Here is a 576,716-nt window from a genome sequence, read left to right on the forward strand (position 1 = left end):
AAAGATACAAAATCAACATTTTGGGCTTGAGACCTTCATCAAGGAATAAACTCTACACATATTAAAAACACTTTTTTTTCTTTGCAACATGGCAAATGTGTACATTATATTTTGTATTTATTGTATCTTTTTAATGTATGTTATTATAGTATTTTTTAATAAAATACCGGTTCATCTGCAAAAAGTAAGAATTTTGTTACATATGTAAAATGTATATGACAATAAACTCATTATTAACTTGGATAACATGGCTAAGTTATTTCTATGCCGCATAACTCTATAACTCGAGGAAATAGATGAACATTTCGTAAACTGACACAGTTTCCATGACAAACGCTGTTTGCAGGAACAAATTTATTAAATTTTTGAGAATACAATCATTCTTTTACATCAGTTATGTAGCCTATGGATGTAAACGCCCAGTGTTGCTCAACAAGGCAAACACAATATGCTTTTGCTACATTATTTGGCTATTAGCTGGAAAGAACAGTAAATATTTTGAACTGGTTATAATTTATTAATTTTGTTTGCCCCACTGTAAACAATTTAAGATGGGCTTTGTATGTAATAGATTCCCTTGCAGTGGTCGTTTGCCACTTTATACGCTCTTGGGGGCTGCTGGCTGTATCCAAGTGCGGTTGGTTAACATGTGCTTCAGGCAGTGGGTTTTTTGGCAAGTTCTCTTCATGGTAATTTCTTGGCATTTCCTGATTCATGACTGGTTGGAAATAAGATATTTCTCCCTTTGTTCTGGAGAGGACAGTTCACTAGTTCCATCCCAGAACTACATGAACGACTAGGAGGTAGCACATCCCGACAGTTGTGGAAACAAGCATCATCGGAAAACCCAACCTGGAAGTAAAGTAAGGAAGCGAGGTTTAAAATCGGGAGGATATATGGGAATTCAGCGCAATTTGTACCTTAAATTACTGCAAACTCATTAATGAGGTTTAAACTGCATGAGAGCGAGAAGTATTTTGAGCAGCTGGGCTATTAGATCCCTCCAATATTAGATAATGTAGGAATGAACCACTCACAGAATAGACTATCAAAGGAAAAATAAATCAGAATTTTTCCACAAAGGATGGTTTAGTCACAAACCCAGTCATAGGTCCAAGGTGTCTAGTCGTACAGATTAAAATGATTTATAAAATATTGAACTTGTATTTGGCATCTGGTAGTCAGAATTATTCCCTCTTTAACACTTGTATTTCCCTAACATAAATAGGAAAATCATAAAGCAATAAACTGCAGAGACAGAATTACAAATCATAAATTCTCAGTGGGACAGGCACCATCTGTGGAGAGACTAACAGATCAGGTCAATGATATTAAAAATTTAAGGGTTATGGGGATAAGGCTGGAAAGGGGTACTGATGGTAGTGATCAGCCATGATCTGTAAAGTGGCGGTGTTGGCTCGACGGGCCGAAGGGCCTACTCCAGCTCCTATTGTCTATTGAAAATAGTGGCAAAAATGCTGGTGGGATGGAGAAACAATGGGAATGTATACGAAAGGGTGAAGACTGAGAAAAATTATTGATGCAAATTGGTAAACACATAAAATGGTTGGAGAAACTTAGCAGTGCCCATAGGAGGCAAAGATATATAACCAACTTCATGGGCCTGAGTCCTTGGATGAGAATGGGTGAGGAAGGCTTGTTAGTAACAGATAATCTAGCTGAAGCAGGCATACACAGAGAAAGGGTAGAACAAAGAAAGGATCAGTGGTAAATAATTGCTGGATCCATGAGATACAGATGCTGGAAAGGTGAAAGATCAAGATATTGCGGCTAATGGAGATATGACATAGAAGAGCAAATGAGGCCTGGGGCAGATTAGCAAATATTATATTGAATGGCAGGGGCAAGTGGTCTACGTCTGTTTCCATTTTCTTGTATTCTTGATTCCTATGATACTTCTTGGTATGTCCAGTTCAAGGGGCATTCAGTAACATAGCCCAGTGGTACAATGGATTTAATTCATGGCTTTTTACAAGGTACATAGTTTAAAATGAATTCAATAGATGATACACCTCTCCATGGGTGGCATGTTAAGCGTAGCGGTTAGTGCAATGCTGCTACAACACCAGAGATTGTGACTGGGGTCTCACACTCTCTGTAAGAAGTTTGTACATTCTCCCCATGTGGGGTTTTCCTGAGGGTTCCGGTTTCCTCTATTATGAGCTCCTGTTTCATTTAGTATGACTGTCACTTTGAGGGTTAATACAGGCTGCAACCCTTCACATTTGCAGTGAGTCCGGGAGGCACCATCAAGTACAAACTATAAGTAAAGTGGATGCAGGAAAACAGGTGTTGAAAGAAACAGGATTTCATTATTGACCACCAGCTATCTGATGAACACGGAGGTGGAGTGACTCTGTGTGAAATGGACAATTTGGCTGAATCTCCCTGCCAGGGGAATTATTGATCCACTGAGACCAAAAGGAAAGATCACTTTCCTTGTCCTGTATCTGGGTTTTGAAAGCAGAAGAAGTGCTGCATTGGATCATGTAATGGTCATTTCGACTGACCTGTGCCTCAGTTTTGGAAGGATCATGGAAAGTCACTCTTTTTGTTTCACCTATGCAAGGAGAAGGGGAGTTATGACAACTGTTCATACAAAAGGAAATTTCTCAGCAAGAAACTTAACAAGGATTCATGAGTTTTCTGCAGCTCAGTCTCTCTCACCTCCTTTGTGATTACTTCTGGACATCAGTTTAAAAGTCTGCGTTTCAACTATGGACTTCTAAGATTGAAATTTGGAATGACTTTCCAAAATTGTGCCTAAGCTGTAATGGCTTGGGTATCTCATACACACACACACACACACACACACACACACACACACACACACACACACACACACACACACACACACACACACATATGCTGTCCCTCTCATTCTCACTCTCTCGGACACACAAATATATTCTGTCTCTCTCTTCCACTCTCACATATACACACTCTCTATCTCACACACACACACACACACACACACACACACACACACACACACACACAAACACACACACACACACACACACACACACATATGCTGTCCCTCTCATTCTCACTCTCTCGGACACACAAATATATTCTGTCTCTCTCTTCCACTCTCACATATACACACTCTCTATCTCACACACACACACACACACACACACACACACACACACACACACACACACACACACAAACACACACACACACACACACACACACACACATATGCTGTCCCTCTCATTCTCACTCTCTCGGACACACAAATATATTCTGTCTCTCTCTTCCACTCTCACATATACACACTCTCTATCTCACACACACACACACACACACACACACACATATGCTGTCCCTCTCTTCCACTCTCACATATACACACTCTCTATCACACACACACACACACACAAACACACACACACACACACACACACACACACACACACACACACACACACACATATGCTGTCCCTCTCATTCTCACTCTCTCGGACACACAAATATATTCTGTCTCTCTCTTCCACTCTCACATATACACACTCTCTATCTCACACACACACACACACACACACACACACACACACACACACATATGCTGTCCCTCTCTTCCACTCTCACATATACACACTCTCTATCACACACACACACACACACACACACACACACACATATGCTGTCCCTCTCTTCCACTCTCACATATACACACTCTCTATCACACACACACACACACACACACACACACACACACACACACACACACACATATGCTGTCCCTCTCTTCCACTCTCACATATACACACTCTCTATCACACACACACACACACACACACACACACACACATATGCTGTCCCTCTCTTCCACTCTCACATATACACACTCTCTATCACACACACACACACACACACACACACACACACACACACACACACACACACACACACACACACACACACACACACACATGCTGTCCCTCTTATTCTCACTCTCTCGGACACACAAATATATCCTGTCTCTCTCTCTCGGACACACAAATATATCCTGTCTCTCTCTCTCTTGGACACACAAATATATGCTGTCCCTCTCTTCCACTCTCGCATATACACACTCTTTATCACACACACTCTCTATCACACACACACACACACACACACACACACACACACATACACACACATTTGTCCATAGGTCGGGTTAAGTTTAGCTAAGATGTTATATTTATTAGCAGTTATTAATAAATATATTGTTTTAAAAGAAAAACAATGACAGTCTCTTGGTGAATTTCTACTGCTGCTGGCCTGAAAGTTACACCTCCCACTGTTCAAAATGTCCCAGAGGTGTAGGTCATTTGGGTGTAATTAGGCAGCTTGGGTTCATAGGTTGAAACCCTACTGTATGTCTAATTTTAAATAATAGTGAGCCAAATTATTCACAATTTTTTTGTGCTCAGGTGGCAATGATTTAAAAAAATACAGACATTGTTCTTCCCACTTCTAAATATTCCTAATTCCACTGTGGTTATACAGAAAATCACCCTGTACCAACATCACCCTAACAGGAAAAGCCACTACTTCAGCTTTATTATTTGTTGAAGCACTCACTGAAAGCTTGTTTCCTTTGGCCTCGAAATAATTGTCAATTCTAGTTTTTCACTCAATAAAAAGAAATAAAAATGAAAGATGGATGTGAATTGTTCAAGGTCTGGTGCCAGAAGGCAACACAGCTAACTTTCCTCATCTGGACAATTTGAGTTCATCACTGTTGAAAGCCTTATTGCAGGCTTCGAATGTCTGTATTTATTGCAGAAGAAATAAGTCCAGAGCAACATGAAACAGTCAGGCTGAAGTCAGAGAAAGTTAAAAGGAAAATGTCCTCAGCCACCTGCTTAATTAAGCACCTTAGACTCAAGCACACATCATCAATTGTCCAGCAATCCTTCTCTTATATATTACAACATGAAATATGTTGACAGCATTAGTGCATTATGTAATGAAAGGAAAGATTACAGAAGTGTAAATGATTAAGATGTAACTATTATTTCACAGGGAGATGCTAAGAGCTCTATTCCTGTTCCTGACTTCCAATATATCCTGATTACAGCATGGAAACAGGTCCTTCAGCCTAACTTGCCCAAACCGTTCCACCCACACAAGTCCTAGCATCCCATCCAGGTACCTGTCCAATATTTTAATTAAACATTGCAATAGTATCTGACTCAACCACCTCCTTCTGCAACCCATTCCATTCAGTCACCATCCTCTGTGTAAAACAGTTACCCCTCAGGTTCCTGCTGAATAATAAGCTTATGTCCTCTGGTTACCATTACAATGGGGTTCAGGGACTTGCATTGAAAATTGAAATGTTCCTCTGTCTCTCCCTCGAGGAGGGTGGGGGGGTGAAGGTGACAGTAGGAAGCTATCTCCATGCACTGTTTGGATGGAAGATTTCCTTCAGAGAAGGAAAAGCAGCCACATTTATACAGGTAGACCCCAACTTACCTTTAGTCAAAACAGATTCTGACACTTGGAACTTTGAAACATCATGTCGAGCCTGAAGATCTACCAGGACCAATGTCTGAAGAGGGCACACAAAATCAGTGAACCGGTGTGGACTCGAAAGGCCAACATGGCCTGTTTCCGCTCCGTAAATGGTTATATGGTTAAAAGACTCTGCATTCATCCGATCTGTACCACTCACGATTTTGTACACCTCAATTTTCTATCCGATCAGTTATCTCACCTTAGATCCCATGCGATCTTCTAGAGCAGCTTACCATGTGGAACCTTTACTGAATGTCTCACCAAAATCTAAATATACCTCATTTACAGCTCTTTCCTCATCAGCATTCTTGGTCACATCTTCAGAAAACTCTATCTGATTTGTGAGGCATGACCTCCCCCTTATAGAACCATGGAGAATGTCTCAAATCACCCCCTGTCCATACAAGTCCATGTATATCTTCTCCTTCAGCAAAATCTAGTAACTTGCCAACCACAGGCTCACTAGCCTGTCTTTTCCAGGCTTTTCCTTGCAGCCCTTCTTGAATAGAGTCACAACATTTGCCACCTTTCAGTTTTCTGGTACCTCACCTGTACTTAATGAGGACTCAAAAATCTCTGCCACACCACCTGCAATTTCTTCTCCAGCATCAGGACCTTCAACACCTCCTCAACCATAATACTGACTGTTCTCATGAGACCACTATTGACTTCCCGAAGTTCCCCAGACTTTGAGTCTTTCTCCTCAGTAAAAACAGGCAGAATGTATTGTAACAGATTTGTGTTAATATTAATCCTTAAAGTTAAAATCTTTAGATATAAAATATATATGTCTTAGTAAAATTAAGTTATAGAATTAAATATATTTCTAGTGAGGGAATTGTGGGCTCGACAGGGTCACACACAGGTCACATCACATTTACAGAGACTCAGATAGTTCATTTTAGAGTCAACGAGTCTGGGAGAACCAGATCATAATGGAACTGAAGTGGTCTTAATTGATTCCAGGACAAAGGGTGCAATTAAGCAAGTTCTTTCTTGAGTGACATGTGCTTAGACTTTACAGAGACATAACCACTTAAACCTCTTGAACAGAGATGAGGTCAAATGTTTTTATGGATGTGAAGTGATAATTTGAAAGAAGGCAAAAGGTCATTTACTCTGAGTTGTGTTTTGGAGAAATGAAACTGAAACAGTGGTGGATGTCTGTCACATGATTTCAGAGAAACATGTAACTGAAGGCAGAAAGATACATTTTGAAACCAGCCTGAAGAAATTGACCATCCTGTAAAAAACACAGGGGTAAAACAGTAGCCTTTGAGGAGAGAAGGAGATGTTTTGCCTTCTATTAACCTCATCATAGGAGATACTCAAAATAAATGGCTTAAAGTAAATAAGACCACTTCAGTCTTGATTAAGAAAGAAATAATCATGAAGATCAGAATTTCGTATCCTTAACAAGATAGGGGGGAACTTGTGAAAACACTCGTATGAAGAATATCTCTCTGAAATACAACTCATCAAAAGACTTGTGAGTTTAAAGAGATCTGAAGACATGATGTTTAAAAGTGCTTCATAAATACTTATGATTTGCGATTTAAAAATCTCACACAACACAAGATGTTCGATGCTGAAGTTTAAAATTGACTTTTCAGACTCATGCTCAAACTGTAATGGTTTGGATGTTATAACACACACACACACACACACACACACACATCTACATTTGTGCATCGTGGGAATTAAGTTAGAAATAATTAAGAAATGCTATGTTAATAATAATAATTTAATAAAAATGATTATTTTGAATTTACCATTGCCTGGTGAATTTTCCATTGCTGTCCCTTTGTTAGTTCGTTACAAAATTTGTTAGTTTGTAACAGTACTCATTGATGACCTTGCCCTTCTCCACACAGGGATGATTTACATTAATTCCTGAGGTGGCCCAATTTTTCTCTGATGACCTTTTTAACCTTTATGTCCTTCATGTTATTTGCCAGGGCTATCTCCGATCCCTTTTTTTGCCTTTCTGATTTCCTTTTTTAGCTCCCTCCTCCATTCCCAAAACTCTTCCAGGTATACACTTTATCCTACATGCTCACGCCTTCTTCTTGCTCCTAACCAGAGCCAGAATTTCCCTCATCATCCAAGCTTTCCTACGTTGACATGTCTGACCTTTCACTCTAACAGGAGCACGCATGTTCTGGACTCTTGTTAACACATTTTTGAAAACATACCATTTTCCTCACATTCTTCTTTCTTCAAGCAACCTGTTCCAATCAACTTGAGCTAGTTCGTGTCTTACACCTTCAAAGTTGACCTTGCTCAAGTTCAAAATTAGATTTCCTGGTCCTGTCCTGTCTCTCTCCATAACTCTCTGAAACACAATAGAACATTGGTCTCTGGTCCCCAAAAGCTCATCCACAACCATTTCATCCATTTGTCCTTCCCAATTTCCCAAGACATGATCAAGCACTGCCCCCTCCCATGTGGGACACTCTACAAATTGCTTGAGGAAACTTTCCTAATACATAGTTTTCTAAACTATTTGCACAATGACTTTCCTGGTCAATATCTAAAACAATAAAATCTTTAACAACCTTCTTTGGCCTACAGCTGGCAGCAATCTCTTGGCATATTTGCTTCCCTAATTCTCATTGAGTATTTGGGGATCTATAGTGCAGTCACAGCAAGGTGATCATGCCTTTCTCCTTCATCAGCTTCACCCATATAGCTTCATGAGCCAACCCATCTGTAATGTCACCTCTGACTTACAATGACTATGTGAGTCTCCGCTGTGTGCTTTGGTTTTCTCCCATGTCCCAGTGATGTCCTGGCAGGTTAATTAATGCAGATATGAGTCAAGAGGGAATTGATGGGCATATGGCAGAGAATAAATTACAGAAGAATGAAAATGATGGGTTTGGCCTCACAGGACTTAATGGGCAGAAAGGCCTCTTTCAGTAGTGCATCACTATCTCTCTCTGATATTTTCAGGACTGAAACATTAAAAACACGTCTTACAATCGACTGTGTCTGCTAAAAGAGCACTTAAAGAGAGAGAGAGATAAAGAATCGCCCAAATGTAATTACCAAGAATTCAAAATCACCATTCAATATTCTGCTTATAATTGGCTGGTTGAAATTTCCCGTCAAAAAGAAAGATGAAAACTATTGGAATCGACTTTAAATTAATAAAGAGAAGTCCCTTATAAGTGAATGATAACATGCCTCATGAAATTGATCAACTAAAATGGAAACTACACCATTTCAGATGCTATTAAATCTCAGAAATTGCTCACTGTGATTCACATGTAATTTCAACATCTTAGCTCTGGCTGACTGTACATGTTAATTAAGTTTGAAAAATGTTTCAGTAGGATTCAGAAGCAGGGAGCAGATATCAGGGCATCTCCTGGCTTCCCCTCTGCATCTGATAGATGAAAAAGTTCGCCAACTCACTTTAGCTGTCTTTGGAGAGCAAAAGGCCCTGCAAAAGGAAATGGACTCCTCCCCACCATTGAGGACATTACAGGGAATGCTGCTGTCAGAGAGCAGCAGCAATCATCATGGATCCACATGCTCTGTTCGCCCTGCTACCAAGAGCTCATGGTAATCCATATCTGGAGACGGACAACAAGCAGCACCAAGACATTCTCCACCCAAAGCAAATCAGCTAGTCTCACATGGACTGCTTGAAGATCAGGCTGACAACTGGAGCCATCTATCAGCTTGTGTAATATCTGAGGTTCCACAGTAGAACTGGTCTCAGGAATGGCTGGATTTGATCAGTGATGATCAACAGAACCCAGAAAGAGTCTGCATAGAATGTTCAAATATTATCAAAAAATATATATAAAAACATAGAAATGCTGGAGCAACTCAGCAGGTCTTGCAGCGCCCACAGGAGGTAAAGATGCATAACCGATATTTCGGGCCTGAGCCCTTTGAGGTATGAGTAAAGGGCAGGCAAGCACCTGAATTAAAAGCCTGGGGAGAAGGAAAGAAAAGGAAGAGGATGAGCACAGACCAACAGACAGAAGAGAGGAAAGGTGGGAATTGATGGGGGTGGGGGTGGGGGAGTTGTTGGCTCCCTCTATGCAGAGCTGGGATTAAGGAGGGAAAAGGGAAGAGAGAAAATAAAAACCCCTGGCTCTGCAAGGGTTCTACTCTGGTTCTTATGGCTCACCTTATCACCAGTGAGGAAGGGAATTTAGCCAAAGCTCCCTACATGTAGAGAGAGTATCTGAGAGACGACATAGGTTTCAGGTGAGACGGTGTCTGGAACTCACTGCCAGAGGAGGTGGTGGAGTCAGATACAATCACTGCATGTAAGAGACATTTAGACAAGGAATGGAAGGCTATAGCCATAATGCAAGCTAATGGGATTAGTGTAGCTGAGCAGCTCTGCAATTCTATAGCCCTTCCTTCAGTGGCATCCCATTTAATTGGCCATTCAGTGTCCCGGTTAAATAAGCCATTTTTGCTGTTCCCACTGGGCCACTTTTAACTGGGACACTACCTGGTTTCAATGGCCACAAGTCATCCCTGGGGATAGGAGAGTTGACCTTCAACTGGAAAAGTCCGATGTGACTTATCCTTTTAGACTGCTCAAACTACAGGGGAATCACGTTGCTCTCCATTGCAGGCAAAATCTTCGCTAGGATTCTACTAAATAGAATAATACCTAGTGTCGCCGAGAATATTCTCCCAGAATCACAGTGCGGCTTTCGCGCAAACAGAGGAACCACTGACATGGTCTTTGCCCTCAGACAGCTCCAAGAAAAGTGCAGAGAACAAAACAAAGGACTCTACATGACCTTTGTTGACCTCACCAAAGCCTTCGACACCGTGAGCAGGAAAGAGCTTTGGCAAATACTAGAGCGCATCGGATGTCCCCCAAAGTTCCTCAACATGATTATCCAACTGCACGAAAACCAACAAGGTCGGGTCAGATACAGCAATGAGCTCTCTGAACCCTTCTCCATTAACAATGGCGTGAAGCAAGGCTGTGTTCTCGCACCAACCCTCTTTTCAATCTTCTTCAGCATGATGCTGAACCAAGCCATGAAAGACCCCAACAATGAAGACGCTGTTTACATCCGGTACCGCACGGATGGCAGTCTCTTCAATCTGAGGCGCCTGCAAGCTCACACCAAGACACAAGAGAAACTTGTCCGTGAACTACTCTTTGCAGATGATGCCGCTTTAGTTGCCCATTCAGAGCCAGCTTTTCAGCGCTTGACGTCCTGCTTTGCGGAAACTGCCAAAATGTTTGGCCTGGAAGTCAGCCTGAAGAAAACTGAGGTCCTCCATCAGCCAGCTCCCCACCATGACTACCAGCCCCCCCCCCCCCACATCTCCATCGGGCACACAAAACTCAAAACGGTCAACCAGTTTACCTATCTCGGCTGCACCATTTCATCGGATGCAAGGATCGACAACGAGATAGACAACAGACTCGCCAAGGCAAATAGCGCCTTTAGAAGACGACACAAAAGAGTCTGGAAAAACAACCAACTGAAAAACCTCACAAAGATAAGCGTATACAGAGCCGTTGTCATACCCACACTCCTGTTCGGCTCCGAATCATGGGTCCTCTACCGGCATCACCTACGGCTCCTAAAACGCTTCCACCAGTGTTGTCTCCGTTCCATCCTCAACATTCATTGCAGCGACTTCATTCCTAACATCAAAGTACTCGAGATGGCAGAGGCCGACAGCATCGAATCCACGCTGCTGAAGATCCAACTGCGCTGGGTAGGTCACGTCTCCAGAATGGAGGACCATCGCCTTCCCAAGATCATGTTATATGGCGAGCTCTCCACTGGCGACCGTGACAGAGGTGCACCAAAGAAGAGGTACAAGGACTGCCTAAAGAAATCTCTTGGTGCCTGCCACATTGACCACCGCCAGTGGGCTGATATCGCCTCAAACCGTGCATCTTGGCGCCTCACAGTTCGGCGGGCAGCAACCTCCTTTGAAGAACACCGCAGAGCCCACCTCACTGACAAAAGACAAAGGAGGAAAAACCCAACACCCAACCCCAACCAACCAATTTTCCCTTGCAACTGCTGCAACTGTCTCTGCCTGTCCCGCATCGGACTTGTCAGCCACAAACGAGCCTGCAGCTGACGTGGACATTACCCCTTCATAAATCTTCGACTGCGAAGCCAAGCCAAAGAAGAAGAAAGAAGAAGATGAGTACATGGATGTGAGGGGGTTGGAGGGTTATGGGAAGAGAGGTAGAACTAGAGGAGTTTCACGTGAATCGATCCGGACTAGAAGGGCTGATATGGCCTGTTTCCGCACTGTAATTGTTATATGGTTATATCAATATTTTGTTTCTCGATAAAGGTCCATTCTCGAAATGTTGACTGGCCATTTCTACTCACAGATGCTGAATGACCTGCTGAGTAATTCCTGCAGTTCTTTGTTTGCTCAAGACTCCATCATCTGCAGGCTGTGTTTCTCTTTCCACAGATGCTGCTAAATCTGCTGAGGACTGCACGGCTGGCGTTACGGTAGCACAACGAGACCAAGGTTTGAATCCTGTGCTACCTGTAAGGAGTTTGCACGTTCTTCATGGGTTGTCTGCATGGATTTTCCCCGGGGGCTCCAATTTGCTCCCACCTTTCAAAACGTACCAGGAGTGTAGATCAATTAGGTGTAAATTGGGTGGCACGGACTCATGGGCTGAAATGGCCTATTACCGTGCTGTAATTGTCTAATTTTTTTTAAAATGACCAGCACTTTCTGATTTTATTTTGGATTTACGGCTTTTTTAGATCTTCATACACAGTTTTAGATATCTGGGACTAATGACAGAGGACTGGGAGATTGTTATGTTTTGTTCACCATCTTTGCTCCATCTGCTGCAATAGCAGGGGATCTCCCAGTGGCCAACGATTTCAATTACGCACTCCACTCCCAAGCTGATATATCTGTCCGTGGCCTCATCCACTACCAAACTGAGGCCACCTGCAAATTGGAGGAACAATATTTAATCTAGCCACTCTCCAACCAGATGACATTAACATCGATCTCTCCATTTCATTAGGGCCCCATCTCTGCCTCTCTTTCTTTCCCTATACTTCTACCTCCTCTTCCAGCTCCCCATCCCCTCCCCTCTCCATTCGGAGAGCTATCTCCTCCCCCTATCTCTTCCAAGCTTTTTTTCCCTCTTCTGCGATCTCACCCATATTTTCCTGCGACCTCTTGTCTGTTGGTGCTTGCTCCATCCTCAGACCCTCCCTCCACCATTTTATTTATGTGCCTGACTGCTTTTTGCTCATGCTTTGATGAAGGGCTCAGGCCCCTTATGTAGCTTTTGCTACATAAGGAATACTGAGTGACCCACTACATTTTTCCAGCACATTTGTGTTTTAATCTATAAACGCAGCATTTGCAGACTTTTTTGCTTAACACTGATAACAGGAGTCCTTTTTGTAGCATCGTCAACATTAAAAAAACATCCCAAGTTCTTTCACAGTTTAGGGTGGAGATGTTGAGAAATTCTTCACTCAGAGTGTTGACTTTTGGAATTCCCTACTCCATGTACTGTAGAGGCTCAGATCAATCATTTAAAGAATTAAGGATATGGGGATTGCACTAGCATTGGTGTTTAGGTCGAAAATATTAGATACAACATTATAGATAAAAAGATTCAATTCAATTTGGAAAGACGTGGGGCCCATTCATAGAATACTAGTATGATTGGCAGATTTAAGTCATTTGGATGCTCCGGCGATTCTCTGTCTGGTTTCTGAAGGTTGCTATTTGATCCAGATCTTTACTTTCCTTTCTCTACAGGGTAACCTTAATTAGAGGGAGGTGGTAAATTAAATATAGTTTTAGTCTTTTTTGTTTCCTTTTTTCTTTTTATTCCTTTTTTTTAGATTAATTGATTATATGCAGGTTTAATTATGGTTGTCCCAGATCAGTGGTTCTTATCCTTTCTCTTTCCACTCACATACTACGTTAAGTAATCCCTATGTCATCGGTGTTCTGTGATTAGTAAGGGATTGCTTAACATGGTATGTGGATGGAAAGAAAAAGTTTGAAAACCACTGTTTTAATTGTACCTAATTGACTCATTATGTACACAGTTTCATAACTCCAAAATGGGTCAATGACAATTTTTCTCAAGCAAAATATTTCAGTAACAATTGGTTCTCGAGCAGTGATTATCAACCTTTTTTTTTCCCCCTCACTCACCTACCATCTTAAGCAATACCTTACCAATCACAGAGCACCTCTGGATTACTTAAAGTGGTAGGTGAATGGAAAGAAAAAGGTTGAGTCAAATTAGACAGATAGTGCTTGGGTTTGACCAAGGGGTAACTCAATTGGTTTCTATCCAGAATTATTTTTAAAAAATAATGTTAAATCAACAAATATGGATGGATTTTTTGAATTACATTTTTATTATGTAATATGTGATATGCAATATGATATGACTTGCTTTTTGTTATTTTAGTAAATTTTGTATGTAGGACTATGTTAAACTCAATAAAAATATTTTAAAGAGAAAATCAGCCACCATCTTAAATGAATGGCAGAGCTCTCTTAAAGGATCAAATGCTTTTTTTAAAAATTTTTTTATTTTTCACACCATAAATCACATTAGCCATGTTGTACACTATTTCTTTTTCACACATATACAGTGACTTTTTCTCCCCCCCCCCTTTCCTCCCAAACCACCCCCCCACCCCCCCCTCTCATCCATTTTAGGTATACAATCTAGGTTGCATTAAGCCAGTCAGACAATGTTGTCATTCAACAAAATTACACCAGAAATTCTACTGAGTCCATTCTTTTCTTTCCTTCTCCTTCCATCAACTTAGGTAATGTTTGTCCCCGGTAGGTTTTCGCTATTGTATTTAATGTAAGGCTCCTATACAATCAAATGCTTTATGGCTATTGCTATTTCTTATAGGAGTAGTGTTAAGTGGTACACACCAGGGCACAGTGTTAGGCCCACATTTGTTTTACCTGGGAAGAGTTAGGTCTGCTTTGTTCATGAATGAGTGAGTCAGACACCAGACTGAGCCAAAATCAAGGTTCTTTGTTCTTTATTACCGGATTGTAACACTTGCAACTAACAGTGTTAGTTGGAGAAGGCGCATTCTCCCGATATCAGCAAGTGGTGTTTTTTTTATACCCCAGGACACGCACTTAGTAAATTATCATACCATTACATCGTCCAATGAATTCGCTGTTGCTATCCTTCTCTGTTAGTCTACTGCACATCATTCTTGTTAGTGCAAAGCTTATCTTGAGTGTACAAGGTCACATCTGCATTCTGTTACTCCTTAGTAGTGGGTGACTCCTTCTCCGGTCCCATCTCATGATGTTTTTACCTTACAGAAGATACGGATCCTTCATCTTTCCCTGATCTACCACCCAGCCGGTATATAGACTTGCTTCCTATCACAATTGAGGTTGAAGGTGTTACTGTATAACATCAATATGGCAAACATGATTGGGCCAGACCAGATTCAGTATCAAGCCCTCAAGATTGCAGCTGAAGAACTAGCTCCTGTTCTGCAGTTTATCTTCCAGCAGTTGCACAACTCAGGTGACTTTCCGTTGGATTGGAGAAAGGCAAACATCACTCCACTCTTCAAGAAGGGCTCAACCATCAACCCAGCAGATTATCTTCCTGTTTCAGTAACAAGCACCTGCTGCAAAGTCCTGGAGCACATACTAGACAGCAACCTGATGAGGTCTCTGAGCAGTCACAATATTCTTGCTGATAATCAGCATGCCTTTAGGAAGCATAGATCATGCAACAAATGACCTGGCATGTCACCATTGATTTAACTGGGCTCAACATCTCCAAAGCGTTCAATGTATTCCCCACCAAAGATTACTTAAGAAGCTCATCTACTACGGTATTTGCTCCAACACTAAAAGGTGGATTTCCAGTTTCTTGATGAAACGCCTCCAGTGGGTGTGCGTGAATGGAAAAAGCTCTGAAAGGCGTCCAGTGTTAAGTGGTACACCCCAGGGCATACTGTTAAGCCCACATTAATTTTTACTCTACATCAACGACATTCATGGAAAAGTCACAAACTCCACTAGACTATTCGCAGACGAATGTTTGGTTCACCATCCAATTCAGTCAGCTGATGGCGAAATGCTCTCCAAAAAGATTTTGATAGCATGGTAGAATCCTCTCAAAAATGGGGCATACAGTTCAATCCTTCCACATGTGAAACCATGCATGTCACCAGGAAGAGAAAACCAGGCAAAGCATCATACAAAATCCTGGGTATCACCTTTTATGAAACCAAACAGACCAAAACCCTTGGCATCAAATTCCAGAACAACCTGTGTTGGAATGATCAGACATATCATACAATGGTGAAGGCAACAGGAGCCCTAAATTTTCTGAGATGCTACTTACATCATTGTTCAACCTCTGTCAAGGAGAAGTTGTACCTCACCCTTGTCAGACCACATTTGGAATACACAGTAACTGCATGAGACCCAGACATAAACATAAACTCTACTACCATTGAATGAGTCCAGACAGGCAGCCCGATTTGTCACAAATACATTTGGAAGCGAGTGTTACTAAGCTCTTGGATTCATTGAAGTGGAGGTCTCTCCAATTCAGATGTGAAGCACACCACCTGACCTGTTTTTACAAAATGCTAAACTGCCCACTCGATATAGACTACCAATTCTACACTGAAACCACAGGCACACCTTTTGGCCGATTGTACCTGAGGCCCCTCCCCACAGGCTCCTGTATAAAGTGGACTGTTCCACAGCCCTCTTCCTTAATGCAGGTCAGTTTAACAGTATGGATGTGCCTTTGTTCTTAAGTGAATAAAAGCCTATTGATTTCTCAACAACTGTCTTTCAAGTAATTGATGGAGTAACAATTTTATTCCCTTCAAGTTTTTTTTTTAAATGGAGCAGATCGTCAAGCCTGAAAAGCTGGAAATTGATCTTCAATCACCTGAAGCATCTATCAACTTTGAGCTCTGGCTGTGCTGTTTTGAAGCATTCTTGCAGGCCTCCTCTACCATTGTGCGATCAGAGACTGACAAACTACAAATGCTGCACTCTGGGTCGGCACCCTGGTGTACTCCAGGATCAGGGAAGCCACAACATACCAGGAGGCCATGGACATTCCCAAAGGACAGTACCTGCATAAAATCAATGTTGCCTCTGCCAGACACCTCCTAGTGACCCAAAAACATTGACCCAGTGAGTCCAACACCAAATACCTTCAGGTTCTGCAAGCATTTGGCAGGGCCTGTGAATGAAAGGCTGGGTCTGCCACTGATTATACAGAGGACCTGATCCGGGATGCCTACATGTCAAACTACATAGGAAAGAGACTCTTGGAGCAAGGGGAGCTCAGTCTGCGGAGAACAGTGGATCTGGCAGGCAGGCTGGAGGTGGCCCTCCAGAATATGGAGACCTACTCGACCGACAACATGGCCGTCTTGTGGTTACCCCAGCTGCCGCCATCCTGCGACGCCCTGCCACCGCCCCGCTCCACTAACGACCTGACATCCGCTGCAGTGTTCCACGAAAGCCTCTCGATGCTCTCAGCTGGCTCTGGTAATAACCCAAACACAGCCGTGGTGCTCCTGGAACATCCAAAATGCTATTTCTGCGGCCTGAGTAAGCATCAGAGGAAATGCCCCCCAGTGAAGGATTAACTTGCTCCAGCTGCGGGAAGAAGGACCACCTCACCAAAGTGTGCAAGTCCAAACCCCTTTCTAGCAGTGTAGCGTGCAGATCATGGGGGCCGCCTTCCTCAACATCATGATCACCCGGGCCCAGGTACACCATGTGCAATCCGTGGGGGCCGCCATCTTGTTCCCCATTTTCGGGACCCAGCCACACCGCGTGCGGGCTCTGGGGGTGGGGGTGCCATCTTGTACGCCACCATCTTCTACTACAGCAATGTGCAGCGACCTGACTCTGGCTTCCTTCACACTCAACCAGGAAAGTCCACACCAACTCGCTAGGTCGATGATAGATATCAAGGTAAACAGCCATGTGACAAGTTGCTTGTTTGATAGCAGGAGCATGGAGAGCTTTATACATCCAGACACAATGCGATGCCTCTCCCTCACAGTTCTGCTGGTGAACCAGAAGGTCTCCTTGGCATCCAAGTCATGTACAGCGGACGTCTGGGGGCTCTGTGCAGTGACTTTAATGGTGCGGGGTCCTCGATATAAAGACTTTAAACTGACGGTATTGTTACAGCTCTGTGCTGCTGCACGGTTTGGACTTGATTTTCAGTGTCACCTTAAAAACGTGACAATAAAGTTTGATGGGCCCCATCCACCCCTCACCATATGCAACCAGAAATTCTCTAATCAAGCCCCCCTCCCCGCCAAACAGCCCCACCAACCAAACTGCTCACCACTCAAGACCTGTGGGCTCTCCACACTCAAAATCCACCCCCCCCCCACCACCGTTGCTATTCGCCATCCTCACCCCCCCCCGACTGCAAGCGCGTTGCCACAAAAAGTCGACAGAACAGTGTCGGGGCCAGGGCCTTCATCCAGGCAGAGGTACAGCGCTTACTTAAGGAAAGGGTTATTGAAGCCAGCAAAAGCACTTGAAGAGTGCAAGATGTGGTAGCGCAGAACAGGGAAAAGAATAGAATGGTTATCGACTTCAGTCAGACCATCAATAGATTTGGACGCATACTCCCTTCCACGAATTGCCAACATGGTCAATCAAATTGTGCAGTATCAGGTCTTTTTGACCAATGACCTTAAGTCGTCATACCATCAGCTACCTATCTGCTCAGAGTACTGCCAGTATACGGCATTCGAGGTGGATGGCCAACTCCACCACTTCCTGCGGGTCCTTTTTGACATCATGAATAGTGTCTCAGTCTTCCAGCAAGTGATGGATCATGTGGTGGATTAGTACAAGTTGTGAGCCACTTTCCCATACCTCGATAACGTCACCATTTGCAGCCACGACCTGCAGGACTATGATGCCAATATCTAGAAATTTCTCAAGAAACCCAGGCTCCTTAACTTGACATACAACAAGGCCAATTACGTGTTGCACACAACCTGCCTGGCCACCCTTGGCTGTGTCATGGAGAATGACATCATTGGCCTGGACCCAGACCGTATGCGACCGCTCCTGGAGCTTCCACTTCCTCACAGCCTCAAGGCCCTGAAGAGGTACCTTGGGTTCTTTTCCTTTTATGCTCAGTGGGTCCCCAATTATGCAGACAAGGCCCACCCCCTTATCAAATCCACATCCTTCCCCCTGGTGGCGGAGGCCCGTGCAGACTTCAACTGTATTAAGTCAGACATTGCCAAGGCCACAATGCATGCTGTGGATGAATCCACCCCATTTCAGGTGGAAAGCAAAGTGTCTGACTTTGCCCTGGCAGTCACCCTTAACTAGGCTGGCAGCTTTTTTTCCACGCACCCTGCAGGGCCCCAAGATCCGACACTCCTCAGTTATATCCAGAGTGACCGAGGGCCTTCCTTTATGAGTGATGAGCTGTACCAATACCTGTTGGCCAGAGACATTGCCACGAGCAGGACCACTAGTAGCAACCCCGGGGTAACGGGCAAATGGAGAGGGAGAACACTATGGTCTGGAAGGCCGACCTCTTGGCCTTGCGGTCAAAGGGCCTCCCAGTCTCCCACTGGCAGGAGGTCCTCCCTGCTGTGTACCACCACTACTGCTACTCTATGTGAACATATGTTTTCCTTCGCCAGGAAATCTGTGACAGAGACCACACTACCAGCATGGCTGATGCCCTCAGGTCCCATCCTACTCCGGAAGCATGCAAGGAACAATAAGTCTAACCCACTGGTCAAAAGGGTCTATCTCCTCCAATCCAACCCCCAATATGCCTACCGAGGACACCATATCTGACAGGGACTTCGCTCCCTCAGGGCCCTGGAGAAGCTGCTGACCATCCCACACACCCCCTCACCGTTGAACTCACACAATGCACCTGACTCCTGGTACCTTGCCTCTGCCCCGAGGGAGGATATACGGGGCATGGCGCCTACCCACCAGCACAACACTGATGAGTTCATACAGGCGCTCGAGACCGCCCAGGACCCCACTGGTGCACTACATCCGCAACCGGTACTACAACGGTCCATGTGAATGACCAGACCGCCTGATAGACTGAATTTGTGACTTTGTAAGTTCCACTTCACCCTGCGGGACTCTTTTTTTAAAAACATGGGGTGAATGTAGTAAACCACTGTTGTATATAATTGTCTGGTCAGGCAGACCTATTGGCCGATTGTACCTATGGCCCCTCCTCACTGGTTCTTGTATAAAGAGGACTGTTCCACAGCCCCCTTCCTCAGGGCAGGTCAGTCAAACAGTAGGGATGAGCCTTTGTTCTTAAATGAATAAAAGCCTAATGGTTTCTCTACAATAGTCTTTTGAATAATCAGAACCCAAGCCTGCTAGAAGCAGATGAGGGCACGCAGCCCAATTTGTACTGCCATCTTCCAAGATGTATGTGTACCACAATTCATTCTTCACCCCTTACAATTAAAGCATAGAATAATCTTCACCCGACCATACTCCCACAACCAGACCCAATTAAGGCCGCCCTTCTTCAAAAATCCCCTCCTTTAGCACACCCTCCCCCACCTCCAGCCTAAATACCATATGGAATATTTTGGAGGATCAAGCACCAAGAATTCCATGACACTCAGTGAACAAACCCAGCATAAATCCCCAGAGTTTCACCACAAACAACGATCAACAATCGCTAAAGGGCTGCTCAAAATAGTTTTTGCAATGATAACTTCCTGGTGCATTTAATGTAGAGAAGGTACAGGGTACTTCTATTTCTTCAGAGTTGATAAAGGAGACGTACTGTACACCACCTGGACTATTTATATTCTTGAGAACCTCCATACCAAACAGCCAAGAGCTCCATGCAGGCAGTCTTGCATAGGTACACATTAATGTTAATGGACAATGGTCAAGCAACTTTTTAAGAGCACACAGTACACAGTGAAGGGGTGGCACAGTTAGTGTAGTGGTTAGAGCAACGCTGTTACAGCCCCAGCTACCTGGGTTTGAATCCAGTGTTGTTTATCAGGAGTTTGTACATTCTCCCCAAGTCTGCAGGTGGTCTAGTTCCCTCCCACTGTTTCAAATGTACTGGGGCTGTAGGTCAATTGGGTGTAATTGGGCAGCACGAACCCTGTTTACTGCGCTTCGTGCCTAAACTGAAGTTATTGCTCTACAAATCTACACACGCAAGTGAGTTTTTGCCAAACTTTCAGCAAAGTTACGGCAGAAGAAATTCATGTTCTGGAGGTCAATAAACATTTTTTTGAAGCTTCCAGATTAATTCTGAAACAGACGCTGGTCAAGCACAACTGATGCCTTCTTAGTGCCTCACGCACGAGTAACATGCTCTGCATAACGTTGAGATAAGAACAGTCAATTCATTAAAACAAGATTCGGAACAGCACACATTCAGAACTGCAGTTGCTTCATCACTTTGGTATCTTCACTGCAAAACAGTCTCTTTAGCTAATTTTGTTAGGGCTATGATTCAGCAGCTTGTTAACCATTTTGCATTTGGATGTTGCCGTCTCATGGGTCATGTAGCAGACTAGCAATACAGACAGCATCCCATCAGGTCATTTTGAAATAAAATGCAGTAAGTAGCTCTTGCAACCATCAGAATATCGTTGTATCCCAGTTACCGCCCTTGTGTGCTCTGACCTTGGTGTTGCGTCACTCCCACTTAATAACAACAGAGATGAACTAGCAGCGCATATAATTGCCAGCGGTAGGTCAAATGAAACTCCGTATCCATACACTGGTTGATTTTGTTTCACTTTCATTCTCATGTTTTAGACACAACTGACCGCCATTCGACACCCATTCCTATTGCCACAAAAAAAGGTGGCAGTGGAGTTTTACCCGAAAATATTTGCTCGAATAAATCAAAGTGAATTTCTGGGCCATTTCAGAGGGGATCAATGTGTCAACCACATTACTTTGGGTTTTGCAAGGCATTCAAGTCAATCAAATAGACAATAGACAATAGGAGCTGGAGTAGGCCCTTCGGCCCGTCGAGCCAGCACCGCCATTTTACAGATCATGGCTGATCATTACCATCAGTACCCCTTTCCAGCCTTATCCCCATAACCCTTAACTCCTTTGCCCACTAGAGTCTTATCTAACTCTCTTTTGAACATAATCAGCGAATCTGCCTCTACCACCCTCTGTCGCAGAGCATTCCACATATTCACACTTCTCTGGGTAAAAAAATGTTTTCTCATCTCTGTCTTAAAGGGCCTACCCTGTATTCTTAAACTATGCCCTCTAGTCCTCGTCTCCCCCATCATTGGGAACAAGTAATCCGACTTCACCCTGTCTATCCCCCTAATCATTTTGTATACCTCAATCATGTCCCCCCTCATCCTTCTAAACTCCATCGGATACAAGTCCAGTTTTTCTAGCCTTTCAGCATATGTCAACCCCGCCATCCCTGGAACTAACCTTGTAAATCTGCGCTGCACACCCTCTATAGCTAGTATGTCCTTCCTCAAAATTGGAGACCAGAACTGGACGCAATACTCCAGCTGGGGTCTCACCAGGGCCCTGTACAACTGCAGAAGGGCGTCTCTGTTCCTATACTCCAATCCCCTCTTTATGAAAGCCAACATGCTATTAGCCTTCTTCACAGCTTTCTGAACCTGCATGCTAGTCTTCAGTGACCAGTGAACAAGTACTCCCAGATCCATTTGCTCCTCCCCACTCCCTAGCTTGTCTCCATTTAAATAATACTCAGCTTTCCTATTATTGCCCCCAAAATGGATAACCTCACATTTGCTTACATTGAACGTCATCTTCCATTCAGCAGCCCACTCCCCCAACCTGTCCACGTCCCTCTGCATTTTCCTGACATCCTCCTCACACCCCACACCGCCACCCAGTTTCGTGTCATCTGCAAATTTGCTCAAATTATTAATAATCCCCTCATCCAAATCATTTACATAAATTACAAACAACTGAGGACCCAATACCGATCCCTGCGGCACTCCACTCGTCACATCCTGCCATCCTGAAAAAGACCCGCTTACCCCAACCCTTTGTTTCCTATTTCTTAACCAATTTCCTATCCATGTCAGCACCTTACCTCCAATACCATGCTCCCTGATCTTGCTCACTAGTCTCCCGTGCGGTACCTTATCAAAGGCCTTCTGGAAGTCCAAATACACCACATCCACTGGCTCGCCCAAGTCCACCCTCTTTGTCACATCCTCAAAAAATTCCAGAAGGTTAGTCAAGCATGACTTACCCTTAAGGAATCCATGCTGACTAGCCCTTATACTATTATTTCTGCCTAAGTGTTCTGCTATTACTCCTTTTATGATAGACTCCAATATCTTCCCCACCACTGACGTCAGGCTGACCAGTCTATAATTTCCTATTTTCTCCCTCCCTCCCTTCTTAAAAATCGGCACCACATCAGCCACTCTCCAATCCTCAGGGACCTCCCCCGAATCTATGGAACTTTGGAAAATGTCGACCAGTGCTCCCACAATTTCCATAGCAACTTCTTTAAGCACCCTGGGATGCAGCCCATCAGGCCCTGGGGTTTTATCAGCCCTCAGTCCCAACAATTTACTCACAACCTCCTGTTTCTGGATCTGGATATCCATTGGATCCCCTACTTCCCCAGGAAAGTTCCCCAAGTCTCTTGACACCGCATGACCATTACCCCCTAACTGACCATAACCTATATCCTCCTTGGTGAAGACAGTTGCAAAGTATTCGTTAAATTCCTCAGCCATCTCCTTGTTTCCGGTAATAATTTCACCCTTTTCCATTCTTAATGGACCAATTTTGGACCGAACCAATTTCTTCCTCTTCACATATTTAAAAAAGCTTTTGCTATCCTCCATTATATTATTTGCTAATTTCCTCTCGTACTTCATTTTCCCCTCTCAAATGACTTTCTTAGTTACCCTCTGATGCTCTTTGAAGGTTTCCCAATCCTCTAACTTCCCACTCCGCTTCGCTTTCCTATACTTACTCCCTTTGGATTTGATATTACACTTGATTTCATTAGTTAGCCACGGCTGCCATTTGCATCTCCTAGAGCCTTTCCTCCACTTTGGAATAAATTTGTCCTGAAACCTGTGAAAAATGTCCAAAAATACCTGCCATTTTTCCCCAGTTGTCCTCCCAGCTAGTGTATCTTACCATTTTATTTTGGCTAGCTCCTCCCTCATAGCTGCATAATCCCCTTTATTTAACTGCAGTACAGATGCTTCCGACTTCCTTTCTTTTTCCCTTTCTAATTGCAGCTCAAAAGCAACCATACCATGGTCACTATTCCCTAATGGCTCCCCTACATTGAGGTCACTTATTAACTCTGCGTCACTGCACAGCACCAAGTCCAGAATCGACTTCACCCTGGTAGGTTCCTCCGCTAGCTGCTCCAAGAAAGTATCTCATAGACATTCAATAAACTCAGTCTCTTGTGCTCCTGCCCCCGTCTGATTATCCCGGTCCACCTTCATGTTAAAGTCCCCCATAACTAGTGTATTGCTACCACTTTGACATGCCACTCTTAATTCCTGATTTATACTTCTACTGATATCTAAGCTACTTTTCGGAGGCCTGTAAATGACCCCCATTATGGTCCTCATGCCTTTACAATTTCTTAATTCTATCCAAACAGACTCTACCCCACCTGTTTCAATGTCTTTCCTTTCAAACGCCTGAATTTCATTTCTTACCAACAGAGCTACCCCACCTCCTCTTCCTAACTTTCTGTCTTTTCTATAGGACGTGTACCCTGGAACATTTATTTCCCAATCCTGCCCTTCCCGCAGCCATGTCTCCGTTACTCCGACAATATCATAACCTCCCATTGCCATTTGTGCCTCAAGCTCATCCATTTTATTCCTTACACTCCGTGCATTCATAAATAATACCTTGATACCATATCTCCTTTCTCCCTCCACCTTTGTTCTCGATGCACTTGCCCCTACTCTCCTATTCTTTTTAGTTCCCTTTTTCCTTATTGTTTCACCGTCTAATGGAAACACCCCTATATTCACTCTCCTATCTGTTTCCCTATCAGTCCTGTTCCCTTCCCCCTGCCAAATTAGTTTAAATCAAATCTGACAGCATTTTTAAACCTAACTGCCAGTATATTGGCCCCCATTGCATTCAGGTGTAAACCATCCCTCCTGTAGAGGTCTTGTCTTCCCCAGAAGAGATCCCAATGGTCAATGAACCTGAATCCCTGCACTCTGCCAAAACCACTAGCTTTGCGGCCACCAGTTCAGATATCAGTTCTTCAGTTCCAGCTAGTTTGATTAACTAAATTTGAGTTTTCTAGTTGTCCCAGTGGGATTTAAATTCATGTTTGAAAACCATTAGAACCTCTAGTGTGGTTATACCCTATGACAACTACTGTGCTCAATGATTGGTGAAATTTTGTGAAACATGGGGTCATAGAGTCTCACAGCACAGAAGCAGGGCTACAGGGACAGCTCGACCATGCAGAACAACGTGCCCACCTGCTTTAGTCCCATTTGCTAGCATTAGGCCCACATATCTCCAAGCCCACTCCCATCCACGTAAATGTCTGTGTTCCTTAAAAGGAAGCAAACGCACCAGCCTCTACCACTTTATCTGGCAGCTTGTTCCACATGCCCACCACCCTCTGAGTGAAGACTGTTCCCTCCAAATCCTACTCCTTCACCTTATAGTCATGCCTTCTCATTTTAAGATTCCCCTACTTGAGGAAATAGATTACTGCTCATTGTTGAGAGTGGACGCAGAATGGAAGATCGCCGCGCTGGGCACCTTTGCTCTGTCCGCATCAAGGACAAGGATCTCCCAGTGGCCAATCATTTCAATTCTGCACCCCACACTTGCACTGATATATCTGTCCAATGGCTTCATGTTCTGTTTCACACAGGCCATTTGTAAATTGGAGGAGCAACAATTGACTTGCCATCTGGCCACTCTCCCACCGGATGGCATTAACATTGATTTCTCCAGTCTCTGCTCGCCCACTCCCTGTTCTTCCCTTTTGATTCTTTCCTCCAGCTTTCCATCCCCCTTTCCTCTCCATTCACAGAGTCATTTCTCCTCCCACTACCTGCTGCTGTGCCCTCCCTCCCTTATCCATCTATTACCTCCTGCCTGTGGGTCTGTGCTCCTCCCCTACCAATTTGTTTGGGTACCTGCCTACATTTTTTTTCACACCTTGATGAAGGGCTCAAGCCCGAAACAGAGGTTATGTATCTTTATCTTTGCTTACATAAAGTTTAATCTGCTGAGTTTCTCCAGCTTTGTGTCTTTGTTTTTTTTTTACAACAGACTATTTCTATTCACCTTCTACAGCAGAACGGGGGGGAGGGGGGGAGGGGGTTTGAGTAACAACAAGGAGCTACAATAATGGCAATGATGTAAATAGAAATTGATACAACAATGTAGTGATGGAAATGTATGGATACAAAACGAAGGATGGGACAAAACTTTGAGCCATTTTCCTTTTACAAATATAATATGAATAAAGTCCAAACCCTTTTCGGCCCACAAGTCCATGCTGCCCAATTTACACCCCATTAACCTATACCCCCAGTACATTTTTTGAATGGTGGGACGATACCGGAGCCCCTGGGGAAAACCCACGCGGACACAGGGAGAACACATAAATATCTTACACACAGCGCGGGATTCTATAAAAGTGGAAAATCTGAGGCATCCATGATCCAAGTCCCTGCACATTGCCACAAAATTTGTAGATTTTTTAATTCGCTAAGGATATTGAGGTTAGATCAAACATCCTACCACTCGATCAATTGATGTTCCTTAGAGCCAGGGTTTGGGTGACATGGCACACACTCATTAGGTTACTCTTCACCAATTCTGTGCAACAAAATGGATGGCAAAGAAAGTCACCAAGTTCCTACAGTGCAGCATGGCTAAAGCCAGTGGGAAGGGATTTACAAATTATGAGATCCTCTATTAAGAATTTTTGCATGTTATTTCTTGTTCTAATCAGCTGCCATGGAAGTAATAAACTGAGGTGTGCTCCTATGGGCCTGAATGGGCTATGGCACCCAAATTCCTCCCATTCCTGAATTCCCAAGGCAAGCCAAAATTATTGAATTTTATTGCAAATATAAAACACATTGATACAGGAACTCAGTGAGTTATCCACCATCCATGGAGAGACAGTGGACAGCCAATGTTTTGGGTCAAAATTCTGCCCGTGCCCGTGCCCAGAAACATCCCTGTCCATTTCCTGCCTGAGCTAGAAACATTTCCTGTCCATTGTGATTGTGCCTGGAAACATCACCTGTCCATTTCCCTCCATGGATACTGTCTGAGCCACTGAGTTCCTCCTTAAGTTTGTTTCTTTTATTCTGAATGCCAGCTGCAGTCCCTGGTGCCCCTGTAATTCGATTGCTCTGTTATGTTTTACCCTTTTAGAACATTTGCATTGCTGTAATGAGGAGTCAGGTGGGTGTAAAAGCTTGACGTGCTGGCTCTATTCAAATGCCTCAGCTTTTAATGCATTACCATATAAAACTAATGACCTAACTTCTTGTTACATAGTAAAAGCTAAATGATTTTAATTTAAAACCAGCTCCATCCTGATTGAACAGTGCTAAATAATTGCAAAGTGGACGGGACCCAATATGGCAGGGTTCCAATGCAAAGAAAAAAAAGACAACTTGAAACCAATCTACAAATAGACCTATCAGATGGCAATTAAGGACAAGTAACAGATTGCACGCTGTTGCCAGATGCTCCGCTCTGATGAAATGTCTCCGGATCTCCATGAGTAACCGTTGCAATAGATAGCAATAGGAAGCAGGTGAAAAGGAGCAGACACAAAATTAGAGGGTCAATTAGTTTCTTCTGCTTCTTTCTCTGAAGCAGGATTTTCTTTCAGTCGCATGTGGAAGAGTTGGCGCTGCTTGTTTCTGTGCAATGTCATATCCTTCCCCAAAAGCAAAACACTATTGCCAGTCAATAATTCCATCAGAGATAGTGATAGCTGCAGAACAGATAAATGGCGTTTACTCATTCAAACAGCAGCTGTAGGAAAATGATCAACTACTTCTAATAAGAAGTCATGAAGCAGTGCCTAATAATCATTGGCATCACAGGGAAAACAAACTCTTAAGCACAGAATTTATCTTATTTAACAGAATGATGCAATCTGCCTGCTGAGGGACTTGATGCACAAGTGCATATTAGTAAAATGAATGCAAGGAGATAACGCTACATACTCTCTTTTTTCACAAGACCCCACTTTGCAAAACTAACAAGGCTCCCTCTCTAGTGTAACTTAGCTTGATTTTTATCTCAGGTTAATGAAAAGTCCACATATTGATTTTTTTTGTTGCTCCAGGACAAATGTCCTATTGAAATGCATGTTTTTTTTTGGGGCGGGGGGTGTTGTGAGTTTTTCCTGTGACTTGACCCCTGGAGAATTGGAGGATGGAGACAAATGCCATATATAAAAAAAAACCTGTAAAAAATAACATTGATAGAGGAAGTCAGTGGGTCAGCCAGCATCCATGAAGAGTCAGTGGACAGCCAATGTTTTTGGTCAAAATTCTGCTTGAGCACAGAAACGTCATCTGACCATTTCCTGTCCATCCTGCCTGTGCCTGTGTCGATGACTATGGTTTCACGCTGGTAGACTTTCAAGCGATCTTGAGCTCAATATTTCAACTACATATTACTAAAGCAAAACAGGACCTAATATCTATCTGGGCACTGTCCAACCAGATAGCATTAGCATCGACCTCCAGTTCCTGCTAGCGCCCTCCCCTGTCTCTCTCTCTCTCTCTCTCTCTCTCTCTCTCTCCACCCCCCCCACCCCAATCCGGCTATCTCCTTTCATCCAGCTCCTCCTCTCTCCATTCAGTGAGCTACCCCTTCCTCCTATCGCTTCCCAGCTTTTTTTCTCTTCTTCCCACCCTATCCATAACCTTTTGGCTGTTGGGCTGTTCTCCTCCTCATGCCCCTTCTTCCCTCTCCTCTCCTCCCCCTATCATTCTATTTTGGCGCCTGCTTGCCTTATGCTTTTGCCTTGATGAAAGGCTCAGGCCCAGAACATTGATTATATCTCTTTTCGACATGACTTGCTGAGTTTCTTCAGTCCTTTTGTGCTTTGCACAACGCATGTAATTGACTATTATGACCAATTAAGAAAACTGAATAACTATTTGAAAATTAAAAGATGCTGCAATGCTACGTGGAAGGGAGGGGAAATGGAACCAACTGGATTGCTTGTCAATTGAAGGAGAGTTAGTTTATTCTACACAATTACCAAAACATTTACATCTTTCTTTAACTGAATCCCTGCAGTATTCAAAACAAGATCAGTAAACTTGTGGCACAAATCAGAACAAAGGGGTATGATTTAATGGTCATTACGGAAACATGGGTACAGGATGGAGAAGATTGGGAATTAAATATCCAAGGATATTAGGTAATATGGAAGGGCAGGCAGGAAGGAAAATAAGGTGGGGTAGCGCTCTTAGTTAAGAATGAGATGATGTACGATCTAAGGAGCGAAATAATGAATCCTTCTGCGTGGAGATAAGGAATAGTAAAGGAAAAATAAATCACTAGTGGGAGTTGTCTATAGGCCACTCAATAATAATATTAAAGTGGCACAGGTGATTAACCAAGAAATATTGGAGGCATTCAAGGCTGGAACAGCAGTTATTTTGGAGGAATTTAGCATGTTGATAGACTGGGTGAATTAGGTCAGTCGAGGCAACCTTGAGGAGGGTTTCATAGAAAATATCTGTGATATCTTTCTTGAACAGTATGTTATTGAACCTACAAGAGAACATGTGCAGTGAACTGAGATTCACTGGTAGGGGGTTGTGCTGATGGCTGACTCCACCTCCTGGCTCCGCCCCCATCTGCTCACATATAACCCTGGTTTCCCGCCTAAACCCAGAACTCTTCCAAAGACCACTGTGAAACCTTGTCCATTATTATAACCTAATAAAAGTGTATGTTCTCCCTCCAGTTGTGAAAGCTTTTATTCATGCTACAATTTTATTTGCTTATACCCTAAATGATGGAAGCGCTACTCAAGCCAGTTATGCTACTGATAGACCTTCTGTCCCCCAACGCAGCTGAGAAGTTCACATACTGGCTAGACTGCTTCCAGGCCTACCTGAACGTGACCAGAGATGTCTTCCAGACCGATGAACTCAGGAGGTCCATACTCATATCGAGGGAAGGAACGAAAGGGTATGCAGGGACTGCTCTACATATGATGCTGCCATCAAGGTGTTGAAGGCTCGGTACCTGAAGTCGCAAAATGAGGTCCAAGTGAGGCACCAACTTGCCCTGCATCACCAACATCCAGGAGAGACCATCGATGACTACCTGCTAGATCTGTGGAAGCTTGCCAAGAAGTTCAGGTACAAAGCGGCTATGGGCCACGTTCATGAGGAAGACAGATCCAGGACACTCTAGTCGCTGGGGTCCGCTCAAGGTACATGAGGCAGTGACTGCTCATGTCGGGTAAGAAGGATCTGGCTAGCCACGTTAAATTGGCCAAATCATTGGAACCAGCCAAGCTCGCGAACGATGACCTTGCAGCCAGCAAGCTCACCCACCAAGGTGACCTCTTCCAAGTACAGGATACTCCCATTATGCCAGCCCTAATGGCTGCCACACCCGTCATAAGGAGGGCTTGTTCTGCAGCAAGAGCCAGCATCCCCGATCTCGTTGCCCAGCTAAAGACTCTGTGTTCCAGCTGTGGCAAGAAAGGGCATTGGGTGAGGGTTTTCCGCACGAGTGGTGGCCCGGGGAAGTCTGCAGCCTGCACCGCTCCTGGATCTGATTCCAGCCCAAGCTGTCTGGCCTGAATTTACCCGAGCCCACTTGCTGCACTACACGCTGATGGAGGGTGGCATTGGCAGTGAGAAAATGGCATGAAAAGGCTCAGCAGCCATCTTGCCACGACCTGAATTCAAACTCGGCGCCATAATCATCAGAGGTGGAAGGAGGGCGGCCATCTTGGTCGACACCATATTACCCACACAAGGCAACCCAGGACATTGGGGGCCACTCAAGCGGGGTCCTAGCTTCGATGGTCCTAGACCATCCCAGACCTCACCAGCTCAGAAACTCCATCGTAATGTCAAAGTAAACAGACGTTCCACTAAATGCCTAATCGACATGGGCTCGACTGAAAGCTTCATAGACTCATGGAGTGTGAAAAAATACAACCTGAAGATGTATCCTTCCAATAATCACATATTCCTTGCATCTCATTCATATTCTACACATCTTCAACAACATTGTTTAGTACATCTGTCATTAGAAAGGGGGAGTTCTGTAAATTTCATCTATATATATTTGATGAACTGTGTGCTCCAGAGTTGTTTGGTCTGGACTTCCTGTGTAACCTCAAAAGCGTGACCTTGGAGTATTCTGGTCTCCTCCCCCAATAACGATAAGGACTGCCCCTCAAATCATAACCCACATGCAGCCTCTCCACACTGAATATCAACCCCCCCAACATCTCTCTTCCCAAATCCATCCTCTGACTGCTACCAAGAGCAGGAGGTATAGCACAGCATACCAAGATTTTATAAAGTCTGAAACACAACATCTGCTCGATGACGGTATCGTCGAGCCTAGCACCAGCCCATGGACAGTGCAAGTGGTAGTGGTAAAGAGGGAAAAAATAATCCAGACTAGAAATTGACTATAGCCAAACTATTAATCAGTACACACTCCTGGACAAATATCCCCTCCCTTGAATTTCGGAAATGTGAATGATATTGTGCAGTATCCGGTCTATTCAACCATTGACCTGAAAGCTTCCAATACCTTCTGAGGACCATCCATATATGGCATTTGAGCCAAACAGTCATCTCTATCAATTCCGGAGGGTCCTTTTCAGTATCACTAATGGGGTTTCTAGCTTCCAGAGGCAGATGGACAGAATGGTGGATGAATATGATTTGAAGGCTACCTTCCCCTACCTCGATAATGTCACCATGTGTGGCCATACCTTGGAAGACAATGAGCCCCAACCTCTAGAGTTTTCTCCACATGGCAAAAGCCCTGAACCTCACTTATAACTCTAATAAGTGTGTGTTCAGGACTAAACATTTGGCAATCCTTAGCTACGTGGTGGAGAATGACATCATTGGCCTTGATCCCGATAGGATGCGCCCCCTGTTGGAGCTTCCCGTTCCCAGGACCACAAAGGCTTTGAGGAGATGCCTGGGGTTTTTCTCATATTACGCCCAGTGGATCCCTCAATCCGCTGATAAGTTTTGTCCTCTCTTAAAAGCCACTAACCTCCCCCTCTTGGCTGAAGGCCAAATGGCTTTTAACTACCTCCGAAATTGCATTGCAAAGCTGCCATGTACGCGGTGGACAAGAATGTGCCTTTCCAAGTGGAAAGCGGCACTTTGGACATAGTCCTGACTGCTACCCTCAACCAGCCGGACAGGCTGGTTGCATTTTTTTCTTGGCCATTACAAGGCTATGAGCTCTGGAACCCATATGTGGAAAAGGAGGCTCAAGCCATTGTAGAAGATTTATGCTTCTCACTGACCAGCACTGTGTCACATTGATGTTTAATTATGTCAAGAGGGGAAAAATCAAAAATGACAAGTTAGCTAGGTGGAGGATCGAGCTCTCCACCTACAATTATGACATTACCTATCAGCCAGGAGCCCTTAATGACCCTCCAGATGCCAGATCCAGGGGAAGCTGTGCCTCCTCACACACCGGTCAACTGCGGCCTATGCATAATGAGCTCTGCCATCCAGGGGTTACCCACATGGCTCATTTTGTCAAGGCGTGCAATCTGTCCTATTCCATGGAAGATATCAGGGAAATGGCCAGGTCTTGCCAGGTCTGTGCGGAGTGCAAACCGCACTTCTACCACCCCACAAAGGCGCAGCTGACCAAGTCATCCAGGTCCTTCAAACGGCTCAGTGTCAATTTTAAGGGACCTCTCCCCTCCACAAATGGGAACGCTTTCTTCCTCTTTATCATTGATGAGCACTCCCGCTTCCTGTTCTCCATCCCATGTCCAGACACGTCCACGTCATTAGTCATAAAGGCCCTAGATTCCATTTTTGCTCTGTTCGGGTATCCCAGCTATATGAATAGTGACTGGGGCTCATCCTTTATGAGTGACGAGTTACGTCAGTACCTGCTGGTGAGGGGCATCACATCCAGCAGGATTATTAGCTACAACCCCCGGGGGAATGGGCAGGTTGAAAAGGAGAACATCACGGTCTGGAAGGCTGTCATACTGGCCCTGTAGTCAAAAGGCCATAGGAAGTTCTTCCTATGGTGCTCCATTTCATCAGTCACTACTATGTACCGCGACCAACGCTACTCCTCACGAGCTTCTATTCACTTTCGAAAAAAGGTCGGCATCGAAAACTACATTCCCAACCTGGCTCAGGAAGCACGTGAGGAGAACCAAGACTGACCCCCTGGTGGAAAGGGTGAAACTGCTCCATGCCAATCCCACATATGCCTATGGGAGTACCTGGATGGCAGGGGGGACACTGTCTCCATCAGGGATCTGGCACATGCTGGAACAGAGGGTTTATTTCAAGTGCCCTGCTAGCCATTGAGCTAATTCTCGCCACCCCCAGTCATGGACTCGGGGGATCCAGTTCAGGAGGAAAGTGCACCCCCCTCCACCATTGAGCTGGAGACCCAGCCCACCTCTCCTCCCTCACAAGGGGACCAGGAGACCCCAGGAGTCCAAGGCCCCCCGGTGCTAAGGTGCTCCACCAGGATCTCAAGACATCCCCCCCCATCGGTTAAATCTGTAAATTTCTAAAAACTGTCTATTTTTTTTTCTGAACCCACATTCTCTGTCGTCATTCACAAACCCTAAATTCTACAGGAAGTGGTGAATGCAGTGAACTGGGGTTCACTGATAGTGTGTTGCACTGATGGCTGGCTCCGCCCCCATCTGCTCACATATAACCCTGGCTTCCCGTCTAAACCCAGAACTCTTTTGAAGATGACTGTGAAACCCTACCCACAGTTATAAGCTAATAAAAGCATTTGTTCTCCGTCCAGTTGTGAGAGCTTTTATTCGCACTACAACACGTTATCTTGGATCTGGTCCTGTGCAATGAGACAGGTAAAATTACTGATCTTGTAGTTAAGGATCCTCTGGGAATGAGTGTTCACAGTATGAATGAGTCTCACATACAAATGGCAGGTACAATAGTTGGGTTTAAAACCAGTGTGTTTTGCCGAAACAAGGGAAACTGCAAAGGGAGGAGCGAGGTGTTGGTTGAGGTTGGCAGGGAATACAAGTTACATGGAGGGGTGGTTGAGGAACATTGGAAGATTTTCAACCAGATTTTCCACAGTGCTCAATAAAAAAGTATATTCCAGTTAATGGCAAGGACAGTAAGGGTGGGGACACCATCCTTGGATAATTAAGGAAGGCATCAAACTAAAAAATCATGCGTACAAATTCACCAAAAGCAGTGGGAAATGAGAAGATTGGGAAAACTTTAAAAAACATTAAAGAATCACGAAGCCAGCAATAAAGGGAGGGAAGGTAGATTTTGAAACAAAGATTACCACAAAATATAAAAGCAGACAGTAAAAGTTTTATAATTATATAAAGCAGAACAGGGTGGCTAAAGTGAAGTTTGGACCCTTGGAGGATGAGAAAGGAGAATTGACATTGGGTAATGAGGAAATGGCTGAGGCTCTGAATGATTATTTTGTGTCATTCTTCATGGTGGAGGACACATCTACCATGCCAAAGACAGATGTTATGGATTTGATGCAAAGTGAGGACCTAAATGCAATAGATATCACTACAGAGCAAACTTGTGGGTCTAATGATAGACACGTCCCCTGGTCCTGAAGGAATGCATCCCAGAGTACTGAAAGAAAAGGAGAGGTTATAGTAGAGGCTTTGGTCATAATTTACCAAATTTCTCTGGAGTCTAGATAGGTCCCAGCAGATTGGATGATGGTGAATGTCATGCCATTATTTAAAAAAGGAGTAAACAAAAGGCAGGGAACTATAGGCCAGTTAGTTTAACATCTGTGGTTGAGAAAATGCTTGGAACTATCATTAAGAAATAGCGAGGTATCTGGAGCAAAATGGATTCATCAGCAAAATGCAGCATGGATTCAGCAAAGACGGATCCTGTTTCACGAACCTACTGGAGTTCTTTGAGGATATAATGTGCGCATTAGATAGGGGGGGACAGATAGACGTTGATTACTTGGGTTTCCAGAAGGCATTCGATAGGGTGCTGGTGAAAGATAAAGATGCATAGAGTTGGGGGTGATGTATTAGCATGGATAGAGGATTGGTTAACTAATACAAAGCAAAGAGTTGGAATACAGGGGTGTTTTCTTGGTTGCCAATTAATGGTGTCGCAGGGGTTGGTGCTGAACCCGCAACTGTTCCTGATTTATGTTCATGATCTGGAAGAGCAGACATAGTGTAGTGAATCTAAATTGGTGATGACACTAACTTGAGTGAAAAAGCAAATTGTGCAAAAGAAATGGAGAGTCTGCATCGAGATATAGATAGGTTAAGTGAATGGACAATCGTCTAGCAGATGGAGTACTATATTTGTAAATATGACATTATCAAATTTGAAAGGAAAAATGGAAAATCAGATGACTATTTTAATGGCAAGCGATTGGAGCATGCTGCCATGCAGAAGGACTTGGGAGGGCTTGTGCATGAATTGCAAAAGGTTGATTTGCAGGTGCAGCAGGCTATCAAGAAGGCAGATGGGATGTTGGCTTCATTGCCAGAGGGAATGAATTTAGGAGCAAGGAGGTTATGCTGTAACAGTACAAGGCACTGGTGAAGATTCATCTGGAGTTCTGCGAGGAAGGATGGCTTTGTAGGTGGTCCAGAGGAGGTTCACCAGGTTGATCACAGAGATGCGTATTAACCTGAGAAGAGATGGTTGTCTGGAGCTGTACTCACTTAAATTTAGAAGAATGGGAGGGACTCTTATAGAAACATATAAAATTATGAAAGGCCTAGATGAGATAGAGGCAGGTAAGTTGTTCCCATTGTTGGGGGGGGGGGGGGCTAGAACTCGGGAACTTAGCCTCAAGATCCTCAAGTGGATGTAAGATGGAAATAAAGAGGGATCGATTTTCCCAGAGGGTGGTGAATCTATGGAATTCACTGCCCATTGAAGCATTGGCGACAACCTTAGTAAATATATTTAAGTCAAGGTTAGAAAGATTTTTACAAAGTAGAGGAATTAAGGGATTTGGGGAAAAGGCAGGTAGGTAGAGATGAGTCTATCATCAGATCAGCCATATATGGTGGAACAGTCTCGATGGGCTGGTTGGCCTACTTCTCTTCCTATTTTCTATATTCTTATGTTTTTTTCCAAAGTGTGAATTGATTTAGCCACCCAATAAATTGATTTATTGGGTGCAATACTCCAATGTGGTTCATTATGGACTTCTGCATTCTTATGCCTCTGTTTATCTAGCCCTGGATCCTCCATATTATATAAACTCCCACGACCCTCGCGCACTCCCACGACCTTCGCGCACTCCCACGACCTTCACGCGCTCCCACGACCTTCGCGCGCTCCCACGACCCTCGCACACTCCCACGACCTTCGCACACTCCCATGACTTTCCCAAATTTAGGATTGCACCTTCTTGTTCCAATTTCTTCTTCTCATTGTGCATCACCAATTGTACTACTCAACATTAAATTTCATCTGCCTCCTAGTTACCATCCTACTAACCAGACAACATCATTTTTATTAATGTTCTCCACTCAGTTCACAACCAGTGCAACTTCTTTGTCATCTTCAAACTTGGAATTTTGTCCTATACTCACAAAAAAAGTGATTGATGTACTTTTTTTAAATTGTCCTTGCATCGATCCTAGCTGAACTCTCAATGTATTCTCCCCTCCAATTCAAAAGAAAACAATCTTTCTTAACTAGGGCGGCGTGGTTAGCTACATAGCTCTTACAGTGCCAGCGACCTGGGTTCAAATCTGGCACTGCCTGCAAGGAGTTTATACATTTTCCCCGTGTCTCTGAGCTTCCTCCAGATGCTACGGTTTTCTCCAAACCTTCAAAAATGTATGGGGGGGAGGGGGATAATATTTTAATTGGTCTATTTGGGCAGCACTGCCTCATGGGCCTAAAAGGTTTGAAACTCTATGGGAACTCTAAAATAAAACAAATAAATTAGATTCTTCTGTTTCTTGACTTGAGGCCAATTTTCTATCCATTCTGCTGCAGCCCCCTCCAATTCCATTTGCTTCAAACATGATGATAAGACCATTATGTGGAATATCATCAAATGTGTTTTGAAAATCCAAATGTATTTCAAACCACACAATAAAGAAACAGGCCATTCAGCCAAACTTATCTGCACTGACCATATTTTAATCCCATATCCCACCACTTGCTCTATAGTCTTCTCTGCCAAAGAAATTGAAGTGCTCACGTCCGGTAGATACTTTTTTAAATGCTGTCAGTGACCCACCTTTAACCATTCTCTCCTGCAGCACATTCCATGTACTTTCCGCATTCTAGTGAAGATTGTCCCCTTGAATCCCTTCTAAGTCTCTTCCTTTCCCTATACCTATGTTTATTGGTTTTATCTGCCTCCAATAAAGGGGAACGATTCCCAAATTCTACCCAACTATATAATCTCAAGATTTTATATGCTAGAATCTGGAGCAGGCAAAGAATTGCTGGAGAAACTGTTAGGTCTGCTTTGTTCATGAATGAGTGAGTCAAACACCAGACTGAGTCGAAATCAAGGTTCTTTGTTCTTTATTGCCGGATTGTAACACTTGCAACTAACAGTGTTAGTTGGAGAAGGCGCATTCTGCCGTTATGAGCAAGTGGTGTTTTTTATATACCTTAGGATACGTACTTAGTAAATTATCATACCATGACATTGTCCAATGAATAAACTGTTGCTGTCCCTCTCTGCTAGCCTCCTGCACATCAATTTGTCATCCCCACTCTTATCTTGAGAGTACAAGGTCACAACTGCATCTTGTTACGGCCCAGCACTGGGTGACTCCCTCTACATTCCCAGCTCATGATGTTTTTACCTAACAAAACTCAAAATGGTCAGTCAATGTTTTGGATCTGGAGCCTTCACCAAGATAAAATAGGTAAAATTACATGAACAGAGGAGAGAGGCTGTGGACATGGAGTCTAACACCATGGAAGGTTTAAAGTTCGAGGAGAAATACTTAAAGGAGCTTTGAGGGGCAAGATTTCAACATAGTGGGTAAATGGAACATGCCGACAGAGGGCCCGGTAAAGGTCATAGTGGTTTAAAATCATTTGGACTGGTACATATATAGAAAACGAATATGGAGATAGGAGCAAATTCAACAAAATGTGATGAGGGTGCAAGTTGTTGAGGACATCAGGCTGAGGGCCTGGTTTTGTAATGTACAAATCTAACCCTTCCTCAACAGCACCTAGTAAACCTCCCAGAGAGGATGTTGGTCCACTCTGGATAAGGTCCAAATTGGTTCCAATTAAGCAGGTCCCACCTTATTCCAATGACCCAGGAATCCAAAGTCCATCCCACCCGCCATGCAGTCAACTGACCTATCCGATTCCTGTACTCCCTAGCTCATGGCTCCAGAAATAATCCAAAGATAATAACTCTGAGAGCCTTCTCTTTAAATGGCTACCTAGCTCCCAAGACTCAAGTAGCAGCATTGTGTTCTTTCTTCTGCCTGTCATTAGATAGATAACTTTTTTAATTGTCATGTAACAATACGAAAAATGTAATATACATGAAATGTTATATACACAAAATTCCCTCTTGCCCTAACACAAGACAAACAAACAGCCACAATTAGATTTCAAATTTATTGTCAGAGTACATACATGACATCACATACAACCCTGAGATTCTTTTTCCTGCGGGCGAGGCTGAATTATGACTTATTGGAAGCGCAAGAAAATCACAATAAAATAAAGTAATGTAAATAAACTGATTATGCAATGCAGAGAGAAAAAATATCAATAAAATGGAATAGTAAGGTTTCTTAAATAAGTCCCTAATTGACTTTGTTGAGAACTCTGATGTTGGAGGGGTAGCAGCTGTTCCTGAACCTGGTGGTGCGAGTCTTGGGGCACCTAGACCTCTTTCCTGATGGTAGCAATGAGAACAGAGCATGTGCTGAGTGGTGGGGATGCTTGCTGTTGCTTTCCAATGGCAGCGTTCCATGTAGATGCTCTCGATGGTGGGGAGGGTTTTACCAGTGATGTCCTGGGTTGTGACAACTACTTTTTGCAGGCCTTTTCATTCAGGAGTATTGGTGTTCCCATACCGGTCAGTGATGCAGCCAGTCAGCACACTTTCCACCTCACATTTATAGAAACTTGCCTGGGTTTAAGATGTCATATCAAACCTCTGCAAATTCTTGAGGAAGTAGAGGTACTGACGTGCTTTCTTCATGATCCCAGGAAAGATCCTCCAAGATCGTGACTCCCAAGAACTTAAATTTGTTCATCCTCTCCACCTCTTATCCCCCAATGACCACTGGATTGTACACCTCTGGTTTTCCCTTCCTGAAATCCATTCAGCTCCTTGGTTTTGGTGATATCGAGTCTGAGGTTGTTGTTAGCACACCATTCAGTCAAATTTTCAATCTCCCTCCTGTACACTGACTCATTGGCCCTTTTTTCTACAACCTATTACCAAGGTATTGTCAGTGAATTTGTAGACAGAGTTGTCGTACTGAGCCACACAGTGAGTAGAGCAGGGGGCTAAGAATGCAACCCTGTGGTGCTCCATTACTGATGGAGATTGTGGAGGGGATGTTCTTACCAATCTTCGCTAATTGTGGTCTGCAGTTGAGGAAATCCAGTATCCAATTACACAGTGGGATGTTGAGTTGTAGCTCTTGGAGTTTGCTGATCAGTTTTGAGGGGATGATGTGTTAAATGCTGAACTGCAGTCAATAAAGAACATCCTGATGAATGCTTATTTACTGTCCAAGTGATCCAAGGCTTTGTGTAGAGCCAGTGAGATAGCTTCTGCTGTAGACTTGTTGCTACAATAGGCAAATTGGAACAAATCCATGTCATCACTGATATGCTTCAATATCAGTCTTTCAAAACGCTTCATTATTGTTGATGTGAGTGCCACTGGTCAATAGTCATTTAGGCAGGTTACCGCATTCTTGTTGGGCACTGGTACAATTGATCCCTGTTTGAACCCAGTGTTCTCTTAATTAGCATCGAATTAAGAGAAAGAGAAGCAAAAGAGAGTCTCTTCAGAAATTGAGTGTCCATATATTTGCCTCCAGAAGCTCTACAGTTTCTGCAGTTGCACAGACTCCTGTTCAATCCATTGGCAACCTGTGCTCCAGAACCAAACATCCGATATAATCAGGAATATTTCAGTGGGCGGGGACCTTCTTGTCCTCTGCCCTCTCTCAAAGCTTAGTTCCAATATCTGATTCCCACGAGCCAGTCTCCAGCAGCCCACAGACTGGTGTGAGTCCTTCGACCACAATTCGTTAACACCCCACAGCCTGTATGGGCCCTTCAGCCACTAAGCCCCGTGCTGTTCCGTTGCCATGGTCACCTTCTGCAGGGTCATCTCCCTGGCTTCTCATTCTCAACAAGGGGTGTTCTTCCCGTTTACATTGAGCCATGATTTCTGCTTATCCACCCCCTTCATGATGTTCTGCAGCCCCACCTGGGGTTCCCCAGCTTCTCAACCACTCAAGTAAAGGTTCATGGAATCTTCTCGAGGTTTATCTTGCTTTTCTACCAAAGATTAGATTGAATTAAACATTAAATATTTTCAGTCCAAGCATCCCAGGATAGAATTGATTCTTTGGTCCAGCGATCACTTATTGAAATTTCATTCTACCGATGTTAATAGAATTGAATTTTGCAAAGTGTATCGTGTACTGCCTCAACCAGATTATTCAGTACATTTGTTCCAGTGACTGAGTGTCTCACATCTTACCTCTGCACTATCTAGACATACTTATCTCACCTTTTATGACCTGCTGAGTTTCTGCAGCATATTTGCGTCTTGTTCTACCTGTGTTGCTTCCCTTCACACTGAATTGATTCCATTCTTCTCAAAACTGAAAGCAACCAGATAAATAAAACCAAATTTTACATCTTACATTGGTACTTAATAGGATAATTAAATTAAACTCTGCTTCTAAATAACTTCTCATTATACTAGTTTGAGGAAGAAGGAATCCCTTGAAAATGTCCCGGAGGCAAACGAGCTTGATTTAGCAAGAAACAATACCCAATCCTCCATAAGAGCACTCAACGTGGATATGCAAAAAATGTGAAAATGGAAAGACGATTGAATGAAATATGTGCAGCAAATCACCGTTTCCTTGTTTTCTCTGCAAGACGCTCAATGTGCATTTTGCACCCAGCGGCACAAGACAGCTTCTCCCCCTCTGCTGTCAGATTTCTGAATGAGCAATAAACCTCAAACGCTGTCTCACTTTCTCCTACTTCCTTGCACTATTTATTTATTTCTGAAATGTAATTTATGGCAATATTTTGCACTGTGCGATTCCTGCTGTAAAACCACAAATTTTGCAATACATTCGTGACCAAAAATTCAGGTCCTGCTTTCACCAAAGACTTTGAATGTAAATTTAAGATTTTCAAAGGAAATTTGAGTATTCCCTCCACCAGGAAGATTTAAACCAGCGGTTTTGGTGTCACCAAAAGCAAAGCATTTTTTTTTTGCAGTTAAAAATAAAGGTATGTTTACAGTAGTTCACATAGCTTGAATGGAGGAAACTATGAGCATACAATGACAATAATTAAGCAATCTTCATCTCATTTGAAAATCACAATAAAATTCAATTTGTAAGTGGATTTTCATGCACTCACTGTGCTCGTAGGCCGGAAGGGCCTGTTACTATACTGTATCTCTCAATTTTAAAAGTTCAATATTCTATGACAAATGTTGAATTATTTAACTGTTTTATGATGGTTCGCTCTGCAAGTACTTCAGAACTTTAGCAAAGAATGTTTCCACAAGGCTATTGCTGCACCATTGACAAGCTTTGAATCCGACATGGTCTGTAATGAGTTTTAATGTTCTCCCGTGTTCTGCGTAGGTTTACTAAGTGATCACACCTTCAGACACATCTTTCTTGCTCCTCCCCTTTCCACCTTCCCCAGGGACCACTCCCTCCATGACTTCCTCGTTCACTCATCCCCTTCCACCCATGGCCCCCTCGGTACTTACCCTGTGTCCACAGGAGGTGCTCTACTTCTGCCCACACCTCCTCCTTCATCATCATTCGGGGCCCAAACCCATTGGGAGTAGTAAGAGAAGAGTCTAGACACCTGCAGAAGGCCTTGAGCATGTGGGGGAGCGATAGTTCCATTAGGGAATGCATGCGTTCTGGGTTGGGACCAATCACACCATGCTCCACAATGTACCCAAGGATGGCGAGGCGGGTAGTGTTGAACACGCACTTACCACATTGTAAGTGAGGTTCTGCTCCTCGGCCATCTGGAGAAACCTCTCCAGGTTGGCATCGTGGTCCTGCTGATCATGGCCGCAGATGTTGACATTTATGACCCCAAGTAGAACTGGTAGAGGTGACCATCTATCTCAAAGGCAGTAAAAGGTTTATCCAGGGCGTGGATAGGGATCTGATGCTAGGCTGACTTCAGGTCAGTCATGGAGAAGACCTTATAGTGGGCTATCTCATTGACCATGTTGGCTATTCGGGGAAGAGGGTGTGTCCAGCTGGGTATATCAGTTTATGATCTGACTATAGTCGATGACCATCCTCGGTTTGCTGCCCCCTTTTACAACCAGGACCTGGGCTCTCCAGTGGCTGGTGCTGGGCTCTATGATACCTTCCGCCAGAAGCTGCCTCACCTCTGCCTTGATAAAAGGCCACACAATAGCACCTGCTCTTGGCAGCTATGGGCTTGCAGTCTGGCATTAGGTAGTTGAAGAGGGATGAAAGGGGTCCCACAATGTAGAGAGTCTGGAGGTGGACTGGGGCAGTCGCTGGGCGTTGTGCTGTAGACGGTGAGTGGGCCACTAAAGGCAGGGTGAGGCTTTGGAGGTGGCACTGGAAGTCCTGCCCTAAGATGACAGGGGCACAGAGTTTTGGCATGACCAGGAGCCTGAACCCTTGATATGTTTCCCCAACCACTGCAGATCTGCTGAGCAGCACCCGTGCCATGATAGAGTGGTCCTGGGCAGCGAGGGCAATAGAGAAGTTCATGGGGTATACCCTTAATTTCAGCATCTGGGCCACATTTGGGTGCACAAAGTTCTTAATACTATTGCTATCAAACAGGCATTTTGTTACCTTCCGGTTGACAACGATGTCGATCATTCAACACCCAAGTCCATGGGGAATGCCCTTCTTTAGCACGGTGGACGCTAGGACCATCTCCCCAATGGTTGTGGTGAATACCGGCCAGCAGTTTCCTTCTGGGGCGTGGGTGAGTTGGGTGTGCGATTTTGTTGACCACGTTATCCCGTCAGCGAGGTGAGCGAGTTGGGGCAGTCGGGGGTTGGTTGGCCCATGATGGCGATGCCTGGTGGACGCACGTGGCATCAGTGCAGTCGGGTGACCTGACCGGAAGTGAGGCTGGAGGTGGCGTCATCGGTGCCAGCGGAAGTTGGGTGGAGGAAGATGACAGTACGGGTGGGTGGCTAGATCGTAAGTGACATTGGCGTTGCAGGCAGAAGTGGCAGCCAAGTAATGGCACTGCCTGGTTTTCTCATGTGGCGACAGCCGGGGGGCTCCCGGCTGATTGTGGAGGGCCGCAGTGCTAGAGAGGCACACCTTAGTGAAATGGCCTTTCTTACCACATTGGGAGCAATGCGAATTCCTCGCCAGGCAACTCTTTTGGAAGCGCCTGTCCTACCCACACCGGGACCCACAGTACTTACATCGGCAGGATGCGTCGACAGCAGCAATTGTCTCTTCCCCATAGGGCACCTCAGCAATAGCAGTCGTCATCATCGGCCAGACTGGAGTTTGGGGGAGTCGGACATCAAAAACTTCTACATGGTGGGTTGCAGCTTCCAGAGAGTGGACTACCTCCATGATTCTGATAAGGGAGGCAGTATTTTCTTACAGCAATCTCTGCTAGGTTGCCCTCAATCGAAACCCTCCCATTCTCGGTCAGGCATGGGCAAGCTAGCTCAAGCAGAGACCCCAGATGGGCGTCTACTGTCTCACCTGGCTGCTGCAACCTGATGCTGAGCGGTTACCAGGCATAGAGCACATTTATTTGGGGCCTGTACATGCATTCCAGGACAGCCATTGCAGGTTTGTAGTCCAAGCAGTCTCTGATGGCCTGGAAAGCATGGGGGCCCAGTTTGATGCAAAGTACCATGAGTCTCTTTTGGTTCACGTTAATCACCTCAGCCTGTGTCTGGATGATCGCCTCAATCGCATTCTTCCAGATCTCAAATTGTGCCAGGGCATCTGGATATTGGGGGTCGATTTCAGATTCCTGATGGTGAGGAACTTGTCCATGGTCTTTACATTTTAAGTGGATTAAATTGTGGTGCACTGTGGTGCAGCAAGCAGACACAAAACACAGAAAAGACTGTTCTACAGTCTTAAACTCTGTCAAACACCAGTAGTAGTCTTGATGGCTCCATGTATGACTGGCCCAGGAGGGGCCAGCTCAAGTTTATATATAGGTTAGTGATTGACAGCTGGCCAGGTGGAGTCAGCCTCCCAGGTGGTCTTCTTGCAGGTACAGAGGTCGCCACCTGCAGTAGGCTGGTGGTTTCGTGCCCAGTGCTGCAGTTGTTTCACCACAAACCAAAAGGTGATTGTTGGTTAACTGGGTGGGATGGGGTCACGGGTCAGAAGGCCCTGTTACCATGTTGCAAGTCTAAATTTTAAATTTAGACACACTGTACGGTAACAGGCCATTTTGGACCACAAGACCATGCCATCCAACTTACACGCAATTAATCTGCACCCCCAATACATTTTGAACGGTGAGAGGAAACCGTTTTCCCTGGGGAAACCCCATGCAGACACGATGGGGAGAACATACAAACTCCTTACAGACAGCGTGGGATTTGAATCCCGGTCCCGATCACTGGCGCTGTAAAGGCGTCCCACTAACTGCCATGCCAACCGTTCCGCCGTGTTTGAAGGTAAAGTGATCAGATAAGCGATTCGATCATTCCTGACTGAAGGAAAAGAAGTTGAAAATCGAGGGATGTAAAATTCACCGAGAAATAACCATTGTACAAACGTCTCTCGTGTGACTTGTGTCAAGAAACTGAATTGCATTGAAGGAACTGTAAAATTCACCTGACGTCCAATAGCTCAACCTACTTGCAACCTATAAGCTGTCACTGTGACTGATGGGTGTCATTAGAATCGCAAGGATGCTTTTTTCACAGAAGTGAAAAGCCAGAGGATTTCTTCTGTGACAGTCACTAAGACAGAAAGAGGCAATCAGTTAGATTACGAGATGGAAGGAACAAAAAGATGATATCAAAATTGTGTGCGTTGGTTAGTTTTGCCAGCATGGTTACCACAACACCATTACAGCGCCAGTGACCCGGGTTTAAATCCACCGCTGCCTGGAAGGAGTTCTATGTTCCCTGCTTATTTATGTGGGTTTCTACCAAGTCCTCCCACCTTCTAAAGAGATGTTCGGGGGTTTTTTGGTGTATTGGAGGCAGCTCGGGGTCATGGGATGGAATTAAAGAGAAAACTGGAGAGATTGGATCTTGATGGCAACTAAAATTCTTGTTAAGTATCAGTGTGTTTGTGGCAGGCTGCACCAAAGGAAAGCTCAGGCACAATACTGTTTGGGGCAACACGGCTTTATTCCACTCACATAAAGATCTAGTTGGCTGCTAGCTGTACTTGCAGTGATCCCAGAGAGAGAGAGAGAGAGAGAGAGAGAGAGAGAGAGCATATGGTCAGGACCTCAGCTTTATAGCATGGGCCCTCTGGGGTCACCTGGTGGTCGGGTGTCATTAGGCCTCGCGCCGTGTCTCTAGGCCACATGTTGGCCGGGTGATGTACCGCAGCATGTCATCACAGTGCTACCCTCAGAATTAAATTAACAAATAACCACAGGATTTGATTATCGTATTTTTTCCAAAAATGGGCTCAAAAATATCCCCCGGCTCTTTAGGTGCTGTGAGGGGTGTTGGATAAAGTGGTGACTCTCTGTCTGCCTCCCGGTGGACAAAACTTAAAGAATTTCATGTATGCTACATTCTAAATGTAGTATTACGTGACAAGAATGGAACCTTTATCTTTATACGCAAAGTTGAAATTTCCTTACCGTGGCGGGCACTGGGCACTGAACATTGCTGGAGAGGGTGGACTTGGGAGAGCCAGTGGATGTGGTGTATTTGGACTTCCAGAAGGCCTTTGATAAGGTACCGCACGGGAGACTAGTGAGCAAGATCAGGGAGCATGGTATTGGAGGTAAGGTGCTGACATGGATAGGAAATTGGTTAAGAAATAGGAAACAAAGGGTTGGAGTAGGCGGGTCTTTTTCAGGATGGCAGGATGTGACGAGTGGAGTGCCGCAGGGATCGGTATTGGGTCCTCAGTTGTTTGTAATTTATGTAAATGATTTAGATGAGGGGATTATTAATAACATGAGCAAATTTGCAGATGACACTAAACTGGGTGGCGGTGTGGGGTGTGAGGAGGATGTCAGGAAAATGCAGAGGGACTTGGACAGGTTGGGGGAGTGGACTGCTGAATGGAAGGTGACGTTCAATGTGAACAAATGTGAGGTTATCCATTTTGGGGGAAATAATAGGAAAGCTGAGTATTATTTAAATGGAGACAAGCTAGGGAGTGGGGAGGAGCAAATGGATCTGGGAGTACTTGTTCACCGGTCACTGAAGACTAGCATGCAGGTTCAGAAAGCTATGAAGAAGGCAAATGGCATGTTGGCTTTCATAAAGAGGAGACTGGAGTATAGGAACAGAGACGCCCTTCTGCAGTTGTACAGGGCCCTGGTGAGACCCCACCTGGAGTATTGCGTCCAGTTCTGGTCTCCAATTTTGAGGAAGGACATACTAGCTATAGAGGGTGTGCAGCGCAGATTTACAAGGTTAGTTCCAGGGATGGCGGGATTGATATATGCTGAAAGGCTAGAAAAACTGGACTTGTATCCGATGGAGTTTAGAAGGATGAGGGGGGACATGATTGAGGTATACAAAATCATCAGGGGGATAGACAAGGTGAAGTCGGATTACTTGTTCCCAATGATGGGGGAGACGAGGACTAGAGGTCATAGTTTAAGAATGCAGGGTAGGCCCTTTAGGATGGAGATGAGAAAACAATTTTTACCCAGAGAAGTGTGAATCTGTGGAATGCTCTGCCACAGAGGGTGGTAGAGGCAGATTTGCTGATTATGTTCAAAAGAGAGTTAGATAAGACTCTAGTGGGCAAAGGAGTTAAGGGTTATGGGGATAAGGCTGGAAAGGGATACTGATGGTAGTGATCAGCCATGATCTGTAAAATGGCGGTGCTGGCTCGACGGGCCGAAGGGCCTACTCCAGCTCCTATTGTCTATTGTCTATTGTCTATAGAAGCAGTGGCCTGACCTGGGCCTGGTGGCAGACGAGCCAGCCGCTCCATCGGGCAGCATGTGCCATGTCCAGCGGCATAGGAAGCGCTGTGGCCACGCTGCTTCTTCGGCAGAGAGCCGGGGGTGACCCAAGTGGCGAAGCCACTGCGAGGGTGTTGAGGGAACACAGAGTTTGCGGCTGGGAGAGGCTCAATGTGGTGTTAAAGTAGTATTATAAGTGAAAACTACAATTCTGATCCATTTTGTGAAATTAAACTGCTTTAACTTTGAAATGTTTTACAGTGACTTATGCAGGTGGGTCAAGGAATTGAGAAACATTTACCTGTAAATACACTAAAAAAATTCTTAATATTCCCTGCTGAAATGTGGGTGGGGGGGGGGGCGCTTATCTGCTGTGGGTCTTCTACGCCATCAAATACAGGAGATCGGAGTACAGGGACAACCACTGTTCCACATGGCCATACCGACCGGTCCTAATGTCAATGGTCCCGTCAAGGCTTTAAACAGCTTGTAAAAGAAAACAATGGTGTTCTTTTTTAAAAATCCTGCAACCATGGGGTTATTTCCCTAGATGGCAGCACCTGCTCTGTGCAGCATATGACGAGGGTTGAAGAACCTGGGAGAGCAATGGACCATTGCAGGTCACCAGAAACAGGGAGAACACTCCTCCTCCACACCACACCCCCCCACCCCACCAAGCATAGGAGACAGCCCTACAGGGAAGATGACCATTGCATTTTATCAGTGAGCTGCTCTGTCGCTGAAGGCTGCAGGTTGTTGGTGACTTGAGGTCGGAGGAACCACGCAGCCAGTGGGCTGCTGGAGAGACAGGCTCAAGGGAACCAGGGATCAGAACCAGGATTTGACAGGGTGCTGAAGGCAAGAAGAGCTCCTGAAGAGCCTCGGGCGCTGAAAGCTTCCCGATCGCATCGGAGGTTTGGATCTGGAGCTCAGGTTGCAGATGGTCTGAACTGGAGTCTGTGCAGCAGTGGAGCGTGCAGAAGTGCTGGAAGCGAATCCACGGACACAATCTCTGAAGGAACTCTGCCTTCCTTCTATTGTTAGGGGTGCTGAGCAATGTTCCTGCTGACTCTTTGACTTACAGCAGACAAAACTTGAGTATATCATGTATATTACATTTTTAATGTATTACTATGTAGCAATCAAAGGAAATTTGAACCATGAACATTTATTGCATTAAAATAACCACCCGTATTACCATATTAGAGAAGAAACTGGATCACTACACAAGAGAAAACACATATAAGTATACAATAGTAGGGTTAGATGAGGGGACCTGGAGAATTTCATGCAAAGCATGAATATCAATAACGTCAGTAATTTCTGGGCCCTTATGCCACACCTGAGTGCACTCTTATCATGTCAAATATTACAACATCACCTTCATTGTCACATTGCTCATTCAAACAGTAAAACCATACAAATTACCTGGAGGATGAGATAGAACCCATTATAAATCAGTTTCAGGATCAAAAATCAAGATTCGATTCATTGTCATGTATACAAAATTCACACAAGCTCTTCATTGTTTGTGTTGTAAAGGCACACAAAGAGGCATTATTAATACAGCGCCTCTATAAAGGCAAGAAAGAATAGAGTGCCCCTTCAGAGACCTTGAGTATCCGTGGATTCCGCCTCTGAGCCTGCCACCTTTTGAACCCCGTAACATCTGTAGTCTCATGCATTGTGTCCTGTCCAGCGATGAACCAGAGCTTGAAGTATCCCAGTCACGCCTCCTCCACCCCTGGTTCTGAACCGCTGAAGCTTCAGGAAGCCATCAATGCCCATGACCCTTCAGGTTCCCTGCTCACTGTGATAAACCACTGCATGTATATGTTTGTCTGTTTGGGCACACCCATTGACTGACTGTGTCTGTGGCTCCTCCCACAGGCTCCAGAATGTTCCACAACCCCCTGCCCAGTGCAGAATAGTCGAGAAGCATGGATGTGCTTTTGTTCTAAAGCTAATAAAAGCCCGTCAGTTCGTTCAAATTCAGTCTTTTGGAGTCATTGATGGTGCATCAATTTTATTAACTTTAGTTTTATAATGAAGAAAACATTTTACCATTTGATCTGATAACCAGCTCCTCCCTGATAGTTCAGCACACTCCCTAGTGCAGGAACACCAACCTAGATATTTTGGTTCTCAAGTCTCTTGATCCCAGAACTTTCAGATCCAGAAGTAACTGCACTACCAACAAACCACTTCTGACAGAAAAGGGATTTCTTTTTGGTTTCAATCTCTTACATTTTATTCCTGAGATTTCACGCCGACAAGAAGAGAAGTCTTCAAAACACATCACTTGATAAATTTCCCATTTTGCACTGCCTATACTCTTTCCCGCACCACCTCAGTGAGTGCATTTAACTTTCTGATTGAAGATGGAGCTGAGTCCGCAGTGAGCACAAAAAGTTAATTAAGGATATAATTAAACACGAGGCAACTTCTTAATTGATGAAAATGATCCAATTAAATTTCTTCGGGTGTATTTATTGAGATTTCTGAAGCATTAGCTCCATCAGTGGGCAGAGACCAGCAATAGGATTGTCATGTAACTTAGCTGCCAAGTTAGCAATTAAAAACTGATCATGAATGTGAAAAAAAAAAACACAGGAGAGGACGAAAAGGTAGCTCATACAAAGCAACATGGAGATCATGCAAATAATATCCCACAGGTCTGGAGTGGCTCAGTTGATGAGATTCGACAGATATTCTTGGAGAAATGAATAGACCAGGCAGTTTAGAAAAGGTAATATGGATATTTAGTTGTAATGTTCACTGAATATTCACATGGCCTATTTTTCTAACTGATGTACTGATTATACAAAATCTACGAGACACTATGATTAATTAACAATATTTACCTATTTATATATATGTACATATTGCATACAAATCATTTGTATGATTTTGCGCTGAGAACTGAAGAACACTGTTTTGTCCAGTTGTATTGATACAATTGGATAGTAATAAACTTCAACTTAATCCCTTTCCTTACACAGAAGAAATAAGCCTGAATTTAATTTCTACTGATTCCCCACAGCCCCAATTTTTCTGTTGCCAAACAAATGATTCATTTTACAATACTGCTTTTATCTTAATCAAAGGTCCTAACTCAAAACCAAAATACTATGAAAGCGGCGTTTGGAAAAAAGAAACGAAAAAAAATTGGAAGTATTCGGCAGGTCCAGGCAGGATTTCCAAGGAGAGAATCAAAATTGACAAGCTCTCATCTCCTTTTCATTTTGTGGGAGCTTGCTGTCCATAAACTGGTCACTAATGATTGCTGATACAGGTCCCTCAACACTTGCACCAGCAGGTTCAGAAACAGCTGCTTCCTCTCAGCCATCAGACTCCTCAACAACAAACTCAATAAAGGACTCATTCAAGGACTTTTACTTTTGAACTACTGTACAACTTTGATTATCCAAAATCGGATTCTTTGAAATCCTCATTTATCCGAAAAAAAACCCAGATTTCGGATAAATGAGGATATCCAAGACAAATCAGAAATCCTCATTTATCCGAAATTTTTACAGAGCCAAACTAACCTAACAGGTTGGAAAAAAAAATCACTCGACATGAAATTAGAACGACGATTGGCCTTGTTTCAGGTAACTCCCTCCCCTCCCTCTTTCCATTTCTTCTTTACCTTCGCCTAATGACTTTTCTCTCCGACTCTCCCTCTCAAACTGCATGCCGCAAGGGGTCAGAAGAATCCCTTGTCCAGGCGTCATCCAGGAGAGTGATCGCCTGGCAGGAGTGGGTACGTCAGACTCTGGGCAGGAGCAGGGATATGGGGCTCCCGGGCAAGAGCGTGGCCTTGGTGAGGAGGTATCAGTCAGCTTTCTTTTGGTGAGAATAAAACATTAATGCTTAAAGCTTTCCCGTGTTGTTTGTTGTTTAAACATTAATACAAGTGATTTGCTGTTGTTGCTAAGCTGCTTTTGAAAAATGACCAGCTATCTGAAAAAAACACATTTATCTGGCATAGACCCAGTCACAACCATTTCAGATAATCGGAGTTGTACTGTATATTGATTTTTGTTTGTCTGTACTGCACAGTTTATTTACATTTCTTTATTTGTTTACGTGTTTGAACCATTAAAAACTGCAGCCCTGAAAAGAGGCCATACAACTCTTCTAGCCTGTGCCAAAACATCATTCATTTAGTCCTACTGACCTCCACCCATTCCATAACCCTCTGGACCTCTCCCATCCATGTAGCTATCCAATTTATTCTTAAAACTTAAGAGTGAGCCCACATTTACCATGTCAGATTGCAGCTCATTCCACACTCCCACCACTCTCTGAGAGAAGAAGTTCCCCTAAACCTTTTATCTTTCACCCTAAAGCCATGTCCTCTCGCATTTATCTCTTTCAATCTAAGTGGAAAGAACCTACTCACATTTACTCTGTCTATTGCCCTCATAATTTTGTTAACCTCTATCAAATTTCCCTTCATTCTTCTACGCTCTAAGGAATAAAGACCAAACTTGTTTAATCTTTCCCTGTAGCTCAACTCCTGAAGACCTGGCAACATCCAAGTAAATCTTTCAATCCTACTGATATTCTTCCTATAGTTTGGCGACCAGAACTGCACACAATATTCCAAATTTGGCTTCAACAATGTCTTACACAACCTCGCCATAACATCCCAACTCCTGTACACAATACTTTGATTTAAGAAGGCCAAGATGCCAAAAGGTTTCTTTACAACTCTGTCTACATGTGATGTCACTTTCAAGGAATCATGTATCTGTATTCCCAGACCCCTCTGCACTTCTCAATGCCCTCCATTTACTATGCATGTCCTACCTTGGTTAGTCCTTCCAAAAAGCAACACCTCAAACTTGTCTGCATTAATTTCCATCTTCTGATCTAATTTCCAATATTATCATCCAGATCATTGATATAGACAACAAACAACATTAGTCACAGGCCTCCTGTCTGAGAAGCAATCATCCACTACCACTATCGGTTTTCTCCCATTCAGCAAATTTCAAATCCATTTTACAATCTCTCTATGGATACCTTGTGTCTGAACAAACCTCCCATGTGGGACCTTGTCAAAGGCCTTACTAAATTCCATGTAGACAACATCCCTTTCCTTCATCTACTTTCTCAGTAACTTTTTGCACTACCAATAAGTGGTAATTTTGCCTCGCCCACATGAAAAAGAATCTCATAGTTATATGTGATATCTTGTGTGTTCTCTGCCAATAAATCGGAATTTCGAACTATAGGTATTAGAAGGTCATTAGGTCAGCAAAACACTGTGGGTCAAATAGACTGGAATGTGCTGCAGATTTCTATGTCATGTACATTTAAAAAGTAAATTTTGATAAGATCTGTTGAAAGGTCATTGAACTGAACCACAAAAATTTCTCTCTCTATTAAGGCTCAACATTGTGGCATTTTTGATTTATTTCAGATTTTCAGTACCTGCAGCGTGTTGTCTTTGGTTGTGAATTGCATTGGGACACCTCAAAGGCATTAAAAGGTGCAAACTGCACATGTGGCTTCTTGCATCTCTTGTCTTTCCTCCTTTTGCAGCTTTGCTGCCATCTTACTGGCAGAAATTTGGAAGGTAATTAGCAGAAGTACCGCTGAATCCGTGCACTAATTAAAATCACATTGCTTTTTCAAAACATTTTCATAACGGATCTGATGTGGCTTGGGGGCTCAGTTTATAACACACAATAAGAATTAAGCAGCTATGACCTGAGTGAAAATCTACCATTCTACTTATAATAGGAATAGTCCTGTGTGATTGTTTCATAGTCCATTGGAGCATTTTAATGACTTTCTTTCAGGAAGTGTTTAATTTGCCTCATTATACACTGATCGAATCCACACTGCTGAAGATCCAACTGCACTGGGTAGGTCACATCTCCAGAATGGAGGACTATCGCCTTCCCAAGATCGTGTTATATGGCGAACTCTCCACTGGCCACCATGACAGAGGTGCACCAAAGAAAAGGTACAAGGACTGTCTAAAGAAATCTCTTGGTGCCTGCCACATTGACCACTGCCAGTGGGCTGATATCACCTCAAACCGTGCATCTTGGCACCTCACAGTTTGGCAGGCAGTAACCTCCTTTGAAAAACACCGCAGAGCCCACCTCACTGACAAAAGACAAAGGAGGAAAAATGCAACACCCAACTCCAACCTACCAATTTTCCCTTACAACCGCTGCAACCATGTCTGCCTGTCCCGCATTGGACTTGTCAGCCACAAACGAGCCTGCAGCTGACATGGACATTACCCCTCCATAAATCTTCGTCCGCGAAGCCAAGCCAAAGAAGACAAAAAAGAAGATACACTGATAGGGAAACCTCTGTAAATCCAATATACTAACTGAAAGATTAAAAGTTACAAAATATACATATTTGGACATTCAGGTTTAGTGCAAGGAATTTATGGGAATTAAACTCTGAGAATGGAATCAGGTTGAGTATATTGCTGCATTACCAACCCAGTGAATCATATAGTTGCCTTTTGTGCCAACAGTTCTATCATCTGTGGTCCAGTGTTTTAACAAGGTACAAGGTACAAGAGACAGGGTCCTGCAACTGATTCAAGAACAAGGAACCTGTGTTGCTAGTGTGACAGATTATAGATATGTTTTTGGGAGTTAAATTGGGGCAAGTTTTTTTAGTGTAGGTCACATACAAACTCTTCAAGACAGATCTCATTTAAAATACTGGAGCTCTGCTCATGCTAGACAGTCTGGCTACAAGAGTCTTTGCAAAAGCTTTTGAGAGTGCCCAAGAGACTTCACTAATGGATTGTTGTTTTGAAAAGCAACAGATGAAAGAACTCGGAGGAGTAGGTTCGGAGCTGCAGACTGTCTGGGAGTGCTGCTTGCTGTTCTAAGAGGGTCATGTGGTTTTTGCAAGCAGAGAGGGGGTCAAACAGACTTTTCTCTAAGAAAGAGAGAGAGAGATCAGTTCTGCAGTTTTACAGTCAGCAACAGCAACTGGGACTGGAACAGGACAAGCTGACAAGCTTGTGGAAAATCCCCATTTTGAAAATGGTTATGAGTGCTTAGTTCAGCCTAGTCAAAGCCCTTATGGTTCATACAAGAGGAGAGGACTGGCTGCCTAATGTTTCACTTGAAATAAGAAACAAAAAGGAACTCTGCAAGAAAGAGGTTATCATCTGGAAAACCCTGATGGAGCAAATTTCTTCGGCAAGACACTGAAGTGGCAGATTAAATTGAATCAGTGTGGGTGTCCAGCAAACAACAAATTTCTCTCTGAAAACTGACAAGAACCTTCCTGAGCGGTAACCATTTACCTTTCAAGTACCAAAGACTGATGAATTTTATAAATGTTAAAATCTGTGCACAGTATAAGAATTGCCTGCAACCAGTAAACTTGGAGGAATGAGAAGTGAGATTGGCCTGTGAATCAAAGAACTTTTCTAAACTTATATACACATTAAATATATGTGCGCTTAGGAATAGAAGGGGGTTGTTAGGTTAAATAAGTTAATAGTGATAGTTAAAGTTTGATTCTGTTTTCCTGTTTAAAGCAACTTTTTTTAAAGTAACCATTTGTCTTGATGAATATCTATTGCTGCTGGGTTTTGGGGTCCTCCGGGTTCTTAACACTAGACTTCCAGTAATAATCCAGGTCATCTCAAGGTTTGGCAGGCCACTCCAATTAAAGTTGAGAGCACCTCTTACCATACTCACAGTAGGTATAGTGCCCTCCATAATGTTTGGGTCAATTACACATTTTTACTTTATTTGCTCCTGTGCCCCACAGTTTTAAATTTGTAATCAAACAATTAAAATGTGATTAAAGTGCACATTTCAGATTTTATTCAAGGGTAAATGGTTTGACCATGTAGAAATTACAGCACTTTTAATACATAGTCCCCTCATTTCAGGACACTATAATATTCGAGACAGAGCAATGATATCCATGACTGCTTGAAGTCTGTGATTCAGGTGCTGAGTATCTTCACTGGTGAAGCTCTGCCAGGCCGCTACTGCAGCCTTCTTCAGCTCCTGCTTGTTTTGGGGGCTTGTCCTCTTAAGTTTTCTTTTCAGCGGATAGCACCTATGGAATCTGATGACAAAATTGCTTTGTGGTTAGTAAGGGGTGGCTTAACATGGTATGTGAGTGGGTAAAAAAAATGATTGAAAACCACTGTTGTAGGATTAAGCTCCATCCGATGAGTTTGGAGGCATTTGTTCGAACTTGAGAAGTTAAGACGTTTCTATACACCTCAGAATTCATTTTCTACTGTCATCATCAATTAAAGTAAGTGCACCAGGACCTTTGGCAGCCATACTTTTCCAGGCCATAACACCCCCACCACCATGTTTCACAGATGAGGTGGTATGCTTTGGATTTTGGGTCGTTCCTTTGCGTCTTGACACTTTCTTCTTGCCATCACGCTGATACAGGTTCATCTTGGTCTCATTTGTCCACAAGGCTTATTTTTCCAGAATTCTGCAGCCTCTTAAGTATTTCTTGGCAAACTGTAATCTGGCCATCCTCTTTCTGTGGCTAAATCATCTGCATCTTGCAGTGTAGCCCTTGGAATACCAGTCCCTTGGCAATTACTGAGCTCACCAGTACATTCTTTCTTTTAATGATGCAGTTGATCCTAAAGTTTGGGAGACATATCTTACTGTCTTATGACTTCCCCCTTTTGTTCAGATATCTCTCATGTTCCCCCACACCTTGATGAAGGATTCAAGCCCAAAACGTTGGTGATGTATCTTCACCTTTGCTACATAAAGGCACTGTTTGACCTGCTGAGTTTCTCCAGCATTTGTGTGTGTTTTTTTCACTGTTGTATGCTTGTTTGACAACTCTGGTCCTCGTGTTGAAAAATGTCAACTGCAGACTCTAAAATTGGTCAAAAGTTTAGAAGGAAGCCCAGCTCTCTTCGACCTGTACCAAGGAAGAAATTAAACATACCTGTGTATTCACAAACACCTGTGAAGCCAAATGTCCCAAACATCATGGTGCCCTGAAATGGAGGAACTATGTATAAAAAGTGCTGTAATTTCTAAATGGTCGAATCAAAATGAATACAATAGCCTTGAATATAATCTGGAATGTGAATTTTAATCACATGTGAATTGTTTGATTACAGATTTAAAACTGTGAAGCACAGGGGCAAATAAAGGAAAAGCAAAGAGTCTTTGCACCGAACATTATGGAGGCCACTGTAGTTGACAGATATTTGTGCTTAGTGAGGCACCCTGCTACATTGGCTGGGCCAGTCTCTGGTCAGATGGGGTGGAGGGAAGTTTTTTCCAATGGCCCCAATGATACAAATTGAAAAGACACAAAGAGAAGCGAGAAAGGGCAGAAAGTGTTTGTTATCAGACACTTGGCATTGTACAAGTGTAGCTTTAAGAGGACCAGTGAAAAATTGAGAAGGCACAGGAAGGTTAAGGAGAAGTAGATTGTTTTATTAAGAGCCAATGCAGGTTCAATGGGCCAATTCCAATGGACCTGCTTCTATGCTTTAAGAATGATTTAATAATAATGATTCTATTTCCCCATTGCCTAATTAGATGAGAATGCACTTGTCTGGAGGCTTTATCTTCCATCCAATAATAAGTAGCAAATCAGGGTGAGAATGAAAAGATCAATTAGCTCATTGACCAGGTCGCGAGCACGGTGGTGACATGCGGCAATTTCTCCTTCGTGCTCTGATACCAATTCATCTGGCATCTCCCCAAGATTTCTCTTTGTCCCCAACCTCTTTCCTCATTGGCATGCTGTCTGCTAATGGCTTTATCCAAAATAGTCAGTTTCCTCACACACATCGGTGACACCCGGCCAACCTCATCAGTTTCTAATTGCCCAAACTTCTCAGAGTCCACCCCAAACACATTCTATTCAACCTCTTCCCATCGGGGAGAAAGTTAAGGCGTGGAAATCGTGCACCAGCAAACTTCTACTCCCCACCTCCCCACAGCCACAAGGCTCCTGAAAGGACCTCACAACTGTGGTCTCATGCTGCCCTTGCTTCTTCTTCTTTCTTCTTCTTTGGCTTGGCTTCGCGGACGAAGATTTATGGAGGGGTATGTCCACGTCTGCTGCAGGCTCGTTGGTGACGGACAAGTCCGATGCGGGACAGGCAGGCACGGTTGCAGTGGTTGCAATGGAAAATTGGTGGGTTGGGGTTGGGCGTTGGGTTTTTCCTTCCTTTGTCTTTTGTCAGTGAGGTGGGCTCTGTGGTCTTCTTCAAAGGAGGTTGCTGCCTGCCGAACTGTGAGGCGCCAAGATGCACGGTTGGTGGCGAGATCAGCCCACTGGCGGTGGTCAATGGGGCAGGCACCAAGAGATTTCTTTAAGCAGTCCTTGTACCTCTTCTTTGGTGCACCTCTGTCTTGGTGGCCAGTGGAGAGCTCGCCATAGAACACGATCTTGGGAAGGCGATGGTCCTCCATTCTGGAGACGTGACCCACCCAGCGCAGTTGGGTCTTCAGCAGCATGGATTCGATGCTTGCAGACTCTGCCAGCTCGAGTACTTCGATGTTGGTGATGAAGTCATTCCAATGAATGTTGAGGATGGAGCAGAGACAGCGCTGATGGAAGCGTTCTAAGAGCCGTAGGTGATGCCGGTAGAGGACCCATGATTCGGAGCCGAACAGGAGCATGGGTATGACAACAGCTCTGTACATGCTGATCTTTGTGTGTTTCTTCAGGTGGTTGATTTTCCAGACTCTTTTGTGTAGTCTTCCAAAGGCGCTATTTGCCTTGGCGAGTCTGTTGTCTATCTCTTTGTCGATCCTTGCATCAGATGAAATGGTGCAGCCGAGGTAGGTAAACTGGTTGACCGTTTTGAGTTCTGTGTGCCCGATGGAGATGTGGGGGGGGGGGGGCTGGTGGTCATGGTGGGGAGCTGGCTGATGGAGGTCCTCAGTTTTCTTCAGGCTGATTTCCAAACTGCCAAAATGTTTGGCCTGAAAGTCAGCCTGAAGAAAACTGCCCTTGCTATGGACTAATTAATCTCACAATAGCACTATATCACATAATTATGCTCTTGTGCTTCTGCTTTGCACAGCTGTAAACAGGTCAGTCTATTTGCTACACTGCTCACAGAACAACCCTTTGAACGGTTCTAGGTGTAAAATGACAGCAACCTTGAATGGATTGAGCTTTCAGTTTTATCTCACTATAACACAGTGTTTCTCAACCTTTATTTTCAATGGTGCTCAGAGGTTAGTAAGAGATTACTTAAAGTGGTATGTGAGTGGAAAGAAAAAGATTGAGAACTACTACTATAACAGCTTTACTTTGTCTTTATTAACATGCCACCACACCAGCTGATTTGTAAAATGTACACCTAAACTCCTTCCACCTTATTTGTGTACGTTACACACATCCTTAGCTGCAGCCAGCGAGACTTTCATTGCATCCGTATATTGTTTTTGTATATGACAATAAGCTCTCTTTCCCATTATTCTTCACGCGTCAATACATCATTTCATACTTTCTTAATTTGGAATTAATTACATGTCCCTTTTGTGTGTTAATGAGCATTTAGACAAAGCCCCCTTGAATCAGATTTTACCTGAAAAATGCCATGAAGGAGAATCCATAGCCATGTTGCTCTGCAATCCCTGCGCACACTATATTGGCTGAAGCTCCAATCAATGTACCATTGCCTGGATGGGAGAAGGAAAATGATTAAAAGTTCAAAGTAAATAATAAATTTTTTTTTAAACCCTGGTATCTGGTATTCAAGCAACTGGCAGCCTCAATCAATTGGCAAAAATAATAAGGAAAATAAATGTAAATTATTAACTAAGAACAAAATAATAGGTAAAAAATACGCAAGTTTAAAATTGTAAAAGTGAATATTCTCTGAACTTTCTCATAAACATTTGGTGAAGATGGGAACAAATATTCAGCCAGCAAGTACCTTGGCTGATATTTACTCAAAGCAGCTATTTGAATAAAGTTGTGTGAATCACCAATGGCGTCTCCCAGGATGAGGGGCTGGTTGATGCCGCTCGCCATTGGGGGTGACCCTCTTAAAATATCTCCTTATGCCTGCTTAGTAAGAGTTGCCCCGGTCAGAGGATTTATCTGTGAACTTGGAGGAGGTAGGATTAATTATCTATAATGTTAGGCCACTCCATGGAGGGGGAGGAACCTGCAGATGCAGTGACGGTTAAATGTTTTCAAAGAATGTGACTGAAAAGAAAGTAAAATGCTCTAAGGTTTATATATTCATGAAAGTGAAGTTTGTTCAATGTAAGTACAATATAGTATTTTTTTTTTTCTCTTTTAAACTCTTTATTCTTAATGCAGATGTATTAGTCAGGCATTGTTTATCTCAAGCAACCAGATAATACACTTATCCAGCATCTACCAAACCCCATAGTTGCCAGAGTTTTACTGTACCAATAATCATTTTGCATGTTTAGCATCTTCACTCAGAAGCAAACCTCGAATCCTAAAACTGGCACAAGGGAGACTCTGGGAAGTATTGACTGGGTGGATAATGTATATAGGGGCTTGCCTCAAGATAAGGGCTTGGCTATTGAAAACTGGGATGAGAGCATGTTTTTTATTTATGCAAATTCTTTATAATATCTGAGCACAGTCAGTGTTGTGGCTGCTCACTGTTTGAATACATTTAAGACTGCAATCCACAAATATTTAATTGAGAGTCAGATTATTAACAAATTAAATTTAAAATTATTTACAACATGGTAAAGCCAATTTCGGCCACTGAGACAAATGCCACCTAATAAATCTTCAGCGCCATACCGTTTGGAAAATGGAGGTAAACTTGAATGTTCTTAAAATCTCACGCAGACACAGGGAGAACGTACAAACTCCTTACAGACAACACCGGATTTGAACCCAGGTTACTGGCACTGTTATAGCGTTTGCACTGACCAATACACTAACCATGCTACCGTTGGAGAGTAAGGGCATTCAGATGTCAGATTTATTGTCGGAGTACATACATGACATCACATATAACCCTGAGATCCTTTTATCTGTGGGTGAGGCAGAATTACCATTCATTGATCGTGCAAAAAAAATAAAGAACTGTAAACAGATATTGAATGTAAATATAACCATATAACCACTTACAGCACAGAACAGGCCAGTTCGGCCCTACTAGTCCATGCCGTAACAAATCCCCACCCTCCTAGTCCCACTGACCAGCACACGGTCCATACCCCTCCAGTCCCCTCCTATCCATGTAACGATCCAGTCTTTCCTTAAATGTAACCAATGATCCCGCCTCGACCACGTCTGCCGGAAGCTCATTCCACATCCCCACCACCCTCTGCGTAAAGAAATTTCCCCTCATGTTCCCTTTATAATTTTCCCCCTTCAATCTTAAACCATGTCCTCTAGTTTGAATCTCCCCCTTTCTTAATTGAAAAAGCCTATCCACATTTACTCTGTCTGTCCCTTTTAAAATCTTAAACACCTCTATCAAGTCCCCTCTCAATCTTCTACACTCCAGAGAAAAAAGCCCCAGTCTGCACAACCTTTCCCTGTAACTCAGACCCTGAAATCCTGTCAACATTCTCGTGAAGCTTATCTTTTTCTTCTTTGGCTTGGCTTCGCGGACGAAGATTTATGGAGGGGGTAAAAAGTCCACGTCAGCTGCAGGCTCGTTTGTGGCTGACCAGTCCGATGCGGGACAGGCAGACACGATTGCAGCGGTTGCAAGGGAAAATTGGTTGGTTGGGGTTGGGTGTTGGGTTTTTCCTCCTTTGCCTTTTGTCAGTGAGGTGGGCTCTGCGGTCTTCTTCAAAGGAGGCTGCTGCCCGCCAAACTGTGAGGCGCCAAGATGCACGGTTTGAGGCGTTATCAGCCCACTGGCGGTGGTCAATGTGGCAGGCACCAAGAGATTTCTTTAGGCAGTCCTTGTACCTTTTCTTTGGTGCACCTCTGTCACGGTGGCCAGTGGAGAGCTCGCCATATAATACGATCTTGGGAAGGCGATGGTCCTCCATTCTGGAGACGTGACCCATCCAGCGCAGCTGGATCTTCAGCAGCGTGGACTCGATGCTGTCGACCTCTGCCATCTCGAGTACCTCGACGTTAGGGGTGTGAGCGCTCCAATGGATGTTGAGGATGGAGCGGAGACAACGCTGGTGGAAGCGTTCTAGGAGCCGTAGGTGGTGCCGGTAGAGGACCCATGATTCGGAGCCGAACAGGAGTGTGGGTATGACAACGGCTCTGTATACGCTTATCTTTGTGAGGTTTTTCAGTTGGTTGTTTTTCCAGACTCTTTTGTGTAGTCTTCCAAAGGCGCTATTTGCCTTGGCGAGTCTGTTGTCTATCTCATTGTCGATCCTTGCATCTGATGAAATGGTGCAGCCGAGATAGGTAAACTGGTTGACCGTTTTGAGTTTTGTGTGCCCGATGGAGATGTGGGGGGGCTGGTAGTCATGGTGGGGAGCTGGCTGATGGAGGACCTCAGTTTTCTTCAGGCTGACTTCCAGGCCAAACATTTTGGAAGTCTCTTCAATCTGAGGCGCCTGCAAGCTCACACCAAGACACAAGAGAAACTTGTCCGTGAACTACTCTTTGCAGATGATGCCGCTTTAGTTGCCCATTCAGAGCCAGCTCTTCAGCGCTTGAAGCTTATACGAGAGACCAAAAAAAATAAGTGCACAAGTATGACCCCTTAAATGAGTCCCTGACTGAATTTGTTCTTGACGAGTCTGATGATAAAGGGGTAGCAGTTGTTCTTGTACCTGGTGGAGCGAGTCTTGTGGGACCTATAGTTCCTTTCTGATGGAAGCAGTGAGAACGGAGTGTGTGCTAGGTGGTGGGGATCGTTGATGATTGCTGCTGCTCTCTGCCGGCAGTGTTTCCTGTAGATGTTCTTGATAGTGGGGAGGGTTTTACCTGAGATGTCCTAGGCTGTGTATTCTACCTTTTAGAGGGTCTTACACTCAGGAGTATTGGTGTCCCCATACCAGACCGTGATGCAGCCGGTCACCACACTTTCCATCACGCATCAGTAGAAATTTCCCAGAGTTTCTGGTTTCATACCAAACCTCCACAAACTCCCAAGGAAGTGCTTTCTTCATGCTGCCATTGGTGTGTTGGGTCCAGAAAAGATCCTCCAGGATAGGAACTCCTAAGAACGTAAATTTGCTCACTTCTTCCACCTCTGATCCCCCAGTGATCAATGGACTGTATACCTCTGCCTTTCCCTTTTTTTTTTGAAAATTTTATTTAAGAATTTTATAAAAGATTACAAGAAAAAAACAAAATACAAAATTACAAATACAAATACGAAAAAAAGGTGTGATATCCCCCACCCCCCACCCTCCCTCTAACAACCTACACTATCTCAACTATCCTCTGCCACTCCTCAGAGCCTTACAAATTTTTTTTTAGCATTTACAATTAATAAATCAATGTGCCAACTCTTTACATTTCATTTACGTAAAATCAATAGCCATATATTCCAAATATAAACCACATTTTAACAAAAGAAGAATAAATATTTTGTAAATCATGTTATTTTTTTTCCCAAATATAAACACAGATCTATGCCATCTTTATATATTCAATTCTACATCATCTTTCCAAGTTATCGCTATACATTTTCTAGCAACCGCTAAGTTGGTCTCGTTTATACCAAATGTCAAATGTATGTCTTAATACTGGTAATTTATACTTTTGTAACAATAAAGGATTCCATTTATAAATAAATTGACTCATCTCTTTTTCGAAGATTTGGTCCAATTCTATTCTAGCCCACACAGGTGGTTGTCGAGCACCAAATGACCTATGAATAAATTTCAACTGTGCCGCTTCATAATAATTTAGAAAATGTAGTAATTGGAGTCCTCCCCATTCATTCCACCATGTTAATTTCTGCATAGAAACCCAAGACAATTTACAAAAATAACCAAATTACTTTATTTAATTCTTTAAAAAATTTCTTTGGTATCATACATGGAATAGATTGACAAAGAAATTGTATACAAGGATAAATATTAATTTTTATACAATTTACTCTCCCAATTAAAGTTAATGGCAAATCTTTCCATTTCTGTAATTCAATCTTAATCTTATTGAATGATGGTAAACAATTCAAAGTATATAAATCCTGATATTCCCTATTAACAATAACTCCTAAATATTTAATTTTATTAGACCATTTAAATGTAGTAATCTGTTTACAATCTGTATAATCTTCATCTGATATAGGTAATATTTCACTATTCTCCCAATTCACTTTATATCCTTAACCGGGTGTGGTCGATACCATTAGTGGCAGATGACTTCGAATTCATCTACCTCTCCCCGGCCGGGCTTAAAAATACCCCCAAATTTATTGTCCAGGTTGCTTTATATATCTTCTGCCATTTCGATAAGCTGCAACATCTCCATCTTCTTCAATTCACTTCCATTTCCATTCTTGGCTTTAGGAATGTTGATTGCTTGGCTTGTCAGAAAGATCAAATCTCAGCTTATTATCTGGTAAAGAATTAGCATCTTGAGCCTTCTCAAAAAATCGATATTCAGATGGCCCATAAAACATTTTTAACACTGCTGGATATCTAAATGTCGACCTATAACCCTTCTTCCACAACACTGTCTTAGTTTGATTAAATTCCTTACACCGCTGTATAACCTCTTGACTTAAATCCGCGTAAAAGAAAACTCTACTGCCTTGAACCATTATTGGGTTCTGATCAACCCGAGCTTTCCGCACAGCAAGATGCAAAATCGTCACATGATCCTGATACCTTAAACATCTAATTAAAACTGCTCTAGGAGATTGTCCTGGAAAAGGTTTTCATCTTAACGCTCGATGAGCCCTATCCAATTCCAATCCATCAGGAAACGCTTCCACCCCTAATATTTTTGGAATCCATTTACAAAATAATTTTGTAGGATCTTGATTTTCAAAGTCCTCTGGATGTCCAACTATCTTTACAGTATTCCTTCGACTTTGATTTTCCAAAGAGTCAATTTTTTGCATAAACATATTCTTTTGCATATCCCACCCAGATACTTCCATTTGATCCATTCTATCTTCCACATTCTTACATCTTTCCTGTATTTCATCCACCGCAATCAAACATTTATTAAGATCTTTCATAGCAGCAATTTCTCCATGCACATCTGATATTTTACTTTTCACATCCACAAATTGTTCATCAACTTTATGAAAACCAGTAGTTACATAAGTCTTAATGTTTTCATTCTGTTTTGTTAACTCCTCAAACATTGTAACCACATCAGGTCCAGGTGAAGGATTTGAAGTAGGTGAAATAACAGATTTAAAAGGAGAAGCCATTTTTGTAGTTCTGGGCCTACCTTCCATTGCTTCAGCTGCCATCAATAACAGCTCTTGATCTTCTTCGTCCAGATATTCGATTTGTTCTTCCTCATCATCTTCATGTACCAGAATATCCTCCTTATTCGCCATGGTGCGTGTTTGAACCCTATTCCACGTTGGGCTGACTTCGTCAGGTCCTCCCGCAGTGCGGTATCGGTCCAGGACCTCATGAAAACACGACATCAAGCACATGCTCATTGGGCCTGTTGTGTAATAGCGGGGCCTCGCAGGCACGTCAGCACGCACTGAAGTGCTACAGCGCTTTCCCGCCCGCTCCCCTGCGTGGCCCCACTCGGCTCACCCCTGCCCGGCCACACTGACGGCGCTGCGTTCACGAGCGTCCTGGTCGAGATTGGCGCCATCTTTATCCGACTGAATCCCCGTAGACATCGACCTTCTTTCAAGTTGATCCGAAGACATCCTCTGTGACTTAGGCTCCATACTTAATTGATCGTGGCACTTCTTCTGTTCGGTAGGCTCAGATTTTTCACTTTTTCCCACAACTTTAGTAACTAACTTCTTCTGCTTCTGATATTTTCCTTTCTTCATTTCTTGCAGCCCCAACACTTAATAATGCATCTAGTAAACTTTTTAACTTTTAAACAATCTGTCTAACTTGGCCATTAATTAGTTCTTCCAGGGAGAGACGGAACCCACGTCTTGGTTCTACGCCATCTTGCCACACCCCCCTGCCTTTCCCTTCTTGAAGTCAACAATCAGCTCCTTAGTTTTGGTGACATTGAGTGCAAGATAGTTCTTGGTGCACCATTCAGCCAAGTTTTCTCCTGAATGCTGACTCATCCCCTTCCTTTATATAAACCACTTCCACAGCATCGACAGCAAAATTATAGATGGAGTTATTGACACAATAATAGTTGTAAAGTGAGTAGAACAGGAGCCTAAGAACACAGCCCTGTGGTGCTCTGGTACGGATGGAGATTATGGAGAAGATGTTCTTACCAATCCTCACTGATTGCGGTCTGTAAGCGAGGAAATCCAGGATCCAATCACACAGTGGGGTGTTGAGTCCCAGGTCTTGGAGTTTGCTGATCAGTTTTGAGGGGATGATGGTGTTGAATGCCGAACTGTAGTCAATAAAGAACATCCTGATGAATGCAGCTTTTCTGTTCAGGAGTTACAGGGCTTTGTGTAGAGCCATTGATATGGCATCTGCTATAGATCCGTTGCTACATTAGGCAAACTGGAACTAATCCATGCCGCCACTCAGAAAGGGACTGTTATGCTTCAACACCAGCCTTTCAAAACACTTCACTGTTGATGTAAGTGCTACTAGTTGATATCATTAAGGCAGGTTACAAAACTCTTCTTGGGCTCTGTTATGATTGATGCCTGTTTGAAACAAATGGTTACCACACCCTGCTGGAATGAGATACTGTAGATGTCCATAAATACATTGGTAAGTTGGTCAGCACAGATTTTTAATACTCAGTTTGTTACTCCATCAGGGGTCAGATTCATTCTCCTGAAGGCAGCATGCATGTCATCCTCGTATTCGGACAGGAGGCGATCATCGAGCGACGTGGGATTGCGGAGGAGTGGCTCTTCGCTGTTACAGTCATCAAATAGGACGTAAAAGGCATTGAGTTCCTTTGAGAGCGAAGCTTTGCCATCTGTTTTTGGTTTTGCAGCACCTTATGCCATTTTTGGCCTTGAGATTGGATCATGATGTTGATTAGCCATGCAGGTTAGAGAAGTGGTTCTCAAACTTTTTCCTCCCACTCACATACCACTTTAAGTAATCCCTAGGCCATCGGTGCTCTGTGATTAGTAAAGGATTGCTTGAGGTGATATGTGAGTGGAAATAAAAAGATTGAGAACCACTGGGTTAGAAGATCAGCATGGCTAATCCTGATAATTTTAATAGACTATTCAAGCAATTAAAGATAACTAAAACAGATTTATATTTATAGCTCTAATGAAAGATGAAAAATGTAAACGATGCAAATATATGGCAGATACCATTTATGCAAATATAAAACCAAGAGGTAACAAGAAATCATCTTTCCACTTTAAAATCTTCCACAATGTGACTACAATCAATCTCAGTTCCATTGATCGAGCTCAGGCTCCACCCATGATTTGATCAGACAATCTAAAATGGCAATCCTAGGCTCCACTTGACCTCATAAATCAGTGGTTCTCAACCTTTTTCTTTCCACTCACATACCACTTTAAGTATTTCCTCTACCATAGGAGCTGTGTGATTAGTAAGGGATTGCTTAAGGTGGTATGTGGGTGGAAAGAAAAAGTTTGAAAACCTCTGTTTTAATCAGACCTAACTGACTCGTTATGTGCCTGGTTTCAGAACTCCAAAGGAAATGGGCCAATGACAATTTTTCTCAAGACAAATATTTCAACCTTCCCTTCCCACTCACATCCCACCTTAAGCAATCCCTTACTAATCACAGAGGGTACGTGAGTGGAAATAAAAAGGTTGAGAACCACTGCTATAAATGTACACAAATCTATTATAGCCTTTCTCTCACTGCTTCCCCTCCCGATCATTTTCAGTAAATGCTGGTCATGCCAGAATTGGCATGAACCTTTTATAAATGTGATATCACAGCAAATTCAGCAATGTAATGGTTGGATTTTAATTTTAACGTGGATGCTTAATCATCCATTCAACAGATGTTAATTTCATTTAAATTTTGGACATTTGTACGTCTGCAGGTGCACTTCCTGCCCATCTGACAATAAATTTTCCAATTGCTGAATGGGAGTCTAACTGGGACATTTGACTTCCAGCTGCGATTAACCTTTGCAATGATACTTATCTGCTCTCCTGTTCAATCTCCACTGCTCAGAGTCCCTGTAACACTTTGCATTTGCTTCAAGAAGTAGACTCAGTCAATGCTCACCTGTTGAAATAGGTGTTAGTGTGGAACACCAGATCCCCATGCAACTGGGGAAAAAAAGCAATCAGTCGTGATTGCAATCAATAGCAGTTGACAGGAGTTGAGGTCGCAGTCTTTTCAACTAGTTTGTTTTCTCTCCTATCTGACACATAGTGTACCAATTTTCAGCTGACACACATGACACCACCATACTACAGAGAAACATAGAAATGTCTAAAAATTAGTGGCAATGCACCAGATATATAGAAATTTGTGAAATGTTGCTTTTGAAGGTACAGTAGCATTGTAGTCAAGAAACCAGGTCTGCATATAAAGGCATAATCTGTTGGTCTAAATCCACAAATCACTACAGGAAAACCAGAAAATAAAAATAACCATATATCTCCTCACTTGTCAGGAAGGCGCAACAGCGACTGCACTTCCTGAGAAGACTGAAGTGGGCAAGGCTACCAGCCACCATCATGTAAACCTTCTACAGGAGCTCTATCGCGATCGTCCTGACCGGCTGCATCACAGTGTGGTACGGTTGCTGCAGAGAAATGGATCGCAGGTGAATCCGCAGAACCATAAGAGTAGGAGAGAGGATCACTGGAGTCTCCCTCTCTCTCCGTCAATGAGATTTACCAGAATTGTTGTCTGATGAGGGCCCTTTCCACCTCACATACAGCATCTTTTAGCTGCTCCCGCCAGGAAAGAGATAAAGGAGTATCAGAGCCAGTACCACCAGACTGAGAAACAGCTTCTTCCTCGGGCAGTAAGAATGCTGAACAGCCAAAGGAACTCCTCACATTAACTATCTGAGACTCTCATATTTACAAAATAATATTTATTTATTTATTTGTAAATATGAATACTTGTACTGCCTACGTATTGTTTGTCTTTCTGTGTGTTATGTCTGGTTGTGTGTCTGCATGTTTTGCACCGAGGACTGGAGAACACTGTTTTGTCAGGTTGTACTTTTGCAATCAGGTGATAAAAAAATCTGACTTAACAGAACATACAATGTAGAACATAAACCAGAACAGCAGAGGAACAGACCCAAGAGTCCATAGTTTTGGTTCCAACCTATGTGATGATATGACCACCAACCTACTGCAGGGGGCGATCTCTGTACCTGTGGGAAGACCAGCTAAGGGCTGACTCCATCTGGCTGCTGTCAATCAGACGACCCAAATATAAACCTGAGCCGGCCCCTCCTGAGCCAGTCACATGGGAGCCACCAAGGCATGAACTGGTGTTCATTTACTGTAATAAATCCTGTTGTACAGTCTTTTGACTTTTGTGCTTGCTCGCTGCTATCTCAGCGCACCACAACCTAATGCTGAATTCAACTAATTCTTTGATGATTGCACATGATACATGACCCCATCAATTTCCTGCATATTCACATCTACCTAGAAGTCTCCAACACTGCAGAGAAAACTTCTGACATTTGACCAACCTCTTGTAACTCGTACCCTCTAAACCAGGCAATATCCACACAAACTTCATGTCTGCTTTCACTGCTAATTCTGGCAACCTGTTCCAGGTACCATTGTCTGTGGGGGACAAACCTTGCCCAACACATCTATTTAAATACACCACCGCTCCACCACCTTAAACATATGGATTTGACATTTTCTCCCTGGAACAAAAAAGAATCTGACTGACTACACTCTCTGTGCCCCTCATAATCTTATAAACTTCTACCAAGTCACTGCTCAGCCTCCAACACTGCAGAGAAAACTTCTGACATTTGACCAACCTCTTGTAACTCGTACCCTCTAAACCAGGCAATATCCACACAAACTTCATAATTAAAATGAAAATAAAATGTCTTCTTTACCATTTCCAATGCCTCAAATTCCTTTCTGTAATGAGGGAGACCAGAATTGCACACAATAATAATTAAGCATAATTACATAATTCTGAAATATTGGGCTAGTTTCAGTGATGTCTGCCAGATTGTTGTAAAAGTCCATTTCAATGATTCAGAGGAAAGCCTTCTATCATAATATAGATTAACTTGTATATGGCTCTAACTTAGCTTAGAGTTCATTCTAGATCCATTAATATCATTGTTTCTTAATTACCCTCTGAAATTAAGGTCGACAGCGCCAGGGATTTTCTCTTTAGAGTGACAAATAAACTGAGAGCTGATTTAATAGAGGTGTATAATATTATAAGAGGCCCAGATAGGGTGGACAGCCAGCTCCTTTTTTATCCAAGCATCAATAACAAATATCAGAGGACATTTGTTTAGAACAAGTGAATGAATGTTTAGGGGAAATAACAGAGGTACATAATTTTTAAAACAGAGAAACAGAGTGGTGGGTGCCTGGAATGCATTGCCTGGATGGTGGTAGAGGCTGGTATAACAGGGTCACTTTATACTCTCACATGGATATAAGAAAAATAGATGGTTATGGGGGGCGAGGTCAGTAAGGATTTATTATTGTGGAGAAGGTTTGCATAGGTCGGCACAACATCGTGGGCTGAAGGACCTGGACTGTGCTGTAATGTTTCATGTTCAAAGTCAGCCATTTTCAACTCTAATGGTTCCCTAGGACTCTGCTCAAAGTTTATGGGCCCCCTTCCCTGTGAAACAGTCAAGTTTTGGTTTCTTCCATATTTCTCTCCTACTGACTACTTTAAATTTTTTTTTAAAGTATTTGTGTTATGTGAGGAGAAAAGAAAACAAGGCTTTTTCTAAAATGTGGCCTCCAGAGTTGCTGTAGAATGACTGAGAATGACTGTTCTAAATGACCTGCCAAGTTTTTCAGGTCAGGGGACATTACGGGGATGGAAATAAATTATGGTTGAAGGCAAAAAAAAAATGCAGGAAACGTTCAGGAGATGATGCAATATAGGCAGAAAGAGAAACAGAGTCAACAATCGAGGTCTTCGATCTGAAAACCTTGTGGACTTGAAAGATCAAACACACAAATGCTGCCTGACCTCTCGAGTGTTTCTTGACCTTTCCTGCTTGTACTTCAGATTTCCGGTATCTGCATGTTTTTTTAAAATATTTTCTATTAATGCTGGTCTGCCAGTCCCTGCATTCATTGAATCAATAATAAAAGAAAATATAAAAGAGATTGCTAAACATACATTTATTTCTTCAGCCATTTTCTTCCCTCCTCTTCTCAGAGAATTTAATTCTTGCCAAGATAAATAACTATTCCATGGAACACTGGCATCTGCTCACATTGAGTAGAACCATAGAACAATTACAGCACAAAACAGACCCCTCAAGTCTGTGCCGAACCATTTTTTTGCCTAGTCCCACTGATCTGCACCCAACACATATTCCTCCATACCTCTCCCATCCATGCACCTGTCCAAATTCTTCTTAAATATTAAAATTGAGACCACATTTACCACTTCAGCTGGAAGCTCATTCCACACTCCCACCACTCTCTGTGTGAAAAAACTCCCCCTCATGTTCTCCCTAAACTTTTTCTCTTTCACCCTTAACCCATGTCCTCTGGTTTATTGTTATAGATTTTACCATAAAATAAATTATGACCAAATAATATCCAATCTTAATCTTACACATATATTTTCTATTCCTTTATTGAGCCAAGCTGTGCTCCTCTACAACTCAGAGACTAAAGGTTCTGGGTTCAAGTCCCTCTCTCGAGATTTAAGCACAAAATTGAATTTGAGTGTCCAGTGTATTATTGAGGGAGTGTTGCATTGCCAGAATAGGCATATCTAGGGTATGACAGCCAGGGTACATGGCCTGGATGCCACTTGAAGAGTGGGTGGGGGGGGGGGGTTCCACTGTCCTCGCCTTCTACCAAACTCCCAAACTCAACGTTAATCCTCGCCTTTCGCCTCGTGGTCATCATTCACTGACCCGACACTGAGTCTGCCCCCGGTGCGGCACTGCTTCAGTAAGCCTGACATCTAACTCCCGAGCCTGACGCGACACCCAACTGCTGTGCTAATCCTAGACTCAGCCATCCATTGCACACCCCAAATCTAACTCCCGACTGCCTTGGCCTTGTTGATCCTATCGCCCCTCCGTCCCCCACCCCGCACAGGAGTCATAGAACTTATTCCCTTCAGCAGGGAAGGACCCCCCTGCCTCCGTGCTATGTTAGAAGCTGATGCGAAGAAACAATCCCTTGGTTAGAGGACACTGAGGGGAGATCTCTGGCACTCAGCGTCACATTGAGCGATGGCAGATCTGCCTTCCCAGAATTCCATGTGGCAGAAAAACCCCTCATGAGTGCTCCATGCATACAGCCCTTTCATTATGCCAAGGCATACTGGGACATGGGGACTTTAAAGAAAAAGGTGGCTAATTCCTTGCCTGCCCACAGTCAATCAGTCTCTCTCTCTCTCCCTCCCCCTCTCCTACCCTCCCTTCCTCCACCACATCTCCCCCCCCCCCCCCCCGCCCCCCATAGCTGAGTACATAATTTCTTAAACAAGTGCCAATTCAATTGGGTTAATCAGTAGGAGTGATCTTTTTGAATTGAATAACTTTGAGGACTTTTTTCCCAACCTTGAAGTACTCCCTCCACAACTACCATCTATCTCTAGCTGCTTTCAGGTGGCCAGAATACCCAACTGTAAAGCCTCCTATTCTACCCCAATGCAGCTGTTGGGTGGTCACCTGAAAGTGGAGAACCCAGCCAGGAGGAGCACTTAGCTATCCTTCCTCCTGTAGGTATATTCTCCGGCTCAGAGAATCCCCCGTTGCACCTGAAAGCAGCAGTGGGACCTTGGCCACAGTCCTCAGGAGTCGTGTTCGCTCGGCTCTCCTTCAGCAGGCACGTTCAGGTGACAGAAAGGCGTTTTCTCCGCGGCCACCTGAACCCCCAAGTTGCACTCTCCCAGCCGCGACTGCCAGTATATTATCCGTGTCCGAGCACCTGAAAGCAGGTTTTTTCTTTCTCTCTCTCTTCTCTCTCTCTCTCTCTCTCTCTCTCTCTCTCTCTCTCTCTCTCTCTCTCTCTCTCTCTCCACCACACCCCCCCCCCACCCCCCAAAACTTGGTTTGCCAGACCACTGGTTACCAGGCTGCCTGAAAATTAATTAAAAGAGCTGTTTTGAGACTTAATTCGTTTAAACTGGGGTACAAATTATAACAGTTAATGAGCTTGAAGGAAACATAGTACAGTCTTTTAAATAGCTTTTTCTGTATTGTTGATCAGACTGAAAGCAGTAAGGCAGAGGCTCAGACAAAGAAATCCCCATGAATGCCCTACAGGTGGTCCAGCTCACATACTCCCTCAATTTAAGATGATCTCTTTACCAAGACAATTGCATTACAAAGCCATCTCTTTTATTCTCCTAAATGAAGCGATGGACGAGTATTATAAGCTGCAAAAAAAATTCCATGCAATTGCTTGCATTATAGCGGCAAGCAATAAACAGAATGGCAGCATTGTTCGGGGAAGTGTACGCTCCTCATAAAGGACATTTTATTCCATTTCTCAGTTTTGGCCGCCATAAAAAGAAACTATGCTAAATGCACACGCAGCCGAACTTTAAAACTAGCCAAATTGTGCATGGAAATCACCCAAATGGCAACTTTATTTGCAATTTTTTTGAAAGCAGGGTAGGCGCAATTTCAGTGCTTGCCAGAAGCGCTATTTTACTTCGATACGCTACTGATTGGCAGGAGAGCGTTGATGGATTGGCAGTGGAGAAGGTCAAGGACTTCAAATTTCTGGGTGTCAGCATCTCTGAGGATCTGTGCTGGAGCCTCCATGTCGATGCAATCACGAAGAAGGCTCAATTGGACGTGCTGAGAAGTAATGGATTATTTTTTTGCAAAGCAACAGATGAATTAACTCAGAAGATTAGGTCCGGAGACGCTGTACGTTTGTCACCAGTGTCTAAGGAGTTTGAGGAGATTCTGTATGTAACCAAAGACTCTTGAAAACTTCTACAGCTGAACCGAGGAGAGCATTCTGGCTGGTTGCATCACTGTTTGATATGGAGGTACCAATTCTCAGGACAAGAAAAAAACTCCAGAGAGTTATTAACTCGGCCTGCGACATCACAATCTTTACTCCATCAAGAGGTGCTGTCTTAAGAAAGCAGCCTCTCTCCTCAAAGACCTCCACCACTCAGCCCATGCCCTCTTCACACCGCTACCATCAGGAACAAGGTACAGGAGCCTGAAGATGAGCACTCAACAGCACAAGGACAGCTTCTTCCCCATTGCCATCAGATTCCTGAATAATCAATGAACCAAAGGGACTGCCTTGCTTTAACTTTTTCTTTTTATTGCACTATTTTCTATTTATTTTGTAAAGCGTGTTATGAGCCCAGAGGACCCCAAAACCCAGCAGCAATATAAATTTAACAAGAGAAATGGTTACTTAAAAGTTACTTTCAATTATTTTTAAACATGAAAACAGGATCAAACTTTAACTTATTACTATTAACTTAACTTAACCCCCCTTCTAATTCTAGGCACACGTGTGTGTTATGTGTGTGTAAGTTCAGAAAAGTTCTTTGATTCACAGTCCAATCTCACTTCTCATTCCTCCAAGTTCACTGGTATCAGGCAATTCTTATACTGTGCACAGAATTTAACATTTATGAATTTCACCAGGCTTTGATGCTTGAAAGGTAAAGGGTTACCGCTGAGGAAGATTCTTGTTGGTTTTCAGAGAGATATTTGTTGCTTATTGGACACCTACAACTGATTCCTTTCGATCAGCCACTTCAGTGTCTTGCCGAAGAAATTTGCCCCATCAGGGTTCTCCAGATGATAACCTCTTTCTTTCAGGTCACCACAGAGTTCTGTTTCTGTTTCCCTTATTTCAAGTGAAACATTATATAGCCAGCCCTCTCCTCTTGTATGGACCACAAGGGTTTTTAAACAAGTTTTCCAGCTTGTCCTGTTCCAGTCCCAGCTGCTGTTGCTAAACTGTAGAACTGAATTTTCTCTCTCACATAGAGAAAGCCGCATGACCCTCTTAGAAGAGCCAACTGCATTCAGACTGTGGCACCAGACTTACTCTTGTGAGTTTGTTCATCTGTTGCTTTCGAAAACAATAATCCATTACTCCACAGCAGGTCCAATTAACACCTACTTGTGAAGTCCTGATAGGCACTCTTCAAAGTTTTTGCAAAGGCACCAGAGCCTGGACTGTCTGGCTTGAGCAGAGCTCTGGCATTTTAAATGAGAGCTATTTTGAAGTGTTCGTTTGTGACCTACACTAAAAAACCTGCCACAATTTATCTCCCATTAAAACATATCTATGTACAATATAAAATATAACATAATCTGTCACAGGTGGTTTATATAGATGTTTGCATGGTGATGCTACTGCAAAACAACGAATTTTGTGGCATGTTCACGACAATAAGTTCCGATTCTGTTTTCTCAGGTTCAAGTAAATGGCCCCAAAGCACTATTTTAAAGATTAATATGGGTGATATCTGCAGTGCCCATGCAAAGATTTATCCTCAATTAACTGCATGATAAACAGATTCACTGGTTCTTATCGCAATGCCATTTTTTGGAGCTTTTTCTGCACAAAATGACAAGGACATTTCCCACAGTGGTAAACAAAAATAGTGGAGAAACTCAGCAAGGTTGCACAGCATCCATAGAAAGTCAAAGACAGTCTACATTTTGGGCCTGAGCCCTTTTCTTCGACTGCCTTTCATGATCTATAAAATGGAGTGAACTTCTCTGGCAATTTTGTTTTCTGCACTAAACCCCAACATCTGCAGGTGTTCTTGTTCACCTTCACCCTCATGTCACTATTTACATCAAAGGAGTTGTGGTGGAACATGTATCAAGCTTTAAATTCTTTGGTGTCCACTTTTCTGATGATCTCACCTGGTCCCTGAACTCCTCTATTCTGATCAAAAAGACACAGCAGCGCCTTTATTTTCTGTGGAGCATGAAGAAAGTTCACCTCTATTCCAGGATATTGATGGATTTTTACCGCTGTACTATTGACAGCATATATGGCATCTCAGTGTACCATGGCAAATGTCTCATACCAGATGGTAAAGCACTTCAGTGAGTGGTGAAAAACAGTGGATTATCGACAACCAATTCCCCACCACTGAGAACATCTATCAGGATTGCTGTCTGGGCAAGGCGAAGGGCATCATCAAGGCTGCATCACGCCCGAACTATGAACTTTTTACTCCTCTCCCATTTGATAGGCGCTACCGGAGCCTATGCTCTCGAACCAGCAGGCTCAAGAAGAGTTTATTTTACCCCGAGGGTGTGACCCTGCTGAACCTTAAATCCCAGCGCTGAGTGGCCCTGCACTCACATTGTACTGTCAGTACTTTTAGAATTGTTTGTTTGCTGAATATGCTTGTTTTTATTTGCTCATAGTTATTTGCATACAGCACTATTTTTTCACTTCTGGTTGGATGCTAATTTTATTTTATTGGCATAATGAGAATAAAGTTGAATATAATCTAATCTAAGGATATTTCCCACATTATACTTTGAAGATATTGTGCTGCACTGTTAGCCAGAATCAGACTCACACAAGGTAAGCCTGTACAACGGGCTTTAATCCACGAAGACTTCCACAGAGCCAGGCAGTAACTCTGAGTGAGACTTCGGGAGGCCGGCACAGGCTTATATCCCGGAGGGTGATTGACACCCGACCGGGTGGGGCTTGATAAATTCAGGTTGACTGATTGACAGCCGGCCAGGTGTTGTCTTGTCCCCTTACACTCCTGCAGGTACAGAGGTTGCCCTCTGCAGTAGGCCGGTGGTGTACCACCACAGATATTTAATTGGTTGGAACACTCTGATAGGGATAAGGAAGGTGCTAAATAGATACAGTTTCTTAGTTCTACTAACAACTGCATTGAGATTAGCTAATTCAGCACAAATTGAGAAACCATTTTCTAATCTGATCTGAATACTTCTGCAATTCACAGAAAAAACTGTTTAAATCAAAACCAGAAGGAATGATACAATCAGCGCTTGTGCAGACTGGTCCTTCGATGGATCATAGTAGCAGCTTTGATCTGCACATAGTGTTTTATGCAAATATTTGCAGACAATTTGAATGATAATTGCCAAGAGACTCTAACATACCTGAAGCTTGATTGAAATTACTGTTGTTTTGGCTGAGAACATGCGCTTTCAATAACAAATCCATTTTCAAAGTTCAACATCCTGTGAAATTGTGTTTTAACATCTCCCATTCATTCCCGAGGGGTCTTGAGAGGGTGAATATGGAGGAAATGTTTCCTTTGGTCAGAGAATCAAGTACTAAATACTTGAAGAAGGCTTCAGGCCCAAAACATGAGCAATATACAGTATCTTTAACTCCGAAAGGCAGGTTGAGTTCCTCCAGCATTTTTTGTGTGCCTTTACCTCATCACAGTGTCTGTGTTTCACTAAGGATCACTGTTAAATAATAAGCAGAGATAATGCTTTGACACCTCTATCATCCCCTGAGCAGTACATTTCCACTTCCTCAAATCCTCATCAAACCCTTATCCCTTAGCTGAGGTATTGCAGTCAATTCTCATTAACTAATTGTTTGATGTCCTCCACCTTTTCTTTCCAGCAGCTTTTTCTTTGTGCAAGGACTTCCTAAGGGAGTCACTACAGTAAACTGTAAATCAGGATCAGATACAGATTGACCAGAAACAACACTTTCTGTTCTATGAAGCAAAATCTCTGTTGCACTAACACTGCAATTTTCTGAAGAATGCAAGCTTAGTGTAATCGATCTCTGAATTTGTCAGCTATTATACTGACCAAGGCTTTGTCTTTAATGAGGCTGTCTGTGGTGTAAGGTAAAACATCATGAGATGGGAATGTGTAAGGAATTACCCTGTGCAGGGCTGTAACAAGAAGGGGAGGTGTCCTTGTACTCCTGTTAGGTAAAACATCATGAGATGGGAATGTGCAGGGCTGTAACAAGATGTGAATGCATCCTTGTACTTACAAGATAAGAGAGACATTGATGGATTGAGAGGCAGGAAGCTAGCAGGGAAAGGATAGCAACAGTTTTAGTCATTGGACAAGTAATGATATGATGATGTTCTAAGCATGTATCCAAGGGTATAAAAAATCACCATTTTGCTGATAACGGCAGAATGCATTCTCCGACTAACATGGTTAGTCGCAAGTGTTACAATCCGGTAATAAAGAACAAAGAACCCTGATTTCGACTCAGCCTGGTGTTTGTCTCACTCATTCATGAACAAAGCAGACCTAACAGTGGTGATATGTAGTTACACCACTAGGTCACCAGGATGACCCCTGAATAGAAAGCAGTCCAGAGCTACAGTCTAGCCTTCCAGGTTCATCTTGCAGAGAGACAAGACCTCTTAGTGTACATATTAGTTTATTAAAGCTATCTTATACTTGCACTGCTGTTGTGGTTATTGTCAGTACAATTTAATAAACTAATATGTACACTAAGAGGTCTTGTCTCTCGCTCTCCTCAGTCCACAGTAGATACAATAATACTAGCTCTCCATCAGCTCCAGAACATCTTGAAAACAGCAACTCATACAAATGGCTGCTCTTCATCGACTACAGCTCAGCCTTCAACATCATTATTACCTCCTTGTTGGTCAAGAAGCTACAAACTCTGGGCCTCTGTACCCCACTCTGCAAGTGGATCCTTGGCTTTCTCATTAGAAGACCACAGTCAGTATGATTTGGAAGCAACGTCTCCACCTCAATGATTGTCAACACAGGCACACCCCAAGGGTGCGTGCTTAGCCCACTGCTCTACTCATTACGCACCCATGATTGTGTGACCAGGCGCAATTCCAAAACTATTTACAAGTTTGCCAATGACAGTTGTTGGCAGAATCATAAACGGCAAAGAGGAAGCGTACAGAAGGGAGATAGAGCAACTTTTTTGAGTGGTGTCACCACAACAACCTCGCACTCAACGTTATAAAAACCAAGGAGATTATTTTGGGAGTCAGGAGAACACAACCCAGTCTTCATCGAGGGCTCAGTAGTGGAGAGGGTCAATAGCTTCATGTGCCTGGGTGTCAACATCTCTGAGGTCTCCATGTTGTTGCAATCATGAAGAAAGTTCACCAGCAGTTATACTTCATGAGGTTCATGAGGAGATTTGGCATGTCAACAAAGACTCTCGAAAACTTCTGCAGGTGGACTATGGAGAGCATTCTGGCTGGTTGCATCGCTGTCTGGTATGGAGGCACCAAATCTCAGGACAAGGAAAAACTCCAGAAGGTTGTTAACTTGGCCTGTCACATCACAGGCACCAGAATTCACTCCATCAAGAACATCTGCATTAGGCAGTGTCTGAAAAAAGCAGCCTCTATCCTCAAAGACCCCCACCACGCAGGCCATGCCCTTTTCACTCTGTAACTAGTTTGCCAATGGAAAAAGGTACAGTAGCCTAAAGATGAGCACTCAGTGGCACAAGTACAGCTTCTTCCCCACTGCCATCAGATTCCTGAATTATCAATGAATAGAAGACACTGCCTTACTTTTTGTGCACAATTTTTTTTTTTATTATTGTTGTAAGATGGTTATAATATGAATATTTGGGCTGTGATGCGGCTGCAAATCACCAAATATTGTGACTTGTTCATGACAATAAATATTGATTCATCTTTTCCAGTACAATGCATAACTGTATTATGTCTGACTGCACACTAGTTGGATAGCAATCACATCATTCTTTATAGCTTTAACATATGATTACATAGCTTGAGTGGGATGCACATAAAAATGGAATGATACCGTCTCAGCACATGTCTCCAACTGAAGGATTTGGGAAAAATAATCAATAGAGGTCATTTCTGGGAGGATTTTGAATGCAGTAAAAGAAGCACCAATGAACAATGAATTCCCAAGTGGCAAATAGGGACATTTAAAATACTCTTGGACAGGTATATGGATGCAAGAAATATAGGGGGTTATGGCTCTGAGTTAGGGAAGGTTGAGATCATTGAGGGGTTTATATAGGTCAGCACAACTGGGCTGTAATGTTCTATGTTCTAGATCGGGGTGGGGGGGTAAAACTTGCTTCATGTAAGAGCCATATACAATAAACTACTGATCCCCAGACATGAAAAATATTACTTGTGCATTTTTACTCTTACGTGCATACTTTGTTACAAAAATGTTATACAAATATTTTAAAAATACATGTACGTAATGATATTTATTCATGTATGTAATTTTTGACCTGCTACTTTGTATTAGTTTCAATCATCAAAAGGTACACATTGCGACGGAATTGTGTTATTATTAATCTTTCGTTATGGATTATCTTATTTTAGTAAAGTTATTTTGTGGTTTGGATTCAGGGACAGATAATCCCTTACACACAGAACACCATTTTTGGGAGTTGAAATGTCTCCTCTGACCAGCTGTAAACAAGCTTGGATCATTGTTCCATGGAATCTGTGTAAACAGCCATAGAGCTGGAGTGATTGTCCATTGAAATGTTGAAGACAATGAGAAGTTTGCTCAGAAAAAACGTGTGTACACAAAGAGGACTTTTGCTTCAATGGCCAGTAGACAGAAAGGAGTCATTTGCTTTTGAATTATTACCTCTGAAGTGGTTTGAAGAAACTTGAAAGACAGCAGTGATGTCATGTCTTAAAGTCATTTCAGAAAGACATCTTTAATATTGCACCATCTGAAGTCAGAAATGCAGTAGCCTCCAGTGAGAGAGAATCTCTTCTTGTTGTATTCTCTTTACCATGGGAGATGCACAAATCAGTGGAAAGGAACAGCCACTTCAGCTGTCTCTTTGAAAAGAGGACAGTTTCACCGTGTCCATTTTTTTCATGTCACCCTTGCCGAGGTTTGTGAAATTATGGCCGAAGAAAACACAAGTTCTGAAACCTCTATGCAAGAGAGGGAAATCATTTGGATGAAGAAACAATTCTTTGGAAACAACTCTACAAGAATGCTGTGAGTTATGAGAAGTCTGATGCCTCTTACTTACTCCATCATCGCTTTTGAGCAACAATTTAAAGAATCTGAGTTTCAACACAAAACTGACTGAACTTTAAAGATCGACTTTTCTTAATCTTTCCGAAACTGTAATGGTTTTTGGACCTGACCACCCGCACCACCTCCTCCCTCCCACTTCCTCCCACACACACACACACACACACACACACACACAGACACACACACACACACACACACACACACACACACACACACACACACACACACACACACACTTGTGCATAGTGAGGTTAAGTTAGAGTTAAGTAAGAGGTGTTACGTTATGTTACTAATAGTTATAAATAAAAAAATATTGTTTGGAAGATAATCATTGACTTGGTGGATTTCTATTGTTGCTGGTCTAGGTCACAACAACACATATATACCAAATATTTTGTTTATATAGGTAAGCCTGCATTCAGGGTGTTGGGAGGGCATGTGGGTAGGCGACCGGGGCCAAGGTGACCGGGGTGTCAGGATCTCCAGAGTATGGTGCAGCCAGAGCCTAGGTGAGAGTCCATGGTCAGGAGCTTCAGAGGGTGAGTGGCCTGGATCACATTAACATTTCTAATTTCACTGCCCGAACAGGGCACAATCATGAGATCGTAAGCCACAGCCACTAACGCGACCATTGTGAGCACCTACGCGTACGATTCCTGTCTCACATTATATATCAAACAGCCCCAAGTGGCTTGCGAACCGCGGTTTGGCCACCCCTGATAATGAGGGTGGAAGTTGTGCGCGTGTGTCTAGGGTAGAGCTTCTGGCAAAATGGCTAACCAGAGTCATAGATTGATTCACGGTGGAACAAGCCCTTTAGCTCAACTTGCTTATCCCACTTCCCTGCATTTCATCCATATCCTTCTCATCCTTTCTATCCATCCAGGTACATAATGCAAATATATTTTAAATGTCATAATTGAATCTATTTCTATATTTTTCACTGATTCTGAGATACAGTTTCTGCTCAGATTCCTCTTAAATCTCTCCTCTCTTTCCTTAAACTTATGCTCTCTAATTCTCGAATCATCTACCCTGGGAAAAAGACTGTAAGCTTTCACTTCATCTACAGCCTTCATGATCTTAAATACATTTATAAATCAAGCCATGGCCTCTTGTGCTCCAGGGAATAAAGAGACAACCTTGCCCAACATCTCCCTATAGTGCAAGTCCTCCAGTCTCCTCTATATCTCAGTGATTCTCGTCTGCATCTCTTTCACCTTATTGATGTCCAAGTGGGATTCTACCAATACCTTGCAAGATGAAGCCCCAACTTTTGTACTCAATACCTTGCCCAGTGAAGGCAAACAGTTCAAATGACTTCTTCGCCACCCTGAATACCCAAGTTGACACTTTCAGGAAATATGACAAGGCTTCACACTTACATCAAGTTGAATAAACATTCAAAATCACAAAAAAAAATTAAGGTTGCATGAAAAGCACCAGAAATTGGAACTAAATTTGAAAGCTCTTTCTGGAGGATGGGGGGTGAAGCTCGTCACCTTCTATTCTGTGTCAATCCATAGATGAAACTCAAAATAACCTGCCACCAGAAAACTAAAACAAAAACGGAAAATTCTGAAACCACTCTGCAGGTCTGGCAAATGGAAAGGGCTACAATGTTTATCTTTTGGGTAGAGTCTTCTGACGAAGGGTTTTTCACCTAAACATTAGGTCTGATGCTGTCTGACCTGCTGAGTGCTTCCAGCATTTTCTATATTTTAAAAAATATATATTAATTCAGGCACCCAGCACAGTAACAGGCCCTTCCAGCCCACGAGCCCATGCTGTCCAAATACACCCAGACGACCAATAAACCTACTGACCCTGTGCATCTTTGGAAGGTCAGAGGAAGCCAGAACACCCAGAGGAAATCCATGCGATCATTGTGAGGCAGAGGCGGATTCGAATCCATTTCGCTGATGCCGCAATAATGTTGTACTAACCACTACTCTACACGCTTCGTTGTGCTTCCATAGAATTTGTTACATTTTTCTGTCATGGATTTCCCCCAGTGGCTCATGCTTGGTCTGACAGTGAGATGGTTATAGATATAAATTCTCATTTTCCATCCCCTTTCTTTATTGTGACAAATGGTCCAAATTCTAAATGTTACGGGAACCGCAACTTCTAGTAGTTAAAAAACAATGCCAACTTCATTGATTCTCTTGAGTGAAAAGCACTGCTGCGTGAAAATTCCATGCGGACTCAGAGTCTAGTGGTCAGGTTACTGAACTGTCCACGTGGAGATCACAAGTTTGAATCCCACAATGGCTAGCGTCAGAAATGGTGACCGCGACATTTCCAGATTGTTGTAAAATCCATCTAATGTCATCAGGGAAGAAAATATGGCACCTGCCCCCAATCTGATTTGCAAAATTTAAAATAGTTAGCCTTTTTCCCAGAGTAGGAGAGTCTAAAACCCAAGGGCAATGGTACAAGGTGAGAGGGGATGGATAGATATGTAGAACAGGCTGGCACTGGTTGAATCACAACATTTAAAAAAAACAAGTATGCTTATAGGAATGATTTAGAGAGATCTGGGGAAAATACAAGGAAATGAGACTAGCTCAGGTGGATATCTTGGTCACCATAGACATGGAAGGGCCAGTCTTTTCTGACGCAAGAACTATAAAATTCCATGCCAAACCATTCAGTTCAATCGTCTGCAGATAACCAAATGTTGGTTTGCAAATAAACAAATATTATATTTTTTTTGAATAAGCCGATCTACTTAGAAATGAAGAGCAAGTAGAAATTCATCTTTTCAGAAGATGCGGGAAGAGGTCTGAACAAGCACATGACAAGGTGGAGGATAAGGGAGTAGACTTGCGATGGGATCAAAACATTTATTACAAATTATGCAATCAGTTCTCTCTTCATAGTTTATTTCCTGATTCATGAAGAAACTAATGAACACCCAACACTCAAACTCTCATTTTTACATCTCCAAATATTTTTGGTCAATAATTCGGTTCCTGTGCGGAAAGAATCCTCTCTCACCGACAGCAACACAAAGTATTGCATGGGTGAGGAATGATGCCATGCATTTGGATTGTAATTGCAAGAACTCATCCACCATTAACCGTGAGGGAACAACACAATTGTGTCTTGTTACTCTTTCTTTGGCTTGGCTTCACGGACGAAGATTTATGGAGGGGGTAAACGTCCACGTCAGCTGCAGGCTCGTTTGTGGCTGACAAGTCCGATGCGGGACAGGCAGACACGGTTGCAATAATTACTAACAGGTAACAGAATGCCCCACTGTTACTCACCTCCCAGACAGGCCCCCATTGCCAGAGCAAAAATCAAAGGCTTTACTGGCAGGTTTACCTCAGCAGCCTGGCTCAGATTTAGCAGCACAGGAATCTATTAAGAAAAAAGAGAATAAGACAGTTGGGATCAATTTTTAATTCAGTGTAACTCAAAATAATATTAAGGTGATGAGTGAAAACCAATTGCAGTTATATTTCAAAGGATTACAGTGTGCAATCTTATTCCTTTGTACTAAGCCTTTACATAAAATTATTTTACTGAGCAACACCAGTAAACAAAGCAGCAATTATCACAATAACTTGTTTTACTCAGATTTCTAAGTGATCTATTAAGAGAATCTTTCAAGTCACTTGCCTGATAACAGCTGCACCCAATTAACTCCCCTTAGCCCAAGTTTATCCTCATTCATACAAATCTTGAAAGTTAAGGAACGGTGAACATTTATTTCTGAAATGTTCCCCCAATGAAATTCCGATCACCTGGATGGGGTCATTTGCCAACACAATGTCTAGTAATGGCCCCTTCTTCCCCCTCTTACTTTTCCCCCTCCATTCTCCCCCCCTCTGCCTTCTTCCCCCCCTTCCCCCACCACTTCTCCCCTTCCCCCACCACTTCTCCCCTTCCTGGTTGAGCTAGCTACATGCTGCTTCAAGAAAAACTCCTCGATTCACTCAACAAATTCTGTCCCATCTAAGCCTCTGGCATTAAGGATATCCCAGTCAATAGAAGTCTCCCACAACAACCTTATTGCTTTTGCATCTTTCCATAATCTGTCGACATATCTGTTCCTTCATCTCCTGATGGCTATTAGGGGACTTATACTATAGCTCTATCAGAGAGATTGCACCTTTCTTATTTCTTCCCATGCTTCCTCAGTCGCACAGCCCTCTCATTACCCACAGTGCCTCAGTCATTGAGCCCTCTCATTACCCACACTGCCTCAGTAGTTGGGTTCTCTCCTTGAATAGCAATGCTATGCCTCCACCTCTTTGTCTAGTTCATCTAAAACAACAAAACCAAGGAGTATTTCATCATGTAAGAGAAATATTTTGCAACCAGTAAATGAATTGCAACTGAAGAAACTGCAATCTTCAAATTCCTTTCAATGTATTTCCTTGTTTTTAGGTATTCTCAGAAACTATCCTGTTTAAAATGGCACTAAAAATCAATGCTGAGTTGAATGGGTTTGTTCAAAATTGGCATGGCAACCGAAAGGAAAGAAAATACTGAGATACATTGCTGGAAGGTTAAAATCAAAACATATATTGGTAGCAGTGTTTTTTCTGACTTACCATTGTTGCTGTGAAAGGAATATTATCTATCAAGGAGCTTGCCAGGGCACTGACCCAAATTACTAAGACGAGAGCGACTGCAAGTCGTTGGTCTTCTGGAACAGACTGGAATAAAAAGAGAGTAATGGGGGAATTACCACAAAAAAATTAACAGATAAAAATCAGCCAATTCCAATGGACATAAATTTTTCTGGAAATCCTCAGTAGGTGATTTGCCATCACACATCCAATGCCTTCAGGTCTTTGATTGAAAAATTATTACTTTTTTCCCCCAAATAAAACACAAAAATCTGTGGGCACCGTGGTTGAAGTAAAAACACAACGCTGGAGAAACTCAGCAGGTCAAACAGTATTCTTTATATAGCAAAGATAAAAATACATAACTGAAGTTTCAGGTATGGGAAAATGTCAGCAGGCGTCTGAACAAAAACGTGGGGGTGAGTGTGGTTGTAAAGGCAAGAGGCAATAGGTGGAGAAGGGAGGGAAGGGACAGCAGCAATCAAGGGGAGGAGGGATGCATAGGCGAATAGAGAGGGAAGGGGAGGAGGATTGGAAAGGGGAAAGGAAGGGGGAAGGGGGAAGATGAGTCCAGGTTAGCAGAAAATGGAAAAATCAATGTTAATGCCATCTGGTTGGAGAGTGCCCAGGAGAAAATCATGTGTTGTTCCTCTAATTTTCGCGTGATCTTGGTGGGATAGTACACAGGGTCATGGGCAGATATGTGAGTATGGAGTGTGACAGACCTGAAATGGTTGGCTACTGGGAGGTCACTGTCACTGGTGCAGATGGAGCAAAACGATCTCCCAATCTGTGCCCAAAATATCCGAAGTAGAGAAGACCAGAAAGAGAGCACTGGATGCAGTAAATCAGTCCTACAGATACACAAGTGGAAAGCCTATTTGGGGCCTGGACCGTGGTGAGGGAGGAGGTGTGGACGCAAATGTGGCACCTCTTGTGGACATAGGGGAAGGTACCAGGAGATGGTGATTAGTGGGGAGGGATGTGTGCACAACGAAGTCATGGAGGGTGTGGACCCTATGGAAGGCAGAGAGGGGAAGATGTGTCTGGTAGGGAGATCCTGTTGTAAGTGCATGAAATTCCAGAGGATATGATGTGGAGGCTGGTTGGGTGGTAAGTGAGGATAAGGGGGATTGCTGTGTCCGGGAGCAGAGGGTGCCAGAGCAGATGAGCGGGAAGTGGAGGAGATGTGGGTGAGAGCTGAGTCGATGGTGGTGGATGGAAAGCCACGTTTGTGGAAGAAGGCAAACATCTCAGAAAATCTGGACTGGAAGACCTCCTCTTGGGAACAGATGCAGTGGAGATGAAGAAATTGAGAGAAGGGGGATAGAATCCTTGCAGGGGACGGGATAAGTGTAGTCAAGGTACTTATGGGAGTTATGTCGGTGTTTCTCCTGACAGATGTGGCCTAAATTGCTGAAGGCATCCAGCATTTTCTGCTTGTATTTCAGATTTCCGGCATGCCAGATTTCACTTCAGCATGGAATCATAAAAGGTTACATTTCAGCGATATGCTCCTAAACCTCTTCTGTACCCTTTCTGAAGACTGTACATCCTTCCAGCAATGGGGTGACCAGAATTGCACACAGTGTTTCAAGTGAGGCCTAACCAAACGTTTGAATAGCCGCAAACGTTTTGTATTCAATGCACTGTCCAATGATAGCAACCTTCACATATATATTTACCACCTTGCCTGTTTGTGTAGCCTCTTTCAAGGACATATACATGTGGACCCTCCCCCCACCCCTCAACCGCAGTTTTTTCTGCTCATTCAATGCTTTAAGAGTCGTGCCATTCACTGTCTACTTTCCCATTGCCCAAGCTGCAACAACACTGCTCGTTTGTCTGGATTAAACTCCATCTGCCCTTTCTCTGTAAATATAACCATATAACCATTTACGGAGCGGAAACAGGCCATGTTGGCCTTTCGACTCCGCACCGGTTCACTGATTTTGTGATCTAGAATTAAGTTCTGTTATATTCTTTGCTGGCTCTCCACACTGAATCCAAAGTTAGATCCAGGCAAGAGAAATAAAAAAAAATGCACATTGTGAAGCCCAGATTAAAATAATGAAGTACTTTGCAGTTATAGTGAATGAAACAATAGTGAATGAAACTGACAATATGGCTGATGAGATATTATACATTCTAGTTCTCTTCTCCATATCGAAGTGAGAATTTAAAATAAAACTAGAGCATACTGCAGCATTATGGAGGCGTTGCGCTCAAAGAAAACCATACATTTCATGATTTTCCATAACCCAAACTGTTTTTTTTTCCTCATTGCATCTCATGTCATAATGTTTTTCTTTTAACATAATAACACCACACTTTCACTGTCTATAGGCAAAAGAATTCTGATCGCATTTTTGGCAGAAAAGGTTGCTGTTATAATTAACTAGAATTGCATGTTACATTGTTTGATAAAGTATAATTGTACAGTATCAATAAAAGAAATTGCTTTGTCACTTTCCAAAACCAGTCACTTCAGTGGCCTCCCGCTGTAATCTGGCAGCTGGTCACCACTGAACAGGGATCAATAATAGACATTGCTTTGTCTGTTTCCAAACTTAAATCCTTAAGCAGCCTTTCATTGTGAGAAAGGAGCCTGTGATAATTGTTCTTGGTGCACCAACTCACTGTGTATCTTTTGTGCTTATTTATACTTTCATATAAATTCAATAAGAGTGAATCTGATCTCAGACTGAATTTGTGGATTTGTAATGTTCCATTTCCTGAATGCAAATTCATTGAAGAATTTTAGCATTATCTAAACATTAAAGTACAAAATGAGAAAAGGATGTGCTGCCCATTGATGTTTTTTCTTTGTGTCCTCAGGATCTCAGTATTTAGCTCAATACAGACCCTTCAGCCCACAGTGTTCTGCTGACCTATGTAAACTTACACAACAATCTAATTTCCTCTACTTCACACCTAGAACCCCCCCTCCCCCCATGAAATGATGTATAAGGGGGTAATACTGATTACACTTGTCATTTCCATATCAGCAGATTGCATGGAGTGTTTGGGAAGGCCATAGTTAATTCCTCCAGCTGAGACTTTAAGGGGCAATGTCTAGAAGAATTAGAACATTGAACATTACAGCACAAAACAGGCCCTTTGGCCCTTGATGTTGTGCTGACCTACATAAACCTACTCCACATCAATCTAACTTTTCCCTGCCACACACACATAAGCCTCTATTTTACTTACATCCATGTACTTATCTCAGAAACTTTAGATTATGCCTCTTGGACCAGCCTCCACCGTCACCCTTGGTAATGCATTCCAGGCACCCACCCCTCTCTGTGTGAAAAACAACCTATTTCTGACATCTCCCCTAAACATTTCTCCACTCACCTTAAACAGATGTACTCTGCTATTACTATAATCACCCCAGGGAAAAGTTGCTGGCTCTCCACCCTATCTAAGCCCCTTTTAATCTTATATTAGGTCACCTCTTACCTTTCTTCGAACCAAAGAGAAAAGCCCCAGCTCAGTCAACTTCGTTTCAGTCAAACAGGCAATATTTTGGTAAATATCTTCTGCGTCCTCTCTAATGCATCTACATCATTCCTGTGATAAGGGGACTGGAACTGAATGAAATGCTGCGTCTGGTCTAACCAGAGTTTTATAGGGCTGAAACTACCAAAGAGCTCTTGAATCGATTACCCCAAGGCCAGCACACCATAAGCTTTTTTAAACACCCTATCAACTTGAGCTGCATCCATGATGGACCTGGACCCCAAGATCCCTTTGTTCCTCCACACTGTTAAGAATCCTACCATTAACCAGCTCACACTTATCCAGATTGAACTTCAACTGCCATTTCTCCACCTAATTCTACATCTGTCTACATCCTCCTGAAACCTCTACTCAACCTTCTACACTACCCACGACACCTCCAACCTTTGTGTCATCTGCCTTCGTGAACATTAAACCTTGGTTATATTTGTCATCTCTACTGGACACAATAGATTGCACACAACCATTTTCAAGAGGGGCTGAACTCTGAAAGCAAAGCTCATTCTGTCTGTTCCTGAAGCGTCTCTTGGTTTATCCACAAACGTTAATACATCGGTGCTTAGATAGTGCAGCTTGCCAGAAGGCACAACGTAATGCATATCCAAAATATATTAGCACAATCTCCCTTTTGAATTTCCTTGTTAATTTCAGGTCAATTTCACAGGATCAGTGATGTCCAGCTTGTGGAAAGTCATGAACACCAGTAAACACGTTTAGGGCAATAATGGACCCTTCAATGCAGCAGTGAAGGTGGTTAAGTCACGAATGATGTGCCTTATTGTGGGGAGTTGGCAAAAAAATATTTTTAAGTATCCTGCCAATTTTATTTTAAGAATGATTATGTGTTTTCAGATTTAAATGCAGGAGAACTTGTTTTCAACAGTACACCTGGCTGGTGAGAGTTAATTGTGTTCAGTCAGGGTCAGGCTAATTAAATTATTTTAAGAGAGCCCTTGGCATCATCAATGCATTCGATGCAGAGCATCTGTTTGTTAATGGGAAGTGATGAGCCGCAGGAGAAATTAATTGCTTGGCTTTATCCCTACCTGTAAGACAGCTTAAAACAGGTCAACAACTTAATAGCTTGCTGTCATATTGCTCAATCTGCTGCCTTCCTGAGGGTTGAAATTGTGCTGAGCTTAGCACCTGCACTAGGCTCCTGTTAAAACTGTTAAAAAATGAAAATCAGATTTGAGTGAATGATAAAATGTTACGAGCCCAGAGGACCCATAAACCCAGTAGCAATAGATACTCACCAAGACAAATCATTACTTAAACAAAAGTTGCTTTTAATTATCTTTAAACATGAAAACAGAATCACACTTTAACTTATCACTATTGACTTAACTAACCTAACTTAACCCCCTTCTAATACTAAGTACATGTGTGTGTAATATGTATGTAAGTTCAGAAAAGTTCTTTGGTTCACAGTCCAATCTCACTTCTCATTCCTTCATGTCCACTGGTTGCAGGCAATTCTTATACTGTGCACAGAATTTAACATTTATAAAGTTCACCAGGCTTTGGTGCTTGAAAGGTAAATGGTTACCACTCAGGAAGGTTCTCGTCGGTTTTCAGAGAGAGATTTGTTGTATGCTGGACCCCCCACAACTGATTCCTTTTTAATCAGCCTCTTCAGTGTCTTGCCGAAGAAACTTGCCCCCTCAAGGTTCTCCAGATGATAACCTCTTTCTTCCAGGCACCACAGAGTTTGTTTTTGTTTCTCTTATTTCAAGTGAAACATTAGACAGCCAGTCCTCTCCTCTTGCATGAACCACAAGGGCTTTAAACAGGCTGAACTAAGCACTCACAACTCATCTTCCAAATGGGGTTTTTCACAAGCTGGCCAGCTTGTCCTCTTCCAGTCCCAGCTGTTGCTGCTGCTAACTATAGTACTGTAGAACTGATCTGTCTGTCTGTCTGTCTGTCTGTCTGTCTGTCTGTCTGTCTCTCTCTCTCTCTCTCAGACAATCTGCATCTCCGACAAGCTCTTTCATCTGTTGCGTTTTTGTGAACAACAATCCATTAGTGAAGCCTCTTGGGAACTCTCCAAAACTTTTGCAAATGCTGTTGGCCTCAACATGTCTAGAATGAGCAGAGCTCCAGTATTTTAAATAAGATCTGTTTTAAAGTGTTCGTATGTTACCTACACTAAAAATCTGCCCTAATTTATCTCCCCAAAAAGTATCTATATTCTGCACTCATCTGTCTAAGACAGTAGTTCTCAACCTTTTTTTGTTTCCTCTCACGTACCACCTTAAATAATCTCTTAATAATCACATAGCACCTATGGCATCCTACGCCATAAGTGTTCTGTGGTTAGTAAGGGATTACTTTAGATCAGTGCTTTTCAAACTTTTTCTTTCCACTCATATACCACCTTAAGTATTCCCTATGCCATAGGTGCTCTTTGGTTAGTAAGGGATTGCTTAAGGTGGTATGTGAATGGAAAGAAAAAGGCTGAAAAGTACTGCTTTAATCACACCTAATTTACTCATTATGTGCAGGGTTTCATAACTCCAAAGGAAATGGGCCAATGACAATTTTTCTCAAGCAAAATAATTCAGTAAAAATTGGGTCTAGAGCAGTGGTTCTCAACCTTCCTTTCCCACTAACATACCACCTTAAGCAATCCCTTACTAATCACAGACCATCTATGGCATAGGGATTATTTAAAGTGGCATATGAGTGGAAATAAAAAGTTTGAAAACTACTGATCTCATCAAGTTTATTGATATCTGATTGCACAAGTACAACCCAACAAAACAGCATTCTCCAATCCTCAATGCAAAACATGCAGACATACAACCAGATATGAAACATATACAGATAAACAATATGTATATAGGACAACTATTTCATCTATACAAATAAATAAATATATAGATGTGAAAGTTTTGGACGGTCAGTGTGAGCAGTTCCTTTGGTTGTTCAGCATTCCCACTGCCATGAGAAGAAGCCATTCTACAGCCTGATGGTGCTGGCTCTGATCCTCCTGTATCTCTTCCCCAATGGGAGCAGCTAAAAGATGCTGCGTTCTGGGTGGAAGGGTTCCTCAATGATTTTGTGCATCCTTTTCAGACCACAATCCCAAGAAAGCACATCAATGGTGGTGGGGGTGGGTGGGGGGTGGGAAGTGGTGAAAGGGACAACCCAATGATCCTTTCTGCCTCTCTTATAGTACTGTGGATTGACCTTTGATCCATTTCTCTGCAGCAACTGTACCACACTGAGATCCAGCCAGCAAGGCTACTCTCGATTGAGCTCCCATAGAAGTTAATATAATGGTGGCCTTAGACACCCAGAGCTTCTCACTATTGTAAACAGATTCCCGAGGTTCCATTTCATGAATTTTAATTTCAACTTCCTGCCCTTTCTCTACTCCATCCTTCCCCAGTAAAGGCAGAGATAGAGTTTCTTTGGTCCTCTTTTTTTTACCCCACAAGCCTAACATCCAGCATATTATCCTTTGCCACTTCTACTTGCTCCCACAGGATCCCACTTCCTGCCACATCTCTCCATCTTCCCCCTTGTGGTGTGCATCCCTGAACTATTGAATATCAACCACTATCTTCCAATAATCCTCCTCCCCTGGTCTTTCTCCTTCCCATATCCCTCTGTCTCCTTTCCTCAGATCCCCACCACTTTCCTTCTCCTATCAGGGAGCTGTGATTTTTCTTTTATTGTAATAAAGAAACATGTTTTTTAAAAAAAAAATCAATTATGTTTTATTAGCTATAGACTCAAGACTGTGTGGAGAGATCCATCTTGAATCCAATCAAAGCTGCCAACCAACTACTCTCTGACTCCCTCTAGTGGTCAGGAGGATCACTAGTATTCTATCATTACATCCCCTTTCCTTGAGATGTTTTATCTAACAACATGACACACTAATACAGTATTCATTTCAATTTAAAGTTCAACACAAGTGTAAGCATAACATCAGCAGTACAAACGTTTTAAGTGTGCAATTTTCTTTGCTTTGGAGATTCAGCCTGTCAGGTGCTTTGATAGCTTGTGGGTCTCTATAACAGAGGCGCTTATGTGACTCTGCTGGTCCACTACTGTCTCGCACTGGTGATGTTTCCTCTTTGCTATGCAGGCTGGATCTTCTGCATTTGTCTGTTCCTGCAGTAGCTCTTGCCTTTTCAGCAGATTCTTTTGATTCTTTCTCAGTATTTGACCATCCTTTGTTCTGACAGTGTCGGATCTTGGATTTATTTTCTCCAGTAAAGTAGTCTTTTTGTCCCAAGTGTTGGAATATCTAAGTCTCACTGTGTCATTTTGTGCCAGTGGCTCTCAGCTTCTTAATAGCTTGCCGTAATTTGCTTTTTGTCTCCATTGCAGACGCTCTCATTTCTGCTTGTCATATTTGCAATCTTTGACATCTCATTTCTTGTTTGGGTCTGCAGAGTAGGGAAGTGTGGTGCATAGTCTATGTCCCATTAGAAGCTCTGTGGGTGAATGCCATGTTCAAGTGGGGAAGCTAGAAACGGATCTGAGTCAGTCTTGTCCTTTCCTGAGCAACTGTTTAACTGTGTGAACTCCTTTCGCTGCTTTATCATTTCACTGTGGATGCAAAGTTGCATGTCGGAAATCATTCTCTTCTGAAAAGTTCTGGAATTCTCTTCAACTGTAGCAAGGTCTATGGTCACTGTAGACAATTTGAGGAATTCCATGTCTTGCAAAGATCGATTTCATATATTTGATCACACAATGAGCAGACATAATCTCCAGATAGTTTGACAGATAGTCAATAACCAGCAAGTAATTCTTTTCATCCATGCTGGTCAGTCAGTTATTACCATGTTTGTCTGTTTTGAGTGATGTTTCAAACAGGTCCCACAGCTGGAAACCGTTCTGTCAATCTCAGCATTTATCCTTGGTCAATAAATAGCAGTTCTGGCCCTCCTCTTGTATTTTTCAATTCCAAGGTCCCCTCATGCACCCTTTTCAGCATCTCTTGTCACAGTGATTGATGAATGAGAATTCTGCTCTGTCTCAGTAGAAGCCCATTGACAACACTCAGCTCAGTCCTGATGCTGTAGTATGGCTGACATTTCACCTCGAGGCTATTCTTCGTTCAGATTCTTGATGACCTTCTGCAGAACTGTGTCCTTTTCTGTTTCACCTGCAATCTGCTTGGATTTCATGTCAGATACAGGAAGAGATTCAGTGATCAGATTCACATGGAGATTCACATCTGACTCTGACAGTTTATGTTCCAGAAAGGTGATTTTCTTCACACCAAACTAACATTTTTCTCTGTTTAACTTTAATCCATACTTCTGCATGTGTTTTAGCATTTTGTTGAGCCTCTGGTTAAGTTGTTCTCATGTGGATGTTGTTAGGTCTGCTTTGTTCATGAATGAGTGAGACAAACACCAGGCTGAGTCGAAATCAGGGTTCTTTGTTCTTTATTACCGGATTGTAACACTTGCGACTAACCATGTTAGTCGGAGAATGCATTCTGCCGTTATCAGCAAAATGGTGATTTTTTATACCCTTGGATATGTGCTTAGAACATCATCATATCATTACTTGTCCAATGACTAAAACTGTTGCTATCCTTTCCCTGCTAGCTTCCTGCCTCTCAATCCATCAATGTCTCTCTTATCTTGTAAGTACAAGGATGCATTCACATCTTGTTACAGCCCTGTACATTCCCATCTCATGATGTTTTACCTAACAGGAGTACAAGGACACCTCCCCTTCTTGTTACTGCCCTGTACAGGGTAACTCCCTACACATTCCCATCTCATGATGTTTTACCTTACAATGTACACACGCACCCCATTTATGCTTTCTATCATGTGCTCCATTGTCCTGTGGAAAACTTCTAGAGCTGAGGAAATTCTAAAAAGAATCCTCAGACAGAAGTATCAGCCACTGCAGTTTTATTTCCCGAAGGCCCTGGGATGCATCCAATTTAGTGAAAAACTTTTCACCAGCCACATCACTTGTAATTCCCTCCCTGGTCAGAATCTGATAATGTTCCCTCTTTATATTGGCCTTCAAGTATTTTGGGTCCTTGCACACGCATAGGTCACTGTGCTTCTCTCTGGCACACACCATTGAATTCATCCATTCTGTGGGCTCCTCCACTTTCTTTATGACCCTAGAAGCTTGAGCTTCTCTTTTAGTGATGCTGGAACCTGGCTCGGGACATGCACTACTGGCTATGCATCCTCTTTTAAATGTATCTTATAGGTGAATGGTTGAACTCCAAACCCCTTGAGGCTGTCTGGATGTTGATCCAATATTTCCTCTATGCAGTTCAGTGTATTGGCGCTGTTAATGTGGTTAAAGTAAGTTTTCACATGCTTTGTCATCAAGCGGTGATTCATGTACATGACTACTGCAAATATGAGGTGGTGCTCTTTATCTTTAACTGTCACCTTAAGTTAACATGTACCTTTCACGTTGATGCTCTGCCCATTGTAGGCTTTGAGCTAAAGAGGATTTGCATGGTGTATGGCTTTATCTTCATTGCCCTGATGTTGCACTCATGATCAAATTGACCTTTGCCCCAGTGTCCAGCTTGAAAGAAATATTTGCTCCATTTGACAATGGCATAGTCCACTTATCCTGCTCAACTCTTTTCACTCTTCAGTGTCTGTTGGCTTATAATCTTCCTGCACTACCAGGCCAATGAAAAATGTATCACTGAGGGACGTTTCTTCTATAGTGTGTACAGTGTGCACGCTTTCACTTCTGTTTTGCTTCCTTTTGGAAAAACATTGCTTTGCATAGTTATTCTGCCCTTTGCAATTTCCAGAGGTGGGGCACCATTGTGGTGTATGTTAAGTGCCACATCATTTACAATTGAATGTCTCTCCGTATTTCTGTGGTTTCCTACTCTAGTTTATGTGTGTGGACAGACACTGTGGCTACAACTATGCCTTCATTTTCATTAACTTTTGCACAATCACCTAACTTTTCACATGCTGCAGAGCTAATTCACTGGCGTGGCATATCTTCACAGTTCCAGCTACTGTATGCTCTGTCGCTTCAGCAATCTCTCTCTCACTTTCTTATCAATAATCCCAAACACAATTTGGTCACATATCATTAAATCTTGCAGCAATCCAAAATTGCATGTTTTTGATTTTAATTTCATGTCTGTTAAAATAGTATGAAAGAAAGCTCTCTCCCTGCAGCTATGTGTGTGAACAAAGACATTCCTCGCAAACTTTTCATTTTTCTTTGAACAGTTTTCATCAAATTTTTCCTGGTCTTCTGCCTTGGCAAAAGCAAATGTATTGAAATCCTTTAGTGCTTGAGGTCCCGCCATGGTAAGTAGCTATGCAATCTTTCATGCATCGGGTTTGCTATCAAGTTCAATGGCTTGCAGATAAAGTGTGAATCTTTGTTTGAACAACCTCCACTTGTGGTCAACATTTCCAGTCCAATTTACAACATCAGGTACCTTCACACCTTCCATTTCTCTGCTGATAACAACTGATACAAACTCTGCACATTCCTGGTTTTTCCTCCACTCCTGGTACTATGCACACTCCTGGTACTAAGTGATGATTCTTTTATTGTAATAAAGAAACTTGGGTTCTGTTAAAGCAACTATATGTTATTACCTATAGAATCAAGACTGTGTGGAGACATCCATCTTAAATCCAACTGAATCTGCTGAGCAACCAATCTCTGACTCCCTCTAGTGGTCAGGAGAATCACTAACGCACTATCATTACAAGAGCTAACTTCTACGCACTCCCCATCACTTCTCAGCTTCTTTCTCTACTACCCACCCACCTGTATCTACTACCTCTTACCTGTTGACCTCTGTTCTTACCCCTTCTCCACCTTCCCTTCCCCTCCAACACCCAATTTTAATACAAGCACCTACCTGATGCTTGGCACTCCTGATGTTTTGGCTCATGCCCAAAATATCAACTGCTTTCTATTCTCTTTAGATGCTGTGTTACCCCGACTGAGTTTCACAGTATCAGAGATTCAGAGCCAGCACCCACCAGGGTGAGGAACAGTTTCTTCCCACAAGCAGTGAGGATTCCGACAACTCAATGAACTGCTCACACTAACCATCTGAGGCTCGCATATTAACAAAACAAAGTTTATTTATTTATTTATTTATATAATACTTGTCCTGCATATGTATTGTTTGTCTGCATGGGTGTATTGTCTTGTTGATTATCTGCGGGTTACATTGAGGAGTGGAGAATGCTTTCTCATTGTCTTGAACCTGTGCATTTGCATTTGACTTTTGTGTACTGCATTAGTGCCACGCATCTACAGACTTTCTTCTTTACCTGAGACAACATCACCTCATATTTTACTTAGGTGCAGGGAGACTTCACCATATCGTCTACCTAAGCTTGTCCCATTTAATTATTTTTTTTTCTAACTTTAGAGATACAGCATGGCCACAGGCCACAACCCCCTGTACGTTTTGAATGGTGGGAGGAAACCAGAGCACCCAGAGGAAACCCACGCAGACATGGGTCAAACTCCTTACAGATGGCATGGGATTTGAAACCTGGTCCTGATCCCTGGCATTTTAACAGCATACGTTAACTGTACCACCCCAATTTGCCTGCTTCTGTCCCATATGCCCTCTAACACTTTCTAAATGTCTTTAAAACATTGCAATAGCACAGTAAAGCCCCTGGTATTCAGCACCTGTGGGGATTGGTAGATGCCGGATAAATGAATTTGGCGGTTGCTTGAGATTGACAAAATGAACACTAGGATGTGCCAATCTTAAACCTTCGTATTTTTTTGACCTATTTCCTTCCCAATATTTTTTTTGCCAGTTGCTGGAGGCTGCCAGTCATTTGAATTCCAGATAATGGGGATTTTACTGTACTTGCCTCTACCACTTCCTGCGGCAGCTTGTTCCACGTCCCTATTACCCTCTATGTAAGAAAGATGCCCCACTTTAAGCTCTCCCCTCTCACCCCAAATCTATTCACTCTGGTTTTAGACATGGTCTACTTGTGTTTCCACTTATTACCTATCAGCTCCCCTCTCTACACTTGCCCCACATCAGCCCATCATTCTCTCCCCACACCTCCCACGTCCCCAAAGTGTCTAATTTTGCTTATACCTGACAAAGGGCTCAGGCCCAAAACATTGGTCACTTTTTACATCCTATTGGATGTGTGTGACCTGCTGAGTACCTCCAGCACGTTTGTATAATTTTCAGAAGGCATTTGGGCAGGGACATGGACAGAAAAGGTTTAAAGGGAACACAAGCAAAGGGAATAACTTGGTCAGCATGGACAAATTGGGCCAAAGGGCCTTTATCTGCACTGTAGAACTTTATGACTGTCACTCCAGACAGGAGTACTATTTGCCATTTTCCAGATGTATAATATCACTCACATCATTGGGAGGGCAAATTTTCCTTCCCTTCTCCATCCAGCAACAGCGAACGCTCCCCACTTGGACTGGATTGTTTTATACTTCAACCATTTTTTTTTAAAAACCTCCTCTTAAAATAGTGTGGAACGGTTAGTGCAAAGCTATAATAGCGCCAGCGACCCGGGTTTAAATCTGGCGCTGTCTGTAAGGAGTTAATTACGTTCTCAACACATCAGCATGGGTTACCTTCGAGTGCCGCCAACCTTCAAAAATGGGTCAATAGGGAGTAATTAGACAACACAGGCTTGTGGGGAAATAGGACCAGGCCAGGGAGGGTAATAATTTTGTGTAGAAGAGCAAGGATGGATGGAAAAAAGGAACGAAGAGAGGGACTGTTACCATGCTGTATGTCTAAATTTAATTTTTTAATTTAAAATTGCCATTAACCTACTCGATATTTCCACTCTCTTGCCTGTATTACAATGCCAGTACATTCATTTAGTGCAGCTATTCTCAACCTTTATTTTGGCTATAGTTCCCCCTTAGGACTCAAAGTTTATGGGCCCCCTTCCCTGTGAAGCAGTTAAAATTTAATTGTTTTCTTCCGTACTTCTCTCCTACTGACTACATTAAAAAATATATAAATGAAATTTTATAATTTCAGTCTGTGTCCCCTCCTTAAATGTGCTGTGGGCCCAGGGGATCGGTGGGTAGGTGGGGGGGGGGGGGGGGGGGAGAAAGGAGGCATGTGGTGTATGGCCTGCAATGAGAATGGCTGCTTTAGTGTCTCAGCCATGCACTTTACTTCCACGGGAAGAACCTACTGGTTTCTAATTCTTTTATAACTAATCTCTATCACAGTGGTTGTTACTGGATTGGCAGCCTGCGTTCTGGTCAAGAGATCCAGAGCCTCCCACCATCACAACTTGCGAAGTTAATTTCAAATAATTAATCCCATTGAGATCTTAAACAAAAAAGTGAGTTTCTGTAATTTTAACAATGAAAGAACTGGACTGTTAAAAAACGGTCATCTGCTTCATTAACATCCTTCAAGTATGAGAACTTACCTCTTTTGGCCTTGGTGTGACTCCAGACCTAGCATAATTCAACTTTGAACACATCCTCAGGTTTGAAGTAATTTAGAAGACCAAGTCAGTAATCGCCAGATCATGGCAACGAATAACCAAAAAAAATTAGCATCCACTCTTTCTTCTTTAACTAAGATTTATGGAGGGGGTAAATGTCCACGTCAGCTGCAGGCTTGTTTGTGGCTGACAAGTCCGATGCGGGACAGGCAGACACGGTTGCAGCGGTTGCAGGGGAAAATTGGTGGGTTGGGGTTGGGTGTTGGATTTTTCCTCCTTTGCCTTTTGTCAGTGAGGTGGGCTCTGCGGTCTTCTTCAAAGGAGGTTGCTGCCCGCCGAACTGTGAGGCGCCAAGATGCACGGTTTGAGGCGATATCAGCCCACTGGCGGTGGTCAATGTGGCAGGCACCAAGAGATTTCTTTAGGCAGTCCTTGTACCTTTTCTTTGGTGCACCTCTGTCACGGTGGCCAGTGGAGAGCTCGCCATATAACACGATCTTGGGAAGAGGATGGTCCTCCATTCTGGAGACGTGACCCACCCAGCGCAGCTGGATCTTTAGAAGATGGTGAATGTTTGGGAGTTCTCTTACTTCAGAAGTTGGTAGATTTACCACATTTGTAATGTTTATTGACTCTTCAAACAGACAATATAATCATAGAGGGAGGTATATAGAGAAAGGGATATAGAGGGCGAGACAGAGAGAGGGAGACACAGAGACAAGGAGAGAGAGAGAGAGAGAGAGAGAGAGAGAGAGAGAAAGAGAGAGAGAGAGAGAGAGAGAAAGAGTACAGTCACATCTCTGGGTAGTTCAGGGCAGAAGCAGCAAATCGATTTCCACTCAAGAATTAAGGAGTTACCTTTATTAAGATGGCAGTCTGTTCTCCAATATAGTCAATCAATTGCAAGTTGGCCAGCGCCTAAAATAGAAATGGTTAAATCAGTGGAAAAAGAAAACAATATATATCAATCCAGTGCAAGGGCTTGATTGCAATTGCAAAGACAGGGGAAGGCAGCATGTGTGCATTTGAGAAATTCATTCTGTTTGAGATAATGTGGTGTGGCATTACTATTCGCACAGTTGTCTCCTGCAGTAGATCCCAGCATGGGCTTATCACTTTTGGTTGACGAGCTTTGCTGAAGATTATAGCTCTCAATTTAGTTTTAGAAGCATCTGCCAAGTTGTAAGCATTTACAGGCTTCTGAGACCAATCATCTCCACTTTCAGCTCACACGCTAAGTTGTTGTTATATACTCTGATAAATACAGTGACAGACCAGCTCCGATTTCAGGAATAGCTACCTGGATTGATGGTTTGGCACCAGCAAAATGAATCATTAAACTCTGGGACTCTATTGCTCCACTGGCTACCAGCCGCCATGATATTAACTTTCCGCAGTGTGGTATGGTTTGCTGAAGCAAATTGGATCACAGGACTATGAATAGCAGAGAGGATCACTGGGATCTTCCTTGCCCCTGCTCCCCCCATTGACATGATCTACCAGGATTGTGGACTGGAGGGCATGCAAAATCATTGAGGACCCCTTCCACCTGGGCACAGCATCTTTCAGCTGCTCCTGTTGGGAAAGAGATACAGGAGTATCAGTGCCAGCTCTACCAGGCGGAGAAACAGTTTCTTTCCACAGGCTGAATGACCACATGAACTGCTCACATTAACCACCCCAGACTCTCATATTCATTAAACAATATTTATTTATTTGTCTATTTGAATACTTATCCTGCATCTGTATTGTTTGGCTGTATGTGTGTTATGTCTGGTTGTGTGTCTGTGTGTTTTGCACCAAGCACCAGAGAAAGCTGTTTCATCCGGTTGTACTTGTGTGATCAGATGACAATAAACTTGATGGGACTTTGCAACTAAATCCTCAACTTCCACATCAGAAGTCCCAAATCAGTGCAGATCAGCAACCTCACCTCCTTCACACTGACCATCAACACAGCAGCGCCCAGAGCTCCCCTGCTTTTTCCCAAGCTATCACCAAGATCAGCTCCAACACAATCTATTCACTGATGACACCACCAACATCGCTGGCAGAATAACAGGGAATGATGAGTCAAAACAGAGATTTGATAGAGGTAAGAGGATCAGGTTGCATGGTGACCGAATTGCAATCTTGCTCACAATGACAGTAAGACGAAGGAGATTCTTGTGGACTTTAGGAAGGCTTTGCCGAGGAACATACACTTGTCTTCATTACTGGTGGAGAGGATTCCTAGTTTTATGTCAACATATTGGAGGACCTCTCCTGGCACCATCACATTGAGACAGTGGTGAAGAAGACATACCAACAACTCTACTTTCTGAGGAGATACGGCATGTTGTCCAATATCAAATATTGACAGGTGCCCTGTGGAAGGTCTGCATCATAGTCTCATTTGGAAACATGAGTGAAGAGGAACACAGAGCTCTGCAGAAAGTGACAAACATTTGTGAAAGCCAACCCCCTCTGTAATAAAACCAACAGTAGAACCAAAAAGCGCACAATCACTTCTTTATTGTCTTATGCTAGCAGGAGTGAGGGGTACAAAGAAAAAGTTCAGTAATTCATTCTCTACACTGATCCCCACTCAAATTTATCCCATTTTTATATGCCTTCAAACAGGGGTCTGTGTGAGACCCTATAAGTTTCATATGAGTTTCAAACAGCTGGCAATCCTTGTTTTTACAACATGTTCCATTGTGGTGCCTGCAGACAAGCTGGCAAAAACAAGATGTCCTTGGTGTTAGTTGCTATCTCACTATAGCAAAGGGAAGGGCATGTTACAATGCAATGCAATGCAACTATATTCTCATCCAATTTGTTAAGCATATTCATTAAACTTATTCTTTCACACATCATGTTCACCAACCATTGAAGACATCTGCATGAGGTGTGCATTAAGAAAGCAGCCAACATCATAAAGGATCACCATCGCCTGGTCAAACTCTCTTTTCACTGCTACTTTCAATCAGCAGGTACAGAAGCCTGAAATTTGGCACTTCTGGGCTCAATAATTTTTTTTCCCCACCTATAATCAGACTCTTTAACCGCTCCCTACTACCCTAACCAGATCAATACTTTGACCAAAGACCTCACTGCACTGTTTTAATGTCATTTTATTTAGCATTAATGTGAATATTTACCTGCTCTTTTACATAAATTATCATTTATTTTTTGCATGTGATAATTTAATATTTGTTGTTTACCTGCCTGTGTAGCTGCAGCGAGCAACAATGTGCATTGGTACATTGTACTTAGGTCTCTGAGAATAAACCCTTATCTTTTGATGTGTTATGTACTTAGCTGTCCATCAAACTTAAAACAGGTTTATTTAAATATTTTTACCAGTAATTTTACCACTTTTTCTCAGCCATATTTTCTAAACATCACTTTTATTTTTATTTCTAACATGCCATTATAGTTTTAAAATTTTTCCCATACTTTTCATCCAAAAATATGAACATGTTTGGGATCTATTACCCTTCACATTCATGATTCGAACTTCAGATCATGAAATTAACATCTTCAATAAACAAAATGGCTTGCAATGGCCTGGAATGGTGACACAGGTAGACAGGGTGGTAACAAAGGCATTTGGCATTCTTGTCTTCTTTGCTAAGGGCATTGAGTAGAGAAGTTGGGATGTCAGGACAGCACAGGACATTGGCAAATTCATCTTGCTTGGGAAAAGATGTCATTAAACTGGAAGGGTCCAAAAATGTTCACAAGAATGTTATAGGGACTGGAGGGTTTGAATTGTAGACTGAGGCAAGATTGGCTTGGACTCTTTTCCCCAGAGCACATGATGCCAAGGAGTGAATTTATCAAAAAATACGTCACAAGGGCCATTGATAAAATTCATCATCATAAAATGAATGGGGGCAGGATGGTTGGTGAGGTGGTTAGCACACCTTTACACCATCAGCAATCAGGACCGGGGTTCAAATATGTGCTGTCTGTAAGGAATTAGTATGTTCTTCCTGTGTCTGCATGGGTTTCCCTGGGGACTCCAGTTTCCTCCCACCATTCGAAAATTGGATTGCACGGACTCGTGGGCTGAAATGGCCTGTTTCTGTGCTGAATGTCTAAATATAATTTAAATTTAAAATTGTGTTTTCTCCAGTGTAGGAGAGTCTAAAACTGGAGGACGTAAATTTAAGGTGGGGGCAGAATTAAAAAGAACCTACGGTGGCAATATTTTTTTTCCACATTGAGGGAGGTGCACGGGTGGAAGAAGCTGCCAGAGGACATGGTAAAGGCTGATATAATTATGACATTTAAAAGACATTTGGACAAATACATGAATAGGAGAGGGCTGAAAGGATATGGGCCAAGTAGAGGCAAATGGGACTTGCTCAAATGGACAATTAGGTCAACATAGATGGGGTGAGTCAAAGATCTGTTTCTGTGCTTATGACACCAAGCTATTGCAAGGAACTTCAATTAATTATTATTTCATTTGCCTTAAAAACTCTACAATTACACAGTATCGCTTTTGTAAGTCCTTTCATCCTTCAGTGAATTTTATTGTGCTCCCAAAATGAACAAAGATTCCCATTCCCACTTCATTGCCTGTAATTAACCCAATGCAATGATAAAATAACCTGGAATTCAACTGTAGTTTCACATGTGAATGCATGATATGGAAGCCTCGTATTATTGTAGTCAGCGTCCAACATTTAGTTCTACTGAAATTCACAGAACCATTTTTCAGAAGACGAAACACACCCAAGGGCAAGGATGAAGTTATTGCTTCACCTCCAGTGACCCTGGTTCAATTCTGACCTTCAGCACTGTTCTCCAATTGACTGCATATGTTCCTTCCAGGTGCATCAGTTTTTGTATCGATAATGATGAATGAATTGTCATCAACATTGCACAATGTGCATACACACCAAAATTCTTGCGAGCTAGAGCTGAACAGGTACTTCACAAAATCACAGTGAAAATAGTTCCTAGTTTTTTTTTCCCTCTCACCTTTTACAAATATGCCGGATGGTATGTTTATTGGCCACTGAAAATTGCCCCTGATGTATAGATGGAGTTTGGGGAAAGGAATCAATGGAAACGTAGGGAGAATAAAATGAGTTAAAGTAGGATGCATGTAATAAGGCCATAAGACATAGGAGCAGAAATGGGCTATTCAGCCCATCAAGTTTGGCCCACCATTTAATCATGAGCTGATCAATTTCTCCACTCAGCCCCTCTGCCCATAACCTTTGATGCCCTGGCTAATCAAGAACCTAATATTTTCTGCCTTAAATAGACCCAATGACCTGACCTCCATAACTTCCTGTGGCAACAAATTCTACCTACTTACCACCCTCTGGCTGAAGAAATTCCTACACATCTCTGTTCCAAGCAGACGCCCTGCAATCCTGAGGTTGTGCCCCCTTGTTCTAGATTCTCCCACCACTGGGGGAAAAAAAAACTTTCTATACCCACTCTGTCCACACCTTTCAACATTACAAATGTTTCGATGATGGCTGCCGCAATTTCAGTGGGTCAAAGGGTTTTATGTCTATGTGACTCTTTGTCTATATCAGCTCCCTTTGTACGTTATATAATTGATGCATTTCCCAAACCATTGGCGTCTGAGTAATGTTTCAGACTTGCACTCTCTTGAGAGTCAATGCCCAGTGGAACACCTGACTGGTGCATTTACTTACTGATTACAATTAAGCAGATCATATTAACTTTAACAAAAAAAGAACTGATGACAAGTGTATATGTACCTCCATCAGGACAAAGAGCGCAGCAAAAAAAAGAAGTGTGGCCCATTCTATTCTGTGTAGTATTATTTCAAAGTCTTGGATGTCAGCCAGCACCAACAAGCATATAGCGCCCAACATTGCAATCCAACCTGTTGAAAATGCACAAGAAGGGTTAATACATGGACAATATATTGAACATTGAGAATAAGTACGTTTGATCAAAAGTAGTTCCCAGAGCTTTATTGGAAGCGACCCGTTACAGTTTTGGCTATCAAATATCCATGAAACAACAGCTCACTTTTGTTCATCTGACTGCACTGCCAAGAGCTAATGACTGATACAAAATAAAACAATTAGCAATTTGGAATTTCCAGGTGGTGGCTTAGTGTAGAGTGAGAACCAGTTTTTTTTTCATATTTCTGTATTTATTTCATATTACAATTACAACTGAAAATAAGTGGAGTGGAATGGTTGGAAAACACACAAAAGAAGGGAAGGAATTATAGGAAACATTTTTCACAGTCCCATTAGCAATGGATTACTTTTGCTGTTACATTGCCAAGTAATGCAGCCAACAACATCACAGGAAAAGCTGAAAAATTAAGTGTTCCTGTGTTAACAGGATATCTTTTATTTGTGGTGTTGGAGAAGAAAGGAAAATCAACTAAAAGCCTTAGAGCATAGAACATTACAGCTTCAATTCATGATATTGTGCTGACCTACAATACAACAATCTAGTCACACCCATCAACCTCTATTTTCCTAACATCTATGCTAAGAGTCTATTAATGTCCCCATTGTCCCAGGCTCCACCACCACTCTCAGCAATGCCTTTTAATTATTTCTATTATACCATACTCTGTCACCCCAGGCTATGCATTTGAGGAACCTACCAGTCTCAGTGTGTAAAAAAACATTTGACATCTCCCCTAAATTTTCCTCCACTCAACTGAAGCTGATATCCTCTGGCACTTGATTTTGTTGCCCCGGGGAAAAAAGATGCGGGTTGTCCACCTTATCTATGCCTCTCATCATCTTATAATACATCTGCTAAATCTTCATTTTTGTTCTTCCAAACAGCTTGGTACCACTCAGCAAACTCTCTCTCAGTTTGACCTAAAATGTCACCAAGTATTTACAATGTAGTCCTTAACTCTCTGGAACTTGCTGGGAAGGCAGATTGCTAGCCCTTTCCCTCTAAACTCCCATTGTTCCTCACCAACGTCCAGCCAAATATGCTATTGTGTCATGGTTTGTACAAGGAGCCTGGACTAGGATAACCTCCCATTCTTTTTCAAACAATGATCTTGGGAGCTTTCAAGTTAGACCATGTCACTGTCAGAGGAAGGCAGGACTCTTATTTAAAATATCAAATTTTCACCTCTCTAATCAAGTACAAGCTGCAGAGAAGTAGTTTGATATCATGTTCAGCAGACACACGTTGGCAGAAGGGGCTGTTCCTGTACTCTGCTTTTCTAAGTTCTAATTTTTTTAAAGCTCTCCTGCTGGAACTGCAGTGGAAGAAGAAAAGGCAGACTTGAATTCACAACTTGAAATGTAAATAGGAGAAAATTGCTTCAATTTGTTGGAAATCTTCTTCTGGTTATCCATCCCATAGGATAATGATGGTTCCTTTCAATCAGTTTGTGGGATTTGGTATGAGGATACCCCACTCCTCAGCAAGGAACAGCATGTGTGTGAATGGATTTAGGTGAGATGGGGTTGCACAGGCCCAGACCCACTCTCTCGACATCCCATCCTGGATCCAGTGGCATGGTGAGGTCGATGAAGGCTGGGGGAAGTTCTGTTGCAGTGAATGGCCAGCTTTTCTGAGTTTCATAGCATGTGTTTGCTAGTTGGCCGTTGAGCCTACGAGAAGGTTCGTCCGCCCTTTGACAGGTCTTGTTTTTCATCCTGCAGGGTGTCTAGCCACCCTCTGCATCAGGCAAACCTGGTGGGGGAGTTGGTTTACTTACTGACCACTCGATCATGTGACAGGTAGTACTGAGTACATGGTACCAGTAGCACTCAGATGAGTGACCAGACTGTTATGCTGGAAATTACTCTCTCTTTGAAGAGAATCAAATCAAATTCAAAATCCAAAGAATCACCAAAAAACAAAATGGAGGAAGTCAGTAGGTCAGGCATATGTGTGGACGCAGAGGAACAGTTAATGTTTCTCAGTCAAGACCCTGCATGTGTAGATGTCTCTACATCATTGAATTCCATTATATCATTTGTTTTCTGCATAGGCTTATGCATATCCCTGCAGTAACCAATGTGGTGAATGATGTAATAACGTCACACAACACAAAACATGTCCAACTCGTCATCCATGGCGACCAAGCCTGCATCCTGGGTCAGTCCCATTTGCCTGCATTACGTCCATTTCCTTCTAATCCCTTTCTATCCATTTATTGCTGGTGTCGGTGCAGTGCAATTGCTCAGCAAAAGGAGGTCTAAGGTGCTCCTTCCATCCGATAGCCTACAGGTCACCCTTGGGCAAGGTGTAGTACCTGTTTAGCCTCCCCATTAGGGTCACGTGAAGCCACGGACTGCAGATGGTGGATGGCTTTTACAAGCAGATTCTACATATTGGAATTTATTGTTATAAAACTAATAATGCTGGGCAGATGAATCTGCTGTTCAATGACCAGGGTTACCCATCCAGTGTGGATACTGCAACTGAAGAAGCAACGGGAAACCACTTCAGATCTCATTCCAGATCTGAACAACGCTCTTAGTAATGGATAACCTTTACCCCTATCATTAGTATAATTACTTTAGCTTGATCTAGTTGAATTATGGCCTGTAAACTAATTTCAAATTGTAACAAGTCTTGGAATTTCAGAGATTAATTTGGTTCCACTCTTGCAACAGTGATTACTTCTTACCATTGGAGTTCTGAACAAAGAAAATGCCACAAGCAACTGTGGAATCAGTGATGGAGTCACTGTCTTAAGGCTGTAATACATTTGAAATACTAACTTAGAATGCAGTGCTTAAACTTTTGATTCATAACTTCATGTCTCCATCACGATTCCACTGCTAAAATTGAAAAATCGTTTGTTGAAAACTATCCAACTCAGAAGCTGAATTTAGGACAGTTTTAAAAATGTGAATTGATTGTATTTTTCTTCAAGCATTTTTGCGATTAAAACTCTAAAACCAATGCTGACAACAAAATATATATATTTTTAAAAATATCAAAGCTTACATACTTTTTAAGACAGCATACTGTGGCCATTTCATGACCTGCCAAGGTAAAGATGATTAGGTATCCTTATCAAACAATATTGGTGGGTGTGCTTCTGAACAGATAACGTGACTCCAATTTTTCATACTGTATATACTCGTGTAATACTCGATCCTGTGTAAAAGTCGTCCCCTGTTTTTGGACCCAACTGCCCACCCATCCAAGCTCCCGACACCCCAACCACGGGCACACCACTGGTCAGAAGCCTCCAATCAGAAAAGGAATCTTTCATGACTACTCTCTGACCCCTTCCACGAAACCAGTTTCTGGAACAGCCACTTGCCCTGTGCAAAAACTCCCTGTGTCATTCAGAAATGACCACCTGATCAGATTGGTCTTGACCTTCAAGCCCTTCTCATGATACTTTTCGTACATAAAACCAACAAAGAAATGTACAAAAAATGCTCATTTTAAAATTTAGACATACAGCACGGTACAGGCCCTTCCAGCCCACGAGCCTGTATTGCCCAATTACACCCAATTGACTGACACCCCCCACCCTGTGCATTTCGAAGAGTGGGAGGAAACCAGTGTCATTGAAGATGTTGATTTTCAGACATAACCTTAAACCAAGTCCACGCAGACTTGGGGAGAATGTACAAACTCCTTACAGACAACAGGGGATTCTGACCCGGGTCACTGCTTAGCGCTGCTCTAACCACGCTGCTCAAAATATTTTTTTTAATAAAACACAAGTTTCCAGTGTTGATAACTTTCCTTAAGCAGAATCCCATTTTTTTTTTAAATTCTGGGGCTTTCCTCAATAATTGGCAATTTGTAAATGATCGGAATTTCTTCAGCCAGAGGGTGGTAAATCTGCGGAATTTATTGTCACAGGTAATTGAGAAGTGGGTGTATTTAAGATTTCTGATTAGCCTGACCATCAAAGGTTATGGGGATAAGGCCAGGTAGTGGGGCTGAGTGGGAAAATAGATCAGCTCATGATTAAACGGCGGGGTAGATTTGTTGGGCTGAATTGCCTATTTCAGCTCCTTTGTCCATATAACCATATAACCATTTACGGAGCGGAAACAGGCCATGTTGGCCTTTCGAGTCCACACCGGTCACTGATTTTGTGCGCCCTCTTCAGGCATTGGGTCCCAGTAGATCTTCATTCAATAACGATGTTTTATGATCTCATTCTATTTTCGGACCAAAAGGATAACTAGGCTGATACTGACACTAATGGAATTGCCTTAAAATCTGAATTGGTTTTTCTTTTTGCACAATCAGGAGGAAAGTGGAAAAGAGTGCGTAAGATAAGATTATATAGTTTTATTATAAAATTTTCACTCTGCATAAGCAACACTTGTCATACAACTGAATGAATCAGTAATCTTTGTCACCCATTATTGATGATAAATTTCTGTCCTAGCATTTCTCTCATTCCACTGTTGTGGTAACCATGGCAGTGATTATTTGCATTTTGATTGGTTGATCAGTTCAAACCACTGATGTAATCACACCCACTCATTCCCTGCTACCTTGATAGACGAGGAAAAGCAGCAGACATTTCTGGTAGGAGTTTAAGAAAAAAAATTGATTTGATTTCAATAAAACAAAAGCCATGGATTGCAGATGCTGGATCTTTGAAACAAATTTCAAAATGCAGGAAAATACTCAACAGGTGAGGTGGGATATATAAAGAGAAAAAAGGATATTAACTTTACGGTTCAAAGATTTTTTTCTCCTATAACTTTAATTGTTGAACAAGGAAGGGAATTTTAAAAGAAGACTTTTCCTTGTTTTTTGGCTGATTATAGAACACGAGAAATGTTTACCAGAAAACAGCAAAAGCTGTAGAATGCTTGTTTTGCAATATTTGCATCTGAGCCAGAGCATTATTTGTTCAGATCTTGCCTGAGTGTAATAGGGGAGACCAATGCAGTTCCATTGAAGATGTTGACTTTCAGACATAACCTCAAACCAAGTCCCTAGTTGCTCTGTTAGATTGATTGAGACACATGTCTCTATTTAAAAAAGTTTGCATTTCCCACAGTGCACTAATTGAAATGTATCCCTCATCAACACTTCTCAAACAAATTATCTTGTCATTATCAACTTGACGATTGCTGTGTATATGTTGGCCACCATTACATTACAAGCAAACTTCATTGACTGTAAAGTGTATGGGTGAATGGTGGATAATGCACTTGCATTGGGCTAGAGAGGGGTATCAACCATAGATATATGAATAAAGTAAAATCCTCATTATCCAGAATTCAAGCAACTGCCAACCTCAAGCAACTGGCAAAAAATTTCACAGAAAATAAGTAAAAAATACTAAAGTTTAACATTGGCGCCCCCTAGCAGTTAATTCTCCAATCACGCAACAAGCAACTGGAAAATTCACTGATCTGACATCTACTAAGGCCCATAGGTGCCAGATATATATATATATATATATATATATATATATATATATATACACACACACACACACACACACACACACACACATATAAATAAATATACATATACACACATACATATAAATATACACACACACACACACACACACACACACACATACACACTGTGTATATGTGTTCAGTATGCTATGTGTGCATTTTTTTTTACCTAACATCTTTTCCGATATATATTTTTGCATATGCTCTGCATCGCTTGATATCAAGCACAACCACATGTGCACAAAAGTTCAACAAAAAAACAAGTTTTTTGACAAGGCTGAAAATACTTCCCAACCCTAACTTCCCAATCTCGAATTGTTCTGTGACAGTGAAATTGAGAAGGGTTCCAGGATTTGGACCAAACAGCGATAAAACAATTGGGATGTATTTTTGAGTCGTACTGGTGTGTGACTTGAAGGGGAACATGAATATGGTGGAGGTCACATGCTTCGGAGATGGTTTCAGGGTGACCTCAGCAGTTGCTGCCTTCATTAATCAATGTGACACTGAGCTCAAGAAATCTGTTCCAAATGAGTTCAGATGTGTAGCTAATCATTTAATGCTACACAAAGCCAAATATGGTTTATTTAATGATGTAGTACAAAATCTAGAACAAAGAAAATTACAGCACAGTATGGGTCCTTCAACCCACGATGATGTGCCGATCTAGATAAACCTACTCCTCATCAATTTAATCCTGCCCTACCCCTCTGCGTTTCTCTTAAATCCATATGCCTAAGAGTCTTTTGAATGTTCCATCACCAACCCATAATGCATTCCAGGCACTCACCACTCTCTGTGTATAAATCTCCCCTGAACTTTCCACCACTCACTTTAAATAGATGTCCTTTGGTACTTGCTATTTATTGTCAAACCTTATATTCTTATGCACCTCTTCTAAGTTATTTCTCATTCATTATCGCTCCAAAGTGAAAAGCATTAGCTCTCCAATTCAGGCAATATCCCAGTAAATCTCCTTTGTACTCTCTTGAAAGATTCTACATCCTTCCTACAATGAGGTTACCAGAATTCAATATTCCAAGTGTGGTCTAACCAGAGTTTTATAGAGATACACTATAACCTTATGGATCTTGAACTCACATGATAAATTTCTGTCCTAAACCATCAGAAATTGCAAATATCAACAGATTTTGGACTGGAAACTGTTAGTGAACATATCGCATCAGTGAAATACTTCTTACTACCTAGTCTATTTATGCAGATCACTCATTCACAAGTTTCAAGTTTAATCAATGTGTGAATTCAAACAAAAATATTAAATGCACAATATCACAAGTAAGCTTGTGTTCAAAATTCCTGTGGAATTTTGTTCAATTCCAGGCACAAGTAAGACTGTTGTCTATCATCGAAAAAGGTGGAATTCCAAATTAGAATCTGAAGATATGGATTCAAACAGGATGAATCACTGATATAGGTGTATTGGAAGCCATCCGTCCATTGTTAATTGTGATAATGTAAATATTTACATTTATTTAGACATAACAGCACGGACACAGGCCCTTCTGGCACACAAGCCCATGCAGCCTCAAAAACACCAAATAACCTCCAATCCCTGTAAGTTTTGAAGGGCGGGAGGAAACTGGAGGAAACCCATGCAGACATGGGGAGAAGGTATAAACTCCTTGCAGACAGTGCCAAATTGAACCTGGGTCGGTGGTGCTCTAATAGCGTTGCACTAAACGCTACTCCAAACATTCTAACATTTAAAAGAGCAAAATGTTCTAGTTACCTAAATGAGGGGCAGATATCTGCATCCATATACAAATCATAGCTGAAGATATTTGCCTGTACCTCTCCTTCACTCAGAAGACCAAAGCTTCAGGCTGCCTCACGTATAGTGACTACATCATAGAACAGCCTTTTTCCACAGGAAGACACTGCAGAGAGAGATTCTACATAGTATTAAAACTTATGAGAACTTGAGAAATGAAACGAGCATTTACGCCAGTGGCAATGGAATAACAAAAGTATGGTTTAAGGGCTTCAAAATCACACAGATACAGTTTATGCAGAAATGTTCAAGGATATTTTTGAACAATTATTGCAGACAGATACATAAACAGATATTGTAAGCCAGATACAATAAACAACATATGCATCTAAGAAGTTAAGCTTTGCAAGAATTTATGCATTTTTGAAAAATTCCAACCAGTGTAGACAAGCAAGTGTGATAGGAAATCACTAACTGTGTGCATAAATGAATTAACTGTCTGGGTACGCAATGAATACAAGATAACATTGCCCAACATAGCAGTGCCTATGGATCGCCAACAGCCACGAGGGGTTGCAGACTCTAAGGGAGTGGAGGACTGGCACAGGGCACCAGAAAACGAGGAAATCACCCTCCATCTGAGAAGGAGAAGCAGAGGAGATGACCCATGGGGTGGTGACCACAGCAGCAGACCAATGAGGGGGGGGGTCTGCGGCGACTTGAGGCGAGGAACCCACAGAGGCACTGGACTGCAGGAGACTGGCTCAAAAACTGCCTGAAAGGGTATCAGATATTGGAACCGGGATGCGGGGAGGCGGGGCGGGGCGGGGGGGTGGGTTGTGGGGGGTGGTGCTGAAGGGTTCCTGACTGTGTCAGAGGTTTAGGTCTGGAGCTCAGGTTGCCAATGGTTTGGACTGGACTCTGTATGGCTGCGGAGGCTGCGGAAGTGGTGGCGGCAAATCTGTGGACACTCTGTGACCAGGGTGGGGAGGGGGGGGCGGAATTCTCATTTGCTCCTCTCCCTCTCTGACTAGAAGAGGCGATTCAGGCAAATTCTGCCGATGGCTAATCTGTCTGCCTTTGAGCAGGCAAAAACATGTCACTGTTTTATTACATGACAATAAATTGAATTTTGAATCATTGAACCAAGCAGTTGAACGGGACCTTTTGTTTACTTCACCAGATTGACGTGCAAAGCCATCAGAAGCCAAACTTGGTAAGTTGCAAGCATGAGCTCAGCTGAGTCTGGATAAGGGACAATATTTTACCTTGGTGTTAAAACACAAGACTGGAGAAAGTCAACAGTTCAAAGAGTGTAATTTAAATAGCAAAGATAAAGGTACATAATCAACATTTCGGGCTTGAGCCCTTCATCAAAGATTAGAAAAATGTCACCAGGGACCAGACAATATGGTAAGGCGAAGAGGTAGGGAGAGGAGCGCAGTCCAAAAGGCAGGAATTAATAGGTGGAGGGAGGGAGGACACAACAGCAAGCAGAGGGAGGAGGGATGGCTCAGCGAATAGAGAAGGAAGGGGTGGAGAGCTGGAGAAAGAAGACAAAGGGAAAGTGAAGAGAGGGAGGGAGTATGGAGAGTAGATTAGCAGAAACTGGAGAAGTCCATGTTAATGCCATCCGGTGGGAGAGTGCCCAGACACAAAACGAAGTGCTGTTCCTTCAATTTACGGGTGGTCTTGGTGGGATAGTACAGGAGGCCATGGACAGACATGTGAGCATGGGAATGGGGTGCAGAATTGAAATGGTTGGCTACTGAGAGATCCCTGTCACTCATGCAGACAGAGTGAAAGTGGTCAGCGATCCAATCTCCCAGTCTGCGCCCAGTCTCTCCGACATAGAGAAGGCCACAACGGGAGCACCAGATGTGGTAGATCACCCCCAGACTTAACAAACACAGGATTCCCCTTGTCCTCAACTACTACCCCACCAGCCTCTGCATCCAATATAATTTCTGCCAATATAATTTATATCCAATATAATCTCACTACTAGGCCCACCTTTCCTTCTCCTCCCCTCCCTGTCTTCTACTGGGACTCACTCCCTCGCTCAACCACTCATTCCTCACTGCCAATCACCCCCCCCCCACCCACCTCCCTCTGTGTCCGCAGGAAGTGCCACACTTGCGCCCACACTTCCTCCCTCACCACCATTTAGGGGCCCAAACAGCCTTTTCAAGAGAAGCAACACTTCACTTGTGTATCCACTGAAGTGATCTAATGCATCAAGTGCTCCCTTTATGGCCTTCTCTGTTGACGTTTCAGGCCTGAGCCTCAAAATGCAGTAATATATCTTTACCTCCTATGGATGCTGCAAGACTAACTTCATCCAGCATTTCCGTGTTTTGACTATGGGTATTCTGTCCCTTTGAATAGGTTCCACTTTCAGGCAAAAATTTCTCCTTGTCAATCAAATATTGCAGTTTACTATTACACAAATGTCACAATTGTAATGCAAGCAATTTTCTCACAATTGTATAGTGAAGTATTATCAAACAAACACAATTTATTATAATATCAAAAGAATATTTCATTATTTTTGAAAATCAATAGCAATCAGCACAGCTGATCTAGGATTGTGGTTATTGCACAATAAAATTATTTTATCAAATGTCAATGTTGCAATACATAGTGATATCTTTTAGACTGCAATATGTTGGAATCTGATCACTGGTGCAAAATATCATTACTTTATCGTAAACCTTGTGAACCTAAAAAGATTGTTTCAGGCACCATTATTCTGCCCAGCACAGACTAAAAAGGAAATAGGCTCTGCTGGAAAGCAAGATCTGTTGGAAAATTAGAAACGAACAAGGGATTTCTGAAATCACACCGCCAACTTGTGAAATATAGCAGCATCATGTTACAACATTGTGGGAAATTTTTCTCAGCACATCTATGGGGAATGCACATGGTCCTGGAAATTGTACTCTTTCAGTGTTAATTATGGCTGAGCTGATAGCACACTTAATTCTGAATCAGAATTCAGTCCAAAGATTGGCACACAAGCATGATGGAATGTCGTACTGATTAAAATATCTTTAAGAGTCTTAAATTGACTCCTTATTTCTCCTCCCAAGCAGATATTAAAGACCCATAATGGAATAATGGAGAGATAGCGGATTACAAATGCAAACTAGAAGCCAAGAGAATTAAAGATTCTACTCAGTGGTTCTTCTAAGGACTTTCTTCCAATTGCCTTAAGTCCCATCAATATCAGTCATTACCAGTGATTATCAGTGTACCAAATACTTTACTTTTTCAGGAGCTGGACGAAATCTTATATATCCCTGAGGTCTTGTCCTAATCTTTATAGATGCAGCATAAAAAGTCCAGATCCATCATAGCTTGGTACGGGGACTGTTCTGTCCAGGACTGCAAGAAACATTGTTTTTAGCTGAACTTTTCTCTATACCCTGCTCTATGTTATAGTACTTTTCTCTATATCCTGCACTATTTGACTTGTTCAAGCGCTGCTTCCCACTCTGGAGATTTATTTATCTCCATATTTATTACTTTTGCATTCGTGAGGTACAAACTGACTTACCTGCCTAGCATATGTAGCAAAGCTTTGTAAACAATTCAATTCAGAGTAGATGCCAAATAAATACAATAACTTTGAGAGCATGTCAAAGGCAGAGTATTCTGGTTTACCTCCAGACACCTCAAAATCTTTCCACCACTTACAAGACATAAATCAGATGTTGGCTCAACACTCCTCTCTGTAATTGGATTCTGGACTTCCAAACGGAAAGACCACTGTCTGTCTGTGTCAGTAGCAGAACGTCGAGGACTGTCACACCAAGCACTGGTGCACCATAGGGCTATGTGCTCAGCCCACTCCTGTTCACGCGACTGACCTGCAACTGCATCATTAGATCCAGCTCCATCAGTGTTATCAAGTTTGCAGATGACACAACAGTAGTTGGCCTCTTCAGCAACAATGATGAGTTGCACTACAGAGAAGAGGTGGAAAAACTTGTGAAATGGTGCGAGAGGAATAACCTGAGTCTCAACGTGGAGAAGATGAAGGTGATGATCATGAAATTCAGGAAGACTAGCAATAACCACCCTCCACTACACATCAACAACTCTGTAGTAGAGAGAGGGGAGAGCACCACGTTCCTTGGAATTCACTTAACTAGTGACCTATCATGGATACTCAACATCTCCTCATTGTGCAACATTGACTGCACTTCCTAAGAAGTCTGAAGAGGGTAAGGCTACCGGCCAGTATAATGTCATCTTTCTATAAGAGCTCAATCAAGAATGTCCTGACTGGCTGCAACACAGTGTGATCTGTTTGCTGCAGAGAAATGGATCGGAGGTCAATCCACAGGACCATAAAAGAGGCAGAGAGGATCAGTGGAGTCTCCCTCCTCCCCCATTGACATGATCTTCTGGGATCATTGTGTAAAGACAGAGCACAAAATCAATGAAGACACCTTCTATTCTGCAAATTTCAGCTGCTGCCACTGGGAAGAGATACAGGAGGATCAGAGCCAGCACCACCAGGATGAGGAACAGCTTCTTCCTACAGGCAGTGAGAATCCTGAACGACCAAAAGATCTGCTCATAATAACCATCTGAGACTCTCATGTGTGCATAACAATATTTATTTATTTGTGTAGATAAAATACTTGTCCTACATGTGTGTTGTTTATCTGCATGTGTGTTATGTCTGGTTGTGTGTCTGCATGATTTGCATTAGGGAACTGGAGAATGCTGTTTTGTTCTACAATCAGATGACAATAAATTTGACTCCACTTGAATTGATGGGATACCACAAGTTAAACCACAATCAAGTGATATTCCTCCTGTCGCCGGAACTGGCAAATGTTGGATCTGCAGCAGGAAAGCATTCAAACTTGATGACCCTTAGCAACGTTAGAACAATTGTCTACTGACAGTGCAGAGTACCAGTTTTTGCAAATACTGATGCTACACCAACTTGCATGTTCAGCTCCTTTGGCAAACAGCAAAAAAAATCTGAAATGGGCTTGGATCCAATAAACTGCTGGTTAAAAGTTAGCTATAAATTCACTGAATATCACTCCTTTCAACTGAGTAACACTCCAGCACTGGTGTTTGAACACAAACAATACAGCCATAAAATCAAATATTTCAGGAAAATTACCTTTGGATAAATGTGCCCTGCTTCTTTTGGCATCATTAGGAATGTGAGAAAACAATGGAAAACAAGAGATATGAAAGCCCATTTGACTGATTGAAAATTCATTTGGTCTCTCCCATGTTAATTTAATTCTCCCTTTCTTGCATTATTACAACTAGATTCACAGAAAGCAGTTTTGTTAGAAAGCATTAGTGCATCAGTGCCACTCGAATGCCCTTTCCTTCCATTTTCTTTTCCCACATATTCATTCGATTTTCCCTGAGAATATTTTATTTATTTCAGATCATTTCAGGCAGTCATTCCAAATGCACAATGTAAAAAAAAGCATTTTTCCACCTATTCTTTCATTCTACTTCCAATAAATCTGTGTGGCTTCTGGTTCCCAACCTTGATTCCAACAGAAATAGTTTCTCCCTGTTTAGTTCAACCAAACATCCAGTCTATTTTTTTTCCTAAAACACTTTCATATTAAATACTTTTCCTTAAATGCATCCACTTCCTTGCCAGTTAATTCCCATACTTATATTCCATCTAACATAAAATTTCAAGAAAATATAAAATTATTGCTGCCGAGAATGATGCTTTTTAGCCCTTTATGATCTGTGTGATGTGCGTTTTGCAGTAATAAAAAATTTGGGTTCATTTAAGGCAACTATATTTTATTAGTATAGTGTGGAAGCATCCATCTTGAATCCAACAAATGCTGCCAACCAACTAGTCTCTAACTCCCTCTAGTAGTCAGGAGGATCACTAGCACTCCATCACTACATCCCCTTTCCTTGAGGCATTTATTCTAACAACATGACAAACTAATACAGAATTCATTTCAATTTAAAGTTCAATACAAATGTAAACACATCAGCAGCAGAAACATTTTAAACATGCAGTTGTTATTCTTTTAGAGATTCACTCTGTCGGGTGCTTTGATAACATATTTGGATCTTCACAACAGAGGTCCTTATGTGACTCTGTAGGTCCACTACTGTCTAGCACTGGTGATGTTAACTCTGTTGCTGTGCAGGCTGGATCTTCTGCATTTGTCTGTTCCTGCAGTGTCTCTTGCATTTTCAGCAGGCTCTTTCTATTCCATCCTCTGTTCTAACAGTGTAGGATCTTGGATTTACTTCCACCAGAATACAATCCTTTATCCGAAATCCTTGGGGGACAGTGTGTTCCAAATTTCAGATTTTTCTGGATTTCAGATCAAAAGCCAGCTGCCCCAGATTTAAGCCCACCCGAATGGTGCTGCCATATCCACCCACTTCAAGTGGCACTGGGGTCTATCTCCCCACTGCCCACCGGAGTAGCACTGCCATCTCTCTCTCCTCCCTCACCCCACCCACCAGAGTCGCGCTGCCATCTCTCCCCCATCTGCCCGTTGGACTGCCGTCTCTCCTCCTGTTCGCCTGACCGTCATGCTGCCATCTCTCTCTCTCTCCTCTCCTCACCGCTCACCTGAGTCATGCTGCCATCTCTCTCCCCCCCACCCACCCGAGTCGCGCTGCCATTTCTCCCCCTGCCCACCCGAGTCGCACTGCCATTTCTCCCCCCCACCCACCTGAGTCACGCTGCTGTCTCTCTCTCTCTCTCTCTCTCTCTCTCTCTCTCTCTCTCTCTCTCTCCGTTGTACCAACACCAGGAAAAAAATGCCAATTTTTGGAGCTTTCCAGATTTTAGATGTCCGGATAAAGGACTGTGTGCCTGTAGCAGCCTTTTGTCCTAAGTGTTGGAATCTCTGAGTCTCACTGTGTCATGTTATGCCAGTTACCATAAACTTCTTGTTGCCTTGTCATAGTTTGCTTTTAGTCTCCATTGCAGAAGCTTTTGTTTCCGTTCGGCATCTTGTTTAGGTCTGCAGAATAGGGAAGTGTGGTGCATAGTCTACGTCACATCAGAAGTTCAGCCGTTACATGCCATGTTCAAGTGACGAAGTGCTATAACTCAATAGACCTAGATACGGATCTGAGCCACTGTTTAGTGCTTTCTTGAACAACTGTTTAACTAGATTAACTCCTCTCTGTTTTACTGTGGATGCAGAGAATTTGAAGTCACATGTCAAAAATCATACACTTCTGCAAAATTCTGGTATTCTCCACAACTGTAGCATAGTCCATTGTCATTGAAGACAATTTGAGGAATTCTATGCCTCAAAAAGACCAGTTTCATATATTTGATCGTAAGCAGCCGACATATTAGGAAGCAACGTAATCTTTGGATAGTTCGATAGATAATCAATAACCAGCAATTATTTATTTTCATTCATATGGAACAAATCAGTCCCAACGTTCTGTCATGGTTCTGCTGGTAAGTCAGTTATTATCATGGGTTCTATTGCCTACTTTGTGTGATGTGTCAAACAGGTCTCAGGCTTGAAGCCATCCTGTAAATGTCAGCATTTATCCCTGGCCAATAAACAGCAGTTCTGGCCCCCCTCTTGCATATTTCCATTCCAAGGTGCCCCTCATGCACCCTTTTCAGCATCTCTTGTTGGAGTGATTGAGGAATGAGAATTCTGCTCTGTCTGAGTGAAAGCCCATTGACAACACTCAGCTCCACGCTCATGTTGTAGTATGGCTGATATTCACTTCTCAGCAATTCTTCATTCAGATTTTTGATGGCCTTCTGTAGGACTGTGTCCTTTTCTGTTTCAGCTGTGATCTGCTTGAAATCCATGTCAGATATGGGAAGAGATTCACGTGGCGATTCACACCTGTCTCTGTCGAACTCTCATTGTGTGCTTCACTCTTCGTCGTTACATGGATAGCGCAGCAGCTAACACAATAGGTTTCCCTGGTGTGTACACCCTCTTGACTAGGCTTACATTTTCACATGCTTTGTCACCCAGCAGTGATTCATGACTACTGTGAACTTGAGGTGCTGCTCTTTAACCTTCACCTTAAGTTTACATTTACCTCCAACCATGATAATATTCTATGAATGGATCCCATATCTTTTCAAATTGGAACTTTTTGTCTTTACACTTCATAAAAATCCTTCATCTGGCTATCAACATACTAAAAGGTAAAGTCTTCTCTTGAGATGCAAATATATAGTCAGATCAAGAATAAACCCAAACAAGTCAATTAAAGGGCATTTTAGTCTTAAATATCATTGATAAAGATTGAAATGTTTCCCCCAAATCTTCCTAATTTGGGACATAGAGTATTATCATGGTTGGTGGTTTTAGGCTGTTGGGCTACTCCTCCAATGCTGCTTCTGGGTTCTGGACCCTCTCTATCCTTTCTATGGCTCCAATAATGTAGCCGGCCATAGAAATGGCCAGTTCTAATTCAGACAAAAATAAATGGCAGAGGCAGGATTAGCGGAGCAGTGCAATGGTGTTACAGTGCCAGTGACCGGGGTTTGAATCCGATGCTGTCGTTGAGGAGTTTGTGCATTTTCCCCGTGTCTGCCTGGGTTTCCTCCAACTGCTTTAGATTCATCCCACCCGTCAAAACATATCGAGTTGTAAGTTAATTAGGTCGCAAATGCGCGTGGGCCAAAAGTGCCTGTTACCATGCTGTATGTCTAAATTTAAATATAGATAAGTTGGAGAATTTGATAGGTTTAAAAAGGCATGTTTCTTATTTTTTACCAACAAAAAAGGAAGAGAAAATATGGTCCATTTAAACAGTAGTTTGTCTGTTGTCAAATTAGTTTTTAAATGTTGCACAGGGGGAAATATTAACTTAGGTTAATTCTATAATTACCCCTTTAAATCAAGTGCAGCTCATAATGAAATTCAATTGTAATTTTAAATAGATCAACCATTAATTAAAGTAATCAGGTACTGCATCATTGTGGGGTATAATGAAGCCCTGTAGAATCACATGATTCACATCAAGTTTGCTTTTAGGCACAACCCATTGTGATAAAAGTGAATGATTTATGGTTGTGTGTTGGGTGAAATGGGTGGATAAATGGGACATGGAGTTCAACCCAAATTATTTGGGGACATTTTGGGATGACTAATGAGGGGAGGACATATACCGTGAATATGAGGGTGAGGGTGGGTTGGTGAGTTCAGCGGAAGGATGTGATAACAAGGAGATGGATCCAAAGGAGATTCACCAGGATAGGGAGGGAGCAGTTCAATTATGAGGGGAGATTGGAGAAGCAGGATCTGTTCTTCCTGGAGCAGACCAAGAAGAGGGTTCTTGATTCAGATATATAAAATTATGAGGGGTAAATTAGGGTAGACTGCAGGAATTTCTTCCGCAAAACAAGAGAATATAAATTTAGTTCATAAAACCATAAGATGTAAGAGGAGAATCAACATCTGCTTTAAATATACCCAATGACTTGGCCTCCGCAGCAGTATGTCGCAACGAATTCTGTAGATACACTGTCCTCTGAAGAAATTTCTCCTTGTCTTTGTTGTAAAGGGTGACTTTTATTCTGCAACTGTGCATTCTGATCCTAGACGCTCTCTCACACATCCACTCTATCCAGCCCTTTCAATGAGATCCCCCTTTATCATTCTAAACTTCAGTGATTACAGGCACATCACAAGCTCCTTATATGTTAATACCCTATCCAAGGGATCATTCTTGTAATTTGGGACATAGAGTATTATCATGGTTGGTGGTTTTAGGCTGTTGGGCTACTCCTCCAATGCTGCATCTGGGTTCTGGACCCTCTCCAATGCCAGCACATCCTTCCTTTGATATGGGACCCAAAACTGCTCCAAATACTCCAAATGTCACCTGGCCAACACCTCACAAAGCCTCAGCATTACATCCTTGCTTTGAAATTGGAGTCCTCTTGGGCTAACATTGCATTCGCCTAGCAACTCAATCTGCAAATTAACCTTTAGGGAATCCTACATTAGCTCTCCTTTTTCCCTTTGGACCTTCAACTTCTGATTTTTCTCTCCATTTTGAAAATAATCGATGCCTTTATCCCACAGCCTGACAATGCACTTCCCTCCACTATATTCCATCTGCCACTGCTTTGCCCATTCTATCTAAGTCCCTCTGCAGACTCCATGCTTCCTCAGTATAACCCCTCCTCCTATCTTGGTATCATCCACAAACTTAGCCAACAATTCTGTCATGTAAATCATCAATATATAATGTGAAAAGTAATTGACCACTGTGGAGCAACACAAGTCACCAGAAGCCAGCCAGAAGAGAACCCCTTTTTTCTCACTCCTTGCTTTTTACTGGTTAGCCAATCCTCTATCCCTGCTTGGGCCTTTCCTATCATCCATGGGCGTACCTTACAAAGGACCTCTGAAAATCCAAGAAAATACGTCAATTTACTCTCCTTTATCCAGCTTGTAACTTCCTCAAAGAACTCCGGCAGATTTATCAGGCAAGATCTTCCCTGAGGAAAAAATGTTGCCTTCTACTTATTTGATCTTAGACCCATAGAAAATTACAGCACAGAAACAGGCCCCTTCAGCCCTTCTAGTCTGAACCAAATCATTTTTTTTGCCTTGTCTCACTGACTCGCATCCAGTCCATAGCCCTCCATACCTCTCCCATCCATGCTCCTGCCCATATTCTTCTTAAAATTAGCCCACATTCACCCGTTCAGCAGGCAGATCTTCCCACAGTCCTACCACTCTCTGTGTGAAGAAGTTCCCCCTCATGTTTGCCATAATTTTTCCCCTTTCTCCCTTAACCCATGTCCTACGGTTTCCACCCTCAGTGGAAAAAGCCGGTCTACATTTACTCTGTCTCTCCCCCTCATAATTTTAAATACCTCTATCTAATCTCCCCTATGCTCCAGAGTATAAAGTCCTAACCTGTTTAACCATTCCCTGTAACTCAATTCCCGAAGTCCAGGCAACATCCTAATAAATCTTCTCTGCACTCTTTCTATCTTATTGAAATCTTTCCTATAGTTAGGTGACCAAAACTGCACACAATATTCCAAATTTGACCTCAACAATGTCTTATACAACTTTACCATAACATCCCAGCTCCTATACTCAATACTTTGATTTATGAAAGCCAATATGCCTAAAGCTCTCTTTTCAACCCTATCCATCTGTGATACCACTTTCAGGGAATTACGTGTCTGTATCCCCAGATCTCTGTTCTACTGCACTCCTCAATGTCTATCATTTACGGTGTAGGTCCTTTCTTGGTTTGTCCTTCCAAAATGCAACACCACACACTTGTCTGCATTAAATTCCATCTGCCATTTTTCAGCTAATTTTTCCAGCTGGTCCAGATAACTCTGCAAGCTTTGAAAGCCTTCTTCGCTGACCACAACACCTCAAATCTTGATGTCATTTACAAACTTGCTGATCCAATTTACCACATTAACATCCAGATCACTGACATCAATGTCAAACAATGGTCCCAGGACCAATCGTCACAGGCCTCCAGTCTGAGAAGCAATCATCCACCACCAATCTCTGGCTTCTCCTGTCCAGCCATTGTCGAATTATTTCACTCCTTCACCATGAATACCTAGCGTATGAACCTTCCTGACTAACCTCCCATGTGCGACATTGTCAAAAGCCTTAATAAAGTCCATGTAGACAAAATCCACAGCATTTTCTTCATCAGCTTTCCTGGTAACCTCCTCAAAAAACTTAATAAGATTGGTTAAAAAGGACATACCACACATAAAGCCACATTGACTATACCTAATCAATCCATGCCTATCAAAATAATTGTATATCTGATATGTTAGAACACCTTTCAGTAATCTACTTACTACTAGCATCAGGCCCACCGGCCTTTAATTTCCAAGGCTACTTTTGGACCCTTTTTTAAACAACGGAACAACCTGAGCTACCCTCTAATCCTCAGGTATCACACTTGTGAATAAGGGCATTTTAAATATTTCTGCCAGAGCCCCTGCGATATCTACAATAGCCTCCTTCAAAATCCGAGAGAATATCTTGACAGGCCCTTGGGATTTATCCACCTGCATTGCAAGAACCTTGAAATTTCATCCTTAATCATGGACTTTGGAATCTGGCCATACACTCAGGTCAGGCACATCAGCCGATAGTTTTCTGTCTTTTGCCTCTATCCCTTTTTTAAAGAATGGAATAACACTTGCAATGTTCCAGTCCTCTGGAACCATTCCTGATTAGTAATGATTGAAAGGTCACTACTTATTCCTTCAGAATTTTCTCTTCTATCTCTTACAGACCCTGGGTTCAAATCTATCTGGTTCATACACCTTCAGCTTCCCAAGTACCTTGCTCTTAGTAGCAACAACTGTACTTACTTCTGCCTCCTGACTCTCACAAGTTTCTGTCATGTCTTCCACATTAAAGACTGATCCAAAATACATACTGTATTCAGTTCATTCACTATTTCTTTGTACCCTATTCCCACTTCTGCACTTCCTGAGAATACTGTTCACAGGCCACTGTTATGTCAGCCTTCTACAGGAAATCTATCAAGAGCATCCAGACTGGCTGCATCACACTGTAATATGGTTTCTTCAGAAAATTGGATTGGAGGTCAATCCACAGTGTAGCAGAGAGGATCACTGGTGTCTTCCTACCACCCCCCCCCCCCAAATCCACATGATCTACCAGAATCATTTGTCTGAGGTAGGTGCACAACAACATTGAGGGCCCCTTCCACCCCACACATACCATCTTTCAGCTGCTCCTCTCGGGAAATAGATACAGGAGGATCAGAGCCAGCACCACCAGGCTGAGGAACAGCTTCTTCCCACGGGCAGTGAGAATGTTGAACGACCAAAGGAAATGCTCACAGTAACCATCCAGGACTCTCATGTTCATGAAACAGGATTTATTTATTTACTTTTATATATGAACACTTGTCCTGAATAAGCGTTGTTAGTCTGGTTGTGTCTCCATGTTGTGCACTGAGGTCCGGAGAACTCTGTTTCATCAGGTTGTACTTATGCAATGAGATGACAATGAACTTAATTTGTCTTGACTTGATTACAGCATCCTTTTTCACAGTCCAATATCCACTCTGTAGTGATCCTCCTGAACACTACAAGGAGAGATAGACTAGTTTGTTGCAGCTTCGGTTAGATTCAAAATGGATGCTTTCACACGGTCATGAATTCTTTGGCTAATAAAGTACAGTTGTTTAACTCAAGCTTCCTTATTACAATAAAATTACTTGGTACCAGGAGTGAGAATCAGTCAAGAGCAACAGAGAAATGGAAAGTGTGAAGATTTCTGATGCTGTAAATTGGACAGAAATGTTGACCACAAACATTCGTGCTGTACCTGCAATACAATGGACTCAGTAGCAGACCTGATGCACTTAAGATTGCACAGCTCCTTACCATGGTGGGACCTCAAGCACTAGAGGTTTTCAATACATTTGTTTTTACTGACACAGAACCAGCACAAGTTCAACAAGGTTATTGAGATGTTTGATGAAAACTGTTCACCAAAGAAAAAAGAAACATTCACAAAGTATGCGTTTCACAACTTCAGGGAGAGAGTTTTGATACTTTTTTTAACGGACTTGAAACTAAATGCAAGAACATGCAATTGCAAGATTCAATGATCAGTGATCAAATTGTATTCAGGGTTATTAATAAGAAAATGAGAGAAACAGAACTTACCTTAGCTGGAGCCATAAAGATATGTCACACCAGTGAAATAGCTCTGCAGCATGTGAAAATGTTTTGCAATAGTGCAAATGCCAGTGAAAATGAAGGCGTAGTCATAGCCACAGTGTCTGGGCACACACATAAACAAAGAAAAAAGAGATATAGGATACAACAAACAGATGGAGTGACATTCAAGTGCAAATGATGTGGCACTCAACATGCACTGAAATGATGGCCAGACTATGGAAAAGTCTGTAATAAGTGCAACTGGCAAAATCATTATGTGAGGCAATGTTTTTACAAATGGAAACAAAACAGAAGGGAAACTGTACACACTATGGAAGAAATTGCTCTCAGTGATACACTTTTCATGGACATTGTAGTTCAGGAATATTATAAACCAACAGACACTGAACAGCCAAGCGTGAACAGAGTCGAACAGGATAAGTGGACTGTGTCATTACATACAAATGGAGCAAATATTCCTTTCATGCTGGGCACAGGGGCAAAGGTCAATGTGATTGGTGAGCCCAACATCAGGGCAATGAAGATAAAGCCATACATCCATGCAGATCCTATACACCTCAAAGCCTACAATGGAGAGAGCATTGAAACAAAAATTACACATAAACTCACCAAGATAAAAAGCATGACTTCAGGTTGACAGTAATTCCAGGTGGACATGGATCATGGCTGGGTGACAAAGCATGTGAAAATTTAAACTTAGTAAAGAGGGTTTACACACCAGGGAAACCTATTGTGTTAGCTGATGCATTATCCAGAGCAACAACGCGGAGTGAAACACACAATGAGAGTTCCACAGAAACAGATGTGACTCTCCACATGAATCTGATCACTGAATCTCTTCCTATATCTGACATGAAGTCCAGGCAGATCACAGCTGAGACAGAGAAGGACACAGTTCTACAGAAGGCCATCAAGAATCTGAATGAAGGATGGCCTAGAGTGGAATGTCAGTCATACTGCAACATCAGAGCTGAACTGAATGTTGTCAAAGTGCTTCTACTCAGACAGAGCAAAATTGTTCTTCATCAACCACTGTGACGAGAGATACCGAAAAAGGTGCATGAGGGCACCTTGGAATGAAAAAATACAAGAGGAGGGCAAACTGCTGTTCATTGCCAGGATAATTTCCAGCTGTGAGACCTGTATGAAACATCGTGTAAATCAGGAAAAGGAGCCCATGATAATAACTGACTTACCAGTAGAACCATGACAGAACGTTGGGATTGATCTGTTCCACATGAATGGAAATAATTACTTGCTGGTTATTGACCATCTATTTAATTATCTGGAGATTGCGCTGCTTCCTAATATGTCTGCTCATTGTGTGATCAAATATATGAAATCGATCTTTGCAAGACATGGAATTCCTCAAATTGTCCACAGTTACTATGGACCATGCCACAGCTGTAGAGAATTCCAGAATTTTGCAGAAGAGTATGATTTTTGACATGTGACTTCGGGTCCACTGCTTCCACAGTTGAATGGTAAAGCAGAGAAAGGAGTTCACATATTTAAACAGTTGCTCAAGAAATAGACAGTGGCTCAGATCCGTTTCTAGCGCTACTGAGTTACATGGTATGTCACTGCTCAGCTTCTGATAGGACATAGACTATGCACCACACGTTCATATTCTGCAGACCCAAATGAGAACAGAGATGTCGAAGAAGCCAAATGGAAACAAAAGCATCTGCAATGAAGACAAAAGGTAAACTATGATAAGTCAATGAGAAGCTTAGGACCACTGGCACAACACAACCCAGTGAGACTCCAAGATTCCGACACTTGGGATAAAACGGTTATTGTTCAGAAGGAAGTAAATCCAAGATCCTTCACAGTCAGAACAGAAGATGGTCAAGTACTGAGAAGGAATTGAAAGAGCCTGCTGAAAAACACAAGAGACGCTGCAGGAACAAACAAATGCAGAAGATCCAGCCTGCACAGCAACAGAGGAAACACCACCAGTGCTGGACAATAGTGGACCAGCAGAGCCACATAAGCACCTCTGATTCGCACATCCACGCGCATTGTCAAAGCACCTGACAGACCGAATCTCCAAAATAAAAAGAACTGTACACTTAAAGATTGTGCTGCTGATGTTGTGTTTAAGTGTGTGTTGATCTTAAAATTGAAATGAATACTGTACACTATTAGTGTATCATGTTGTTAGATTAAACATCTCAGGAAAAGGGGATGTAGTGATAGAGTGCTAGTGATCCTCCTGACCATAGTTTGTTGCAGCTTTGGTTGGATTCAAGATGGATGCTTCCACACCATCATGAATGCTATAGCTAGCAAAATATAGTTGTTTTAAAATAACTCCAGTTTGTTTATTACAATAAAAGAAACATCACACTTGCTAGGAAAAAAAAATGTTTGATATCCTCTTGCATTATTTGTCTTTAGTCTTTTATCCTATTATCACTTTTTTTTTTAGTTGCCTCCAATTAGTTTTCAAAAACATCCCAATCCTCTAGTTTTCCACTAGTTTTTGTTATAGTGTATTCCCTCTCTTTTACCATTTGATCTTCCAGTCAAACTTGATTGTCTCACCCTCCCTTTAGATGTTTTGTTTTCCTTTGGGATGAAATTGCTCCTAGAAACTCCTTCCATTGCTGTTCAATTATCATGCCTGCTAGGATCCCCTTCTAATCATCTTTGGCCATCTCCTCTCGCATGCCATTGTAGTGTGAGGGGGAAGAATTCAGTGGACTTATAAGGGGGACACTTTTCACACAGAGTGTGTAGAATACCCAGAATGCACTGCCAGAAAGAGTGGTTGAAGTGAGATCTCTGACAGCACCAAAAAATTTCTAGATGAACATTTGAATTACTGAGGCATCAAAGGGCCAATTCTAGGAGATGGGATTGGCCTTAATGATATCCATTGGCCTAAATGGGTGTAATGTGCCAAATGGCCTATATCTCCATGCATCTGACTAAGGCATTCCAATCCAAAGAAGCTAACATAGCTCCAGAGACAGAAAACAGTATTTAAAAAACTCAGAAAGTCAAGGCCCTATAAATCAAATTCATTTGTATGTTAAATTATTCTATCATAGCTCTTTAGAAGACTGAATTACCAGTGTAGTGGTAGTTTGAGAGGAACTGTTAGAGCAGCTTGCACACACAATTTTAAAACACAGAATATTTGCAGGACTTTTGCAGAATGATTTTTGCAGGAGGCAACAAAGTATCGACAGCAGCTTGCCTGGGAGAGCATGTGATCTTTGCAGGCAGGGGAGAAGAGTTTCAGAGAGGGAGGGTGTGAAACAGAGAGGAGAGACACAGAAATTAGTTCCTGAAGGACAAGCCGGCAAACTTTGGAAGGCTGACTGGTCAAAGGAGAAGACTGGCAGTCTGAAAGGTGACCTAAAAGAAAGAGGATCACCTAGAGAACCCTGAAGGGGGCAAGTTTCGTCAGCAAGACTGATTAAGAAGGAATCAGTTGTGGATGTCCTGGTAAAGGAATCTCTCTCTGAAAACCAGCAAGAACCCTCCTGGGTGGTAACCATTTGCCTATTAAGCACCAAAGCCTGGTGAACTTTGTTAATACTAACTTCTGTGCACAGTACAAGAATTGCTTGCAACCAGTGAGATTGGACTGTGATCCAAAGAACTTTTCTAATCTTTGTTATGAGCCCAAAGGACCCCAGAACCCAGCAGCAATAGACTCACCAAGACAAGTAGTTTTTAAAACAAAAGTTATTTTTAATCAATTTTTAACATGAAAACAGAATCAAACTTTAACTTATCTCTATACTTAACTAACCCAAATTAACCCCCTTCTAATTCTAAGTGCACGTGTATGTAATGTGTGTGTAAATTTAAGAAAAGTTCTTTGGTTCACATTTCAATCTCACTTCTCCTTCTTCCATGTTTTCTGGATTCAGGCAATTCTTATACTGTGCACACAATTTAACATGTATAAGTTCACTAGGCTTTGGTGCTCGAAAGGTAAATGTTTACTGCTCAGGAAGGTTCTTGTAGGGTTTGCAGAGAGAGATTTGTTGCTCCAGGATTTCCACAACTGAGGTACCACCATTAGTCACCTCAAAGTCTCACTGATGAAACTTGCCCCATCAGGGTTCTCCAGATGATAACCTCTTTCTTCAGGCTACCACCACAGAGTTCCTTTCTGTTCCTCTGATTCCAAGAGAAACATCAGACCGATAGCACTTCCAGCCATCCGCTGCTCTGGAACTTTCTGTTTCCAACCAGCTCTTTCTGGCTTGGTTCAGCCATGACTGTTCAGTCTCTTTCAGTGTCGCGCACACTAGCTGAGAGGGCTTGTTTTCTCTCCCTCTCTCTTTTCAACTGAACTGCCAGAAAGCCCATGTGACTCTCTCACTTGCAAAACCCCCACCTTCTTCAGCAAACAACAGGAGTTGCCTTAGATAAACAAAACCCAGGAGTGACCTTTCTGAGCACTCTGTCAAAACCCTTGAAAAGAGCTTCCAGCAGCCAGAGTGCCTCCAGTCCATTCATTTTATGACATCAGTTCAATTGGGCCCTGCTTGTGAAATGTGCATCACCTTCTCCAGAGATCCTGCAATGTTATTGAATATGAATTCTTCAGTCTTTCAAATAAGATCTGTTTTATAATGTGTGTATGTACGTAACCCTCCAATCTTACCAAAATCCCAAATATTTATAATCCATTACATCTTAAATATACATTACACACACCTGTGCTTAGTATTTGAGGCGGGATGAAGTAGTTAGGTAGGATAAGTAATAAGTCAAAGTTTAATTCTGTTTTCTTGTTCAATCATAATTAATAACTATTTTTGTTTAAGTAACCCTGTGTTGCGGTGCATATTTATTGTTGCTGGTTTTTGGGGTCCTCGGCAATTACACAAAATGCAGAATCAATAACCCACAAAGTTATTTGAGCGAGTTGTGGCATCTAGTGAAGAGGTATCTTGAGATTGAAGATATTGAAGGAATCTTGATGATTTATTGAAATTAGGGAATGCAGCATCTTCTCTGGGGCTGTGAGAGTTCCCTGAAACTTCTCACTCACAGCACCCACAAATCATTTTCTTTCAAGTGCTTGTTTGAACTTTTTGCTGGGATGCTGTTGCTTCAGCCCCAACCTAACTTGTATCTGGAGGGCTGGATGTAGTGAAAAGTAAATCTATATCACAAATGACAAAACTTAGCAAGGCTGTAGAGCAATGTGTGCACAACTGCCGTAAATGCAATAGATGGATTTGGACAATGCCCACCTGTGAAATGGCAGTTGAGATGCCTCTCACGAAAACAACTGAGCACTTGTAAACTTATGCAAGTAACATGAAAAGAGAACAATGCATTCCTTCAGTGTTTCACAGCACAGTTACAACTTGTTGGGGGAGAATTTCACAGAAATCCTGGAGGAACTCAGTTGGTCTCCCAGCATCCATAGGAGGCAAAGATATATTACCAACATTTCGACCTGAGTCCTTTGTCAAGGTCATCTCCTTGGTACCTACCCCTGTGACTACAGGAGATGTTCCACCTGCACCCCAAAAAGTCCTTCCAAGTGAAGTAGCATTTCACTTGTGAATCTGCAGAGGTCGTCTACTGCATCTAGTGTTCCCGGCGTGGTCTCCTCTACATTGGAGGGAATGGGCGCAGACTGTGAGCACCACTGCTCCGTATGCCGTGATCTGGTGTAGATCTCCCAGTGGCCATCCATTACATTTCCCCATCCCATTCCCTTGCTGACATGTCTGTTCATAGTCTCATGTACTACCAGTCTGAGACCACCTGCAAATTGGAGGAACAACACCTCAACTTTTGCCTGGGCACCCTCCAACCAGATAGCATTGACAACAACATCTCGGATTTCCATTCAACTCTCCCACTCCCCTCTTCTTTTCATTGTTGCCTTTCCCCCAGCACTCTCTCTCACTCTTCCCTTTTCCCCTGTCTCTTTTCACAGAGCCAAAATCAATTCTCAACTTTCCTCTTCTCGTATCCAAGTAATATCTTTTGGCTTTTGGTTGTGGATTCTTCCGCCTTTCTCTCTCCAGTCTTTATTCAGACACTTTCCTGCTTTTTGCTTACACCTTGAAGAAGGGCTCGGGGTCGAAACGTCGGTTGTATATCTTTGCCTCCTATGGACGCTGCCCTATGTGCCACTTGATGTATGACACATGAGAGGAACAGGAAACTTGTGATCCCTGAAAATGGAGTATCAGATCAGATACTATTTATTGTCATGTAATATTACACAAAATTGTCTTTAGTCTGCAGACAAAGATTCACCATGATCATTAATGTTACCTGGCTCTCCTTACAGTCCGAGAAAGAGAAACAAAAGAGGGTCTTCCCAGTCACCAAGTATCTGTGGATTCACTGCCAGTGCTCCATGACCGGTAAATAGGAATGGGCTGAAATAGATACTGTCACCTCGGCAACACCTTCATTTTGATAGAGTTCACCCTGCCCTTCACCCTGATGGGCAGGCTTCTCCACCTATTTAAATTGTCTTCAATTTTTGCGAAGTTGGGGGAGTAATTTAGTTTATATGTTTCCCAGATCTCTGTCCATCGTTACCACTAGGTATTTTATGCTACCCACCTGCCATTTCAATTGACTCCCTTGTTTATATCTCCGAAAATCTGAATTAGCTAAAGGCATAATCTCACTTTTTACCAATTTACTTTATATCCAGAGATTATACTGTACTCTTCCACAGTGGCCTGTAGTTTAAGCAAAGATGGAGCTGGTTCCATTACATATAACGGCACATCATCTGCAAATAGGTTTATTTTTGTACTTGACTTGGTCCACCTTAAACACCCTTTCCTAATGTATCCTGCTAATGATTCAATAGCCAATACAAACAATCCTGGAGACCCTTTCTGCTCTACATACTTAAGCCAAATATTGACGAGATTAGCCCATTTGTAATAATCCTTGTTTGTGGTTTATAATGTTTTCACTCAATTGATATATATTTGTCCCAGTCCAAATTTTGCGATTACTTTGAATAAGTTTAGCCATTCTAGTCTATCAAAGGCCTTCTCTGCGTGCAGAGATATTACCACACTGGGATCCTTTCTGGACTGTGCCAAATCTATTATATTCAGAAATCTTCCCAAGTTGTCAGCATCATGCCCTTTCTTTATAAAACCTGCTTAGTCCAGAATTATTACTTTTGGTAAATATTGGCCAAATCTCTAAACCAATGCTTTGGCTATTATCTTGTAATCTGTATTTAATAATGAGATCCGTCTATAAGAAGAAGGTTCTAATGGATATTTATTTTCTTAGGTAACATCACAGCTATCGCTGTTGAAACGATGTCCAGGCGAGTCTTTGTCTCCAACACTTTGTGTTGGAGTGGCATCAACAAGTCTTTAATTTTTTTATAAAACTCGGGTGGAAAACCATCCTCCCCCAGAGACTTATTGGTTTGCAAGAGACCCAAAGCTCCTTTAGCTTCTTCCCTATTAAAGGTGACATTTAACTCTATCTGGAGCTCTAGGCTCAATCTCAGCAGTTCAATTTTATTCAAAAAGTCATCTATTTTTTGTTTGGTCCTGTGGTAATTTTGATTTATATAGTTCTGTGTAGAATTGTTTGAAACTATCATTAATTACTTATGGATCATGATATATTGTGTCTAGTTCCAGCCAAACTGCATTAATTTTTCTCAAGGTTTTCTCTACCTTTAATTGTTAAGACAATACTTTGTACTTTCTCTCCTAATTCATAGTAGTTTTGCTTCAATCTCATTATATCTTTTTCCATTTTATGTTTTTATTTACATTGTATTTAAGGTTTTTATTTATTAAAGTTTGATATTTGTCCTTTGATCCAGATTTTTGATATTCTTTCTCTAATACCATAATTTCTTTTTCCAAATTATTAATTTCCATCTTGACATTCTTAGTGTATGATATTATTTTCCCCCTCAAGTAGGCCTTCAAAGTATTCCATAATCAGAAAACTATTACTATTTTTATATGGGCAATTAGTTTAACAAAATGTTAGTTTGTTCCCTTATAAATGTGTAAGAGTCTGTTCTTTTTTGCCGCATAGAGTTTAGGCACCACCTATACATCGACGCCTGTTTTCCAGGTATCATTATCGTCAATACAAAGGTGCGCGATCCAATAGTAATGCAGCCAGATATTCCAAATTGACTATTCTACTTTCCAATTGTGCCAACATTAGGAGATAATCAATTTTGGTGAAAGAATCATGGAGTTTTGAGTAAAAGGAGTAGTCTCTAACTTGAGGATGCAACCACCTCCAGGGATCCATTAGATTTAAATCTTTCATAAATGCTAATATAGCTTTTAATGCTTTAGTTTTTTCACTGTCTATGTAGATTTAGTTAATATGGGGTCTAGACAAAAATTGAAGTCTCCTTCAATTAAAATCTTGTTTTGTCTTCCAGCTATTTTGAAAAAGACCTTTTGTATAAATAACTCATCATCTATATTTGATGCATAAAGGTTCACCAGTGTCCAAGCCTCAGAATAAATCTGACAATGTGTTACTGTACATCGCTCATTCTGATCCATCTCTACATCCTTCACCACCACTGGAGTATTTTTATGTATTAAAATAGCTATCCCCCTCACCTTGTCCCACTCAATCTCTCTTCAATTTGATATGTTCTCATTTTGTGAGATGTATTTCCTGTACAAATGCTAATATCTCTCCATAATTTCTTGAGGTGTGCCAAGGCCCATTTTCTTTTAAAAAGTCTATTCAATCCATTTATATTAATACTGATGAACTTTAATGTCTTATTCATTGAAATCTAAATTTATGTTTATCTGTCTCTGGTAGCCCATATGTATTTTTCTACAGCAGGGCACATGCCTCCTGTCAGATCTTTTTTCTTTCACATTGGGAATTCCACGGAAACAAAAACACAAACAGGAAAGGAACAAAAAAACAAATCCCCACTTTATAAGTACAAAATTCCCTCCCTTTTATTTTGACACCAATGGCTATCTCCTTGATGCCCTTATTCCCCTTCAAACTTGATACACTTGCCACTCTCATTGTTGCTTTTGACAGTCCTCATTCCCACTCCTTATTAAATATTTTTATTATCTACATCATTATCCTTGTTTTCACTAGCTACATTACATCATTTAAATTTTATATCCTACTCCATTTACTGCTCTTTGCATTGGACAAAAATACCAAGTAAAAGGATATCTCATAATTGTCCGTATCCCTTATACCCTTTGTCCCTTAGTCTAATTTTCTTGTTCTTCCATTATTCTTTCGCGTCCTCCTTTTATTTTCTGCACCAACTCCATTGGGATCTTTGAAATATTCACTCCCCCATCCCCACCCCAGCATTTCCACTCGTAATGTCGCCGGATATAATAAGACATATACATATTTTTTGCATGTAAAATTCTTTTTGTTGCATCAAATTATTTTCGCTTCTTAACCAATGCCGTGCTTAGGTCAGGGAAATAACTGATCCTATATCCTTCATCTCTCAAAGGTCCACTGTGTTCCCTGGCCACGTGTATTATCATTGCTCTGTTCTGATATTTAAGTAGTCTTATTAGGACTGGGCGCGGGTGTTGATTTGGCCCTGGTCGAGGTTTGGTGGGTCTACTCAATTATAATGGGCTCATCCTGCAGCCTTAGGATATTTGGGATCCACTTCCCAAAAAAAACACTGAATTTTGACACCACCCCTTCCCTTAACCCTTTAATTCTTATGTTCTGCCGGCTCCTATGATTTTCTAGTGAGTCCAGCTTTTCCAAGAATTTCTCCCTTTCAACCTTCCAGGCATCCATGCCATTCTCAATCCTTTCCAGTCTATTTTCCATGACCTCCATATTATCTTCAGCGGCTGCCATGCAGTTGGTCGGGGTGGGGGAGGTGAGCGCAGTTTTTAGCTCACTCGTTTATTCCACAATTTTTTGGACCCTCTCGCATAGTGTCTCGATCCTAGTCATCAGCATCCGAATGAAGGTCATGACAATGTCAATGGTCAACGTCGATCTGCCACTTGCAGGGCCTGGGCCCTCCACCATCGTGCTGGACCCTTCCCCCATCTCATTGCTCCCGTGTGGCAGCTCCGACATTTGTACTTGCCTGTAGGCCTCACCCGTTCCCCGGAGGATTATTTTGTTCTTGTTCCCCATATTGTTATATTTTGTACCAGTTATTTTCCAGTTTTCAGGCTACTTTTCGCTGATTTTAAGGATTCTGTTGAGGAGCTCTTGCTGGTCCATCTGCTCAGCTCCTCTGCACCACGTGACCTCCTGTGCGGCATCCTTGAGGGATGTATGGATTTGGACCCCAAGGTGCCTCTGCTCATCCACACTCTTAAGTAACCAACCAATAGCCTTCTGGTTAGTCCTTGCATGCCTAATTATGCCACAGAATTTAGATAAAGGCTCTTCAACCTGCAAACTTAATTCTAACCTGCTATGTTTTCAACATTTTCTGACTTTATTACAGAATTATTGGAACTGTTCACTTTTAAAACCAAGAATCCTATTTTTTTACAGTAGAAGTCCAAAAATCCGAAAGCTAGGAATCCGGACCATCCAAGAATCTGGACTTCTTGAAAACTCTCAAACATTTAAAATTTAGCAGGCTGTAGTGTGCGCACGAACATGCGTAAGGGCCGCAGAGGCCCAGTGGTGACCAGCAAGCACACTTGTTGACTTTATTTTTCATTGAAATAGCTTGTTTTGATTAAGGAAACTTGCTGTATTTGTTAATGAATAAACTATCAAAATTTACCGATTCATCTCTTTTTAAATTCCTCCTTAAATTTGAATTTTAAAAGTACGGCTGAAAATCCTGAAAATCCGGACTGACCCAATCCCCGAGCAGTCCAGGTTTTTCAGACTTCTTCCATAATATTCAGAGGAATAAAGCAGATCGAAACAAATTCCAAAAAATGCTTTTGTTTTATTCTTGGGAATAGCTCAACAATTCTGCTATTTCTTCCATCCCTGTCTGAAGAATCAGATTTCTTTTCAATTAACTTAAAAATCTAAATGCAGAAATAAGACGTGCAGAGTATAAAATTAGAAAGGATGAAATAAGGCAGAAAGAGGGAGCTGAAGCAAGAAGTGGTGATTAAATGGTGCCAATTATTAAATCTGCATGAAAGTAGAGAAAGCCGGCAGATTTGGCTTCTGAAGATGAAGAGATTCCATTGAATCATAACATTCTGAGGGGGCTTTAATATGTAGTGAGTTGTTTAGTCTGACTAAAGTGTCTAGAAATCAGGCTAATGGCTTGGACAATTATGGTTGATATGAATAGAAATTCCTTCGCTCGGGGTTGTGAATCATAGAAGCATCTATCCCATTTAGCTGTTGCTGCCCATTGCTTGAGTACCTTGCCTGTGACTGACATATCTTTGGATTCCAATGGGGACCATGCAGAGGCTCAGAATCGGTTGAGATTGAAGTACCATCAAAGAGGAGCAATAATATTTCAGCATGAAGACCTCTCTCTAATTGCCAGGAAGGTGGAGCACAGCTGAATAGGATGAAGTGAATATCTCTGATAGGTTGATATCAGGGTGGCGGCGAGGATGAGTTGTCAATGGGACAGTTAGAGGGTAACAGAGAAGTGTGATGCAGATCAGGGGGGTTTCAATGGAGAGTGATTTACTTATACCTCTGGTGTACTGCCTTCAGTGTTCACAGTGAGGTGAGAAGAAACCAAATGCAGCTGGGGGTTGACTGCTTTGTGGAGCTTCTTCACTCATTCACATTTTCAGGAATCATCCTGAAACGTCTATCCCTTTAATTCTCCAACCCATTCCCACTCTGAACTCTTGGTCTGTTCAGTCCTGCAGTGGTATAACGAGGTCCAAATAAAGCTTGAGGAACAGCGCTTCATTTTCTGACTGAGCCTTCCAGACTCAGTTCTGAAAACTCCAATTTCCTAAAAATCCCTTTCTTGGTCAATGTCAGAGCTAGCTATTCCTGCTGCAACTCACCCATCTGTGATATGTATGTATTTTTACATAGCCGCTGCATTCCAGGAAATTATTGCCAAATTCCCAGAATGCAGACTGTGTAAAAAGATCGGATTCCCATTCCGAAATTTTACCTGCGGCACCCCTAGACATTTATTGCGGGCTGCCTGCAGTCTAAGTTGAATTGCAGGTGGTCCGCAATGGTCTAATGAATACAACGTACATGATGACACGCGATGATGCATTCAGCTCGCATCATTGCAACACGGGAGATTTAAATGTGAACCAAAATGACGTTTACTCACCAGCAGTAGTCAACCACTATGCTGAATCATTGGAATGATACTGGCAGTAATAGTTTCCGTGAATATAGAGCAATTTTGCTCTTCTGTCTGAAGGCTTTTAGGGACACAGATGAATGACATCACTGATGAATTCGACACAATGTGGCCGTGCATTGCACGTAAGTTAAATGTTATGGGTGACGTCAACCCACATTCAGCCTACATGAGTGCTGCACCTATGGTACTTTGTCCAAACACACGGTGATATCCATACGCAGGTCGTTCTGGGTGAACAGCCTTTCCAGAAGGAAGGTAAGAGCGAAAATTGACGACACGAAAATTACGTTCTTTATGTGTAAAAAAACATAATTGTCAAGCTTTTCCTCCCCATTCTGTTACCACACTCTCACCTGCGAACTGAAACACATCACCTTTGACTGTCACCCTCTACGTGCCTATGAACAACTCATCCATGCAGCAATCATGGCTTCAATCCACCACAAATATTCTATGTTTATCCAGTTATTGCCCGATCTTCCTTGCAACTGAAGTAACAATAACTCTGGAGTTAAACAAGAAAGTCTGCAGACACTGGGATTGTAGTTCAGTGCACAGAAACTTAGCAGGTTGTGCAGTGTTCTTTAAGTTACAAAGATATAAAACCAACATTTCTGGCCTGAGTCCTTTGTCAAGGAAAGAGCAAAAGGCAGGCAGGGGGCTAAATAAAATAGTTAACTCTGCTTATCCTTTCACAAATGCTGCTTGACCTGATAAAATTTTCCAGCATCCTCTGTTTTGCTTTCTGATGACCTTATTGCTGCCCTTTGCTAATGTTCCAAAAGCCCTGCATCATTCCTGAGATGATGAAGTCTGCTCTGCACATGCAGAAGGCATAGGTCAACAATGCATCATTCCCACTCTCCAATGGTACTTTCCACATGATTGTCCTGAGCAGGGTTAAATTAGAGGTTGTGTTTGAAAACAATTGTTCCTCTTGTGTTTGTCACCCTTACCTCTCAAGATTTCTTAATTTCATTCCTTGCAGATTCTTAACTCAGCTAATTATTTTTACAATGTTTTGACTCAGGTTGATTGGACAATTTTACGTGCCATTATGTGTACCAGATGGGTTCAGGTCTAAGCCATCAGGAAAGGCTCCACCATGGCCACGTCAACCAGATTTTAAAACAGACCTCATCTTCATATGAAGCCTTCCACTCTGAGGCACCTTTGTCCCATTTCACTGGTAACTAGTCACCGAATGAAAAAGCAATTAGCTCAATGCTCTGTTCCTGATTACTGCCATTTGGAAAACAAAACTGACTTCAGTGATGCAAGCAACTGAGATTCAGCAAGCATGAGTTCAAATGAGCATTGTTGGGTCAATCAACTAAAAGCCAGCTAGATACATGTTTCATACATTTGGTGGGGGAATATATTGGGGAACATACTTCAAAGATATCATCTATGTCAATGGCCACTTCTAAATTGATTTCTTTCTCCCTATTATGGCCTTCATTGCTTCAAATAGTTTCTTGAACTCCCTTAAGCCTTTTGAAAAATGTAATGTCCTCTCATGCCATTGGCAATGTCATGGGATCTTGTTTTAAATATTGGTTCATAGAATGCAAAAGTCACAGACAAACCCAGGTTTTGTTGCTCAGGCCTAGGAGGCAGTTCGGAGTCAATCCATTGGTTTTTCTGGAATTTCTACGGGCCAGATGAGGTAATCAGATCAGATCAGATACTGTTCATGGTCATGAAACAAAACAGAAATGTAATATTATGCAAAATTGCCTATATTCTACCATAAAGAAGACAAGATTCACCATTAGCATTGCCCGGTACCCCTTACGGACAGTGAAAGAGAAACAAAAGAGAATCTACTCACAGTCTCTGTGGATTCGCCTCCAGCATTCTCGTAGTCTCTGCAGCCACCAAGACCTCAGTTCAGTACAAGCCATTGGCAACCAGAGCCCAGATTCACATCTGAGCCCAGGCACAATGAGGAAGCCCTCCTTGCCCTCAGCATCCGTTTGAATCCTGGCCCCAACAACAGGAGCCTCCAGCAGCCCATCATCTGACATGAGTCCCTCAACCTCCAGTTAACAGCCCCCTGGAGTTTGTATGAGTTCCTCGCACGCAAGTCGCCAATACCTTCAGCCCCAAAGCCCCTTGCTGGTTCACCACCCATAGTCACCCTCCTTAGGTTCATCTCCTCTGCTTCTCCTTCTTAATGGGGGTTGTTCTCCTAGTTACTAGTGCCCTGCACCAGTCCACTATTCCCCTGGAGTCTGCAGCCCCTCAAGGCCACTGCCAAACACAAAAGCCACCAGCTTGGATCAAGATCTTGTGGTCACTGGATTTTCAATAAAACACCATTGGCTCCTTTAAAAGGGCATTTAAAGGCTGTACAAAGCCATCAGCCGTAGGACTGGGAGGTGGGACTCCACTAGGTCTCCACTCCCAACTTTTCTTGGGACCAGATCAGTGGCAGAATTGTTGAATTGAACTGTTTTGAATTGAATCACATTGAACTAAATTGTTGACTGTCACGTGTGTGATAAAATTAGCTTTAAGTGCTATGCAGGCAAGTCAACTCATACAGCAGGTAGTGAAAGTAAACAAACAAAAAATGCTACAAAATGAAGAACTGAGAAAAGTACTGTTAAATGCAATGCAAGAGCATTATCTTCTGCTCATGTCATTCATTTAAGAGCCTGAAAACCGTAGATAAGAATCAGAATCAGAATCAGAATCTATTGTCATGAACAAGTCACAAAATTTTGTGTTTTGTGGCAGCATCACGGTGCAAACATTAATTTTATGAACCATTTGTAACAATAATATAAAATATAAAAATAATAGTGCACGAAAAATAAGGCAGTGTCTTTGGCTCATTGATCATTCAGGAATCTGGTGGCAGTGGGGAAGAAGCTGTCCTTTTGCCGCTGAGGGTTCATCTTTAGACTCCTGTGCCTTTTTCCCCGATGGGAGCAGAGTGAAGAGGGCATGGCCTGGGGGTGGGGATCTTTGAGGATAGAGGCTGACTTTTAAGACACTGCCTCATGTAGATGTCCTCGATGGAGTGAAGTCTGGCGCCTATGATGTCGCAGGCCAGGTTAACAACCCTCTGGAGTTTATTCTTGTCCTGAGAGTTGGTGCCTCCACTCCAGATGGTGATGCAACTAGCCAGAATGCTCTCCATGGTATATCTGTAGAAGTTTTCAAGAATCTTTGGTGACGTACTGAATCTCCTCAAGCACCTCACAAAGTATAACTTCTGGTGGACCTTCTTCATTATTGCATCAACATGGAGGCTCCAGGACAGATCCTCAGAGATGTTGACACCCAGGAAGTTGAAGTTCTTGACCCTCTCCACTACTGAGCCCTCGATGGGGACTTAGTCATGTTTCCCTAACTCCCTCCTGAAGTCCACAATCATCTCCTTGGTTTTGTTAACGTTGAGTGCAAGGTTGTTGACATTACATCATTCAACGAGCTGATCTATCCCCCTCCTGTACACTTCTTCATTGCCGTTTGTGATTCTGCCGACAACTGTGGTGTCATTGTGAAACTTGTAAATAGAATTGAAATTGTGAATTGCCACACATTCATGTATGTATAACGAGTAGAGCAGTGGATTAAGCACGCATCCTTGGGTTGCGCCTGTGTTAATAATGAGTGAGGAGGAGACGTTGCTTCCAATTTGTACTGACTGTGGTCTTCCAATGAGAAAGTCAAGGATCCAGTTGCAGAGGGGGATACAGAAGCCAAGAGTTTGTAGCTTCTTGACCAGCACTGAGATCATGTCTGGAAGATCATTTTTCAAGTTCATATATCTTCCACTAAATTTCCTTCATTGTGGTGATCACCACGATACTGCAGGGGGCGACCTGTGTAACTGCAGAAGAGCACTGGAGGACAAAGAAACACCTGGATGGCTGTCAATCAGCCGACCTGAATGGACCAAGCCCCACCCGGTCAGCTGCCAATCACCCTCCGGGATATAAGCTAGATCCGGCCCCTCGAGGTCAGTCTCAGAGCCAGCACAGCCACTCTCACAGCCAGCTCTGTGGAAGTTTATGTGGAATAAAGCCTGTTGAACAGACTTTATATTTTGTGTCTGCTTTTATGCTCAATTCACTTCTGGATATTAATGAGAAGGATGGGGTTTTTCAACAATCCACTTATTCCTGTTACATTTTTTTTTAATTCAGATTGATTTAATTACTCAAATTTGAATTTTGTAAGTTCGGGTTGTCAAACAGCAATTGGACTTCAACTTTGTTGCCCTCCAGTCCCCCAAACCACCCCCCCCCCCCACACCAAACACACTTCCTCTACATCTCTGTAACTCTCAGCCCCACAGAGCACGAAGGGTTCCACATTCTTCTACCTTCTGCCTCATCTGAGACCTTCCGCTTTGGGCCTACACAATTTTCTTCAATTTACGACCTAAATATCTTCTTATCACTCTCATCCGCCCTCGTATTTCCAGCTAATATTTCCAGCTTTACATCAATTCAAGGAGATAAGAAATGGGAGCAAGAGTATGAAGTCCCTCCTGGGCAAGAATCTGCTTGACTCCATCAAAGGCTTCTTTATGAATGTCTTTTGCGGTTCTACTCTACAAGAAGCAGTGCCACAGCTGTTGATGCATCTGTCACGGAAAATATTTGGGAAATTTTAGGAATGTTAAATGAAGCTCAAACATTATATTACTTTACATGATATCAAAGTGCTGTTATCATTAAGAAGTTTGAATGAAGACTGTCAAAAAAGATGCGACTTCTGTGAAACGCACTCTCCAAAAAAATATCTGGTGTGTTATCATTTTTCAGTTGTATCTCTAAGTTCAAGAACAGACTTTTCAGGCTCTAGATTCTCCCCTTTTACTAAATGCTCTGAAACCACAAAAGGACCATCTGCATTATTGTAACACCACTTTTTTTTCCCACTATGATAACTGTGAATATTTATTATCTCTTTTTGATTTGAATTATACTATTGTTTTTTTTGTGAACTACCTGTTCAGCTGCAGCAAGTAAGAATTTTGGTGCATATGTACATTGTACAATGTGAATGACAATAAGCAGATGATTTACTTGGGCATGAGCACACATTTCTCCATTTTCTATCTTGCGGACTTTACCTGGAACTCACTGATACCTCAAATAGAATGAAAATCTGTTGGAAAAAGGACCCCTGGAGCAAATCTCAATTAAATGCCGACCCTTCTATCTACCCCGTGAGCTCTCAGCAGTGATTCTGACTGGAGTTTATATCCCTCCCGATGCCGATTACAAGCAGGCACTTGTGGAGTTGCCTTGGTGTGGTCAGAAAACAAGGGTTGACTCAGCCCCTCGCACTATGTGGTAGTACAGATTCTATCACCAATGTGCATATGTACATATGTACTGTAGGATGACTGTGATTGGCTGAGATTGCAGCCATGAGCACATGCTCTTTTCTCGCTGCTGCCATCAGGAAAGAGGTAGAGGGGCCACAAGACTCGCACCATCAGGTTCAGGAAAGCTGCTCCCCCTCCACCATCAGGACTCCTCAACAACAAACTCAATCAGGGACTCATTTAAGGACTCTTACTGGTGCATTGTTGATTTTTTAAAATTCTCTCTGCGTTGCACAGTTTGTTTATATTTCATTATCTGTTTCCAGTTTTTTATTTGCTTACATGTGTATGTTATGTACAGTTTTATTTTGCACAGCCAGCAAGTGGTAATTCTTCCTCGCCCGCAGGAAAAAGAATCTCAGGGTTGTACGCGACGTCATGGATGTACTCCGACCATAAATGTGAAATCGGAGTCTGAAATCTGAATATTCCTCAGTGTCTAAAGTTGGCAGAAGCCTTATTTTTACGACTTATATCTTTCATTTTTGCAAGAAGTTTGCTCCCAAGCCAATGAGCTTCTAGAGTTTGAATTCAGTTACAAATGCTATCAGCTCACAAACCAGTTCACTTCAGCAGAAGTGATGTCAATGAGCATGTTGAACGGAGTCTGAATGTGCAAGATAGCAAGAGGCAGAGAAGGACTAAGGAAAAAACAGAGGAAAGGAAATGGTTCTCATGACCATACAGCAATGATTTGATTGGATATTCCGTCTTTCTTTCACTTTGTCCATCCATTTCTTTTTGGTAGAGAAATAATTGTAGAGATGTGCCATGTGAAATCTGACAGTGATATAAATATTCTCAGTTTATCTATATTAATTGAAAGTCAGAGACATTCAAGGTGTTTAGAAAACCTGAGAGGGAAACATTTACACAACAGGAGGACGCTTAAATAGATCTAGATGCTTACAGTAAACTGGAAAGGTTCAAGATATTTGATGCCAATGAAAAGTGACCTTTCCAACATTGTAACCAACATCCAATTCTCAATCCAATTCTCAATCCAATCCTCAATCCAATCCTCAATCCAATCCTCAATCCAATCCTCAATCCAATCCTCAATCCAATCCTCAATCCAATCCTCAATCCAATCCTCAATCCAATCCTCAATCCAATCCTCAGTCCAATCCTCAGACCAATCCTCAGTCCAATCCTCAATCCAATCCTCAATCCAATCCTCAATCCAATCCTCAATCCAATCCTCAATCCAATTCTCAATCCAATTCTCAATCCAATTCTCAATCCAATTCTCAATCCAATTCTCAATCCAATTCAGTTATGTTAGCCACTCTGCTCAGGTAAGGTTAGTGACAGTGGCTGAATCCTAACCCAGACAGGATATTAAAAGTTAAACCTGACCTCATTCCATGAGGAATCTTGGTCAGATATTGGGTATTGGTCAGACAGACTAACACGCAAATAAAAAAGCCATGTAAGTAAGGAACAGAAAGGGAAATAACATTACAATTATTTCTGTAATCTGTTTACCTTGCAGCATCCCAACATTATAAGGTATGTTGGGATGGATCCTTGCTACTGCATTGCCACAAAACTGGCATTATACTCATAAAACACAAGACATTTGTTAGTTCCATTGATTGTTTTCCATTTTGGTGGTGACACGACAGGGTGAGTTTTATGGCCAGACATCAGAGCAGTTCCTCAGGTTTTGGCATTCTGCCAGTGAAGCAGAATGAAGTCAGTGGACTGGAAAGCAACACATTGTCCAAGAAAAATGAACCACATCTTAGAGACTGGGAGTGAGGAGATTTGTGAAATATTAGTTTTCATTGTGACGTTCTGCACACAGCAGAGCGTAACATCAGGATGGCAAATGTAGTTCTCAATGGAGTTCAGGTAGGAGACGTATTGGCCTGACCTAAGCAATCAATTATTAATGAAATGTCAACAAAAATAAAAAAAAGTACCATGCAAAAATAATCCAATAAATTACATTAACCCTATGCCTCCAATAATGGGTCTGGTGGTTGGTGACTGGCCTGCAAACCAATCCTTTTACATTATTGCTTTCTCAATCCAATTCAGTTATGTTAGCCACTCTGCTCAGGTACGGTTAGTGACAGTGGCTGAATCCTATTAAAAGTTAAACCTGACCTCATTCCATGAGGGATATTTCCACTTCAGATATTCACGAAGGGGATAGGAGGATGGGATATAAGTTGTACAATCAAATGTAAAAATAATATTGGGCTTTTAAATAATCGGCTTTTCAGGTTTAACCCTAACCCTAACCCAAGCTTGAGGAAATCCAGCAACTGATGGATGATAGGAACAGCTTCAAGGCAAGTATTTGTACCATTACAAATGTGGTCCGGATGAAATCCTGTTTCCCCTGGATCCCTCAAATCTCTACATTTATCAGATACTTTCTCTCCAGTCTCACTTGTGGGGACTGACTCTCCTGGGATCAAATTCCACCTCACCACATCTCAGGTTAGGGATTAAAACTCCTCAACCCACGCTGACCCGTGACAGCCATAGGCTCCCTGTTTAGCATAACAGCCTGTTCTAGGAGTCTCCAGTCGATCTGAAGGCACATCTACCAATCATACTGACTTTCCAAGACATATCGACCAACCTTACTGATTTACCAAAGGCACATCTCCCAACCATACTGATTGACCAAAGACATACTGTATCTATCAGCCATACTGAACTACCAAAGACACATCAACCAAGCATATTGACTTCTCCGTAGAAAACGGGACCAGTTCGCCAATGAGGTTTCTTTCCTTCCTGCTGATGGAATCTATGCTTGTGATTGCGCTAGGAATATGATAAACGGATGAACGTAAATCACATAAGTTGTACGTCGGGGAATACCTGCACAACATAAACATTGTTCTCAAATTTCTCTTCATTCCTCCTATCCAGGCCTGTTTCACAGGGCATGAGTTTTCCTCCAGGCCTCAATGTAAATGAAATGGCTTTGTGACCAACTTTGCTGTTGATACAAAGGTAAGTGGCAGAGCAGGTAATGTTGAATTAATGGGGAGGCTGCAGAAGGACTTAGACAGATGAGGAGAATAGGCAAAGAAGCAGCAAGGACTTAGACAGATGAGGAGAATAGGCAAAGAAGCAGCAATGTCGGAAAGTGTACGGTCATGCCCTTTAGGAAGAGAAATAAATGGGGATACTATTTTTTAAATGGGTAGAAAATCGAAAATTCCCTGATGCAAAGGGACCTGGATAGCCTGAAGGTAAACTTGCAGGTTGTGTCATTGGTGAAGAAGGCAAATGCAACGCTGGCATTCATTTCAAGAGGAATAGAATAGAAGGGCAGGGATGTGATGTTGAGCACTACTTGGAGATACAGCATTTGGAGTATAGTGAGCAGTTTTGGACTCCTCATTTAAGAAAGGATATGCTGACATTAGAGAGGGTTCAGAGGAAGTTCACAAGGATGATTCTGGAATGAAAGGGTTATCATGTGAGGAGTGTTTGACAGCTCTTGGAATTGAGGAGAATGAAGGGTAATTGCTTTGAAACATTTGGAATGCTGAAAGGAGATGTAGAAAGGTTGTTTCCCATGGTGGGAAAGTCCAGGACAAGAGGACACAACTTCAGGATTGAAGAGTGTCCACTTAGAAGAGCGATGCAGAGGAATTTCTTTAGCCAGAAGATGGTAAATCTATGGAATTTGTTGCCACAGCTGGTTGTGGAGGCCAGGTCATTAGGTGTATGCAAGACAGAGATTGATAGGTTCTGTATTAGCCAGGGCATCTAAGGTTATAGGGAGAAGGTCAGGCAGTGAGGCTAAGTGGAAAAATGGATCAACTCATGACTGAATGGCAGGGCAGACTCAAAGGGCAGAATAGCCTGCTGCTGTTCCTTGTCTTATGGCCAATGTATCTGCTTTCTAATTCTAAGACACCATTTCCTGTAGGCATGGAAATGTTATGCAACAGGTTGTTTCACAGTTATTTTGAACCCACCAGTGTGCTGTAGTCAGCAAATGACAGAAGCCTTCTTTGTGAAGGAGTTTTACAGGTACAGCCACAAAGTGATGAAGCATTGTATACAGAAGCCTGGACCACTGATCTTTCCACATTTCAAATCCCATATTGTCAAATGTAAATTCAAGAAAGTAAATAAATCTCAAAGCATTATGATTAAAAACTGCTGGAAATAATTATTATCCTTAACTAGTCCATTCAATATATGACGACAGACTGTGAAAATTGGGTTGGAAATAATGTTTGAATAATGGGATCACAGGTTGAATACCCCTTATCTGAAATGCTTGGATATTTGGACAACAGAACTAAGCAGCACAGCAGGATACCTGTATCAGTGGTTAAACAGCAACAACAAACAACGACCGGCTTTTTGAGCACCAACATGTGGAAAATTCACGTGTTTACTAAAAGAAAAACTTTTGATCTCTGCTTACAAAAGAAGAGCACCTCCTCGACCTCTGCTGGTCCCCAACACCTTCCCACCTTTGTAGCACAAAACTGGCACCATCAGAGCGTCAGAGCCCCACGTGGGGAAGTCAGGTGTTGAATTATTTCCTCTCCTTGTCGGCGCAAAGAAAATAAATCAGACTTTGGATCATTTTGTTCTTCAGATAAGGGGTATTCAACCTGTACTAACAATGCCCACATCCAATGAATAAAGAAAATAATCATATAATTACAAACTTCTCAAACTACCATGTTCATGCCGACGTTCTGAATAAACTAGTTACCTGTATCTTTGTTCTGTTGGCTGCCATCTTTCTTTCCTTTTAACCATATATTCCTTTTCATTTGAAAGTCATCTTCCACTAATCTTTCTGGCACTGCCAGCGTTCAATTTGCCACCAATGGAAGCAGTTTCTCCTCCTATCATCTTGAAAATGGCAAGCCTCGTCTTAACCCTCTCCACTCTTGGACTAATTCCAGCTAGACTCACATCTCTGCACCTGAGTGAAGCTCTTCATCCACAGCAAGTATTTTTTTTTTGGAAAATGCTATTTCTTAATCATAATAAATCATGCAATAAAAGCACAAACCAATACATAATATTTTATCCCACCTCCCCCCCCATCCCTAATCGACCCACCGCTCCCAACCCCCCTCTAAACTACCCCAAAAGAAAGAAAGAAAGAAGAGAAAGAGGAGATCAAATAACATAACACCCTTCAAATATTTGCCATGGTTTGGGACAACACCAGCAATGTGTGGGAAAAATATATTAATAATTGGACCACATACATTCCATGTACGGGCTCCAAGTTTTAACCAAAAACGAACAAGTATTACGTAAATTGTATGTTATCTTTTCCAACGGAATACAAGATCTCATTTCCAATTGCCATCTTTTAATACTCGAATTCGTTTCATTTTTCCAAGTAATTGCCAGACATTTTCTTGTCACAGCAAAAGTCAACCTCAAAAAGCAATTTGAAATTTATCTAATTTTTCTTCCAAACTCAATTTCTTAATGTAACCCAATAAAAATACTGTAGAATCAAGTGAAATTTTAAATTTACACATAGTTTCCTAGAATTTCCTAATTTTATTCCAAAAAGGTTTTTACCATCTCACATAACCAAACAGAATGTAAAAAAGAACTCACTTCCTTATGGCATCTAAAACATAAATCTGAAGAAATAAATTTATATTTCCTTAATTTCTCCGGAATGAAAATAAGAGGAGACAAACTGACGTACAAGTTCAATCAATGCTTTCTGACACTCTGCTCTGTTGAAGATACTGTAAAATTCCCAGAATTAGCCGACACTCTAGTTTCATACAGTATGGACAACCTTGTAACACTCACTATCACATGGGAGAAGGAACTGGAAAAACAAATCCTTTAGGCAGGCAAGTCACACGGTCCCGATAGCCTGTGCTCAAGGCTTCCACAGAGGTAATGAAGCCTTTTTTTTCTAGATTTCAGAAGATGATGAAACTTGGGAATTCTCCCAGAGCATTGTGGAGGCTTGGTAACTGGGGGATGGTGGGGGGGGGGGGGGGGGTACTTAAAGGGGAAGCCGATAATTTTATCCAAAGATCAGGGAATTAAGGGCTGGGGGAAAGGACACAGAGGAGAAACCAGGGGCTGATTGGATATTGAAAATCACAGCAGGCTCCAGCGGACAAGTAGCGTACTCCAGCAGCCACTCGCATGTGCGTTCTTGAATGAGGCTGCTCATACCATTCAGGTGGACAATTAATGCTGACCTAGCCAACAATGCCACCTTACTTTCTATTTTAACTCATTCATAATTTTTTGCATGGTGCATTCAAGCTATGAAATGCGAAATGAAAGTGTCCAGGGCAGTAGGCTAAATGGTTAAAAAAAAGTAGCAAATCTGTAACTGGAGTCGTTTCAGCTCCTTAACGTGCATGTTAGCTTGGGGCTAAGAAGTTTAAGCTAAATTAATGTTACAATGAATACAGATTTTTTTAAATATACATATAACTTTCTTTGTGAATGGAGTGTTACTAGTCTGGAGCCCCTCTTGGGCATGCTTGCTGATGGTTCATTCGTTAACGGCATTGGCTTATGGTGGCCTAATCTAAAGCAATGAGGCAACGCATTGCCAATAAATCCATCTTTAAGCCAGGGTAAGGTCACTATTTTACACAAGGACATGTGTGTCTGACTGAGAAAACTACTTTAAGGCCATGTAGAAGTCTATTAGTTTGCATATCATTATTTTGCTTTCATTCATAAAATATACAGTGCGAATCAATGCAGATTCTTGCCGAATGCAACATTTCAATTTATTCATGACTGTTTATTCTGGGAACCAATGGAGACAAGAGACTATGGATGCTGGAATTTATAGAAAAAATAAACTGCTGGAAGAACTCAGTGGGTCAATTAGCATCCATAGAAGCAAAGCAATGGTCAATATTTCAACATCCTTATAGAAGACAGAGTGGAAGGAGGTAAATCAAGGTAGCTGTCCATGTGCACAGGATATATGAGCATTATTTTGTTTCCTGAGATGAAGACAGAAAGATCCGAAAAAGAAAAAGAAGAGCTTTCCATTCTGGAGCTTCTGAAATGTCTTCCAGCTTCAGATGTGGCTTCCCCTCATAGTTGATGGGGCCCTCGTTTCCCTGTCCCTCATGCTGCCCCAGCCTTCCCATGCAGAACCAAAATCGAGTTTCTCTGGTCCTCATCTTTCCTTCACATCCAGCATATCATCTCTCGCCAGTTCCACTGGGATCCCATCATGAGTTATTTCTTCCCCTCTCACTCCCTTTCTACAGGGAGCCCTCTCTCTCTGGCACCTGATGGTGCTACTCAACCCTTCACTCTCACCCACCCCTCCCCATCTCCCGGCACTGTCCCCGGCAGCTGTAGGAGCTGCCACCTCTGTCCCCATATCCCTTCCCTCACCACCATCCAGGGACCTAAAGAGTCCTTCCAGTTAGAGATCCATGTGCACCTGCTACACCTTGATGTATTGGATTCCATGCACATGATGTGACCCCCCCCTTCCTTACTTATGTACCCACCAACAACTTGGTGTCCATTTCATAGAGCATCCCCACTCTATACTTGATAGTATATCAACTCCCCTTCCCATTCCTGCGCTTGGCCTTCTCCACTGCCAGAGCACGTCCAAATGCAAACTAAAAGAAGGCTTAGCATAGAGGTTAGTACGTTGTCAATGCAGCACTCTTAACCCAGGTTTGAATCCGACGCTACCTAAATAGAGTTTGTAATTTCTCCCCTTGACCACATGGGTTTCCTCTGGATGCTCCGGTTTCCAAAGACTTACAGGGTTAATAGGTTGGTTGGTCACATGGGTGTATTTGGGCAGTGTGGGCTCATGGGCCAGAAGTGCAGCACCGTAAGCACAGTGGGTTACACTGCTAGTGATCGGGACCGGGGTTTGAATCCCATGCCGTCCATAAGATGTATGTACATTCTCCCCATGTCTGCATGGGTTTTCCCCAACCGTTCAAAAAGTACTGGAGGTTGAGGTGTAATTGGGCTGCATGGCCTGAAATGGGCTGTTACTGTGCTGTATGTATGTTTAAAGTGCTTGTAACGGTCCTTAAACATCCAAGTTTAATTAAATTAAAAACACCTCATATTCTGCTTAGGTAATCTAGCCCAGTGTTGGAACATTATTGGATTTTCCACACTTCTTTTGTTCCTTTCCTACTTCCACCAGGTTCTCAAATTTTGTTCACCTTTTCCAATCTTCCCTCATCCCCCCACCCCTTGTTACCCATATTCGTCACCCTTCCCAATCAGACTCTATCTGCCCATCACTCATGTGCCTATCAACCTGAATCTCTTCTCCCTCGGTTTACCTTTCCTACCCCCTTCCCACCAGGTTCCATGTGCCCATCATCCCTGCCTCATCTGATTTCATCTGATCTCTTCCCTCCGCCCCCCCCCTCCTAATTGGCCGAACTTTTTTATTCTTTTCTAGTGTTGCACTACTTGCAAGGTGGCACCTGAGTTGGTTGGTGCAGCCCACTGAACTCATATGCCGAGGCCATGACCTTCAAAAGTAGAACGAGTTCTAATGGCAATGGCCAGCCTCTTCTTAAAGACCAGGAATGCCCTTGGAATGCAGATGCTGGAGTAACCCAGTAGATTAACAGCATTTTGTGGAGGTAAAGGGTAAATGTACATTTCAGCTCGAGACCCTCTATCCGGATGGCGGGGTGGGTTAAGCCCAGAAGTCCTACTTCAGGGTCTCAACTCACTTAACCTGATGAGTTCCTCCAGCAGTTTATTTCATGCCCTTGGCATTTCTTTATGAAGAGCACAGGCCAACTACTTCCTTCAATGGTCTGTGAGATGTCCTGAGTGCACCAGGAATATTCCCTCGAGGCCAATATCATTAACTACTAACAGACAAAATTGCAAGAATACAGGCAAACACCAACACCAAATGATTTTCAGCCCTGCTATCTTGTTTGAAAAAGATGAACAAGAAGAAAATTATTTAAAGTGGCTTCATCAATTAAAAATCTTTTTAAACATTGTTAATGTAAAAGGAAAATGCCTTATCCACGAGATATGTGGGTGCTTTTGAAGGAAGCCCTATGATTTCTAACAAGTTGAGGCCCCATCTTTGATGAATGCTTCCAATGCTTTTACAATGGGTTTCACTGTGAATTTATCGAATGAAATATACAGGTATAAAGTAATTAAATAAACAGAAGGAGCTGGAAATGTACACAATTGAGTCTTAGACGTGGAGAGACAATGCAATCATTGGACTAACAGCAAAGCTGGAAGTAAGGAAAGCATAAGGGTCAAAAAGCAAGACTGCAGAATTCCTGCTCCACAAGTTAGGCAGGAAAACACATTGGCTAAGAAGCCATAAAGAAGCTAATGAGGCTCAATTTAGTGAGGGAATGAAAGGAGGAAGGTGGAGATTTCATGCGTACCCGTGACTCACTATTACTAACAAGCATCACTCCAGACCACAATCAGTGAGGATTGGTAAGAACGTGTCCTCCACAATCTCCATCAGTACTGGAACACCACAGGCTGTGTTCTTAGCCCCCCGCTATATACCTATGACTGTATGGTTCAGTATGACAATACTGTCTACAAATTCGCTGATGATACCACGGTAGTAGGTTGTCTAAAAACTGATGATGAGCCAGCATACAGGATACTTGGCTGAATGGTGTACCAACAGCAACCTCTCACTCAATGTCACCAACGCCAAGGAGATGATTGTTGACTTCAGGAAGGGAAAACCAGAGGTGTACGATCCAGTGATCATTGGTGGATCAGGGGTGGAGAGGGTGCCCAAATTTAAGTTCTTGGGAGTCATTATCTCAGAGGATCTTTCCTGGACCCAACACACTAATGGTATCATGAAGAAAGCACGTCAGCTCTTCTACTTCCTCAGGAGTTTGCGGGGGTTTGGTATGACATTGGAAACCCAGGCAAATTTCTACGGAAGTGTGGTGGAAAGTGTACAGACCGGCTGCATCATGTTCTGGTATGGTGACACCAATACCTATCAGCAGAAAGTTCTGCAAAAGGTAGTGGACGCAGCCCAGGATATCACAGGGAACCCCTCCCCAACTTCTAGAACATCCATGTGTTGTTGGAGAGCAGCAACAATCATCAAGGATCCACACCACCCAGCACATGCTCTGTTCTCGCTGCTGCCATCAGGAAAGAGGTCTAGGTGCCACAAGACTCGCACCATCATGTTCAGGAACAGCTGCCACCCCTCCACCATCAGACTCCTCAACAACAAACTCAGTCAGGGACTCATTTAAGGACTCTTACTTTTGCACTTTTGCACTTTATTGATTTTTTTCTCTCTCTGCAATGCATGCTCAGTTTGTTTACATTTCTTTATTTGTTTACATGAGTACAGTTTTTTTTTTGCACTACCAATAAGTGGTAATTCTGCTTTGCCCACAGGAAAAAGAATCCCAGGGTTGTGTGTGAAATCATGTATGTACTGTATTCTGAAAATCAATCTGAAATCTGAAATCACTTACCGAGATTGAGATGGATGTTGGAGACAAAAGATGTGAGAAAGAACATGAGGATAACAAATCCCAAAACGCTCGAGCATTTCACCAGCAGGGCCTTGTCCATTATCCTATGCTGCAAAGAAAAAAAATCAATATTTAAAAAAAACTTTGTATAAAAATTGCAGTTAACATCATAAATTCAAAGGGATAGAAAGCAAAAAAAAAAATCAAAATGCATTATAAGATCTCAGTTTCTGTGCACAGTTGGCAAGACAGCATTATAATCCATTTGGCTGTCGATCAATACTTGTCAGAACGGCTGAAAATTAATCTTTGATGTTTCTTAACACTAATTTTTTTAAATGGTAATCCAAATCTCAGAGCAGACGTTGGCCCCCATCTGATGGAGAATTCTGTGATGTTTCTTGCATTACTAATTATGAAATGGAATTTTTGTCGAAGATGTCTTCAAGCAACATATACCTTTTAGTGCCTGACCAATCTCATTACTTACAAATTTCCTGATCTCCAGTGTATACACAACAACACTTGTTAATACGCATGGATTAAAGTAGAATTATTGTGGCGGTGCTCCAGAAATACTTCTGCTATCATGTTAACTCGAGTTTGATGCACCCTGAAGCATATTTGGTGTTTGGTAGAATGAGTGACGCCTGTGAAAAATAAATGATGACAACCTTTCTTAAATGTTTCTTACATAAGGGTAACTTGATCTCCAAATATCAGGTGTGTTCTGAGGGTTGGGTGGGATGTGAAAATGTTTAAAAAAAACCTTTCATCCAATTGTATTTTGAGTTTAATATCCCTTGCCTTCCGATTTGGTCCCAAATGTGCCATTTAAACATTATGATGAGACTAAGCAACTTCTACTTGACCTTCCTTCAAGGTTTAGAAATGGCCAGATGGATTTGTCACTGGGCCACAGAAAAAATGGCTCCTGGTAAACATCAAATGCATTTTAATGTTCTTAAAGTAAAATTGATCTATCCACCTTGAAGCCATGTTAATCTTGAACGGTGTCTTTTCCGACAGTTCATTCTTTTTTAAAATATTTTTTATTGATGTTTACATTATGCACAATTAAACAGGACAGTTATATATTGTACTGTAAACTTCAAGAAAAAAACCCCAAAAATCCTTATAATTCAGAGCCCCAACCACTTAGCAAGATTAAAAGCTGGCACGTGGGAACCAAGTGACAACAACCTGGAAATGGACAGCACAGGGCCAAAGCTTCAGAATTCTTTAGGTTATGATAATAATCCATAAATAGGCCCGACATCTTTTGGAAGTTAATATTTGGCTCTCTAATGACATATCTAATTTATCTCTAAACTTAAACAAGATGTAATATCATTTAACCATTGTGTATGTGTAGGTGGAGTACTGACTTTCCATTTAATCAAAATTGCACATCTGGCTATCAATGAATTAAAAGATAAAATTTGGTTTGGAGTTGGGGTCAGTAAAACATCATCATCCTGACATGATCTGAATATAGCAATTAAAGGGCAAAGTTCAATTCTTATAGTACATTCTTACAGTTTTCCAAGGGGGAATATTTACAAGGCTCAGGGAAAAGAGAAAGAATAAACTGGTTTGCTCTTTCAAATACCATGATAGACCCGATAGTTTCCTTTTATGTTTGTAAGAGTCCATGAAACTTAAATGGAAGAACAAGTTTTTTAAGTACTCATTTTTACTGGCTGCTATATAAATGTTCATGTGAAGGAAAGAACATGAAATAAGAGACTGTATTAAACCGTTGCTGTCCAGAGGTATAAAAGAGAAAACTAGGGAAAATCCTGGAGTTGAATTTCATTGATATTGCATTTGGAGTTCAAAGGCTTGAGCTGGGCAGGTTGAAGACAGAGGGAGATTGAGCAACACACAAATTATAGACCTCAAAGTAAAATCCTTATACAGTAAAATCCCCGTCATCCAGAATTCAAGCAATCCGCAGCCTCAACCAATCAGCAAAAGAATCACAGAATATAAATAGGTGAAAAATACCAAAGTTTAAATTGGTCCCCACTAGCGGTCAATTCACCATTCACGCAACACATAATCTTAAGCAACTGGCAAATTCACTTATCCAGCATCTTCCAATCCTCATAGGTGCTGGATACGGGGTGGGGAGGGGGGAGTTACTGTATTATTATTATGTTGTACTGATTCTGGTACAATATATTTTGCTTCTTAAGAAACTTTAGGACAGATGTCCACTAGGCAGAGAATCACCAAGGATCAAAATTAAAAGAAAAAAAAATTGGGTGCTTGACAAATTGGGTGGAAGAGAAAGGGAGAAAGGGTGATCGCAGTTTAGATGTATTCACAGTATCAAAATTAAAAAGGGGGCAAGCAGTTCTTTCCAGAGCACAAAAAAGATAGCTGTTTATGACATTTAGGGTGGCACGGTTAACATAACAGATAGCATAACACTGTTATAGCACCAGACCAGGGCTCAAATATGGCAGTGTCTGTAAGCAGTGAAAACGCAGTGCTGGAGAAACTCAGCAGGTCAAACAAGGTACTTTATATAGCAAAGATAAAGACACATAAGCAACGTTTTGGGCTTGGGCCCTTCATCAAGGTATGGAAAAATGTCGGCAGGTAACCAAGCAAAAATGGTGGGGGGAGTGGGAGGGGGAGATGCACAATCCAGAAAGCAGGAGGTAATAGGTGGATAAGGGAGGGAGGGGGCACCAGCAAGCAGGGGGAGGAGGGATGGCTTTGTGAAAAGAGAGGAAAGGGGATGGAGAGCTGGAGGAAAGAAAACAAAGGGAGGGAAAACATGGGGTAGGCTAGCAGAAACCAGAGAAGTTGTTTTTAATGCCATCTGATTCCCACCCCCCTCTGCAGATGGCTTTCAGCTGGGTGCTCTGGTTTCCTCCCAATCTCCAAAATGTACTGGGCTCATGGGCAGGAAGGGCTTATTACCTTGCGGCACATCTAAATTTTAAAATTTAAAATGATGCATGCTCACAAGCAAGAAAATGTAATTACCATGTGGCATATGAAGTAAACAGTAAAATATCAATTATGTTACTGGACTCATCATCTGAAGACCTGGAATATTAATTTAAACATATAACTTTCAACATGTGGTATTATAAGCTCACGTTTCATTTAGTGTGACTGCCACTTTAAGGGGTTAATACAGGCTGCAACCATTCACAGTTGTGGTGAGACTGGATGGCACCATCAAATACAGACTATAAACAAAGATGATGCTCTGGAGGAAGTGAAAGAACAATGGTTGTTTATCCAGGAAAACAAGTGGTGAGAGAGTCATGTGAGTGGGACATTTACAGAAACAGGATTTCATTATTTGCCACCAGCCATCTGATGAACACGGGGGTGGAGTGGCTCTGTGTAAAATGGACAATTTGGCTGATTCTCCCTGCCAGAGGAATTATTGAGCCACCGTGACCAAAGGTAAGGTCACTTTGCTTGACTCATATCTGGGTTTTGAAAGCAGAAGAATTGCTGAATCGGATTGTGACCAAAGTAATGTTCATTTCAACTGAACCATGCCCTTGGAAGAAACGTGGAAGTTACTCATTTTGTTTGCCCTACACAAGGAAAAGGGGAGTTGTTGTCCAAAAGTTTTTAGCAGTCTGGTCACTCACTCTCTCCAACCTCCTTTGTGATTACTTCTGGGCATCAGTTTAAAAGTCTGTGGTTCAACTATGGACTTCTAAGAATGAAATTTGAAAGAACTTTCCAGAATTGTGCCTAAGCTGTAATGGTTGGGGGTATCACACACACACACACACACACACACACACACACACACACACACACACACACACACACACATATTTTTAGCACATAGTTGGGGTTAAGTTTAGGTAAGCTGTTTTATTATTAATAGTTATTAATAAATATTTTGTTTTAAAAGAAAAACAATAAGTCTCTTGCTGAATTTCTATTGTTGCCAGTCTATGACATAACATGCAAAATTGAAGTAATTAAATAAATTTGGAATAAAATTATGGTGATTTTTTTTTTGTAGTAAATGCAATCATTCCACTAACTCCCTTTTAGGAAAGGAAAATTTCCATTCTTGAGTATCTGACTCCAATGAAATAATGCAGCAAGTCATCCATTTTAAGGGACAGATATGGATGGACGATAAATGCTGAACACTCCATGGAGTGTTCAGCCTTTCACAGGAGTCACCTTAACAAAGAGTGAAAAAAATAATCAAATTCAGAGTTAGTTGTTCAAGCATTGCAAAAAAAAGCCACTACTCTCAGGTGCCATTTTGGATTTAAAGAGATACAGGAGGGGTAGATTAGATTTAGTTTTAGTTTTCTTTTGTTTCTTTTTTTTTTAGATTAATTAATTAAATAGTGGTTTAATTCTGGTTGTCCTAGCTCATATCATCATATTAGACAGATATTACTCTGTGTTTTGACCAAGGGTTGATATAATATAACTCAATTGGTTTCTATCCAGAATTATTTTTAAGAAATAATGTTAAATCACGAATATGGATGGATTTTCTTTGGAATTACATTTATATTAATTTGTGATATATAATATGATATGACATACTTTTTGTTAAATTAGTAGACTTTGTATGTTAAACTCAACAAATATATTTTAAAAAGAAAACATATAGCGTGATTAAGCAGAACAGTGTCAAACTGGGTTTTTGGCATTTTAAATCAGCTCGAATCATAGCATCTTCCTGTCATTCTGTGAGCCACTTGGAATCAAGCTCAAACAGTCATTCTGTGCTGTAGTAGAGGTACGAGTGGACTCCATGGCCACTGAAACTGTCTCAGTTCCGATACCCATCTGAGTAGCTGTCCCTGACTGCACCGGCCTCCAACCAGGCTGATGAGTGCTATGGTCTACAGAAGTTGAAAGAGGTAAGGCTAAAATCTTTTCTTACCGTTTTCTGCAGTTCTTGAATGTTTGTTTCCCAGTTTTTATCTTCTTGTGAAATTTCTCTGAAAGAAAATTGATGTGTCTGGATGTTAAAGTGAATCGTTCAAATTGAAGTAGGTCGAAGACAATCACATCCAAAACCCCCATACCTACTCTTCCTAAAAATGTCAAACAAGAATATTTTATCCAATATTCCTGAATATATCCAACCCTAATCCAAAGAATTCCAATTTATGTTCATTAAAATATCCAAGCTTATCCAAGGATACCCATCTGATCTTCCTGAAAATATGTAACTCTACCTATGGATTTCTTCATCCAATATTTCTAAAAATGTCAAATTCTATCCAATGATTCCCCATGTGATATTCCAAACAATGTCAAACTCTATCCATAGATTCCAATCTAGTATCTGTAAATAAATTAAACTACCCATAAATTTTGAACCAAATCTTCTAATTACAGTGGCATAGTGGTTACTTCACAATTTTAAATTTAATTTAATGATACAGCACGGTAACAGGTCCTTTGGACCCATGATCCCACAGTGCCCGAATACACCAATGTGACCAATTAGTCTACTGACTCTGTATGAATTTAGAATGTTCAAGGAAACCCATGCAGACATGGGGAGAACGTAAAAGCTCCTTACAGACTGGTGCAAATTTGAATCTGGATCTTCTTCTTCTTCTTCAGCTTGGCTTCGCGGACGAAGATTTATGGAGGGGTAATGTCCACGTCAGCTGCAGGCTCGTTTGTGGCTGAGAAATCTGGATCACTCACACTGTAATAGCATTAGGCTAACCATTACACCAGCCAAGTCACCCCGCCAATCGAGCAATCTAGAGGATCAAACTCATAGCCTTTATTAATTATATTTAGTTCATGGAATTAAACAGATTTTAAAAAAAATGATACTGTAAAACTCCAGGTGTCCAACACCTCTGGGGATTGGTTGATGCTGGATAAGTAAATTTCCATGTATTGTGTGACTGGTAAGCTAACCACGAAGGGGAGCTCATTTTAAACTTCCATATTTTAAAAAAAAAATATGCAATTTTTTTTGCCTGTTGTTTGAGACTGAATTCCAGAGAGCAGGGATTTTACAGAACCAGGAGTGGTTATAAGAAGTTGTCGACAGAGCTATTGAGGTTCTTGAAGTAACCTCTCTGGTTCTGGAGATGATGACAATGGAGGAAACAGGAGTCTCAGATTTAAAGAATTAGGCAAGAGATATCGGGCAAGGAAGAATTTTTAAAACAACGAAAATTAATGAGTTAACACCTCAAGATTTATGGAAGCAGAGACAATTTGTGATAGCAAAAGGAAGCTCGACAGGCACTTGAGGGAAAGAAACTTGCAGGGCAAAGGGACTGACTTGACTGCTCCAGAAAGTGATATTTTTCTGATTGGCCAAGTACCCTCCTTCTCTGCTGTTTTGATCCCTAGATGGGCTGAACATCTTCCTTCTGTTCCATATATTCCATCGTGTTCGTAAACATACAAGATATCAAGATTCCTTTATTGTCATGTAATAGTGCAGAACATGTAATATTACATGATCAATTATGATAACTTTTGTTTCCCGTAAAGGCACACAAAGAGGGTTCCACTAGCCCGTGTCCCCACCAATAAGCGAAAGAGTGTCCTTTCAGAGACACCATGGAATTGCCTCCTGCTCTCCCACAACGGCTGCAGCTACTCCAGTCCACTCCAGTGGCAAACCCGAGTTCCGAGTTCCAAGTCTCTAATACAATCAGGAAACTGCTGATGACTAAGGCTCTTTAGGAGCCCATCAGCACCTGACCCCAATACCTAGTTCCCACAAGCCAGCAACCTGCTGTGAGCCTATCAGCTGCTGAGCCCTTGCTGGTCCGCTGCTGAGGTCTCCTTACCTGTTGGGACCTCTCCCAGGCTTCTTTCTGTGTATTGTTGTAAACACTCAATTAATTCACTCGTGCCCTATGTTAACTGGTAATGATAACATCTTGAGACACGATTGTGTTAAGACATGGAAATCCAGAGGGCAAACATGTCAGTATTGCAATGGATGTGAGTATTTAGGGCTATTAAACCAAATGTTGACATTATTTCCAGAAAGATTCAATAAACAGATAATTCAAGTTACCCAGTGGCAGAAGTAGTGCTATCTGGCAGGTCCAAACACAACTTACTCCCTGCTACACATTCCTGAAATGTTGAGAATTAAATCAGTGTGAATCATAGCTCAGTCAACAGACGTTGGCGGGTGGGGAGAGGGGAGGGGGGGTGGTTTGCAATGAAAACCGAAGGGTTGAGATTGGATATGGAGCATAAATCAGTTGTATTTAAATGCAAATCAATAAAACATCAGAGCCAATAAACGCTGAGAAACAGCTTTCCATAGGCAGTTATTACACTGAACGGCCAAAGGAACTGCTCACAATAACTATCCAAGACTCATATTTACAAAACAATTTTTAAAATTTATATATATGAATACTTCTCTTGTATGTGTATTGTACGTTTGCATGTATTGTCATATCTGGTTTTGTGTCTGCATGTTTTCCACCGAGGACTGGAAATCAGTGTTTCGTCCATTTGTACTTGTGCAATCGGATGATAACAAACATGACTTGACTTGATGTCCAAAGAGTCACTTAAAGAGAATGGTCTTCCTAAAATTGAAATAATTCCAATGGAGGTCCTCTCTTTGAGTAAGAAGTCAAAAATTGTACGAGCCACAATTTCAATGGGGCGGCACGGTCAGAGTCTTTTTTTTTTCTTTGGCTTGGCTTTGCAGACGAAGATTTATGGAGGGGTAATGTCCACGTACGGTCAGAGTAGCGGTCAGCTGTTACAGTGCCAGCGACCAGGGTTCGAATCTGGCTCCGTCTGCGCAGTTTTCCCCAGGTGCTCCAGTTTCCTCCTACCATTCAAAAGTGAACTGGGTTGTAGGTTAATTGGGTGTAATTGTGCAGCATGGGCTCATGGGCCAGAAAGGCCTGTTACCGTGCTGAATGTCTAAATTTAAATTTGATGAAATTTAGAGAATTTGACATCATTTTAAAAAAGTCAAGTGTTTCTTTCTTTCAGTAATTGTAGAATTATGAACATGATTTCATTTGAAGTCTATCAACAAAACAAAAGAGAAAATATGGTCCATTTAAACGAGAGGTGGCCAAACCGTGGCTCATGAGTCGCATTTAATTTTAAAACATTCACTCCCATTCTCCATCCCAACCAGAAAAACTGAAAGGCAAACAAACCTTTGAAATGTCCTGAGTTTTTTCCCAAGCACATTTTCCAGGGTGAGAACCTTCTGCATTAACAAACATTTTACTGCGGTCTCTTCTCGGCTGGCAGGATTTATGCGCTGAGCAGTAAGTCTCCAAACATGAATCTCATGCTTCAACTCTGGGAGAAAAGTACAATAAATGTCAGAGCAATAATCAAAATTCAACAGGATGGTTGAGCATCCGATGGTTACAGGAAGGATATTTCATCAGTAAGGTGTGACGTCCTCCTACAATAGAAAATCAAAGTCAAAGATAGGAAGGATATCCCAGAAACTCTTACCTGCAGAACTCGTTCAGAAAAAATGTGTGTGTGAGATACACACACACACATTTATTTGTCTGGGTTTTTTTAAGACATACAGCATGGTAATAGGCCATTTCAGCCCACGAGTCCGTCCTTCTCAATCTCTACCCAATTATGTTACACTACCAGCATATTTAGAACAGTGGGAGGAAACCAGAGTCCTTAGGGAAAATCCACGGAGACATGGAGAGAACATACAAACTCCTTACAGACACCGCAGAATTTAAACTCTGGTCCCGATAGCTGGCATTGTAAAGGCATTGTGCTAACCACTACACCCACCATAGCACCCAAATGTGTGTGTGTGTGTCTGTGTGTGTCTGTGTGTGTCTGTGTGTGTGTGTGTGTGTGTGTGTGTGTGTGTGTGTGTGTGTGTGTGTGTGTATTTATATATGTATATGTGTATTATGTATGTATATGTGAGTGTATAGATAGAGGTGGATGGATGGATGGATAGATAGATATAGATATATAAAAGATATAACACTGAACAAGCCATTAGATATAGCAACATTGCTACTGCCAACCAGGAGATAATTGGGTAATCCTCTTGTCAATCAAGCCTGGAGGCCATAGAAGTTCATTGTACGAATTGCATACAATTTAAATATACTTTACACACTGAAATTTTCTGGGGAACAGATAATTTTATTGGGAAAAGTTACCATTGTTTCTGTCAAAAAGTTTTATTTCTTTTTTTTCTTTAAATAGATTCTGTTTAGTGTGCCCGTTGTTTGGATTTGCTATGTGACCCTATCTTTAACCCAACCTCAACATAAAATGGTAAAAGTACTCAACTGGTCAAATAGAATCTCCAAGGTCTCAATGGTTTTCTCCAATGCCCTGTTCTTTTGTGGGCCTAAATTTTGACCAAAGAATTGTAGACTACAATGTTGGATCCATCTATATTGAAGTATTTGGTCAAAATATTAAGTAATATGTACACATTCTTCTTTTGAATGTCTTGTATGTAGATGAATCAATTCTCTAAAAACAATGTTTTGTTTTGCAAAAAAAATCATAAAACTCACAGTGTTGACCCCTGCCACACTGATCTAACAATCAATTGACAGACTTTCGTGCTTCACCCTTAATCAGTCAAAGCAATGAAATCTATTTGATTGACAGTAAAATTATTTTCACTCCATGATAATAAAGCACTGGTCATTAGAGTCAATATTCCCATTCTGTTTTCCTCAATCCACTTGCAAATGCTGTTCAATTTCCAATGCAATAAATCTCACCTTTAAATTTTACTAAATATTTGAGCAAGTTGTACTGTCCAAGAGGACTTTTGTGTGCAACCTCATTAAAATTATGAAATGCAGGTGGAGATAAAAATGGAAGCAAAGTACTTGCCAAGAATAAATGATTGATAAAATAATTGGTAGAGATAGTAAAAATATATTTGGGACATGATTGGCTGTTGAAAGTTGAAAGGTCTGGACAGAGTAGATGTGGCAAAATTGTTTCCCACAGTAGGCGAGCCAAGAACAAGAGGGGATAACTTCAGAATTGAAGGGTTCCCATTTGAAACAGAGAAACAGAGGAATTTCTTAAGCCAGAGAGTGATGAACCTATGAAATTTGCTACCAAGGGTGGCTGTGGAAGTGGTGTCTTTGGGTGTATTTAAGGCAGAAATTGATAGATATCTGAATAGTCATGGTATCAAAGGTTATATATAGGGAAAAGGCAGGGGAGTGGGGTTGTGGAAGAATAGATCAGATCATGATGGAATGGCAGAAGTGATGACAGGCTGAAGGCCTGCTTCTGTTCCTATATCTTCTTTCTTTTTCAATATTTTTAAACTCATTTTATAGGTAAACATTACATGAGGAGAATAGGAGAACATCATCAGGAAGGGGAAAATACCACTATATGACATCATATGATATAACATATTGCATTACACCATAATTAACAAATATGTTCTCATTACCACAAACTGAAATCTTCAGAAAAAGAAAAAAAATTATTATAAATCCCACATAATCTAAGAAAAAAAACAAAAAAAAAGACTGAGCAGCCTATCCTGAGAATTTATTAATAAAAATTAATTGTCTAGTCTTCACCAACAAAGAGAAAAGAAATAAAATTAAATATAACCCGAAAGGGAAAATAATTAAACTAAGTCATGTGAAAATAATTTATAAAAGGTCACCAAGTCTCTTCAAATTTAACAGAAGTATAAAATGTACAACTTCTAACTTTCTCTAAACTTAAAGATGACATAATTTGAGAGAGCCACTGAGTCAAAGTAGGTGGTTTGGAATCTTTCCATTTAAATACAACAGCTCTTTGAGCCAACAATGTAGAAAACGCTACAACCCAATGTGTGGAAGTGGGAACTTGTCCCACTTCTGGAACTACAATTCCAAAAAGAGCAGTCAATGGATTAGATTGCAAACTAATATCCAGTATAGCTCACAAAGTCTTAAAAATATCGATCCAATACCTCTCCAAAATAAGGCATGACCAAAACATATGAGTTAGAGAAGCCACTTCTGATTCACACTTATCACAAATAGGACTAACATTAGAAAAAATACAGGCCAATTTGTCTTTCAACATATGTGCCCGATGTGCCACTTTAAACTGAATCAAAGAATGATGAGCATATATTGAAGAGGAATTAACCAATCCAAAGATCTTCACCCATGTAATTGAAGTTCCTCTTCCCAGACCCTTTTAATTTTGTCATTAGAATTTGATTGAAATCTTAATAATTTATTATAAATGTTGCCTATTAAACCCTTGAGAAAGGTTTAACTGAATAAAAAGTATCAACCAAATCTGACTGGTACAATTTTGGAAAGTTAGGCAGTAAATTATACAGAAAATTTCTAAATTGGAAGTATCTAAAACAATGTGACTTAGATATTTCATATTTATTAACCAATAAATAGTTCAAAAGACATTAAGCTACCATCTATAAACAAGTCTGAAAAAGAAATGATTCCTTTAACTTTCTAAAAAGAGAAGACTTGAGCAATTATCGACAGTTTGAAAAAATAATTAAGAGAAATGGTACTAGATAACATAAAATTTTTGTAAAGTATAAGAACTTCCGAAATTGAAACCAAATTTGTAATGAATGTTTAAGTCTTGGGTGGAAGGAATCCTTACTAATCTTGGAAAATGTAAAAAGAAGAGCTGTTCCCAATGAAGAGACTCCTGAATACCTTTGCAAGGAATTCTGTTCTTATATCTTATGGTCTTATGGCTGTGCTCCCAGAATAATGGTAAGGTAGTGTGATCAATCACAAAAAAAGATTTTAAAACCTGATTGCTTTTACCATATTGCAGTCCCTGAGTAGATCATCAACCACAGGGTCATAGTCATGGTGAGATACAGTAAGGAAACAGGCCACTTAGCCCACTGAGTTCATTTCAAACATCACACACCTATTTACATTTAATATCATTTTTTATTATATTTGGTCCCAGCTTCCACCACTCACCTCTACATTAGAGGTAATTTACTGTGGCCAATCAACCAACCAAGCCACATGAGTGTTTGATGTGGGAAGAAACCTATTTAGCCACAAGGAAAATGTGTGAACTCTCTCTTCTCTTTCTCTTTGGCTTGGCTTCGCGGACGAAGATTTATGGAGGGGTATGTCCACGTCTGCTGCAGGCTCGTTGGTGACTGACAAGTCCGATGCGGGACAGGCAGGCACGGGTGCAGCGGTTGCAGGGGAAAATTGGTTGGTTGGGGTTGGGTGTTGGGGTTTTCCTCCTTTCTCTTTTGTCAGTGAGGTGGGCTCTGCGGTCTTCTTCAAAGGAGGTTGCTGCCCGCCGAACTGTGAGGTGCCAAGATGCACAGTTGGAGGCGAGATCAGCCCACTGGCGGTGGTCAATGTGGCAGGCACCAAGAGATTTCTTTAGGCAGTCCTTGTACCTCTTCTTTGGTGCACCTCTGTCTCGGTGGCCAGTGGAGAGCTCGCCATAGAACACGATCTTGGGAAGGCGATGGTCCTCCATTCTGGAGACGTGACCCACCCAGCGCAGTTGGGTCTTCAGTACTCTATAGTTCTGAGGATTCATCCAATTATCCCAACAATGCTGTGCCAGGGAGTCAACCTTCCAATGTTTTCATGAAGTTTTGATTCTTTATCCATCACTTGACAAGATTAATCCTGTTCTTTAATACATGACAAAGGGGGAATCCAGATGACAAAGTGGGAGATCAATTCTCACTGAACTCAATCTCATGACATGTCATGGTGAAATTGTATATTACTATGAGTATAACTAAAACAGGGCAACTAATTTTATCAGTTATATGCAAGAATACTGGAATACTGTGTGCACCTCAGAAAGGATAAACTGGCTTTTGTGGTGGTGAGGGTAAGGTTTTACAAGTTGATTCTGGAGATGAGATTAGCCTATGAGGAAAGTTTGAGTCACTTAAGACTTTCTTCACTGGAATTCAGATGAACAAGAGGTAATTTTATTGAAACATATAAAATTATGAATGGGATAAACAAGATAGAGGTACAAAATTATTTTTACTGGAAAGTGAGACAAGAACTAGGGACATAGCCTCAAGATTCGGGGAATAGATTTAGGACTGAGGCGAGGATGAACACTTTTCCCAGAGAGTAGCGAATCTGTGGAATTCTCTGCCCAAGGAGCCAATGAAGACTGACTCATTACATATATTCAAGATACAGTTGGATAGAGTTTTGAATAGTAGGGGAGTTAAAGGTTATGGAGCTGAGTCTGTGGACAGATCAACCATGATCTTATTGAATGGCGGAGCGGGTTTGACAGCCCAGATGGCCAACTCCTGGTTCTATATTTTATGTTTTTCTGTAAAATATTTAAGTATTAGAAAATGGTGTCTGGTAACTGAGTTTCTAGGATACCTACTAGCAATCTCCTTTGGTTCTTGTTAACCTTTAGATACTAAATCATGCGGCTGGCTGCAGTATATGAATCATTTCAGACCTCATATTTCACTGCTTTTAAAAAATCTCATCTCCTACTTGCAATTATAAATGAGTCCACTGCTTACAAGGTCTTCTCTCACTGGAAATGGATTTACATTATCACTCAAATTCTCCCATAAATTAGACTGCTTCTGTTAGATTTCCTCTTCACCTTCCAAAGGAAATAACCAGCCTTTATTTGCTGTTCCTTATAAGCTCCTCATTCTTTCTAACTGTTGTAACTGTTAAGTAAATCTTTTCAATATATTGTCCCAAGGACTTGAAAACCCTGAGAGGACAATGGAATGGAGGGCATTGGTGTGGTTTTTTTTTCTGAATGCACTTCAAGATTAATCAAAAACCTCTCTAATCTTATAAGTGAGAAAAAAATTAAAATCCTTTCATTTAATTCTGTGAACATACTGTGCATAAATTACGATTTCATCACTCTTGGTGTAAAATTGTTATAAAGTATTGCATTCAGTGTTTTCAAACAGCACAATACTCTGTTCAACCGGTAAGCACTCTATGTTCTGCAGTCAAGACACAGAAATGGCGGAGGAACTCACCCAGTCTCACAGCGTCCATAGGAGGTAAAGATATGCTACTGACATTTCAGGCCTGAGCCCTTCTTCTGAAGAAAAGCTCAGGCCTGAAATGCTGATATAATGAGAAATAACCATACACATCTTATGAGAGGTGAGACCAGTAGAGATCTCGCTCCTCCAGTTGGAGATTCAAAGCTTGAAGATTTGGGAATGTAAACTATTTCAGAACCTTAAACTATTTACTTTAGTTAATGTTTAATGGGCTGGATCAGCTGTAGTTCTATAGAGAACTACAGACTTCAATATTCAGGCAAGCGTGTGTCTGACTCTATGCCTGCATATTACATGCACAGGTAGAAAATACTTGATGTTCTGATGTATTAGATCATTTACTCTGCCACTGGTCTGAACACAAGTTCAAGTAAAAACACAACGCTGGAGAAACTCAGCAAGTCAAATAGTGTATTTTATGTAGCAAAGATAAAGATACATAACCAATGTTTTGGGCTTGAGCCCTTCATCAAGGTATGACAAAATGTAGGTGGGCGCCCAAACAAAATGATGGAGGAAGGGCAGGGTCTTGAACCAGTTCATATTCAAAATTATTATTACATGTGCAGTGAAAATATCATTTTACACGCTATCTAACAAGTCAGCTCATACAACAAATGAAGCACACTACAAAGTGCAGAGCTACAGAGAGAGGTCAGTTAGTATGGAGCATGGGGATATTATTTTACAAACATGAGGTTCATTCAGGAGTCTGATAACATTAAAACCGGTGTGAATCTCAACTAAGAAAGAGGTCGGGCATTTTAGCATTTGTAGAGCAATTGAGATGAATGCCAAAGTGGATGAAAAAGGAAGAGCAGATAAGTGTGTGTGGATTAATGGAATACAACAGTCTGAGTCAAGAAAACCCAAGCCAATATGTTTTAATAAAAATTATGATTTTCAACATTAAAATACATTATTTTTGTCAATTTATTAATGAACTGTTTCTAAGTTTGATGGAAAGTTTTAAAAAAAAACTGCTGCACAACTTAACAGGAGTCAAAGCATCAATATTAATTTCTGTAAAAGCCTGATGGGTTGTTCTCGGGGAAGACCCTTAACAAGGTCTCTCACCATCAGGACTGCTTCCACCACCAGCAAGATCAGTCTTCTACATCTGACAAGGGTAAGTTTGAAGGGGCAGGGAGTAGGGGCAACAATTCCAAGGCAGCAAGTCATGTCCAAGTATATCATTGCTTGCTTGAAATATTTAATTCTATTTCCTATCTCCATCACATGACTGGAGTCAGTGGTTAATGCATCATTTCTATTTTTTTTAAATTTAGACACACAGCATGATGACAGGCCCTTTTGACCCACAACCCTGTGCCACCCAATTGACCTACAACCCCCAGTACATTTTGAAGGGTGGGAGGAAACCCAGTAGACATGTGGAAAACATACAAACTCCTCACTCCTGGGATTCGAACCCCAGACACAGTCACTGGCGCTGTAATGGCACTGCGCTAACTGCTTCGCTAACCTTGCCACCCTTTTCTATTTTTCCGTTCAGGATATTACTAAATTAGTAATGCAGTCTAGCATTTCTTTAGACAAGTTTCGATAACTTTAACATTCACTGTCCAACTGGTGCTGTACAAAATGAACAGAAAAATTAAAGGTATCAGCAAGTTCTGCTGGAATGATGGACCTGTTCAGTTCATCATGGATTAGATCGACAAAGTGGGAACAATACTGTAGAAACGTAATGAAAATCAATGTTCTAATTAAACAAATAGCTCCGTTTTCATTATAGATAAGCAATGCTTTCCATAAAAATCTCTCCTTATATATATTTTTTAGTGCTGTTACAGCCTCATAGGCAACCTTTAACCTTTTAAATAGTCTGGATGAATCCGCTGTCTGTTGTTGACCGTGAGCCTGGTACATTTTCTCTCATTTGTGGCTGTCATTAGAATGTGGCACCATGTCCCCAATTAAATCCCTTGACAGCCAAGATTTATGCTATTACAATCCGTGATGGAAGGGTGAAGTGAGAATAGACTTCAGCTGGTCTCATTAATCTAAAGTTCAGGAGTCATCAGTCGAATAAAATGCAATTTGCAGGAGTCAAAATTTGCTATCCTTCATTGCAGCAAAAAGATATACACAGGGCAGTAATTCTAACTTTTCGTTTCACATTCACTTCTGGTGTGTGTGAAGATGTGATCTTTTCCCTTTAATCTTTTTAACTGTACTTTCAAATCACAAAGTAGAACGGAAAATCTCCTTATTTATTTCCTACTTTCTATTTCTTCTATATATCAACCAGTGCCATGAGCCAATGGAGTAAAGATGACGATTCCTCCTCATTTATCCCAAGACTTATTTCCCTTCATATTCTCAGCCATGTATTTTAAGATTTTTCTTCACATATAAATTAGTTCCCATTGTTTGCTTCTTCCTTGAAAGTCCCCTTCTGACATATGGACCAAATGCTTCTCACCAGCAGTAGTTAGCTTGCCGTCAGTGCCATAATTCCATATCAGAGTGTCAAAGCTTCAACTGAGAGAAGATAGGGTTTTCTTTCATGTTCCTTTTCATGTTTCAAAACTTCACAATGAGGGAAAGAAAATGTCCCATAATAACTTATGCTTTGGAAGCCCTATTATTTAGAAGTGTAAATATCAAAATCCACCACATCCTCAGGGTAACTGGCCCGAGCAGGAGATGCATTCGAGGGATCAATCAACCAATTCAATTGGTATTAATGAGAGAGAACGAAGAGCAATTGCAAAGTAACTTCAAGCTGTCCCACATTATGGCTCAGGTAACAGCAGTCCTAATACTTCTCAGGGTGAGGTCATAGGAGCCCATTAGTGGTTCTTCTGTAACATTGCCTGTCATTTTAACATCCCCTCCCTGGTGAATGAGCAGGCCACGGTTAAACGCAGGAGTGCAATGACCTTCCTCTCACTTTATTGCCTTCTTATCATCTCCTGATATTATCAAGCCATCAAGAAACGAAAGGCTCCCACAGGCTTTACCATTTCAACCCAGTCCAGAGGCCTGAGCAGATGATAACTGTTTTATTATTAGATGTCTTGGTTCCCCCTTACCCTGAATATTCCCACCCCACTGAATGCCCCAAGAAACCCCAGCCTCTGCTTGTTATGGGTCCTGGTCACGGCAGAGGGCCACAGAAATGTTCTGTCCTGCTCCCAGCCAGACTGTGGATCTAGCCCAGGTTAAGAAAAGAATTGAAGGAAATTTAATGAACTGAAACCCAATTGACCCTCTAATGCAGACCCTCTAATGCTCTAACTCTGTTAAAGTCGCAAATCAATACAATCAAGCAGTGTGAGGGGTGAGAGCTTCCAGATGCCCTGGCAGGTTGGTGCATTAAAGTCAAGATAAGTCAATCATTGTTTGAATTCATGGGTGACAAAACTCTGGGTAGAAGCTATCAGCTCACGTACTTCCCCCTTTTCCTCAATGCAAGTCGGTGCCCCATAAAGGAAATCTAGAAGAAGAATGTCATGAAGTGACTCACCCATAATCTCACTTGGTTCCTTGTTGTAGAGCTTTTTGTTCCAATAAAGTAGTCTCAAGACGGGAAAGGACACCAAAAGGACCAAGATAATTCCCACAAACATGTGTCCTGTGAAAGCTGCAAAGTGCAGGCCCTGTGGTGAGAGAGGGGCAGAATAAAGATAAAATGTAGAAAAGTCAAGAGATGCCAGAAATCTGGCATTTTGCACAGTACAGTAATTTTATGCAGTGTTGAACAATGACCAAAGAACCCCACCAAGATGAAATCAAAAAATTAATTCCACTCAACTAAAGGAGAAGATATTGGTAGCAGCCAAAAATAAACTTAAGAAATGGATAATAAAAGAACAGGGTCATGCTTCACATCAAGTCCACTCCACCATTCTGTGAGATCGAGGCTAGTCTAACTCAGCTGCATTTTACTAACTTATCTCAATATCCTTTCACTCTGGCTGCTAAAGACAACCCCTAAAAAGGCACAGCCCATGGCTTGCACATGGGAGATTTTACTAAATTTACTCTTCACATACTTGCAGTGACAGATTTTAGTTCAAGTTCAAGTTTATTTATCATCCAATTGCACATGTCCAACCTGACAAAACAGCATCTTCCAATCCTCGGTGCAAAACATACGAACAGACAACCAGTCATAACTCACACACAGACAAGGAACACATATGTAGGACAAATATACATATAAAAAAAAATAAAAATTGTTTAAAAAATAGTAGAGTCTCGGATGGTTAGTGTGAGCAGTTCATTTAGTCATTCAGTCGTCTCATTATCTGTGGGAAGAAGCTGGTTCTCAGCCTGGTGTACCTCTTTCCCGAAGGGAGTTTGACTAGCCAACAAGATTCAGGAAGCCTTGTCAACTAAAAGGTTTATCACCTTGATCCAGTCATTTATCTTCGAGTTCAAGTTTATTAAAACATAGAAATCTACAGCACAGTACAGGCTCTTTGGCCCAGAGTATTGTGCCAACCTAGTAACAACTGTCTAGAATTTCCCTACTGAACTACACTCCATTTTTCTCAGTTGTTATTACTACATTATACAAAGTACAGTGAGAAAATTTCTTCTGCAACCAGTCTAGCCGGTCAACTCATACAGCCATACAAAGTGGAAGTGCAAGAGCATGGTTACAGGGTATAATAATTTATATTTTAAATTTAGACATACAGCACGGTAACAGGTCATTTCGGCCCACAAGTTTGTTCCACCAAATTAACCTACACCCCCAGTACATTTCAAATGGTGGGAGGAAACCGGAGCCCTTGGGTGTTGCATTTACCATGCTTCATAATAAGAAAGACACGGCAAGCTGTTGATTCATTGATACTTTACTACATTCTTAAATGGTGTTCTAACAAGCATACATATATATCAAAGTGTCTCCACATCATCACGTACATGTGATGGCATCATACTCAATACTCTTCCCCTCCCCACCAGAAAAAACAAAAGAATAATAAGGAAACATGCATAATGTAGTGGGATGCTGAGTATTGGTTATATTACGTTATGAGCATCCCTTCGAAAAGAGAAATAAAAACATGCGGAACAGTGCCAAATCCCCCTTTTTTTAATCTACTGGTTATGGCCCATAGTCTTTCCGTCATTCCAGTGGACGTACTTCCCCTTAGGATCTGCGGAGTGGGATGGGATCAGCTGGACTTCCCTGTTGTTTTAAGGGTGTTTCTAGCTTGAACTGGTCTGGTTCCAATTCATTGGGTAGGATATGGCTGTACAGTGGTGAAGATGATCTTGAGAGTCTTTCTGGTGTTGAAGTGTGAAAATCCAAAGGACTGCTTGCCTGGTCTCTGTATTTGTGTGCCCCTCTTGAAGGTATCTTTTCAGATGGTGATCCGGGCATTTCTCTCTGAATATCGGTGAATGGTGGAGACACTTCGTCCTGTTGCAGGTTTGGCCTTTCTGTGTGTAGGTCTACTGCCTCAGCCTCCGGTATCATAGCTCTTTCCACTGCTCTTAACTGGTTGATGTGCCTTTTCCATATCATATCTCCCACCAGAATGTGATAAGGATATGTCCTGAGCTTTTTCAGGACTACTTCCCATACCCACGGGGCTCTGTTGAAACGGTAGTCTCTTACCAAAGCTGGTTCGCCCACCTCTACTGACCTAGGGTCTTTGTTAGCGGAAGTTGTTTGTTGCAATTACAGGCTGATGTTTGGGCGTATTGCCGAAAGTCTGGTCCTCAAATTTCTCCCGAACATCAGTTCTGCTGGTGTCCTTTTGGTGGTTGAGTGTGGTGTATTTCGGCATCCCAACAAGAAATCGGCAATTCTGTGGGTCCATGGCAAGTCTGCATTTTGTTTCATCATCGTGCCTTTCCTGAAAGTTTGTATGAAACATTCTGCATCGCCGTTTGTGCTTGGATGATATGGCACAGACAATATGTGGCATATGTTATTATTGCACATGAACTCTTTAATTTTTGCTGATACAAATTGTGGCCCTTTGTCAGAAATAGTTTTGTAGGAACTAATTAATTTACGTAGTGAGTGCAGCCAAAAATTCTGGAACTGACTCCCTTGATCTTAGCTTATGGCAATAAAATTTATGTTTTTCTGTCATTTCTGGTTGAGGGCAAAGGTGTTGCCCGATATGTTGACAAATCTCTGCATATGTCCTGATAGCAGGCACACGTGGACTTGCTAGTGATCTCAACAGGTCATATGTCTTCCCTCACATCTGGGATGGAAAACTGGGGAAAACTCATGTAGGCACAGGGAGAACAGACAAACTCCTTCCAGACAGCGCAGGATTCAAACCCGGGTCCTGATCGCTGGTGCTGTCAAGGGGTTGTGCTAATCGTGACTCCAACCCTGCCACCCTTGATCCAGTAATTTAAACGCTACAGGGAAAGATTAAACAGGTTAGGACTTCATTCCTTGGAGTGAAGAAGAATGGGTAGAGATTTGATAGAGGTTTCCAAGATTATGAGAAGTATAAACAGAGCGGATGTGAGTAGGCCTTTTCCACTGAGATTGGGGGAGATAAATATGAGAGGCCATAGTTTTAAGCTGAAAGGGGAAAAGTTGAGGGAGAAAGTTCTTCCCTCAGGAAATGGTGGGAGTGTTGAATGAGCTGCCTTCTGTTGTGGTGAATGTGGACTCGATCTTGAGTTTCAAGAATAGATCGAATAGATACATGGATGGGAGAGGTCTGCAAGGTTATGAAATGGGAGCAGGTCAATGGGACTAGCGGAGTTGTGGTTGGCACAGACTGAATGGCCTATTTTCTGTGCTGTTTGGTTCAATTTAGACATGTATCATGATGGCTTTCCCCTCCGCCCCATGAGGTCGTGCTGCCCAAATGTACCAATTTACTTACAGACCTTGTATGCTTTTTGAAGGGTGGGAGGAAACCGGAGCCCCCAGAGAAAATCCCACGCAGTCATGGGGAGAACGTACTGACAGACAGTGCTGGATTCAAACCTGGGTCACTGGTGCCATAACAGCGCTGGGGTAATGGCTCTGCTAAGCATGTTACAGTGAAAAGATCAATTATTATATTGCAAGGGCAGCATGGCAGCATTATTGTGAGATTAATTATTAGTAACTTGGAGCATTGTTTTATATTGAAGACGCTATGTAAATTAAACTTGTTGGTGACCCCCCCCCCCACCAGATATTGAGATATGTCAGTAACCCAGCAGAGGATTAAACAGGAGCAATGGTTAACGTCTGCTCACCCAGCATACCACAGAGATGGAAATCCATCTGGTCTGGTTCTTGAAAAAAAAATCAAAAAATTTGCTTGCGATTTTCAATAAATCCAAACTCCATTAGATGCTTTTTGATTTATGAAAAAAGTAAGTCATTAATTTTTATTGCAATCATATATCACAGTCCAGAATTATTCAGAACTAATCACCAATGCTTCACAAACTTTTCCAAAGCAAGATTATTGATTCAAAATATACTTGCTGAAACCTACCCTTTAGATTGGTTTTACTGTAAGCTATCTTACTCAATCTATTTTGGAGATAATATAGTACAGTAATAGGATTACATGTTTTAAAATTTTATTTACAACCATAAGCCAATATCGGCCATTTAAACCCGTGCTGCCCAGTTACAACCAATTAACCTGTGCTTTGGAGGGTGGGAGTAAACCAGAGAACCTGGGATAAACCCACACAGGTCACAGTTCAAATGTACAAACTCCTTGCAGACAACATCTGATTCAGACCCATGTCATACTAACCATGCCGCCCAATCAGTATCCATTTTGGTATCCCCATGGCATGTTCTAGCTACTAGATTAATGACTGACATTAGCAGTTCAGTTGGAGGCGGTGGTTATGACCGGACTTGCCGAGCAAACTGTACAGCTGTTTTACGGCAAACAGAATCTGTTAAAAAGGAATCTCCGTGAACAATAGTACATAGAAGTAAAACTGAGTAAAATGATGAAGGGCTCAAGCCTGAAACGTTAGTTATGTATCTTTATCTTTGCAATATAAAGTGAACTGTTTGACCTGCTGAGTTTATCCACCATTGTATTTATTTTTTAACTGTAAACAGATATTAGCATCAAACTATAGCAACCTCATTTCGTCTTCTTCTCCTTCTGTCATTTTAGGGGGTGGAGGTCCGCGGTAGGACTTCTCTGTTGTGTTCCATGTACGGTTCCCAAATTTGTTCGAATACTGTGATGTTATTTCTTAAATTATATGTTATTTTTTCCAATGGAATACATTTATTCATTTCTATGTACCATTGCTGTATTCTCAGGCTATCTTCTAATTTCCAGGTTGACATAATACATTTTTTTGCTACAGCTAAGGCGATCATAATAAATCTTTTTTGTGCTCCATCCAAAGTAGAAGACACAAATTTCTTGTTTATTTTCATTGTGTGATGACATTGTTTAATGTATCATATAGGTTGAATGTTGAGTGGGTGGGGAGGGGGGGTGAAGGAGGGAGGGAAGGGAGGGGGAAAAGGGGAGAAAATGACACTGTGTATATTCAAGAGGGAAATGTTTGTGTGTATTTTGGTCAGTATGGTTCATAGTATGAAAATTTTTTTAAAAATTTAAAATTATAGCAACCTCTAAATCTAAGCAGGATTATTTAACCATTGAAATTCAGCGAGAGGATTGTTACAGAATTCAAGGTGTTTGTAAAATATTTGTAAAGCATTTTGGTAGGATCAAAACTTGATTATCATGGACAGTTTGGTCTCCTGGTCTCCTAACCTGAGAAAGGATATACTTGCTATTTGAGGGGGTGCAGCGAAGGTTCACCAGACAGAGATCTGGGATGGCAGGATTGACATATCAATAAAGACTGCATAGACTAGAGTTATACGGTTTGGAATTCTGAAGAATGAGAGGGGATTTCAGTGAGACATACAAAACTCTGACAGGTTAGATGTATGAAGAATGTTCCAGTCTTTAGAGGTGACAGTTTGAGGATAAGGAGTAACCTATTAAGGACTGAGAAGAGGAGACACTTCTTCACTAAGAGAGTTGTAAACTTGTGGAACTTCCTACCACGGAAGGCCTGTTGAGGCCAGTTCATTGGAAAAGGAAACTGAATGTGGCCTTTATGGCTAAAGGGATGAAGGGATAGGGAAAGAAAGCAGGAATAGCATACTGGAGTCACATGATCATAATCACATGATGGTGCAGGTTCAAAGGGCTAAATAACCTTCTCCTGTTCCCATTTTCTATGATTCTGTAAAATCAGTCTTTGTTGCAACAGTCCCTTAAACATTGTGTGATTCCTCTTTCAACCTCCTCTATTCTGACCCGGTCCGGTAATTTGCAATAAACACTTTCTACTCTTTAATTTGGACACAAGCAACATTACATTAATTGTAATCTGTTTTATTGATGTATTTGCCTTGTTGAGAACCCATTGTGTTGATTAAGATGTTCATGGCCCAATAATTCTAAATCAATATTAATTATGAAAAATATTTCTTTAAAAATATCATGATGGGTTTCATCTGAAGTAATAATTTCAGATGAAACCATTACCAGTTTGAGAGATTTTATTGAACTATAATAACTAAAAGAACATAAGAAATATTATCAAGAAGTAAAACATGAAAATCTGCAGACATAGTGGTTGAAGTAAAAACATAATGCTAGAGAAGGTCAAACAGTGTACTTTATATAGCAAAGATAAATATACATAACTGTTTTATCTCTATATTACTTGGGAGGCTTCTTAAATAATTTAAAAATGCAAGATTCAAATAACAGAAGAGAGTTTACTTACTGATGTCCTCCACCATCTCAGGAAGCTGTTCACACACTCATATAGATATACATACGCCCTACAGTGGTGCACTACAGTTACTACAGTGAGAAGGGTGTATTCTTTCGCAGTTATAAAATAACATATAACATATAACATAACATAACAATTACAGCACGGAAACAGGCCATTAGGCCCTTCTAGTCCGCACCGAACCAAACACCCCTTTCTAGTCCCACCTCCCTGCACAATGCCCATAACCCTCCATCTTCTTCTCATCCATATACCTGTCCAACCTTTTCTTAAATAATACAATTGACTCCGCCGCCACTATTTCTCCCGGAAGATCATTCCACACGGCTACCACTCTCTGAGTAAAGAAGTTCCCCCTCATGTTACCTCTAAACCTCTGCCCCTTAATTCTTAACTCATGTCCTCTTGTTTTAATCTTTCCTCCTCTTAACGGAAATAGTCTATCCACATCCACTCTGTCTATCCCTTTCATAATCTTAAATACTTCTATCAAATCCCCTCTCAACCTTCTACGCTCCAAAGAATAAAGACCTAATCTGTCCAATCTCTCCCTATACTCTAGATGCTTAAACCCAGGTAACATTCTGGGTAAACCTTCTCTGCACTCTCTCCACTCTGTTTATATCCTTCCTATAATTAGGCGACCAGAACTGCACACAGAACTCCAAATTAGGCCGCACCAACGTCTTATACAATCTCAACATCACCTCCCAACTCCTATATTCCATGCAATGATTGATAAAGGCCAGCATACTAAAAGCCTTCTTCACCACCCTATTCACGTGAGTTTCACATTATCCTGACTACATAACAATAACCAACATTTCGAGCTTGAGCTCTTCATTAAGGTATGAAAAAATGTCAGTAAGTGCCCAAACATAATGGTGCGTGGGGGAGAGGTGGGGGGAGGAGCCTGGTCCCAAAGGCAAGAGGTAATCGCTGGATAAGGGAAGGAGGGCACACCAGCAAACAAGGGGAGGAGGGTTGGCTCTGTGAATGGAGAGGGAAGGGGGTGGAGAGCTGGAGAAAGGAAGACAAAGGGAAGGGGAAGAGAGGGAGAATGGAGAACAGGTTATCTGAAACCAGAAACGTTGATGTTAATGCCATCTGGTTGGAGAGGACCCATACGGAAAATCAAGTGTTATTCCTCCAATTTGTGGGTAGCCTTGGCTGGATTGTAGATGAGGCCATGAACAGATTTAAATATTATCAAGAATAGGCCATTTAGCTCCTCGTAAAATATTCATAATAACTCTAATTGTGTGAAACAAATGATCAGAGTAGTTAATTTTAACAGATGTTACTAACTGTGGAAATTCATCCCTTTGCACATCATGCAATATCACCTTCAGTTGTGAAAACTGATACTAGACATGGTGTAAAATAAAGCGTGTCCCTTCCTGAAACATGGCAAAATGCAGAACTAGTGGGGTCAGCCTGGATGGAAGAATGCAGAAAATCTGAAACTCCATCTCTAATCTGTCTTCACCTTTCACAATTTTGATTTTCAACAATAAGCAGTACAGTGTGGAGTTGACAGAGACGCTGCAAATACGTTCACACTGATCAACCAGATATTTAAATATGAGAATGAGATCATTTACCTCAATTCAGCAATATTTTTAAATTTATCTTGCCTGTGGTGACAAGCCATCTCCAGCCAGTGTGGAAATAATATCCTGTCAATCAAGCATGATGACTATAAACTGTAAGTGTCTGGGATTGATTTTAGCTCCAAATCATCTCACTTCATTTTTTGTGAAGAAAATCACTCCAATGTTATTGGCAAAATCAGTCTTTTTTGAAAATTCTGTTTACTTCAATCTTTAAATCCACTATTTTTTTCAGTCAGCTGTTTTCTCTATAATCGATGCACGCTATGACCCTATTTCACTCCTCCGCCAGCTCATTGACATCAGAAATCTAGCGTTGATGGGATTCAAAGTGAAAGCATGTTTGATGTTCATCCCGATACCATCTGTATTATTTCAAATGAACTCATGACCTCATCCACTCCCAAACCAAGGCCACCCGTAAATTGAAGGAGAAACAACTAATATTCTGTCTGGGTTCTCACCAACTGACACCATTAACATTGACTTCTCCGATTTCTACCAGACCACTCCCCTTTCTCCCTCTCTTCCCTGTTTCCATTCCTCTGGCTCTCCACCCCCTTTCCTCTCCATTCACAGACCTATGCCCGTCCCTGACTAATTAGATACCTATCAATGTCCTCCTTAAACCACCCCCCCCCCCCAATGATCGGGCTTCCACAGCTGTATAAAGCAATGAATTCCCCAAATTCACAACCCTCTGGCTAAAGAAATTTCTCCTCATCTCAGCTTTAAATGGGTACCTTCTAATTCTAAGTGTGCCATTTTATCCTGGACTCATCCCCAAGGGAAACATTTTATTCACATCTACTCTGTCCAATCCTTTCAGCATTTGAAATGTTTCTATGAGATCCCCTCTCATTCTCCTGTACTCCAATGAATACAGTCCAAGAGCCACTAAACGTTCCTCATATGTGACCCCTTGCATTCCAGGAACATTCTGGTAAATCTTCTCTGTATTCTTTCCAACATTATTACATCCCTTCTAAAATAGGGGGCCCAACACTGCACACAGTACTCCAAATGAGGTCTCACTAGTGCCCCATAGGGCCTCATCAACACCTTTTTACTCTTATATGCTATTCCTCTTGAAATAAATGCCAATATACTGCCGATCCAACCTGGTGGTTAACTGTTAGATTATCCTGTATGAGGATGCCCAAGTCCCTTTGCATTTCAAAATGTTGAGTTTTCTCCCCATCCAAATAATAATCTTCCCTGTTTATTTCCTCTTCCAAAATGTACAACTGTACATTTCTCAACATTATATCTCATCTGCCATTTCTTTGTCCACTCTTCCAAGCTGTCCAAGTCTCTTTGCAACCTTTCAATTTCTTCAACACTTCCAACTCCACCACCTATCTTGGTGTCATCTGAAAACTTTGCCACAAAACCATTCAATCCATAATCTAAATCGTCAATATACATTGTTAAAAGAAGTGGCCCCCAACACCGACCCCAGAGGAACATGACTAGTAACCAGCAACCAACCAGAACAAGATTCCTTTATTCCCACCCTTTGCTTTCTGCCTATCAGCCAATGCTCCACCCAATCTAATATCTTTCCTGTAAATCCATGGGCTCTCATCTTATTAATCAGCCTCTTATGTGGCTCCTTATCAAAGGCTTTTTGAAAATCCAAATACACAATATCCACAGCCTCTCCCTTGTCCATCCTACTTGAGATTTCCTCAAAATATTCCAATAGGTTGGTCAGACAGGATCTTCCCTTACACCTAACATGTCATGAACCTCAAGGGATTTTATAACTTTGTCTTTGAGGATCAACTCCAATAACTTTCCAACTACTGACGTCAGACTAATAGGCCTATCATTTTCTTTTTCTGCCTCCCTCCTTTCTTAAACGGTGGAACTACATTTGCGACCTTCCAACCCTATCGAACCATGCCAGGTTCTATTGATTTCTGGAAAATAATTTCCAATGCCTCCACAATCTCCAAAGCCACCTCCTTCAGAACCCGTGGGTGCACCTCATCCGGTCCCGGAGACTTATCTATCTTCAGTCCATTCATTTTACTAAGCCTCATCTCTCTAGTAATCCGGACTGTACTTAATTCTATTCCCTGAGACCTCTGACTATCAGGAATATTTCCATTGTCTTCCTCAGTGAAGAATGATGCAAAATATTCATTTAGTTCCTCTGCCATCTCTTTGTTACCCATTATAATTTCTCTAGTATAATTTTCAATTAGTCCTATATCTATCAGTGTCTCTCTTTTACTCTTCGTATATTCAAAAAAGAATACTTTCTTTTGCATGTTATTTGCCAACTTCCTTTCATAATTCATCTTTTCTTTCCTCATAACTTCCTTTGTCTCTTAATGTAAGTTTTTAAAAGTTTCCCAGTCCTCTGTTTATCTGTTGATTTTTGCTTCCCTGTCTGCCCTCCCTTTTTGCTTTTATTTTAGCCGTAACCTCCCTCATTAGCCACATTTGTGCCATTTTTCCATTCATAATTTTCTTTTTTTCCTTGGAATATATCTATCCTGCACTTTCTTTATTTCTTGCAGAAATATCATCCAATTCTGCTCTGCTGTCCCTCCACCTAGCTTACTTTTCCAGTCAACTTGGGCCAGTTCCTCTCTCACTGCAATTTCCTTTGTTCTACTGAGGTATTGACATACCTGATATCAGCTTTCCCTTTTCAACATTGAAACTGAACTCAATCATGTTATGAGCACTACTTTCTTAGGGTTCCATTACCTTTAATTCTCCAATCACCTCAGGTTCATTACAGATCACCCATCCAAAACTGTTGATCCTCTGTTGGGCTTATTGACAAGCTATTCCAAAAAGCCATCCCATAGGCATTCTACAAACTCTCTCTCCTGAGATCCATTACCTTCCTGACTTTCCCAATCCCTTTTCATGTTAAAATCCCCCATAATTATTTTGACATTTTCCTTCTGACATGATTTTTCTATTTCCAGTGTAACTCATAGTCCATCTCCCGGCTCCTGTTTGGGGGGCTGTATATAACTTCCTTTTACACTTGCCATTTCTTAACTTAACCACTTCTGACCCTACGTCTCTTCTTTCTAGTGATTTAATATCTTTGCTTACCATCAGAACCACGTCACCCCCTCTACCCACCTGCCTATTTTGCCTTTGCACTGAGTACCCTTGGACATTCAGCTCCCAAACACATCCATTGTTAAGCAATGTCTCAGTGATGGCCACAATGTCATATCTTTTAATCTGTAGCTGTACAACAGGTCATCTTTTTTCCTAATGCTCTGTGCATTTAAGTACAGTTGCCTCAGACCAGTATCTGTAACAAAATGTTGCTGTATTTCTATTGTACTGCAAATTATCCTGCCTTTTCACTTGCCTGTCATTTTTGTCATCTTAGCTGCACAATAGTTTTGTCTTTTTTCTATTTCCCTCTTTCTCAACCCTAACACCATGGATCCCTTCTACTCTAATATCTGCACTCCTCATTCTTATTTTTTACCCCTCCCCCCCCACACCAAACTAGGTTAAACCCTCCCCAACAGCTCTAGCAAACCTGCCTGCTAGGATATTTGTCCCCCTCTAGTTCTGGTGTAGTCTGTCCTTTTTGTAAAGGTGTGACCTTCCCCAGAAGAGATCCCAATGATCCACAAATCTGAGCCCCTGCCCCTTGCATCAACTCTTCAGTCATGCATTCATCTGCCATAAATTCCTGTTTCTACCTTCTCTGGCGCATGACACAGGTAGCAATCCTGAGATTACCACCCTTGAGGTCCTGCTTTTTAACTTCTGTCTTAATTCCCTATATTCCCTCTTCAGGACATCATCCCTTCTCATATTCCTGTCATTGGACTTCACATGGTCGTGACATCTGGCTGCTCACCCTCCTCCTCCAAAATACTATGAACTCGATCAGACATCCCTGAGCCTGGCACCGGGAGGTGACATACCATCCAGGAGCCTCGATCTCATTCCTGAACCTCCTATCCACTTGTCCAACTCACGAGTCGCCATTCACCATCACTCTCTTCTCCTCCTTCCTTCTGAGCTGGGGGGGCCAGCCTCTGTGCCGGAGATGTGACCATCTTGTCTTGTGCTGATAGGTCATCCCGACCAACAGTATCCAAAATGGTATACCTGTTGTGGATGGGAACGGTCACAGGGATACTCTCTACTGTCTGCATTTTCCTATTCCCTTTCCTGGCTCTTTCTCACCCAGATATTTGCCTCCTGAATTTTAGGAGTGACTGCCTCCCTGAAACTCCTGTCCACAACTTCATCCAAATCCAGCTCCAGTTCCCTAACTTGGTTCATAAGGAGCTGCAACTGCGTGCACATTTTTGGAACATCAAGTCGTCAGACCTCTTTAAAACTTACAAATATCTTTTGTAGAATTGTTTTCAGAGCAATGTTTCTTCATACGAATGATTTTTTTTCTCTCTCTCATATGGATATTTTGGAATCTGTGTACCCCAAGATAAAACTGTTCTCTTTTCCAAAGAGACAGCGAAGTGACTATTTTGTTCTATGATGATTTCAGAAACCCAGACAAGGGCAATATGAAGTGGCCATACAAAAATTAGCACCGCGGATTTGGACGTCTTTTCAAAGAAATGGTGAAGTGGCTAAATTCTTCAAAACAACTTTTCCAATGTTCCAATTTTTCATAAGGAGAACATAAGTAGCCTTTTGTTACTAAATTTCAATCCTATTTCTCTCTTACAGGATGTCAACCCACTGCTTCACTTCTGTATTACCCACTGGATTGCCAGGAGTCTCAAAAAAATGCCTCTCATTTAGTAATATGTTTCTCCTAAATGTTTCATCACATGACATCATTTCCATCTTTGAAGTTCATAAGGCCTTTTTCAAAAGTGTGAATTATGAGCCAGCTGACTCCGGCCTATCTGTGAGCATACCCAGCAGATGGCTTCGTTGCGAACACAACTGTTTCTCCAGCAAACACCTATTGTTTTGAGTTCTCAATGGAGAACAATGGCAAAACGTTTATGGCTGTTTGCAGTTCTGAATTAGCAGTCTTTTCAAGCAAACAAACTCCCAGCAGAATAATACATTGAACAAAATTTTCATCTTCACAAATGACTTGCCATCAGCCATCTCAAAGAATTATATGTGACCCTGGTCTAAACTGACAAAAACTAACTTTACTATGTAATGTATATTTTACAACTAAAGATTAATCATAATTCCATCACAGTATCTTTATCTTTGCTATATAAAATATGCTGTTTGATCTGCTGAGTTTTTCCAGCATTCTGTTTTTACTTCAAACATGGTGTCTGTAGGTTTTTGTGTTTTACTCCAGGAGCAGTTTCAGAGATTTTTGTTAACCTAAAAGAATATGCTAAAAGAATATCAGAAATAGGCCAGAGTTAGTCCCAATTTACCTTTCAATGAGATCATGACTGAACTTTGCCCTTTCTGTTTCATCACCATTTTGCTTCGTTCCTTTAATAATCAGAAAACTATTGAAATATTGTTGGGAACTTCCATAACCCCTAGGAGAGTGAATTCCGGAGATTCATCGTTCAAAATGTAAAGACATTTCTATTGATTTCACTTAGAACCATTGAACCATAGAATGTTTATAGCCCGAAAAGAGGCCACTCAGCTCTCTATTCTGTGCCATCAATCATCTCCATAGACCCACTGACCTGGTCCCATACCATACCCCTCCAGTCCTCTCACATCTATGTACCTGTCCAATTTACATGATCGAGCCCACATTCACACATCAGATGGCAGCTCATTCCACATTCCAACCACCCTCTGAGTGAAAAACTTCCCCCTAACCTCTCCCCCTTAAACTTAAAACAGGTATTTATCTTCCCAAATCTAGGTGGAAAAAGCCTTGACTCTGTATCCACTCTGTCTATACCTCTCATAATCTTGGAAACCTCGATCAAATCTTCCCTCATTCTTCTTCACTCCAAGAAATAAAGTCCTAACCTGTCCAATCTTTTCCTGTAACTCAATCACTGAAGACTCAGCAAATCTTCTCTGCCCTCATTCAACTACTCCTTCCTGTAGTTAGATGCCCAGAACTACACACAATATTCAAAATTTGGCCTTACCAATGTCTTCAACAACAACATAATATCCCAACTCCTATACTCAAGATTTATAAAGGCTAAGATACCAAAAGCTTTCTTTATAATCCTGTCCACATGCAACACCACCTTCAGGGAACAATGTGCCTGCACTCCTTTCCAGATCATTGATGTACACAACAAAAAAACAATGGTCCCAACAAGGATCCATGAGGCACACCACTTGTCACAGGCCTCCAATCCAAGAAGCAACCATCCACTACCACCCTCTGCCTTCTCCCACACAGCCAATTTCAAATCCAGTTTACCACTTCTCCTTCAATATCTATTGTCATAACCTTCTGAACTTATCTCCCATGTAGGACTTTGTCAAAGGCTTTACTATACCATGTAGACGTTCACAACCTTTCCTTCATCTACCTTCCTGGTAACAACCTCAAAAAACTCCACAATATTTGCTAAACACGACATAGCCATACTGACTATGCTTAATCAGCCCATGATGTATATATCCTGTCTCACAGAACCTTTTTCTAAACAACGGGACAACATGAGCTACCCTCCAATCCTCTGGTATTGGCATGCCCTTTATTTTCAGGCCAAGGCTCCAAGTTCTAGATTCCTAAGGGAGGGAGGGGGGAAAACATTTTCCACACACCTACCTTGTTTAACTCTCTGATAACTTTGGTCACCTCTTATTCTTCTAAATTCTAGAAAATTGAGGCCGACATCCAAGTGTCTGTTCTCATAGTATGATGGCATTATCCCATCAACTAGTCGAGCCAATCTCTCTCTTACACTGTCTCCTTTGCAAGTGTGCTCATTTGTGTAGACTAGAATTTTACACAATACTCAAATATCATCTCACCAAGGGTCACTATTAATGAAGTAAGTTTTTCACATCTTTTGCAATGCATCTTAAATTTCTGCTGCAATTGTATATTAATTTTCAATTATATATTATACTTAAGTATAGGTTGACTTGCCTGGATAGCTTACAAATGAAGATTTCCACTGTATCTTGGTACATCGTTTAGTTTATTTGTCACAAAATACCTAGTACAGTGAGAAGGATTCTTCAGTGGGCACACTAACAGGTTATCTCTGACATTCATACAGTCATGTAAGGAACATAATTTACAAGAGTATAGGTTGCAATGAAAAGAAAGATCAATTAGCACCAAGCACAGACACATTGATAACACTCTTGTGGGGATCATTCAGGAATCTGATGGCTACATGAAAATAAATGAAAATAAATGCCTTTTAGCCTATGTTCACACCCTTACATCCTCTCCCTGATAGAAGGAAGGAAAAGAGAGTGTGCCCAGGGTCCCTAAGTATGTTTCTGCCTTTTCAAGGCATAGATAGATAGATAACCTCATATCCAAAGACACCCAGGTCCATTTACATAGCAAACCATGTATTTCACATGCTTAACCTCAGTCTCTGAAAAGAAGCACACAATTTCAAGTTCTCTTATTGGAAAAGATTGCCAGGTGGACGGAGATACAAATTGACAAGATGAATTAGATGCATTCTTAAAAAATGCATCATTGCCTTTCTTTGACAGCTGGGCCGAGCCACTCAAAGTGGAGTAGAAATATTTGGGGTGGTGTTGAGTATCTCCAGTCCACACAACAGAGAAACCATAACCATGTGATGGATGGAGTGCACCACCCCACCTTTCTTGCTGTAGCTGCACAGGTACCTAAGGTACATAGGCTAAAATCAGTTAAATTACCACAATATTCCATGGGACAAGAAAATACATAATGAATGCAAAGGATAGATATATAAATATTAACTGTTGTAGTTAATACAAAAAACAGTGATGTTTCTTTTTAAAACTTTTAAAATGTAGACACACAGCATGGAAACAGGCCATTTTGGCCCATAAGTCCATGCTGCCCAATTTACACCCAATTAACTTACACCCCTGGTACGTTTCAAGTGGTGGGAGGAAACCAGAGCCCCTCCTGGGGAAAACCTACACAGACAAGAGATAACGTACAAACTCCTTAGAGACAGCTCAAGATTCGAACCCCGGTCGAATCTTGCTGGAGCTGTAAACGTGTTGCCAACTGAGCCAAATGTGCCACCTGTTTCAATAGCAAAAACAGATTTTTTGATGCTTCCAGAGCAGTTTGTTATCAGGGTTGTACAGGAGGTTCATAGCTGTTGGGGAAAAAAACAACTTTCTTGAATCCAAAGGTGCTGGTCTTCACATTTCTGAACTTTTTGTCTGAAGGTAGGAGCAAGAAGATACAAGGAATAACACCCCTCCCCCTCTCCCCTCTTCATCAAATTTGGAATGGGATCTTGTATCCCCACCTGAGAAGATAACAAAAGTCTGCCTCTCTTCTTATCCAGAAGATGGCACCTCTATCAGTGCACCTCTTCCTCAGTCAGTCTAGCTACAATTCACTCACATACAGTGAAGCATCACTGAGCAAGAGATTCTCCCCCTGTGGTGGTACACCACCGGCCTACTGCAGGGGGCAACCTCTGTACCTGCAGGAATGCAAGGGGACAGGACAACACCTGGCCAGCTGCCCATCAGTCAGCCTGAATGGATCAAGACCCACCCAGTCGGGTGTCAATCATCCTCCGGGATATAAGCCTGTGCCGGCCTCCTGAGGGCTCACACAGAGTTGCTGCAGCCACAGCCAGCCTGGCTCTGTGGAAGTCTTTGTAGTTTAAAGCCTGTTGTACAATCTTTACCTTGTGTGTGTCTGATTCTGTCTAACAGCGCACCACACCCCCAAGGACTTGTGATTCTTGGTGTTCCTCACTGCACAGAAGTGTTATTGTCAATCCAAGATCTTCCTTATCAGGAAAAAGAGAAACTTGACAATGTAAAATAAATTATTCTGCTGCCCCTGTGGCTCTCAGTGCTCATCTAAAGAACAGAAGATGCCTTAAACTTCTACTGTTCTGCCAGGTAAAACAGGGCTTATTAAGATGGTATTTGAAACAACAATATTAATTTTAATAGTACTACCCTAATAGTTATAAAGCAGGTGACACACAATGTAAAGGTGCAGTAGTGTGTCCCTGCTGTTACTAGGCGTGGAGATCTTGAGTTATAAGGGGAGGTTGCATTGGCTTGGATATCTTTCTCAGGAATCTAGGAGATTGAGTGGTCACATAGAGTTATATACAAAATAATGTTCATTCTCTTTTTGTTCCCCCAAGTGTAGGAGAGTCTAGGATGACATTAGGGGTCCGAATTCATCGATCTTTAAAGGTCTCCACACAGGTTGATAGGACAGTTAAGAAGGCCTATGGGATGTTAGGCTTCATTCGTTGGCGGATTGAATTCAGGGGTCATGAGGTGACGCTGCATCTCTAGAAATCCATGGTGAGACCATACTTAGAATATTGTGTTCAATTCTGGTCACCTCTTTACAGTAAATATGAGGTAGCTATGGAGAAGGTGCAGAGGAGATTTACCAGGATGTTGCCTGGGATGGGGAGATATGTCTTATGAGGCAAGGTAAGAAGAGTTATGGCTTTTCTCTTCAGAACAAAAAAGGATGAGAGTTGACTTGATGGACTTGATTATCAGAGGCATTTATGTAGGCATTCAGCACCTTTTCCCTCAGAGGCGGGAGAAACAAACACCAGAGGACTTCTGTAGAAAGTGAAAGGAGGTAAGTTTAGGGGAGACATCAGGGGTAGGTTTTTTTTACACAGAGAGTTGTGGATGGCTGGAATGCTTTGCCAAGGGTGGTGGTGGAGGCTGGAACACTAAGCATTTGACTGGCACATCATGAAAGAAAAATAGAGGGTTATGAGGTAGGGAGGGTTGAGTTTTTGTTTTGGTAAAGCAAATATGTGTCAGCTCAACATCGAGGGCCAAAGGGCGTGTACTGTGCTGTAATGTTCTATGTTCTAACTGAAGAGAATGAAAAGGAACCTAAGGCGCAACTTTCTCATGTAGAAGGTGGTGGGTTTATGTAATGTCCTGCCAGAGGAAGTGGAGGAGGTGGGTACAATTAGAGCATTTAAAAGACAGGTACATGGACAGGAAGAGTTGAGAGGGATAAGCGTCAAATACAGGCAAGAGGGACTAGCTTCCACCACTACCCCTGGTCTGCATAGACAAGGCAGGCCGAAGGGCCTGTTTCTGAACCGTGTGGCTCTATGACTCATTCATCTACACACGAAAAGCAATTTACAGCTTTCAGTTAAGCTACCCACCCACGCATCTTTGAGATGTGGTAAGATACCAGAGTGCCTGGAAACCTATATGGTCATAGGGAGAAAATGTGGACTCTACCCAGACAGCACCAGAAGTCAGGATTCAATCTGGATCCCGAGAACGTTGAGGCAGTGGCTCAGCTAGCTGTGCCCCTGAGCTGCTCCTGGTCACGTTTGATGTGCTCTAGCCATACGGATATCAGAGTTTCAGCTACTGTAAAAGAGAGTAACATTTGGTTAGCAAAAAGATCTTGCTTCTTGGCGCTAACCAGTAAACTCTGCCAACAAGCCTACATGTAAAAAAAGGTCAGAAGAGGGGTGAAGAGAAATGGCAAAGAATTACTGCAAGAACTGGCAATAAAGTGTTTTTTTCAATGGGAATTTTTAAGGTGCTTGATACAGGGGAAGAAGGTGTGGAGGCAACAAGTACAATGATGCAACCTATACACCAGTATTCTTTAAATAGAATTCAGCTCAGTAAAACTCAATATTTATATTTAACAAATTTTTACTTGACTTGATGGAATTAACTTGAATGTAGCTTTTTTTTTCCAAGATTAACTTTGTTGTTATATAAAATGGGCAAATGAAATGGCGGCCTCACTTGCTGCAGCTTCCCAGGAAAATAAACCACACAAGAACAGAAAGATAATAATGTAAAGATAGAGATAATTAAGTAATAAATGAGAAACACAAAAACTGCAGAAGCAGGAATCTTGAATGAAATTAAATTGAAATTTAGACCTTCAGCACGGTAACAGGCCATTTTGGCTCTCGAGCCCATGCCGCCCAATTATACCCGATTGACCTACACCACCAGATACATTTTTGAAGGGTGGAAGGAAACTGGAGCATCCAGGGAAAACCCACACAGACACAGGGAGAAGATACAAACTCCTTACAGAAAGTGCGGGATTCAAACCCCAGACCCGATCGCTGCCGCTGTAAATGTGTTGCGTTAACCACAATGCCAACTCGTGCCACTCAACAACAAGAAGCTAGAGGAGCTCAGCGGGTTAGGCAGGATCCATGGGTAGAAATAGAGAGGTGGTGGGAAGAAAGGGGAAATCAAAGGAGGAGATGGGTGTTGAGTAGTGAGAGGTCTGAGGGGATAGGGGTAAGGAATGGTGGTGGGGATGAGCCTGTGGGATCCAGCAGTGGAGGAATCCAAGGTGTCAGCCTTGCTGAGGCTGAGGTTAGTGTGGGAAGTGGTGAGGGAGCTCGGTAGCTGTGCTATAAGGCATGTACATAAGAACTACATTTCCCAGCATTCAATGCAGCATTGTCAGATGATCAGTTATTGTCGGTTGAAGACAGCTGGAAGTTGTTGAAGGTGGTGAAAACAGCTCAAGGAAAATAAAGTTGGTTAAGTATTAAACCCACGTAACATCATTTTTCTTGAAAGAAGCATAACATGGTGTCAGAGGTGTCTGAGTGAGTAAGAGAAGACAATAGTTCATAAGCATGGCTAAGTTAAGTCCTCCCACACCAATGAACTTTACCAGCCATCTACCTGATAATTGAAAATGCTTCAAACAGCGATTCAGCATACATTTAGAGGCTGGTGGAGCATGAGAGACTGATGGAAAACGGAAAGCATTTATATTTTTGCACATGATGGGTGAAGGTGCCTGGACATCTATAATAATTTTCAAATTGATGAGACACCTTTCACATTGGACACTCCATTGACATGATTTGAGGAGTATTTTGTTCCAAATAAAAATATCACGTTTGAGAGATTCAAGTTTTCTCCTGTGACCAGAAACAAGGTATGAACTTCAACCAATACTTGGCCGAGCTCCACACACTGAGCAGGCCTTGTGAATTTGAAAAAAAATCACTCATTAAAGACAGAATAGTTTGCAGAATCCCAGATAATGGACTTAGAGCAAGACAGTTTCATGAAAAAGATTTGACACTGGAAAAGGCTGTGAATATGTATAGGGCAGCAGAGTCCACATGAGCACAAGCTAAATAGCTGCACAGGATAGACACAGCAATGCATGCAATGAAGGCACATAGGCAGAGCATCAGGAGTTTCCCAGAGCAACAATGAAGCAAAGTGGTAAGCTCAAACAGCAAATGCAGCAGACGTGGAGGTAGGCATATTCCAAAGATGTGTTCTACCTATGGAAAGTCCTGCTACAAATGAGGGAAGAAGATTCACTTTAGAAGGTGCTAAAAAGCAGGGGATATCAAGAAAAGGTAGACATAATGGACCAGGAAATGGAGGAATTCTTCACGGATTCACTACAGACTGCCGCAGGCCAGAAGACTGAGTTGGAATCTTTATTTCGAGCTTCTTTGAAAGAATCACTTGTACAAACTACTTCAAGAGAGTCACTTAATTGAATTGACGCAGGTGTTCAAACCTCTGGTTCAAACGTAGATCCATCTTCAGGTATAGAAAGTGAGACAGAAGATTCTGCAGGGACTGTGAAGAGCCTTAGCCGGAATCCATCTTCCGATCAGTTTTATAGGATTGAAGGATTATGTGAAGAGCTGGCCGATATAACTGATTCTGCTTTTTATAACTATGATGTTCTTCGATGGCAAAACAAGAAAATAGGTAAGTCCAGACACAGACCTGTGAAACCGATGCACGGAAGAGAATAAATGAATGAATCCTTTGAGCGCCAGATGCTAGATATGGAAGACTGGTGTAATATGGAGGTCACTAATGCCCAGGACACCATTTCCCATGTTGAGGATGAAATCAGTTATTTGAAGGAAAAGATGGCTTATCATTTACAAGAACATCAGGAGAAGGCCTTGGAAATCCTGATGAAAATATCAAAGAAATGGGTAGAGAGACTTTTATCAATGTTACCAGGCCATCGTCACGCACAAAGGTCCACCACAAATTGGCAGCTGCCTTGGCAAAGGCTGTGGTCGATGCTGTTCTAACAGTAAAAAAAAACAAAGGAGTAAATGGATCTCTTCATGGTTGAAATTATGGAGATGAAACACAAATTAAAAACAGAATGAGACATCTTGTGAAGGGAATAGTATTGGATTATGGTACTCGGCACCTGGACATGAAGAAAAGGGAGGAAGATGCTTACATTCTCATCTGCTGCTTTCACTGGAGTATCAAAAGACTGAAGTAAAATCTGGATTCTTCCATAAAAGTGCTTAAGAAAAAATATAGCACCGAAAAGAAACATATGTGGAGATTTTTTAAAAAAGGATTTCTAGTAATTAACCAAAAGAGTTTCGGGCCATTGTTATTAGATGCATTTGCAAAAGAAGGTATTGTGACCTTGAGAGGAGAAAAATGTGTTTGCTATGAATTCTGTGGAGGATTTCACCCCAGAATGCTTGGGCCATGCTGGACTTGTATATGAGCATACTCTGGGAGAAGAAAAGTTCTCTTTTATTGAGCAATGCGACAATCCTCGGTCAGTGACGCTGCTTCTCAAGGGTCCAAATAAACACACTTTAACACCAAAGATGCAGAGCATGATGGTCTGCGTGCTGTGAAGAATGCAATTGAGGGTGGATATGTGGCAGATGTTTTGATCAAACACAAGGGCAATGTAAAGTGAAGAGCACGGTTGGGAGTTCAAGTATTTGCAGATGCACAAAACTTAAGATATGACCCTTAAGACACACTTGTAAAATTTCAATCAGAATATTCTAAAATCAGACTGGAGTAAACTTGAACTATCCAGTGAACAGAACAGAAAACAACTTCAGCATCTTCTAAGCAAGAACATTAACCTCAGGCACAGGAACCAGATTTGAAAAAAGGACAAGTTCTGCTGCAACATTTATATTGTTCAGTGTTTGTGTAATTGGCTGACATTTTGCTGGTGTGAAATTCGTCCCGGTCGAACCTCAAAACAAAAACCGGTACCACTTTAAGAAAGGATTTAACTGTTAAATGAAAATGTATTTTGTGATTGTTGCAAAACTGTTGCAGATGGGCAATAGCTGTCTAGACTACTGTATCTTGTATATACTCTGTAAATATGCTTGTTATGTAGACATATTTTTTTTTAAGGGGAAAGATGTGTATTGTATAAATAAGAACTACATTTTCCAGCATTCAATGTGTATAGATGGGCTGAAACCAGAAGTAATGTATATGAGAGGAGGAATGAGCATTGTCAGATTGTCAGTTATTGTCAGTTGAAAACAGTTAGAAGTCGTTGGAGGTGTGGAAGCAGCTCAAGGAAAAATTAAATCAATTTAGTGTTAAACCCACATAAAGTCGTTCTTCTTGAAAGAACGAGCATAACAGTACCATGGTAAGTAGCTGCTTCAACAGAGGAGTTGGAAGCTCCCGACTGTGGAGAGCCCGCCCAGGGGTAAAATCTGAGTCAGAGCTCAGGGAGACTAGGGTCGATTTTCACAAGATATATAGAAAATGCCAAAATTTAAGATGGCACCTTACAGAGGCAAAGGCTCTTTGCGGGCAGCTCTGATGGGAATAATCCAATATTTCCATTCAGAATTATTAAGACTCAAATCTATAAACGGAGAAGAAGCTAGTTGTCAATGCTAATGTCCTTATATCACAAGCAGACCGTGCAATTGGCAGAAAGAGCAGACTCCATCAGAACAGGGCAGCTTCAGACTACCGTGGAAAAGGCAAGTTAAATACCGTGGGAGTTTCAAACAACCAGTGATCGGGCCATTTAAACTCTGTGGGAGGCACAAGCGGCCAATGCCTAACCCTTTTAAACACCTTGGGAGATTTAAAGAGCCAACTCAAGGGCCATGTAAACACCTTTGGAGTTACCAGCAGCCGACCCATGGGCCATTTAAAGAAGACCCAAACACATGGACGCAGAGTAGGGGGAGTACTGGTTAAGCTAAGACATTAGGTCCTGTGGCATTTGGTCCCTACCCTTCTCCTGGCCAATGTACAATCCTTGGAAGACTAAATGAACTCCAAGCCAGATTACGACATCATACAGACAGGAGAGAGTCCTGCATGATGTGCTTCACAGAAACATAGCTAAACAAGGACATTCTGGACACGGTGCTAAAGCCCAAAGCTCTCACCACACTGACCAGATACTGGTGTCAGGAAAAACCAGGGGAAGGCAGTGTTTGTGTCATTATCATTTCATTGTGTGGTGCTCAAACATTACAATTATGTCCCAGTCCTGGTCTCCCAACCTGGAATCTCTGGCAATCAAGTGCTGCCCATTCTATCTGCTGAGGGAGTTCACCACCATCATCCTGGTCACAGGCTAACATCAGGCTAGCACTGGAGGGACTGAGCACTGTGATTAGAAGCCACAGGACAGCACATCCTGATGCCTTCCCAATCATTGTCGGGGGCTTCAATCAGGCCAACCTGAAGAATTCTCTAACGAACTACCACCAACGCATCATCTGCGTGACCAGAGGAGCAAACACACTCGACCACTGCTACACCACCATGAAGAACACCCACCAAGCCAAACCACGACCGCACCTACTTCTATTCCTAGAATACCAGTGGTGAAGACAGCAAAAGTATGGTTGAGGGAAGCAGAGGAGTGCCTACTGGACCATATTCAAGGACTCATCCTCAGACCTGAATGAATATGCCACAGGCATCACCGACTTCATCAAATCCTGCATGGACAAATGTTGGCCCACGAGAACATACTGGGAGTTCCCCAACTAGAAGCCTTGGATGAATCAGATGATTGACAACCTGGTGAAAGTGAGGTCAAGGTCAGGGATCCAGATCTCTATAAGAAGCCCAGGTACAACCTGTGGAAGGTTATCTCTGCAACAAAGATGCAATTCTGGAGGAAGCTAGATGCAGACACAGCAGCTATGCAGGGACTGCAGGCCATTACATTCTGCAAAGCGAGGATGAGAACGATAAATGGCTGTGATGCTTCAATACCCGAATGAGCTGGACACCTTCTCTGCCTGCTTTGAGAGGAAAACCCAACAGTGCCTATGAGAATACCTGCAAAGGCTGAGGACCCTGTGATATCTGTCTCTGATGCCAACATCAGAACATCATTCAAAAGGGTGAACCCTCGCAAGGCGTCAAGTCCTGACAGTGTACCTGGAAAGGTACTGAAAATTTGTGCCAACCAACCAGCCAGAGGGTTCACGGACATTTTAAATTTCTTGTTGCTGCAGTCGGAGGTTCCCACCTGCTTCAAAAGGGCATCAATCATCCCGGTGCCCAGAAGAGCAGAAGGAGCTGCCTAAACAACTATCGCCCAGTAGCACTCATGTCCACTGGAAGGTTGATCATGGCCAGAATTAACTCATGTCTAAGCAAAGGACTGTTTTCGCCTGTCATCACAATTTCACCGCAGTAGACACAATATTACTGGCTCTCTACTTAACTCTGAATCACCTAGAAAACAGCAACTCAACCAGTCCTCATCGAGAGCTTAGCAGTGGAGAGGATCATGCACTTCAAATTCTTGCATGTTGACATCTCTGAGGATCTGTCCTGTAGCCTTCATATTGATGCAAAAGAAGGCTCGCCAGCAACTTTACTTTGTGAGGTGTTTCAGGAGATTTGGTATATCACTGAAGGCTCTCTTAAACTTCTACAGGTGTACAATAGAGAGTATTCTGGCCAGTTGCATCACTGTCTGGTAAGCAAGTCCCAACGCCGAGGACAGGAAAAGGAAACTCCAGAGGGTTGTTAACTCAGCCTGAGACATCACCTGCACCAGTCTTCACTCCATTGAGGACATCTACAAGAGGCGATGCCACAAGAAAGCATCTTCAATCTGTGGTGAACTGCTGTATTCCTGATTACCTGGCTCCACCCTGTTCTATGACAGTATTTGTGGCCCCTCCCTCTTTGACACTGTGTGAAGCCTCTAACACCCTGACCTTTCCCCAGACAGCCCGGGTCACGGGACAGAAACTAGGCGCCTGCCCATGGTGAATAAAAGTCTGGAAATCAGTGACTCAGTCTCAGCCTCCAGAGTTATTTACTGCACGTCATTATCTTCAAGGACCACCACCATCCTACCATCAGGAAAAAGGTACAGGAGCCTGAAGTCAGCAGCTCCAGGACAACTCCTTCCCCGCTGCCGTCAGATTTCTAAATGAAAAATGAACCACAGGTACTGCCTTTCTTTGACTTTTTCTTGCACTATATATATTTTTATTCATTTTGTAAGGTGGTTTATCTCAATGTTTGCACTGTGAGGCTCCCGCAAAACAATGAATTTCATGAAGCGTTCGTGGCAATAAATTCTGATTCAGTAATAAGGGGTTAAAAAAAATTTAGGAAGATCAACTTTTACATTAGTATATATATAATAGTCAATGCCTTGGGTTGGGACTCTGTATCAGAATCCATCCTAAAGCATTGGTGAGTATTTCCTTATCAACTGGTCTTTTTTTTAAAAGATTTTTCATACTGTGAACCATATCAATCAAAATACATACAAATATTTCCCTCTAAAATATACACAGTGGCATTTTCTCCCCTTCCCTCCCCCCTTCCCACCCCCCTCCCTCCAAACCCATTAAACGTTCAACATATACAATACAATAAAACCATTAAACAATGTCATCACACAATGAAAATAAACAAGAAAATTGTGTCATCTACTTTTACACACTGGATCAGGTCATTTTGTCTTCTTATTTTAGGGGGTGGAGGTCCGAGGCAAGCCCTCTCTGTTATGTTCCATGTACGGTTCCCAAATTTGTTCAAATAATGTGACTTTATTTTTTGAATTATATGTTATTTTTTCCAATGGAATACATTTATTCATTTCCATGTACCATTGCTGTACTCTCAGGCTCTCTTCTGATTTCCAAGTTGACATTGTACATTTTTTTACTACAGCTAAGGCTATCATAATAAATCTTTTTTACGCTTCATCCAGTTTGAGGCCTAATTCTTTACTTCTTATATTACTTCGAAGAAAGATCTCTGGATATTTTGGTATGTTGCTTTTTGTGATTTTATTTACTATCTGATTTAGATCTTCTCAAAACTTTTTCACTTTCTCACATGCCCAAATTGCATGTACTGTTATTCCGTTTCCTTCCTACAGCGAAAACATCTATCTGATAATGTTGGATCCCATTTATTTAACTTTTGGGGCGTGATATATAACCTGTGTAACCAATTATATTGTATCATACGTAACCTTGTGTTTATTATATTCTTCATAGTTCCAGAGCATAACTTTTCCCATGTTTCATTTTTTTTCTTTATGTCTAAATCTTTTTCCCACTTTTGTTTGGGTTTATAGCTCATTTCATCATTTTCTTTCTTTTGCAGCTTGATGTACATGTTCGTTATAAATCTTTCTTTTATCATTGTTTCTGAAATCATTGATTATCAAAGCTGCTTCCTTCTGGTAATCTCAGTCTGTTTCCCAATTTATCCTTGAAGTAGGTTTTCAGTTGGTGGTATGCAAACATTGTACCATGAGTTATTCCATATTTGTACTTCATTTGTTCAAATATTAATAAATTATTTCCCAAAAAAACAATTTTCTATTCTTTTAATTCCTTTTCTCTCCCATTCTCTAAAGGAAAGGTTATCTATTGTAAAAGGGATTAGAATAATTTTTAAAGTTTGGTAACTGCAAACCACCTTGTTTGTACCACTCTGTTAATTTATCTAACACTATCCTCGGTTTCCCCCTTTTCATAAAAATGTCCTTATTATACTCTTTAGTTCTTTGAAGAATTTCTCTGTTAAGAGAATGATTGAAATAAGTATTGTATCCTTGGGAAGACATTCATTTTAATGCAATTTACCCTCCCTATCAATGTTAGTGGTAATTCATTCCAATGTTCTAAGTCTTCCTGTAATTTCTTTATTAATGGCTGATAATTTAATTTGTACAGGTGGCTTAAATTATTATCTAATCTAATACCTAGGTATCGGATTGCTTGTGTTTGCCATTTAAATGGTGATTCTTTTTTAAATTCTGTATAATCTACATTACTCATTGGCATCATTTCACTTTTATTTGCGTTGAACTTGTACCCCAATATTTCTCCATATTTCTTCAATTTCTATCTTATGCAGTTCTTTTATTGATATTTCTGGTTCTGTTAAGTATACTATGATGTCATCTGCAAATAAACTGATTTTATACTCCTTCTCCTTTATTTTTATCCCTTTTATTTTATTTTCTGTTCTTATCAGTTCTGTCAATGGTTCTATTGCTAAAGCGAACAGTGAGGGAGATAATGGACATCCCTGCCTAGTTGACCTACTTATTTAAATTGGTTTGATACATATCCATTTACTGTCACCTTCGCCAATGGTCCATTATATAATGCTTTAATCCAATTAATATATTTTTCTGGTAGATTGAAACTCTGTAATACTTTAAATAAATAATTCCATTCTACCCTGTTGAAGGCTTTTTCTGCATCTAAAGCAACAGCCATTGTTGCCATCTTATTTACTTGAACTGCATGAGTTAAATTAATAAATTTACAGACATTATCTGCTGTTCGTCTTTTCTTAATAAATCCAGTTTGATCTTGTTTTACTATTTTTGGTATACAGTCGGCCAATCTGTTTGCTAATAATTTTGCTATTATCTTATAATCTGAATTAAGTCGAGATATTGGTCTATATGATGCTAGTGTTAGTGGATCATTCCCCGTCTTTGGTATTACTGTAATTATTGCTGTCTTACATGAATCTGGCAAGTTTTGTGTTTCTTCTATCTGGCTTATTACTTCCAGGAGTGGAGGAATTAATAACTCTTTAAATGTTTTATAGAATTCTATTGTGAATCCATCCTCTCCAGGTGTTTCATTGTTTGGCATCTTTTTTAATATATCCTGTATTTCCTCTATTTCAAATGGTTTTATCAGTTTGTTTTGTTCCTCTTCTTGCAATTTCAGCAGTTCAATTTTAGCTAAAAACTCTTCTATTTTGTCTTCTTTCCCCTTGTTCTCAGTTTGGTGTTCATAAAATTCCTTAAAGTTCTCATTAATCTCCATTGTATTATATGTAATTTGTATGCCCTTTTTCCTTGATGCCAATACAATTCTTTTAGCTTGTTCTGTTTTAAGTTGCCAGGCTAATATTTTGTGTGATTTTTCTCCTAGCTCATAATACTTTTGCTTTATTTTCATTATGTTCTTCTCCACCTTATACGTTTGTAATGTTTGGTATTTTATTTTTTTGTCCGCCAATTCTCTCCTTTTCATTATATCATCCCTTTTTACTTGTTCCTTTTCTGTACTTACTATCTCCCTTTCCAACTGCTCTATTTCCCGATTGTAATCCTTTTTCATCTTCATTACATAACTTATTATCTGCCCTCTAATGAAGGCTTTCATTGGATCCCATAATATAAATTGGTCTTTCACTGATTCCGTATTTATTTCAAAGTACATTTATTTCAAAGGACATGTGCGAGGAGTTGCGCACTTCTGTTTGGCTCAGAGAGCTATTTTTGCAGTCCAGCGGTCGGGAGGTCGTGACTCTGCTGGGTCATCACCAACCTTGGGGAGCGGACTCTTTTCTCCACGATGGCTCCCTGTTTCTTCATGCAGGTAAGGCCTTCTCCTTTTCCTTCCGGCATCTGTTCTTTTTTTCCCGTTGTTTTTACTTTTTTCTTCTTGGGTGACATTTTCTTTCTTTTCTCCACAACTTTATCTTTTATTTGGTATGTTTTGTGTTTCTTGAACTTTGTATTTTCTTCACTTTATTTCTTCTTTTCTGGAGAGGGCTGGTATTCTCCTATCGGCCACTACTCCATCACGTGACTCCTCCTTCTCAACTGGTCATAGTTCAAAAACAATGGGCAGGGCAGATTAATCTTTGGCAGTCTTGAACTGGTGAGGAGGCTCAAGACCTTGATAGATTGTGGGGGGAAATAACTCTTTTTTAAAACTTGGAGGTGCTGGACTTCACCCCTAGTGTACCGACTGTCTGAGAAATTGCACTTGGCTGAAGAGAGAATGGCCAGGGTGATGGGGGATCTTTATTATTTTTTTATGGGAAAACTCCAAGGGAGAAATTAAAATATAGCTTAAAATGAAGAAAAGTGTTATCCTAAAATCGAAAAGGGGCAGAAATTATGCACTCTCACTGCTTACTCTCCCAAGTTTTATGGAATGAAATTTACGATAATGTCAACGAAAGTCACCTTGACCTCCTAACTTGGATCTGCAGTCATAAAATCATCAGTTAAAGCAGTTGACATAAAAGGATAGAAATGCACCTGGCATGTTCCTCACAAACATATGCTTTAAGCTCATCTAAAAGATTCACAATGGCAAGAATATTTCTGATGTGGTACCGCAAGCCACTTCCCTCCAACTCAATTTATCCTTTCATTTAAACTCCATACCTTACTCAGCTAATGCACATAGTAATGGAATCCTCTTGCTTACATGATTTATGAACACTTTTCCCTTCAAAATACTCGTATGTTTCGAAGGGGGGGGGGGCGCGGAGGGCAGGGCAATGTGAGGAAGGGGGAGTATTGAAGGCTGAGAATGAGAAATGTGTGTTTAACTAGATATCTCAAACTCAATTTAATAGAAAAGGGCTTCAAAAAACAATATATAAAAGTGAAATTCTTTGAGGGAAATAAAGAATTACATTACAGCATATTATTCAATTATACTCCCTTGTTACTTGTTGAAGGATACCCATGGAGAAACATGTGTATTAATTCTGAGCTGTGAGATGCTGTGAAACTGCCAAGAATCTTCCTGTTAAATCCAATATGAAATGCAGTCCCCAGCTGTAAAGTAGATTTTGTCTCAAGTAGATGGGTACATGTAAAAGTCCACAAAGGAGTTGCAGAAGTAATTAAATTTCAAAAGATATATTACCTCTGTTAGGATCCGTGCAATGAACCAGACAGTGTTTAATTGTGAGACGCTAATTTTATTTCTAGATCTTAAACTATAGTCTTAACGCCTTAACGCTAAATCTATCCCCAACTATGCACAGGTGTCCAGTGTGTGCATGTGCTATACCCAAACCATTTTAGTCCAGGCCAAAATCTAGAAAGTTACTTCAAAGTTCAGTCTTTCAAATTCAGTCTTGAAGCACAGGCCTTTCAAATTTGATGCACAGAATTATTATTGAACTGATGGGACAACTGGAGTTGTGGCTGCTATAGACTCACTAATTCTTCTTGCGTTGCCTTTGAAGAAATGTCCGTCCACACGAGCTGTAGTCACAACATTCCTGGACCTTTTGTAAGCAAGGCACGAAGCTTCCAAGACCCTGGCACTGGTCTCTCCAAGTTAAAATGATACAATCTCTCCAAGTGACCTCCACTGTTGGTCACAATCAAAATGAAGCACTTTGCTTCCCAAAAAGACCCTCCTGGCACAGGTCAATCCACCGAAAAGGCCCAGTTATTCACAGAGCTTGCTTTGTTCTGAATTTCTCAATATGGCTGGCCACAAGAGCTGCTTCAGAAAGCTGTTTTCTCTTCAGCCATCAGCATGGTTCTTCCTTCCAAAATCACAGTGTCTTTGCAAATGTTTTTAATTCTGGAACAGACTGTGACAAGCCTTCCCTCAGTTCTTCCAATATATCACATTATTGCTGGGCTGTGACTTATGTTGCGCTTGTGTAAAATGTTAAATGGTAACTGTGACCATTCAGTTCCTCCTGTCTATGTTATTCCTCATAGTGATCAGGCTTTAAAAGTAAATACCCTGACATGGCTCTTAAACGCCACCACTTTTCTTTTCTGCTTCAAGTTACTGTGCTTCCCAACTTCATCATTAAGTGGTGGAGTCACTGTAACGGCAGTGCTGTTGCTCGTGGGATGGTGGGGAGCGGAGATGCAGTGATGCTCCGTTGGGTCCTGCTGCCCATTCTTCATGCCAATACAGGATTGTATGTACCAGATTTAAATGGCCTATTAAAGGAGCCTACGGTGATTTTTTTTTTAAATCCTGCAACCATGGAGATCTGTGCCCAAGATGGCAGCACATGGTGGGGGGGGGGGGGGGGGTCGCAGACCCTGGTGGAGCAATGGATCAGTGGAAGGCACCAGGAATGTGTGAATACTTCTACCCCTTCCCCTTTGTTGAGAAGTAGAAGCATGGGAGACAGACCTACATGGAAGAAGACCACAGCAGTGGACTAGCAAGGGGCTCAACAGCTGAAGGGCCCACAAAGGCTGCAGGCAGCTGTGGCTTATGGTCGAAGAGCCCACACAGGTTGTGAGCTACTGGAGACTAGCTCATAGGAACCAGAATTCAAAAGGGTGCCGAGTGCAAGAAGGAACACCAAAAGGCCTTGAGCACTGAAGGTTTCCTGATTGTATCTGGAGCTCGGGTTGACAATGGTTAGAAAAGGGGTCTATGGAGCTCCAGTGGCTCCAGGAGTGTTGATCGCAAATCCAGGGACATTCGGAGACTCTTATTTTTCTCCTATTGTTAGGGGCACCAGGCAATGCTCCTGGCAACTCTTTGTATTCCTTACGGCAGAGAAAAGTTGAAGTATATCGTGTATATTACATCATTATGTGACCATGAAATTAACCTTGAACTTCAATCCTCCAACCATATTTCTCTCTCTAATAAACTGTATTCTAAACATGCTCAGTACTGACAATGAAACCCACTGGAGTGAAATGTTTCACTTCTCTTCATGAATATTTAAAATAGTATGTTCTACTACAAGATGTTGAGTATGATGAGTATGTTGACAAAGGTGTTTTGTCATGTTTAAATACATACTCAGGGATTTAAGATGCAATTTGAGAAACAATAAATTGGAACGATTTCAATTTTTATACAATTTTCTTCTATTACATATGAGACTGAAAATATGCATTGAAAACATAACTGGTCCATATCTCAGTATATTTGGTTTACTTATTTTAGATAGGATTCTGCATCCTGAAGGCTCCATGTTTCCAAACATATCCCCACCAGCTTCCAATCAGTCTTGCTCTTCAGAATTTTCTCTTCACCCTCCCCCTGTTTTGCTACATTTCCTCCCTGACCCAGGTTAATTCCAGAAATGAAGGGGTTAGCCTATGAAGAGAGAATGAGTCGTCTGGGACTGTACTCGCTGGAATATAGAAGAATGAGACGTTTTCTTACAGAAATGTACACAATTATGAAAGCCATAGATAAGGTAGATAAGTTGTTGTCATTGGTGGGGGGGAACTAGAACTAGGGGACATAGCCTCAGGGTAGTAGATTTAGGATGGAGATGATGAGGAACTGCTTTACTCAGAGGGTGGTGAATCTATGAAATTCGCTGCTCAGTGAAGCAGTGGAGGCAACCTCAGTAAAAATATTTAAGACAAGGTTGGATATATTTTACAAGGTAGGGGAATTAAGAGATATAGGGAAGAGGCAGGTGGGTGGAGGTGTCTATCATCAGATCAGCTGTGATCTCATTGAATGTCGAAGCAGGCTCGACAGTCCAGACGACTTACTCCTGCTCCTCTTTCCTTTGTTCTGAAGTTCTATTGACCCAGAAGCCCTATTGCTCCTTTTGAAGGAGTACAGTCAGAGGACATAGTAAATGTTGGTAGGAACAATATTGGTAAACAGGGGGATGAGGTTCTACAATGTGCATTTAGGGAGTTAGGCAGAAGGATAAAAAGCGGGACCTCTGCAAACACGATCTCAGCTGTACCATTTCCTCTTGTCATTAGAAATAGAAGGAGAGAACAGGAGTTGGGATTTTATTGTAAAGTAGAACAAGTCCGGTGAGGTCAAATTTGGAGAGTGCAGTTTGGTCACCAAAATATGGGTAATATGTCAAATAAGATTGAAAGAGTGCAGAGAAATTTTCCAAGGACATTGGCAGGACTTGAGTTATAGGGAAGGGTTAAATAGGTTAGGGACTTTATTCCCTGAATGAGGGGATGCTTAATAGAAGTATCCAACATTATGAGGGGTATAGATGGATAAATGCAAGCAGGCTTTTTCCACTGAAGTCAACTGAGACAAGAACTAGAGCGCATGGGTTCAGGGGAAAAGCAAAGATGGTCCTTTGGATGACACAGGATATTCAGAATCAGAGTTTATTGTCATGACCAAGGCACGAAATTCATTGTTTTGCGGCAGCGTCACAGAGCAAACATTCATATAAACCAGCTTGAAAAATCAAAATAAGGCAGTGCCTTTGATTCATTGATTAATCAGGAATCTGATGGCAACGGGGTAGAAGCTGTCCTGGTACAACTGAGTGCTTGTCTTCAGGCTCCTGAACCTTTCCCCAATGGTAGCAGAGTGAAGAGGGCATGGCCTGGGTGGTGGGGGTCCTTGAGGATAGAGGTTGCTTTCTTGAGACACTGCCTCTTGTAGATGTCCTCGATGGAGTGTAGACTGGTGCCTGTGATATCTCAGGCCGAGTTAACAACCCTCGGGAGTTTGTTCCTGTCCTGAGCATTGGCTCCTCCATACCAGACAGTGAAGCAACCAGCCAGAATGCTTTTCATGGTACACCTGCAGAAGTTTTCAAGAGTCTTGGTGACATACTGAATCTTCTCAAATACCTCACAAAGCATAGCTGCGAGTGAGCCTTCTTCATGCAGCCTTGGAATGTTTGTAATACCCAAATTAAAACTTCTCACGGAATGTCTTAGAATGCAGGAGTAAAGCACAAAAGTTTGCAGACATCATTAAGTAAAAACACATTGCTGGAGAAACTCAGCAGGTCAAACAGAGCATTTTATATAGAAAATATAAAGATATATAACCAATATTTTGGGTTTGAGCCCTTCATCAAGGTATGAGCAAAATATAGACAGGCACCCAAACAAAATGGTGGTGGGGGAGGGCAGGATGAGGAGCACAGTCGCACAGGCAGGAGGTCATAGGTGGATAAGGGAGGGGGTTGGAGAACTGGAGGAGAGAAAGAATAATGCATAAGAAAAGAATGCAAGAGTTGATATGTGCTCAGGACAGGCTGAGATCTATCTTTGCTAATATGAACCAAGGGAGAAAATAGATAAGTCGCTAAAGTAAATTTTTGCATCTTATTTTAGGCACAGATGAAGTACCTAAAGACTGAAGAGTAACAGAGCAAGTAACCAGAGGTCAGTGAGTAAAGAAATTATTGGAGAAACTTCAAGGAGATAGGACGACTTAATATTTGAAAGGACCAGTGCTATTGATATAGGCCAGACAATAGATTTCGTCTATATGGAGCCATACACAAAAGTGTTGTAAGAACTCACACAGCATCCAGGAAAGTAATAGGTGTCGATGTTTCGGGCCTGAGACCTTCAGATTCCTCCAGTATTTTTATTTATGACTCTTGTTCTCCAGCACCTGGCAACTCCTTGTTTACCTCTATTTTGATGACTATGTGCATTTTAGTAAGACATGTGATAAGGTCCTGTATGGACCAGAAGGTTAAGGCTAATATGTTGGTGATAGGAAGTAGAGGATGTTTCTCTGATTGGAAGTCTGTGTCTGGTAGTGTGCCGCAGGGGTCGCTACCTGAACCTTTTATGATTTTTTATACAGAAATAATGACAAAATCCTATAATAAATTTGCATACTCACCTCCGGAGAAGTCAGTAACACAGGAAGCATATTTACACTGACTTCCTCTGTTGTCGGAGGGTGGACATGGGTGGGCGTCAATGCATACGTGCTATGTACGTCCAACGCACAGTGTCACTAAAACAATGGCATAATTGACGTCACTATCCTGCATCCAAAATTTCCTCAGGAAAGAAGTGGAAATGTCTCTCAACTCTCAGACCTTACCCCTTTTCCTTCATTTTTGACACCATCTGTACAAATATGGAAGCATCCTTAGAAGTTCCACTCAGGTGCAGGTCAATTTCTTCCTCGAGGAGCTCACAGATTTCAGGAACAATCCAATGTTTCGACACTGACGTCGTGGTTATTTGCTTAATGTAACTCGAATGTCTCTTTGCTCTACTGCAGATTTAAAACACATGCCATCGCGAGCTGAACGCATCATCGCGCATCACTAGAAATGTCGTATTCATTAATCCATCTTCTTAAGGACAGCCTGCGGTCAATTTAGACTGCAGGCAGTCTGTAAAAAATGTTTAGGGCTCCTGGAGGAAAAACGTCAGAATGGAATTTAGCAACAAATTTCCATCATGACCTTTTAACACAGCCAGCGGAGTGGGAAATTTGCGCAAATTTTCCGCTCCTCAGCGGCTATGTAAAAGTCATATATGTTGCATTTATTTTCTATGTCTCCCTTCAGAAATCCTCTCATATCAGTGAAGTCATTCGGCAGTAGAACCACCCCATGCCCGTTGGAGTACTCGTTGAACAATACGCATTTTATATTAACTGACCCAAATAGGTTACCATTGACCACCCTTACATACATAAATACGTACTGTGGATGGTACCAGTGTTTTTGAAGCCTGGTTTCAAGTAATACCCCCAGTGAGTCAAGGATAAAGAGGGGACCCGAGTCTCTCCTGACTCTTAGATGTGACGTTATGCCAAACTTCATCTAAGCCATCAGGTGGATGCAAAAGATCCTAAGGCACAAGGAATAGTGAAAATGCTACTCCTAGTGTCCAGGCCCAATTAGCATCCATAAGTAATAATATGGTCCTGTCATTAAAACTTTGCTGCTACTGGGAGCTTGTATTACTGCAAATTTAGATGTTGTTTCCAACATTAACTTTCAACGACAATTTGAAAAGTAGTTAATTGGTTTTAAAAACTGTGGTATGAAATGATGTTGTGAAAAATATTACATGGAAACAAGCTTTCTTTACATTACATCAAAGTGGTGAACTTATAAAGAAAGCCACTGTCTGAATTGGCTGGTATTGTTCTGTTCTCTTTTGGCTTCAGTTACAAATCTCAGGCCCATTCTCAACAGTTCCAAAGTCAATGATCCCAATCACAGCCGATAGCTGCATTCTCATCTGACTTCACACCAACCATCACACCTTTCAGTTTGTGCTTTTCATAGAGGATATTTTCCTCCTGTTCTCACACTCCTTTCCATATCTTTACTTTCTGAAACAGCGCCTTAGGCTATAACCATCACATGTGCTCCCGATTTTCAAATCCTACCTCCAATCAGATCTTTGGACTCCATCTCTGATTTTACTCCAAACTCTACTACATAACCCGACGTCTCTCTGAAACCCAGTTTCTACACAGCCTTGAAACACTAACATGAACATACAGTACAAATTGGTTCCAATCTAAATGAATGGCAGATAGAGCTTCTGGAGGAGAATGGCACCCCACTGTTCCATTGTTCCCTTGTATTTGCAGCACATTTCTGGAAATCAGTTGACTGTACTACCTTCATGAAATATTAATTGACACAAATAGATGGCCATTTACCAGCCTTGTCTCTATATATAAATACTTAATGTAGATGGTACCAGTGCTCTGAAAGCCTGCCCCCCCACCCATTAATTATTCAGTACCACAATCCAAAAATTTACTTGCTACAGCATCACTAAGCATTGAGACATAAAATAGTTTGCAGGTTTCCAAACGGAACAAGAATAGCAGCTCCAAGGAAATCTTGATGCCTATTTACCAGCATGTTGCCTGGATTGGAAAATACATCTTATAAGGCAAGGTTAGCGGAGCTGGGGCCTTTTCCCTTTGGAGCGAAGAAGGATTGAGTGACTTAATTGATTCTGAGAACTAGTAATAAGGTAGACAGCCGGCACCTTTTGCCCACAACTGGAGTAGCAAACACTGGAGGACCTCTGTACTAAGTGAAGGGAGGAAAGTTTGAGCAAGGCATCAGGGGTAAGTTTGTTTTTAAAACAGAGGGTTGTGGGTGCCTGGAATGCTTTACCAGGAGTGGTGCGGAGGCAACTTGAGGAACATTGGGGAACTTAAGAGACTCGTAGACGGCACATGGATGAAAGAAAAATATAGGGATACAAGGTAAGAAGGGTTTCATTTTTGTTTTAATTTTGGTAGGAATATATAGGTTGGCACAACACTGAGGGCTGAAGGGCCTGTATTGTGTGGTAGTGTTCTATGTTCTCTGTTCTAATATAAAAATTTATTAAACTTCTGGTCACTGCAAAGTCTTAATTACAGTACCAAATTGGATGAGTACAAATGAGCATTTAAGGTTTATTTTGTATGCATTACCTGAGAGCATTAATAAATGGTTTAATTATTTAGTAACACCAAAGTCATAATTGCATGATAGAGGTTAACAAATGAGGTCATCTTCTTTAGGTTGAAATTGGAACATGCTGCCACTGGGAATAGTTAAGGTGAATACCATAGGTAAGGAGATAATGCCCGAGTACATCAAGTGAGAGAGAGGACATCGAGGACATCTACATGAGGCAGTCTTAAAAAAGAAGCCTCTATTCCTCAAAGACCCCCACCACCCAGGCCATGCCCTCTTCACTCCGCTACTATCGGGAAAAAGATAGAGGAGCATAAAGATGAGCACAAGGACAGCTTCTTCCCCACTGCCATCAGATTCCTGAATAATCAAAGGCACTGCCTTACTATTCATGTACTATTATTTTAATTCTTTTTCGTAGTAATGTTGTAAGATGGTTATAATATGAATGTTTGCTCCATGACGCTGCTGCAAAGCATCGAATTTCATGACTTGTTCATGACAATAAAATTCTAATTGTGAGGAATAATGTGATCGAACTAGATTACCATGGTGGGAGGGTAGTTTGAAGGAGGGCATTAAAAGTGACTCAGACCAGCAGGGGTCTGAACTATGTTGCAGACGATGTCATTTGATCTTATCCAATGCTGTGTAGTGAGATCAAAACAGGTAAGGTTTAAAAGAGAGGTGGGGGGGGTCTCACCAGCAGCCCATTGAGTCTAATCCTTGTATTCAAAACTTCTCTGGGAAATTGATTTACTCTAATAAGAGTGACCTGCTCAAGTTTCTTACTGTGGCCATAGGACAGAAATTAAATCCAATCTAGGACCCATTTCACGGAACCCAGATCCCTAGAGCATAAATGTTTGCAATGTGCCCAGCCTCATATTAAGCTGGGTAGCCTTTCTGGAATCTTTGGTGGTCATTAAAACCATTAAAGAGTGGCATGGTTACCATAGCACATAGCGCAACAGTATCTATCACAGCACCAGCGACGGGGGTTCGAATCCAGCACAGACTGTAAGGAGTTTGTAACATTCTCCTCATGTCTGAGTGTGTTTTCTCCAGTTTGCTCTCACCCTCCAAAAGAGTATGGGGGCTGTAGGTTAATTGGTATATTTGGAAGGGGGCACAGGGTCAGAGCTGAAAGAGCCCGTTATTGTGCTGTGTGTCCGAATTTAAAATTAAACAAGTCCCCTCACAGTCTAAATCCTCATGCCATTTACCTGAGTGCCACAAGAGCCAGGGTTGATTCACTCCTGTTTCCCTCCCATGATTGCCGACCAACAATAAATTCTAAAAGGAAGCAGCATGAATAAAAAAAGCCACAGACTACCATAGAGTAGAAAATAGACTACTGTAAAAGAGAGAATAGAAAGCAAACCACAGACAGGTAGACAAATTTCTGAATGAATCTACTTAGTTAATCATTTTGCTCAGTTCCATGTAATTTCTGCACTGCTTTGTCTCTGTGGAATATCGCAGCAAGAATGATAATTATCCCAGTACACACCATAGTATATTATATTCCAGTATTATCACCAGGTCCCACCAAAATCCAACAAACTCCTCTTTATCTCCATTTTCCAATATTTTCCAGATTTTCCTTTAGGTTATAAATAAGCAAAGAGAGAAAACAATAATACAGTAAAGCCCCTGTTATCCGGAATTCTAGCAACCAGCAGCCTCAAGCAAATAGCAAAAAGAAATGAGGAAAATAAATAGATTTTAAAAATACAGAAGTCTAAAATTGGTGTGTCTTGCTGTTAGTTCGCCAATCACACAACAAGCAATTGGAAAATTCACTTATCTGGCATCTACCGATCCCCATAGGTGCCAGATACCAGGGGTTTTACAGTACATCGATAAAGGAAATAATGCCATACACAATTAATGTGCATAAAAAGCCCTGATAATAATACCTCGAGCTTTACATGAAGGATTTAAACCTCTGGCCCACTGAAAACAATTGAAATTGCTGGTATATTGAAATGTTTCTATGGGTATCTACATCTTGGAGAGCTCTTTGCAAGTCATTACCTCGGGGTTAAGCAGATGTAAATTGGCTTTTGGACAGTTCTAAGCAGAATGCTCCTTTATGATGAACTCCATGTAGTATGTAGACACCAGCTGAAGACCACAGTTAACCCAATGTGGGAAATATTCATCCAGGTATGAACGTAGAACAATATAGCACAGTACAGGCTCTTCAGCCCTCGAAGTTGTGCCGACCCATATATTCCTTCCTAAAAAAAGGACTAAACCCTCCCTATCACATAACCCTCTATTTTCCTTTCATCCATGTGCCTGTCTAAGAAATTTTTAAATGCCCCTAATATTCCAGCCTCCACCACCATCCCTGGCAAGGCATTCCAGGCATCCACAACTCTCTGTGTATAAAACTTACCCCTGATGCCGCCCTTAACTTTGTACATATGTCAAGTCAAGCCACCTTTATTTATCATTCATTCCATGCTCACACGTGTTAAAGGACCAGGTGAAATTCTCCGCCAAGTGCACCCCAAAGGAACTTGATACTCTTGATTACCTCAATGGTTGAGTCGTCAATGGACAACGAAGCATGGTCCCCCTGTGCCCTCCTGAAATCGACAACCATTATTAATGTATTATTAATCCTGCCCTGGGAAACAGGTGCTGGCTGTAATCTTGTAGATCTCCATCAAGACTCCTTCATCTCTCTACGCTCCAAAGAGAAAAGTCCGATCTCCACTAACATTGCCTCATAAGACTTGTTTCCCAATCAGGGCAACATCCTGGTAAATATCCTCTGCACCCTCTCCATAGCTTCCACATCTTTCCTATAATGAGGTGACCAGAAATGAACAGAAAACACTGTGATATTTGTAGAGTTGCAACCTGACCTCTCTACTCCTGAATGTAATCCCCTATTAATGAATTCCAGCATCCCAAAGGCCTTCTTAATATCCTATTAACCTGTGTGGCAACCTTGAGGGATGTATGGATTTGAACCCCATGGTCCCTCAGTTCATCCACACTCTTAAGTAACTGACCATTAACCCTGTACTCAGCCTTCTGGTTTGTCCTTCCAAAATGCTTGACCTCCCACTTATCTGGATTGAAATTCATCTGTCACTTTTCTGCCAACTCTGCATCCTGTCCAAATGCTCTTGTAACCTTCGACAACCTTCAGCTCCATTCACAACTCTTTCAACCCTTGTGTCATCCAATATTTTCAATATCTTCTTTACATAGACATAATATGAAAAAAATATTTCCCCTTTCCTTTCCTACCATTTTCCATAATGGATCTTGATAATGAGACATTTAATGACAAAACACCATAGATACAATTTTCATCCTCATTAATATCTTGTAATCTACACTAATTCTAGAACCCTTCAAAGCACCTTGCCTTTTGAACAGTATTTCATTGTCCGAATTTAATGCCTTCACCACTGAACCCTCAGCTACCAAGGTTAAAAATTTGTAAATTCTGGCCCTAAATCCCTTCATCTCCCCTGTTCCCTTCTTCTTTTCAGTTTCCCCCCCTAACCTGATTCCTTGATCAAATTTTTAGTCATCTTCCAGAATATCTATATAAGCAGTTGACCATTAATATTTTGTTTAATCACACTAGGATGCTTCTGGAACTTCGGGAACTGACTTATAGGGAAATATTATCAGGTTATGACTTTATTCTCTTTAACATAAAAGAATGAGGGGAGAATTGATGGAGGTATACAAAATTATGAACGGTATAGAGAGAGTAAATGCAAGTAGGCGTTTTCCACTGACCTTAGATGAGATGCAAACCAGAGGACATGGGTTAAGGGTGAAAGAGGAAAAGTTTAGGGGAACGTAAGGGGGAACACCTTCACACAGAGATTGGTGGGAGTGTGGGATGAGCTGCCAGCTGAAGAGGTGAATGCTGGCTCAATTTTAACATTTAAGACGTTGGACAGGTACATGGATGGGAGGGGTATGAAGGGCTATGGACGGAGTGCAGGTTAGTGGGACTGGGCAGAATAATAGTTCAGAAGAGCCAAATGGCCTGTTTTCTATGCTGTAATGTTCTATGGTTCTTGTGAAGAATTAATGGGCATTTTTGCTACATTAATTTAAATTGTTACCCTAGCCACAACTCATATTGAACCTTCAGGAAATTATATCTCTTCTTCCTCAACTTTGATCTAATAAATAATTAGAAATCTTGAAGTTCTATTCTATTCCTTCTAAAATACAGGTATTCAAATTCAATTTGTCACTTTTCCCCAATCATAATATTTGTAGAAATTAAGATTCTTTCCCTAAGATTTCACATTTAAAATTATTTTCAACGTATACTATCTCCCTTGTAATTCAGAACCATTCTATGACCTCCAGTTCCACCAGAAGCAATCTGTTTAATGGCAAATGAGAAATAAATGGCTTCGTGTGGCTGTTTAATCCACAGATTTTTTTGAATTCTGGATGGCGCATAGAGAATTCAAAATCTATCTTGTCCCTTCCAAAGCAATCAGTTCGATTAAAACCTGCATAGTCTTGCATTCATTAACATGAGCATAGATTTTTTTTGAAGTTTTTTTTCAGCACCTCAAAAAAAATTTTGGGGTGACCCCATTCAAGAACTGTAAATATTACAAAACCCTAAAAAGATGCAGGCCGTAAATCAGTTATACTGCCAAGTAGAAAATAAATCAAAGAAAAATTTACATAGTCAATCATTTTTTCAATCCCTCTTTTTATCTCAGTGATGGAGAAATGGGTCGCAACCTCAATCTTTGGAAGCACATGCTTTTACATGATTCTGCTCAGCAGTTGCCAAAGAAATCTTCATCTCTCGTTTTTCAAGATTCACAAAACTCAAAATATCAATACAGTTGAACTGCAGATTGTGCTAACTTACTTCTCAAATCCTGAAATTAGCAATTACAAAAAGGAAATACTGTAGAAACGAAAGTCGGCAATTTGGCCTCGTTTTATCTTTTATCTCAGCACTATTTTCCCAAACAAATCCTATATCCATTGATTCTATACGACAACAACACCATCTACAATTTTCACTGACGATACCACGGTTCTGTGTTGTATGAAAAAGGATGATGAGTCTGCATACAGGAGGGAGATTGGAAATTTGGCCGAATGGTGCACCAATGACTTTGCACTCAATGTCACCAAAACCAAGGAGCTGATTGTTGACTTCAGGAAGGGAAAACCAGAGGGGCATGACCCAGTGATCATTAGGGGAAATCAGGGTGAGGAAATTTAAGTTCTTGGGAGTCATTATCTCGGAGGATCTTTCCTGGACCCAACACACTAATGGAAATGTGAAGAAACCACTATTTCCTCAGTAGTTCACAGAGGTTTGGTATGATACATGAAACCCTGGCAAATTTCCACAGATGTGTGGTGGAAAATGTGCTGACTGGCTGGGGGGACACTAATAGCTCCGAGCATAAAGCTATGCAAAAATGTAGTGAACACAGCCCAGAATATCACAAGCAAAACCTGCCCCACCATTGAGAACATCTACAGAGAACACTACCATCAGGGAGCAGCAGCAATCATCAAGGATCCACACCACCCAGCACACGCACTGTTCTCGCTGCTGCCATCAGGAAAGAGGTCTCGGTGCCACAAGTCTCACCCCACCAGGTTCAGGAACAGCTGCTAGCCCTCCACCATCAGACTCCTCAACAACAAATAACAATCAGGAACTCATTTAAGGAATCTTACTTTTGCTCTTTATTGATTTTGCTTTCCACTCTGTATTGCACTGTCAGTTGTTGGCATTTCCTTATTTGTTTACGTGTACGTTGTGCGCTCAGTTTTTCTTTGCACGACCAATAAGTGGTAAATCTATCTCATCCTCAGAAAAAAGAATCTCAGGGTATGGGTGCGGCACAGTTGGTGTAGCGGTTAGCACAACGCCTTTCTTCTTCTTTGGCTTGGCTTCGCGGACGAAGATTTATGGAGGGGGTAAAAAGTCCACGTCAGCTGCAGGCTCGTTTGTGGCTGACAAGTCCGATGCGGGACAGGCAGACACGGTTGCAGCGGTTGCAGGGGAAAATTGGTGGGTTGGGGTTGGGTTTTTCCTCCTTTGCCTTTTGTCAGTGAGGTGGGCTCTGCGGTCTTCTTCAAAGGAGGTTGCTGCCCGCCTAACTGTGAGGCGCCAAGATGCACGGTTTGAGGCGATATCAGCCCACTGGCGGTGGTCAATGTGGCAGGCACCAAGAGATTTCTTTAGGCAGTCCTTGTACCTTTTCTTTGGTGCACCTCTGTCACGGTGGCCAGTGGAGAGCTCGCCATATAACACGATCTTGGGAAGGCGATGGTCCTCCATTCTGGAGACGTGACCCATCCAGCGCAGCTGGATCTTCAGCAGCGTGGACTCGATGCTGTCGACCTCTGCCATCTCGAGTACTTCGACGTTAGGGATGAAAGCGCTCCAATGGATGTTGAGGATGCCTTTACAGTGCCAGCAATTGGGACCAGACCAGAGTTTGAAACCCACTCTGCTGGAAGGAGTTTGCATGTTTTCCTCATGTCTGCGTGGGTTTTCTCCAAGGGCTCCAGTTTCAACCCACCAATCAAAACGTACCGGGGCTGTAAGTTAAGGTGGTATCAATTGTCCAGCATGGTCTCCTGAACTGAAATAGCCTGTTATCGTGCTATATGTCCAAATTTAAAAATTAAAATGAATAAGTCTGAAATCTGAAAAAATGTTTCTTGAATATTCTCACTGACTAAGCCCCAATCAGCTGCTGTTCTTTGATTGAAAATACTAAAGATTCATTATATTCAGCCTTGAACACCCAGCCCATTAGTTTAGAACTGCTATCCCTGATTCCAGACACCCCAGTGAAGGAAACTTACCCCTCTCACCTGAAGCTGTGCCCTCTAATCAGGGTAAAAGACTGTGAGCATCCTCCTTATCTATGCCCCCTCATGATTTTAAAGAACCCTTTACGGTCACGCAATTGTTCCTGAGAGTGCATCCTTCCTTCCCTTGGTGGGAGACCAGACCTAAAGGTAACATTTGCAATGGGGTCTCAATAAAATGATAGGAAGGCATACATATCAAACCAAGCCCGACGCATATTGTTGCTGATGGTGACAGACTCAGTTTTGTGGGCAAGTGGTTTGGCAGGCCTTGGAGGTACATAGTGCAATGACTGGTCTGAGCCCACAAGTGGGAGATTATGGCCTGGGCCTGTAGCTAAGGGAGTACTACTCAGTAAAATTTCAGGAGATCTTTCTTAGAGTTGAAGAGTGAGAGAAAGCATTGGAATGATTTAGGGAGTGAGGTGACCTTGGACAGAGAATATTTCGGGGAGATTTCATAAGATCAAGTGTTTTGAAATGGAGAAACTATTTCCAGTGGGAGTTTCGTTAATCAAAGGGCTGAGACCTAAGGTAATGTGAAAAGTAGCCAGAGACAAGAGAGAGACAATTGTAATGGATCTGAGTTAATATTAATATTTAGGTTTATATTAAGCTATATTTCATATAAAAATGTCTTAGTAAAGTAAGTTATAGAGTTAAATTTATTTCTAGTGAGGGAATTATGGCTGGTAAAGGGTTACACACACCCATGTAATATATTCAGAAGTGAGGTCATCTTTCAGAGTCATGACGTCTACAAACCAGAGTTATGAAGGTCACATGATTTCCAAGAAACTGGAGCTGACAACTGTTAAAGATTCCAGTACATGGTCACATGATTTCAAAGAATTGAGATGATCTCATTGATGATATAATGTCACATAATTTTTGAGAAATATATATTGCCCAATTCAGACATTCTGAATCAGTGTTGGATCCTTATGAAAGACAGGGTTGAATTACAGTAAACAGAACAGATGCTGTTATGTTTTACTCCTAATAAAAGGGGAATACAGAAAATAACTGGATTTCAAAAGGGAGACCACTTTCTGACTGCTCTTTTAAGAAAATAAAGAGGGCAGCCTCATCATGGAATGAAACTCCATGATTCTTAAAAAGAAAACTTGATCTCCTGGAAAGGCAGGACTTGTCCTATCCTTATCACAGGAGATACAACATAAGTGACTTTTAAATGTAAGATCACTTCTCATGTGTGCCCAACAGATGGTCATTCCTGTTTGAAGAATATTTCTGAAAGACAATCATCAAGAGACTTGTGAGTTTAAATTGATCTGAAAATATCATGTTTAAAAGTGCTTCATAATTACTTCTATACTGCATTTTAAAAGGATCCTGAAGTCAACAAGATATTTGAAACTGAACTTTAAAATTCGCATTTTCAGAATCAAGTTTGAAATGTAATGGTTTTGGACTTCAGTACACACATTTGCGAATAGTGGGTTTAAGTTTAGTGATAAGTAAGAAATGTTATGTAATTAACAGTTTACTAAAAACTATTATTTTGAATATACCATTGTCTGGTGAATTTCCATTGCTGTTCCTTTGTTAGAACTCATAAGGTTTGTTAGTTTGTAGCACCGTTTTGAATCCAATAGTTGTTATAATCTGAAATGCATTACCCTAGGGTTGTGGAATAAATGGGAAAAAAAACGTCACAAATTAGAGGATATGCATTTAAGTTAAGGGGGTGGAGGAGAGAATTTAAGGGAGATGTGTGGGGCAAGCTTTTATCAGTATGTATCTGGAATGAGTGCCTGGAATAGTGGTGGAAGCAGATGCAAAGATAGCATTTAAGACAGACACATGAATATCCAGGGTGACTCAGTATCAATTGCAAAGGGTAGAGCTTTAGTTTAATTTGGGCATCATGTTCAGCAATTGAACATGTTATCATTCTATGTTCTGAATTTATGTTGAAATTTAGAGGAATGAGAGGGAATTTTACAGAAACATATAAAATGATGAAAGGCATAGATAAGATGGAGGCATGTATGTTGTTTCCATTGGTGCGGGGAGACTAGAAATAGTGGACATAGCTTCAAGATTCAGGGTGGTAGATTTGGGATGAAGATGAGGAGGAACTGCTTTTTGAAGCAGTGGAGGCGACCTCAGTAAATATATTTAAGACAAGGTTGGATAGATTCTTACATAATAGGGGAATTAAGGGATATGGGGGGGAAAAGGTAGGTTTGTGGAGATGAGCCTACCATCAGCTTAGAAATGGTCTCATTGATTAGCGGAACAGGCTAGATGGGCTGATGGCTGACTCCTGCTCCTATTTCTTATGTTCTATAGATGAAAAAGGAAACATTTTCACATTTTTTGGGCATTGAAAGAGTAGACGATCAAAACATTTTTCCAAACGCAAGATAGCATCAGTTTAAGGTGAGAGGAAGGAGATTGAAAAGAGAATCTGAGAGGTAAATGTTTTACTCAGTAGTTGCTATCTGGGAGACACTCTCAAAGGAAGCAGTGGAAACAGACAGAATTATTATATTTACAAAAGGTTTAGAAAAACACGATTAGACACTGAAAGAGGCAAGATAAATGATGACATGATCTTAATGCAGACAATTAATGGGCAAAAAAGGTCAACATGGATGGGATGGGTTGAAGGGCCTGTTTCTGTGGTGCACAACTCTATGATGCTGTGACTATGTGGAAAGAATAGGAAAGAAGATGCAATTGGTTCTATTTGAAAGCAGGTAGCCACAAGGAGTCCACTGCAGCCCATTAATCTGTTCTAAGAATGGGGAAGTCAAAGAGGCTGCATGGAATTATGAACAGTAGATTAAGCCTGACTATTTCAGAAAAGTATTTTGCAGAGGTCACCAGTGCAGTGGATGAGGAAATGCCTGAGACAGCTGTCTGCGTGAACCTTCCGTAGCATCTGTTAAAGCTCTTCACATGATTATTCACCAACATGAAACTGCATAGAATTAGAGTTAACTGTGAAATGAGTTGATAATTGGTTGCCAGGCAAGAGAGAGGAATAAAGATAAAAAGAATATTTTCTTCAATGGCAGGACGTGACGAGTATTCCCTGGGGATCCTTGCTGGGGTCTCAGAACTTTTCACTATCCATATTAATGACTTCAATCAAGGAATAGTGAATTGCATGTCCAGGCATTCAGATGTTATTTGAAATTAGAGGAACAGTGAATTGAATAGATGAGAGAAGGAAGGTAGAATGGAACAAATTAGACCATGAGTCTGCAAAACTAATTCATTTTGGACCTGAGATGGGTGAATTACAATCATTCTTGACTCAGCAATCTAATAGACTGTACCTCCAAAAGACACATTCAAATGTAGAAGCAGGAGTTCCCATTTAGCCCTTTGAGTTGTATTTATCGTCTGTCTCAATACTATATTCCTGCTCGCACCCTGTACTATTGATGCCTTTTAAGACTATAAACTGGTCATAAAGTATGGTAACAGGCCCTTCGGCCCAACTTACTCAGGCTGACTGATACCCACACACATCCCAGTTACCTGCGTTAGGACCATATCCTTCTAAACCTATCCTATCTGTTTATCTGTTAAAGTGGTCCTGAAGTTGCTTGATGAACAAAGATGAATGCAGCTGCAAACTTTTTAAACTCACTTTGCAAAGTGTGAGACATCAAATCTGCTCCGCCATTCTAATCATGAGCTGATCCATCCACCCATTCAGCCCCAATCCCCGGCATTCTCCCCATAACCCTTGATGCCCTGACTAATCAAATACTTATTGATCTCTGCCTTAAATTGATCCAATGTCCTCACTTCCATAGCTGCCTGTGGCAACAAGATTTATAGACTCACAACCTTCTGACTAAAGAAATGTTTCCACATCTCTGTTTTAAATCAATACCCTTTTATCCTGAAATTATGCCCTCTTTTCCTAGAATCCCCTACCACGGGAAACATCCTTGCCACATCTACTCTGTCCAGGCCTTTCAACATTCAAAATGCCTCTATGAGGTTCCCCCTCATCCTACTGAACTCCAATGAGCACAATCCAAGAACTGACAATCATTCCTCATTATACTATTCATTTCCTTTCTCATATCATGGTAGTAAATCTTCTCTGAGCCCTCTCCAATGCTAGCACGGTTTTTATCAAATACAACATCCAAAACTGTACGCAGCCCTGCAAGTGAGGTCTCATCCATGCTTTATCAAGTCCTATTACATCCCTGCTCTTACCTGCTCTCCCTCTAGGAATGAATGCCAAAATTGGATTCACTTTCTTCACCACCGACTCAACCTGGAGGTTAACGTTTAGGGTATCCTGCATGAGGACTCCCAAGTCCCTTTGCACCTCAGAATTTTGATTTTTCTCCCCATTCAAATAATAGTTGGCCCGTTTTTTTCTTCTACCTTACACTTTCCAACATTGCATTTCATCTGGACTACCTCTTTGCCGTTCTCCTCATCTCTCCTAAGTCTCTCTGCACCTTTCTGTATCCTCATCATTATCCTCCCAACTACCTATTAAAACTTAGACCGGTCAAATTTCAGTGAGTCTAAAATGAAAAGCAGTTCCAGATAATGACAACATTGAAATGCATCTGAAATTTCACCATTACAGAAAGCCTACCAGGAATGGCAGCATCAGTATAAAACTTACACAACTTCCAGAAAGTTTGCAAAGGGCTAACCACTAATGAGTTACTTAATACAATAGAAAAATAAGTTGAACACACATTTTACTCAACGATAGCTCAGACACATACATTCCATGTGCAGACTCTATTCAGATGCAAATTATGTTTGATTGCTTGTGTCATTAATTCTTCTTTATAGCAGGGACCAGTAAAAAAAATTGCAAAGAAAGAGTGTGATTAAAATTGACCATTTGTTCAAAATATATTTTATCCATTGTCAACAAAAGTTTTTTAAAAATCCAAAAATTCATGAAGCTTTTCAATGAATTCCACTTGAGGTTTTGGAGCATATCAAGTCAAGTTTATTGTCAGCGTTCTCCGTTTCTTGGTGCAAAACACCCAGACACACAGCCAGGCATAACAAATACAGACAAACAATACAAGGACAAGTATTTGTATACACAAATAAATAAATATTGTTTTGTAAGCATGAGAATCTCAGATCGTTGGTGTGAGCAGTTCCTTTCGTCGTTCAGCATTCTCACTGCCCGTGGGAAGAAGCTTATTTCTCAGCCTGGTGGCACTGGCTCTGATCCTCTTGTAACTCTTTCCCAGCAGGGAGCAGCTGAAAGATGCTGTGCGCAGGGTGGAAGGGGTCCTCATCAATCTATGAATATTTGTAACTCCTTTTCACATAACTACTTACTTTTCTTGAAGTTCAGTTGCCAGGTGTCTACACTATCTTAATTACTTAAGGTGATAAGTGAGTGGAAGAAAAAGTTGAGAACCACTGATCGAAATCTTCCTTTCTCATCAGATTCCATCACCTGCAGCTTTTTATTGACTCCACATATCACTTCCCACTCTCTGCCATTCTCTCTACCCTTTCCTCTCCCACGTGATTCTATTTCCCAATCAACTCCACCTTAACTAAATTCATCTGTTGCTTGGAGTGAAACAAAAAAATGTCTGCACACACTGTGATTGTAGTTAATACACAAAAGTTTTGGAGAAACTTAGCAGGTTCGGCAGCGACCAGAACATTTTGAGCCTGAGCCCTTCTCTGTGAAACGTCTTCGAGGGATGACGACCTGAAAGTTCTCCTCCTTTCTTCAAAGGCAGTTCTGTGAGAGTCTCTGTCACTGCTCCCCACCTGCACTCGCTGCTGCTCTCAAACTGTTGGACCATGTACTCACCCAGACTCTCTTCCACGACCAAATTTCCTACCCGGTTTCCAGCACCATCTTGTGCCATGTGGATTTCAGCTCATTTCCAAGCATCCCAGTTTGGTTCCTACAAGGCTCTCAGGTACCTACACTGTTGATCTCTTTGCATCTCATTCCTTGATGCAGGACTCATGCCTGAAACATGGTGATATATCTTTGCCTCGGATGGACGCTGTAGGACCTGCTGACTTTCTCCAAAACTTCTGTCTATCAGTTAGTTGCCAGTTACTGCCCCAATCCTTCCCCTCATCTCTTTATACTGATTATTTCTCCTTTACTCTTTGTATCCAGATGATAGGCCTTGACCCAAAGTGTTGACTATCTACTTCCCTCTACAGATCTGGCTAACCTACTGAATTATTTTTAAGCTCTTGGGAGTCATTATCTCAGAGCTTCTTTTACTGGACTCAACACACTAATGGCATCATGAAGGAAGCGCGTCTATGCTTCTACTTCTGCAGGAGTTTGCAGAGATTTGGTATAATGTCAGAAATCCTGGCAAATTTCAACAGACGTGTGGTGGTAAGTATGCTGACCAGCCGCATCATGGTCAGTTATGGGGACAACAATACCCCTGAGTGTAAAGCCCCGCAAAAGGTAGTGGACGCAGTCCAGAACATCACGTTAAAGCACTCCCCACCACTGAGAACACGCAGAGGGGACGCTGCCATCAGAGAGAGCAGCAGCATATTCATCAAGGATCCACATCACCCAGCACATGCTCTGTTCTTGCTGCTACCATCAGGAAAGAGGTAGAGGTGCCATAAGACTCGTACCACCAGGTTCAGGAAAAGTGGCTACCCCTCCATCATCAGATTCCTCAACAACAAACCCAATTAGGGACTCATTTCAGGATTCTTTCTTGTCCACTTTGCTGTATTTTTTTTCTCTCTGCATTGCACAGTCAGTTTGTTTCCTGTGTTTTTGCACTATCAATAAATAGTAATTCTGCCTCGCTCACAGGGTGGTATGTTATATATGTACTCTGACAATAACCCTGAAATCCAAAATTCCGAAACTGAATTCATCCAGCAGACTTTTTTCTCTCCAGATTTCAGCACCTCCCGTCTCCAGTGTCTCCATTAATTCTCTCCTCCATGGATAACCGATCATCCCATATGAACAGTGGGCTAGAAGGTCAAGGTTTTCATCAAAGCTTACTGAGGAAATCAGAGCCTTGGTAACGATGATCTGAGGATATAGCTCATCACACTTAGAACTACGTCACCAGCAGTTCCCTAGCTTGCAGACTGAATTGCAGTCAATACATCACATTGAGCTGCATTTTGCAGGATAGTTGGGTTTAATTTTGTTCATTTTATTTTAGTTTATTATCACGAGTACTGAGATACTGTGAAAATATCAGTGTGGTGTGCGATCCAGGCATCACCAAAAAATTGCCACTCTCTGGTGCCAATTTGGATTGGAAAGTTCAGAGTTGGAAAAACATGGGTGAAGAAAATTAACAAGATCAATCCTGTCAATGGTCATAAAGTTATTGAGTCATACAGAATAGAAACAGACCTTTCTTCCAATTTGTCCATGCTGACCAAAATATCCCACCCTCACTTGTCCCACCTGCCTGCATTTGCCCCGTATCCCTCTAAACCCATCCTATACAATGATCCGTCCAATATTTTCTTGAACCTAGCAATAGTATCTGCCTCAACCACCTCCTCCAACGGCCTGTTCTACTCACTCACTCGGGTTCCTGTTAAATTTCTACCCACCCCCACCCCCCAAACCAATGTCCTCTGGTTACCGATTCCCCACGTCTGGGCAAAGGACTCTCTGTGTTCACCCGATCAATTCCAAGATTGCTCTGTCTGCACCAGTGACCGGGATCTCCCACTTTAATTCTGTGCCCCATTCCCATACTCACATATCTATCCACGGCCTCATGCAATATCCCACCAAGACCACCCATAAATTGGAGGAAGAACACTTGATTTTCCACCTGGACACTCTCTATCTTGGTGGCATTAACATCAACTTATCCAGTTTCTGCTGGCCTACTCTCCTTTCTCTCTCCCTTCCCTTTCCCTTTGTCTTCTTTCCTCCAGTTGGCTTGCTGGTGTGAGCTCCTTCCCTTATCCACCTATTACCTCCTGCCTTTGGGACCGTGCTCCTCTCCCTGCACCTTCCTCCTTCTATTTTGTTTGGGCACCTGCCTGCATTTTGTTCATACCTTGATGGCGGGCTGAAGCCCGAAACGTTGGTTATGTATCTTTACCTTTTCTACATAAAGGACACTGTTTGACCACCTGGGTTTCACCAGCATTACAGTTTTACTTCAACCAGAGTGTCTGCAGACTTCCATGTTTTACTTCGATCTATTCTTCTCGCAGTTTTGTATTAGGATTTGAAAGTTTAAATTTAAATTTAGAGATACAGCACAGTAAAAGATCCTTCCAACCCACGAGCCCATCCCTCAAAAAGATTCAAAATTGGAAGGTAGGAGGGAACTGAAGTCCCCAGAGGAAACCACGCAGACACAGAGAGAATGTACAAATTCCTTACAGACAGTGCCAGATCCGGTCCCAGTTCGTTGGCACTGTTAATAGTATTGCACTAACTGCTATGTTAACCAGGTCACCCACAGGCAAATGAGAGGCAAATCAGACTCATAGGTTCCAGGAGTCACTCAGTCATCCGGGGATGGATCCCATCTATCACGCGACCTTCGCACTCATATACGTCAGCCCACACTAACCTGCTCCCAGTTCAGAGAACTGAACAAACCAGTGCTCTGCACAAGTGAGGCATCTGAAGAGATGGAACAGACTCTGAGCAGTGGTGTACCAATAAGCCTTCAAATCCAGACCACCTGGAGGACTCCACGCTTGTTAAAATCTCAGGGTTCCCAGAGTAGAGCAGTCTAAATCTCGAGGACATAGATTTAAGGTGAGAGGGGAGAAGATTTAAAGGGGACCTGAGGGGCTGGTGCATATATTGGAGTAAGCTGAGAGCAGAAGTGGTAGAATCATCTTCACTTGTAATGTTTGAAAGACAGCTGGACAGAGATGCGGATAAGAAAGGTCAGAGGGATTTGGACCAAATACAGGCAAATGGGACCAGCTTACTCAGACAACTAGGTTAGCATGAAGAAGTTGGGCTGAAGAGCCTGTTTCCCTCATGTAAAACTCTCCGATTCTATGACTCCTAATTCTCCTTGATGCTGACATCTTAAAATGGCACAAATACACTTGCATTACACTCGGAAAAGTTTTAAAATAAAAATTGCTAAAAAAAATCAGCGAGAGTGGATCTGATCCAATGTTGATCAATCACATAATTTGAAAATAACAGACGGGAGTAGGACAGATATTTATTGATCATTTTTCAGTCTTATATAAATGAATTAGGGAGATATAAATTATGGTAAAATTGTTAATTTAGAGCAGGGGTGTCAAACTCAAATTCACAGAGGGCCAAAATTAAAAACTTGGACTAAGTCGTGGGCCAAACTAAATATTTATTGAAAATTTTCAACAACATCTGCATGTTTTCTCTTCTTTCAACATATGTAATGTTAAACTTTTTCTTATTAAAATAAATGTTTAATAATAGTTTTGGTTAAACTCTTTCCAGAAGAAGCATTAACAAATGAGAAATAAAATATTCAATAAATAATATTTCTCTATAGCCTTTAAGCTCCTTTTAAATGTTTTTTTTTCACAAGCCAACAAGTCAAAAAAATAACAACTTGCTTCAATGAAAATCCAATCTTTCAACGATGAAGAGTCCAAAGTTAACCAAAGAAAATATTAATCCAAGCTTAGCTTACTACACTGTGATTTACTCTGGTGCACCTGGGTCTAAACCAGATACTTGGCATCTCTTCTTAGATGCAAGTTCATCAAACTCTGGGGTCAGAGTTTGCCTCCCACCTGTCTTGAAAGGTCCTGTTTTCTGTCTTTCGTTTGGCCATTTTTCGTAAGGGGTTTATTACATGTGAGTTAGGCGACAGGTCGCAGACGCTAATGAAAGTAAAGAGAGGAGGTGGGGGCCATTAGCGGGCTGAAGGGCCGGCGCCAAAGCACTTGCAAAGCATTCTGGGATTTGTAGTATTAGCTGTGCATGTGCTATACTGGCGCGGCAGCCAGCGGGCCAGCTCTAATACATTTTTGATATGATCTTGCGGGCCAAATATAATTATATCACGGGCCAAATTTGGCCCGCGGGCCTGAGTTTGACACGTTTGATTTAGAGAGAAGAGTTATGGTGGGTGAATTAATCAACAATTGTTCATCTGAATTCCCAAAGTATTCTTGAGTTTAAATTATTGCAAAGATTGAACATACAAAAAAAAATAATTTGCATTCCTGAGCCAGACTTAGAAATCCAAAGGGAGTGATCTTATATTTGTTACAGCTTAAAAGTGGATAAATAATTGATATTAAACAAGAAAATCTGCACATGCTGGAATCGTGTGTAATACACAAAAGTGCTGGAGAAACTCAGCAGGTCTCATAGAATCTATGGGAAGGAAAGGGTAACCAATGTTTTGGACCTGAGCCCTTCTTCAAGGACTGAAAATCAGGCAGACACCTGAGTTAAAAGGTTTAGGGTGGAGGGAAAGGTGGGGCGGGGGTGGGGGGGGTGTGGAGGAGAGGAATGCAGACAAACAGATGAGGGAGTAGGTGGCTATAGGAGGGAGGGTGGAAGAGAAAGAAGGTGAAAGGTCACTGAGGGAGAGATCAGAGGGCTTAAGCAGGGTAGGAGAAGCTGGAGGAAGGGAGTCAGAGGAATGAGGGAAAGAAACACACCAAGGGAGGGTGTTAACAGAAAGTGATATTGATGCTGCCTAGTTGGATAGTGCCAAGATGGGATATAAGAAGAAGTTCCTCCAATTTGTAGGTGGTCTCAACTTGGCAGTTCATGAATAGACATATCATTGCAGCACTGGGGTGTAGAATTGGTGGGGTTGGCCAGGTGCTCCACAAAGTGATTTACCAGTCTGCATCCAATCTCTCTCGTGTAGAGGAGCCCACATCGGGAGCACCATGTGCAGTAAATGGCACCTACAGATTCACAGGTGAGGTGTGGCTTCATTTGGAAGGACTATTTGGGCTGTGATTGTTGGTGAGGGAGAAGGGTGTAAGTGCAAGTACAACATTTATTTGCGGTCAATGGGGAGATTGGCAGGAAGGACTGAGTGGGCAAGAGAATTGTGGAGGGGATGATCATTATGGAGACCAGAGGGGAAAGAAGATGTGTCTGGTAGTGGGATCCCATTGTAGGCGGCAGAAATTGTGGAGAATAATATGTTGGATGCAGGGTGATTGGCAAGGACAAAGGGAAAGCTGTCTTTGTTGTGTCTGGAGTGCTAGAAGAGGGGCCAGGACAGGATGTGCAAGGAACTGAAGAGAAACAGATGAGGGCAGAGTTAATGACACTTGAGGGAGAGCCAAGTTTTCTGAAAAAGAAGGACATCTCAGATGTCTTGGAATGAAAAGCTTCATCCTGTGACCAGATGCTATGGAGAAGGAGGAACTGAGAGAAAGGAAAAGGATCGTTATGAAGACAGCAGTAAAGTGTAAAAAGTTGACAGCTCATTGTGGATGCAGGAGGCAGCACCAATATTGATGTAACAAATGAGAGAACTGAGGAGTCTTGCCCGTGTAGCCTTGGAGCATGGTTGCTCTACATTGCCAATGAAACACAGACATAGCTGGGACCCATGTAGTATTCAGCGCAACACCTTATGGTGGGATGAAGCAAAGGAGAATTTATTGAGGGTGAGTACAAGTTCTACCATGTGGAGGAGGGTGGTGGTGGAGGGGGAACTGATTAGGTCTGTCAGGGAAGAAGCGGAGAGCCTTGAAGTCTTCTTTAATGGGGGTGCAAATGTATAGGGACTGGACGACCATGGTGAAAATGAGGCAGTCCAGCTCAGGGAACTGAAAGTTGACAAATTGATGGGGAGCATGTCAGGTGTCCTGGATGATGGTGGGAAATAACTGGACCAAGGGGGACAAAATGGAATCATGGTACAATACCCGTTAGATGGGGTAGGAGCACACAGAGATTATGGGTCTACTGAGGCAGATAGGAGTGCAGACCTTGAGTTGAATTGGGCAGTGCAGGGTTGGGAAACAATGTTAGAGGCTGAGGAAGGGGCAAAGCCAGAGGCGATGAGGTCAATGATGGTACGGGACATGGTGGCTTGATGTTTCTTTGTGGGGTCCTGTTCAAGGGATATCTGAGAGCTGTCATCTGGCCTCAGCAAGATAGAAGTCAGCATGCTGGTCTACAACATCACTATAATAATTGAAGTTTAGACCTTTAAATGTCATGATAGGATAAATTATTCATAATAAATATTAATTAAGTTGTACAAAGCCACCTTACTTTGTTTTGAAGTGCCTGATTGGAGATGATAATGACATTTGGAGGATCACCAACTGCTGTGGCTGCTCCGCCAATGTTCGTGAAGATAACTTCCGCAATCAAGACATGCCTGGGGTCCAGATTGAGCACCTCACATAGCCTGTGGAAACATAATAATATCAGAGATCTTATTCCAAACACCTGCCCAACAACACTGTTATGAAAACAATCAATGATTTGCAGTGCAAATTTGTTGGGAAGGAAGTAATATGAATGATTATTTCAAGGAATCTCAATCTTTATTATGACAACTTGTATAGAAGATTTCTTAAACCACAGTTAGACTTCCATTCTGATTTCAGATTTATTGTCGGAGTACATACATGACTTCACATACAACCCTGAGATTCTACCTGCGGGCGAGGCAGAATTACCACTTATTGGTAGTGCGAACAAAAAACAAGATTAACAGGCCTTAATTGATATAAACACACAGTCACATCTTACATGCTGTTGGCCCGATTCCAAGGCTGTAGTGAGAGAGGGGATTGGGCAATACCGGATTTATTAGGAATCCTGGAGGGGGAGGAGTTACAGCATCAGGGGCAGGCCAACCTGTACAATGTTTCCACCATCAGGAAAGGGGTCTAGGTGCCACAAGACTCATGCAACTAGGCTCAGGAACAGCTGCTACCCTCCACCATCAGACTCCTCAACAATAACCTCAATCAGAGACTCATTTAAGGACACTTACTTTTGGACTTTATTGATTTTTTTTCTCTCTAAATTTGCTAACACTTCTGTAGCACTATCAATTAGACCTGATCTTTCCTGAGCCTAGTGGCATGAGCCTTTTGGCACCTAGACCTCTTTCCTGATGGTGGACACTGCTGTGGCTGCTCCACCAATGTTCCTGAAGACAAACATCTTCACAGAGCGTGTGCTGGGTGATGTCACAAGATCACAAGATAAAGGAACAGAAGCAGGCCGCTTGGCCCATCGAGTCTGTTCCATGACTCTACACTGCTGAACTATGCTCACACCTAGTTCCAATTTCCAGCCTTTTCCCCAGATCCCTTCATATTCTTACTAATGAGACGCTTATCCGTTTCCTGTTTAAATACTCCCAGTGATCTGGCCTCCACTGCTCTGTGTGGCAGTGAGTTCCCCAGATCCACAACCCTCTGACTAAAGAAGTTCTTCCTCCTCTCTGATTTAATTGGATAACTTCTAATTTTAAGACCATGACCCCCTTATCCTCAATTCACCCATCAAGGGAAACATCTTATCCGCATTATCTCTGTCAAAACTTTTAAATATTTGAAATGTCTCTCTGAGATCCACCCTCATTCTCCTACACTCCAATGAATACAACCAAAGAGCTGCCAAATGCCAGCCCCTACATTCCAGAAATCATCCTAGTAAATCTCCTCTGCATCCTCTTCAACCACATCACATCCTTTCTAAGATAGGGGGCCAAAAGCTGTACACATGACTCCAAATGGGGTCTCACCAGTGCCCCATAAAGTCTCATTAACACCTCACTACTCTTGTACACTATACCTCTTTAAATGAATGTTAGCATAGCATTTGCCTTCTTCACTACCAATCCCACCAGGGCATTAACTTTCAGATTTCCCTGCACGAGGACACCCAGGTCTCTTTGCACCTCCGAGGACTGAAATTTATCCCCATCCAAATAGTACACCTCCTGTTTATTTCCACTGCCAAAATGTAGAACCGAACACTTCTCAACATTGTACTTCATCTCTGATGGCAGCATTCCCTGCAGATGTTCTCGATGTCAGGCAAGGTTTTGCCTGTGACGTCCTGGGCTGTGTCCACTACCTTTTGCGAGGCTTAACGCTCAGGAGTATTGGTGTCCAGACTGTGGTGCAGCCGGTCAGCACATTTTCTTTTGAACTCCAAAGAACATAAGCCTTATGGACTCAATATATCCTCGCTCCTGCCATCCCAAAAATCAGTCCAGCATTCCCTTCATGGGAAGAACATTCTTCCTTCAATAAGGAGAACAAAACCCAGAGAAACTACGGAACGTGTTTCATCTCAACGCAGTGTAGCTGCAGCAAAGCATTCTTGGTTTCTGTTCTCAAGGTGTAGATTTACTTTCATACAAAACATAGTGGAATTTATTATCTAAAAAAAAGAGTTTCCTCGTGCCCCAAAACTACACAGTTGAGCACAAGTAGGTGGAATGAGGGCTAGGAAATGGGATTGGTTCTTTTGTTCTTTTTTGGTTGGCATGAATATGAAGGGCCAAATGACCTCCATCTGTGTCATGTATTTTAATTCTTTTAAATTATATTGCCACCTCATTGCTGGAAGTAGCGGAATCTTGAAAAGGCATGCAGTCTAGCTCATGCGAACTAGCATACCCACAGCATCTAACTTCTTATGTTTGGTATGTCGTGTCTCTTTTTAATTCAATTATCTGCACGATTGTCGTTACTTTAGTTGTTTTTTGTCATTTTTTTTAAACAAAGCTGAAGCATCCAAGGTATTTCAGAGAATATGTACCTTATCCAATGTGTCATTATTCTCACCCTTCATTGTGAGCTGAGACCATGGTTCTATTGGTCATTGTTAGCCTGCATGCTGAAGTCTCAGTTCTGTTCTGTTCTGTTCTGTTCTAGCCAGCAAACAGAGCAGTGGCTGAGCATTAAACCAGTTCATAGAACATTACAGTACAGTGCAGTGAACTGGGATTCACTGGTAAGGTGTTCTGTTGATGGCTGGCCCCGCTTCCCGGCTCCGCTCCCAACTGCTCACATTTATAAATCTGGTTTCCTGCCTAAACCCAGAACCCTTCCGAAGACTATTGTGAAACCATACCCATTGTTATAAGCTAATAACAGTGTTGGTTCTCCCTCCAATCGTGAGAGCTTATAATCATGCTACAATTTTATTTGCTTATTCCCTAACAATGGAAGCGCTACTCAAGCCAGGTATGTTACTAATGTGGCTGAGGAGTTCACATACTGGCTAGACTGCTTCCAGGCCTACCTGAACCCAACCACAGACATCTACCACACCAATGAACTCAGGAGGTCCACACTTGTTTCAAGGGTAGGAACGAAAGGGTATGCAGTCATCATATGACGCTGCTTTCGAGGCTTTGAAGGCTTGGTACCTGAAGTTGCAAAACAAGGTCCTAGTGAGGCAACGACTCACTCTACGTCGCCAGCGACCAGGAGAGACCATCAACGGATGACAATTTACAGGATTTGTGGACATTCGCCAAGAAGTGCAGGTACGAAGTGGCTATGGGCCACGTTCGTGAGGAAGAACAGATCCGGGACACACTAGTCGCGGAGGTCCGCTCGAGGTACATGAGGCAGCGACTGCTCGAGTCTGGAAAGAAGGACCTGGCTAGTCACGTCAAACTGGCCAAATCGCTGGAACATGCCAAGCTCGAGAATGACAAACTCAAAGCCAGTGAGCTCACCCACCCAAGCAGCCCTTCTAAGGACCGGCTGCTCCAGCTACCCCTTTCCTAACGGCTGCCTCTTCCCGGGCTAGGGAGTGCTTTTTCTGTGGCAAAGGAGGATTTTCCACGCGAGGGGAAGCCTGAGAAGTCTACGGCCTGCACCGCTCCTGGATCCGATTCCAGCCACAAGCTATCTGCCCCAAATTCACCTGAACCCACTTGCTGTATGACACGTCGACGAGGAAACAGCATGAAAAGGCTCAGCAGCCATCTTGCTGTGACCCAAATTCTAACTCGGCAACATCATCTTCGGAGGAGGGAGGACAGCCATCTTGCCACGCCATGAGGCCGATGCCATCTTATCCAAGCAGGGCAGCCCAGGATGGCGGGGGCCACTCGAGTGAGGAGCATGGAGTCTGAGGGGACCTAGCCTCAATGGTCCTAGATCAGGACAGACCATATCATCTCAGCAACTCCATAGTGACTGTGAAGGTAAACATACATTCCACTAAATGCCTAATCGACACAGGCTCTACTGAAAGCTTCATAGACCCTGAAGATGTATCTTTCCAATTATCACCTATTTCTCACATCTCCTTCGCATTCTAAGCGTGTTCAACAACATTGTATCATACATCTGTCGTTTGATGTGGGGAATTCTGTAAATTTCACTTGTATATTCTTCATGAACTGTGTGCTCTGGTGTTATTGGGTCTGGACTTCCTGAATCAACTTAAAAGCATGACCTTGGAGTATTCTGGTCCCCTCCCCCCTGTAACAGTTCACAGTGGAAGGCCCTTAAAATCAGAACCCACATGCAGCCTCTCCAACTGAGTATCAACCACCCCCCCCACCCCACCCCACACATCTCTTCCCGAATCTTTCCTCGGACCGCAAACCCATTGCTACCGAGAGCAGGAGGTACAGCATAGCAGACCTATAAAGTCTGAGACACAATGTCTGCTCGACAAAGGGATCATCAAACCTAGCACCAGCCCGTGGAGAGCACAAATGGTAGTGGTAAAAGAGGAAAACAAATCCAGGCTAGTAATTGACAATAGACAAACTATTAATTGGTCACACTCCTGGACGCATACCCCCTGCCTCAAATTTCGAACATGGTGATGGTATTGCACAGTATCGGGTCTATTCAACCATCGACCTGAAAGCTGCCTATCACCAGCTGCCAATCCATTTCAAGGACCGTCCATATACGGCAGTTGAGGCTAACAGTTGTCTCTATCAATTCCAGAGGGTCCCTTTCAGTATTACTTACAGGGTTTCTTTCTTCCAAAGGCAGATGGACAGAATGGTGGATGAATATGGGTTGAAGGTTACCTTTCCCTACCTCAGTAATGTCACCAGCTGTGGCCACACCTTGGAAGACCTTGATACCAACCTCCAGAGTTTTCTCCATGCGGCAAAAGCCTTGAACCTCACTTATACTCTGACAAGTGCATGTTCAGGACTAAACGTCTGGCTATCCTTAGCTACGTGGTGGAGAATGACATCATTGGCCTTGATCCCGATAGGATGCGCCTCCTGTGAGAGGTCCTCAGCCACAGGACCACAAAGGCTTTGAGGAGATGCCTGGAGTTTTTCTCATATTAGGCACAGTTGATCCTCAATATGCTGATAAGGTTCACCCTCCCTTAAAAAGCCACTAATTTTCTCCTTTCAGCTGAAGCCCAAACAGCTTTTACCTCTGGAACCAAATTGCGAGAGTCGCCATGCATGTGGTGGACGAGAATGTATTTTTCTAAGTGGAAAGCGACGCTTTGGACATAACCCTGGTTGCTACCCTCAATCAGGCGGGCAGGCCGGTTGCATTTTTTCAAGGACATTACAAGGCCACAGGCTCTGGAACTCATCAGTGGAAAAAGTGGTTCAAGCCATTGTAGAAGCTGTGAGGCACTGGAGACACTACCTGGCTGGTAGAAGATTTACGCTCCTCACTGACTGCCATTCGGTCGCATTCATGTTTAATTATGTCAAGAGGGGGAAAATCAAGAATGACAAGATTGCTAGGTGGAGGATCGAGCTCCCCACCTACAATTATGACATTGCATATCGGCCAGGAGCCCTTAATGACCTTCCAGATGCCTTATCCAGAGGAAGCTGTGCCTTTGCACTCACCGGCCAACTGCAGTTTCTGTATAAAGAGCTCTACCATCCAGGGGTCACCCACATGGCTCATTTTGTCAAGGCACACAATCTGCCCTACTCCATGGAAGACGTCAGGGAAATGACCAGGTCTTGCCATGTCTGTGTGAGTGCAAGCTGGCACTTCTAACGCCCAAAGGTGCACTTGATCAAGTCATCCGGGCTCTTCGAACAGCTCAATGTCAATTTTAAGGGACCTCTCCCCTCCACAAACGGGAATTCCTTTTTCCTCCTCTCTGTTATTGATGAGTACTTCTGTTTCTCATTTGCCATCCATCCTCTGCCTTTGCCACCTCTCCACTCCTCCTACATTTTCGTTCAGATGCCCGCTGGAATTTTCTCATGCCTTGATGAAGGGCTCAAGCCCGAAACTTGGTTCTGTATTTCTACCTTTGCTACATAAAGGACCCTGTTTGACCTGCTGAGCTTCTCCAGCATTTTGTGCTTTTTATACTTCAACCACAGTGACTACAGATTTTCGTGATTTACTCCCGAACTAATGAAAGCCAGCACAACATTCACCTTCTTAACCACCCTGTCAATTTATGTGACAAGCTTTTTTTTTCCATTTTCAACCAACATGGAGTTACAAAACAAATAAAATCAAAGAAACATCAATAAAATACCAAAATCGAACTACATGTTTATAAATACAAAATTATACACCATGCCAATCCTGAAAAGAAAATTAGGAAACAGAAAATAGAAAGAGAAAGACCCTCCCTCCCCCAAAAGAAAAGGAAAAAAAAGAAAGTGTTAATTCTCCCATATGATATGACAAAATCTTTTCATTTCCAAAAGCATTAATTACATACAGATGAAACTTTACGTGATTCATCCAGAGCTTACTTCCTCCCTTAAGGGACATAGACACCACTAGGGATACTGGAGCTCGTGGTATTGGAGACCAGAGGGGGGAATCATCAAAGAGTAGCCCCCCATATATCTTAAATACGGGTTTCATATTCTTGTAACAATCACTAAGGTTGTTAGAAATCTTCCAGAAAGTCAGACTCAATTGGAAATCAGATTTCCAAGTAATGGCCTCCGCTAAAGCAAGTTTAACAAATTTCAATTGATATTTCAACAGCCGCATTTTAGGTTTTATATCTACTAATTTCCACAATAAAAACAATTCTGGCACCTGAGGGTATCAAATTCCAGTAATTTATTCCAGGAGATTTCCCAAATCTTCCCAGAAGGCTCTCACCTTAGGGCTTGACCAGATTGATTGCAAAAAGGTCCGTATATCTTGACCACATTGAAAACATAAATTGGATCATTCAGATTTCAATTTATTTAATTTTTATGGAGTAAGGTACAGCTGATGCAAAAAAATTATATTGCATTAATAATACATTAATTGTATTGCTCCTGCTGTCCCAACATAGGTCAGACCAGCAAAATGGATCAATTTCTATCCTCCAATCTCTCACTCTTGATTTATCTAGCCCTTGTTGCCTAAAGTAAGATATATATTTTTGAGATAAATTTCCTTTGTGATTCCCTTTTGAACCAGATTCTCTATTTCAGTACATTACAATAATTCAGTGCAAGAGATGTTTTTAAAACTCTAAATTTATTCCTGATTTGTTCAAATCAAACGGAAACCTTGAAGCCTTTTATGTTTGGAAAATTCTGCTAATGGTTTGATAGCCAGGACAAGAAGGGCTGGAGATAATGGACAACCTTGTCTACTAGATCTGGTCAATGGGAATACTGGTGAGATTTGACCATTAGTGATTACTTTCATTTTATGTTCATGATATTGAGCTTTAATCCAATTAATAAATACCTCTCCTAGTCCAAATTTTCCCAAAACTTTAAATAAATAGTCCCATTCCAGTCTGCCAAAAGCTTTCTCCATATCTAGGGCCAGAGCAACACTCAATTCATCTCTTGATTGTGCCAGATGGACAAAACCCATCTGATCTACATTTATTAATTTAGGCAAATATACTGCCAATCTATTTGCCAGAGCCTTAGCAATGATCTTATAGACCATATTCAATAATGATATGGGCCTATAGGATAATGGATTCAATGGGTCCCTATCTGTGGGAATCACCGTAATAATATCTACTGCGAAAGACTCTGGGAGAGTACAGGTTGCCACTGCTTGATCTAGTACCTCCATAAATAGAGATATCAATAAATCATTAAATTCTTTATAAAATTCTGGTGGGAACCTGTCTTCTCCCAGCGATTTATTAATTTGCAAGGAATTGTGTGACAACCTTGAGGGATTGAAGGAGCTGGACTCCAAGATCTTTCTGTTCCCCCACACTGTTAAGATTCCTGCCATTAACCACATACTCTGCCTTCATGTTCAACCTGCCAAAGTACATCACTTCACATTTATCAGAATTAAATTCCATCTGCCATTTCTTTGCCAACACTGCATCTTCTACACTAGCCATTCTCAGCTAGGGCCATAGCACATTTAAGGGCGGATACAGACTGAAATCCTTAATGGGGGGGGGGGAATTCAAAGTGTATAGGGGGGCATGGAAACTGAATGGATGAAAGATTTTTGGGAGAAGGGAAATGCTTTACTGCAAGGCTTTGCTATATAGTTGCCAAGCAACTCAAGATTTTCACAAGGATAGAGCCATTTGGAGAATGACCTGGATAAATGCAGAAAATTAATAATGTTTTCAGAGCATTCTTTGCTTCGACATGATTATGTTAGACTGACATGGAACCAGCTTTGGTTATGAATTGCCTTCTGCATATTTTCCTCTTTTCTTCTATTGCCTATTCTAGGAAGTAAGCGTCCAGGTGAAAAATTTCTCTCTATACTTCACACGTCCGCAAACATCCTCATTTTGCTTTGAATTTTCATGATGGGCAGTGAATGTATTTCTCCTTCTGCTAGTTTTTGTTGAAGAAAGAATTGTTGTTCATTATTTTCCATAGAATTTAAGCCTACTTTTGAGCTAACGCTTGTAAGAAGTGTTTTCATTTTGTAATGGCTACCTTTTGCTACTTTCAGAAATAATATCACCCCTGACACTTTGGCATAAAAATGTCGGTGGAATACTCCATATTAAATCTCCATAAAACCCTTCCCATGTGTTTTATTTGTTTGAATACATTTTCAAACACAAGCATGAAACCAAGCAAGTTGATCCAACATTAGAGACCGTACAAAAAGAGTTGAAGGATAACCCCTTGGATTACTTCAAAAACCCTTCAAGATCATTTCGAGAAAAGGCCAAACAGATGATAACTGAAATTAGGAAAGTGTCTTTTTGCATCATACAAGGTAAGTGACGTGATTGCTAACAGTGGAAATGCTCATAACATCGCTGTGTCACTTATTTCACCTGCATTATCCACAATAATCTGACATCATGAACTTAAATGCCAAATAAACTATTCAGGCAAATCCTTTGAATAACTCCAGTTTCTAGAAAAATTGATGAGATGGCAAGGGACAGTGAAAAACAATTAGTCATTTCATTTCTTCTTCTTTGGCTTGGCTTCGCGGACGAAGAGAACAACGCTCTTCTCATGGTTTATGCCAGATTCAGTAATGGAAACAAGCTGATGGAAGAGATGTTGCTTGTCAGAAGGATTTCAACAGGTACTGAGAGACTATTTTCAAAAGAAGTTAAGAATTACATAAACAAGAACAGCATTCCATTCGAGAACATGTTTGCCACTGCAACTGGTAGTGCCGCTTCAATGGTTGGACTATACAGAGGGTTCATCTCACACCTGAAAATTGTTATACCTTCAATCTTTACTGTTCATTGAATTATTCATAGGAATAGTACAGTTTGCTAAAAATTAGGAGGACTTTTAAATGCTTTGCTTATAATTGTCAATAAAGACAGTAAACTTTATAAAATCACATCACCTTCAAGGCCTTCTCTCCCAGCAGCAATGTGAAGAAAATAACAAACATTTCCAGAGACCTGCTGCTGCATTCTGAGCTGAGGTGGCTGTCCAAAGGAAATGGTCTTTGCAGTTTTTTTGCATTCTGTAACATGATTGTTTCCTTTCTTTCTCATAAACAAGCATTGGGGAAAACAAAATCTTAGATGCAAAGGGGGACATATTTTATCTGGCAGATATCTTTGACAAACTCAATGAATTGAACAAGACCTTACAATAACCTCATTGTTAGTCAGGAAGCCATTGTTTCTTTCCTTAAAATGCTCGGTCTATTGGAGCAATATCGAATGTTGTGAATTTTTTACAATCTGAACACGAATGCAGTGGCATTGAAGGACAATGACGTTACTGTCTATGTGACACACAGATCTGCAAGAAAGATTTAATGACCCGTTAAACTTCAATATCCCCTATTGGATACTAGATCCATCTGAGGAACAACCCACCGGGTTCAAGAGAGGTTGATTGATCTTCGGAGAGATAGAATTGCTCACCGAAAGTTCAATCAATTTTTAACAGATTTTTGGGTTATGGGTGATCTTCTAAATAGATTTCCAAAACTATGACAAAAGGCTGAAGTTTTGGGGGGTTTCTTTATTTCCTTTCCCACTTGAGCGTGGATTCAGTAAGGCAGTTTCCTAGACAAAAGCCAGGAGCAGACTTGATATCACAAGAGGTGACCTTTGACTAGCGTTCTTCAATTTGGAGCCTGACGTCAAAAATGTGCAGGGGAACATCAAGCTCAAAGATCTCGCAAAAATGTTTATGTTATAAGAATTATTTTCTAACATTCTTTTTATTAAATTTCACATCCTTGAGTTTACGTTTAAGGTTCTCTAATTGTGCACAAACCTTTGCGCTCTTAGAATCTTTTTTTGTAATATGTATGTTCACGTTTTCTTCTTAATGGGGCAGCACTGTTGCCGCAGCAGTTAGCGCAACACCTTTACAGCGCCAGCAATCAGGACCGAGCCTGGGTTCAAATCCTGCACTGTCTGTAAAGAGTTTATACGCTCTCCCTGTGTCTGTGTACATTTTCTCCAGGGGCTCCAGTTTCCTCGCACCCTTCAAAAACATACCGGAGTGTAAGTTAATAGGGTGTAAATTGGGCGACATGCCCTCATAGGGACAGATTGGCCTGTTACAGTATTCTATGTCTAAATTTTAAAAATAAATTTAAGGATGATTTTGTATTTGTTTGCTTGATCTGGAATCACAAGAAACAGTTGTTATGGCCAGAGTAAAATCCTTGTTTTCTATTCACCTCACGTAACATGGATATTTTTTTTGTTTTTACTGTAGTCGGTATGGAAGAAACTATCTAAACTTGACTGCTTCACAGGAAAGGTAGGGCATAATCTTTGAGCAGAGTCCCCAGGGGGCCATAGCCTAAAAAAGGTTGAGAACGGCTGTTCTGCACAATCCACAACACCAAACTTCGTGTCACCTGCAGACGCACTGACCTACCCCTCGACTGCCTCATCCAAGTCATTTATAAAAATCACAAACAGCAGGGGTCCCAGAACAGTTTTCTGCGGAGCGCCACTAGTCACCAACCTCCAGGCAGAATCCATTCAATCTGAGTGTTGGACAGATCACAGGCTGGTTCAGTTGGTCCTCAACCTGCACATAGCCCCTTTGCTTCATAAACATTCAATCTACGACCACTCTCTGCAGGAAAACCATTTCTGAGTCCATAAAGCCAAGGTTCCATGGATTACATGCCTCATGCCTTCCTGAATAAGCCTAACATGCTCTGCATTAAAAAAATACCTCCAACCCATCGAGCTTGCGATTCTCAGACGTCAATTCACTCCAGATCCAGCAACATGAATAAATTGTCATCACAAAGAAAATGTGAAGTCAAGTCTGTAAGCATGAATATAAAATTAGTAGAATTGTGTAAGAGGGAAGGATGTGCTGGCCTTGGAAAGGGGATCTGGTTCCCAGTGGGTGAAGTCTGGCCCTGAAGGATTGAGCATTATGTTCCAATGGTCAAAAAGGCAGGCACGCTAGGCATTGTGGAACACTAAGAGCATGACAAGACACTTAGATATCCTGGTTATCCACTGCAGCAAGAGAGGTCTCCAGCCGTAACAGTTGTCTGTGTCTCTGGATCAAAGTCTCTTCTGCCAAGAGAGTGGGATCACCCCTGTGTTCAAACGGCTGTGTTCAAACGGCTGTTCCACTTAAAACTCCATCACACGCAGGTTTCTGTTGTGTGGTTCATCTTAGTTAACCCAATCCATCAAGTCCCGTGGCGATGGGGAGTGGGAGGTGGAGATGACCACTTACAGGTATAGTTGCAAACCTGCATGTAGGCTGCCTTTGGACCAGTGGTCATTCATCTCTATACCCAGGGCAGTAGAGATGTCCAGCAGCATCCAGGGTGACTGACAGTCACCCTCACATAAGGGAGGGGGTTAGAAAAGGAATCCCAGACATTGCCTGCCCCACAACAGCATCTGGCTAGCTAACCGTGGCTAGCAGATCATCTCTTTAACGGTCGACATACAAGAAAAATTAATTTTTAAAAACTCATTTTTGGAGCCTGGTATGTCTGCATCTTGCTGAATAGAGACAAGGTGGCAAGGTCTGAAAAACGAACAGCAATCATAGTGACTGAACTTCGCTGTTATCGCATTGACATCACTGCACTCAGTGAGACCAGGCTTGCAGTCGAGGGTTAATTACAGGAAGCAGCAAGTGGATATACGTTCATTTGAAAAGGAAATCTACAGACTAACAACAGGATCCACGGAGTAGGATTTAAAATCAAAACTGCCCTGCTGAAGAACGTCCCTACCCACTGGAATCAATGAACTTACCATGAAGTTCCGCATATCACCATTGTCAGTATCTGGTGCACCAACTCTCGCAAGTTCAGACAAAGACAAGGAAATTTTCTGCGAGGACCTGGACCAGACTATTTCAACAGCCCCTGCCAGTGACAAACTCGTCATCTTGGGCGACTTCAGTGCTAGTGTGGGGATGGATAGTGACAACTGGGACGGAGACCTTGGGAGACATGGAGTTGGAAAACCAAACAGTAATGGTCTGCTGCTTCTGAGTAAGTATGCCAAGTACATACAAGTACAAAACAACTTGAATGCAATCTAGATCCAAACACTGGCACCTATTTGGCCATGTCGTGGAACACCAGCATGACCTTCAAGACATCACCATCACCCGGGTCATGCAAGGTTCTGAGTGTTGGACAGATCACAGGCTGGTTCAGTTGGTCCTCAACCTGCACATAGCCCCTTTGCTTCATAAACAATCAAAGACTGTCAGAGGGTCACTCAACATCAGCAGACTGCAAGATCCAAGTCAAGTCCAGTGTTTTCAAAATGTACTTTAATGAAAAACTCTCAAGCAATTCACCACTTGTGGGAACCTGTTCTGAAAAGTGGAAGCAGTTCAAAGATGTTGACACACAGACTGCAACAACAATTCTCTGAATGAAAACCCGAGTGCATCAAGATTGGTTTGATGAAAATCATGAGACCATTTCCTTAGGGCCAAGAACAAGACTGGCAAAATTACTTGTCACCTGTCTCAAAGAAAGTCAAGTTTAAACCTGCAATCCAAAGTGCAGGTGGAACTACAAGAAATGATGGACAAGTGGTGGCACAGAAAAGCTGAGCAGGTGGAATGCTATGCAGACATGCATGCCACCGGAGAGTTTTTCAGTGCCATAAAGTCAGTTTATGGTCCTTCTAAATCAGATGCTCCCCCTTGCTGTCATCAGATGGGTCAAGCCTGATCAAAGACCAGGAAGGACTGAAAAATTGCTGGGATGAACACTTTTCCAACCTACTCAATCAACTCACAGTTGATTCTGATGTCATGCACACATCCCCCCAGCAGCCAGTCCTTGATGACCTAGACTTGTCACCCTTTACCAATGAGATCAATAAAGCAATCTTGCAGATGAATTCAAATAAAGCAACAGGGCAGGATGGCATTCCTACCGAGATCTATGCATTACAGGAATTCCAAGACATCCTAGACGACATCTAGATCACAGTGGAGATGCCTGACAACTTCCGCAATGCCCTCATTATGGCTCTCCACTAAAATAAGGGAAACCAATCAAACTGTGGAAACGACTGGGTTATCTCATTGCTGTCCATTACCGGCAAGATTTTTACCCACATCCTCCTGAACGGACTTGTCACTGTCTTGGAATGGAATCTCCCGGAGGCACAGTGTGGCTTTCAGTCAAGAACAGAGTACAGTGGACATAATGTTTGCCGTGAGTCAAGTTCAGGAAAAGTGCATCGAGCTGAACAAGCCTCTTTACTCTGTCTTCTTTGCCCTGTGAAAGGTATTTCACACTATAACCAGGAAAGCTCTCTGGAACATCCTGAAACATTACAGATGCCTAAAGAAATTCATCAAAATGAGTCAGCTGCTCCACAATGGAATAAAAGAACAGGTCCTTTGCAGTGGTGACATATCAGATGCATTTGCCATTTCTAATGGGGTAAACTAGGGTCCCAGTCTTGTTCAATCTGTTCTTCATGTTGCCAAGTGCTGTCCAAGGTCTGGAGGAGAGAATGTATGTCAGGTACCAACTGGATGGGTCTCTCTTTGACCTTTATCGCTTGAAATGGACAAAATGCCTCTACACAATCATTCAAGGAACACTTTTAGCTGATGACTGTGTGCTCTAGGTGCTCAAAGACAAAGTAGTCTTGCAGATGAATTCAAATAAAGTAACAGGGCAGCATGGCATTCCTACCGAGATCTATGCATTACAGGAATTTCAAGACATCCTAGACAACATCTGGATCACAGTGGAGATGCCTGACAACAGTTAATACTGAACCAGTTCTCAAATGCTGCTACGTTCTTTGACCTGACCATCAACCTGAACAAGACTGAAGGACTCCATCAGTCCATGCCAAACACCAACACCATAGAACTAAAAATCACTGTCTGTTGTTGACACCCAGCTGATAAATTTAAATCGCTTCAAATACTTGGGACCATCATCTCGAGTGATGGGTTTTTGGACAAAGAAATTTACTTCAGATTCACCAAGGCCACCCAGGCTCTGGGGAGGCTCAATCAACACAACGTATGCATCTCCACAAAGCTGAAAGTCTACAGACTGTGGTCATCCCTTCTCTCCTATATGGATGTGAGACCTAACGTCACATCAAACAATTAGAAAGATTCCACATGCACGCCATTCGTTCCATCCTTGGCATCTATTGGCAAGACTGTGTCTCCAACCTGGAGGTCTTGGGTCATGTGAAGTCCTCCAGCATTGAGTCTCTGATCATCAGAGCCCAGATGCGGTGGGTGGGACACGTCATCAGAATTAACAACCACTGTATGCCTTGCCAACTGCTCTATAGTGAGCTAAAGACAGGAAGGAGACCTCAAGGTTGTCAATGCAAGTGCTATGCTACTGTGGCACCCAGCCAAGAGAAATAGAAGTTGCAACTTTTGACAGATCTCCCTGGTGAGCCCTGTGCTATGAAGCCTACACCAGTTCTGAAGACAGGTGCTGCCAAAAACTGATGGAAGACAGTGACAAAGCTGCAGCCACAGTTATCACAAAAATAGAATGCCCCCATTGTATTAAACTTTGCACTTCCAGACTGGGAATGGAAGTGTCCACAGATGAACTGCACAACAATGTGTCTTCTACAAACCGAAGGACAATGACCAATAAGCAGAATTGTCCTCTTATTTCTAACCTCACTTGCACATGGCATGGGTAGCAATCCTGAGATCGCAACACTGGAGGTCCTGTCCTCCAACTTGGCCCCTAACTTCCTGAACTCCACCCACGTACATGGCCCACGATATCTGGCAGCCCAACCTCTCTCTGAACTCCACCCACGTACATGGACCACGACATCTGGCAGCCCAACCTCTCTCTGAACTCCACCCACGTACATGGACCACGACATCTGGCAGCCCAACCTCTCTCTGAACTCCACCCACATACATGGACCATGACATCTGGCAACTCAACCTCTCTCTGAACACCCACGTACATGGACCACGACATCTGGCAGCCCAACCTCTCTCTGAACTCCACCCACGTACATGGACCACGACATCTGGCAGCCCAACCTCTCTCTGAACTCCACCCACGTACATGGACCACGACATCTGGCAGCCCAACCTCTCTCTGAACTCCACCCACATACATAGACCATGACATCTGGCAACTCAACCTCTCTCTGAACACCCACATACATGGACCACGATATCTGGCAGCCCAACCTCTCTCTGAACTCCACCCACATACATGGACCACGACATCTGGCAGCCCAACCTCTCTCTGAACTCCACCCATGTAGATGGACCACGACATCTGGCAGCCCAACCTCTCTCTAAACTCCACCCACGTACATGGACCACAACATCTGGCAGCTCAACCTCTCTCTCTTGAGAATGCCATGAACTGGACCTGAGACGTCTGGACCCTGGAACCTGGGAGGCAACATATCATCCGGAATTCTTGATCTCTTCCACCGAGCCTTTTATCTGTTCTCCTCACTATTGAGCACAGCAAATATTCAGGCTTTCCTTAATGCCTCTTAATAGCAAGCAAGCTTTATCAGGATAGCTGCTGCTAATCCCTTGATTAATTTTATGCCTCACTACCTTCATATTCAATGCAACCATCATCCTTCCAATAGAATAACTGAAGTTTGACCTGCAGGAAGCAACACGTTCCACTGAATAAATTAGAAATTGTGGGAGGTCACATGCTGGGAACTGAGGAGTGAGCAGTGAACCCAGAGAGCTCCCAGATTGAGAAGAAAGAAATTATTAAAAAATGCCTGAAAGATGAGCAAAATAACCAGACATCAAGGGTTGCAGAATGGGCCAGGAAGAGCACAGAATCAATCTATTGGTTGATGATGTGTTGATATATCTGACAGGCCTGGCTAACTGTTTGACCAAGCTTCATTCTATGCTGGAAGATTGTGGGAAAGTCTCTGGGTACAAGATTAACTGGGGGAAAAAAGTGAAATTATCCCATTCACAAGGACTACAGTGAATTCTAAAAAAGGAAAGTCAACTGAGGTGGCCGCAAATGGGGATAAAGTACGTGGGGAGGGGGGGGGGGTCAGGGTGGACAACAGCTTATCAAATTTGTACAATCTTAATTATGTCCCCTTGCTCAAAAAAATTGAGAAGAATTTAAATAGGTGGATGACCCTGCCTATCACATTGATGGGCAGGATCAATTGTGTAAAAATGAATGTGTTGCTGAGACTCCAATACCTCTTCCAGAATTTGCCTATGGCATTGCTCTGGAGATTCTTTCAAAACCTCAACACACAGGTAAGTAGATTTCTTTGGAACAAAACGGTAGCCAGGGTCTCCATGCAGAAACTAACATGGGACTATAGTCTGGGTGGATTAAGATGACCAGATTTCAAAAAATATTATTGGCCAGCCCAGTCGAGGTGGATTACTTCACTCTTTGAGGGGAGAGGTGCACTATCCAGGGCACAAATTGGGTAGGTGAGAAGGTAGCAGGAAAATTTATTTATAAATCGAATGCCAAATTATTATCTGGCAAGAAGGACAACCCCTTACTAATACATAAACTATATGTGTGGAATAAAATTAATCAATGTATTAGCCAGAAGGTGGGCTTGTTTCCAAAAAACCCCCTGACTCAGAATAATTTAATACCATTGACTGTTGATAACAAGATCCTAGACACCTGGTGACAGAAAATGGATCAGGTGTATCAAGGACTGTTATGAGCGGGGCAGCTCCTGTCATTCGAGCAGTTAAGAATTAAATATGATTTGTCAAATAAGACACTCTTTTGCTACTTTCAGTTAAGATCTTTCTTGAGGGACAATTGGGTCCAACCGTGGCCCTACTGAAGTGCAGTGACATAGAGACTCTGATTCGTAGAGAGAACACAAAAACATTTATTTTGGCAACGTATTCCCTGTTCAAGGCCGAAGGTCCAAAACAGAGGCTTCACAGGTCAAGGCTGAGGCAAAGAGTCGGACCTAGATGTCACAATTGACAAACGGTGCTGTTCAGAACTGTATTGTGATAGCATGACCACAAAAATTAACTCCAAATATAGACTAGACCAGCATAATTTCCTTCACCAGCTACACCCTTTATGCTGCAGAAATTGAATAAAGTTAAACAAAAAATTTTAGATTAGTGTTTCAGGTACAGCATAGAGACATGAACCTTTGTACATTCAACCTGGTCATGCTCTAGGGCAGTGGTTCCCAACCTTTTTCTTTCCACTCACATCCCACTTTAAGTAATCCCAATGCTATTGGTGCTCTGTGATTAGTAAAAGATTGCTTAAGGTGGAATGTGAGTGGGAAGGGAAGGTTGAGAAGCTCTGCTCTAGACCCAATTGTTACTAAAATATTTTGCTCGATAAATTGTCATTGGCCCATTTCCTTTGGAGTTGTGAAACCATGCACATAACGAGTCAATTAGGTATAATTAAAACAGTGGTTTTCAACCTTTTTCTTTCCACCCACCTACCACCTTAAGCAATCCCTTACTAATCACAGAGCACCTATGGCATAGGGAATACTTAAAGTGGTAGGTGAGTGGAAAGAAAAAGGTTGGGAACCACTGCTCTAGAGTGAGGGCCTTTTGAGTGGAACTGGGACAAGTCCTGGAAAAAAAAAAATCATAGGTAAATCATTTCCACAGGTTCCAGAAATGTTCCTGTTGGGAAACATCATGGACATAAGGCTTACGATGAAGCTGTCCAAATTTCAAATCTAATTTGAGTTGATCGCCTTGGCGGCACCCAGGAAGTGTATAGCAGTTACCTGGAAATCTGACTCCCATCTGGGCATTGCGCATTGAAATGTGGAAATGCAGAAGTTTGTTCCCTTGGAGAAAATTATTTATAATCTAAGGAAAAAAATACGAAATTTTTCTTAAAATTTGATGTTATATATGCGCAAGGATATAGTGCAGTCCCCTGTGCTTTGCTGTCCCCCCACACCCCCCGCTTTGTCCTTCCTTTCCTGGGTGGAGGTCGGGGGGGGTCCATTTCAATCAGGCTAAGTCAAGATTAATGTAAATAACCTGCAAGATGGGTGTTGAGCTCCATCAGACCCTGTGATTAATGTGTTTTTTTAATTCTTTCCTTTCACTTTTTAACTTATTTGTCTTCGGTTATTGATGTTCTGTTTTTTTATGTTAAAAATGCATCTTTGGCTTTTTATGTACATATTAAATTTTCTTTATTTAAATGGTTAATGTTTTCTGTTGATTTCTGTTGTGGAGAGAGGATAAAACCAGACTCAGCAGAAGAAATGCTTATATACTTGATGAACGTGATTGCCGTATTGTGAACTATTGCAACTGATTGAGTTTGGAAAACTATAAATAAAATATTTTTTAAAAATTAGAAATTGTAAATGTAATCACTCTGATTAAAAAAGCAAGAAATACAATATAGCAAAACTAATTATCAAATTAAATGTGACATGGAAATTAGCACTGACAATAGAACTTTATGCTCTTATGTTTGTCACTAGAAGAAGGCCATTTGATCTGTTAAGTCAGCTCTGCCATTCAAAATTGTCTTAATCAATCCGCCCCAGGCCACACCTTGCTTCTGTGCTCCTTCCCTGATTATTCAAAGTTGTGGTTTCCTTCTCTTTAAATATCTTCAATGATTTAACTTCCAAAATCCTGCACAGCAGAGAATTTCAGAGATTTACCAACCTCGATAAGAAGTTCCTGCATATCTTCGTTTTAAATTAAGGCTCGATATGTTAAATACTAGAGGATGTGCATTTAAGTTGGGGAGTGGCAGCAATAGAAAAGTTTAAAGGAGAACTGAGATGCAAGCAATCATTTTTAATCTGAGAGTGGTAAGTGCCAGAAATGGACTGCTTTCAGACAGGATTCTGACTTGGAGGCATTCAGTCTTGATCTTGCGGATGGTAGCTTCAGATTTTTTCTCAGAGTGCATATATGACATCACATACAACCCTGAGATCCTTTTCTCCTGCGGGTGCAGCAGAATTACCACTAATTGGTAGTACAAAAAATGTACACAGCATAAACATGTAAAAATCAAAGGAAAATAAACAGATTGTGCAATACAGAGAAAACAAAGAAAATCAATAAAGTGCACAAGGAAGAGTCCTTAAATGAGTCTCCAATTGCGTTTGTCGCTGAGGAGTCTGATGGTGGAGGGGTTGTAGCAGCTGTTCCTGAACCTGGTGGTGACTTCTGTGGTTCCTATTTCTCTGCCCTGATGGCAGCAGCAAGAACAGAGCCTGTGCTGGGTGTGTGTGGGTCTTTGATGATTGCTGCTGCTCTCTGACGACAGCGTTCCCTGTAGATGTACTCAATAATGCGGAGGGTTTTACCTGTGATGACCTGGGATGTGTCCACCATCTTTTGGAGGGCTTTATGCTCAGGGGTATTGGTGTTCCCATACCAGACTGTGGTGCTATTCGCACCATTGGTTCCTCAGCCAAATATCCGAACCTGCCAAAGGCTATGGTAGAAACAGGTGTGACAGTAGTGTTTAAGAGGGTTCTCGATAGACATAAGAATATGCACGGAAGAGAGGGCTATGTATCATGTGCAAGAAGCAGAGATTCAGTTTAATTTGGCATTATGTTCAGGCCTGTAACTGTGTTGTGCTGTTCTGCGTCCTAAGCAGTTAAAATATACCAATTATTACTTGAATGGGAGGAAGGTTGGAAAGGCCAACATTTAGAAAAGTGAGAGACAATCTGATTGAATTGTGCAAAATCCTTAGGGATCTTGACAGGATAGATATAAAAAGTAAGCTTCCCCTTGTGAGGGAATCTAGAACTAGATGTAGCCAATTTAAGACAGAGATGAAACAAGTTCCCCAAAGGATCACGAGTCTTTGGAACTATCTTTCTCAAAAGGCAGTAAGAAAAATGTCTTTGAATATTTTTACAGGAAGAGGTAGGTAACCATCTGATGTAGGGACTTGATAAATACTTGATATAGTTTAAATTTAAATTTAGACATACAGCAGGGTAATATGCCTTTCCGGCCCATGAGCCTGGGCTGCCCAAATATCCCAATTAATTTACAACCCTGCTTGGTTTTGAGAGGAAACTAGAGCACTTGGAGGAAACCCACAGAGGCCCAGGGAGAATGTACAAACTCCTTACATACTGCACTAGATTCAAACCCCGGACACCGGCTCTGTAACAACCTTGTGCTAACCACAACACTAACCACGCCGCCCCAATAATTTATAAGACGCAATCAACTTTCTCTAAGTATGATGAAGAAATTGGTTCAGAGTTGCCTAACCATCAATGGTTGCGAGGTCAAACATTGTACGTAAATACTGTTCACCTAAAGAGTTTCTATCTAATTCTATGCACAATTAAACAACAAATTGACTGAGTACCATATCTGGTGGAACTCGTCAAAGTCAGTAGGAGAAAAAGAATGGTCAATGTTTTGGCCCGATGCTCTTTATAGAGACTAACTGAATCTTCAGTTTATTGTTTTAGTGAATGGACTTACATCCTTCTTTTAAATGGAAATAATATTCTCAATGTAATTATTTTTGTGAATATTCAGATTCTATTAAAGCTGAGTGGAGCATTGATGAGATTCCTTTCACTTGGGGAAAAAAAACATTAAATCTGATTAAGCGATGAAACTGCACTTTACCAGTTGTACATCAATTCTAGTAAAGCAATGGGGGGGAATTCTTCTTTAATCCTCAGTGGCCAATCATCATCTTCAGTTGTGTTAATTACCACACTAATAGATTGAGAATCGTTTAAATTTAGTCGGACAGCATGTTAACGCGCCTTTCTGGCTCACGAGCCCAGTTCATGAGCCTTCAACCCCTGTACATTTTGAAGGAACATTTCCCTTGGGAGAAAACTGGAATGCCCAGACAAACCCACGCAGGCAGGGAAAAAAAAATACAAACTCCTTACAGATAAATTCCTGTGTCCCCTCCCTCTTTTCTCCACCTTTCATCTTCTGCCTTTGCCACCCGCCCCCCCCCACCCCTCTTTTGTTTGGACGCTTGCCAGCATTTTCTCATACGTTGATGAAGGGCTCAAGGCCGAAACGTCAGTTCTGTATCTTTACATTTGCTGCATAAAAGACACTGTGTGACCTGTTGAGCTTCTCCAGCACCTTGCAGTTTTTTATAAACTTCAATAATAGTGTGTACAGAATTTAGTGATTAACTCCTTACAGATGGTACCGGATTTGAACCCGGGTCGCTGGTGCTGTAACAGTGTTGCGTTAACCGCTACACTAATAATGCAGCTTCTTGGAAGAAACCTGTGAATAGGATTTTCTTGCAAAATGCTAAATTGGAGGAGGGCCAATTGTAACATGACTAGACAGAAGCTAGAAAGATTTGACTGGGAGCAGACAAGTCCAAGACTCACACGCAAGAGTTGTTTTAGGTCCAGCTAATTAGAATGCAGGATTGATATGCTCTAGTAAGGAGGAAAGAAAGGGATGGCAAGGTAAGAGAACCTTTAGTGACAAGAGAGTCAACAAGTAAAAGGAGAGCTATGTAATGCTTAGTGAGTTAAAACCAGACAGGATCCTTAATTAATATAAAGATTTCAGGGTGGAAAACTAACATCTTTTCCCAGGGTGACAGCAGAAAATACCAGTGACATCTTTTTAAGGGAGTGAATGAAAGTTTAGAGGTGACATCAGTGGTAAGTTTTATTTTTACCCAAAGAATGGTGGGTGCCGGTCCAATAGGGACATTCAAAGGATTTCAATATAGGCACAGAGATGTAATGAAAATAATGGGTTATGGGTGTGAGGTAAGGAGGGATTGGATTGTTGTGGAGTAGGTTTATATAGGTCGGCAAACATTGTAGATGAAAGGGCCTGTACTGTACTGTACAGTGATGTTCTAACTTCTAAAGAGCTCACCATGAAATACCCTTAGTGAGTGGGATTAAAGAGAATACCGAGGCACTTTAAACTTATATTAAAAACTAGGGAAAGGATAGGACCACTCAAGAGAAAAGGACGAAACTGTGCTTGGAATTGGAGAAAGTGGGTGAGGTTGTCACCTTGCAATCACTATTCACCACGAAGGGCGGAGAGTGGAGGATGTGAGTATGTCAGGGACATTTTCATATCAAGAAGGGCATGGTGCTGGGTCCTTTGAAGAGCATTATCGCGACCATGCCTGATGGGATATATCCTTGGTTATTGAAAGCGGCAAGAGTGGAGGTTACTCGAGAACTTGATAAATGTCCCTAAAAGCAGCCTCTCCGAAAGGCTAATAGGCTCTAACAGACTACCTGACCCCAACACAGTGGAAGTATACAGTTTCTCACCCAGTTATGATTTGTTATTGTCTCTCCTTGCCCATCTTACCTCCCATTTCAAGTAAATTGTCTATCATTGTCTAAGGACCCTCTATAATCCCTTTTATTTATTCTCGTTCAGCCTCTCTTCTGAGAGTCGCAGATGCATCATCTTCTCTCTCCTCTTTCTTTCTGCCTTGAACCTTTCACTCTCTATGCTATTTAAATTTACAGACATCTCCTATGATCTGATGATTTACAGAATCAGAATTTATTGTCAGCATGTCACCAAATTCAAAGTTTTGTGACAGGATTACGGTGCAAATATTGGTATAAATTACCATATTTTCACTCATATAACATGCACATACCTATGACATGCAGAAAATCATAAATTGTGTTTAAATATTTTCATATAACGCAGACACACATATAGCACAAAAAAATCAATTTGCATTTAAATGGAGCATGAAAAGCACATACCAGAATCCGCCACTGATAATCTCCTGTAATTAATGCCCAATTAACTTCCCCTAAAGGTGTCAATCACCCATTATATAAATGATATCCTGCTGCAGTGTGGGTAGTTCGGCTCCGAATCATGGGTCCTCTACCGGCATCACCTACGGCTCCTAGAACGCTTCCACCAGCGTTGTCTCCGCTCAATCCTCAACATTCATTGGAGCGCTTTCATCCCTAACGTCGAAGTACTCGAGATGGCAGAGGTCAACAGCATCGAGTCCACGCTGCTGAAGATCCATCTGCGCTGGGTGGGTCACGTCTCCAGAATGGAGGACCATCGCCTTCCCAAGATCGTGTTATATGGCGAGCTCTCCACTGGCCACCGTGACAGAGGTGCACCAAAGAAAAGGTACAAGGACTGCCTAAAGAAATCTCTTGGTGCCTGCCACATTGACCACTGCCAGTAGGCTGATATCACCTCAAACCGTGCATCTTGGCGCCTCACAGTTTGGCGGGCAGCAACCTCCTTTGAAGAAGACCGCAGAGCCCACCTCACTGACAAAAGGCAAAGGAGGAAAAACCCAACACCCAACCCCAACCCACCAATTTTCCCCTGCAGCCGCTGCAACCGTGTCTGCCTGTCCCGCATCGGACTTGTCAGCCACAAACGAGCCTGCAGCTGACGTGGACATTTAACCCCTCCATAAATCTTCGTCCGCGAAGCCAAGCCAAAGAAGAAGATCCTGCTCCAACACATTAACAAGCTTTGGAAAGGAATCAGTTAAACAGACCAAAGACGGGCTTCAGAGTTAATGTCTCAAATCAGAGGATCAGAGAGACACTTGATATGTTAATCTCCTCCTTCAAGGGACAGGTCGAGGCAATTGACATTGATAAGGTGCAGTGTCTTAGCCAGAATGTCCTATTTATAGGAATACCATGGCATTTAGTACAAAGAGATTTTCCCAAAATCAAAATTTCCCACGCCCGCTATAAATTGTGCTCGTTCTTTCAATGCCGTTATTGCATTCCCATGAATTGCTGGTTTGACTTTCCCACACCTGTTATTAATTGGGCATGTTCCTTCAACAGGTAAAATATTCTTGTATAGCGCACACATGCATATAATACATGGGGGTTGCCTGGTTTGTAAAATATACATATAATATGCATGTCGTATGTGTAAAAATACGGTACAGTACATTTCAAAATAAATAATTAGTCAATGAAAATAAGAGAAAGTGGTTCATTGTCTATCCAGAAATCTGATGATAATGGAGAAGAAGCTGACCTTGTGCCAGGGGCATAGCCAGGTTCTAACGTTAGGGGGAGCAAACACATAAAAAAAGCACCACAACCACTGTTCCCTGAGTGTGCATGCCTGCGCACACGTTTTGCATCCAGACCTCAAAGGAAATGAATGTGTGCACAAAAGATTAGTTACCTAAAATAACGTCGTTCGAGGTATAGAATAAAATCTTAACTTAATTTGTTACTTCATGCTGAAGATTTTTAGCTTGTAAATGACACAAAATTAGCAGGTAGCCTATAATTTGATGTTCTGTCCACCAGCATTAAATTATTTTTAATGCACTTCCACTTTTTATAACTAACTTCTTATAATTTTGCAAGCCAAGGAGAAATAAATATCTTTGGAGCTATTCCTTTCCAGATGCCTGCAGCCTGAACGGTGCACTCACTGCCCAGCCCCACCCCCCCTCCCATGACGCACCATTGGGGCACCAGCACAAGTGCACCACAGGACTCCTGCAAACACACAGTTCAAAAAGGCACCACCGCCAAAGCATGTGCCCAGGGGAACAGTTGCAGACCTGCACTGTTCCCCTCCCCCCAGCTACGCCACTGCCTGTGCCACTGGGTGCTCATCTTCAGGCTCCTGTACCTCCTTTTCCAATGGGAGCAGCATGAAAAGGCTCCCAGCATGCCCTGGATGCTGAGGATCCTTGAGAAAAGAGGCTGCTTTCTGAAGACACCACCTTTTGTAGATAATCCTCGATGGAGTGAAGACTGATGCCCATGATGTCACTGGCCGAGTTAATAGCCCTCTGCAGATATTTCCTGTCCTGTGCATTGGCACCTCCATACCAGACAGTGCTGCAACCAGTCAGAATCCTCTCCACAGTGCACATATGGAAATTTAAAATTTTTGAGAGCCTTTATTGGCATACAAAATCTCCTCAAACACCTCACAAAATATAGCTGCTGGCAAGCCTTCTTCGAGATTGCATCAACAAGGAGACCCCAGGCTAGATCCTCAGGGATGTTAACACCCTTTCCACTGCTGACCAAGCAATGAAGACTGGTTCATGTTCTCCTGCTTTCCCCTTCCTGAAGTTCACAATCAGCTCCTTGGTTTTGCTAACATTACGTGCAAGCTTGTTGATATGACACCCCTCCACTGGCTAATCTACCTCCCTCCTGTACGCTTCCTCATCATCATCTGTGATTCTGCCATTGACCGTGGTGTCGATGGTGAATTTTTAGTCTGCGTTCAACTTCCACGATCTCATTCTCAAGGCTAACCATCTTCAATCGGGATTTGATACCTCTACCACCCACATTCTTGAGACGAGTGGTTCTCAACCTTTTTTCACCCACAGGAACCTTAGAGAACAGGGGAAGACCATTCACCTCTTTGAACCATCCTTGCATGAGATGTTTGACCAATCAAATGAAAACCCAATCTCATCGTATTCCCAAACTCCCTACATTTTCCTATGGCTTCTCTCCTATATCAATCAATTTCACCCACCATACCCACCCCTACCCTCGATTCTCTTGCAGCCACCTACCCTATACAGAATGTTTTTGGGATGCTGGATGAAATTGGAGCAACCAAGAGATACCTTCATAATCAGTGGGAGATCCTGCAAATTCCACACAAACAGCACTGAGATTAGGATTGAATCCAGGAGACTGAAACAATGCCCCAGCAGAACTGTGTCACCTTTTATTACATACAGCACTGTCAGATGCCTTTCCAGCCCATGCTGTCCAAATACACTAATTAACCTACAAACCCCATACTTTTTTGGAGGGTGGGAGGAAGCCAGAGCACCTAGAGGAGGCTCACACAGACACGGGGAATGTGCACAAACTCCTTACAGAGAGCGACAGATTCGAGCCCGGGTCACCGGTGCTGTGATAGCATTGTGCTAATTGCTACGCACTCTGTACTGCCATCTACGCTAATTCTGCTGTCTTGATGGCTTCTTTTTCATTAATCCTTGGGTTATCTTATTCTATTTATCTTATTCTAACACATTCTATAATTGGCTCTTGATTTTTTTTAAATGTCAAAATACACTGAAGGAACTCAGTCGATCTTTTGCACGTCCATAGGAGACAAAGATATATTGCTGAAATTTCGGACCTGAGCCTTTCTTTAAGGAATGAGCAGAATAAACCAGAAGCAGGAAATCTCTGAAAATCTAAGAATTCAGAAAATGCTGGCTGGGGGAGGAAACTAGACCATCAAAAGATACTGATTGGATAAGATAAAGGAGGAGGTAAGAATTTATCATGCTTGTGCGAAAGGAAATGGAAGGAGAAGCTGGGGAAGGGGTGGGGGGGTAATTAAGAAAACCCAGAGGTCCATATTAATTCTATCCAGTTGGTGGGTACCCATTTGGAAGATGGTGTTTTTCCTCCATTTTGCGGGTGGTCTCAGTCTGGCAGTGCATGAGTCCATGAACAGACATGTCACCAAGAAAATGGGATGGAGAACTGAAGTAGGTGGCCACTGGGAAATCCACACTACTGCAGCGAACAGAGTTGAGGGGCTCAACAAAGTGATCTCCCAGATTCTCCGATGTAAAGGAGACCACAACAGGAGCACCAGATGCAGTAGCTGATCCCTGCAGATTCACAAGTGAAATTTGCTACACTTGGAAGGACTGCTTGGGGCCCCAAATGGTGGTGAGTGAGGAGGTGTGGATGCAAGTGGAGAATCTCCTGTGGTCACAAGGGTATGTCCCAAGGGGACGATTGGTGGGAAGGGAGGAATCGACAAAGGAGTCATGGAAGGAGCAGTCTCTGCAGAAGGTGGAGGAGAATATGTGTCTAGTGTTGGGATCACATAGTAGGTGGTGGAAATGGTGGAGGAGGGTGAGTTGGATACCGAGGCTGGTGGGGCAGTAGGCGAGGACAAGAGGAATCCTGTCCTTGCTACATGTGGGGGTGGAGGGGACCAGGGCAGATGTATGAGTAAAGGAGGATATGCAGATGAGTGCTGAGTTGATGGTGGTAGAGGGAAAGCCACGTTGTTTGAAGAAGGAGGACACTTCATCTTACAACTGGGCACCCTTCAACCAAATGGCATTAATATCGACCTCTCTGGCTTTCATTAAACCCCACCCCCCCCACCCAATTTCCTCCCGTTTCCTTCCCCTATCTCTGTCTCGCCCTTACATCTCCTTTTACACAAACTTGATAAATTCTTACCTCATCCATTATCATATCCAATTAAGATCTTTTGTTGGTCTGGATACCTCTGCCAGCCAGCATTATCTGACTTTCTGCGATTTTCTGCTTATTCCTTGAAGAAGGGTTCTGACCCAAAACGTCGGTAATGTATCTTTGTCTCTTATGGACGCTGAAAAGACCAGCTGCATTTTTACCATAATCACAGCATCTGCAGACTTTCGCGTTTCACTCTTGATTTTTATTTAATCCCCCTCTTTCTCAGGAAAATATTCTGTGGACAACAGCAAATTCTGTTCACCATGGTGCAGAGCAAGTTGTACCTTATGGTTACTGGTGTGAAGATAAGCATGGTGGTGACATTATCCAAGAAAGCTGAAAGAACGGCAGCAATGAGACACAGAATAATGATCATGGGCCATATTCTTCCTCTGGACAGCTGATAAGCCTGTGAAAAAAAAATACAAAGATGTTTAATGCATTTGCACACTGCAGAAAACTAACTGGTTCCTGCTTTTCAATTAAGTTGTTGTTTTCTTTTCCCATTTAAATTAGTTTTTTACCTCATTTAGTAAAATAATTCACTGAACATTTTGGAACTTTTACTTTATTCAAAACATACAGAGAAACCATTGTCAGACCGAATATTTCTTTTGCACAATAAATTAATCATTTTCTTATTATCCTCTGGATAGAAAATAAAAGTTTATTTTCTGATTGAATTTTAAAATGATGTCCAGACAATCTCATACATCTCAAACTAACAATATGACCTCACTCCCAGAGGGTGAAGTCAAAATATAGTCCGAATGTAAAGGCAGAGATTCTCTGCCCTTATGTCAGAAGACTTACCTCCATGAATGCATCCTGGTGGCTCCAAGGCACCGACTGCAATCCCGCTTGGGGGAGGGTCAGCGGCAGAGCGCTGCACTCTGCCACCCTGCATGAATGTAACGCCTCTACAAGTGGCTGGCTGGGGCGGGCTGATGACATCGTGGTGACGTCATCAGCCCGTGACCGTTCTCACTCACCCCTCTCCCTCCACAATACCCTCAGGGCAGGGGCCGTCAGGGCAGGGGTACGGGGCAACTGGTGTGGGCTGTGACAGCCCTGCCAGCCCCTCCAGCATTCACTGAGCCGTTTAGGCCTTCGGGGCCACTCGTCAGTGCCAGGGGCTTAATACATGGCAGAGAGATGGCTGTCTTACTACCCATAATCCCCCATGCAGCTGGAACCTTTCTGGGAAACACAGAAATGGGGGATTATGGGTAGGGAAGACGGACATTGCCCTGCCACATATTTATGATGAGCGGCGCCACAGCAACAGTCACCCCACCTACAGCGGCTCAGGATGATGCACCGAGGCACCGCTTGCATAAAAGCAGCACTGGAGCAGCATTTTAGAGCTGCTCCATAAACAGGTAACTTTAAAATTTTTATCCCTCTCTGCAGCCGGTCTCGAAGCGGACGCCCAGCATGAAAACTCCTTATGATTAAAGAACATTCATGATTGAAGAGTATTCTTCAACAAGCTCTAATTAATTGTCTTATTTATTAATCTGGATTTCACCACCATTACAACAGCATTTTTATGTGGTCACTAATGAACAAATTACAGATATCAGAAGGAACTGGCCTTACTATAAATGACTTTCAATGCTGAAATAGCAGTTCACTCTGAATCTTCCCTTGAGTTTCATGAAATTTCTTACATTTGCAAATTAATTTTCCACTAAACTTGGCACAGAAATTTACAGCCGCCATTAAGTGTAAGAGCTTGTTTTACAAAGAATAGAATGACATTCCGCAACCTCCCAGCTGATAAGAAGGAACACATTTTGTAGTGGTGTTCTGTCCTCAAAATTCAGTCCTATTGAATCAGAGTCCAATTTATTTTCATGAGCGTGTGTCATGAAATTTGTTGACGTAAAAGGAATAAATTTGACAGGCAGTGTACGATGCACTGACATTACCACGTACGTGTTTAAGGCTACGACAAATTTCTAGACAACGTCCACATTGGTCAAGAGAACCCAAAGCATTTCTTGATGTGGAGAAATATCCAAATAACAGGACATGCAGCAAGCTGCTAAGTGCTTGCAAAGCTCTGTACTGTGCAGGGACATCAGTAATATGTCAATTTATTCATGAGAACAGGAGAGGAATATTTTGCTTTTGACTGTCTATATCCAGTTACATATATTACAATCATATAATTGTTTCTTCCCTCTGTAATATTTATAATAGGAAGACAAGATTTGGAAGTGAAATGAAGTAAATTTCTGATAAACAGGCCCCAATTAATCACAAATCAAAGTACTCCTGAATTCATACCAATTTAATGTTTGTATATAAGTTTCAAGTTAAAGTGAAATAACCTTGTCCAGATACATTGAACCTCCTTAAAAATTCAAAGATCTAATTCGGATACATATGTACCAGTGATAGAAAAGTCAGATTTCTACAAAAGCAAAATATTACTGTTGCTGGAAATACTCAGGAGGACTGGCAGCATCTGTAAATAAAGAAACAGAATCTTGTATCGCAAATGATTTTGAAGAATTTCATTGTATTTTGAATGGTGACATGCTTGGGTAGACTGTGACCCTGCGGTGGTTTTGCTTTGTGACAAGATGATAACGGGACTAACTGAACATTTGGCCTGCAGCAAACTTTGAGGAGGATTAAGTGTTTCATTGTGTAAATAAATGATTCCCTCTTTCAATGCTGTGCAAGGACATTACAAGTTGGCAACAAGAAGTTGTTGTTTTTAGAATGGTGGAAGAATCTTGATGATTTGCAATGAACAAAGTTGAGGTGACTGACAAAACCTACCTTTGTGATGTCTTCCAGAGACCAAGAGACATGTTCTTCTAAAGGCCCCATGTGTACCAATGACTGGGAACTGTCAGTGGAGTTGTGGATTCTGGGGAAAGTTGTCAAAGGATATAACAAGGATGTACCTCATTTGAAAATGGACAGAGAAATGGCAGACAGTGTTTAAGCCAGACAAGTGTGAGGTTTTGCATTTTCATTCAGGTACCTTGCCATTTGGCGTGGGCAATCATGTCTCTCAATCCATCATGATCTCTGACCCTTTGAATTATAGTTGTGGCCTCCCCTGATCTCCTTCAGTGAAAGCTCCATCTTTCAGCTGAGACCATAGTCGATGTTGAGTTCTAGATTATACAAGGGAAAAATACTGAAGTGGTTTCTTATTGCCTTCTTCATTCTGGATAGGTAACCCTGGCCATTGATCAGTAGATTCATCTGCCCAGCGTTTTTAGTTTTACAAACATTAATTCCAATTTGTAGAACCTGTTTGTAAAACCCATTCACCCTCTGCAATCCATAGATTCACGTGATCCTGATTGGAAGGCTAAACAGGTACCACACCTTGCCCAAGGGTGACCTGTAGGCTATCAGACAGAAGCAGCACCTTATACCTCCTTTTGCTGAGCAATTAATCAGCACCTGGATTTTAGCAGGTCAAATAAGAACACAAGAAATAAAGAGCAGGAGTAGACCGTCTGGTCAATCGAGCCTACTCTGCTATTGTAGAAGTAAGAGTCTTTCAACTTTAGATTGGTGTTGATTAATACATCAAATACATTAATACATTAATTAATTAACCAAAATTAATATACAAATACAACTTGTTAAGACAGTTGCAAATAACTAAGGACAGTGAGGGAGCCTAGGATGTACATTGCCTGGCAACAACAAGCCAAGCTGAAATTCCATTTGCCATGACCAAGGACAACGAGAAGCTCTGGAGTGTGTGTTGCTAACATTCTGGCTGATAACTTCCAACAGTCCTGTTTCTCTCTAGAGTCATGGGATTTTTCGGGCATTAGGGGACTCAAAACGGTAAAAGTACCTGAGGGGAGGGGGACACATCTGCGTGATTGGTCCACAAAATGGTGCATCATGTTGATGGACATTGCATGGTTTAATGTTGATGGGATAATGCTTGATGCCTAGGAGGTGATTGTTTTGAGATTGGTTAATGTCAGATAGCATTCGGGGAGCTCCTCGATCCTCTATGGAGGGAATAGTCCTCCCACAAGACTTTGTATCAAGTAAAGGGAATTGGCTAAAAAAAAGTCTAAATCCTTCATTCCTCTGCAGAGTAGACTGCTGATCGGGACCTCACCCCAAAACTTGGATCAAGGATCGACCCTGATCCTCCACACTATTCAATAAGATCACAGCTCTTCTGATCATGGACTCACTTTACCTCGTCACATTGCTATGCAAAAATCTATAGAACTCCGATATTAATTCAGATATTAACATGGTGAGCCTCCTCTCCACCGCAGTCTATCTTTTCTCATGTAAGGAAACAAATGCATAAGAAAGTATTCTATAAATGGCAGGACCCTTACAATCATTGATGTACAGAGGGGTCGTTGGGGTGGTTGAGGGTGGGGGCGGGGGGATAATTCTAGTGGGAATACAAGCAGACAGTGAAGATGATGTACTGCATGCCTGCCTTCATTGTTGCCTGGATTGGTATCCATTCAGAGGTTGGGAAAACTTGGATAATAGTCAGAGGGGTGATCTGAGAGAAGTATATAAAATTATGAGAGGATAATCTGATCATTGTTCTTGGGTGGAAATGCCAAATATTGAAGGGTAAAAGTTTAAGGCAAGTTTTATTTTGACACATAGAATGGTAGGTTTCTGGAATGAGCTGCCAGGGAAGGTAGTAGTAGCAAGTACAATAGAAACATTTATGAGGCATTCAAAACGTGCAAGGAAGAGGTGAGATTCAATTCCATTTGCCATTGTGTTTGGTGCAGATTTGATGGGACAAGAGGCGTTCCTGCAGTATTTCTATGTTACTGTGAGTTGTCATTAAAAATAATTAAACTTATGGCCATCTTGGTTAGTCTGCCATTTATCTTGAGTCAGTTTCTTTTGCCTTTTAACTGTATGACCTAGTGGAAACAATTCCTCCATATTTATACCATCGGAACCCTTCATAATTTTAAGCAGGGATTGACTTGGACAATTGAACTTGGTACTGTGGTAAGTTATTAGGATGCATCAAGAAGCTATAAGGGGCAGAGTTGCCCACAGGGCCCACAGCTAATCAAGAAAGTTGGGTGCTGTGGAAATTCAGCAAGTCACGCAGTATCCATGGGAAGTAAAAGGCGACCAATATTTTTGACCTAAGCCCTTCTTCAGGAATGAAGACAAACAGGTAGATTCCTGATTAAAAAGGTAGGGGGAACTGAGGGAGAAGTAGGGGAAAGGAGGACGGGGAAGGAGACGGAGCACAGGCTAACAAGTAAGAGGTGGATACAAATGAGAGGGAAGAAGAGAAAGGAGCTGGAAAATTATAGAGGTAGAAGAGAGAGGGCTGAGAAGGTTAGCTGTCTGATAGAAGGAAGAGAATGAGGTCAGGAGCTGAAGGGAAGGTGACAGAGTGATGAGGAAAAGAGTGAGACTGGGGGAGGGGGGGTCAATAGAAATTTGATAAGCCGATGTTAAATCTTGTCTGTTTGGAGATTGCCAAAATAGAATATAAACTATGGTTCCTCCAACTTGCGGGTAGCCTCAGTTTGGCAGTACATGAGGCCACGGACAGACAGTGTGTCAGTGATGTGTGGAATTAAAATAGTTGGCCACTGGAAGGTCTTTGCACTTGCTGTGGGCAGAACAAAGGTAGGAGATCATTTCGCTGAGGGGTCATTTATTGCATCTAGTGCTCCCAGATTTCAGATTTATTGTCCGAGTGCATACATGTCATCACATACAACCCTGAAATTCTTTTTCTTGTAGGTGAGGTAGAATTACCACTTAATGGTTGTGTTTTAAAAAAAACTGTACACAATGTATACATGTATATAGTACATCCCAAAGCAGCCTCCTACATCAGTGGGACTGGACACAGGCGGTGAGATCGTTTCACCCTCACTCCAGCACCATTGTGCACTGCACATGGCTTGAGGATCTATTTCCTCTGGGATGGAGGCAATGATCTGTTTGCTTATATAAATCCCCCATTGAGATGTTAGGGTTCAGATCCATTAACCAGGTTCAAAGTTTTAATCACAACTTCAATTCATCTGGAAAATATTGTTACTGTTCCTCTTGTCACTTGGAAAAAATCCATCCCATTTTTGCTCTTGGTTGTGCTCTGCCCTTCGTGTTACAAACAAGCCTTTAAAAATGTTATTGAATTATATCATTTTTTTCCATCCAACTTATTTAAGGTTTTGTTAATTTATCATTCCTCACCACCATGTATTTTAATTCTAGACCTGATATTTTAAGAGCTTGTATTTTAATTTAATGCAAGCTCCAGTGTCATTAATATAGAATTCTATTTTACTAATGAGCAACATTAGTGCAAAATCATTTACTCAAAATTTCTAAGTTAGATTAAAAGTTATGCATTGCTTATTGATAGAACAGTACTGGAGAATAAATGGACTTCTTATGACCCAGAGCTGTAGTTGTAACCCGTCTCCAACTAAGTCTTGAACATGGTCATCAGAGCTTTTAATTGCCTGGCTTTCATATTATATTTTCCGTGGGTTCTCACAACTATTTAATATCATTCACAAAGGCATTATTTATAAATTATAATTCTGCCAAGATTATAGACCCATAGTTCATTATAGCACAGAAACAGGTCCTTCGGCCCTTCTAATCTGCCTAGTCCCACTGACCTGCTCCAAGTCCTAATCCTTCCCATCCATATACCTGTCCAAATGTTTCTTAAATGTGAAAATTGAGTCCACATCTACCACTTCAGCTGGGAGATCATTTCACACTCATGGTCCTCCTTAATTTTTCTCTTTTTACTCTGAACCCATGTCCCCTGGTTTGTATCTCACCTACCCTCAGTTGAAAAATCCTACCTACACTTACTCTGTCTATCCCCCTCATAATTTAAATACCTTTATCAAATCTCCCCTCATTCTTCAACACTCCAAAAAATAAAATCCTAACCTGTTTAACCTTTCCCTTTTGCCCAGTTCCTGAAGTCAGGGCAACATCCTTATAAATCAATCTTATTGATATCTTTCCTGTAGTTAGGTGACCGAAATTATACACAATACTCCAAATTTGGCCTCATCAATATCTTGAACTTTACCATAACATCCCAACTCCTATACGCAATACTTTGATTTATGAAGGCCAATCTCTTTACAATCCTATCCACCTTTGATGCTACTTTCAGGGAACAACTATCTGTATACCTAGATCCCTCTGTTCTATCACAAGGTTCAGTGCCCTACCATACACCGTGTATGTCCTTTCTTGGTTTGTCCTTCCAAAATCCAACACCTCACGCTTGTCTGCATTAAATTTCATCTGCCATTTTCCACCTGGTCCAGAGCCCTCTGTAAGCTTTGCAAACCCTTTCTCGCTGTCCAGAAAACCTCCAATCTTTGTGTTATCTGCAAACCTGATGATTCAATTTGCCACATTATTATCCAGATCTAATTTTTTTAAATTAAATTCAACAGACAGCACATGACAGCCCAACTCGACCCTATGAGCCCGAGCTGCCCAAATTACACCCCATTAACTTATACCCTGGTACATTTTTGAAGGGTGGCAGGAAACCATAGCCCCTGGAGAAAACGCCCGCAGACACAGGGAGGACGTAAAAACTCCTTACAGACAGACAGCACAGGACTAAAACCCAGTCCAAGTCCCAATCGCTGGCATTGTAAAGGCATTATGCTAAACACTACGCCCACCGTGCCGCCCGAGTAGGACGGACCTAGGTCTCTCAAGGTCCAAAGTCACTTGAGAGACCTAGACAGGGGATTTGGTGCCTGAGTTTTAATAGTAAGGAAGTTTGAACAGGGTTCAAGATTCTTCCTGGCAATGCCAGTTCTGATCAAAGCCATCGAATTGAAATTAATCTGCATAGATCCAGCTTGATCTAATGAATATTTCCAACAATTTTTGTCTGTTATCAGAGGAAGGATTTATCAAAATACAACAAAAACGAGGGGACTGGGAGGTCAGTGAAGGAACACTGACATAAGTGCATTAGAATTTTGAACATTTATAAGGAATTCAGATTTCAAATATATTGCCAGAGTACATATATAACATCACATACAACCCTGAGATTCTTTTTCCTGCAGGCCAGGAAGGATAACCACTTATGGGTAGAGGAAATAAAACTGTACACAGCATATACATGTAAATAATAAAGAACTGTAAACAGATTGAGTTTGTCATTGAGGAGTCTGATGATGGAGGGAGCTGTTCCTGAACCTGGTGGTGCGAGTCTTGTGGCACCTAGACCTCTTTCCTGATGGTAGCAGTGAGAACACAGCACGTGCTGGGTGGTGTGGATCCTTGATGATTGCTGCTGGACGGTAGTGTTCCCTGTAAATGTTCTTAATAGTGGGGAGGATTTTGCCTGTGATGTCTTGAGCTGTGTCCACTTCCTTTTGGAGGTCTTTATGCTTAAAGGTATTGATGTCCCCATTCTAGACTGTGATGCAGCCGGTCAGCACACTTTATCCCACACATCTGTAGAAATTTGCCACAGTTTCTGACGTCATACCAAACCTCCATAAACTCCTGAGGAAGTCGAGGTGCTGATGTGGTTTCTTCACAGTGCATTAGTTTGTTGGGTCCAGGAAAGATCCTCTGAGATAGTGACTCACAGGAACTTAAATGTGCTCACCCTCTCCATGTCTGACCCCCCAGTGATCACTGGATTGTCTACCTCTGGCTTTTCCTTCCTGAAGTCAACAATCAGCTCCTTAGTTTTGGTGACAATGAGTGCAAGATTGTTGTTGGTGACTATTCAGCCAAGTTTTCAGTCTCTCTCCTGTATGCCAACTCATTGCCTTTATACAACCCACTACCATGGTAACATCAGCATATTTGTAGATGGTGTTATTGTTGTACAGAGCCACACAGTCGTAGGTGTAAAATGAATAGAGTAGGGGGCTAAGAATGCAGCCATGTGATGCTCAGGTACTGATGGCGATTGTGGAGGAGATATGATAAACTGACCATGCTTAATTACTGCAACACTATCTGTTAGGGGTGAGCAGATGTGGCTGAGGATCTGATAGAACATCTCCAGCTGACGTTTGATAACTAGATGAAATTTCAAAGGTGTGAGAGAGCCATCAACTGCAAACAAGTCCTTCACCCTTAACCTTTCTCCTCTAAGTTATCACTCTTAGAGTATTGTGTTCAGTTCTGGTCACCTCCTTATGGGAAGGATGTGAATGAGAGGGTGCAAATGAGATTTACCATGATGTTGCCCTGATTGGAAAATAAATAAATCTTATGAAGAAAGGTTAGAAGAGCTAGGACTTTTCTGTTTGCAGCAAAGAAAGATGAGAGGTGAATTAATAGAGGACTACAAGATTCTGAGAGTTTAGATCAGGTTGATAGCCAGCTCCTTTTTCCCCAGGGTGGGAGTAGCAAACACCAGAGGACATCTGTACAAAGTAAAGGGAGGCAAGTTTTGGGGAGACATCAGAGGTAAGTTTTATACACAGAGAGTTGTGGGTGCCTGGAATGCATTGCCAGGGATAGTGATGAAAGCTCAACCATTAGGGGCATTTAATAGACTCGGGATGAAAGAAAAATAGAGGGATATGGGGATAGGGAGGATTTAGTACTTTTTTTTAAGGAATATGTGGGCCGCCACAAGCTCGAGGGCCCAAGGGCCTGTACTCTGCTGTAATGTTCTATGTTCTACACTGACAAGACCATACAGATCTTAGTGACATCATGTCAGGACACTAAGGAAATTAATTATAAAACACCAATTGGCCTTATCTTAAGTAAAGATAAAAATAATTCAGATCACTATTAATAATAGCAACAAATACTACATGCATTTGTATGGAACAGCATTAAAGTTGTCAGCTTTGGTGTAATGGCAGCAATTTCTTTTTCAGATTTCAAGACCACGAGTTCAAAGACCATTCTTGAAGTTCATGCACAAAATCCAGGCTGATTCTTCAATTGGTCGGAGCTGCACTGTCAGGAGTGGTTGAGTTATTAAACTGCTTGCCTGAATTCTTGCTCAGATGAGCATTAGATACTATTTTTGGCATTAATAATAAAAGAGCAGTAAAGCAAAAGTGGGTTTTGGCCAATATTTATCACACGATCAACATCGCTGAGTATGTAAACTCATGAGGGGCATTATTAAGATGGATGCTCTTTTTTTTTCAGGGAAGATAGAGATTTTAGCTGACAGGGAAACAGCTAAAGGGAACCTCAGGGGCAATGTTTTCACACTGGCAGTGTTGGATATATGGAACCCGCGAAATGAAGCAAAAATCTGCAGACACTGCAATTGTAGTCAAAGCACAGAAATGGTGGAGGAACTCAGCCGGTCTCCATAGAAGGAAAAGATTTATTACCAATGTTTCGGGCCTGAGCCCTTTGTCTCTTTCAATATTTTTATTAGATTTTTTATTTAATACATGAAGAAAAAGAGATTGATACATAACAATGTAACAAAGTAAACAAACTAAGTTTTTTTTACATTATGCAATACTATTTAATTCAAAGATAAAGTAGAAAAGGGAAGACAAAAATAATAAAAATAATTTTATAATCCAAACCCCAAACCATTCAAAAGTTTCACAGCTAATATATATATATAGAGAGAGAGAGTATACTACCAGTAAACATAAAAAGAAACACAAATCCTCAAGAATCACAGATTTCTTAATTATCATAACCATTAAATAATCCAAAAATTTGGCCCAAAGCTTTGAAATTTTTAAATTTAAAACTCTTGATGAACACCTACTTTTCTCCAAAGTTAAATATGGCGTCAAATCTTGTAACCACTGATTATGAATGGGGGGGGGACAGCATCTTTCCATCTCATCAAAATAACACGTCTTGCAATAAGCTTTATTTGATTGGTGAGTGCAATCCTTTCAACATTAGCCTCTTTTTTTCATTGTAACCGTATACAAGATAATTTGGCCTCTAATGTAAGCCTTAAAAGAATTCCAGACAGTTAAGCTAAAACCACTGAAGAGGAATTTTTCTCAAAGAAAAATACAATCTGTTCCTTCATAAATTTCAAAATATCTGGATCAGGAAGTAAAATAGAATTAAAGTGCCAGCGTCTGACAGATTGAAGTAAATCAGGAATACTCAAGGTTAAGACCACCGGAGCGTGGTCTGAATGACAATAGACTCATATTTACATGCACAGATTAATGGAATTTGATGTTTATCAGTAAAAAGATAATCAATCCGTGAATACGCATGATGAACGTTAGAGAAGAAGGAGTATTCCTTTTCATTGCGATGGAGAAAACTCCATATATCTAGAATGCCACACCTTAGCAGGAAAAAGTGAATGAATAAAGCTGTCTTATTTAATGTAGCAATCATGGAAGATGAACAATCGAAAACAGGATCTAACCAACAGTTAAGATCTCCACCCATTACCAAAGAGCATAAATTTAAGTCCAGAAAGGAAGAAACATTCAAAAATCCCAGATCATAAATGTTACCAAAGTCAATCATAAACAATGAGAAAACAGCCATTACTCTCAGAAACAATATTATGATGAACAAATGGGATAGATTGGTCAATTAAAATATAAACCTACTAGCCTTGGCCATAAAAGGTGCATGTAAGTGCAGCCCCCTCCAGTGTAGAAACAAACACAAAGTGTCATTCAAATAGATTTGCATTTCTTATAAAAATATGATAGCAGCTTTAAACATTTTAATGTGCATAAATATTTTCTTGCATTTGACAGGTGGTTTAACCCTCAAACATTCCAACTCACTAGGTCAATTACTTTATTCATACTAACTAAATTAAAAATAAAATCCAATTAATTCAATTTGGCCGTGAGACTGGAAAAGCTCGACAAGAAAAAGAATATAAATAACCATGAATCACCAATAGCAATTTTGAAAAAGAATCTTAAACCAAATCCTCCTCCTCCCATTCCCTCTACCCCCACCTTGGAAAAACTATCCCAAGAGATAGGAAGCTAAATCCCAAAATACCCATTCCCCCCAAAATCTTCCTTGAAGGAAATACTCCTTATCTGAAACTAAACTTCATTAAAACTTCCATACTAATCTAGAAATTTTATGAGCAATGCCAAAATAGCAAGGTCAGATTTTGATAGCTCAAAGGAAAAGTTATCTGCTGAATTAAGTACTGAATTAACAGTGGAAAAAATTAATGTAACGGGTCAGTTAAGTTTAAAATATTTTAAACAAGCAAGTAAAGTACTAAATAATAATTAAAATAATTAAGATCAAGTAAGTTTCAGATTTAAAACTATCTTCGTCAACCTTGATATGCACACAGTTCTCGCATTAGATGTAGCAATTTCTTCTGTTATTCAGGTAAAACCAAACTCACTTTGGAAAGGTAATTAAAATAATTGTAGTGAGATTATCATAAATTTTTCCCATGAGTGCTCTCCACTTATTGCTACACTATCTTTTCTTTGCCAGCAATGTTTCACTTTACACACAGTCCTCCTTCCTGACACACCAGAGTATTTGTCAAGTGTTTTTCTCGATGATACAGTACGCAGGTTACACAGTATTGTTCATTGTCTGTTCTTCAGAATGGAATCAACAGTTACAGGAAATATTCCCATTTAATATGAAATATGCAATTGTGCACGTTTCTACATTCTCCACTATTTGACTGATTGTATTTTTAATTAATTTGCAAACAAAACTCTGCTTATAAACACATTCCTACAATTATAACCAATTGCTGGAATGAAATTGAAGAACTAATGACTTTGTATAACTTGATTAGAAGCTCGGTGGCTCATAACTTGTAGAGTTTACCATACATGTTCAGTGAAAGCCTCATGAGGAAGGTATCCTTATAAATTCTGAAATCTCTTCTTCATTTAATTGTGTTAATTAATCACTCAATGCTAGAAAGGTCATGCTAATAAATATACCTTATAAAGCAATATGATAATTGCCCAGCATTACTTATTCCAACTCACCTTAACAGCACAATAATCGAAAAACCCAGTTTCCGAAAATATTGCCACCAAAATCATCTATTTTAGAAAAAAGGCAACACATGAGTAGAGAGATATTGATTTTTTAAAAATGTTCATTACCTTAACTCATATTTTTCACACTTTATCCTAACAGAATCCTCTCATTTCCAGATATAGGTATAACAAGCATCGGCTAACAAATATAATAGTCTAGAATGCTTTTGAACACGCCATGCTATGAACCATAATTTCATCCGTGTGATTTTATAAGCCAACGATAGTTCAAACAGTCAATGAGAAACAAGTAGGGTCAAGTGTCTTGTAAAACACTTGAAACTTGCCGTGAAATCCGGAAATTACTCAAAGCTCACAGAATTGACATGAAATTATTCTGATTGGGGTTTTTCATTTCTGCACATGTTTTTTTCCTTCTATTAGAATATGTGGGTGGTAATCAAGGACTGCCCAGGCCAGAAGGTGAACATTCAACTCTTGTTAATCTGACAGCTGATGCTAACCTCATGGGGAAAAAAAGATGAGTGCTTCTCAGAAAAAAAATATAATGAGAATCATTTCATTCACAGCTATTAACCAAACACATTTTAAAACCTAAGTTATGGTCAAGGAAATTATTAATGTTTTTCTTCCCCAGGATATTTTAGATCCCTGTCCAAGTGTCAATCATGAAACAGTGGGGAACATTTTCACCTTCAGTTAAGACACTGAAACGTTAATGCAATATTGAGGAGCTACTGCAATATCAGTGAGGTCAAATGCTATGCCTCATTTTAAAAGGAATTGAATTTAACACAACATTTTATCAAAAGTAACCCTAACCCACCAGCCTTGTCATTCTTTCCCTTCACCAATGAAGTATTGTAGCTGTTGTTTACAAAATGCCTTGTCTGTTACTGACCCAAGCTATCCCAGCAACAGCTTGCAAACCTAAAATCTCCACTGCAAGAACAAGGGAATAGGTGCACCGGAATACTGCCACCCGCAGGTTCCTTTGTAAGTCCAACACCATCATGACTTGGAAATATATTATTGTTCAATTATCATTTCTGGGTCTTAACCTGGAATATCCTTTAGAAAAGCCCCAAAAGATGCTTTCATCAGAAGGCCAACAGTTGTTTAAGAAGGTAGCTCACCACCTTTTAAGTTCAAGCTCAAGTTCATTATCATTATCATCCATTTGCACAAGTGCAACCTGACAAAACAGCATTCGGTGCAAAAACATGCCAACACACATACAGACAAAACAATACATATGCAGTACTCTTTATACATATATATATATATGAAAAATAAATATTGCTTAGTAAATAGTTGCATCTCGGAGGGTTAGTATGAGCAGTTCATTTACACATTCTGCAGTCTCACTGCCTGTTAGAAGAAGCTGTTTCTCAGCCTGGTGGTTCTTGTCAGCGGTAATAAATCCACCCACTTTATGAAAAATGCACAAATAAAATTTGACATAACTGAAACTGAGGAAAAAGAAAAGAGAAAAGGCAAGGGAGGAAATCATCTCCCCAAATATCCTGAACACGGGAGCAATCCAATGTCTTGAATTATTTATTTCTGTGTTGTACCTTTCCACAAGGTTTCACTGCTTGACTTAAAACATCTGTGCCTCAGTCAAGATATAAATCAACATTGTCGCTCTGTTAATGTATTTTGAATATACAGTATGTCTAAAAAATCTATGCAAGGTTCTTGATCTCCATATCTATCACAGAATTTGCCCAAAATCGACTGAAACTAGATTCGTTCATACAATTATTATTTTTTTAAAAACAGCCATTCAGCTCAGAGTCATTCTGACCATGAAAGAGTTATTGGGGCTGATTGTAGTTTCCAGCTCCTGTAGGTTTTGGCCCATTAGGTGTTCATTCAGGAGCACCTAATGTGGAGTAGCTTTCTGCCTCAGTGATCCTTACACTCTAATTCTTCCAAATATTACCTTAAATCTAGGTCACCTGACTATTGATTTCTCCATTAGACTAAATAGCGTTGATACATAGGTCCATTAGGGCTTCCTTTAACTTGATATACCTTTGTAAATTTACCCCTTTATTTCTTCATGACACTGAATTATGTCAGTAATACTCAGGAGAAACCCATACAATTAATAAGTAAACTCCGCCCAGACAGCACTGGTGGTCAAGATCAAAACCTGGCTCACTGGAGCTGTGAAACTGCCAGATGACCGATGGCACAATCCAGCATCTCAGGCTCACTCAGTTCAGAATCAGAATTTATTTTCATGAACAAGTCATAAAATTCAGAGTTCTCCCTTTTAACAAAACTTTCTGTCCCTGACAGGATCGCTATAAATCTCTCTGATCTCTCTGCTGCTAACATGCCTTCCTGCTCACAAGTGCAGCCTGGCTATAACCTAACTAACACTGTCACGTGATCTTCCTGCTTTTAAATGCTATGACTGGTTCACTGCCAGTGTTCAGAAGATCAATCAGATATTGTGATGATATCTAAAACATTTGCCTCGCACTGTTCTGATGTTTAATGAACTATAATACCAGCATTATGGCTTCATCAATTGCACAGACAATGTATTTGAGATTAAATTTTAAAAATCCAATTTTTAAGTATCATCTTAGATCGACACTATATTTTTCTCTTGTAGAACCTTGTAAAATTAATTGCTGAACACAGGAAGCTAAGGGAAATAAGGAAGAAATCTTGTCTTTTAGTTTAATTAAAACAATGTTGATATCTCTGATTGCCAAAGAATACAAAAAGATGTAATGAATTTACCCTTCCATATCTGTATTAAATCAGAGCAAAATTATAAATGAACAGGAACAGCCATCTTTCATTTTCTCTCTTGTCAGAAATTCAGCGCATAGGATTTAATAATATAGCAGTTAAATTACTAGACTAGCGCCCAGAGACATCAGTTATTGTTCCTGCAACATGAATTCAAATCATCCTACCATACCAGGTGACTCAGATTTAAATAATACAGATGGAGTATGGACAAAACAAAATAAAACTCGCTGAGGGAAGCAGCCCAACCCTGAAATGGGGATGATTCTTGACAATAACACCTTCTGCAAATTTGCCAACTTTGCCAATTTTGCCAACGATACCGCGGTAGTGGGGATGACTCAGTGTACAGGATGGAGACTGAAAACTTGGCTGAATGGTACCACAACAACCTTGCACTCAATGTCTCCAAAACTAAGGAGCTGAGTGTTGATTTCAGGACAGGAAAGCCAGAGATACACAATCCAGTGATCACTGGGGGATCAGAGGTGGAGAGGGTGAGAAAATTTAGGTTCTTGGGAGTCACTATCTCAGAAGATCTTTCCTGGATCCTGCGATGATGTAATGGGGAGGGGGTGGGGGGTTGTATTAAACTGACTATTTCTCATGTATGAAGTTGCTTACTATTGGCTGTGGCTGTAGAGATGCTCCACCCTACTGGTATAACAGATGGAGATGCTTTCCCACTGGCCAGTATAGTGGTGGCTGAGAGTCTGTTAATAAAAGCCCTGTATTAGTATTACACTTGACTGGTCCATGTCTATGGCATATCAGACCCAACACACCAATGGCATCGTGAAGAAAGCACATCAGTGCCTCAACTTCCTCAGGAGTTTGCAGAGGTTTGGTACGACACCAGAAACCTGGGAAATTTCTACAGAGGCGTGGCAGAAAGTGTGCTGACCGACTGCATCACATTCTGGTATGGGGACACCAATACCCCTGAGCATAAAGCCCTCCAAAAGGTAGTGGACACAGCTCAGGACATCACAGGCAAAACCCTCCCCACTATTGAGTACATCTTCAGGGAACGTTGCAGACCCACACCACCCTCTGTTCTCACTGCTGCCATCAAATAGGTGTCACAAGACTCGCAAGATCAGGTTCAGGAACAGCTTTTACTCCGCCCACTTCAGACTCCTCAATGGAAAACTCAATCGGATACTCATTTAAAGACTCTTACTTGTGCACCTCATTGATTTTCTTTTGTTCTCTCTGTATTGCACAGTCATTTTGTTTACATTCATTATCTGTTTGCAGTTCTTTTATTTGGAGGTAAAGGAGGGAAAGATTACTGCCCCCCACCCCCACCTTGATAATATTTTACAGAAACACAATTGAGAGTCTTCTGACTGGCTCATCAATGTGTGGTGTGGTGGATGCAAAGCATTGAGCCTGAAGTCAATGAAGAGGAGCATCAACATGGCCAAGAAGATCACTGGAGTCTTGCTTTCCTCTATTGATGACATTCACCAGGAGCATTGCTTAAGTAGGGCTCAAAATATTAGTGAGGTCCTTTTCCATTCATCGCACAGTATCTTTATTTTATTTTATTTTTATTTCTTTTTTTTAAACTTTATTTAATATTTTCCAAACAAATCTTTTACAACATCCATAATATAAAAATTAGAACTACAACTATCCCACTCCCTCCCCCCCCCCTCAACAAGGGATGCATTAAAGAAAATATTTATCACATTTGAAGATATTAGTAAATTCATACATTTCAAATAAGGTGACCACATCTTAACAAAACAAATCATAATTATCATGCAAATTATGTTATTTTTTCCATGTAAATACAGAATCTCAACTCATTATGCCAACAATTTACATTTATCTCAACTTCGTCTTTCCAAGAAGTCGCAACGCATTTACACGCTACCGTCAATGCTAAATGCAGAAATGCTGTATGAAACTTATCTAACCCCAAGTCCATAAATGGAACAATATAACCCAACAAAAAATTTGGGGATCTAATAAAAATTTAATTTTAAACAAATCTTGAAGAAATTCCCTAATTTTATACCAAAATGATTGAACTTTATCACAAAGCCAAATAGAAAGTTTCAATGCATAATCCACATCTAAAACACAACTCTGAATTACTAAATCCATATTTTCTCAATTTCTCAGAGGTTAAATATTACTGATGCAAAAAATTATAATTAATCATACTGTATTAAACAATTTATTCACACCCTCAAAACACATCATCTCCCAATCGATATCACAACTTAAATCATTTTCCCATTTAATCCTGGCTTTATCTAAAGTTATTTTATCCATAGTGTCTTGTAACAACGCCAACATCTCCAAAATAAATCCCTTATCCGAAAAATGAGAAATCATAAACTCAAATTTCGTTAACTTCGGAATTTTCATTTCTCTTCCAAAATTTTCTTTCACGAACAGTATCTTTGACCTACTACCCTCAAGAAGGAGCTACAAGATCATCAAAATCAGGACTGCCAGGCAGGGAAACAGCTCCTTCCCTCAACCTGTGAGATTGATGAACTGTATTATGTAACCAAGTAAATTACCTCAAAATATTTATGTACATTTATTTTAAATTATATCTTTGTGTATCGACGTATGTGATTATTATGTGTTGTGTATTGTGTGTGTGCGCTATAATCCTGAGAAGCACTGTTACGTCTGGTTGTATATGTACAGTCAGATGATAATCAAAGTTCAGATTTACTGCCTGAGTACACACTTGACTTCACATAAAGTTCTGAGATTCTTTTCCTGAGGTAAGGCAGAATTACCACTTAATGGTAGTACAACTTGAACTTGAAATTCAAGACTGAAGATTCTTTCATAGTCATGTAATAAAAACAGTGCAATATTACATTGAGCTTGCTTTTGTCTGCCGTAAGACAACAGACTTGCCACCGGCAGAAATTGCCTGAAGTGCCTCTTACACTCCGAGAAAGAGAAGCAGAAGCAAGTCCCCTCAGAGTCCATGAGCGTCCGTGAAAGAAATTTGAACTTAAAATTTCTCAATGAAGGGTTCTGACTTCCATATATGCTGCCTGGTCCATTGAGTTCCTCCAGCATTTTGTGTGTTGCTTCACTTAAAAATCCATCTCAATCAATGGACCTCACAAAACTAAACACTCTTAACAGACCCTGAACCAAACTCACAAGCAAATTTGCCATTGCTTTTAGAATGAGGTTTTTTCTATTATTTAAAACAAAGTGATTAGTTTTGCAGAAGGAGACACAAGGACATTTCACTCTGTAAGTCTGTTCTGCAATTCAAAAAAGTTAAAGTTAGAGCCATAGAACACTACAGCACAGATACAGGCTCTTTGGCCCTTCTAGTCTGTGCCGAACCATAATTTTTGCCTACTCCTACTGGCCTGCACCCAGTCCATAGCCCTCCATACCTCTCCCATCCATGTTTCTGTCCAAATTCCTCCTTCCACACCCCCACCACTCACTGTGTGAAGAGGTTCCCCTTAAACCTTTCCCCTTTAACTCTTTACCCATGTCCTCAGGTTTATATCTCACCTACCCTCAATAGAAAAAGCCTATCTACATTCACTCTGACTATTCCCCTCATAACTTTAAATCTCCCCTCATTCTTCTACACTCCAGGGAATAAGATCCCAACTTGTTTAACCTTTCCCTGGAACTCAGTTCCTGAAGTCAAGACAGCATCCTAATAAATATTCTCTGCACTCTTTCTAACTTATATCTTTCCTGTAGTTGGGTGACCAAAATTGCACACAATCTTCCAAATTTGGCCTCACCAATGCCTTATACAACTATCCAATAACATCCCAACTACTGTACTCAATATTTTGATTTATGATCAATGAAGAGAAATAGACAATCAATGTTTTAGGTCAGGATCTTTTTTGAGCATTAATTTAGCCATTTTCACAACTTTCAATGATACTTCAGGGGTTTTTACGAGGCTCTAAAGGCTGTGTACGGCCCCTCACCCCAAGTCCAAAGCCCGCTAGCTCAGACGGCAAAGTCCTCCTCAGCGACAAGATCTCCATCCTCAACCGATGGTCAGAACACTTCCAATCTCTTTTCAGTGCCAACCGCTCAGTCCAAGATTCCGCCCTGCTCCAGCTCCCTCAACAGCCCCTAAGGCTAGAGCTGGATGAGGTCCTCACCCGGGAAGAGACATATAAGGCAATTGAACAACTGAAAAGTGGCAAAGCAGCAGGTATGAATGGAATCCCCCCCCAGAGGTCTGGAAGGCTGGTGGCAAAACTCTGCATGCCAAACTGCATGAGTGTTTCAAGCTCTGCTGGGACCAAGGAAAACTGCCTCAGGACCTTCGTGATGCCATCATCATCATCCTGTACAATAACAAAGGCGAGAAATCAGGCTGCTCAGACTACAGGGGAATCACGTTGCTCTCCATTGCAGGCAAAATCTTCGCTAGGATTCTCCTAAATAGAATAATATCTAGTCTTGCCGAGAATATTCTCCCAGAATCACAGTGCGGCTTTCGCGCAAACAGAGGAACTACTGACATGGTCTTTGCCCTCAGACAGCTCCAAGAAAAGAGCAGAGAACAAAACAAAGGACTCTACATCACCTTTGTTGACCTCACCAAAGCCTTCGACACCGTGAGCAGGAAAGGGCTTTGGCAAATACTAGAGCGCCTCGGATGCCCCCCAAAGTTCCTCAACATGGTTATCCAACTGCACGAAAACCAACAAGGTCGGGTCAGATACAGCAATGAGCTCTCTGAACCCTTCTCCATTAACAATGGCGTGAAGCAAGGCTGCGTTTTCGCACCAACCCTCTTTTCAATCTTCTTCAGCATGATGCTGAAATAAGCCATGAAACACCTCAACAATGAAGATGCTGTTTACATCCGGTACCGCACGGATGGCAGTCTCTTCAATCTGAGGCACCTACAAGCTCACACCAAGACACAAGAGCAACTTGTCCGTGAACTACTCTTTGCAGACGATGCCGCTTTAGTTGCCCATTCAGAGCCAACTCTTCAGCGCTTGACGTCCTGCTTTGCGGAAACTGCCAAAATGTTTGGCATGGAAGTCAGCCTGAAGAAAACTGAGCTCCTCCATCAGCCAGCTCCCCACCATGACTACCAGCAACCCCCCCCCCCCCCCCACATCTCCATCGGGCACACAAAACTCAAAACGGTCAACCAGTTTACCTATCTCGGCTGCACCATTTCATCGGATGCAAGGATCGACAACGAGATAGACAACAGACTTGCCAAGGCAAATAGCGCCTTTGGAAGACTACACAAAAGTGTCTGGAAAAACAATCAACTGAAAAACCTCACAAAGATTAGCGTATACAGAGCCGTTGTCATACCCACACTCCCTTTCGGCTCCGAATCATGGGTCCTCTACTGGCATCACCTAGAACGCTTCCACCAGCGTTGTCTCCGCTCCATCCTCAACATTCATTGGAGCGACTTCATCCCTAACGTCGAAGTACTCGAGATGGCAGAGGTCGACTGCATCGAATCCATGCTGCTGAAGATCCAACTGCGCTGGGCAGGTCACATCTCCAGAATGAAGGTCCATCACCTTCCCAAGATCGTGTTCTATGGCGAGCTCTCCACTGGCCACCGTGACAGAGGTGCACCAAAGAAGAGGTACAAGGACTGCCTAAAGAAATCTCTTGGTGCATGCCCCATTGACTACCGCCAGTGGGCTGATCTCGCCTCAAACCGTGCATCTTGGCGCCTCACAGTTCGGCGGGCAGCAACCTCCTTTGAAGAAGACCGGAGAGCCCACCTCACTGACAAAAGACAAAGGAGGAAAAACCCAACACCCAACCCACCCATTTTCCCCTGCAACCACTGCAACCGCGCCTGCCTGTCCCACATCGGACTAGTCAGCCACAAACGAGCCTGCAGCTGACATGGACATTACCCCTCCATAAATCTTCGTCCGCGAAGCCAAGCCAAAGAATAAAAAGAATGATATTTTAATGATCTGTAGAAATGAAGTTCACAGAACATAAAATTTAGCCACTGATCAGGATTTGACATTGTCCTTCTTCCCTCTACCCAAGTGGTTCCCTTTATTGCTTTCTTTAGGTCAGATTCCAGCATTTTTTTTATCATTCTCCACCAACCATCTCCATCTGAAGACAATCTCAGCTCATTGAATCTGCTCTGCCATTCCATCATGGCTGATTGAATTCTCCCTCTCAACATCATTCTCCTGCCTTCTCCCATAACCTTTGACACCCTTACTAATCAAGAAACTCTCAGCCTCTATTTTAAATAACTTGGCACGGCCAATGTGGCAATGAACTCTGAAGAATCGTCATCCTCTGAATGAAGAAATTTCTCCTGACCTCTATTGTAAAGGAACTTCCTTTCATTCTGGGTTGTGCCCTCTGGTCCTAGACTCCCCCACTATTGGAAACATCCTTTTCAAATCTATTCTGTCTAGTCCTTTCAATATTTGGTAGGTTTCAATGAGATACCCCTCATCCTTCTAATCGCCAGTGAGTACAGGCCCTGAGCCTCACGTTGGCCCTCTCACCCCCGTTGAGCATTCTTGTAAACCTCCTCTGGACTTGCACCAGCGTCAAAACATTCTTCCCTAGATATGGGGCCCAAAACTGCTCACCAAAATGACCAATATTTTACAAACCCTTGCTGTAATATATTTTAGCCCTCTCAAAATGAATGCTAGTATTGCATTTGCCTTCCTTACTACCTTCCCAACCTGCAAGTTAACCTTCAGGGAATCCTGCACTCAGATTCCCAAGTCCCTTTGAACCTTTGCTTTGTGAATGTTTTCCCCATTTTGAAAATAGTCAACCTCTTTATTCCTTCTACCAAAGTGCATGACAATATCGGGATTGTGGTCTGAAGAGGGCACACAAAATTATTGAGGACTCCTTCAAACCTGCACACAGCATCTTTCAGCTGCTCCCATCAGGAAAGAGATACAGGAGGATCAGAGCCAGCGCCACCAGGCTGAGGAACAGCTGCTTCCGACGGGCAGTGAGAATGTGGAACGACCAAATAATCTGTTCACACTGACCATCTGAGATTCTCATATTTCTGAAACAATGTTTATGTATTTGTATATTTGAATACTTGGCCTGCATATGTATTGTTTGTCAATATGTGTGTTATGTCTGGCTGTGTGTCTGCATGTTTTATACCGAGGATGGGAGAACACTGTTTGGTTGGGTTACTTGACTTCATATACTTCCCCACGCTGCATTCAACCTGTTACTTCTTTGTCCATTTTCCTAATCTGAGCAAGTCCTCGTACAGAATCTCTGCTTCCTCCACACTACCCACCCCTCCATCTATTTTTGCATTATCTTCATCCTGCTTGGCTCATCTACCCCCATAGAACACTATAGCACTTCTAATCTGAGGGTAGGTGAGGTACAAACACATCTAGTCTGTGCCGAACCATTTTTATTTATCCTCTGGTTTGTATAATAAATGCTGGCCTTGATTGTGGTCAGTAAAAAGAGATTTAATAAAAAGAATAGTGAAATGCAGCGGGATGGAGGAGGTTCATGTAGCCATGGTCTAAAATGCCCTATGACTGCTGTAAAAGCCATATTCAATATTACTTCACCAACATCCTTAAAAACCGGCTTTCTCTCATAGCCTCAAATGAAGAGGCTAATGAAATAATATCTGTTATGTCTCTGGATTACTTGGAAGGCTTCTTAAATAACTTAGAGATGCAAGATTCAAATTACAAAGGAGATTTTACTTACTGATGTCTTCCATCATCTCAGAAAACTGTTCACACCCATTCGTGCATATACATACGCCCCACAGTGGTCCACTACAGTTACTACAGTGAGGAGGGTGCATTCTTACGCGGTTACAAAATAGTTCACATTATCCTGACTATATAACAATATCCTGTGCTTCCTCCACACTTAGAACCACAGAAAACTTCAGCTCAGAAACAGACCCCTTCAGTCATCCAGTATGGGCTAAACCATTATTCTGACTAGAAGGGGAAGTCTGCAGCTGCTGTCCTTTTGTTTGTTGGTCGGGATTCCTCCCCCTCCCCCTCCTATTCTTCAGCCTTTCCCTCTCGGTCTCTATTGAGACACGTGCCTGCTTTTTGCTTGTACCTTGAAGAAGGCCTCACCTCCTATGCCTGCTGCAAGTTCCTCCAGCATTTACTGTGTGTTTTTAAATCATTAATCTGTTTAGTCCCATTGATGTGCATCCAGGCCATCCATATACCTTCCCAATTTTTCTTAATTTATGCAATTTCCATAATCAACGCCCATAGTGTGAATCCCTATAGAAGCATGAAACTGCTCCTGTGTTAAATATGTGTCACTCTGAATAGAAAAGTATCAATATCTTTGCAGAGACCTCAGAGACATTCGCAACATTAAAATGAAACAACAGACTTAAAGAAACAGGCATCCCCTGAAAATGAGCTGTTGAGATTAGCTCATTACAACATTCGAAAATTGACATTTGTAAATTTTCATCAGGTGGAGATATAAGGGGTTGGGGAACCAAGATGGAATTAAGAGTTAATTCAGGGTGATCAAATTGAAATGCACAGCATGCTTCATGACCTACTCATGTTCCAATGTTCTAACGAGAAAATGGAAATCCTAATGAACGGACTGTCGACGTTTCACAGGGAGGCATTTTATTCGTAAGATTATAACACCAAAAATGAGCCCCACTTTGAAAAAGTTTCGAAAAATGGCTATTCTGGAAGGACGAATAAGGTCAGGATAACATTTGCACAAGAATCCCTTTCAATGACAGTATGATTAATGCTTGGATTTCTTGTATCGTTCTAATTATGCTAATCTTGTTTAAAACAACAAATGACTCATTAATATGACAGCTCTTTACAGTTTTGGAAACAGACAGTAATTGATTTTGGAATTCTTTTGAATATATTTAATATTCGACTATTTGGCTGAGGTCCTTTTTAGTGAGAGCTAATAGCTAAATATAATTTCCCCCTTTGTTGAAATTGCACAACACACTGTAGCTACTAATCAATCTTGCTCCACAGGGAAGAAGCAAATCATATCATGCTCTCATTATTTTTCTTACAGATGAAGACATATATACGAGAACAGAAACTATAACTTGGGCACCGACCTTAGACTTGCAAATTTAGCAGTGAAACATGGATGCCTGCAGATGCTGTGATTGGAGTAAAAGCACACAGTAAATGCTGGAGGAACTCAGCTGGTCTTGCAGCGTCCATAGGTGGTAAAAGATATATTACCGACGTTTCGGGCCTGAGCCTTTCTTCAGATGCCTGCCTGCTTTTTTTGCTTATACCTTGAAGAGTAGCTCAGGCCTGAAACATCAGTAAAATATCTTGGATGCTGCAAGACCGGCTGAATTCCTCCAGCATTTACTCATTTAGCAGAACAAGCTCTGCTGATCAGTCAGGGAGATGCCCCATTGCACTGGAAACTACTTCCACCTCCCTAACGTCACCCAACTTCATCCATGCTTTAGCTTATTTGGCGCTGAAACTCTCAGCTATTCCTTGAATATCTTAGATTTGGTTATTTCAACATATGTCTGGTACAGCTCACTCATTATGCTCTCGATAAACTTGACATCATTCCTTATGTGCCAGTACAACACCACATCAAATCCCAGTTGACATTTTCCTTATGTATGCTGATCAACACTCTCATTTCCAAAAAAAATTTATTCCAGCCGTAAAATGCTCCAAGATATTTGTGTTCCTCTAGCTCTGACTTGATGTCTCCACTATAATTTCTGCTCTGAATTTCTCTCTTTCTGTCTTTATTTTAACCTTTCTTTAAAACACTCCTCAAAACTCAGGTCAATGGCTAAGACTACCCTATTACATCCTGATGCAAATAGATGCAACATTCCAGTTGATTCTGCATAATTGGAGACTTCACCCTGAAGTTTAAATGGTGTTTCTTCAATAGTCAGCTTGGGGCTCGTATTTCAGGCTTTGCGCATGTTTTCTGTGTCTAACAGCTATAAAGGAGAGATGAGGTTATGACTACTTCGCAAATTAAAAGCCTGGAATGCAAACTAATGTGACATTATTGAATTACCGATGACATAATCTGCGAAAGTCAGAGTGAATCATTACATCTATGTTTGCCCTCTGGGAGGAATGGGTGCCAAAATAAACAAATGGTTCTATATTTTCTCCTTCCTCTATGTCAATATGAATATTCATTTATCTATCCTTTTATATTTATTATCATTTTTGTTTCATGCACCTTTAGTTTATACTATTGCTGTTGGTGTATCTTTCGTAACTGTGTGGCTGCAGCAAGTAAGAATTTCAGTGCATCACTACATTGTATTTCTTTTCTTTGGCTTGGCTTCGCGGACGAAGATTTATGGAGGGGGTAAAAAGTCCACGTCAGCTGCAGGCTCGTTTGTGGCTGACAAGTCCGATGCGGGACAGGCAGACACGGTTGCAGCGGTTGCAGGAGAAAATTGGTGGGTTGGGGTTGGGTGTTGGGTTTTTCCTCCTTTGCCTTTTGTCAGTGAGGTGGGCTCTGCGGTCTTCTTCAAAGGAGGTTCCTGCCCACCGAACTGTGAGGCGCCAAGATGCACGGTTTGAGGCGAGATCAGCCCACTGGCGGTGGTCAATGGGGCAGGCACCAAGAGATTTCTTTAGGCAGTCCTTGTACCTTTTCTTTGGTGCACCTCTGTCACGGTGGCCAGTGGAGAGCTCGCCATAGAACACGATCTTGGGAAGGCGATGGTCCTCCATTCTGGAGACGTGACCCACCCAGCGCACCTGGATCTTCAGCAGCGTGGACTCGATTCTGTCGACCTCTGCCATCTCGAGTACTTCGACGTTAGGGATGAAAGCGCTCCAATGGATGTTGAGGATGGAGTGGAGACAACGCTGGTGGAAGCGTTCTAGGAGCCGTAGGTGATGCCGGTAGAGGACCCATGATTCGGAGCCGAACAGGAGTGTGGGTATGACAACGGCTCTGTATACGCTTATCTTTGTGAGGTTTTTCAGTTGGTTGTTTTTCCAGACTCTTTTGTGTAGTCTTCCAAAGGCGCTATTTGCCTTGGCGAGTCTGTTGTCTATCTCATTGTCGATCCTTGCATCTGATGAAATGGTGCAGCCGAGATAGGTAAACTGGTTGACCGTTTTGAGTTTTGTGTGCCCGAAGGAGATGTGGGGGGGCTGGTAGTCATGGTGGGGAGCTGGCTGATGGAGGACCTCAGTTTTCTTCAGGCTGACTTCCATGCCAAACATTTTGGCAGTTTCCGCAAAGCAGGACGTCAAGCGCTGAAGAACTGGCTCTGAATGGGCAACTAAAGCGGCATCGTCTGCAAAGAGTAGTTCACGGACAAGTTTCTCTTGTATCTTGGTGTGAGCTTGCAGGCGCCTCAGATTGAAGAGACTGCCATCCGTGCGGTACCGGATGTAAACAGCGTCTTCACTGTTGAGGTCTTTCATGGCTTGGTTCAGCAACATGCTGAAGAAGATTGAAAAGAGGGTTGGTGCGAGAACACAGCCTCGCTTCACGCCATTGTTAATGGAGAAGGGTTCAGAGAGCTCATTGCTGTATCTGACCCGACCTTGTTGGTTTTCGTGCAGTTGGATAATCATGTTGAGGAACTTTGGGAGACATCCGATGCGCTCTAGTATTTGCCAAAGCCCTTTCCTGCTCATGGTGTCGAAGGCTTTGGTGAGGTCAACAAAGGTGATGTAGAGTCCTTTGTTTTGTTCTCTGCACTTTTCTTGGAGCTGTCTGAGGGCAAAGACCATGTCAGTAGTTCCTCTGTTTGCGCGAAAGCCGCACTGTGATTCTGGGAGAATATTCTCGGCGACACTAGGTATTATTCTATTTAGTAGAATCCTAGCGAAGATTTTGCCTGCAATGGAGAGCAGCGTGATTCCCCTGTAGTTTGAGCAGTCTGATTTCTCGCCTTTGTTATTGTACAGGATGATGATGATGGCATCACGAAGGTCCTGAGGCAGTTTTCCTTGGTCCCAGCAGAGCTTGAAAAACTCATGCAGTTTGGCATGCAGAGTTTTGCCGCCAGCCTTCCAGACCTCTGGGGGGATTCCATCCATACCTGCTGCTTTGCCACTTTTCAGTTGTTCGATTGCCTTATATGTCTTATCCTGGGCGAGGACCTCATCCAGCTCTAGCCTTAGGGGCTGTTGATGGAGCTGGAGCAGGGCAGAATCTTGGACTGAGCAGTTGGCACTGAAAAGAGATTGGAAGTGTTCTGACCATCGGTTGAGGATGGAGATCTTGTCGCTGAGGAGGACTTTGCCGTCTGAGCTGTGCAGCGGGCTTTGGACTTGGGGGTGAGGGGCCGTACACAGCCTTTAGAGCCTCGTAGAAACCCCTGAAGTCACCAATGTCCGCGCTGAGCTGGGTTCGTTTGGCGAGGCTAGTCCACCACTCATTTTGGATCTCCCGGAGTTTGCGCTGAAGATGGCTGCATGCGCGACGGAAGGCTTGTTTCTTCTCTGGACAGGACGGCTTTGTAAGGTGAGCCTGGTGGGCAGCTCGCTTCTTTGCCAGCAGCTCCTGGATTTCCTGGCTGTTTTCGTCGAACCAGTCTTTGTTTTTCCTGGAGGAGAAGCCCAGTACCTCTTCAGTGGATTGCAGTATGGTAGTCTTCAACTGATCCCAGAGGGTTTCAAGGGACGGGTCCGTGAGGCGGGTTGCATCGTCGAGCTTTGCTTTGAGGTTTGCCTGGAAGTTTCCTCTCACTTCGTCTGACTGCAGGTTTCCAACATTGAACCTCTTTCTGGGTGCTTTACTGTTCCTGGGCTTTGGCTTGAAGTGAAGGTTGAGCTTGCAGAGAACCAGCCGGTGGTCAGTGTGGCATGACCCTGGTGTGGAGCACATCTCGTTTGTCTCTTTCTCGCACCAGGACGTAGTCCAGGAGGTGCCAGTGTTTGGATCGGGGATGCATCCAGGTGGTCTTAAGGCTGTCCCTCTGCTGAAAAAGGGTGTTTGTAATGACAAGCCGCTGTTCTGCGCAGAGCTCCAACAGGAGGCGCCCATTGTCGTTGCACTTGCCGACGCCATGCTTGCCCAGGATTCCTGGCCAGGTTTCTGAGTCTTTGCCGACGCGAGCGTTGAAGTCGCCAAGGATGACAACCTTGTCGGCTGTAGGGGTGCGTTGGATGAGGTTGCGGAGGTCAGTGTAGAACTTGTCCTTTTCTGCTGGTTCCGCCTGGAGGGTTGGAGCATAGACACTGATGAGGGTGATGCAACACTTGTTTTGAAGGGGGAGTCGCATGGACATGATTCGGTCCGAGTGGCCTGTCGGAAGGTTTTCGAGTTTGGAGGCAATGAAGTTCTTGACCATGAAGCCTACACCAGATAGGCGTCGTTCATCCGAAGGCTTGCCAGACCAGTAGAGTGTGTAGCCCGCGCCGCATTCTTGGAGGCTACCTACATCTGCCAGGCGGACTTCACTGAGTGCGGCTATGTCGATGTCAAGTCTGAGGAGTTCATGTGCAATGAGGGCAGACCGACGTTCAGGTCGGTGGCTGTCAGCCTTATCTAGCATGGTTCTGATGTTCCAGCATGCTAGCTTGAGTTTGTGAGCATCTTTTGAGGGGTTGGACATGGAGGGGGAGGACGTGGAGGGGGAGGATGTGGAGGGGGAGGACGTGGAGGGGAAGGACATGGACCTGTCCTCGGGCCTGCGCAAAGGAGCTTTTAGGTGGAGTGCAGTGTGCGCAGTACTGGCCCCACCCTTTACACCCATGGTTCGTGTGCCGTGGCCAAGCAAGCTGGGACGTGGCAGCGAGGTCCTTGGGTCGTAGGTTTTATATCGGAGTGGCCTTCTCCAGGTTTCTTGCCCGGGCTGGAGGGGTTTGCCTCCCCTCCTAGGTCGATCCATACTGCCCGGACCGGGGCCGAGGCCGCCGCAGCTCTCCCTGTGCCCGGATCGGGGCCTCCGCCTGCCTCACTCGACCGAGGCCGGGGCCTCCACTTGCTCCTGCCCGGATCGGGGCCACCGCCGCCTACCCTCTGCCCGGGCTGGGGCTGGGGCCGCCATTGCTCTACCTGTGCCCGGACTGGTGCCGCCGCCTCCCACTCTCTGCCCAGATCGGGGCCTCCGCCTGCCTCACTCGACCGAGGCCGGGGCCTCCACTTGCTCCTGCCTGGATCGGGGCCACCGCCGCCTACCCTCAGCCCAGACTGGGGCTGGGGCCGCCACTGCTTTACCTGTGCCCGGACTGGGGCCGCCGCCTCCCACTCTCTGCCCGGATCGGGGCCTCCGCCTGCCTCACTCGACCGAGGCCGGGGCCGCCGTCTCCCCCTTGCTGTATTTACATGACAATAAACTCTCATAGTATGCCCAATGTCATATCATGTGACCTCACCAAAGTTTTATGCAACTGTAACACAAGTGAAGGAAGACACAACATTATCTCCTGACAGGGCCGGATTAAGCTAGTGGGGGCCTGTAACATGTTAAAAAGGGGACTTAAATTTAAAAAATACACATAAACATTTCAACACATAAACCTCAAGCCAGATATTAATTTTTCCTCCATTTGAGAGTATAGGCCCTACACCCCTAAATGGGGGACAAATTAAGTGGCAGAAAGGACACTTACCTGTGCGCGTGGCCATGTTTCTTCTTGCACGCATGCGCGATGAGGGGGGAGTGCGACAGAAGCACCTACCCCCCCCCCCCCGATGCTGACCCTGCTTGTCCTCCATTTCAGTAAGTCTGAAATGGCTACCCTATCCCAGTGTCACCCCCCACCCATCCCACTGACCCAGGTTCCCAGTGTGGTAGCGGCTCATGGCCCTTGTACTTGAGACTCCAGCTTCTACTGTAGATAGCGACTAGCTCAGTGCCCTTACAGGGGAAGAGGAGCACCTTCTCATAGTCCTTTGGCTGCACGTAGAAGGTGTCCAGGCTGCAGCACACGTGGCACTCCAGCATCTTTTTGACAATTGTTGCGTGCGTGGCACCTTCTCGAAGGCCTCGGTGATGCAATTCGGGTCACCTCAGACTGGGCCACGGCAAAGTGCAGCATTTCCTCACACCTGAATTGAAAACTTGCAAACATTTAGCGCGGGGTCCTTAAAAATGCAGGGCCCGTAGCATATGCTACTTTCTTCTTTTTGAATACTTTATTTAAGCATATGTCACTTCCATACTAGATTAATCTGGCACTGCTTTCCGATCCCCTAGTGCTCCCACTTTCAGAGAGTTCTAGAATTGAAATCCAAGACCATTCTGTGCATCAACACTCCCAAGGTTACTTTACTTATTGTATGCTGGTATTTGACCTCTCAAAATCCAGAACCTCACGTGTTAGGATTAAACATAATCTGCCATTCCTCCTCTTATATTTCAGAATGATCTATATCCTTTGACGATTTTTGTTACTATCTATAACTCCACCAATTTTCAAGAAGTCCACATATTTTCTTACATACTATCTGGATACTTCATACGTGTCACAAGCAAAAGGACCCAACACTGATCTTGGAGAACGCTACCAGTATCTTATCTATGACCAGACCAGATATATCTTCTACAAATATTTTGATCCAATTTACCAACTCACTATAGATCCCATGTGATTCAGTGTGCTGATAAGTTAATTGGCTACTCTGAACTACTCCTAGTGTTCAAATGAATAATAGAATCTTAGGATGTGAGTGGAATAGATTACAGGGAAAACTCCTGGGGAATGGCTTCCTAGGATCGTAGAGCTCAGAAGCGAACACTTCAGTCCAATCCATCCAAACCAACCGATATTCCATCTATGCTAAACCCATTTGGCCCATACTTTCCCCGAATATTTTCAGTCCATGTCCCTCTTTAAATGCCTTTTAAATTATATGATTATACATGCTTCTATATTTCCTCTGAAACTCTCCACAACCCTCCAAGAGATAAACTTGTCCCTAAGGTCCCCTTTAAATCGTTTCCCTCTCATCTTAAACCTGTGCCCTCTCATTTTAGGCTCTCCTAACTGGGAAAAAGACTGTGATCATCTACCCTTTCACTGTTCCTTATAAACCTCCTCATCTTCACCTCTCAGATTGCTTCACTCCGGGTAAATAGTCCCAGTCTAACCATCTCTCGTGAATTACTCGACAACCAGAATGGCAAACACTAGTCCAACGCATCTCAACCAAAGATTTATACAATTCCTATGCTCAAAGATTTGGTTGATGAAGGAAAGCATAACATATGCTTCTTTACCACTTTGTCTACCTGTGTTATCATTTTTAGAGAACTATGAAACCTGCACACCAAGATCCCATTGTTCAATTACACTCCCCCGGGGCCTGTCTTTCATTGTGTACATTCTGGCCTGGTTTAACATCCCAAAATGCATCACTTTCCACTTGTCTGAGTTAAACTCAATCAGACATTCCATTACCCACTTTCCTTGTATTTGTCATGAACATGTCACAAAATTTGTTGTTTTGCAGTCAGATTACAGTGCAAAATTGCTAAAAACTACATTTCTAAAATAAATAAATATTGCAAGAAAATAGTGAAAGTTTATTGTCCATGCTGAAACCTGATGGCAATGGGGAAAAAGCTGTCCTTGTGTGGCTGAGTGCTCATCTTCAGGCCCCCGTACCTCCTTTCTGATGGCAGCAGCATGAAGAGGGCTTAGACTGGGTGGGTGAGGGACCTTGAGCATAGAGGTTGATTTCTTATCACACCGCCTCTTGTAGATGTCATCAATGGAGTGAAGACCGGTGCCTGTGATGTTGCTGGCTGAGTTAACAACTCGCCAAGATATTTTTTTTCCCTGCCCACTACACCACCAATTTTGGTGTCATCTGCAAAGTTACTAATCGTGCCACTTAAATTCTCTTCCAATTCATTAATATACAGTATATGATAAGCAATGAAGGTTCCAGCACTAACCCTTGCGACACATGACTGATTATAGGTCTCCACTCATGGAAAGATGGAAAAGTATTTAGCCCAGGGGTACAGGACCATAGTCTTGCAGTCTCTACCTACCCATAGATCCATAACGAGGTTCACCCAAAGACCATTCCACTGCTTCCATTGTCAATAGCCCATAACTTACGAACTTTGTGGGTGCCAAGTTTGGCTAAGTAAATAGTTTGCACGAGTGATTTAACATTTGGAAGTCACGGCACGCCAGAAGCTACAGAAGACTAGGCAAAGGAGGGATCTAAAACTCGTGGCAAGAACATCAAAGACATTGCAGCCTTCATTTGCCTTGCAGAGATCATAGAAAATTACAGCAATGTTGTCCATGCCAAATCCAATGCCAAATTCAACTTTTTTCTCTGCCTACGCATAATTTAAATTGCTCTACTCTTTACATATTCATGTGTCTCTTGAAAAACCTGCTTCCATTACAAGCTCTGGCAGCCTGTTCCAGGCATCTGTCTATGTAAAAAACTTGCCTTGCCCATCTCCTTTAAATTCTACCCCTGCCCTCACCTGAAATGCACGTTCTCCAGAGCATGACATGCTTAAAAGAGAGCATTCAGAATGGCTCTACTTTATTCATTTACTCTGCCTTTAGGGTTCCACGATATCAGATTTCTCAATTGCAAGTTTACTGCAACCACTGGGACTATTACACTGGACAACAATTTTTTTGAAAAGATTTGCTTCCTGAAATGAAATTGGGGAACAGGATAGACAACTTCAAGCTGAAGACAAAGATAATTTCAGATTTGCTATATCACATAGAAAGTTGAAGAAACACTAAATTAACTTTGGTTGAATCGCATAATGATGCTGACACGTTGCGTTAGTTCAACTAACCAATAGCTGTTTTGCTGCTGATTTTCATTTGTACTCAGCATCTGATGCCTCTCATGTCATTGACCATGGTCACGATATCCTGGTGAAACCTTTCACCATGTTCATCAATGACTGTGCCAAGATCAGCAGGGAAGAAGTCCAAGAGCAAATGCAGAAAATAAATGTTCAATGACATTTACTATGCTATGTGCATCAACATGTGTTCAATCTCGATCAATGTAATGCACAGCATCACTATATGTGAGCCACTTTTATAGCCTGTCTGCATCTATCCCCAGTGCAAAGACAGCATTTGCACCACACCTGCACTGAGTGCATGCCCAGGCCTACTTGGACTGACCCAAACAGCTTGCTTGGTGGGCAATAAAGTAGTAGACTTAAAATTTAACAGGAAATAATAAAAATAGGTTATATCTAGATCATAGTACGCAATAGAAAAAATTTAAAGATGATCCATAAAATGCCCCCAAAAGTGTTCAGGAAGAAAAACCTTTGTTGTCCGGTGTTATTAGGGTCTTTAACACACAACAAGCTTCTCCATCGCTATGAGGTGACAGCCTTTTACATCACTATTACAAATAAGTTTTCTGCCTTCATTATGAATGACTCAAGGCCAACATCCATCCTCAGGAAAGCAACACCATAAGGAGCACAAATGCTACTTTTACAGTTCTTACAGGATGGTCACGCTGAACGTCAGACCAGACTCAAGCATTCACTCTCTAGGCTCTTAGATGACGCAGATTTCCATGTACCAAGTATATGAATTGGCAAAACCTGAGAACCCATGCTCGGTGCGCAGAGAATGAAACACCTGAACATTTGCATTCACTCCTCACTCAGCCAAAGCAAATCAGATTTTCCCAGAATTGTTTCATACATCTGCTGAAACAGTCAACAAAATGGACAGATGGCGAGATTGAGGTTGAAAATCAAATTCTGCTCGACAGTTACTCAAAAGAGAGAAAAAAATAGATGCGATTAAATCAATTGCAGCAAAGAAATTTTAATTACCATTCCAAACAATAATGTCAGCGTTTCATAGTCGATCCACTCCACCACCGTAACCATACTTGGTCTCTGCAATAAAAGAATAAAATTAATGGTTCAACTTGTGAATTAGTTTAGCACGTATTTTTCACTGTACTGAAAACTCCACTTCTCTCTGCGTTCCCATTCTTTACAGATGAAAGTTAACGTTTAGATATTCCGATTACAAAAGAGTGGAAACAAAGCTTTAATGTACCAATGCTAATTAAAGCACATCAGTTAAATTATTCATGGAATTTTACACTGGTGTTAGCATTAAAAAGTAAAATAATTAAATGTTTTGACAGAACTCCTTTAAAATTCAAGTTCAGAATTGTGCTCTCCTTGTCTTCCTGAATCAATCCTAAAATGGTAATGCACAGCTGGAAGTTATTTGGCCTTTCATCCACATGCTAACTCTTCAGACATTGCACACTATAAATTCCTGTCCTTTGCTCTTTTGCATACAGTAACCCGCAAATGCATTCATTTCAATTATTCAGCTGCTTTCCCTTTGAATGATCTGGAATCCAAGTCAAGAAAAAGATTCTAGCAGTCATTTGCAATAGCCCGTGACTTACACCTCTTTGAATTTGCATCCTTTTGAAATCTGCTAAAGATTTTTTTCATCTACCAATCTTTCATACAGTGAGTTCCACACTTTATATTCCTGCATCTTCCCCCTAAACTTTCTGACAATTATTTTCTGTCCTTGCACCCTCGTATTGACCTCGTGGTACAACCAAATGTCCTTCCACACCAAGTTGGATGCTTCCTTGGTGATGTAGGTGGTGTCAACGCAGGCTTACCAGCTCCGTTCTCTCAAAATCTCCAGTAACAGCCCATCACGGATGTTAGGCTCACCAGCCTATGATTTCCAGGTTTCTTCTGCCCTTCTAGAGACGGTGACACCAAGTGCATAAACAGATATTCTACATGAGGCAGATTTTCACACACACCTTGGCCAAACCAATTGACCACCTGACATACCTTCCTCACCCCTTTCTGCTTTTTGTGGAAATCATTCTTTCCTTGACTCTCTGGTCCACACTTCTCATCTCAACTCATCTGAGTGCTACTGGTACAATGTAACCTACTACTACTACCTGTCACATGGTCGGCTACTAAATCAGCTCCCACACCAGGTTCGCCTGGTGCAGAGGGTGGCTAGATACCTTGCAGGATGAAAAACAAGACTGTCAAAGGGCAAACAAACCCTCTTGTAGGCTCACCGGCCATATAGCAAACACATGCCTTGCATCGAAGCTTGGTCTGGCCATTCACTGCCACAGAACCTCTCCCAGCTGTTTTGGACCTCACCATGCCACTGGATCCAGAAGGGGATGTCAACAGGGTGGGTATGGACCTGACCAAACCCCTACTCACCTAAAATCCATTCACGCACATGCTATTCCTTTCTGAGGAGTGGGGTGTGCTCAACACACTCAAGTCCTGTAGTGATGGTCAAGTGGCAAAGCAGTTGGTTTGACCAGCTGGGAGCCATAGTCACAAGTCTGCATGCAGGTGGGAGGGGGAGAGTGGTCGCACATGGATTACAGAGCGGAGATCCAGTGAGGCAGCACTCTCTGAGTTTGAGTAGCCCTGTTTAGGGAGGCAATGCTCACCCTACAATAAGGGAAGGGCCTAGAAAAGGTGGCGCAAACAAAGCCTGCTCACACAAATCTGGCCAGTCTTCCGTGACTGGCGGGTCATCCAATGCTTGGTAAGAATCGGTACACATTCTTCTGATCTGGCAGGCCCGAAGAAGAAAAAAGAGAATCTGATGCATGCTTGGCTATCAAGAAGTGCCTCACAGCAAAGCTACCAACCCTGCCTGTTCTTGTATATGATCAAATCCAGACCTTATGAATGCCTCTACAAGCAAAGCACCACCTCAAAATCGTCACTGTTTATGCCCTAACACTGACTAATCCCATCGAAGTCAAGGAGGCATTTTATAGGGAGCTGAAAACTGCCATCAGTAGCATTGCAACTTCCAATAATTGGCATTTCCCCCCACCCCCCACACGCCTAACCAACATCATCCATCAGTTCCACAAAGGGATGAAAGGCCGCCTCAATATGTGTTATGAGTTGTCAAACCCAATTCCCATCAGCAATGGCGAAAAACAGGGTTGTGTTTTGGTTCCTATCTGTTTGGACTATTCTTCGCTGCTGTTTTTCAGACCTGAAGTTAGGGGTTTTCCTACAAATGAGACCTGATTGGGGGGGTGGGGAAGAGGGTGCTCCTCAACCTCACAAGACTAAGAGCAAAAACCAAAGTCAAGGGCATTGTGGTGCATAAGCTACAGATGACTGTGCACTGGTTGCCCACTCTCTCAAATACTTAATGTAGATCACCAGTCACTTTCTCAGTGCTGCTAAGAGCTATGGATTGATAATCAGCCTGAAGAAGGCAGAGGTTTTGCACCAACTGGCCCCTGCCTCAAGCTACGAAGAACCAACTGTCCTCATTGATGACCTTCGTCTCAATGCTCTCAACAAGTTTTGCTACCCAGGCAGCACCATAACATCCTCAGCTTCTCGAGATGTAGAGATTGAGTCAAGAACCAGAAAGGCCTGGTTTGGCTTTCGTCAGCTGAAAGATTGGGTTTGGTCACAGAAGATCAGGTTAGCACATCAGCCTTGCTATACGATGTGGGACATGGTGCCCATATCAGAGTCACTTACTCAGCTTGACCAACTGCAGCAGCGCCACCTACATTCTCTGATAAAGATCACCTGGTGAGACAAGGTCTCCAATATCGAGATCCTTTCTCAAGCCGGAATGCCAGCAGTTTCAACCCTGGTGATGTCAGCCCAACTGCACTGGGTAGGACACGTTGTCAGAATGCCTGATGGAAGACTGCTCAAGAACATCCTGTACGGCCAACTGTCCTTCTTCCTTTGGCTTGGCTTCATGGATGAAGATTTATGGAGGGGTATGTCCACGTCTGCTGCAGGCTCGTTGGTGACTGACAAGTCCGATGCGGGACAGGCAGGCACGGTTGCAGCGGTTGCAAGGGAAAATTGGTTGGTTGGGATTGGGTGTTGGGTTTTTCCTCCTTTGTCTTTTGTCAGTGAGGTGGGCTCTGCGGTCTTCTTCAAAGGAGGTTGCTGCCCGCTGAACTGTGAGGCACCAAGATGCACGGTTGGAGGCGAGATCAGCCCACTGGCGGTGGTCAATGTGGCAGGCACCAAGAGATTTCTTTAAGCAGTCCTTGAACCTCTTCTTTGGTGCACCTCTGTCTCAGTGGCCAGTGGAGAGCTCGCCATAGAATACGATCTTGGGAAGGCGATGGTCCTCCATTCTGGAGACATGACTCACCCAGCACAGTTGGATCTTCAGCAGCATGGATTCGATGCTTGCGGACTCTGCCAGCTCAAGTACTTCGATGTTGGTGATGAAGTCATTCCAATGAATGTTGAAGATGGAGCGGAGACAGCGCTGATGGAAGCGTTCTAGGAGCCATAGGTGATGCCGGTAGAGGACCCATGATTTGGAGCCGAACAGGAGCATGGGCATGACAACGGCTCTGTACACACTGATCTTTGTGTGTTTCTTCAGCTGGTTGTTTTTCCAGACTCTTTTCTGTAGCCTTCCAAAGGCGCTATTTGCCTTGGCGAGTCTGTTGTCTATCTCTTTGTCGATCCTTGCATCAGATGAAATGGTGCAGCCGAGGTAGATAAACTGGTTGATCATTTTGAGTTCAGTGTGCCCAATGGAGATGTGGGGGGGCTGGTGGTCATGGTGGGGAGCTGGCTGATGGAAGACCTCAGTCTTCTTCAGGCTGACTTCCAGGCCAAACATTTTGGCAGTTTCCGCAAAACAGGACGTCATGCGCTGGAGAGCTGGCTCTGATTACGCTACCAGGATGTTCTGCACAGGAGCCTTAAGAAAGCTGATATTCCCCACATCAACATGGGAGAATCTGGCTCAAGATTGCTCTCAGTGGAGGGACACCATCAGAAAAGGTGTAGAATACTGCTGAGAAAAACCTCAGAGAGGCAACAGAGGAAAGGCTCAAAAAGCGCCACAATAGAGCTTCTACCTGTTTCCCCTCCGGGCCTCACCTGCCAAGTATATGGCAAACAGAGCCCATCAAGGATCAGCCTGTATAAATCAAACCCCAGAAACTGACTGAAAGGAACCATCATCGTCCTATGCATAGAAAATCAAAAAAAGGAAAAAAGCTTGCAACCCCAAAGGCTTTTCCCACTCCAACTGGAGAAGGTGCAAAACCGAATGCTTCCATGCAAGAGCGTGAGAATTTGAAGAAGAGCAGGAATAGCAACCCGTCGAGATTGCTCTGTCAATTACTAAGACCATGGCTAATGTTACAAGATCAAACCAGCAACCACAAAGAAGGCATATCACACAGGGGTAAAGATGAACAATTACATTATTAACAAAAATTCACCTTCAAACTTTAATTCAAAATCCCCCCCCCCCTTTTATAACAATGCCCACTGGTTACTATGCAAATTTCTATAACAGTGTAAAACTAATAAATTCCCCAGCCTAAATATTACATATGTAACGAAAGTCTAAGTTATATTTCCAACCAGCCCACAGAAAAACTTAGACACAAAACAAACACAAAACACACAAAACTCACAAAACTTCGATCTCAACCGAAGCAAAGATCAGAAACAAAATTCAGTTTGTTTAGTCTTTCTTTGGCTTGGCTTCGCGGACGAAGATTTATGGAGGGGGTAAAAGTCCACGTCAGCTGCAGGCTCGTTTGTGGCTGACAAGTCCGATGCGGGACAGGCAGACACGGTTGCAGCGGCTGCAGGGGAAAATTGGTTGGTTGGGGTTGGGTGTTGGATTTTTCCTCCTTTGCCTTTTGTCAGTGAGTTTGTTTAGTAAACTGAAGCCAAAAGACCTTTGAGAGAGAGCACAAAATTTGAAGTTGTCTTGTGTTGCTTGCAGAGAGAGGAATCATGGGCTTGGTCTGGATACTTCTAGCTGCCTTCAGAATGTTCATCCCTTTTTGAAATCCCAACATTCTAAACTGTCCTCCAGACCATGACTCGTGCTCTGGGCCTCCTTCCACTCCAGACCACCACCCAGTGATGGTTTATCATCCAAGTCCAGAATTTTTTTTCATTTTCTGCACATGCTCAGTCTATATCCCACTCTCTCAGCAGTCCACCTTCACCTTGGCTCTCTGAGGCAAACTGTCACTTTTTAACATAAAACCACACAACACATAGGCCAATTCACAACTCAGAACTCTGTAACACTAGCCTGGTGTGGGATCATTCCACTTACCCACCTTTCCTCCATAACTTTTAATAACTGTATATACTCATGTAATTGCTGATACCATTTAATAGTCGTACCCCACCCGCCCCCCTGTTTTTGGCCCAGAATGCCCACCTATCTGAGCTCCCAACTCCCTGACAGTGGACCCTTTCCCCAGCCACCCACCCACCGGATCTCCTGACACCCCAGCTGCCTCCCCATCCGAGCTCCTGACTGTAGATTCTTGCCTGGCCTGCCTGTCCCTCCGAACTCCCGATGCCCTGGCTGCCCATCCATCGGAACTACTGTCACCACCCATCCAAGCTCCTGACTGCAGACATCCGCCCCCCCCCCCCCCCCACCACCACAGGTACCCACCAGTCCAAACTCCTGCATCCCCAAATGCACACTTACCACCCGGTCCCTGCCATTTGAGCTCCTGATGGCTTGAACAACGCTTGTAATTCATGAGGTTAAAAGTTTGACCCATGTAAAAGTTGACACCCCTTTTATTGTCCCATGAAAGTTGTCTTAAGAATTTGCTGATTACATGAGTATATATAACATTCTACCACACAAAAATTGGATTTCCAACAGTTCAATCTAATTTCTGTACAGTGCCCAATGCAAATTAATTTTTTAAAAATTTTAAATGTGCCAAAAGCCTTTTAAATTTAAATCCCCCTCATCCTCACCTAATACCCCACCAGCATCTGCATCCAACACATCTTCCACTGGAATTTCCGGCACTTACTACAGGTCCCCACCACCAGACACATCTTTCCCGCTCCTTCTCTCTTGGTCTTTTGCAGGGTCCGCTCCCTCCGTGATTCCCTCATGCACTCCCCACCTATCGCATCTCTGGTACCTTCCCCTGTGCCCGCAGGAGGTGCAACACTTGCTCCTACACCTCCTCCCTCACCACAGTCGAGGGCCCCAAACAAGCCTTTCATGTGAAACATCACTTCACTTGTACATCCAGAGGACTTATTTACTCAACCGATGCTCCCTTTATGGCATTTTCTACATCGGAGAGACCAATTGCAGACTTGGAGATTGCTTAATTCAGCACCCCTACTCCATTTGCAACCACAGCAATCTCCCAACCATTTCAATTCCAGGTCGCACCCCCAAGCTCACATGTCTGTCCATGGCCTTATGTCCTGTCCCACATTGATGACCTGCAGGTTGGAGGAACAACACCTTATTTCACATCTGGACACCCTCCAGCCACATGGTATGAACATCGACTTCACTGCTTTCCATTAAACCTGCTTGCCTTTTCTTTCCCTGCCCCATTTCCTGCCTTTCCATTTACATAGCCCTGCCTTTCCCCATCCCCATCCCCCTCAGTACTGCTGTCCCCTCCCTCCCTTCTCCACCTATCATTTCCTGTCCTGCCACCCCCCCCCCTTCCCCCCCTCCCACTCTTTTATTCTGACGCTTGCTGGCATATTCTCATTCTTTTGATGAAGTGTTCTAGTCCAAAACGTCTGTTATGTATCTCTGCCTTTGCTACACAAAGGTCGTTGTTTGACCTGCTGAGTTTCTCCAGCATTTTGTGTTTTTATTTCAACCGCAGAATTTTGTGTTTTACTTCTGACTTCAACCCCAGTGCATTTTGAACGGTGGGAGGAGACCAGAGTGCCCAGAGGAAGTCTCATGCAGACACAGGGAGAACGTACAAACTCCTTAAGGACAGCGACAGATTTGAACCTCGTTCGCTGGCGCTGTAACAGTGTTGTGCTGCCCTCCTGGAGTTTTCATTTTCTATAACAAACCTATTGAGTGAGTTCTTCTTTAACCTGTGCATAAATGTACAATGTGCTGTTTAAGCATTCAGTACCTCAGCTACTAATAATTGCTCCAAGACTAACACCAGCACTGAAATTGCCCTGTGGGATATCTTCACTGTTTTCCTCATTCCCAATCCATATTCATCCAAATATTTTCATTAAAATAACAGTGGGAAGCATTAAATAAACAGTTCAGTATTTACCTACCATGAACCTGCAGCATAATTTCAATTACACTTTTACTTTCTGAACAGAGGTCTAGAAAGATTCAATATAAAATGTACCTGGGTGAAGAGGGTCACTTACGTCGCTAACTACAGCAATGGCAGCCAATGCTGCAAGAGATCCCAACATGGCAGCCAATGCTCGATGAACAATCTGAAATCAGAGCAAACAAAAAGACAATGCATTGAAACTGAATCAGCGATAACATCTCTAATATTTGTGTTTTACTTCTGACTTAAACCCCAGTGCATTTTAAACGGTGGGCGGAGACCAGAGTGCCCAGAGGAAGTTTCATGCAGTGTTTGGGGCCCTCGACTGTGGTGAGGGAGGAGGTGTGGGCGCAAGTGTTGCACCTCCTGCGGGCACAGGGGAAGGTACCAGAGATGCGATAGGTGGGGAGTGCGTGAGGGAATCACGGAGGGAGCGGACCCTGCAGAAGACCAAGAGAGGAGGAGCGGGAAAGATGTGTCTGGTGGTGGGGGCCTGTAGTAAGTGCCGGAAATTCCAGTGCATGATGTGTTGGATGCAGACGCTGGTGGGGTATTAGGTGAGGATGAGGGGGATTTAAATTTAAAAGGCTTTTGGCACATTTAAATCATGTGTGTCTGGTTGTGTGTCTGAAGGATCGGCTCCGAGGACCGGAGGATGCTGTTTTGTCAGGTGGTACTTGATAATGAACTTAAATTGTACACTACAGTTTCAGGGCACTCCTGTTTTAAGGTTGAGTGGACGAGAAAAGAGGTTTTGAGGTAAAATGTTTCAAATTGATGCTTTGTGGACCCAGTTTCTTTACTCTTCAGATTCATTTTTACGGCTTAAACAATTTAAATAAACAAATGGATTACAATTTCATGAAGAGCCACCTTCTGCTATTCATGATGTCATTTGCATTACCACTCATGATATGCTTAACTCTCAGTTGAGGTTATTGATTCGGAATCAGAATTTATTCTGATAAACATGTCACAAAATTTGTTGCTTTGCGGCAGAATCACAATGCAAATATTTCAAAAATAATGCTGATAAGTGTGAGGTGCTTCATTTTGGTAAGAAGAATCAGAACAGGACATATGTGGTAAATGGGAGAGCATTGAGGAATACAGAAGAGCAGAAAGATTTAGGAGTGACGGTACATCGTTCCCTGAAGGTAGAAACTCACGTGAATAGGGTGGCGAAGAAGGCTTTTAGTATGCTGGCCTTTATCAATCATTGCATGAAATATAGGAGTTGGGAGGTGATGTTGAGATTGTATAAGACGTTGGTGCGGCCTAATTTGGAGTTCTGTGTGCAGTTCTGGTCGCCTAATTATAGGAAGGATATAAACAGAGTGGAGAGAGTGCAGAGAAGGTTTACCAGAATGTTGCCTGGGTTTAAGCATCTGGAGTATGGGGAGAGATTGGACAGATTGGGTCTTTATTCTTTGGAGCGTAGAAGGTTGAGAGGGGATTTGATAGAAGTATTTAAGATTAGGAAAGGGATAGACAGAATGGATGTGGATAGACTATTTCTGTTAAGAGGAGGAAAGTTTAAAACAAGAGGACATGAGTTAAGAATTAAGGGGCAGAGGTTTAGAGGTAACATGAGGGGGAACTTCTTTACTCAGAGAGTGGTAGCTGTGTGGAATGATCTTCCGGGAGAAATAGTGGCGGCGGAGTCAATTGTATTATTTAAGAAAAGGTTGGACAGGTATATGGATGAGAAGAAGATGGAGGGTTATGGGCATTGTGCAGGGAGGTGGGATTAGAAAGGGGTGTTTGGTTCAGTGCAGACTAGAAGGGCCTAATGGCCTGTTTCCGTGCTGTATGTTCTTCCCATGTGGGTGTTCAGATTTCCTCCCACCCTTCAAAAAAACGTATGGGTTAATTGGGTGTAATTGGTCGACACGGGCTCGTGGGTCAAAAGGGCCTGTTACTGTGCTGTATGTCTAAATTTAAAATGGGTTTAAATAGAAAAATCTGCAGATGATGGGGTTGAGTGCAATACACAAGTCTGCTGGAGAAACTCAGCAGGTCACGTCGCACCCAAAGGAAGTAAAAGGAATAAGTTAGACGCGTGAATAGAAGGATGGGTGGAGGGGGCAGGAGTGAAAATGGGTGCTTGCGTCTCTTGGATTTAATGGGCCTGTTTCTGTGCTCTACTGTGTGACTGAGCTTGTGAGAGCAAATACAATGCAGGAGAATGTGCTGCAAATCAACAAATTAGGCACATCAAGAATTTTTTGCAGTTCGTAAACTTACAATGCACACTCCACCTTAGAGTAGGCAAATTATCAGTTCCATTATTTTCTAATTTGCTCTTTTTCTTCAAAGAATCATCTTTTGCATGTTATTGATGGATCATTAAATGATCTAATAGGCTTCACTTCATCACGTTAATAACCTGATGCTTAAATTCCATATTTCATACATGGTTCTGACCCAAGATCCAGAATGAAATAATAACTTAGCCTTTTCTATCTAACAATGGTTTTTGTTGGGACTTCATGTTACTTGGTATCAAGGTGTAGAGAAACAGCCCTGGACCTATTTTTACTGTGTAGATATTTAGCCCTGGCACCGCCTTGTAACCTTTCAAATTAAAATTTGAAAGACTGAAAAGGGAAAATTTCAATGGAAAAGCAACATTTCCTGAACAGTATGATGTACATATGCAAAATATAAGCACTAACGGGCAAGGAAACATGAAGCAAGGATATGGTCAAATCAAAACAAGCTGTAAATTAGAAGAATAACACCTAGGCACTCTTCAACCAGTTTCTGCCAGACTTCTCTCCTTTCTCCCTCTCTTCCCATTCCCTCTGTCTTATTTCCTCCAATTCTCCAATCTCTTCCCACTCCTTTCACTCAGCCATCACCACCCCCCCCCCCCCCCCGCTTGATTGTGTGCCCTCTCTCCCTTCTCCACCTGTCACCTTCTGCCCATGGGACTGTGCTCCTCCGCCTGCACCCCCCGCCATTTTGTTCAGGGCCTACCTATTTTGTTCATACTTTGATGAAGGGCATAAGTCCAAAACGTTGGTTATGTATCTTAATCTTTGCTATATAAAGTACACTGTTTGAATTGTTCAATTTCTCCAGCATCGTGCTTTAATTTCAATCATGGTGTCTGCAGACTTTCCTGTATTACTCAAGGAAACATTAAGTAATTTTATCTGCCAGGATTATTCAAGGCTATTTATAGCACAATAAGTATGGGTATGTAGAAAGAATTGAGAGAAGGATTAAATAGAACACTGTGAGCTGGGTAGATAGCTCCTGCACAGGCTAATTAGTTTTAATGGTCCAATATATCTGCTGCCAATATTCGATCAAAGCGGGTAACATCCTGGCCAGGATTTTCCTCCAAACTGCTTCCATGTCTTTGATAGAATTTTGCTAGAAATTCTGCCAGAGAAGGGTACTGTAGCATTTTCCATTGCACGTGATTATATCCTGAATGCAGGAGTGGCAGTAAGGAGTTTCCCAACTACCATGATTGAAAACATGCATCTCTTTTTTCACAAAAGCTCGAATGGCCGATTAAATGGCATCACCCCCAATATTCTAAAAATCTATGAGCCCAGAGGACCCCAAAACCCAGCAGCAATAGAAATTCACCAAGACAAACAGTTACTTAAACAAAAGTTACATTCAATTATCTTTAAACATGAAAACAGGATCAAACTTTAACTTATTACTATTAACTTAACCCCCTTCTAATTCTAAGTGCACGTTTATGTAATAAGTTCAAATAAAATTCTTTGATTCACAGTCCAATCTCACTTCTCACTCCTCCAAGTTCACCGGTATCAGGCAATTCTTATACTGTGCACAGAATTTAACATTTATGAATTTCACCAGACTTTGGTCCTTTAAAGGTAAATGGTTACCGCTCAGAAAGGTTCTTGTAGGTTTTCAGAGAGAGATTTGTTGCTTGTTGGACCCAAACTGATTCCTTCCGATCAACCACTTCAGTATCTCGCTGAAGAAACTTGCTCCATCAGGGTTTTCCAGATGATAACCTCTTTCTTTCAGGTCATCACAGAGTTCCTTTTTGTTTCCCTTATTTCAAGTAAAACATTATGCAGCCAGTCCTTTCCTCTTGTATGGACCACAAGGGCTTTAACCAGGCTGAACTAAGAACTCACAACCCGGCTTCAAAATGGGGTTTTTCCACAAGCTTGCCAGCTTGTCCTGTTCCAGTCCCAGCTGCCGCTGCTGAACTGTAGAACTGAATTCTCTCTCTCTCTCTCTCTCTCTCTCTCTCTCTCTCTCTCTCTCTCTCTCTCTCTCTCTCTCTCTCTCACATGATCCTCTTAGAACAACAGCTAACTGCACTCAGACATACAGCGGCTCCAGACCTGATCTTCTGAATTCATTCATCTGTTGCTTTCCAAAACAATAATCCATTACTCCACAGCAGGTCCAATTAACACCTACTTTGTGAAGTCTTTATAGGCATTCTTCAAAGTTTTTGCAAAGGCAATCAGGGCCTGAACTGTCTGGCTTGAACAGAGCTCCTGCATTTTAAATGAGATCTGTTTTGAAGTGTTTGTATGCGACCTGCACTCAAAAAACCCTGTCACAAATTATCTCCTATAAAACATATCTGTATACAATATAGAATGATCTGTCACACCATGGCATCAGTTTAAATAGATTCATCCCCACCTCCCCCCATTTTTATAATTCATGCCCCATTAAAGGCAACATACCACAGTTTGATTAGACAAACAAAGAGGAGGAACAGCTCCCTGCTCTTCCATTTGGTAAACGTGGTTAAACTTTGTGATGTATCATCAATAACTCCAAAAGAATGGAAATTATGTAAAACTGATAGGCTTTTATTAGCAATAGAATGGAGTCATGTCCAAACTGGTCGACTGCCCTGAACTGGGGAGGGGGCTGTTGGAAACTCACCTTTCTTCAGTCATCTATGGGAGGGGCCACACTTACAGTTGGCCAATGGATGAGCCCAGAAGTTAAATATACAAATAATAGTTTTTCCACATTTACCCCTTGTTTTTAAAAGATTTTGGTGGGGTGAAGTGCATCCGATGATATCATAAATTAAGTCTTTCAGGTAGTCTGATCTACCACTCCGACCGTTGTAGCAGTAATGGGGTCCTGGACAGTCTGGAGTGTCTGTATGAAGTTGTCAGTGGTGGTTGGGTGGATGCGTGCCCATAAGTCTGGCATGTTATCTGTTGGGGCTGAGGTAAGATGCCATGACTCTGGTGCATCATGGGCGTCAATAAGTGATGGGGATGATCAGTAATGGTCTCCAAAAACCCTGTGGGTGCCAGCTCCCTAACAGAGACTGTGTCCTCATGCCCATCAGGGTACACTACATAGGCATATTGAGGGTTGCATGGAGGAGTGGGTTGGACTTCTGGCTTTACGCGTGCTTCAGGGGTAAGACCTGCCTTGGGAATGTCAGCCAGGCTGGCAGCGTGGTCCCTGTAGGAGACTTACTGGGAAGGAAAATATTCTTTCATGTAGATTGGCATTGGTGGCCCGTATATATGAGTGATCTGATGGAATGGAATGCCTCAAGGAGGACACCTTGCCAGCGGGAAACCACAGGGCTAGGAGGATGGCCTTCCAGATGGTGGCATTCTTCCATTCCCTTGGGGGTTGTCGCTGGGGGTTCTGCTCGTGGCATTGCCTCTGGCCAGCAGGAACTGGCGCAGCTCATCACTCATAACGGTGTCTGTGAATATAGCAGGGAAACCCAAATAGAGTGAAAAGATTGAGTAGGGCTTGAGTAATGGCAGCTATCATGTCTGGGCAGGGGACGGTGAACAGAAAATGTGAGTACTCATTGATGATGTTGAGGAAGTACACGTTGCAATCAGAGGAGTCCTTTGAAATTGCTCAAACGTTCAAAGGAGTGGGTGGCCTTTATCAGCTGTGCTTTGTCTGGTCGATAGAAGAGCGGTTTGCACTCCTCGACAGAGTAAGGCAGATTGCAGGTTTTGATAATGTGGAAGAACATGGTGACTCCAGGGTGGCAGAGATCATTGTGGAGGGTTTGCGATTGGTCTATTTGTGCGCTGGCATACGTTCCGCAGGATAGAGCGTCTGAGGGCTCATTGAGTTTCTCGGGTCAGTACAAGAATATCTTCTCATTTTTGATTTTATCTCACTGCTGAATGTTGAACATGAAAGTCACCGCTCATTGGTCAGTCAGCAAGGTCAATCGTTTGCCGGCTAGGTAGTGTCTCCTGTGCCATACTTCCTCGAAAATGGCTTGGGCCTCTTTGTCGACAGAGGAGTGTCAAATTCTGGGGCCATGGAGGGTGAAGGAAAAGGAGGCAATGAGTCTGCCCAACTGGTTGAGTGTGACAGCCGGATGCATCGCCCTCCACCTGGAACTGGATGTATTCGTCCACAACATGCATCGTAACTTTGGCAATGTCTGCCATGATGTGGCTGAAATCTGCACAGGCCTCTGGTGCCGGGAAATGTCAGTGGATTTTACGAGAGTTTGTCCACATAATTGGGGACCCACTGGACGCAGTAGGAAAAGAAGCCCAGGCACCTTTTCAGGGTTTTGAAGCAGTGGGGAAGGGAAAGCACCAAAAGGTGACACAGGAGATCAGGGTCGGGGATTCCATTCTCCACGATGCAGCCAAGACTGGCAAGACAGGTGGTGCGAAATACGCATTCAGCCTTGCTGTATGTGAGATTAAGGAGGTTGGTGATCTGGAGGAAATTTTAGAGGTTGGAGTCATGTTGCAGATGGTGACTTGTCCAGATGCAGGAATGTGGCCTGCAGCTCTTACTGGCTGTGGTGGTAAACCACCGGCCTACTGCAGGGGGAAACCTCTGTACTTGCAGGAGTGTAAGGGGACAGGACAACACCTGGCCGGCTGTCAATCACCCTCCGGGATACAAGTCTGCGCCGGCCTCCCAAAGCTCACCCAGAGTTACTGCAACTACACCCAGCCTGGTTCTGTGGAAGTCTTTGTGAATTAAAGCCTGTTGTGTGTCTGATTCTGGCTAACAGGGCACCACAATTTAATCCACAAAATTTTCCCACGGCTACCATGGAAAAACTCCTGAGCGCAGGGAGTCTCGAAGTTGACCCACGCCACCCGGAAGCCCAGACACGCTTCGAGATCTGGCAGCACGCAGTCGAGGCAATCATTGAGTGCATGAAGGCAGCATCCTAGACTCCATTCAGAAGAGGTTGGTCCTACTCCGGTCAAAGCTGGGTTCCAACGCCTTCCAGGCAACCAAAGGCTGCTCCATGTACAAGAGCACAATGGACACTCTCAAGAACTTGTTCAAGCCCCCCCATGAATGCAGTCTGTGCAAGGTACCTCCTCAACACCTGAGCCCAGCAACCTGGGGAGACGGCCTGGGACACCAGCGAGATTTGGCCCAACCATGTCTGGCTGAACCTGGGGTAGGCACAGAGGAGGTCAAGAGGCTGATCTGGGACGCCTTCATCTGAGGGCTATGCTCAAGGGCCATCCGGCAGAAACTGCTGGAAGACAATATCTACACCCTAGCCAAGACAGTGGAAGTGGTCCAAACCCTGGAAGCGGCAGCCCTGCACATCGAAGCCTTCGATTCCAGGTTCCCCCAAGCTCCCTCATGGCCCTCTCACACTGTAGCTGCAGCCCCAGACCGAGCTGGGGAGGAAAACGTCACTGTGTCAGGTGCCCGACGCCCCTGTAAGTACTGTGCGTCCTGGTGTGGGTCAGACTGACGATCATGCCAAAACTGCCCAGCTAGGAACCAGTACTGTTCCTGATGCGGCAAGAAAGGCCACTTTGCTAAAGTGTGCATCTCAAAACTAACCGGCAGCTCAGCGGCCCACTATGACATCCCCATCTTCCCCACGGACCCCTCCATGTGTGCGTGCCAGGCAGCGCCATTGTCCCCACTACAACTTCCGCCTTCCCCGACTTTGACAGTGCAGCATCCGGCCCCGCCAGCGACAGTAGCAACGTGTGCCCCAAGCACCTAGACCAGCCCCTACCCTCGCCAGCGCTGCTCGCCGAGAACTACAGTGACGTCACTTCTGGCTCACGGCATGACGTCACTTCCAGCTGACGTAATGACATCACTGTCGTTGGCCACGATGACATCACTCACCCCAGTGCAATGAACACAGCTGGGGAAGGAGGCGAGCCATGCAGCGGGCCCCCACGTGCTGCCACCATCTTGGACCAGGCAGTGGCCGACAGGGAGGGCCCCCAACGACTATGAGAACGATGAGAATGATGTGGTCATAGTCATAGTCAACGGGCAGGTAACAAAGTGCCTATTCGACAGTGGCAGTAACGAGAGCTTCATTCGCCCGAGCGTGGCCCACTCCCTGAGATTAAAAGTCCACTCCACCACCTGCTCGATCGCCCTCATCACCAAGGATAAGACTGTTGGTACCCTCGGGCGCTGCTCGGCTGATATAACTGTGGGAGGGGAGACTTATACAGGGTTCAGTCTCCTGGTCATGCCCAAACTCTGCGCCCCAGTCCTCCTGGGCCTAGATTTTGTGAAAAATGCTTGAAAGTAATTAAACTAGCACGATTCTGATGGAATGCAAAGTATGTAGATTAGAGCTTGAGAGTAGACAGTACTAGCTAGTGGGCCCCTTCTTATCTCGAGCCCCAAGGATGCAAAGATCTGGTTCAGGCTGGTACAGTGACCTAAGGTAGTCTATAGCTAGTACTGCGCTTGCTTAATAGAGACACGAATATTAACTTAGACGCCCCTAAGGAGGGAATGAACTAATTAACATAGCATGCGATGTATGAAGAGGGAGGAACCGAGTGATACCTGGATTGATGGAAGGGAGAAGGAGAATGTTGTAATGTATTGGGATTCTGATTGGAAGAAGGTAAATGAAGGTGGGGTGATGTTGAGCGCGGGACTGTATAAAGGAGTGATGATTCTGAACCTCCGGTGTGTCTCCAGACCAGGGACACCCAACACTACAGACTCGAAATAAAGCTGAACCTGTTCTCCAAGACTTTGTCTCCAGAGTAGTGATTGTGAACACTTTATATTTCACAAGCTTGGGGACTCGTCCGGGATCCTCAACTCCCACTGCTTGGCAACTGGGTATCGAAGAACAAGAAGGTGCACCCCACTTATTTCAGTGGTCTCTGATTTCCTTACTTGCCATCAACGATTTGAGCGAGTGATATCCGGACAGGAGACTCTGGAGAACAGGACCTAGGAAAGCTCTGGTAGAGGGAGAGGAACAGAACAAAGGGACTCCGGTAGGAGGAGTGGTTCGGTCAGTGCAACTCTCGTGCACGAGACCCGGGTAAGAAAAATTGACTATTATGTACTACTTGGGCGACCGGGATTCTGTCAGGAGTGAGTGATCTGACAGGGACATGGGTAATAAGAGTACCTGAGAGAAGAAGGTACTCCAGAGTGGGGTCCCAGGATTGACATTCCACCCGATAGTCCTTTGGGGCAGATGCTAGGAAACTGGGGTCAGGGAAGAACTTAGGGAAAGACTAAGGAAACTATGATAAAGTTTTGTTATTACAAATGGCCTCAGACTCCGATTCTGGGGTCTTCGGTTTGGTGGCCCCACCTGGGGTCAGATGAAGATTGAATATGTCAGAAATTAAATTTATTCGTAAATGAAAGAAGCCCTCCAGACCTTGAGGAGTCAGATAATGCAGCGTATTGGATCCGAGTGACCAAATTGTTTAAGGTTGCTGTAAAAAAATGAGGAGGAAGATGTACCTCCCTGGGATCCTTTGAAGCACCTGCCCCCGCCGTATGACAGTCAGAGGGGAGGAGAGGATCACCAGGATGGTGGTGATATCCCTCCCGAGAAACACCAACAGGTGAGAGAGTCCAATAGAGGTGTAGAGGCCTGTGCCCCGGAGCTGGAGGAGGCAGGACAGAAGAGCTCAGGCAGGCAGGAAAAACATGAGAAAAAGAGAAACAGACCTGTAAAAGGGTCGGGTCGGAGACCAAGGAATGTCTCCGGGGAGATTTCAGGGAACTTGGCAGTCCAGGACCGTGGTTGAATAAGAGCTCAGTTAAGAGTTCAGGGAACTAGTCCGGTCAGGGACCATTAGTGTGCTTGTGTGTATGTGTGTGCTCGAGGAGCTCAGGTTTTGGGAACCTGAGATACAATGGGGAATTATGTAGATACAACTATCTGGAGGTTGAAAATATAATTCGAAAATTTTCTGAGACATTAAATAAAAGACTAGGGAGAGAAGGCTGGCCGTTGCAGGGGGGCGGGGGGTACTTGGGATAATGAATTCATTAAAGAGCTCATTGGAAAGTGGTGCCTGTTAGCACAAGAAAGAAAAGAGATAGGCTTGCAGGTTGCCAAACTAATGCTGTAAAACTGACAGAAGGGGGGACAGTAAATCTATGGATGTGCTCCAGGAAGGATGTGCACATAGAAAGGAGCAGGACAGGAAAAATCAGGAAAGGCAAAAAGCAAAGGGTAGGCAGGAGAAGCCTCCTGCACAGGAGGATAAACAAGTCCTAAGGCTGATGGTGGAGGGAGAGACGAGTGACCCCGAGTACTCCTCAGAGACCCCCTAAGGACCACCACTAGCATATCATCTGCCTGTATCTAGACCCCTAGCCAGCAATACCCAAAGTTTTTTCAGATACTGTTAGTGCTCGAACCCAGAATCATGATCAATCATCCAGCCACTGTAACAAAGAAGTTAAGATTTAAAGTCTGTGGAAAATTCTAGAAGCTTTTGTTAAAACACATTTGTCTGCATTTGCACAGTTTAAGAATTAAGCTGTTCTCAGAGAGAACTCAGCATAAAAACATAAGATACCAGCCAGGGAAATTGGCAGGAAGCCCAGAAGAAGAGATAACACAGCCAGTTTGTGCAGAATACTACAGAGCAGAGAACGAAGACAGCCAAGAATTCACTTAAAGGGGCCACACAAGCTACCAATTTGTTTGCAATTTAAAGTTGAGCACATACCCATGATAAAGATGTGATTTCTTAACTTAATGTGGCAGCAGATAAAATATCTAAAGGTTAACAAGATTGGGACCCCAAAGATTTAGTTCAACATGAGTCCTCCTCAACGAACCTTATACCTTCTATCCAGGAGATTAGACTCCACCATAGGGACGCCTCTGATAGAGAAATTGAGCGATGGAAATGTTCCGGTTGTTATGTTGACGTACTTGAGTTTTGGGTAACCCCAGCAGGCATGATGTTACTATTGTGGGAAAGTGGGACATTTCAAACAGGAATGTCTCGAATTAAAGAGGGAAATGGATGACATCCCTCTGATGACTTTTGGGGAGGATTAAAGGTATCAGGGGTTTCTTCCAGGTGGGACCCAACAAAGAGGATGCCGTTTTCCTGGTGGACGCAGAGGCCACTAGATCATCATTAAACGTTATACCAGAGGGAGTTCGATTCACTAGTCCACAATTAAAGGTATCGGGAGTAGGGGGGAGAGTCATGAAGACCCCTCTGATCAAGGGGGTCTGTGTGAAGTATCAAGACAGGGAGGCAATTGAAGACCTGATTATGGTTCCTCAAGCTGGGGTGAATCTGATGGGACGAGATCTGCAAATTAGACTAGGAGTCGGTACCGCTCCAGTGAAGGACGTATAATGGTGAAATTGTACCCGTTGAGGGATGAGGATATCCAGGACATTGGGGACTGTGTCTGGGCCAGAGATGGAAACAGGGGAGGACTGCAAATAGCCCCACTCAAAATAACCCTAAAGGAGGGGTTCCAGCCAGTACGAGTGAAACAGTATCCTATTTCGGTAGAAGGACGAAGAGGCCTTCAGCCGGTTATTGAAAATTTGCTGCGAGATGGAATGCTAGAAAGTTGCATGTCCCCTTATTACACCCCTGTCCTCCCTGTATGAAAAACGGATGGAAATTTCTGCTTGGTCCAGGATCTACGAGAATTAAATCAGATTGTTCAGATACGACACCCAGTAGTCCCAAACCCCATAACATATTGAATCGAATTCCCCCGGAACATGAGTGGTTTAGTGTTGTAGATTTGAAAGATGCTTTTTGGAGTTGCCCCTTGGATGAGAATAATCGGGACTTGTTTGCATTCGAGTGGGAGGGCCCTAACTCGGGAAGAAAACAGCAGTATCGATGGATAGTCCTCCCCCAGGGGTTTACAGAATCTCCAAATCTATTTGGACAAATGTTAGAGCAAGTATTAGAAGAACACGCAAGTACTACAGGAACACAGTTAATACAGTATGTAGACGACCTGTTGATTTCAGGAACAAAGAAAAATGAAGTTCATGAATCCATTATTAAGTTGCTAAACTTCTTGGGAGAGAAAGGGTTAAGGGTTTCTAAGAACAAACTGCAATTCGTGGAACAGGAAATACGGTATTTGGGACACTTGTTTAGTCAAGGGAAAAAGAGAATCTAACCTGAACGAATTGCTGGTATCACAGGTCTGCCTATACCTAAAAACCAAAAGGAGATAAGGAAGTTCCTCAGATTAATTGGGTATTGGCGACTGTGGATAGATAAATATGCACAGAAAGTCCGATTCTTATATGAAAAAACTAGGAAGTGAAAAAGAAAATGTAGAGTGGAACCTAGAGGAACAGCAGGAATTTAATCGTTTGAAGAAAGACTTGATTAATGCTCCAGTCCTGGCTTTGCCTGACATTAATCAGCCTTTCCACTTGTTTGTAAATATGGAAAAAGGGATAGCTTTGGGAGTGCTAGCTCAGAAAAGAAGAGGCCAGAGGCAACCTATGGCATTCCTCTCAAAAATTTGGATCCAAAAATGTCGAGGGTGGCCGGAATGCATTCAAGCAGTAGCAGCCATGGCAGCATTAGTGGAAGAAAGCCGAAAATTTATCTTTGGAGGGAGTCTGGTTGTATTCACTCCCCACACTGTCAGAACCATTTTACCTCAGAAGTCTCACAGATGGTTGACAGACTCAAGAATTTTAAAGTATGAGGCAATCTTAATGGAAAAAGATGACTTAACGACTTGTACAGATAGAAGTCTGAACCCTTCACAATTCCTGTACGCGTCAGGAGAAGATAAAGAACCAGAGGACTCAGGGCACGACTGAAGCGAGATGGTCAAGCTGCAAACGAAAAGTCGAGATGACTTAGAAGAGGAGCCCCTCTCAGAAGGACAATGGTGGTTCATAGATGGATCATCAAGCTGTATAGATAGGAAGAGATACAGTGGATATGCTATCGTTGATGGAGTTACCGGAACCGAAATGGAAACTGGGCGTCTGCCCGGCAGCTGGTCCGCTCAATCCTGCGAGTTGTATGCCCTAATGAGAGCCCTGGACCTGTTGGAAGGGCAGGAAGGTACCATATATACAGATTCAAAATATGCGTTTGGAGTGGTACACACATTTGAGAAAATTTGGAAAGAACGGGGGATGATATCAGCAAGAGGAAAAGAAATGGCTCATGAGCAACTAATTGAAAAGACTTTAGAAGCATTAATCAAACCAGAAAAAATTGCCATAGTACATGTACCAGGACATCAGAAGGGAAACTCACCAGAAGCACAAGGAAATTGCATGGCTGATGAACTGGCCCGACAAGCGGCACGATCAGGAACAGTACACACGATGACTCTGATACCTCTCAGAGAAGGGCTGAAGAAGGTGCCTATCTTTTCCCTCCCTGAAGAAGAACAAATGGAAAAGATGGGAGCAAAGAAGACGGAAGATGGAAAATGGTGACTCCCCAATGGAAGACAATTGTTAAATAAAGAAATCACCCGGCAGATACTAGGAAAACTGCACTCACGCTCGCACTGGGGAGCGCAAGCACTATGTGATGTATTCTTACGAACTTATACCTGCAGAGGAGTCTATACCCTAGCAAGACAGACAGTGAACTGCTGTGTGATCTGTTTAAAAGTTAATAAGAAAATTATGAGAGCTATGCCTGGAGGAGGACAACCTTTAGCAATCTGGCCATTTTAGCAGATACAAGTGGATTTCACTACCCTCCCTAAGGTCCAGTGATGGAAATTTCTATTAGTAATAGTGGACCACTTCACGAGGTGGGTTGAAGCGTTCCCCACCATCAATACCACTGTACAAGCAGTGGCAAAAAAAATTCTGGAACAAATTGTATCCCGATATAGAATAGCCGAGTCCATTGATTCAGATCGGGGAATGCACTTCGCTTCTAAAATTCACAGCCTGGTCTATGAAGCCTTAGGGATAAAATGGAAGCTGCATACACCATGGCATCCACAGAGTTTGGGAAGAGTGGAGTGAATGAATGCCACTTTAAAAAGGCAAATTACAAAACTAAAAGAAGAAACTAAATTGCCCTGGACCAAGTGCTTACCGATAGCTCTTCTCAGAATTCGGTCAGCCCCATAACAAGACATTAGAATATCCCCTTATGAGATGTTATTTGGACTCCCATATTTGGGGCGGGTAGAAGGAATACCTACAGTCGAAAGTAATGATGTGTTTTTAAGGAACTATTTACTGGCAGTCTCTCGTTCTTTTGCAGATTTAAAACTAAGGGTCTGCTGGCGCAGAGCCCTCCTCTGGATTTCCCTATCCACTCTGTAAATGCTGGTGACTGGGTCCTGATCAAATCGTGGAAAGAAGAAAAGCTTCAGTCCCGGTGGAACAGACCATATCTAGTACTGTTGACCACAGAAACAGCACTCTGAGCGAAGGAAAAGGGTGCACACTTCAAGAATAAAGAGACCAGTGGACCCACCACCAGCCACAGAAGGAAGGAAAGAGGAGTAAAAAGGGCCAAAAAAGAAAACTACAATAATGCAACTTTTACGCTTACTATTTCAATTTGTACTTATACATATCATAGCTTTGCGTGTTGAACCTAAAAATTATTTTATCTCTCTATGTACTAATTATGATAAGAACCAAAATCAAACAGATTGTTGGATTTGTGCGAAAATACCACACCATGGCAAGTCAGGAATCCCCTTAGTAGCGGTCCCTCTCTCCCTACTCGAATTATTTGATATATAGAGCTTGCCCAGCAACAGTGATCCAACCACTGAAAGGGTGGTCGATACGACCAAAACCAACAAAGTAGGGGTGATGAATTGGATAAGCAAGTTTGCGGATGATACAAAGATTGGTGGTGTTGTGGACAGTGAGGAAGATTACTGTAGATTAAAACGTGATTTAGGAAGGCTGGAGGTGTGGGCTGAGAAATGGCTGATGGAATTTAATACCGATAAGTGTGAGGTGTTACATTTTGGAAAGGCAAATCTAAATAGGTCATATGCATTAAATGGTAGGCTATTGAGATGTGCAGAGCAACAAAGGGATTTAGGAGTTGTGGTAAATAGTACCCTCAAGGCTGATACTCAGGTAGATGGTGTGGTGAAGAAGGCATTTGTAATGTTGGCCTTCATAAATCAGAGTATTGAATTCAAGAGTAGGGAGGATATGATGAAATTGTACAAGGCATTGATGAGGCCAAATTTGGAGTACTGTGTACAGTTTTGGTCACCAAATTATAGGAAAGATATAAACAAAATAGAGAGAGTGTAGAGAAGGTTCACGAGAATGTTGACAGGATTTCAGGGTCTGAGTTACAGGGAAAGGTTGTGCAGACTGGGGCTTTTTTCTCTGGAGCGTAGAAGATTGAGAGGGGACTTGATAGAGGTGTTTAAGATTTTAAAAGGGACAGACAGAGTAAATGTGGATAGGCTTTTTCAATTAAGAGTGGGGGAGATTCAAACTAGAGGGCATGGTTTAAGATTGAAGGGGGAAAATTATAAGGGGAACATGAGGGGAAATTTCTTTACGCAAAGGGTGGTGGGGATGTGGAATGAGCTTCCGACAGGTCGAGGCAGGATCATTGGTTACATTTAAGGAAAGACTGGATCGTTACATGGATAGGAGGGGACTGGAGGGGTATGGACCGGGTGCTGGTCAGTGGGATTAGGAGGGTGGGGATTTGTTACGGCATGGACTAGTAGGGCCGAACTGGCCTGTTCTGTGCTGTAAGTGGTTATTTGGTTATAACCACTCAGTCTGGAGTGTTGCTTCCTTTTGAGGAACCAACTAGGAGTTTCCAATTGCATGCAGAATTGGACTGTCACACGACAGCGAATCCCGCACCCGGTAAATGGCACATATTGGGTGTGAGGACATAAAATTTATTCATGGTTACCCGGGGAAAAAGAATGTTGGAATCGGACAAAAGGATTTAAATTGACCCGTACACCTAAAAGTTAGAGTGGATGTTGTTACCTGGTCTACTTAATTCCCCATGTCTGGGTTCTTAACCAGCTCCCTGTACTTGTCTCACCCCATGGGCAAAGCAAAAGAAGGGTGACTGAAGGCGATCGTCTCATGTGGACATTTTTTCCAATATATGGAGCCGCACGAGCTGGGGTTGAGATTCAAGAATTAGCAGCCACCCTAGATGAACTAGTAAATGATACAAACCTGGCGCTTGGGGAAGTCCAATCCAAGTCCGGGCAATAACTACAGAAATGACCGCCATGCGACTTACAATTCTCCAAAAATGCATGGCCCTTGATTTTATTTTAGCAGAGAGAGGGGGGACTTGTGCTTGAATTGGCTCTGAATGTTGCACATACATCCCGGATGAATCAGCTAATATGTCAGATTTGACGGTCCATATTAAAAAGTATAGAGAGAAGATCCAAGAGGCTAAAGACAAATATAAAAAAGGTGTATGGGGGTGATTGGACATGGGGAGATTGGAATTTCGGAGGTTGGGACCATGGTTAATGCACCTTGCTATATATGGTTTAATAATTCTAGTGGGCTTATTTATTGGATTAGCCATCCTACGATGTATTATCACTAGATTAATTTGCTCAGCTACTGGAGCAAAGAAGATGGTATTAAAAAACCTCGTGGCAGATGAACAATGACAAATTCAACTCATTTTACAACAATTTGAGGAAACAAAAGGTGAACAATTATGCAGTTTAATCAGAAATACATGGTAAAGAGAAAAAAGGAGGAATTGTGAAAAAATGGTTGAAGATGATTAAACTCGCACCAATTTGTGAAAAGTGATGGAATGCAAAGTATGTAGATTAGAGTTTGAGAGTAGACAATACTAGCAAGTGGGCACCTTCTTATCTCGAGCCCCAAGGATGCAAGGATCTGGTTCAGGCTGGTACAGTGACCTAAGGTAGTCTATAGCTAGTACTGCGCTTGCTTAATAGAGACACGAATATTAACTTAGACGCCCCTAAGGAGGGAATGAACTAATTAACATAGCATGCGATGTATGAAAAGGGAGGAACTGAGTGATACCTGGATTGATGGAAGGGAGAAGGAGAATGTTGTAATGTATTGGGATTCTGATTGGAAGAAGGTAAATGAAGGTGGGGTGATGTTGAGCGCGGGACTGTACAAAGGAGTGATGATTCTGAATTTCCGGTGTGTCTCCAGACCAGGGACACCCAACTCTGCAGAATCGAAATAAAGCTGAACCTGTTCTCCAAGACTTTGTCTCCAGAGTAGTGATTGTGAACACTTTATATTTCACAATTTCCAGTGCCACCTGCAGAGTGACACCCTTGCATTTGGGGGGGGGGGGGGGGGGGTGGGGGGCGGCAACCTCCATTCACGTTACACAGCACACCAACCTACCAGCCCTGGCCAACCTGCGGCCTCGCCACACTACGCATCACCCCACCAGCGCTCTTCCCACATCTTGCACTAGGCTGCAAGCCAATCTCCACCAGAAGTAGGCGCTATTGAGCCGCAAACAGAAACTTCATCAAGGCGGAGGTGTGGCGACTCCTGGCGGAAGGTGTCATAGAGCCCAGTAACAGCCCTTAGAGAGCCCAAGTCCTGGTGGTCAAAGGGGGAAGTAAGCTGAGGATGGTCGTGGATTATAGTCAGACCATTAACCGGTACACACAACTGGATGCCTACCCCCTGCCAAGGATTGCCAACATGGTTAATGAAATAGCCCGCTACTGGGTTTTCTCCACAATTGACCTGAAGTCGGCGTATCACCAAATCCCCATCCACCCTACACTGCCTTTGAGGCAGACAGGCACCTGTACCAGTTCCGTCGAGTTCCCTTTGGGGTCACAAAAGGGGTCTCAATCTTCCAGCGGGAGATGAATCGCATGGTAGACCGGCACAAGCTGAAGGTGACATTCCTGTATCTGGATAATGTCACTATCTGCAGCCGTGACCAGCAGGACCATGATGATAACCTCACTTACAACAAGGAGAAGTGTGTGTTTAGCACCATCCGCCTCGCCATCCTGGGGTACATCGTGGCCCATGGGGTCATCGGCCCAGATCCAGAAAGGATGTGCCCATTAATGGAGCTACCTCTTCCTCCCACGCTAACAGGCCTCTGCAGGTGCCTTTGTCTATTTTCTTATTACTCTCAGTGGGTCTCTCACTTCTCGGACAAGGTCCACCCACTGGCCCAAGCTACAACTTTTCCCCTCCCACTCGATGCTCAAGCAGCCTTCATCCGCATCAGGCAGGACATCGTGAACGCCACGATGCAGGCCGTGGATGAGGACTCCCCCTTCCAGGTGGAGAGTGATGCCTCTGAGGTAGCCCTTGCTGCTACCCTCAACTAAGAGGGGCGCCCCGTCGCTTTCTTCTTTAGGACCCTTCACGTCTCCGCCATTGAAAAGGAGGTCCAGGCGATTGTGGAAGCGGTCCGCCATTGGCGCTACTCTCTGGCCAGCAGGAGATTCACCCTCCTCATGGACTAGTGGGCCGTGACATTCATGTTTAACACTACCCACAAGAATGACAAGATCCTGCGCTGGAGAGTCGAGCTGGCAACCTACAGCTACGCCATCCAGTACCGCCCCGGAAAGTTTAACGACTCCCCCGATGCCCTCTCTCACACCTGCACGTCTATGCACGACGACAGGCTGCAGGCATTTCATGAGTCCCTCTGCCATCCGGGCGTCACACGGTTGTACCACTTCATTAAGTCCCGAAATCTGCCGTACACCTTCAGGGACGTCAGAGACATGATTGAGGCCTGTCGGGTCTGCACGGAGTGTAAACCCCGTTTATTCCGCCTGCCCCAGGCCCATGTTGTAAAGGCTACTCGGCTTTTCGAATATCTAGGCATGGACTTCAAAGGGCTCCTGCCTTCCACAAACTGAAACATCTACTTCCTCACAGTAGTAGACGAATACTCACACTTCCTCTTTGCTATCCCTTGCCCGGACACCTCCACGGCCACTGTCATCAGGGCCCTGGGGCAGATCCTCACCATGCTTGGCTACCCAGCTTTCATCCACAGCGAGCGGGGGTCTAGTTTCATGAGTGACAAGCTGCGCCAGTACCTGACAGCAAGAATCAGTCGCACGACGAGCTATAACCTGAGAGGCAATGGGCAAGTGGAACGCGAAAACGGGGTGGTCTGGAAGGCAGTCCTCCTGGCTCTCAAGTCGAAGGGCTGGGCCGTTGAGTACTGCCAGGATGCCCTGTCCGAGGTGCTCCATGCCATTCGGTCGCTGCTGTGCACGGCTACCATCGAGAACCCTCATGAACATCTGTTCTCATTCCCCAGGAAGTCGGTGACTGGAATGTCCCTCCCAGCATGGCTCACATCCCTGGGACCGGTGCTCCTGCTTAAGCATGTACGGATACACAAGGCCGAAGCCCTGGTCGAGCAGGTCTTCCACCTACATGCGAACCACAACTACGCCTACATTAGGTTCAGCAGTGGCAGGGAGGACACCATCTCAACCAGGGACCTGACACCAGCAGGAGTACCCACCACACCACGCCATCCTTCAGCCCAGGACGACGCCGACTGGGCATACATCCCCACCCCTAGGCAGCTATGGAGCACGCAGGACCTCCTTGACCACCAGGGGCCCATTTCAGCCCTGGGAGATGATCCTGCCCCCCCCACCCATGCAATACAACCCTCATACATCGACCCTGGCCCCCCCCCCAGCCACCCCTCCACATGGAAACACACCAATCACACAGACCCCTGCCGCCAGCCCCCCCCCCACTTCCTCTCCGACCAGTGACCAGGAGCCAGTCCTACGACGGTCACAGAGACCCCGGCGGGTGCCGGATCGTCTCAACCTGTAAATATTGTATATTGTATAGTGGGTACAATTCCTTGTTACTGTTTTCCACCCCCCCCCCAACCCGGGACAATTTTAAAGAAGGGGGTGAAAGTGGTGGTACACCACCAGCCTACTGCAGGGGGAAACCTCTGTACCTGCAGGAGTGTAAGGGGACAGGACAACACCTGGCCGGCTGTCAATAAGTCTGCCTGAATAGATCAAGCCCCACCCTGTTGGGTGTCAATCACCCTCTGGGATATAAGCCTGCGCCGGCCTCCCGAAGCTCACTCAGAGTTACTGCTGCTACAGCCAGCCTGGCTCCGTGGAACTCTTTCTGGATTAAAGCCTGTTATACAATCTGTACCTTGTGTGTGTCTGATTCTGGCTAACAGTGCACTACACTAGTCCACCACTCGGTAGGTGCTAGGTGTTCACTGAGTACTGCGGATGTGATCTAATGGCTGGCAGTGCGTGGCAGTGGCTGCACATCCCAAGATGACAGCACCCAGAGCAACCACGAGGCAGCTACGTTGTCAGCCGAATAGGCTTCCCTACTCTCGAGGGCCACCTCCAGCATGCCCGCCAGTTCAACCACTCTCTGCTAATTGAGCTCACTTTGCTCTAACTGTCTCTGACAGACGTAGTGGGACCTGATGCCTGTGACATACACGTCTCTAATCAGGTCCTCTTTGTTCTCCGTGGCTGTCATGGCCTTGCAGTCACAGGCCCGTCCGTGAGTTCGTAGGGCCTGGAGGTACTTGGTGCTCAATTCCTCAAGTCGCTGTTTTCAGGTGGCCAGGCGGTGTCTCATGTAGACCTTGTTCACCTTCTTCAGGTATTGGCCTTTCCGAATACCCATCGCCTCCGAGTACAAAGTGGCATCTCTAATCATTGAGTACACCAAGGGCCCAACCCAGGAGGGTAGTACCTGCAGCTTGTCATTTTCTGATCGAATGATGGCAGATGATGCCTGCAGGAATGCTTCGAAGCAACCCAGCTCGAGTACATAGTTGGTGGAGGCTTCAAGTGATTAAGCGTCAATTTCCAACTTCTCCGGCTTCAGGATCTGCTCCATTGTCAAAATATAATGCTAATAAAAATTGATGCTCCATTAATAACACCAAAAGTCTGGAAGTTATGTAAAACTGATGGGCTTTTTATTAGCAATTGAATGGAGCCACGTCCATGCTGGTCGACTGCCCTGAACTGGGGAGGGGACTGTGGAGCAGTCGCCTTTAGTCAGGAGTCTGTGGGAGGAGCCACAGGTACAGTATGGGCATGCTCCAACAGTTAAATATACAAACAGTGGTTTACCACACTTAGCTGTGTATTCTTGCGTACCCATGATAGCCTCTCATTCCTTGCATATTAATCTACCTTTGCCTTCATCCTTCTCACAGACCTTGCTTCCACTACACTTTGAGGATAAAAGCTCCAAAGACTCGGAGAGGATAAAAGCTCCAAAGACTCGGAGAGAGGGAAAGCATTTTCTTTGTCTTAAAGAGGTGACCCCCGTACTTTTAAACCAAGACCTCCCCCTCACACCCCACCCCACCACCCCCACCTGGACTCACTCAAGTTCTAGGTACCCCCCCCCATAAGAGGAAATGTCTTCTCCATTTGCAGGAGTAACGACAAGGGACCACGTGGTGGCAATGGTGTCACAGTGTTAAAGGGTGTCACAGTGAGAGAAATGGAAGGAAAACACAAAAGGCTGCAAACACTGAGGTTGAATTAAAAACACAATGCTGGAGAATCTCAGGAGCGATGGAAATGTATGGGTGCCAAACCAAGGGTGGGAAGAGACTTTGAACCGTCTTCCAATTGCAAATAATTAATTGCTGATAAAATCTATTTTCCGTAAAAGAAAAATACTCTCTGTTTGCAAGATCTTGCCAGGGTTTAAATTAGGAAAAAGACTCCATAGCATGGGTGTGCTTCCCTGGAGCACAGAAGACAGAGGAGTAACATTGTAGAGGTTTATAAAATCAGGAGGGGTATAGATAAAGTGAATGGTGAAAATCTTATTTCTCCACTTGGGGAGCTTATATGGCAATAAATGCAGGGAGAAAGGAGACCTGAGGGGCAAGTTTTTTTATTTGCAAAGAAGGTGGTGGGTATGTGGAATGATCCGCCAAAGTAAGTGGCAGTGGTGGGCATACTTACAATGTCTGAAGGACATTCGGACTAGTTGATGAATTGGAATGTCTTAGGGGGATATGGGCCACATCCACACATATATAGGATTAGCTCAGGAAGATGACAAATGTTATATTCTAGTCCTCTCAAAATGAACACCAACTACTGACTCAACCTGCAACTTCATGTTTCATGAATCCTAGGCCACTTTGGACCTCGGCTGTCTGAATTACCTTCCCATTTAGATATGCCTTCAATCCTTCTACCAAAGTGCATGGCCATACACTTCCCAACTCCACATTCCAATTGTACTTCTTTGCAAATTCCCCCAACCTGTCCAAGGACTCTCTGTAGATTCCCAGTTTCCTCTACCCTACCTACCCTCCACTTATTTTCGTATCTACAAGGTCTGGAAGGACATGGGCCTATGGCTCAATAAGCTTCTGGATGACTATTTGTCAGTATTGTCTAAAAAGAACACCCCGCCCCCCAAAAAAATTTCAAAGGCCAGGCCTCAGGTTCAGCACATTCTGGCTCAGATCAAAAGGAGAAGGGAGTAAGTCTTCCAGAAAAGAGCGGCGCGGTTAGCAAAGCAGTTAGCACAGTTCTATTACAGCGCCAGGTACAAGGGTTCAAACCTGGTGCTGTCTGTAAGGAGTTTGTACCTTCTCCCCGTGTCTGCATGGGTTTCCTCCAGGTGCTTCTGTTTCCTCCCATTCTCCAAAAACAAAGAATGGGGTTTGTAGGTTAATTGGTGGATTTGGGGGACACAGGCTCAAGGGGGTGCTACCATGCTGTATGTCTAAATTTAAAAATACAGAGCAACAAAGTAAAAGAAAGTTCAAGGAAATTAAGTTCGTTTATTTATCATCTGCTTGTACAAGAACTGCCCGATGAAACAGTGCTCTCTGGTCCTCAGTGCAAAAACATGCAAACTCACAATCAGACATAGCACACATACAGACAAAAAATATATAGGCAGTACATAAATAAAAATGAATAAATATTGTTTAATCAACAGTAGAGTCTCAGAGAGTTAGTGGGAGCTGTTCATTTTGCCATCCAGCAGCCTCACTTCTTGTGGGAAGAGGTTGTTTCTCAACCTGGTGGTTTTGACTTTAATACTCCTGCATCTCCTCCCCGTCAGGAGTAGCTGAAAGATGCTGTGTGCGGGGTGGTCTGAGGCCTCAATGATTTTACACGTCCTCTTCAGACAACAATCCCAATAGATCATGTCAGTGGGGAGGGGGGGGGGGGGGGGGAGAGACACCAGTGATCTTTTCCACCACCCTTGTGATTCTGTGAATTGAACTCCAATCTAAATATGTACAACAACCGTAACCCACCATGATGCATCCGTCCAGGACAATATTGATAGAGCTCTGTAGGAAGGTAACATGATGGGCTGGTAGCCTTGACTGCTTCAGTCTTCTCAGACTGAATTGCTAAGGGTAGAGTGGAATTGAACTGCATTTACCGCAATCTTTCGTGTCCCACTAAGAGTCCAGCTAATATGACTTTCTGTAAGTACAATTTATTATAAGTGACGGCATTGAAAGCAAAAAGCTCTGGAGCTTACAAAACTTGATTTGCATGTAGATGTGTAAAGATTTGTTGCTGAATGGGTAGGAGGAGAATGTATGCAGAAAGGCACAATATATCCAGTTTCTGGGCAGCACTGGTTACAGTGCCAGCGAGCAGGGTTCGAATCCAGCACTCTCTGTAAAGAGTTTGCACATTCTCCCTGTTGCCTGCATGCTATCTGGGTGCTCCAATTTTCTCTCATCATTCAAAACATACCAGAGTTGTAAGCCAAATGGGTGTAATTGGATAGCACAAGCAAGTGGGCTGAAAGGACCCGTTACTGTGCACCTAAATTTAAAATTACATGCCTATCCCACATTAGTCAATAAACTTATATATCCTATGTCAGTTTCTCTCAACAAGAAAAGTAGGTTCCAGCTGGTGATCAAGGCACAACAACTTTGTTTGGAAATTACCAGTGCTCAATTACTGTATACTGCATGTCCCTTCACTCCCTATATTGTGTAAGTGGTTACAGTACATTATTTATAAACAGTGCCCATAATATAACAGGAGATGCAAAAGTAAACGTAAAATGAATAAACTGTCACACGGCTGTAGAAATGTGAACAAACGAGTTACAGTAGGAATCGATTTGTTGTTGTTAATGAGGACATTAGAAACATTAAAACAACAACAATATTACCAGGTGACTGGTTTTACATTTTGAAGTACCTGCAATTAAGAGGAAAATGTAGACTGTCAATGTTATGAAAAATGTGCCTGGAAATTAAGAAACATTCAGGAAGTGACATGACCAGAATCTTTTAATAGAAGTTTGTCTCTGATTCTTACTATGTGTTAAACAAAGCCAACAACCTGGAAGACCATAAAATGTAAACCCCAGGAACAGCAGATGTCAGACTGGAATGAATAAGGGAGGGTTACATTATATAATGGCATCCAATTATAGTGGTAAAATATCCCAAAGCATTTTCATTCAAGAGGCAACACCAACAACATTGAGCAACATCCTCAGGACAGATTCATGACTAGAATTGACCTAGCTTGACTGGTTTGATTCAGTTTGTATTCAGACCTTATCCTGTGGATGATTTTGTGGCTTGAGTTTCCACATCATCACTGGAGATTATCCACTCAACCTTGGAAAGAGCGACCTCAACCCCAAAGTCCAACTCAACAGATGAAAATGCTACCCACTAGGTCACAATGGAAGATTAAAGAATAGATATTACAACTGACCTCAGAGCATCTGGATTTTGGATAAGTGGGAAAATCAGCTGTGAGCCCTCTTCTCAATCATCGTTGCAAAGTTAGACCTATGATTGGAAAAGGTGGCAACAATGGTTTCACCCAACTCCAGCATCATTGGAGATGGAAAAAACATTATAGAACCATATAACAATTACAATGCAGAAACAGACCATATCGGCCCTTCAAGTGAAACTCCACTTGTTTCCCTACCTGCCTATAACCCTCCAACCCCCTCACATCCATGTACTCATCCAACCTCCTCTTAAATGACAAAATTGACCCTGCTGCAATCACCTCTTCCGGAAGGTTATTCCACTCACTCACAACTCTCTGAGTGAAGAAGGTTCCTCTTATGTTACTTCTAAAGTTCTGCCCCCTAACCCTTATCGTATGACCCCTCATTCCAATCTCACTTATCCTCAAGGGGAAGAACCTATTCACATCCACTCTATCTATCCCCCTCATAATTTTTTATACCTCTATCAAATCTCCCCTCAACCTTCTTCGCTCCAATAAATAAAGACCCAGTCTACTCAATCTTCCTCCGTATTCTAGATACTGCAATCCAGGCTACATTTTAGTAAATGTTCTCTGCACCCTCTCTACCTTATTGATATCCTTATCAATCTGCTTACATCACACTTTTGACAAAAGTGTAAAGTAGATGTAGACCTATTCAGGCATTTCATCATTATAAAATTCTCATTCTCATGTTCACTTCTTTCTTGATCTCATTAATCCTCTTAACCTTACAATCCTAAGAACTGTCTAGTTCTACCTCTGAACCATCTCTGAATTTAATTATCCACCTTTTACCCTCAACCACTAAGGTTCTTAGCTCTGAACTTTCATCCATAAACCTTTCTTTATCTCTGTATTTACAGCAGAACCAACAACTTGTATCTGAATGTTAATTTAAAAAAAAAGATGGTTGTCGACTTCAGGAGGGCCTGGGAGGACCATGCTCCACTGACCATTGAGGTCAACAAGGGTATCAAGTTCCTTGGTGGAGAATCTCACATGGTCCCTTAACACCAGCTCCATAGCCAAGAAAGCCCAACAGCAAAAGCTGAGGAAAGTTCATCTTCCACCCTCCATCCTCACTACATTCTACAGAGGATATATTGAGAGCATCCTGTGCAACTGCATCACCACCTAGTTTGGAAGCTGTACCTCCTTGGACTGCAAGACCCTGTAGAGGACAGTGAAGTCAGCGGACAAGATCACTGGGGGCTCTCTTTCTATCTTGACGGACATCTACAACACTCGATGCAGGAAAAAGGAAATAAACATTATGAAGGACTTCACACACCTCTCATAAACTGTTCTGCCATCTGGTAGGAGCTACCGTAGTATTTGGGCCCTTTCATCCAGATTGGGCAAAAAAAAATTTCCCCCAAGCCAACAGACTCCTGAATTCCAAGAATATGTGTGGATAGCTAATAGTTCAATGTTTCAATGTGTTTAACTTCTACTCTAACTTATATTTTTGTCAGATTCTCCGTGATCCTGGAGATCTCATCTTTATCATGCGAGCATGGTATGAACTATAAATAAAGGTGACTTGACTTGATTTCTCAAGTAATCTATTGGCGAGAAAGCTTCTAGAGAAAACCCGAAGATGTGTTCACCACTCTAGGAACTCAGTCCTTCCTTTTGCATCTCTTGACGCTTTTAAGTTGCTCAGGCCTGAAATATTGGTTACCCTTTACTTCCTATTGATGCTGTGTGACCTGTTGAGTTTCTCCATCATTTTTGTGGATTGCTCTACAGTTCCAGCATCTCCAGACTTTCCTGTTTACTTGTTTAAGAAAAAACTATTTTCACAATTTCACTAAGAAATTGGCACTAGGCACACTTGGCTTCATTGGTTGGGCCATTGAGTCCAAGAGGAAAGATGTCTTGTTGCAGATTTATAAGTCCTTGGTTAGGTCACCCCCAGAGTATCGAGTGCACTTTTTGTCACCTCAGGAAAGAGGTGGAAATTTTGGAAAGGGTACAGAAGAGATTTATAAGGATGCTACCTGGATTTGTTTTGTTTTTCTTTATTTTCTTACAGAAGTATTTTCTTCCTGCAAATTGTCTTCCATTGACAGGTTGGATTAATTTTTTTAAACACATATTTTCCAACCTCCTCCCAGACTTGTCTCATCCCATTGAAAACTTTGTTGTCATAAAAGTTCAAGTTTCTTCATCATCCAATTGTACAAGTACAACCCAACAAAATGGCATTATCTGGTCCTCAGTGAAACACATGCAAACATACCACAAGACATTACACACATACAGCCAAGCGATACATATGCAGGACAAATATACATATAAAAATAAATAAATATTATTTAATATATAGGCAAGTCTCGGAGGGTTAGTGTGTGCAGTTCATTTGGTTGTTCAACAGTCTCACTGCCCATGGGAAGAAGCTATTTCTCAGCCTGCTGGTACTGGCTCTGATACACCTGTATCTCTTTAGCAGTGGAATAGCTGAAAGATGCTGTGTGCAGAGTGGTAGGGGTCCTCAATGATTTTGTGTACCCTCATAAGACAACAATCCCAGTTGATTATATTGGGGGTGGGGGGGGAGGAGGGAGACCCCAATGATCCTCTCTGCTGCACTTATGGTTCATGGATTGACCTCTGATTCAATTCGCTAAAGCAACAGTACCACACTGTGATGCAGCTGGCCAGGACGCTCTTGATAGAGCTCCTATAGAAGGTTGACAAATGATAGTGGCCGGTAGTATTGCCCACTTCAATGCAGTCACTGCTGTGCCTTCCTGGCAAGTAAGGAGATGCTGTTTGCTGAGGATAGGTCACCTCTTTAGTGGACTCCGAGGAACTTGGTGCTCTCCACTCTCTCCACTACCGAGTTACTGATGTGTGGTGGAGAGTGGTCATTCTTGATTCGCATGAAGTCCATGATCATCTCCTACATCTTCTCCATGTTGAGGCTCAGTTTGCCATTCCTGCATCATAACATGAGATTTTCCACCTCCTCTCTGTAGTAAAAACCATCATTGTTGATGATGAGGTCAACTACTGACATGTCATCTGCAAACTTGATGAATCTGTTGGAGTTGGATCTGGCATTGAAGCCATGCGTCAATAGCATAAACAGGAGCAGATGAGCACACATCAATGAGGAGCATCAGTGATGGTGCTCAATGTTCTGCTAATAACCCAGACAAACTGTGGACTTTCTGTTCGGAAGTCCAGAATCCAGTTACAGAGATATACCCAGTTCTGCGCCTGGTTAGTAAGTCACTCTTCTCACCACCACATCCTTCCCCAGGCCATGGAATGATAACTAGTACACCATGAGCCATAATTCCATCCCTGCTGGTAGAAATTTCAACCATGGCAGCCACGCACTCTAGATTTCTGAATCCCATCCCGAATAGGTGGGATTCAGAACTATTTCTCCAATCACATCTTTAGTTATCATCCACTTCTTCTCTAAATTCCTTCATTTATCTGAATTGTTTCCCATTTAGAGTAGAAGTCTGAAAATTCAGTCAGCTCAGGGATTGGGTAGGTCCAGATTTTCAAAATTTCTGGATTTCTCGGACAGTACAGTACAACTCCGATTATCCAAAATGGTCATACTGGGCTTATTTCGGATAAACAAAATTTTTTGGATAACTAGCCATTTCTAAAAAAAAAACTGCCCAGTAGTAACAGCAAATCACTAGTAAGTGTTTAAACAACAATAAACCACAATGGAAGGCTTTTTAAGCACGAACTAAATGTTTAATTCTCACCCAAAATAAACCAACCTAAACAAAATAAGATAAATTCAACACCAAAAACTCAAATTTCTACTCAGAGGTTTTAGCATAATTCCAATTTTTTTTCAACCTGTGATGTCAGTTTGGCTCGAAAAATTTTCAGGGCTAAACAGACATCAATTATGGGTCCAAAAAATTTCAGATAACAAGCATTTTTAAAGAAAAATTAAGTGGTCGCTTGTTGCCTATATGCATCTGGGGCACTTACACATGCATGCAAACATACACATGAGCACACTAAATTTAAAAAGTTTGAGAGTTTTTGAAAAGTCTGGATTGCTGGGTGGCCTGGATCTCTGATATCAGTACCGACTAAGATACATACATCATTGATGCCTCCTGGCTCTCATACACTTGCAGCTTTTTGAAAATATCATGGAGAAACATAGCAACAGGTTGCATATTTTTCATGGTGAAGTCACTCCCTCTAAATATCGACAATTCTCCAGCGTACAGTACTGAATGCAGAGATACTATCTCCAACCACATATTGGGAAGACAGAAGACATCACCTTCAGTTTCAATAACAACCTCCTTCAATTTTGTTCATATCTATCATCAACTGAACCTGATTGCTGGCAATCTTGTTTATGCATACAAGGTAACAGGCCTTTTCACCCCAAGAGTCCATTCCACCTAACTTACTCCCAATTAACCTACATGCCCAGTATATTTTGAACGATGGGAGGAAACCGGAACCCCTGGGGAAAATCCACACAGATCGCGGGAGAATGTACAAACTCCTTACAGACAGCGTGGGATTTGAACCCCAGTCCCAATCGCTGGCACTGTAAAGGCTTTGTGCTAACCGCTACATCAACTGTGCCACCCATATGAGTTTCAACCCATACTGTTTGTCCATACCATCATTAAGAGCAGCTATGAGATATCTCTGTCTCTACTTCCTGCTGTTTCAGCAAAGCTAAGAAGTTTCTAAAGAGCCCACCGCACCCTAGTCATAATCTCTTCTTCCCCCCCACCCCCCCATGCCCACTTCTGTAAAGTGCAAGATACAAGAACCAGCAGATTCAAGGACAGTTTCTTGTCATGCTATTATCAGACTCTTAAATGGACCTCACATTGGTAACAAGAGGATTCTCTGGCACTGCTTTAACGGTACTTCTTTCTATTCCCTTCCATTTGGGTTTGTAACACCATACCCTGCCCAATTTTATTTACTGTAACACTACACCCTGCACTTCTTTTTTATTACTGCACTACTTACTGTATTATCAACTGACTTGTCTGGATAGCACACAAAACAATGCTTTTCACTGTATCTCCAGTGCACATGACAACATACAATTCAATTCATTTCTCCATATAAGGTCTCTTGGATCATCCCAAATCTAATTACCCATCATTGAACATGGCTTCAGCTGCTAGGTTCATCCAGAGACCCATCTCTTGAATTGTTCTGTCTCACTATCTTATTTTCTCCTTTAAGACATTCCTTAAAATTGATGCATTTATCCATGTTATTGATCATCTTCCTTATGTATCAAATTTTGTTTGTGAATGCACTCTGGAATGGTTTGTTCTGTTAAAAGCACCACATAGTGTGTTATTGAAGCATTTTGTTATTTTATAGGAAACTGTGCAAATGACAGTTAAAATTACCATCCCAGAATTTCCATCCAATATGCTAGCCTTTCATTATTACACTCGTGACAGAACAGGGAATGGAGCAATTAAATTCCTGTCCATTTTTTACTTCCATAAGCTTTACCCATCAACTGTTTCACATTGGTGCATTCCTTTGTTCGAAGAATTTGGTTACCCTGAATAGTTCAACATTCTGATTTTCAACTCTTCACTGTTGTGACACTGTAGTATCGAATCCAGAGCAAGCAATGCCCTCAAGTGGTTTAATTACTGCTGCTCACAGCATTTCTTTTAATCTCTGAGGTGGAACCGAATTGAGCTTGAATAATCCAAGCTGTGTACATTATTTCTGAGCTACATGCATTATATAATGCTCTAGGCAGTTTGCATTGTAGGTGAGCTGATATGATTTGCAATAAGTTCCTGCAACAACAGCCACGTAGCGCATTTCTTATCAGCCGGGGAACTGAAGAGAAAAAAAAAAGATATTTCACCCAGTTTTTTCTGCAATATACTGCATGCATTTCACTGGAATTAATGAAATGACTAAATTTGTTGGACAGGAAATTGGGTTCAGGATTGCTTTGATGCCTTGAACTGCGCACACATGGGACAAATTATGCCGATCATTTGATGAAAACAAATGCAGCTTGTATCTGCCAGAGAAGTACAATCAGTATACAGGTACCGTGTGTCCAAGCCAATATCCTGACACATTTGAAAAGGCATTAAGAATCTGTTGTCTGTCCCATAGGTGCTCTTTCGTTAGTAAGGGATTACTTCAGGTGGTATGTGATTGGAAAAAAAGGTTGAGAACCATTGACCTAATAGGAGGATTGAAATCATCTCCCATCATCAAGACAAAGAAAAGTGGGGAGATGAAAGAGTTACAGTGCAATGGTAGGTGCATAGAGTTGAGGTACACCTAACCCATGATCTATTTGAATAAGCTGTGTTGTTGAATAATCAATTCCTACTGCTAATGTTCCTATAAGATGTTTTTTCTGTAGTGCACTAAGTAAATCCTAGCTTATGATAGGAATAAAACATCAACTGAAGAAAGGAAAATTGATTTAAAAGAAACAAAAAAATTATTCCTGAATAATATAAAGTGCAAAATGTGACGGAGCAAATAAAAATAAACAGATTGTGTGCATGACAATAAGCTCCAGGCAGCTGCATGAAACTAAAAGTTGTGATAATAGGAGGGAAGCAACTTCCTTCCTATTCACTTATTTAGTCGCTTGGAGGCTAAGTTAGGGGTTTGAATGCGACGTGTTTTCAATCATCTCCAGTACGTTCAATTGTATTTAAATCCTTTATTGTTAACACGTGAAACTTGTAATCTTCTTTTCTGATATTCTATGTAGTAGATTTTGAACATCAAAGCATTCATATCAAAGTTAAAGAGGCCGAAATGATGTTCAAATGATACTTAACAATTCTGAAAGCATGGTGAAGAGATCAACAGAAATTGTCAACCCCGAACTTACCCTCCTACTGGTTTCCAACTACCTACCGATGCTGGATACCGCCAACGCCCGTGACCACAACAGGTAAGTAATTAGCTCTTATAAGATTTTAAATTTCCACATATTGACTGGGAATTCCATACTGTAAAAGGACTGGATGACTTGGAGTTTGTCAAATGTGTTCAGGAAAGTTTTCTAAATCAATAGGATGTTGACCTGTGTAGGGCACTACCAGTAATCACAGAGACAAGCTGACGGAACAATAGGCTTTAATACACAGAAGAACCTTGCTGGCCCAGATCCCAGAATAGGAATGGCGGCAAGGGAAAGGGGGCTCGACCTTTTTAGCCCACGACCACAGGAAAGGAGTAATAGGGAATGAGTTATCCGTAGGTGGGCCAGCTCCATATATAAAACTGAGGAAACATATCACCAGATCCTGACTTCAGGAACTGAGCTACAGGGAGGTTAAACAGGTTAAACTGGAGTGCAGGAGAATGAGGGGAGATTTGATAGATGTATACAAAATTATGAGGGGGATCAATAGGGTAAATGTAAGTAGGTTTTTTCCACTGAGGGTAAGTGAGATACAAATGAGAGGACGTGGGTGAAGGGGTGAAAGGGGAAAAATTTAAGGGGAACTTCTTCACACAGAAAGTGGTGGAAGTATGGAATGAGCTGCCAACTGAAGTGGTGAATGAGGGCTCAATTTTAATATTTAAGAATTTGGACAAGAACATGGATGGGAGAGGTATCGACAGCTATGAACTGGGTGCAGGTCAGTGGGTCTAGGCAGAAAAATAGTTTAGCACAGACTAGAAGGGCCAAAGGGCCTGTTTCTGCACTGCAATGTTATTGTAGTTTTATGGTTTTAATATATAGGATACCAACTCAAGAGAGTGCAATACTGGATCACCTATTAGGAAACGAGACAGGACGGGTGACAGAAATATGTGTAGTGTAGCGGCTACTACAGTAGAGCTACTGAGAAAAAAAGCAATCACACACTAGGCTAATCAACCAAAGACTGGTTTATTGAAGCTTTACAAGCGGCTTTTATTCCCTGCCTGTCCTGGGCTCCACGGGACAAGGTGGGACCTTGTTAAGTGACAGCTGCTGGTCCACAGGACCAGCAGGTTTAAACTGAGACTTGTTAACATCCCGTGCCTTTCAGCAGGGGACTCAGCTGATCAGTGTGCCATCCTTCGGCACTCAGTACCACGAGCATGCCAGCCCTTAGGTAAGTTTATGCACTGCACTGACGGTGGCAGTTTGCATTACTATGCTGAGCGCTCGCTCAGCCCATTACACAGCCACTACATCACCCCCCCCCCGAATCATCACCATAAATTAAAACGCCAGATACGCACAGGCGGATGCCCACATCTTCTGGGCTGAGGGTCCGTACGGGCAGGCTTAAATCTGTCTATGCTGAATAGTTATGAATGTTCCCCAATGTCCAAGGTATACATGACTCCATCTCTCTTAATGATGTGGAATGGTCCTTCATATGGTTTTTGTAACGGTGCCTCTTGAACCTGTCTACGAATGAATACGAAGTCAGCATTCAGGATTGATGGGGCACTTGTTGTTTAGGGTTGCCATGCCAGTTGGTAGAAGTCAACTTGCTGTTAGCAATACCACTGTGGAGTTTTTTTTTTTTTTTTTTTTTTTTTTTTTTTTTTTTTTTAAATTTTTTATTTTTTCACTGTGGAGTTGTTGAAGGAAATCCAGGTCAGAGTTGGCCGCGAAATAAACATCTCCCGGAACTGTAAGGGCCGCACCGTACACCAACTCTCCAGACGATGCAGACAAGTCTTCTTGTGGAGCCGTGCGTACCCCCAGCAGAACCCATGGTAGTTCATCGACCCAGTTGTGGCCAGTGAGTCAGGCCTTAAGCACAGATTTAAGCTGTCAGTGGAAATGCTCCAGCAGGCCATTGGACTGCGGATGATATGCCGTGGTGTGGTGTAGCTGTGTACCACAAAAACATGCAAAGTTAGACCATAATGCCGAAGTGAACTGTGGCTTGTGGTCCGAAGTTATGTGCGTAGGCACACCAAGTCTAGCGATCCAATTCAGGATGAACGCTCTAGTACACGTTTCTAGTATCACTGGCTTGTAATGGGATGGCCTCTGGCCAGCACGTGAAGCGGTCTACCATTGTTAGGATATACTTCATGCCCTGTGACACTGGTAATGGTTCGACCAGGTCCACGTGTACGTGCTCGAACCTCCTGCGTACTGTCAGGTAAGGCTGAAGGATGTGGTGCTGAATCTTTGCAGACTGGCAGGAGATGCATGTTCATGCCCATTGAGTGACGTCTTTCTTCAGTCCATGCCATATGTACTTATTTGACATGATCTTGACGGATGTCCTGATGGATGGATGTGACAAACTGAATGTCGTCAAAAAGGCGTCGCCTCCTTGACAATCACCCGCAGCCAGTTCAGCAAGGTTGATTCCACCTTGAATATGGTACACACTTGGTCTAGACAGCACATCCGCGACTAGATTGTCTTTTCTTGAAATGTGGCGTACGTTTGTAGCGAATTCTGAAATGTAGGACAAATGGTTGTTGCTGTCTTGCCGACCATGGATCTGTCATTTTGCTAAAGGCAAAAATGAGTGGTTTATGGTCTGTAAATGTGAAATGTGAAATGTCGACCTTCCAAGATATAACGGAAGTGCCGTGTGGCTAGATATAACGCCAACAGTTCCCAATCAAAGGTGCTATATTTTACTGCTGCTGGTCTTAAATGGCAACTGAAGAAGGCAAGGGGTTGATAATGGCCATTGATGCACTGTTCAAGAACTGAACCCACAGCTGTACCTGAGGCATTGGTGCTAAGCGTCAAAGTAGCTTCAAGGTTGGGATGTGCAAGCATTGCTGCTTTGGCGGACGTAAACGCGATCTCTGCCTCCGAGGTCCAGATAATGTTCTTGTGTTTCGTTCAAGTGATGTTAAACAGTGGTCGCAGGATGTCAGCAGCTCCGGGAATAAACCTGTGATAAAAGTTTATCATCCCCAAAAACTTCTGTAGACCTTTGACGGTGGTAGGTTTGGAAAAGGTACAGATGGCATCTACCTTTTTTGATAATGGGAATATGCCATCTGCTGCGATTTTGTGCCCCAAGAACTTCATGGTTGATCTGTCAAATTGACATTTTTTGGGGTTGATTGTTAGACCAAAGTCTTGGAGCCATTGGAAAAGGCAAATACAGGCGGTGATCTTGCTCATTTCGACTTGCTACAAGGATGTCGTCCAAATAAAAGTCCAAATCCCTGTCAAAGCGTCTATAAGCCACCAGAAAGTTTATCACAGGTTTATTCCCGGAGCTGCTGTCATCCTGCGACCACTGTTTAACATCACTTGAACAAAACAGAAGAACATTATCTGGACCTCGGAGGCAGAGATCGCGTTTATGTCCGCCAAAGCAGCAATGCTTGCACATCCCAACCTTGAAGCTACTTTGACGCAGCGTTCTTTAATCCAAAAGGCATTCTAAGAAATTCAAAAAGTCCGAACGGGGTAATAATTGCTGTTTTGGGAATGAGATCCTCATGAATCGGTATCTGATGATATCCCTTTACCAGATCAACCTTGGAGAATGTGCAGCAATGATGTAAATGGGTGGTGAAATCTTGTATATGAGGAATTGGGTACCATTCGGGTGTAGTGACATCATTAAGGCTACAGTAATCACTGCAGGGTCTCCATCCACCTGTTTTCTTGGGTACCATGTGTAATGGCGATGCCCAAGGACTGTTGGAGCATCGAATGATACCCAACCCCTCCATTGCCATAAGTTCTGCTTTTACCTGTACCAGTTTATCGGGGGGAAAGACGATGAGCCTTGGCATGAATTGGTGGTCCTGAAGTGTCTATGTAATGAGACACACCATGGGCTGTTTTGGAGGCATTGAAATTGGGAGTGAGAATGTGAGGAAACTCATTGAGCAGGGCAGTATAGGTATTCTTGTCCAGCGTATTCACTCCAAGCTGGGAAACTCTCCCTTTGCTGCATGCCTATGGGTATGTTTGAAAGGTGGTGGCATGAACCAATTTCCTCAGTTTCACATCCACTAGCCAGTCATGGGACCAGAGAAAGTATGGGCTGAGCAACAGAAGCCAAGGCGCAATTCCAATGGAATGTGGTACCTCTTACACCCAGTGGTGATTCGTCGCGTTCCAAAGCTGGGAATGGTAGTTCCATTTGTCGCTCAAAGGGCCAGGTGTTGCTGCTTATGTGTCCTTGTTGTCTTGAAGAAATAAAATGCCGATATTTGCACCAGTGGCTGAGGCCACTACTGGCAGCTGGCTCTTGGTGTTTCCCACCTTTTTCTTGTGATAGGCCCATGGTTGGACACATTTACGGGCATTTTTCCCCAACGCCGATGATAAAAACATCATTCTGGACGTACTTTGACAAATTCCTCTTTTTTTGACTGCACTGCGGAGACAGGAGGCTCGTACGGTGTTGGAGGAGTACCTGCTGCCAAAACAGGCTGTATTTGAGTAGATTCCTGGGTCGGAGTACGATAGAGCCGGTCAGCCTCTCGCGCTATGACATGAGGATGGCTGAAATCCATATTAGCAATGGGTAGGGCAACACGGGCTGGCAGCTTCGATAGGAATATGGTTTCATAAAACAGACATTGAGAATGACCACCCGCCAATGCCAGCATTTCATTCATTAGATCCGATGGATTCCTATCACCCAGATCTTCCATATTCAAAAGTCTCATGCCACGTTCATGTCTCATCAACTCCAGTGTATCCAGGAGAAAATGGCGGAACCTGGTGTACTCGTTCTCTGCTGGGGGACTGGCAATGAATTTGCTTACCCGAGCTACAGTGCTGGCATCTAAAGCGCCCACGACATGCCAGAATTTCATATCTTCCTCTGTTACACCCCGTAGCTGAAACTTGGTTTCAGCCTGAAGAAGCCAAACCCAAGGTTGGCAAGTGAGGTCCTACTGCATTAACTGCTGCTGTGGCTGTATGACAGGAGATTCAAGTTTCAGTTGAATCTTGCAGTCGGGTTCACCAATTGTAGCGGTTACTACTGTAGAGCTACTGAGAAAAAGGCAATCACACACTAGGCTAGTCAACGAAAGACTGGTTTATTGAAGCTTTACAAGCGGCTTTTATTCCCTGCCTGTCTTGGGCTCCACAGGACAAGGTGGGACCTTGTTAAGGGACCAGCTGCTGCTCCACGGGACCAGCAGGTTTAAATTGAAACTTGTTACCGTCCCGTGCCTTTCAGCAGGGGACCCAGCTGATCAACGTGCCGTCCCTCGGCACTCAATACTGCTAGCATGCCGGCCCTGTACTGTCCGTGTACTGCACTGTCAGTGACGGTTCACATTACCGTGCTGAGCGCTTGCTTGGCCTGCTACGCAGCCGCTACAGTAGGGGAAAATTTGGGGTCCAGTAATCATTATGCCATTAGTTTCAAGTCTGGTCCTTGGGTTAAGATTCAAAACTGGAGAAAGGCTAATTTTGAGGAAATAAAGGGTGGATTCGGATAAGTAGTTTTCTGGCATGGATGTGTTCGGAAGGCCTTCAAAGGCAAAAGTTTGACAGTGTAGTGTTTGTATATTCTTGTCAGGATTAAAGGCAAAGTTAGCAGGTATAGGGAACCTTGGGAGGAAGGGGTATGAAGGGCCATGGACTGGGTGCAGGCAGGTCAGTGGGACTAGGCAGATTAATAGCTTGGGACAGATAAGAAGGATTAAAGGGCCTCTTTTCTGTGCTGTAATGTTTTATGTTCTAAACGAATCTGAACCTGAGACACATTTTGAAGAGCATCGTATACACCCCAGATCTCTTTGCTGATTTGAATTAATTAAACACAATTTAAGATTCTAATCTAAAGATAAATACTATTTATTGGATTTAAAACCTTCAAAAATTCAGAGGGCAAACTTTTAACCTATTCAAACAACTAGCTGTTAGGTAATTAAACTACTATTTGTACATGATACACGAGGACTAAATAATAGACCAACACAATCACTTCTCAAAAGATCTAATTCCTATCTAAATGTCACAGGAACATTACCCTAACTGGAAATCCATTGCTAATTTTAATAGCCATAAAAAAGTGAAATATTTATAAAATATGGCATAAGCGGCAAGGGTCAAAAGACATGACTCTATAATGATTAAATCCCTCAGAGTATTTTGCCTGTTGATTATTTGTTGTCAAGGAATATGAAAATACAATGGAGATCACCAGATTCTGTACACTAAGAGAATCGCACAGATTTAATTTAAAAATATTTTGGCAGATAATGCTTTTTTTCCCCCGTGATAGTACAGATTTATCACCAATGTATATAGTGTATATAGTTATAGTATCTAGACTGTGCTTACAGCGATTGGCTGAGAGCTAAGCCACGCCTACTGTCTGGGCCTTAAAGGGTTGTGTCCCTAGCCAGGTCGGATCATTCCGGACTGGTCGGCCACCTGTGAAGAGCTCCTGTCTTTTGCTAATAAAAGCCTTGGTTTGGATCAACAAGTCTTTGATTCTTTCGACGAGCACTACACCCCCCACTGAAGAAATGCTTTTGTATAGACTTATTCTTTTGAGATCATTACTCATGTAGCTCACTCATGCACAAGGTGTTTATTGATGCATTATTTAGGATAATTAGCAGGATACAGAGAGCCTGTCAGCCAGAGGAAGGTACTCCGAGACACGTTTTGTGTTTCACACTGTGAGAGGCTGCCATTGTTGTCATTTACAATGAGCAAAAAATGTGACATTGCAGAGCTCAATCCCCCAGTTCTCCAGATAAAGAGTGATGGCTTTAATCCATGTTTTGTAAGTGCTTCAGCAACTCTTCCTGGTGGATAAACAGCAGATGATCAGAGATAGAGTTCAGCCGGGATCGAGCAAGCTCACTAGGTCGACATGGCCTCACTCACTGCTGAGTCAGGTCAATGGAGTTTTAAGCCTAGACCAGCGCTGGAGAGAAATGCTGCACTGCCAAAAAGTCCTTTCATTTGACTGAAGCATTAAATCAAGGCCCATGTCATCTTTTGCACCGGAATCAGAATTTACTGTCATGAACATATCACGAAATTCGTTGCTTTGCTGCAGCATCATGGGGCAAACATTTAAATAAACCACCTTACAAAATAAATAAAAACAGTGCAAGAGAAAGAAAAAGACAACATCAGGTCGTGTCCATGGTTCATTGTTCATTCAGGAATCCAATAAAGGGGGAAAAGTTGTCCTTGAGCCACCGAGGGCTCGTCTTCAGGCTCCTATACCTTTTTACTGAAGTCAGCAGAGTGAAGAGGAATGTTGAGGAATTGAGCACTCACCAATATTTATCCCTCAAATTGAAAAAAAATGCTGTCACGTTGTTTAGGAGATTGCTATGCACAAACTAGTTGGCATAGTTCTTAAGTGAATGCAGTGTTTACAATTAAACTGGGTTTAACTGTCGGCAGAGCACATTGGTAGCTCTTGAAATGAAGTACATAAATGCTGTTCTTTTCTTTATAGACCAGTCAAATTTCATCTTAATTTGCTGACTTCAGCCAAGTCTCCCTGAGTGATATGACAATGGCTCTCAGCATCTGTTTCATAGAAAGGGAAGCAAATGTGACTCTGGACAAAGTTCCCCAAAGGCATCTTCTGGATAGATTAGTGCAGTGATACTTAAGATGAAATTATTACTTGCATTCAATGTGCTACCAATCATAAGCCCAAGATTTCCTAATTGCTTTACACTGTTCTATCAGACAATCCATCATATAAAGGATGGTTTACACCCACTTCAGCCTTGTGGGTTTCAAGGGGGCTGGTGGGCCCATTGCGGTAGACTCTTCAATGAATGGTGGTAAGCCACAAGTCTTGCAGATGGGTTTCTTGTGAAGTTGCTGCTCCTTCCCTCACTTACTCTCTGTGCTGCTTTTCATCTATTTCAGCTCAGCTTTCAACACCATCATCCCCTATTTCAAAACCTGGGCTTCCATACTTCCCTGTCCAATTGGATCCTTGACTTCCTCATCGGAAGACCGCAGGCAGTATGAATTGGAAACAATGTCTCCTCCACACTGACAATCAGCAAGAGGTATACCTCAAGGATTTGTGCTTAACCCTCTGCTCTGCTTTCTACACCCATGACTGTGTGACTAAGCACAATCCAAATGCCATCTACAAATTTGCCGATGACACCATAGTTGTTGGCAAAATCACAGTCACCAAGGAGGGAGATTGATCAGCAAGTTGCATGGTGTCACAACAACTTTGCACTCAACATCAACCAAACTAAGGAATTGATTGTGGACTTCAGGAAGGGGAAAACCAGAAGAACACAAACCAGTCCTCATCAAGGGGTCAGCAGTGGATAGGGTAAGAAATTCAAATTTCTGGCTGTAAAGGTTCCATTATCGTCATGTAATACTACATTTAGAATGTAACATACATGAAATTCTTTAACTTTTGTCTACTGTAAGGCAGCCAGAGAATCACGTCAGTCCAACGTCCCTCACGCCAGTGACTATATTTTGTTGGGAGTTTGAAGAGATTTAGTATGTCACCAAAGACTCTTGCAAATTTCTGCAGGTGTACCATGGAGACTGGTTCCATCACTGTCTGGTATGAAGGTGCCAATGCACAAGACAGGCTATCGAGGACTGTAAACTCAGCCTGAACCATCATGGGCATTAGTCTTCACTCCACTGAGGACATCTTTAAGAGGTAGTGCCTCAAGAAAGCATCTTTTATCATCAAGGATCCTTACCACAGGTCATTCCCTTTTCTCACTGCCACCATCAGGAAGGAGGTACAGGAGACTGAAGATGCACATTCAACATTCAAAAACAGTTTCTTCCCTTCGCCATCTGATTTCTGAACAAACAAAGAACTTTTTTTAATGTTTGCACTGTAGTTATTTTTAATCTCGTATATATGGAGTTGTAATTTTGCACCGTGTTCTACACAATACTGCTGTCGCAAAACAACAAATTTGGTGACATATGTTCCTGATAATAAACCTGATTCTGATTCTGTGCACCCAGTACCTGGTCTTGAGGTTCCCAAAGCCATCCCAAGCTCTCCTTCACTTTGAGTCAGAAATTCAGATCTGTCAGTGAAAAAACTGCATTTCTTCAATCAGCACATCCTTGGGCCTTTTACTTTGCCCTTCTGTTAATCTCTTCCAATGGCAGAGCTCAGAACAGAATGCCCATATTGGAAACCTGGTGCCAGACATTTGGCCTGTCCAATATATTTGATAGAGTGAAACTCAGCCTCAATAATGCAGATGTTATTTGTCCTGTCATTGAACTTGGAGAAGTTTGCAGACTGGGTGGGTGATATTTGAGATGCCTGTTGAAGTAGTCCAGGCCTCAAAAGCATACAGGAGGATAAAGATCAAGGTTGCTAGCAAGACCATAAATTTTATGCCAGGTTTGAGTTTTCGATTCTCAAATCCCCTTTCCCTCAATCAATCAAAAGTTGTGCCAATGCATTGAAAGAGGTGGCAAACTTCATCAGTGTGTCTGTCTTTATTGAGATATATGGAGGAACCCACATTTTCCATTGTCTCACAAAAACCTTAATTGTCAGAGGACAGTGTGGTGCCGAGGAAAAGGTTAGTAGTGGACCTTTGTTTCAGGAATGGTGAATATAAGATATTATTTCCTGTGCTTCCGTGACAGTGTTAGTGATGGCTTGGAACTAATAATGTCATAGAGTCATCCATCCATGCCCTTTTAAGCCCTTCCAATCCAAATGTCTTTTGAACTTTAAAATTGTGTCTGCTTTGACAGCTTCTTCTGGCAGCTCATTCCAAATGTGGACCAACCTCTGAGTGAAAAACATGCTCCTCGGGTCCCACTTAAATCCCTTCTTGCCTTAAACCAATGTCCTCTAATTCTAGAATTGTCCGCACTGGGTACATAAGAACTTAAGAAATAGGAGCAGGAATCGGCCATCCAGCCCACTCTGCCTTTCAATAAGATTGTGGCTGATCTGATGAGAGGTTCATCTCGACCCAGCTGCCTTTTCCCTATTTCCCTTAATCCCCTTACTTTGTAAAAATGTATTCAACCTTGCCTTAAGTATATTTACTGAGGTCACCTCCACTGTTTCAATGGGCAGTGGGAAAAGGACTGTGAGCGTGACTTGAACAAGTGCAAGCGCTGTCTGCTCACTGTAGCTTATCGAATGAGGTATGGCTGACCTTGGACCTGAAACTGCCGTCAATTATCATTAGTTATCATTAGTTCTGAAGACACGCTGAAATTCGGCAGAAAGTTTGCCAAAAGTCCTGATGCAATAAGAAGATTGAAAGAAATAATGGGGCACTGAGGCAGGTTTTGTATATTTTAAATTTAGACATACAGCACAGGAGCACGTCCTTTAGGCCCACAACCCATTGCTGCCTTAAATACCCCAATTAACCTACAACCCCAGTATGTTTTGAAGAGTGGGAGGAAACCAGAGTCCTCAGAGGAAATCCATACACACAGGGGGGTAACATAGAGACAGTGCTCTAATCGCTATGTTAACTCTGCCGCCCAATCTATGGTTGACACCTGTTTTCACAAAGTACGATTCTATTATAAATAAACTGATGAATATCCCAGTTCAATTGCCAGAGGGGTTCAAGCATAAGATGGAGACTCATTTCTGTGAGCAGCTGAACTTTAGGAGACAAACTCCTTTCTAGGTGATGGAATCAAAGGCCTCTGGTGAGATCTTTATAAAAGGCCAGGTCTCTGGTGCTTCTCCCTGCATTTCCTTGCAGTTTTCCACGAGGAACATCCCTGCAGACCAGCTTTTTATTTGACTATAGTCCCCTCTTAAAACTCTGCTCAAAATATATGGGCCCCCTTCCCTGTGAAGCAGTCAAGTTTTGGTTTCTTCTGTACTTCTCTCCTACCATCTACTTAGAAAACATAAAACATATTTATGTCATGTGAGGTGAAAAGAAAACAAGATATACTAAAATTTGCTGTGGTCCCCTGCTCTCATGCTCACTTTCTCTCAATCCCCAGTGGTCTCATCCCCTAATTGTCTCTCCACCTGTCCCACCTTCATTTGCTCAGGATCTTATTACCTTGGCCCCTTCACAATGCTTCCTCCCCCCCCCCCACCTCTTTTCATTTTTGATCTCCCCTTTTTTAAATTTTAGACATACACCACGATAATAGGCACTTTTAGCCCTCGAGTCCACACTGCCCAATTACTCCCAATTAAAATAGGGCGGCGTGGTTATCAAAGCGGTTAGAAAAATGCCTTCACAGCACAAGCAATCAGGACCGGGCATGGATTTGAATCCCACACTGTCTGTAAAGAATTTGTATGTTCTCCCCATGTCTGTGTGGGTTTTCTCTGGGGGATCCGGTTTCCTCCCCCCTTTCAAAACATTCAAGGGTTGTAGGTGAATTGGACGTAAATTGGGCAGCATGGACCCGTAGGGCCGAATTGGTCTGTCACAGTGCTGTATGTCTAATTTTAATTTTAAAAATATTTTTAAAACCTACAACCGCTGGTATGTTTTGAACGGCGGGAAGAAACCAGAGTGCCTAGAAGAAACCCACGTAGGCATGGGGAGAATGTACAAACTCCTTACAGACAGCTCTGGATTCAAAACCCTGGTTCCAATCGCTGGTGTTGTAATGGTGTTGCACCAACTGCTATGCTAAGCATGCAGCCCTTCTTGAGAGAGGGTTCCAACCTGAAATACTGACTGTCCATTTCTCTCCATGGATGCTGCCTGGTCTACCGAGCCCCTGCAGCTTCTCAATTGGTTCTGAAGGTGAACTAGTTAGATCCAAGAAATTGGTAGCCAATGCCAGAAGTAAGTGGGGAAGGACTCAGAAAGACCTGCTGAGTCCTTCGGGCTTCACATTGGGTTCAGATATGCGGTAACTTGGGACTGTTACATTTGAGTTCCAGTCCAACAGGTAGCTTCTCTCTGACCTTCAGCATGGCATCCACTGTCCTCCAAACATTATTCAGCCTTTGCTTTGTGCTGGCTGCAAAACATGTTCTGACAATTTCCCATTGCTTTAGTTAATTCCTATGAAAGTATTTGAACCTTGGATGATGAATGGTGGCACAAAAGCGTTGCATTTTCAAACTCATTTTGCTCATCCCCCAGTGAACATTTAATTTTGAGTGATATTACAGCAGATTGAACTGGCCATTAATGCAGGTTCTCCCTATTATTGACATAAATGTTTTATGATCATTTATTCCTCTACAAATCCCATGGTCAAGGATTGTCTCAGATTTTCACATTGATTGGGTAATAAGTTCACTATAACAAGGACCTTAATCAGTTTCGTAACTGTATTAGAATGTTACAATTCTTTTAAAATGAGTAAAAAATCTTACCAGTCTAATTAATTCCACCCAATATTTTAAATCAACGAAAATCAAGATTTGAAATAGCAAATAGAATGCAGCCCATCTAATAATAAAAAAAGAACTTACCTCAAATATAATAAGGGTGTAAACTCCAGCCAAAATTATGGATGCAATTGCAACTTGAGTCTCTACACTTGCGTAGAAATATTGGTAACTGATAGAGAGCGGGACCACTTCATTGTTCCGAAGGAAGGCCTGTATATTTATGCCAATTTTACTGCTGCAAAAAAAAAAGACAATCACTAAACAATTATAGCTATACATTTTTAGTAACAAGTGAATCCAGTATAAATCCTCTACAATCAAAAATAACAAACTGCATCTATTTGCCATCTTCTGTATTAACATTCCACAAAGTGCTACAAGGGAACATAATCCAATATATTTTGTCTTTCCCACATTAAGACACATGACCAAAAATGTAGTCAGAGAAGCAAATTTTGTGGAGTATCCAAAAAGAAGCATAATAGAGAACAAATAAACTCGAGGTAGTCAAGAGGTCCATCTTGCATGGTTCATCTATATCACCAGGCCAACTCATATCCCGAGAAAATTTTTAGTGCCCAGAGGCTTTCAAATTTCAACTTCGAAAATTTGACCATTGTTCCTTGAGCTAGATAATTCCAAAGAATTAAAATCTGCCCTCTAATCCATTGCAAATTAGCCATACAGATATTCCTCTACTTACGATTTATTGAAGTTACAATGGTTGTTATTACTATATTTCATGATTAAAATTTTTTTTTCCATTTTGGAATAAAAGGTATTCAACATTTAATTATAAAATAGGCTTTGTTTTTGAAATAGGCTTCATTATTGTACCATTAGTTTCTACGAATAAAATTGAAGTGCCAGTTGATGACGTAGACAAAGACGACGTGGTCAAACAATAATCATGGCTTTTATTATCAGAAACTAATGGTACAATAATGAAAGACAATAGGTGCATTCACAGTTATACCCAAGGGAAGTGTCTTTAATGGTAGAGATAATACGCAGCCAATGTCAGTAAATCAAGGCTAGCCAAGTGGAAGACTGAAGCTCAGGACAGATTCACCACAGTTTTAGATAAATTTGCCCAGTGGTAGGCACAAAACTCAAAACGGTCAACCAGTTTACCTATCTCGGCTGCACCATTTCATCAGATGCAAGGATCGACAATGAGATAGACAACAGACTCGCCAAGGCAAATAGCGCCTTTGGAAGACTACACAAAAGAGTCTGGAAAAACAACCAACTGAAAAACCTCACAAAGATAAGCGTATACAGAGCCGTTGTCATACCCACACTCCTGTTCGGCTCCGAATCATGGGTCCTCTACCGGCACCACCTACGGCTCCTAGAACGCTTCCACCAGCGTTGTCTCCGCTCCATCCTCAACATCCATTGGAGCGCTTACACCCCTAACGTCGAAGTACTCGAGATGGCAGAGGTCGACAGCATCGAGTCCACGCTTATGAAGATCCAGCTGCGCTGGATGGGTCACGTCTCCAGAATGGAGGACCATCGCCTTCCCAAGATCGTATTATATGGCGAGCTCTCCACTGGCCACCGTGACAGAGGTGCACCAAAGAAAAGGTACAAGGACTGCCTAAAGAAATCTCTTGGTGCCTGCCACATTGACCACCGCCAGTGGGCTGATAACGCCTCAAACCGTGCATCTTGGCGCCTCACAGTTTGGCGGGCAGCAACCTCCTTTGAAGAAGACCGCAGAGCCCACCTCACTGACAAAAGGCAAAGGAGGAAAAACCCAACACCCAACCCCAACCAACCAATTTTCCCTTGCAACCGCTGCAATCGTGTCTGCCTGTCCCGCATCGGACTTGTCAGCCACAAACGAGCCTGCAGCTGACGTGGACTTTTTACCCCCTCCATAAATCTTCGTCCGCGAAGCCAAGCCAAAGAAGAAGAAAAGAAAAGGCTATAGTAAGTGTTTTGAGCACGTTTAAGGGAGGCTAGGCTATGATGTTCGGTAGCCACGGTACTGTGTCTTTTTTGAGTTACAACTTTTTTCACTTACGATGGGTCTATCGAAACACAGCCCCATCATAAGTCGAGGAGCCCCTGTACAGATCCAACAGTCCACAGCTCTTGATTAAGAAATTATAAAGGATGATTTAGAAACACAAGCTCAATCTACAACTAAATACCTGTCTGTAATTAATTAGAGTCAAGCAGATACTACCTAACTAAAACAATTACCTGCTGGCCACCTCAAAAGTCTTTGTCTTGATGAGCTGACTTCTTTGTGGATTTAATGGAATGGTCCAATTGTTCACCAACTGTAAAGAATAGGATAGAGAGGCACGTCATTATTCAAAACACTGAGTTTCTGTGGAAGCAAATTGTGACAGGTTATATTATATTTTGTATTTTATATAAATATGCTTTTAGAAGATAGATTGTGGGGAGAGTTTAGAGAGTAGGTCACTTCAAAAACAAAGTAACACTTCACATCTCATTTAAAATGCAAGAGCCTTGCTGAAAGTAAGACATTGAGTCAGCAAGTGCCTTTGCAAAGACATTAAAAATATTTTCAAAATGCTTTGCTAAGGAAGTGCAAACGAAACAGTCCATGTTCAGAGGCTGATAAGATCTTTCAGAGACTGGATCTGGAGCCCTGCAAGAAGGTCAGATGGTTTTGCAAAGAGAGAGAGAGAATTCCGTTGGAGTTCTTCTGAAGTGGCTTTTGGAAGATGCAACATGGCAAGCTTGGTTGAAAACCCCATTTTGAAGATGGGTTGTGAGTTCTGAGTTCAGCCTGTTTAAAAACCCTTACAAGAGGAAATGGCTGGCTGGAGTGTTTCACCTGAAATAAGGGAAACAAGTGGAACTCAGTGGTGACCTGGAAGGGGGTTAAGTTAGGTTAAGTTAATAGTAATAAGTTAAAATTTGATCTTATTTTTATGTTTAAAGAAAATTAAAAACAACCTTTATTTGAGTAACCATTTGTCTTGGTGAATTTCTATTGCTGCTGGGTTTTGGGGTCCTCTGGACTCGTAACAAAATAATCTGACCACTTCCAAATTCTCCTTCAGTAACAATGAACAAAATGAAAAATGAAAAATTTCTTTTTGTTCATTCATATGATGAGTGCCCAATAACAATGCCAGCAAATCATATCCATTCTGAAATCCCCTTGACTTTAAAAGCTTATTGGGTTATTGGGACATTTCAGATGATAGTTAGCCATATTAGTGCGGGATCGGAATAATACATAGGCTGAAACAGACGGGTTTCAACAACTATTTGATAGTTTCTTGATCACTATGGTAGCATAATGCTGCAGGCTTATTGACGTCATTAGAATTTCCCAAGGATTTGACGATGTATCTCAAGATCATTTGTTGGGCTTTGTGATAATTAGTTTAGTAACATACCCATGGTGTCATGGTGGATTTCTGGTGGCACAAAGAGAAAATGAACAGCTTATGTATTGTTTGAAACCCACCTAAACTCCCAAAATGACTAAAAGGAGATCAAATGAGTGCATAAAAATACCAGAACCTGCTGTCGACGCCTCCTTCTTTCACCACCCTCTCCAACTTGTTTAATTTGAACGTTGATGTACTCGTCGATATTCCTACGAGGTCGCTCTTCTGTAAATGGTCCTGCTAGTTCCAGCTTTAGAAGAACAGTGTCCCCAAAGTTTGTGATATTCAGTACTGAAACATCTTATTCAAGGATTACAACAGCATTTACGGGTAAATAAGGGAAAATAACCCAATAATCACTTTCTTTATTGAAAGTTGGCAAGAATTATTCTAAGTACTAGGTGAAGTTTTTTGTCATGCATTGTGAGGACCAAGTTTCCCTAAATTTAGAGAATATACGAATTAGAGACCATTATTAGCATCTACGGAGTTAGGTTTAAAACGCCTAAATACAATTTGCAAATTTCTCAATTTATTGCAGTTATCTCAATCCAAATACGAACAAGTGAAGATAAAGGTGACATTGCCACGTTGCTATTGTACAGGCTGCTTTATGAACTTCAATTCCAGTGATTTTCAGCGGAACCAAATTTTGGAAACGGAGTTCATTCAATAACTTTATTGTGCTGTCCTGTTTAGCGATCCCAAGACAAATTTTGACCAGTATGTTTAAGCAATGAAAATACTTGACCTATTTCCCAGATAGAAACATCCAGACATAAGAGTATAAGAAATAGGAGCAGGAGTCGGCCATCCTGCCCATCGAGCCTGCTCCGCCATTCAGTAAGATCATGGCTGGTCTGATCATTAACTCAACTCCACCTACTTGCCTTTTCCTCATATCCCTTAATTCCTTTTTTTTATGTAGAAATATATCTAACTGAACCTTAAATATGTTTAATAAAGTAACCTCAACTGCTTCCTGAGTAGAAAATTCTACAGATTCATTACTCTCTGGGAAAAACAGTTTTTCCACATCTCCATCTTGAATGTACTCCCCTGAATCTTGAGGCTGTGTCCCTTAGTTCTAGTTTCACCTACCAGTGAAAACAATTTTCCTGCCTCTATCTTACCTCCTTTCATAATTTAATATGTTTCTATAAGATCTCCTCTCATTCTTCTGAATTCGAGTGAGTATAATCCCAGACAATTTAGTCTCTCCTCGTAGGTCAACCCCCTCATCTCCAGGATCAACCTGGTGAACCTCCCCTGGAATGCCTCCAAGGCCAGTATATCCTTCCTTCAAGTTAGGAGACCAGAACTGTATCCAGTACTCCAGGTGCAGCCTCACCTCTTGAATTCAATTCCTCTTGCGATGAAGGCCAACATCCATTTGCCTTCTTAATAACCTGTTGTACCGGCAACCCAACTTGTTGCGATTCATGCACAAGTACAAGCATGTTGTCGTCCTTCTGCACGACAACATGCTGCAATTTTCACCATTTAAGTAATAATCTGCTCTTCTATTTTTCCTGCCAAAGTGGATGGCCTTGCATTTAGTCACTTAACTTTCTCCTCCTGCAGCCTCTCCACATCCACTGTACAATGTGCTTTTTGACTCAAATCATTGTCATCTGCAAACTTGGCTACACTCTGATAAGCAATTCAATTCAAAAATCTTTGTTCTGTTTAAATTTGAATGATTTCCACAACCAAAGTAAAAATTCAGGGAGAAATTAATTCTCTATTACGTGCCTCAATTGTGTGAACATCAGTTTACCACTTCTGGAATCAGAAACAGAATTCATCTTACAAAATTTACAAAACTGTGGACTCTGCTTCTAACAAAAGACAACTTTCTTCCCTGAATCGGTTTAACTCTTTTTTTTTAAATATTTTATTTACATTTTTTTAAAGCCAAACATGCAATCAAAAAGAAAATTAAAAAAAAAAGAAAATATTTCAAATACAGAAAAGAACTAGGGATCTATGATACATGATGAGTATAATTCTTCATCCAACCCATCCCCCAACCAGGTTGAATATCTCCTCGTCGCATCTAAAACATTGATCCAAAATATCTGATTTTAATTTATTTTATTTTTGTGGCACGAGATATAACTGGTGCAAAAAATAATCGGTTTATTCCTCAGTTATCATCGGTGCTAATTAATTTCTACATAACAAGTGTCAATGAAAAGAAGACCCCCACCCGCCCCGAAAGAAACGGTTTCCTTCAAAATAATAGATATGAACTCTTTTTTCATTCTTTTAAGGCTAAATACATTGATGGCCATGTTTCATAAAGAGGATACACAAATAGACTACTTATCAGCTAAATTGTGCCCTGACTTGCTTCCCAGGATCACATAATGGTTACAACATAGAAGTAAGCCATTCAACCCATTGGAATGGTGACAGCTCTCTGTAAAAGCAATATGGCTATTCCCACTTCTCCCACCATCCCTTGCTAGCCCTACAAATTATTTTCGTTCAGATACACGTTAAACTATCTTTTAAATAATTCGAATTAACTACCATAACCAGTTTTTAGGGACATTTAAAGGTCTCTTAGATAGGCACATGGATGCATGAACAGTAGGGGGTCATGGACAGTGAGAGAGGGAAGGGTTAGATTGATCATGGAGTAGATTTATATGAGTTGGCACCACATTGTGGGCTGAAGGGCCTGTACTATGCTGCACTGTTCTATCTATAACCTTTTCCCATATATTTCACACCCTTATTACACTCTAAAAACAATTTTTCACCTGTTATTTAAACAAAAGCTTTCATGAATGAATAAACAATTTGATGTTAAAAATGTCATTCATTTGAAATGGAATAAAATCCTATATCCGTGTGTATAAAATACAAACGCATTCGGATTAAGAGACACACAAAAAAAATCAACATATTTCTCTTTAATATTATTTAGAGACATATTCACTGTGTACCATGTAGGCCAAATTTGGAATATTGTGTGAAATTTTGGTCACCTTACTAAGGAAAGGTATCAATAAGATAAAAAGATTGCAGAGAAGATTTAAAAGATGCTGCCGGGACTTGAGTTACAACGAAAAGTTAAATAGGTCAGGACTTAATTCCCTGGGGTGTCGGAGAATGAGGGGAGGTTTGATAGAGACATACAACATTATGAGGGCTACAGATAGAGTAAACGTAAGCAGGCTTTTTCCACTGAGGTTATGGGAGACAAGAATTCAGGGACATGGATTAAGTGTAAAACATGAAATGTTTAAAGGGAACATTAAGGAGAACCTATTGACGCAGACAACATAGAACACTACAGCACAGAATAGACCCTTCAGCCCTTGATGTTGTACCGACCCATATATTATTTTTAAAAAGTACTAAACCCTCTCTAACCCATAATCCTAATTTTTCTTCCATCCATGTGCCTGTCTGTAATGAAAGAATTAAACTGTGTTTTTACTTCTGCAGCTGCAAGGCTGAGAACCTGTTTGGAATCAGTAGACATAATCTAAATTCTACCATGAGCCCAGGATGCATATTTAGTAAACACCCACCATGGGGCCCAGGGTGCAGTTGAATAGGAAGACATTATCTAATTTACACTTATGAGGCCCGGAGCAGTTTACATTTGTTGGTCGCAGACTGTCAGGACTCCTTGAAGATAATTAAACCATTTGTTCAAAGAGATAGGATTTGAGGTAAACAACCTTTGGAGTGATATGAGCCATGGACCCACTGCTGAAGTGAGAGACTCACCAAGAGGTGGTAACATCTCTCAGCAAGAGGAAAATAGTAAACCATTTGTTCAAAGAGATAGGATTTGAGGTAAACAACTATTGGGGTGATATGAGCCATGGTCCCACTGCTGAAGTGAGAGACTCTCCAAGAGGTGGCAACATCTCTCAGCAAGAGGAAGATAATAAACCATTTGTTCAAAAAGATAAGATCTGAAGTAAACAACTTTTGGGTAATATAAGCCCTGGTCCCACTGCTGAAGAGAGAGAGACTCTGGAAGAGGTGGCTACATCTCTCAGCAAGAAGAAGAACTTCAAGAGTCCAGCTAACGTCCCAGTCGAGGGAGGTAGAGAAGCTGCTACCGGCGCCCCGACAACCTACTACAAGTGTGTCTCGCTTTGGCAGTTGGGACCAGTCCAGGCGTTGATAAGTATAATTGGGAAGGGCTTGCTTATTGTAGTGTGAATTCAGCTTTAGATTTAGTAATAAAGACTTGTATAAACTGAACTGCTCTCGGTGTGTGTGTCTATTTTCTTTCAGTCGTTCGAACACTGTCTCCCCTAAACACCCCTCTCTTCACTTTGTACCTGTCCTCTGGCGTTTACTATTCCTGCCCTGTCTTTGGTTGTCCACCCTATCTTTGCCTCTCATAATTTTATAGACCTTTATTAAGTCTCCTCTAATCCCTCTACACTCCAAAGAAAAAAGTCCCAGCTCTGCTAACCTTGCCTCATAAGGCTTATTTTCCAATCCAGGCAACTTCCTGGTAAATCTCCTCTGCCCCCTCTCCATGGCTTCCACATCCTTTCTGTAATGAAGTGACCAGACCTGAATACAACATTCTAAGTGTGGTCTCACCAGAAATTTGTAGATTTGCAACATGATCTCTCTACTCTTGAACTCTATCCCCATATTAGGAAGCCCAGCATCCCATAGGACTTCTTAACCATCCTATCAACCTTGCAGCGACCTTGAGGAATGTATGGATTTTGAACCCAAAGTCCCTCTGTTCATCCACACTCTTAAGTAACCGACCATTAACCCTGTACTCAGCCTTCTAGTTTGTCCTTCCAAATTGAATCACCTCACACTTATCAGGATTGAACCCCATCTGACCCCATCTGACACTTTTCCTCCCCAACTCTGCATCTTGTCTATATCCTTTTGTAACCTTCAGCTCCATCCATAACTCCTCCAACAATCGTATCATGCACAAACTGACTGGCCCATTCTTCCACTTCTTCATCCAGGTCATTTATAAAAAAAAATCAAAGATTAGGGGTCTCAGAACAGATCTTTGCAGTACTCCACTAGTCACTGTCTTCCAGGCAAAATATTTTCCTTCCACTCCTACTCTCTGATTTCTACCTGCAAGCCAATTTTTTTTATCCACACAGCCAAGGTTCCATGGAACCCATGTCTCAAGATTTTATGAATGAGTCTCTCATGGGGGATCAAATGCCTTACTAAAATCCACTTAGACCACATCTACAATCTGAACCTCATCAATTTATTTTGTTACGTTCTCAAAAACTCAGTTAGGCTCATGAGCATGACATTCCCTTCACAATGCCATGCTGACTGTACTTCTCCTAATGCTCATCCTTAAGAGTTTTCTTCAATAGTTTGTACATCACTGATGGAAGACTCACTGGTCTATAATTCTCAGGATTCTCCCTATTACCATTTTTTTAAACAAGGAACTACATTTACGATTCTCCATTCCTCTGGCACCTCCCCTGTGGACAAAGAGGACTCAAGGATCATAGTTACTGCCCAGCTATCTCTTCCCTCACTTCCCACAGCATCCTAGGGTATATTATGTCTGGCCCCAGGGACATCAATCTTAATGTTTTTAAGAAGATCCAACATTTCCTCTTCCTTAATCTCAACATTGTCCAGCACATAAGCCTGCTCTATTCCAACCTCACCCTGATCAAGGTCCTTTTCTCTTGTAAATAGCGAAGCAAAGTATTCATTTAGGTCCTCCCTAACCTTCTCTGCCTCCAAGCAGATGTTGCTTCCTTTAACCTTTAGCGGCCCCACCCTCATTCTCGTCACCCTTCTGTTCTTCATATATGCATAGAACGTGTTGGGATTCTCAATAACCCTACATGCCGGGGTGACGTCACTTGACCTCGCGACTCCCGTGGAATTAGTAAAAAAAAGTTCCTATTTAGAAACTTTTTTTTAAAAGAAAATATTTTGAAGTTAGTATAAAACATCTAACTAAACTTTTATGATGTCTCCCAAAAAACTCCTAAGCTAACTCCCACTAAGAAGTCGGGAGAGAAGAAAAAATAAACTGGGCCTACCTTGGCGTCAAAGCAGATCACTGAGATACTTTATGGATCTGCTGGCACAGACCCAGGAGATGGACCTTCCTCTGGAGCCTTCTTTGCACTGAGCCAGAAAGATAGCGCCAGAGGAAAACTTAAAACTGCATTGTGCATGCGCGAGAAGTCGGGCACGCACGGTGCAATGGAAAAGAAAGCTGAGGAAAAAATTCAAAGTCTCTTAAAGGGACAGTCCACCATGACAACTTCAGAGCATGAAGGAGACACAAGCCCAGTGGAAGAAGCTTTAGAAGAGTATGAAACTGAAGAAGATATGTCAAGTTCAGAAGAGGAACAGAGCAGAGGGAAAAAAAAGATTTTAAATAAAGAAATAAGTAAGATTGAATCTAAAATTGATGAACTTCAATTTAAAATTAATTTGACTTGGAAAATAATTTTAAATCGTTGTCAGAAGAATTGAATCAAGTTAAAACAGATTTGACAGTTAATGTGGATAATGCTTTCAAGATTATGAATAATGTTACACAAAGGATGGATAAGTTGGAAAATAAGGTTCAAGATGTTTGAGAGGATGTGCAGCGTATTGAAGTTAGATCTAATGTATCTGAAGATCCAATTATTACTTTAATCTCGATAAATGAAAAATTGTTGGAGAAAGTCAATATTTTGGAAAATTATAGCAGAAGAACTAACATTAAAATAGTGGAATAAAATAAGGTAAAGAAGAAGATGTGATTCACTTCTTTCAAGAATGGATACCCAAGATATTTGAGAGGAACATTTTGAAGACAAGATTTTAATTGAAAGAGCCCATTGAGCTTTGAGACCAAAGCCAGGTCTGAACTGGAGACCCCGATCTCTCCTGTTAGATTTTTGAATTATCAGGATATAGAGAGGCTTCTGGGTTTGGTGATGAAAAGGGCTATGGACCTTTGAACTATGAAGGGGATAAAATTTTATTTTATCCAGATTTGAGTTAAACTTCGTTAAAGAGAAGGAAAGAATTTAACCCAGTTAAGGAAGTTTTGTATGATAAATGTTAGAGATTTGTGTTGCATAATCCTGCTACTTAAAAAATTTTGTACCAGGTAACAGAATATTTTTTCACAAATTTTGTTCAAGCTGAAGGATATGCTCACAGTTTGTCTGAAGCCCAAGTAACAGAAGACATTGATTTGTTGCAATGAATTTAATATACTGTTTTGGGTTTTTTTTGATAGATGATGAATTGATATCATATTATCTATTCTTATATTAAATGGAATTTTTGCTGATTAAATCAAGTTTTATTTTCCTGTGGGGGTCGGGAGATGTGTTAAGTTGGTTTCTGGCAGTGGCATGTGTTTTCATGGCTTTGCCATGACCAGTAAAATGGAGGGAGGTTGTTCTGGTTTTTACAATACTTATTGGGTGGGGATTTTTGTTCTTCCTACCTTTTTTTTCTTTTTAATAATTAAATATGTTGTATTTAATCTGAATTATTTTAATACTGGATTGTAGATGGTGATGCTTAGGACCGACTTATTTTATGGGAATTCTTCCTGGATGGGTGTGATGAAAATAGATTTTAAAAATAAGGAAAAATGAATAAGACAATTAAGATTGTAAATTTTAATATTAATGGGATTAACAGGGAAATAAAAAGGAAGAAGCTAATGAGAAATTAGGAGTGGATATTGTTTTTTTACAAGTAATGCATTTAACTGAAAAAGAACACCTAAAGTTGAAAAGAGATTGGGTAGATCAAATTGTTGTTTTTTTTTTTCCCTTCATTTAATTCTAAAGCCAGGGGAGTAGCGATTTTATTTAAGAAAAATTAACCAATTAAAATTCAGAATGTGACTACAGATCCTGCAGGTAGATATATAATGGTAAATTGTCAAATATTTTCTGAGGAATGGACTTTATTAAATATATATACCCCAAATTTAAACAATTAAAAATTCATACAAGATACTTTTTTTTTAATTTGGCGGATTCTCATGAAAATATTTTAATAGGAGGGAATTTCAATTTTTGTTTCGATCCTTTATATGATAGATCTTCAAGAAAAATAGTTAAATCTAAAGCAGCTAAAACTATGTTATATTTAATGAAGGATTTAAACTTAGTGGATAAATGGAGAAAGAAACATCCTAGGGATAGAGACTATTCTTTTTATTCTAATAGATTTGATACATATTCTAGAATTGATTTATTTTTACTTTCAGTTCAAAATCAGTCAAGAGTTTTGAATATTGATTATAAAGCAAGAATAATGTCTGATCATTCTCCATTATTGATGGAAATGGAGTTATTGAAAAATAATGGTCAGGATATAGATGGAGATTAAATTCTTTGTTATTAAAAAGGGAAGATTTTCATGCTTTTATAAGACAGCATATTAAACTATTTTGTGATACTAATTTACATTTAATAGAGGATAAATTTATCATATGGGACACATTAAAAGCATATTAAAGAGGACAGATTATAAATTTTACTTCAAAAATTAAAAAGGATTTTATGAGAGATATAGATAAATTAGAAAAAAATAATAGTATTGGGAAAAGATACTCAAGACTGACCTTCAGAGGATAAATATAGGCACTTAATTAATTATAAAGTTACAATATAAAACAATGTTGACATAGAACAGAGAAAATCATTCTTGGATCTAAACAGAAATATTATGAATTAGAGGAAAGATCTCATAACATTCTGGCTTGGCAATTAAAAGCAGAACAAACTTAGATAACTATTAATGCAATAAAATGAGATAATAAGAAAGTGACATTTAAACCACAAGAAATAAATGAAACTTTTAGGGAATTTTATGAATAATTATACACTTCAGAATCATTACAGGATGAAACTATTATATGGATAATTATTTGTTGCAAATAACATTACCCAGATTAACTGAGACCGATAAAGATAATTTGGATAGACCATTTACTGAACAAGAAGTTAACCAAGCACTTAGTTGTTTACAGAATAATAAGTCTCCTCGAGAGGATGGATTCCCTGTGGAATTCTATAAAGAATTTAAAGATTTAATAATTCCTTTATTTATGCAGGTAATAGAACAAGCTTTTAGGTTACATATTCTTCCATAAACTTTTTCTACAGCGATAATTACGGTTATTTCTAAGTTCCATTAAAACCAGCTTCATATAAACCTATTTCATTGCTAAATATTGATTATAAAATTGTGGCAAAGATATCACCAATTAGAATAAATAATTGTCTTCCTGAATTAATAAATATGGATCAAATGAGCTTTGTTAAAAACAGACAAACTTCTGAAAATATAGTAAGGTTATTAAGTATAATTCATTTAGCACAAAAAAAATAATTGTTGCAGTTGCATTGGATGCAGAAAAAACTTTTGATAGATTAGAATGGGATTTTTTATTTAAAGTTTTAGGTAAATTTGGTTTTGGACTTAAGTTTGTAAATTGGATTAAAGCACTTTATAAAAGTCCTAAAGCTAAAGTAATAACCAATTGTCAGATATCACAATCATTTAATTTGACTAGATCAAGTAAGCAGGAATGTCCCTTATCTCCAGCTTTGTTTGCTTTGGTTATAGAACCTCTTGCACAAATGATTTGTATGGACCAGCAGTTAAAGGGTTTTAAGGTAAATTAAACTGAGCATAAAATCAGTCTATTTGCAGATGATGTGTTAGTATATTTAACTCAACCACAATTATCACTACCTAGACTTTATAAACAATTGATAGGTTATGGAAGAGTTTCTGGTTATAAAATAAATTGGGATAAAAGTGAGGTAATGGAATTAGTACAAGGTGATTATTCACAATGTCAAACAGATATTCAATTTAGGTGGACTGATGTTGGGATTAAATATTTAAGAATACATACAGATAATAATTCAAAAAAATTATATAAATTAAATTATATTCCATTACTTAAGAAAATTAATGAAGATTATTTTTTAAATGGATAAATTTATCTATAACTTTAATAGGAAGGGTTAATTGTATTAAAATGAATATTTTTCCCAAGAATTCAATATTTGTTGCAGACTTTACCAGTTTCTGTACCTCAAAAAAATTTTCAGGAATTAAATAAACAAGTTAGGAAAATTTATTTGGAAAGGTAAGATGGCAAGAATATCATTAGAAAAATTAACATGGAAATATGAATTAGGTGGATTACAATTTCCTAATTTTAAGAATTATTATAGAGCAGCACAATTAAGGTTTTTTGCTTCTTTATTTGGAAATAAAATTGGAGAAAATATACCTGAGGAATTTATTTATAAATGGGATCCAAGGTTAATGGTTGCTGACAGAGATGCTCCATTATTGAAACATTTGATTAATATTTGAAATGAGGTTAAGTTAGAAAATGATAGAAGTCCTTTGTCATCAAAAATGTCATTAATTAATCCTCATAATTTTTTCAAAAGATAATCCTTTTTCAAATATCTGGCATACTAAAGCAATTTCAAAAAATATTTGATTGTTATGAAAGTGGTAGATTGATGTAATTTCATCATTTAAGAAGTAAATATGATATTCCACATAATACTCTTTTTTGTTATTTTCAATTGAGAGCTTATTTAAGAGAGAAATTAGGACCAGATATGGTATTAAAAGATCATACAGATTTAGAACAGCTGATTGTTGATGGAATTATTAAGAAGTTTATCTCAATAGCATATGTGAAATTACAAGACAAATCACCTAAATTATGTTTATTTAAGTCAAAAGAAAGATTGGAAGAAGATTTATATATTTTGATATATTGTAGCCAACTGCAACAAAGAAACACATACACACTCGCAGTGTGGGAGGTTAAGCTTGGAGATTTATTGAGGCTGGAAAGGCTCATTTTATACAATTGGAGTTCCCGCCGTTTGTTTGATTGGCTGACATCAGCCACATGAATAACAATAGCAGACGGGAACATTCTTGCATGTGAATACTCTTCTTCCCCAGCCTGTTATTGATCTGTTAGCTGGGCAGCTTGGCCAGCACCATTTTAGGGCTGCTGGACTTTTACTGCTCCAGCTTTCAACCATGCCAGTTTGCTGTGTGAAGCAACATGTTACAATATGTTATGCTGCTGTTTACTACCGCACGGGATACGCAATGTGCCAGCTTGAACTCCGCAATGGCAGTTCGCCACATGACATCTCCCCCTCCAGAACCACATTACAGTTCATAATGTCCTTGGATGCAGTCCCCAATGTCTTTGGTGGTCTGCCTCTGCGTCGAGATGCTGGCATCTCCACAGGTTATGTTGGGTCCACGTGTGCCGGCTTGAGGCTGTCTATGTTGAAGACCTCTGGTTTGCCCTCGATGTCCAGTTTGAAGGTGGCCCCATTGTTCTGGATGACTCAGAAGGGGCCTTCGTAGGGCTTCTGTAGCAGTGGACAGTGAGGCCCTCTGCACATGAACATATACTCACAGTCTTGTAGGTCTTTAGGGATGTTGAACTTGGCTTGCCTGTGTCTGGAGGGTGGGATCAGAGACAGGTTACCAACCTTTTCCCGCAGCCCATCCAAGGTGGTTGTATCCTCCTGTTGATCTGGAGTGGTGGCCTTGTTAAGTCGATGGTAGGTGCCGCAAGGTTTCCAGCTCCCAGATGCTTTAGGCACCATGTGCAGGGGAGAAGCCCATGGACAGTCCGACCGCTGAATGATGCCTAACTCCTCAAGCTTGCAGAACTCCTCCTTGGCCAGTTGGAGCTTCTCTGGGGGGTGGGGGGGGGGGAAAAGTTATCTCACCCATGCATGGAGGTGGACCCTTGGTAAGGATGTGATGCCTGATGACATGTTGGGGCATCTCCATCATGAAATGAGGGGAAAGGATTGCTGGTAACTCAGCCAGCACCTTGGAGAACTCATTGTCCAAGCTGTGGATGGAGTCCAGGTGCAGTACCGGGAACCCGGTGCCCCTCAGTGCAAAGGTTTTGAACTTCTCTGTGTGCACAATTCTCTTGCCTTTGAGGTCTACTAGGAGGCTGTGGGCCAGCAGGAAATCTGCTCTGAGGAGTAGCTGTTCCACTGCAGCCAGCGGGAACTCCCACAAGAAGTGACTGCCTCCGAATTGCAGCTCAGCCCTGAGTGCCATAGGTCTGTATGCTGCTGTTGTTGTTAACAGCCCGCTTGCTTACATCTAGTGTCCAAATCTGTTAGGGGCATCACGCTGACCTCCGCTCCTGTATCCACCAAGAATTGTCTACTGGAAAAGTGAAGCTCTCTCAAGGGCCAGCCGTCATGGACATCAGTGACGGCTGGCTTTGTTGTTTTCCTGGAACTCACAGGGTGACTGGCTTCGGTGGGCTTCGGAGCCCCATCTTTGGTGGTAGAAGCATCATCTCTCCTTGGACTCGTCCCTGCCTTTTGCCTGCCGCTCCTTTCCAGGTCCTGCCTTGGTCTGGTTGCGAGACTTTGCGACGAGTCCCACGGAATCTGGGCACTTATATTTCTGCTTCCACAGAATGTCTGGCCATGCGGTGAATTTTCGGGGATCGCTGCAATCTGTGTCAGCCAGGAGAAGTTGGATGTCCTTGGGCAGCTGCTCCAAGAACGCCTGCTCGAACATAATGCAGGGCTCATGGTCTCCCAGGTGGGCCAGCATCTCATTCATGAGTGCTGATGGGAACCTGTCCCCTAGCCGATCCAGGTGGAGCAGCTGTGCCCCTCTCTCTCTCACTGTGAAAGCCCGAAGGACTTGGTTAATAACTCTTTGAAGGCAGTGCAAGTGGATGAAGTTGGCTACTCTGTCTGCAGTCTCTAGATCCAGGGCGCTGACCACGTGTAGAACCATGTGGACTCAGATATGATGCCCCGAATCTGGAACTGAGCCTCAGCCTGGTCAAACCTCATGCCGGGTCGAACTATCCAGATGGTTGAGAACTTGAGGCCGACTGCGCTGATCGCTGCTTCACTATCCATTGCTGGGTTTAGATGCCGTCTAAACTGTCGGGTTCACCAATTGTACAAAGAAACACATACACTCGCAGGGTGGGAGGTTAAGCTCTGAGATTTATTGAGGCTGGAAAGGCTCCTTTTTTACACTTAGAGTTCCCGCCATTTGTTTGATTGGCTGACATCAGTCGTATGAATAACAATAGCGGACGGAAACATTCTTGCATGTGAATCTGTTAGCAGTTCGCTGTGTTAAGGGACGTGTTACAGTGTGTTATGCTGTTGTTTACTACCGCGCGCGTCACAAGATCAACCAAAATTTGCAAAATTTATGTCAAGACATTATATCTAATACAATTAATCTAAGAAATAGATTAATTCACCTTAATTTTTTTACATCAGTTATATATTACCTCAGAAAATGAACGGATGGAAATTGAACACATCAGATCAATGTTTTAGATGTGATGAAGATATTGGAACTTTTGTTCATTCCACATGGTCTTGTTCAAAATTTAAACCTTTTTGGATCTCCATTAGTAAGTTTTTGCAACAGGTTACAAGTATTGTTTTTCTGTTGCATCCTGGGCTAATTTTGATGGGGAATTTTGAAAATATAACACCTAAATTATGTTTATCAGATTTTCAGTTGAAATTAGTTAAATTGGCTCTGGCAAGGAAATGTATTACTGTCACTTGGAAATCAGATGTTTCTTTAACATTAGGAAGATGGCAAAGAGAGATTCAAAGATGAATTCCATTAGAAAAAGATTACATATAATTTGAGAGGTAAATATTCTATATTTTTATGGATTTAGAGCCCGTATGCTCAAACATTACGTTTGAATTTATAAATAATTCCTTTGAAATCTTCTTTTAATAAATAAATAATGTTTTCCTGTGAAATGATTTTGGGATCTTTGAGCATTTTCTAAAGCAATCCAATTTCATATCTAATCCTGTCCATTATGTATTTTAGTTTTGTTAGATTTTTTTGTAGTTATAATTTTTAGTGGAGGGTAGTGAGGGGTAGTGGGGGTTGGGAGGGAGGATTTAGTTAGGGTCTAGATGGGTTTATTTTATAGTTATTTTTATATAAATCAATATGTATTTTAATCAATAACTTTGTAACGTGATTTTTTTTTAATTTGTTATATATCTGTTGATTTTAAGTAAAATATTTTTTAAAATCTGACATGCCAAGGCCTTGTCATGCTCTCTTTGAGCTCTAAGTCCTTTCTTAAGCTCCTTCCAGGCTGCCATATGCTTCTCATGAGCCCCTCCTGTTTCCTTTACATATGCTTTCTTCTTCCTCTCGACTCGCTGCCTCACCTCTTTCGGCAACCTTTTCCCACCATCTTCTCCTTGTCCCAGTGGGACTAAACTATCCTGACCCAGCACAAGTGCTCTCTAAACTTCCTTCACATTAGTTCTGTGCTTTCACCCTTGAACATTTATTTCCAATTTACTCTGGATAGTTCCTGCCTCATCCCATCATAATTATCCCTTCCACAATTCAGCATTTTCCCATTTTATCTGGTGGTTATTCTTTTCCCTAGGCCCTTGACAACGTCCTATTCGGGAGACTGGTTCAAAAGTTTAGGGTTCTTAGGATCCAGGGTATCTTGTTGAACTGGATTCAACACAGGGGCACCCCAAGTCCTTGTACACTCATGACTGCGTGGCCATGTTTGTCTTCAACTCGATCTACAAATTCATTGACGACACCATGGTTAATGGCCAAATAAATCTGCACTCTAACTAAGCCACTTTTATTTTGGAACTAGGATAACGTTGAATATTTATTATCTATTTTATGTATTGATTGCTTCTTTTTGATTCAATTATATATACTTTTGTAGTTGTTTCAGTTGTTTTCTACAAAATAACTGTTCAGCTTCAGCAAGTAAAAAATAGTTGCTGATGTATATTGTATCTAACAAAAAACTGATCTTCAGTACCATTAGAACATACAGAAGTGAGTGTAATTGGATGAAGATGAGGAATACTTCCCACCGCTTGTCCTGCTAACCTTCTCCTGACTCCCTAAGGGACAATCTGTGGATCCTGCATGGGCCCTTGCAGAATTCACAGATCGAAAGTCATTTTCAATCTCAAGATGCTGTCGAAGATGGCAAAGATGGAAGCAGGTATATTGGAATAAGAGGAGTCACTAAAACCTAAAGGGAAATGCATGAAGATCAAAAAGAAACACATTGATGTTTAGCGTACAAATGCCTAATTTAAGAAATTAGCATAAGTGAGACTCATCACTCAGTCCCTCAATCAAAGAAATGAGAACATCAGCCACAACTTCAATTGAAAAGTCCTGTGTAAAGTCCACTTGTTATGAATTCACATACTAAGTATATGCACATCAATCTGGAACATTTGCATTTAATCCTATTTTTGTGATTCATGTCACATTTTTAATTAGTTTTTTTTTCATTTAATGTGACAGCTGGAATTATTCTCTGATTGCTTAGTCTACGCAATTGAGTGGCCACTCACCCAAAAAATGATTCAAAATACTGATGGAATAATTTGATCCATTATTCCTTGTTTCGAGTATTCAATATTAGCAGAGTTTTAAACAGATTAAACTTTTCAAAAAGAAAAGAAATTGCACGACCTATTTCACTACATGATTTTACTTGTTCATTCAAATACCTAGTGCGGCTTTTGATACTCTCTTTACAAAACTCAAAAGCTTGCCATAGGGTCATATTTTAAGCCAAAAAGTTAATTTGATTGAGTAGCTGTGAATGAGCAATATAATGCAATAAAACCTCTGATATCAGGCACCTATAGAGATGGGTAGATGCTGGATAAATGAATTTGCCGGTTGCTTGGGATTGTGTTGTGCGATTGACAAACTAACCACGAGGGGCTGCCAATTTTAAACTTTTGTATTTATTTTCTGCAATTTTTTTTTGCTGGTTGTTTGAATGGGGATTTTATTGCAGTTGAGTGCTGGACTAACTTCCAGATACCTGGTAAATTAATGTAAAGGTTGGAATATGTATATAAAACCACAGTAACCAAGGAACAACCAACTTGTTTACTTTAATTCCTTCAACTAGTTAGACCTCAACATGACTGCATACCCTCCAATGAGGTTGACTCTTAACCCTTTGGACTCCGTATCCCTGTTTCATGGACTACCAACAAGCGCGTATACTCCATGTCCCTGTTTTCAGGGACTGGTAATATACCCAACCATCATCTGGTTCATGCCGTAGTTTACCCATGGACCCATTCCAAAGAACATGTTATGAAAGGTTAAAGATGGCTAGAGCCCAAAGTGTTAAAAGCCCCTGGTTCAGGTGCAATTTCGGGTGGGCAGTAAATGTGGGCATCACCTTCATATCACCAGCTGAGCAAGGATAAATAAAAAGAAATCCATAATTTTCCAAAATCCATTTATGAGTTTCAATCAGTAACATTGAGAGGATGGTTTTATTTTATGCTTCCAGCTGTGGAGAGATTTTGAAACTTTGAAAAGTATTAACTTGAGGAAAAGATAAACAGTGAAACCAAAAGACTAAATTTAAAAGATAAGGTTTCAAAATAGACCCTGGCCAGCTGCATTGAAATTCACCTCCAATCATTAAAGCTCCATTCCCCATATAGAACGCTAATAGCCTGAATACGCCTGAGATGATCTGATCTCAGAAGCTAAGCAGGCTCAGGCTTGGAGGGGAGACCGCCTAGGAATACCAGGTGCTGTAGATTTCTGTGAGGGGTGATGGACAAAGTGGCGACTCTCTGTCTGCCTTACAGTAGACAAAAGTTACGATAGACAAAAGTATGTTACATTCTAAATGAGACAATAATACCTTTATAGAAGTGTGTTCCAAATGTGAGTCACTGAATGAATTTCAGATGTAGAACAGAGTCTATTACATAGAACATTACAGTATACAGTACAGGCTATTCAGCCCATGTTAAACCTACTCCATAACAATCCATTTTTCCCTGCCTCACATCATAGCCCTCTATTTTGCTTATATCCTTGTACCTATCAAGGAGTCTTTTGAATGTCCCTATTATACCAGCCTCCACCATCACCCTGGCAATGCATTCCAGGAACTCACCACTCTCTGTGTAAAAAAACATACCTCTGAGATCTCCTCTAAACTTTCCTCCACTCTCCTTATGCAGGTGTCCTCTGGTATTTGATTTTGTCGTCCCTAGAAAAAAAAAGTGCTGGTTGTCCGCTCATTCTTATTAGTCAAGTTTATTGTCTTCCGATTGTCCAATACAACCTGATGAAACAGCATTCTCCAGTCTTTGGTGCAAAACATGCTGACATGCAGCCAGACACAACACACATTCAGACAAATAATACATATGCAGGATAAGTTTTTTTCTCCATTAAAATAAATATTGCTTTGTACCAATGAGAATCTCAGATGGTTAGTGTGAGCAGTTCCTTTGGTCATTCAGCATTCTCACTACCCGTGGGAAGAAGCCATTCCTCAGCCTGGTGGTGCTGGCTCTGATCCTCCTGTATCTCTTTCCCGAGGGGAGCAGCTGAAAGATGCTGTGTGCGGGGTGGAAGGGGTCCTTAATGATTTTGTGCACCCTCTTCAGACAATGATCCCGGGAGCTTCAAATGGAGATGAACAAATTACTAAGCAAGCAGGTCACCGTGATTAAAATTTTGTTTGTTTTTGGAAGTTGATGGGACACTCATGGTAAGGCAAGAAGGTGGTTTTATAAGAGAACTTTGATTCACTGGTCTTATTTCCTATGTCAAATTATCATCACATTCCTGTGGTGCCTCTTCAACCTGTCCCCTTTCAATCTGCTTTTTTTGGTAAAGGAGAGAATAGATAAATCTCGAAATAATTTTGGTCTGCTCGTGTAACTTTTTGTTGGCCGTAAATGTCAAGCTGGTGGAATTTACCATGGAATGAAGGGATTAGCATATGACTGCACTCCTTGGAGTTCAGATGAATGAGAGGGGACCTCTTAGAAGCATTTTGAATGTTGACAGGCTTGGACAGAGTAGATGTAGGGAAAGTGCTTCCCATGGTATGGGAGTAAAGGACAAGAGGGCACAACTTCAGGATTGAAGGGCGCCAATTTAAAACAGAGATGCAGATGGATTCTTTAGCCAGAGAGTAGTGAACCTTTGGAATTTGCTACCACCGGTGGCTGTGGAGAAAAAGTTGTTGGGTGTATTTAAGGCAGAGATTGATATATATCTGAATAGTCAGGGTATCAAAGGTTATGGGGAGAAGGCAGGGGAGTGGGGCTGAGTGGAAGAATGGAGGAGCAGACTTGATAGAATGAATGGCCTACTTTTGCTCCTATATCTTTTGGTCTTAACATATGTCTCCCAAGATTTATGACTGTCACATTCTCTTTATCACCCAATGCAATACCTGCAATCTGGTAATTTTTTTCGTTTTGTGGTTTACCCAAGAGTGAAAGTAACCCAAGAAGAGAGAGCAAAACTCAAACTGCTAGAGGAAGTGAACATATGAAGAAACTGAAGTAGAAACACAATGCTGGAGAAACTCAGCAGGTCAAATAGTGTACTCTATATAGCAAAGATACATAATCCACATTTCAGGCTGGAGTTCCTCATCAAGGTATGGACAAATGTCGACAGGCACCTGAACAAAATGGTCAGGGTAGGGGGAGGAGCACAGTCCCAAATGCAAGAGGTGAATAAGGAAAGGAGGGCTCCCCAGCAAGTTGAGGGGGAGATGCCTCTGTGACTAGAGAAGTGGGTGGAGAACTGTTTTAAATGTGAGAGAAGGGGGGGGGGGGGGGGAGGGTCAAGCAGTGGGGAAAGCTGAGAATTGACTCTTTGGGTCACGATCCTGAATCAAGTCCAGCAGTACTGCTGGAGGGTCTCCATCTGAAATACTGACCATCTCCTTCCCCTCACAGCTGCACAGAATTCCTCTGGCACCTGACCTGATGCAGGGGCTCAATCTGAATTACCAGCCATCTCCTTCCCTAGACTAGACAGTTACTGCCTCCAGCGATTTGCTTCTTTTCTCCAGATTCAAACCTCTGCCATCCATTCCTGCCTCCCTCTGCAATGCATTACCTTTGGTGTCATCTGCAAATTTACCAGTCGTGTCGCCTTCTCATCCAAATCATTAAGACATTTGACGAAAAGCAGGGAACACAGCCTCGATCTCTGCTTTGCAGACTGGTTGGTGACAGGCCTGCAATTTGAGAAACAACCCTCCATGACCACCCTTTTGCACTTTCCACCAAGCCAATTTTGTGTACAATCGGCTACCTCAGCTTAGATTCCATTGCAATCTCACCTTCTGGACCAAACTGCAAACGGGATCTTGTCAAGGCTCCTACCTCAACATTCTTTTATTGTCATGTAATAAAACAGAAAGTGTATTAGTACACAAAATTGATTTTAGTCTACTGTAAGATAGACAACATTTGCCATCAGCAGAACTTGCCCGGTTTCTCTTGCAGTCAGAGAAAGAGGAACAAAAGGGAGTTCCCCACACCCTGCCTCCCGCACCCCCCCCCCCCCGAGTCACTGAATGTCTGTGATTTGCCTCCAGCGCACCCCCGCCCTCACAGAACCCAGTCCAAACTATCAAAACCCGTGCACCAGATCCACACTTCTGACACGATCAGGAATCAATCAGCGTCCTCAGTACCACTTACAATGCCTAACTTATATTAAGAATAAACAGTTTAAAAAATACTATCCTGTCAACAAACTTCACTTGCATAAATATATAAACATTAACTCATTTATTTCAGTTGCATTCTTTGAAAACATTTAATTGTTGCTGCAGGTTCCTCCCCCTCCACAGAGCCGCCCGAAAAACAATAACATTATAGATAATTAATCGCCTCCCCCAAGTTCACAGAACCACTTATCCGGCATCTGCCAATCCCCATTGGAGTCAGGGGTCTTACTGTACACAGACTGCTACCACATTTCATTCACCAGCAAATTCTGAGGTACATTCCCATCACAGCACCAAAAGTAAAATTGTGATTCAGTAAAAATGGAAAAGGCTTTTTTTTATATATAGTAGGAGACCGACTCTATAATACGCAAAAGACAAAGTGAAAAGATTACCTCAAACCATCTGTTAACCGGTAGAACAATAATGGCTCTCAAATCAGCCGATGAATACAAAAATCATTTAATGCCCACTCAGTGTTGTGCACTTCTTCGAGAATGTCCTTTGTACATCACTATTAAATATATTGCTCCAAGCGACCTGCTGAAACCCCTTTGCTAATTTTTACAATTTAGTCATTAACCTCTGTGGATTAAAAACGGGGAAATTGTTCACTCATATGCATTAACCACCAAGTTAAAAGTTACAGACGGACAAATGTTGATGTAAATCCTCCCTCCATCCATTACAATAAAACAGGCTAAAAGCCATCAGAAGTTCTTGATTCAGCAAGTAGTGTTTGGTTTTTCTGGAGAAAGGGAAAGGTTTTCTATTGCAGTTAATTATGTGTGCACACGGCAGGGAGTTACAAATTCCACAGTATTCGCTCTAATTGTCTTCAATTACCGTTACTTTCGGAGGGTACATTTTGTGACAGTGTCAAGTGGCAAGCTGCAATGAAGGACCTCATCACTCCTGATATCTATATTTAACCGGTAGATTTCAGACTGCACCATCTGAATCATTATTAGCAAGCTAGCTCCAGAGCTTCAAAACAAGATTTCATTTCAACTGTATTTGCACTGAATGGAGGGGTGCAGTGCTAATCCTTTAGATGCCGGACCTCACTAAAAACGGTGACAAGGAGGTGCCAGAACCACCCTATGAGGTGCTGGAGCTACCCCTGACAGCACTGCACCCCTGGCTGAACTACCATATAAAACGTGATGTATACTTTTAAAAGACAAAGCTTATAACTGCATCAGCATCTCAAGAGTGAAAATTGTTCTGAACGAAAGAGCTTTGAAAACTATTTTGTCTATCAGGTTGGGAGCAGTTGAGGAATAGAAAAGTTACCTTACATGATTGGGAAAATGCTCCCACTTACAGAGATGGAGTATCAGAAGATTATTTTGTTTGACCTGACAGTGTAAAAATAGAGGTAGAGTGGAGAACTAACGCTGCCTCATCCAGATGCTGAGATCTCTATAGAATGAGCTTCCCACTTTTCTCATCTGGTGGGTGTCAGTAATGGCACCAAACATGCTGACAGCAAATCCTATTGAATGGTTCACACAAACAGCAAATTATGGAGTACAATTTTTAACTAGCATTTTAGCACATAAGAAATATGAGCAGGAGTTGACCCGCCGAACCTACTCCGCCATTCAATGATCTGATGATAGGCTTGTCTCCTCCTATCTGCCTTTTCCACATATTCCCCTACTTTGTAAAAAAAAATCTATTTTAAATATATTTAATGAGGTAGCCTCTATTGCTTCAATGGGCAGCGGATTCCAAAGAATCACCAACCTGTTCATAGCTGAAATGCATCACAAAAAGGCGTGAAACACGAAAGTGCGCAGACGCTGCGATTGCAATGAAAACCTTGAAGAAGGGCTCAGGCCTGAAATATTGGTAATATACAGTAGCAATAAGCGAGACTTGCTGAGTTCTACCAGCACGTCTGTGGTTTTGCAACATAAAGCAAGGCTACAATTCACTGAATTTTGCAATGGATGTTAAAATTCATGAGGGAATTACAATCCAAAGAATTTTTATGACGCCAGGAAGTTTTATCAGGAGTACTCACATTTATTACAACAACAAAAACTTGTTCAGGCTTCCAACAACAATGCTTATCTTTTTCAGAACTTTACAGATAAATAAATACCAATGCACCATTCTGATTTCTGAAGGTTCACTGGGAAGGATGCAGGTCATCCCAGAAAGCAGGATTCCCGAGGACTTCATTTAAAATTATACTTTTAGCTACCTATGTACATTCTCCAAAACATTCTGTGGATTTCACAGTGGAATAACATGGAGAGTTTGCCTTCCGTTACAATGGCACAGTCAAAGAAAATTACCGTATTTGATGGCATATAAGACACCTCCATCCAATTTTTAGCATGCGATTTCAGGAATAAAATTGTTTTAGTGTAGTTACCTTCACTCACCTCGATGGAAACTCTTCAGCCTTGCATGGCCAAGATGCTGAAGCCTCCTCACACATGAGCAACAGCAGGAACATGTCCTCCGGCCTACCACACACCAAGGCTCAGGATGCTTCCCCCCCCCACCCACCCCCACACCATGAAAATGCCAATTGATTGACAGGTGCGCCAGGACCCAAGGCCACGCGAGGGCAGGAGGGAGAGAAGCCACTGCAATGGGCAGAGCCCATGCCTACCGTCACGGGGAGCAGACTTTGAGGGGAGTGCTGGGCCTCAGTGATCAGGCTCCCCACTGGGCCTTTGTTCGATGAGCACGGCTCCCCGAACAGATTGAATGAGGTAGGGGGTGGGGTGATGGGTGGTAGTGAGCTTGACAGGCTGCTCATTCAGTTTGCTCGGGGGCTATATTCATCAATCAAAGCCTGATCATCAGGGCTCCCTCATAGCACTGTGGGAGAGAGTGAACAAGCGGGAGGGAAGGAGGGAGATAGAGGTTAGGATCGATCGAACGGAAGTGAGCAGCGACTCCGGAAAGTACAAGCCACCCGAGGGAAGGTGCGGGCCTGCTTCCTGGACAGCGCAGAACCTCTGCAGGCTTCTTGAAGCTGGGTGAGATGTTTGAGCTCTTTCCTCCTGTCGCCATCTTGTGGAGAAAACCCTCCACCATGTTTGTATTTTGGTTCCCAAAATGGCAGCAGCAAAATGTCACCTTCGTGTATAGGACCTGTGGTGGTTTTTGAGGTAATTTTTCACGGAAAAAAAGAGGTCCTATATGTTGTCAAATACAGTCATTATATTTCATATAAAACAACTAGTTCACTGAAGCTTCATTTAAGAAATTTAAACTTGAACTTGAACTATGCTAGCGATTTCATTGGGCATTCACCGATATGTACAAGTTCTTTTAACAGTGACCTAGATCTGTGTGTGGATGTACATGCATGCAGTTATAGCTGGCTTTTTTTTAAATTGCAACTCTTGGGAATGAAATCACAACTTACTTAACTAAAGGAAACATTATTCTAGATGTCCAATTTATTCCAATAAGATAGAAACAGGGAGATTGTTTCCACAGGCAGGTGATACCAGAACGAGATTTAGACAAGTAGATTAAAAACAGAGATGAGGAGTGTGGTGATATCACTATGTATATTGTATGCATGTACTGTATGGGCTGGCCCTTCCCCTGAACCTGAGACTCCTCCCTCCTGGATATCCCCATAAAAGCTGTTATGGCCAAACCCCTCCCTCAGTACCTGCCTTGGACCCCAGCCAGCAACATGCAAGATGTGCTGATATCTAAAGGTGATTAAAGCCCATTAATCACATATCCTTGGCAAATATGGTTGATTGGTCGCACAAGGAGGAACTAATTTTCCCAGAGAGTAGTAAATGGGTGGGGCATGGGAGAATTAAGGGTTATGGGGAACAGGGATGTAATTAGAGCTCGGTCCATGGCTATATAAGCTATGATCTTATTGAATGGTGGAGCAGATAGCTCCAATTGTATGACTGACACAGAGAATCAATAATCAGTAACAGCCAGTGTTAAAACTTGTCAGGATTTCAAAAATTAAGACTATATTGGTCAAACCAATTGTTTCTGTTTCATGTTAATCGACAAGAGAAAATTAAGCATCTGTGGTCCATATCATAATGCGCAAACAGTACTCTTGTGCTTAACAAGTATAAAAGAGAAAATGTTAATATTCTTAATATATTTCCTTGCCAATTATGTTCTTATTAATACATTTTGATTTAAAAAGAAAAAGCAATGTACAGGTTGGGGGTCACAACTAGAATATTCCATCTAATCTAGTCATGATATTTTAGGAAAGCTGTGGTCCTGAAAAGGGAAGATTTACCAGAACATCTGGAACACAATGGATCGAAGAGTCAGTCAGTTACGGAGACAGATGAGAGACTACAGATGCTACAGACTGGTACACAAAGCAATCTGATTGAGGATGGCCGACTATTCTTTTCCTCCCATTGTCTTTCTCCATCAGATTATTTTGTGCTCCAGGTAGTGAATTATGTAGGACTACCTCGAAGATGCTTCCTTCCACAGTAAATTTCCAAGCCGAAGAATAAAGTAATTGCAAGGATATTGTCAGAAACACAAATTCTCACAAATGAGTCTCTTTAAGATAGGTGACACGACAAGCTTTATTCTCGTCTGCAGAGTTGGACTCAACTGGCTTCTCGCCAAGTCAAGGCCCGATACATACAGTGCATTGATTTTTATACCTTTTTTACTTGTCCTTCCCCTCCTCTTTCTTCTTTGGCTTGGCTTCGCGGACGAAGATTTATGGAGGGGGTAAAAGTCCACATCAGCTGCAGGCTCGTTTGTGGCTGACAAGTCCGATGCGGGACAGGCAGACACGGTTGCAGCGGCTGCAGGGGAAAATTGGTGGGTTGGGGTTGGGTGTTGGGTTTTTCCTCCTTTGCCTTTCGTCAGTGAGGTGTGATCTGCGGTCTTCTTCAAAGGAGGTTGCTGCCCGCCAAACTGTGAGGCTTGCATTTGTAATTATCATGTTAGTTACGTACACTACGAACTCTGCACACACTAAATTCTGTTTTTCACTCTTTTATCAATCTTTGGCTCCTACATGTCTCTTTGTGACCATGAAAGATCTCTGTTTGTTATAACATTGTCCAGCTGAACTTTTATGGTAAGCTCCCTGTCTATTCTGGCTTCCCCTTTTATGATTAATCATCACATTTTAACTTAAGCCCTTTTTAACCTAAATTCTCTATCTATAACAGATATAATGATATCATTCATCCATGATGATTCTTTCTCTTCAACTTGCTTTGTTCTCCCATGGGTTGTGGTCTCCATTGGCGACGTCAATAAGTACCCTACCTATGATGGGGTTCGGTTCCGCGACTCACATCGTAAGGTGAAATTATCGTACGTCAGGGTGTACCTGTAGACTTCTGAGCCACTCCTGCCGGGAGGACGACCCGACGTCCCCACTCCTGCCAGGAGTCCAGATGGTAACCAGAGGCAGCAGTGTTGCTTCACAGCCTACGTTGTGATTAGGAATGCGTGCGCATTCCTCTTCAATCTCTCCCTCTTCAATCTCTCCCTCCCCAGCGACTGCAATCTGCGCATGTGCTCCAAATTACTTTTTTTTAATGGCATTGGGTCCGACAAAGCACGATGGGGAAGTGATCTGCATGCGCTGATTGGGCGGAAGCATTTCCTTCAGAGAAGGAAGAGCAACCACGTTGATCCAGGTAAACCCCGACTTACCTTTATTCAAAACGGATTCCGATCATTGTAACTCAGAAATATCATAAGCTGGGACGTTGTAAGTCGGAGTCTATCTGTATTGCCAGTCCTTGATTATCTTTGAGAAGTGCCGGTGGAATGCTGTCTTCACGACATGTTTCACAGCACTGCTAGGCAGGGGGCTCTAGCATGTGGATCTAATGGCAAAGTAGGAACAGCAATGAGGGATTTTGTGTGGATTTGAGGGGAACTTTTAAACTCCAGCATTCTCCTACCTTCGATGATTTGGATGGTTGAAGTTTTGTGCCATGGAGGAATCACTGATGATTACTTACAGTTCATCTTGTAGAGAGTGTAGATGGCAGCCACGGTGCACTCTGGTAGAGAGAATCATATTTGAGGAGTGCCAATCAAGCAACTAGTTTTTGCTTGATGCTGTTATTTCCTGTCGTGTTGTTGGATTTATTACCTATTACATCACTCTCACACTGCTCAAATACAAATGCAGTTCTCCCTTGTGATATTATTGTTTAAGTTATCAGTTTATTAGATCCAACAAATGAAATGTCACTTACCTAATGATGAAGCTCCTGGGGACTGAAATTTAAAGTGCATCTTGAATTGTTACAGACCTTCACAAAAATTTGCTCTAAAAAGATCTCTCAAAACAACACACTTTTTGGTTCCAAGGATAATCCTGCCTTTACTCCCTTGTTTTTCTTTTTTTTCTGCCTTCTATATCTCTCAATAATTTCCTGTTTAACAAATCAAAACCTTTCCTTATTTTAAAATCCTCAATTAAATCACCCCTTGAAGCTTTAGTGAAAAAGTACCTGATTCTCAGTAAAAACCCAACGCTGGAGAAACTCAGCAAGTCATACAGCGTACTTTGAATAGTAAAGATACATAACCAACGTTTCAGACCTGAGCCCTTCATCAAGGTGTGAGCAAAATGAAGACAGGCACCTGAATAAAATGGTGGGGAGAGGGGCAAAGGAAGGAGTGCAAGCCCACAGGCAGGAGGTAATAGGTGGATAAGGGAGGGAGGGAATATCAGCAAATAGGGGGAAGGGGGATGGCTCTGTGAATGGACAGGGAAAGGAGTGGAGAGCTGTAGGAAAGGAGAAGGATACTGAAGTGAGGTAGAATGGGGAGTGATCTCGTAGAAACTGGAGAAGTCAATGTTAATGCCATACGGTTGGAAACTGCCCAAACATAATACTGTGGAACCCCAATTTAATGTGCCTCGATTTAACATGAATTTGGAATAACGTGATGAGTCATTGGACTTCGATATATACAAGGTATGCACCGCATAACATCCACATTCTGTTCTTTGTGATAGGACGTCAAGAAGAGTCCATCTTTTTTTCCAATGGAATATATTTATTCATTTCTATGTACCATTGCTGTATTCTCAGGCTATCTTCTAATTTCCAGGTTGACATAATACATTTTTTTGCTACAGCTCAGGCTATCATAATAAATCTTTTTTGTGCTCCATCCAAATCGAGTCCAAGTTCTTTACTTCTTATATTACTTAGAAGAAAGATCTCTGGATTTTTTTGGTATGTTACTTTTTGTGATTTTATTTAATACCTGGTTTAGATCTTCCCAAAACTTTTCCACTTTCTCACATGCCCAAATTGCATGTACTGTTGTTCCCGTTTCCTTCTTACAGCGAAAACATCTGTCTGATACTGTTGGGTCCCATTTATTTAACTTTTGGGGCATGGTGCATAGCCTGTGTAACCAATTATATTGTATCATGCGTAACCTCGTGTTTATTGTATTTCTCATAGTTCCGGAGCATAGCTTTTCCCATGTTTCATTCTTTATCTTTATGTTTAGATCTTGTTCCCATTTTTGTTAACATATAATTTAAGAAATAACATCACAGTATTCGAACAAATTTGGGAACCGTACATGGCACACAACAGAGAAGTCCTACCGCAGACCTCCACCACCTAAAATGACAGAAGGAGAAGAAGATGAAATGAACTGACCCAGTATGTAAAAGTAGAAGACACAAATTTCTTGTTTATTTCATTGTGTGATGACATTGTTTAATGGGTTTAATGTATCATATAGGTTGAACGTTGAGTGGGTGGGAGGGGGGGTGAAGGAGGGAGGGAAGGGAGGGGGAAAAGGGGAGAAAATGACACTGTGTATATTCAAGAGGGAAATGTTTGTGTGTATTTTGGTCAGTATGGTTCATAGTATGAAAAATAAAAAAAATTTAAAAAAGAAGAGCCCATTTTAAAAGATGCAGTACCAGGGATGGCCACCCTGTGGCGCAGTGGATGTTTAGAAGTGGAGCATCTAAATGATTATGTACAGTAATGTTTATCTTGGTGGGGAATGCATCACATTGATGGGGGGGAAGTATGGTGTGTGCTGCCAAGAACGGAGGGGAGGGTGGTGGTGAGTGCAGCCACAAACAGAGAGAGATAAGTATTGCTACAAGCAGAAAGGGGGTGGCATGAGGGGAGAGGAGCAGGGTTGTTGCTGCGATTGATATGTTAACCCTGATTTAGCATGACCCCGTTTTTATCATAATGCTATTTTTTGGACCCCAACTATTGCATTATAACAAGGTTCCACTGTATTAGGCATTTTCCTCCAATTTACGGTTGGCCTTGGTTTGACAGTCCATGAGGTAAGCAAACCGAAGAACCTGTAGGCAATTTATGCAGTCGTAGAGAAAGAACATGCAAACTCCATAAAGGCAGCACCTGAGGACACGATCGAAAATTGCCCAAGACTCAAAGGCAAATCACTAAGTGTTTACCCAGGTTCTTCCAAACAGGTTTCAAAACAGAAAGCATAGCCATACATAGCTCAGGTATGGCTGAATAATTGCATTGGAAAAGGATACAAGTATTTTCAAATGGCGAAACAGCTATCATTTGTCGGGAGGTTTCGTGATCTGGATGAGTGCTGAATAAAACCTGAAATAAGAAGAAATTTAATTTGTTTGCAAACCATTCCAGCTCACATATTGAGAAACATAGAAAAGGGAGAAAGCTATTTAGTCGCACAGTCCTGTTCTGCTCCAATAAGATCATTGCTCTTCTCTCTGTATCCATACATTTGTAGAACAGTACGGCACAGAAACCGGCCCTTTGGCCCATGTTGATCATTCTGAACTATGTAGTCTCATTGACCTGAACCTGGACAATAGGCTGGATACCCCTCACATCCATGTACTAATCCAATCTCTTAAATGTCAAAATCTAACCCCTCATATTACTTCTAACTTTTGCCCCTTAACTCTTAACTCATGACCTCTTGTTTCAATCTCTCCTATTCTCAATGGAAAAAGCCTATCCATATCAACTCTATCCATTCCTCTCATAATCTTAAATACCTCTAACAAATCCCCTCTCAACCTTCTACACTCCAAAGAATAAAGACCTAATTTGCTCAATCTTTCTTTGTAATCTAGATGCTGAAACCCAGGTAAAATTTTCGTAAATCTTCTCTGCACTCTCTCTACCTTGTTAATATCCTTCCTATAATTCGGTGGCCAGAACTGCACACAGTATTCTCAATTTGGCCTCACCAATGCCTTGAACAGTCTCAACATCACTTCCAAACTCCTGTTCTCTATACTTTGAGTGACAAAGGCCAGCATACTAAAAGCCTTCTTCACCACCCTATCCACATGAGATTCTACCTTCAGGGAATGATGCACTGTTATTCCGAGATTCTCTCTGCTCCACTGCATTCCTCACTGCCTTCCCATTTATTATATATGTCCTTGATCTGGATTTGTTAATTTTGGTACATATTGAGCCAAGCTATTGGCCAACGCTTTTGCTATAATTTTATAATTCACATTAAATAATGAAGTGGGCCTATAGGAGGCAGGGTTCAACGGGTCCCTGTCTTTTTTGCGGGATCTCCGTAATAATTGCTGTTGAGAAAGATTCCTAGTCTATCTAGTACTATTTATCTCAACTATTTGCTCTCATTGTCTTTAATGGATCAAGCCTCATCCTTTTTGGAAAAGCAAAGGAATTGTCTATTTTTCAGATCTGTGTATAGGCGGATGTTTAATGTCTTTTGATATAATATGTAACAAATATAATATACCTAAGTCACATTTTTTTAGATATTTCCAAATTAGAAGTATTTTGAGTAAGCTATCACTTAACTTTCCTATATCGTATCAACCTAATTTGATTGATGCTCTTTTTCATTTGACTCCTTCTATAAGGATTTAATAGGTAATATTTACAATAATTTATTAAAATTGCAATCAATTTCTAATGACTATCCAGTCTTCCTTTCTCCGCTCTCCATCGCCTCTGCTCACTTTCTTCCTCCTCCTCCTCCCTGACTGAATTGCCCTCCTCACCTTCCAACATTGTTGGGCTAAGTCTGCCCATGTCTCCCAGCCGCTCGTCGCTCCATTGGGTCCCGACGTCACTCCTGCTGCTTCGACCGCGGCTCCTTCCAGGCCCTTGGGTGAGTCAGCCTTACCAATGTTCTTGTTTTCACCTCTCCAAGTGAGTTCCTCTCTTCTGGACTGTCTAAGACTCCTCTCCTGCCGCCGTCACCGACCTTTCCACAGGCCCAGGTCGCTCATTTTGTCTGTGGGTCCCGCCTTTCACGCGCCCTACGGTGCTCCTGCTGTTTCAACTGCGGATTTTTCTCAGCCTTTTCTTGAATCAGCCTTACCTAGGTTGCCTTCACTCACCCTCCTGGGTGAGCTCTCTTCCTGCAGGGCAGTCTGCGGCTTCGTTCCTTCACCGCTGCCTCTAATTTCAGCATGGTCTCTCTGTCCCAACTGCTACTAGGTGAGCTTCATCCCTGCTCCAGCTTTTCCATCTTCTCTGGACTTGCTGCGTTCTGCTTTCTGTCCATTTTTTTCTCCCTTACTTGTTTAGGCAATTTCTTCTTTCTTTCTAGGTCTTTTTTCCCCTCCCAGAGGAATTTTCCTTTTTCTATCTTTTATTTTCTCTTCATTAAGTTGTCCCTCTGCTGCTATCTTGGTTCTACTTACCACAGGCTAAGTTCAATAAAAGATGATGTTTCTCCAACTTCCTATGTGATACCGCAAATTTGAAATTATCTTTGTGTTCAGCTTGAAGTTGTCTGACTGTGGTGGTACACCACCGGCCTACTACAGGGGGAAACCTCTGTACCTGCAGGAGCGTAAGGGGACAGGACAACACCTGGCCGGCTGCCAATCAGTTGGCCTGAATGGATCAAGCCCCACCCAGTCGGGTGTCAATCACCCTCCGGGATATAAGCCTGCGCCGGCCTCCTGAGGCCTCACTCAGAGTTGCTGCAGCCACAGCCAGCCTGGCTCTGTGGAAGTCTTTGTGGATTAAAGCCTGTTGTTCAGTCTTTACCTTGTGTGTGTCTGATTCAGTCTAACAGCGCTCCACACTGACATAATCCCGAAGTTTATTTTCAGGAAACGAACCTTTAGAAAAAAATCATTGTTCAGTGTTTTTAGATTAGGCCTCCCAAGGCTACTTTATTCTTAGAATTAAACTCATGAAGTCCAGATATAGAGCAATTATGGTAAATCAATACTTTATCTACTCAAACAACAATATGTTCTTACTAAGAAATGGTAGTGGGAACTTTCTACCTTGTGTAAACTATTCCTTAGGATATAAATGTCACCATTTCAAGTGCTTTTTCAATAGGAAAATAGTAAAAATCAAATGCTGAGAATTGTTTTATTAAGATGCAATATTGTAAAACTTCTGATTCCACATGTCTAAGCAACAGGTTCAAAAGATATGGAGGCTGCAGATGGAAATAAACCTGTGTAAGTGTAATGGTTATTATAAGCACCAAGGCATTGAATCTCATTCAATTGGAACTCTAATGGAGTTGTGAAGTTACTGTTGGCAATGTGGTATAGTACGTAGAAAGTCCAAATGTGGAATGGCCCAATTATGCCTTGTGTTGGGAAATGAACCTGGCCAGGTGGATAAGAGCATCTGGAATTTGGGGGAAAGTGCATCACTGGGGGGAAACAAGTCGCAACAGTATTGGACAGGAGCTGGGGAGACTCGATTTGAAGCAGATGTAATTGGGTGAGTTGACATCCGACACGTGCGAGTTACTTAAAGACCAGCTGATGAGAATTCTGGACTGGCATGTTCTAATAGGGATGAGAGACCTGATGACAAGGTTTGGGAACCTTGGATGAATGAAAGATGTGAAACATTTAGTGACTTTGCAGGGGACAGTTAGCATGGCAGTTAGGGCAATAATGTACAGCACCAGCGATCTGGGTTCGAATCCAGCCATGTCCGTAAGGAGTTTGTACGTTCTCCCCACATCTGCATGGGTTTCCTCCCAGTGCTCCTGTTCCCCACCCTCCAAAACATACAGGGGTTGTAGGTTAATTGGGAGTAATTGGGCAGCATGGATTTGTGGGCTAGAAGAGTCTGTTACTTTGCTGTATGTCTGAACTTAAACCTAAATTTTAAAAGGGAATCATATATAATCACAGAATCATGGAGAATAAACAAAGCCCTTGACCCTGTACCACCAGGCAATACAATGGCTGATCATGTGACTTCAGTACAGGTAGTCCTTAACTTACAATGGGGTTGCGTTCGACACTCCCATCGTAAGTCACAACTTGAAAAAGAATACAGTACCACACTTACCATATTTTATAATCAAATGTTGAATACAAGACATTGAATGTTGAATACAGCAACTGTAAGCATGGTTGAGTCAGCATCGTGAGAGAGTATGCTACACTCGCCCAAAAGTAATGTGCTACATATCGCAAGCGTGGGGAGATATCAGAACTCAAAATCGAAAGTATGGATTCAAACCATCATAGCTTTGAAAATTCATTAGTCAAACCATCGTAAATCGGGGACTATCTGTATCCTATTCCTGATTTGGGAAGGTTTGTAAACTAGAAATAAGACAGGGGCCTGAAGGAATATAAAGTATGAAAGGAAACAGGGAATCAAGGGGGTCGAAGGGACCCAATGAAGTGCTTTTGATGAGTAGGATAAACAAGTGGGTAGCTAATACAGAGAGTAGGTCCACTCAAAGTGAAATGAGGGAATTGATGCTTGGAACCAGAGGAAGTCTGCATGGTACTGAAGGAATACTTTCCATCAGATTCTGCCAAAGAGAAGGATGGGGAGAATAGTGAGATCAATGTGGGGTATCCTAATACTCCAGAGCATGTTGATTTCAAGAAGAGGTGATGTTGGGACTCTTCTGGAACACTAAAGTGGGTAAGTGCCCAGGAGCTGATGGGATCCATCCCAGGTAATAGAGAGAGAGAGAGAGAGAGAGAGAGAGAGAGAGAGAGAGAGAGAGAGAGACAAAAGAGGAGATTGTTGGAGTTGTGACAGAGATATTTGTATCCTCTCCAGCCACAGGCAGAACCCCAGAGGACTGGAAAGTACCCAGTATTGTTCCTTTCTTTAAGAAGGGAAAATGGGGATAATCCAGGAAATTATAGACCAGTTAGTCTTAAATCAGTGGTAGGGAAACTACTGAAGAGGATATTCTTTGGGATAGGATTTACTGCATTTGGAAAAACTTAGGCTTATTATGGATAATCAGCATGGTTTTGTGCCAGGCAGGTCATGTCTTACAAATTTGGATTTGATTTTTAGTGGAGGAAACATTGATGAGAGTTGTTGTCAATAAATGGGAATTAAGGAATGGTGCAGACAGAGGGGGGTAGATTATTTTGGCACCATGGTTGACACAGATAACATGGGCCTGTTCCTGTGTTGCACTGTTCTATGCTCTACATCCCACAAGATCACAAAATAGCAGAAGTAGGCTCATTGGTCTGGAAAGTCTGCTCCCCCATTCTAATCACAAGCTGATCCATCCTCCCACTCTGACCCACCCCACCTCCGGCTTTCTCCTCGTAACCCTTTGTGGTGCGCTATCGAATAGAAGCAAGCACACAAAACATAAAGTTGTTCTACAGGCTCTATTCAACATAAACTTCCCAGAGCTGGCTGTGAGAGTAGCTGTTGCAAGCTCTGAGACTCTTTGAAGGGCCAGATCTAGCTTATATCCCAGAGGGTGATTGACAGCCGACTGGGTGGGTTTGGTCCATTCAGGTCAGCTGATTGGCAACCAGCCAGGTGTTGCCTTGTTCCCCCATGCTCTTCTGCAGGTATAGAGGTCGCCCCCTGCAGTAGGCTGGTGGTGTACCACCACATCCTTAATGCTTTGACTAATCAAATACCTGGCAATCTCTACCTTAAATACACCCAACAGCCTCGCTTCTACTACTGCCTATGGCAAACAAATTCCACAGACTCACGACCCTCTGTCTAAATAAATGTTTCCGCATCTCTGTTTAAATTAACACCAATTTATCCTGGAGTTATGTCCTCTTGTCCTACTCCTCTAGCATGGGAAACATTCTTGCCACATCTTCTCTGTCCAGGCCTTTCAGAAATGCCTCTATGAGGTTCCCCCCTCATCCTTCTGTACTCCAACGAATACAGTACAAGAGGTGACAAACATTCCTCATTTGCAAGCCCTTTCATTCCTGATATCATTCTAGTGAATCTTCTCTGAACCCTCTCCCATACTAGCACATCTTTTCTCAAATAAGGTGCTCAAAACTGTACACATTTCATCACAGTATCTAATTGTGAATGTAGGATAAACATGGAAGAGGCAGTGAGTCCACTGGTATGAGGCCCAGTCAACTGCAACTCTCAGAGCTCATTGAGCACAACTGATGCCTGTCTGGAAGTACCTTAAACCCATCCACTCAAGCATCACCGAACCAGGGTGATCAGAATCAAGCGTTTTAACACTGCATCTTTGAGGAAAATTATTCCTCTTTTTCAGCATTTTTGACTTTAAATTTTGAGCAACTGCTGTATTTTTTGATTGCTGACGTGTGCTTTTGTTTTCTTTATTCAATTGCTGTACAATACCAGACAAAGTATTATAATGTGCATTTTAAGCAATGCTGATACTCCAAATAATGATCTCCTCTCTGTTGTTTTTATACAAGTCATTTATCAAGTTGCCACTGAAATGTCAAGAGATAAATTTGTTTGAATACATTAAGCAAGCACGAGTAATTTAAGCCGATTGCCTAAATCTTCACAATTCTTCCCCTGGTTCGAAGCTTCTGGTTATTTTTAGAGCCAGCGATCATTCCTGAAATGTGTTGGTACCCACTTATTCTATTCGACAGGCTGATCCTGTGAGTGAAAAACTGAACGAGACATCCACTCCTAACAGCCCTTTCGCTGAATGTTCTAAATTCCAGGGCTCTGGAAGTGCACTGCTGGAAATTGCTCTTACGCTGCCAAAGAATCTTTGAAAAGAGAGTTGCTCTGAGGAGGATAAGCTTAATTGTGATTGGATCTTTGAAGGCACAGCAGCCGAACGAAAGGGAAGTAGGTGGAGCGTAGTGGCCATTTTGGGAGTGGCAATGGTTTACGGCAAAGTGATGTGATGGAGTTAGGAGGTTTTAGCAAGAGGGCTGAAATGATTGTTCAGGTTAGGTCTTCAGACAATGAATGCAATACAGTGGGATGTCATCATAGCAGAGGTTTGCTCCCTGCACCTGTGGGAAATGTGTCCAGCTGCGGTCGTTCAATGAACAAGGAATTAAAGCCGGACTTGGATAAACTCAGGATCACCCAAAAGGCAGAGAAGGTCTGCTGCTAGAGCAAGGGTACAGGCTACAGGTAGTTGGGGGACCATCAGGAAGAGTAAAGGGGAAGGCAGGCAGTGAATGGATCCCCTCTGGTCATTCCCCACAGGAATAAGTGTGCAACTTTGGATACTACTGGGAGGGATGACCCATCAGGGGGAACAGCTTCTCTGATGACCTTTGCTGGGGTCCATGTTTTCAACATCGGCTCTTGAATATGCACATGCTGCCCTCTGAAGAGTTCTGGCAATGTTTGTGCACCTTTGTTATAATGCTGGCGTCCTTCTTCTTGCGTATCAGCCAGTCTTCCGATTTCCTCCTGGCCTTCTGGAGGGTATATTTTGCTTAGCAGAGTTGCTTTATTTCTCCTGCCATTGAGAAGTTCTGCCGGGGACTTCATGTTAACCCTTAAAGGAGTTGCTCGTAATGATAGAAGAGCGAGGTCTGGGTCTTCTTTTGTTTTGTGGCACTTAACTAGTGTGTTTCACAGTTTATACTTGTCTTTCAATGAACCCATGACCTTTCGGGTAGTATGGGGATGATGTAGTGATAACAGATCCATACTCTGCAGCCAGCTATCTGAATTCTTGTGATGTGAATTGTGTTATCACATAGTACTTGCTCAGGTATTCTTTGTTCAGCAAGGAGCACTCTCATTTCTGAGGTGATAATTGACGCTCTCAGGTCTTTCACCCTTTTGACGAATGGACCAGCATTTCTAGGTCTGGCTACTATTAGATACCAATCTGGATTCTTGGTGAACAAGACTGCTCCCACTGGGTGCCATGGCCTGGCAGGTACTTCTGTGGAAATCATTCCCTCTTTTTGTTGTGTTTCTATTGATCCTTTTGGATATCTTTTCCATCTGGATCTCATAAATGACAAAGATTAACTGAAACTCCCAGCAGCTATCCAGACCTAGAAATGCTGGTCCGTCTGTGTCTACCATGTAGAATGTATAGAGGATGTTCTCTCCTTTATAGCAGCCATTGATCTTAGCTCTCCTGAGCTGCTTGATCAAGGGTCCACCATAGGCAGTTCTTGTGACATTTGCTGTTTTCAATGCACAATCTCTTGGATACCCTTTTATTATGTTCTCGGGGAACATCTGGCGGTAGAGTCTGAGTGGAAGGACATTGCTTTGTGATCCAGTACCCAGCTTCACCTTTAGGTTAAATATCATAGATTTGTTCTGGATTGTCCTCTGTATTTGGATCCTTGTGCAACTTGCTTTCTTCTTTCATCTCACCCGACATCTCATGAAGGTGTATAGATTTCATGTCCAGTATCTGGGTGTCGGAGTCCTCATTGTTGCTTCTTTTTATGTGGTGCATCTTTATATTGTCTTTTTCTTCACTGGTATAACTGTTTTCTTCATTCCAGACTTGCACATCCTCGCCCAGTGGTTTGCTTTACCACAGGCACCGTATGCGGGGGAGGGGGCATTTGTTTCGGTCATTGCAGGGGTGTTGTCTGCCGCACTTCCTGCAGGTCTTGGGGGTTGTCACTTTTCTGATTGTGTTCTTTATAGCATCAACCCTTCCTTCTCTTTGCTGTGGGTGGGTCTGTATAGATACGGATTTCATTTGTATCCTCATGGCTACGAAGGTTCTGGCTGTTTCTACAGCTTCAAGCTACCCTTCCGTATAAGAGTCTTTTGCACTTCGGGATGGCCACTTCCCCCACATTAGTTGATCAACTAATCTTTGCTCTATGTCCTTAAATATTCATTTTGCAGCAACAATTTTTAGTCTAGTGAGGAAGTTATTAATAGTTTCATCAGTCTCTTACATTAAGCCTTGAAATTCATAGCATTTAATTTTATGATTAGACCTGGGTTCAAGGTGAGAAGCAAACTTTGCAAATATCTGCTCTGGATCACTTTTCTCCACCTCTGTAAGTTCCCAGCTATTAAATAATTCAAGGCCTCCCTCCCCTGTCCAGTGAAGAATTTAACTGACCTTCTCCTCTACTGTTGCATTTTTAAAATAGCTTTTGAATGCTAAATTGCACTTCTGGTGAAACTTTTTAAATGATTCAGCAATATCTTCAGCCTCCCAGACCATCACTGGGTGAACCGCTGTTGCTCCAGCATTTTTTTTTCAGTTTTTTTTTCTCTCTTCTTCCCCTTCGTATTTCAGTGATTTACAATCAATTGTATGGCTTTATTCCTGTTCTCTTCTACCGCTGCCACAATGTTATGTCTCTATGTTACTTGCGAAGCTTCTTAAATAACTTAGAGATGCAAGATTTAAATAACAAAACAGCCCTTTACTTACTGATGCCTTCCACCATCTCAGGAAACTGTTTACACACACACATATACATATGCCCCACAGTGGGGCATTACAGTTACTACAGTTAGAAGGGTATATTCTTATGCGGTTACAAAATAGTTCATTATAAAACAGTTATAATCTCAGGATTACTACAAAGGCAAAGGAGGAAAAACCCAAAACCCAACCCCAACCAACCAATTTTCCCCTGCAACCGCTGCAACCGTGTCTGTCTGTCCCGCATCGGACTTGTCAGCCACAAACGAGCCTGCAGCTGACGTGGACATTTACCCCCTCCATAAATCTTCGTCCGCGAAGCCAAGCCAAAAAGAAGTAGTTGGTACAGGAGAGATTCAAATATTTGTATCATTGGGGTTCTCTGCCAGTGTGGGATAAAGAAAACCGCAATATGTCAGTCTAGGGAACGGAGCTTTGTCCCCACATATACATGTGTGAAAACACGACAAAAGGTTCCATTAGTTTGCTTACTGGCCTCTGACTTTGGACAAGGAGGGGAGTTGACAAAATAGTTCATTATAAAACAGTAATAATCTCAGGATTACTACCCATGCCACATGCTAGGGAGGCAAGAAACAGGAAGAAAATGCGGTTGCAGGGGAAAATTGGTTGGTTGGGGTTGGGTGTTGGGTTTTTCCTCCTTGTCCAAAGTCAGGGGCCAGTAAGCAAACTAATGGAACCTTTTGTTGTGTTTTATAACTTTTAATATTTTTATTTATAACTTAGAAGCATTTATGATGAGGAAATATTTTATATTGGCACGAGAAAGTCAGACCATCAGTGACTGGCAGGCGATGAGAGGTCATTTAGTCATCTAGACCTACAGAGATATCACCAGCAAGGATTCTTGGTGGAGAGAGAGGTAAGTGTGGTTACAAGTCATAGATTAGTAATTTTCCCTACTCTCCAAACTGCATGAAGAAAATAATTGCTGGAGGAACTCAGCAGGTCAGATGTCATCTGACTCAAAGTATTGGCTGACCATTATTACCCTTACAAACTATCTGAGTTCCTCCAGTAAATCTTTGTCTGCTCCTGGATTCCAGCATCTGCAGCTTTAACAGAACCTTTACCTTTTTTTGTTTCTCACAGCTGCAAAAATAGGTACGAATAATTAAAAAATAGATTTCTTGCCCAGGTTTTAAGCTGACTTTTTTTACGCCCACTTTTACCATCTGATCTTCAAGTGTCCTACAGGGAAGGAGCCTCATACCCCTTAGAGATGGAGTCATTTAATTTAAAAGTGGGAAGAAAACCTTCTGAGGTGGAAACTTGAGATGTTTGCGATTGAGGTGTGGGATAAAGAAAACCGCAATATGTCATTGAGCAATTATCCAGGGAACGGAGCTTTGTCCCCACATATACATGTGTGAAGCTCCAATCTGTTGGTTGTTCGTTGAACTGTATAATAGCAGCAACATGCATTCTGGATACACTGAAAACCAGGCAACTTAAAGAAGTGTAATTGAACATTGCAGTAATAAAATGAACAACTGCCATTCCCAACTGATGCAACTTGTCAGGGGCCAGTTTCCAATCACCTGAATTAATTTGTGTATTGCAACTTTGCGTACTTGTGGCAATCATGAAGAAGAAACCTAAGTGAAGCTAGCTCCCCATGAAGTAGTAGAATACAGAGCACCTACTGAGCAAATGACCACGAAGATAAACAGGCTGGATATCTTCAGGGCTCTTAGCAAACATCTGCAAAAAAAAAAGCAAATAAACAAATTAGTTACAGAGAGACTCAATCAATTTTAGCAATAAATCAGTCCGCCAAATCATCTCTGTTTTAAGCTAACCTGGTTTGAAATGGATTTTAAAAGCATACACATACTTTTGAATGCCTGTCTGATTTACAGATGATTATATATATATTTTAAAATGCACCAAATGAAATGGTGATGAAAACAAATTCAAGAGATTGCAAATGAGAACTAAACAGGAATAATTTCAGTCCGGTGAACAGCAGAAATATCGAGATAGAATTCTATTTTAGGTATGTGTAAAGCTCCAGAAGTATCACTTCATGCGCTCAATTATTGCAGGTTGATTTGTGTATTTTGGGGGCACGAGCTAGTGGACGGGAAGGGCCTGCTGTACAGTATGTCTAAATTAAAAATTAAATAGCAAAGTAATCGCAATGCAATGAATTTTGAAGGCAACATATATTGCAGTGCCACAAGTCTCCTTTATAAATGTCTATACAGTAAAAATCCCCATAATCTGGAATTCAAGCAACCAGCAAAAGAAAAGAGGAAAATGATAGGCAAAACATACAAATGTTTAAAATTGGCACCTCTAGTGGTCAGTTCACCAATCACACAGCACGCGAATTTAAGCAGCCTGAAAATTCACCTATCCACATCTACCAATCCCTGTGTGTGCTGGATACTGGGGGTTCACTGTACTTATCAGGTGAGAATAATATACCAATTCCTGCATTCCAAATCTTGAAAAGAACATTAAATATGCTATATGTTAAGGCTACTCTCCACACATAACATCTATTGAAATGATGTAAGAACAGGCAAAAAATTCCCATGAGTAATCTAAGAAAGGCTGCAGAACTGGAACATTTTTTTTCTGATGTAACCAGCTGGTAAAAACTGCAAACGATACCCAAATAAAATTTTTCCTGGGCAATGGGCAAGGAATTTCACAAACCATTATGGACTTGACTATTTTGATCTCTGAAGCGCTCTCAATAACTCGAAAGAATTGGAGTTACAGAACGACACAGGCTTTTATTCACAATAAACTTGAAGTGCATCCCATGCTGTGAGCCAGGCATTTGGGGGAGGGGTTATGGCATTGAAGCCTTTATACCAGGTCAAGTGGGTGGAACCACGGGTACAGTCACAGCAAGGGGTGGAGCCAGATAAATGAGGAAACGACACTCTCCCTGTTGCCTCGGTCTACAGTAAATCAAGTGCAGTGTGTAAAGATTCTCAGTTTCTTACTGCCAGTATGGCCAATAGGTAATGATAAAGTGAAAGTGACTTTAATAGAACTGAATGTTGGCCTGTGATAAGAGCTGGCCTGTGATAAGAGCTGGCAGAGGTCATTCAGTGTGACTGGCACAGTATTTACCTATGAACAGTGAAGACAGCAGCCCACTTCAACCAACTTTATCCTGCAAGAATGTTCTATCCTGAGCTGTCTCCCTGGGTTTGATATTTTTCCGTAACTAGTCCCTGTATTACAATGGTTTATTCTCTTTTGCACTCAATCAACACTATACCGCCAAGTTACTTCCTACAATGTTGGAAAGTGTACAGTCATGCTCCTTGGTAGAGGGAATTGCAGGGGAGACTATTATTTGGATGGGGAGAAAATTCAAAATTTGGAGTGGCAAAGGGACTTGCGAGGCCTCCTGCTGGATACCCTAAAGGTTAACCTCCAGGTTAAGTCGGGGGTGAAGATGACATTGGCATTCATGTTGATAGGAACAGGATACAAGAGCAGGGATGTAATGTTGAGGTTTTATAAGGCACTGCTGAAGCCTTATGGAGGGCAGGTTACAATTTTGGGCTCCTTAATGTGCTGGCAATGGAGACAGTTTAGAAAAGATTTACAAGAATGATTCCTGAAATGAAGGGATTAGCATATGAGGAATGTTTGGCAGGTCTTGAATTATACTTTGAGAAGTGCAGACGAATAAGGTGGGGGAGTGGGGGGGAATCGACTTCATTGAAGCAGTCCCAATATTGAAAGGCCTGATGTGACAGAGTAGATGTGACAAAGTTGTTTCCCATGGTAGGGAAGTAAAGGACAAGAAGGCACAACCTCTGGATTGAAAGGTGCCCATTCCAAACAAAGATGCGGAGGAATTTCTTTAACCAGAGAGTGGTGAACCTCTGGAATTTGCTACTATGGGCGGATGTGGAGGCCAAGTCATTGGGTGAATTTAAGGCAGAGATTGATAGGTATCTCAATAGTCAGGATATCCAAGGTTATGGGGAGAAGGCAGCGGAGTGGGGCTGCATGGGAGAATGAATCAGCTAGAATGGTGGTGCAGACTAGACAGGCTGAATGGCTGACTTCCACCCTTATGGTCTTGTTACATATGAGTGACATTGCCTTCATTGGTAACAGCCAGCAACAAAAAAAAACTGAATGGAGACACTTTCTTGCTGACCCTTTCTCAAGTGGAGTGAAAAGTATTGCAAGATATTAATAATACTTACTGCTTGGAAGCCACAGGAAAATCTGCAGATGCTGGGGTCTAGAGCAGAACACAGATGATGGAGAAGCTCAGCAGGTCAGAGGGAATAAAAGGTAGTGGATGTTTCAGGCCTGAGCCCTTGCTCAAGAGTGACTCCTGAGGTAGGGTGGGCTCAAAGGGACGTTCTCTCCATTGTTAGAAGGTGGATGAGTGTGCGTAATTCTGGCCGCCCCCATTGCAGGAAGGATGCGGAAGCTTTGGAAAAGCAGGATGCTTCCTGGATTAGAGCTGTAATGAGCAGTTGCTCACATGTGGGCAATTTTCTCTGGAGGGTCAGAGGCTGAGGGGAGCCCTAATGGACAGTTATAAAATTATGGGAGTTTTAGATAGGGTAGACAGACAGAATTTTTGCACGGGTTAAAATGTCAAATACTCGAGGACATATATTTAAGTTGAGAGGTAAGAAGGTTAAAGGGCAGCAAGGTTAGCACACAGCGCCAGCAATCAGGACCAGGGTTTGAATCCTGCTCTGTCTGCAATGAGTTTGTACGCTCCCTGCATCTGCGTGGGATTTCCCCAGGGGCTCTAGTTTCCTCCTACCGTTCAAAACATAACAGGAATCGTAGGTTAATTGTGCAGCACGGGCTCATGGGCCAAATGGCCTGTTACCGTGCTGTATTTCTAAATTTAAACTTTATTTTAAAAATTAGGACGTGTCAGCCAGGTTTTTAACAGAGAGAGTGGTAGGGCTTCCAAAGGTAGTGATGGTAGCAGATACAAGTGTAGTGTTTAAGGGGATTTTAGACACGAATATGCAGGGATGGAGGGATATGGATCATGCCCAGGCAGGAGAGATTTAGTTTTAGTTCAGTGCAGATATGTGAGCCAAAGGCCGATGTCTGTGCTGCATTCTTCCATCTTCTAAGATTCAGAAGGAAATCACTTGAAGTAATAACTTCCCCCATTATACAAGAATTCTGAAATTCAGAAACCACACCAGTACCAGTGTGAAGCAAGAACATCTGCAGATCCTGGGGTCGAGTGCAATACACAAGTGTGCCATAGACACATGGAATTCAAAGGAATGTGAAGGGTATAAGCCCCAGGCCCAAAATATTGGTTCCCCTTTACTTCCTGTGAATGCTCAGTGACCTGCTGGGTTTCTCGAGCATGTTTGTGTATTGCAGTATAAGAAAACCAAACAAGCCTGGAAATCTGACATAAAATGCCTATAAAACTCAGTGGGTGAGGCAATATTTGTGGATGGAGAAACCATTCCTTGCTGACATTTTCAAGCACGTTCTGCTTTTTTTAAAACAATACTGGGCCACTTTCTAGTTAGTACTCAATTTTGACAGTAAATTTTTTAATGAGTCAAACCACCCAATTACCACATACGTAGCTTCAATACATTTGCAGGAATATGATTACATACACCAAACCGCTCAGAGGTATCAGAAAGGGTGAGCAAAACATAGTCAATGGGATAGGTTTAATGGTTGATGTGTCGGAGGGGACAGAATGCCATAGAGAATGAGGAAATTCCAGAGTTTAAGATTAGGAAGGAACAGTTTCCAGAACTGGTGGGATGAAAATGAAGATGTATATGTCCAGAATTGAAGGAGGGCAGATGTTCAGGGAATTTATAACTTAGGGGGAGGTTAAAGGGATAGAAAAACTTGAAAAATAGGAGATTGATAGGAAATATGAAAATGCTGAAATTAAGGTGTTGCTGGAATCAACATAGATAAGGGATTGATAGTTGATGGACTTGTTGGTGAGAACAGACCAAAAGAAAAAAGGTAAAGGTTCCATTATTGTCACGTAATGCTATATTTTTAGAATGTAACATACATGAAATTCTTTGATTTTTAGGCACTTCCAGGTGGCCAAAATACCCCAATGTAAAGCATCATATTCTACCCCTATGCGGCTGTCAGGAGGACACCTGAAAGTGAAGAACCCTGCCAGGAGGAGCACATACCTAACCCTCCTTCTGTAGGTATAATTTCCGGCTCCGAGAATTCCCCCGTTGCACCTGAAAGCAGCAGTGGGACTATGGCCACAATCCACAGGAGCCAGTGTTCGCTTGGACGCGGCTCTTCTTCAGCTGGCACGTTCAGGTGACAGTAAAGCGTCTTCTCCGCAACCACCTGAACGTCCCAGCTGCACTGCCCCAGCCACGTCTGCCGGCGCATCATCTGCGTCCAAGCACCTGAAAGTGGCTTTTGTCTACCGTAAGGCAGACAGAGAGTCGTCACTTTGTCCAGTGCTCCTCACAGAAACCTACAGCACCTGGTGTTCCTAGACGGTCTCCCCTCCAAGTACTGACCAGGCCTGAGCCTGCTTAGCTTCTAAGATCAGGTCATCAGGCTAGTAGATGTTGTGGCACCTGAGAAGTATGACAAAGTTCAGTTTAAGTTTAAATACCTAGGACTGTGACAAGAGTTCTTCTGCCAACAGAATAACAGGTCATCTCAAATGTTCATTCAGCTGCGTAAAGAGCACAATTACAGACCATAGGATTGAAAGGAAAAGGAAGATCAATAGCACCAAGCAAGGGCAGCATGACAGCAGTGTTATGGGTTCATTCAGTAACTTGATGGCTGCAAGGAAGAACCCCTCTTTAAGCCTGTTGGTGCGTGCTTTCATGCCCTTAACCCTTCTCCCTGGTGGGAGGAGGGAGAACAGAGTGTGATGTTTTCAGTAGGTTTTCAAGCAAACAGCAAGTGAGTGGTGGGAGAACAGCCAGGATAGCCATAGGACAGCCATAAGTAGAAGTGAAAAATAAACATAGATGAGATTCTTGAATTGCATGAACAGAAATAACAGAGGGAGAAATTGGCCCTCTTGGCAGTGGAAAGGTTGAAGTTGATAGATGAGCCAAATCAAGATTAGGAATGACCTGGTTCAGCTTGGGATGGTGGGGAAAGGGAGGCATGTCTAGGAAACAAAACCTGTCACCACCCAGTTATAATGTAAATATTGATCATTTGGGGAAGGGAACTTGTAATCTACTCTTGTGGAATTGCATTGGACCAAGTTTGATACTTTGGGAAGGAGCAGTAGAAAACCAGAAAGGACAGGAAATAAAATAACGTTAGCGGGATGCCATTAATAAAATGCAATGTAACAACCGGGGTATTGGTTACCTCAACTTCTTGGGAAGTTTGAAGTTTAGATGAAGACTGTCCAGGATGTCGCACTTCTCAGTGGAGCTAGATGCAGAAAGCCAGTGAACTTCACTTCCAAGATGACCCCTGTATTCCAGTTCACTTGAGCTGCATTCCCATGATTCATCAGGAGTCATGTAATCCCTTTCGCGAAGCGTCAAGTAGCTTCTCCTGTAGAAAGGAACCACCTTGTGTTCACCTCTTTCCAAAGTGCCACAGGACAATCAACATTGAAAAGCAAACCCAGGATGCAATTCACATGCAGGGATAAGCATTCAATCAACAATTCAGACATAAAATTGATAGCAAATGTAAGACAATATTCGTTTTGATTGATTCCCATACTGTTTGATTTGGAAATGTTTAGATGAGATAAGAATTAGTCATTCTCTAATGTAACATAACAGTTTTCCATTAACAGCAACTGTGATTTTTTTAAATTTAGACATACAGCACAGTAACAGGCCCTTTCAACTACAATCCCCGCACATTTCGAATGGTGGGAGGAAACCAGAGCGCCAGGAAGAAACCCATGCAGGCATGGGGAGAACGTACAAACTCCTTACAGTTAAAAACTCCTTAAGATTTATCTACATGTTTTATTTATTATCTCTTGCTTATCTTTGTGGTCAGTTAATTTATATTTATTGTTAGTGTATTTTATGCACCTGTGTATCTGCTGCAAGCAGGGATTTCAGTACACGTGCATTGCTCTTTGTGTATACGATAATTAACTCTCATAAACCTCTTCCAAGATTCAATTTGTCCTTTTTGAGATTGGTTTTCATTTATGGCCTCTTGAAAAGAGAAAAAAGCAGCCTCCAATAAAATCTTAATTGATGTAAGATTTTTAGTAGACCACTCTGAAATTTGATTCAATTGTTTTCCATTTGAAATCAAATTATACAGGGAAAGAGGTGAGATTTTATGGCATGCCATTGTAGAACACTGTCATCTTCCTTCTGTCAGTAATTCCTTTCTCCATTCACCAAAAGGATGAACATTATTTGTCCAATGGAAAAATTTAATATATCAATTCGTCATATCAATGTTTTGTCCTCTCTTGACGAATTCTTCCAAACTTCTGCTTCAACAAGCTGGGAGCAACACGACAGTGAGCATAGCATCTGTGATTGGAAAGTGACTAGAGACCATTCTGAAGGGGGAGATGGACATGGGCTGATTAGGAAGAGTCAGTGTTAGTGGGATGTCATGTCTCACAAATCTGAGTTTATTGAAGATGAGTCCAAAATTATTGATGAGGTCAGAATTGTAGACATTATATATATTTATTTCAGCATGGCATTCAATAAGGTTCCACACGATAGTGTGACAGAGTATATAGATATGTTTTTGGGATATTGATTGGGAAAGGTTTGTTAGAGTAGGTCACATACAAACACTTTAAAACAGATCTTATTTAAAATACTGGAGCTCTGCCCCATAGTAGACATATCAGCTCCAGAGCTATTGCAAGAGTTTTTGAAGAGTGCTCAAGAGACTTAACTAATGGATTGTTGTTTGCAAAAGGCAACAGATGAAAGAGCATGTCGGAGGTGCTGCTGTCTTGGAGAGAACTTGCTGTTCTGAAAGGGTCATGAGGTTTTGCAAGCAGAGAGAGTTAAACGCTTAGAGAGAGAGAGAGAGAGAGAGAGAGAGAGAGAGAGAGAGAGAGAGAGAGAGAGAGATCACTTGTACAGTGTTAAGCCAGCAGAAGTAGCTGGGACTGGAACAGGACAAGCTGGCAAGCCCCGTTTAGAAGACGGCCTGGTCAAAACCCTTATGGTTCATGCATGAGGAGAGGACTGGCTGTCTAATATTTCACTTGGAATAAGAGAAACAAAAAAGAACTCTTGTGGTGACCTGAATGAAAGAGGTTATCATCTGGAGAAACCTGAAGGGGCAAGTTTCGTCAGCAAGACACTGAAGTGTTTGATTAAAAAGGAACAAAAATCTCTCTCTGAAAACCGACAAGAACCTTCCTGAGCAGTAACCATTTACCTTTCAAGCACCAAAGCCTGGTGAACTTTATAAATGTTAAATTCTGTGCACAGTATCAGAATTGCCTGCAGCCAGTGAACTTGGAGGAATGAGAAGTGAGATTGGCCCGTGAACCAAATAACTTTTTGAATTTACACACACACATTACATACATATGCGCTTAGAATTAGAAGGAGGTTAAGTTAGGTTAGTTAATAGAGATAAGTTGAAGTTTGATTCTATTTTCATGTTTAAAGATAATTAAAAACAACTTTTGTTTAAGTAACCATTTGTCTTAGTGAATCTCTATTTCTGCTGGGTTTTGGGGTCCTCTGGGCTCGTAACAATAGGCTGTTCGGGAAGGTCAGATTGCATGGGATCAGAGGAGAGAGAGAGCAGAATAAATAGAACGTTTGCTCCAATGGAAGTTGTTTCTTGAACTGGAGGCCTGTGACTTGTGGCATACAACAGGATTTTGATTGGTTGGGCAGAGGAATAGTTGATGGAATTTAGTACAGAGAAATACGTAGTGTTGCATTTTGGGAAGTTTAACACAGTGAATGATAGGGATCTGGGGAGTATGTAGAGCAGATCAGAGGCCTTGAGAGTGGGCTCACGGGTAGATAGTGTGGTCAAAAAGGCTTTTGGAATGTTGGCCTTCATCGGTTGGAGCATTGAGTATAGAAGTTGAGAGGTCGTATGTAATTGCATAAGACGTTGGTGAGGCCTTATTTGGAGTATTGTGTTCAGTTTCGGTCACCATGGAACAGGGACAGACGTCAACCTGGAGGAAGAGCAGAGAAAATTTAAGAGGATGATGCCAGGACTCTGGGAGCTGAGCTATACTGAAATGTTGAGCAAACTGGGGCTTTATTCTTTCGAATGCAGGATGATGAGAGGTGATCTTGTTATGAAAGAAATAGTTTGGGTAAACACACCCCTCCAACACCCACAGCCAGGTGACCATATACTGTTTAAATTAAATAGTATTACAAAAACAACATATATATAGTGTGTGTAGAGCGTGTATATAGAGCGTGGTGATGACAACACACACACACACACATATATATATATATATATACACACACACACATATATATATATATATATATATATACACTGACACATACATACATATATCTTTGGCTTGGCTTCGCGGACGAAGATTTATGGAGGGGGTAACAAGTCCACGTCAGCTGCAGGCTCGTTTGTGGCTGACAAGTCCGATGCGGAACAGGCAGACACGATTGCAGCGGTTGCAGGGGAAAATTGGTTGGTTGGGGTTGGGTGTTGGGTTTTTCCTCCTTACACACATATATACACACACACACACACACACATATATATATATACACACACACACACACACACACACACACACACATATATATATATATATATATATATATACACACAAACATATATACCACTTCACTTTGGCTTGGCTTCGTGGACGAAGATTTATGAAGGGGTATGTCCACGTCTGCTGCAGGCTCGTTGGTGACTGACAAGTCCGATGCGGGACAGGCAGGCACAGAGATTGCGCTTGATTACGTCTTTGTAGCCAATGAGGCATCCCTAACAATAGGGGAGAGAAGCAAATGATAGCTCCTTCAGAGACAGTGAGCATCCATGGATTCATCTCCAGTGTTCCCACAGTCCCTGAGGTCACAGGGAGTGAAAGATGACATGAAGGAGAGGGTACCTTAAATGCCCTGTCAGGAATTCTGACAGGACCAAATTTTGGAATTGAGGTCAACTACCCTTTTGCAGAAGGAACAACACAGGAAGGTTTTACAAAATCCTCACGCTTTACAAAATTGAAAATTTCGTCCACTCTATCGGTTGGGTGTTCAAGCAATCAAACGAGCTGCAAATCTTTGATGTGCGTCCCGCTGACAATCCAAATGCATAGATTCTCCCACAAATTCTGCTGAGATGGTTGATCAGGGTAATATGTTGTGACTGGACATTGACTCTGCTTTAGTCTTGATAATGTAATGTCCAAGAGTTGAAAAGGGAGCTAGCACTCCCAGAGTGGTCCCAGGACCTCATCCAGAGTGGGGAAGCATCACATACAAAAAAGTTAATTTTATGCTGTAATGCTCAGAATATGAAGATCCTTTCAATGTGATACAGCTTGCATTTACTTGAAATAAGCTTCGTTAAATCCAAAATGCCCAAGGTTAATGAAAATTAATCAGCAATAAATGTAAGATTTCTTTCTCTGGAATGAAGCCTCATCAATCTGTCAGTTTACCTGTGGGGGGAAAAAAAAAACAAGAACATTATCGCTCATTCCCTAGTAAAAAGCTAAGTTTGTGTCAAGCCACTTCATAGGGACTTCACTTTATTCTGTTGCTCTAAATTGGTCACAGATGATAAGCATAAAGAGAAAACGAAATGCTTGAAAGAAGAGGCATTTATCCCCTTTAGATTACTTTTCAGGATGTCATAGGAACCTAGGAAGTAGGAACAGGAGTAGGCCAAAAATGGCCCATCGAGCCTGCTCCGCCATTCAATACGATCATGGCTGATCTAATTTATGACCTAACTCCACCTACCTGCCTTCTCCCCTAATTCCTCTATCATGTAAAAATTCCTCTATCAGGTCACTAGTATAAGATTCTGAATTTATTTATTTGGCACAAAATACCTTGGACAATGGGAGGGGTTCTTCTACACACAAATTCACAGGTTATCTCTAACATTCATACAGCTGGGTGAAGAGAACAATGTACAGTGTTTAAGATTATAATAAAAAGGAAGATCAAATAGCAACAAGCAAGGGCAGTGGGTTACTAGGTTCATTCAAGAGCCTGATAACTGCATCGGAGAGACTGGACGCAGACTGAAGATCGATTCATTGAGCACCTCGGCTCTGACCTCCGCAATAGTGTGGATCTCCCAGCGGCCATTCATTTCAATTTCCCACCTGATTCCCTTGCTGGCATGTTTGTTCATGGTCTCAAGCACTGCCAGACTGAGGCCACCTGTAAATTGGAGGAACAACACCTCATCTTCTTTCTGGGCATCCTCCAGCCGGATGGCATTAACACTGACTTCTCTGGCTTTCATTAACCCCTGTCGCCTTTCTCCAGTGCCCTCTCTCTCTCTCTCTCTCCCTTTTCCCTCTCTCTCCTTTCACAGAGCCAAAAACAATGCTCACCTTGTTGGGCACTACCAGTTGCCCCAATAATTACAGAGACAAAAACTTAGGGGAACGATAGGTTTTATTATGTAAAAGACTGCTGGCCCAGGTCCAAGCTAGGGAAGCGAAGGGAAGAAAGAGGTGGCTCGACCTTTATGGCCTGGGACACAGGGGAGGAGTCTAGGAGAGGATGTCATCAGGAGGGCGGGCCTGTACTGGTCAGTACATACAATACCATATCATTACACACCTCTCCTCTTATCATATGCAATTCACACCTTTTACTGGTCTGGATTCCTCCCCCAGCCAAGACTGTCTTTATTCCAAGTACTCTTTTTGCTTATATGTTGAAGACAAGCTCAGGCCTGAAACGTCAGCAATATATCTTTATCTCCTATGGATATTGCAAGATTGGCTGGGTTCCTCCAATACTTCGGTACATTTTTACTACAATCACAATGTCCACAGACTTTTGTGCTTCACTAAAATCAATCTTGTGAGGCAGGAATCACAATCACTAGTTTCAGAAACGTGCAGAGACCAGATGAGTCTGCCTTACTGATGCTAGCTGAGGCTTAAACATTAGTCAGAGAACTGTGAAGAGCTTTTGGTAGACTTATTTATTATTGTCGCAAGAAACGAGCTACATCTCAAGGACCTCAAATGTGTCCCCGTGCTCTGCACCAAATTGCAAGAAAGTAGAAAGGTCCTCCAGAGACAGTCGAGAATCAGATGAGATGAAGAGATTCACATTTATTTTTGTACTTCAGGCACATTTTTTGGATGGTTCTGGAGTCGTTTATGGTTAGAGTTAGGTTAGGAAAAAGGTAGGTTTAAGAGCCAGATAAGCTGTTTCTGAAGTTCTGGACTTCAGGCTTCTACACCCTTCTGCCTGAAGGAAACAGCAAGAAGAGGTTGTGACCAGGATGATGAAGGTATTTTTGAGGCAATGTCTCACATAGAACGTGTTCAAAGGATGGGGATCGGTGCCCATGGTGGACTTAGTGAGGTCTGCTGCTCTCTGCAGCCTTCTGCATTCCTGGGGGTTCAAGCTTCCAAAACGCGGCATCATTCCACAATGCCACCAGTCAGTATACTTCCCACAGAGCACCTGTAGAATTTCGATCAAATAGTCAACAACGTGCCAAACCACGGCAGACATTTTAGAAAGTAGCATCGCGGGTGTGCATCCTTCACAATTGCCTTGATATTGTTGGCCCCAGGGCAGATCCTCCGACGGGTGAACTCGTAGAAACTTGAAGGACCCATCAATGAAGACAAATGAATAGCACCTCGGCTTCCCCTTCCTAAAGTCCTCAATAGGCTCCAGATGTAGACACCTCGGCTGCCACTCCTGCGACCAACTGGCCTGTTCTTCGTGGCACCTCCAATTCCTGGCCCTGATTTTTCAGAATCATTGGAAGGTGATGCCTGCAGCCTGGTGGGAAATTTAGTCTCCATCGTACCTCTTTGATCACTGCTCACAAATCCTTGTTCTTCAAAATAACCTCAGTTTAGATTTAGATTTCATATCTATTGTCAGAGTGTATACATGATGACATTCAAACCTGAGATTCTTTTTCCTGTGGGTGAGGCAGAATTACCACTTATTGGAAGTGCAAAAAAAAAACTGAGTGCACAGCGCACACATGTAAATAAATAAAGAACTGTCAACATATAATGAAATGAGAACAAACTGAAACTCATTGAGTCCAACATCTCCGTGCCAATCTTCAAGGGCTCATCTACAATGGTCCCCTTTATGAGCACTTGGTCATCAACTGGGCAATCAAGCGATTGTCCTGATCTTCTGAAATAGAGTGAAACACAAAAATCTGCCAACGCTGTGATGGTATACGCTCTCGGAACTCAGCTGGTCTCATTGAGTCCATGAGAGGTAAAGATATATCACCAATGTTTCTGGCTCAGGCCCGAAAAAGTCATGATATATCTTTACCTCCTCTGGACGCAACGTGACTGGCTGACCTGGGTGAACAAAAATTCTTCCTCAGGTCCCCTCTAAACTTCCTACCCTAAACTCCTTTCTACTTTAATTATGGAGTCACAGATGATAGCATAATTCCTTCCTGACATGAAGGTATTAGTTTGGTGTTTACAAAGATCCAGCCAATTCCTGTTCCATTTTTACTAAGATCAGTATTGCATTTTAGGATATTTTATATGAAGACTTAAGCCACCAAAGTGAAATTTGAACTCTGTCCAGTACCATAATCATTACACCACAATATCATGTACTGATTATCCGAAATGATCGGGACCACACCTATGTTGGATAAGTTTTCAGAGACCTAGTCTTTTTTTTAAAACAGCCCAGTAGCACCAGGAAATCACTTGTAACAGTGTTTAAACAACAACAAATGACAAGGGAAGGTATTTTAAGCATGAAATAATGTTTAATTCTCCCCCAAAAAAACAACCTGAACAAATAAATCATCAAACACTTAAAAAAATTTTTTTAAATACTTTTAACATACAAATCATACATAGAGTCTTCTAATGTAACAAACAGGTCATATCATATACATATCATAAATTAATATAAATGTAAATCAAAAACCTATTCATATTTGTTTATTTACCAATATTTCTTTAAAATATTAAATGCTATCAACATGGTAATTAACCGTCTATCCCCTTTGCATAAGATATTCAAAAATGGCTCTGGATAGAAAATAAATAAGATTAAATTAAACAATCCCTTTATCTAAAAAGTGGGTAAATTCTGTCTTATTTAATGATATGATCTTAGACAATCATATATTTGACAATTTCATCTAAAAAAATAAAAAGAACATGCATTGGTTACATGATTTTAAGTTTGGAGAAAATTAGATACAACATTAAAGATAGGAAGTTTCACTTTGACAAGATGTGGGGCCCATTCATAGAATACTATCATAACTGGAAGATTTAAGAAGAATGGATGCTCCAGAGATTCTCACTCTAATGTCTGGAGGTCGCTACTCGATCCATATTTTCACAATTTTTTTTTTAAACTAACTTTGAGTAGAGGGAGATGTTACATTTAGTTATAGGGTTTTTTTTTTCTTTTTCATTTTTTATCTTTTATTAGGTTAACACCTAAAATTCTACTCATATTCACAGTGCTATCTGCAGACTGCCTTGCCATTGCAAAACCCTCGAGTGCTCCATCAGAATCAAAATGGCGACTCAGACTCATACACACACGGGTATGCTGGGTTTACATTTTCTTCAAGCTGTAAAAGTGAGTTCGGCGCCGAAAAATATTCGGATAAATGAGGATTTTTGATGGGTTCAGAAATTTTCATTCATCTGATATTTTTGGGAGCCAAAATGATTTTCAGATATATGAGGATTTTTGATTTTTCTGAAATCCTCATTTATCCGATATATCATAATTCTCCTGCAAATATTTTGGATAAGTGAGGATTTCAGAGAATCCAATTTTGGATAATTGGAGTTATACTGTTTATACAGTAAAAACCCCTGGTATACAGCACCTATTGGAATTGGTTGATGCTGGATAAGTGTATTTTCCACTTGCTTGACTCTTACAACGCCTAACCAATACACCTGCATTAAGAATAAACAGTTTAAAAGTCAAAAATTCTTTACTTAAACTGAACAAACTTCCCTTGCATGAATATATAAACCTTAAAGCATTTTACTTCATTTTCAGTCACATTCTTTGAAAATATTTAACTGTCGCTGAATCTGCAGGTTCCTCTGCCTCCGCGGGGCCACCCAAAATATGAACAATAACACTGGAGATAATTAATCCGTGTTCCCCCCAAGTTTACAGATAAAGTGTCTGACAAGGGCATCTCTTACTAAGCAAGGATAAGGGGGCACCCCAACAGCAAGTAGCATCAACCAGCTCTTCTTCCTGAGCGACGTCATTGCTGTTTCACACAACTTTATTCAAACATCTGTTATGAGCAAAACACGACCAAGGCATTCCACTTGCTGAATGTTTGGTCCCATCTTCACTAAGAGTTTATGTATTATTTCAGAGAACCTTCACTTTTACAATTTTATGTTTAATCAAGTTTTAATTCCAAGTATTTTTACCTATTATTTTATTCTTAATTTAAAAAAATATATTTTCCTTGGTTTTATTTTATGCCAGTTGCTTACATTCCATATACTAGATGTTTTACTGTACTTAAAAGGCATAAAAATATGACAAAAAATTCTGCTAAACATTTATGATGCGTGAAGATACTTGACCATAAATTGCAGAAGCATGGAATAAAAATGGTTTTGACACCTAAATCAAATGAAATCATTTCTAGTTTGCTGATATTGCAAATGCCAACAATGCAAATAGCCTATTCTGGGATTTTACAATGTCAGAGAAATTAAGAATTTCACCATCAGTCACATGATTGCATCAGACAGCAACCAAACTTTTATGTCTTCCATATAATTCTCAAACTCGAAACTATTTCCCAAATCAATGATTTTTGTGAGATAAAATATTTTTGCTGCAGAAATTGAGGCTATTCACGTAGGATAGATTATGAAGTAAGATGGGTTCACCCTGTTTGCAATTCTACAATAAAAAGGACCAGATGCTGTACTTAAATAAATTTACCAGATATCAGCAAGATTATCACACAGAGGCCCAGAAAGAAGTTTTACTTAAACATGGCTCAGTTATTGTGGAGGACCATTGGACCATTTCCATCCAGCACATAGTACATTTGACTAACTACCATCAAGGAGGAGATATAGAAGCATTAAAATTATTACTGCCAGGCAGGGAAATAACTTCTTCTAGTAGGCTGTAAGATTGAATAACAGTATTCTGTAACTGAGTAAATAGTACTAAAATATTTATAATCATATCATTATGTATATATGTGATTATTTCCATATACGGCAGCATATAAGTCAGTCTTTGAGTGTTAAAAATGTCACACCAAAACCATGGTTCATCTTATCTTTGGCTTGGCTTCGCGGACGAAGATTTATGGAGGGGGTAAAAAGTCCACGTCAGCTGCAGGCTCGTTTGTGGCTGACAAGTCCGATGCGGGACAGGCAGACACGGTTGCAGCGGTTGCAGGGGAAAATTGGTTGGTTGGGGTTGGGTGTTGGGTTTTTCCTCCTTTGCCTTTTGTCAGTGAGGTGGGCTCTGTGGTCTTCTTCCAAGGAGGTTGCTGCCCGCCGAACTGTGAGGCGCCAAGGTGCACGGTTTGAGGCAATATCAGCCCACTGGCGGTGGTCAATGTGGCAGGCACCAAGAGATTTCTTTAGGCAGTCCTTGTACCTTTTCTTTGGTGCACCTCTGTCACGGTGGCCAGTGGAGAGCTCGCCATATAACACGATCTTGGGAGGGCGATGGTCCTCCATTCTGGAGACGTGACCCATCCAGCGCAGCTGGATCTTCAGCAGCGTGGACTCGATGCTGTCGACCTCTGCCATCTCGAGTACTTCGACGTTAGGGATGAAAGCGCTCCAATGGATGTTGAGGATGGAGCGGAGACAACGCTGGTGGAAGCGTTCTAGGAGCCGTAGGTGGTGCCGGTAGAGGACCCAAGATTCGGAGCCGAACAGGAGTATACCAAGTATAAAATACGAGCCTTAACAGCAAAGTCTAAGCACTCACCATGCCAAGTTTAAAATACAAACCTGAACAACGAAGACTCAGTATTCCCCCATGGGGTCCATCCGCTCTGTCAAACTGCTACTGGCTCTGTACAAGCTTTAAACAGCCTGTTAAAAGAGCAGGTTATCTTAAAATAGGCTAATAAAATTTAAACCTTGACTGGGTAATTTGCTTTGAAAATAATGTGAATTAGTCTATTAAATGTTCCGAGCAGCATCACTCCATGGGTAAGTGCCAGATTTGGGGTAGTCTTATACAGTGAATGTAGCTTAAAACCTACATTTTAGGTAGAAATTCAGGAGGTTGTCTTATATGCCGGCATATACAATATGTGTTGTGTATGTGTGGGCATCGTGGTCTGGAGAAACACTGTTTCGTCTGATTATATGTGCACAATCAGATGACAATAAACTTGAACTTGATTACAGCTTCTTCAGCATGAAAAGACTGAGTACTTCACCCTCAAGAACAGCTACAGTGAATATAGCTGCCTGAAGACAGTAACAATCCAGGAAATCCTACATGTTTTGCAACTGTAGCCCTTTCTCTCTGACAAGTTGATAAGATATTGCCTTGAGGCATCAATTTAATTTATATATACTTTAAAAAAAAAAGAAACTTGCTAGAGTTGGATACTTAATAGTGTGGAGGAACAGAGGGACCTTGGAGTCCAAATCCATGCATTTCTCAAGGTTGCTGCAAAGGTTGATAGGATAGTTATGGGACGTTGGGCTTCAATAATAAGGCCAGGCCCCGATTAACCATTAAATCAAGTAAGCACGGGAAGGGGGCACCACAGAGTTTTTTCCTCTGCCGGATTTACCATGGTGCAGCTAAATTCGGGCCGCACAAAAAAGGGGCCTCCATATATATATAGATATATCTATATCTCTCTCTATCTATATATAGGTTATATTTAACACAGTTGTGGGGTATGGCCTGGAATAAAACTTAATTTTTAATCTATTATTTCATATTGAGCACTTATTAAGTCTAAATGTCTTGTCAGTTAGACAATGGAAAGGTCGAGGGAGAACCATTGGGCTGTGCTTAGGGCATCAGTTGGCCTTAATCTAGCCCTGAATAAGGGGATTGAATTCAAGAGTAAAGAAGTCATGTTTCAACTCTACAAATCTCTGGTAAGAGATTATTGTGTTCGGATCTGGTCACCTCATGATAGGAAGGATATGGAAGCCATGGGGAGTGTACAGAGGAGATTTACCAGAATCTTGCCTGGATTGGAAAATGAGCATTAAGGAGAAAAGTTAACAGAGCTGGGACTTTTCTCTTTGGAGCACAGAAGATTGAGAGGAGACTTAATAAAGGACTACAAGATTCTGCGGGGCATAGATAAGGTAAACAGCCAGTGCTTTTTTCCCAGGGTCGGAATAGCAAACACCAGGTGACTTCTCTACAAAGTGAAACATCAGTTTTTTTTCCCCACTGAGCTGTGGGTGCGGCAAATGCCTTGCCAGGGGTGGTGGTGGAGGCTGGAACAATAGGGCATTTAAGACACTCTGGAACATGGATGAAGGAAAAATAAAGGTTTGCAAGGTAGGAAGGCTTTAGATCTTTTCTTTGGTAGGAATATATAGATTGGCACAACATCGGAGGCTGAAGGGCCTGTAATGTGCTGTAATGTTCTCTATTCTATCTACATCTTATGTTCTAGAGGACCACAGTGATTCGAGCAGCATCAGTAGGAGAAAAAGAATGATTGCTGTTTCATGTTGGAACCCTTCATCACCTCACTTGTCTTGACTCTGCATGGTGTTAATATTCCTGCCTAAACTGTGAAATATTTTCCCTTTTCTTGATTCATTAATTATCAGCACCTTAACTTCAATAATATTTAAGGATTGGTATATACAATGGCCGAGTATCAAAATAATTTTCCTTTAATACATTTTCACTGAGTTCCTTCCAGAGACTTCTCCATGGGGAAATCACACATTATCAAGGAATGAACAGGTGAGCAGAAAATGAGCTTGCTGGACTTGCAGGCTCATTGAAGACTGTTCCTTCAGATTGATATGATTGATTTAGATTTTGTTGCAGTTTGCAAGAGCAATATATTTACCAATGAATCCCAAATCATGCTTCACCCCAGTGTGCTGACCAGCAGTTAACTCTCAAACAACACGACTAAAACCTATCATTTGGTCGTTTAATTTGTGATTGTCTGAGGTGCCTCGGGACATACAAATTGACTGTCATGTTTCATTACCAACAGCAATTTAAATGCCTTTCAGCGTCGTGAAGCACCTTGGGATGTTACAAAATCCTGGAAAGCCCTTACTGTTTTTCATCCTTTTTTTTTGCCAGATTCTTGCTGAGTTGAGGCCAAGATTCTCACAGCCAGTGGCTGTGGAGTGGTTTGAAGGACTTGCGCATCTGAGGTGGGGTTTGGTTAGGCGAAGTTTGGAGACCACTGTTTCAGTAGTGATGTGTAATTTCACCACTAGGTCACCAGGGGTCATCCCAGTGACCTTGTCTATAAAGCAGTCCAGAGCTACAGTCGAGTCTTCCAGGTTCGTCTTGCAGAGAGACAAGACCTCTTCGTGTACCTATTAGTTTATTAAAGCTGTCTCACTGCTGTTGTGGTTATTGTCAGTACAGTTTCAGTGGCCTTAATGAGCACTCGCTGTTCTTGCCTCTTAGTGGAATGAATGCTTGAGTGTTTGGCAAGAGCTGAAGATTCCATGCGGAAACTAAAGGTAAAGGTTCCATTATTGCCATGTAATACTCCATTCGGAATGTAACATACATGAAATTCTTTTGACTTTTGACTACCGTCAGGTAGACAGAGAGTCGCCACTTTATCCAGTGCCCCTCAAGGTAATGATTAGGTAAACTGATCATTACATTACCGTTCAATTTCCTGAACATTTCAATCCAACAGCTTGTTTTTTCCATCACTTTTTTTATGGACCTCATCTTTCTCTTCCTTCATCACCTCAAGACCTTTGTATCCACTCAGTAAAGTGAGCAGTTCCACGTCAGTTTTGCTTTTCCAGCAAAGTCTTCAAACTATAACTTCCCACAAAGGATAGGCATGGCTTTAATCACTGAAAAACTGGAGAGACTCAATGGATCAGGAAGCATCTATGGAGATAAATGTTCAGTCAATGTTTTGGGTTGTTGCCTGGCCTGCTGAGTCTCTCCAGCTACTCATTGTTTGCTACCTCCAGTTCTTGTGTTTTCCTATGGCTTTAATCAGGCTGGATTTATCTGCTAGACTCTCGTGAAATCAGGTTAATGCTATTTAATCTTAATTATCTAGTGCTAACTATTTTTGCATACATGTCAACTAAAGTCATCTTTGAGCAAATACGACACTGTTGTACACAATAAATTCCAATTAGTTTGCTCAAACACACACAAATGGAACAATGAATATCTAAAATTATCCATTTATGTTCATGCATCACCAGTTCCACAGCACAAAAAAATCTTTAAATTCTACTAAATTTACTCCTGGATATATATTTAGTATCTGTAGAGAGTTAGAAACATAAATAAATGTATTCAGCTTCCATTACTGTTGATCTGAACCAAGGAAACAGAATTTAAAAAAAACATACAGCCTGAAACATAAAATGATCTTGGATCAACAAATATTTTACACAATGATACAGTTGGCATATCGGGCGACCCAACTGGTGTAGCAGTTAGTGCCACACCTTTACAGCACTAACAATCGGGACCAGGGTTCAAATCCCGCGCTGTTTGTGAGTTGTATGCTCTCCCTGTGTCTGCATGGATTTTCCCCAGGGGCTCCAGATTCCTCCCACCATTCTAAATGTACTGAGGGTGTAGGTTAATTGGGTACAAGTTGATTGTTGAATTTAGCTGTCTCAGTAATCAAAATCAGAATTCATCAGAAATTTGTTTTTTGTGACAGCATTACAGTGCAAACATTCCTATAAATTACATTTCAAAAATAAATAAATCGTGCAAGAAAATAGGAGAAAGTGAGTTGTTGTCTGTGATTCATTGTCCATTCAGAAATCTGATGGCGGAGGGGAAGAAGCTGTTTTTTGCGCCACTGGGTGTTCGTCTTCAAGCTCCCGTATCCTTTTCCTGATGGTAGCAGAGTGAAGAGGGCATGGCCTGGATGGTGGGGGTCCTCGAGGATAGAGGCTGTTTTCTTAAGACACCACCTCTTGTAGGTGTCTTCGATGGAATGAAGTCTGGTGCTCGTAATGTCACAGCCAAGTTAGCAACCCTCTGGAGTTTTTCCTGTCTTGTGCATTGCCATCTCGATACAACCGGCCAGAACGCTGTACATAGTAGAATTTTTTCGGGAGTTTTTTGTGACATACCAAATCTCCTCAAACTCCTCACAAAGTATAGGTGAGCCTTCTTTGTGATTGCATAGACATTAATGCCCTATGGACCAATCCTCAGAGATATTGACACCCAGTAGAAGTTCTTAACACTCTTCTCTGATGTCCCCTCAATGAGGACTGGTTTGTGTCCTCCTGAAGTCCACAATTTGCTCCTTGGTTGAATGCAAAGTTGTTGCTGTGGCACAACTCAACTAGCTGATCAATCTCCCTCCTGTACACTTCCTCATTGGAGTCTGTGATTCTGATGACGAACATGGTATAATTCGCAAATTTGTAGATGGCATTGGAATTGTGCGTAGCCACACAGTAGTGAGTGTGGAGTGAGTTGAGCAGTGGACTAAGCAAGTATACTTGCTTAACCTGTGTTGATGATCAGCTAGGAGGAGACATTGTTTCCAATTCATACTGATTGAGGAAGTTAAGGATCCAGTTGCAGAGGGGGATGCAGAGCCAAGGTTTTGCATCTTGTTAACAAGCACTGAGGGTGTTGAAGGCTGAACTGTAGGTGAAGAGTAGCCAGATGTATGTGTTGCTGTTGTCTAGGTGATAGAGAGCTGAGTGAAGAGCCTGTGTCTGCTGTGAGGTGATTGAGACAACAGGCGAATTGCAGTGAGTCCAGATCTTCACTAAGGTACATGTTAATTATGGCCCTGACTAACCTCTCAAAGCATTGCATCACAGTAGATATTTCATCAGCTGTTAATAAAGAAAATAAATTTAATTTTTTATTTAAATTTTAAATGTTTAAATTTAGACATACAGCATGGTAACAGGCCTTTTAGGCCTACAGGCCTGTGTCGCCCAATGACACCGAATTAACTTACAGCCCCGGTACATTTCAAATGGTGGGAGGAAACCAGAGCCCCTGGGAAAACCCATGCAGTCACAGGGCAAACATATAAACTCCTTACAGATAACACGGGGTTTGAACCCCGGTCCCAATAACTGGTGCCATGACAGCATTGTGCAAACCACTACACTAACTGTGCCACCCAATTAAGGATGGATATATCCCCAGGGCCTGACAAGATATTCCCTTGTACTTTGAAGGAGGGTAGTGTAGAAATTGCAGGGGCCATGACAGAAATATATAGAATGTCCTCATCCACAATTGAGATATGGAGGATTAAAGGGTAGCTTATGTTTTTCCGTTGTTTAAAAAATTTTCCAAAAGTAACCCAGGAAATTATAGTCCCATGAAATTATAGGAAGGTGAATATGCAAGCATTTGTATGGCCAGGGACTGATTACAGATAGTCAATATGGCTTTGTGCCTAAACTTGTGTTTAACTAATCTTAGAGTTTATGGAGGTTATCAGCAATGCTGATGAAGGAAAGGCTGTGGATGTTGTCTACATGGACTTCAGTTAGGCCTTTGACAAAGTTCCATATGGGAGGCTAGTCATAAGGATTTGACATTGCCTGTATGGGAGAAGCCAGAGAGTGTTAGTGGATGATTGCTCCTCAGACTTGAAGCCTGTGATAGTGGTGTCCCTCAGGGAGCAATGTCATCTACATCAATGATCTGGATGATAATGGGGCATACTGGATCAGCAAGTTTGCAGATGACACAAAGATTGGAGGCGCTGTGGACAGTGAGGAAGGCTTTCAAAGCTTGTGGGGGATCTGGACCAGCTGGAAAAACGGGCAGAAAATGGCAGATGGAATTTAATGCAGACTAGTGTGAGGTGTTGAATTTTGGAAAGACAAACCAAGATAGGATGTACATGGTAAATGGTAGGGCACTGAGGAGTGCGATGAACCAGAGGGATCTGAGAATACAGATCCCTGAAAGTGGCATCACAGGTGGATCAGTTTGTAAAGAGAGCTTTTGGCATATTGGCCTTCATAAATCAAAGTATTGAGTGTAGGAGTTAGAATGTTATGTTAAAGATATTAGTGAGGCCAAATTTGGAGTATTGTGTGTGGTTTTGGTCACCTAATTACTGGAAGGTATCAATAAGACTGAAAGAGTGCAGAGACTATTGACTAGGATGTGGCAGAGACTTCAGGAACTGAGTTACATGGAAAGGTTAAAGAGGTTAGGACTTTATTCCCTGAAACATAGAAGAAGGGGAAATTTGATAGAGGTAAACAAAATTATGAGGGTTTTTTCCACTGAGGGTCGGTGAGATACAAACAAGAGGACATGGGTTATGGGTGAAATGGGAAAGATTTAGAGGGAACATTACGGAGGTCTTCTTCACACAGAGATTAATGGGAGTGTAGAATGAGCTGCCAGCTTAAGTAGTGAACGTGGGCTCAATTTTCGCATTTAAGAAAAAATCTGGGCAAATACATGGATGGGAGGAAGGGTGGAGGGCTATGGACTGGGTACAGGGCAGTGGGACAAGGCAGAATAATAGTTTGGCACAGACTAGAAGGGCCTAAGGGCCAATTTTCTGTGCTGTAATGTTCTATGCAAGTGCTACTGGGCAATGGTCATTGAGGCAGCTCACTCTGATCATCCTGGGCACCGGGAATGGTTGATACCCTTTCGAAGCAGGTGGGAACCTCTGACTGCAGTAGTGAGAGATTGAAAATTCAACACATAACCAGTTGCCTCAGAGACCTGTCATAAAATTCCCTTGTCTTCACAGAGGCATCTTAATAGTTCTCATAAAATTCCTCTGAAAATCTAATTACTAAGAGACGGCTAGAGCAAGTCATACAATGGGTTGCTTTGTTAAGTGGTGCCACTCTCTAGAGATCCTAATCTTGGGGAATAGGAACTGTGGTGTGGAATGGGTATGGGTAAGGGGACCAGTAAACTCTGACCCCTATCTGTACCTGAGCTGAGCCTGGCTGTTTGTAATTCTGTTCCATACCTGACCCAGTCTGGATTTGAAATAATTTGACTGATGATTAGATTTTCCAATCTCCACGCAGAAGAAATTCCTGTGATGAATGACAAAGCCGTACACCCGAATTTGCTGACTGCCAAAGTTTTCTAAAATTTTGAATGCAAGCTCAGACAGTTATAATCATTAAAAATGAAATAAATTCAGTATTATTCACTGTATGTTTAAATATTAAAAATTAACCAACCCATATCAACCCCCCCAAAAAAAATCAAACACAAATTGTTAAAAAAATCATTAAAATGTTAAATTTCGGCTCACAAGTGGGAGTGAATGCCCATTTGCATTCAATTAACCGACAACCCCTCGTACACTTTTTTGAACAGTGGGATGAAACAGGAGCTCCCTGGGAAAAACCCATGCGGACATTGGGAGGACATACAAATTCCTGACAGACAGCATGGGATTCAAACCCTGGTCCTGATCACTGGCGCCGAAACAGCGTTGCACTAGCCGCCACACTAACCATACCACCCTTAGAGATTGATAAAGATTCATAGAGTCAAACAACATGGTCCTTTGGCCCAACTTATTCACGTCAATCAAGTTGGCTATTTAAACTAATCCCCTTCGTTTATCTTTGGCTTATCTCATGGCTTATCTTTGGTTTATCTCACCTTTCTTAATTACAGGAATTTTTTAAAAATAGGTCTTAGATCCTGGACCAAGTCAAACCATGAACTTGATCCAAAAGCAGATTTGTCAGTGTTAAAGTTGTGCTGACTGCCAGCATACGACTCCATGCCAATTAAGATCTGATGCAACCAATTATTCCAACTTCAATTCATCCTTTGGTGGGAGTTCCACAGCAGCCGCTCTGCCAAATATTTGCTTGTCATTTGCAGTCAAGGAGCTTCATTTCATTTTGCAACTTACCCTTGAGAAGCAGCCTTCAATAAAGGAGATGCAACATTGAAATCACTATTTTTTGACTCAGTGTTGACAAGTTCATATTCCAATTTTCTTGGTGCGTAGGAGTGGAGCCTAAAGTGAAGAAAGGATTAAAGAATTTAATTTATGCACAATGTCCTGCCCCAGCAGAATAGCTGACGTGCTGTATAAATTCCACCATCTGGAGCTCTAATTTTTCCTCCAAATTTTCCTCTTTCAAATCAGACCTGATAAAACAGCGTGCCTTCACAGAGAATTTATAATTTCTTGCACACACGTCTGATTTAGAATTTCCAGTTTTAGTGTCCTAGAAAGAATAAGATATCTGAGGATCAAAGGGAAGGAAGAATTTAAAACAGTAATTATCACTTGAGAAAAAATATTGAGCAAACTAAAATGGATTAAAGCCCACCTGGTCTGTTGGACCTAGTAGCCTGCAACATAAGCTTCTGAAAGTAGCAGCAGATAGTGGATGGATTAGTTGTGATCTTCCAAAATTCCCTAAATTCTGTAAAGTTTCCGGTGGATTGAAAACAAAAATTGTCATGCAGTTATTCAAGAACAAAGGGAGAAAGTAGAACTTATAGACACAAGGATCTGAAGATGTCATCATCGTGAGCAAACAAAGAGAAGCTGGAGAAAATCAGTGGTCAGTCAGTATCCATGGAGAAAAATGGACCGTCAATATTTTGGTTCAGGACCCTTTTGTTGAGACGAAAAGGAGAGTGCAAGTGTTAAAATGAGGGGTATGGGACAAGGAGGGACCAAGTGGTGGTAGGACACTTGACGGATGAAGATGGGAGAGGTGAGACAAGCAGTGGGATAGGGATGGAGACCCATGGGGGTGGGGTTGAGTAGAAAGCAAGTACTGAAATGGATTAGGCAAATGGGAACAGGTAAAGAACAATTGGAAAGATTGGTACCAGATTAATTTGGGGATTTGCTGAAATTACAGCAATTCGGGCAATATCTGTTGTCGGGGAAAATGCTGGAATGCATTTGGCCAGATTCTATTTGACCTGGATTACCACATGTATCCACTCCAACCCCTGCCTTTCCTAAAACCCATACACTTATCAGTTGCTACTGCCCCGTTCTATTCACTGTCCAGACGACCACATCCATCTGGGTGAACCACTGCATAGACTTCAGGCTGCAGATCCTGAGATATTTCTGCCCAAATGTCCTGGTAGCTTTTTGTCAGCTCGCTGATGCCAAAGCTCTCTACCACTAGGTAGTCAGAGATGTTTAAAGGCCATTCAGTTCAAAGTTTAAAACAAAATTAAAATTGAATAAATGAATTTAAAATCAGAAACTATGTATTAAAATGAATTAAAAACACAAAGTTAATGTAATATAATGAATGATAAACAAGCCACCAAGTTGTATTAGCATAGAACATTACTGCACAGAGCAGGGCCCACAACCTACTTTGTTATGCCAACCAATATAGACCTACTCCACAACAATCTGACCCTTCCCTACCTCATTTCCATAATTCTCCATTTTTCTTACAACTAGGTGCCGATCCAAGAATATTTTAAATCTCCCTATTGTACCAACCTCCAACACCACGCCAGCAATGCATTCCAGGCACCCGCCACTCAGTGTTTTTAAAAAAAACTTACCTTCGACGTCTCTCCAAACTTTCCTCTACTCGGCAACCTACTGACCTTTTTGAGGAGAGCAGGTGAATCTATTCATAGGAATAGGTCTATGTTTTCTTTGCCAATAGTCCTTAGAGTAAAAATAAGGGCTTCAATGCAAAGTGCACGAGGCAGCAGACTGCATCGTGTTTTTTTGTTCCACTTTGGGATGTAGTGTTTAGTTAGCAGTGGAGCAGGAAGTCACTTGTCTCTGACTTCCAGATCACCTCTGATTTCCACGTTCCAATGTGCAAGGGTAGAAGTTGTTAAAGTCAGCCTGCACTGTAATAAAAGAAACAGCAGAACCAATTAAGCGTACAACAGTTTTTTTTGCTTGACCTTGGTAATGCTAATGGGAGTGAGGGGTGATAAAAGAAAGAGTTTAGTAATTCTAAACTCCACTCAAAGTATCGGAATGTTCATCGTACTTTTATACGCCTTTGGGCAGGGCTCTACGTGAGACCCTGAGAAGTTTCACACATCTTGCAATTTTGTGTTTACAATAGCATGTTCTCCTATGGTGACTGCAAATGGCTGGGAAATGTCAGGATGTCCTTAACTCAATGTATTGACATTCTTGTGGTATTAGTTACTTTCTGATTATAGCACAGAGAAGGTCATGTTTCGAAAGGAATTATATTCCCACCATTTTACAGGCAGCTACTATATTTTCTCACCTAATTCATTAGCCCTTTGTTAAGCATATTCATTAAAGTTATTCTTTCACAACGTCACAGAGAAGGTGATCAACGAGGAGCAGGCCGGCAGTGGGCTTTCCCCAGCAGTGTATCTTTGCTCAATATTAAAGAAATTATACACAAGAAACAGGAGCATCAGCTGGCCAGTCAGCCCCCAAGCCTATTCAGAACATCAGGGCTATTTCAGGCATGGCCTCAACATCATGTTTTTGTTCTCTCCCTGTACCATTTGTCTCCCATTTAGTTTAAATGCACTGAGCAGTTAGCGCAACGCTGTAACAGCATCAGTGGCCCGGGTTCGGATCCAGCACTGTCTGTAAGGAGTTTGTACATTCTCCTTGTGTCTGCAGGGGTTTCTGGTTTCCTCCCACCCTTCAAAACTTACGGGGGATTTAGTTTAATAGAGTGTATTTGGACAGCATGGGCTTGTGGGCCAGAAGGGCCTGCAACTGTGCTGAATGTCTAATTTTTTTTTAAACTTGCCCTTATAGCGGCGGCTACACTGCTAACTGAAGGATCGCATGACCAGACGGGCTGAGTTCAGTAAGCAAAACTAATTCAGTGCCGGCTGCCTGGCTGGTCTTATACTCCCAGCCCGGACCTGGCTGAAAACCCTGCTGGGGGACCCCGAAATCACCAGGGCGTCACGTGAGTTGCCAAGCATGGGCTTCTGAGCCCGGTGCCAAGGTCGGGAGGAAACCCCTGATGGCACCATTTTGGCCAGCTGCCCCGCCGTGTGTGTGACAAGTGGGGCCAGTTCACCTGCCTAATGGCATACCACCACACAGCCCCCCTCCCCAGAACCGGTGCCGATGTCCTTTTTTGCCGGGTGGCCCCGCTTCTTGGGTTGGGCCACAACTATTGGTTCGGTGCGGTCGAGGTGGGCTGGCTTTAACGTGTCCACCATAAACAGTTCTGTCTTACCACTGATGTCCAGTGTGAAAGTGGATCCTGAACACTGGATGACTTTGTACGGCCCTTCGTATGGTCTTTGTAGAGGTGCTGTGGACGGGCCCCATCTGATAAAAATGTACTCTGTGGAATACAGCTCGCTGGGGACGTAAGAGGCCCGTGTGCCGTGTCCAGGCAGCGGTGGGGGTGTGAAGGAGTCCAACTGGGCCCGGAGGCAGGGAAGTAGACCGTGCGGTGACTGCTGGGGTTTGTGAGGTGCGCTGATGAACTCACGGGTAGGGCTAGCAGTGCACCGTAGCCCAGCTTGGCTAATGACGCCTGTAGGTCTTCTTTGGGTGTCGAGCAGGTACCCAGGAGCACCCAAGGCAGCTCATCCACCCAGTCAGGGCTGGTGAGGCGGGCCATCAGTGCTGACTTAAGGTGGCGGTGCAATCGCTCGACTAGCCCATTGGCATGTGGGTGATAGGCCGTGGTGTGATGTAGCTCGATCCCCAACCTATTGGCGTGCTATGCCCAGAGCGCAGAGGTGAACTGGTGAGGTGGTTCAGAACGCTGAATTGGACAACCCAACTGTTCAAAAGCGCTCGGGAGCAGGAGTCCATGGAGGGATTTGGCATCAGGATGGCCTTGGGCCAATGAGTGGTGCGGTCTATCACTGTGAAAAAGTTAACTGTTACCTCGGGAAATGGGTAAGGGTCCAATGATGTCCACATGTATGTGGCTGAACCATTCCCGGACGTTGTACAGGTACGCTGGTGTGCCTGTGCACCTTGGAAAGCTGGCAATGGGTGCACGTTCTGGCCCAGTCCGCAATCTGTTTCCGAAGCTCATGCCAGACAAAATGTTCTGCCACCATACGGACCGTGGACCTGATGGAAGTGTGGGAAAGGTCATGGATATGGTGGAAGACTTGCCTGCGCCACTGCTGGGGAACCACTGGATGCAGGGTGCCCATGGAGACATCGCACAGGATGGTGCCCTCACCGTCAGGAGTCAGGAGGTTCTGGAACCATATGCCATGCTAGCAGTCCTGAAGGCCCATGTCTCCTCGTCGGACTTCTGGTCCCGGGTGGGCTGGTCGAAGTCTAAGCCGGATGTCAGCGCGCAAATGGCCGGTTGTAAGAGTGTGTTGGTGTCCACGTTGTCTTTCCCCATCTTGTGCCAAATGTCGGTGGTGAACTCCGACACGAAGGAGAAGTGACACTGTTAGCAGGCCAACCAGGGATCACTTGCCATAGCAAGCGCCTGAGTGAGGTGTTTGTGGTCAGTAAAAATGGTGAAAGGCCTCCCCTCCAAGAAATAGCAGAAATGACGCAGCGCCAGGTACATGCCCAGCAACTCACAACTGAAAGCGCTATACTTGCGCTCTGGCGGGCGAAGAAGTCAGCTAAAGAATGGCATTGGTTTCCACTGTCCATTCACCTGCTGCTCCAGGACAGCGCCGACGGCTGTGACAGAGGCATCGACAGGTTAGTGTGTGGGTGGATGAGCAGGATAGCCTTTGCGAGGGCATCTTTCATGGCTACGAATGCCCTGCTGGCCTCTGGAGTCCAGACTAGTGTCTTGTCTTTGGCTGCGATGAGGGGGAAAAGTGGCTGCATGATGCATGCAGTGCCTGGAATGAAGCAGTTATAGAAATTGACCATACCCGCGAACTCCTGTAGCCCCTTGAGGTTGTCCGGGCGTGGGAACTCCCTGACTGTAGCGACCTTCATAGCGGCAGGTGTAGCTCCTTCTGCCCATGGTATGGCCCAGGAACTGCATGGATTCTTTCCCGAACTGGCATTTGGCTGGATTGATTGTTAGGCCAAAGTTGGCCAGTCGGGAGAAGAGGATGCGCAGGTGAGACTTGTGTTGTGCCCGGTCTCTGCTGGCGACAAGGATGTCATCCAGGTAAATGAATACAAAATTCAAATCCCTGCCCACTGTGTCCATGAAGCGCTAGAAGGTCTGGGAGGCATTCTTGAGCCTGAACAGCATGCTTAGGAACTCGAACAAGCCAAAGGAGTGATAATGGCCGTTTTGGGTATGTCCTCAGGGTGCACCGGGATTTGGTGATACCCGCGCACCAGGTCGATCTTGGAGAATACCCTTGTGCCATGCAGGTTGGCCGTAAAGTCCTGGATGAGAGGGATCGAGTAATGGTCAGGTACTGTCGTGTCTTTAAGCCATCGATAATCTCCGCAGGGGCACTAGCCGCTGGAGGTTTTCGGGACCAAGTGGAGTGGTGAGGCCCCAAGGACTGTCGGAGCATCGAATGATCCCCAAATCCTGCAGATGCGAGAACACTTCCTTTCACTATCTGGAGTTTATCCGCAGGAGCCGGCGTGCCTTTGAATGGACTGGCGGGCCTTGGGTGGGATGTAATGAAACATCCCGTGGCGTGGTGAGGCGGTGGAGAACCGTGGCTTGCTGACCTTGGCCATCTGCGGCTGCTCTGTGTGGGAGGCGTTGAGGCGAACAGATTGGAAGGTACAGGCATCTACCAGTCACTTACCTCGAATGTTGACCAGGAGTCTGTGGGTGAGGAGGAAGTCGACACCAAGGAGGGACGAAATGATGAACCTCCACGAGAACTTCCGCTGGCCAATCTGGAAGTGGATGGTCTTGTCTCCATACGTTCAGATCTCTGTTGAATTGGCTGCACGGATGGGAGGTGCTCAAGCCCAGTTCTGGGATTCGATGGCTGTGGCCGGAATGACACTGATCTGGGCCCCGGTGTCGACGAAGAAGCGTCGGCCGCTGACTGAATCCCACAGGTAGAGAAGGCTGTGTTGTTGGCCAGCCACTGCAGCCATTAACAGCAGCCGGCTTTCTCATTTCCCTGAAATGAGCAGGGCTGACGACACTTCTGAGCCTTTGCTCCCCAGCGCTGGTGGAAGAAGCAGAGGCCTGATGTGGATGGCTTGCTTCTGGCTATGTTCTTTGAGGCCCCTGCAGGGGCCGGGTGTTCTACTGCAGCGCTAGAGGAGTGCTTGGCATGGTCATGCCCATGACTTGTAACCTGCTGGACTGCTGAGCCCTCCGGGAATCCTTCGAGCCATAGCTCCTGAGCCTTTTGAGCGATCTTCCTGGGTCAACGAAGCTCTCCTGGGACAGCAATGGCCAGATGTCTTCAGGCAGATGGTCGAGGAAGATGCACTCGAAGAGTGGGCAGTTGGTGTGATTGTCCATGAGCACGAGCATCTCGTCCATCAACTCGATTGGAGTTCTGTCCCCCAAGGCGTTGAGGTGCAGCATCCGAGCAGCACGCTGGTGCCTGGAGAGGCCAAGGGAGCTGGTGAGCACCCACTTGATGGTCCCATACTTATCTTCCGCAGGTGGGTGCTGAACGAGGTGCAGCACTCGTTTGGTGGTGGTCTGGTCCAGGACGGCGACCACATGGTAGAACTTGGTCGAATCTGATGAAATCTGGCAGAGATGAAACTGAGCCTCTGAATGGCTGAACCAGGTCTCCGGTTCCTGAACCCAGAAGTCAGGAAGCTTGATGGCTATAGCTTGATCATTCATGTCGGGTTCAAAGACATTTGAACCTGTCGGGGTCACAAATTGTAGCGGTGGAGGCTACACTGCTAACTGAAGGATCTCACGACCAGACGGGTTGAGTTCAGTGAGCAAAACTGATTTATTGCAGACTGCCTGGCTGATCTTATACTCCCAGGCCGGACCTGTCTGAGAATCACGCTGGGGGGCCCCGACGTCACTGGGGCGTCACGTGGGTTGCCAAGCGCAGGCTTCTGAGCCCGGTGCCGAGATCGGGTGTAAACCCCCGATGGCACCATTTTGGCCTGCTGCCCCGCCGCGTGCGCGACAAGCGGGGCCGCTTCACCTGCCTAATGGCGTACCACCACACCCTTGAATATCTTGAACAATTCCACCTCAGGGAATTCCATAAATTCATCTCCACTGGAGCAAAGAACTTTCTCCTCAGCCCAGAAATTCTCTAGAATCATTTTACCATATGCTGTTAAATCCACAAGCCATCCCCTTCATCCCTTCTCCCTCTATTAACCACACAAAAGCGAGATTTATCATATCTGTAATACTTTCAATTCAGTTTAGGGATTCAAGGTGAAGGACAGCATTTTAAACGGCGAATGAAACTTTGACACTCAACTGCAATCTGCTCTTGATTTCACAAAAGAAGCAATTACAGGAATGAAAACACATATTCACTCAAATGGGACGAGAGAGTCCTGCTGGGACGGTGAAAGGAACAGAGCATTTATGATGGAGGATTGTCTGTTTCTGATAATAGACCCTAGGCTACTAGCGTTTATGAGATTGAATTAGGCACTCAAGAGTCCAACTGAATCCTTGTTTTATTATGGTTGTTCAGCCACCTGCTGTACACAGCAGAGAGCGACAGCACATAGTCAGTATGAATATGTTAGCATTCCAAAATCTACATGAAACAAAATTGCATTAATTTTGGAAAGAACACTTCAACTGAAAGCTCCTCTAAACAAAAAAATGTCAGTGAGAAATTTAAAATGTGAGTATTGTAATCGGGGATACTTCTCAGCCCATAACGGAGGCCATAACGAGATGACCCTACCTTTAAAGGAAATCGTTATGAATTGTCAGGTAACGTTGAAATCACAAGCAGGAAATTGTTCTCTACACCAACAAAATAAACTCTCCCGAAGGATTTGAGTCGCATTTAAGAGCTCTTTCTCCGTGCTTGAAGGCAAAATTAGATCAATGTTGTAACAGACAACAGGAGTCTATCGGGGACAAACAAGCACCGTCAACATATTTTACAGTTTATTCCACTCTTCTTCTTTTCTTCTCTTTGGCTTGGCTTCGCGGACGAAGATTTATGGAGGGGGTAAAAAGTCCACGTCAGCTGCAGGCTCGTTTGTGGCTGATCAGTCCGATGCGGGACAGGCAGACACGATTGCAGCGGTTGCAAGGGAAAATTGGTTGGTTGGGGTTGGGTGTTGGGTTTTTCCTCCTTTGCCTTTTGTCAGTGAGGTGGGCTCTGCGGTCTTCTTCAAAGGAGGCTGCTGCCCGCCAAACTGTGAGGCGCCAAGATGCACGGTTTGAGGCGTTATCAGCCCACTGGCGGTGGTCAATGTGGCAGGCACCAAGAGATTTCTTTAGGCAGTCCTTGTACCTTTTCTTTGGTGCACCTCTGTCACGGTGGCCAGTGGAGAGCCCGCCATATAATACGATCTTGGGAAGGCGATGGTCCTCCATTCTGGAGACGTGACCCATCCAGCGCAGCTGGATCTTCAGCAGCGTGGACTCGATGCTGTCGACCTCTGCCATCTCGAGTACCTCGACGTTAGGGGTGTGAGCGCTCCAATGGATGTTGAGGATGGAGCGGAGACAACGCTGGTGGAAGCGTTCTAGGAGCCGTAGGTGGTGCCGGTAGAGGACCCATGATTCGGAGCCGAACAGGAGTGTGGGTATGACAACGGCTCTGTATACGCTTATCTTTGTGAGGTTTTTCAGTTGGTTGTTTTTCCAGACTCTTTTGTGTAGTCTTCCAAAGGCGCTATTTGCCTTGGCGAGTCTGTTGTCTATCTCATTGTCGATCCTTGCATCTGATGAAATGGTGCAGCCGAGATAGGTAAACTGGTTGACCGTTTTGAGTTTTGTGTGCCCGATGGAGATGTGGGGGGGCTGGTAGTCATGGTGGGGAGCTGGCTGATGGAGGACCTCAGTTTTCTTCAGGCTGACTTCCAGGCCAAACATTTTGGCAGTTTCCGCAAAGCAGGACGTCAAGCGCTGAAGAGCTGGCTCTGAATGGGCAACTAAAGCGGCATCATCTGCAAAGAGTAGTTCACGGACAAGTTTCTCTTGTGTCTTGGTGTGAGCTTGCAGGCGCCTCAGATTGAAGAGACTGCCATCCGTGCGGTACCGGATGTAAACAGCGTCTTCATTGTTGGGGTCTTTCATGTTTATTCCAATAGTTGGAGTAAATCACTGAACTGAAATTCAGGTTTCAGAAGAAGTGATAAAGGCAGCTAAATCAATCACTGCATCTAACATGCGTACACAGCTCTATGTTTTATTAATTTAAGAAATAATGAATGCCGGACTATTATTTATTGCCATTCTTCATCGTGTTTGTGGTCAGATCACCTCCCCCCCCACCTTATTGCAGTTATGCAAGATGAGAGTTTATCATCACATATACAAGTTCAATTTTAAATTAAATTTATTCACACAGCACAGTAACAGGCCCTTTTGGCCCATGAGCCCATGCTGTCCAATTGCACCCAGTGCACTTTGAAGGGTGGGAAGAAACCAAAACCCACACAAACATGGGTACAAAACTCCTTACAGACAACATGGGATTCCAACCCCTGTTCCGATGGCTGATGCTGTAACAGCGCTGCGCTACCCATACCACCCAAATGTACTGGTGCGCCAAAATTCTTACTTGTGCAGCTACAGAGGGACATAAAATACACTAACCAACAATAAGGATAAATTAAATTGCCATGTAAGAGAAATATTAGGATAATAAATATAAAAGGATATATACTCCATTCACGGTCGCTGTAAGAGCAAAGAAATGTGGTGTTACAATAGTGCAGTCAGATTTTTGGTACTTCGAGAGTGATGGATGCATGGAGACTGCTCGCTGATAAAAATATCGTTCCATCAGAACAGTTTATGATTTGGAGAGGAAGTTGCAGAAGGCAGAATACTTCTTCATGTGCCCTTTTGTGTCGCTGGGGTTAGCAGCTTCAGAAGTGGCTTGGAGTGAATTACTGGTGATCAGAGACATATCGCAGTGAACCAGCATGAAAAAAGCCTCAGCCAAAAAAATATATCAAGGATAGTGTATGCACATGGGTATGTACAGTGGCTGTAAAGTTAATGTGTTCCTCCAAAAATTGAGAATTTAAATCCCTGAGCACACTCCTGCTGGTGTACATCCCCAACTTCTATTGTCATCCACTCTCCCAAAGATTCTTTCATTTACTCCTCTCCTCCATTCTAAAAGTTGTCTTTGATCTAACTTTTCCCATTTTTGATGAGGAATTGTTGATTTCACATATTCTCTGCTTTTTTCCCCCTCGCCACAGATGCTGAGTATATCCAGCTTTTCTATTTTTTATTTACTTGTGCATGTCAAATACTATGATCCAGGTTTCCCCTGTAAGAGCATGAGAAAAAATAGGAGTGGGCCCCTCAACTCTGTGATTCATAAGATCATGACTGACCTTTAACTGCAATGCCTTCTTCCTGAACTCACCCACATCCCTCAATTCCCCTAACATCTAAAAATCTATTGATACCTGTCTGGAATACACTCAACATCTGAGCCCACTTGGATAAAGAATTTCAAAGCTTCACCATCATCCAGGGGAAGAAACTCTCTCAATTTTTTGTAAATTAGAGAAATAACTACCATCTTAGTAGTATCCAACCAGATGACATGAATATAAACTTCTCCAATCGCTGGTAACCCCTTCCCTCCAATTTCACTCTCTTCTATTTTCCCCCCCTCACTTATTCTCATCTCTCACACTCCTTTCCTTCTCTGTCCCCTGCCTGTAACCCACACTTTCCTTCCTCCAACTTCCCACTCCTTCCCTTTCTTTCTCATATCACAGAGCATCATTCTCAGCCCTTTGCACCTTCCCCCCATCACATACAGCTCCTTTCCTTTCTTCCCCCCTCCCACCAGTATTCATCCATCACCTGTAAGCTTTATGGTACTCCCTCCCTTCCCTTCCCTCTCCATCCCACCGATACTACTTTCTTATTCGGGAATTTGCCCTATCTTTAGCATGCCTGAAGAAGGGCTCAGGCTCATTGCTTTCCTTCCTTGTTTGTCTGTTTTTCCCAGTTCTAGATACCTCCATTAAGAAAAATACAAGCTCTATAATCAATCCTCTCAATCCCCTTAAGAATTATTGTTAAGAATAATTACCACCCATTCTTCCAAACTCTAAGGTGCACCAAAGAAAAGGTACAAGGACTGCCTAAAGAAATCTCTTGGTGCCTGCCACATTGACCACCGCCAGTGGGCTGATATCGCCTCAAACCGTGCATCTTGGCGCCTCACAGTTTGGCGGGCAGCAACTTCCATTGAAGAAGACCGCAGAGCCCACCTCACTGACAAAAGGCAAAGGAGGAAAAACCCAACACCCAACCCCAACCCACCAATTTTCCCCTGCAACCGCTGCAACCGTGTCTGCCTGTCCCGCATCGGACTTGTCAGCCACAAACGAGCCTGCAGCTGACGTGGACTTTTACCTCTCCATAAATCTTCGTCCGCGAAGCCAAGCCAAAGAAAGAAAGGCCTAATCTACAACAAAGCTCACCAAAGCAGAAATGAGCTGCCGAATGGTGTGGCATTCCTTCTATTTTAAGTTTATCCTCCCTTGGACAGGGAAACCAGACCTGCACATGATGCGATCTCACACTAAAGTTCTACACGACCTGAGCAAGGCCTCTCAAAACCTACAATCGATCTGTACTTGAATGCTAATTATCAACGATTTATGTTCAAGACCTCTGAACATCAATGTCTTTCAAACTCTCACTTCTTGCATCATCTATCATTTTATCAAAAACAAATGGGCTTTGGTAAAGATACATGCCTCTCCTGCCCCTGACAAACTCAACAAACAATGAATTTTCCATGCAACGGTTTCCATTTTTGCCATCAGTTTTACGTTCGAGTTTTGACCTGGACCTTGAAATATGGCCCAGAGACGTTCCTTTTGTCATAGGCTAACAGCTAGAAGCAAATTATATTCCAATTGCCAAATTGATTACAAAACCAAGTCTAAATTATTTTTTTAAGGCTTCTGACCCTTAACCCGTGCCACCCAAATAAACTAATTAACCGACAGACCCCAAACATTTTGGAGGGTGGGAGAAAACGGGAGCACAGGGAAGAAGCCCATGCAGGTCACGGGAAGAACGTACAAACCTCCTACAGTCAGTGCGGGATTTGAACCAAGGTTACTGGCAGCATAATAGCGTTATGCTAAATATACTGCCCTGTATTTTCTCCTTAATGTGTAGAGATTTGAAGGGGTCATGAATGTCTACACACAACACAAATTGAGGAACTAGGTCTTCCTGACTATCAGGAATATTAAGAACTGAATACTGAAGAGGAATACATTTAGATTCCCCATTGGTTCGTGGGAAATCTGCTAAAACCTTGCATTTTATACTTGTTCCACCTTTCCTCCAATAATAACCAAAAAAAAAAATAAAGGCCAATCTCACTCACAAAATTTGAACCTCGAAATGACCAAGAAGCTTGCTTTTAACCCAGATGACTACCTTTTCCTAATGGCCACATTGGAACAGTACAATATAAATGTGCAGTTCCATTATTTAACAAAAAAAGCCACACATTTTCATATATTTAGCAAAGCAATTAGCAATAATGAACACTTGACAAAGAAAAGTGTGGTGTTCCAGTGGTAAGTAGTGTTGGAGCAGGGAAGTAATAATCTTTTTGGTCTTTTCATCCAATGGGTTATTGGCTTGCACTTTAAGTACAGGGAACAACAGTACATTGATGAAGTGCTGCTAAACAAGGCATTTCAGGTTTGCAGTGCCCATTAAACGCTGACTGAGGAAATGTCAAAACAAAAGTTCCATTTTTTTATTGCAACATTTTCTTTCTTTGGTTGCAGGACCTTATGTAGTGTGAGATAAAGAGTAAAAAAAAATAAGGCAAGTGGAAGGAAGATACAGCACAGGAACAGGCTCTTCAGGCCACGTGTCTGCCCCGAACGGGATGCCAGAATTAGCATTTCTGAAGCGCAAAACGTCTTTATAGAATATACACAATTCAGATTAATCAGACTAGAAAAGAAGTCAAAGCTTCCAATCAGCTCATGGAGGCCAACATTACTTGTTAAGAGGATAAAGGATAAAGTTCATTTCCATCACACACGTGAAAAATCACCTGCCTTCCAGAGAACCTGACAATTTGTATTCCTTTGCAGGCATTGTGAATCTACAGCAATCAATCATTAATTCTATGAGGTGAGGAAAAATATTTCCCCTCAAAGTCTTGACAATTCCTTGTACACATGACCACTGTGAACTCGATGCAAGTTAATGAAGTGTGTCTGGCTTGAGAGACAGAAAAAAACACAGTGCATTCGAATTTTAATTTTTTTCTAAATTTAGACATTCAGCTCTGTGACAAGCCAATTCGGCCCTATGAGTCCTTGCCACCCCATTTACACCCCATTAACCTACACCCCAGTATGTTTTGGAATTGTGGGAGGAAACCGGGATCCCCCAGGTGAAAACCCACGCAGACACGGGGAGAATGTTCAAACTCCTTACAGACAGCGCAGGATTCGAACCCAGACTAGGTCCCGATAGCTGGCGTTGTAAAGGCGTGGCGCTAACTACTACGTCAACTGTGCCGCCTGTTCTTTAGATGTTGTCAGTCGAAAGCCATACCTAAACATGATGAAAGCACTCAGGTGGTCAAGCAACAAATGTGGTGAAATGTAATGATTTGCCACCAGCATGAAAATTACAAGTGGGAAACTTTTTTTTAATCTTTCTCCCTGTCTTTGCTCTGTTCCAATTTAAATTAATGCACATTCACAAGCCAGTTCTCCAGCTAGTGGGACTACAAACAAAGCAATGGTTTTGATGTGCACGAGTACAGTTTAAGCTTTGTAATGCTACCCTCAGTTCATGACTCAGTTCATCAAGGATGAAAATTCCATGCACATTACAGGAACATTATCAAACAAAATTTAAGCCTGCAAATGTAAGAGACAATGGGAGATTAAAAGTCATCCTATTTGGTCTTCAGAGGCCATGAAGTGATTGAAATACAATGAGAATGACTAGGACTGGGGAGGAGTCACGCGATGGAGTAGTGGCCGGACGGTGAACTCCAGCCCTCTCCAGAAAAGTCGGGAAAAACAAGAGAAAACACAAAGGCACAGAAATAAAAGTTACAGAAAAGTGAGTATAAAGGTGGAAAGAAGATGGCGACAAAAAAAGAAAAGTCGAAAGCAACGGTAAGAAGAGAGGAAGAGAAGACAAAGGAGGAAAAAGGTGAAGGCCTTACCTGTCCGAAGAGGCCCGCTGCGGAGAGAGAAACCCGCTCCCTCAGGTCGGTAAATAATGGACTACAAAAATGGCTCGCAGAGCCGAGCAAAAGTGCGCAACCGCGCATGCGCGAAGTTTTGCGCATGCGCGATGCGAATGAAAAAGAACACACCGACGGGAGGGGGGACCAGCTGGGGAGTCGATCTCCACAGCCGGCAACGACAGCTGCAGAACACCTGCAGCAAGAAGAGACCACAGAAGACAATAGAAACAAGAAAGAAGAGGAGGAAAGGGCACCAAAGAAACAACAGATGGTCAACCAAGAGGAAGAAGAAGAGGAAGAGTATGGTGAAATAGAAGAAGAAAAGATAGGCAAGGTAAAGGATATACTTGCTCTTATTAAAGGATACATGGAGTCATTTAAAGAATGGCAAACACAGGAATTTAAGGATTTAAGAAAAAGAATAAACAACACAGAGGAGAAAATAATTAAAATGGAGATGACCTTAACAGAAATGGGAAAAAAAATGGACAAGATGGAAGAGCGGGCAGTAGCAGCAGAAATGGAGGTAGAAGACTTAAAAAAGAAATTGGAGAAATCTAATAAAAAAACTAAAGAGACACAAGAACTACTAGCTCAAAAAATAGATACAATGGAAAACCATAACAGAAGAAATAACATAAAGATAGTGGGCCTTAAGGAAGATGAAGAAGGCAAGAATATGAGGGAGTTTATAAAAGAGTGGATCCCTAAGACCCTAGGATGTCCAGAACTACAGCATGAAATGGAAATAGAAAGGGCACATAGAGTATTGGCCTCTAAACCACAACCACAACAAAAACCAAGATCTATTGTAGTAAAATTCCTAAGATATACTACAAGAGAAAAGGTACTGGAGAAGACAATGGAAAAAGTAAGAGAGGGCAACAAACCACTGGAGTATAAAGGGCAAAAAATCTTCATTTATCCAGATATAAGTTTTGAACTCCTAAAGAAGAGAAAAGAGTTCAATACAGCAAAGGCGATTTTATGGAAGAAAGGGTATAAATTTATACTAAAGCATCCAGCGGTATTGAAAATATTTATTCCAAGACAACAAAACAGACTATTCTCGGATCCAGAAGAAGCACGAAAATTTGCAGAACAATTACAAAAATAGACTGAGGGAGGAAGACGGGTAATGAGAGTTAAAATGATCACGACTGATATGTATGTGGGTAAAGACAAAAATAGACTGAGGGATGAAGACGGGTAATGAGAGTAAAAATGATCACGATTGATATGTATGCAGGTAAAGAGGTATAAGAGTGAATAGAGACAATGAGCATACAGGAATGTATCTGTACTTAGAGGAAAATATAGATAGTATAGACAAGAATTAATAAGGGAAGGTAATGGAATAGAGAGAATAAGGAGGGAATTAAAAGAGGGACCTTTGTGACATATGAAAAGTGAAATCTTTTCTGGGGGAGGCGGGGTGGGGGGAAATAGCGGTCACTGCAAAATCAGTTGACGCTTGCGAGTGGATTCGCAAATCCAAATGGAGAGGGGAGATGTGGTTGTCCGACAAGGGATAAAGGACAACTCAGGAGGTGAAGGGGAGATTGGGGATAAATAAGATAGAAATAGGAGAATAAGGAAAATGTTAGATGTTGTAGGAATGTTGTCTTATGAAGAGTTGAAAATAAGAAAACAGAAATGGAAAAGGAGGAAAGGTAATGATGGAAAAACGGAAAGAGAAGATAAACAAAATATAAAAGGGCTACGCTGAACTATATGTCTTTAAATATTAATGGAATACATAACCAAATTAAAAGGAAGAAACTACCAAATTTAAATGAATAAATGTATTCCATTAGAAAAAATAACATATTGGTTAAGAAATAATATTGAAATATTCGAACAAGTATAGGAGCCTTACATTAAATACAATAGCGAAAACCTACCGGGGACAAACATTACCTAAGTTGATGGAAGGAGAAGGAAAGATAAGAATGGACTCAGTAGAATTTCTGGTGTAATTTGGTTGAATGACAACATTGTCTGACTGGATTAATGCAACCTAGATTGTATACCTAAAATGGATGAGAGGGGGGGGTGGGGGGGTGGCTTGGGAGGAAAGGGGGGGGGGAGAAAAAGTCACTGTATATGTGTGAAAAGAAATAGTGTACAACATGGCTAATGTGATTTATGGTGTGAAAAATAAAAAAATTTAAAAAAAAAAAAAAAGAGAATGACTAGGACTCAGAGACGGAACTACAACCAAAGTAAGCCAATGAGAACACAGTCGAAGGGTAAGGAGAGTTTGCTCTAGGGTATTATACAGAAGTTAGTGTTTTCAATGAACTGAAATTTACAGATAATTAATTTAAAATTAACTTAGATTCTGGGAGGGATTCTCTTTTGCTTTTATTTCCACTGGCTGTAAGGGGCACTGGGCAATTTCTGCTGATGGCAATTCTTTGCCTTGCAGCAGACTAAAGTCAATTCTGTGTAACATTTCATCTGTTTTATTAATTAATTCAGGTGCCTTGCCGTTTGATGTGGGCGATCATGTCTCTCCATCCGTCACGATCTCTGACCATCCAAACTGTAGTTCAAAAAGGCTCATGTCTTTGAGCAGAGACTGTAGTCGATGTTGAGTTCATAATTATACAAGGGAAAAATACTGAAGTGGTTTCCCGTTACTTCATCAGTAATACAACAATAAAGAACCTTGAAATTTGAACGAGTGCGAGACATGAGGACATTAGAATCATCGAAGGTCAAATCAAGGACTTCAGATAAGCTGAGGTCAGGCCGGAAATAGGCAATGTTACAGTAGCCTTCATGATGAATGGTGCAGTTTAGCTTTAGACAGTGGTCAGAGATGAAAAAGGAATCTTGCAGCACTGATACATTATGCATAATCGCCTCCCAACTCATAAGGCAGTTCTTGGGAATGAGGTTTGACACCAACCCAAAAACCATGCAAGTAAAATTGTTATTGTTTTCATGGAATTGTCAGAGATGTAGATTAGCATTGCGGTTAACACAACGCTGTCTGTAAGGAATTTGTACATCCTCCCCGTGTCTGCATGGGTTTCCCCGGGTGTTTCAGTTTCCTCCCACCCTCCAAAAACATATGGGGTTTGTAGTTTAATTGGTGAATTTGGTGATGATAAATTCTTCAAGTTAGATCTCACCAGTGCCTTATAAAGCATAAAGCCTCAACATCACATCCCTGCTCTAATATTCTATGAGCTAAAACATGTTGCCAAAACATTTCACATTTGTGCTCTGTTCACGCCAGCAAATAAACACATTTAACTTGCCTTCTCCCACCTCCAGAACCAGTGGACCTGCAACCACTCCCCTCCCCCCAATACTAAGTATTGAACACATTATGATTGCATGTGCAGGTGTATAATATGAATTAGTTTAAAGTATCCCTCCAAAAGTGGCTTAATAAATGCCTGAGCAGACTTTTTGTCCATAATCTCTTCTGCACTTTTTGTTTCCTTAAGCTGTCCATTCTAATCATCAAATATTACTGCTGGGTATAAGCCCAGCCTCTGCTGGACATCATGGCACTCACATCATGATATCACTCTTCTATATATATATATATATATATATAACCCTGTGTTTCAGTAGCCAGGTTAGTCTAATAAGTAAAGGATGAGAAAGCATCACGTCTCTGAGTCTTAATTGTGTGAGGGCATACTGTTACAAAATCAAACCAACGACCACAAAGAAGGCATATCACACAGCGGTAAAGATGAACAATTACATTATTAACAAAAATTCACCTTCAAACTTTAATTCAAAATCCCCCCCCCCCTCCTTTTATAACAATGCCCACTGGTTGCTATGCAAATTTCTATAACTGTGTAAAACTAATAAATTCCCCAGACTAAATAACATATGTAATTAAAGTCTAAGTTATATTTCCAACCAGCCCACAGAAAATCTTAGACACAAAACAAACACAAAACACACAAGACTCACAAAACTTCGATCTCAACCGAAGCAAAAATCATAAACAAAATTCAGTTTGTTTGGTAAACAGAAGCCAAAAGATCTTTGAGAGAGAGAGAGCACAAAATTCGAAGTTGTCTTATGTTGCTGCAAAGAGAGGAACCACAGGCTTGGTCCGGATCCTTCTGGCTGCCTTCAGAATGTTAATCCTTTTTGAAATTCCCAACATTCTAAACTGTCCTCCAGACCATGACTCATGCTCTGGGCCTCCTTCCACTCCACAGCACCCCCAGTGGTGGTTTATCGTCCAAGTCCAGAATTTTTTTTTTTTTCATTTTCTGCACATGCTCAGTCTGTATCCCACTCTCAGCAGTCCACATTCACCTTGGCTCTCTGAGGCAAACTGTCACTTTTTAACATAAAACCACACAACACATAGGCCAATGCACCACACAGAACTCTGTAACAATACACAACAGTGGCGACGAGGAACGAAATGAACCCTACACATACTCCATGAGAAGGAAAAGCACAGAAGAAAGGTAGAAAATGACTACATAACAACCCCAACAAATTCCCACCAAAAGATCAATTAACCAGGTAAATCACGGTGCAGTGGGAAAGGCTTTCAAGTGCAGCACGCCCGGTAAGTTTTCCTGCTTCCTAGGAGGTTTGGCAGTGTGAAAGGGCCTTGAGACTTTTAAATGTCCATATTAAACCAGGCTCCACCACCACCCTTGGCACCCACAGTCTACTTAGTGTAAGAAAATGTTTACCCCTGATGTCTCCCATAAACTTTCCTCCCCTCAACTTGTACAGATGACCTCTGGTGTTTGCTAATCTTGCCCCAGGAAAAAGATGCTGGCTGTTCACCCAGCTCCCTTGAATTTTGCTCTCTGCTGACCAGAAAAGGAAAACATTACTGCAGAAACAAACATACCCTGAATGGTTGGAAAGCCTTAAACATGAAGAGCAATGGGGTTGCCAGGATCCACAAACTTGCATACTATTACAAAGAGTTGTTCCCAGGAAGGAATAAGGGGGAGGAATCGGGGTGGCACGCTGTTAGCGCAACACTGATACAGCGCCAGCAGCGACCAGGATTTGAATCCGGTGCTGTCTGAAGGGAGTTGTACGTTCTCCCCATGTCTGCATGAGTTTCCTCCAGGTGTTCTGGTTTCCTCTCACTGTTCAAAACATTCCGTGGGTGTAGGTCAATTCAGTGTATTTAGGCGACACGGGCACGTGGGCCTGTTACCGTGCTTAATGTCTAAATATAAAATTTAAAAATGGATCCGCAGAATCAAATTCAAAGATTTCTGCATAGCCAATAACCGATTCGATGAGCAATCATTTCTGTTAAATTTAATTCCAAATAGTCTTTTCCGATTTTTTTTAACCAGTATCACCATGCTGGGCACTTCAGTCAATTACAGCTACTTCATCCTGTTCTCCTCCCCTTAGTTAATTCTTTTATATCCTGAATTGCTTTGAACAACAGCAGACACACACCAATAATTAAGGACAAAAAAGGACACCAGAGACTTATAATCAACATTCCATACTGTTCACATTGAAAGACGTGGCTCATTGCAAACTGAAGGCTCCAGTGCAGGGAATAATCACCAATGAGATATGTAAAGTGCACTTTTCACCACATCCACTGGGACTCTGTCATGCACAAGCCATTTCTTTATATAGTTCAGTGGTTCCCAGAAGGGCAGAGGAAATAGAAATTTGAATGCTGCCTGAAAAACCAGCCTTCACAAAACAAGCTCCCTTGTGAGATTCATTCCAGTGCTATGAATTGAGTGATAGTTTCTCACAGTGAGGCCAAATTGCAAATAAAGCTTGTTTAGTGTTCAGGATCTGTCTTCATCTGGGACAGAAATCCATTGTCATGTTAATAAAGACAGAGCCTGCATTACTGGACAACTGATCTTAGCATGCCCCGAAACATTTTACAGATGGAAACTTTTAAAATGCAGCAATCATGTTCATGGAGGGAATTAGAGTTAAGACCTCAAACGAAGGCACGCTGAAACGCGAATTTGTATACCTTTGGAAAAGGTCATGTAAAATTTAAAGAATAAATAGGATATTTTTTTGAGAATTTGGTTTCCATATGTGCAAAATATTGGTGTTAAAACTTTCTAAATACTTATATTAAGTCATTCCCCGGCCTCACCTTAATATTTTATTTTATTGTTGTTAGATGTTTTATATATTTTTTGTGTATATAAATATATATGAGAGAGATTTTGACCAAGTACCATATATTATACAGTAATATATATTTTATATTTGGTGGATATATTTGGTGGAGATTAGTATAATTAGGACATGATTTAGTTATAAGGTGATATCCAGCATTGTTTATATAATTTAATCTATTTCATTTATTCTTTCTTTTGCTGTTCTCTCTCTTATTTTTTTTTAGGGGGGTTTCTGTGTGGGAGGGAGAGGGTGGAGGGGAAAATGATAAAATAGCATGTATTGATATTGATCTATAGTAATTTGGCTATGTATGTACTTTTTACATGCGCCAATAAAATAAAATTTGTAAAAAAAACACCTCAAACAGCGCAGTTAGCGCAAAGCTGTTGCAACGCCCGCAACCCGGATTCAAATCCGCCGCTGTCAGGCATTTTCATGACCTGTGTGCATTTTCCCTGGATGCTCTGGTTTCCTCCCACTCTTCACAAAAATAAAGGTATAGGGATTAATTGGATGTAATTGAGTGGCAAGGGCCGGTGGGCCGAAAGGGTCTGTTACTTTGCTGTATGTCTACATTTTTTTATTGAAATTTTTAAAATGCTGTACTTTAAAAACTCCTGAGAATGAAAAGGTCAGGCAGCATTTCTCATTCCTTAATAAATATCTACTGATACAAGTAGTATGAACCAGTTTTGAATATTATTCACTACGACACCTCATGGAAGAGTATGTTGTCCAATGTTGAGAAATTGGATAAAAATGGCCTATTCTCACACGTTTCGAAGAATTAAATGTAATTGCTATGAAAATATAGCAATTAGTCTAATATAGACTAATAAAATGAATTGACAAGGTTCTGGCTGACAAATTTAGAACCAGGATAATTTGTCAGCTTTTTAAGACAGAAATAAATAGAAATATGTTTATTTAGTTCAAGATTCAATGTTCCTTTATTATCACATTATAATACACAAAAATATAATATACATGATAAAGGCAAACAGAGAGTTGCCATGAGGATTTTGCAAGTGCAACTAACAATAAGAGAAAGAGAATCACCTCAGAGACACCGAGTGCCCGTAAATTTGCCTCCAGCGCTCTTGCAGTTTCACAAAACTCCTGTTCAAACTTTTGGCTACCTGAACTCCAGATCGAATCCTCCAATTCAGTCAGGAAGCCTTCAGCGCCCGAGGTCGTTTTGGGAGCCCTTCTTGACCTCAGCGCCCTCTCAAATCCAAGTTCTGATATTTCACCCTCCAGTAGCCCCACAGCCTGTGTGGGTCCTTCAGCTGTTGAGGCCCACCCTGGTCTGCTGCCATAGTCACCATTCCTGTAGGATCATCTCCATGCTTCTCCTTATTTTGTGCTCTGCACCGGTAGCTGTTCCCCAAGAGTGTGCAACCCCTGATGGTACACTGGCCAGCACGGGCGCTGCCATCTTGAGCACAGATCTCCAGGGGGTTACAAGATTTTTTTTTAAAAAACACCATCGGCAGCTTAACCTGCTGTTTAAAGACTGTATGGAGCCATCAGCAACAGGACAGGACAGTAAGACCCTGCGTCCACTCGCTGCTCTCCTAAGTCTGTACCAGTCATTAGAGCAGCGGAGCCTTTTTTTTTTAAAAAACATATTCTGTTAAAGGCTTATGTTATTAATCTTTATTGTTATAAAATATTATATTTTTATTAAGGTCACTTTGTGGGTTGGACAGGGGAAACAAACACAAAACACCATTTTGAAGAGACCCTGTGGTTGGAACTGGATCTGCGTAAAAACAAGAGTTGATTGTTCCATTGACAGTTTAAAACAATGGATGTTTGCTCAGAAATCCACCTGTGTAAACAAACAGCCATTTGCTTGATGACCTGCGTAGACAACCAGGAGGCCATTTGCCATGAGTTGTGCTTTTGGAAATTGAAACTGATACCACTAATGATCAAAGCAGTCATTTGATTAAAGACCCTTGAAGCAGCATTTTAGTATCATGTGTTACGAGCCCAGACAACCCCAAAACCCAGCAGCAATAGATATTCACCTCGACAAATGGGTACTTAAACAAAAGTTGTTTTTAATTATCTTTAAACATGAAAACAGAATCAAACTTTAACTTATCTCTATTAACTTAACTAAACCCCTTTCTAATTCTAAGCACATGTGTACGGGATGTGTGTATAAATGTAAGAAAAGTTCTTTGGTTCACAGTTCAATCTCACTTCTCATTCTTCCAAGTTCACTGGTTGCAGGCAATTCTTATACTGTGCACAGAATTTAACATGTATAAAGTTCACCAGGCTTTGGTGCTCGAAATGTAAATGTTTACCACTCAGGAAGGTTCTCATAGGGTTTGCAGAGAGAGATTTGTTGTTCCAGGATTTCCACAACTGAGGTACCACCATTAGTCACCTCAAGGTCTCGCTGATGAAACTTGCCCCATCTGGGTTCTCCAAATGATAACCTCTTTTTTTTTCAGGCTACCACAGAGTTCCTTTCTGTTCCATTTATTCCAAGAGAAACATCAGACAGATAGCACTTCCAGCCATCCACCGCTCTAGAGCTTTTCTTCCAACAAACTTCTCCTGCTTGCTTTAGCTGTCACTCTTCAGTCTCTCTCTTCATCTTCCAATTGCTAGAAAGCCCATGTGACTCTCTCACTTACAAAAACCCCCTCCTTCTTCAGCAAACAACAGGATAACTCCTTCTGCTCCCATCTGTTGCTTTAGGTAAATAAACTCCTCAAGAGTGACCTTCCTGTGCACTTTGCAGAAAGGTCAGAAGCCTTGTAAAAATGTTCAACACAGACGACCTGTCTCCAGTCAATTCATTTGATGGCATCATTTCAATTAGCAGCTACTTGTGAAATGTGCATAGCATTCTCCATAGTTTCTGCAAAGTTCACTGAATATTAATTCTTCACTATTTCAAATAAGATCTGTTTTAAAATGTGTGTACGTATGAAACTTATTCTAATTTTACCATATTCTCCCAATATTTATCTACATTACACATGAAAGAGATTCACCTGAAGTCAGAAAGGCAGTGACATTCTGTGAGATGGACTGTTATTATGTTCTCCTTGTCAGAGGAGGGACACAGAATTAGAGTGGCTTTGAAGAGGATGGCCACTGCTTTTCTTTGTCAAGAGAGAGAAAGAGAGAGCAGTGTTGCTGTAGCTATTGTAACTAATTGTTGATTAATCAATATCTGGGTTACAGAAAGCAAGATCATTCTTGAAGTTGGAGCAAATCCATTCTGATGGTTATTTTGTTTAACCCTTGCCAGGTTTTGTGAAAAATCACAGAAATCATAAGTTCCGTAAATTCTACGCAAGAGAAGGGAATTGGGAAATCATTCGTATGAAGAAACATTCCTCTGAAAAGAACTCAACAAGAATTAGTGAGTTTTGAGAAGTCTGATGACTCGGTGTCCCAAATGACTTCATAATTACTTTTTGAACAACAGTTTAAAGATTCCGAGTTTCAACACAAAAGAATTCTTTGACTTTTCAAAATCACACCTGAGCTCTAATGGTTTGGGATCTGCCATACACATACAAATACATTTGTGCATAGTTGGGGTTAAGTTTAGAGTTGAGTAAGATTTTATATTATTAATAGTTGTAATTAAAATTATTGTTTTGAGGATACCATTGTCTTGGTGAATCTTTATTGCTGCTGGTCTATGTCATAACAATATATCTTTATGCAAATAACAGAGCTACAAACAAAGCATTTCATTAAAGACAGTCAATTCTTCATGAACAAAGAATCAAAATTCATAGTTCATATCATGCACTGTTCTTACACTATTCGGTTTCATGTTTTTAAAGGGTAATAAACATATAGTCTTTAACTATCTGCATATGAAATTATACAATCAGCAAATATTTTGCAGACATCCATGAACCATGCTTAATGTTTGGAAAGTCTCCATTCCAGATACTGATCATTCACTTCTCCTCATACACAAGCAGTCAAGAGAATCTGCTCCATTAGCTTTACCTCAACTTAATCGGCTTCACAACTGAGATATTTAAAGATGGCCATTATTGAAAAATACTGCTCAACTGGATTTAATCTCAACCAAACCTCAGCACAGATTCAAGAAAACTTTTCACCATATAACATCACAGCTGTCCTGAAACTTTAACAACAACTATACTGTATTACATATTTTAAACATCAGCACATCACCTGTTAACAGAAAATTCAGTATAGACCTTTCTCCCCCACTCACATATCACCTTAAGTAATCCCTTACTAACCACAGAGTAGCTGTGGTATTCACCTATTGTCTCCTGCCTGTGAACCTGTGCTTCTCACCCCCACCATTTTGTTTGGGAGCCTGAATAAACGAAAAAGGTTGAGAACTACTGAATTACACCAAATCAGGTGATATTCGAAGGTCCATGTTTGTAACATATCTCAGAGGAGTTTACGAGTTTATGAACTCCCTCCATATTTGTAATGGAGGATTGAGACCAGCTTATGCAAGAAGGGATGCAATTGCATCAGAAGACATAATCTAATTTACACTATGAGGCCCAGGATGCATATGAATTAAGTAGATACATCTAAATTCCACCATGAGGCCCAGAGATGCAGTTGTCTTTTGTTGGTCGCAGACTGTCAGGAGACCTTGAATCATTTATTCAAAGAGATAAGCTATGAGTAAACAATTTTTTGGGTAATATAAGCCATGGTCCCACTGCTGAAGTGGAGACTCTCTGAGGGGTGGAAACGTCTCTCAGTAAGAAGAAGAACTTCTAGAGTCCAGCTAACGTCCCGGTCGGGGGAGGAGGAGAAGCTGCTACTGGTGCCCCGACAACCTACTGCAAGTATGAGGTCATTGCCTCGCTTCGGCAGTTGGGACCAGTCCAGGTGTTGATAAGTATAATTGGGAAGGGCTTGCATATTGTAGTTTTGAAATCAGCTTTTGAATTTGTAATAAACATTTGTATAAACTGAACTGCTCTCGGTGTGGGTGTCTATTTTCTTTCGGTAGCTCGAACACTGTGACCAATCTAAAATGAACAAAGTGAGAGGTACAAGTTTACCCAGGACAACATTGTATTGTAGACCTCTCTTAAAATATCAATCTACACATAAACCAGTCTATGTACCAATTCTAAAAGCATAATTCTGTAGACAGAAGCTCTTCTCCAAAACTTTCACTCTCAACTCTTTGCTTTATCTGTGGATTCTTGTCAAGGCACAATCGGAATCTCCTCTCAACCAATTCCCTTATATTTTTAATGTAGTTTTTGAACTCCTGCCTTTTACGTTTACATGAACTGCTAGTTTCCAACAGGTCCCACATGAAGCATCATGTGACTTGCCAGAGAAGAGAAGGCCACCCAAATGCGGAAACAAGAAAATCTGCAGATGCTGGGGTCTACTGCATTATGCAGTCCCCGGGTTACAAACAAGATCCATTCCGAAGTCTGTCTTTAAGTTGAATTTGTAGGTAGGTTGGAACAGGAATATATGGTTCTTATTTAGTGTTAATTATCAAATTTCTTGAAGTTCGCATCAAGGGAGGCTTGTACAGACCTTTTCTTGCATCGGATTTATGCTTTGGAGGCATCATTACAAGGGTAAATAACCACGATCTAACTTAAAATGGCGGATGGTGTTCTCTCTCCTCAAGCCGACAATCTGTTGAAGCCACATGTAGTTCGTTCTTAAGTGCGAGTTGTCCATAAGTTAGATGCTCGTAACCCAGGGACTGCCTGGGCACAGGAGTGCTGGAGAACTTAGCAGGTCACACAGCATCTATCAAAAGCAAAAGGCACTCGACATTTCAGGCCTGAGCCTGTCATCATTTCTGTGGGATTGTTCCTTGTTTGCATTGAAAAGTTGTCCCCAGATTGAAATTGCTGCAGATTTTTATGCGCCACATTCACACGGACAACCTCTCTGTTAACTTCTTCAAATCTTGTACCAGATGCAAGATGCTTTTGTCTGAAGTCTTCCTTTCCCCAATCTGCATACTAACAGAACTCTCAACACCTGATCTAAGGAGTTCCAGAAATAGCCATTGTCTTTAGCCTGATTACCTATTCTTCAGTAAAACACAACGCTGGAGAAACTCAGCAGATCAAATAGTGTACTTCATATAGCAAGATAAAGATGCAAAACTAATATCTGGGCTTGAGCCCTTCAACAAGGTATGACACAATGTAGGCAGGCACGAAACAAAATGGTGGGGGGAAGGGCTGGGGCTGGGGAGGAGCACAGTCCCATAGAGAGGAGACAATAGATAAACAAGGGAGGGAGGGCACATCAGCAAATGGAAGGATGGGGGATAGTGCCTGCATACTTGCATGCTTTACCACCTAGTCACCAGGCATTTCCTCTGATCCACTGATGCATGCACAAAAGGGCAGCAAGGTTGGCATAGCAGTTAGCACAAAGCCATTACAGCTCAAGTGACCCTGGTTCAAATCTGGTGCTTTCTGTAAGGAGTTTATATTTTTTCCCCGTGACTGCATGGGTTTTCTCCAGGTGCTCTGGTTTCCTCCCAGCCTCCAAAAAAGGAACAGAGTTGCAGGCTAATTGGGCAACACAGGTTTAAATGGGTGGAATTGACTTTAGTTTTTAATTTAGACATACAGCACGGCAACAAGGCATTTCAGCCCACAAGTCCATGCCACCCAATTTACTCCCAATTAATCTACAACCCCAGTACGTTTCGAGTGGTGGGAGGAAACCGGAGCCCCCAGGGAAAACCCATGTAAACATGGACAGCCTTGGATTCAAATCTCTGTCCTGAACGCTGGCACTGTAAAGGCATTGCTCTAACCGCTACGCCAACCGTGACGCCCTTCTACCATGTTGTAAATAAAATTTCAAAATTTAAATTTTAGAAGCCTGATGGCTCTCAAAACCATCTTGCCAATTATTGCACTAGAAATAGGATAAATTGGTCCAACATCTAATATATCCCTGGTCTTACCACCCAATAGCACTCTGGGACTTCATTTCTCAGATTGATTCAAGAATATTGTTCAACTTCCTTCACAAGGGCAGTCAGAAGTGAGTAATAACTGCAACCCTTCCCAGTAAAAACAAAATCTCAATTTAAAAAAAAAATTTAGTGATACAGAACAGTAACAGATACTTCCAGTAGATGAGCCTAATTTTATCCAGGAGAATAATTAACATAATAACCTCATTGGTCTGTGGAATGTGGGGGGAAAACCTTGACTAATAGAAGAGTCTGTTCAACCAAATCACGAGAGGAAGAGTTTGGGTGAACGCAGAGAATCTTTTTCCCAGAATAGGGAAATCGTTAACCAGAGGTCATGGGGGGGGGGGGGGGGGGGAGATTTAGCAGCAATCTAAAGAGGGTGAGTGTATGGAATAGATTCCCAGATGTGATTCAAACATGTACAAATACAGTGTTTAATTTTAAAAAATGGATAGGATAGATTTAGAGGGATATGAGCCAAATATAGACAGATAGGACTAGTATGGGTGGGATATTTTGGTCAGCATGGGCAAGTTGGACCTAAGGGACTGTTTCCATGCTGCATGACTGACTCTAATATATCAGATGCTTTACCACATTTTTGATTTAGAGATATAGCATGGTAACAGACCCTTCCAGCCCATGAGCCAAATGCACCCTTGTGAAACTACCAACCCCATACTTCTTGGAAACATTGGAGGAAACCTGAGCACCCGGAGGAAACCCATGCAGATTATAGGGAGAATGTAGACAGAGGCAGATTCAAACCCAGGGCGCCTCCACTGTCATACATTGCACTAACCATGCGGCCCCTGCACATATTTCTTGAACGTACACTTGTTGCACTTCGCTCCATGTACAAAACACACTGTAGCAATCCACCAAAGCCATGTCCAAATTACCTTGGAAATCTGAAAGCACAACCCAACTCTTGCAATTCTCACATGTCAGGATTCATTTGTCACTGCGTGGCCAAAATCTTGGCATACCTCACTCAACAGCCATGTTGCAGAATATCTGCAGAGTTTCTAGAAGGCAGAAATTCCCTAACTTGACATGGGCAATTAGGCAGAGACAGTTCAGCCTCAATGGATTAAGATTTATGTAGTTTCTTTAAGTGCTCCCGTTACCTTTCTGGCAGTTGAATTCCAACCTCCAGATCCAGAATTAAGCACATTAACTATCCTCAGAATTTAAGGTAGGAAATGGGAGAAGAAAATCATTTCAACAGTTAATTACATTTCTTCTTCCATTTCCTCAGCTCCATAACAATGTCTCATTACAAAGATCCTTACTTTGTACCATTAGCCTTTTCATTGTTTAATCTGTCCTACTTTCCACCAACTCTCTTTATCTTAACATTTTATTTATCTCTAACTTTTCCCAGTAGTAAATGAAAGGAATTGGTTTGTCCAAAGAAGGTTGGAGATGGTTCATGTTCTGCACAGAGGTCAGTGATCAGTGGTGTTCAGGAAGGATCTGTTCTTGGACCCCTCCTATGTTATTTTTTTAATCAATGGCCTGGATGAGAAATGGAAGTTTAAGCTGCAGATGAGAAGAGTGTGGGTGGCGTTGTGTTTAGTCTAGAGGGTTGCCAGAGGTTGCAGAGGAATGTACAGCTGGGCAGAGAAGCACCAGATCTCATAGTTTAACCCAGAAAAAATGTGATGTGGTTCATTTTGGTAGGTCAAATTTGAAGACAGAATACAATCTTAACAGAAGGACTCTGAGCATGGTACAGAAGAACTGAAAGATCTTGGGGTCCATGTCCACAGGACATTCAAAGTTGCTGCACAGGTTGATAGTTTTAAGAAGGCATATAGTGTGTTGGCCTTCGTTGACCTTGGGTCAACCTCAAGAGCTTGAGACAATGTTGCAGCTATACAAGAACTGAATTAGACCCCACTGTGTTCAATTCTGGACACCTCACTCCAGAAAGGATGCGGATTCTATCGAGAGGTTGCAGAGGAAATTTACCAAGATGTTGATACGTTGTGAACTTGGCCTTTCTCCTTAGAGCGATGGAGGATAAGGGGTGACCTGACAGATGGGTATTGATCGAATGGATAGCCTATAGATTTTTACCCAGAGCTGAAATGGCTAACACCATGGGCCATAATTTTAAGGTGCTTGGGAATAAGTACAGGAGGGATATTACAGGTAAGTTTTTCCACACAAAGATTGGTGGGTGCATGGAATGTGCTGCCTGCAACAGTGGTGGAGGCAGGTACAATAGGATCCTATAAAAAAACTCTTAGATAGGTACACAGAACTGAGGAAAATGGAGGGTTATGAAGTAAGGAAATTCTAGACAATTGGTGGATTATGTTTTTAGGCTGGCAAAACACTGTGGGACGACGGGCCTGTACATTTATATGTTCAATGATATCTCTCAGAATGTTAAATGCATCTTAATCCACAGATGAGGCCATCCCTCTGAGCATTTGTAATTTTTTTTGTTTTTATTTCAGATTCCCAACAACCAAAGTATTTTCTTTCTGTAAGGCTGAATACATTTCATCGACTTCATATTTTGCTGGTACATTATTGTATTTGTAGACCTCTATTTAGTACATTATTGTACTTGTAGACCTCTATTAAGTACATTATTGTACTTGTAGACCTCTATTAAGTACATTATTGTACTTGTAGACCTCTATTAAGTCACCTCTCACCCTTCTTTGCTCCAAAGAGATCCTGTAAATGTGGTAATTCTAACAGTGAGCATTCAAGATGATACAAGTCCATGATTCAAGCAGATACATGGCATGAACAGCATGACAACCTCACAAGCCCTTTGCCCCATTAGACATTTCTTGTCCTATCTGCCGCTCTCATCAACCACTTCAGAACCCAAAGAATTAGAGTGGAACTATTATCCTTGTACCCAGAGACTGGCCAAGAAGAAGGTAGTCTCCATCATTAGACATATAAATATACCTGTAAATGGCCGCCAAAATTTCAGTTGTACTTTACAGGAAGAAATGACAGAAAACATATAACATTTAGGTTATGATCGTCAGGGGTTAAAATTTTATCAATGAAAAGTAACGTGGAACTGTATCAACCTGTATTCTGTAGACACTGGGATTTAGCAAGGTTATTGAAACATATTGCATTTAATGGAAAGTACAAACACAATAGAACTTATGTGTTGGAATCCACATTAAGTAACATCCTCTGTAACTACTGCTAAAAATTACAATCAAAATCATTATACCAGAACCACCCACACACAGAACTTGAACAGCTGTCTGTCCGTGCAATTAAACGCAATCATTTTACTGACTGATTGCATGCATTATATTGAAAGGAAAAGCCTTTCCTCGAATTAAATAAGGTACAACATTATTGTTTTAAGGCCAATTAATCAAAGCTGCTTAAGATCGTACAAATATTCTGGATGAGTTTAGATATTTTGGAATGTAAGGAAATCCTTACGTTGCTTGGTGACTTGGCAAAAAGTCAAACTCGGCAGAAGAGCAGCCAGATCTTGCTGAGCGACAAGGCACGTCCAAAATGTTATGTAACCTTTTTGTTTCTGTTCTTGCATTCTTGCCTTTGGGGCAATGAAAATCAGCAAAACCTTTCCTTGTAATTGGCCAGAATTATTGCATGGAAGTTTCACTTTTGAGACCAGGCAATCCATTTTATCGTATCTCTGCAAGTCAGCTCATTGACACCCGGAAAGGGGCAAATTTCTTCAATTCACCTTTCTTCAAACAATGTGCCTTTGCCCCTAAGCCATCAACATGGTCCTCACCGCCATATCCTCCATTTCCCACACATCTTCCCTGGCCTCCTCCACCCCCACGTGCAACAAGGACAAGATTCCCCTTGTCCTTACCAACCACCCCACTAACCTCTACATCCAACATATCCTCCTCTGCCATATCCACCACCCACTACATGATCCCACTGCCAGACACAAATTCCCCTCTCCTCACCACCTCCCTCTGTGACTCCATCGTCCACTGCTCCCTCCCTTGGCACCTACCCCTGTGACCACAGGAGATGCTTCACTTGCGCCCATGCCTCCTCCCTCACCACCATTCGGTTCCCCAAACAGACCTTCCAAGTGAAGCAGCACTTCACTCGTGAATCTGTGGGAGTCATCTACTGCATCTAGTCCTCCCATTGTGATCTTCTCTACATCGGAGTGACTGGGCACACATTAGGAGAACACCTCACTTATGTCCACTGCAATAGCGTGGCTTTCCCAGTGGCCACCCATTTCAATTTCCTATCCCATTCACTTGCTGACGTGTCTGTCAATGGTCTCTTGCACTTCTAGACTGAGACCACCCTCAAATTGGAGGAACAACACTTCAGCTTCTATCTGGGCATCCTCTAACTGGATGGTATTAACATCAATTTCTTTGGTTTCTGTTAAACTCCACCACCTATCTTTGTCCCCGTCTCCTTTTATCGATTTCTGTGTCTCTCCTCTTTTCCCTATGTCTTCTCTCAAAGAGCCAAATCAATTATCACCTTTCCTCTCATCATATCCAATTAGTACCTTTTGTCTGTTGATTTGGTCTCCTCCCCCTCCTATTTTTCCACCATTCTCTCCTCAGTCTTTAATTCAGTCACCTACCTGATTTTTCTTTATACCTTGAGGAAGGGCTCAGGCCCGAAATGTCAGTAATATATCTTTACCTCCTTTGGACATTGCGAGACTGGCTTAGTACCTCCAGCATTTCAATGTGTGTGTTTTTTTTAAACTACAATCACAGCATCTGCAGACTTCTGTGTTTCAACCCGTTCAATAGTGAATTTTTTGTCATGTAACTTTTGAAAAGGTTTTGTTGAAAACTGTAAAGTTTGACAGGAGCGGTGGATAAGGCCGCACGCTCTCTTAACATTGGTACATCAACCACTGTCCTTTTTTCCGACATTTCTGTTGTTATTATAACTTTTTACTAATTGACCACAGAGCAAGTAACTACAGGATCTGTGAAAACACTGATATTTAAGAAGAATCTTGGAATGGAGCAGAAGTTAAGGTTGAGATCCCGAAAGTAGATTTGCGATCCCAAAAACAGTAACTTGTTCAAGATACTAAATGCAATGAATAAAAATAAAACAAGATTTATACATTTATTAATGTGATAAACGTTAAGAATGAGTGAATCTAGGGATAAAACTGGCCTCATTAAAGGGCCACTGGGAAAAAGTTACAAGTTTATTGTGAGCAGTGAGGTGGGGAAAGAGGCTGTTAGGTGAAAAATTATTTGTGAATTTTGATTTGTTGCTTTTTAATAAAAGTTAAATTTGATCTATTCAGAATCCTTTTCACTCTGGGCAGAATTCTGTCCCTGTGTATGTTATGTACAATTGTCAATAATTAATTATTTCAAGAGACGAATGCTTCCTTGCAAATAAGCTATCAGACAGGAGGAGAGGGATGAAAAAGCAGTTAGACCTCCTGTCTTCTTCTTTGGCTTGGCTTCGCGGACGAAGATTTATAGAGGGGGTAAAAAGTCCACGTCAGCTGCATGCTCGTTTGTGGCTGACAAGTCCGATGCGGGACAGGCAGACACGATTGCAGCGGTTGCAGGGGAAAATTGGTTGGTTGGGGTTGGGTGTTGGGTTTTTCCTCCTTTGCCTTTTGTCAGTGAGGTGGGCTCTGCGGTCTTCTTCAAAGGAGGTTGCTGCCCGCCAAACTGTGAGGCGCCAAGATGCACGGTTTGAGGCGTTATCAGCCCACTGGCGGTGGTCAATGTGGCAGGCACCAAGAGATTTCTTTAGGCAGTCCTTGTACCTTTTCTTTGGTGCACCTCTGTCACGGTGGCCAGTGGAGAGCTCGCCATATAACAGGACCTTGGGAAGGCGATGGTCCTCCATTCTGGAGACGTGACCCATCCAGCGCAGCTGGATCTTCAGCAGCGTGGACTCGATGCTGTCAACCTCTGCCATCTCGAGTACTTCGACGTTAGGGATGTAAGCGCTCCAATGGATGTTGAGGATGGAGCGGAGACAACGCTGGTGGAAGCGTTCTAGGAGCCGTAGGTGGTGCCGGTAGAGGACCCATGATTCGGAGCCGAACAGGAGTGTGGGTATGACAACGGCTCTGTATACGCTTATCTTTGTGAGGTTTTTCAGTTGGTTGTTTTTCCAGACTCTTTTGTGTAGTCTTCCAAAGGCGCTATTTGCCTTGGCGAGTCTGTTGTCTATCTTATTGTCGATCCTTGCATCTGATGAAATGGTGCAGCCGAGATAGGTAAACGGGTTGACCGTTTTGAGTTTTGTGTGCCCGATGGAGATGTGGGGGGGCTGGTAGTCATGGTGGGGAGCTGGCTGATGGAGGACCTCAGTTTTCTTCAGGCTGACTTCCAGGCCAAACATTTTGGCAGTTTCCGCAAAGCAGGACGTCAAGCGCTGAAGAGCTGGCTCTGAATGGGCAACTAAAGCGGCATCGTCTGCAAAGAGTAGTTCACGGACAAGTTTCTCTTGTGTCTTGGTGTGAGCTTGCAGGTGCCTCAGATTGAAGAGACTGCCATCCGTGCGGTACCGGATGTAAACAGCGTCTTCATTGTTGGGGTCTTTCATGGCTTGGTTCAGCATCATGCTGGAGAAGATTGAAAAGAGGGTTGGTGCGAGAACACAGCCTTGCTTCACGCCATTGTTAATGGAGAAGGGTTCAGAGAGCTCATTGCTGTATCTGACCCGACCTTGTTGGTTTTCCTGCAGTTGGATAATCATGTTGAGGAACTTTGGGGGACATCCGATGCGCTCTAGTATTTGCCAAAGCCCTTTCCTGCTTACGGTGTCGAAGGCTTTTGTGAGGTCAACAAAGGTGATGTAGAGTCCTTTGTTTTGTTCTCTGCACTTTTCTTGGAGCTGTCTGAGGGCAAAGACCATGTCAGTAGTTCCTCTGTTTGCGCGAAAGCCGCACTGTGATTCTGGGAGAATATTCTCGGCGACACTAGGTATTATTCTATTTAGTAGAATCCTAGCGAAGATTTTGCCTGCAATGGAGAGCAACGTGATTCCCCTGTAGTTTGAGCAGTCTGATTTCTCGCCTTTGTTTTTGTACAGGGTGATGATGGTGGCATCAGTTTGACCTCCTGTGCATCATCTCCAATAATCATCTTGGCCCACAAGATTTGCTTGCTTCATTGAAGACCTCAGCTCTGTCTGCCGCAAATAGCATGGATCTTCCAGTGGCTACCCATTTCAAATCCCCATCCTGCTCCCTTGCTGACATGTCTATCCATGGTCTCATGTCCTGACAGACTGAGACCACCTCCAAATTGGAGGAACATTGTATCTTCTGTCTGGATACCATCCAACTGGATGGCATTAACATCGACTTCTCCAGTTTCCATTAAACCCCATCTCCCACCCTCCGATCTTCCTCCCCGATTCCTTTCCTCCAGCACTGTCTTTCTCTTTTTTTCCATCTGTCTCCTTTCACAGATCCAAAAATCAATTCTTACCTTTCCTCTTATCCAATTGTATGATGGTCTGGATTCCTCCTCCTCCTCCCATTCTTCCCCCTCTCTCTCTTTAATTCAGACATCTGACTGCTTTTTGCTTAGGCCAAAATGTCAGCCATATATCTTTACCACCTACAGTCACTGGGAGAATGGCTGACTTCCTCCAGCAATTCTATGTTTTAACTTTACAATACATCTCAGCAGCTCTACCTTCCATCCCTTATTTCCTTAATATCCAGTCAATTAATTGAGTTAGGCTGTGCTAATCAGTGCTAAGCAGTGAGTTGGCCAACCAAGTTCCTTTAAATTATATTCCAGAAATTGGAGACTGTCTATCTGACTAAAGATAAAAGTTATTCAGAACAGAGAAAGAACAATAATCATTAGTAATATAGCCTTGTTCCACAATGAGTGTAATTAGTTTGAGAATGAACTGGTTCAGGTCAGTGCATTTCTGGCAGAATCTTATTCAGCAAGACCTCACCCTCAGCTGGATTTTTCCATATTGGGAATAGGATTTTAAAATACACAGAGAATGGGGTCATTGATTCCTTGACAAAATGCCTGCAACGATGGGTGGTGGGGGAGGGGGATGTAGAGGAGAGAATGCACACATGGCAGAAAGCCTAAAGAACTAAATTGGCTGGAGGAATTCAGCAGGCCTTGCAGCATGTGACAGAGTATATAGAGGTGTTTGGGAGATAAATTGGGAAAGGTTTGTTAGAACAGGTCACACACAAACACTTTAAAACACAGATTTTTTTGCAAGAGCTTTTGCAAGAGGGCTCAGACTCATGATGGACTTATTTGCAAAAGGCAACAAATGTAATAACAGGCAGTAGCAGCTGTGTCTGGAAAACAGAATTTACTATCTGGAGGGTCATGTGATCTTTGCAGGCAGAGAGTAGAAAAAAAGAGGCTTTGCTCTCAGCGAGGATGGAGAGGGAGAGAGAGAGACAGACATCGGTTCCAGAGGGACAAGTTGGCAAGCTTTGGAAGACTGCCTGGTCAAAGGAGAGGACTGGCTGTCCGGTGTTTCCCTTTGAATAGGAAAAAACAGAAAGGAACTCTGTGGTGACCTGAAAGAAAGAGGTCATCAGCTGGAGAACCCTGAAGGGGCCAAGATTCATCAGCAAGACACTGGAGTGGCTGATTGAAAAGGAATCAGTTGTGGATGTCCTGGAACAAGAAAAACTCTCTCTCTGAGAACCAACAAGAAACCCTTCGGAGTGGTATCCATTGACCTGTTAAGCACCGAAGCCTGGTGAACTTTATTAATGTTAACTTCTGTGCACAGTTTAGGCATTGTCTGCAACCAGTGAGATTGGACTGTGAGCCAAAGAACTTTGCTGAACTTACACACACATGTGCATAGAATGAGAAGGGGGTTAAGTAGGTTAAGGGAGTCAATAGAGATAAGTTAAAGTTTGATTCTATTTTCATGTTCAAAGATAATTAAAAGCAACTTTTAAGTAACCCTTTGTCCATATCTATTGCTGCTGGGTTTTGGGGTCCTCTGGACTCGTAACAATACTCACAAGAAGAAGCAATTACATGGATGGCAGTATTTGGGGAAAGGACAGAGAGGATGATTAGTGAAAATAAGATAGTTCTTCAACCATGGAAAAATATAACTCATTTTGGTCAGTGCCAGGAAAAGCAGTTCACTTTCCCTGCCAGCAGACATCATTCACTGCAGCTGTTCATCATGCAAATGGATCACTTCCCAGGACAATGGCTTCATCCCCAACTTTTATTGATTACAGGTGCTCTCAACGTACAATGGGGTGGCATTCCAGCCACCCCATCGTAAGTCGAAAAAGAATACCACACCTACCGTTTTTTTTATATAATTAAATTTTGAATAACTTTATTCTACACTGGGAAAAAAAACATTAACGTATAGAGCTGAAAGCACGCTGGGCATGAAGAATGTTTGAAGCATTGAACTAAAATTAATTGCTGAATGGTGAGGTTAGTGGGGATGTGTGAAAGTCACGTTCCGCATATTGCAAGCACGGGAACTGATCAGAATTCAAAATTGAAAGTACGGATTTAAGCCATCATAACTTAGAAAAATCGTAAGTCGGACCATCATAAGTAGGGGAGCACCTGTATTTGCAGGACCTTAACTCTCTCTTTGAAGGTAGAGAAGTGGACCTCTAAAACCTCATTGCCACTGCTGTGTCTGCTCTCACACAATTAAGACTCGGAGACGTGATGCTTTCTCATCCTTTACTTCTATTAGACTAACATGGCTACTGACACAAGGTTATATATAAGGTAGGGTGACATCATGATGAGGGCATATACCCAAAACCTCATCCAAGTGACCTTATATCCTCGGTATCCCTTACCAGTTTTTATAGATGGACCAGACAATGCTTCCTGTCCAGATGTATCATGGCCTTGCCCAAAACTACAAGAAACAGCAGACTTGTAAATGCAGCTCAGACCATCTTACAGACTGATCCCCCTCTCTGTCTACTATCTTCCAGCTGCCTCATCCTACCCCAGTCACCCCACCCCCCCCCCTCCTTTCCTGTAGGGCAGAAAGAACACATTTTAAAAGAATATTTGCTGATTAGAGGATAGTTTCTTTCCTGCTCTTATCAGGTTCTTGAAAGGACTTCCCATTAGTATAAGATGGTGCTTTGCACTGCTAACTGTACATTTTTTCTTTAACACTATATCCTGTACTTTTATATTCTTGTAACATTATTGTTTTTATTCTTGCTCTACCTTATGTACTCTACAGAAGCTGATTTCCCTGCATACCACACAAATTTTAAATGTAGGCATACAGCACAATACAGGCCCTTCTGGCCCACATCCCCATTCTGCCCAATGACATCCAATTGATCTACAAGTCCCGTAAATTTTTGAAGGGTGGGAGGAAAACAGGGCACCTGGAAGAAACCTACACAGACACGGGGAGAATGTAGAAACTCCTTACAGACAGTGGTGGATCCAAACCCCAGTCACTTTCGCTGTAACAGCGTTGGACTAACCGTGGTATCTCGGTACATGCGACAATAAACAATTCCAATTCAGAACGTATAATACGAGGGGGCATGGCTTTAGGGCAAATGGGGAAAGATTTGGGGGAACTTCTTCACTCAGAGTGGTGGGAGTGTGGAATGAGCTTCCATCTGATGTGCAAGCTTTAAGAATAAATTTGATAGATACATGGATGGGAGAAGTCTGGAGCATTATGGAATGGGTGCAGGTGAGTGGGACTAGCAATGTGATGTTTCGGCACAGACTAGAAGGGCTGAAAGGCCTGTTTTCTGTGCTGTAGTGTTCAATGGTTCTAAGTCGTCTTGGCTGAGTCGGTCTCTCCCACCATCAGGCAACCAACGGCACTGATTACCTCAGAGACCCCACTCAGTATAAAGTGATTGGTGACAAGCAAGCTAATTTTAGAATCAACTGCATCCGTGAGTGGAATTTTTATGGATCATCAACAGAGCAAAAAGATTCTGAAACGCTACCTCTCATACACCAAATTAAAAGTCTAATGGAGAAGTACAGCGACCATTGATTAGATTAATTGATGACAAAAATAATGGTCTTCAACACTGTCTTAAGGTTTCAACTTCAGTTAGAGCTGACTAGTATTACACATCAGTGATAATTATCTCATCTTTAAAATCTGCACCTCACTGAACACTGGCCTAAATTTCAATGCCCTCATGTGGTCTGGAATTTTAATGTTTAGCTGTGGGTGTACAACTAGACAATCTGTGTAAAAATATTTTGAGTATGGAACTGATTTTCAGTAATGATAAAAGCAGCATTTTAACCAGAACAATGAGGCTACTGAGATACAATGTCCCAGGTATGCCAAAAACCCTAATAAACTACAAATTACATTACCACACAAAAGAAATAGAGTTAATAAATATAAAAGTATAGATAAATTTATACAGAAGCAGTTCGTGCCAAGAAAGTGAAGTTGCACATAGATCTTTGGACTATGTTCTAGTTAAAGTATTTCAGGGAGGTTCAAGGGTACTGACCGGCTGCATCACAATCTGATATGTGGACACCATTACCCATAAGCATAAAGCCCCGCAAAAGGTAGTGAACACAGCCCAGGACACCACAGGCAAATCCCTCCCCACCATCGAGAACATCTACAGGGAGCGCTGCCATCTGAGAACAGCAGCAATCATCAAGGATCCATAATCACCCAGTACGGGCTCTGTTCTCGCTGCTGCCGTCAGGAAAGAGGTGTAGGTGCCACAAGACTTGCACCACCAGGTTCCGGAACAGCTGCTCCCCCTCCTCAACAACAAACTCAATCAGGAATCCATTGAAGGATTCTTGAGCACTTCATTGTTTATTTTTCTTCTCTGTATTGTACAGTTTGTTCACCTGGTGAACATTAAGTGCAGTTTTTTTTCCACTTCCAATAAGTGGTAATTCTGCCTCACCCACAGGAAAAAGAATCTCAGAGTTGTATGGGATGTCATGTATTTACTCTGACAATAAATCTGAAATCTGAACCTGGATAAATAAACTGCTTTGGAATCTATCAGACTTCAGGCTTCTGCTTCTGCTTGCAGGCAGCAGTCAGAAGAGAGCATGACACGGTGGTGGGGTTCTTCATGAAGTTGACTGCGACATGAAGCAGCAGCCCACGTCGACGTTTCCAATGGATTGGAGGTCCGCAATAGACTTGGCTAGGTCGGCCACTTTCTATATCCTTCAGCATTCCTGGGCACTCAGGTTTCCAATCCAGACCGGGATGCAACCAGTCAATGGTGGAAAATACCCGAAAATACCCGGGATGCAAACATTCCACAGTATACCTCGAGAAATTTAATAGAGTATTCATTAACAGCATGCCGAGTCTTCCCAGATTCCCTAGAAAGTAGAGACATTGGTGTGCCTTCTTTGTGATCACACCAGAAGAGGTTTCCAACAAGATGATGCCCAAGAACTTGGAAGGTACTAATTCTCTCCACCACCAGCCAAAGTTCAGATTTATTGTCAAAGTAGATATATGACTTTGGTGAGGTCACTACACAAAAGAGTCTGGAAAAACAACCACCTGAAGAAACACACAAAGATCAGTGTGTACAGAGCCATTGTCATACCCACACTCCTGTTCGACTCCAAATCATGGGTCCTCTACCGGCATCACCTACGGCTCCTAGAACGCTTCCATCAGCGCTGTCTCTGCTCCATCCTCAACATTCATTGGAATGACTTCATCACCAACATCGAAGTACTCGAGCTGGCAGAGTCCACAAGCGTCAAATCCACACTGCTGAAGACCCAACTGCGCTGGGTAGGTCACGTCTCCAGAATGGAGGACCATCGCCTTCCCAAGATCATGTTCTATGGCGAGCTCTCCACTGGCCACCGTGATAGAGGTGCACCAAAGAAGAGGTACAAGGACTGCTTTTTTTTTAAACTTTATTTAAGATTTTATAACATGAATAACATGTAGGATTACATTTAAAAAAATTAAGAATAAAATAATAAAATTACAATACAATATCAGTAATCTGATAACCCAACTCAAATTAGTCCAACCCCCCCTTTCCCCCCCAAAATAAAGAGTGAAGAATTAATAAAGTTAATAATATATGTGAGAAAAAAACCCACTTACAAAAAAAAAACAAAAACATAACCGATTAAAATACTAACAAAAAGAAAAGTAATTAATACTAAGATATCAGACTTAAAAAACATATTTAAATCAAACTTAAATGCATATATTTAACAAACGGAGTTAAGATGAAACATATATTTAACTCAAACTTAATATAAAAAATTAGTAAAGTTAGTAACATTATCCATCAAAAATTCTTAAACAATAATCAATTCTTAAAAAATTGTAGCATGAAAAAAAGATGAAAAAAAAACTTTCTCTATAGAGATAAACCTTCACCAAATATCAACTAACTTCACATCTATCATCATATTAGTCACATAAACCACCATCTTAAAACAAAATTCAAACCTCATTAAGCATTGTACAATTCAATTTTAGTACTCTTCCACCATTTTTCCCTTTTACTCTTGAATAGTTATCCAATAAAAGCTCCAATATCACATTTAAATATCCCCAATCATTACGTTAAAATTCAGATATCCAAATAATAAAAACACATTTACAACGAAATCTATATCTTCAACAAATGGAGCAAAACCACAAACAAAATTCAAGCCTCATTAAGAATTGTACAATTCAATTTATAACTTTCACCATTATTCCCTTCGTTCTATAACTAAAATAGCAAAATAATATACACCAGAAAGGACTGCTTAAAGAAATCTCTTGATGCCTGCCACATTGACCACCGCCAGTGGGTTGATCTCGCCTCCAACCGTGCATCTTGGCGCCTCACAGTTCGGCATCCTTTGAAGAACCTCCTTTGAAGAAGACTGCAGAGCCCACCTCACTGACAAAAGACAAAGGAGGAAAAACCCAACACCCAACCCCAACCCACCAATTTTCCCTTGCAACCACTGCAACCGTGCCTGCCTGTCCCACATCGGACTTGTCAGTCACCAACGAAGCTGCAACAGACGTGGGCATACCCCTCCGTAAATCTTCATCCGCGAAGCCAAGCCAAAGAAGAAAGAAGAAGATATATGACAGCACATAAAAGCCTGAGATTCTTTTTCCTGCGGGTGAGACAGAATTTCTACTTATCAATAGTGTAAACTGCACTCAAGTGAAAGATACGTATGCAGAATTGAGAAATGTAAGCAAAGAAAATGCAAACAAACTGTGCAATACAGAAAAAAAAATTCAGTAAGAAATAGTATGAGCCCTTAAATGAGTCTAAGATTCAGTTTGTCATTGAGGAGTCTGATGGAGGAGGGGTAGCAACTGTTCCTGAACCTGGTGGTACGAGTCTTGTGGCACCTATACCTCTTCCCTGATGTCATCAATGAGGACAGAGCATCTCCTGGGTGGTGTGGATCCTTGATGATTGCCGTTGCTCTCCACCGGCAGTGTTCCATGTGACTCCTGTGCTGAAGTTAATACTGTTTGTATGGCCGGCCCGCCCCTTGCTGATTGAACCTGTGGCTCCTCCCCCTTGATTCTCCTAATAAAGGCAGCAGTGGCATAGCCCCTCCCCCAGAACAAGCTTGGGTCTTGGGTCAGCAACGTGAGATGTGCCTTTTTTTATGGTAATAAAAGCCATTTTGCTATGTAAGATTGTAGGCTGCCCCACATCCTGACCTAAATATGGCTGCCTCTGCCAGTGGGTACCTAAAGTGCTACTTTCCAGGAAGCAGTGCCCGGTGAAGGACATGGTCTGTTCTGTCTGCAGGAAGTAGGGACACTATGCAAAGGTATACATATCCAAGCAACCTTCTAACCCAAGCAGAGCCACGTGCGGGCAGAGGGGCCGCCATGTTGGAAGACGTCGCTTTCGACGAACAACAACTGTATTGCGTACACACCATGGGGGCCGCCATCTTGCCAGTCCATGACCCACAACAGCAGATCAGAGAGCGATGCTTCTCCAGCGTCAGTCACGCTCACCTGAAGCAGCTCTCATCAGCTCGCCAGGTGATGGTCAATAATGTAAACGGGCACAAGACGAGCTGCCTGTTCAATAATGGGAGCAGAGAGAGCTTCATCCACCACGACATGGCGCAGCGTTACTCCCTCGCAGTGAGAACAGTGAGTTACAGAGCCTCCGTGGCCTCTATGTCCCACTCGGCAGAGATCCCCGGCAGCTGTGTAGTGACACTGATTGTTTGTGGCGCAGAGTACAAAATATTTTAATTCTTTGTGATGCCACAGCTCTGCTAGTCTGTACTACTGGGGTTGGACTTCCAGTGCCACCTTAAGAGTGTCACCGTGGAATATGATGGCTGCATTTCCCCCCACCCCCCGCCACAGTCCGCAAACAACAGTTTATTCACCAACCTCACCCCCGACTCTAAGCCCGTAGCTACCAAGAGCAGGAGATTCAGCGCTGAGGACAGGACCTTTATCAAATCAGAGGTGAGACGGCTCCTGACTGAGGGGATCATTGAACCCAGTTCCAGCCCCTGGAGAGCTCAGGTAGTGGTGGTTAAGGTTAGGGAAAAACACCAAATGGTTATTAACTACAGTCAAACCATTAACAGGCTTACGCAACTGGATGCATACCCCCTCCCCCGCATAGCCGACATGATAAACAAAATCGCCACAATATCGGGTATTTTCCACCATTGACTTAAAATTAGCCTACCACCAGCTCTCTATCTGCCCAGAGGATCGCCAGTACACTGCATTCGAGGTGGATAGCCACCTCTACCACTTTCTGAGGGTCCCCTTCAGGGTCACCAATGGAATCTCCATCTTCCAGAGAAAGATGACCGAATGGTAGATGAGCATGGGCTGCTGTCCACATTCCCCTACCTCGACAATGTCACTATCAACAGCCATGATCTGCAGGAACATGATGCCAACCTCCGGAAATTCCTCCAGACAGCCAAAAGCCTTAACTTCACCTACAACAAAGATAAATGTGTATTCTGCACATCAAGCCCGGCTATTGCTGGCTGTGTCATGGAAAATAAAGTTATTGGCCCTAATCCTGACCACATTCTCCCTCTGTTGGAGTTCTCAGTTCCCCACAGCCTCAAGACCCTAAAAAGGTGCCTGGGATTTTTCTCCTATTATGACCAGTGGGTCCCCAAATATGTGGATAAGGCCCATCCGCTCATAAAAGCCACCTCCTTTCCCCTGTTGGCAGAGGCCCATGAGGTCTTCAGCTACATCAAAGATGATATTGCAAAGGCCACAATAAACTCTGTGAAAGAATCCATTCCATTCCAGATGGAGAGTGATGTTGCCAACTTTGCCCTGGCCGCCACACTTAACCAAGTGGGAAAACACAGCATTTTTCTCCCGCACCCTCCAAGGCCCCATGATCCGGCACTCCTCCATTGAGAAGGAGGCCCAAGCCATCATTGAGGCGGTATGGCACTGGAGGCCCTATCTTGCCAGCAAACAATTTACCCTGCTGACTGACCAACATGCTGTCGCTTTCATGTTCAGTAACAAGCAGCGGGGTAAAATCAAGAACAAGATTCTGAGGTGGAGAATCAAACTCTCCACCTACAACTACGATATCTTGTACCGGCTCAGAAAGCTCAACGAGCCTTCGGATGCCCTGTCCTGAGGGATTTGCACCAGTGCACAAATAGACCATTTACAAGCCCTCCACAATGACCTCTGCCACCCCGGGGTCACCAGGTTCTTGCATTTCATCAAAGCTCTCAACCTCCTCTATTCGGTTGTGGACATCAGGACAATGACTTGAAACTGCCAGGTCTGTGCAGAGGGCAAACTACACTTCTACAGGTCACATCTGATTAAGGCCACTGCCCCTTTGAGCACCTGAGCATGGATCTCAAGGGACCCCTGCCCTCTTTGAGCAGCAACATGTACTTCTTCAACATCATTAATAAGTACTCATGTTTCCCATTTGTCATTCCCTGCCCAGATATACCTGCTGCCACCATCATTAAAGCCTTGTGCAACCTCTTCACCCTGTTATGATACTCCTGCTATATCTGCTGGCCAGAGGCATTGCCCCGAATAGGACCATCAGCTACAACCTCCGAAGGAACAGCTAGGTGGAAAGGAAGAACGCTACTGTCTGGAAGACCGACCTCCTAGCCCTGAGGTCAAAGGCCTACCTGTCTTCCACTGGGAAGAGGTCCACCCTGAAGCATTCCACGCAATTTGATCCCTCCAATGCCACCCCACATAAAACGTGTGTTTCCCTTCCTTCTTCAGGATTATGTGAGAAGCCACTGGTTGAGAGGGTCCATCTCCTGCATGCCAACCCCCAGTACATCTATGTGGGGCACTTGGATGGGTGCGAGGACACTGTGTCCATCCAGGACTCCGGCCAACTATCCAGTACATCTGGCCTCCCTTCCCCACCGCATACCATGTCACCTTACCCCAGCCCTGCCCCAACTGTCTCAGTTCAGTCACCAGACACCCCACCCACTGACAATGACCAGACAGTCCAGCTGAGCCACAGCCAGCACTACCTCTGGACAGATTGAATTTGTTATGGACATGGAACCTACTGCACCCTGCCAGACTTCTTTAAAAAGAGGAAGTGAATGTGGTGGAACCACTGTTAATACTGTTAGTATGCATATCGCTGGCCCGGCCCCTTGCTGATTGTACCTGTGACTCTTCCCCCTTGATTGCCCAAATGAAGGTGCAATGCCATAACCCCTCCCCCAGAACAAGCTCAGGACTCAGGTCAGGAACATGAGATGTGCCTTCTGTTTATGGTAATAAAAGCCTATCAGTCAGGTAACTTCTAGTGTCTGGAGTTATTGATAGCGCATAATTCCCAGGAGTTTAAATTTGCTCACCCTCTCCACCACTGATTCCCCAGTGATCACTGGATCGTACTCCTCTGGATTCCCCTTCCTAAAGTCCATAATCAGCTCCTTGGATTTGGAGGCATTGAATGCCAGGTTGTTGTTGATGCACCATTCAGCCAAATTTTCAATCTCCCTCCTGTATCCTGACATCACCATTTTTATAACTCACCATTTGTAGATGATGTTGGTGTATCAAGCTACACAGTCATAGGTGGAAAGCGAATAGAGCAGGGGGCAAAGAATGCAGCCCTGTGGTGCTCCGGTAATTATGCAGATTCTGGAGGAGATGCTCTCACCAATCCTCATTGATTGGGGACTAGAGGTGAAGAAATACAGGATCCAATTACACAGTGGAGTATTGAGGCCCAGCCCCAGCCCTTGCTGATCAGATTTGAGGAGTGATAGATGTTGAATTCAGAACTGTTATTTTTGCTGCTCAGGTGTTCCAGGGCATTGTGCAAGCCAGTGAGATGGCATCTGCCTTAGTCCTGTTGCTGCCGTAGGCACATTGGAATGGATCCATGTAGTCACTCAGGCAGGAGGTAATATGCTTCAACACCAACCTCTTAAAGCACCATCACTGTTAATGTGAGTGCCACTGGTTGGTAATCATTTAGGTAAGTTACCCCACACTTTTTAGGTACTGGTATGATTGAGACCTATATGAAACAGATGGGTGCCACGCCCTGCTTGACTGAGATATTAAAGATATCAGTGAATACATTGGCAAGTTGGCCAACACAAGATTTCAGGACTCGGCCAAGTACTCTGTCTGGACCAGATGCTCTCCTTGGACTTACTCTCCTGAGGCAGCCTGTACATTAATGTTGGATACTGAGAGCAGAGGATCATCTGGGGTGACGGAGGTGCTCAGTGGTTCTTCTGTCTTCAGTGAAGAAGATGTGTGGTCCCTTGCCCTTCCTTTCCTGAAGTCCACAATAAGCTCCTTGGACTTGAGAGCAAGATAGTTGCTCTGATTCTAGATTTCCTCCCTCCATCATGATCAGCTGACAGATCAGACCAAACATTCTCGACCCCTTTTTTTTTGGCCCATGGCCCCTATGGGATCTCTTCAAAGTTTATGGGCCCCTTCCCTGTGAAGCAGTCAAGTTTAGTTGGCTTCTTCCACACCTCTCTCCTTCCAACCATCACAATACACAAAAAGATTTTATGATTTCTACCTGTGGCAGTGTGCTGGGACCCCCAGCAGGGGCTCTATGCCCACCCCCACCCCCCCCAGATTTTGATGAGAATGGCTGATTTAGACAACATCCCACATGCAGTATTGAAGACTATGTGACCAAATTATTTCAACACTGTTAAAAAGAGATCCTTTATCTGGCAATATGGAAAACTGTCCAGGTTTGTCTCATTCGTAACAAGAAAGTTCCAGTCTCACTAACTGCAATCAACTCTCAATCGTCCGTAATGATGGATGGTGTTTCAAATAGACCTATCAAACAATACATCCTTACCACAACACCCAGTCTAAATAAGCCACAACCAATCAGCTCCATGCCTCACCATGGTGAACATGGACCAAAGAGGTGACTTCCAGAGGTGAGGTACTTGCAATGACTTCTCTAGTAAAACTGAAGTCTATCTGCATCAAGGTACAAGCCCTCCAAAGACTCTGGTGAAATCTTGCAAGAGAGGAAATTGGTCATCGTTATTGGAAGACACTTATCCCAGCTTCAGAGCATTACTGCGTGCGCTCAGTTCGGCAGTATCCAGGAATCTTCATCGGTGATTTTTCTTTTTGTTGTAAGGTCAGAAATAGAGATGTTTGTGGATGATAATGCAGTGTTTAGATATAAATTCAACTGGATCAGTCAGGTTGATAACTTGAGCAGGTCAAAGGCTTGATATCCTATCTCATCTTCAGACTACTTTGACCCATCTCCATGCATCTCCAAAGTTGTTTCAGCGTTTACAAGGAACAAGCCAGCAGCTGGGTTCAAATCTAGCACTGTCTGTAAGGAGTTTGTACCTTCTCCCTGTATTTGCGTGGGTTTCCTTTGGGTGCTTCGGTTTCCTCTGACCCTTCAAAACATACAGGTTTGTAGATTAATTGAGTGTAGCCGAGCGGCACGGGCCGGTGGGCCAGAAGTCCGTTACTGTGCTGCATGTAAGCTTAAAAAGTCAGGAGCATGATAAAATACTCTGCACTTATGCAGAGGTGTGCAATTCCAAACACACTCAACACCATGAAAGATAATCCACTATATCTGAATCATTCACTCCCTCCCGTGTGTAAATTCTGTCACATTAATATTGGTGATCAGTTGAGTTTCACCTGCATTGCCACTGTAAAATCCCATCTTCAGGCCATCACTTCGTCTGGCTCTCCATCCCATAGGATGATGACGGTTCCTTTCAGTCAGTTTGCGGGGTTTGATAGGAAGATGCCCCACTCCTCAGAAAGGAGCAGCATGTGCATGAAAGGATTTAGGGGAGTAGGGGTTGCACAGGCCTAGACCCACCCTCCTGGATCCAGTAGCACGGTGAGGTCCAAGACTGCTGGGGCAAGTTCTGAGGCAGTGAATGACCTGACCAAGCTTTGATGCAAGCGTTGTCCTTTCTTCCATTTCGTGGTACGTGTTTGCCATTGACGCTATGAGAGGGCTCATCTGACCTTTGATGGTCTTGTTTTTCAACCTGCAGGGTGTCTAGCCACCCTCTGCACCAGGCAAACCTGGTGGGGGAGCCGGTTTAGTCCCTGATCATGCGACAGATTGTATTAGGTTATATGGTACCAGTAGCACTCAGACAAGTGACCTGACAACACTTAGGCCATATAATCCATGTTAATGAAGTTGAAGGATGGACAAGTGGGCAGGATAATCTGAAGATTTCACCACCCACCCCCAAAAAAAACTTTTCTTCACAGAAGACCCTTTTTTATCACTATCCATCCTTCCATCCATGCCACTGACCAGGAGCACCAGAACAGCATTGCTGCCTTTTGCAAACTTCAGTTCCCTTCTGCTTTTCATCCTTGCTGGTGCCTCATACCAAAGGTTTCTTCAAGCATCAAAAATAAATGTCTATTAAAGAATTACTTCATGTGCAGTCACACTGCCTGTAAAAAGAGATTGAGCTAATCCCAGATGTCGCTGTGGGAGACATAACTTTCCTTCACTCATGATGAATCACTGTGGTTCAATCCCCAAATGAAAATAACATTCAAGCCATAAACAGTTCAGAGGTGCATCGCAGGAACCTGTTATTGTCTTTAATTTCCTTGCACAATATGTGTAAGGAATCAAAATAGAAGGTGCGCTCATTTCCTGTGATAATTTGTAGAACTGGTGCAGCTAATGGATAGAGAAACTCAAGCACCGGAAAGTGTAAAAGTAGAACTGCCTGTGGGTATTTCTATCAAATGTTGCTACAGTGCCAAGAATTCAGCTTAAAAGTTGGACCGTCCTCTGAATGGTGATAGATTAAACTATTAATTGTAGAAATCATAACTGTCTGGTCTATGCATTCTATTAACTGGTGTTGTTATGTCGCATTTAAAGGCAGTTTCCATCTTGTTCCCGTTTCTGTTGAATACTCTGGTTTCTTTCCACAGTCAAAATGTGTGCTGTACTGGCTATTGCAAATTACCTCATTGTTTCTTCTTCCTTTTCTTTGGCTTGGCTTCGCGGACGAAGATTTATGGAGGGGTAATGTCCACGTCAGCTGCAGGCTCGTTGGTGGCTGACAAGTCCGATGCGGGACAGGCAGACGCGGTTGCAAGGGAAAATTTGTTGGTTGGGGTTGGGTTTTTCCTCCTTTGTCTTTTGTCAGTGAGGTGGGCTCTACGGTCTGCTTCAAAGGAGGTTGCTGCCCGCCGAACTGTGAGGCGCCAAGATGCACGGTTGGAGGCGATATCAGCCCACTGGCGGTGGTCAATGTGGCAGGCACCAAGAGATTTCTTTAGGCAGTCCTTGTACCTCTTCTTTGGTGCACCTCTGTCTCGGTGCCCAGTGGAGAGCTCGCCATATAGCACGATCTTGGGAAGGCGATGGTCCTCCATTCTGGAGACGTGACCCACCCAATGCAGTTGGATCTTCAGCAGCGTGGATTCGATACCTCACTGTAGATGAGCGCAAAAAGAGCCAAGGGGAAATTGTTGGGCAGGTGAGAGAAAATAGGTTGCAGATTACAGGGAATAAGATTTTTTTTTAAATGGCAGCGCTGCCGTTCCAGCAACGCCACCGCTAGTGTAGACCTGGAAGAGCAGAGAGTGGAGACACAGAGCTGCTCCGAAAGGTTCAACTGCCCAATCCTAATGCTGACATAGCTTTAACTGACCTATTGAAATGTCTCTAAGCACAAGACTGCAACTCTGGGGTCAGCGCCAAAGATGCCGACGCGTCTGTGTTTGGCAACAGCCACGAGGATTTGCAGATTCCAGGGGAACAGCAGCAGACCAGCGCAGAGCACCAGAAATGAGGAGAACATCTACCTCATGCCACCCCCCCCCCCCCAAACTTAAGGAGTCAACCAGGGAAGGTGACCTCGACAGCTGACCAGCGAGGGGCTCAGCAGCGGAGGGACCCACACAGGCTGCGGGGCTGCTGGAGACAGACTCATGGGAACTAGGTACCGTAGCCAACATTCTGGACTTGGACCCAGCTCTGTTTAGCATCTTCCCGGCCAGAAGCAAAGGTTTATTTTTAAACTGTTATTATAATCACAATAATCCGCTAAACATCAAAAAGTTGTCTCACCTTTCACATCACCTTTAAGGTACGAGGTGAACAAAAACTCGTCAATGATGCACTCTAGGCTTGGACTACATAATACCTCACATTAGTCATGAGAATATTTGAACTGCCAAAAGTTGCTTCATCGAGTTGGATGGAAAACTTGCAAAATTGAAGCTCAGATGCCAAGGTTTTCTCCACATCGTTGGCCATCTCATCAATGTGTCGTCGCACTGCATTTTAGAATAGGCTGAGAGTCTTCTTCATAACATCTTCAATCACACCTTTAGTTGCTGGTATTATGATCTCCTCCCCAATTTACAGATTTGCAACTTGGCGATTGGGGGGTTGCAACTAAGTTTGAGTTGTTGCTGGGAGGCCCGGACACCAGACTCAGGCATGTTCCTTGCAGCCACTCTGAGGCACTGAGCAGAAAATTGGCAGGAAGTCTCGCTGATACAAATTTCTGATTTATATATAATTAGTTTTTATTGTCCATGTATTTTATGTTCTGTTTACTAAGATGTAATGATAATAATAGTTATGATAATTTATTTTAAGTTGGAATCACAAGACAAAAGGCCGTTGCAATACCTGTTTCCTCATGGATGAATTGGCTTGGATTTTCTTTATTCATATGCTCTTTTTTTTTAAACGAAAAACGAATTAACTATATTATTCATCATTCACAATGTAGTCTTGTAACATTTTTAGCCTAGCCCTATCTTTATTCTCAAGTATGTAACGAAAATTTGGGTGGCAGCACTCTAGGCCAAGTACCCTGGCCGCATCATTTCCCGTCCAATGGCGCCAACTGGTCCAGAGGCGGCCAGTGCGCACTCAACACCCATAATTATTGGGGTGGCATCAGCGAACTGATAGCGGTGCATTTACTGCGTAGATTTGCCACATTTCTAGCAAGCACAAAGGTGGCCACAGAATCGGTGGTGCCAACAATGTTCACAGGAGTACTTGAAATTTGGATTCGTACCTTCGTTTACTAATGAATCAATGCCTTGTGAAAAGCCTTTCAGTAATGATGCCATGAAAGACCACCTCGAAAGGATTCACTCTGATAAAGATCTGATTATTTTTAAGGCACTGAAAGAAAAAAAAATCAGAAATCGACCAAATTTAAAGACATTTTTTAACAGCACCTGCTGATTATAAAGGAGGATTGAAGGCAACATCCAGTATCTCTCTTAATATAGTAGGGAAAGGAAAATCATAGAGCATTGGGGAGAAGATCATAATACCAGAAACTAAAGGTATGATTGAAGATGTTATGAAGAAGACTCTCAGCCTATTCTAAAATGCAGTGCGACGACACATTGATGAGATGGCCAACGATGTGGAGAAAACCTTGGCATCTGAGCTTCAACTTTGCAAGTTTTCCATCCAACTCGATGAAGCAACTTTTGGCAGTTCAAATATTCTCATGGCCAATGTGAGGTATTATGTAGTCCAAGTCATTGACGAGTTTTTGTTCACCTTGTACCTTAAAGGTGATGCGAAAGGTGAGACAACTTTTTGATGTTTAGCGTGCAATGTTCCCCTCAGGAATATTACTGCAGTGGCTACCAATGGTGCACCAGCAATGGTTGGCTGTTACAGAGGATTTGGCACCTTTCTCAAGGAAAACATTCCCAGTGTACATGTATAACACGGACACCATCTTGTAGCCAAGAAACTCAGTGGGGATCTGCTTGATGCCTTAAAAGTGTGAGTCAATAAAATTAAAGCACAACCTCTCAATATGTGACTGCTTGCAATGCTAAGTGAGAAAAAAAAATGATGGAACTTTGAATCAATTACTTTTGAGGTAAGGTGGTTGTCAAGAGGTGATAGCTTTCAAAGTCTTGGATGACTCAACTGTAGAGTTTCTTACGGATGTGACTAGTTGAAAAAGTGCAAGAACCATCTGTTCTATTTGACAGACAGCTCAGGTGAAAGTGGTTGAGCTGTTTGACGCATCTGCTGTTGACAGTCCAGGTCTCGCTGGCCTAAAGGAGGGTGGTAAGGACCACTGCACAGTAGACCTTCAGCTTGGTGGTAAGACTTAATCCTCTCCACTCCCAGACGCTCTCACAGAGTCTCCCAAAGTCTCCCAAATCCTGTTGTTGACCTCAGCATTTATGTTCACTGCACGAGAGAGTATGCTGCGCAGGTAGGTGAAGTTGTCAACTGCTTGGAGGTTCTGGCCCTTCACTGTGATGCGTGGCTCCTGGTATGGCTTTCCTGGGGCAGGCTGGTACATAACTTCGGTCTTTTTGGTGCTGATGGTGAGACCGAAGTTGTCGCAGGCTTGTGAGAAGCCGTCCATTTCACGTTGCATCTTCTGCTCTGTGCTGGCGTTGAGTGCGCAGGCATCAGCAAACAAGAAGTCTCCGATGACAGTCTCTTGTACCTTTGCAATTGCCTGCAGGCGCCTGAGATTGAACAACCTGCTGTCAGCCCTGTACCTGACGTGGATTCCTTCTTCGTAGTTATGGAAGTTATCTGTCAGCATGGCAGAGAATACCATACTGAACAGAGTCGGGGCAAGAACACAGCCTTGTTTGACACCATTTGTCAGTGGGAAGGCCTCCGACTCATCACCGTCATCCAGAACTTCTACCATCACACCATCGTGGAACTGCTGGACGATTGTGATGAACTTGCTGGGGAAGCCAAACTTCTCCATGATCTTCCACAAGCTTTCTTTGCTGACCGTATCGAAAGCCTTGGTTAGATCGACAAAGGTCACGAAGAGGTCACTGTGTTGCTCCTGGCATTTTTCCTGGAGTTGGCGCGCAGCAAAAATCATGTCCGCAGTCCCCAGTTCAGCAATGAAGCTGCACTGGCTTTCTGGTAGCAGACTTTGCTCAAGCTGTTGGAGATGGCGGTTGAGCAGAACACGGGCCAGAATCTTCCCCGCAATGGACAAGAGGGAGATGCCTTGATGGTTGTCACAAGACTAGCAATTTCCTTTCCTCTTGTAGATGTGGATTATGCTGGCATCTTTCAGCTGTTGTGGGATCTGTCTCTGTCTCTGCAGACACCTCCTCATCAGGTGGCAGGACAAAGACCCCGACAAGGAAATCCTGGAATGTGCTGGACTCTGCAGCGTCTACACCCTCCTGCTGAAAGTGCGTCTGTCACTTTAAAAGAATAAATCAAGAGGGCTGGACATGTGGTCAGAATGACAGACAGCCAATTGCCTAAGCAGCTGCTGTGCGGAGAACTGTGCCAGGGCAAGCGCTCAGTCGAGAGGCAGAAGAAGCGTTATAAAGACTTCCTCAAAGTGTCCTTCAAAGGCCTGGGTATCGACATCAACACATGGGAGACACTTGCCCTCGACCATCCAGCTTGGCACAGCAAGATCATCACAGGAGCCCGTGCAGCTTAAGTCAGGCGGATCATCAAGGCACAATGAAAGTGTGCTGTGCACAAGGCCCGAGCAGCATCTACTACCATGACAGCACCCACCCACTTGTGTCCCACATGTGGGTGAGCCTTCAGGGCCCAGATTGGCCTCACCAGTCACCTCTGGACCTACAGCCATTTGACTTTGAAGCCATGGTCATCTTCGACGACGAAGGACGAAGAACAACGACAACATTTGACAGATCTATATTCAAAATTTAATGAAGTGCAGGAACATCTGCGAGGTAAAGGAGGTACAATTATTCAAGATCCAACTATATCCTAATAGGTTTCCAAGTCAAAATAGGCCTATTGAAATCTTCATTGACATGTAAGATTTTAAGTATTTTTCAAACTTGCGGCAATTGGAAGATGATGAAAATATTTCAGGCTGTAATCTGGAGATATACTTAAAGAACCTTGAAAAATTAAAGGGAAGATTTTAAAGTACAATTCAAGTACCTGGAGAAAATGCATGGTCCTGGCTGGATTCATACCCTTGTATTATGTGCTCCCATTTTCAGTTCATTTTTGATTGAGTAGGACTGTCACTTTAAAAGAACAAATCAGGCTCCAGGCCCTGGAGATTGACTGTAAGTTGGCAGGCTGGAGACAGCGTGCACCCAAATCAATACTTCTGATGAGAGAGGAAGTACCTGGAGGCACAGGTGCAGAGACCATGTGACCAACATGTTAAAGCAACAGTGCACTGTTTGCTCGGGGACTATTTTCAAGGAGACCGAACTTTGGAAGTAATACAGTGCTGAAGTGGCCTCGTGTGGTAAAGGACAATTTGTCTGATTTCTCCATGTTATAGGAGAATGAATAACCCCAAAGTGGCCAAAAGGGAAAGGTCACTTTGAATGGCAGATCCACAAAAGGGTTCTGGAAGCAGAGGAATTCTGCCGTTGGATTGTGACCATTGTGAAGATCACTTAGAACAGTCTGTCATCCTGGCCTCTCCCACCTACTCCGTGACTACTTCTTTGCATCCATTTAAAGTCTGCGTGTTAACATGAGATTTTCTGAGAATAAACTTTAAACTGCCCTTCCAGAATCATGCCTGAACTGCTGTGGCTTGGGGCACTTACACATACACATATATTTTCACATAGTTGGGGATTAAGTAGATAAGTTTAGGTAAATTAAATAGGGTTTTATATTATTGTTAATTAATAATTAAAAATATAATTTTAAATACAACACAGTGTTGACTAATTGCTACTGTCTGGTACGTAACAAAATGTTTGATTCAGAAATGGAAAATGCAGACATTAAATCTCACTTAGAAGATGAACTTGTTGATATGTGTTTGGATCTCGAAGGTACATCAGTGTTCAAAAGTAAAAGCCACAATAACCAGTGTAGCAGTTGAGCCATTTTTTACTTTTATTCCCAAGTTTGTACATGATTAAAGCTGGTTTTAGCCACACAAATGTGGTTCTAACAAAGCAGAGGAACAGACTGAACTGGCAGAACATGGTGACTTACGACTAAAACATTCCAGTCTCCAACCAAATATCATGCCCTTGCTGATGTTCATCAAGCAGATCTTTCCCATTAATGATGTGCATTTCACTATATTTCATGTGACATATTCATTTATCATGCTATAGTTCCACTTATTTCAGTACGTTTGAACTCTCATGTTGAATTTCAACATTATATTCAATATTCTGTACATTTCTTTAGATTTCCACAATGACACTAAATGGTTTTTCCTTTTTTGTGTCCGTATATTTCATGAGAGATATTCACAGGAGGGAGGGGATACAGAACTAGAGTCTCGCAGGGTTTGGTAGACAGATTCCCTCACTGATACATATGGAAATTACACACCTACATAATCATTATTAAGCAGCAATGCACATAATTGCATCGGCAAACCGGCCCCACTTGTCGCGCACAGTCAGCGGAGCAGCCGCAGCAAAGATGGCATCGTGGGTCCTTCTCTTCTGGTACAGAACGGAAATACACCTAGGCACTTACGTCAGCGTGATGCGACTTCTGGGATGCGAGGCACAGGCACCGGATGGCGTAAAAGGCTGCAGCATGAACTTCAAAATAAATCAGTTGTGCTCAGCGAGCTCACAGCCTGCTGTCTCAGTTCTGTCGCTGCGCTCGCGCACGACACGCTACACTGGTGACCCTGACAAGTCTCCACATTCTGAAGACTCGGCACAAAGGACCCTGCAGCTGTTGGCGCTGTTGGGTTAAAACTGCCCACTTTCTGGATGAACAGCCCCACACTTGGTTCGGCCCAAGTGAAGGCCCAGTTCCAGATCAAACAATTTACCTGGGATTCAACAAAATACTTCCACGTCATCACCTCGCTAGACCAGGAAGCCGCTTCGCGATCCCACCACTGCCATCACAACACTATCACCCCCTCCCCCTCCAATTACCCTGCAGGTTTAAACTCCTGCGATTATGTGTTTGTTCGCAGGGACAGATGCAGGCCACCCCTCCAGCATCTCTAGGAGGGACCCTACAAGGTGTTTCAGAGGAATTCCTCCACTTTCACTCTCCACATCGGAGGCAGAGAGGAATTTTTCACTCTGGACCACCTCAAATCAGACCACTTGAACTTGTCAGAGCCGGTAAAGGTCCCGCCACCAGTACGTAGAGGTCAGCCACCGAAGCAGCAGGTCTCACCCATGACGCACCGAGAGACCACCGGCGCCGGTTCTGGCGGGAGTGGCAGCACACATAATTGCAGCGGTGAACCGGCCCTGCTTGTCACGTGCAGCCAGCCATGGCAAAGATGGTATCGCAGGTCCTTCTCTTCTGGTACAGACCAGAAGTATGCGTACCCGCTTATGTCAGTGTGACACACATTCAGGGACACAAGGGGCAGGCTCCAGATAGCCTTAAAGGCTGCAGCGCGAACTTCAAAGTAAGTCAGTTGTGCAAAGCGAGCTCACAACCTGCTGCCTCAGCTCTTCCGCTGCACTCGCACAATTATTTTTTTTTGTACATGCCTGGGGGTCTATGAGGGAACAAGGAATCCATGAAGGGGTCAATGGTTTAAAAAGTTTGGGGACCCCTGTTATAGCATCGGCAACTTTTGTGGATCTTTGCCTTAACGTGATGTTCTGGTGTAATTAACATGATCTTAACACGATGTTCTGGTGTAATTGCAGCCAACATTGCACTCCCCTCAGAGGTAGAAAATCTACTTTCTTTGCCCCCACACAAGTAACACAATGTTCTTCTTCCCTTAACCACATAACCTGCAGAAGAACATTTAGAACAATGGCATCTGATGGCCCTGTCAAGGCTGCTGCCCTGGTGATTTATTCTTGGGTGCATATTCTACCTTCCCGAAAGAAAAAGATTGAAAAAATATTTTTTTTAAAAAATCACCCATCCAGGCAGGATCTGCAGAGGGAAATAAATGTCTGTCAACATTTTGGGTTGAAACTCGAAGTGTGAAATGACATTGATAGGGAAGTTTAAGAAAGATTCCAAAGCATTTCATAGATATATTAAAGGCAAGGAGAGGTTAAACCTTTACTATTCAAATGCCTTTCTAAATGTCTCTTAAACATATTGATTTCATTTGAATTTAGGACACCACAGTTAGTGAAGCGATTGGTGCAATGTTATTACAGAGCCAGCCACAACCCGAGTTCGAATCCGGCGCGGTCCATAAGGAGTCTGTGTCTGCATGGGTTTCCTCTGGACGTTTTGGTTTCCTCCCACCCTTCAAAACCAAAATTCAATTTAAATTCCACCCTCTCCTCTGGCAGTGAGGTCCAGAAATCAACCACTCCTTGTGTAAAACATTGACACTCAGTTCCCCTTTAAAAGACCTTCCTCCCATCCCTTGTTTTACATGTCTCTACTATGGGGGGGGGGGGAAATTCTATCTACTTGTCTCTTTGGATTTTATAAACGTCTACAGCACACATGTCAAACTCTGGCCCCCGGGCCAAATTTGGCCCGCGATATAATTATATTTGGCCCGCAAGATCATTTCAAAAATGTATTAGAGGTAGCCCGCTGGCCGCTGCGGCAGTATAGCGCATGCACAGCTAATACTATAAATCCCAGAATGCATTGACGTCAGCCCGCTAATCGCCCCCACCTCCTCTGTTTACGTTGCAGGGTCTCACCGTGGACTCTGGTTTTGGGGCCTGGTCGGTGTCAGGGGAAGCCAAGGCCGCTTCCCAGCGCCCGGAACCGGAGGCCTCGGGCCTGACCTCGCCAGGACCATTGCCCACTCCCCCTCCCTGCCGCAGGCCGACCCGCGACTCACGGTGACAGGGCCGCTGATCCGCCGAGATGCCGCCCTGCAGCGAGAGCCGATGCCCCTGCACTGTCGTTGTCCAACCCGATCGCCCGCAAACCCCGCCCTCCCGCACACAGGACTGAGTAAGTATTATGAACTTTAATCTCAGGATAAAACAATCTTCCAATAGTTTCATGTCACAGAGATAAATATATTCCTGGTTAAAAATGGTCCTGTACCTGGATACAAGCTCATTAGGCATAAAACTTGAAAAGTGTGTAAATCAAAGGATATCTGTACCAATGGAAAAAGGGCATGGCAAATAACCCTGCTAGAGTTCATGCCCACAATTAGTCACCCATTTGATTGTTTCAGGAATCATGTTATTCTCCCACATTCTCAATAGCCCTCAGATTTTACTATTCGACAGCACACTAGCAACATTTGACAAATCCTCTATAGAGAAATATTATTTATTGAATATTTTATTTCTCATTTGTTAATGCTTCTGGAAAGAGTTTATCCAAAACTATTATTAAACATTTATTTTAATAAGAAAAAGTTTAACATTACATATGTTGAAAGAAGAGAAAACATGCAGATGTTGTTGAAAATTTTCAATAAATATTTAGTTCGGCCCTCGACTTAGTCCAAGTTTTTGATTTTGGCCCTCCGTGAATTTGAGTTTGACACCCCTGGTCTACAGGTCACCTCTCAGCCTCCAACATTGCAGGGTAAACAAGCAAATTCTATCCAGCATCTCCTCATAACTAAAGTAAGTGAAGCACAAAAGTCTTCAGGCGCTGTGATTATAGTAAAAACACAGAAATGCTGGAGTAACTCAGTCGGTCTCGTCGCATCCATAGGAGGTAAAGATGTATTGTTGAGGTTTCGGGCCTGAGCCCTTCTTCAAGGCATAAGCAAAAAATAATGACTAATGGCAGGGGACGAGTCCAGACCAACAAAAGGTGTTAATTGGATAAGAGGAGAGGTGAGGATTGATTTTGGCTCTGTGACAGGAGGCAAAAAGAAAAGGGAAGAGAGAGAGAGAGAGAGAGAGAGAGAGAGAGAGAGAGAGAGAGAGAGAGAGAGAGAGAGAGAGCGAGCGAGCGCGCACATGCTGGGGGAAACGTGACGAGGGAAGTGGGGGGAAGAGACTTTAACTAAAGAGCTCCATTCCAGGGAACATTCGGGTTAATCTTTCTCCAGGCAAAGTCATATCCTTCATATAGTGTCATGGCCAGAACTGTACAAAATAATCCAAGTGTTGTCTTACTAGGGCTTTGTAAAGTTGAAACATAATGTCCTGACTTTAACATCCTCTGCCTTGCTCTATGAAGACAAACATGCCTTATGCCTTTTCACCACCCTACCAACCTGTGTTGCCACTTTTCGGCTACTCTGCTCATCAACATGCCCTAGTGATCAGCCATTAACTGTATACGACGTTCCCCTCTTTGACTTTTCAGAATGCACCACTTGTCAAGATTAAACTCCTACACTCTGACCTGCTTTCTGTCAGATCTGCATCCTGCTAAAGTGTTAACATCTGTATCAGGTCACGTGTCATGAACACGTGTCATGAAATTTGTTGTTTTGCAGTAGCAGTATTGTGCAGAACAGTTTCAAGCAAAATGTTTGGCCTGGAAGTCAGCCTGAAGAAAACTGAGGTCCTCCATCAGCCAGCTCCCCACCACCATGACTACCAGCCCCCCCACATCTCCATCGGGCACACAAAACTCAAAACGGTCAACCAGTTTACCTATCTCGGCTGCACCATTTCATCGGATGCAAGGATCGACAACGAGATAGACAACAGACTCGCCAAGGCAAATAGCGTCTTTGGAAGACTACACAAAAGAGTCTGGAAAAATAACCAACTGAAAAACCTCACAAAGATTAGCGTATACAGAGCCATTGTCATACCCACACTCCTGTTTGACTCCGAATCATGGGTCCTCTACCGGCATCACCTACGGCTCCTAGAACTCTTCCACCAGCGTTGTCTCCGCTCCATCCTCAACATTCATTGGAGCGACTTCATCACCAACTTCAAAGTATTTGAGATGGCAGAGGCCGACAGCATCGAATCCACGCTGCTGAAGATCCAACTGCGCTGGGTAGGTCACGTCTCCAGAATGGAGGACCATCGCCTTCCCAAGATCGTGTTCTATGGAGAGCTCTCCACTGGCCAGCGAGACAGAGGTGCACCAAAGAAGAGGTACAAGAACTGCCTAAAGAAATCTCTTAGTGCCTGCCACATTGACCACCGCCAGTGGGCTGATATCACCTCCAACCATGCTTACCTTGGTGCCTCACAGTTCGGCGGGCAGCAACCTCCTTTGAAGAAGACCGCAGAGCCCACCTCACTGACAAAAGACAAAGGAGGAAAAACCCAAATCCCAACCCCAACCAACCAATTTTCCCTTGCAACCGCTGCAACCGTGCCTGCACGTCCCACATCAGACTTGTCAGCCACAAACGAGCCTGCAGCTGACGTGGACATTACCCCTCCATTTATCTTTGTCCGCGAAGCCAAGCAAAGAAAGAATTGTGCAGAACAAGGTGCAAAATTACAATTCTGTAAATGTAAGATTTTTTAAATAAATAACTAGTGCATAAAAGAGAAAAAGTGAGGTAGTGTCCCTAAGCTTCATGGTGGTGGAGGGGAAGAAGCTATTTTTGGAGCATAGACACCCTTCCTCGCTATCTGCAATACCACCAATTTTTGTGTCATTCCTCTTGCATTCACATCAGTTACAAGCAACCACCGCTGGTCCCTGCCGCACGCCTCGAGCCACAGACTTGCAATCAGAAAAAGCATCTTCCCACAAATGCCCTCGGTCTCCTTTCACCAAATAGGAGACAGTCATAAAAAAACAGCTGCTTTTGTCAATTAAACCCTCTTGACTAGTACGGCAGGGATCGGTGCTGGGGCCTATTATATAGATTAACAATCTGGATGTGACTGCAGGAGGTAATAATTAGCAAGTTTGCAGATGACATAAAAATTGGTGGTGTCACTGGCAGTGAAGAGGGTAGCCTTCAGCTACAGAATAATACTGAACAATGGGTAAGATGGGAAAAGAAATGACAGTTTAATCATGAAAAATCGGAGCTGTTACATTTTAAAGTCACAAAGTCATACAGCAGGGGGGAAAAAAGCTCATAGGCCCAGCTTATCCATGCCAAACAACTGTCCATTTTGAAATGGTGAATCAGGAAGAGATGGACCCAACAACATAGGTCGATCATTCAGTTAATAATGCAAACAGGTTAATTATCTTTAATGGCCAGGGCATGGAAAACAAGAGCAGAGAGGTTATGGTTCAATTTAATACATTTTTAGTTAGGCCCATTCTAGGCCCCAAATTTTCGGGCAGCATGGTTACAATAGCGGTTAGCTCAATGCCAAATCTGGCCTCATCAATACGTTAAAGTTGTGTAAGACATTGGTGAGGCCAGATTTGGAGTATTGTGGGCAGTTTTGGTTACCTAACTACAGGAAAGATATCAAGAAGATGGAAAGAGTGCAGAGAAGATTTACTAGGATGTTGCGCTGACTTCAGGAACTGAGTTACAGAAAATGCTAAACAGGTTAGGACTTTATTCCCCGGAGCATAGAGGAATGAGGGAGGATTTGATTGAGGTATTTAAAACTATGAGGGGGCAGACAGAGTAAATGTAGGTAGGCTTTTTTTCCACTGAGGGTAGGTGAGAAACAAACCAGGGGTGAAAGCGGAAAAGTTTATGGGGAACTTCTTCACACAGAGAGCGGTGGGAGTGTGGAACAAGCTACCAGCTGAAGTGGTAAATGCAGGCTCAACTTTAACATTTAAGAAGAATTTGGTCAGGTATATGGATGGGAGAGGTATGGAAGGATATAGACTGGGTGCAGGTCAGTGAAACTAGGCAAAAAAATATGGTTCAGCACAGACTAGATGAGCCAAAGTGGCCAGTTTCTGTGGTGTTTCATAGAACCATAAAACAGAAAATAAAACTCTCTGGAGATTTTTTTTCCTATCCTGTACATTGGCACCTCCATACCAATGGATCATTTGTAAAATTCTAATCTTTATTTTCAAATTCTCCTTACCCCTGTGGTATTCCGGCATCTTCTACCAATCCTGTTCCATGAAGAATATCAACAATAGGCTATTGCACTCAACGATACTGAAGGTGCTATTGTCCAGGAGGGGTGGGGGGTTGGTTTGGACAAAACGTTTCATACAGAGGTGAAGGAGACGATGAGACTTTCCAAATCCCTGGAGGCCACCTGGGAGAAGAGGGGCAACAAACCAGGAGAGAGGGTTGTTGGCTGGAATGTATGGAAGTATATGTATTAATGTTAATGAACTACACTGTATATCAAGTTCTGTTTAAAGTGGTGATCTGTTGTTTGGGATGATGCGGGAGGGAGGGAGCAAGATGGATGCTGTGGACATGCTTCAGCTTGGTAAGGGAATTGGTGCCAAACAGAGGGTTAGTGGCGCTAGGAGGGGAAGGGTTTAGGGTAATGGGAGGAGGAGGAGGGGTTGAATGGGGGGGATATATTATATTGCTTTTATTTGCTGACGATGGCTTCCTTTTTAATTCTTTTAAATTTACATAGGTTTTGGGTGGGTACGGACGTCTGGGTCCAAGGTCTGTGGGGGCAAAAGAGTCAGAACATATGGGCCAAAGGAAGATCGGGAAAGGAGGGATAAAGATATCAGGAAATCCCTGAGGTGATAGATGAGATCATTAAGGTGATAAAGAGGAAGAGGCGTCTTGGCGCATCTTAAAAAGACACAGGCGGACATAGTATTTTTACAAAAAACCCACCTCATGAACTAAGAACACAAAGTCGAAGAGGGGATGGATGGGTCAAGTGACGTCATCCACCTATAGTTCTAGAGCCAGGGGAGTGGCTATCCTGATAGGGAAGAATGTTCTAGAGATGGTCCAGAGGGTGGTCACAGACCCTCGCGGGGAGATTTGTGATGACGCATTGTCAAAGATATTCGGAATCCTGGACCCTGATGAATGTATACACCCCGAAATATGATGAAGAGTTTATACAGAACATATTTTTGAAAGTTTCTGAAGTGGGGGAGAAGGTGTTGATTGGAGGGGATTTCAACTTCTGTCTGGATAAATCGGCGAAGGAGGTCATGAAGGCTAGTGTGGCTAAGTCCGCCCTGGTCTTCATGAAGGAGCTGAATCTTGTAGAGATCTGGAGGAGGCTGAATCAGAGTGTAAGGGATTATTCTTTCTATTTGCAGTAGCGCAATTCCTACACTTGAACTGTTTTTTTCTTGGCACCAGCCCAATTGGAGGGTAGGATAGTGGAAGCTGAGTACAGAACACAGACGCTGTTGGAACATTCACCTTTGGTGGTATCGATTTTAATACCTGATAAGCAGGCCCCAGCATATAGATGGTGTCTGAATACGACGTTGTTGGGAAAACCGGATTTTTTAGCTTTGTTAGAGCACAGATAGATTTGTTCTGTGAGATGAACTGCCCCTCTACTGAGGATAACTTCCTGATATGGGACACATTGAAGGCTTATCTAAGAAGCCAGATAGCGAGGTACACCAAGAATGTCAAAAAGAGTATACAATAAAGGTTAACGATTTGGAATTGGAAATAACACAAATGGAAAATGACTATCAGAGGGTGGGCATGGAAGAGAAGCATAGAAATTTGGTGCATAAGAGTTTGAGTACAAAATATAGGATGGAAAATTTGATTCTAAAATCTGGACAGCAGTACTGTGAGCTGGGGGAGAAGGTCCTTAAAGCCTTGTCCTGGCACATGAGGATGGAGGAGGCTTCCAGAACAATCAATGTGATTTAGACAGAAGAAGATGATCTCATATAAGCCAAAAGATATAAATAAAAGGAATTTCAAACTGTGGAGCCCAGGGGCAAATAAATGGCTGTCCCAAACATTATGGAGGTCATTGTACATCTACCACTGCCTGGGAAAGGCAACCAACAGACTGAAAGAATCTCATACCCCGGATACACCAACTTCTCTCTTCCTATCGGGGAGAAGACTTGAAAGCACAAACCAACAGCCAGCAGGCTCCAGAATGAACACTGTAGCAGTTCGATCCATGCATCCTTGCTTGGTGCTAATTGACCTTATTTTTCCATTTAAATCCAATACGCTGTAAATTGTGCTCTTTTATAAGATCGTATGGATGCTAAAGATAACCTGTTAGCCTGTTCACGCGAAGAACCCTTCTCCCTGTACTTGGTATTTTGCGACAAATAAACTTTATAAAGTATATAATTCATCCATTAATAGACAGATCACTGCACCCAGAAGTAAAGGAGGAATCACAATTTTCGGAAATGACTCCGCTGAAAAGAGACTAGAATTAGCCATTCTCTGAGAAGGAAATATTCCAGAGAAAGCAATAAACCACTTGTCAAAAGCTCCTATAATTTGTGTTTCTATTTGAGAAGAATAGTTGGAACATGTAATTTAAATAAAAGGGCAAGTCTGGAACCCCCTGCGTAGACAGAAGATAGTCATGAGCCTGAGCACGGTGTGGAAGAAAGGTCCTTGGTATCATTGCCTGTGTGTGGGCAGAGCGTGTCCAGGAAAGGGCCCAGGAATACTGATGGATGTCGAGGGCTGATCTGTATGTAGGAATAGAATGGTGACTGCAGTGTGGCAGGAAATTCTGGATGCCTAGAGAAAAGTGGGCGGGGGGGGGAAACAGGGCAAGGGGGGCTGCAAGGACTGAGAAAGGTGGTTGATGCAAGGATGGCAGGAATTGGTGAATTGGAGGCAAGGTTCGAGTTGAAAGTTAGTGTCAGAGTACCCAACCCTGAGATACTTTTTTCTGTGGGCCAGCCAAATTTCTACTCATCGGTAGTGTAAAATATACCCAAGAAGATACATATACTAAAAAAGAGAGAAATGTAAATAAACAAATAAATGAAAACAAACTAACTGCAATAAATATTCATCAATAAATAGAAGTCCTTAAATGAATCCCTGATTGAGTTTGTTGTTGAGGAGTCTGGTGGTGGAGGGGTAGCAACTGTTCCTGAACCTGGAGTCTTGTGACACCTGCACCCCTTTCCTGAAGGCAGTAATGAGAACAGAGTGTGTCCTGGGTGGTGCTCTCTGACACCACCATTCCACATAGATTTTCTTGATCGCCTGTGATGTACTGGGTTGCATCCATTATCTTTTGCAGGGCTTTCTGCTCTGAGTTATTGGTACCCCCTTACCAGGCTGTCAGTACACTTCCCATTACACATCTGTAGAAGTTTGCCAAGGTTTCCAATGTCATACCAAGCCTCTGCAAACTCCTAAGTAGAGGGGCTAACGTGCTTTCTTCATGATGGCTTGTTCAATATGTTGGATCCAGGAGATGTCTTCCGAAAGAGTGACTCCCAGTAATTTAAATTTGCTCACTCTTTCTACCTCAGTTTTCACTGGATCGTATACCTCTGATCTTCCTTTCTGAAAGACAACAATCAGTTCCTTGGGGAACGCGGGGTCAATGATGGTGAGTGAAGCGATTGCGGGCCGGGAAGCACAGGAAAGGAGCCAGGAGGTGAATAAGTTGGGAGGAACTGGCGTTGGGTCACACGGCAAACCTCAATGGACCCAGTGTTGGGTCGAGCAGCACAGTGAGCTCTGAAGGCATAGTTGGTGTCAGGTCGGGGGATGCGACGAGTCCCAGCGGCAGATCCAGTGTCGGGTCGGGAGAGACAGCAAGTTCCAGCAGCAAGAGCAACGGGGGTGAGGATTGTGATGGTGACAGCTTCACAAGGTTACAAGACCGGGAAAAAAAAATCACTAGTGAGGCAAAACAAGCAGGAGGGATCAGAACCCTTCCTGCTGGATGTGATGGAGGCACTGGTCCTCCTGAAGGATGGACCGGTCCAAGCAGTGGATAAAAGAGCCCAGGACATGGGGAGAAAGCTAGAAAGGATGCAGGGTCCCCTCTCAGGCCTAATGAGGAGAATATCAGAGATAGTGGACGGAATGGGGGCAAGTGAAGTCAAGATACACAGTATGGAAGACTAACTGGACATACTGATGAGGGAGAGCAAGTGTATATGAGGAAAGTTAGATGCCCTTGAAAATTACAGTAGAAAAAATAATACAGTAGAAGAAATAATACAAAAATAGTGGGGTTAAAAGAGGGCACCCGAGGTGGGGGGGTGGGGGGAAGAATCCTATGAACGTTTTTGCTCCTGGTGAAACTATTGCACTGCCAGGACAGAGAAAAAAATATTGGGAGCAGGAGCAGCCGGCGCACGGAGGAAGGGATGCCCAATGGAAATAGAGGGGTGCAAGGTTTTCTTCTACCCCAACAACAGTGCAGTGCTCCTAAAGTCCAGGAAGGTGTCTGAACTAGTCAAGAAGCTGGTAAAGCAAAAAGGATACGAATGCGTGCTGAGATACCCAGCCACCCTGAAAGTGGTTCTGTGGGAGTGGTGGGGGAGAAAGTTTTTAAAACAGACCTGGGAAGGGCACAGAAATTTGCCAAGGATTTGCCTATACTTGGGAAGGGTGGGGGGGGGGGGGGAGAAAGAAGAGCAAAAGCTAAAATGGGGATTAACCCATGATAATGTAAATCAGACAGCTCCAAGAAAAGTGCAGAGAACAAAACAAAGGACTCTACATCACCTTTGTTGACCTCACCAAAGCCTTTGACACCGTGAGCACCTCGGATGCCCCCCGAAGTTCATCAACATGGTTATTCAACTGCACGAAAACCAACAAGGTCGGGTCAGATACAGCAATGAGCTCTCCGAACCCTTCACCATTGACAGCGGTGTGAAGCAAGGCTGCGTCCTCGCACCAACCCTCTTTACCATCTTCTTCAGCATGATGCTGAAACAAGCCATAAAAAACCTCAACAATTAAGACGGTGTTTACATCCGGTACCGCACGGATGGCAGTCTCTTCAATCTGAAGCACCTGCAAGCTCACACCAAGACACAAGAGCAACTGTCTGTAAACTACTCTTTGCAGATGATGCCGCTTTAGTTGCCCATTCAGAGCCAGCTCTCCAGCGCATGACATCCTGTTTTGCGGAAACTGCCAAAATGTTTGGCCTGGAAGTCAGTCTGAAGAAAACTGAGGTCCTCCATCAGCCAGCTCCTCACCATGACCACCAGCCCCCTCCCCCACCCCCCCACATCTCTATCGGACACACAGAACTCAAAACAGTCAACCAGTTTACCTACCTCGGCTGCACCATTTCATCTGATGCAAGGATCGACAAAGAGATAGACAACAGAGTCTGGAAAAACAACCACCTGAAGAAACACACAAAGATCAGCGTGTACAGAGCTGTTGTCATACCCACGCTCCTGTTCGGCTCCAAATCACGAGTCCTCAACCGGCATCACCTACGGCTCCTAGAACGCTTCCATCAGCGCTGTCTCCACTCCATCCTCAACATTCATTGGAATGACTTCATCACCAACATCGAAGTACTCGAGCTGGCAGAGTCCGCAAGTACTGAATCCATGCTGCTGAAGACCCAACTGCACTGGGTGGGTCATGTCTCCAGAATGGAGGACCATCGCCTTCCCAAGATCGTGTTACATGCCGAGCTCTCCACTGGCCAGCGAGACAGAGGTGCACCAAAGAGGTACAAGGACTGACTAAAAAAATCTCTTGGTGCCTGCCACATTGACCACCGCCAGTGGGCTGATATCGCCTCAAACCGTGCATCTTGGCGCCTCACAGTTTGTCGGTCAGCAACCTCCTTTGAAGAAGACCACAGAGCCCACCTCACTAACAAAAGACAAAGGAGGAAAAACTCAACACCCAACCCCAACCAACCAATTTTCCCTTGCAACCGTTGCAACCGTGCCTGCCCGTCCCACATCAGACTTGTCAGTCACCAACGAGCCTGCAGCAGACGTGGACATACCCCTCCATAAATCTTTGTCCGCAAAGCCAAGCCAAAGGAATGTAAATACCTGCTGTGACCTGTAAAATATTTTGGCACAAATGTGTAAATACTGAGTTTATGATAAATAGAAATGAAGTGAAAAGAGAAAACATTCTTGAAGTCTAAGGGAAATGGTTGGAGGGTAAGATGAGTGCAAAGTGCACTGTCTGTTATAATGAGGGGGACACTGATGAGTTAGAGGACATAGTCTCCAAGGGGGTGGCCGAGAATTTGGATGGGGGAACTGTTTGGGGTAAACTAACCATTTTAATATAGTTTTATTTTGTATTTTGTCTTTTTATTTCTCCTTGGTTAGTTATTTCAGTCTTAGTATTTTTCCCCCAAGGTCTGGTAGTCAAGAGTAGATGGCTGAAGACAAAGGGTTAGATGAGGGGGGACTAGGGGCAGTAGAGGTACAAAGGAAATACACCTCTAACAATCCCTGAGGCAATGGCTAAGAGCATAATGTTTGTTAGTTTTAATGTTAATGGTTTAAATGGGTAAGTCAAGAGAAAGAGAATTTTGGCACACATTAAGAAAATGGGAGTAGACCAGGCCTTCCTTCAAGAAGCCCACCTAACAGAATTAGAGCATCAAAATTTAAAAATAGGATGGGTGGGCCAGGTAATAGCCTCCTCATTTGGTTCAAAGGTAAGGAGGGGTTGCAATTCTGATAGGGAAGAGTGTTCCAGTGAGAGTGCCAGGTGTGACTGCAGATAAAACAGGTGCACCATCAAATATACTCAGAATCCTGGACCTTGTTAAATGTATATGCCCCCAACATAGACGATGAAAAATTTATGTAGGACATTTTCCTGAGATTGGCAGAGGGGAGGGAGAACATTCCAATTGGGGGAGATTTCAATTTCTGTCTGGATCCTGTTTTAGACAAGTCAACAAAGTAAATATTAAAAACAAAAGCAGGACATGCCACCATTAATGGTATGAAGGCACTGAATTTGATAGATGTATGAGGCAGAAGCATTCGAGGGAGAGGGACTATTCTTTCTACTCAAGGCAGCATGACTCCTACTCTAACATAACATAACATAACAATTACAGCACGGAAACAGGCCATTAGGCCATTAGGAATAGATTTTTTTCTTGGTTTCAGCTTATATAGAGGGTAATATCATGGAATCGAAGTACACAGCAAGGCTTCTCTCAGATCACTCACCTCTGATAATTAAAATTGAAATGGCGAACAAGCAGGAGACAGTATGAAGATGGCATCTTAATGCATTGCTGTTAAAGAAGCTGGAGTTTTGTAGTTTCATAAGAGCGTAGACAGACACATTTTGTGAGGCCAACTGTACTTCTACTCCAGATAAATTCCTCTTTTGGAACACCCTGAAAGCATATTTGAGGGGTCAAATAATTGGATATACTCGAACAGTAAGGAAAGAATATGAGAGGGAGGTGGGTGATTTAGAGCAAGAAATCATTCATTTAGAAAAGGACTTCCAAAAATTGGGCTCTAAAGATCACTACCGGGTTTTAACAAATAAGATGCTGAAATACAATATGCTTCAAACATACAGCATGGAAAAGGCCATATTATGGTCAAGACAAAAATATTATGAATTGGGGAAGAGAACCAAAAAGGTCCTTGCTTGGTAGTTGAGAACAGAGCAGGACCTCGAGAACTATCAATGCAATACAAACTGGGGATGGCAGGATCTCTTACAAAACAAAGGAAATTAATGACACCTTCCAGAAATTCTATGAAGGTTTATATAAATCAGAATTGGTAGGGAGGTCGGATAAAATTTGTGAGTTCCTATGTAAGATAGAGTTGCCAAATTTGGACCCAGGAGGGCAGGAAGGCCTAGATTGTCCTTTTACAGAAAAAAAAATAGTAAATGCATTGAATTCGCTGCAGACTAAAGAGTCTCCAGGGAAGGATGGGTTTCCACCTGAGTTCTACAAGGAATTCAAGGATCTATTGATATCTCTTTATATGGAGGTGATAGACCAGGCAATGGAAACCCATAAACTCCTGGAATCTTTTTCGACAGCAATCATTACGACGATCTTAAAGAAAGATAAAGATCTGCTAAAACCATCCTCTTATAGACCTATTTCATTATTAAATACAGACTATAAGATAATGGCCAGAGCTCTGGCAAATGGATTGGCAAACATTTGCCAAAAATAATTAATAAAGATCAGGTGGGCTTTGTGCAAAAAAGACAAGCAGAAGATAACTTTGGTAGACTATTAAGTATAATACATTTGGCACAAACTAGAAATGAGGGAGGTCTTGCCATGGCTCTCGATGCAGAAAAGGCATTTGATAGATTAGAGTGGGATTTTTTATTTAAAGTGCTGGAAAACATAGGGTTATGGCCGACTTTTACAAATTGGATAAGGGCTCTATACCATGCGCCCAAGGCAAAAGTTGTGTCTAACGGGCAAATTTCTTCAGTTTTCCCACTGACAAGATCAAGGAGGCAGGGATGCCCACTATCTCCAGCTCTGTTCACACTGGTTAGGGAACCATTGGCTGAAATCATTCGCTAGGATCCAGACATCAAAGGTTTTTAAATAGGCCAGGATGAACATAAGATCAGCCAATTTGCTGATGATGTGTTGATATACTTGACAGATCCAGTAAACTCACTGTCCTAGCTGTGATCTACTCTGGAGGACTATGGGGAGGTCTCCAGGTACAAGGTCAATTTGGACAAGAGAGAAATTATGCCACTTACGTGGGAGATTATAGCCAATGTTAAGAGAATAGTACCTCAAGTGGCCACAGAATGGGAGTTAAAATAGATAATAATTTAATAATTTGTACAAATTAAATTATACGCCCTTGCTGGGAAAAAATGAAGGAGGACCAAAGCAGATGGACGTCCCTGTCCATAACGTTAATGGGCAGGGTCAGCTGTATTAAAATGAAAGTGTTGCCAAAACTTCAGTACTCTTTCATTCATTGTCCATGGCGTTGCCCCAATATTTTTTTCAAAGCCTGCTCTCACAAGTGAGAGCATTTTTATGGTTTCTATGGAGAAATTGACCTGGGACTACAGTCTGGGCGGATTGCAAATGCCGGATTTCAAAAAATACTATTGGGCAACCAAGTCGTGATGCATCTCCTCACTCTTTGGAGGAGGAGAGGTACCATGCTGGGCACAGATTGGTCTGCCCTTGGTGAGCGAGAAGGCGGCAGAGGATTTTATTTATAAATGGGATGCAAAACTGTTATCTGCATAACAGACAGCCCTATATTGAAACAGATTATCCGTATTTGGAATAACATTAACCAATACTTAGGAATAAAACTGGAATTGTCCGCAAAAATACCCCGGACTCCAAATCAATTAATACCATTAACGGTAGATAACAAGATCCTGGACAGCAGGTGTCAAAATGGTTTCAGGTGTACAGAGGACTGTTACAAGCAAGGGCCGCTAATGTCATTTGAACAACTTAGGCAGAGATCTTCTTTCTTTGGCTTGGCTTCGCGGACGAAGATTTATGGAGGGGGTAAATGTCCACGTCAGCTGCAGGCTCGTTTGTGGCTGACAAGTCCGATGCGGGACAGACATTACAGACAGACAGACATTACAGACATACAGAGGTATGATCTATCAAATAAGACATTACACTGCTACCTTCAGATAAAACTTTTTAACGGGACAAATTAGGACCAACCATGGTCCTACCAAAGAGCAGCGACATAGAGACCATGATTCAAAAGGGGAACACACAGAAACCTATTTTGGCAATGTATTTTCTGCTCCAAGCAAAAGGAGCTAACGAGGTCTTGATACATCAAAACAAAGGTCAGAGTTGAACTTAGGAATAACAATTGGTGAGCAGTACTGGTCTGACCTGTGTTGGACCAGCGTGTCTACAGTCATCAATGCAAGGTACAGGCTGATGCAATATAATTTTTTGTACCAGCTGTATCTGACACTGCAAAAGATGAATAGATCTAAACCAGAACTACCAGACCAATGTTTTAGATGCGGCTTTGACTCAGGAACCTTTATGCACGCAACCTGGACATGTACCAAGTTGGAACTAGGCAAAGTCTTCGGGAAAATTATAGGTAAGGAATGCCCACAGGACCCAGAGCTATTCCTGTTGAGTAACATAATGGACACAAGACTTAAAATGAAGCTGTCCAAATTCCAAATTCAATTCGTAAAGATCGCATTAGTGGTAGCCAGAAAGTACATAGCGGTCACCTATAAGTCCAACTCTTGTCTGAGTATTGCAGAGTGGAGCAAGGAAATGCATGCCTGTGTTCCCCTGGAGAACATTACCTACAACTTAAGGGGAAGGTATGTTACTTTCCAAAAAAATTTGCCAACCATACTTAAACTCCATAGGAGCACAGTTGTAAAGAGGGTCACTGCACCTCATTGCCCTGCCTTCTCCACTTCCTCCTCAACCTAGGGAGAGGGAGTCTGTCTCATTCAGGCAGGAAAAGAAATCAGCCTGAACCCAGGCCACCATGCTATGTCAGATCCACAACTCCCTAATATGACCTACTCCTTCGTTAGAAGTGCTTTTAATGTCCTGTGTGTATTTTGTTTAGTTAAGTGTTAAGTGTCAAGGGAATGGGGGGGGGGGGGCAGCGCATGGGGAAGGGGAGGGGATAAACTTGGACTCAGTAGAGGAAACTGTATGGAATAGATATGGATAAGCTGTAGTCGGTGCTGATTTGTAATCACTGGGAATGACAGCATTGAAAGCTGAGTTCGAGTCTGGAAAACCATAAATAAAATATTCAAAAAGTAGAATGTTGCCTTGGTTTCAGGGTTTGAGTTACAGGGAAAGGTTGATCAGGCTGGGATTTTATTCCCTGGAGCACAGAAGATTGAGGGGTGATTTGATAGAGGTATTTAAAAATATGAGGGGGACAGATAGAGTCAATGTGGACAGGTTTTTTCCATTGAAAGTGGGGGAGATTCCAACAAGAGGACATGGATTGAAATTGAAGGGGGAAAAGTTTAGGGGAAACATGAGGGGGAATTTCTTCATTTAGAGGGTGGTGGAAGTGTGGAATGAGCTTCCAGCCAAAATGGTAGATGCAGGTATGACTTTAAAAGGACAAGTTGGATAAGTATATGGATGAGAGAGGTGTGGAGGGTTATGGTCCGAGTGCAGGTCAATGGGACTAGGTGGATGAAGTGCTAGGTGATGAAGTCGACAAAGATGATGTGGTCAAACAATAATCATGGCTTTTATTAGCAGAAACTAATGGTTCAATAATGAAAGACAATGAATGGGTGCAGACACAGTTATATCCAAGGGGAGTGTCCTTAACAGTGGAGATAATGCACAGCCAACGTTAGTACAGCAAGTCTAGCCGAAGGGAAGACAGACAGCTTAGCAGAGATTCACCACAGTGGGAGAAGGTGTTTGGCATGGACTAGAAGGGCCAAACTGGCCTGCTGACATGGTGTCATTTTTGTATGGTTGTATATGGTTTAATATCAACAGCAAATTTGTAAGTGCATTGTTCTTGTCGCATTGAGCCATACAAGCATAGGTGTAAAGCGAGTAGAGCTGGGGGCTGAGAACGCAGCCCTGTGGTGCTCCATGATGGAGATTGTGGAGGAGATGTCCTTACCAATCTGTACTGATTAGGGTCTGGAAGTGAGGAAATCCAGATCCAATAACACAGTGTATCGAGGCCCAGGTTTTGGAGTTTGTTAATAGGTTTCGAGGAGCTAATGGTGTTGAATGCTGAACTGTAGTTAATGAAGAACCTCTCTGCTGTCAAGGTGTTCCGGGGTTTTTCTGTAGACCTGTTGCTGTGGTAGCCGAATTGGAATGGATCCACGTCACCACTCAGACAGGAGATAATATGCTTCAACACCAGCCTCTTTAAAACACCACCACCAATTCAGAGAAATAAAGTTGTACTTTCATATTGGATACCCATCTCTCTCTCTCTCTCTCTCTCTAAACACACTCACACACCCACCCATCATGATTAGCATAACACTACAGGTGCACGACCCTTTATCCAGAACCCGTGGGGGACAGTGGTTCTGAATTATGGATCTTTCTGGATTTCAGAACAAAAGCTAGGTTTAAGCCCACCCGAATTGTGCTGCCGTATCCACACCCTTCCAGTCACGCTGCCATCTCTCTCTCCTCCCCCCCCCCCCGCTTGAGTCAGGCTGCCGTCTCTCTCTCTCTCCCCTCCCCCCCACCCCACCCGCCCAAGTCGCGCTGCCATCTCTCTCGCTCTCTCCACTGTACCAGCACCAGGAAAAAAAAATGCCAGATTTTGGAGCTTTCTGGATTTTAGATGTCCAGATAAAGGATTGCGTACCTGTATTACAACACCAGCAACACAGGTTCAAATCCAGCACTGTCTGTAAGGAATTTGTACGTTCTCCCCATGACCTGCATGGATTTTCCCCAGGTGCTTCAGTTTCCACCACCCCTTCATAAAAAACGTATGGGTTTTGTTGTATGGGTGTAATTGAGCAGTTCAAGTGTCAATGACTAGAATCTACTGTGTTGTAAATAAAATTATATCTCAATACATATTTACTGTATGTAACATCTAAGCACAGTGAGTCAATTTTTGTACAAGAATTACTTGGAGTAAATCTGCTTTTAATGGCATTTCATTTATGAGCATAGTCCTGACCTGGCTGAACATTTTTTTGGAATGGAGAAGATACAAAATTATAAGAAAGCTTTCCCCTGTAGCAGAGATGGTCTAAAACCAAAGGAACAAAGATTCACGGTCAGGATATCTGAAGGGAATCCAAGTATGACATGTCATTGACAAGGGGTTTGGTGGGGGGGGGTTGTGGGTGGAATCTGAAATGCACTGCCTTTTGGGTTATGGAGGGAGAGTCACTCACAGCATTCAAGATGACCCTCTAGGCTAAAGGGCACCCTCTAGAAAATGGGATTGGTATGGTCGAGATTCTAATGCTCAACATGAACGGAGTGAGCCAATGAAAAAAATTTTCGGTGCTGTATCACTGTGAATCTAGAAAGCTGCAACACCAAATGCATGCACCTATGCTTATCTACATGTACGGAAATACAGTAAAACCCCTGGTATCCAGCACCTATGGGGATTGGTAGATGCTGGATATGAGAATTTTCCGGTTGCTTGAGACTCATTCTTACAATGCCTAACTAAGAATAAACAGTTTAAAAGACAAAAATACTGTACTTACACAAAACAAACTTCACTTGGATGAATATATTAACCTTAAAGAATTTTACTTTAGTTTCAGTCGCATTCTTTGAAAACATTTAACTGCACTGCATCCCCCCACGGAGTTGCCCGAAAGATGAACAATAACATTATAGATAATTAACCCCACCTCCCCAAAGTTGACAGATAAAGCCTTACTGATATACTGAATAACGTACTAATAAAGATAAAGACTCTTATTAAGCAGGGAATTAGCCTCTTATTAAGATTCTTACTAAGCAGGCAGCCAGCAACAAGTGCCATTGACCAGCTCTTCACCTTATTCAAACACAACTTTATTCAAACAGCTGCCACGAGCAAAGCACAACCAAGACACTCCGTTAGCTGAATAATTTACTCCATCTTCACCAAAGGTTTTGTTTCCTCAGAAAACATTTACAATTTTATACTTGCCTTTCAATATTTATTTATTTAGGGCCTTCCTCAAAATTTTACTGCAAGATCATTATTTTGTAGGTTCTAATACTTAACCTATTTAGTCCCAGTTACATTGCCAATATTTCATCCTTTCTCTGCAAGATCTGGCCACTAACATCTTGCAATTTCACTATACGTGTATGGAAGTTCATTTTACCCGTCCTCTACTGCACTTTGTTTCCTTGGTCTAGATGAAGAGTTTGGGCTCGAAATGCTGACCCCCCCCCCCCCCCAACCTTCTTCTCCCACTGATGCTGCTCCATCCGTTGAGTTCCTCCAGCAGATTGTGCTCAGCTTGGAATTGTTAATAGTCTGCAAAGGCCTTTCCTGTAGTCAATAAAACCCATTGAAAATTCCCAACTCTGCACGTGGTAGTACAGCCAGTCTCAAATGCTTATATCTGAGTCATCAAATGGAGTCCTATTAAGGGCTGCTGGTAAAATACCATGCGCCACACTAATCACTGCATTCATCTCGATTCCAGTGGCAGAATGGGGCCAAATTCACTGGTGGTACATGGACCCCATCCATTTGAATGGAGTTCATGTCTTGAGAAAAATAGATAAGAAGTTTCTGATTTCTAACGCTTTTAATTATTGATAGTTTAAGATTTTTTTTCTTTCATTATGCTCATGTTGATTTCCAGATCTACGGCAGTTGAATTAAGGAAGGGTGGTGGGTGTGGCGCATATGGAATTTAGTAAGGCATTTAACAAGGTTCCCCAATGGTAGGCTCATTCAGAACGTCATGAGACATGTCTTCCATGGAACCTTGGCTGCTTGGATTCAGAATTAGCTTGCCTGCAGAAGGTGATAGCAGATGAAAATTATTCTGCCTGGAGATTGGTGACTTCTGTTCTGCACGATATTTGATAAACGACTTGGTCAATGAAGTGGAGGGGGTGGGTCGGTACACTTGTAGATGCCACAAGGTTGGAGGTGTTGTGCCATAGTGTAACAAGGCTGCCGTAGGTTTGAACAGGATGCAGAGTTGGGCAAAGAAGCGGCAGATGGAGTTCAATCTGGATAAGTGTGAAGTGATGCACACTGGAAGATCAAACATGAAGGCGGAGAATGTGGTTAATTAAAGATTATTAACAGTGTGGAAGGACAGAGGGATCTTTGTGTCCAAGTCCATAGATTCCCTCAAGTTGATACAGTAGGTTTCTCAACTTCTGCCCATAATTTTTCATTTTACCAGTTTAAAAAATTAAGGATACAGAGAAAGAGAATTCCCCTTTCAACCAAAGGTCCACCTTTCAGAAAATTACTGCAAGGGAAATCACTGTCAAAGTTCTAATTTGGATTCTTCAACATGTGTTTTGCTTCATCGTGTATTATTAATCAGGATATCAAACTCACCTCTCCTGTTTGGTAACAAGGTTCACTTCCTCACAGTGCAGGGAAGGCTGTTCATGGGCCACAGATCCATTCCAGTAGTGTCTCTGCTCTGTTTTTGGACTCTGGACCATCTCGCAGAACTCCTCTGGAAGCTTCAGTTCCCCAAAACCCCTGGAGTCGACCAATGGCTCAACGTGGCCATTTAAGTTCCTTTGAGGAGGATCCATCTTCTGGGCAAGATCCACCTCAATTTGGCTTTTGCTGTCCAGGTACATCATTGTTTTACTGTGATCGATGTTCTGAAAAGGAAAAGGTCAGAGTCCATTTCAAAATGCTCAAATGTTATTCAGTGAATGAAGGTTACCGGTACGTGGCTCATTCTCAATAGAGATGAATGGGAACTTGGTTAATGCTTGACCAGTAATCCCACTGGCCAATCACACAAGGCTGCCATCCCAACCAAACAGCACCAGGTCACACTCCCACCTCCTTTTAGTCCCGTGTATCTTTCTCTTCTTTGCCTGCTTTCATTCATACTTTTCTCTCTAACCCTCCCCGAACCTTCACCTTCCTCAGCCCCTGCCCTCAGCTTCGTCCACCCGTTTTAGTCTCGCTAAAGGGTTTGCAACCTGAAATATTGACAATATCTAACCACGGATGCTGCCTGATCCATTGAGTTCCTCCAGCAATTATTCCAAGATTTCAGATTTATTGTCAGAGTACATAGAGATCATCACATGCAACTCTGGGATTCTTCGTTCTGCAGGCGAGGCAGAATTACCACTAATTTGTAGTGCAAAAATAAACAGTACACAGCATATGCATATAAACAAATAAAGAACTGCAAACAGATAACAAATGCAATCAAACTGACGGTGCAATACAGCAAGGAAAAAACATCTATTAAGTGCAAAAGCAAGAGTCTTTAAATGAGTCACTAATTGAGTTTGTCATTGTGTCTGATGGTGGAGGTGTATCAGTTGTTCCTGAACCTGGTGGTGAGAATCTTGATGGTAGCAGCGAGAACAGAGGGTGTGCTGGGTGATGTGGATCCCTGATGATTGCTGCTGCTCTCCGACAGTAGCACTCATAGAAACATAGAAAAATAGGTGCAGCAGGAGGCCATTTGGCCCTTCAAGCCTACACCGCCATTCAATATGATCATGGCTGATCAGTACCCGGTTCCTGCCTTCTCCTCACACCCCTTGATCCCTTTAGCCACAAGGGCCAAATCTAACCTATTCTTGTGACACCTATACCTCTTCCCTGATGCAGCAGGCATCCCAAGTCCTGTTCAATCCCTTGATATCTAGTCAGATGCCGCCACCAAGGTTCAATGTTACAAATTTCTTCTCAATAAAAAAGGGGCAGCACAGTTGGTGTAGCGGTTAGCGTGACGCCTTTACAGTGCCAGCAATCGGGACCAGGGTCTGAATCCCACGGTGTCTGTAAGGAGTTGGTACGCTCTCCCAGCGTCTGCGTGGGTTTTCCCCCTAGGGACTCCAGTCTGCTCCCTCCGATTGAAACTTGGGGTGTGTAGGTTAATGGGGTGTCAACTGGGCGGCACAGACTCGTGGACCGAAATGGCCTGTAGCCATGCAGTACATTTAAATTTAAGAAAAAGTACTCATCTCTGAAGCATCATATTCACAAGTGAATTAAACCCTGGTCCATCACTTCCTTTGCATTCAACAGATTCGAGTGTCAGATGGTAGTTGGGAACACATCAATGCTTTCAATTACTCTGCTGACACCTTGTGGCAGTAACGAGTATTGTAGCCATGAACAGTCCCGGTTTGAGCAATTCAAGACAAACAAATTATTGCTCCAGATTGCTTTGTCTATTTTTAACTTCATCCAGATTAAACCTCAGTGAAGATCATTTCCAGGTGAAATGGTGCCACATGTAAATCTGAACCTTGCCCCTCTTTGCACCGTTCACGTCACCAAGTCAGATATTTTGTTGTCTTTGGGGTACAGCAAGTTTTGTCTTTATTAGTCCAATCCCCATCACCCCCTCCCAATATTAATTGGGAAGAAACCCAACAGCGAAGATGACCACGGCAACAGACCAGCGAGGGGCTCAGCGGACGAAGGACCCACACAGGCCGCTGCTGTTGGCAACTTGCATCCGAAGGGCCCACACAGGCTGCGGCTGTTGGCATCTTGCAGTCGAAGGAACCACACAGGCAACCAGGTCCCAGAACCAGGATTTGAGACAGTGATGAGGGCAAAAAGGAAAGCTCTGGCAAAGGCTTCCTGATTGTATTGGAGGTTTGAATCTGGAGCTTGAACTGTCAGTGGTTTGAACAGGAATCTGTGTGGCTGTAGAGGAGGCGAGTCGAGGGACACTCAGTGTCCCCTTTCATGCTTGCATGTGGGTCCCAGGAATTAATGGTCAATCAGCTTAAAAAGGGTCAAGTGTGAAAGCAAAATCGTCTGAACGCCATCCTGAAATGACGTCATTTCACACCGGGGATGGACTGCCTCGACCCCAGCTGCAGTCCGCCATTGCTTTTTCTCCCACAGTCTTTCATAATTGCGCACAATAGCACAACCAACTTACCCACACTCTTTATAAATTGTTCGCTATTTCTATTTCCTCTCTCTATCCCTCTGTGACTTTCCCATGCCAAAGTTTATACCTTTATTTCAATCTTTTCTTTCCTTCACATTCCTGCACTCATGCAAAAACTTGCATCATTTCTGTCCTAGAATGCAATTTTCAGTTTCACCCTTGGCTAATTGGAACACCAGCATCTGCAGATGCCGAGGATTGCAGCAGAGGGGGTTGGGGGGGTGGTGTCAAGGCTGTCTATTCCCAGTGTGAAATGGCATAATTTCATCCCGGCATTGAGACTAATTTGGTTTCACACTTGACCCTTATCCTGCCAATTGGTTGTTAATTCCTTGGATAAGATGCAAGTGTGAAAGGGGCTAATGGGAGACCTAACTCAACAGTTTCACAAATATCTTCTGGCTGCTCAAAGTCCACAGAGAATGCTGCAACTAGCAGAGTATTTCTCCCCAGCAATTAGTCGTTGGGGTCTCAATTCAGTCTTGTCATGGCCGATAGCAATACATAAACCTGCTGGAGAAACTCACCAGGTCACACAGAATCCATAAAAAGTGAAGGCCAGCACGTTTGATGTATTCATCGCCTTTACAGCGCCAGTGACCAGGACCAGGATTCGAATCCTGCGACCAGGTTTTGAATCCCGCACTCTCTGTAAGGAATTTGTACGTTCGCCCTGTATCTGTGTGGGTTTCACCTGGGGGGGCTCTGGTTTCCTCCCACCGTTCAAACACATACTGGGGGTGTAGGTCAATCGGGTGCAATTGGGTGCCATGAACTCGTGGACTGAAATGGCCTGTTTCTGTTAGAGAGGAGGGTGGGGGTGGGAGGGAGAGAGGAGGAAAGGGCAGGAATACAGGCTAATAGTTGGATACAGGTGGGAAAGTAGAAGAGAAAGAGATTGAGATAATAGGGAGAGAGGATAGCTCTCTGAAAGGAGAGGCTGGGGAGCTGGAGAAAAGGAGACAGAGGGAGAAGGAAAGAAAGAAATTCAGGGGAGTGGTTCTACCTGAAATTAGAGGTCGATGTTAATGTCGTCTGGTTGCAGGAATACCTTGACAACGGGCTCAGGCCAGAAGCGTTGGTCTCCCATTGCTTCCCATGGATGCTGAGTGATCTGCTGAGTTTCTCCAGCGCTAGTGTGCATTGCACTCGACTTCCATATCTACAGATTTTCTGGTTTAACATGTCATGGCCGATAACCCTCCAACGTAGGCGTTGTATGAGCATGCCTTGCCCTTTCAGCCTCATGCTGTCAACCGAGCAGCAGAAGGCAAAGAACATAAACAAATAAAAAAGACACAAAAATGCTGGAGGAATTCAGGAGGTCACCCAGCGTCCATAGAATGCAAATAGATGTAACCAACATTTTGCGCCTTTGTTTACTCATTATCCTTTCAACCAACACTACTCAATCACTCCTGGATTCCACACGGTCATAGCTACACATTCTTTCCATGCAATTTGTTTTTTTTCCCCCCTATCTTTAATTTTATTCAATTCTGATGGAAGGTCTCTAATGTGAAACTTCTCCATGGATAGGACCTGTCCTCTTTATTTTTCCTGGCCGTTTCTATCGGTTTGCCCAAAGATAATGGTAGACAGCCGCTGCCATCAGCTGCTCTGCACTTGCTGCAATCGCATTGCAGCCACCGAACTCGCAACAGCGTGCCGCTCATGCGCGAGGGCACATTAGTTGAATAGAGTATTGGCAGGGAGCAGACGCCATGTTGTGGGGGCTCTCTCTATCATGTTTGGTTGCGTTCAGTAAAGTCTTTGGTTTGCCTCACCGCCGACTTGGTATTAAGCACACAATAACAAACAATAATAGAGAAAGGTAGATGAGACTTCAAATCACGTCGCCGACACTCAGTACTCGATAGGAGTAATTAGCCTTGAATTTGCTCTGAAGGTGTGAGATTTTCACTCACAACTTTCTGATCCTTAAAGAGTTGATGCTACGGAGCTGCAGTTGCTTTGGATAAACTAAGCTGGGAAAAAACAATTTGCCACTTCAATTCCATAAATAAGCTCATAGATTTGTGGTTATGGCTGTATCTAATTAAATTGTGGCCTTGGCAAAATTGGATGTTGTCCCTGGTGAAAGGGTTTTCAAAATCCTGCTTCCAGTGTCATTATAAAACACAGTATATGTCATGGTCTACAAGATTATACGAGGCATCAATAGAAGTGGGGGGGGGGGGGGGGGGGGAAGCCAGCACATTTTTATTTCCCTGGGGCGACAATAGCAAACACCACAGAACGTCTGTACCAGGCAAGGGGATGAAAGTTTAGGGGTGATGTCAGAGGTACTTTTTTTTAAGTGAGCAACGGGTGCCAGGAATGCATTTCCAGGGTTGGTGGTGGAGGCTGGTACAATAGGGACATTCAAAAGACTCTTAAACACACATGTGGGTGCAAGAAAATGAGAAGGTGTGAGGTAATGAGGTTTAGATTGTTGAGAAGGTTTATGCAAAACACAGAAATGCTGGAGGAACTCAGTTGGGGCCAGCACTACCATGAGGCCAACTAGGCAGCCGCCTAGGGCGCAGACTTCAGAGGGGCGCTCTTGGAGTGAGATTCCAACAGCTCCGGCACCTCTGCGTCATGAATGATATAATTCTGACTAATGCATTCGGTCAGTAGCCAACCCCCCCCCCCCCCCCCCCCCCCCCCCACCACCCCACTCTCAGCCCAGTCTAGGGCACAAAATAGTCTAGTGTCTGATATTGAGCCTGAGCCCATCTTCAAGGTGTGAGCAAAACGCAGGCAGGCTCCTGACTAAGATGGCTGGGGAGAAGGGAAGAAAAGGCAACGGGAGCACAGGCCAGCAGACAAATGGTGATAACTGGGCATGGATAGAAGGACAGGAGAGGAAAGCTGAGAATTGATCGATAGAGAGGGGTGGCTCTGCGAATGCAGAGCTGGTGGAAAGGACACAGAGGGAAAGTGAAGGAGAGAGAGAGAGGGAGAGAGGGAGAGAGGGAGAGAGGGAGAGCTAGAGGAAAGAAATAGGGATAGAAGATTGGAGAGGAGAATAGGAGGATTGGAAAAGAGAGGGAGAGAAGAGATAGGAAAAATAGGACTCTCTGGTTATACATCTTTACCTCCTATTGACTAATGCATTCGGTCAGTAGCCAACCCCCCCCCCCCCCCCCACCACCCCACTCTGAGTTCCTCCAGCATTTTTGTGTTTTTAACTACATTGCAGCATCTGAAGACTTTTGCATTTCAGAGTAGGTTTTTACAGGTCACCAGAACATCACAGGCCAAAGGGCCTGTACTGTGCTGTCATGTTCTATTCTTTACATTTTCTGAAGATTTGACAAAGCTTGGAAGTGTGGCAACGCTAATTCTTTAATTTTTTTTCAACTTCATTAGGATTTCTGCTCAGGCTTGCTCAGATTCAATACTAAATTGCGTGGACATAATGCTCCTCAGGCATAAATGAAAGGTACGCCGAGATCTGAAGGCAAAGTCACTAAGGCACAGCAACTGGAATCCTCCCCTGTACTCTACAGATATATCATTTTGATAATACCATACAATGGAGATGTTACGAAATGAAAGAACCAACATTTATTACATTGTCAATTATTTTACCAAAAGCTTTGTCCCACATTTTAAATTCATTGGCTGGATCACTCAGGAGTTGGAGAACGCCTAACTTTTTGCATCTGCACAACTCCCAATTCACTCAAGACCTTGACCAGGAGAACAAGCGGTGTCCAGATCACAGGCACTGCATACTCAGGGCCTGTCCTAACGCTGTTTTGCCATTTCCAAAAGTCCCTGATGATCAGAAACACAATTAATCTTTTTTTTAAAAAGTTCAAATATTAAACACCTGACTCAGACCAAAATGAAGTATGCATGACACCTCAATAAGGCATGCCCCTGAGTTTAAATTTAAATGCAAACATACAGCACAGTAGTAGAGCATTCCAGCCTATAAACCTATGTCCTCCAAATATACCAATTAACCAATTGGTTTTTTGAAGGGTGGTAGGAAATTGAAACATCCAGAGGTATCCCACTCAGACACAGGGAGAACATATAAACTCCTTACAGACAACTCCAAATACAAACCCCAGTCACTGTCCTAACTGCTAGGCTAACCATGCCACCCAACAGTAAATACATAGATGGAGATGCACCCATCTGACCTCCAGCATGCTCCATGTTTTCACATCAACATGCTTTTTCCATCTTGCCATCAGTGGTTTATCTCTCATCGTATCCTATCTAGTCCAGAGGTCCAATCATGTTATCCAAATTTTGGCAAACTGTATCTAAAATTGGCTTGGTGAAAGGAGGCCCTGTAAACAGTGAGACAGGTGGATAGGGGTAATGAAGGTATTAAACTTGCCTGCCTTTCTTGGCAGGGTTTTGCATATAAGATTTGCAGTGTTGTTTTCATGTTGCAGCTGTACAAGGGCACTGATAAGGAATATTATAATACTCTTTAAATTGATTGATACAGCTCCTTCTGATCCATGAACCCATGCTCCAGTTTCCTCCCACCTTTCAAAAATGTGCAAGGTTGTAGGTTAATTAGGTGTAGTTGGGCAGCATGAGCTCGTAGGCTGAAAGGGATCATTACTGTCTACATTTAAAATTTAAATATACAATCTGAGGGGCATGTCTTTCCACAGAGGATGGTTGGCCCATGGAATGAGCTCCCATGGAAGGTAGTTGAGGCAGGAATGATCACAGCCATTACATATATTCAGACAAGCCCATGGAGAGGAAAGGGACGGAGAGATATTGACAAAATGCAGGAAAACAAGATGATCTTCAATAGGCAAATTAGGCCTGTGTTAGTGCTTCCAACTACAACAAAAAGACGCGGTGAAGAATTAACATACCGTGCTAATTTGTAAACAGTTCAATTTCAAGATATATCAATTGTATGTTTAGTGAATGTAGAAATTGTTTCTTATACAGATTTTAAACTGACAAGATTCATGGCTGTACGAGAACTTTACAGAAAATTACTTTCCAACTGTGTATCTGAGACTCTCTCAGTGTCGGACACATGCAGGTGTGGAGAGCCAAGCACAATGTAGCGGCAGCTGGGCTTCACATTCTAATCGTTCCCATAATGCCGCCCGACCACGAGTCCTGGGGACCACGCTGAGATGGCGCTGGAACCCCTCCACCTCGGAGACAAAGCCCACTGACTGCGAAACAAGTCGGGAGTGTTATGATGTCACTTCTGGTTTCGGAACGGCCCAACCAGAAGAGACTTAAAAAGTGGTCTAAAGAGAGATTAAAACAGTTCTTCGCTGGTCACAATGTGAGTCAGTGTTTTCTTTGCAGCTCTGCCTTAAAAGACACCAGAGTCCTCTCACTTTAGGGACTGTGTGGACAGATGGCCCATAGACCTTCTTACAGTATAGACTGTAAGGATTAGGCATAGACTGATCATTCTAGGAACCTCTTTCTCTCGGAATTTGTTGTCCTTGAAATGTGCTTCTCAAGTGGCCAATATAAAAAGATGTTTGTGATAAGATTAACTAATTATAGATTTTTTTTCATTTTGATCAAAACACAATTACAACTCTAATAAAACACACCACACATAAATACTAAAATTATTTTATTGCCACGTTCACATTTTCATTAAAAACCGATCATGATAAAACTTCAACAGTTTTATAACAGAGGGCGACCAAGTTTTACCAGCTTCAGCAGGCAACCCACTTTTACACAAGTACACCCACCACAGGCAGTGAAAGTTAGCATTGGTCTGCGGGCATCAGTCACAGAGGGAAGAATCAAACTTTTATCATATTTTTTTTAAACAGCCGTCGAACAGGAAGGACGTTTACACTAAGCGATCTGCGTCGCGGTGATGTAGAGCGTCGACGTCAGCCTATTCCTTAGTCCATTGTTGCGGACCACCTGTAGCTCAGTTTAGCCTGCAGACAGTCAGCGGGAAATTTTCAGATATTTCCCATTATGCAGCGGCTGTGTAAAATCCATAATTGCTTCCAATCCTACACTCCATCTGACGTTGAAAAGTATTCACGTCAGGAGAGTCAAACTCAACTGTGATGCTGTAGTAGGCAACCAGCTGAACATTCAATTAATAGAAGCATCAATGGAACAAAGATAAAATTAATAATTTTTTTAAATAAAAATCTCACACTCAGGAGCCCTGAATTTCCAACTAACTGTATTAAAAACCACGTCACCACTTTCACAACTATGGCTCCAAATCCAAGTTAAAGCTACAGGATATCCTGTATGTGGGTTGGTGCAAAGGGTCCATTCACTTGCTTGGGCTCGCACTGTGCAGCTGAAGAATATCTGAAGAAAAAAGCTTCCCTGCAATATTAAACTATGTCTTTCCTTCAGATGTTTTTTTTTAATTTTTTTTTTATTTTATGAAGGAGCGCCCCGAGTGGACCTTCTTCTCCGCCTCAGCCACCAGGCTCAGCGCTTCCCGTTCCTTGGCTGAGTTGTCCATATCTAACTCCTCTCACCTCCTCCACTGCGTCACTCTTTCCTTTAGATGTTGAACTGAACACCTTCAGGGGTTGCAGTTTGTTCAACCTGAAAGCTTAACTCCTTCCATTTATAGACTACATATTACAATAATAATACCAATGATCTTATTGACTTGAAGGAACTGGCTGGAGAGAGGAACTGTATCTCCCTGTTCGAATGTCGAGAGATTTAGTTTGATGACCAACTTGCCCTGAATGTAGATGCATCAAAATCATTTGAAAAATAGCAATGATTCATTTGAATCACCTTGCACTGTACAGAGCTATGATTAACAGTATAAAGCTTGATTTTTCACAAAAGCAATTAGACCAAAGCCTCAAGAGTAATAACAATGTTTATGCAGCATCTTTAACAGAGCAAAAAATGCTTAAAGAACATTATGAAATGAAAATCTGCATAAGGAGACATTAAGTTCCTTTACTAAAATCTAGGCGAAATAGGTTGCTTTTAATGAGCACCTTGGGTCAAAGAGAATGGCAGAGACATTCGTAGAAGGTAAATTTCCGAGCAGTTAAGATATAGCTGGTTCTGCAGTTGCAATTAAAATCCTTCTCAATGACATTAGATGCATTAAACAAAGAAAGATAATCACACTAATGTTTAGTTTTCAAATTTAGAACAGAAATAGTTGTTATAAATTTACAGATCAGCTGGAGCGCAAGTGTTTTTCTGCCTGCATTCCTGATAATTGCCACTTACTTTTAACACACACCATTATAGCATCTGCTAAAGTGATTTGGTTTGAGAGATTTTTGTCACAAGTTGTACCAAGTCAGAAATCCTTTCCTCTTATTAATGAAAGAAAAAATGCAAAGGTGAACAGAAAACAGCGTCAACTTTGATGGTGCTTCAATGAAACTTAATTGGCCATTGAAATATAAATAACGGCAACAGCAAAGAAAAAACGATGAACAAACAAGACAAAATTGAGTTAAGATGCCTACTGTCGTTGAAATGCCCGCTTCCATGAACTTAAAGAATGAATATCTGAGATGGGCACTTTCACTTAGTAAAAACCATTAAAAAAGTTGAAGAGGAAAAGATTATTTTTCAGATTAAAATAACTCAAGGATTTTTTTTAAATATTACATTTATCAAAATAATATCCATTTACCTTGGTATTTATTTGTTGAGGAACCTCTGTACAATAACTACCGGAGTCCTTTCCACATCCAGAACAAAATCCCACAAAGAATGGTGTGAATTTCTAGAGAATTAAAAATACTCCAACTGGAAAACAAACAGGATTCCCTGAATTTAACGTTGTAAATTTAGAATGCAGAAGGAATTGAATGGAGTCAGTTCACTCCAGCTGGCATCATGTAGTAAGTGGGAAGGAACCCTCTCTGAACACATCTAACAGACAGAGTTTTGCTTCCGATGGCAGCCAATAAACAGAAAGCAGTTCATTTGATTGCCACGTTCACCATTCCTTGTGCAACCAGCGCTGACCTCTGGTCAGTGGGACAAGAGAGGTGGATCAGAAATTCCCCCATAGGTTTAAAAAGCAAACAGCTTTTCAGTGTCTCAGCTTGCCTTCAGCACACTGAAACCTTTACTGTAACACAGTTGGGCAAACATGTGAAAAGCTGATCCCTTACAGCCATGCTTTCAAGTTTTCTCCTTCAACTTTGATGCAACATCGAGGAGACGTTTTTTCAGCTATGTTTGGAGAGTTGTCCACCTGAATTTGTAGTACACCATGTAAGCATAATACCAAAAAGGGGAAAGAGGTGAGTCCCAGACCTCCAGGGGCAGAGAAGGGATATTCCCAATTTTGCTTTAGTCAAGTAGTCTTTACAAAAAAACTAAATTCAAAATATTGTATTGCATTCTTCCTAATTTTCTCCGACTTTTAGAGTTAACCTTGTCCGAGCAAGGTTAACTGGTTCAAAAGAGGATGAGGATTTAAAATCCACCTTTTGGCTCTTTTTAGTTCAGAAAGATTCTGAAATCAATTAAAAAGATCCTTCTCTGTGAATTTTATTTTGTGATCGAGTGTTAATTAATTAACTAAAGTTTGAAGGTATAATACGAATTTCTTAAAAAAGAAAAGACTAGAAATACACAAAAAAAAATTTAAGAAGCACATTTTAGAACAGTGGTTATCAACTTTTTTTCCCCATTCGGATACCACCTTAAGTAATCCCTTACTAACCATAGAGCACTTCTTCTTCTTTGCCTTGGCTTCGTGGACGAAGATTTATGGAGGGGGTAAATGTCCACGTCAGCTGCAGGCTCGTTTCTGGCTGACAAGTCCGATGCGGGACAGGCAGACACGGTTGCAGTGGTTGCAGGGGAAAATTGGTTGGTTGGGGTTGGGTGTTGGGTTTTTCCTCCTTTGCCTTTTGTCAGTGAGGTGGGCTCTGCGGTCTTCTTCAAAGGAGGTTGCTGCCCGCCGAACTGTGAGGCGCCAAGATGCACGGTTTGAGGCGAGATCAGCCCACTGGCAGTGGTCAATGTGGCAGGCACCAAGAGCATTCTTTAGGCAGTCCTTGTATCTCTTCTTTGGTGCACCTTTGTCACGGTGGCCAGTGGAGAGCTCGCCATATAACACGATCTTGGGGAGGCGACGGTCCTCCATTCTGGAGACGTGACCCACCCAGCGCAGCTGGATCTTCAGCAGCGTGGACTCGATGCTGTCGACCTCTGCCACCTCGAGTACTTCGACGTTAGGGATGAAAGCGCTCCAATAAATGTTGAGGATGGAGCGGAGACAACGCTGGTGGAAGCGTTCTAGGAGCCGTAGATGATGCCGGTATCCTTGCTTGTGTTTGACCCCAATACAACTAAACCTTTCCTAGCCATGTCCCTGAGCAAAAGTCTTTGAAACATTATAACTATACCTGTCTTTACCTCTTCCTTATTCTATACTGTATATCCACCATCCTCTGTGTGAAAAGTTTGCCCCTCAGGTCCATCAGGGAGAGTTCAACTTCCTGGGATTTCATTTTCCAGAAGACCTTTCCCGGAGCCAGCACATCGATGCAACTCTGAAGAAGGCAGGCCAACACCTCTACTTTCCGAGGAGATTTGGGACATCGTTGGACACTCAAATCTCACCTTTCCAATTAACACCTTTTGGCTGCTGGGTCTGGACTCTACCCCCTGCCATTCTTCAATCTTTATTCAGATGGCTTCCTCTTTTTTTTGCTTGAAGGAGGGTTCAGGCCCGCAACATTAGTAATATATCTTTACCTCCCATGGATGCTGCAATACCAGCTGAGTTCCTCCAGCATTTCTGTGTCTTTTTGCTTGACCCAGACTGATAATAGGTGGAAGTGCTGTCCTGGAGATCTCACAAAGGCTGACTAAAATGAACATTTCAAATGGAAATGTAATAGATTGCCATGAGATGGGCATATTAAAGGATAAGGAGCCAAAAGATGTAAATAAATTAAGGTCCACAGCCAACTGAAATTCAAAGCATGTTCTAAGGGACAAATGGCCCTTTCCTGTGTTCCTAATGATTGGATAGCCCACAGAAGCATAGTTCCTCCTTTAAAGGTCTATCTACCTCTTGTTCACAGTGCCATTTAAAATGAATTTTTTTTTACCCAATTAACCTACATCCCCGGTACATTTCGAACACATCAATCTGCAGAACTGGTACCGCTTACCTCTGCAGCCAACTAATGATCGTTCAATAAATAAATCTAATGAAGACACTTAATGGCTCAACGCAGAATATTTTCTTTCCACCCAACATCTGGTTTCCTTTTTTGTCAGCTGACCTGCATTGGACTTCTGACTGGCTCAGGAACTGCTCTGAAGAAGTCAAATACTTTCAGCCTGCATTAACCCTTGACTGAATATTTCGTTAATCCTATCATTCAACTTTGACCTTAAACTAATCCTCTCGAGCTTTGCATTTTCTTTTGCATGAACTGAGTCAAACAAAGTCGCAAGGAATTTGGCATATAGAGCACATAACAAGAAAGCAGCAGACAGCCAGCGGATCCATTAGGCGTGCTGGTGAATCAACACTACTGTGTCAGAAAATAAACTTACAGACTCCTAGGAATTATTTTTGAAGTTCTATCGAGTGATCCCATTTGGAGAGTCAGTGGCCTTGAAATTCAATTCCCCACCCCCTTCCCATCTTTATCCTTAGCCCTCTGCCCCCACCCCCAATCACCTCGGCTTCTTTCCCTTCTACTCTCCCACCTGCATCCTCTTGCCTGTGACCCTCTTCACCTCCCTCCCGCTTCTCTCCACCTTTTTATTCAGGCATCTGCCTGCTATTCGACATTGAAGGGTTGACTGCCTTTTACCTCCTTTGGGTGCTGAGAGTTTCTCCAGCACCTTTGAGTACTGTAGATGCTCTTGTCCACCTCCACAGTGACATCCAGCAGTGTTTTAACATCTGCAATGGGTACCCCATCTACCATTTCCCACTAAGTACAATTTCTCACCTATTGATGGCATGGAGCCATGCATACACAATTGAATTGAAATGATTTGTTTATGATCATGTGTACCAAGGTAAAAAAGCTTTGTTTTTCTAGTTATCCAGGCAAGTTAACGGCTCATTTATTGATTTAGCAACACATCCAAAGGTTCTGCTGCTTTCAGCTCATGCTGTCTGCAGGTAGTACAATAATAACACATAACTAAACAGGCAGAAACAAAACAACCCAGGGAGGAGTACTGTTGCAGTAAGTCAAATAGTGCGGAGTGCAGAGAAAAGGGCAAAAACCTAGTGAGGGATATATATATTAAAAAAAAGTACCTTTACATTCTTTTGCCCAAGTCTGGTAACCTGCTGCCGATGAACCTATCAGAATATCTCTGGAAGTGGAAGGAAGAAAGACGAATCCACTGGGCTCATGGAGAGAACCTACAGGGTCGCCGCAGGGAGCACGGAGGTCAGTGCTCAACCTGGATCTGTAGAGTGTGAGGCATGTGGACTGATATTTTTACCTGAGAAAAGATATTTCCAAAATATCATAGTTTTGATGCTACATATTCTTTGCCATCATGAAAAATTTAGAACAGAGCAAGGAATTTGGTAAATGCGAACCAGTAAAACAAATGCAATTCTCTTTTTTTTAAAAAGACATCGTATGCCTTATAATATTGAAAGCGGCGTGACTACAAGTGGAAGCTCGCTGATGAGGTACAAATACGTCACTGTACACTACACACAACTATTTCTCTGCATTTTTAAAATCTGTAACTTCAGGGTAAATATGAAGTGAATCAATGCTTTGTTTCCTCCTTGGCAATGAGCACTGAAGATAAATAAATGTGATTCAGCTCTCTTTTTGCTTTCTCCCCCCCCCCCTCCTCCACCCTTCACACATCGCCCTTCCCCTTCCCTCTTGTGCATTTTTCTCACCCTCCCACCTCATGTTTCTCTCTTTCACTTACACACACCCCCGCATCACACCCTGTCCTCTTTACGCCTCAGACAAAAATAACTTTATCCTTGCTCTGTTCTGACTGGTCTCTCTCTGAAACTCTCACTCTTTTTACTGCTGTACTATATATGGGTTGACCAGCTGGGCAACTTGCAAAATGAACCCTCTCACTGTACCTTGGTACATGTGACAATAACCTTGAACTTGAGAAGGAAGTTTAATTTATCAGGCACATGATATTTACAAAGACATTATGAAACAAAATGTTACACTCAGTCACAAAACTTATAAGGATCAGTGTTCAAACCACTGGTCAAATGAATAGGCTTCATAAACATATAAAAGTGTATAGAAAAGGATTTTATAATTATATAAAGTGGAAAGAGGTGGTTAAAGTGAATGAAGGTCCATTGGAAGATGAGAAGGGGGAAATCACTATTGTAGAACACAGAAATGGTCAAGGCTTTGAATGATTATTTTGTGTCAATATTCATGGTAGAGGAGAGTTCTATTGTACCAAAGAGTAGAGTTAAGGGTGCAGTGAGAAGGGAGGACAATACAATGACTACCACTAAAGAGGTAGTGTAGAGGAAACTAGTAGGTCTAAAGGTCGACAAGTATCCTTGTCCTGATAGAATGGATCCTGGGCTACTGATTTTTAAAAAATGGCAGAAGTTGTGGTAGAAACATTTGTGGTAATTTAACCAAAATTATCGGGACTCTCAGCAGATCAGAAGATATGAACTGTCACACCACTTTTTAAGGAATTATTATAGACAACTTCAAGCTGAACTCAAAGATAATTTCAGATTTGCTCTCATGTAAGAAATTGGATAAACATTAAACTTTAATGGAATTTAGCAGGTTTGATTGCTTAGTGATGCCAACATATTGACCTAAAAAAAAATTTTGCTGCTAATTTTTGTTTATACTCAACTTTTGATGCCTCTCGCGTCAGGGCCCAAAAGTAGTTGACAGCATTGATGGATTCCAGTTGCCCTGATATCGCTTTTCCGTGGCCGCAATGTCCAGGTGAAACCTTTCACCGTGTTCGTCACTGGCTGCATCAAATTCCGCAGGGATGAAGTCCAAGTACGAATATGCTTCATGATTTTGTCTGCTTGAAATAGTCTTAAAATATGACAAGAAATCACAAAAATAGATTATATCTTAAAAACGGCACATGGGAAGAAAGTTTTAAGGTGATGTTTGTGATCAGCAGTCCAAAATCCATAAAATACACCCAAAAATTTTCAGAAAGCAAAATCTTTCTTGTCTCGGGATATTTGCCCTCCATATCTCCCTCACCTTCTTTGGCTTGGCTTCGCGGACGAAGATTTATGGAGGGGTAAAAGTCCACGTCAGCTGCAGGCTCGTTTGTGACTGACAAGTCCGATGCGGGACAGGCAGACACGGTTGCAGCGGTTGCAAGGGAAAATTGGTTGGTTGGGGTTAGGTGTTGGGTTTTTCCTCCTTTGTCTTTTGTCAGTGAGGTGGGCTCTGCGCTCTTCTTCAAAGGAGGTTGCTGCCCGCCGAACTGTGAGGCACCAAGATGCACGGTTTGAGGCGATATCAGCCCACTGGTGGTGGTCAATGTGGCAGGCACCAAGAGCATTCTTAAGGCAGTCCTTGTACCTCTTCTTTGGTGCTCTGTCTCAGTGGCCAGTGGAGAGTTCGCCATATAACACGATCTTGGGAAGGCGATGGTCCTCCATTCTGGAGACGTGACCTACCCAGCGCAGTTGGATCTTCAGCAGCGTGGATTCGATGCTGTCGGCCTCTGCCATCTCGAGTAAAAGATTCTGACTGTTCACCCCATCAACACCTCATGATTTTATGCATTTCTATTATGCCTTCTTCCTATACTCCAGAGAAAACAACCCAAGTTTGTCCAATCTCACCCATAACTCTTACCCTCTAATTGCACAAGTGCAGCCTATCCAAAGTCTTACACAGCTGCAAGATTGCCTCCTTACCTTTATACTCAATGCCCCAACCATTGAAGCCAAGCATACCATCCACCTTCTTTACCACCCTGTCCACTAGCATGGCCAATTAAGGCATACAAGGAAAAGGCAGCTAGGTGGAGTCCTCGGCCAGATCAACCACGATCTTATTGAACAGGCTCAACAGGCCCAATAGCCTACCCCTGCTCCTATTCCTTATCTTCTTATAACTTTAAAGGAATTGAGCGATTTGAAGAGAAGGCAGGAACAGAGTATTGTACTAGATTGGGGTATCAGCCAAGGCCAAAGAGCAAAATAGCCTACTTCCATTTCAGGGAAATATCTTTGAAGATGACCATTCAAATTGCTTTGATTGAATTGCTTTGAGCAGATCGCTGTTTCTTTCTGATGTCACAGGTTCTTCTTCTACTTGACTCTTCAAAAGAACAAGATACTGGCTGCAATTCATAAAGAAAATTGACTTGACACCATCCCTGACCTTGCATCTAATGAGGTTCACATAGAGATGATTTTTATTTGCTTGAGAGTACCTAAATACATTTTCCACCAGCTGAGCCCATCCTTGTCCATCACCATCAGATGCTCAGTGGAGTTGGCCACAACCAATAGTGAACTTAGGACGATGTATTGGAAATAGCACTGCGACTGATACCATATTATTTAAATTTATAATCTGATGCCGCAAGCACTGTATTTTGCAATGAGTAACAAGTTATTTAAAAGAAATTTTGTTTAAGAATACAATTGTTACATGTGAGGTTGGGCTTTACGTGTTGTTAAGTTCTAATTTCTCATCACTTTGGAACCACCTCTCTGCAGTGGCAAACATCAGAGATGAAACTCTTCAAACATTCATGTGCAAGCTCTGCATTTGGTCAATTGGGAACCAGAAGGTTTGAAGATCAAGATCTTAAACCTGGCACAAAACTTGTGGTTGACCAGGCAGCAGTATCCTCCTTTTCCTTCTACATTTCATTTCTGAGACCTGGTCCACCTGTAGCAGGCACTTTAACATTCTGGAGAGATTCCAGCAATACAGTTCATGCAAAATCTTCAAAATTCACTGGAAGGACATGAACCGATATCACTTTCATCTCTCAGACCTACATCCCCACCATTGCTCCAAAGCTTTGTGACCTTCCTGATGGGGATGGAGTTGTACAGAGTCTAGACATCCATGGTTCCTAGTTGCATACCATTTGAACACACCAACCCATCTGTCCTGTGGCTTCTCCTTTGCCAACATCTGGCATAAACCACAGTCAGTACGAACTGCAAACCATGTCTCCTCCTCATTGACTATCAATACAGGCATACCTCAAGGGTGCATGCTTATCCCACTGCTCTGCTCACTATGCACCTATGACTGTGTGACCAGGCACAATTCCAATGCCATCTACAAATTTGCCATTGACACCATGGTTGTCGGCAGAACCACAAACAACAATGAGGAAATGTAAAGGAAGTGTCATTGAGCGATGCCACACCAACAACCTTGTGTTCAATGTTAGCAAAACCAAGGAGATGATTGTGAACTTCAGGAGAAAGTTAGGAGAACACAAATCAGTCCTCATCAAGGTTCAGTAGAGGAGAGAGTAAAAAACAAATTCCTCGGTGTCAACATCTCCGAGGATCTGTCCTGGAGCCTCCACGTTGATGCACTCACAAAGAAAGATCACCAACGTGATGTGTTTGAGAAAATTTGCTATGTCACCGGAGACTCTCGAAAACTTCCACAGGTGTACTGCGGGGAGCATCCTGGCTGTACTGCGGGGAGCATCCTGGCTGTACTGCGGGGAGCATCCTGGCTGTACTGCGGGGAGCATCCTGGCTGTACTGCGGGGAGCATCCTGGCTGTACTGCGGGGAGCATCCTGGCTGTACTGCGGGGAGCATCCTGGCTGTACTGCGGGGAGCATCCTGGCTGCACTGCGGGGAGCATCCTGGCTGCACTGCGGGGAGCATCCTGGCTGCACTGCGGGGAGCATCCTGGCTGTACTGCGGGGAGCATCCTGGTTGTACTGCGGGGAGCATCCTGGCTGTACTGCGGGGAGCATCCTGGCTGTACTGCGGGGAGCATCCTGGCTGTACTGCGGGGAGCATCCTGGCTGTACTGCGGGGAGCATCCTGGCTGTACTGCGGGGAGCATCCTGGCTGTACTGCGGGGAGCATCCTGGCTGTACTGCGGGGAGCATCCTGGCTGTACTGCGGGGAGCATCCTGGCTGTACTGTGTACTGTGGGGAGTCTACTGTGAACTGTGGGAAGTCTACTGTTTACTGTGGGGAGCATCCTGGCTGGCTGAATCATTGTCGGGTACAGAGGTGCCAATGTTCAAGACTAGGAAAAAAAAAAATCCAGAGGGTTGTCAACTCAGCCTGCGACATCACAGACATCAGACTTTACCCCCACCACCCAGGCCATGCCCTCGTCACTCTGCTACCGTTGGGGAGAAGGCACAGGAGCCTGAAGACGAGCATTCAATGGCACGAGGACAGCTTCTTCCCCGCTGCCATCAGATTCCGGAATGATCATTGAATTAAAGACACTGCCTTGCTTTGAATTTTCATGCACTATTTTTATAAGATGGTTTATGCGAATATTTTCACTGAGATGCTACTGCAAAACAACAAGTTTTGTGACATGTTCATAACAAATTCTGATTCTGAATTTTCTAATTTCAGGAAATGCCCCTCTCTCTTCTTCTGTATCCCTTTCATTCATTTTTTGTCCCCTTTCCCATCTATTCTAGCCACCCCTTATCTTTATTTCATCCCCTTCTACCCCATCTCATCTCAAAATTCTGACTCCTTTGTTTTTCCTCTCTCTCTTTCTCTCTCTCTCTCTCTCTCTCTCTCTCTCTCTCAGCATTCATTTCAAGAGGAATAAAATGGGGGTCCATTCCAGCCCAATCAAGTGAAGAAAAAGGTAACCATCTAGGTGCCGGCTGTTGGGCCGTAATAAATCCCTGATATGTTCCCAACCTTTGTTGTAGGTGTCTTGAATGCTGTTGTGGCAGCCCGCAATTGTAGAGATTGGGCCGGCACATCGCATAACAGCAGACGCGGACAGAGATCGCTAAAGCGACTCCCAGGACAACGAACCAGCAGGGGTAGAAGCTGAGGCAGCATCTGACCAACAGCCCTAAAATGGTATTGGTCAAGTTTCCCAGCTAACTCAGCAGAAACAGGCTGGGGAAGAAGGGCATTCATATGCATGGATGTTCTCACCCGCTATTGTTATTCATAGGGCTGAACTCAGTCAATCAGCTAAAACGGCGGGAACTTGAACAGTATAAAAGCAGCCTTTCCAGCCCTAATAAATGAGTGAGCTTAACCTGCCACACTGTGTGTGTGTGTGTGTGTGTGTGTGTGTGTGTGTGTGTGTGTGTGTGTGTGTGTGTGTGTGTGTGTGTGTGTGTGTGTTTCTTTGCAGTGGTCGGCTACAGTTGGTGACTCCGATGGCTTAGAAGGAATCTAAACCTAGCAATGGAGAACGAAGCAGCAGTCAGCCTGAAGCTCCCGACCTTCTGGACAGTTCGACCCAGCGTGTGGTTTGACCAGGCAGAGGCTCAGTACCAGATTCAGGGTATCACAGCAGAGACCACTCTGAACTACCATGTGGTCAGCATCCTGGATCCGCAGACTGCAGACAGAGTGGCCACCATCGGAAGGCACTTACACTGCCTTCAAAAGAGCTATTAACCGAGATGTTCGGACTCTCGCGGCAAGAGCAAGGGGCACATTTGCTCCACCTGGATGGGCTTGGAGACAGATCCCCCTTCGGCACTCATCAACGAGATCTCCTGGGAGATGAGAAGTCCAGCATCATGTTCGAGCAGGCATTCCTGAAGACATCCAACTGCTCCTGGCGGATGCGGATTTCACCGACCCCCGGAAAGTCACAGCATGGGCAGACTTTCTGTGGAAACAGAAACAGAAGTGCTCGGCTACAGTGGGGCTCGTAAAGAAGTCCCGCAATCAGACCAGAGCAGTCTCAAGCAAGGAACAGGAGACAAGAAGCAGGAGCGAGTCCAGCGACAGATGATGCTTCTACCACCGGAGATGGGGCACCAAGGCCCACCAATGCCAGTCCCCCTGCGAGTTCCAGGGAAACAACATGGCCAGCAGTCACTGATGGTCACCACGGCTGGCTACTAAGAAAGCCTCCTGTATATCTGGGACCGTCTGTCCGGCAGACGCTTCTTGGTGGGTACAGGAGCAGAGGTCGGCGTGATACCCGACAGGGTTGGACACTAGGCACTGGCTAGTGGGACCCACGTTGAGGGCTGCCAACAACAGCATTATATGGACCGAAGGTATTCGTAAGGCCGAGCTGCAGTTTGGGGGCAGTCACTTCTCGAGGGAGGTCACGCTGGCCGCAGTGGAACAACAACTCTTCGGAGCGGACTTCCTGTGAGCCCACAACCTCCTAGTGGACCTTAAGGGTAAGTGACTTGTCCACACCAAGACCCACCAGACCATCGCACTGAGGGGAGCTAGGTTTCTGACAATGCACCTAGACTCTGTCCACAGCTCAGAGGATGAGTTCTCCAAGGTGCTAGCAGGATTCACAGCAATCTTTTCCCCTCAGTCCTCAGCTGAGATGCCTCGACATAGCATCAGACATCATATCCTGACCAAGGGCCCACCTCTCCATGCAAGGGTGAGACGACTTCCCCCGGAGAAGCTCCAACTGGCCAAGGAGGAGTTCCGCAAGCTTGAGGAGTTGGGTGTTATTCAACGGTCAGACAGCCCACGGGCCTCGCCCCTGCACATGATGCCTAAAGCAACTGGGGGCTGGAGACCATGTGGGAACTATCGCTAACTCAACAAGACCACCATCCCGGACTGTTACTCTGTGCCACACATCCAGAATTTTGCAGCAAACCTGCACGGGTCAACAATATTCTCAAAAGTGGACCTCATGCGAGGATATCACCAGATCACAGTGCATCATGATGACATCCCCAAGACGGCCATCGTCACTCCATTTGGGCTGTTCGAGTACCTGAGGATGCCATTCGGACTCAAAAATGCGGTACAGACATTCCAGCGACTGATGGACGCAGTGGGCCAAGACCTGGATGGCACTTTCATCTACCTGGACGATATCCTCGTTGAAAGTAGAACCCGACAGGAACACTTCAGAACTTCCAAAATCTCTGTAGTCATCTGCAGTAGTTTGGCCTCACCATCAACCTGGCCAAATGCCAGTTTGGCTCGAACACCATCAACTTCCTGGGCCATAGGATTACAAAGGATGGGTCCACACCACTGCCCGACAAGGTAGAGGCCATCCGCAGCTTCCCAAAGCCCAGTACAAGCAAAGGACTGCAGGAGTTTGTGGGGATGATAAACTTTTATCGCATGTTTATCCCAGTAGCTCCTCGAGTGATGCACCCCTTGTTCATCCTGATGTCCGGCAAGGAGAAGGACCCGACCTGGGATGATGAATCCACACGTGCATTTGTGGAAACCGAGGAAGCCCTGGCCACAGCTGCACTCATGGCCCACCCCAGACCAGATGCACCCACGGCCCTCACAGTCGATGCCTCAGGAACAGCGATTGGTGGATTCCTGGAGCAGCAGTTAGAAGGAAGTTGGTACCCACTAGATTTCTTCAGCAAACATCTGCAGCCCCCTGGACTATAATACAGAGCTTTTGATAGAGAGCTGCTGGCGCTGTACTTAGCCATCCGCCACTTCCGGTACTTTCTTGAGGGAAGGGCTTTCACAGACCACAAACCACTGATTTTCGCCCTGGCTAAAATCTCCGATTCCTGGTCAGCCCACCAACAGAGACACTTGTCTTGCATTTCAGAGTACACCACCGACGTCCAGCACATCTCGGGCAAAGACAATGTGGTTGCAGATGCCTTGTCAAGACACAGCATCCACTCTCTCGTCAACGGTCTGGACTTCACAGCACTGGTAGAGGCACAGCAACAGGATGACGAGATCCCATAGTGCAGGACCGCTGTTACAGGCCTTCGGCTTCAGGGCGTTCCAGTTGGCACAGGTACTACCACCCTCCTGTGCGATGTGGCCATCGGGCAGGTTTGACCTATTGTCCCAACGGCATGGAGGCGACGAGTTTTTCACTCCATCCACGGGTTGGCACACCCATTCATCAGGACTATGGTCTGGCTGGTGGCCAGCAAGTATGTGTGGCATGGATTACAGAAACAAGTCCGGGGATGTGCCAAGGCTGCAGTGCCAAACAGCCAAAGCGCAGCGACACACCAAAGTCTGTAGTGGGACCATTGCCAGTCTCTCAGGGTTTCCGCTACCTGTTCACAGTGGTTGACCGCTTCACCCGGTGGCCAGAAGCAATTCCCCTGGCCGACACATCCACCAGGTCCTGTGCCAAAGCACTCCTCTCAGCCTGGATTTCAAGATTCGGACTGCCACAGCACATCACTTCTGACCGAAGCACACAATTCACCTCCAGTTTGTGGACCGACATTGCCAACCTGTGGGGCACTCAGCCACACCATACGACGACATACTGCCCAGAAGCCAATGGCATGGTGGAGTGTTTCCACAGGCACCTCAAGACCACCCTCATGACCAGACTCAAGGGCCCCAACTGGGTGGACGAGCTACCATGAGCACTACTGGGCATCCGAACAGCACCAAAAGAAGACCTCCACGCATCCTCTGCTGAACTAGTCTTCGGAGCCCCACTCACAGTTCCTGGGGATTTCATTCCACAGGCCGGAGGACAGCAGGAGGAGACAACCACCTTCCTGGACAGGTTGCATGAAAAAGTCAGTAACCTGGCTCCTATCCTACCCTCTAGACACGGACAAGCCAAGTCCGACATCCCCAAAGAACTCAAGGACTATGAGTACGTGTTTGTACGCAGAGGACACCACTGTTCATCACTGCAGAATCCATACAAAGGTCCCTTTCAAGTCATCCGGAACAACTGAGCCACCTTCAAGCTGGACATCGGTGGTAAACCAAAGGTCTTCACTACAGATAGACTCAAGCCTGCCCACACAGACCCAGCAGAACCTGTGGAGACACCAACACCTTGAAGCAGAGGTAGACCACAAAAAAAACTTTGGGGACTATACCTACAGACACTATAGACTGTAACATTGGTTCTGGGGTGTGTCATGTAGCAGCCTGCAATTGCAGAGATCAGGCCGGCACATCGCGCAGCAGCAGATGCGAACAGAGATCGCTAAAGCAACTCCCAGGACAATGCGGTGGGGATAGAAGCTGGGGCAGCATCAGACCAACAGCCCTAAAATGGTGTTGGTCAAGCTGCCCAGCTAACTCAACAGAAATAGGCTGGGGAAGAAGGACATTCATATGCATGAATGTTCTCACCCGCTATTGTTATTCAAATGGATGACTCAATCAGCATAAACGGCGGGAACTTGAACAGTATAAAAGCAGCTTTTCCAGCCCTAATAAATGAGTGAGCTTAACCTGCCACGCTGTGTGTGTGTTTCTTTGTAGCGGTCGGCTACACTGTCTGTAATTGTGGTCTGTCGAGTGTGGTGGTGGGAGGTGGGGGGGGGGGTGGAAATTATGGAGGAATGGCTTGAACTCAACGGCGAATCTAGTATATAATGGATAACTGTAATTTGTGACTGATTACTGGAAATTGTTTGAGTTTGAAAATCTATAATTAAAATATTCAAAATAAAAGAGGAATGGAATATAAGAGCATGAATATGACGAGACTTTATAAAGCACTGGTGAGACCTAATGGAGTATTGTGAGCAGTTTTCAGCTCCTCATTTAAGAAATGTGCTGTTGTTGGAGAGGGTTTCAAGGAGGATCACAAGGGTGATTCTGGGAATGAATGAGTTCTCGTATGAGACGCATTTGACAGCTCTTGGCCTGCATTTGTTAGAACTTAGGAAAATTAGGGGGATCTCGTTGAAACATTTTGCGTGTGGAAAGGCCTAGACAGAGTAAATGTAGAAAGGTTGTTTCTCATGGTGGGAGAGTCCAGGACAAGAGGGCACAACTTCAAAAAGGTATCTGCTGAGAACAGAGATACATAGGAATTTATTCAGCCAATGGGTGGAAAATCTGTGGAATTTGTTGCCACAGGCAGTTGTGGAGTCCAGGTCATTGAGTGTGTTTAAAACAGAGATTGATTGGTTCTTGATTAGTCAAGGTATCAAAGGTTATGGATATGGGGTGAAGGCCAGGTAGCGCTGAGTGAAGAAATGGATCCACTCATGATTAAATGGCAGGGCAGACTCGATGGGCTGAATAGCCTTTTTCTTCTCCTATGTCTTTAAATTTTTAATTTAGACATTCAGCACAGAAACGGGCCATTTCACCCACGAGCCCATCCCACCAAATTGCATCCAATTGACCTACAAATCCTGCTACGTTTTGAATGGTGGAAGGAAACCAGAGCACCTGGCAGAAACCCCATGCAGAGACAGGGACAATATGCGAACTCCTTATAGACAGCGTGAGATTCGAACCCCAGTCCCAATCGCTGGCACTGTATCAGTGTTGCACTAACTGCCATGCTAAACATGCCGCACTAATGGTCTTTATGGTCTCTTTCCCACTCTCTTTTTACTAGCATATGTTTATCTTCTGCCTCGATCTGTAATGCTTGACCTCCCCCTGCTGCTCCTACCCCATCCTCTCTCACCTGGCTTCTCTGCCCTGCATGATAAGCAAACCTAAAACATCAACCCCCCCCCCCGCCCCTCCCCCCCAACGAGTGCTGCTTGACCCACTGAGTTCCTCTAGCAGAATGTGTTTCACAAATGTGTACCAGTTGGTTTTATTGTATTTTGAGAATAACAGGTAATCCCTTCGGCGCTAGTTAGACTTTCTTTTCTTTGGCTTGGCTTCGCGGACGAAGATTTATGGAGGGGGTAAAAAGTCCACGTCAGCTGCAGGCTCGTTTGTGGCTGACAAGTCCGATGCGGGACAGGCAGACACGGTTGCAGCGGTTGCAGGGGAAAATTGGTTGGTTGGGGTTGGGTGTTGGGTTTTTCCTCCTTTGCCTTTTGTCAGTGAGGTGGGACTACTAGTTAGACTACTATGTGTAGAAAGACTCCCCAGTAGATACCAGCATAAAGTACATGTACAGTTGGTGCTCACTTTATCTCGTTGTCCTATCCTTTTTGGAGCGTATGACCTCCCTGCAGTGCAGATGTTAAAACCCTATTCTGCATATGACTAACATCAAGCTCTCTACAAGTCTTTGTCTTCTGTTCAAGCTGTGATCTTGTGAACTAACCGTCAAAGAGCTGCTGATGGCCTTGAACCCTGAGGAAAAAAAGGTTTCACATTCCACTTTTTTGAAAACAGTCTTTGTATGGTTGAGAATGGCGATGAGCATCATTTACCCTTGTCCTTTCAGCACCCTTGTTGAGCCATAAAAGAGCCATGGATGAGAAACGAGCAAGCATTGGGCACAAAGAGTCTCATGGTAAATTTATCAAAGAACATAATTAATCCAACTCCCTGATCTTGCTTTGCCTCGCTATTCAAATCATTTCTTCAGGTCTTTTTTAAAGGCTGCTGTTAAATCATTATCCATCATCAGATCAACCAACGTATTCCAAGTCTGAATCATGCTTTTCCACATGGACTTCGCTACTTTTGTCTTACATTTTGCTCCCCTTCTAAGCAAGTCTTCAGCCACTGGGCACTACTGCTTCAAACAAATTCTGCAGAAAGAACACAGCTCGGTGAGCACCATCAGTCAGAGAAAAAGAATGGTTGTCATTCCAGGTCAAAACTCTTCATTGAGACAGAGCGTGCAGAAGAATACACCCAATGTGAGGGGTTGGATAGGAGCTAGGCCAGAATGGGAATGGTGAACTGAGGGGTGAAGAATGAGAGGGAAGCAAGAAAAAAAGGGATCAGGTGAAGGTGGCTGCAGGAGTTGAGGTGGAGACAAATGCTACCAGTATTGGAATCTGATTAGAGAAGGCTATACTGCCGATTTAAGGGAAGAGGAGAGGTGAAGGACAGATGAGAACAAATGGAACTGAAGGAGGAGAATCCTGTTGGTGAAATGTTGGTGGAAGAGGATTAATCAGATGGGATGAGATGAGAATGGAGGGGAATCTGGGGGATTGGAGACAAAAATGGGGGAAGAAGGGGAAAGAATGTAAGTAGCTCAAAAAAAAAGGGCAGGACTTGTTACCTGACACTGTAATATTCAACGTTTATATCATTGGGCCAAAGACCACCTGGGTAGAATATAAAGTGTTGCTCCTTTAGTTTACATTGGGCCTCACTCTGGCAGTGGTGAAACCATAGAGCAGAAAAATTGGTGTGGGAATGGGAAGAGGAGTTGAAATAGCATTCACAAGGAACTTGGCGACTGTGGACAGCTTGCAGCTGGACTGCTGATGCCCCACAGTTCCAGCAATCAGAGTTCGATGTTGACCGATGATGTTGTTGGTGTGGCCTGGATACATTCTTCCTCTGAGTACTTGGGTTTCTCCTAATTGCTCCTTTCCTCCCACAACACAGGTGGGTATCGCACTAATGCAGTGCCAGTGCCAATCCGCCACAGTTGACGAGGAGATTGCGCGTTCTTCCCAGGACCTGTTTGAATTTTCTCTGGATGCCCCCACCCTCCAAAATGCACAGGGTTGGGAAATTAATTGGATGGCGTAGGTTTCATGGGCTGGAAAAATTATTTTAAATAATACAAGGATGGGCTGGTTATTAGATTAATTAGCTCCTGTAACTTAGTCTTTATAAAAATGGAATATAGTGAGAACCAATTGTGAAAACAGTGATGTCGGAAATCTGCATAGATTAGCTCTAGCTATTGTCAACGTTTTCCCCAATTATGGGGATAAAAGTCATTTATATAAACCATTTCTAAACAGGATACTGAATGTTGACTTATTAATTCAATTCAACCAAAAAGAATTATTTTTTTCTTGTACCTCTGAGTTTAAATTATGAAGTCCACCCCAGTGATGAAGGTTCGAGATCACAACATTCCTGGTATTTTAATACTAGGGAAAAAGATAGGAGCGGGCCCTGCCAACAACCCTACATCCCCAAAACAAGTGGTGGGGGGAAAAAAAATCACTAAGAGCTGTTTCAGTTTCTACATCCATGGTGGAATGTTACGCCTCTTCACTCGACACATCGCCATGGGTCCACCTTGGGATTAATTTTGTAACTTTGAAAAGATTCAAAGAATAAATATGCTACAAATAAAACTCCCAGCTCCAACCACTGTGTGTCCACTTGACTTCCCTTTTGGATCAAAGCATCTCCATTCAGTCTTTGTCAGAGGCATTTATAGTTAATTAAGGCTTTCCCGTGAGATCATAATTGGAAATATGGGGAAAAGTCATTTAACTGTAAAATGCAAGATTAAATGGAAACATTTGGCGCCAACTTTACTTTTCTATAATAAGCAGTATTCCTGGCATTAAAGAATGAGAAATTTAACAGTTTAAATTTCTCCATTAAAATGGAGAAATCAACCCGATTCCCAGGCAACACACATTATCTGATCTAAAATGATGTTTCGTGCACAGAGGGTCTGAACTGAACTGGGAAGAAATCATCTTCTGTGATTTCTTGTTTCAGGATACATGCTGCGAATTATCTTTGACGCTGAGGGAGTACAAAGATTATCTGAATGACTGAGCCATCAGCTGCCTTCAGTTATACAAGAAGTTACTTTGCACTGCAACTGAATTTTTACTTTGCGTCACTGAGAATGGAAACAGGACACGACAAAGAACATAAAACAAATGAATAATTTCAGAAATAGCTGACAGTACGTTGCATCATGCACAAAAGGCCATTCAACTCATTATATTGAAGCCTGATTTTTTTTTGAAAGAAAAATCAGGAGTCCTAATTCCTTGCTCAACTAATTTATTCTTTCCAAGAACACATTCAATCATCTGTTAAAAGTTACTGATGAATTCAATTTCGCCACCATTTCAAGGGGTAAATTTCAGATTCGGTTCCCTCTGGATCCTCTGCCAATCATTCTAAATCAATGTCTCTCATTAGGGGCCAATGTTGTTCTCCCTGCACAAGGCTTTAAAATCTCTAACAAAGCCAAGTGCCCCACACAATGAGATAATTTAAGCAAAAATGGTATGGGAACAGAGCGATCTGGGGTATACAAGGCAGGTTTAAAATTATTTAAACAAAGGTTGCTTTTAATTATCTTTAAACATGAAAACAGGATCAAACTCCAACTGCTATTAACTTAACCTAACATAACCCCCTTCTAATTCTAAGCGCATGTGTATATAATGTGTAAGTTTAGAAAAGTTCTTTAATTCACAGTCCAATCTCACTTCTCATTCTACCAAGTTCACTGGTTGCAGGCAATTGTCCTTGTTATGACTCTAGTTGATCTAAGACTGGGTCTAACAAAAGTTAAACTCCCCACCTATTAATATATTTTCATGTGCTTCTACCAAGAAATGTTTCTTGTATAATTTTTTCATCAACATTTGGTGCACATATATTCACAAGAGTCCATAACTCCAAAAAAAATTTGACAATGTACAATAACACATCTCCTTGAATTACTACATTCTGTACCTTGACCAGAAGGATCTTCTTTATCAAGATTGTTTAACTCAAAAGCAATGGGAGTGGCAAAGAAGCTGTGACATACACCCCCAATCTCTCTTTAATTTCTGATACTGTTTCAATTAAATGAGTCTCTTGCAAAAAGGCTACATCTACTCTCATTTTTTTTTCATGTGCTAGTATTCTTTTTCTCTTCACCAATCCGTTAACATTAAAACTTAGAAAACTCAGTGTGTTACTCATTGATATTTAATTTAATCCATGTCTAGTGATACTTCCCTTTCATCTTTCTCCTTGCAGCTCCTCGACAATTCAAATATTTGTCAGCTACCGTGTTAAGGGATGTCCTCCTCAGCAAACCAGGTAGGAAAAAGAAAGTTACACATTATCAATTTACAACCATAACAGATATAAAATTCAAAAAAGAAATACAAGTAAAAATAACAAAAAAACCATTAACGTTGCTTAAATAATATGCAACATTACCCCTCCTCCACAAATACACACATGACTCGATAGTCAGTCCATAATCACCTCTAACCCCACATTGGATGTTTACCATACATGTCCATCTTTCATTTTTTTAAAAACTGAAAATTGAAAAACCACTCTTCGTTAATCAAAGTATGTTCACATTCCCGCCTACTGATTAACTGACAGTGTGCTCACAAACTACTCTGCATGGACATAGTCTGTGAAGAACTTGTCATCTCCTCCTTGCAAAAAAAAATCTCCAAAGTGGCAGGTTGATACAGGACAAATCTGTAACCTTTTTGCCACAAGTCATGCTTCACCATGTTAAATTCTTTTCTTCAGCAATTCCAAATATGTGTCAGGATGGAGAAAAAGATTGTTTCCATGTAATTCTGGTGGAGCTTTTCTCGCTCTAGCTCCTTGCGCTGCTAGTGCTATTTTCTCTCTGTTTTAATAATGAAGGCATCTTATCAATATAGATCTTGGTTTCTGATCTGGTAGTGTCCGAGGTCTCAAAGCTCTATGTGCCCTTTCAATCTTGATAGTATCTTCATATTTATCTGCTCGCAAGACCTCTGGCCAACAATTTTAATATATTGTTTCTTCTACTAAAATTTTGTAATAAGCCTGTACCCCCGCCCAAGTTGCTTCTTATTGATACCCCATGCATCTGACAAGCTTTCCATTTCCCCATTCTGTCCTGTACCTGCTCCATACCAGTCTCCACAGTTTTAACTCAATCATCCACACCATCCAATTTATTTTGCATTTAGTTCACAATAGCAAAGTATCTCTTCATCGGTTTATTTGAATTTTTCATATTTCCTCTAGTCTTTCAGCTCTTTTAATAATTCAGCATTTATGCAACCATCTTCTTGCAAGTTTCCTACCTTTATCTTTGGAATCTTTTACTTGTTTTATTTTATCTTCTTTTTAAAAAAAAACTTTATTTATTCGTTCACAAAACAAATAATATGACATATACAGCAATTAAACATGAACATTTTATTTATATATTTATATATGAGAGAGAGAGAGAGAGAGAGAGAGAGAGAGAGAAAAGAACCCCCCCTTCAGCCAACTCTCCTAAGGAGAGCCATAAAAAAAGAAAAAAGAAAGAATATTAAAAATAAATTAAATATACATATTAAAATCTAATCAATATAAATTGAAATGTAAATATTCTGAATATAACAGCCACTTATTAATAAAAAAATTATAATTATCATGCAAAACATATGTAATTTTTTCCATTATTAAACAATATTTCATCTCATTATACCATCTATTAATATCAATCATATTTGTATCTTTCCACGTACTAGCAATACATTTTTTTGCTACGGATAAAGCTAAATATACAAAAGCAAGCTGGAACTTATCTAATCCCAAACCTTTCAGAGGTTGCAAACTACCCAATAAAAATACTGTTGGATCTAAAACTATTTTAATCTTATAGATATTCTAAAAACGATTGAATTTTCTTCCAAAAAGATTGTATATGTATACATAACCAAACAGCATGAAGAAAAGTTCCAACCGTATCACATCTAAAACACAAATCTGATTCATTAAAACCATATTTTTTTTAAATTTTTCAGGTGTCAAAAAATAAAATGATAGGTTCTAGGGGTAAATTATTGGCTTTGACTCCATTGTATAATAATCAACTTATTTCTTTTTCAATACATAATCAAAGTTTATTGCAAGATTTAAGGGTGTGAAAAATTTGGGAGATTGTTTTAAAGAGGGTAAGTTTTTATCTTTTAATCAGATGAGGGAAGATTTTGGTATTGATAAGAATTCTTTATTATCATATTCGATCTTTGGTAAAATGTATGTTTGGTAGAGAGATGATTTTACCTAAAATGACTAAATTTGAGACTTCTTATGAAGGTACCAGAGAAGAGTTATATTTCATTTATGTATCAAATATTACAGGATGGTATGGATAAAAAGGGTTAGGATAGATCCAAAATTAAATGGGAAGCAGATATTGGTTTTACTTTTTCTGAAGAGGATTGGTTAGATATCTGTTATGATTGTGAAACTAGATTGATAAATGCACGTTATGCAATGATTAATTACAATTTTTTTACATCAATTATATTTGACATCTTCTTGATCTTCTTCCTCATCTTCATTGCTGGCCTGTGATTCAGATAAATAAACTTATTCTTGTTGCTAGAGTTGACACTTGCGGGAGCCAACAAAAACGCTGCTGGCTCCAGCGACATCTTGAAATTCTTCTGATCTGGGCATGCGCGTCTTGCCACGCATGCACATTTCAACATCTTCTTTGATGCCATCTCCCCGCGGAAGTGACCGTGATGGTGCTGTGGAATATCTATTGGTCCCTATAGGGGCCCGAGCAGGTACTCATTCCCTAACTACTGAATCCATTGAAGCGGTAGGCCCTCTTTCTTGCTCGTCACTGTTCTCATTACGTTCCCGATGGGCTAACAACATTCTTTCCTTTCTTAGGTGACATTCTCAGATCACTATAAAATAGTTCTTGAGCTGTTTTCTACAGTTTTGGTTTATAGTACTTTGCTTATTTAGCACTTTTTAAACTAATTCCTGGGAGAGTCACATTTTCATTTCTTGACCCTTCCACATTATGTGAAGAACCTCCTAAATATTAACAAAGATCCATTACAGTGTCCTACAACTAACAGCCAGCATTGATGGATTCCAGTTGGCCTGATATTGCTTTTCCATGGTCACAATACACCAGTGAAGCCTTTCACCATGTTCGTCACTGACTGCACCAAGATCAGCAGGGAGGAAGTCCCAGTGCAACTGCAGAAAATGATTTTTCAATGACATGTTGCACATCATGGTTTAGTATGTACTTCAAATTTGACAGGAAATCACAGAAATAGGTTTATCTTAAGAACGGTATGTGATGGGAATTTTTTTAAAATGCGATTTTCATGAATAGCAGCCCAAAATCCACCCAAACGTGTTCAAGAGGCAGAATCTTCATTGTCCAGTGTAGCTATTCTCAAGTTTTTGGGGGGCTATTGTTCCCCTGGGGCTTTGTTCAGCCCTTTCCTTATGAAGCAGTCAAGTCTAGTTGGATTCTTCTGTACTTCTAGTGAATAAATTTTTTTAAATTTTAAAAAATTATGATTTCAGTCCTTAAATGTGCTATGGCCCCCATTGAGAATGGGCAAGTTGATAAATAAAGAATTTAAAGAAATTTAACTAGTGTCTATTAAATCAGTGTTTTATTCACAAGGAAATGAATTACTTTATTGTTGTGAATACATGGCACAATATCAAATTATGTACATGTAAATAGAAGGGCTGTCTTCATACTTTACAGCCAAGTTATCCTATTCAGTCAGCAGACTTTTAAAACTTCGGGAAAAGACCAGAAGTAATTGAGTTGAAACAATTTGTAATCTGTTGTTATTCTTTTAAGAATATCAAACTTAAAATGTTACAACATTCAAAATGTTCACTGTCATTTAAACAAACATCGCTAATAAAGTCAGCTTATGTAGTATTTATAATACTATTCAGTGGTTGCACATTATCTTGATATACAGCAGGGGAAATGATACACATAATAATAATTTGGAGCTCCGAAACAATCGCACACCCTGTCAGAGTGTAAATGGATCAGGAGACTCCTCTTCAGCACTAATTTATGTCTCTACAATACCTCCTGACAAAACGATCATTAAAAAAAACTCAGTAAACACAAAGAGAAAGTATGAAATCCACTTCTGTGTCTAAGCTGTGCAGCATTAGGGAACAAAAGAATGAACCTCACCAAACAAAACTTGAGCATTGAGTTTGTGAGGAATACAGTGCCATTTTCTAAATTACACATTTGCTCTAAAAGGATTAGTCAGCTACCATAAGCAATAAATAATTCTTTGTGCGCTCTGGTGCTGAGAACTGTAAATTTTCTGCATTATTCTGTTCTCCAAATTTATTTTTATTCTTTGAAAAGAAGTGACACTTGCGCAGCACTTTTGAAAGATGGCGCTGCCCCAAAAGTGTGCTGTAAAAAGATGCAGCTAGATCTCGTAGAACATCCCTTCTTCCTCTAATGTCCGGTTAAGTAGTCCTGGGTGGAATCAGATGCAAAAGAATCTGCGTCTTCGTTATCAGAGCTATCACTGCTGTCGTCAGCTGTCGGCTCCCCAGTCAGTGCAATACGAGCATAATCATCTGTGTCGATTGATTTGCAGAAATGAATGGCATATTTCAGTTTCTCTTCCAACACCTGCTTGCACGAGTATCTGGGCAACTTCAGCAGGAAGAAACAAGTGTACGATTCTGGAAGAAAGTGATCTGGAGGATTGTATTTGTCCAGCACCTACACGAAGATAAAGATATCAACTGTTCAAAATCAGATCAAACTGGGGCCCACTCCCAACAAGTTTCAATATTCATTATGCCCATATTTCAAAGATGAGGTTCTTCTCATTCCTGCAGTCTTCTGGACTTGGCAGACCTCCCCTCATAGAGCATCCATGAAACAAAAGGATTATGCCCCAGCATCTCTTATGCCCCAGCATCTCTTATGCCCCAGCATCTCTTATGCCCCAGCATCTCTTATGCCCCAGCATCTCTTATGCCCCAGCATCTCTTATGCCCCAGCATCTCTTATGCCCCAGCATCTCTTATGCCCCAGCATCTCTTATGCCCCAGCATCTCTTATGCCCCAGCATCTCTTATGCCCCAGCATCTCTTATGCCCCAGCATCTCTTATGCCCCAGCATCTCTTATGCCCCAGCATCTCTTATGCCCCAGCATCTCTTATGCCCCAGCATCTCTTATGCCCCAGCATCTCTTATGCCCCAGCATCTCTTATGCCCCAGCATCTCTTATGCCCCAGCATCTCTTATGCCCCAGCATCTCTTATGCCCCAGCATCTCTTATGCCCCAGCATCTCTTATGCCCCAGCATCTCTTATGCCCCAGCATCTCTTATGCCCCAGCATCTCTTATGCCCCAGCATCTCTTATGCCCCAGCATCTCTTATGCCCCAGCATCTCTTATGCCCCAGCATCTCTTATGCCCCAGCATCTCTTATGCCCCAGCATCTCTTATGCCCCAGCATCTCTTATGCCCCAGCATCTCTTATGCCCCAGCATCTCTTATGCCCCAGCATCTCTTATGCCCCAGCATCTCTTATGCCCCAGCATCTCTTATGCCCCAGCATCTCTTATGCCCCAGCATCTCTTATGCCCCAGCATCTCTTATGCCCCAGCATCTCTTATGCCCCAGCATCTCTTATGCCCCAGCATCTCTTATGCCCCAGCATCTCTTATGCCCCAGCATCTCTTATGCCCCAGCATCTCTTATGCCCCAGCATCTCTTATGCCCCAGCATCTCTTATGCCCCAGCATCTCTTATGCCCCAGCATCTCTTATGCCCCAGCATCTCTTATGCCCCAGCATCTCTTATGCCCCAGCATCTCTTATGCCCCAGCATCTCTTATGCCCCAGCATCTCTTATGCCCCAGCATCTCTTATGCCCCAGCATCTCTTATGCCCCAGCATCTCTTATGCCCCAGCATCTCTTATGCCCCAGCATCTCTTATGCCCCAGCATCTCTTATGCCCCAGCATCTCTTATGCCCCAGCATCTCTTATGCCCCAGCATCTCTTATGCCCCAGCATCTCTTATGCCCCAGCATCTCTTATGCCCCAGCATCTCTTATGCCCCAGCATCTCTTATGCCCCAGCATCTCTTATGCCCCAGCATCTCTTATGCCCCAGCATCTCTTATGCCCCAGCATCTCTTATGCCCCAGCATCTCTTATGCCCCAGCATCTCTTATGCCCCAGCATCTCTTATGCCCCAGCATCTCTTATGCCCCAGCATCTCTTATGCCCCAGCATCTCTTATGCCCCAGCATCTCTTATGCCCCAGCATCTCTTATGCCCCAGCATCTCTTATGCCCCAGCATCTCTTATGCCCCAGCATCTCTTATGCCCCAGCATCTCTTATGCCCCAGCATCTCTTATGCCCCAGCATCTCTTATGCCCCAGCATCTCTTATGCCCCAGCATCTCTTATGCCCCAGCATCTCTTATGCCCCAGCATCTCTTATGCCCCAGCATCTCTTATGCCCCAGCATCTCTTATGCCCCAGCTAAAAGTATAATGGGTCACTGACAGTGCAGTATTCATTGGATTTGTGTGCTTCAGGAGAGATAGATGCCACCAAATGAGACATCACTAATGTTAAATAAAGTTCTTTAGTATACAATCGTATTCCTCCTCATGGACATCACCTGAATAACAAAATCACGTCCTCTGAAATCTGCAATTGTCCTCGGCAATCTGGTCCTTCCCCACACAAAACGCAGGAAGAGGGACCGTTCAGTGTTGGAGAAGGATTCCATCACTTCCCAGAACCACTGAATTAACGGAGCACTTGGTTCTATTCCTTTGTATGTAGCTACGGACTTCAAAAGATGAAGTGGTATATCGGGACTCCCACATACCTGCAATTTTACAAAGAACAGGACATTCAGTTCCAATCACATCAAATACTTTGGAGTGCTCAGCCTTCTTTGTCCCAAACAATGGATTTTTTTTTTTGGAATCACCATTTTAGTACTCTATGCATTTCTACAAGATCCTTTCAGTTAAAGAGAGCACAGGCTCATGTTTCTTCTAAATTGCGTACATAGTAACTGGCAGGAGATCGGCACATCAGGCCATTGCAATATTAGTGACCATTTCAAATCCAAAGATCCAGTTAGAAGTGCTCTATAATCAACACAGAATCAAACTCAGGGACACTTGTGTAGTTGCCAGTGAGAATTGGGTGCATGCAGTAAAGCTTTCACTGAAATGGACAAACCCAAGGCACACCCGATATTCTCCTGCCCCAGTTATCAGCAATAAGGTTGGTCACTACATAGCGTCTCACTATTCCACAAATCAATATTGTTTTAATGAAATCTTTCTATGATTATTTATCATGAATTACTTTAGATGAAAATCTTCTGTTATGACTATTTGTCAGATCGTAATGAAACCAAGTTAAGCTGTTCACAGAAATACTAGTGTCATAACATTTTAGGTACCAAATAAATTTGTGCAATAGATCCCCATTGCCAGTTCATTTAAATTACGATTCACTATCCCATGAAATCATCAGAAAATTCCATATTCAAAGATACAACTTTTCTCTACCGGAAGGCAGACAGAGAGTCGCCTCTTTGTCCAGCGCCCCTCACACACACCACAGAGCAAAGTGAACAATTGATCAAGGACAGTCCTTTAAGTGGTATTCATTCGATGTGCATGCTAATTGAACATTTTACTTAAAAGAAAATCTCAACAAGCCAATGTTTAAAGCAATGCTATCCATAATGTTCAATGTAATTAAGAACATCCAAATTAGAGTCCTGTGGAAAGAAAGTTTGTACCATTGTTTCCAGTTCATAGCCAGTGAAGAGAGAAAGGAGAGGCACTGGGACTACTCTGGCCATACCCTCTCGGACAGCAGCCACCTGCTCATCAAATTCATGAAGCCTGCAATGAACACAGCATTGAAAACAAGTTCAATTAATATAAATGCAAGTGAATGAACAAATGAATGAGACTTTATTGTCATATTTTTACATTTTAAATTACACATACAGCACAGTAACAAGCCCTTTCAGCCCTTAAGGCCATGCCACCCAATTGACCTACAAATCCAGTATGTTTTGAAGGGTGGGTGGAAACCAAAGTACCCAGAGAAATCCCACACAGACAACAGGAGAATGTACAAACTCTTTCCAGATAGGCATCATCTGGAGAACCCTGAGGGGGCAAGTTTCATCAGCAAGACAGTGAAGTGGCTGATGGAAGTAAATCAGTTGTGGATGTCCTAGAATAACAAATCTCTCTCTGAAAACCGACAAGAACCTTCCTAAGTGGTAACCATTTACCTTTCAAGCACCAAAGCCTGGTGAACTTTATAAGTTAAATTCTGTGCAGAGTATAAGAATTGCCTGCCACCAGTGAACTTGGATGAGTGAGAAGTGAGATTGGACTATGAATCAAAGAACTCTTCTGAACTTGCACACATTCCATGAAAGGGTTGGATGGGTTGGAGTTGGTAAAATGTGTGCAGGATAGCTTTTTATACGTGGAGGTACCAACTCGAGAGGGAGTTGTGTTGGATTTATTGTTAGGGAATGAGATGGGTCAGGTGACAAGAGTTATGTGTGGGGGAGCACTTCAGGTCCAGTGATCATACTGCCATTAGATTCAAGGTAATTATGGAAAAGGATAGGTCTGGGCCCAGAGTTGGAGTTTTTGAGTGGGGAAAAGCTAGGTTTGAGGAGATGCAAAAGGATTTTTAAGGGATGGATTGGGACAATTGGGAAGGATGTAATAGAGAAATGGAGGGTCTTTTAAAGGAGAGATTTTAAGAGTACAAAATCTTTATATACCTGTTAGGTTGAAAGGTAAGGGCAAAAGTTTGAGAGAGCCATGGTTCTCAAGGGATATTGGAAACTTGGTTCGAAAAAAGAGGGAGTACTACAATAAATATAAGAAACAGGGAAAAAAGGAGATGTTTGGGCACTATATTGAATGTAAAAAGAATCTTAAGAAAGAAATTTGAAAAGCTAAAAGAAGGTATGAGGTGGCTATAGCAAGCAGGTTGAAAATAAATCCAAAGGGTTTCTTCTTCTTTGGCTTGTCTTCGCAGATGAAGATTTATGGAGGGGATAAATGTCCATGTCAGCTGCAGGCTCGTTTGTGGCTGACAAGTCCGATGCGGGACAGGAAGACACGGTTGCAGAGGTTGCAGGGGAAAATTGGTTGGTTGGGGTTAGGTGTTGGGTTTTTCCTCCTTTGTCTTTTGTCAGTGAGGTGGGCTCTGCGGTCTTCTTCAAAGGAGGTTGCTGCCTGCCGAACTGTGAGGCACCAAGATGCACGGTTTGAGGCGATATCAGCCCACTGGCGGTGGTCAATGTGGCAGGCACCAAGAGATTTCTTTAGGCAGTCCTTGTACCTCTTCTTTGGTGCACCTCTGTCACGGTGGCCAGTGGAGAGCTCGCCATATAACACGATCTTGGGGAGGCGATGGTCCTCCATTCTGGAGACGTGACCCACCCAGCAGCTGGATCTTCAGCAGCGTGGACTCGATGCTGTCGGCCTCTGCCATCTCGAGTACTTCGACGTTTGGGATGAAGGCGCTCCAATGAATGTTGAGGATGGAGCGGAGACAACGCTGGTGGAAGCGCTCTAGGAGCCGTAGGTGATGCCAGTAGAGGACCCATGATTCGGAGCCGAACAGGAGTGTAGGTATGACAACGGCTCTGTGTACACTTATCTTTGTGAGTTTTTTCAGTTGGTTGTTTTTCCAGACTCTTTTGTGTAGTCTTCCAAAGGCGCTATTTGCCTTGGCGAGTCTGTTGTCTATCTCGTTGTCGATCCTTGCATCTGATGAAATGGTGCAGCCAAGATAGGTAAACTGGTTGACCGTTTTGAGTTTTGTGTGCCCGATGGAGATGTGGGGGGGGCTGGTAGTCATGGTGGGGAGCTGGCTGATGGAGGACCTCAGTTTTCTTCAGGCTGACTTCCAGGCCAAACATTTTGGCAGTTTCCGCAAAACAGGACGTCAAGCGCTGAAGAGCTGGCTCTGAATGGGCAACTAAAGCGGCATCGTCTGCAAAGAGTAGTTCATGGACAAGTTTCTCTTGTGTCTTGGTGTGAGCTTGCAGGCGCCTCAGATTGAAGAGACTGCCATCCAAGCGGTACCGGATGTAAACAGCGTCTTCATTGTTTAGGTCTTTCATGGCTTGGTTCAGCATCATGCTGAAGAAGATTGAAAAGAGGGTTGGTGCGAGAACACAGCCTTGCTTCACGCCATTGTTAATGGAGAAGTGTTCAGAGAGCTCATTGCTGTATCTGACCCGACCTTGTTGGTTTTCGTGCAGTTGGATAACCATGTTGAGGAACTTTGGGGGGCATCCGATGCGCTCTAGTATTTGCCAAAGCCCTTTCCTGCTCACGGTGTCGAAGGCTTTGGTGAGGTCAACAAAGGTGATGTAGAGTCCTTTGTTTTGTTCTCTGCACTTTTCTTGGAGCTGATAAAATTGGTCCAATAGAGAATCAAAAAGGACAAATGTGTGTGGAGCCAAAAGAGATGGGGGAGGTCTTGAACAATTTCTTTTCCTCAGTATTTACTGAGGAGAAGGATATTGAACTGCAGGGTAAAGGAAGCAAAGGGGGTAAATTTGGAGACTGTAGTGACTAAGAAAGAGGTAGTACTGGAACTTTTGAAACATATAAAGGTGGATAAGTCTCCAGGTCCTGACAGGATTTTTCCCAGGACCTTGAGAGAAGTTAGTGAGGAAATAGCAGAGGCTCTGGCAGTGATTTTTCAAATGTCATTAGAGACGGGTTTAGTGCCGGAGGATTGGCGTGTTGTGCATGTGGTTCCTTTGTTTAAAAAGGGTTCGAGGAGCAAGCCTAGCAATTATTGTCCTGTAAGTTTGACATCTGTGGTAGGTAAATTGATGGAAAGCCTTCTTAGAGATAGTATACATAAGTATATGGAGGGACAGGGTCTGATCAGGGACACTCAACACGGATTTGTGCGTGGAAGGTCATGTTTGACCAATCTTGTGAATTTTTTTAAAGAGGTGACTAGGAATGTTGATGAGGGTAGAGCAGTGGATATTCTCTATATGGACTTCAGTAAGGCCTTTGATAAGGTTCCACATGGGAGGTTAGTTAGGAAGCCTAAGTCCTTGGGTATTAATTTGGAGATAGTCAAATGGATTCAACAGTGGCTGGAAGGTGCCAGAGAGTAGTAGTAGAAAATTGTTTGTCAGGATGGAGGCCGGTGACAAGTGGTGTTCCTCAGGGTTCGGTATTGGGACCATTGCTGTTTGTCATATATATTAATGATCTGGAGGATGGCGCGGTAAATTGGATTAGTAAATATGCAGATGATACTAAATCAAGGGGAACTGTGGATGATGAAGAGGGTTTTCAAAGATTGCAGAGGGATTTAAACTGCTTAGAGGAGTGGGCAGAAAGATGGCAGATGGAGTTTAATGCTGATAAGTATGAGGTGCTTCATTTTGGAAAGAATAATCAAAGCAGGCCATATGTGGTAAATGGGAGGGCATTGAAGAATACAATGGAGCAGAAAGATCAAGGAATAATGGTGCATTGTTCCCTGAGGGTAGGAGCACATGTGGATAAGGTGGTGAAGAAGGCCTTTAGTATGCTTGCCTATATAAATCAAAACACAGAATACAGGAGTTGGGAAGTATGACGAAACTGTACAAGGCATTGGTGAGGCAAAATTTAGCGTACTGTGTGCAGTTCTGGTCACCAATTTATAAGAAGGATATGCCTGGGTTTCAGCATCTGGAATACAAGGAGAGACTGAGCAAATTAGGTCTTTATTCCTTGGAACGAAGGCTGAGAGGCGATTTGATAGAGGTGTTTAAGATAATGAGAGGGATAGAGTTGATGTGGAAAGGCTTTTCCCATTGAGAGTAGGAGAGATGGATGCAAGAGGTCATGGGTTGAGAGTTGACGGGCAAAGGTTTAGGAGTAACATGAGGGGGATCTTCTTTACTCAGAGAGTGGTTACTGTGTGGAATGGGCTTCTGGGAAAGGTGGTGGAGGCAGGGTCAATTTCATCATTTAAGAAAGAGTTGGATAAGTTTATGGATGGGAGGAGGATGGAGGGATATGGGCGGAGTGCTGGTAAGTGTGATTAGAGGAGGGTACTTGGATCAGCGCAGACTAGAAGGGCCAAATTGGCCTGTTTCCGTGCTGTAATTGTAATATGGTTATTACATACACGTGCACAGAATTAGAAGGGGGTTAAGTTAGGTTGGTTAAGTCAATAGTGATAAGTTCAAGTGTGATTCTGTTTTCATGTTTAAAGATAATTAAAAGCAACTTTTGTTTAAGTAACCATTTGTCTTGGTGAATATCTATTGCTGCTGGGTTTATGGGTCCTCTGGGCTTGTAACAGAAAAAAGATAGATACAAAAGGAAGAGAAATAAATAAATCACTGTTTATTTACCAGAGATTTTAGGTCATTAAAATAAAGTAAAATCAACACCGTATCACGCTGATCATTTTCTAAAGATCAAGGGCGACATCTCCACCCCGTTTTGTGAAATCCAGATGTAGCTTTCAAGACCCATTTGGGAATCATGGACACTTGCACAGATGGGGAAGGTGCTTTGTGAGGTGGCTTGCTCCCTCCACAGCACCTCTGTGCATTCATTCCTGAGGCTTGGTTTTGAAGTTCTCAACACCATCCGATTTATTCTTCTTCCAGTCACGGGCCAGAGATTCTCAGAAGTCCAAAATATTGCATTTCTTCAAGGCAGCTTTTGAGTACATACCTGAATCTGTTATATGTGATAATCTTAGAAAGCAATATCTGTTTTGGGAATATGGGATTGGGTATGCAAATATGTTGATGCCCAAATTTTAGTTGTCTGAGTGTAACCATGCCCCATGTAATCTGGATATCAACTTTGGAAACAATACTACAGGTACACAATCCTTTATCCGGAACCCTTGAGGGGGGGACAGTGTGTTCCGAATTTCGGATTTCATAAAGCCAGATTTAAGCCCACCCGATTTGTGCTGCCATATCCACCCCCAACCCCCTTCCAGTCACACTGACGTCTCTCCCTACATCGCCTGCCCAACTCGCGCTGCCGGCCTCTCGCCCGCCCCACTCGCGCTGCCGGCCTCTCGCCCGCCCGACTCGCGCTGCCGGCCTCTCGCCCGCCCGACTCGCGCTGCCGGCCTCTCGCCTGCTCGACTCGCGCTGCCAGTCTCTCTCCCCATTTGCCAGATTTTGGATCTTTCTGGATTTTAAATGTCTGGATAAAGGATTGTGTACCTGTATTGTGGGGGTTTCCTAATCCTTCTGGTAAATTTGGAGGAGTTTGGGAGACAGGTATATTTCCAGTGCCTTGAGAAATGTTTACTTTGAGTAGTCCAGGCATCAGTGCTGCTCAGTAGACCATGAATTTTGTGCCAGATCTTGGATCTTGATTTTCAAATCCCCTTTTTCCTTAATCAACCAAAGGCTTTGATTGCACACTATAGGTGTGATGAACTTCATCAATGTCCACCTTCACAATAAGTCGCTCCTGAAATATGGGGAGGTCCACACTTTCCACAGCTTTCCTGTGGACCTATATCAGAGGGTTTTGAGGTGCAGCAGAAGCTGGTTGCTTCAGCATCTTTGACCTGCAGCTTATCTCTTCATGTCCTTCAACAAGGGCTTGGAGCTCTAAATAGGCGCAAACACAAACTTCTGCACCACTCAGCTTGACGATGAGGTATGGGTAACCTTAGTTCTCAAGTGCAGTAACCATCAGTTGAACAGCTTCCAATTTGTTCTGAACTCCTGCAGAAAACAGTTGGACAAGGCGGGCAATGTTGAAGCAGACTTCAAAAATTGGTTCTGCTGTAGACACCATTGGTTAATGTCATGGCTTGTACATCATCATGGAACAACCATCAGATGTCAGTGAATTTCCACAGTCTATCCCAATTATTGAAATCAAAGACTTACACAAAGTTAAAAGATTTATATTTAGTAGCTGGTGATACTCCCTCCATTTTTCTTGCAGTCATATCACATAAAGATCATGTCCACTGTGTGTCTGGATGGACAGAATTCATTTCAGGAGGATATCTTCAGCCAATGGGAGAAAGCAGTTAAGAGGGCTGTGGTAATGATTTTCCCTGTGACAGACAAAAGACTCCTCTGTAGTTAATGGTTATCAGAGACTCATTACTTGAAGATGGTCATGATTACGTCATCTCTGAGATCCCAGATGTGGGCAGAGAGGGGGTGGATTTGTGCGGAAGAAATCGGCAAAATGGAAGGATACTGTAGATGGCAGAGTAACTCTTAAGGGGTTAGTGGCATGATATAAAAGTTGTTTGTGAGAATGGAATGAGTCAGCAAGGAGGAAACCACAAGTTCCTTTGGTCCCTGGTGCCGCTTGCAAAAGAATAACTCCAGATAACATTTAAGTCTGCTAAAGAATATCTCTAGACAACTTTCTTTGTTTTCTAATAAATACTTTAACCACACTAGGTTCTTTGAACAACCTTCACTTCCCGGGATGTGATCAACTCCTTATTAACAATGTAACCCATTCTGATGGCTTTACAAACTAGGTTGTTTACTTCACTGTATAAGTTCGAGCTGTGCAACTGTGTAGTTCAGAGCTGAGCCCTGGATGTTTCAGGGACTGCTCTCCGAGATATCTCGCTCTAATAAACTCTTCTGAAGCGTTACCCTGGTGTTAGTAGTGAAATTCTTTCTCCTCAACAATTTGTGATGATCTTTTCATCCTCAGGTTTTTAGGATTTCACTGGAGATGGCGTTTATTATTTTTGGGTATGGAAATGGCCTTCTCAACTCATTAGTCACGTGTGGTGGCAAAACAACATTATAGGACAAGATTCATACCTGCGCAAATCATTGAGAGAAATGCCTGTGGAAAAATTGCAATGGAGTGATGCACTTTACCTGTAGTTTACAGCAAGTCTAACATACTCCGCCCTGTTCTCCAATGTAATGTGGGAGTGCTTGGAGCTCAACTGAATATCTTGACCACTTGCATTTGGTACTGTGAATGGCAAAGCCATGGCTTCAAATTCCTCAGCTGTAGCTTCATTATCTCGGATGTACATGAGCCCAGGAATAAAATCTTTATCAACCTATGAGGAAGAACACAAACTCAAATATACATAATTAAAAGCACCGCAAAATCAATGCATAACAGCTTTCACTTAAATGTAGCCTTTAATAACCCATGATATTCCCATCAATTGGGGGGAAAGGAAGGAAATTCCAGGATTCGAGAGCTTAGGATCAAAAGGCAACATACAAGTGTCCATGCATTGAAAACACTTAACCTGGAAGATCAAAGCAGTCTAAGGCCTGGTAAACTATAGAAGTTGGAGAAGGGGAAAGATATAGCAATGGCAGCATTTAAACACAAGGATGAGAATTTATATCTGCACCATCTGTAAAAGGGCAGCTAATGTGAATCAGTAAACACAGGGATGATGAGTAAGTACGATTTGATGTTAAATCTAGATACCTAGTATCTGGCACCAAGCACATTGGGAGATGCTGGATAAGTGCAATTTTCCAGTTGCTTCAGAGTGCATGTTGCGTGACTGGCGAACTAACGGGGAGGTGTGCCAATTTTAAACGTTTTCCCCCCCATTTATTTTCCACGATTTTTTTTTTCTCAATTGCTTGAATTCCGGATAATAGGGGTTTTACTGTATGATAATAGGAAACAGCGATGGGGTGTTTAAAAACCCCAGTGAGGAAGAGACAAGAGATTATTCCAAGATTATTTAAAAATAGCAAGATGGAAGTAAATCTAAGTTGTTATATCTAGGTAGGATGCAGACTATGGAAGTTTAGCAGAAGTTGGAGAAAGGACATGAAGGTTAAATGGAGATTGTAATGAAAATGCAGACAAAAACAAAGGCATGCGATGCATCGAGACCAGATGAAGTTAACCAGTTGGAACGAGGTGCAGATTAACAGCATTCTGGTTCAATGATAGGCAGTTGTCAAAGAGAGGGACAGAATCTGTTGCAAGGCAACAAAATTGTTGCTAGGAGCATTCTTCAATGTTATTAATGAGATAAAATTGTAGGTTCAAGAATTCTTTTCCAGATAAACGACCTGAATACTAATGCAGCAGGTCAATCAATACTGGTGGTGCGGCGTTAAAAGAAGTTGATGTTAGCACTCTTCCAACCCTATGTAGGTCATAAACAATATGTAGATACTAAGAGTCTCTGGAGATACCTGCAGAGTTGGACAGAGCAATGGAAACAAATCGGTGCTGCTTATTGAAAACCACTGCTCCATACTCTTCAAACTTTTTCTTTCCACTCACAGACCACATTAAATAACCCCTATACCATAGGTGCTCTGTGATTAGTAAGGGATTATTTAAAGTGGTATGTGGGTGGAAAGAAAGAGTGAAAACCACGGTTTTAATCGTACCTAATTGACTCATTATGCGCACAGTTCCGTAACTCCAAAGGAAATGGGCCAATGACCATTTTTCTCAAGCAAAATATTTCGGTAATGATTGGGTCTAGAGCAGTGGTTCTCAACCTTTCCTTCCCACTCACATACCATCTTAAGCAATCCTTTACTAATCACAGAGCACTGATGGCATAGGGATTAAGGTACTTAAGGTGGTACGTGAGTGGAAAGAAAAAGTTTGAAAACCACTGGTATAAAGTAATTGCAGGGAGATCTTTACGTTTTAATTTTTTAAATTTTAACAATACAATACACATTTCAGCCATTGAAACTTGTGCACCCAATTATGCCCAATTAACCTACCAACCCCATAATCAACGGGGACATTTCTGTGACCTTAGGATCATATCAACAGAGCAGATAGACTTGAAGAGAAGATTCAAACATAGAACTTGGTATTTTGGGAGTGGATGCTGGAGACTAAGTAACATTTCTTAAGGACGGACCAACCAATAGAAGAGTTTTTTTTTTAATTAAAAAGGGGGATTATTTTTTATTTGAACATATTATAACTCCAATTAAAAATGAAATGTACACAATTTATAAATAAACGCAATAGTTAAAGCTATAGAAAGGCGAGAGATTACCTCACTCAGGTCAGCAATCGTTAAATTCATTCCTGCCAGCTGCTTCCAGACAGGCTCGGCTAAATTAAGACTCAGAGGACTTCCAGTACGTATTGCAATCCCCAGAAGTACACCTAATGAGATAGCACAGGAGGAAAGTTTCAGAATTATTTCCTCAAAAGCAGTGGGGAAACAAGTTACTCCTCTGATAAAAAATGAACTTTAAAAAAAAAGTGCTCCATTTAAAACTGCCATAGATAGCAGAAGTACCCTTGCAGCATCCTGAATAGTTCCCAAATAGCTCTGAAAAATTCAATACTCGTCCCAGAAGCTTAAAAATTAATTTTTTTAAAATCTGATTTTATCTGGACAGTTTCAGATGCTCCAATTAAATGTTGCTCTATAATTAGTGCAATCTCATTTGGTTTTGTTGATTTCCTTGGCTATTGACCGAAGGAGGTACAGGGGCTGAAAACAAACACCCAACGGTACAGAAACCGCTCCTTCCCCTCTGCCATCAGGTTTCTGAATTGGCAATAAACCAAAGACACTTTCTCTTCTTTTGCACCAAATGTAAAAAAAATTTCATGACCAGTCAATTCTGATTCTGAAGTTACAATCAGGATCCTCGATCCAACAAAGAATTGATCACACAGCACAAAACAGGCTCATGGACCACAGCTCCCTATGCCTTGATAATGCTCATCTTGATGTTTCTTAAATGTCATGAGAGACTCTGCCTTCACTAGTCTCTCAGGCAGGATATCATAAAATCTAAGCACCCAATTCTTCCTTATACCCACTTACTACTTAATTTAAATTTATTCCCTTGGATTACAGACAACTCTGGGATAAAGTTAACTTATGTCTGCCCCATTCATACTCCAAACGTTTATGCACCTCTTTCAGATAGATAACCCCCTCTGCCTTCAAATTTGTTTAAAAAGTTGATTCAGTCATTCCTCAAAACTCTCCATTTATGATGAAAATCTCATCAAAACACCAAATCCTGGAAACATAGGGGTGCAGCGAAACATCTGCCGAAGATGCACAAATCATGCTTAAAGTCAATGAAGCTTTATTTTGCTTTGCCCATGGTCCTTCTCAGATTCAAGCATTCTCTCCCTTAACCAAGGCGCCTAGAGAGATTTAGATTTCCACATCTTGTGGGAAATTGATAACCGTGAGAGTTTCGGCAAACTTGGACTTTGTTCCTCTCACCATACGTCCTGCTGATCTGCTGAGTATTTCCAACTTTTTCCTTTAGATTGGCTGAATGTTAGAAAACCCGAAATGGGGAGCAAAGTACAGATGTATAATTGTCAGTAATGACATGAGCCGAAGGTCTATAACTAATTCTAGTATTAACTATGATTGATCAAATGCTCCTCAAAGAAAATTAACATACACTACAGTCTTTCAAGGCCAGTTTTTCTCTCCAGTATATGTCAGTCATTTCGATAAACTGGTCAGATGAACAAAAGGAAATTAGTTTCTTCATGTGCCATCCCCTTTGCTAAAATAAAATGTCAATCCAAAATGGTCCCATTTTGATTCAACAAATCTTACCACTTCATTAATGAAGCCTATAACTAAAGTAACTATTTTCAAGCTCAAACATTTCTACAGCCACCGTAGTCCAAAAGATGACTATCTGTAGTAGCCAGTTAACACCCTGCCATCCAGGATCAGCAGATGTCAAGCCCATATCTGGATAGAAAAAAGTCCAAGGTAATACTTGCCCAACTTCTGCCCCTACTTATTTTTCCCCTTCAGGTCAATCAGGCTAAGACCACAAGATACAGGAGTAGAAGCAGGCCATTCGACCTATCGAGTCCACTCTGCTATTCCATCAGAAGCTGATCCATTTCCCCACTCCCCTGTCATCTCCCCATAACACTGGATACCCTGACTATTCAGACACTTGTCAAACTCTGCTTTAAATATACCCCAAGACTTGGCCGCCATAACCACCCATAGTAACAAATTCGGGAGGTTCACCACTCTCTGGCTAAAGAAATTCCACTGTTTTAAATGGGACCCCTTCAATCCTAAGGTTGTGCCCTACCGTCCTCGACTCCCTTGCCATGGAAAACAACTATGCTACATCTACTCTGTCCAGGCCTTTTAACGTTTTAAATGCTTCGATAAAGTCCCCTCATTTTACTAACTTTCAAGGAGTACAGCCCAAGAACCGTCAAATGTTCCTCACTTGTTAACCATGCTTATATTGATGATTCTCCACATTTTCTTGTAACATTGGAGACTTTTTGTACCCTCTGCCAGCTAACAGAGCAAACCCACTGTTTTTTCCTGTAACCCACACCATCTTTCATTCATGATCATTCTCAAAGGGCAAATGTGTAAAGCTCTTCCCCGTGCTCCATAAGTAACTTGCATTGGTTGTCCCACCCCAGGGTCTTCTATTAACATCTGTATTTTCCATCACTGAAACTAACTCAGTTCAAGGAATTACATGCCAGCTTTTCTTGATTAAAGCCACCATGCATTTATTCAAGAACCTATTAGGGAACCTGAGGGTCAGGGTTAGATTTTAATACAATTTTTATAAATAAAGATTTTATATTTAGCTTTTATATTTTGATTTTCTTACCTCAATTTAAAAATAACACTGCTAACATGAAGTCATCTTAATAATCTACATACCAAGAAATCTGAACATGTTCATGTGGAGCAGTGATTTGGCTGCTGGATTTAACAGAAAGCAGTCCCTGTTGGCTCCAGATTCATCTCGTCCATTCGGGGTAACAATCAACAGTGGCGTCAAGCCATTCTGAAGCTCTTCACACATCTCTGCAATCGACTCGCTGTAACCTCCACCACAATCATCCACAGACTCACCTGGAGTGAGAGTCCAGATTTCAGTCTGGTATACTGATCATCAGTAGCCAACAAACAAAATCGTCACAAACCAGGACACTTTTCATGCTTCATAAACTTTGCATGCTTCGTGGGACACGAGTAATAAAGAACATGATCAAATGTCTCAAAATCCAAATAGTCTGATTATTCAACAGAGAATAACATCAAGGGATGGTGTCAGGGCCTTAGTGTTACTAACAGCCAGAAATGTACGTGCCATTTCCCCACTATGCCAATGACCAGAAAAAAAAACAAGATCTTAGACCAAGGTTAGGCATAAAATGCAGGATACATCAATGTGTAAGTAACAACTGAAATTTCGAGGCTTTCCTGAGTCAGAAAAGAAAGAGTCTTTAAAGAGCTTTAAAGGGTCTTTAAAGAACTTTAAACAAAGGACCAAAAAGCACTAGTTCTACCTAAATTAACATTTCTTATTGGTAAAACTTCACAAGAAGTTGGAGGGGTGGGGAGTAAATCAAGAGTGGAATGTTACAAGCTCAGTTGCTGGAAATAGTCTGTCAAAAAGTATGTCTCAAATTTAAATGTAAAAAAAGCTCAATGCAACCCTAAAACAAGTTAAACTCCAAGGTGACAATGAGACTCCTAAAGTAGTTATCGTTATTTTCAGTTGTTGATTCCTACTCAGTATCAACAAAAGTGTCTGGAGTGTATTTGAATGCCAAACATGAATGATGAAGTCAACTGAAATTTAATTCTTAAAAGGAGGTTATTTAGGATCTTCCATACAATGATGGAATTCTGACACCAATTTTGGCAAAAAAAAGTCTGCTGTTAAGGAGGCTTTTTAATTCCCTGCTTGTACTTCTCAATAGAGTTTTAAGTTGCAAGACAAAGTTCCAGGCTAAACCCAACTCTGCTGAGATAGTTGATCCATGCTGGAAAGAGAGATGTGGCAGGGAAGTTGCAGGACAAGACTGAAGACCTCTCACTTATAAAAGAGATGTGGAGGAATTTACACAAAAACCTTGGATAATAAGGGAGAGACAAGAAAAATCAATGAGTCTGGAACTCAACCTGCTTAAAGTCCAGTGACATTTTGACATATGCAAGGGAAACATGAGGCAAGATCAAAATGAGACCCGAGTGATTTATTATCAAATAGTCCACTCACAGAAATGCATTGAATGTGCATGCCTGGAGATTGAGTGCAGGATTAAATCCCCAAAGTCCATAAAATGCAATTTAAGAGATTGGAAGAGAAATAAAAAACTAACATCACCAAAGTACCAACAAAACTCCACAATAAACATTTTAAATTTGTTTTTAATTTAATTTGTAAATTTAAATTAAATTTAGAGATAGAGCACGGTAACAGGCCTTTCCAGCCTACGAACCCATGCTGCCAAATACACCTATTAACTTAAAAATCCCTTATGTATTTGGAGGGTGGGAGGAAACCCACGTGGTCACAGGAAGAATGTAAAACTCCTTACAAACAGCACCCAAGTCGCTGGCACTGTAACAGCATTGCAATAACAACCATGCTAGGTGTTTCCCACCCCCCCGCAACCTCCACAATAAAAAAAAATTAAAAATAAGATCTAGTAAGATTCAAGCAGGTCAAGATTCAAGCCAGTTGAATCCAGAACTTAAATAAATGGGCACACTTGTACCAAACTCTACAGATCCTAAAATAACAACAAAAACAAAATTACCGACTCTTTCAGGCTGAGCTGCAAATTAACTTCTAATTAATCATTTTAGGAAGACACTATAACGGCTTCAAAATAATGGCAAAGGAAATAGTGGAAAGAGAAACACCTCCAGATCTGCCATACTATTCTCCAAAGGAAAACATAGGGGCATAATTAAACATACCAACAAACTTGACTTTCCAAACACGGTGTGGGAGCAAAAGGCTGTCAGGACTTAGAGAGCTCATCTTCGCACACATCTGACCAAAAACAGACTTTGTGCCATCAGGACCTGCTAAACCTCCTTTACTCCTGGAGCGCTTGACCTGAAGACAAAGGTAACAATGAAGTATTGGTGCAGGAAGGAGTCCAAAATGTGGAGCTGCGCTTATTTCTAAACACATTTTAAGAAGACCGTTTAGTTCTACCACCATTCAAATCATTCATCCTGATCATTTTTGCAGTCACTGTGACATGCCAGCATGGCTTACAGATTTCAACCAACTAAGAACTCTGTGGTCCATCCCTGCCCATTAACCTCCACCAGGTCTTTATCTCTTTGAACCAAATTCAAAATTCCTCTGCAATCTCTCTGCATCTACTTCTGAGTTTTTTCCCCCCAGTATTATGCAATGGACAAAGGTCACTTGGTTCTCACTCCATTAAACCAACCATTTCTCACACCCTTCCTACCTTTTAAAACCCTCTTCCAAAACAATTTAATCTTTCTAATTTTAAAACATTGCCAATAATCTCTCGCCTTACCTTCAGCTTCTATTCCTCAAGCCCTTCGTTCTCTGCAGACTTCAAGCCTTTCAAGGCTTTAATACTACCCATGACAAGAAAAAACTCAAAACAGGATTCCAAACTTGGTCAACTTACATGCAAGTCTCCATTTACACAAGTTCTGTGTGAGCTTTTGTGCTGCCACATCAATAAACTATACAGACATGAAACAATCAGGAAAGAAATTAAAGAATATTAGCCATCAACTACAAGTCATTCATAACTTCATCCCACAAACCTGAAGGAGCAAAACATTTCTTGCTTAAACCCACTACTAGATAGATTGTAAGTGATAATGTTATTCATAAATAATCAATCTATTTTCATGATTCACAAATTCATAATGTAAAGAATGACAAAGTGAAAGTACACAAGATAATCTAACCACTACTATCTTTTTAGCAGGTCTAAACTGTATTACAATTATCTGCAGAACGCCAACATTTAAAATAAAATATTACTCCCACATCGAGAAAATGTCTTCTGACAAGATTCCAAAAATTATTAATCTAATAAACAATCCTCAAGCCTCCAGTCTCCATTCATTCCTCAGCTTCTCCTTGCCACAACCTCTCAAATCCATTAATTAACTAATTTGCCATCACTTCTGTAATACTCTTCTTTCTGGCATTTAAGCTCTAAAGAAACCACTTCAGAGTCATCCTTCTCAAATCTAACCATTTCCCTTTCCTTCCTCATCTTAAAATGTGTTGACATACGATTAATAAGTCTTGACCTCTTATGACAATATTATCCAGTTCAAATGACATATTATCTGGCCTGGTACCTTCTCCATTGTAAATATTTTATCCTCAATAAAATCTGAGCATCTCATTGTCCAAATGGACTTTTGAAGCAAGAGCAAAATTAAAAGACCGACATAGTGCTTGCAATAGGTAAATTATTGAAAGGTGTACTAAGAGATCTGATATACCATTATTTGGATAGCCAGAAGCTGATTGGGGATAGTCAACGTGGCTTTGTGCGTGGTAGGCCATGCTTAACCAATCTTAGAGATTTTCAAGAAAGTTACCAGGAAATCTGACAAAGGAAAGGCTGTGGATATTGTGTATACGAAGTTTAGTGAGGCCTCTGACAAGGTCCTACACATAGGAGGTTAGTCAGGAAGGTTCAGACAGTAGTATTCATGATGAAGTAGTGAACTGGATTCGTCAGTGGCTGGATGACTGCTTCTCAGACTGGAGGCCTGTGACTCAGGGATTGGTGCTGGGATCATTGTTGTTTCAACTATATCAATGATCTGGATGATAATGTCATAAATTGGATCAACAAGCTTGCAGATGACACTAGGATTGGAGACATTGTGAACATCAAAGAAGGTTCACATAGCTTGCAGAGGGATCTGGAAAAATGGGATGAAAAATGGCATATGGAATTTAATGCAGGAAAGTGTGAGGTGTCGCATTTCCAAAGGACAAACCAAGAAAGGACGAATAGGGTGAATGATAAGGCACTGAGGATTGCGGAAGAACAGAGGGACCTGGGAATATAGATACAATTCCCTGAAAGTGGTGATGCAGGTGGATACGGTTGTAAAGAGAGCTTTTGGCATATTGACCTTCCTAAATCCTGGGATGTTATGATAAAATTGTATGAGACATTGATGAGGCCAAATTTCAAGGAGTGTGTGCAGTTTTGGTTACCTAACTTCAGGAAAGATATTAATAAGCTAGAAAGAGCACAGAGAAAATTTACTTAAATGTTGTCTGGACTTTAGGAACTGAATTACAGGGAAAGGTTGAACAAGTTAGGACTTTATTCTCTAGAGCATAGAAGAATAAGGGGAGATTTGATAGAGGCTTTTTCCACTGAGGGTAGGTGAAGTACAAACCAGGGGATGTGGGTTAAGAGTGAAGGGGAACATGAGGAGGAACTTCTTCGCACAGAGAGTGGTGGGAGTATAGAATAAGTTGCCAGGTAAGGTGGGAGTATAGAATAAGTTGCCAGATGCGGGCTCAATTTTAACATTTAAGAAGAATATGGACAGGCACATGAATGGGAGAGGTATGGACAGTTATGGACTGTGTGCACATCAGTGGGACTAGGTTAAAAAAAAATGGTTTAGCACAGACTAGAAGGACCAAAGAAGTCTGTTTCTGTTAGTATTCTCTGGTTCGAATCTTTTCTCTGAAATGTGGGATGTGGTGGGGGGTGGGGGAAGAAATCAGATTTGACAGAATTCAAGATTGATCTAGGGACTCAAAACATTATTCAAACTTATTCAAAGGTAACATACACAAAGAAAATGTAGTCTTATTAAATTTAATCATGCAATTAACCAAATAGAAAATAAGCAAACAGAGAGAGTGCAGAATAGATTCGATGTTACCTGAAATGAGAGAGGAACTGGCAAAAGTTGATTGGAAAGGCACACTAGGAAAGAGGACAGCAGAGCAGCAATGACTGGAGTGTCTGTGATAAATATGGAAGGTGCAGGACAGAATATTCAAAAAAACTGAATGGAAAATTGAAATAGCGATGGCTGACAAGTCATAGCCAAAGTTTAAGCAAGAGAAAGGGCAATAATGAAGCAAAAATTAGAGGGAAGAGAGAGGACTAGGAAGCTTTTAAAAGTGTACAGAAGGCAACTAAGAAGGTCATTAGGAAGGAAAAGATGAACTTTCAAAGGAATCTAGCAAAGAACATCAAAAAGGATATTAAGAGTATTTTTTTCCCAAGTATATTAAGAGCAAAGAAGAGGTGAGAGTAGATATAGGACTTAGAAAGTTATAGGTGACAAGGACAAGGCAGAGGAACTAAATGAGTATTTTGCATCAGTCTTCACGGTGTAAAACATTAGCAGTATACTATCAAGGGTTTCAAGGAAGAGAGCCAAATGCAGTCACGATCACCAGAGAGAAGGTGCTTGGGAAGCTGAATGGTCTCAGGGCAGATGTCCCCTGGACCAGATGGAATGCACCCTCAGGTTCTGAAATATATCATTTTCCAAATATCAATATATTTGGGCACGGTTCCATAGAACTGGAAAATTCCAAAGGTCACTCCGCTATTTAAAAAAGGGAGGGAAGCAGCTGAAAGGAAATTTATAGAGCTGCTAGCCGAACATCAGTAGTTGGGAGTCTATCATTAAGGATGTGGTTGCTGAATACCCAGAGGTGCAAGACACCATTGGCCAAAGTCAAGGGAAAATCTTGCTTGACAAACCTCCTGCAATTTTTGGGGAAAACCACAAGCAAGCTAGAAAAGGAGATACAGTGAATGTCATATATATGGTTTTTAAAAAGGAATTTGATGGGGTTCCACAAATGAGGCTGCTTAATAAGATGAAAAGTCCAAGGAAATATCAGTGACGTTCCTCAGGGGTGGGGTTAGGGCCATTTTCTTACGGTGCCCAATGATTTGGATTGTAGAATAAATGGCTTTGTGACTGTTTGCAGATGCTACAAAGCGAGGTGGAGGGGCAGGTCGTGAGAAGGAAACGGAGAGGCTGCAGAGAAGTTGAGATTGATTAGAAGAATTGGGGGAAAAAAAGTGGCAAATAAAATACAATGCTGGGAAGTGTGCAGCGAAGCACTTTGATAGACAAAATAAAGGGGCAGACTATTATTTCAATGGAGAGAAAATTCAAAATTTGGAGGTGCAAATGAACTTTGGAGTCCTCATGCAGGATTCCCTAAAGGCTAACCTCCAGGTTGAGTCAGTGGCGAAGAAAGCAAATACAATGTTGGCATTCATATCTATAGGAATAGGATACAAAAGCAGAGACGTAACGTTGAGGCTTTATAAGGCGCTGGTGAGGCCTTACTTGAAGTGCAGGGTATAGTTTTGAGGATTTGTTGGCAAGAATGATTCCTAAAATTAAGGGATTAACACGAGGAACATTCGACGGCTCTAGGACTGCACTCGTTGAAGTTCAGAAGAATGAGGGAGGACCTCATAGAAGCACTTTGAATGTTGAAAGGCCTGGACAAAGTACATATAGTAAAGTAGTTTTCCATAGTGGGGGAGTTGAGGACAAGAGGGCACAATTTCAGGATTGAAGGACACCCATTTCAAACAGAGATGTGAGGAATTTCTTTTGCCAGAAAGTGGGGAATTTCTGGAATTTGCTACCTCAGGATGCCAAAGCCAGGTCAATGGGTGTATATAAGGCAGGGATTGATTGGTATCTGAATAGTCAGGGTATAGGGAGGCAAGGAAGTGGGGCTGAGTGGGAGAATGGATCAGTTCCCGATGAACTCACGGAGCAGACTCGATGGGCCAGATGGCTTACTTTTATATATCTTTTCGTCTATGTCTATGGAAATGAAGGGCTTCAGTTACAGGAAAAGTTTAGATTGATTGGGTTTATTCTCACTGAAACATTCAAGGCTGAAGGGATACAATATAGAGGTTTATAAAATTATGAGGGGCAATAGAAGGGATGGATATTCAGAATCTTTTCCCAAGGGTAGGTGTGTTTACAACTAGCGGGCACAGGTTTGACGTGATTGTGGAGAAATTTAAAGGAGCATGTTTATCTACAGAGATAGCAAAAATCTGGAATGAGCTGTCAGAGGAGGTGGTCGAAGCAGGTACCATTACAAAGTTTAAAAGATGCTTGGACTGGAAAGGTGTAGATGATGTGTAGAGAACACCCATGTTTGAAAAGGAGAAGCAGAGGAGACTACCCACAAAATGGTGACCACAGCAGCTGTGGGCAACTGCAGACAAAGGACTTATACAAGACTGGTTGAAGGGGTACTAGGTATTGGAACCAGGATGCGAGAGGCTGCCAAGGATGCTGGAAGTTTAGATCTGGATGGTTTGGATTGGAGTCTGTGTGACTGTGGGAATGCTGGAGAAAAATCCATGGACATTTGATTCTCCTTTGCTTCTCTTTCCCTGACTGTAAGAGGTGCTGGGCAATTTCTACTGATGGTGAATCTTTGTCTGCCTTATGGCAGACTAAAGTCAATTTTGTGGCATATTACAACTGTTTTATTACATGACAATAAAGGAATCTTGAATATAGGCTAATTCATCCAAATGAGATATGTGTAGATAGACATGACTGTTGACATAAACAAGGGGAGCTTTAAAGGGCCTGTTTTTGACCAGTAAGATTTTATGATTCTATGAAATTAATATATTATATAGCATGAAGAGTTGCTGCTAGAAAACCTTCTAGCGTTAATGTTTTGCTGAACAATTGTACCTGGATTCTGTTCAGCTCCACGACGGGCCCATGCTGACGATCCCGTACCATCGTTGCTTGAACAACCTTTCGGAAAGCAGCTTCCTGCAAAAAAAAAAACCCAAAGGAGCAAAATGATAAGAATACTGTGAGACATTCAATGACAAAAATAGAAAACACTCAGGGTGGTCAGGCAGTATCTGTGAAGAGAAACAGTTAATGTTGCAGGTTTGAAAAGCCTTCATCTGAACTGGAAAAAAAAACATTAAAAAGCTTGTTTAAGTTGCAGAGATGGGAGGAACCTACAAGCCAATGGAATGTGCTTGATCCGGATAAAACAGAAAGAAAAATATTGCTGATAAATAGTAAGGCTGCAAGACGTACTTTGCAGATCGGGCTACACATCGAGAAGGAAACCAAAACAAGGCAATGTTACAATTGTATGTCCTTCAGCAGAGGTGGCCAGTTCTGGTGCAGAATGACAACTCATCCTCAGAGGTTGGAAAACTCCAACCCGCCCCCACTGCAACTTAAAAACTCACGTTCCCTCTTTCCCAATTCTGAACCCAATTCTTCAACCCAAAACATTAATTTTCCATTTTCACTGATTCTGCTTGACCTGCCGAGTGTGTCCAGCATTTTCTTTTTGTTTAATTACTGCAGCATCCTACCTTGCCCTGTGATATCAATATTCCCCGCAAAGTGTCAAGTCCAACAGATGGGCCTTGGCCAGTTTCGTCAAGTCGGCCTTCTAAATCAAACATTGGAATACAAGGACAGAAGAGCTCGGAGATATGGTGCAGCAGTAACAGTCTGTTGCGTAATGCAATTATTGGAATTTCCTGGAGGTAGTTGTATTCCATTGGAATCTTAAAAGACAGAAGAAATATTAATAGACTACTTTATAAAAAAAAAACCATTTGCAAACTTCAATTCTCAACTTGAAACTCACCATTTGACTAAGTTCAAGTTTATTGCCACGTTATATCTGGTACAGTGAGATCTAGTTAGAAAAATTTGCTTTCACTCTAGGTGGACAAAACAAGGGAGTTCCAATTAAACTTCAATAATCTGCTTTCACGCCATTCAGAAATCCCAACGATTCAGCATCTGGCTCACATATAAAAATCACTGCTTTCCTCCCAGTTTTGTTTCCTTTCTTGTGCAAATGCCTCTTTACTCATTGTTCTTCCCCTTCCCCTTCCTGGTTCCATCCATCTACTAATCACATCTCACCCACCACTTTTCCTCCCCCATATGGTTCCCTATCCTTCAACTCACTCATCACATTTCCATTATCACTTTCCTTAGCAAAGTGATTCCAACTCTGGTAGCCACTATATCCAGTCCCACCCCCACCCCTTTATCAACCTTCTGCAACGTGCTCTAACTTCACTCCCTGCAGCTCCAAAAGCCTCTTTTATCTGCTCACACCAACCAGGTCTCCTAAATCCACCCCTCACCTTTCCCTACCTTGCTCGATTGGCCTATCATCCTTTACCCTCCTTGGCCCACCTGTCACCTACTGACCTGTCCCACCCTTTCACCACTGTTCACCTTCCTCTCCAATCGCAGTACTGAAGCAGAGTCTCAACCTGAAACACATGACAATTTTTCTCCTCACCAGTGCTACTTGATCCTTCAACAGTTAATTATTTGCTCCAGATTCCAGCATCTGCTGTCACATATCTTCTCTTCAAACTTAGTTGCCTGCGTCTCCTTGGAACTAACCTAGTTTACATTTCACTCTTTAAGATTAGCAGGCCTCGATTCCTGTGCTACTTTTTAATCTTGGGTTGTCTGCAAAATTTATAATTCTTCTGTGCAACATTGTAAGAAAAGTGGAATTAGATATGTCCTAGGCATCTTGGTCTGGTAATGTTTAATCTGGCCCTTCCAATGTCCTGAGTGGACCAGACAGAACATGGAAGAATGCAGCTCAGGACAGGTACTTTGACCTACAATGTCTGCACCAAATATAAATAAATTTCTGTTGCTTGAACGACACTTAGCCTTTTATTCACCGCATGTGCCTATCTAAAATCCTTTTAAATACTACTAATTTGCCTGCTTCCGTCACTACCCCACGAAGCCATTCCAGACACCCATCAGTCCCTGTGGAAGAAAAATGGCCATACAAGTCAACCTCAAACATTTCCCCCATTAAACAAAGGTTGTCTAATACGGTACAACTCCGATTATCCAAAATCAGAAATCTTTTGTATCCGGAAGTGACGTCTGACTCCGAAAATAATTTTGAATAATTGAGGATTTCAGAAATCCTTATTTATCCAAAAAAACGTTGAAGACGAAATGATGTCATTTCGCCTCCAAAATATTTTAGATCAAGGAGGCTATCCAAAACCATCAGAAATCCTCGGTTTTCCAAAAAATTTTTTCCAGAGTCGAACTGACATCACAGGTTGGAAAAATGTTTGAATTTTGGAAAAACCCGAGTAGAATTTCAACTTTTTGATGTTGGATTTATCTTATTTTGTTCAGGTTGTTCTTTGGTGAGAATTAAACATTATTTCATGCTTAAAAAGCCTTCCATTGTTGTTTGTTCTTTAAACACAATTACAAGTGATTCGCTGTGCTACTGGGCTTTTTTAAAAAAGTGACCAGTTATCCAAAAATATAATTTATCCAAAATAGGCCCAGACCCGACCATTTTGGATAATGGAATTGTATGGCATTTTCACCCTGAGAAAAGATTTTGGCTGTCTGCTCGATGCATGCATCCCATTTTTTTTTTTAAGTATATAAATCGGTCAGATCTCCCTCAGCCTCCAATGCTTCAGAAAAAATCAACCCAAATGTGTCCAAACTCTCTTTATTGCTCATATTCTCTAATCTGGGCAGTATCCTGGTAAATCCTTTTCAGTACCTTTCTCAAAGCCTCCACACACTTCCTGTAATGCGACGACTTGAATTGCACACAATACTCCCAGTGTGTCCTAATCAAAAAGTTTCACATAGCTGATATTTTATATGGAGATTAACAAAATTTTTACTTCAATTGTCTTTTAATTTCCTTCCTTGGTAAATACATCCATCTAAATCCTATTTTTTTTTACATAAGAGTTCAAACTGAGCTAACAAAACCATTGGGTCTTTCAATTCACAGAACAATGCAAACACACTGGCATGCTGTGCCATTGACCCAACCTGACAAGAAAGCTTTCCATTAACCAGTTGTGCAATTAACTAACCTGTGATGGAAGTTTGCCAGCATTGGCAGGCTTGCTCGTAGACCATGCCAAGGTGTGAGCTGAACCACATGCAACACGATTTATCTTTTTACCCTGCAGTGCAGCAACCAAACGGGGCCGCTGTATGGCATTGGTTGTTCCATCACCGAGTTGCCCTTCATCATTGTCTCCCCATGTGTAAACTTCTCCTTGTTAGAAAAGGAAAAAAGAAAGCTTTATTTGTGACATAGTAGTTAGATTCAAAGTTATAAACTGTATTTAAACTATTCTTTCTCTCCCTCTCTTGAAAAGATGGATTTCTGACACCAATCAACAAGAGATGGGTTTCCTCCAGGGGCCCTACCTAATAGGCCCTTATTGACATTTGACCTTCATCAGTGAGCATCATGGAATGAGGCCATGCCAAACCCAGGTCGACTGAAACAAAATATATTTTAATTGTTTTATTCAGTCAAGGCTTATGGGATTGCCGAGTCAGTATTTAATTGCTCTCGAAGAGGGAGTGGTGAGCAACCTTCTTGAATCGCTACAGTTCTTCAAGTGTTGTGGATATCCCAACAATGCTGTTGAAGAAGGAGTTCCAGCATTTTGACCCAGAGGCAAGTGAAGGAGTGTTGACATATACCAAGTTAGATGGTGTATTCCCACTGCAGGCTTGGAGGCCAGCTTCCAGGTGCTGCTACCATGATCTTGTCACCCTTTACCATCCAACTGGCAGAGGTTGTGGGTTTGGAATTAATCCAGATACAGAACAAACTGAAAAGGTTTTCTTTGGTGAAGGGATTTTGAAAGTGGCAACCAGCAAATAGCCAATTAATATCCAAAATCCAATACTCATCCAAGGTCGGTTCCATAACTTGGTGCACCTTATTCCCAGAGAACAAATAATTTTGTGAAATGCAAACTTCACTTGTAATATTAGATTTTTGGATGAGAAAAGATCTTAATAAAAAGACAAAATCAAATATAAATGATCGGTCTTTCGACTAATATGTTTGCATAACTTTCAATTTCTTAAAAGGTTAGGTTGCAGGATAACAAGGGCACAGCACAGCAACTGGATGATGTAAAACCATTCAAATGGCAATAAAAACCTGGAACAATATAGTGACCTAGATTGCTGTAAAAAGGAGTTTCAGGGGAGGAAGTGCGTAATCTCTTCCCAGGATGAACTGTGCAATTGTAAATTCATAGTGATGCCATTTACTTTTAACAGCTCCAAAATGGCATACCATGACATTCAGTACAAGGGTAATTAGGAATTAGGCACTAAGTACTGACCTAAAAATGAGATTCATATTCTGTGCAATCATGAATTTCCAAAAGCAGGTTAAATGGATTTATTAGTTTTCAAAAGAAAATGAATTAAAAAAAACTAAACTTTTGGATAGAATTTGTATTCTGCATTTTTAGTTTGGAATTTATTGTATATTAACCACTCCAAAGGGGAAAAAATATAATACTCCTACAACTATTCACAATGAGGCAACTTGAAGATCAATTGCTACTGAAGGCAGGTCCCAGCCAGAAGAGAAAATGTTGTATATGTTTAACATGATATGGACTGGGAACAATTGCTGTGCTAACTGACAAATGCTTAGCACTTCCAAACAGTATTTTCCTGCAAGATTTTCAGTAATATTGGAGGCTGACATTTTCTGAATTTCCAAAGAGAAATGTAACACACAAAGAGAATGCAAGTGCTTCTGCGACACAGCTCTAATAACATGTTCAATCTTCATCTCGGGTGCCGTGCAGATTGTACGTTCTCTCTTTGATGGTACAAATTTTCTCCCAGGTGCCCAGTTTCCTCCCACATTCCAAAGACAAGCTGGCAGATAAACTGCTACTCATGTAGGTAAGTGCCAGGAAACTGGGATGCCAGCTGATGGGCACACAAGGGTGGATCGGATACTGGGTAACAAATGGGGGAAAGGAATTGATGGGATTGCTCTGAAAGCTGGTACAGACTTGATGGGCTGAAAGATCTCCTACTCAGTAAAAGGAAAATGAGAAAATACGTACATAATTTTGCTGTAGGCATTGTTATAGCCCATATTCAATTTTGTGCTACAAGTTTTCATGGGTGCAGCACATCTATCTCAGCTGGACTATAATATTTCAAATGCAACAGGTCTTACCATCCTCTGTACAGCATACACAGTGCAAAGATCCAGTTGCAATTGCTATCACCTTCTTCCCTTGTAAACCCTGGACTTGCCGAGGTCTTCTGACATGGTCATCAGAACCATGACCTAGCCTATGGTAGTCACCTTTACCCCTAGAAAAGAATAATATGCATCTGATTAAGAACTCCTTAAAATTGTTAGGAAAATGCCCAACTCATCCGACTTTGAGCGACTCCACTTGTCTCATAGAATCTGCTGCTGGATCCATGATCTGACCCCACCCCCCTCACAACCCAACTTGATAAATCCAACATGGTTTTGACACATCACCTACCTTATTTATTTATTAGTTTCAATTTGTGCAAAACCTGCTGCTTGTTTTCTACCACATGTTCTGGCTCATTATCCAGAATTTTCTCCCCCTAAATTTTGGATCTTTGTATGGTCTTATTACCTGTTAATTGACAACCACTTCCTCAAACTGTGCCTACTTAAGCATTCTAACACTCTTTCTCCCCTCAAGCTACCAGCTCTCCTTCTAACCGGAACCCCACCAGATAATTATACTAATTGATCCCAATACATCCATTTGGCTCAAAGCTTATTTGAAAAACCTCACACTTTTTTTCTATACAAATGAAAGTCACCATTAAAATTACTTTTATAGTAAGCAAACGGTTTAAAACTCAGTACTACCATGAACTCAAAAATTTTTAAGATCAACATGAACTAATGAATCCAGTTAACACAAGAAATACACACCATAGAAGATGTATACTTACCAAGTATAAACAGATCCAGATTTGGTTAAGGCAACAGAAAATTGCGATCCACATTCCACCTTAATCACACCAAGTCCAGTTAAAGAATCAATCTATGGGAGAGAAAATGAGAAATATTTGCAGAAGCCTCTTCAAACTGTAATAAGAATGTCACATGGTCTTCATTATCCACTCATAATGAGAGCTGAAACTTAAAGCAAAATATTAGCCTAGATAAGAAAGGAAATTTAAGGGATCTTTGTCTGAAGAGGTGGTGCAAAATCATTTGAGGGCTCCTTCCACCCTGTGCACAGCATCTTTCAGTTGCTCCATCCAGGAAGAATAACCAGGCTGAGGAACAGCTTCTTCCCACGAGCAGTGAGATTGCTGAACGACCAAAGGAACTGCTCACACTAACCATCTGAGACTGTTATTTGTACAAAACAATATTTATTTTTATAGATAATTTATAATACTTGTCCTGTATATATATTATTTGTCTGTATGTGTGTTATATCTGGTTGTGTGTCTGTACATTTTGGCACTGAGGACTGGAGAAATGCTGTTTCATCGGGTTGTACTTGTACAATCAAATGACAATAAACTTGACTTAATCAACCCAGACACAATTATAGAGGCAGAATCTAAAGTTCAGGATGGAAAAAGCAGAGTAAATTCTAATCAATTATTGTCATAAGGTTAGGTGCACAGTAAAATTTGGATTCGTTCCTTTGGTATATACAGCAAGAATAATACAAGGTGGTCAACATTTGCAACATATATAGGACTATTATATAGATCAAGCATCAGAAAGCTCTGTTGCTTAAGTTTGCTGTGCCCACATAGCTATGTTTATCAATTGCAAAGATAGAGAGGATTCTGGACAAGCACCAAATGTAGTATAGCTGATTGGCTATTTATTGTTTAAAGTTTTTGAGATCCACAAAGTTTCTCTATATTTTACAGTTCATTTCTATTTATGAATTAAATTCATTTAAATGCTTTGAATTATAATTTTTCCCCCAAAATTTTGTCTTCACTTTGATACAAAACAAGTGCCCCAGGATCTTTGCTATAAGTATATAGCCTAAAGGAAAACTTTAATATTAATACACGCTGCTTTTTGCAGAACTGTGGGGGTGAAAATGAGGGAAAGAAGCAAAAGTCTCACATTTCATTTTTAATTTTTTCTGTAGTATGGATAAACCATCTGCTTCAAAACAAGCAATACCTTCATTGGAACTTTACAGCCATCACTGCCTCCTCTTCCCAGCTTTCCGTAATCTCCATCTCCCCAGGACCAGACAATGTCATCATCTGTAAGACATAGGGTCTGAGCATCGCCACTGCCACACGCAACGTCTACCACCCTGTAACCCTGCAGTGCTTCCACCTGAGAAATAAACACATACAAATTTGTTGAGATAATATTGGTAAAAATAATGTCCATATATATCTTGAACAGGCACAAGGAAACGATTTAAAAATGGGTGATTACAGGTGTAGTGCTTAGAACAATGTTTCTTCTTCCAACTATTTTACCAACACTACACAGAAAATAATGTGTGGCATTGTCTGAAGGAAGTTCTGGGCGGGTCTGAAAAACAAGTGGTCATTAACACAGCCATTTTTATTTTACTGACATAGATCAGCAAAGTGAGAAATCCAAACTCAAAATACAAACAAACTAAAAGCAGGATTAGGCCACTCAACCTAATCCTGCCTGCCCTGTATCTTTCACACTCTTGCTCATTAAGTATCTGTCTACCTTTGCTAAGTATCTGTCTACCTTTGCTGGAAGAGTATTCAAAGAATCGGCTTTCAGTATCCTTTGAGAAAGAGTGTTCCAAAGACTTTTGACACTGAGAACACCTGGACTTCATCTCTTACTTTTAAACATTGACCACAAATTCCAGATTCTCTTACATGAAAAACTCCAATCCCTGTATGTTTCGAAGGGTGGGAGGAAACCGGAGCACCGGGGATAAACAAAGACACGGAAAACATACAAACTCCTAACAGACAGCGCTGAATTCGAACCTGGGTCACCAGCACTGTAATAGCATAGCGCTAACCAATGCACTAACCGTGTCTCCCAAAGGATTTCAATGAATACTTTATCAGTAGTACTCACCAGCTTTGGTTTTAACTGATCCTCACTGTCTCCATGTCCTAGTCTCCCATATCTGCCCTTGCCCCAAGTGTAAAGTTCTCCTGCAGCAGTTACGCATGCACCATGTGCTCCTCCAGCAGCAACGTCAATCACTTCTATACCACGCAGTGATTCGATTACACGAGGGCGGTCACAAGGGCTGAAAAAGACCGAACAAGAACAAATTTAATGGTGCTCCTCCCAGAGAAATTTTTTAAAAAACAGAACAATTGTAACAGCCTTTCATCTGTGCACAAAAATCAAGAGGTGATGAGCACTTAATATTAGAAAAAAAATGTTAATTTTAGTCGTCTGAAAGAAGGATGGAAACAAGGCACCACCAACAATCTTCATGTCCAGCCTCTCACATACAGCACCCCTCATCTGTTCAAATTAGACTGTTTCACTTAGCTGAGTGGAATTTGCTGATTAGAAAGGGAACAAAATGTAATTAAAGCATAAACAGATAAGATATTAAGGCTAAACATAAAAATCAGCAATTATATCGTAAATGTGACACCCAATTCATCTCGTATCGAGTAAGGTGATTTAATTGCAACAACAACTTAACCATTCATACCTGGCCCAACATGATCAAACCCCGATTTAAAACAAAAAAGATATTTAAGGTATTCTCACATTCCTGCTCTTCGCTCAGAATCTTGCAAGTTATAGTACCAAGTACACATCTAGATACTTTGCATTCACCACCCTTACAGGGAGTCAGATCCACATCTAATCCAGCAAGTCGCTCCTCATATCTACAATTTTTTGATAAATTCCTCATTAATCTATTCTGCCTCGAGCTATTGAATCCTTCCTGTGTTGTGCCAAAACACGAAAAAAAATAACTGGAACACAGGCGATGCAAATGTAGATGATACTCCATGTGTGATCTAAGGCAAAATATACACCTCGTCTCCTTGACACGTTTCAGTGAGTATTTCAACTGACTAAAATGGAGAATTTTCTGATGGATAGCTCAGGTTTTCAAATGTTTGGCCTCCGTCATCCAATAGACCATATTAAACAAGAAAAAGAACCTATACAATAAATTCTCTACCATCTTCAGATTCTACTTACCACTTTTGCCTGCATTGTTGTACAATTAATTTACATACTACTGCAGCCCACAGCTTTCTACTTCAACATTAACAACATGGATAAATTTTGGCAATATCTGTAATGCAAAATTATTAGATCATCTGTTTCTCTCCTTGATTGAACCAAAGCCATAAAAAAACTACACAGCTACTCAGGCTTGAAAATTAAATTTTTTTTGGGAAGTACACCAAAGCCCCTGTTAATCCAGAATTCAGAGGAGTTTGGCAGTGCCAGGCAAGCAGTGCCAGACAAATAAGATGTTATTCTCAGTAACATTCCAATGCTTCTGATTTTTTTTTTTTTTAAGTAAGATGTTGTTCAGCGGGATAATTCTCCAAGTGAATCTAGAAAGGAGCACAGGAACCATGGCCCAGTGAGCCTCCGTGATTTCCATATAGTCCAATATTTAGAGATGAAAGTTTTATTGTGTACTTAGCATTTCTCATCATGTAATTAGAATAGTTAAGGTAAAATTTCTGTTCAGCTTTTAAATCAGCAATAAGCAAAAATAGAAAACTACGTTCTTACCTCCTATTGCCATGTCCTAGTTTGCCATCTTCTGCCTCACCCCAAGAGTAGACTTCTCCTTCAGATGACAATGCAAGGCAGTGCTTGCCCCCTGAATTCACTGCCACCTTCTTTACAAAAACATGTTGAATAGATTCCAACAAAGTGGGGCTAGAGACAGACTCTGTTCCTCCAATCCCCAGTCTTCCACCAGCTCCATATCCAGTAGCATACAACTAATATAACACAAAAAAAAAATTCAGAATGTATTTTACTGTCTTCCTATTCACATCCTACCTGCTTCCAGACTAAAGAGCAATTGATGACTTTGCAAAGTGGTTTCAGCAGTGGGTTTTTTTTCAGCTCTTCAATAAGATGTTTGGGAAATGTAAAGTGGACTGATTATTTTTTCATCATTCAGTGGAGAGGGTCAAAAACTTCAAATTGCTGGGTGTCAACATCTCTCAGGATCTGTTCTGCAGCCTCCATGTCAATGCAATCACGAAGGCTCACCAGCAGCTTTACTTCATGAGTTTCAAAACTCTCGAAAATTTCTACAGGTGTACCGTGGAGAGCATTCTGACTGGTTGCACTACTCTCAGGTATGGAAGTACCAATGCACAGAATGGAAAAGAACGCCAGAGAGTTCTTAACTCAGCTAGCACCATCACGGGGACCAGTCTTCAATCCATCGAGACATATACAAGAGGCGATGTCTTTAGAAACCATTCTCTATCTTCAAAGAGCCCACCTCCATGCCCTTTTCACACTGCTACCATCAGGGAGGTGGTAAAGAACCTGAAGACAAGCTCTCAGTGGCACAGGAACAGCTTCCTCCCCAATGCCATCAGATTGCTCAATGGAGAATGAACCGTAGCCACTACCTCACTTTCTCCTATTTTCGCACTATTTATTTATTTATTTTGGATGTAATTTATAGCAATATTTGATTCAAAATTCGATTTCTTGTCATGCAATAAAGACAGTGCAATATTACACGGAATTTGCTTTCATCAGCCGTAACGCAGATGAAATTGACTTAAGTGCCTCTTATGGTCAGAGAAAGCGAAGCAAAAGAGAGTCTCCGCAGAGTCACTGAGTGTCTGTGATTTGACCCGCCAGTGCTTCTGCTGCCCAGCAGCCACACAAGAGTCCAGTACAAACCATCAGCAGCTCGAGCTCCAGATCTAAACCTCCAACACAATCAGGAACCCTTCTGCCCCCTCGGCACCATCTCACATCCCAGTTCTGACACCTAGTACCCCTTCAGCCAGTCTCCAACAGTCCGCAGCCTGGTGTGAGTCCCTCTGATTGCAGTCGCCAGCAGCCTTCGTTGGTGCCTCGCCTCAAGTTATCAATAGCTTGCGGCCTGAATATTTGTCAGCCTCAGAGCCCCTCAATGATCTACCACTGTGGTCACTGTCCTGTGGGTCATCTCTTCTGCTTCACATTCTCAAACAGGAGTGGGAGAGGGGCAATCTCCCTGTTTTCTGGTGCCCTGGGCCAGTCCTCTGTTTCCCCGGAGTCCATAACCCCCCCTTTAGGTAGTGGTATTTTTGGCACAGACCCCGTGATCACAACATTGTTTTAAATAAAACCAGTTGGCTCCATTTACAGGCCATTATATAAAAAAATCTATAACATGTTTTCTTCAAGATGGGATGTGTGGAGAGCATTAACAATGGATATTCAAAGACTCACTTTTCCATCTGCTGTTACTGCAAACAATGTTTGCTCGCCACCAATCAGCTGCACAGGTCTCAAGGTTGCCAATGCTTCACATGGTGTGGGAATTTTAACCTTTGCACCTTCAATTCCTCCAAGCTGTCCTCTGTGGTTGTGTCCCCAACCATAAATAGTTCCACTCCCACCAGCAGAAAGGGTCCAATCATCCGACCGCCTGTTGTGGAAAAGAAAATGAAGTATGAATGTATTTCACATAACTTTTCTTTGTTTTTTTTCCTTACTTGTGATAGGGCATAAATCAACCAGTTTTTTTTTTAAATGTATATTTTGGCATTCAAATCTGAATTTCAAACTCTGATTCTGAAATTGACCGGCACATAAGTTGATCCTCTTTTTTCAGCCTCAATTTTAATGGCTTTATCATATATCGGGTGTATAAGTCAAACCCTAAAAATCGCGTTGACTGAGCTGTTGGCTGAAGGTGGTTGTTATCAAGGAGGCCGCAGCAAAATGACTAAAGTATGAAATGAGTTTTAAGTTAAAAGTCAGAGAAATGGCCGAAAAATCCAGCAACTGAAGCTGCTGCAAGAAAATTTGATGCATATGAGAGGTTGAAAAGAGACCGGTGAAAAAGAGACTTTAAGAAAATTACTAAAAAAGCAATGTTCGCTGAGAAAAGGCACCACTTGATGGCCAGAGGTGGAAAATCACGTTGCAGAATGGGTACGTGAACAGAGGCGAGACTGCTACATAGACACCCGAAACAATCAACATTTGCCCTGCAGTGGGCAAATTTGCACCCAGACCTCCATGTAAATTTTGAGGCTACAGTAGGCAGTAGTGCAACCATTTCATGAACAGGAAAAATCAGGTATTACAACTTTTTTAAAAAATGCTCAGGAACTACCAAAAGATCTTGATCATGAAGTTGGAAGTTTTCACCAGTTTATTATACGTAACTGCATGGGAAAATATTGGAAACATGGACAAACCCCCATGAATTTCAACATGACAGTGGAATGGTAAGGTGTAAAAACTGTGCAAACCAGAAGTACAGGTCACGAAATGACCAAGTTTACCGTGGTGTTATCGTGCATGGCCGATAGGACAAAGTTAAGACCCATGGCAATCTTCAAATGCAAACTTAAACCTAAAATTCCCAGCAGACATTTTTGTACACTTTCGTGAAAATGGATGGATGGCTAAAAATGGTGTAAAACTATGGATAGACAATGTGTGGAATAGGCAGCCAGGCGGTTTACGCAAGGAACGGAGTTTGTTGGTCTGGGATATGTTTCGTAGCCACTTAACCGATAAGATTGAAAGCAGATTAGCATTAAATAAGACTAACATGGCAGTCATTGCGGGTGGTTTGACCTCTCGATCATTGCAACCTCTCGATGTCTGCTTGAACAAGCCATTCAAAGACCATGTGCGTGAAAATGGAATACACGGACGGCGAGTGCAGTAAAATAGTTTACAAAAGGTGGGGCAAATGTGTGCTGCATCATTTGATGTGCTTTGTGACTTTTTTTTTGCTCAAAACATGGGATAGTGTTTCAAGACTCGATTTATATGTCAAAATACAAGGTAGTCAATAAAATTTGATATCCACGTCGTTAGCAACCTAGGTTCGAATCTACTGCTACCTGCAATGAGTTTGTACGTCCTCCCTGTGTCTGTGTGAGTTTGCTTCAGTTTCTTCCCACATTGAAAATACACACAGGGTTAATTGGTTACCTGAGTGGATTTGGGCAGCGTGGGATCATGGACCAGAAGGGCCTGTTACTGCGCTGTTTGTCAAAATTAAAAATTGGTTACGAGGACAAGGGTCCCGTGATGATCCAGTTGTTGCTCCAGAATAGAAAGCTCTTAATTGAAAGCTTATTGTACCGTCACTGTGAATACCTGGATTAAAAAGTTCCTGATCTTTCATCCAGCACGGAAAAAAGTGAGAGAAGGCAGTGAAACTATGTGCTGACAATTATAACTGGAGTAAATGAAGAGTAAAAAGCAAATTGATCTTTAAAATAACTTGTGGAAACGATTAGAACCTGTTCAAATTTAGTTACACTGCCACTCACTCATGCAAAAGGAATATGAAACTACAGGCTCCAAACCTGTTTATCCACTGAACAAGCTGTTCATCTTGTTCCCTTCTAAAAACATCATGACTTTCATGAAGAATATTCATATTTTCATTGTCAATCATTACTTCATGGATTTTTTTTGCCACCTATAACCAGAACACAATCAACAAACAAGAATGAAAGCATTTAAAATTTTGTATTGGAGAATTCTCATTTATTGCAAAACACTGTTTCGACTAAGTAAATATTAAAAACTTAAAGACAGTGTGATCCTTGAACTCCAGAGGTCCCCATCACTTGACTTCTTCCATCTCACTCCCACTACATCTCTTATGGCATTAAGATCCTTCACATCTCTCACAGAGTTCACTGCAAATTCAAGGAGAACCACATCCTTCTGGATTCAATAACGAGTTCAGCAATTTCAAATAATCTGCATTTTCCCATTTTCATTCAAATTTGCTCATATTCCTTCTAAATTCTTTTAGAGTCGGTAATTATTGTGTATTTTTAACACCTCCACTGTTACTGTGTATGATATGGTAGTCAAGATCAGTAGGAACAATCTAGTTCTCCCAACAACTGAACATTTCCAATTCAGTCCCTTAACAACAGATATTAATCATCTACACACAGAATTATTGAATTCAATTTATGAATTGTGATTCACATTTACATAAGTTTATTAGAAGATTTAAGAACCTTGTAAAACATGCTCCATTTCAACAATCCTCCATGCCAACCCCATGTAATCTACAGCCAAGAAATTTGTTAACCCTATCAATGGGATGGTTAAAACAATTTGAATGCCATTTTCATGATCCATTCTGAATAGATGAATTAGGATGTGCCAAATCGCATCTTCACCTGTTCTAAATCCTGTTGAGAAGAGAAGGACACTTTTGGCAACATTTATTACCTCATCAGGAAACTGTCGTGGCAAAGGTGTTCGTTTATCCAGAGCCACAGCAACTCTCAGAGCTGTGCAGTATCTTCTAAACCATGCCCACTTGTGTGTCTCAGCACAGCAAGGCAAAGTATCAAGCTCTAAGTCACATGCCAAAGCAACTAAAACCTGAAACAACAAATCAATCACTTAGTCAAGGTTTCTGAACAACTATTTCTAAAACTAAACATCAACTGACAACATGATCAATGAATTTCAACACCCAGGTATTCAATTACATGTTCAGAACTAAGAATGTTTACCTTGAAGAAGGGGCTGTGAAGAAGCTGCTTTCCTCCTCTAACAATTGGATCTTCATACTCATGCTGACGTTGTAAAGCTTCTGGAAGTCCTTTAACCAATGCTGCTAAAGCTGTGCCAGTAAAGCTCTGATAAAAACACAAGTGAGAATGTTATGCCAGACGGTTCATTTTTGTGAAAAAAGCAACAAAAACAAATAATATTGAATTTTCTTAAATGTGCTGTTGCCATACCAGAGATCGTGATTCTCCATCGCTGTCGCCAAGAAGCCGATTGATATTTATAGTCTGACCAAACTCAGTTGTTAAAAGTTTGCGCAGTCTCTGTAAGGCCCACATCCTGTGACTGGCAGCTTTCAGAGAAACAAGATGGTTAATACATCGGTCTTCACAATGCCTCGATGCTCGCTGCATTCCTGCACTCACCCTTTCTTTCCCACCAACAGAAATTGTCCTTGCTTTCAACCCCATCAGCTTTCACGATTCTCAAAACCTTCACAACAATTTCAATAGACATATATCATTTCACCCTATAAGCATTCCCAGCAAGCCATTCCCTCCAGGATGATTTCATTCGCCTTTCCTTGTGCATCTTCAAGAGATACACCCACTGCTCTTTTACCTCCTCCCTTCAAGCATTCGACCCCTTTTTCTATGCAATAGTTATTTGCATGTCTTTTAATTTTCATTACTATATTACCCCATAAGATACAGTTGTTGCTACATTGGGAAAACTAAACCAATTTGGTGACACCTTTGCAGAGGACCTTGAGTGACCGAGCTCCATTTTACCTCTCATATCAAGTTTTCCATCTCACTCACTCCTACTCCCACATTTTAGGCATTATGTTCATTCTCTACTCCAACTAAATTCAAGGAATTTGAATGCATTACCCATCTGAACTCAATAATGAGTTTGGCACTTCCAAATCAGCATTTTTATTCAAGATTTGCAGCATTCCTTCCAATTTTTTGTTTTGAGTAATTATTCTGCATTTTGAACACCTCTGAGCTTTTGTTACCTCACACTCTTATCTCTTTTATCATTTCTCTTCGAACCGCAACCTGTCGCAGATCTATTTTCCCCTACCCTCACTTCCGCATTTTAAAACTAACTTCTTCCCAGTTCGTGCAAGGTCCTTGGTTCTAACCATTCCTATCTCTGCAAATGCTGAGTTACAGTTTGCTGAGTATTTACCATATTTATGTTCATACATTTTTTTTTTGTTTCTGATACTTCACATTCTATACTTACCAAGAGCACTTAGTTGAGCACAGGCTGCCAAAGAGGCAGCTAAACGGGGTACAATGCTTCTGTTGGATGCAAAACTTAATCGGAAATCTAACAGGCATGTAACCAAATCCATTGATGGGCACGACAAAATACAACGGTCTGATAGAAGATCTTTAGGCCCTGTTTTAAAATATTAAAATGTGAATGGTATGATTGAAACAAACAAAAATAATAACACTTGCAAGTTTGGCATGAATGTGGAGGGTGAAGTGGAGAGGCATTCACTAGTGTGCAAAGCTGCAGCAATGTCTCGGGTTAATTTTGAAAAGGCAGCAGAAGAGCTCAAACGTCTCAACACTAAAACCATCTGATAAAGACACGTTGGTTTTCTACGTCCTATTGGTGATGTGAGGTCAGACCGTCCAGGCATGTTTGACCTAAAAGGAAAAGCCAAATGGGATGCATGGGATGGTTCAGACAAAGAGGAGATGATTAAGTGCATATAAAGGGTTCAGGAAATGAAAGAAAAATATTGCATTCAATAAAATGTTATGATTTTTTTTTAAATAAAAGAACACATTTTTTAATCATTAGCTCTGATTTAACTAATTTGTTTCTGCCATATGTGGAGATGAAATAATATCTAAATAAATCTTTACTGGTGGCATGAGTAATTTTGATCTATGATGAGGCAGCTCAATATTTATTAATGTTTAGACACATTTGTGAATTTAAAACTGTATTACAGTAAACCTAGATAGAAAAATAAAATTCAGGCAGAGTTAGAGAAGATTTTTTTTTAAAAATAGGGTGGTGCGGTTAGTGTAGTCATTAGTGCAATGCTGTTACTGCGCCAGCAATCTGGACCAGAGTTCGAATCCCGCACTGTCTGCAAGAAGTTTGCGCATTCTCCCTGTGTCTGCGTGGGTTTTCCGCAGGGACTCTGGTTTCCTCCCACCATTCAAAAAACACATCGGGGGTGTAGATCAATCGAGTGTAATTGGGCAGCAGGGACTTGTGGGCTGAAATGACCTGTACTGTGCTGTATGCCTATATTTAAATTTAAGAATATGAGAAAGGCTTCAAAAATCAACTGTTAGGTAATTAAATTAGATGATATTAGGTACCATGAGATTTGGGAAGTGATGAAACAAAAATTTGTTTCTGCAATTTCTCAGACAGAATTTTCCGCTTCCAAATTTAAATGAGCACTTATTAATTTCCAAATAGGATGTAAATGAAGGATTAAAAAGAAAATAAAACCAGAGATCTAACCATTGGATTATTGCCAGAGCTTGCAATGATCTTTCTGCTCGTCTTTGGATGTGATGTAGATAAGAGAAAGGGAATTTTAAATACAATTACAGAAATATTGGATACAAGTAACAATTTAAAAACATGCAACACTGGATAATACAGATTATACAGAATCTGTCACTAACAGATTTCACACTAGCTTGTAAAAGCTCAGGAAAGTACACATTACAAAACTCTTCAAACATAGAAGGCAAAACTAGACATCTCAAAGTATTTTTCTAAATGCAAGAATGAAAAGAAAATTAAACCTAATATTCAGTTTGATTTAGTCTAACAAAAACACAAGCTACAACACATTAGAACATTTCATTCCTTCAAAGTATGTTTATAGCTTTCAGTTTATATAGAAGTGCCAGAGAAGAAATAAAATGGAATGCCTTGCTGTCAAAGTGCCTATTTATCTAATCTGCACACTTACTAATACAAAGATAAATAAGTACCAGTTACCTGCAGCAGGCATTATGGGATACACTGTAAATCGCCATCCCCAGCCATTTACAGAACCATCACTGGTAAATTTCCACTTCAGCTCATCTCCAGGAATTCTGAGTTCACTGGACCAGTCTGACCATTCTCGACCTGTGACAGACAACACAAAATTGCCTAACTCAAGCACTTTTCATCACAAACACCCAATAACTTGGTTCATGCCATGCTGTTCACTTCGTGTGATACAATTTTGCAGAAGTGGTGTAAGCCAGTGGTAACCCCATTTGTATGTAGACTGAAGTGACACCAAATGGCATGCACATTTTCTGCCAAAAAATTAATGTTTTTCAAATGCGTATTTGTTTTCTACCTCCCTATTTACAAAATTCCCATCAGGTTTAACTGTGTTTCATTGAAAAGCAGAAAGCAATTCATGCCATTTTAAAATCTAGGGCTCAGGTTAATTGGATGAATCATGGGTCCTCTACCGGCACCACCTACGGCTCCTAGAACGCTTCCACCAGCGTTGTCTCCGCTCCATCCTCAACATCCATTGGAGCGCTTTCATCCCGAACGTCGAAGTACTCGAGATGGCAGAGGTCGACAGCATCGAGTCCACGCTGCTGAAGATCCAGCTGCGCTGGATGGGTCACGTCTCCAGAATGGAGGACCATCGCCTTCCCAAGATCGTGTTATATGGTGAGCTCTCCACTGGCCACCGTGACAAAGGTGCACCAAAGAAAAGGTACAAGGACTACCTAAAGAAATCTCTTGGTGCCTGCCACACTGACCACCGCCAGTGGGCAGATAACGCCTCAAACCGTGCATCTTGGCACCTCAGTTTGGCGGGCAGCAACCCCCTTTGAAGAAGACCGCAGAGCCACCTCACTGACAAAAGGCAAAGGAGGAAAAACCCAACACCCAACCCCAACCCACCAATTTTCCCCTGCAACCGCTGCAACCGTGTCTGCCTGTCCCGCATCGGACTTGTCAGCCACCAACGAGCCTGCAGCTGACGTGGACTTTTACCCCCTCCATAAATCTTCGTCCGCGAAGCCAAGCCAAAGAATTCCCCCTGGGCTATATCTGATGAGAATGTGGAAATAGTAGATTACAAAACTACTGCAGACATGGGATTAATTGAAGTCAACTAAATGGCATCCTACAACTTCGTTAGGAAATATGGAATGCACTAGCACAGAAAATTGTGGTTTTGCGTTGCTCGACTCAGCACGATCATCAGATTGTTTCTTCACATTTACGATTTCAATGAGAAGGCAGAGTCTGTTATTGGCATCTTAGCAAAGAAGCAAGTAATTAGTCTGCAAAAACGCCACAATAATGAGGTATTGGAAGGAATAAAAATTAAAAGAATAACTTTTATTTTTAATATGGAAAAATATTCAAGATGCTTCACAAAACTGTAATAAAATAAAGAATGAGATAAAAGAATGACTAAAGGGCTTGCCAATGAGGCATGCTCCATGAGGTCTATTCAAATGCAAGTAGACAGCAACAATTTAGGGCTTAGGGCTTATAATACAATAAAATAAAAGCAACAAATTGTAGTGCAAAAAGGATGACCAGGACTAAAAAGAACAAAGGTTTGAGGTTGTGAAAGGGAAAGGAGGAGTGAAGATGGAAACAACTATCACAATGAAACCTCCTTCTTGGCCTTGCTTTTTAAAAGGTTGCTCAATCCTGGATATCAAGAAACACAAGACAACAGTGAGTCAATCAATGAGACAGATTTCTGATTTGCTGTACAAAATCTGTGCAATAGGCAATAGGTCTCTCTTTTAAACCCATTCCTTGGCTAAATTCGTCAATCATTTCTGTGAAATGCTACTAAAGTGATGCATTTCAGGTTGCATCTTAAAAGGCATGTGATCTGCCATCTCTCAATATCGTGTTGAGTTTCTACCGTATAAAATTTTAGAAACAGCACAAATACATCCCCAAACGTTGAAGCACAAAACCAACTGTTCAGATCAGCACAGAAGAAAATCAGTTTTGTAAATACAGTCTGATATTCCAAATTTGAACATTACGACAAATTCACTCATAATATGAAAACTGGTTGCAATAAAAATCAATACCTGATCTAACAGACACAATCCTGTTGGCACCGTCCATTATAGTTAAAGGGTCATGGCGACGCTCTGTGGAACACTGGCGATCAAACTCGACTCGAAGGCCTTCTGCACCTATTAACCAGAACATGCACCAAAAGTTACCTGCTTGCATATCCAAGTGCTAGATTTGTGTGACAAACATGGACATTTTACCCCAACATCAATACACGAAGGTACACACCTGGTATTTTGACTGTTCCACTTGTAGATGTGTCATCAGTGTATGGGTGGCTACTTTCCACTATCACCGGCTGAGGGGAATGGCGCCCACTTTGAGAATCTGACGCCACATCTTCTAATTCAGTCACACACAGCTCCAACAACATGTCTGCCACCTGTAGCAAAATGCAAATAACAAATAGAAGAGATCAACTCGTGGCATTTTGGATTAAGTAAAAAAAGTCTGGCGTCTAAGAATTTTCCATTTGAAGGCCAAAGAAATCAAGTCAAAATTGTATAAAACACCTTTGAAAAGTTCAAATAATCATGGGAGCTTCTTGGTAAAGAAACGTTTATATTTACCTGTGGATAGGCAGTGCCCATTGCTGAAAGTACAGCTGACAAGACATCTTTCCCTTTCTCACCAGCACGACTCGACACAGCCAACTTCAACAAGTCAACCATCACTCGTGTGTCATCTGGGATAAGAAGACTTGTGAATTCATCCAAGTGTTGCGGCTCAGGCCCTGATGACTTAGCTTGGCTTTCTGAATCCTTTTCAAGGAAAATGTTTCATTCAAAGTAAAAAAAAAAGTAAATCAAATCAATGTGATGCATCTTTAAAATGTGAAACAGACAAATGTTTGAAACACGTACGTAGAAACACATTTTGCCAGCAAGATTTAAGACCTCCCTTTAACATAGATCAATGCAAGACAGATGTTCCACTTATGCCCACACCTCTCCCCTCACCACCATTCAGGGCCCCAAATAAGTCATTATAAGTGTAGCAACATTACACTTGTGAATCTGCAGGGGTTATCTACTGCATCCAGGCTCGCACTGAGGTCTCCTTTCCATCAGAGACTGGGTGCAGATTGAGAGATCATTTCGTTGAACACCTCAGCTCTGGCTGCCACAAAAACCTGGATCTCCTGGTGGCCACCTATTTTAATTCCCCATCTCATTTCCTTGCTGACAAGTCTGTCCATGGTCTCGTGCATTGCCAGACTGAGACCACTTTCAAATTGGAGGAACTCCACCTCATCTTCAGTCTGGACATCCTCCAACTGAATGACATTAGCAGCGACCTCCGGTTTCCATTAACCCCCCCCCCCCACCCCCCAACCCCCCCCCATCTTCTTCACCCTCCTTTCCTCTAGTTTCTCTCTTCCCTTTTTTCCTCTTGTCTCTTTTCACAGAGCCAAAATCAATTCTCACCTCTCCTCTTATCATTGCCAATTAACACCTTTTGGCTGTTGGTCTGTACATGTTGCCCTACCATTCTCCCCTTTTCTCTTCCTCTTCTTTATTCAGATGGCTGTTTGCTTTTTGCTTATTCCTTGAAGAAGGGCTCAGGACTGAAACGTTGGTAATATATCTTTACCTCCTATGGACACTGCGAGACTGGCTGAGTTCCTCCAGCATTTGTGTTTTTACTACAATCAGTGTCTGCAGGTTTCTGTGTTTCATTTCAAGACAACAAAATGCACATCTTACAAAATCCAACCAAAGATCTTTTTGCCTGGCTACAACCCAAGATATGGAATAAACAGTCAAGAAACATTATTGATGTTGCTTTTGAAAATGGGAGTGAACACAGAAACCAGAACCAATGTCATGAGCAAAATAGTGTTCAAACATTCATATCCTATGAAAAAAAATCTATCTAACCCAAATCAACCATGTTATTTATAATATTATAGGCATGGTAACCGCTCAGTCCAAGAATCCGCCCTGCTCCAGCTCCCTCAACAGCCCTTAAGGCTAGAGCTGGATGAGGTCCTCACCCGGGAAGAGACATATAAGGCAATTGAACAACTGAAAAGTGGCAAAGCAGCAGGTATGGATGGAATCCCCCCAGAGGTCTGGAAGGCAGGCGGCAAAACTCTGCATGGCAAACTGCATGAGTTTTTCAAGCTCTGCTGGGACCAAGGAAAGCTGCCTCAGGACCTTCGTGATGCCATCATCATCACCCTGTACAAAAACAAAGGCGAGAAATCAGACTGCTTAAACTACAGGGGAATCACGTGCTCTCCATTGCAAGCAAAATCTTCGCTAGGATACTAAATAGAATAATACCTAGTGTCGCCGAAAATGTTCTCCCAGAATCACAGTGCAGTTTTCGCGCAAACAGAGGAACTACTGACATGGTCTTTGCCCTCAGACAGCTCCAAGAAAAGTGCAGAGAACAAAACAAAGGACTCTACATCACCTTTGTTGACTTCACCAAAGCCTTTGACACCATGAGTAAGAAAGGGCTTTGGCAAATACTAGAGCGCCTCGGATGCCCCCCAAAGTTCCTCAACATGGTTATTCAACTGCACGAAAACCAACAAGGTCAGGTCAGATACAGCAATGAGCTCTCTGAACCCTTCTCCATTAATAATGGTGTGAAGCAAGGCTGCGTTCTCGCACCAACCCTCTTTTCAATCTTCTTCAGCATGATGCTGAAACAAGCCATGAAAGACCTCAACAATGAAGACGCTGTTTACATCCGGTACCGCACAGATGGCAGTCTCTTCAATCTGAGGCGCCTGCAAGCTCACACCAAGACACAAGAGCAACTTGTCCGTGAACTACTCTTTGCAGACGATGCCGCTTTAGTTGCCCATTCAGAGCCAGCTCTTCAGCGCTTGACGTCCTGTTTTGCAGAAACTGCCAAAATGTTTGGCCTGGAAGTCAGCCTGAAGAAAACTGAGGTCCTCCATCAGCCAGCTCCCCAGCATGACTACCAGCCCCCCCCACATTTCCATTGGGCACACAAAACTCAAAACGGTCAACCAGTTTACCTATCTCTGCTGCACCATTTCATCAGATGCAAGGATCGACAACGAGATAGACAACAGAATCGCCAAGGCAAATAGCGCCTTTGGAAGACTACACAAAAGAGTCTGGAAAAACAACCAACTGAAAAACCTCACAAAGATTAGTGTATACAGTGCTGTTGTCATACCCACACTCCTGTTCGACTCTGAATCATGGGTCCTTTACCGGCATCACCTACGGCTCCTAGAACGCTTCCACCAGCGTTGTCTCCGCTCCATCCTCAACATTCATTGGAGCGACTTCATCTCCAACATCGAAGTACTCGAAATGGCAGAGGCCGACAGCATCGAATCCACGCTGCTGAAGATCAAACTGCGCTGGGTAGGTCACGTCTCCAGAATGGAGGACCATCGCCTTCCCAAGATCGTGCTATATGGCGAGCTCTCCACTGGCCACCAAGACAGAGGTGCACCAAAGAAGAGGTACAAGGACTGCCTAAAGAAAGCTCTTGGTGCCTGCCACGTTGACCATTGCCAGTGGGCTGATATCGCCTCAAACCGTGCATCTTGGCGCCTCACAGTTCAGCGGGCAGCAACCATCTTTGAAGAAGACCGCAGAGCCCACCTCACTGTCAAAAGACAAAGGAGGAAAAACACAACACCCAACCCCAACCCACCAATTTTCCCTTGAAAACGATGCAACCGTGTCTGCCTGTCCCACATCGGACTTGTCAGACACAAACGAGCCTGCAGCTGACGTGGACATTACCCCTCCATAAATCTTCGTCCGCGAAGCCAAGCCAAAGAAGAGGCATGGTAATATCAGCCACACATCATGTTTCAATTTCCTTAGCGAATTATTTCAATTATACCATCATTGCATCGATTACCTCCTTTGTTTTGGTCATTGTCTCTGCAATTATACTGGCAGCTCTGGGATCGTCAGTTACAGGAATGAAAGGACGAGCCGATGTTGTTGAAGTAGAGGGTGTTACTGCAGATGATGGTGTCAGGGCTTCTTCTGAAGGGGCAACCTTAAAAACAAAAATAAGTCTTTTCTAGATTTGCAAGATCACACCCAAAAAGCTGAGAAAGTTTCTGAAGTGTGCAGAACCATTCAAGTGTATCATATAAATAGAGGGGATAAATTTGAATATTAGCCATGATCAATTGTTTGTGGTGAGATCCTGCCAATCACTGAATTTTACAAATCGTTTAGTCCAGATTTCTGGATTACTTATTCAGTGTCATCAAAAACCAAGTTGGTGTCATGGTTTTCATGTGAACAAATAAGCTGATACAAAGCTTTGGAGAGAAAAAAATATCGAAGTATTCTTGACATCAGCCATTCTCAACTATTTTTGGGTATTGTCCCCTTAGGACTTCGCTCCAAGTTTATGGGCCCCCTTTCCTGTGAAACAGTCAAGTTTAGTTGGTTTCTTCCATACATCTCTTCACCTACATTAAAAAAATACTTTATAATTTTAGTTCGTGGACCTCCTTAAATGTGCTGTGACACCGGGGTGGGGTGTATATGGCCCCTATTGAGAATGGCTGCTCAAGACCAGCCATTCCCAATGTGGGCCCTATGCCACCACCACCCCCACCCCACCCCCCTCCACCACCGCCCCAGCACATTTAAGTAAAAGCCTTGTTTTTTTTAAAAATAACCTCATAACAGTTTTTTTTAAATGTAGTCAAGGAGAGTAGAAACCAAAACTTGATGACTTCACAGGGAAAGGGAGCCAGAAGCTTTATGCAGAGTCCTGGGGGTGGGGGGGCCAAAGATGAAAAAAAGGTTTATAACATCTGGGGTCAACTAACAATCTCTACTACAGGTGCAATTGAATTCTGTTTATGATATTTAAAATTATGCTCCAACACCAATTACAATTCTTTATTTTTAAACTTATTCAGGTTTTCAAATACTTTTCTATGTTGCAAATGATCATTCCTCACCTCTCCTCTCCTGTCCTGCCAAGGATTCGGACTCACTCGGTCTTCCCTGTCACTTGCTGCTTCCGAGACACCCTCCCCAGCTGGGCTTGTAGCTGCAGATGACTCAGCCGGTGGCACTGGAGATGCCGATGTGCATTCAACTGGTGCAATCATGTTGGCTGGCATTAAGGCTCCCACCAAAGCATCCCTACCAGGAAACAAATCTTTAATTCTAACAAAAAAATTATTGCCTTACAATTCTAGAGTTTGTGATCCAAAATGAAAGCGGGAATTCGAACTTCAGTTAATTATTTACAAAAACCAAGAGAGACAAAGGTTCTACTTTAATATGCAAGACAGTTAACCAGCATCGTACTAACTCCTTGAGGAGTTCAAGTAATCTGTGATTTGTAAAATTTGGTTAGGGTAAAAGAAAAAAAGTCACCAGGTGTAAAAATCTAAGTGGCAAAGTTGCAAAAACCAGCAAGTTGATCTCATTGTGATGGATAAATGCGTCAGAGAGCATCAAGGATCCGTATCACCCAGCACACTGTCGGTTCTTGCTGCTACCGTCAGGAAAGAGGTCTAGGTGCCACAAGACTCATACCACCAGATTCAAGAACAACCTCTACCATCAGACTCCTCAACAACAAATTCACTCAGGGACTCATTTCAGGACTCTTGTGCTTTATTGTTTGCTTGTTTTTTTTTCTCTTCTCTCTGTATTGCAAAGTTGTTTACATTTATTTGTTTACATGCGTATATTGTGTAGGTTTTTGTTTAATGCACAATCAATAAGTGGTAATTCTGCTCGGCCTGCAGAAAAAGAATCTCAGGGCTGTATGTTATGTCATGTATGTAATCTGACAATAAATCCAAGGCTCAGGGTAGAAGTGCAGGAGAATGCATAAAGAGACAGATGAAAAGAATAAAGGACAAGCAAATACACATGCGAGCAGCAGAACTTAAAGGTGGCTCTGTAGTCTTTGTGTCCTGAGTATGCTGCACAATCAGATCAAAGGCATGGAGCTGGTGGGGTTTCTAGCATTGCCATCACAAAATGAGTCAACACAAAATGAGTCAAAGGATACAACAAAAAAAATCATGGCACAACAAAAGTGAAGGCTCAGTGTGTCCCATTCAATGTGGGATCCCGTCACCAGTGTGTCTCATCTCTTCATTCCAAAGGGGAAACGGAGAGCAAATGAACATACCCAAATCCAAAGGTTGGTGAACTACGCCAGAAGAAATCTGTGAGAGACCCAAGGTGATCCTGATATGCTTCAAGAGAGCATAGGAAGCGACAGTTACAAACAAAATAGATAGCGACATAGAAGAGATAGTGAAATAGGATAAAACCAGAAAACTGTAAATGCTGATAAAAGACTGGCGAAAAACTGAGGATAATGATTAATGCACAAAGCCATGATGAAAAAAAGCGCAAAGTCTACATGTATATATCTGTTCAGCAAGTAAAGAGGAAGATAAACAATATTTTGCCCTTTATTGAGAGAGGACTTGAGTGCTAGAATAGAGATATATTGCTGCAAATATACAGAGCCCTGGTGAGAATATATCTGGAATAAATGCGCAGGTCTGGTCAAGGGGAGAATATAATTGCATTGGAAGGAATCAAGCAAAAAATTGACCAGATTGATTTCTGGCACAGCAAGCATATTAATTGATGAGAGATTAAACAAACTGCAAGATCACCAAGGTGTAGACATTAATCCATTGAAACATACAAAATTCTTCAGGGACTTGATGGAGTAGATATTTTTCTAGCTGTCATGTAGAGAACCAAGGTTGGCCATTCAGAAAAGAAAAGGGAAGAAATCCCTTCAATCAGAGGATGGCAAATCTTTGCAGTTCTCTATCTAAGAGGGTCATTCATGGCCCTTCGAAATCAGGATGCTCCCCCTTGCTGTCTTCTGACGGGACGAGCATGATCAAAAACAAGGAAAGACCGAAAAACCACTGGGCTGAATACTTTTCCAACCTACTCAATAGGCCGTCCACAGTTGATCCTGATGTCTAACAGCAGATCCATCAGCAGCCAATCCTGGATGACCTAGACCTGTTGCCCTCTACTGGTGAGGTTAAGAAAACTATCTCACAAATGAATTCAAACAAAGCAACAGGGCAAGATGGCATTCCTGTCGAGATCTACAAACCTCTAAGCCCAAATGCATTACAGGCATTCCAAAACATCCTGGAAGACGTCTGGATCACTGTGGAGATGCCTGACAACTTCCATAATGTCCTTATTGTGGCTCTCTACAAAAATAAGGGAAGAAAATCAAACTCCAGAAACTATAGGGGTATCTCACTGCTGTCCATCGCAGGCAAGAATTTTGCCTGCATCCTCCTGAACAGACTTGTCACTGTCTCAGAAAGGATTCTCCCAGAGGCGCAGTGTGGCTTTCAGCCAAAACGGAGTACAGTGAACATGAAATTTCCCTTGACAAAGGCATTTGATACTGTAACCAGGGAGGCTCTCTAGATCATCCTCAGTCATTATAGATGCCCAAGGAAATTCGCAAAGATGATTCAGCTGCTCCAAGAGAGAATGATAGGACAGGTCCTCTGCAGTGACGATACATCAGCTGCATTTGCTATTTCTAGTGGGGTGAAGCAAGGCTGTGTACTAGCCCAAGTCTTGTTCAATCTGTTCTTCATGTGCATGTTGTCACGTGCTGTCCAAGGTCTGCACATCAGGCACTGACTGGATGGCTCTCTCTTACACCTTTGTCGCTTGTACACAGAGGCGAAACACTCTGTGCTGATGGATGATTGGGTGCTCTTGACGCACAAAGACAGTGACCTACGCTTCATGCTGAACAAATTCTCGGAAGCTGCTACAGAGTGCTCAATCAATACAATGTCTGCATCTCCACAAAGTTGAAAGACTACAGAGCTGAGGTCATCCTTTCTCTCTTACGTGGATGTGCAACCTGGACTCTGTACCAACGTTACATCAAACAACTGGAGAAATTTCACATGTGGGTGCTCTGTTCCATCCTTGGCATCTGTTGGCAAGACCGTGTCTCCAACCTGGAGGTCTTGGGTCGGCAAAATCCACCAGCATCGAGTCCCTGATCATCAGAGCCCAGATGCGGTGGGTGGGACACGTCATCAGAATGGACGACCAACCTATGCCTCGCCAGCTGCTCTATGGTGAACTGGAGACCAGAAAGAGACCTCAAGATCATCCACACAAGCACTATAAAGATGGCGTGAAGGAAACCTTGCATTACTGTGACATCCAGGCAAGAAAACTAGAAGTTGCAGCTGCTGACAGACCCACTGGTGACCCCTGTACGATGAAGCCGACACCTGATTTGAAGACAGGCACTTCCACAAACTGCCAATTGCTTCACGTTTCTCAGAAGTATCATAAATCAGTTGGCAAACTGGACTGTCAGTCTCGCGTATGGACAAATATTTTGAAACACACCCGTTCGTTATAAAAATTAGTCACCTCGCCAAGGGAAACATAAATGCCAATATATAGTAGTATAATTAGCAATCTGAAGAAACCTACATCAAGGCAGGAAATCACTTACTTCAAGAGGAGTATTCAATTTTGAGGTCTTACCGAGAGTACATGATCTGTAGAGCTGTTAGCACATGGGACAATGCCTGCTGCTTGGCATGGTTACCATCCAATGAGAGTAGAATCTTGGCAAGCGAGGGTCGATTGGGTTTTGAACTGTTTAAGCCACTAATTTTGTTGCTGATGGTGGTGGAGTCCATGTCTGACTGCACACCTAAATGGAACAAAAGAGTAAAATCACCATGGACTCCAAAACTAAGATTCATTCCATTGATTAATGAAAAGGCACCATTAGCACAAGCTCACAAAAATTGTGTTCTAGTTGAAAAAATTAATCCACAAGCCTAAATGTTAAACAGTACTGTTTAATAACCAATTAATTTGCTCTTCATTGCTTTTTTTTAATTTTTTTTTTTAATTTTTCACACTATAAACCATACTGACCAAAATACATAGACATTTTTCTCTTGAATATCATTTTCTCCCTTTTCCCCCCTCTAGCAGAGAAGGGATCGGACAGAGTCAACATGGATTTACAAAAGGTAAATCGTGCTTGACAAATCTATTGGAATTCTTTGAGATGGTGACAGGTAAAATAGATGGGGGAGAGCCAGTGGATGTGGTGTACCTGGACTTCCAAAAGGCCTTCGATAAGGTCCCGCATAAACGACTGGGTTCCAAAATCAAGGCTCATGGGATTGGGGGCAAGGTATTGATGCGGATTGAGGTCCGTGGTAGGATTTCTCTATTGTGTTTCATGTATGGTTCCCATATTTGTTTGAATATTGTGATATTATTTCTTAAATTATATGTTATTTTTTCTAATGGAATACATTTATTCATTTCTATGTACCATTGTTGTATTCTCAAGTTGTCTTCTAATTTCCAGGTTGACATAATACATTTTTTTGCTACAGCTAGGGCTATCATAATAAATCTTTTTTGTGCTCCATCCAAATCGAGTCCAAATTCTTTATTTCTTATATTACTTAGAAGAAAGATCTCTGGGTTTTTTGGTATGTTGCTTTTTATGATTTTATTTAATTCCTGATTTAGATCTTCTCAAAATTTTTTCACTTTCTCACATGCCCAAATTGCGTGTATTGTTGTTCCCGTTTCCTTCTTACAGCAAAAACATCTGTCTGATACTGTTGGATCCCATTTATTTAATTTTTGGGGTGTGATGTATAGCCTGTGTAACCAATTATATTGTATCCTGCGTAACCTCGAGTTTATTGTATTTCTCATAGTTCCGGAGCATAGCTTCTCCCATGTTTCATTCTTTATCTTTATGTTTAGATCTTGTTCCCATTTTTGTTTAGGTTTACAATTTGTTTCCTCGTTCTCCTTTCTTGCAGTTTGATGTACATATTTGTTATAAATTTTTAAATTATCATTGTGTTTGTAATCACATATTCAAAATTGTTTCCTTCTGGTAACCTCAGACTGTTTCCCAATTTGTCCTTCAAGTAGGTTTTCAGTTGGTGGTATGCAAATCTTGTATCGTGAGTTATATTTGTCCTTCATTTGTTCAAAAGATAATAATTTATTTCCCGAAAAACAATTTTCTATTCTTTTGATCCCTTTTCTCTCCCATTCTCTGAAGGAAAAGTTATTTATTGTGAAAGGGATTAGTTGATTTTGTGTCAATATTAATTTTGGTAGTTGATAATTTATTTTATTCCTTTCTACGTGAATCTTCTTCCAAATATTGAGCAGATGGTGCAATACTGGTGAATTCCTACGTTGCACCAATTTTTCATCCCACTTATATAGTATATGTTCAGGTACCTTCTCCCCTATTTTATCTAGCTCTAATCTGGTCCAATCTGGTTTTTCCCTTGTTTGATAAAAATCAATGTTGATGACCGAAAGCTCTTTTTAAAGAAGGGACATTAGCTGGCAGCTTGAATTAAAAAGAACAAAGTCACATCAAGATGCTAATCAGTCTTAAAAATAGTACATTCCAAATTACAAGACCACAAATGCACAAGTACTATAGCAGTGGTTTTCAGACTTTTTCTTTCCACTCACATACCACCCTAAGTAATCCCTATGCCACAGGTGCTCTGTGATTAGTAAGAGATTACTTAAGGTGGGATGTGAGTGGGAAATTTTTTAAAAAACACTGTTTTAATCGTACCTAATTGATGTTGTGTGCTCCGTTTCACAACTCCAAAGGAAATGGGCCAAAGACTATTTTTCTCAAGCAAAATATTTCAGTGACAATTGGGTCTAGAGCAGTGGTTCTCAACCATCCCTTCCCACTCACATCTCTCCTTAAGTAATCCATTACTAATCATTGAGCACCTATGGCATAGGGATTACTTAAGGTGGAATGTGAGTGGAAAGTTTGAAAACCACTGCAAAACATCCACTTCGACTTTTAGCTCTGATGGTTCACATTCCTAGATTGTATTTTCACATACAATTCATGACATACATAACAATTCAAATTTTAAAGCCACAACTACCCAAGTATGAAGCACCCAGAGGATCTCTAGCAGTTTGGAACAGAACTGGTTCATGCACTGAAGGTGTTGCCACATCCACCGTTGTCCACGCCACACTGTGCGAAGAACCACATGCGACACGGGTGATCTTTTGTCCCTCCAGACCTTGCACAAGGGTCGGTTTCCTATTGACAGTTGTGGTTCCATTTCCTTGCTGGCCATGATCATTATCACCCCAAGCGTAAACCTATAAGTATGAAATCAGGGGGAAAGAAAGTTGCATTTAAACCTGAAAATTTGCAGTATAGACCTGTTAAAAATTCATTTTCTCTACAATTTGGCTGAAATAGAAGGGCAACTCTCAAAAGACTGAAAACATTTTCCAATCATTCATCATAAACTTTAATAGAATGGATGATACAAGTATTAAGAGAAATAGAATGAAAGCAAGAGTATAAAGACAGAAAGACACATGGGAGCAAATGTCTACCACTTTATTCAAAGTGATTATAGCTGATCTTCTGCTCAACACCATTCTAAAAGGTCACACATGACTGACTGGTCGAAAGCAGAGCTCATGGGATTCACTGCAATTTGGATCTGAAATTGGATTGGTGATAAGTAGAGGACGATGGCCAAATGCTACTTTTGCAATTGAAAGCCTGTGACCAGTGGTTTACCACAGGGATTGATACTGAGATCTATGCCATTTACTGTATATATTTACAACCCAGATGTGAACATGGGAGGCCCGAGATCTAAATTGCAGTACACTAAAGTGCTGGAGAAACTCAGCAGGTCATGTGGCGTCCATGGGAAGCAAAGGTATATAACCAATGTTTCAGACCCAATCCCTTCATCAAGGTCTGACTAGAAAGCAAGCAGTCTCCTGAATGAAAAGGTGTGAGTGAGACCACAGGCCAATAGGCAAGAGGTCATAAATGGGAGGACAGAAGAGAAACAAAGAGCAACGTAAACTTCCAGTTTCCATTACACTCCTCTGTCTCTTTCTCTACACCTTTGCCTTCTTTTCTCCAGATCATCCCCCCTTCCTTCTCCACTCAGTTCCCACTCCCCCCATCACTTCTCCTCTGTCCTCCCACCAATGACCTCTTGCCTGTTGACCTGTGCTCCTCCCCCTGCCCCTTCTTGTCCCACCTTCTTATTCAGGCACCTGTCTGCTTTTCGTTCATACCTTGATGAATGACTCAGGCCCCAAACATTCCGTTGCTTCCTATGGACGCTGTGTGACCTGCTGAGATTCTCCTGCACTTTTGTGACATACACTGCAATGCGTCTGCAGACTTTCCTGTTTAATGATAACTAAATTCACAGGTAACTGAAAGGTTGGTGGTGCTATTGAAAGGAAGGGTGGTTGCTGTCTTAAAGTCCGAGTTTTACATGCTGATATAGCACAAGATTAAGCCAAAATATTAGACAAAATCCAAGAAAAAATGGTAATTCAAAATCAGTCAAGTCTACTTGAAATGCAACATTTTCTAATTTTTTTAAAATAGAAGATAACTGTTCAAAAAAAAAAAAAACAATTTTTTTCTCCTCTCTTTGCAGAAATCTGAGCGATGCTCATTCCAAGTACTCATTCAGTAAAAAGTATTACTTACTTGGCCTGTATCAGAGACAGCAAGGCAATGCAATGCACCAACAGCCACATGAATAATCTTTTTCCCTCGCAGACCTTCCACCACCTGAGGCTTCCGCACATGAACATCAGTTCCATGGCCTAGTCTGAAGTAGTCCCCTTTGCCCCTGAATGCAATAAAAGTTAATCAACCAAACAAATGTAACTGTATGTATACTAAAGACAAGCTGATAGAGGAGCTCAGCGAGTTGAGCAGCAACAATGGGAGGATAAGAATTACTGACGTTTTGATCAGAACTCTTCAAGATCACCATCTGCAGTTCCGTGCATCTCCAGTTAATTGTACATAAAGCCTGACAAGACATTCCATCTGCTCTCTCAGAAGCATCAGACCTCTTAACGTGACAATGAAATTCCAGACTATTACTAAACCCAAACCTACCAGGTCCACACCACACCAGACTTTGTAAGCGCCAGAGAGAACTGGGCACCACACTCAATTTGGCAAACCCCTTGGCCATTAAGTCTTTCAATGTTCTGTGGAACATTGCAACCTTCGCTTCCTCCACGGCCCAGCTTTCCAAAATCACCGTCTCCCCAGGAAAATACCAGTCCTGTGGAATGTAATGAAAACAACTGTTAAATTGAAAGTGATGGATTTGGTAGATAAAAATAGTACAAGTTATCAGCAAACATTTCTATACCTTCATCAGTTAGTGCGAGTGTCTGTGCATCCCGACTCCCACATGCTACCTGGATGACTCTATGGCCCAGAAGAACTTTCACCTAGAACGTGCAAACCGTCTTTTAAATTCAATCTTACAGCAGAATTGGATCAAATATACAAGGACTTCATGAATATTCTGAACAAATGGCACAATATTATTCAATCACAGATAAATAAAACCCCTGTCAGTTAATCAGCATCAATGGAGAGAATAACCCCCTTATTTGAGCTCTCTTCTGCCTTTCAGGAGAGCTCATTATCAGCTTACACAAATATTTCTAAGCCAGTAAATTCCACTGCCCAAGTTTCCTAAACAGATGGCAAAAACTAACTTTGATATTTCAGTTACATTTATAGTAAAATTCCCAGTATCCGAATTCAAGCAACCAGAAAACTAAGCAATCGGCAAATAAAACTTTAAATAAGGATGAAGAGCCATCTGATGGCCGGTGCCGATCGCAGCTGAGGCTACTCACCCGAAGTGTCTCCCTATCCCAATCCAGTAGAGGTCTTTATCTTTATTATATTAGTAAGGGATTATCTGTAAACTTGGGGAGGGGGGGGGTTTAATTATGACGATGGCACAGTTAGCGTAGCGGTTAGTGCGCAATGATGTTACAGAGCCAGCTTCTGGGATCTAAATATAAAGTTTGTAAGTTATGGGAATTACCTAATTAAATCAAAAAACTTTACAGTATTAAGGACTACGATACTGATTTTTTTTTTTCAAATTACTTTGTATGGTCTTTTGTCTTTTAAATTGTTTATTCTTAATGCAGGTCTAATAGGCATTTCAGGAAACCAGAAAATTAGCATATCCGGTATCCAGAATCCCCATAAGTGCTGGGGAATTCACTGTACCATGAAATCTACTGCCACCAGTGAAATTTTCAAAATGTTATTGTTCACAACATTTACTTCTAAAAATAAAAATGGAGAGAACAATTGACAACAGAGTGTATAATAAATAATTACCAGTTTTGGTCTCAGCTGTGTTGTGTTATCCCCATGTCCAAGTCTGCCATACTCGCCAAGACCCCATGAGTACAGCTCACCACTTGAGGTTATGGCAGCACTGTGAGAACTCCCACAAGCAATATCACGAATGCGCTTGGTTTTTAATGCCTCAATCAGTCTTGGCTTATCGCAATTCCTGTCAAAATATGTAATTTTAGACATGAAGTGAACATTCTTTCAAAGTTTTAATGTTCAATGTAAGTTTATTGTCATATACACAAGTGCAACATACAGATGCACCAAAATTATTATTTACTTCAGCCACTTGAACAAAATACATCAACAATAGTAAAAATTGACAATGCAAGACAGAGAGAAAAAAAAAAATCAAAGGGTAAATAAATAAATATTCACAGTTGCAGGAAGTACAAGAAAACAAAAAGAGGTTTCAGTCATGCAAGTAAATCTTTTGGTGGTCCTGAGGTAGTTTATGACTCAAGTTAGGATAGTATGGAGAGTTCAAGGGCCTGATAGCTGTTGAATAAAAACTGTTCTTCAACCTGGGGTACTGGATCTTGGGCTTATGAACCTTCAGACCGAAGGGAGCAGCAAGCAGTTTCAATTTTGTCCAAAAATTATCATAAGGGAAGAACAATAGAAGGAGGATCATTTAGTAAAAAAGAGAAAGGAAAATTCCATGTAATATGTTTACATTCTGCTGAAGTGTCCAAGCTTTCCATCATCTCCTTCACCCCAGGAAAATACCTTTCCATCAACAGTTAAAGCCATTGCGTGACGCCCACCTGCAATGAAAAGAGACATTAGTTATACTTAAAGATGATTTACTACACAATGCTTTAAAAAGAAACGAAGCAGGTACCTGAGTGAACAGCTACTTTCTTCACAACATAATTGCTAAGGGCTGATATCTGTCTAGGAATGGGTATGGTTCCACTAGACATCCCAAGTCCAAGTCGCCCATTGGTGGCTTCTCCACAGGCGTAGACTTTACCTTCAGCAGTAACTGCAAAACAAAAGTTCAAAGTGAACAATGATTACACTTTTGTTTCTCAAAGCACAACAAATTTTTCAAAAGGACAACCAAACAACAAATGGATAGTGAATCAGCAAGCCATTTGTCGTACATAGAACTGAACATCAATGAATCAAGCATTGGAACATCTCCAGTCTGAAGCAGAATAGCCCTGGCAAAGCCCAAAATGGGCATCACAAACAGTAAAAAAAAAACCCATCACGACTAAAGTCCATTTAAAACGAACATTGTATTACCTGCAAAAAGGCTCTTGGAACCTCCGGCCACCTGAACGACATTTAAAGCTGATAATGTCTCTGAAAATGAGGGAACCTTTATCTGAAAGTAAAAGAGGTTTTTAAGGATTTGGAGAATATCGACTTGTCACTGACAAACCAGCCAACTGAAAGCACCTGGAGCCACAAGAGACTGCAGGTTCTGTCATCTGGACCAAGAAACAAACTGCTGGAAAAACTCAGCAGGTCGAGCACTATCTATAGAGGCAAAAGAAAACATTAATGTTGCAGATGGAGACCCTGCATCCCCTCTACAATGCTCTCAGCCCTCAGCATTCCTCTAGCCGTTTGTTTTACTGAAGCACTCGTTTTAGAAGACTCACTATGCTCTTTTAACTGAAGTTTGGCGGGAAGCAACCTCCTTTGAAGAAAACCGCAGAGCCCACCTCACTGACAAAAGGCAAAGGAGGAAAAACCCAACACCCAACCCCAACCAACCAATTTTCCCCTGCAACCGCTGCAACCGTGTCTGCCTGTCCCGCATCGGACTTGTCAGCCAGAAACG

At 42.3% G+C, this 576,716-nt stretch overlaps 2 protein-coding genes and 1 pseudogene across 11 annotated transcripts in view; 1 reads left to right on the forward strand and 2 right to left on the reverse strand.

Moving 5' to 3' along the window:
- Positions 1–403: 403 nt before the first annotated feature.
- Positions 404–484,505, reverse strand: oca2 (oculocutaneous albinism II). 4 transcript variants are annotated; one of them, XR_011342330.1, is made up of 24 exons: positions 484,243–484,505; positions 407,736–407,843; positions 388,878–389,069; positions 383,204–383,261; positions 372,493–372,565; positions 344,502–344,665; positions 343,203–343,282; positions 341,067–341,220; positions 296,891–296,962; positions 289,523–289,588; positions 267,988–268,044; positions 255,334–255,458; positions 227,318–227,456; positions 171,144–171,276; positions 161,781–161,928; positions 158,537–158,594; positions 153,634–153,742; positions 104,485–104,612; positions 99,608–99,667; positions 84,786–84,890; positions 83,493–83,586; positions 58,663–58,756; positions 40,528–40,621; positions 778–852 (listed from the first exon to the last, which is right to left on the reverse strand). XR_011342330.1 is itself a non-coding variant. In XM_069891904.1 (23 exons), the coding sequence occupies exons 1-23, from the start codon at positions 484,497–484,499 to the stop codon at positions 768–770; spliced, it is 2,553 nt and encodes an 850-aa protein (XP_069748005.1). In that variant the 5' UTR covers positions 484,500–484,505; the 3' UTR covers positions 404–767. The 4 variants fall into 4 exon arrangements, 3 of the variants coding, with proteins under 3 accessions (XP_069748005.1, XP_069748004.1, XP_069748006.1); XM_069891904.1 differs by lacking the exon at positions 40,528–40,621 and having other exon boundaries at positions 404–852; positions 344,508–344,665; XM_069891903.1 differs by lacking the exon at positions 40,528–40,621 and having other exon boundaries at positions 404–852.
- Positions 192,260–192,883, forward strand: LOC138739738 (T-complex protein 1 subunit zeta pseudogene; annotated as a pseudogene).
- Positions 484,506–516,860: 32,355 nt separating the features above from the next.
- The window catches only part of herc2 (HECT and RLD domain containing E3 ubiquitin protein ligase 2), a 217,185-nt gene continuing 157,329 nt past the window's right edge, over positions 516,861–576,716 (reverse strand). For 4 of the 7 annotated variants that reach the window (XM_069891911.1, XM_069891909.1, XM_069891907.1 and 1 more), the window contains 36 exons: positions 576,173–576,254; positions 575,763–575,906; positions 575,595–575,685; positions 574,901–575,078; positions 573,903–573,984; positions 573,641–573,812; positions 573,221–573,365; positions 571,620–571,845; positions 569,188–569,359; positions 565,611–565,797; positions 564,542–564,685; positions 561,247–561,438; positions 560,906–561,059; positions 560,689–560,796; positions 558,608–558,739; positions 556,865–557,023; positions 555,844–555,962; positions 555,613–555,738; positions 555,323–555,478; positions 554,434–554,549; positions 552,329–552,527; positions 550,649–550,863; positions 548,999–549,176; positions 548,096–548,257; positions 546,886–546,977; positions 546,116–546,255; positions 543,975–544,162; positions 541,434–541,631; positions 540,784–540,867; positions 535,003–535,144; positions 532,948–533,142; positions 530,302–530,414; positions 528,164–528,354; positions 521,054–521,159; positions 519,908–520,120; positions 516,861–517,985 (listed from right to left, as the gene is read on the reverse strand). In XM_069891911.1, the coding sequence (XP_069748012.1) occupies positions 517,713–517,985; positions 519,908–520,120; positions 521,054–521,159; positions 528,164–528,354; positions 530,302–530,414; positions 532,948–533,142; positions 535,003–535,144; positions 540,784–540,867; positions 541,434–541,631; positions 543,975–544,162; positions 546,116–546,255; positions 546,886–546,977; positions 548,096–548,257; positions 548,999–549,176; positions 550,649–550,863; positions 552,329–552,527; positions 554,434–554,549; positions 555,323–555,478; positions 555,613–555,738; positions 555,844–555,962; positions 556,865–557,023; positions 558,608–558,739; positions 560,689–560,796; positions 560,906–561,059; positions 561,247–561,438; positions 564,542–564,685; positions 565,611–565,797; positions 569,188–569,359; positions 571,620–571,845; positions 573,221–573,365; positions 573,641–573,812; positions 573,903–573,984; positions 574,901–575,078; positions 575,595–575,685; positions 575,763–575,906; positions 576,173–576,254 (5,574 nt within the window). In that variant the 3' untranslated portion in view covers positions 516,861–517,712. Of the gene's footprint in view, positions 517,986–519,907; positions 520,121–521,053; positions 521,160–527,194; positions 527,368–528,163; positions 528,355–530,301; positions 530,415–532,947; positions 533,143–535,002; positions 535,145–540,783; positions 540,868–541,433; positions 541,632–543,974; positions 544,163–546,115; positions 546,256–546,885; positions 546,978–548,095; positions 548,258–548,998; positions 549,177–550,648; positions 550,864–552,328; positions 552,528–554,433; positions 554,550–555,322; positions 555,479–555,612; positions 555,739–555,843; positions 555,963–556,864; positions 557,024–558,607; positions 558,740–560,688; positions 560,797–560,905; positions 561,060–561,246; positions 561,439–564,541; positions 564,686–565,610; positions 565,798–569,187; positions 569,360–571,619; positions 571,846–573,220; positions 573,366–573,640; positions 573,813–573,902; positions 573,985–574,900; positions 575,079–575,594; positions 575,686–575,762; positions 575,907–576,172; positions 576,255–576,716 lie in introns of those variants that run through there. The other 3 variants (XM_069891912.1, XM_069891908.1, XR_011342331.1) reach the window with 2 other exon arrangements.

The sequence above is a fragment of the Narcine bancroftii genome, chromosome 7, assembly GCF_036971445.1.
Source record: "Narcine bancroftii isolate sNarBan1 chromosome 7, sNarBan1.hap1, whole genome shotgun sequence".
Classification (NCBI taxonomy): Eukaryota; Metazoa; Chordata; class Chondrichthyes; order Torpediniformes; family Narcinidae; genus Narcine; species Narcine bancroftii.

Excerpts from the sequence above, each read along its gene's own strand:
- oca2 (XM_069891903.1), bottom strand. The coding sequence starts at position 484,499 with ATGATGTACCTGGACAGCAAAAGCCAAATTGAGGTGGATCTTGCCCAG. Across the intron at positions 153,743-158,536 it reads TTCAAGAACTGCAGAAAACG|CATAGGATAATGGACAAGGC; the intron begins GTAAGAAAAGAT and ends TTTTCTTTGCAG. Across the intron at positions 58,757-83,492 it reads AATGGGGGCCTGTCTGGGAG|GCAATGGTACATTGATTGGA; the intron begins GTGAGTAACAGT and ends TCTCCCATCCAG.